A 576,716-nucleotide genomic window follows, 5' to 3' on the forward strand; every position below is an offset into this window, starting at 1 on the left:
TTTTTAGAATTAGGGTATTTATAGAAAGGCGTAGGTTACTGCACGCAGGGCAGCAGGCCTGCCCATATGAGCCTAGGAACCATCATGATCAGACAATATTTGGGTGCCAGACTGCTTCTATTGACGTTCTTCAGTACATTTTCCTTTTGATTCTGTTTTACCCTGTCTCAAGGTGCTTCAAATCAAATATAATTGCTTGCTGTGTATGAAGGCAACTGCGTGTTTCTGTGTGTGAGAGCGGAGGGCAGACATAAATCGCCTTGGCTAATCAAAGCACCATTGACCGCTCCACTTAGTACATGGTTTTGCAATTAGGAGCATATTGAAACAGTTGTTTACTTATTTTTCACAGCATTAGGCTGTCACTGGTTGTAAGTGCATGGCACTTCTTTTCCACTGAAGGGTTTTCAAGCAGCCCTTTACCTCCGTCTGAATTGTTGTATTGCATAGTGATTTGTTGGTGGCCTAAATGTTGACTTGGTAGTCGTGCCTACTGTCTTAGTTTGCCTCTTGAGTATTGAACGACCACTGATCTCTCACTGGCTGAAAGGACTTGTGTGACAAGCATCAGTTCCCAAAGTGGATGTGGTTTTTAATGGGATGGATGGATGTACGCTTTTAATGGGATATGCTAAAGTATTACCAAAGTATTCCTAAGTACCCCCGGCTCCTGGTTGTGCAAGCACACCCACACACAGCAACCTCGAAATGGCAAAAAAAACACAAAAAAACACTCAGAGATAGTGCAGGAGGCACTGAAAGGTTTGAAAAAAATGGAAGAGTAGTGTTGGGAAAGGGTTAGAAGGCATTGGAAGGTGTGCCAGGCAACAAATGGCTAGGGGCTAATGGGGAAAGGGTGAAATATTGTATAATAAGTTGAGCGGGATGGGGACGAGCGGAGGAAGGTATGGACGAGTAGGGGGAAGCAACAATGAAAGTGACGGGGTGGGGGAAACTAAAGGGGAAGCAGCACACAGAGGAGAGAGCAAGAGAACACACACATTCCTATGGTGTGTTGAAACTAAAAGAAGTATTTTCCCGAATTCAAGCAAATTCAGCAGTGGAGGGATATACAGCCCAACCAGTGTGAGTATTGTTTCTGGGCAGGACAAATGCATGAATAACGAGGAAGCAAGTAAAAAACAAATAGTTCCCTTATTTATGCTGACTCCTCCAGTCTTAGTGGGTTTCTGCCTCACTATAGGTGTAGGACTCTGAATTATTCACACACAATCATCAATTCTCACTTTTAAGGATACTTGGCTCGAAGCAGAAAACCCCCAAAAAGCACTTACAATCTATAAAGTAAAAATATAACCATAAAGGAGTACATTCATCATTTTATTTATAGAAACATAGGGTGCAATGATAAACTAAGATCAATGAACAAAATGCTAGTGTTTTTTAGTTCGTTATTCTAACACAAATTAGATCTAGCTTATTTTATTTAATATCGCTATAATCCATCTCTCGGTTACACATTCAGTATTAAAAACAATTCATGCTATACACTGTGTAAGTATAAGTGGTTAACATTTTTTCACATAAACAAATATTAAAAACAATGTTGACGCGTTTCGGTGGATCCTGTTGTGCGCACCACCTTCCTCAGGACAAATATAAAAACAATCTGTAAAAATAGAATTATAAAAAGATAGACCAAAGTCACTACTCATTTTTTGCAGTTTTATTGAGCAAGCAATAAAGCATGCACATTCCTACATCCTAACATTTTGACTTTACTCCTTGGTTATTCAATTCATTATTTTACTATGCATATACCTGTGTAATTGATTTGTTGGTCTCACTCCTAATGCCAGTATCCTCAGTTGTTTCACATTATTGGGATATTACTCACATCTCATTGACCCTCTTCTTACTTAATGAAGGGTGGTCATCCTCATCCACTCCAATTCTCAAGTATCATATTGATACTGAAACTCACAGCTCACATGCTTTCATCACTTATAAACACTTTTTTATTTATTTACACACCTTAATTTGGGCTGTAAAGTATTCCGGTTGTTAATTATTCTGGTCAATTCACTTTAGTTCAGCTACTTGGTCAGCTATTTAGAAAAATTGTAACCGGACAAAAACAAGGGAATTTTAAATTACTAAGTATATTCTGCCTTGCTTTATATTAGGTATTCTCTTTAGAGTTGGTACACTTACTCTGGACAGAGGCACTGAAAGGTTTGAAAAAAATGGAAGAGGAGTGTTGGGAAAGGGTTAGAAGGCATGGGAAGGTGTGCCAGGCAACAAATGGCTAGGGGCTAATGGGGAAAGGGTGAAATATTTTATAATAAGTTGAGCAGGATGGGGACGAGCGGAGGAAGCTATGGACGAGTAGAGGGAAGCAAAAATGAAAGTGACGGGGTGGGGGAAACTAAAGGGGAAGCAGCACACAGAGGAGAGAGCAAGAGAACACACACATTCCTGTGGTGTGTTGAAACTAAAAGAAGTATTTTCCCGAATTCAAGCAAATTCAGCAGTGGAGGGATATACAACCCAACCAGTGTGAGTATTGTTTCTGGGCAGGACAAATGCATGAATAACGAGAAAAGCCATTAAATCAGGCAGAGACAACTGAAATAGTCAACAAAGCCATACAATCACAAGCAAAGCGCAAACTCTTTTATGTATTGAAAACAATAGGTCTGCCTTCAGCCAGCTAAAAGCCAAAACTTAAAAAGAAACTCCACAAAAATAGATTTGGCAGCAAGACCAACCTGAAACATTAAGGCTTGCTGGAACCATTTTCAATGTAACTAAGAAAATGCAAAATGTAAACCAGTATCACGCTGTAAATTTTGCTCTGTCATTTCGCTTTTTTGCCCATGTAGGTTTCTTATTCCTCCCCTGTTTTTTGTTATTTGACTAGTTCATTCATCCTCTTTTGTATGGTTTAAGGGAGGGGTAGTTCCACTTGTTTTGTTCTGCTTTAGAATATGCTGTAGAACCTTGCATGGTCATTCTGTGGTTATACTGAATAAGCAGCTACCTATGTTATGCCATCTATTAATGTAATAACTGCACTTTCACAATTGCTTTATTAACCTTCCTGCTTTCTCAAATTTGCTTGAAAATGCACGATTTTTCTTCTTTTTTTTCAAAATTTTCTTGGGGGAGGTTATCCCCCAAAACCCCCCTTTTGGGGTTCGGGCTCGCTCGCTGCGCTCGCTCGCTACGGTGCTGGATGCAAATCACTTTGCGCCCACCACTTTGAAATGTCACCCACCGCCCCTGGTAGTGAGTGCAGAGTAGTGAGTGCAGCGTAGTGAGTGCAGAGTAGTGAGTGCAGAGTAGTGAGTAGTGAGTGCAGAGTAGTGAGTAGGGAGTGCAGAGTAGTGAGTAGTGAGTGCAGAGTAGTGAGTGCAGAGTAGTGAGTAGTGAGTGCAGAGTAGTGAGTAGTGAGTGCAGAGTAGTGAGTGCAGATTGCAGAGTAGTGAGTGCAGAGTAGTGAGTGCAGAGTAGTGAGTGCAGAGTAGTGAGTGCAGAGTAGTGAGTAGTGAGTGCAGAGTAGTGAGTGCAGAGTAGTGAGTGCAGAGTAGTGAGTGCAGAGTAGTGAGTAGTGAGTAGTGAGTGCAGAGTAGTGAGTAGTGAGTGCAGAGTAGTGAGTGCAGAGTAGTGAGTGCAGAGTAGTGAGTGCAGAGTAGTGAGTGCAGAGTAGTGAGTAGTGAGTAGGGAGTGCAGAGTAGTGAGTGCAGAGTAGTGAGTAGTGAGTGCAGAGTAGTGAGTAGTGAGTGCAGAGTAGTGAGTGCAGATTGCAGAGTAGTGAGTGCAGAGTAGTGAGTGCAGAGTAGTGAGTAGTGAGTAGTGAGTGCAGAGTAGTGAGTAGTGAGTGCAGAGTAGTGAGTGCAGAGTAGTGAGTGCAGAGTAGTGAGTAGTGAGTAGTGAGTGCAGAGTAGTGAGTAGTGAGTGCAGAGTAGTGAGTGCAGAGTAGTGAGTGCAGAGTAGTGAGTGCAGAGTAGTGAGTAGTGCGTAGGGAGTGCAGAGTAGTGAGTAGTGAGTGCAGAGTAGTGAGTGCAGAGTAGTGAGTAGTGAGTGCAGAGTAGTGAGTAGTGAGTGCAGAGTAGTGAGTGCAGATTGCAGAGTAGTGAGTGCAGAGTAGTGAGTAGTGAGTGCAGAGTAGTGAGTAGTGAGTGCAGAGTAGTGAGTAGTGAGTGCAGAGCAGTGAGTGCAGAGTAGTGAGTAGTGAGTGTAGAGTAGTGAGTAGTGAGTGCAGAGTAGTGAGTGCAGATTGCAGAGTAGTGAGTGCAGAGTAGTGAGTAGTGAGTGCAGAGTAGTGAGTAGTGAGTGCAGAGTAGTGAGTGCAGAGTAGTGAGTGCAGAGTAGTGAGTGCAGAGTAGTGAGTGCAGAGTAGTGAGTAGTGAGTGCAGAGTAGTGAGTAGTGAGTGCAGAGTAGTGAGTAGTGAGTGCAGAGTAGTGAGCAGTGAGTGCAGAGTAGTGAGTGCAGAGTAGTGAGTGCAGAGTAGTGAGTAGTGAGTAGTGAGTGCAGAGTAGTGAGTGCAGAGTAGTGAGTAGTGAGTGCAGAGTAGTGAGTAGTGAGTAGTGAGTGCAGAGTAGTGAGTAGTGAGTAGTGAGTGCAGAGTAGTGAGTAGTGAGTGCAGAGTAGTGAGTGCAGAGTAGTGAGTGCAGAGTAGTGAGTGCAGAGTAGTGAGTAGTGAGTGCAGAGTAGTGAGTAGTGAGTGCATAGTAGTGAGTGCACATTGCAGAGTAGTGAGTGCAGAGTAGTGAGTGCAGAGTAGTGAGTGCAGAGTAGTGAGTGCAGAGTAGTGAGTGCAGAGTAGTGAGTGCAGAGTAGTGAGTAGTGAGTGCAGAGTAGTGAGTAGTGAGTGCAGAGTAGTGAGTGCAGAGTAGTGAGTGCAGAGTAGTGAGTAGTGAGTGCAGAGTAGTGAGTAGTGAGTGCAGAGTAGTGAGTAGTGAGTGCAGAGTAGTGAGTGCAGAGTAGTGAGTAGTGAGTGCAGAGTAGTGAGTGCAGAGTAGTGAGTGCAGAGTAGTGAGTGCAGAGTAGTGAGTAGTGAGTGCAGAGTAGTGAGTAGTGAGTGCAGAGTAGTGAGTAGTGAGTGCAGAGTAGTGAGTAGTGAGTGCAGAGTAGTGAGTAGTGAGTAGTGAGTGCAGAGTAGTGAGTAGTGAGTGCAGAGTAGTAAGTAGTGAGTGCAGAGTAGTGAGTGCAGAGTAGTGAGTGCAGAGTAGTGAGTGCAGAGTAGTGAGTAGTGAGTGCAGAGTAGTGAGTAGTGAGTGCATAGTAGTGAGTGCACATTGCAGAGTAGTGAGTGCAGAGTAGTGAGTGCACATTGCAGAGTAGTGAGTGCAGAGTAGTGAGTGCACATTGCAGAGTAGTGAGTGCAGAGTAGTGAGTGCAGAGTAGTGAGTGCAGAGTAGTGAGTGCAGAGTAGTGAGTAGTGAGTGCAGAGTAGTGAGTAGTGAGTGCAGAGTAGTGAGTAGTGAGTGCAGAGTAGTGAGTGCAGAGTAGTGAGTGCAGAGTAGTGAGTGCAGAGTAGTGAGTGCAGAGTAGTGAGTGCAGAGTAGTGAGTAGTGAGTGCAGAGTAGTGAGTAGTGAGTGCAGAGTAGTGAGTAGTGAGTGCAGAGTAGTGAGTGCAGAGTAGTGAGTGCAGAGTAGTGAGTGCAGAGTAGTGAGTGCAGAGTAGTGAGTAGTGTGCAGAGTAGTGAGTGCAGAGCAGTGAGTAGTGAGTGCAGAGTAGTGAGTTGTGAGTGCAGAGTAGTGAGTGCAGATTGCAGAGTAGTGAGTGCAGAGTAGTGAGTAGTGAGTGCAGAGTAGTGAGTAGTGAGTGCAGAGTAGTGAGTAGTGAGTGCAGAGTAGTGAGTGCAGAGTAGTGAGTGCAGAGTAGTGAGTAGTGAGTGCAGAGTAGTGAGTGCAGAGTAGTGAGTGCAGAGTAGTGAGTGCAGAGTAGTGAGTGCAGAGTAGTGAGTGCAGAGTAGTGAGTGCAGAGCAGTGAGTAGTGAGTGCGGAATGCAGAGTAGTGAGTGCAGAGTGAGTGTGCAGAGCAGTGAGTGCAGGTGCAGAGTGGTGTGTGCTGTTGAGTGCAGAGTGGTGTGTGCTGTTGAGTGCAGAGTGGTGTGTGCTGTTGAGTGCAGAGTGGTGTGTGCTGTTGAGTGCAGAGTGGTGTGTGCTGTTGAGTGCAGAGTGCTGGGTATTGGCAATGTAAATGACAATGCCATCTATTTATGATTTAAAGAAAAAAAAGAAATGTCATGAGCAATGCCAATAGCTCTACCTTTAATGATGCCGAGACCATTGCATTGCAAATGCTTGTCTTACTTAGGGGTCATTTTGGATGCCAAGTTAAATTCAGGGTTGGTAAAAAGCAGAAGGCAAGAGACATTTTTAAGGGCTAACACTTCTAATTCTATGTGAGTGGGTGTATGAGTGTCTGAGTGGGTATGTAAGTGGGTGCATAAGTCTCACTTTTTTCAATTGGTTATGTGCTTTTTAGCATGTAAAGGTTACGTTGTTTTATCAAAGGGTTGTGGATGCAGTGGCCAACTCAACTACTTGGTGGAATCGGAATTTGTGCATGAATTCAGTGTTTTCAATGTAATGCGTAGTTAACAAATTGTAGTTAACAAATCTCCGCAACCTCCGCTAGCGGAGCGGAGTTCATTGCCCACAGACACGTTGTCCATGCCTTTTCATTTTACATCTATTATGTGTAAATACATGGGTTCCCAGGATTTATCTTTAATTCCATGTATATGTGCACTCTCGCAACTTCATGACTATGTAACTGTTGCGTTCTCTCACAACCCGGGACCTTAAGAATACTTAACTTTCTGTATCTGTTCAGGATGCGTCCAGCCAATCACAGCATTCCTGTCGGCGGGCGCATTAATCAAAGATCAATCTGCATAACAACATCTACCTTTCTGCCATATTTGCTGTAATTCCATCCAGTGGTACGGGCTGTGGGTCCAACTACACGTCCTATGGGGATTAAAATTGGAAAACATACTTTTTTAGCCCCCTTTTTCTCAGTCTCTGCCTAACGGATCACCTAAAAACTTCCCATGCACAACAAAACTTACTATGACACTTTGTTTTGGAAGGTTTCATGAAGATTCGTCAATCAGCGACAAAGATATAAGCAAGTCAACAAACGCTTTTCCTAAGGAAACCATGTTCAAACTATAACTACATACTGGCCAGTAGGTGGTATATACATATATATATATATATATATATATATATATATTTACATACACATACAAATTAACAGTGCAACAAATAAACTGCAAACAAATTAAAAATATTTTCTGCCTAATTGTGAATAAAAAAGTAAACAATACATAAAAATGATTTACTAAAAGTACCTTAACATTTACATACATTTACATACATAAAAAATATAACATTAAATACACAAACACATAATAATAATATATATTTAACCAATTGTTGTTTTAGCTCTACAAATAAAATATAAACTATTCTCATTCCAGTCTGTACAACAGAAGGGAAAGCGCTGGACTCAGAAGAGGTGAAAATTACTGTTCCCATGCCAATCAGTGCAACAGTTAGAGAAAGCTGTGGATTGCGGAGGAATATAATGCACTATATCCACTCCAGTCTGTGCAACAATAGGGAAAGCGTTGAACTCAGGAGGGTTAAAAATTACTATTCCCACTCTAGTCGGTACAACAGTACGGAAAGAGTAGGATTGCAGAGGGGTCAAATGTACTATTCGCACTCCACTCTGTGCAACAGTAGGTAAAGCATTGGATTGAGGAGCGGTAACATTTACTATTCCCATATCAGTCGGCTCAACAGAAGGGAGAGCATTGGACTGAGGAGGGGTAAAAATTACTATTCCCACTGCAGCTGGTGCAACAAAAGGGAAAGGGTTGGAATCAGGAAGGGTAAAAATTAATATTCGCACTTCAGTTGGTGCAACAGTAGGGAAAGAGTTCGATTGAAGAGGAGTAAAATATGCTATTCCCACTCCAGTCTATGCAACAGTGGGGAAAGGGTAGGACTCAGAAGGGATAGAAATTACTATTCCCATTCCAGTTGGTGCAACAGTAGGGAAAGCATGGTATTGCAGGGGGGTTACATTTACTGTTCCCACTTCAGTCTGTGCAAGAGTAGAGAAAGCTTTGGACTCGGAAGGGGTAAAATTTATTATTACCTTTCCAGTCGGTCCAACAGTAGAGAGAGAGTAGAGTTTGTTTAGCAACTCTATTAAATAACAAAAAAAACTAATATTTAATTTTAAAAATGATGTCTACATTTTAACAAAAGTTTAACAAATGACATATTTATTACACTGCTTAATCATTATTATACATTAAATACAATATTCTTAAGGTAATTTAAACGCAATATTACATTCTCACTATCATAGCAACTAATAAATAACATTTTATTAAAATTAAAAATCATTACTCAATTAACATGTCATAAATAACACAATTTTGAATAAATGAATAACTATTTGTAAATATGATTATTACTTAAATATCATCATTTAACAACCTAAACCTCTACAAACTAAACAACACACACCTAAAACACAAATGAACAAAGATGATAATTCCACAATTTACATATTTATCAATTACATAATTAATAACCAAATAAAAATGTATTATTGATTATTTATTACTTGACATCCTACCCTGTACCCATAAAAAAACCAACAACCCACACCTAAAATATGTGTTAGAAACTATAACAATTACACAATTATTATTTACTTAATTAATTATCAGTTAAACAGGTAATAATGACTAACTAATAATAACTAATAATAATTTAATCATATTTAATTAACTTCCCACCATTTTCCCCTACAAACCCAACAACCTGAAACTGATAAATAACTTTAGAAATATGTAATTAATTATCAATTAATCAATTAATAATTATTAACTAATACTTAATTAATCATACTTAATTAACTTCCCACCCTTTACCCCTACAAACCCAACAACTAGCACCTGATATATAACTTTAAAAATAGCTTAACTACACAATTTACATAAATAGTTATCAAATAAATATTTATTATTAATAAGCATTAATATTATTTATAATAACCATAATTACCTTTCCACTCTATACCCCTACCTACACATCCCACAATCCGCACCAAAAATGAAATTAATTACACAATTTACATGAATAATGAGCAATTAAATATTTACAATTTAATTATTAATGAATTATAATTAAACTACATCCCACCCTGTATCCCTACACACCCCCAACCTGCTACAACACAAAACATTGCAATAAACAATTAGATTACATTTAAAAACAGCAAAAAATTTACAAACTATATTAAAGAAATAAGCTATAATTATATAAACAATTTATAAAATGTACAATTAAAATATCTACTAAAATACATAAAAATAATTAAAAAACGATATTATTAACAATGATATTTTTGCAAACGATATTTACAACATATTTTTACCATTGATATTAAAAACATAGATATTTTTGTAAACGATATTAACAACATAGATATTTTTAACATTGACATTGCTTACCCTAGACAATTGATATTCTTGTCAACGATATTCGTGGATCATGCCATTTGTTGATCACGATATTAAAAACTCGATATTTCTGCATTGTGATATTTTTTACTCTGCATTATTGAGTGTTTCAGGAATGCAGCAGGACAACTATCCTACAAAAAGCCTCTGCGGTTACCTTGTAGTACAATGCAAACAAGCATGGTCTAATACAAGGGAGTAATTTAATAAGATATTGCCCAGACGTGCATTTGGTGCAAAGCAATGCATCAATTTACTTACTATTCTAACAGCTCACTGGTGTAGCGACACATGAACACCCATGCAACCCTTATTAAATACGCCCTAAAGTATCTTCAGTTATGGCAGGAACCCCTAATACTAGCAGGGAATGTATATCCACCCACAGTAACAGCAGTAACTCTGGGGCTGTTGCTGGGTCTTCAGCTCTCCTGCCAGACCTGGCCATGGGATGCAAGGGTAGTGGAAGCAGCATGTGTCTTTGGTCTGGTGATGGTAGTGGGCTTGCTCTTGAACACGCATGTTGTTAAAGTGTTGCTTTTTGCAGGCCTCAAGCTGTTGTGTCTGAACTGGCCACTGGGAAGATTTTAAAGAGGCCTGTTATGTGCGACTCAAGGTTCTGGTGATGTGGACCAGACACACAACAACCTGGTTATAGGAGCCTGCGCAGGGAGGGAAAATAAGGATGAGAGGCACATGGGACTTTATGGGCTACACGGGAAGACAGCTGCATGCACGCCTATTTTGGATACCATGCCAGCCCACCTTCTTGGGGCTACACATATACTATGAGATCACCAAGCATGGGTACCATAAGAATGTATGTACTTAAAACTCATCATAACATACCTCTTGAACTGAAGGGAAAGTGAGCAGTTTCAATTACCCCCGACCAATAATCGGCTGTGCCCTCCAAAGGCCTAACCATGTGCATGTCAGTCATCAAGGCACCAATGTTAAAAGGTGATTTTCTCTCAGTCAGATCCAACATTCCAGGAACTCATTGTCCAGAAACATGTACAGCATCTCCTGTGTGACCCTTGAAGTGGGATAAACATGTACTGCACCTGCCGTGAGACCCGTGAAGTGGGAAAAACATCTACCGCATGTGCTGAAGAACCAGTGAAGTGGGACAACCATTCACAGCACCTTCTGTGGGACCAGTGAAGTGGGAAAAACATGTGGAGCACCTGCTGAGGGACCCGTGAAGTGGGATAAACATGTGAAGCACCTGTTGAGGGACCTGTGAAGTGAGATAAACATGTGAAGCACCTGCTGAGGGACCCGTGAAGTGGGAGAAACATGTGCAGTACCTCCTGTGGGATTCGTGAAGTGGGATAAACATGTGAAGCACCTTCTGAGGGACCCGTGAAGTGAGATAAACATGTGAAGCACCTGCTGAGGGACCTGTGAAGTGAGATAAACATGTGAAGCACCTGCTGAGGTACCCGTGAAGTGGGAGAAACATGTGCAGTACCTGCTGTGGGATCCGTGAAGTGGGATAAACATGTGAAGCACCTGCTGAGGGACCCGTGAAGTGAGATAAACATGTGCATCACCTGCTGTGGGACCCGTGAAGTGGGATAAACATATACAGCACCTGCTGAGGGACCCGTTAAGTGGTATTAAAATGGATAGCACCAGCCGTGGGACCCGTGAAGTGGGATAAACATGTGCAGCATCTGCCCACGGACCCGTGAAGTGGGATAAACATGTGCAGCACCTGCTATGGTACTTGTGAAGTGGGATAAACATGTGCATCACCTGCTGTGGTACCCCTGAATTGGGATAGAATTGTGAAGCCCCTGCTGTGGGACTCGTGAAGTGTGATAACCATGTGCAGCACCTGCTGTGGGACCCGTGAAGTGGGATAAACATGTGCATCACCTGCTGTGGGACCCGTGAAGTGGGATAAACATATACAGCACCTGTTGAGGGACCCGTTAAGTGGTATTAAAATGGATAGCACCAGCCGTGGGACCCGTGAAGTGGGATAAACATGTGCAGCATCTGCCCACGGACCCGTGAAGTGGGATAAACATGTGTAGCACCTGCTATGGTACCTGTGAAGTGGGATAAACATGTGCATCCACTGCTGTTGAACCCCTGAATTGGGATAAAATTGTGAAGCCCCTGCTGTGGGACTCGTGAAGTGTGATAACCATGTGCAGCACCTGCTGTGGGACCCGTGAAGTGGGATAAACATATACAGCACCTGCTGAGGGACCCGTTAAGTGGTATTAAAATGGATAGCACCAGCCGTGGGACCCGTGAAGTGGGATAAACATGTGCAGCATCTGCCCACGGACCCGTGAAGTGGGATAAACATGTGCATCACCTGCTGTGGGACCCGTTAAGTGGTATTAAAATGGATAGCACCAGCCGTGGGACCCGTGAAGTGGGATAAACATGTGCAGCATCTGCCCACGGACCCGTGAAGTGGGATAAACATGTGTAGCACCTGCCATGGTACCTGTGAAGTGGGATAAACATGAGCAGCCCCTGCCAAGGGACTTGTGAAGTGGGAGAAACATGTACAGCTCTTCCATGGGACCTGTGAAGTGGGATAAAGATATGCAACACCTTCTGTGGGACCCGTGAAGCGGGATAAACATCTGCACACTGCTTTAGTCACAGATGTTGAAATGTACAAAAGGCACAACTTAGCATAGACTACGTTACGGCTGGTGTGGAACACCATCAAAGTATTGGAACATTTTATAAATGACCATGCACCACTTATGGAATTTTAGCTGATTTATGGAAAGCCATAAATACCCCATTTTGCCCTTTGTATGCTCACCTAAACCCTCTGCATAGAACTTTTCTGTTCACAATGCTCTCTTCATTGACTTTGACCACACCTCTCTTACGTTCACCAGCTGTCAGGGTTTAGGGTGGTGTCTCATATTCCTCCACTGTGAAATGCCACCCGCCAGCACAGATATGGGCTCCCCATGTAGGACTCAGCTCCCACCTCCACCCATGCACTGAAACCTCTCTTGGACTTCAGAGACTAACAGTTTACCACCTGCCATACACTTATAAATAGTCAGATAAGAGATCTTGGTTTCAAACTGTCAGTTATCTTATCTCTGTGTCCTTCAACCTCAGGTGGAAACCAGGAAATGTTACGAGTTAAGGCACTGCTGGGGGTTTCCACTGCTTGCAAACCAATACAAGAGATTATGGTCACCAGGAGAGGAGAGAGCCTCGCGTGACAGATGCGAGTGTCGCTTACAATGCAACAAATCTTGTTCACTTGAGGGAGAAGGGGAGGATGGGCTGTCACTCTGAGGGACAAACGAGAGAGGCTGACTACACACCTGACACAAGAGGGTTTCAACCACACTCAAAAACCTTTCCCTACAGGTAAGAGGAATACACAAAGCCCAACAGCAGAGCCAATCACAGTCATGTGACCCAGGGCACTGGTAGAGGGCACAAATGGGTAGGGCAATAAGATGCCAACTTTTTAAAAGTGGCAGTTCCAGAATTGTAACTTCAATACCTACTTTACCATTAAAGAGGATTTTAAATTACAATTTGTTCAGCATGTCATTCTGAGTTTGAATTCAAATGCCACACCTTGCACAGTGGTACTGGCTAAAAATCTAATATGTCTAAATGTGTATTACATGATGCACCTCTGGCAACATTTGTGCTCTTCACACAACACAAAGAAATCCTTTCTACCCTATCCGGCTCAATCCAATATTTTGACATTTCTTTTTTGGGACTTTTTTTGTCTTATATTTTGCTCTTTTTAATATTTATCCGTTTATTTTACTCTTCCAACCCTAGTTCTCAACAATATTTTTGCTTACCAGGTATTGCTCTGACAGCAGCTCATGCACATACTCATTTATCCTGCAAGTTAGTTCATCTCCTCTGGAGAAAGCAGTTCAGAAACTCAGTGGTGACCACTATACTCTGATTCCATTCTCCTCTCGGTGGGAGACCACCACCTTGGAACACCTAAGGCAGAGGCCTGTGAGAGGCTGGGACAGTGGCGGCCTTGAGAAAGAACACAATCAGCTACTGTGGGGGCAGCGATCGACAGCCCGCCCTGCGATACATTGACTAGCCATGAGGGAAAGTCAGATCCTGCAATGGGAGAGGGAGGTGAACCTACCTCCACTTGGGCTGACACTGGGGCTGTAAGAACCACTGTAGAGCCCCACGGGACCCACAACTACTAAAAACTGCACTACCCTTCATAGAAGGTGTGCAACGGAGGCCACCAAAGGGCACTAGCAGTGCCAAACAGTGGAGGTGAGCCGAGATGAGCTCTTCCCTGTCTCTGCTACATTCATTGGGGACCGGAGACTGCCTCACCCGGCCATGTATTGTGCGCCCTGCTCTTCCCCCCTTTTGAGGTAGTCCAATGTCAGGCCCCTGATGGTTCAAGGACGCTTGCTTGGCATATGAATTGCCACTTGGGCACCCTTATCTGCCCATTGAGGCACTCCCGCCTGAGGCATACACTGTAGGTTTTGCTTTGAGGCCTTGTGCAGCCATTCCGTAGCCACCGGAGATATCACAGCACTCCGCACGGTGGCAAGAGATTGGTCCCCCCCCATGGCCTATGGCCCAGGACATTCTTTTGTGGAGATAACCCCTTCTGGACCTCACTGGCGAGCCCCAGAGCAGTCCCTGGGTCTCCTAGCAGGATCCTTGCTAACTCTTGGCTGTTCACGGCCCTGCTTGTCTTCTACTTGACAACCTGGCTACTGGTCCTCCCTCTTCAGCCCCACATTCCACAGCCCAAGTCTGCAGCACACCAATTAGTCTTTTTAAAGTTGCTGACCTACTCCAGGCCACTGACTACACCCAACAACTCTACCCACCCCCTATTTTCCCAGTTCGTGCCAGCAGAGGAATTTGACATTCTTGCTATCCTTAAATCTCTAAAGTCGGGTTCCCCTTCAGACCCGTGTTCTGCTAGAGCTTTAGTGGGGATAGCAGGAAGTGTCTATCCGGAAGTCACCGCTATTATCAACCGCTCAGTTCATTCTGCAATGGTACCTGCTCAATGGAAACAGGCTAAACTTCTTCCGCTTCTTAAAAAATCCACTGCTGACCCCCTGCTGCCTTCTAATTATCGTCCCATCTCTTTGCTGCCAGCACTGGCCAAAGTTTGTGAAAAGGTGGTCTACCGCCAACTTGAGACCTTTGTGGAAACATTTGGGGCACTCCACCCAGCCCAGTCTGGTTTTAGAACATCTTTCAGCACGGAGACTGCACTGGTTGAGGTAGCTGCAGCGATTTGGGAGTGCCTGGACGGGGGCGGCAGAGCGGCTCTGATTCTACTGGACCTCTGTGCCACCTTCGACACGGTTCCTCACCAGCTTCTCCTCGCTCGGCTCTCTTCCATCGGCGTCTCTGGTGGGGTGTGGGCTTGGTTGAAATCCTTTTTGGATGAGCGGTCCCAACAAGTCTGGATGTCCCCCTTTTCATCCTCTAGCAGGAAGCTATCAAAAGGAGTCCCGCAGGGCTCCACTTTGAGCCCGCTACTCTTTAATATCTACATGACTCCTCTGATTACCCTGGCTGAGGGGCTGGGTGCCAAAATTATGGCATATACCGATGACACACAGCTCCTATTTACGTGGAAAAGATCTGAATTGTGCACTTGGAGTGCCCAGAGGTGCTTATCAGCTGTGTTTACCTGGTTGGCCCAGGCGCATCTCAAGTGTAATGAAGAAAAATCGGAGATATTGCTGTTTGCCAAATTTCACCCGCTGTTTAGAGAAGCCTTATGGCTGCCGGACTTCCCATGCCCACGGTCAGAACTTAGGGGTATGGTTCGGGGAAGATCTTCGGTTCACTGAGCACATTAAAAAACTTACTGGTATCTGCTTCGGCACACTTAAGACTTTTAGGAGGTTTTTCCCTCTGCTACCACAACCAGGTAAGGAAATGGTGGCCTGGGCACTTATCCTTTCTAGGCTTGATTATGCTAATGCCTTATTCACTGGCATTCCTGGCTATCTAATGAACAAACTCCAACTGATTCAAAATGCAGTGGCCGGACTCTTATTTAACACCTCTAAACGATCCAGTGTGAGGCTACTTTTACGTGACCTACACTGGGTACCTGTGGCCCAGCGGGTTCAATTCAAAATCTTGACCATGGCCCATAAAGCCCTGCATGAGTCTGGACCTTCGTATATTAAGAAGTGCGTGGCCTTTTACAAACCTAGCCGCTCGCTTTGCTCTGCCTCTCTTCGCCAGCTGGCCATGCCCCTGTTTCGTTGCTCTAGGATGGGCGGCCAGTCATGGTCAGTAAAGGTGGCCACTCTATGGAACAGCCTTCACGTCCTTTTGCGACATACTCAGGATCTTCGCATTTTCAACAAACTTCTTAAAACTCATCTTTTCAATCCCTCCATCTAATTAATTTGGGCTCCCTCAGCTTCAGTCCATTCGCGCCAGGATACACCTGAGTAATTGTGCGTGCTACAAATCATATATAACATAACAATCCTACCAAAACAGACTCAGACTACTCGGGTGTCCATAGAGGCCATACTGAAGGAGATGTTGGCAACAGATCCACCCTGAAAACTATGGACAGCAAAATGACTGATCTCATCTTGGAGGTCCCTACTCCAGGAGGTCACCACCTTCCACTCCCACCTGAATAAATGCTAGACCTCTGAGTGGACCAAGTGGAATCTCAATATGCGGCCTTGCTGAACTGGGATGGAGAAAATACTTTTCTCATGACCACGTCACAGACCTGGAAGACAGATCTTGATGGGACAATATTCTCATCTTTGGTGTGCCTGAGGGAGCGGAGGATGAAGACGTGATGGCCTTCCATAGGACTCTACTCCCCAAGCTCTTGGAGTTTCTCCTTTTGATAGCCCCAGGTATTCTAGAGAGGGTGCATGGTCTGTTCTCATTCCTCGACACCTGATCATCTGCCCCACCTGATTATTGCACGTCTTCTCCTCCACCAACATGCCAGAACCATTAGACATAAAGCAAAATACACCTCAGATGATAATCACAGAGATTGTAGCAGCGGACCCTACGAGGCCGCACCTAAAACCCAGTTCCAAAAGTAGTCTTTAAAGTTTTGTGCCGCCAACCCCGACGTCAGCTGCTAATTGACGTCGCTGTGCTTTCCAGATCAAAAAGTACTTTGTTTGATTTTTTATGGGGACGCACCAAGAACAAAGTCCAGAAGAATAGTCACTTGTGTATATAGAAAAGTTCTTTATTTATTTTTGTCCATTCTTTTTTAAAAAACCAATCACTGTGCACTTTACAAACAAATCAGCCAATACGTTTCACTCCCTTCCAGGGAGTTTCTTCAGGGCGACTGGAAAGTTCACCGGAAACGTACGTATGGATCCTCCAGATTTATAAATCGGATTTGTGTTTCTTATTCCTGACGGTTGAATTTCTGGAAAAGTATCTTCGGTCGTCTCACCGCAACGGCATGGATGGTCCCAAGCTGGAAACGTACGTTTCCGGTGAACTTTCCAGTCGCCCTGAAGAAACTCCCTGGAAGGGAGTGAAACGCGTTGGCTGATTTGTTTGTAAAGTGCACGGAGATTGGTTTTTTAAAAAAGAATGGACAAAAATAAATAAAGAACTTTTCTATATACACAAGTGACTACTTTTCTGGACTTTGTTCTTGGTGCGCCCCCATAAAAAATCAAACAAAATACACCTCAGCATTGCTACTCTTTAATGGTCATCACATTTCTATCTCAGCGGATTACTGTTCAGCCACCAACATGAGACATGAACAGTTACTCACTCTACAGCCTTGTTTTCAACGCTGTAACATTAACTATGGGTTGTTGGAGTCGGCACATATGCAGATCACTATTGAAAATGGTCTAAGGAGTTCACTGTCTCCAGCGATCTGAAAACTTTCCCTGATAAGTAAGCCGCCTCCTCAATGGTCATGAGGCCACTCCTGGATGCCCCCACCACTTCCTCTGCTGTTGTGATTGCAAGACTCCCACACCAACCCCATCAGAAACAGCTATACCTACCAGCAGAGTGGTGCAGGGAATAGAACTGCATGGGTCTCGCTAAGTCTCTGCACAAAGAAAGAGTCAGGGCTCACTCCTTAAGCAAGGCCCTGTTTCCATACCTGCAGGAACATCTGATCCTTAACTTGCGATGCGGCCCCCTCTGAAGAATGGTTGGAGGACCAGTCAGTGGGGGTGTACCACAGACCTAAGTGAAATGACAGGAGTGCCCTCCCTCCCTGTGTGTCGCTGTGGGTTTCCTACTGCTCTGTTATTCCTTTCAGCCTGTACTCTGTTGATGTTCTCCAGGCCATGGAGCCTCCCTCTGGAGTCATACCTTTGCTCTCCTGTATCAATAGCTCAATGATTCATCCACTCCTCTCAGTAGTCACAATGAATGACCCACTGTATTTGGTGCACATTTGTACTGTATTATCTCCGGGACACAGTGGGTTGATGTTGCTCTTATTCAAGAAATGTCCCCCAAAGAATCCTTTAAACTTTAACAGGAATAGATGGGCAGGGTGATGTCATCAACTGGGATCTGCTGGCACACCCTCCCCCACCAGCAGCTGCTTCATGGCATAGCCATTCTGCTCTGTCTAAACCTCCTATGCAAAGTCCTCAAGACACGGACAGACAAAGATGGCCACTGGGTCGTCGCAAAATTCACTTACCGGATAAGACACTAGTACTTGGCTCTATCTTTGCCCCCAATGCTGAGGCCAGCTTTTTGGGAGCCTCTGCCAAATGCCCTTGACTTTTGGCCGCAAACCAATTCTTTTTCGAGGGGACTGGAATGTGGCCCCTGAACAGTTTCTAGATATGCCTGGTAGGTACTGACCTCCAACAACGCACAGATAGAGCTTTTCTCAGTAATCTCTTGTCTAACCACCCCTTTGTTGCTCTCTGGTGCCTACTACATCCCTCAGAAAGGGAATAAACGTTATGTTCTTGTCCACCTGGCAAGCAGTCCTGCATTGTTTTTTTCCTGCTCTAAAATCCACTTCTACCCGTTGTCGGGGCTGCACAATTCTGGAGGCGGCTTTGACAGATTATGGACCTGGATATTGGCCCAACCATTCTGCCACTGATCGGCTTTTACCTATTCCCTGCCGGAACTGAAGGAGGCCCTCTGTGGGCATTGTGCCACTTACTTGCAGGATAAAACTGGTTCTGTGGCCTCGCTCAGGACTCCTTGCTCTGTGGTGAAAGCTACTCTTTGAAAGATCCTGATGTGGGATGCAGCCAGTGCTAAACACAAAGCCCAAAGTGCCCTCCGGGGAGCGGAGGTTGAGGTAGAGATTCTTCATCACCACTACAAGGTGACCTCAACAGAGCCCACCCACTGAGCCTCGGAGATGGCCATGTCTTGGATGACTGCCTTCTATACCGGACCTGCTGAGAAGGCGGTATTGAACCTTCAGCGGTCTAAATACGACCATAGGTAAAAAGCTGGTCACCTGCCCGGTGCCCAGGTGCATCTGGATCCCCTCTGACTCATCCCCAAAACATAGTGAACCAGTTCTGGAGTTTACTGCTTGATCTACCACTCAGACCTCACCACCTCTGCGGCTGATATAGAAGATTTTCTTGCACCATTTCCTCTACCCTCTCCCACAGCTGATGGACAGGTGCATTTAAAGGGTGATATTATGGAGAAGGAGGTGGGTTAGGCAGCCCTGTCCCCCCTATTGACACAAGTATTTAAGGAAGCTGTAGACTGGGACTGCTCTCCAATAGGGCGTCCATCGTAGTCATTCCCAAAGAGGGTAAAGACCCTCTGGATTTCGGCCAAACTCCTGGTGGCTAGGCTGGGGAAGGTCACTCTTCAATTGATCTACAACTCACAGGTTGGTTTTGTACCAGCCCATACCTCCTGTGACCACCTGCGGATTCTCGCCCACCTTTGGTGGCATGTCCAGGATGATGAGGAAGATAAATGAGTGATCTCACTTGATGCCGAGAAGGCCTTTGATAGAGTGCAGTGGCATTATTTCTTCCAAATGATGACCAAGATGAGACTCAAAGAAGATTTCATCTCCAAGATACGGTTCCTGTATCACTGCCCCATGGAGGAGGTTCTCTGTGGATGCTTTCTGTTTGACATGTTCCACATAGATAGGGGCACCTTCCAGTGCTGCCAGCTCGCCCCTCTGCTGCTCCTGGTAGCCTTAGAACCCTTGGCCGCAGCCATACGTTTCTCAGCGGATGTACATCGGATAACCATTGGACCCACGGAGGTGAAGGCGCTTCTCTACGCCAGTCACATTCTGCTGCTCCTCTGCTATCCTGACTCCCCTCTGATGGCAGTCGTTTCCACTATAGACCGCTTCTCCAGCCTCTCCAGCTATAAAATGAATTGGTACAAGAGCGAAGCCCTCCCGCTGACAAGGGGGACCACCAGGGCATATCTAGGGGTGCAGGAAATATGGTAGGCCCCGTACAGTTCTAATATCTTGGCATGTGGGTGAATAGAGGCCTGGAGAAAATTGCAGAGGATAACCTCCTCCCCTTATGGAAGCACTCAAAGCAGGAGTTGCATAAGTGGCAGCAATTGAACCTGTCCATGTGGGGCAGAGTGAAAACTGTGAAAATAAGAATTGGCCTGTGATATCATTATGATCTCTAAGTGCTGCCCCTGAGAGTCCCCAGGGCACTCTTATTGGGGATTGAGGCTGACCTGCGGTCTGACATCTGGAGTGGTCACCGGCCCTGATTGAGACCTCCCAAACTGTGGGCGGACACCACGGTGGGCTTTCTGCACCTCCAACATCTTTACCTCTACAGCCTGGCCTTTCCCCTCCCTCAGATGGCTTCCTATTGGTACGCCCCAGTGGAGACCTTGATATGGGTACATATTGAGCAACACTTGATGGGACCTGCCTATCTCTCACCACCATGCTACTTGCCTCTCTCACACCCATCCTGGTGGGACAATCAGGTTCTTGCAGCCACATCGTGGGCATGAGAAAAGGCCCACCGACTCCTGTGTATCCACCTGCGACTCAACAGTCATGCATCGGTGGGGCACAATGATGCTTTCTGTATTGGAGGAGTTGGGTTTCATGGTCCAGGAAGGGGCTGCACCACATTGAACACTTCATCAGTGAGGGCCCACTCAAGTCATTCCTGGCCTTTAGGATGAAATATGCACTCTCGCAGTCCGATTACTAGAAGCACCAACAGCTGTCTCATTGTCTTCTTTTGGTGCTAGACCCCCAACCTGTAGACCTACTGGTTTCCCCATTTAGCAATATTTTCAACTCTGGGGCCAATATCAGTAGTTGGTCTCTGGCCTCTATGGGGTACTCCTCAAGAATATTTACTCTGGCTCTGCCCTAACCCAGGTGTGCAATGAATGGCAGAAAATCCTTGGTGGAGACTACAACCAGCAGACAGAGTGGACCTGCTTCGGATCCATGACAGCGTCCTCCGAGAGTCCTGCCTCAAACTTCTGTTTCAAGACCTTTCATGAGTGGTATTAGACTCCGAGGAGGGCGATGCTTCTATCCCATAGCCGCTGTTGGCAGGGCTTGGAAGAAAATTCCGATACATATCATATCCTCTGGAGTTCCTGAGCTATCCATTTTATTTATATTATTTATGGAGTTTATATGGTGTGAACATGGCCTATCCGGGTATCAGAGCACTGTATAGAAAGCAAAACTATTCAAACACAGAAAAACAGGTAGTAATCCGATAAATACAGTTAGCAATAGGTTGTACTGATAGCAAATAAGTTGTAGCAGCAAAAGCAAAAAAAACTATTCGAAGAGAACAGACAACTTAGGATACTTAGGATACAGAAATGTATCTATAGACAGCAGTGTGGGCATACCTGTAAAGGTTGCATCCACATGTCGTATGCCCCTCTGCCTACCTGGCCCTTTGCCACAATACCACAGATGCTCCTGATATGCTATTATTCATACCCACTGATGGCTAGCCACTGCACTGGTGGTGGCCAAACTCTGTGTCCTGCGTCACTGGCAGCAGTCCTGAGCCCTATCTATAAGGAATGGCTCACAGAACTTCACAAAGTGCTCTATATGAAGGGTTCACATATAAACTTAACAACAAGTTCGGTGCCTCTAAGCGGGTGTGGGGACAGTTCCTGGTGGGTGTCTCTGTTTAAGTGATGGTATAGCTCCCCAGCCCTGCTGTGCAGGGTTTCGCTTCTAACATCTTCGTCCCGGGGATGGTCCTGGATACCTCGTGCCCTCCTTACTTCTGGTCCGTTGACTCTCTTCCTGTCTGATATTCCCACTCACATCCTTTAAAACTATTCCAAAGAGTCATTCCAGAGTCCAAGTTTAGTTCTCCCTCAAACAATAAGCATCAGGAGTGTGTAAACTGACTTCCTTTTTTAAACATCATTGCAAGATGGAAGACAACAACAAAGTTGTCTATATTATGACCTCCCTTTTCATTACCCTGGTTATTTATATGACGCCCCATACAAATCTGGAAAACAAGTCATCTTTCTCTATTAAAAACAATGTGTGGGGAAACAATAGTGGAAAGCACCCCAAAAATATAATTTAAGCTAGGAGCTATATTCATTTTAATTTCCTCACAATGAAAGGTTCACAGCAGTCCATTTCTGAAAATCCACCTTCATTTTGCCCATCAGAGAGAGTCATGGATCAGTCCCTGTAGCCCCATACTCAGGAGAATACAAAGGTATTTCCGGTTTGTGGTCTTTCCATGAAAGGCCTGACGTATGGCAGGAACCAACGTAGTGTGAGTGCAGTACGTGCTTTTGCCACTGTGAGAAAATTGCCACCTATGCCTACCCTTTACAGAGTCTAAACATATGTCCCCTTTCCACTCTGTCAAAGGCCTTTTTGGCATCTGGGGAGAGCAGGATCCATTTGTCACGGTCTCCTTGCACTTGCCAGAGAACATGTTTATGAGATGAACAACCTTGTATAAAGCCTACCTGAGCAGAGTGGACCACTTTGGGGATGACCGTTTTGAAGTGATTCCCAGGATCTTCACCATGATCTGGATATTGGTGTAAATGACAGTAATTGGCCTATAATTAGAACATCCCAGGGGTTTCCTACCTGGTTTGAAAATCAGAAATATCTTGGCTCTGATACATTTGTAGTTCAGCTAACCTTCTTTCAGTGCCTCCTGAAACATGGCAGACAGTAGCGGGATCATCTGCTGTTTAGTGGATTTATAAAATTCAGCAGGGAATCCATCATCCACCAGAGCTTTAATATGGCCATTTTCATCAATAGCCTTGTCAATCTCTTCATCGGTAATTAGTCTGCCTAGGAATTTTGATTGATCCCCAGACAATGTGGGGACAGGTGGGAGGCAGAAAAATACAGTTTCCGCAGTGTCATCTAAGCATCCATCCGTAGTATAATGGGATTCATAGAAAGAGTGGAATTCTGCCAACACATTCACCGGGTTACTCAGTAAGCCCCCATTTTGTTGGTGCTCAGTGAAAATATCGATTTTTTTATATCGCCCTACACTAATATCGAATTTTCAATATCGTAGGGACAGAATATTGATGTCAAGAATATCGGTGACCAGAATATCAACCTTAAGGTAAGTAATATCATTTTTTTTTATATCGAACTAAGTAATATCGAAGAAGGTAATATCGAAGTAAGTTACATCGTTAGCAAAAATATTGTTGTTAATAATATCATATTTATATTAGTGTTATGTTTTTTAGTATGTATTTTATATGTATGTTTAACATTTTTTGTAATGTATTATTATATTTAAATATATGTATTAAATGTTTAGAAATTTATAAAAATATTGAAAGTAAATTTTGAGTTTATATTAGAGGAGTTTGTGGGTTTATAGGGGAATAGGGTGGGAAGTAATTTAATGACAATTAATTATTAATATGTTTTATTTATTGTTATTGATTATTAATGTATTATTAAGTAATTATTAGTTGGTCATTCATTTTTAATAATTTATTAAGTTATCATTATATTAATTATAATTCATTAATTATTATTTTGAATTTACTCTTATTGTTAATTAATTAATATTTGGCAATAGCTTTTTAAGAATTGATTAATTGATAATTACATTAATTATGCTATTTTTTATTTGTATTGGATTGTGAGTTTATAGGGTGGGAAGTACTTTAATTATAAATAATTATTTATTAAGTTTTTATTTATTGGTATTGATTATTAATGTATTGTTAAATAATTATTAATTGGTAATTAATGTTGATGAATTTATTTATTTATAATTATAATAATTATAATTCATGTATTATTTTTTATTTATAGGTATTGTTAATTAATTAATTTTTTATTTACTATTAATAGGTAATTATTTTGTATTAATTGATTAATTGGTAATTAAATCAATTGCGTTATTTTTTATGTGGAGCGAGTTGTGTGTTTATGGGGGAATAGGGTGGGAAGTAATTTAATGTTAATTAAGTAACTATTAATTTAATTTCATTGGTATCTATTATTATTTTTTTTGTTAATTGATCATTAATATGTTATTTATTTTACAAAATGTATTTAATTAATAATTTTGTTAATTTAACCCCTACTCTATCCAACACTTTCCCTACTGTGGCACCCACTGGAGTGGGAATAGTCATTTTTACCCCTCCGCTATCCAACACTTTCCCTACTGTTGCACTCCCTGGAGTGGGAATAGTAATTTTTACCCCTATGCTATCCAACACTTTCCCTACTGTTGCACTCACTGGAGTGGGAATAGTAATTTTTACCCCTACGCTATCCAACACTTTTCCTACAGTTGCACTCACTGAAGTGGGAATGGTAATTTTTACACCTACGCTATCCAGCACTTTCCCTACTGTTGCACTCCCTGGAGTGGGAATAGTAATTTCAAACCCTACGTTATCAAACACTTTCCCTACTGTTGCACTCACTGGGATGGGAATAGTAATTTTTTACCCCACGTTAACCAACATTTTCCCTACTGTTGCACTGTTTGGAGTTGGAATAGTAATTTTATCCCCTCCTCTATCCAATACGTTCCCTACTGTTGCATTAACTGGAGTGATATAGTCATTTTAACCCTTACGCTATCCAACACTTTCCCTACTGTTGCAGTACCTGGAGCGGGAATAGTAATTTTTACCCCTACGCTATCCAGCACCTTCCCTACTGTTGCACTCACTGGAGTGGGAATAGTAATTTTTACCCCTACGCTATGCAACACTTTGCCTACTGTTCCATTGTTTGGAGTTGGAATAGTAATTTTTACCCCTACTCTAAGCAACACTTTCCCTACTGTTGCACTGTTTGGAGTTGGAATAGTAATTTCATTCCCTCCGCTATCTAATATTTACAAATGCAATTTTTCATTTCATTTCATTTCATTTCATATTTTTTGTATTAATTTAGTTAATGTAGTATATAATTATTTTAAAAAGATTAAAAATAATTTTTATTTTTATTTTTTTTGTATATATTTATTTAATGTTTATTTATATTATTGTTTTATGTCTATAGATGTATTTATAATTTATAAAATAATTATTAAAAAATATTAATAGTAATATACATGTTATATTATATGTATATGTTTAATTTGTATGTACATTATATATATTACTTATAATTTTTAAACATTTTTAAATATTCTAACTTTGTTTATTTTAATTATATACATTATTTACTTTATTTTACTTTTTTTTACTTAAATACAAAATGATATTTTCAACTACAATATTTTTGACATCGATATTTTTTTTTCAATATTTTTGTACTTACCATAATGTAGATAGGATGTCGATATTCTTGACTTCCATATTCTTGCGTGGATATTTCTGTAGGTCTATATTCTGACCTTCGATATTCTGTCAGTGATTTCATTTTGTCACGTATCACAGGTGGAGTCCTACTGGACTCCAGTTGGCGAAGTTGAGCAGCTAATAGCCTGCCCGCCTTTTGCTCCCCATTCGTAATGGTTCTGGCGTAAGTGAAACAGCAGTGTTTCTGCTGCTGCTGTTTGTTGTTCATTCAGCGCCATTTTTACTTGAAGAAAGCATCAAAGCAGTGTTGGTGTGGAAGTCGCAGAGTATGCAGAAGTCAATTCCTGCCACTGTGATTCTTGTAACAATCTGTACGTACGCTGCCGCCTCTTTGCCTGTGCCGAATCTCTCATTAGAGCCCCCCCTTAAATATGCCTTTGCTGCTTCCCATAGGGTCTGTGGAGAAGACACTGAACCCTTTTTGTCAAGGTTTGGCCTGAGGGTGCTTGTATTAAGAGGTGTTCATGCACTGTCACGTGGTTACTAGAGACAGTATCAACATATTTACGTTAGCATGAGCCCAGTAGCCATGACGCTGCTTTTGCACACAACATTGCATGTCTTTATTTTGCACGGCTCTATTTATGCCTTTCACATGAGAACTCTCTGGTGCGCTAATCCTCTGCCTGTTCCTGGAGTTTAGCCTGAACATAGTTAGCAAGGTCGATAAACACAGACTCTGTTTATTCTGTTCTGGTCAGGCCCTAGCACTTAGACGAAACATACCAATGCAGCTGTTTTTGCTGGAGGCTCGTACTTTGATATTATGGGGATGCATGCTTAGGTAACACACAGTTGGAGAGGGACCTTTCCAGAGAGAAGAGCAACCCAACATGTGATGTAGAAATACGATCCATGTCTGAGGTACTGGGTCTGCTGACAAAGCCCAGATATCTTCCATTATATAATAATACTTCTGCTTACCAAGGGGCGGGTGATTAGGCCTTATAGTCCTTTATCTATTGTCTTTAAAAAATGACATCTCCCTTTATCATATATGGCCTTGCTGCAATGCTTTCTGTATTGATATTATGCATGTTCCTGGTGGCGGTGGCTCATATACTGCATTTTAGAGCACGTTAGTTAAAATAAATATTTTCAACTATTTTTGTGTCTCTGTCAGATCTTATTGTGGACAAGTACGAAAATGTGAGCAAAAAGGTGTGTCTTGTTACCACAATTCCTGAGAGATCCAGGAGTGTTGTGTTCTGGGGTGTCTAATCATTGGTTTCTCCATTTGTGAGTAGGAGAGAGAGTGAGACACTATAGCTAGTCAGTCCTGGGCTCGTGGGTACTAAGCCTGTAGGAAGGCTTACCCCCTATACACAGAGGTCCCATAATCGTGTGCAAAATACTGTGTATGTGCAGAATCCCTGCAACAGTGACAGGAGATGCTCACGTGCGAACTCGTCGTTAGACTCAGTTGAAGCCCAATGAGGTCACGGTCTGAGATCCTGTTATGTATTATAAATGAGAGCGGAGAAAAGATGTCCCGCTATAGTGGTGGTTGCTAAAAAATATTCAATCCAAGTACATGATGATGTAAAAATGTAATCTCTGTCACTGGGGTGTAAAAGTCTCCACGGTTCAATCAAGGCATTATCTGAAATTACATCTCACAGTACGGTCCAGGCTCAGTTCTGTCGGAGATACGCAATACCAGATCTGTCCAGCATCATTCCAATCTCCCCCCAGCATGACTTCTGTCTTGACAAAGGAGGAGAGAAGTCAGTTCAATTTTGACAGAAAGGTAGATTTGTCTTCCAAAGGGGCACACACAGAACCCAAAACAATGCATGTTTTGTGCTCAGCAAATATGTTAGAGCCTTCTGGGACCATCCAGGCCTGTTATATTCTAACCGGAAGAGATATATGTAGTACAATTGTCACATCCGTCTTTCGGTGTGGTGATTAGGCAGCGTCAGGTAAAGCTAGCATGTAGTGATTTACCCAAACAATCTCTACATATCAGCAGGGATGTGCCAGTTATTTTGTGTGACCTTTGAAACCCCTTGCGCCACCATGGATGCGCCACATTTACAATGCAGCGCACTGTGGCGCAAGGATAGAGTGATGCATGATGCATCTGAGGGCGTAAAGGTGACACAGTGCTGGAGTTGTGTCGCAAGCGTGACGCAAATTCAGCACTGCTCAGAGGTGCCCTATACTTGCTGAGCTCCATCACTCCTTACGCCTGCTACAAGCAGGCGTAAGGTTTTGACGCAGCGGGGAAGTAAAAGTAGATTTCACTGCGTCACTTTTACCGGGCTTCCTTGCGACGGAACGCCCACCCTGCATACATTACACCTGATGCAGATATAATGTAGCGCAGGGCTTCACAACGTGACGCATCTCACTAGATGCGTCACCTTGTAAATATGTTGCATTGTGGCGCATTGTTTACACCGCCCTGCGTCACAAATGTGATGCAATGGTGGCGTAAAAGTGTTGGACGGGGCTTGAAAATCTGCCTCGCAGTCTTTTAGTAAGTAGACAGGGTTAATGCGCGGATCTCAAACGGGTGCATTTCAAGTCAGAGCACTTATAGAGGGATTCACCATTGGTTACAGGGTCACTGCATTCAGCACTCATCCACGAACATTGGGGCCGATTACGATGGCGGGCGGACAAAGTCTGCCCGCCATCACATAGGCAAAAGGGACCGCCCGCCATAGGTGTGGCGGTCCCGCAATTCAAATTACGATGCGCCCGCCACAGTGGCGGGCGCATCCCATATTTTTACTTTGTGGCGGGCGGCAGCACCCGCACAATGTAAAAAGACATGTTTTACATATTTATGTACAACGTGACTGGCACGTGCGGTGCCACCTTGTACATGCTTATGTAGGGGGGTACCATGGGTCCCCCCAAGTGCTGCACCCCACCCCCCACTTCACTGCCTGTCTTTTTGCAGCGGAATCTCCTCCCAAAAAGACAGGCATCCAACTGCACGGCACCACCAGCGGCCCCAGTGTACCATGTCTCCCAAGGCGGGCGGAAAAGGACCGCCTTGCGGGACCACGGTGGACAGTCTTTCCGTCCGCCGCGGTACCAATCCCATTCCCACCACCATCCTGATGAGGCGATGGGAATATTGAGGTTGATGGAGGGCGGACCGCCATCGCTGGGCCACCGGTCCTCACCGCTGGCGGTGGCGTACCGCCCGCCATCGTAATCTGCCCCTTTGATTGGAAATTTACGGACCCTTCCGTATTATCTCGGTATGCAATAGATTTTCAGAGGCACAGACAACACACATGGTGGTAGCAGCTGGGTGCTTTTGCGATTAGGGGTTTAATATGGTTATGCATGGTTGCACACTATGACCTGGGTTTTTAGGCACGATTCTGTTGTTGGATTCTCTTTCCTTTGGGTTAATTTTCATGTTTGGAAATATCTTTGATTCAATTGGTTAACACGCACAAGTTATAAGACGTAATTCACTGGAATCCTGATAATGATAGATCTGGTTTTCACGTAGGATGTACCAGCATGATTATTATTTCTAGCTATTTGAACATGATTGGTTATGTTCTCTAGTCCATTCTGTAAGCATTTTTGTTCCTGGTTGGCTCTGAAATAAATGTTTACACCTTACATTTCACAGTTCCCCTGAAGAAGACCATTGGGAAACGAAACAAGAATTCAACAGAAACGTTTGTCACTACATGAAACTATGATAATGTTGTAACGCTATTTTTTTATGCATTGTGGGTCATAAGCAAAATGCCTTCACAAAGGTCGATTATTGTCTACTTTGACTGAAAAGCAAATTAAAGTATTTCTGATTATATATTGAGCAAAAATAAATAGTTTGATGAAATTTGTATATGATTGATTGAACCGCAAAGGTCTCAAGTTGTGCGCATCATGTTGTGTGCACAGTTCCTGTGCACCTTTCTGCAAAGGATTTAGTTTTCCAGGTTGAAAATGGCTGTTTAAAACTGCACGCACAGGCTGCAATATAATCATAGAAACAACGGTTGTAAATTATAGGCACAATGGCAAATGTACCCCTAGTAGGATTCTGAAGGAGAAAACAAAATACACAGGACATGAGACAAGAGACTGTTTTAGCAAGAATTAGCAAGTCTGTGCTATACCACATAATGCAGACCATGCAGGATGTGCCTACTACAGATACATTTGCAATCGTGCCTGTAAGTTACTAATTATCCTTTTAATGTCCAGAAGAATCATTGTTTCTATGATTATGTTAAATGCCCTGGTTCTCTATGAGTAGGGTTGCCTTTGCTGTTTGATACACCACAGAGGATTCAATGGTAGACCAGAAATATGCTGTAAAGGGCTGCTTAAGTGGATTGCACAATACATGCTGCAGGCCCACTGGCAACATCTAATTTGCAGGCCCAGGGTACATGTAGTACCACTTTATTAGGGACTTTCAGGTAAATTAAATGTGCCAATTGGGTGTTAGCCAATGTTAGCTTGTTTAGGGAGTGAGCACATGCGCTTTAGCACTGGTTAGCAGTGGTAAATTGCACAGAGTCCTAAGGCCAGCAATAACGAGCATCTGCAAAGATGGAGGAGGAAGGCAAATCGTTTAGGGAAAGTCCACACTAAGGCCCCCATTAGGATGGCGGGCGGACTTTGCCCGCCCGCCATCCTCGTGCAAAACAGGACCGCCCGCCATAGGAGCGGCAGTCCCACCTTGAGCATTAGGATACGCCCACCACACAGGCGGGCGCATCCTGTATTTTTATCAATGCGGGGGGCAGTGCAGAAAGCGCCGCCCACCGCAATGGTAAAAATACACGTTGTGCATTTCAAAGCACAACATGACAGGCACTGCGCGGTGCCTGCCATGTTGCACTCGTATCGTATCGTATCGTAAGGGGTGCTTATATAGCGCACTGACACCATGGGTTTCCTGGCGCTGGTTGGAAATAGAGGGGACAGAAAGACTAACCAGAATGAGGGAAAAGCCAAGTTTTTAGAGATTTGCGAAAAAGAATCAGAGAATTAGAAGTTTTAAGAGAAAGAGGGAGAGAATTCCAGAACTTGGGGGCCAGGTAAGCAAATCTCCGGCCTCCAGATCTGCAGAGCTTGTAAGAGGGGACGGTTAAGAGATGAAGATAGGAGGATCTCAAGTTGCGGGACGGGCAGTAGGGTAGAATAAGAGATTTTACAAAGATGGGACAGGAGCCAGCCAGGGATTTGAAGATGAGGCAGCCGATCTTAAAGGCTGCCCTAGAGGCGACAGGGAGCCAGTGGAGTTTGACGAGGAGGGGCCTGGCAGATTGCCACTTCGGGATCCCTAAGGCCAATCTCGCCGCCTGATTTTGGACCACCTGTAGTCTGCCCATCGATGTTTTGGGCAGACCATGGTAGATCGAGTTGGAGAAATCTAGGCGAGAGAGGACGAGGGCCATGATGACCTGCAGGAGGGCTTCAGGTGTAAGGAGGTATGCCACTTTCCTGATCCTGCGCAGTTGGTAAGTGCAGGATGAGACCACGGTCCCCACCTGCGGCCATAGGGATAGAGCAGAGTCAATAGTGACCCCTAAGCTCTTCACCGAGGCCACGGGAGTGGGAGACGGGCCCAGTTCCGCCGGCCAGAAGTGTGGCCCCCAGACGGTGGGGCTCCTACCAGGAAGGAGGAGCTCCGTCTTACCGGGGTTCAGTTTTAACTGGTTATGGCCCATCCACTGGAGAATGTGGGACATGGCTGACTGAAAGTTAGGAATAGCAGAAGGGGAATTAAGAGAGAAGATGAGCTGCAGGTCGTCCGCGTAATTGAACACGGTGACGTCCCACAGCCTCAGAGAAAGTAGAAGAGGGCGGAGGTAAAGATTGAAGAGAAGAGGGGACAGAGAAGAACCCTGGGGGACCCCACAGAGCGACTGCTCTCTAGGGGCCCTGAAGGTACCCAGGCTAAGGGTCTGGGACCTGCCCGTCAGGAAGGATCTGACCCAGGCCAGAGCCGGGCCCTGGATGCCAGCCTGCTCGACACGGCGGAGAAGGATGTTATGATCCACTGTGTCGAAAGCGGCTGACAGATCTAATAATACCAGGGCCTGGGGGGTACCTTTGTCAACACCGTCTCTCAGGGCATCCAGCACGGCCAAGATCACTGTCTCCGTTGAATGGCCGGGTCTAAAGCCAGCTTGGTTGCCCTCGAGAAAGTTGGAGCTCTCGATAAACCGTGAGAGACAGGTGGTGACGTTGGCTTCCAGGATTTTTGAGAAGAAAGGTAAGAGAGAGATGGGGCGGTAGTTAGCCGGGACGGCGGGGTCAGCCCCCGGTTTCTTCAAAAGATGTACCAACACGGCCTCCTTGAAGGGGGCCGGCACCGTCCCAGAAGAAAGAGAAGAATTTAGCAGAGGGAGAATACAGTCGGGTAGAGTGTGGCAGATGTCCCTAAGAATGGAAGGGGGGCAGCAGTCATCTGGAGATCCCGACTTAATGCGGGTGGCAAGAGTAGCCAGGGAGGAGGAGTCAAGAAGAGGGAATTGTGTGAAAGAAGAAGTGTTGTTGGGAGGGGAGACAGGTCCAGCGCCAGGAAATGTAGTAGGAATGGTGTTCTTGATCGATACGATTTTTTCAATGAAGAAAGTACTAAGGGCGTTGCATGCTTCCTGTGTAGGGGCCTGAGTAGGGAGCGTCCTGGGGTCGGAAGTAAATTCATTAAGAACTTTAAAAATTTCCTTAGTCTGGCAAGGGGCAGATAAATTTTTTCCAGAGGCTTAGGTTTTTTTGGCAGCCAGAATAGCGATGCACTTTGAAATGCAGGGGGGTACTATAGGTACCCCCATGTGCACCCCCCACCCCCCGGACTCCCAGGGGGCCCACAACGGGCCCCCGCAGGGAGTCTCTGCATGCCTGTCAGGAAGGGTATCTTAATATGGCTGGCGATGTCTCATAGACACCGCCACCATATTAAACATTTTCCGCACATTTTCCGCCCCGGCCGCAAGGAGACCGGTACGGAAAAGCGGCGGACGGTCTTTCCATCCGCTGCGTCCCCCCCGCCATTCTAATATGGCAGGGGGAATCCTGTAGATGACGTCGGGCGGATTGCCCCCGCCAGGCCGGGGGTGGCTACCGCCAGCCTGGCGGGGGCAATCCACCCGACATCATAATGGGCCTCTAAGGGTGACAGGTATAACAATAACATTTTGCACATCAGCATCATTATTGTTGATATTCTTACAAACATCTTAACAAAGCACAGCATAGAACAACACACCATATATGAGGAAGAGCCTCACAAGTTATATTACAATACTAAGTCTCGTCCAAACACGGTCAAATGTTTTCAGACACCATCTGCAAAAATGGTGGGGAAAAAGCCAATAACAGAATTCAAAATGGACTGCAGTAGACGAGGCATATTTCACACGGTGAGCATAAACACAGAGGTTGATACTGAGAACACTCCTGGTTGTTACAGCATAGCTGGCATGATGAGCTCTTTTCTGACATCAGTAGTATTTTATACATGTTGTATAAAAATACTGAAATTTTGTGGCACCTCAGTGGGTGCTCTTCACAGGGCACACTCCAATCTGCTCCCATAATTCCACGGTCATTTCACACCAGTCTAGACTCTCTATTAAATCCCAGATTAACTAAGGTCCAGTTAACTCCAGGGCTTGAAATTCCTTAATGGTCTTGGCAATCACAGGACAGTGTCAGCCACTAGCATAGAAAGGATGCCATGGGTCATTGAGCAAGCAAGCATAATGGCCCCTGTCACTGCTACTAGAGTAATAAACTGCAGCAATTATCAGGGGTTAACGTGTCTCTCAGGGATCTGGGCCCTGGTGCCATGCACCTGCTGCACCAATGGCAGATATGCCCCTATTGTCAACTGGTATTAACACAACCATTGGATAGTCGCTGTGTACACTGTATCTACTGCATGAGGATAAGGGGTGAGCGAGTGAGAATGAAAAGTCTGTTTCCATATAAAGCTAAGAATTTGATTTGAAGGATGTGTAGAGGCTTAGGGTGGGATGGTGTCAGGATTTAATTCCAAGATCACAGTGGTAAGTGGCCATGGAGACTGACGTTTAAATTGGCTCATGCCTTCAATAAACAGTCACCGTCATTCTGTCTCCCTCAAATGAATCTCAGAATCACCCAAGTCCTGAGGAGAATAGAGTATATACCGGGCAATGACGAGTAGGAAGACCAAATCACAATCTCCTTGATGGGTGGGAAGGTTCAGGACAGGAATTCACCCCCGGGTCATTAGTGGTAGAGAGTATTTACCCACCCTACTCATAGGTGCTGACACATCGTATTTGGGCCCTTTTTCCCTTGTCTCCCTGCAAGGGAACTTCGCAGGAGCCCGAGGAATGAAAGGAGCTAGGATCAACTGCAATTTAACCATTACAGTGTAACCCAATTTGGAGTCGGAAGATGGGATTATGTATGGATTTATTACAAATTCAAAGCCAGACTGATATACACAAGTCACAGGAATATATTGCAACAATATGGGATTAATACAAGAAGGCCAAAATAGTGAAAAAAAATTAGCCTTTGCAACATACATGATGCAAGAACTTATCACGTTTACAGAATATTAAAAAGAGGATCCGATGATCCGTATACAATTTGTAGTCCTTTTGCCTGTTATGCATGAGGGTGATCTAAATCTCCAAACCCAAACCTACCCTGAATGGTGTTGGGTGGAGAAACCTTAATTAAATTCATTAAAGGAGAAAGGTGACAGCAAAGGAGAGCCTGTGTAGAAGTTGTCAAAAGGATGAATGTTGTATAGCATGAAGCCAAACAGCAGAGATGTCGCAAGAGCTCTGCACCTCTAAAAGCCTAAAAGGAATCTGAATAAAGCTGAAGTGTGACCATCAATTATACCCTCAAAGGAACGTTCAAGAATCCCACTCACATGCCTCATTATTTTCCACCTTTCATTAGTAAAACTTGGCAACTACACTTGAAACTCCTTTCCTTTAGTCCACACATCAGAACATCCTTGGATTCCTCCCAGCTCCCCATTCTGTACGGACTGTGGTCCTCCTTTCATTCATTAAGGCTTCTCATCCTTGCTAAAAATACTCCTCCCAAACCGCACTATCTCTTTCACACAATGTGCCTTCTCTATTCATCAGATCACATGGCTGTACCTGCAGAGGAGAGATAAACATTGCATCCAAATCAAAAGTTCACAGTGAAGCTTAAACATTAAGAAACCCAAATGCTTAAGGCCTTTGGTGAAGTTAGTGTGGCAAGCATCTCAATACATGTTTAAATGCAAGATTACAGATATATATACGGTTATAATACAGATGTAGAATACTATTCAATCCACACAAATGCAGATATATATGAGAACTACAATTTGATGTTACTGCAAGGAAAATGTTAATATGCGCACTCATATAAACGTCGAGATTGCACAGTGAATGCACCTTCTGTATCTGTTCAGGTGCAGAACACTACATTAATAAAGTTTATCACACGAGTACAGTACATAAGGCCATGTGTAAATACATGTGGCCTCATCAAACAAAACGATGGAGCCAAAATTACGCTGCTCCATATGTCTACTCACCTAGCAACAATTCGTAGTCGTATTGGCTTTCTGCCATCGCTGAGTTCCTCCATTCGACCATGTCGTACGCACCTTTGTTGCATTCTCACTCCCCACGTATTAGATCTTCCCTAGAATACCTCCCTTGTGTTTACCTGGGTAGTTTGTCCCTGTTGTCTATCCTTAGACTCCTTCCATCTGCTGCTGTTCATTCAAACTCCATCTCATGGGTATCCTGTGGGTCAGCGCCGGTGTCCTGGCCAATGTTATCCATCCTGGATTTGGTTAAGGATGCTGACTCTGTTGGGAATGATGTCTCATTAAACCTCACATGTTTGCGTAGTGTCTACATATTGACCTTTCCTTATTTCTAATGCTCATTTAGCACCACAAACCACAAAGAATGAATTGGTGCCTAGTCAACAAGCAGGCGCTATTTCATCCTAGTTTTGCCAAGACCCTCCCACAGCAGCAAGAGCTCCTGTGTTTCTCTGTCCCCCTCCGACTCTTTCTTATTGGTCTGTACCTCTGGAGAGATTTGGGAACAGTCTGGATTCTCAGTAGATCTGTGTCTTGGACCAAAGCGTGACAAATAGGTCCAGCCCCATATCTCCAGGTAAAAATGCCTGGGATGGACACAGAGGACATATGGTTGCAGGGACAGGAAGAGAAAACAGGACACCTCTGAGCACTATGTAGACTTGTCCACCACAGACACACACAGGTGAAAAAGACTGGAGAAAACAACTGTGTAGTAACGAGGTCCATGCGGGTAGGATGTGGTTTAAGATGATTTATTGAAGATAGTTACATGTAGATAAGATCTTGTGAAGCAGCCCCGCCAGGAGCAGCCGGCCTGATGCTCAGCCCATTCTCAACTTTCAGACTTCACCCCATAGGCACCCAACATTCCAATACGCATCATCACTCCAACATTCCATGCAGCACACACCACATTCACTCTGGCTGAGCAGGGGGTGAAAATGGCAGAACATTAACATGAGCAGGATACTGCATATCCCCCTTTCTTATACTACAGAAGCATAAGTCCTATACTTTAAATAGGATATAACAATAAGAACCCGGGGAGGGGCAAGATGGCCGCCGAGACGCCGTAGGGGAAGGTCGCACCCTACCCTGCTCCTGAGACGGATTGATGGAATGAATGCTCACCATTGTTATTTATTGATAAAAGCAAAAGGCACTGGGCGGCGTGCCACGTAATATGTAGCAATATACTCAGCAATATATCTCAGCAATATTTCTCCTATTGTTTGTGGATGCGATGTTTGGAATTCTGGCGGACTTGCCTTCTTTATTAAAGGATTCCCCGCTGGTTAGAGAGCAAATCAAGGGAAAAACTTTACTGGAATCCCTCGCCGCTTTAATCGCAAGGTCATTTCAGGCGGGACGCTCGTACTACTTCAGAGCGATGGCACCTAAAATATATCGCATGAGTAAACAAAGTCATGATCCGGTCCCCTCCGAGGAGGAGGAAATGTCGGCAGATGGACTCGGAGCCTCAGCCTCCAGCTTGAGAGCAAAATCAAGGACTAAAGCACAAATGAGGCGTGAGGCAGCAAAAGAAGCGAAAGAAGCCAAAGCACGGAAGCTGCGGGAAAGGGCCACAACCAGAGCGGGAAAAGTGGAAAGCACACGAACCCGCAAAGGATATCCTGACTTAAAGTCGGCTGCGAGTGAGACGCAGGGAAAAGAAACGGTTTACCGACAAACCACTATAGTGGAGTCTTTCATACCTGCGGGAGCCGTGGTGGGTGTGCAGGCGGTGGAGGAGCATGCTGTCGTCCCCACGTTAGCTGCTCTAAGCGGAAGGAGGCTGGGTCGCGTAGATGTGGTAATTGCAGGAGCCGCCACTGAGGGTCCCGCTGCCGCCGTTGGAGCCTTGGAGGACGCTACGGATGATGCAGGGAGCGCCGGGTTCACAGCCAGCTTCCTAGTGCCTCTCACTGGGCAAAATGATGTTACAGATCCCGCGGGAGAGGACGCCCTTTCAGCGGCAGTAGCAGGGGGCGGGGCCACAGATTTAAAGGGCCAGGAGCTCCGTGTGGATATAACAGAAGGGGGAAATAGGTTTAAAGCTGTGCCTAAAGCTGTGCCTACAGACTCTACTACAATTGGGCAGTGCGATCCTGATGCTGTGAATAATGATGTGATCAATCTTGTGGCCAACCCCCTCCCTGGAGATAACGGTGGGACGCAGGTTTTGGAAATAGCAGGGCGGCAGACACAGGTACAGGAGACGATGGAAGTAAACATCCACAGCCTGGTGGGCACAAGCACATGCAATATAAAATCTATGCAAAGTGTTCCTGAACAAATGTTGGCGTCACCTGGTGAAGAGATCTTCTTCACTGGGAATGATGAGGCAGATGATGAAGAGGATGAAGAAGGTAAGCTAGATGGAAGCGAAGTCAGCGGCTCGGACCCTTCTGCGACGGATTCAGAATCAGGTACCTCAGACTCAGTGCTATATTCAGGCTCAGAAACTAACATATCTAGATCTGACAATGATTCAAGTAGTTTGGATAGTGATACAGAATCAGCGGAGCATGAGACTGTACAAAAGGTGTCAAGACCAAAAGTAAAAAAAGACTTAAGAGAGGCGCCAAAGACCACAAAACCCAAAAATTCAAAATATAAGGGCAAGGCGAAAAATGAGAACCAAAGACGTCTGAATCAATCTAAAGAGCCTCATAGAAGGCAGGCGAAACCAGTCGTAAAAAGGTTAATCTGGGATAGCTCAGCTGAGTGCGGTACAACTCAGACTGGGGCACCTATAACCACGGAAGCAGGTATTCAGGAACCTACCTCTCAGGGAGCTGAGGGGGGCTTCGATAGAGGTGCCTCAAACTTTGAAGTTCTCTTCTCAACTTTAAAACAGATCCAAACTGAGGCGCGTGCTGAGAGTCAGAGAGCCAGCAGGAGGGCCAGACATGCAAATAAAAAGATACAATCCTCACTTCATAAAGTTAATAAATTGTATGAGGAAATGGTTGGGAGAGTATCTGAGATTGAGGCCAGAACAAGTAAATTGGAAGATGACTTTGTTAAATTGAAAGACGCTGGTGATGATAAGGATAAGACAACTGCTGACATGCTCTGGAAGCTAGAGGACTTTGAGAACAGGCAACGACGGAACAACGTCAGACTTATTGGAATTCAAGAGGGAAAAGAGGGTGGGGATGTGCGAGCCTTCGTAATTGAATTGCTGAAGGGTGCGTTCCCCGACTTGGCTTCATGGGACTGGGAACACGAGATACAAAGAGCGCACCGGTTCCCGCTGGTACGAAAGGAAAAACAGGGCAAGCCCCGCGCAATATTGATGTATGTCGGTAATTTTCTTCTGCGTGAGGAAATTATTAATAAGGCAAAACCTCATTCTAAACGCTCCCATAAGGAAATTGAGTTTTTTGCCCGCCCTGATTTCTGCCACGCCACCGTAGAAAGAAGGTGGCGGATGAGGCAGCTCATTACCCCATTCCAAAATATAGGCTATGAGGCTTTTCTTTTGTTCCCTGCACGTCTGAAAGTTGGCTTAGAGGGTAACTTTAGAGTGTTTCATTCAGAAATAATGGCGCAAGAATACCTTAGCTTCTTGAGAGAGAATAGAGGTCGTCAAAAATCCCAACGCAATGTTTTGGAGGTCGAAGATACGCAATCTGGATATGTCAGAACCATACCCCATAAAAAGTAAAGGAGGAAAAAAGGGGAAAAAAAAAGAGAGGGGGAAAAAAAAAAGGGGGGGAGAAACGGAGAGGACAGGGTAAGAGTGGTATGGAAAATGAAAGTAAGGTAGCAGTATAGCTAGCAATAACTAGATCTTTACCTTTGAAATGTTAAAAGAAGATTACCTATACATGCTAATTGCTCTATTTACCCTCTCCTTTACCGTTTAATGTACATTTTTTTTCAAGTTGTATATCTATTTTCTGAGACTCTGTCTTGATGTTCTTTAATCCTCTGCTATGAATCTTGATATGGACATGTGGGTATGTTGTTTTGATGGTTTAAGCACAATGTTATCGCTTAAATGGGTAGTAGTTGTAGATGAAATGGGTATTAGTTGTTGTAGATGAAATCTGGAGAGATAGCATATATGATTAGTTCTTTTTTCTTTTTTCTTTTGTTGGTGAGCTTTGGTGAGCATTCCGAATGACGAACGATGTATATAATTAAGGAAAGTCAGGGAGGGGGGTGGGTGAGACAACCCGGTGGCATGCTCCGGTCACACATGGGTCTTATGGACCTATTTGCCTGTAGGGGGGGAGGGTTTCTGAGGGAGGGTCCTCTGGGGGGCGGGAGGGTGAATACAAGGACAGGGCACAATGGTATCGAAATCTGTAGGGGATATGTTGGGCACATGATGGAAAAAGTGATAAAGCAGCATAGTTGTAAGGAAGGGAGTATTGAAACCAATATTCTTACATTGCACATATCAGACCTATTGAAGATGAATTTTGTTAAATTAATGAGTACAAGTGAACAGGTAGTTGATGGTTCCGGGAAAATCAGAGATGACACTTAGGTTAGTAACTTGGAATGTGTGCGGCTTAAATGATGTCCAAAAAAGGTGTAAGATAGGAATTCGATTACGCCAGATGAATGTAGATTTTATTTTTCTACAAGAGACACACATAATAAGTACGCAGGAGTACTGTCTGAATCAGCTGGGCTTTCATCTAATAGTTAGCTCTAAACAAGGTGCGAAAAATAGAGGAGTTGCTATCTTGTCAAAGAGTAAGAATTTGATAATAGGGAGAAAACTGGAGGACAAATGGGGAAGATGGGCCATGGTAGAGATAGAGATAGACGGTGTTTGGACAACAATGGTGTCAGTTTACGGATCTACGCAGGATGATCCGGAGGTATTGCAGTTCCTAGACTCTGAGTTGGCTGCCTGGCCCCCGCAGGTTATTATAGGGGGGGACTTGAATATCAATGGGGCAGACGGCTTAGGAATTGGGCAAAATAGGGGTTATAAAGGCCGTAAGAAAAGAGTATATAAGGCCCTAGCAGATCTCATGCTCAATAATAACCTGAACGATGTTTGGGGGACACTTAGATCAGAACAGAAAGGATACACATACTACTCGGCGCCACATCAAGTCTGTGTTAGGCTCGATTACTTTATGATTTCTAATAGCTTGATATCACGAGTCAATATTGATAGGCTCCCAAGAATCTTAAGTGACCACAACCCAGTAATTTTGGCAATAAAGTTAAAGGGAGGAATAAGACCTAATCGGGTATGGACTTTTGAAAGAAGACTTCTTATAGAAGAGGACTATGTTTCACACATGTCAAAATGGATCACCGAGTTTTTTGAACACAATAAAGGAAGTGCATCGGTGGGGGTTATTTGGGACGCCTTTAAGGCGGGTGTCCGGGGAGAAACATGTAGTTATAGTATTTACAAACGTAAAATGGAAGGGCTCCGGCAAAGGGAGTTAGAGAGAGCCGTCTTAGAATTAGAAGAACAACTTAATAACGGTGTTATTAGAGGGGAACCAGTTGAACAGCATATATTAGATTTAATAAAAGCTAAAAGCGAAGCTGAAGATGAATTGGCAAAAAAAGCGGCAGTAATTTATACAACTCGAAGGGAGAAGTGCTATGAGTATAATGAAAAAGTTGGGCATGTACTCGCTATGCGTACCAGGCAGATAGCGGCAGCAGGGACTGTTAGGGAGATTAGAGATGGAAATGGTAATTTGCAAAAAGACCCGGAAAAGATTAGGGAAGTATTTAGGAAATTCTATCAAACCCTTTATGATTTTCAATACCCCTGCAGCAAGGAAGAGATTAGGGATTATCTGGAGAATATACCAACCGAGAGGGTTTCGGATGAGGAAGCAGATAGACTAGAAACTCAGATAGATGCGGAAGAGATTAAGGAAGCTATGGGTAAACTTCCTTCAGGAAAGGCTGCTGGTCCCGATCAGATACCTCTAGAATTCTATAAAACTTTCTGGGGAGTGCTGTCTCAAGAATTAACAAGAGTGATCCAATCTGCCCAGGCCGGTCAGTCTATACCAAAGTCGTGGGGGGGGGCCGATATTGTTTTAATTTTGAAAAAAGGCAAGCCGCACAATGAGCCCGGGTCATACCGCCCCATTACATTAATGAATAATGACACTAAAATATACTCAAAAACGCTGGCAATGAGATTCGCAGAGGTAATAAGTGCCTTAGTTTGCCCTATTCAGCATGGCTTCATTCCCGGTAGAGGTACGACCCACCATACTAGGAAAGTAATCACGTTGTTGGATGCCGCCGAGGTCACAGGAGACCCAATGGCAGTAATGCTGTTGGACGCAGAGAAAGCGTTTGACCGGGTCTCCTGGGACTATCTGTGGTATATTTTAGCTAGATCTGGACTCAGGGGCGGGTTTATAAAAGCATTACAAACTTTATACAATGAACCGGTTGCGGCTTTAAGAGTCAACGGGGGCACTACGGGGCAATTTTCAATTAAAAGGGGTACACGGCAGGGGTGCCCATGCTCCCCACTATTATTTGCTATGTATATGGACCCCCTGATCCGTAAGTTAGATCTTTGTCTAGAGATAGCTCCGATGCCAACATTGCTGGGACCTTGTAAAATATTGGCTTATGCCGATGACGTGGCGGTGATAACACCAAACCCCACGGAGGCAACTGTCTTTATAGAAGAAGAGGCCCGTAGATTTGGACGGATATCGGGGTACGCCTTAAATGCATCCAAGACCCAGATTATTAAAAATCCAGTGACTATATGTGACGATAACCGTGTGGTTCAGGCAGGGACTTATCTCGGAATAAATATAACAGCTGACATAAATAATTTGGTAGAAAATAATATTGCTCCAATAATACGAAAAACGAAGAAGGATTTGGATCGTTATGAAAATTTACACTTATCATTAGTAGGGCGGGTCAATATTATTAAAATGATGATACTGCCAAAATTTCTGTATATATTTAGGGCAATCCCACTCTTATTTGAAAATAAGTGGTTTAAGATAACCGAACAAATGATCAATCGCTTTATATGGGCTAAAGGAAAGACACGTAGGGCACTGAGATATATGTCTCTTCCGCGGGAGCGCAGGGGTTGGTCTTTGCCAGATTTAAAAGTATACTACTGGGCTGCTGCATTCCAAAATATGTTGGGATTGGTTGGGGGGGCTGAGGTTGATGGATGGGATACTGTTGGTTCACTTGCTATTTATGGTTTGGTTTTGGGTCAAAACGTGGAAAATATTTTTTTGAGATTTAATGAGGAAAGTTACTACAAGAGAACAAGGTTTAAGACTATAATGGCTGCTTATAACGTTTGGAAGGGAATTTCGAAAAAGATAGGAATTGGAAAATACAACTTCTACACTAGGCTCAAAAATAACCCTTCCCTATCTAGCGTGGTCTTTTCGGGAGCTGTATTCCAAGATTGGGAGAGGCGGGGGATAAGAAAGATTGGAGATATCCACGGCCCCCAAGGTATTTTACAATTTGTAGAACTACAGGCTCGATACGCTTTAGACACAAAACATTTTTTTAAATATCTCCAAATTAGGAGCTGTTTAATAAATAAGAGAGGAGGGACTTCGGGGTTCGATAGAAATGTATTAATGGATATTATAGAAGCAGGCTCCGACTGCACTATAAAGAGACTCTATTCTGAGATGACAATATTAAAGAAAGACGATATGGAGAAATGGGCCAATAGGTGGTGTGTAGATCTGGATATAAATAGTGATATCTTTTCAGAGTCATTAGAGATGGGAAGAAAATTATTGTGTGCTTCATCTTTACAGGCTCAACATTATAAGACCTTATTCCATTTGTATTACACGCCTGGAAAAATTGCTCAATGGGGGGGTCTCTCGGGAACCACTTGCTTCAGATGTGGTAGCCCGGGGGCGGACCTAATACATATCTTTTCACTATGTCCACATTTAGATAGTATAAAAAGGGAGATTGAGAGATTCTTTCAGAATGCATTGTCAATCACAATAGAATTAAATCCAGCGGTGATACTATTAGGAGTCGATCCTGAGGCCCACCTGAATAATGAAAACTTTGTATTTGTAGCTATGGCCATTTTTAGATTGCTAGTGGCCACGGAGTGGTTAGAGCCTAACCCTCCTACATACCATCAATGGTTGGGCAAGGTATTATCTACACAAAAGTTAGAATCAGCAATCTATGCGAGGAAGGGGAGAAAAGGCAAGAAACTTGGTTTGCAAATATGGGAGCCCCTCATTCGCTGGAAACAAGGTCCTGATTATTGATTGATTATTGATTTTTATTTTTTTTTCTTTTCTGGGGGGGGTAATCGAGTACATAGCGTATAGAAGTGTACGTTTCTATTTTATATATGGTTCATTTTCGGTAAATCTATGTATGATTAGATATGATATATATCTTTTCCCTTCCATTTTTTCTTTGTATAAATTTCTAGTGTATATATGTATATATGATTCTGTGCTGTACTATATTGAATGCTATTGTGCCCTGCTCATGTCTTTGGGGGGAAAAGGGGAAAAAGTTTTCAATAAAAATATTCAAAAAAAAAAAAAAAAAAAGAACCCGGGGAGGGAAAAATTTGACGAATCTTCTCTAAATGCTAAATAAACTCCAAAATCACTACTAAAAGGAAAATAAAAGCAAGCTGACTCCTTCAGCAAACCAACACTGAGCAGTGTTTCTCCAAACGCTGCTCACTCCCCAGATAGCTATGCCAAGACCCTATGTGTCCCTTCCCTATGAAAGATGCCCATTTCTCTCTGAGTGCCCACCTTGAGGCTATACCTCAATGCCAAGACTCCCCTGTCCAAGGCCTCCTCTTCACGGAGGTACCCGTGATGCCACTCTACACTTTGACCTCCATGCCACAAGGGGCACTACGTAAACCAGGTACCTGCTTTGAGGCCTTGGCCATGCCAAGATCTAACATCATAAACATGCGTCTCATCACTGAGATCTTCCATCTCTGAAAATATATACCATATTGAACAAATTAATAGAATAAAGTTGCTTAAACCCAATGAATTTGATTTAGAATGTGTAATAATGCTGGGGGGTTTCTTCTGCATATGATATTTTCTCATATTATTTTAATATGTGTTCCCTCTCTGGCTGCCTGAGTTTCCATTCTGAGCTTCCTCATCAATTTTTATTATAATTATTCTTGCCAGATTACATCTACAATTTGACCCTGGACACACAACGCGTCCCTGCTACCATTCCTCTGTGCTGCCCACAGGGCTCCTTTCTTCTGCGTCTCTGCGTCTGCTAGAAGCAGTTTGGTGACGCAGCACCACCTTCACAAGCCGCATGAAGCGCCTCAACTCCACTGTAATGCCCAGCACACCCATCTTTCCTCCCTCAGCCCTGATGAAAGGCACACATGCCATTTCCTGTCCAGCAGCTAGTTACCCTCCTCCTGGAGTACAATGGCTGCAGCAGAGCACGCAGGTTGTCATAAAGTGTCCACTTAGCTGGGATTTGCCATCTAGAAGAGACAGGACCTGCGAACAGAACCAAGGGAGTCTTTCATAGTTCATCCTTTGACTTGGAAATGCCTCATAAAGCTATAAGGGATGCTAGCGTTGATTCCATTGGCACACTAGGGGCCCATTAGGATGCAGGGCGGATCGCCACCGCCCGCATGCCGCCATGGAAAGGCATGCAGAGTCTGCTTTTGGGGACCCGTTGTGTATTGGGGGTTGGGGGGTGCACATGGGGGGTACCTATGGTACCCCCCTGCATTGTCATGGACATGGTGGCAGGCACCACGCGGTCCCTGTCACCTTGTGCATGACAATGCACGCAGTGCATTCCCAGCATTGTGGCAGGCGGTGCTGTGAGCACCACCCACCACAATGCTGGGAATGGAGGATGCCACCGCCATGGTGGCGGTGGCATCCTAATCACCGGTGCGGGTCCACCGCACCACTGGCGGCCGGTCCCAGCACTGCGTCCGCCCGCCATCCTAATGAGCCCCTAGATTTTCTGGTTCCAACGTCAACAGGATAGCAAACCAGCCCCAAAACTGACAGAGAGATGGACACCTTATCTATTTCCTTAGGAAAGGGGCCAGCACTCCACCAGGCGGACGCTGGCAAGCGCCATTTTAGTTGAGGGACTCTGGTGGCTTTTGCAATAAATCAATTGATGAAGTGCTGAAAAAGAAAATGGAGATTGTGCAAGGAAAGTGCGAGGATTGGCAGCTGCTAAAGTGTCCTTCACTTACTGTTTTTTCACAGCATTATGGGCATACTATTCCTCTTGTTTAATGAATTTCCCTAAAAATGGAGGTCTGTCACCCCAGAGCATCAAATTAACTTTTAACTAAAATATTCCAAAATGTCTGCAGTGGTTCGCAGCGCAAGTGCAGGGGTTAGGCAGCTGATGGGATGTGTTTTTTCTGTATTATAAAAAGTAATCCATGAAGGGTGTCCCTGCTTGCGCTTTCATTTACATTCGTTGTGATGCATCAGGCACGTAGGATTTTTTTACCTAGTAAGAAAAAAAATAGAGAGAACCGCCCATCCATACACATGCATCGAGACACACCAACTGCCAGATTGGAATGTTTTACTTTTTCACTTTTTGCTAATGCCATTGCAAAGTAGCATTGGCAAGGCTAATAACTCAGCTATTGCCTTCAAAAGGCAACCTCAAACCTACTGACTTTGCCAATGCTTCTTTCATCATATCCTATAATCAGGATTGAAGGCCGGTTCTCATTAACCCACATATAATTTATTTACGTTAGATAGGGATGTATTTTTTATTTTAAAAATCAACAAAATAATTTTATTGCATTCAATATAATTAAATGAATTCAAGATTTTATTCAAAATTAAGTTAGCAGCTCTGCAGTATTCTTTTGTTTTGTTTTACATTTAAAACTACATATATAAAATTAATACACAAAATTATGTAACATAAAAATATTTTTTTAAATGTTACTCCAGTGAAATATACTTTTTGGATTTTCCTTGCACTTTACCATAAGGAAAGTCCACAAGCAGTGTGGAGATTTCCCTAGGATAGGGTATAGGGAAAATTCTAAACGTTTATTAAGTAGTAGAGCTATTTTAGGTCAAATATTAGTGCAAAATAATTTTATATATTTTTTTTAAACGCTGAAAAAAATCTACAGTGCTATAAACTTTATTTTGAATTAAAACTTTAATTACTTTAAATATATTTAATAGGTAAATATTGTTTTTCCTATATTTAAATGAAACAAATAGTTTCTCACCTGAAGTTAAAAAAAAAACTTTTATTACGCTTTGATAATTCTTAAAAGTGATTTCTAAAATGGATTAATAGTAGCATAATTATACTTTATTAAGCATTAAGGTAATGCTAGTATATACATTCGAAAAAAAAAACGTTTGTTAAAAATCTATAATTAACTAACAAATATGTTTTATTTTTAGATTCCTTTTAGCATAAAATTATATGTATTTAAATATTTAACTAGATTGAGTAATTTAATGTAATATTACCTCCCATGTCGTTTTTATTTTGAGTCCCTATCACCATCATTTCATATGGGAGAATCATTGGTTGGCAATGTGTCAGTCTGGATATACCACTATTTCTTTTTGGTAATAGTATCTTGCACTTGTAAATGTGGCTCCAGTCCCTTTTTTTTTAGACTTTGGAGATGTGTAAATCTACACCCCTGAGTAACTTTACACTTATAATAGCCATGTGTAGTAAAGTTACTCCGCTGTGTAGAGTAAACGTATAATGTAATTACTCCCGAGTATAAGTTACCTTTGTGATCCCCCCTTCAGTGTGGAGTGGTCTGGCCTCAGGCTCCTGATCACCAGGATGTGCAGTGAGAGGTGAAGATTAGACCTTGGTCAGGTTTATGTGTCTGGGGTTTAATAAGTAATGTTTATGGCCCTGGCTTGTGCATAGAAAGGGGAAGTGAGAAGGGACCGCATGTTGCTAAGCGTGCTGAGAATCACAGCCCAGCCACAGGAGTGCGGTAACACAGCTCTTATCACAAACACGAGTCACAGTCCAAACACACATTCGATTAAAGACTTATTTTTAGGAGTGAGTAAAGTTTTTATTACCCATTTGATCTGCAGTACTGGCCCCCTGTAGCTCCAGAGGTAGCTGGCTCTTTCCACATTTACACCACAGATCTTCCAAGCTGCCAGTATTTCCTCGCGGGTGCTGGGTGGTGCTAAAAACCAATATGCGATTTTCTCGTTAACTTTCGAACCATTTTCCTCACAACTTACAAACTATGTGGCATATTTACAAGCCCCTATCGCCACTGGAACGTCACTTTTAAGGACGTTCTTGTGACGATAGGGGCTTTGCCTTATTTACAGTGCGGCGTTAAACCACTTAACATTGCTTAATGCAGCCTTGTTAATAAGGCACCCTTTGACACCATATTTAGCATGAAAGGGGTGGACAATGGGTGTCGCATTGGGCATTCTGCCGCAACACCCACTGATTTTGACGCTGCCCCCTATTTAGAAGGGTGGCATAAATCATTAGGACCAAAAAATAACTGGTCTGCACGTGGCGAAATGAGGAGAAGTGCCTTATTTCTCCTTGTTTTTGCTGTACACATGCACACATAGAAACAGCAAATCGCCATGAAGAAGTGTTTGTAAACAATACTTTTCAAAGTGACGAGTTGCAACTTCTATGTGCGCTGCACAACGCAGCACTCATAATAGTTAGAAATTGCGATTTAAGATTGATTAAGGGACACCTCCCTGTACATACGCAATCATACATGATGTTTTGCTGTTTCAATGGGTAATTAGTGCCAGCAAAGGATGAAACGCAGGGCTACTCCGTATTGTTGTAAATACGGTGCAGCCCTTGCGTTTCAGAAGTGGCGGAGCGTGGCGTTAAGCCAAGAAGGCTAACACCGTGCTCCGTCACTTCTTTGTAAATATGTCCCTATGTGTGTGCTGCAAGACTGCCGCCGCTGCTGTATTTAATTTATTTTTCATTGCATGCATTTCGCCACCATGTTAGGGGGAGAAATTTAAAAAAAGTTTTTTTTCTTTTAAGCCTTTGAAGGTTGAATTTCCGTGTGTGTTTTATTGTGAGTCGGTTACTGTGTTGATGCAAGCATAAGTGGGTGAATTGATTGAAGAATGCAAGGATGACTGACAAAGTGCATCTATAATGGTGGCGCATATTGCGCTTAAACTAACCGGTCACATATGAGGCAGCCTCAACTATGAGATCGAGACCTCTTGGCATTGACAGTGCTTGTTTATTTTAACATCATACAGAATCTCTATCAGGCCTTGGAGTAAGAGTCAGTGCTGCTTTAGTTACATTTCTCACTTTACCACATTGTCGTTGAAGTGGGACAGCCTTGCAGCCAGTGAAGCTCTAGATACTGATGCAAAGCTTGAGGTGAACATAGAGGGGACTAATGCAGATGCTGCCAGTGTGTGCACATCATGAACCAGACAGCATCAGAGAGCCCGTGTTTCACGAGTGCCTCAGAGGTGGGCGCAGTGGGGTGAGACAGGTAAACGCAGCAGGCAGCAGAGGAGGCTGCTAGGAAATGCGCAGGGTGAGACCACCAGGCCACCTGGTCTGCTCATCAACAGAGGAAGATTACATGTCTCAGGGTGAGACCCCTCCAGGCAAGGGGGGTGAGAGGCTGGTGGAGATGTGCAGGGGGAGACCACCAGACACAACACGCCTGCTCAGCAACAGCAGAAGATTATCAGTCTCAGGGTGGGGCCTCTACAAGCACGGAGGGTAGGAGGTTGGTGGAGATGTGCAGGGTGAGACCACCGGACCCACCACGGCTGTTCAGCAACAGCAGAAGATTTTCAGTCTCAGGGTGAGACCCCGCCAAGCAAGGGGGGTGAGAGGCCATAGGGATGCACAGGGTGAGACTAGGCCACCAGACCCACCTTGTCTGTTCATCAACAGAAGAAGTCTACCCTTCTCAGGGAGGGAGGGTGGGAGGCCCATAAGAATGCACAGGGTAAGACCACCAGACCCACAACGCCGCTCAGCAACAGCAGAAGATTATCAGTCTCAGGGTGAGGCCCCGCCAGGCAAGGGTGCTGAGAGGCTGGTGGAGATGTGCAGGGTGAGACCACCAGACCCACCACACCTGCTCAACAAAAGCAGAAGATTTTCAGTCTCAGGGTGGGGACTCTTCAAGCACGGAGGGTAGGAGATGGGTGGAGATGTGCAGGGTGAGACCACCAGACCCACCACGTCGGCTCAGCAACAGCATAAGATTATCCGTCTCGGGGTGAGATCCCACCAGGCAAGGGTGCTGAGAGGCTGATAGAGATGTGCAGGGTGGGACCTCCAGACCCACCACGTCGGCTCAGCAACAGCATAAGATTATCAGTCTCAGGGTGTGACCTTACTAGGCAAGGGTGCTGAGAGGCTGGTGGAGATGTGCAGGATGAGACCACCAGACCAACCACGCCGGCTCAGCAACAGTACAAGATTATCAGTCTCAGGGTGGGGACTCTTCAAGCACGGAGGGTAGGAGATGGGTGGAGATGTGCAGGGTGAGACCACCAGACCCACCACGTCGGCTCAGCAACAGCATAAGATTATCCGTCTCGGGGTGAGATCCCACCAGGCAAGGGTGCTGAGAGGCTGGTAGAGAAGTGCAGGGTGGGACCTCCAGACCCACCACGTCGGCTCAGCAACAGCATAAGAATATCAGTCTCAGGGTGGGGACTCTTCAAGCACGGAGGGTAGGAGATGGGTGGAGATGTGCAGGGTGAGACAACCAGACCCACCACGTCTGTTCAGCAAGAGCAGAAGATTTTCAGTCTCAGGGTGAGACCCCGCCAAGCAAGGGGGGTGAGAGGCCATAGGGATGCACAGGGTGAGACTAGGCCACCAGACCCACCTTGTCTGTTCATCAACAGAAGAAGTCTACCCTTCTCAGGGAGGGAGGGTGGGAGGCCCATAAGAATGCACAGGGTAAGACCACCAGACCCACAACGCCGCTCAGCAACAGCAGAAGATTATCAGTCTCAGGGTGAGGCCCCGCCAGGCAAGGGTGCTGAGAGGCTGGTGGAGATGTGCAGGGTGAGACCACCAGACCCACCACACCTGCTCAACAAAAGCAGAAGATTTTCAGTCTCAGGGTGGGGACTCTTCAAGCACGGAGGGTAGGAGATGGGTGGAGATGTGCAGGGTGAGACCACCAGACCCACCACGTCGGCTCAGCAACAGCATAAGATTATCCATCTCGGGGTGAGACCCCACCAGGCAAGGGTGCTGAGAGACTGGTGGAGATGTGCAGGGTGGGACCTCCAGACCCACCACGTCTGCTCAGCAACAGCATAAGATTATCAGTCTCAGGGTGAGACCCCACTAAGCAAGGGTGCTGAGAGACTGGTGGAGATGTGCAGGGTGGGACCTCCAGACCCACCACGCCTGCTCAGCAACAGCAGAAGATTATCAGTCTCACGGTGGGGCCTCTCCAAGCACAGAGGGTAGGAGGTGGGTGGAGATGTGCAGGGTGAGACCACCAGATCCACCACGCCTGCTCAGCAACAGCAGAAGATTGTCAGTCTCAGGGTGAGACCCCGCCAGGCAAGGGAGTAGAGAGGCTGGTGGAGATGTGCAAGGTGTGACCACCAGACCCACCACGTCTGTTCAGCAACAGCAGAAGATTATCAGTCTCAGGGTGAGACCCCGACAATCAAGGGGGTTGAGAGACCATAGGGATGCACAGGGTGAGACTAGGCCATCAGACCCACCTTGTCTGTTCATTAACAGAAGAAGTCTACCCTTCTCAGGCAGGGAGGGTGGGAGGCCCATAAGAATGCAGAAGGTAAGACCACCAGACCCACAACGCCGCTCAGCAACAGCAGAAGATTATCAGTCTCAGGGTGAGGCCCCGCCAGGCAAGGGTGCTGAGAGGCTGGTGGAGATGTGCAGGGTGAGACCACCAGACCAACCACACCTGTTCAGCAACAGCAGAAAACTATCAGTCTCAGGGTGAGACCCAACCAGGCAAGGGGTGTGAGAGGCTGGTGGAGATGTGCAGGGTGAGACCACCAGACCCACCGCGCCTGCTCAGCAACAACAGAAGATTATCAGTCTCAGGGTGGGGCCACTCCAAGCATGGAGGGTAGGAGGTTGGTGGAGATGTTCAGGGTGAGACCACCAGACCCACCACGCCTGCTCAGCAACAGCAGAAGATTTTCAGTCTCAGGGTGGGGCCTCTTCAAGCACGGAGGGTGGAAGGTCGATGGGGATGCGCAGGGTGAGAACACCAGACCCACCACGCCTGCTCAGCAACAGCAGAAGATTATCAGTCTCAGGGTGTGACCTCACTAGGCAAGGGTGCTGAGAGGCTGGTGGAGATGTGCAGGATGAGACCACCAGACCAACCACGCCTGCTCAGCAACAGCAGAAGATTATCAGTCTCACGGTGGGGCCTCTCCAAGCACGGAGCGTAGGAGGTGGGTGGAGATGTGCAGGGTAAGACCACCAGACCCAGTTTGTCTGCTCAGCAGCAGCAGTAGAAGCTTCTGATTCTCAGGGTGAGACCAGGACCATCTTAACAGCATTATAGGCCCCCGGGCAAGGCAGTGCACTGGGCTTGGACTACATTTCAATTAGTGTTCAATTCTAGTCTGCATGGGACCCATATGCTCGTGGGGTCCCCGGGCGACTGCCTTGTGTACCTTTGCGTTAAGGCGGAACTGGGTGACACCCCTCCAAGCACCAAAGATGAGAGGCCCTTGGACTCGCTCTAAGTGACGCGGTCTTTCCACTACAGGGATTCAAGCTGAACAACGGCCACACATCGGCAGCTGTGCAGTCTCTCTTGGTACAAAGGGTGAGAGAGCCCACTCTTGGACTGTCTCTTGACTTTGACATCTCTCGCCTTATCGCAGTGTGTGCTTGGCACCGCGCAGCTGCCTGTCCGCTGCTCCCGGGCAACATACAGACAATAACACTCACAACAGAACACGCCCCTTATCTGCTCTCGATAATCTCCTGCCGCCCTGGGCCACTGTCCATAAAAGTGTAGGTTATTCCGGCTCGTTTCCTGGTTATTGCCCTGGCACTGGTACCCAGGGCATGCTTCACAGGATTAATTTCTTACATGCTTCTGCATTCCTGAGAGGCCACCTTTGGCCTTTAACCACTTAACTGCTGGGACTTCCCCCCAGTGCTGAGTCCTTTTCTGGCTATTTGGGGTAGTTGGCGCTTAGGGCTCCATAACTTTATTCTCCACATAAGCTATCCATCCCGAATTTGCATCCTTATTTTTCGTAACATCCTAGGAATCTTGCACTTGTAAATTTTGCTCCACCTACTTATTTAGAGGGTGGAGACGTCTTTTTCCAATAAGCCGGGGATTCTAAGGGTACCTGAAAGCATGCCCTTCACACGGGAAGAGCCAAATCTAAAGCACTCTTGTTCTAAGGGTACCCAAGGTTCAAAGGTTCCTCTGGAGAGGACCAAGAAAATAGGTAAAATATAGGAAAATTTTAAGTTATTTGAGAAAAATAGGAAAAAAGTGCTCCGGATAAATGAGTCTGTTTATTTTCCTACAAATTACCTCAACAAACAGTTTACTGTGCTTCATTTACCACGGTCCCAGCTTTTAGGAAAATGCAGAGCTGAATCAAAAAAAAAAACACTTGTATACCACAGTTGGTATTTCTCAAAGAGGTAGCCCATTTTTGTGGTTTCAATCTACTTCCAGTTTGTGGTGGAAACCAGTGCAAAGCCCATGGATGATCCAGGAAAGCTATAATTTTGAAAAGTAGACAACGTTCTGAAATTAGCAACAGGTCATGTTTGTAAATCACTCATATTTTTTCCAAAGAAAATAACTATTGATATAAAGGAATATTTGAAAATGAGTATGAAAAAACGGTCGTTTGTGACAACATTTTTAATCTGTAACTTTTTGTCTCAATGGCCAGTTCACAAAAGCAATATGCCATTATGCCCACTAACCCATTTTGGTTGTGGGGATAAATAGGGTTTGTAGGTTTTCAAAGAACCCAAGGTACCCAGAGCCAGCAACTTAGCTGCACTGTACAAAGGTTATTCATTGTAGAGCGAGTATGGACCAATTCATGTGATAAAATATGTAGAGTGACACATGGGTATCAAGGAAACCTATGTATTTCTGAAATGGGCACACGATGTGGAACTTAGGAGCAGGAATTATTTAAACATCTCTGAATTTGTGGGTACCCATACTAGCATATGCTTTAGTGGGTATTTTTCAAAATGTCTTCTTTCTTAAACACTGGCTTACATTTGAAAGGCTCAAATGAAGCGAAATCCAATTGGTAATAACAAATGTTCTATTGTTCTATCCTCCCACAAAATCTTTCAATAAAATAGAACCTCTCAGGCCTAGTGGCCGTGGTAGTAAACAGGCCAAAACACAACATGAATGCATCGCATTTCTCACTGAAAATGTACCCTTTTTCCAATGTGGGTGAGGGAAAGTGGGTTTCTGTTGCAGTAAGCCCCCCCCCCACCCATTCTTTTCCAGATTTATGAGGCACTTTGACTGAATGTGCCCAGGGTCCCAAGGACAGTGTTATCTCCCAAAACTGTACCTTTGTGTCCGCAATTGCACACATCTGGCCCACATTAAAGTCCCTTGTAAAGTGTATCACTGATACCAAGGGCCTTGTGACTAGAGAGTGTCTCTAAGGCTGCAGCCTGTATTGTGCCACCCTGAAAGACCTCTCACCTACAACAACAACACTGCCATTATAGACTGTGTGTTTTGGTGTAAAAGTCAACATGCCCACATCCCTGTGTGCCTTGCTACCTACCACTGCATGTGGCATAGGTAAGTCACCCCTCTAGCAGGACTCACAGCCCTAATATAAGGTGCACTATAGAACAGGTGAGGGCATAGCCGCATGAGCAATATGCCCCTACAGCAGAGGTCTATAAACTTTTGTAGGTTGAGCTCCCCCAGCTGAATTTTTTTAGATGTTGGGCCCCCCCACCACTTGACAGAAATTTCTGGAATCGACCGCCACGCGCACATTCCGGGCATATCCAGCAAATAATGTTCAATACAATATGAGTGGTAAACTGCAGGTTTGTGACTGGGTGTGGTGAAATGACAGAGGCTTATTACACAGCTCAAAACACCACTTTCCAAGATAAAATGAGCGCACATTGCTTTTGCTAGGATGCTTTGTTTTACGCATGACATGGATTGATAATAACACCAGCAACATAAATGTGACAGGTGTGCCTGTTTTTCAGAAATGGTCAATCTGTGGATGGATTTTTTGCTACTGCCATCCTTAGGTTGTGCTCCACATCCAGTCTTGAACGGTACTTTGGGGCCGATTATGATCGCGGACAGACTTGAGCCTGTCAGCGACCCCTGAGGAGGAGGGAATGTCCGCAGGGGCTGTGGCGTTCCCTCCGAGCAGATTAGGATGTGACCGCCAGGGTGGCGGTCACATCCTCTATCTTTAACATTGCGGCGGGTGCAGCTTCAAGCTGCACCCGCCGCAAGGCTAAAAATGCATGCATCGCATTTGCATGCACAAAGCGGCAGGCACCGCGCAGTGCCTGCTGCTTTGTGCACGCAAATGCAGGGGGGTACCATAGGTACCCCCCATGTGCACCCCCCAACCCCCCTTCACCCAGAGGGCCCATAACGGGCCTCCAAAGTGAAAGTCTGAATGCTTTTACACAGCAGAAAAGCCGCCTCGGAAAGCATGTTTTTCCCACCATCCTAATATGGCTGGCGGTGTCTGTTAGACACCTCCACCATAAAGCGGCGGACGGAATTCAAGACCCACCAGCCATCCTAATATGGCGGTGGGTCTTTGGAGGCTCCGCAGCGGTTTTTCCGCATCCTACGGGCCGGCGGTGGCTTCCGCCGGCCCGGGGGATGCGGAAAAACCGCAATCATTATCGGCCCCTGAGTCTTTAATACTGAAAGTGCTGAGAACCCAACCTCACATAAATAGGACGAGCTGAAAGGCAAGAGAGTTTTGATAGCAGTTTCTCCCAAAGCTGAATATTCTGCAGACATTTTCAGCCAAAACAGGGACTGTAATCGAGACAGTGTTGTCAGATGTTTCGAGCACTCCCTAGCTCAGAGCTGGTACACGAGAAACAAATCTTCTCTAGAAATCATTAACAAACATTTTGGGCAGCATTATAATGAGATAATTGCCCACCAAAACACACAAGATGATGGACGGAATGTTGCACAATGGCAAAACATTCACCCCCAGTCACAGATCTGTGTTTAATCCATTGTTATTTTGCTTACCAAGCCACCCCACTTCAGACAAGGCCATATGCAAATCCAGTCTTGACCCTGGTCCTTTATGGGAACAGTCCAGCCCGAACTGCCAAGCCATGTCTTCCCTGGACCGGAATCAAGCTTTCTAGGACCGGTTTCTGGCTATCAGCCGTCTTCAGTCAGGATAGCTTGACTCCAGTGGTGTAGTGAGCACGAGACCCACGTCTGGGCACACCCTTCCCACGGGAAACATCCTTTACCCCGCAGGCATTGCATCGCAATGCCTTTACATCGCAGGTATTACAACGCAAGTCGTTACAACAACTTGCGCTGGATGGCGCTCTAACCTAAGGAATAGTATGATTTACTGTTCCAAGACCTTCCCTACTGGACATAGAATGGTGTTGGAATAGTAAATCATACTATTCCTAAGTCCAGTGCCCTCCAGCGCAAGTCGTTGTCACGACTTGCGTTGTAAAAACTGCGATATAACGTACTGCGATCATTTTGGTCGCGTTGTAACGTCACATATTCCCTTCCCACATAGGGTGAACAGCAAAGCACACAAGAGGATGGACGGAATGTTGTACAATGGCAAAACATTCACCCCCAGTCACAGATCTGGGTTTAATCCATCGTTATTTTCCTCACCCAGTAAGCATGGGCAAATTTTGCGAATTCGCGATCCGCGGATTTGCGAATTCGCGATCCGCGGATTTGCGAATTCGCGATCCGCAACATTCACGAATTTGTGCAAATTTGCGGATTTTTGTTTTTTTGCGTGTTCGCAGGGTTTTTTGCGTGTTCGCGGGGATTTTTGCGTCTTCGCGAGCCGCTTGCATAGCGAAGTTACCCATGCAGTCGTTTATGGGAGAGGGAGAGAGAGATAGATAGATAGATAGATAGATAGATAAATAGATAGATAGATAGATAGATAGATAGGGAGAGAGAGATCGAGAGAAAGAAAGAGAGGCCGGATCTGTGAAGGGCCAGATTCCTGAGTTGCCCCTACAGAACATACAGCTTTTTATTTTTAGCAAAATGCATATGAAAATTGTGCTGTAAAGGTCTCTTTTAGTTTAACCCCTCCTGACAACTCAAAATGGGTGTATTTGCCAACCTCTCCCTTCTTCCTGTTTTTTATATCTGTAAGTGCTTCCTGATGAGGTTTAATTCCTTGGACAGGTGCCTCGTTGCCTACTTGTAACTATTCTCTGACCCTGCTTCAAGGGTCAGAGCAGGGTCAGAGAATAGTTGCAAGTAGGCAACGAGGTGCCAGGAAGCAATTAGCAGCAGGTGTCCAAGTTGAAGTTAATTTGTTTGAAAAAGGTTACAAAGAAATTAGGTTCAACTTTTGCACCTGCTGCTGTAACCCTTGCTTGGCTGAAAATTCGTCCCCGCTGATTCGCGGATTTTACCGCGATTTCGCGAGATTCGCGGATTGCGAAATCGCGGAAAATCCGCAAATTCGCCCGCGAAACGGATTTTACGCCCACCCTTATCACCAAGCTACCCCAGTTCAGACATGGCCATATGCAAATCAGTCTTGACCATGTGCCTCATGGGAACAGTCCAGCCCAAACTGCCAAGCCATGTTTTCCCTGGACCGTAATAAAGCATCCTAGGACCGGTTTCTGGCTATCAGCTGTCTTCAGCCAGGATAGCTTGAATCCAGTGGCGTAGTGAGCACGGGACCCACGTTTGGGCATACCCTTCCCACATAGGGTGAACAGCAAAACACACAAGATGATGGACGGAATGTTGCACAGATGATGGACGGAGCGCTGAAACATTTCAGACACTCACCCCCAGTCACAGATCTGGGTTGAATCCATCATCGTTCTTTAGCTCACTTCGTCACCCCAGTTCAGATCCAGCCATATGCAAATCAGTCTTGACACAGTCCCTCATGGCGGTCCAGCCGAACTGCCAAGCCAGGTCTTCCCTGGACTGGGAACAAGCATCCTGGGACCAGTTCCGGGTAACATCTGGTCCCAGGATGCTTGTTTCACAAGGTTAATTTGGGGTTTGCTTGTGGATTCACATTAACATAAATTATGGTTACTGCTTGAGTAGGTTTTTACCGCCCTCAACCAGCAACACTATCTCCTGCATTCTGGTTCCTTATACCTCTAATCTATCCATATTTCCTTTCTTGCCTCTATCACCATACTAGGGTCCATTATGTCCATTTTATTTTTATACAAGGTTAAAGGTTAAGGAAAATGGTAAAATGTAGTTGGCGCACCTGCATGGGACAAGCACTGCAGGTGCGCATTCAAAAACACACAATGGGGCTGATTCCGATTTCGGTCGGAAGCGCACCGAACGATGGTCGGAGCCATTCCGACCAAACCGGAATGTGTCACACGGATTCCTTTCCGACCGAGCCATTCTGATGGGCTTGGTCGGAAAGGAATCCGACTCGGATTTCCGAATTGCGGACGACAGGCTCGGAGAGCCCGTCCACCGTCCCAAAATACTCCAGTACTCCCCCGGTCGCCTCTTTACGACCGAGGGAGTACGATGGCAGTTTTTCACTGCCTTTTCATGCCAATTTCTCTGGCACGAAAAGGCAGTCGGAAACTGTCTCTGGGGGCCCCCAGCAGGGCCGCCATGGGTGCGAGGCCGCCAAATGTTGATCCCTGCACACGGTGACCCTCTGTTGATCCCTGCACCCGGTGACTGGCCCCTTGGGGTGCCAGCCACAGGGTGCAGGGATGAACTGCACCCCTGCTTTCACCAATGCAGGCATGCATTCCGCTCGGAGTGCATGCTTGCATTATAAAGTATACGAATGCGACCGAACAGGCTTACTAGCAGGGCCGAAACCGACGTCAGCAGGTCGTTTGGTTACGGCTCCTGTCTGATGTCGGACTGACTCAGGTCCGTCCGACATTGGAATAGGCCCCAATGTTGTTGGTACAATAGGGGTTTGTGTGGGCAGTGTTTTTGATTCAGGGTGCTTAGTGTAAATATTAGGGATTGTGTTATTTTTAGGGTCGTCGAGTGACAGTGGGTTTGGATTTTGTTTTCTAAGTATTTGAATGTATTAAACTTTATTTTCGGGGTTCAGGATAAATTAGCTTGGGTTGAAGGCCCCACTGTATGGGTGTCTCCCTTTCATCATAGTGTTAGTAGGAGAGTTAGAATAATAGATCATCCCACCTCCCCAAGGAATTTTTCACTTTCGTCAAAGTTGTTTTGGGCAGAAATATAATAATATCACAGTGCCCCATGATATTTGTTTATCTTCATTGTTTCAGGGATTGCAGTTAGTATAGTAAATCTGAAACAAATGTACCTCTTTCCAAAACGTTCTTGGGACTGGTGGGATAGTAAATCTGCCTCCCACAATTTTGACAATGGAGTATGAATAGTAAATTATCCTTCCAAGTTTTTGGTATTTCTAAAACATTTCCCAAACTTTTTTTCATGTTACAAATTAATATTGACATTTTTGGAATGTAGAAGCAAGAAATATACACTTTTTTTATTAATAAAATATTTAATAAAATATTTGAAAACATTCTTCACAGTTTTGCAATTTAAACAAAATGTATGTTTTTGCACACCTTGTTGGTATATATTTTTATATGTTGAATAAAATATAAATCTTAAAAAACTTTTTTTTAAATAAATATTAGGTGATAATAATAAAACCACAAAGTATATAGGCATATTTAAATTCTTTTATTTTTAGGATTTATATTTTTTAAACTTTTTTGTTTAAAGTTGAAAAAATATTTTTGAAGAGAAAATATAGATTTTTAACGTTTTATTTATCACAATTAATATTCAAATAACAAAAGTATGAACTCTTTTTTCTACAATTGTTTATAGAACAAACAGAATTTTCAGTTTCTTTTGCACTGAGTTCAATGTATTTAATCATTGTTCTTTATCATTTTTTGACTAATTTCTCTGTAATTCATTATCGGTGGCATTCTCCCGACCGCTCTAGGAGTCAGGCAGTCAGACCACCACAGCCACCAGGGAATCGTCGTTCTCTGGAGGTTTTGCAGCTATGTAGAGGCTTCCATATGCTTGGCAGGACCACCGCGGTCCCACCAAGTATATTAGGAATTTTCTCTCCACCATTGTTTTCATGGCGGTTCCTCCTCCATGAAAACCCTGGCAGAGAGAAAACAAAGGGATCCTTACAGGGCCCCCTTGTGCCTCTGCACCCAAAGGACGCCACAGGGGGGCACAATTATGTAAATGTGCACTAGTTCCTGCAAGGCATGGACTTTTCATTCCATGCCGTGCAGGAATTGTATTTGGAATTCCCATAGCAGTACCTGTTTTTAAAGTCACTGCAGTAGGAAGTCTCTCATGGGCAGGTAGGGTGAATTGCATCCCCTGCTGTCTCTTGGGTAGATACTGTCTCATATTTTTCAGTTTCAGGAAAAGGTGCTGCATTTGTGGGTCTCTAGTTTTCTCCCACTCTGTGGTGTTGCAGTCACACCTATCGAACATACCCTGCTTCTTGTGAAGACAGCCACAGCACTTCTTCACCACAAAGAGAAGGCTCAAAACTGGAGCTATGACGCGCCACATGTGTATGAAACTAAGGATTTAAAATACATGCTGTTTGCATGTGTAAAGGAGAAACTAAACAAAACAAGAGTGTGCACATTTGCAAAATCCTTATGAAATTTTCAAAGGCTGTGAAGCTTTGCAAGCTAAGATTAAGGAAAAATGTCCTGCAGTGTTCATTTTGCAAAATGCAAGCCCCAAAAAAACGTCCTGTGGGTAAATTGTTGCACAAACATAGTTTTTTGCAGTAATCCTCCCCTCTAGATAAAGTTATGAGACGGTAATGCGCATTGCACTCATGTGGTGATGTGATGTGAAGGTTGTTGTCATGTCTGCAAAATGTCTGGACATTTCTGAAGAGAAGTAACACAGCCTGATAGCTGTCCTCATCTCTGTCCGTGTCTTACTCTCAGGCCCTCCACAGACCCTCACCGGCCTCCATCCTAAGGTAGAGACCTTCAAGGGTGCAGTGTCCACCAATCACAGCCACCAGGAAGTAGGAAGTAGCACGCTCACCATTGAAAACATAATGTTATTTATTTTCAGTGTTACACAATGCCCGGGGGATGCCCACAGCCAGGACGCTGTCTTATCTGGAAGGGGAGAGTTAAAAACTGAAGTGTGTGCGCTGTAGAGGAAACAAAAAGTGCCGACAACGGAATTAGTGCAAATGTTTGAACACAGGACAGTGTTCCAAGACAAATGCCACACTTGAGTTGACCCACTTCTGTTTTTAAATCCCAGGGTCTGCCTCGTGCCAGAGAACAACAATCTGGAAACAGTTGATGCTGAGAGAAACAAGGAACAGGAGTGAAGCGGTGCTTCCCTGTCCTGGGCTGACTGGAGCGGTGCATTATGGGTCTGGCTCCAGAGAGCTCAAGCAGGCCTGGTTTCAAATGTAAAATACAGGGAACCATGTCACAACAGAACGTTATCCTTCAAAAACTGTCCAGTTAACTGGGTTTGAGTCTTTTTTTTTTTTTTTTTTTTTAAATATATTTTTATTGCAGGAATCAGTAAATCAGTACAGTAGCGACCAGCATTGTATTATAAGCAACATATACAGAATAAAGCCCTCTGGCCCCCCTCCGTAAAGTCTGTACACTGCCAACCGGCCCACAACCCTGGGGTCGGGCGGCGAAATGCAACAGGGGTCAGTAGGATGCTGGAGCTGGTCCGGATAATACACTGTCCGTCATCTGCTTTTCCAAACAAACCCAAAACCCCCAAAATAAACCCCCCCCTCAAAATACCTACTAACTGTGAACCCCCCCCCCCCCCCCCCCCCCCCACCACCAGCGCCAGGGAGCTTATCAACATAGGATCTACTATTTGACCCCCGGGGAAGGTAATAGGACTGTCAGTGCTGACGTTCATCGGGACTCGGGGCGAGTCGCTTCTTCACTTTCGGAGTCGCTGGGGGCACAATAATCCCTGAGGGCCTGCACCAGCATTTCCCACTCCAACGCGGCCTCCTGCGCCTTCTCATTACCCTGCCTCCAAGCCAGCTGATATCTCAGCGCGCTCTCTCCCGCCGCCCATTTCAAAAGCTCACTGTGCCATCTGCTGCCTGCCGGACCAGCTCGTGCCTTCCAGTTCCTGGTCACCTCTCGCTTAGCAAGGAGGAGCCCCAGGTCGATAAATTTACTGGAAATTTTATTCCGGGGGGTATGGGGGAACCAGTGTAAGAGCCCCACCGCCGCATCGAATGATAAGCGCCTCCCCGTCACCTCCTCCAGAGTCGTCGCTACCTCCTGCCAGTAGGACGTCAGTCCTGGACAGGCCCATAACATGTGTAGGAGGTCCGCCTCCTGAGCCGGGCATCTAGGGCATTCCGCTGAAGCCGTGGCAAAATAACGCCTGATCTTCACCGGGGTCAGGTACGCTCTATGGAGAACATAATAGTGGACCAGTTGGAAACGGGCGCTACGTGTGCCCTTCCAGGCACGTCTCACCAACTGGGCCCAGGTCGTCTCCGGGATCTCCCTACCAATGTCCTCCTCCCAGCGGGTCCTCAATGTGGTGAGAGGAGCCAATCCCTCGGCTATCAACCTGCCGTAGAGGCAAGTGACCGCCTCCACCGTGCCCGCCGACATCATTACGTACTGGCACACTTGAGACAAGTGGGGTTCCTCCAGCCCGTTCTGCCAGTGTGCCTGGATCGCTCGCACAATGGCCGAGTGCAGCAGAAAGTCGCCCCGGGAGATCCCGAAGCGGTCAATGAGATCCTGAAAGGACAGGAGCGCTCCGTCCTCGTACAGATCACCGACGAGCTGTAAACCGGAATCCTCCCAGGCCGCCAATCGTGACCAATCCCCTCCATGGGGGAGGGCCGTCAGCATCCCCAACGGTATTTCAGGCGCATATGGTGTTCTTAGTTGGCCTCTGGCGTGAGCCCGATTCCAACACAGTCGGATAGTCCGCTCCTCCATCGACAAGTCCCGCAGGACCAAGCGTTGTCGCAGCGCTATAAAGGAGAGAACATGCCTGGCCATACCCGTCCCTCTACCGTCTTCCGGGCCCCTGAATTCCCTGGCGATCTCCTGGGGCGAAAGTCTGGAGCTGCGCCGCCAGATAGTACTTCTCGAAGTCCGGCACAGCGAGCCCCCCCTCGTCCTTCGGCCTCATCAAGGTATTGAGGGCCACCCGCCGCCGGCCCGTTCCCCAGAGGAACCCGACCACCATAGAGCGCAAGCGACGAAACGTGGCCGGTGGGACCCAGATCGGCAAAGTTCGAAAGTAATACAATAACCGGGGAAGCGCCACCATTTTGAGCAGGGCGATACGTCCCGCCACTGAAAGCGGCAGCGTGGCCCAAAAGTCCATGCAACCTCGGAGTGCTCGAATGCAGCGGGCAATGTTCCCATCTAGGAGGTCGGGTTGGTCGTGATAAACGAATACCCCAAGGTACTTAAAGCAGTCGGGCTCCCATCTGATCTCCCTACTTAGCGCAGGGGTGGGGGTACCCCTGCGTACCGGAAAAAGACAGGTCTTAGACCAATTCACTCGGAGGCCTGAGACCGCTCCGAACTCCGTGAGCGCCAATTCCGCTCCCCGCAAAGCGTCGACCGGGTCCTCCAGGAAGAGCAACAGGTCGTCCGCATATAGCGAGACATAATGCGGGCCCGCAGCCGTCCATAAGCCCGTATAGTGGGCTCCCGAGCGAAGGTGCATCGCCAGTGGCTCCACCGCTAGCGCAAAAAGAAGCGGGGACAAGGAGCATCCCTGCCGCGTGCCTCGTTCCACCGGATACCGCGATGAAATCAATGGGCCCGATCGGACCCTGGCCGAAGCAGAAGCATAAAGAACCGCGGTCCATCTGACAAATCCCTCCCCGAGGCCGAATCTCCGTAACACCGTGCAGAGGTAGTCCCACTCTAGGCTATCAAAAGCCTTCTCCAGGTCCACCGACAAAACTACCGGGGACGGGGCATCCACAAATGGTTCCCCAAGCAAGCGGAACAACCTTCGAATATTCATAGTCGTGTTCCGCCGTGGGATGAAGCCGGCCTGGTCCTCATGCACTAGGGAACTCATATGTCCCAGCAGCCTCGAGGCCAAGATGCTGCTCAATATTTTGTAGTCCACCGTCAACATTGATAGGGGACGGTAGGACCCCGGGTCGGATGAGTCTCGGCCCGGTTTGAGGAGAGGAACCACCAACGCTTCACACATCGAGCTCGGGAGTCGCCCCAACCTCTTCGCCTCCCTGTAGACCACCAGTAACCGAGGGGCTAAGAGGTCAGCGTAAGCTGCATAGAACTCCAATGGTAGGCCATCTAGGCCCGGGGTCTTGTTCCTCGCCATCCGTTTGATGGCCCCGCGGATCTCCCCCAAGTCGATATCGGAACCCAGAGTTTTCGCCACTTCCTGCCCTACTGTGCGGAGCTCCAGTGGGCGAAGATAATTATCAAGCCGGTCCGGGTCACGTGCGGAGCGACTGCGGTATAAACATTCATAATAATGCCGGAAGCAACTAAGAATCTCCGGTTGGGTGCATACCTCGGTCCCGTCTGCTCCACGCATATTCGTCGTCGTCTGGGACTGGCGCGTAGGGTTGGCCAACCACGCCAGCAACGCACTCGACCTGTCTCCCTCCGCGATAGACCAGACCGTATAGGCCTTATAATCAAAACAGCGGAGCCGTTCGACCTCCACCGCTACCCTCTCCCTCGCCTCCACCGTTTGTGCTTGCAATTCCGGGTGTCCGGGGCGGCTAACTTCAAGCTCGCGGAGTGCCCGGTCCGCTGTGTCTAAATCAGCCAGGATGACGCGCCTCATGCCCACCTTCTTAGAGATACAGTAGCCCCTCACCACTACCTTAAAAGCGTCCCATTCGAACGCCCTAGTACTCGCGGAGCCGCCGTTGGACGCAAAATAATCCGATATTCTCTCCCCCAGGTCCGCCTTGAAGACACTGTCCTCGAGGATCTCGGGTCTCATCTTCCAGGTGGGTACCGCCGGCGTCCCAGGAAACCAGCGAATGTCCAGCAGGAGGGGGTTATGGTCCGAGATGGTCCTCGATAAGTACTCTGATCGGACCGCTGCCGAAACCAGTTCGGGCGAACCAAGAAATCCATCTAGCCTGACATGCAACTCATGGAGGCTCGAGAAATATGAATAATCCCTAGATGCGGGGTGATGCGCCCTCCAAATGTCCGTCAAACCCCAGCGGGTCTGCCAATCCTGACGACCCTTAGCCGTGCGACGGACCGGGGAATCGGGGAGCGGGGGATGCGAGCGGTCTATGTCCACATCCACTACGGAGTTAAAGTCTCCCCCCAACAGGAGGGGCCCGGCGAAAAAGTGGGCCAACGAGCCCGATAACCTGGAAAGGAAGGCAGTCTGGTCTACATTAGGAGCGTACACACAGCAAACGTTCAGGTCCCTCCCTCCTAGAGTGCCTGAGATGGCCACGAAACGCCCCTCTGGATCCAACACTGTCCTCGTGACCTGGAAGGGGACCCCTGCCCTGATCCATATTAGCGCCCCCCTGGCATAAGCAGAGTACGACGTGGAAAAGACCTGCCCCCGCCATCTACGCTGAAGCGCCGCCCCTTCCGCCTTGTTCAGATGCGTTTCCTGCAGCAGCGCCATTTGCACTCCCCTACGCACTAAATAAGCATGGACCTTGTGGCGCCTGGACATAGTGTGAAGCCCCCTCACGTTCCAAGTAACACATTTCAAATTAGCAACATCAGCCATTGTCCCAGATTGTTCTTGCAAAGTCCCCCCATCCGGGTCCCCACAAAGAAAAAGCATCAATCCTTCCAGCGCTGATGGCGGCCATTTTCCCCAACCAAAACCAAACCACCCAAGAACCAACAAAGCCCCCCCCCCACCCACCCCAGAACAGGACCCAAACTGCGCCATCTAGATCCCATCCAAACCTCGTCGTACATCAACCCCAGAACCCCCACTAATCCTACGGTCGCCACCGTAGGAAGGCCTTATGGGCCAGGTGCGGGCTGGGCGGAGGCAGTGGGCCCTCGTCGCCCAGGCCACCAGGACTATAACAAGCCCCAAACAGTGTCAAAACCTTCCGGGGCAAAAGCAGAGGCCCCCCAACCCTCTCTCCCTCGTTGTCAGCAATAAAGGACGGCAACCGCCTCCCCCCTGCCGGGCCCCCACCCAAAACAAGGCCGTATACCCTGTTACCCTTGTCCATCTAGAAGGTCCTCCACCGATTTCGGTGTGATCACCGGTGTATGGGTACTGTCTGCCACTGAATCCTCCGAGTCCGACGGTGCCCCCTGAGCACCCGGGTTTTCTTCCTCCTCGATGGCTTCGTCTCTTGCTCCCGACAGTTCCGACAATACTTCCAACACTCCCCTCCGTTCCGATGATGTCTCCGCAGTCGAGGGCCCTCCCGTGCGGCCGCGGCGATTCCTGACCCTCTTGGATCGCCTCCTTTGTTCCGGCTCATCCGCCTGTTGGGACGAGGAGCCAAAACCATCTTTCCCTGTCCGGTACAGTTCGAGCCAGTCACAGACCTCCTCCGGGGTGTCGAAGAACTGGGTTTTGTCGTCGACAATGATGCGGAGCCTTGCAGGATATAGGAGTGAATACTGAATGCCCTCGCTCCTGAGTTCGCGCTTAACCGCTAGGAAGGAGAACCGCTTGCGCTGCGTCTCGTAGGTGTAATCAGGGAAGATGTTCACCTGACTGTTCGCAACTTGGAACGGGCCATTGTGCCTGGCAGCATTGAGGATTAAGTCCCTGTCCCGAAAATGCAGCAACCGAGCCACCACCGGCCTCGGGGTACGTCCCTGCTGTGGGGGCCGTGCTGGGACTCTGTGGGCCCGTTCTAGAGTGTAGAAGGAGGACAGACCCTCCGGGACCACCGTGTCTCGGAGCCAGGTCTCCAAGTATCGCACCATGTCGCCATCCTCGATCTTTTCCGGCAGGCCCACCACTCGGATGTTGTTCCTCCTGTTGCGGCCTTCCGCATCCTCCGCCCTCCGTTCGAGGGTCTCGATTCGGGATAAGGCGTCCTTTATCGTCGCAGCCAAGGTTCGCTGCGCCGGCTCCAAAGTTTTCACCGTGCCCTCCACCTCCTTGACCCGGTCTGAGAGTTTGCCATGGTCCGCCCTGAGGAGGCCCAGGCTCGTCGCCACCTGAGCAATGTCCTGTTGGAGGGCCGATCTCGTAGCCTCTATCGCCTCTAGGACACGGTCGAACTGTTGCTGCAGTGGCGCGCTACCAGAACTTTTTGGGTCCCCACGCTCCTCTTTGTCCTGGGCTTCAGAGTCCGAGGTGGTCTGGTTGGATCCCTTGGCTCCTCTAGGTTTCCCCATGCTGCCAGGGGCACTCCGTGAGGGTCCCGGAGTAGGTGTCTCCGTGTACAGGTGTCGATCACGACCTTCCCGGGTGCTTGTCCTCAATTCGGGTATGGGCGATCTCCTTCTCCAGAGCCTGTGGAGACTCCGCCGCTTCGGCTCACGCCACCGCCACGGCGTCCGAGGGCGCCGATGAGGGGGCGGAGACAGCCGTCGCCGAGTCGGGCAGACCCGTTCACCCACTATAGCCCCGGGGTGAGGGCCACCAACTCCCTCGGATGATCTGTGGCGCCAGAGTGTCGCGCCTCCCATGTAGTTGGACTGGCCAGGAAGACGTAGCTATTTGCGGAGTCGCGAGGCGGGCCACCGCTTGGATCACAGGGCGTCCGCTCCCGGTGCCCTCCAGTGCGCGGGCACCCGTCCGGCCGTCCAACCGAGTGCAAATCCGTTGCAAAAGGTCCAATCCTGTAAATGTCCAATGTCCAGAACAACCGAGGATGGCGAAGCCGGGCGCCAGTCGACACCCGCGACACCTCTTCAACTCAGTAGTTTCGATCAGGGGGACAAAGGAGTCCGGGCGCCATGTTGGGTCGCACTCCGCAACTCCGCAAACTTCGGTATTACTTCGGAGCAACCCTCGTCCAAGCTCCACCAGGGCCCCCGGCAGGTTGCCGTCGGCACGCTCAGCAGAATGCGGGGTCTGGGGTGCCCCGCAGCCTCCGAATTTCAGGATAATCTCGGGCTTAGTCCCGGAGCCGAGCTCTCAGGCGACCATCGCCATCGGCGCCCAAGCCACGCCCCTTCAACTGGGTTCGAGTCTTGGCAATGACGCTGAACATTATGTGATTCTGGGCAAATCACTTAGGGCCAGATGTAGGAAGCCTAATTTTGGTCGGTAACAGCCGAAATTACCGAATTTTGGCCGTTACCGACCGGAATTAGGCTTTTCATATGTAGGGGCCTAAATTAAGGATTCAGTATTTTACCGAATCGGTAATTCAAGGAATCTGTAAATTACCGAATTCTTAAATATCGATACGGTAAATTATTGAATCCTGATATGTAGGGAGCACTCAAATGAGTGATTTTCACATTTTAGGGTTCGTTATTTACCACCAACTACAAGTTGGTGGTAAATTTCAAAAACCCTAAAAAATGCAAATTTATGCAAATAATAACAGTGCCATGTGGCAGACATTGTGCCACATGTGCACCCATACACAATTCAGGGGTGCAACAGGGTGTCAAAGTGACACCATGCCACCCTTCAATGTTTCCCCCCTTTTACCAAATCGGTATTTACCGATAAAGTAATTCCCATTCATTCCTATGGGCCTTAAGGCCCATAGGAATGAATGGGGAATATCGAATCGGTAAATACCGATTCGGTATTTACCGAATTTTACAGATTCGGTCAAATTTACCGATTATTATTATTATTATTATTATTATTGGGACATTTGTTAAGCTCTGCGATTACGCACACCGGCGTGTCCACGCGCTGAAAGTGGAAGTAGGCAGATGACAGTGAAAACCAAGCTACAGGGCCATTATTTACTGTAAAGATAAGTTGGATACCTACATAGCATTTACCAATTCTAAAATACCGAATCGGTATAATTCGGTATTTTAGAATCGGTAAATGCTGCTTATCTACATCTGGCCCTTAATCTCCCAGTGCCTAGGAAAAATGAATGTGTTTTCATGTAATGTGACTGGTGCTATGTAAAGCGCTTTGATACCTGATACTGGGACAAGTTTGCGCTATACAAAACTGCGAAAAAATAAATAAATGGAGGTGAGTGGGCCAAAGAATGCACAAGCCAGGTTTGTACTGTGCAAGAGGCATAGACCCTTGCATAATGGTGCAAGGGAGCCTCTGCTGCAAGCAGGATTGCTCCTGCACTAAAATAATCCTACAAGAGGTTTGTCTCCTTCCATGTGTGCTGCACAATGCAGCACACATGGAAAGAGGTAAAAATGAGGGGAAATGATCATATTTCTCTCCGTTCCGCCTCACCTCGGGAGCCTACAGGTTTGGCACCTCCTCATTTTTACCTCGCTTTGTAAATCTGGTACAGCGTCAAATTCCATGGGTGTTGCTTGCGAAAACCCACTGCAGCACCCATGGAACACCTCCCGGGCACAAAGCAAGGCGATGCAGTGAATTGCGCTGCGTCACATTACTCAAGATTTATGAGGCCACTCAAAGCCACGTAGGGTGGCTTTACGTGTCTTCATACATTTTTATGAGAGCCCTGGCTTAAGCGTGCATTACTTTACGTGGTGCAAAAGTGATGCAGCATAAATATGTATTAACATTTGCCGTAAAAATGAGAGGCAAATAAACACTGGTTAGGTATCTGCTTTGTACATAGTAAAAGGGATAAACCTAGATAAATCACACCTTCCCATTACTCCTCTTTGAGGGTTGAGAGAGTTTTTATCCACGGGTGTGTGTTCGGCTGGTGCATGGTGTAAGAGCGGTACTAATTATTATTATTATTATTATTATTTGCCATTTGTAAAGCGCACAGCTACCAATCAGGTTTCCCAGCGCTAAGTACTGCAAGGAGCTCCTGAAGACACCACCTTTAGAAGAGCCATGTTTTTAACAAGCATTTGCAATGCAATAGGGCTCGCATTAGTAAAGTTTGAGGGATTATTATTGTAAATGACAACGTTTTTTATTTTTTTTAATTTTAACTTGTGGAAAATTCTAACTTTGGCATTTACAATGCTAATAGTGTTAATTAGTGGAAAAATGACACCTATAGCATTTGTAATGCAAAATGTGTTGTCTTTACATGACTTTGATGTATTAATATTAAAATAAAATAAAAAAATTCCCAATATTTAATAGTTAAAGTCATGAATTTGAATATATAATGGCAATAGCGTAAACTTTGTCAAATATTTTTTGATGATTAAGTTTATTGTTTATTATAGTGATGAAAATACAAGAACAGAAGTGAAAGATTACATTTTTTTTACAATTTTTTATTAAAATTATGAAAATTGAGAGAACATATTTTAATATGTTATTGTTGAATTGTTGCACATATTGATGGATTGTTGTCTTAGAATGATGTTGTGAGAGTGCCGAGTGATGCTGTGGCGCTCAGTGATGATCTGTTAGCGCATATTGATGTTGTGGTGCTCCAGAGTGATGCTGTGGTGATGTGATGGATAGTGAGGGTGATAGATAGATAGAGGGAGTGCGTAAGATAGATAGAGGGAGTGCGACAGATAGAGTAAGTGTGAGAGATAGAGGCAGGGTAAGATGGCGAGAGATGGAGTGTGGGCGAGGGATGGAGTGTGGATGAAGGATGTAGTGTGGGCCGTGTGAGGGATGGAGTGTGGTGCGGGGGATGGATGGAGTGTGGTGTGGGTGAGGGATGGAGTGTGGTGTGGGGGAGGGATGGAGTGTGGGGTGGGTGAGTGATGGAGTTTTGTACATGGTTGGAATGGAGTGTGGTGCGGTGTAGGGATCATTTTGGTGCGGGGAGGGATGGATGGATGGAGTAGGGGATGGATGGAAGGATGGTTTGGGGGTGTATTGATGGATGGGTTGGGGTGGATGGATGGAGTGTGGGGAAGGGTGTATGTTGTGTGAGGGATGGATGGATGTAGTGTGATAGATGGATGGATGGCGTTCAGCAGTGTGTGGTGTGCATCTTTGTGTGTTGTGCAGCAGTGTGTGGCGTGCAGCAGTGTGTGTTGTGCAGCAGTGCGTGGCATGCAGCAGTGAGTGGCGTGCACCAGTGTGTAGTGTGCGGCGTGCTACAGAGTAAGGCGTGCAGTACTGTGAGTTGTGAGGTGATGGGGTGTGAGTGTGAGTTGTAGAAGGTATCATTGCTACTAGGGGTCATGGTCTTGGAGTATATGGTGTGTTGAAAGTATGTTCACAAGCTGTAGTTGTTTGGAAAATTAAAATTATGTGCAGGTAGAATGTAGAATTGTACATGAGTGGGGTTGCAAATTTGCATGTGTGTGTGATTGTTAAAGAGTACACGGATATGCTGGGGTCCAGCTATAGGGAGTACACAGACATGCGTGTGGTTAAGAGTGGCACTGCGTGGCTGAGTGGCGCTGAGTGGGTGAGTAGAGCTGAGTGGGTGAGATTGGCGTTGCATGGCTGAGTGGCATTGCGTGGCTGAGTGGCGTTGCGTGGGTGAGTGGACTTGCGTGGGTGTGATTTGCACTGCGTTGGTGAGAATTGTGCTGCGTGAGTGAGAGTGCGCTGCGTGTGTGTGAGTTGCGCTGCGTGTGTGTGAGTTGCGCTGCATGGGTGAGATTTGCGCTGCGTGTGTGAGAGTAGAGCTGCGTGCCTCAAAGTGGCGGTGCATGAGTGAGAGTGATGCTGAGTGGGTGAGTGGAGCTGCGTGTCTGAGTGGAGCTGCGTGGGTGATATTTGCGTTGCGTGGGTGAGTGAGGTTGCGCTGCATAGGTGATAGTTGGACTGCGTGGGTGAGTTGCCCTACGTGTTTGAGATTTGCGCTGCGTGGGTGAGAGTTGTGCTGCATGGGTGAGATTTGCGCTGCATGGGTGAAAGTGTCAGTGCGTTAGTGAGAGTGCGCTGCGTGTGTGTGAGTCGCGCTGCGTGTGTGTGAGTTGCGCTGCATGGGTGTGATTTGCGCAGCATCTGTGAGAGTAGAGCTGCGTGCCTCAAAGTGGTGGTGCGTGAGTGAGAGTGATGCTGAGTGGGTGAGTGGAGCTGCGTGTCTGAGTGGAGCTGCGTGGGTGATATTTGCGTTGCGTGGGTAAGATTGAAGTTGCGTGGGTGAGTGGCGTTGCATGGGTGAGTGGCGTTGCGTGAGTGATTTGCGTTAACTGACTGGGCGTTGCATGGGTGAGTGGTGTTGCGTGGGTGTGAGTTGCACTGCGTGGGTGTGAGTTGCGAGGCATATGTTAGTGTGGCGCTGCGTGGGTGACTGTGGGGACTTGCTGGTGTGATAAGGGCACATACGTGTGTATGTGAGTTGTGCACGAGAGTCGCGTTAGAGGGAGCAGAGCGTGATGGGAGTTGGCGTCTGTATTGAGAGATGAAAAAAATGAGATACCGAGTTAAGGGGGGACAGAAATAATTTTAAAAACATCATTGAATCGATGGAAAATAACATTTAAGTTGAATAATGGTCAAGGAAAGACGACCTTTTGAAAAATTACGTAAAAATCTAATAAGAAATGGGATTAAGGAAGGAAATTTTCACGGCCTGTAAATGTGAAGGGGGGGATGTGTTTTAAGGTGTGGTAAGTGTCTTTGCGTGCAGTACATCAAATGTACCAAAATAATGAAACTTTCCTCTTAGATTTTGTGCAAGTACGTAAACAGCAAAGACCAAGTCAGGAAACAACATTTACAACATCTGATGTGACTGTGGAAGTTCCGTCGTTTCTTGTCCTTGAGTTCCTATTTGCAATTCACAGGGGATGTCCGGCAAGAGATAAGAATCTTTGTAGCTCAACTTAAAGCACGCCAGTATCCTGGTGTGGTTTCATGACCGACGGCCCCATCCCTCCCTTAAAAACATGATGTCCCACCCACACATTTGCAGCTGATGTTTGCATCTCACAGGGGATGCCCACCAACAGATAAGAATCTTAATGGCTGAACTGAAAACACTCCAGTCTCCTGCTGTGGTTTTGTCAACACACTCCCCCAGGCCTCCCTTTGAAGAAAAAAAAACATGATGGACCACACAATTGTAGATTTATATTGTGTTTGTTTGTTACAAAGGTTCAGTGGTTAAGAGGACATAGTGAGTAGGTCTAATTTTTTTTTTTTTAAAGAATATTAAGAACACACTGTGAAGGTTTTGTGCTACAGAGTAGGGATGTGGCTGTGGCTGTGGGTAGTGTGTGAAACGAGACAAAGTGTGACACCAGAGAATGCTGGGGGGAGAAAGTCTGCGAGTCAGACAGATGGCCGTGAAGTGTGACATGATACGACTGCAGCAGGGCCTGTAAAAATAGAGGTTGCTTGCCAACTCTGCTATTATATTTTTAAATCCCACAAGTGGTTGGTGTAAAGCTGTACTGCATTTACATTTATGCCATTTCTTCACGCCGTGTGCTCTACTACTGTGGGCTCACTAAAGCACAACTATGCGAATTCATTTGACAAAAGGAGGAGAACACATGCAGAGAGGTAGGGGTGGGTGGCATGCTCTCACATCTCAGGTGCCAAAATTGCGAGCAATAATAAAAAGTGGCGTTGCGTGGGTGAGAGTGAAGCTGCATGGGTGAGTAGCGCTTCATGGGTGAGTGTGGCGCTGCGTGGCTGAGTAGAGCTGCGTGGGTGAGATTGGCGTTGCGGGGGTGAGTGGACTTGCGTGGGTGAGTGGACTTGCGTGGGTGTGATTTGCGCTGCGTAGGTGAGAATTGGGCTGTATGAGTTGCATTGCGTGAGTAAGTGGCGTTTTGTGAATGAGTGGCGTTGCAAGGCTGAGTGGCGTTGCGTGGGTGAGTGGCGTTGGTGGGTGAGAGTGAAGCTGCATGGGTGAGTAGCGATTCATGGGTGAGTGTGGCGCTGCGTGGGTGAGTAGAGCTGCGTGGGTGAGATTGGCGTTGCATGGATGAGTGGCGTTTGTTCATATTAGCTGTTTTTGAACAAGAAATACTTTATTTAGGTGCTTGAAGCATATGGAGGACAAAGAACTAACTGTGACTCTCGAGGTGCATTTCATTAGTGCGCACTGTGGTTACAGCAGAGCCGGGAAGCGAGGCAATAAAAGGGTCCACGGATTAAGCGAGGCAGGGCCTGCGGCCCTGAATAAGTGATGGGCGTCCAGTAGCATTTGGTTACAGCAGAGCCGGGAAGCGAGGCAGGGCCTGTGGCCCTGAATACGTGATGGCGGGGGGCAGGGCAGCGGAAGCCTTTGATCGTAGCTTCTATTGTGGATGTGGCAGCGAAGCCTTTGATGTGCCAAATGCTGCTGGCAGGGGGAAGGATCGTGCAAGCTCGTCCACGAGGAGCTTGTCATGTGATTCTATTTCTCGTGAACTGTTGGGAATCCGGCTTGAAGAGAGCCAATCAGCTGCCTGAATAGAGCCTTTGGGGAAAGAAGTAGATCAGCGACATAAGGGCTCACCCCTGTTTTTTATTTCTGCGAAATAGAAAAGGGGCGAGCCCTAAAAATGTGTGACTCTGCATTAGCGAAGTGCAGCTTCATATATACTGAGACTGAGAATTCCACTGTTTCATCCCTAAATAGGCAAAACAACATCCGCCGGAAGATACCCGGTGGACTCTGCGCACACAGTATCGAACCTGGTTGGCAGATCTTAAATCTTGGGCAGGGATATAAGGAGAGAACAGCTGTTGTATATATTTCGGGCCAAGTCCTGCTTTCGCTTTAAACATAAAGCAGAGAGCTGTGACTTGTACTCTTCCTCTGATTGGTTGCCAATGCAGCTCTCGGAGAATGGGAGAGGCCGCAGTCCTACTCGAAGTTGATTAAGAAGCCTAGCCATGGAATTTGGCACCACCTGGAGACGACGGGCAGCCGCCTTGTCTGCAAGCAGATAGAGAACAATCCCATAATCCAGTCTGGAAAGGATGAGGACCTGAATTAATATTCTCAGTGCAGAGTGAGGAATAATCCAAATCATTTTCCTCACCCATTTTAGAACTGCAAAGCAGGTAGATGCTACTATAGCAGCTTGAGGGTGCATAGACAAAGCTTCATCTAGCCAGAAGCCCAGGCTTTTCACTTTGGTAGAAGGAGTGGAAACAGAACCTAAAGAAGTAGGCCAGTGCTCTGGGGCCCACAATTGAGGGTTTCTACCCACGATCAAAACCTCGGTTGTGCCACCATTCAATTTAAGCAGATTGCCATCCACCCAGGAGGCAAACCATTTAAGACCATAATTCATTATCTCAGCGTGGTGCTTTTGAGGGGATGACAGTGAGAAGATAATTTGGGTGCCATCTGCATACGAAAAAAATAGTAACAGACCGCAGCTCTCCACAGGTCTGCTAACGGACGCACATGAAAATTAAACAACAAAAAAACATGTCCTGAGGACATAGTGCAAGACTGAGACCGAGAATCTGACGAAAATACTTGGAATGATCTCACTTTCAGAAATGAAATCATCCACGCGAGGGCCGCACCTTCCAGGCCAATGGATCTCAGTCTGTCCATCAGGATGGAGTAGGACACTGTGTCAAAGGCCACACTCAGATCCAACAGTATGAAGGCAGGAGTGTTGCCCCCATCCAGAAGACATCTTTGGTGCTCTGTGGCCCCTAAAAAGGCGGCCTCAGTGCTAGAACACCTTCTGAAACCTGATTGAGACTGGTGACAGAGCTGGTGAGCGACGGCATAGGTGGTAAGACAAGAAGTTATGTTTTTCTAGAAATTTGGAAAAAAGGGGCAGTAAAGAAATGGGTCTATAATTTGCCTATACGGTAGGCTCAAGATTAGGTTTTCTTTTTAAAGCTGGAGACCCATCGCATGTTTCGATGATCCTGCTCTTTGATCGAGCAATTGAGCAGATCCGTGTCAAGGAGCTCCAATTTCGCCCGGGGAAGTGGATCTAGTGGAGATCCTGATTTATTAGACCGTAGGATGGACAGAAAGCCATCGCAGTCCAGCAACGGCCAAGACTCCATCCTTTGAGCCATACCAGGGGAAGAAGGTGGGTTCTGAGTTGAAGTTGGTTGGAGAGTACTATCCAATTCCTAACTAAAAACACCAGACTTCGAATGAGCCTCTAATTGTATTTGAATGGAAGTCACCTTATTTATGAAACATTTTGTTAAATCTGAGCATTGGGACTGAGATAAAAGAGCAGCCGGGGGCCGCTTACTAGGGTCAGACAATTCTTTAACAACATCTGAGTCGTAGAACAGGTCTGTGCCTTTGTGATTTTATCTGAGTACTAGGAAGCATTGGCTACTCTACAGAGGGCATGCTATTTCTTAATAGCGGTTTTGTAATTACATTTAATTTCCAGCTCATAGGTTTTTCTCTTAAGTCTTTCCAGGCCTTTACACTTTTCCTCTCTAGGTGAAGTGTATCATTAAACCAAGGAGCCAGCCAATGGATTCTACTTGTAACCATGTTGTTCCTGCTTACATTTCACATGCTTGACTTAATCTTGCATTCCCTATTATTGTTTGCTTTTTCTAGGATGTTGTTATTTTTTTAGGCAGAATATTGTCTATTGCGTAATTGTAATTGAGCCACATCCAGGTGTTTATAGCGGGTCAGTGCAGCGCAAGTTTCTCTCAGTGGGGCAGTATGGTGATCAGTGGGGGAGAGGATGTGGCGCTAGGGTCAATCTACTGAATTTGGAACTAGGAAACCAGATTCAGCCTTCATGGCCAGTCCACCAGACCACTCTCCTGAGGGAGCACATTCCCATGCTGGACCTTAGAAGGCCCGCAAGACCTTAGAAGCCCTGGTGTCTTAGCACCACAGGTGAACCCTAGCGCTGGCAAGTGCGTGTTTACCTTCTAGGCCTGTCCACCTCAATCCAAGAAGTTCAACTCCAGTCTTGGGGGCAGGCCTATGAAGCAGCACACCCTGGAGTGACAGTGACTCTGTCACTGAGGTCACAGGACCCTGGAGCAGGTGGCTCTAGGGCAGTGTGACCGCACCGGGCACTGACTTCGGGTGGGGGCGTCGTATTTATCAGTATAATATGTTTTTTAACTCACTTGCTGCCTCCTTCCTGGCCTCCAACAATTTTCGGCAACAATAAAAATGTCATGATAACTCCAGTGATTAATGTTCAAAGTAGAGAAAGATGGTGTTTTGTCTAGTGGAAGTTTTGACTCATAAAAAGGAAGCGCAGAGGGTTAGTGTGCCTGCTGCTCAGAACATGTACCATGCAGATCACAAAGTGCACATAATGTAAATAGGTCAGTGGGTTACTGCTTTGTCATTGAGACCCTATTGTTACTTGCAGTTAATAAGTAAAAGTCCTAACATAGAACCGTGAGCTATTACCTGTCATCTAAGAGCTGCATGCAAACTGCAAGGTATAAATCAAGAGTGTTATGTTTTTTTCCCCAGTCTTTGATTATCGTAATATTGCAAAAAAGGGTTTATTTGGGTAGAAATCAATTCTGATTATTAAAAAGATCCCCCAACCATGGTATTACGTTTTGAATTCTGATTTCGTGTTTCTCCAGACCAATCACTATTAAACTATGCTGCCTACTAGAATGGTTGTCATGTGACTCCTACACAGTGTAGTCCTTTGTCTTATGTAACATTTCATACACAGTGATTTACACGCGATTGAATGATTGTCTCTGTGTAATATGTATGATGACACCCAACACTGGTATTAGTGGAGGTGTACATTTTCCGATACTTTATTATTTTGACATTTTTACACATGCTAACAGTCTCTGCAAAGAGTTTTCCTTATTAGTACCAGTGCAACATACAACTGCAGCAGTGAGAAAGGTGACCAGTCGACCTTTGCAAAAGGGCCGTCCACTTCACAGCAGCACAAGTCACATGTTTTAGTAACTTTTGATCTGTTTGAGCTATGAACAATTTATTAGTTAAATTGTCAGATTATGCAGCAGGTGATGTATTATGTGGCAAATATGGCAGTGCGATAATTATGTGGAAAACATTTGCAAGCTAGGATATTTTGCCATTCATGTTTGAACTGCTCTGGTGGAAAAAGGGAGAAGTGCTGATGAATAAAACCCCATGGCTGGGAGAGAAATGGCTTGTGATTCCACTTTTAAGGTTATTTGGGACATTCTGTGATTGGAAACATATCCCACTTTGTGAGTGTATTTTAATGTCAATAACTCATATTAAACCTTAAATAAATATGTGTATCTATTGGTAAAATTAAATAACATAATAAGCTGGAACTGGTTAGTGAAATGGGAAACAAATACTAAATATACTCTCTCTGCCACACCTCTGATTCCGCCCACTGACCCAATCTAAGCGTTACTCCGGCCCTCTGAGTCTCCACCCACAGTTCCCCTACTTTTTTCCCCCCACTTCGCCCACCACTTCCACTTTATTCCCTATTACGAGAGGGGCCGCTATCTTGTTCTCGTAAAATGGAGTGCGCTGGATCTGCTAATTTCTGGAATGGTTCAAGCTCATTAACATGGCGGCAGGGGCCACATAGCCGTGAGAACCCCTTATAGGCTCAGGCAGAGGCGCAACTAGAGAGAGACACATTTGGGGGAGGGGGGGGGGGAATTACCATCAATTTCAGGGGGAGGGCTAATTCTTCCAGTGATAGATGCAGGGACTCTAAGAAGGGGTGAAAGAACAACAAAGCCTTGTTACCAAGTATATTGTCTTTTAAAGACTTGTTAAGTACTCGGGTGAGGCTGTGTATGTGCCCGGGAAGCCGTCTCAACCCAGGCTGACACACACGACGTGGGGTGTGTGGGGGTGAGGTTTGAAGCCCTTTCAGCCCAATGGGGGTTGCACGCCTGGGCTCAGGTGCATGCTTTCATTGTGTGTAGGGGTCAATGCAGGAGAGGGAGTTTTAGGAAGATGAAAGTGCAGGGTGGAGCTGAGGTTGAGTGGGGGGTGGTGCCATTGGGGACTGTGGTGGTTGAGGCGGATGGGTAGCAGCAATATTTAGATGTAGGGGACAGTCATCTGATACCGCTGTAACAGGGAGGTCAGTCACACTGTGAGACATAAGCACTGCCCATGAGGTGGAACATTGTTTTAGTCCTTGTGGAGGTGGGCTGCGTAGAAGGTAGGTGGGATCCTACAAAGCGTTTGTAGCACAAATTGTGGAAACATGTTTTGCACTTTAATTTCCAGCCTCTGTGATGCCTCTCTTCACCTTCACCCCACCCTTCCTTCTCCCAGTCCCACCGGCAACCATTAACCTATTCAGAGTCGTCACTAGCTCGGGCAGGAAGCACACTGGGTGCATTCAGTTGCGGCACATTCCACACTCCATTCCATTAACTTTAGACCTTGCTACAGAGAGTCCTTGCTGACAGCTAGGGTCACGTCACCGATAAACAAAAATCCACATAGTAGGCTTTGGGTCAGCTGCCTCCAGCCACTGAATTGTTTGGGTCGACCCCCTTCAGCATTGCTTACTTAAAGAGTATTTCCAATTTGTATAAAGCCATATGTGTATTGCGCTGCTTTACATTTTGGAGTGATGACTGTAAAATAGTCTATCTCCACCATCTCATATGTACAGTTAATGTAACTTCTTATAACCATATTTTCTCTCTGTATTCGATGACTTTGCACCTCAAAATGGTACCTTTCCTCCTACTGACTTTGTGCCTAGAGTTATTTTGCACCTAAATGTTTTTTTGCCCCAAAACTATTTTTTGTCTTAATTTTATTTTTCCACCCGAAAGCGCCTCATCTGACCCAGCTTTTTCAACTAAATTCAATTTTGTTGAAATGTGTTTTTGCTCCTAAAAGGGATTTGTACTCCTACCTGTGTTTCCAGACGCCTGCTAAATTTGCACTTCGTGTATTTTTGCCCCATAAGATTTAGATTCAGAAGGTGACTGTGCGTCCTGCATCATTTACACAGAGAGTGAATTTACTCATAAATGTGATGCTGGACGTTTGTGTTTATAAACGTTTTGCAAACCTCTGCTATTGTTGCACCAATGGTGAATGAGCTGCCATCCTATCACGTTCATGCACACCGATTACCCTCATGTGACAACTTTCTACCAGCGACGGCTCGTGGAGGGAGTTACGGTGGGGCAGGAGGGCGGGGAGGGGGAGGGGCATGGTGGAGGTTGCTAAAAACCGGCATATGGATAATTGCAGGTAAGTAAACAATTTAATTAATAAAACGAATTTCGTAGCTCGCACTGCATTGCATTTTGCGATGCAAGGCGCACTACGAAATTCGTTTTATTAATTAAATTGTTTACTTACCTGCAATTATCCATATGCCGGTTTTTAGCAACCTCCACCATGCCCCTCCCCCTCCCCACCCTCCTGCCCCACCGTAACTCCCTCCCTCCACGAGCCGTCGCTGCTTTCTACGGCAGTTTCTGTCTTTTTTGAGTGATTTTGCAACTTCGTTTCATATTGCACTATTGCCACTCTACTATGATAATCAGATCGTGCGACCCAAAAACCGGGACAGTTCGCAAAAATAGAGGAAGGAATACACATTTACAACAATAAGGGGGCAAAGAATGACAGCCCTCATCCCCATAGACCCACACAGAAGAGGCACTAAGAAAATCAATAAAATGTAATTTTTAAAACCAGCATCACACCTGTTAGTTAAATTGCTTACTCAGAACAGCTGCTTACTAGCCATGCTTTGGAACACCTATAAAAAGAGCCCCACACTGTTTCCAGTTTACCCTCTCAAAAAACCGGGACATGAGGCACTTTTACCGCAATCTGCCTGGACAACTGTTGATAAACCGGGACCATCCGGGCAAATCCGGTACGCCTGTTCACCCTAGTGTCACACTACTCCTGTTTATGTTGTACCAAATGTGATTTTGCACCTCATGGAATGGGCGTAACATAGGCCCCGCAGCTCCTGCGGTGAGGGGAAGCCCCAAGCTCCAGAGGGCCCCCTCAGCCAAGCACCCAGAGCTCCTGATTGAGTTGGAGGGGGCCCCTCCACGTACCTTGTAGGAGGGTCCCCTCAAGTTTCGTTACGCCACTGCCCCCGTCTCTTTGCACATTTACAGGGGCCGATGCATTATTGTTTGCAACGGAAGCGCTCTATTCTGCACACAGTCTTATGCCTGGACCAGCGTTAGAAGTGGGCGGGGACGGAAGGGCACGGCGTGCCCCTACTTCTTAAAATAATGTTAGTCCGTTCCCCTACTTCTTACTTTCGAAAGAGCGTACCGGGGACTGTAAAGTTGCCATACTTTAAAAGTACACTTTTTTTTTTTCGCCGCACGAGTGGTGCACCGTGAATATTCAGGACGCCTTGCAGGGCGCCCGACCTCCTCCCCTTCCCTGCTGTTTCTAATGGGCCTGCAAAGCGAGAGTGAAAGGGCCATCAGTGTAGCATGGTGCGAAAACGGCTACTCTGATGGCCCTGTGGCTACTGTGAGCCCGTGATTCACACCTCGCAAGGCTGCCAGCCCCCACTGTGACCTGTGACAATGATTCTTTGGTGTCAATCAGACTGAGGGACGCCACCTGGGGGACTTCTTGACTTGCTATATATCAGCTCCCCAGCCAGCCACTGAAAAGCTGACCCAGCCCCACCAGCCTCTCCTGTAAATTACTCTCCGTGCCTGCCCAGAGGTCCCCGACCCCTCCTTTACAGCTCTACCCTTTTGCTGAACCGGGGCCTGCACGAGCCTGGACTGCCTCTGAAGCCGAACTCCCCAAACATCAAGTAACTGGGGGGAATAAAACACCTGGTGCATAATTCTTTTCTTTGCTGCTTCTGTCTTCTTTCTCTCTGCCTTTCCTCGTATTTTATCTCCAAACCATTCTCTTTTCTTCACTCCATCACCTGCTTCTTACTCGCTTGTATTTTTCTGCCATCCTGCCAACGTGGGGTGTATACGGGTCACATCTCAAACCGTTTGCACCAAAGTTAGAGAATCTACTGATTAGGCCCACTTAGTAGTGACTTTTGGTGCTGGAAATTCTATAAGCTCTGACCCAGATTCTTTATAAGTACCCAGGTGTGCTCGTACTTATGGAGGCTCTATGGTGGAGTGTGCAGCATTCTGAAGCAAGGATGCGCAGAAGTGTTGGGTGGTGTGCAGGAGATGCTGGGGATAAATGTGACTTGCTTTGATTACCACCATGCTGACCGCCATGCCACCTGGCTGTGGGGTGCTTGAACTGCCGCTATGGTCGGACCTGATTTCTTCAATGTGCATGACTCGGCTTGGGCACTGGTCCTGTGATGGACTGGCCTCCTGGCTAGTAGGGACAGTGCGCTGGTAGCCTGCAATAATGGACGTATTTCAGGAGTAGGCAGACTGTAAACACAATTGGCCTTCCTCTAAGGCAGTATCTCCTAACTTATTTGCGGCATTCTTACTTTAAAAAAAACAATCTACATGCATGAACATTTTATTGTGTTATTCTCAATTATTTGGGGGGCTTGGCATCTAACGTAAAGCTGCAAAAAAGTTTTCACCACATGAAGCCACCTCTTAAATTACATCCAGTTTACAAACATGAGACATGGCAAACACAGTTGTGTAACAAATACTAGCAGGGAATGACTTTTCAAATGTGAGCACTGCAAAATGTTCTCCTCTTCTAAAAGGTGCCAAGGGCGGGGGAGCACGAAGGTTACAGTCATTCCTGGACTGTCGGGAGAAGGGTGAGACGTGGTCCAGGGCCAGTGTGGTAGTAGTGCTGGGTGTAAGCTGTAGTTTCCGCCTGCCGCTGGAATGGGTGTAAACATTAATGGGTTTTGAGTTGCCAGGTCCTGGACTGATGTGTGGATGGCAATTATTCCTCAGCTTTGCTATTAGGGTGGCTCTCATTCTCCAGGCTATCCATCTCAAGGCCGGCTTTTATTTACTCCTTGAACCGGCTCACACTGTGGAGAAGTGTGGCTCACTGGTTAGAAGCGACAGACCCTGAAGCAGAAGTCAGCCCGGGACCAGGGCTCAATTCCCGACGTGGCAGGGTCTTGGGTCAATGTCTGCCAACTCGATAATTCTCGCCTCGGTGCCTACGCTAACCATGGGTCCCACTCTGCAACTCTGGGCAATAGCTTGCTTAATCTCCACAATGGCCCTAGCAGCGCTGGGGATGCCTGGCTTCACGTTGGGGGTGCCCTCTCACAGGGTTAGCCAGGATGGGTTCCCCAGCGGTATACAGCGCCAGGACGCCACGTAACGAGGTAACAGTGCGCTTTACAAGTATACATACATTTCATTACCATTGGCATTGGTAAAACCTCAGGCACGGGCCGACCCTGCTCTCATTGTTTGCTGCATAATTAGCCTTTTCTGTGTTCCCACTTGATAGCACATGTCAAAGCAAAGCCCATGCCCTGAAAAGTAGTGTGCCGGTGAAAAGAAGCATTCACATCACTCTAATTCTGTTATTATCCCTATCTACAGGCTCCTGTAGCACTATACGTTCTTTTATTTAGTAACGTCACTTCCATCCCGTATGAGACCTAGAGAGCTCACTCCAATTCTCCTGATGCATGCACATTCATATTTCTCATTCTTATTTTACTTCAATACAGGGATCTTGACTCCATAATAGTGCCGCTAACAGCCATAACCCAAAACATCACTTAGTCATGATTTAATTAGCACTATCTCTGAGTAATGTCCAGCTTAGCTCTAGTCACAAATTATCAATAAGTAAATGCTTTCCTTGCATAATTGCTGATTGTAGTTATTTGGAGGGCTGCTTACTTTTGAAAATAAAACAAAGCAGGAGGCAAAGTCAAGCCCCATACTGTCATCAGGCCTCCCATTTCCGGTGCTTAATTTGACAAGGTGGTTGCAGGTGGTGGCCACCAGCACTCGTTTTTGGAGACTAAAACAGTACAAGAGAGTACAAAAGAGAAAGGCAGAATATGTGTAAAGAAAGAGGACTGGAAAAATAGAGACAAGAGCAGAAAGCAGGGATGAAAAAGAACCTGCAAAAGTAAAATAAAGGCACAGGGAGTGTTTGGTGGTAGCGGACACAACTGTCAACCCTGCATTCCGCAGCACTGTTAACGAGCTTTTGAGAAAAACTTTGAGCCCCGGCACATATTATTTGACAAATTAAGCACTGATTTCAGCAGCCTGCGGCCTCTGCTTTCAACAGAAGTCAATAGGGGAAATTCATTCTTCTGTGATTGGAAACATGTCCCACATTGTAAATTAATTAAATATGAACAACTTATATATTAAACCTCAAATAAACATGTTTATCGATTGTTTGAATTAAATAAAGTTATAAGCTGTAACTGGTCAGTGAAATGTCAAATGCACAAAAAATTGGTATGTTTTGCTATTTTTAGCCACACCTCCGACTCCGCCCACTGACCCAATACTCTGCTTATTCCCGCCCCCTGAGTCTCCGCCCACAGTTCCCCTACTTCTTTGTCCCCACTTCGACCACTGGCCTGGACACACTCTGAGACATTCCACACACTGTCTGTGCGCTGCACTGTGCTGCACACAGGCAGTGTGTGTAGAATCCTTGGACAAATTAACATATTCCTCTCGTAGCCCCTGCTTCGAGGAGGGGTTATTCTTTGATGCAAATCTGAATCTTGGAGGATCGGACTTCGTGTCACAAACCACGGGTGGCTGTGGGGCTTTCCCAAGATACACCCGGACGAACCCCCTGGATGCAAAGTGGGGAAGCAGTGCAAAGCGCTACCTGCCCTGGGAAAAGGCACTTTAACGGTGATGGCAGTGCAAAGTGCTACTTTCCATCATAAAAGGCACTTTAACAGTTAAAAAGACCACTTGTGCTGGTAAGGAAATGGTTTGGAAGACTTCCATGCTCATGACGAGCTCAGCTCGCGAGTTTTTGATGGAGTAAAACCCTAGTTAACCTGCCCCACACTCTCAGCAACACCCTCAAAAGTATCCAACTGTACAAACAGCGCCCGGGTAAGGAATCTGAGTTTGAACCTAAATGCCACATCAAGGCGCTATATTTCACTAGCATTATTCATTCATTGGTTTATCATGCTTCATTTTTTTATCATTGAATGATTAGTTCTCCAAAATGTCTGTGTTCTAAGTGTGTCAGTTTACAAATTTTAAACCGCTGGGTTTGTTTTTCCGGTTTGAAGAGAGCTGGAAGTGGCCCTGCAGCTGGAACACTCTATGGAAAGGGGCGGAGCCATTTGTTTGAATTCAGTGCAGGTCATATAAGGGGGGAGGGAGCAGGGTTCAGACATTGACATTGAGAAATGAAATATGTTTAAGACACATCTTGGAATTCCTCAGCTCTCACATCTGAGTCAAAGTTTAAGTGTGAATAAAAAAACCAACAGGGGCTGAGATGAGCGCGTTGAACAGAGGTTTCCATTTTAAAAATTGCAAAATGTATTTCTTTTTAGCTGTAAAATAAAGCACAGCGTTTCAGAGGACTAAATGTCTAACGTGTGTTTAATGTACAGACAGCCATCATCGCGTTGGAGTATATAATATATATGTATATATATATAATGTTAAGGTCTGTCCGTCACTCACGTTTGCATACACTCTTCTCAATACAAGTGAATGGGAGCAAACCACGTGATTGAAACTCTTACTTCTTACAAATCAATAATGTGCGGATGGTGGGAGCTTCTCTCGAGACAGAATGCAAGGAGGGCACGAGGCAAGATAAGAGAACACAAACGCGTGCTGAGTAGGCGTGGGCGGAAAATCCGTTCCGCTCGCGGATTTTGCAGGTTTTCGGGAAATCCGCAATCCGCGAGATTTGCGAATTTCCCGCAAAATCCGCAAATCCGCAAGCAGCGGATTTTGCTCGCACTGTTCGCGTGAGTTCGCGCCCCGCGAATAAGTGCAAAATTGCAGAAATACGATCTTAGCAAAACTGAAAGTAACTACTTACCAGGTTCAAAAGTTCAGGCTCATCATTAGTAGCCATTTCCTGGAGTGCTTCCTGAGGGTCCCCTCCAGAGTTCAGTTGCCAGTTGAAACTATTATGTGACCCTGCTCTGAACCTCAGAATAGTTACACATATGCCACAAAGGTCCTGAATTACAGCTAAGGGAGACAAGCAGGAGCCAGGCTGGAAGTTAAAATCCATTAATCAGCCCCTAATTCATTATTGTCAGTTGGGGCAGGGCAGGTGTTGTAACTAATTTTGCAACAATGAAAGCACTTAGCAAGTGCAAAAGATCACTAATCAGGGCGCACTAAGGAAGCAGGTGCCAGCTAAAAAAATATTCTGTGACACATGAATCAGCCCCAAATTAATTCAGGTCACTTGAGGCAGGGAAGGTGTGCTTTGCTTTGCCGAAAATAATGTACACTGGACAACCAGAGGGTGTGGTGATGAAACAGAGGGTGGCATGGGTGGGCCAGAGGGTGGCATGAGTAGTCAGAGAGTGGCAGTGGTGACAGAGAGTGGCAGTGATGAAGAAGAGTGTCCCAAACAGGCTGGACACGTAGAAACAACAAGTTCGCGAAACTTGCGACCCGACAGGTAAGTTCGCAATTTGCGAAAGTGTACAAAACCCTCGCGAACTGGCAGAAACACGGGCGAACACAAAAAAAAAAAATCCGCAAATTCGCGGGAATTCGCGGATTTTGCGGATTGCGAATCCGCAAATCCGCAAAATTCGCGAACGCGAGATCCGCAAAATTCGCTCATGCTTAGTGCTGAGGTCATCAGTTGACCAAATCCAGGAGTTGTGTTGAAAAGGTAAAATAAAAGGTTCTGCTTATTACAAAATGGAGGAAATCTGCAGAATGAAGACACTAGATTGATTGTCTTTTAAACTTGAAATCTACATGAAACTTATCAGGCATTTTAGAATGAGTGCACTCTGGCAGTTAACAGAAAAACGACATCGAATTCAAAAGTAACTTCTATTAGTACGTGACTGACTCTTGCCCACCATGGCACCTGCACAACCCAGGGCAGTGTGCCCACACAGGACCAGACCAGGCAGGGAGTCTTCTAGGAGGAGGCAGAGGTGACTGACTCCTACCCGCCTGGGCACCAGCACAGCACAGGGCAGTGTGCCCACACAGGACCAGACCAGGCAGGGAGTCTTCTAGGAGGAGGCAGAGGTGACTCTTACCCACCTGTGCACCAGCACAGGGCAGTGTGCCCAGAGACAGCCCAGTCCGGGCAGGGCACCGACCAGGATGAGGCAGGGGTGACTGACTCCTACCCGCCTGTGCACCAGCACAGCACAGGGCAGTGTGCCCACACAGGACCAGACCAGGCAGGGAGTCTTCTAGGAGGAGGCAGAGGTGACTCTTACCCACCTGTGCACCAGCACAGCACAGGGCAGTGTGCCCACAGACAGCCCAGTCCGGGCAGGGCACCGACTAGAAGGAGGCAAGGGTGAGTGGCTCTTACCCAGGTCAGCATGCCCTCTCTGAGAGCAGTACATTCACTGCATCGCCGGGCAGGAGGGGGTGAGTGACACTTTCCCACCTCTGCTCCTACACAGAACCGTCAGTCGACATTAAGGAGTGACACTATCCCACCTGTGCACGTGCACAGCCCAGGGCAGTGTGGGACAGCCCAGGGCAGTGCCAAGGAGGAAGCAGGGGTGACTCGCTCCTACCCACCTGTGCACGTGCGCAGCACAGGGACAGAAGAGACAGGAGGTCGGTCTCACGGAGTGACTCTTTCCCACATGTACCTGAGAGTCTGGCTCTGTCTGTATCTCTAGATGTCATTAATGAGTGCCGCTCACGTGGGTCAAAGTCTGAAGGTGAAGGAGGAAGGAAGAGAGAGACCTGCCGCTTCCGTCACCCGGGGCCTCCCTGCCAGCCCTGGGCGTGGAGGGCAGAGAGCAGCGGAGGCTGTGAAAGGAGACAGCGGAGGACCTCACCTATCTCACAGACAGAGAGCAGCCGGAGGCTGTGAGAAGAGACACCGGACCTCCCCCCTCTCACAGACAGAGGGACAGGAACAGGAGCCGGTGAGTGACCAGGGGGTTCACTCACTCATCACAGGCAGGGTGGAGCCGAGGGGAGCTGAGAGCAGCCAGAGGCTGTGAGAGGAGACACTGACCCCGGAGCCCTCAACTCCATCAGAGAGGGGCACAGCCAGGGGAGGACCTGGGGCTAGGTGATGACCAGGGGGTTTACTCTCTCATCACGGGCAGGGTGGAGCCAGAGGGGAGCTGAGAGCAGCCAGAGGCTGTGAGAGGAGACACTGACCCCGGAGCCCTCAACTCTCTCAGAGACAGAGGGACAGGACCAGGGAGAGGACCAGGAGCCGGTGAGTGACCAGAGGATTTACTCATCACAGACAGAGGGGCCCCTGCCAGGGCAGGACCTGGAGCCCAATGAGCGACCAGCGGGTACACTCATCACAGACAGAGGGACAGGACCAGGAGCCCAGTGAGTGACCAGGAGTTTTACTCATCCCAGATAGAGGGGCCGCTTCTAGGAGCCCAGTGAATGATCAGGGGGTTTAGTCATCATAGACTGAGGGGCTACTGCAAGGGGCAGGCCCGAGGGCCCGGTGAGTGGCCAGGGGGTTCACTCACTCTTTACAGACAGAGGGGCTGGACCGGGAGCCCATTGAGTGACCGGGGATTTACTCATCATAGACAAATGGGCTGGGCCAGGAGTCTGGTGAGTGACCATTTTGTGCTGTATTTTAGCGTCAAATTCATCTTTGCACACAAAGATGCATTTTTTTAAAAAAATTGAAAGAAATTTTTATTGAAAGTTTTGCAAAAAGCAGAACAAATGCCATAAATATATACATTGTAAAGATGAATCGATTAAAACAATCAGGCAGAATAGCATAGGATAAAATATAATCAAGAGGGATATCAGAGTTGGGAGAAGAGAAAGGAAAGAAAGAAGATAGAAAGGGGGAAAAGCAGAAAAGAGGAAAAAGAGAAAGGAAAGAGGAAAGGAAAAAGAAAGAGAAGCAAAAAAGAATCACTCAGTAGGGTTGTTAGAGGAAAGATAAGAGGTGAAAGGGAGCCAAAGTAGATCAGATTTGATTTTTTGAGGTGTAGAAGAGGAGGAGACAGTAGCAATCTTATGTTCATCACAAGTAAAATTCCACCAAATAGAAATTGATATCTTAGAATTATCTTTCCAAGATGATAAAATGACCTTAATGGCTAAAGCAATAAGAAGGTCAAACAGTCTAGAATCAGATAGAACTACGTCAATGTCAGGCGATAATGATCCCATAAAAACATGATGCATAACAAAACATTGCAAAAAAAGCTAAAGATTTGGACACTGTTGTACCAGTCTTGCAGTTTGTCGCTAGTACACTGGTTTGAAGTTGGCACTATAACTTCCATCCTGTTTAGGACCCTCAAGAGATTACCAACCTTTGGTATATACTCCTTCAATATTGTTAGTAGATGGTGGTAGAACCCTTGGACCCTAATTGAGAAAGACATCATTAGCCCTGAAGAAGTTCCACGATGTAGGACCGAAACACGTTGGCTGTTCCCTTTTAAGATGTAAAAGAAAATTATTATTGTGATAAAGGATAACATGAATTAAAGAATAATCAAAAGGACACAAGCAGATGAAGATTTTTGAGCACTGGTCTACCTATAGACATTTTGTTGAAGAAACTGGTGTATGAACATGAAAGTGAAACAACTATTTGTTCTTAGCAATGCTTCTTCTTTTGAGCATAGGTTATTGATGTATGGTCTCTGGGTAGCTGGCTCGTGGAGGTGGGTAGCTCATGCTTAGTTACACCAATGTAATTTAGAAAGTGTGGTTGAATTTGTCACAACTTTCTATTCACATGACTTCAAAAACTAAAGTGCTGCAAAAAACAGCCGCTTACACTTTTGTCTTTTATCGCAACAGACCATTTGCAATAATTTGTGGCTCAAGTGGCTTGTAATTGCTTGATGTGGCATACTGGAACAAAAATGTGGAACTTCAGGGAACAAGAGTAACAAAAAAATGAGAGAAATTAAGCTAATAATGCCAGCGTTAGGCAAATTGTGTGCAGACCTAATGTGGAATTCAGAACCATAGTTGAAATGGACTGCTTTCATAAACCTGCTCATGCGGATTCACTTGGTGACTAGTTTATGCATGTAAAGGGATAGGAAATAGAAGAAGCATTGGTAAATGCATTAGGATTTACCTCTGTGATTAATAATAACCTGTTTTCTGTGGTATGTTGTAGTTTGCTGAGTAGTTGTACAATATAAGCTACAGAAAGTCTGTTAAAGTGTTATGACTTATTTATGTTAAAAATGCAATATATAGTGCTGCTACTAGTGGTATAGAGTGGGTAGGTAATAGCAACATTTTGAAACATGAAATGAAAGAGGGAGCTAATGGAATTAATTGATGTAATAGCAATATTATGTGTTTAGAGGAGTTCTGATAACTTTTGCCCCTGGTGCCACTGCGCCTGCTGCACGGTTGAAATCATGACCGTATTTCTTATAAGGTAACTGCACGCGTGACTGCCTATTTAGTAGTAAAGTATTGCAATACTTGGTGTTTAAAGGGGTTCCTAGAGCTTTGGGCCCAGGTGTCATTGAATATGCTGCACCATTGAAATCATGACTCTTGTGCCTGCCAGGTACCTGCACTTGTGCCTGTCTGTTTTGAAGTTAAATATAGCAGTGAAAACATACATTTGAAAATTGGAGCCCTGAGGGATAAGGTAAAGAGCATAGGATGTTTTGCAAATGAAATGTAGATGACCGTTGTGCATGTAGAGTGTAAGCCTTTAATCCATGTTAGTGAACCATGCGGATGCGTAAAGAAAATGTGCAGTTTCCAACAGTTATACATGCAGAATGGAGCAAGTGCATATTGGATCGGTGGTGTGCGTTCTTACTTTTGTTGTGGTTGTCCATCTGAAGCAGGAGACTCTGTACGTGATCCAGTGTTTGCAATCTAGCGCTGCCTGGTGGGCGCCCCTTCAATGCTCTATGCCACTCACTTCTTGTGAACTCGAATACACTGGTGCGCCGCTGGCATCTGCAGCACCACATGGTGTCCCAGCTCTTAAAGGCAGGTGTTCCAATATAGCTCCTAGCAACTGCGTCGCGAGGATGGAGGGAGGTATATAGAGAGCTGCCACAGATCCGCTCCAGTCCACATCTTTTCTGGATGCAAAGATGTGTATTTGGGCAAGCTCCAGCAATGACACCCACCTGTTTCTGTATTAAAAACATTGGAGCCTTTTTGCATCCTTCATAATGCCCCCTCGTGATCAGCGCTAAGATTAGATTTTCTCTTCCCTAAACTGTAAACTGCGCCTCACTTGCTTTTCACTTTTTCCTCCTGTAGTTGAACGAGAACAGTCAGATTTCCCTCTGAGTCTCACGTGAAGTAGATGTTCAGCCGCAGTCAGAATATGAACAATTAACCTCAAGGGGGCAGTGTGCCTCCATGTTTTCTTTTCTAAAGTCTTCCATTGGTGACAACACATTTTCCCCTATATTTGGTTGGCGCCTATAAATTTAACCACGCATCTTTACAATAGCTAATTTTAGGAAAGTGTCTTGGCTTTCCTTTGGGAGACAAGGTGATGGCAGCAATGCATTTTTTTCAGTGGCAGCGGAGAAAGTGATAAGGCAGAAAGAAATAACATGTATTCTCTGTGTGAGAAAACCAGTTTGTTTCTTCCAAGGGGTTCATAATTCCAGTTTGACCTTATGGCATCAAGGTAGCCGTGCCGGATACACTTTCAAAAGTACAGTTTCAATGCCTGCAGCCAGAGAAAGGAAACAAAAAAGTTCCACACAAAAGCGGAACACAGAATTTCGGCAACAGGAACTATTAAGATCCCCCTTTTCAAATATTAAATACAAGCGCTGTGCAGGCAAAATCTAAAAAATATTGGGGCATATTATGAAGAACGGCAGGAAACTGCAGCTAAAGCGGCGATAATGGGCTTGATAATAGGCCCTTGTAAATTCCCATAGCAGCCCAGGTTCTGGTGTTAACATGGGCTTCTATGGAAATTCACATGGGTATTTTATCAAGCCGCTTATCGCCGCTTTAGCAGCAGTTTCTGGCTGCTAAAGCGGCGATAATTTTATCGCCGTTCTTGATAATATGCCCCATTGTTTGACCTGTCAGCCTTAGGGTTGTCCTCCCCCTAACTCTTTGCTTTCACCCTTCCTATTTTTTTTGAACACGTGTATCTTGGCCTTGGGACTCTCAGTACTTTATCACAGCCAACAAAGGGCTTGTGCTCTCTTCTTTAAATGCAGTAGAATCTGCTTACACCTAACTGTCACATTTACTTTACTTGTAAGTCCTTAGTAACGTGGTACTACATGTACCGAGGGCCATGGGCGTCATTTAGAAGTTGTTAGGAGTTGCAGTTGTGACCTCTACATTTCTCCCTATTACTCCTGGCACTACCTTTGCAACCCCGGACCTCAAGGGGTCAAAACCTTTGCATTTCCTGAGGGCAGAGGTCAGAGAAGAAGTGCCAGGAGCACCAGGAAGCAAACTAGAGGTCACAGCTATGACCCCTGACTACTCCCAAATGAAGTTCATGCCCAGGGCCTGTAGCTACTAGTGAGCTACTAGTGGGCTAAAGAACGGTGATGGATTAAACCCAGTTCTTTTGACTGGGTGTGAGTGTTTGATTGATTCAGATGCTCCGTCCATCACCACCCCCTTTTGTACCGCTTTTGGCTGCCATAAGTGTGGCAGGGTATGCTCAGACGTGAGTCCCTTGCTCACTTTGCCACTGGATTCAAGCAAGCCGGGCTGAAGACGGCTGGAATGCCCGAAACCGGTCCTCGGAAGCTTGTTTCCGGTCCAGGGAAGGCATGGCTTGGCAGTTCAGTGCTGGACTGTTCCCATGAGGCACAGGGTCAGACTGATTTGCATATAGCCATGTCTGAACTGGGGTGGCAGAGTGGGCTAAAGAACGGTGATGGATCAAACCCAGATCTTTTGACTGGGTGTGAGTGTTTGATTGATTCAGATGCTCCATCCATCACCACCCCCTTTTGTACCACTAGTGAGTTTACAGCAGTGATTGCACCACCCACTTAAGTAGCCTTTTAAACATGTCTCAGGCCTGCCATTGCAGCCTGTGTGGACAATTTAAATTGCCATTTCGACCTGGCCAAATAAACTTTTTTCTAGGCCAAATTCTCCCTTTTTAGGTTTCACCTACGCAGCGCGCATGCGCTGCTTAGGAGACCTTTAGTGATCGATTCTGTTTTAGCCCCAAAAACATGCGCATGTTGCATTGCTTTCAATGGCAACACGTGCACGTTTGGCGATTCCTTTGCGGGAGCCAGCCTTGAAACCATATGGTTCCTGGTCGCTCCTGCAAGGGAAACAGGCTCAGGCCTCCTCCTCTCTCCCCTCCCCCTGCTGCCAGCGCGAGAGGCCTGCACTTGTCTTTTTTGGATCCATTTCACAGGGAAGCAACTAAATGAAAAAAGGAAAGAGAGGTTGTGAACCGTTTCTTCAAGCCATGGTTTTCAGTAAGTAACCTCTAATAAACACAGATTGCCCAGGAAAGCAGGGATTTCATTTAGATGACGAAGAAGAGAAGGCATGCCCTCAACCATATGGTCTGCCAGTGGTAACAAACTGAGCGTCATGGTCAGGACAGGACAAGCATCTGAAGCATCCAACTGTAGCTTGGAAATTGCATGTGGTCTAGAAAAATATTAAAGAGGCACAAATAAACACACAATGACACAATCTATCATGGACTGACATCATTAGATCCACCTGCATCTTACAACGTCATTGCACAGTTATCATAATCTGCTTCTTGCCACACATACTGCATTGCGTGGAGTACTGATTAGATAATTTAGATACATCCTATGAAACCTACAATCAGGTCCAAACTCTTGCTTCTATTATACCGTCTGCTTTTTGCATAACACAGTGCCTTCGACGGACCAGCAGCCCCTCTTATGCCACCCCCCCCCCCAGCGCTTAAGGGGGAGGGGTGATTAGTCGCGCTTTAGAAGCCATTGATTGATTGACAGCATTTTTCATTTTCTTGACCTGGTGGCACAGAATAAGTGTCTGGGTTTGTTGACTGCTGTGTGCAAGCAGGAATTGCAGACGGCTTTTCAGTGCTTGTTGTCATCTTGGGCGCTTCCTACACAAAAAATGTTAATTTAAAGAACTTTTGGAGTAATTAGGAATGATCAGTCCATGACGTCCTACCTTGCCTTCTGGAAGCACCTTCCTAATCATAATGTTTCCTAAAGGAGAGATCTAGAAATATGGTTTGGGGAGCGAAGGAGGGGTATTAGAGGTGGGGATGGGGGTTAGAGTAGAAGTCAGTGTTTCCGTACTGAGATTTTCCACCAATCCATGTTTGTGTATTTAGTGTCAGCTGCTGTAGGTTTTCCCAAAAATGAGTGTTATGAAGAGGGCGTGGTTTCGGACTAGCATCCTTTCACTATTCTCAAAAGTCCCTTTAGAACATTTGTATCCAATATTAATTCTGTTAATGGAGCTTCCTTTTAAAAAATATGTTTTTTGGGACACTCACAAGGGGTTTTCTCAGTGCCATTTCTTGGGATTACAAGGCAAACAATAGTAAAAATTGCTTCCGTACCAGCTTGCAGCAACTTCCCAGCACTCAGAACACAATTTGTAAATGTAAAAGCCAGAACTGGAAAAGTGACATGGATTCATCTGATATTTAAGGTTGAACTTTTCAAAATAGAAACAATTGCATAGGACCCCTTGTGCACGACATCAACAAAGCATAATTGAGAGACTTCCTTCTAATTTTATGATAGAAGAAAAGCAAACTACACAACTTGAAAAAAATAAAACATTTGTACCTAAGCAAATTTCAGTCAATTCTTTTGTCAGATGCCTTCATATGTATGTTCATAGCTATGTTTGGCAGGTCTTCCCAGTCGAATTCTGTTTGAAATGAGTGTCAGGGACCCCGGATGGAGAATAAGCCCTGTGTAGTCCAATTTCTAGATATGTGATTCTTCAAAGGCAGACTCTATGCCTTGCCTTTACTAACCTACTGATGTAGTTGATGTTCCAAATTCATGGGTATTTATTATCCTCTTGATGATTTATTTATTTTATTTATTTAAAACACTTGTATAGCGCGGCTGTCACCTTACAGGCATCCTGGCGCTGAGATATCTCCGGGGGGGTGGGGAAGCACGTGGGGAACAGCAATACAGTGGCCAGCAGGTTAATATTTGGGAAACAGCCAAGTCTTGACACTTTTCCAAGGGAAGGAGTTCTTTCGTTCGACGGATGTCTAGGGGCATACTATTCCAGAGTTTAGCAGCCGCAACTTTGAAAGATCTGCCTCCTGTCCAAGCTTTTTTAAATCTCGGCACTTTTACAAGGCATGCCGTTGTAGAGCGAAGTGCTCTGGTTGGAGAGTACCAATGAAACATGGCTTGCAGAGAGCTGGGCCCAAGTCCATGCAAGGCCTTGAAAACAAGACAGAGGGATTTAAAGGCCACTCGTTGTTTCAACGGGAGCCAGTGGAGTTGGGCCATCGCTGCTGTGGTAGAAGATCTCCTCGGCCAACCAAGGGCCAGTTTAGCAGCGGCAGATTGTACTCTTTGAAGTCTGTCCAACAGGAAGGCCGGAGACTCTAGTAGCAGCGCATTACAATAGTCAAGGCGACTTAGAATAGTGCACCTGACTATTAACGCTCGGGCCTGTAAGGGGAGTAGTGGCAGGATCTTACGTAGGGATCGAATGAGGGCCGAACAGGTGGACACTGTTTTCGCAACCTGGGCTTCCATGCTGAGTTTGTTATTCATCATAACCATTAGGTTGTAGGCACTCCGGATTTAGGGAGGGCTTTTTTAAAAGTGGCGAAACAAGAGCCTGCTTCCAAGAAGCAGGAACTGTGCCACTGCACAGAGATTGATTACAGATCCTGCAGAGAGTAGAAAAGAGTTCCTCTCCGGAGGTCTTCCAGATTTTATGGGGGATAGGGTCCAGAGGAGATCCAGATGATATACCGCGAGCCAGTCTGTCGAAGTCCGCCTCAGTAGTAGGGGGGAGCTCCAACAGACAGTCTGCAGGCTGCCATCCTGGGTTCCCCGCTCCGATGTCTATAATACCTTCCCCAGAGTGAGGGGGACAGACCAGAGTAGGGGAAGTACTCAAGCTGCAAATAATGGTTTCAATCTTTTCATTCAAAAACAGAGCTAGATTATCGCAGAGGGCCTGTGTGGGAAGGGTCGATTTTTTTGAGCAGTCAGGGTGGGTAAGACTGTTCAGAATCTGGAAAATGCTTTTGGAGCTATTAGCGGCTGTGCATATTGTTGAGCAAAAATAATCAGATTTAGATTTCTGGATCAAGGCTTTATATTCAGAGAGTTTAATTTTCCAGAGCAGTTTGCTGGCTTCAGTGTAACCCTGCCTCCATTTCCTTTCCACCTGTTTGCAGGCAAGTTTTAGAGCCTTTAGAGAGTCATTGAACCACGGGGACGACACTCTGCCCTTATGCCTGCCTTTTTTTAGTGGAGCAAGAGAGTCAACCCTCGTGGTTATCCTGGGATACAAAGCCTCGTAATTGTCATCGACTTGACGATCCGGGGAGAAGCTGTCATCCACTTTGAACACAGCCTCAGTAGTTCTCAACCTTTCAAGAACTTTCCAGTCTCTGTACATAAATTCAGAGGTGGTGCCATGTGCCTGAAAATGTTATAGATTTTTAAAAAATAGCTTAGCACTGATTTCATACAACTAGTGCTCAGACTACAGAGTCAATATGTAAATTCACATATGCGTGCTATGGTTGAGTCTCTGCTGTGGTTGAGCCTCTTGCTGTGGTTGAGTCTTTTGCTGTGGTTGAGTCACTTGCTGTGGTTGATTCTCTTGCTGTGGTTGAGTCTCTTACTGTGGTTTAGTCTCTTGCTGTGGTTCAGTCTCTTGCTTTAGTTGATTCTCTTGCTGTGGTTGAGTCTCTTACTGTGGTTTAGTCTCTTGCTGTGGTTCAGTCTCATGCTGTGGTTGAGTCTCTTGCTGTGGTTGAGTCGCTTGCTATGGTTGAGTCTCTTACTGTGGTTTAGTTTCTTGCTGTGGTTCAGTTTCTTGCTGTGGTTGTTTCTCTTGCTGTGGTTGAGTCTCTTACTGTGGTTTAGTCTCTTGCTGTGGTTCAGTCTATTGCTGTGGTTGATTCTCTTGCTGTGGTTGAGTCTCTTACTGTGGTTTAGTCTCATGCTGTGGTTCAGTCTCTTGCTGGGGTTGAGTCTCTTGCTGTGGTTGAGTCTCTTGCTGTGGTTGAGTCTCTTGCTGTTGTTGAGTCTCTTGCTGTGGTTGAGTCTATTGCTGGGGTTGAGTCTCTTGCTGGGATCGAGTCTCTTTCTGGGGTTGAGTCTCTTGCTGTGGTTGAGTCTCTTGCTGTGGTTGAGTCTTGTGCTGTGGTTGAGTCTCTTGCTGTGGTTGAGTCTCTTGCTGGGGTTGAGTCTCTTGCTGTGGTTGAGTCTCTTGCTGTGGGCGAGTCTCTTGCTGTGGTTGAGTCTCTTACTGTGGTTGAGTCTCTTACTGTGGTTGACTCTCTTACTGTGGTTTAGTCTTTAGCTGTGGTTGAGTCGCTTGCTGTGGTTGATTCTCTTGCTGTGGTTGAGTCTCTTACTGTGGTTTAGTCTCTTACTTTGGTTGAGTCTCTTACTGTGGCTGAGTCTCGTGCTGTGGTTGAATCTCTTGCTGTGGTTGAGTCTCCTGCTGGGGTTGAGTCTCTTGCTGTGGTTGAGGCTCTTGCTGTGATTGAGTCTCGTGCTGTGGTTGAGTCTTGTGCTGTGGTTCAGTCTCTTGCTGTGGTTGAGTCTTTTGCTGTGGTTGAGTCTCTTGCTGTGGTTGAGTCTCTTACTGTGGTTGAGTCTCTTACTGTGGTTTAGTCTTTTGCTGTGGTTCAGTCTCTTGCTGTGGTTGAGTCCATCTCTTGGTGGGGTTGAGTCTCTTTGCTGGGGTTGAGTCTCTGCTGTGGTTGAGTCGCTTGCTGTGTTTTAGTCTCTTGCTGTGGTTGAGTTTCTTGCTGGGGTTGAGTCTCTTGCTGCTGTTAAGTCGCTTGTTGTATTTGAGTCTCTTGCTGTGGTTGAGTCTCTGCTGTGCTTAAGTCTTTGATGTGGTTAAGTCTCTTGCTGTGGTTGAGTCTCTGCTATGGTTGAGTCTCTTTTTAGGGTTGAGTCTCTGTTGTTGTTCAGTCTCTGCTGGGGTTGAGTCTCTTGCTGTCGTTGAGTCTCTTGCCGTGTTGGGTCTCTTGCTGTGGTTGAGTCTTGTGCTGTGGTTGAGTCTCTTGCTGTGGTTGAGTCTTTTGCTGTGGCTGAGTCTCTTGCTGGGGTTGAGTATCTTGCTGTGGTTGAGTCTCTTGCTGGGGTTGAGTCTCTTGCTGTGGTTGAGTCTCTTGCTGGGGTTGAGTCTCTTGCTGTGGTGAAGTCTCTTGCTGTGGTCGAATCTCTTGCTGTGGTTGAGTCTCTTACTGTGGTTGACTCTCTTACTGTGGTTGACTCTCTTACTGTGGTTCAGTCTTTACCTGTGGTCGAGTCTCTTGCTGTGGTTGAGTCTCTTACTGTGGTTGAGTCTCTTACTGTGGTTGACTCTCTTACTGTGGTTTAGTCTTTAGCTGAGGTTGAGTCGCTTGCTGTGGTTGATTCTCTTGCTGTGGTTGAGTTTTTTACTGTGGTTGAGTTTCTTACTGTGGTTTAGTCTCTTGCTGTGGTTCAGTCTCTGCTGTGGTTGAGTTGCATGCTGTGATTGAGTCTCTTGCTGTGGTTGAGTCTCTTACTGTGGTTTAGTCTCTTACTTTGGTTGAGTCTCTTACTGTGGTTGAGTCTCGTGCTGTGGTTGAGTCTCTTGCTGTGGTTGATGCTGGGGTTGAGTCTCTTGCTGTGGTTAAGTCTCTTGCTGTGGTTGAGTCTCGTGCTGTGGTTGAGTCTTGTGCCGTGGTTGAGTATCTTGCTGTGGTTGAGTCTCTTGCTGGGGTTGAGTCTCTTGCTGTGGTTGAGTCTCTTGCTGGGGGTGAGTCTCTTGCTGTGGTGAAGTCTCTTGCTGTGGTCGAATCTCTTGCTGTGGTTGAGTCTCTTACTGTGGTTGAGTCTCTTACTGTGGTTGACTCTCTTACTGTGGTTCAGTCTTTACCTGTGGTCGAGTCTCTTGCTGTGGTTGAGTCTCTTACTGTGGTTGAGTCTCTTACTGTGGTTGACTCTCTTACTGTGGTTTAGTCTTTAGCTGAGGTTGAGTCGCTTGCTGTGGTTGATTCTCTTGCTGTGGTTGAGTTTTTTACTGTGGTTGAGTTTCTTACTGTGGTTTAGTCTCTTGCTGTGGTTCAGTCTCTGCTGTGGTTGAGTTGCATGCTGTGATTGAGTCTCTTGCTGTGGTTGAGTCTCTTACTGTGGTTTAGTCTCTTACTTTGGTTGAGTCTCTTACTGTGGTTGAGTCTCGTGCTGTGGTTGAGTCTCTTGCTGTGGTTGATGCTGGGGTTGAGTCTCTTGCTGTGGTTAAGTCTCTTGCTGTGGTTGAGTCTCGTGCTGTGGTTGAGTCTTGTGCCGTGGTTGAGTCTCTTGCTGTGGTTAAGTCTCTTCCTGTGGTTAAGTCTCTTGCTGTGGTTGAGTCTCTTGCTGTGGTTTAGTCTTTTGCTGTGGTTCAGTCTCTTGCTGTGGTTAAGTCCCTCTCTTGGTGGGGTTGAGTCTCTTTGCTGGGGTTGAGTCTCTGCTGTGGTTGAGTCACTCACTGTGTTTTAGTCTCTTGCTGTGGTTGAGTTTCTTGCTAGGGTTGAGTCTCTTGCTGCGGTTGAGTCGCTTGTTGTATTTGAGACTCTTGCTGTGGTTGAGTCTCTGCTGTGCTTAAGTCTTCGATGCGGTTAAGTCTCTTGCTGTGGTTGAGTCTCTGCTATGGTTGAGTCTCTTGCTGGGGTTGAGTCTCTTTTTGGGGTGAGTCTCTTTTTGGGGTGAGTCTCTGTTGTGGTTCAGTCTCTGTTTTGGTTGAGTCACTTGCTGGGGTTGAGTCTCTTGCTGTGGTTGAGTCTCTGCTGGGGTTGAGCCTCTTGCTGTCATTGAGTCTCTTGCTGTGTTGAGTCTCTTGCTGTGGTTGAGTCTCTGCTGGGGTTGAGTCTCTTGCTGTCGTTGAGTCTCTTGCTGGGGTTGAGTCTCTTGCTGTGGTTGAGTCTCTGCTGGGGTTGAGTCTCTTGCTGTCGTTGAGTCTCTTGCTGTGTTGAGTCTCTTGCTGTCGTTGAGCCTCAACAACTTTTATATTTTTTTTGCATGTAAATAAGATGCCCACAGTCTTTCATCAAGCCACTTTCTGGCGCTGATTCACAGTGGGCCTCTGCACTGATGGCGGGGACCCTGCAGTCGAGGCAGGGGGGTCTACATTCATGGCAGGGGGCCAGCAATGGATACCTACAGTGTGGAGGGCCTGTCCCAATTCCCGTTACCCAACCACAGAAGTGAAGGCCATTTGTGAATCGGGCCCTCTGTGTCCCATAGACCGGCAATGGAACTCTTCTTCCATCTTAAGCCAGTATTGTTGTACTCAACAAAGAATGTATTGGGGGAATTTATAGAAATGCTTGGAATGTTCTCAGAATAATCATCGTCAGAAGTTGAGAGATTAAAGGAGTGTCATTATTTCATTGAGTATTTTATTGCACTCCCAAGATCAGAAATGTTTATGGAAATGAACTGGAAAAAACTCATCTGTTTGACTTGGATATGCTACGCCACCAGACCCCTGGAGTTATTCTGGCTATCTTTGTGTCTCCTCCACAGTGAACTATGCCTGCCCTCTGGAGGTACTCCATCCTTTTACTTTTCTGTTTGGTGAGGCTCTGGTAACCAGAGGACCCCGCATTGTACCCATTTCTGAGTGTGATTGGACACTGGCTATACAGTGATAAGTCCTTGGAGCAGCACATTAATATTCATGGGCACAGGATTTGTAACCTGTGTCACTGAAGGGAGATTGGCCATTGGCTGTCCAGATCCCCAAACTGTGGTCTCTTGCCTTCGCTATGTATGGAAGCTCAGTATGTGTTGTGTACTGATGCATGGTGAATGGTGGGGTATATTTGAGCAGGTGTATATGTTGAACAAATTGATGGTCCTGCTGCCGTTGAGTTTTTTAAGCTGTGTTGGGCATGCTACCCTGCACATATCACTCCCTGGCTCCATCTCCATGAAATCCGTTGTAGTTGATGGATGTGGAGAAAGTTGCCAAGGTATTCCCTTTGACATAATTGGCTTCCTTGGGCTCTAGTAAACCCCCCCCCCCCCACCACCACCACCCCACCCCCTCCCCCCCCACCACCACCACCCCACCCCCTTCTTATGTTGTTAATGGTCTCTGAGGCAATGAGAACAGACGGATTTGAATGTCTGGCCTGGAATCAGAAAAACAACGTTGACTAGTCCTTACTGGTCTGACCAGGGATTCTTGGCATCAGATTGAGGAAAGGTTGGACAACAAAAGGGGTAACAAGCATTGGCATAGCCAATAGATCTTGCCTTTGGGACCTTATAAGTATTTATTTATGCAGCACAATATCCTTGGTGCAACAATATCCTTGGTGTGACGCACATGCATGCCCTTAGGGCATGTATGTGCGCCATATGCGCACACATGTCATTTTCAGGGGTGCAGCAGGGAGTTCTTGAGACACCCCCTGCACCCTTGAAAATTCGCACAATTTGCGATTAGCAAATTGCGATTAGCAAATTTCCCCTTCATTCCTATGGGCCTCCTCTCCTGGCCCATAGAAATGAATGGGAAGTATTCCTTATTTGTGAATTCGCAATTTGCGATTTCGCAAATAAGGAATAGTAAGGAATCGCTAAAATTCCTAGATTACCTACATACATACCTTTTTGCGAATTCTAAATAGCGAATCCTTAAGATTCGCTATTTAAAATTCGCAAAACGGAAGTATGATACATATGGCCCTAAATCACTAAACTTTTTTAAAATTAAATAACTGCTAAAATACCTCAGCTGATTAAGACATGCGGCTGAGTTCAAACTGCAACATGTAGCCCAATAGTTTAACTCAAGTTGAGCTGTCTCTGCCTTTCATCCTTTTGGGGCAGATACATTACGAACCACCAAATTGGATGTCAAATAAAACAATTTTTTTTCTTTATTATTATCGCTTTTGCAGAGCTAATCTGATGCGTGTGAACCGGGACGTCAACACCACCTAAATTTAGAAATGTATATTCTCGTACACAAAGGGCCCGATTCACAGAACTAATTTAAGACAAAATCCTAAACGTACTACTTTTGGTATTCACAGAAGTTAGGATTTTGTCTTAAGTTTGTTTTAAGACAGACTTAAGACAAAAGCCTAACTTAAGTCTGTCTTAAGTCTGTCTTAAAACAAATTATAGACAAAATCCTAACTTCTGTGAATATCAAAAGTAGTAAGTTTAGGATGTTGTCTTAAATTAGTTCTGTGAATCGGGCCCACCGACTCAAACGTGCTTAAAGGCAAACTGCCTGCTGCTTTATGTGAAAGTCAAACTGTTTTTTAACTGCCAAAATATACAAAACGCTTTAAGTGACTACATAAGGTTATTCAATTTTGTTTTCACAACAATCACTCTGAATCTTCAAAGTAGCCCTGCCCTTAAGAGACGAGTCTGGCGATTTTAGCACAACGGCATGGCTTATAGTAATGCAAATTAAAACAGGAAGGACTTTAGTCGGCACAAGTCCTACACACTACAAGGGACGGAGAACAATGTTGTACTTTTAGCAGCGCTACCAAGTGAGCCATGATGCGGTTTACAAATTAGATTCAAAATGCGCCTTTTATAGATTTTTGCAGAAACCATTGTTGCAAAATGTATTTTCTGGAAAATAAAGAAAAAAGGCAAATCAACGCTCGGATTGACTTTTGTGAAAATATGGCAAACATTTCAACAACCAGAGGAGCATTGAGGAAAAACAAAATGGACAGTGCAGTAAGCAAAATGAACGGGCTCGATTTAAGAATGGAGGTCATAAATTGCTAAATTGGAGAGAATGGGGCCCGTCACATCAGACATGATTAATTTGAAGAGGGAAGCGCCTAGCGAGAGGGCTTTGTTTAAGGTTTGCTGTGTTCACCCTTTTCATGAAGCATTAAACGCTTGCCGGGCTGGGCCGTGAGGCTCCAGAGCTTTGGAACTCACATGAGAAAACAAAGGAGGGTGAGAAGAAACGTGCGGCCCCAAAAGTGAATTAACGTGACCGCGAGACAGGGAAATGTAAACAAGCGCAGGCGCTATAATTGGAAACAGATGATGCCGCTGCTCGGTCCCGCAAGGTGAACGCCTTACATGCACGAGTGATCATTGGAAACAGTGGAGTACATGCACGAGTTTCCAAAAAAGTCCTGAGCGATTCCAAGAGGTCATCACCTATGCAGCGCATGGGCGCTGCTTTAGGCTCTACCTAAACACTCTTCTCCAGGATTGTACTGCTTTGTGTTGCAGTATTTGTAAAGTGCGTCTTGCCCTTAATAAGGCTCTAAAGCACTTGTGGGTCATGAGCTTAAATTTAACCCTGTCAGTTGAGGATTGTTGATGTTGTGCGGCCCACGGGGGAAACATTGGGTGTAATGCAGGAATGTGCCCCAGTCCTTTCATAGCAGACTTGTGGCTGTGCTAAGCATGAAGAGAAAAAGAGAGCTCAAGGAGAGATAGACTCATTTTCAGGCATGCACCGTGTCCTCTGGGCGGTTGTGTTTGGATGGCGGGTGGTGAGTTTGCAGTCTGGCCGATATGAAAGTATTAGTTATCAAACAAGAGGTTCTGAGTAATCCTCCAAGTAAGCCAATAATCCCAAAGGTGTGATTATGCAGGAAATTGTCTGAAAAATGTAAGATGGATGGAGTTAAACTTGTGGATGTGTACCCTTATTCTCTAATCTGTTTGGAAAAGCAAGGGTAGTTCCTCCAATAACTGCAGCTATACCATGCAACAGTCCAGAATCCTTTACTGTAAACACAAGCTGTCAACAGCAGGAAGTGGTACCTATTCGACTAACCGTACCCTCCCTATAACTTGGGCACATAATAGACAGACAATCAGTAGGTGGCAACATAGGCTTGTCCTAAGCCCATTACAATGCTTCCATATCTCAGAGTGAGCGACTCAGCTGCTCCTCCAGTTCACAGTTTCTTTACCTCTTTTATGACAGTCAATATTAGGGAATAAAGCACTGAAACTTCTTCCTAACTAAGGTTCACGACTGCTCTCCGAGTATTAGTCTATTTCTGCAGCATATTAAACTTGAAATCTCAGGGTAGGACTTGAATACCTAATTGGCCCAAGTAGAGCCAACTCTGTAAAAATATATTTATCTTTAATTCTGATTATAAATGCTGTAACTCCAAACACAAATACATTGTGAAGTATGTGTATAAATATTGATTAATTGGCTAATGTGTATCTTTTTCAACAGTTCAGTTCATGCCCCTGCGTGTCACACAGGCAAAGTTTGAGATTCTTAACAGCAGATTTTCCTCTGTGCATTCAGTCTTTCAGTCTTCCTACAGCTGACTCAATTTTACCACCTCGGTGAATGTGGGTACTTGTGGCAATGACAAGTACATTCTGCCATCCTGTTCCTGGAGTACCGTCGTCAGTGACAGAACCGTGGAGACAATTTCATTGGGCACAAATACTGCATGGCGGGGATTCTCGCGGCAGACCTGCGTGCCGGGCCCTTGTCTTGAGTAGTTGCAGCCCTCCATACCTGATGCAGATGGGTGCTTGATCTCAGCTGTTGCAGTCAGATCTCCAGAGAGTGTTTATTTTCAGCAGTTGTTGCCTCCCAGACAGATAAGGGCTTCTGCATCATTGTCACAGGGGCACCTCTTGAGTGGCTTCCCTACTGTCATGCGGCCCCCCCTCTCGGAGCACATGGTATGGATGCTGGACGAAAGAATGTTGCTCTTAAGTTGAATATCTTGGCACCGTTCACTACAAGAAACGCTCATGGAAACCAGAGACTCCCTCACACCACAGGTTCACTCCTGGCTTTGCTCCTTCTGGCAGGTTCTAGCTTCTTCTGGGAGTTCACTGTGCCTTAAACATGCGGGGCTTCTCTTCCAGGACAGGCTCTCTCTCTGCAGGAGCAGGCATACTCCTTCCCTCTCTGAGAAAGGTGGTAAGCGTCTGGGTACTTCTAGGTATTAGGCACACACTCAACTCATCCTTCAAGTGATGCCCCCTACTTCTGAGAGCCTGCTGTCATACAGACACCAGCCCAGGATACACAGAAGCTTTTTGAGAACTCTGCAGAACACTCCTGCCATTAGCAATGCACCAAGTGGGATGGTTTAGGTACCTTTGATAAGAGTTTTACCTGGTAAAGGCAACGCCAGGGTGCAGTACAGCAGGTAGACGGCAGTGATACAGTGGATCCATAGCGCAGACACCACAGATGGCTTTAATGAAACACAGAACTGGGTTGCTGTGAATGACATATTGTCTGAAGGTTGAAGGGGTTAATGGTAATTCCAAACCAGACTATACAAAGGACACCTTAGTGACCCGTGGTACTCTGCAGGTAAACTGCCTTCCCCAGAGCCTTTCACCAGCTACAATGAGACCTCGGAGGAGGGAGGAGCCAGGCTTTAAAGGAGGTGGAGTTAGGGACAGCTGTTAAAGTTGATCAATCTCCAGACAGATTCCTAGAGCCTTTAGGGACATTTCCTCTCTCTGGTGCTCCACCAGTAAGGACTCAGAAGCTTAGGGCCCTCCATGATCCTCCCTGAACTCCAGTCTACATAAAAGAAAGAGAATAAAATGGCATATTGGGGACCAGTAACTCTTCCTTCTCATGCAGGGATTATTCTAGGTAAAGCTGTGCATTCAGGATGCACACTATATATGACTTTTAACCCTTCTTTCTTTCGAGACAAGGAAGAACAAGTGAAAGATCTGGAGGTGCCAAATAATCTCCACCATATGGCCAACTCATGAACAATGTCTTCTTCACTAGCAAGAGAATGGGCCTACACTTGTGATGTGATGTGATGTGATGGGGTTTTTATAAAGCGCAGGTTGCACTCCAAGGAGCTTCTTTGCGCTGTAGAAGAGATTTAATGACCCTGGTAGTTATGGAGAGAAAGGGGTATCTAGACTAGGTTTTTACATTGCTGTTCAGAGAGAGTGAAGATCCAGGTTTAGAGAGCCTTTCTGAAAATTGTTTCTGTGGGGATTTGACGGAGATGAGAGGGAAGAAGGTTCCAGGCCTTGGAGCCTAGTACCGCCAGGGATTTTCCTCCTTTCGTCTTAAGTCTAAATTTGGGAATAGTGAGAAGATTAGCCCCTTTGGACCTGAGGCATTGTGTGGGGCTGTAGTGCTTGAACATTTTCATTATGTAGATTGGTCCGTTCCCATTGAAAGCCCTGAAAGTGATCAGTAGAATTTTAAAGAGCGCCCTTTTGTGGATGGGCAGCCAGTGTAGGATGTTCATTGCTGCTGTGGCTGAGGTTCTCTTTTTCCATCCTAACACTAGTCTGGCTGCAGCGTGTTGTACAATTTGTAATTTGTGGCAGACTTCTCTGTTTGTCCCTACATAAAGACTATTACAGTAGTCGATGCGGGAGGTAATGTGGGCTACAGCGACCGTTTTCCTTGCGGAGATGGGAATCAGGTCGAAAAATTTCCTGAGCCCTTTAATAATTCCGAAGCAGGTCCCTGCTACGGCAGTGGCTTGTTGTTTGAAGCTCAGGGAGGGGTCAAATCTGATCCCTCCTTAACTGAACTGAATGTCACTGGAATATCAAGGAATATTCCCAGTAAATTAGAAAAATACATGTGAGCATCGAAATCACAGAACAATTAGATAGTGTATTACATTGTATTCTTTGATTTTGTAAGAAAGTAGAATCTGCTTTCATGGTTACCCCCACTTTTTGCTAGTATCACTATTTTCTGACTATTCTGACTGGGATCGTGCTAATCAGGACCTGAGTCACTGTGCTCTCTCCCTAAAGTGGACCATGGTAAGTACTTTGGTACCTTTCTAATTGGCTACTGGTGTACCATTCTAAGTCCCTAGCATATGGTACTAAGGTATCCAGGGCATATGTACACCAGGGGTCTCCCATGGGTTGCAGCATGTATTATGCCTCCCACGGGAGACCACTCAAACTATGATTACAGGCTGGCCATTGCAGCCTGTGAAAGTTGGAGCTTGCACCTCTCACAACAGATAAGAGTTTTCTTATATTTGAGGTCACTGCACTTAAAACCTATAAGTCACCTCTGTGGCAGGCTCTTCAGTCCTGGGGGCAGGGTGCTTAGTTATAAGTATGAGGGTGCCTCTGCATTAGCAGGACACCCCCTACAAACCTAGTAGTCGATTTTCCAGGCTTTGTAAGTGCGGGCAGCCATTTTAAATATATAGTGGACATTAAGTCAATTACGAGATATCTAACTATATATTGGCTGCACCGAAACCGTTCATGTTTATTATCAAACATGTTGGAATCCTACCCAAATACTGATTCCAGTGTTGGATGTACGATCCCATGTACTGGGGGGCTCCCCTAGGGAGCCTCCTGTATTCCTGGTATCTGTCTTTCAGGGTCTAACAGCAAGCTAGTGTTGCTGCCGACCACAGACACGATTCTGCCCTTCTGCTGCTGAGCCAGGCTCATGATATGAATAGGGTTGCCCTGTTAATCCAACCACATCTGGGCAAAAGGCCAATGGAAATATGAGCAATAATGCAGAGGAATAAATAGATACATTGAATTTTCCAGAGGAAAAAAGTAAATTGAGTTCTCACATAGACCATGATTTATGTCCACTTACTTGCTATAGCTAAAAAACGAACACCAAAATTGAAGTACGATAGTATTTATATATTTGAATAGGACAATACACAAATTATATATAAAAAAAATGTGAATACATATACATGTGCAAGATTCCTTATTATTCATACTTATATTGCGGATGCTGGTAAATAAACAAACAATAACTACAAATAGCAATCCGTAAGAATAGAAGATAGCACTAAAAACACAAACTCGAGGGGATACTTCAACCCTCTACCTAGAAAAGAATGTGTAACAATTTCTTATAATTCATTCATGATTTGTTGGACTTCTCCAAATTGTGAGGTCAAAGCGTTTCAGCCCATTCATTTGGGCCTCATCAGGACAAGGGCAAAGGGAAACAGACACCTCTAGCTCAGGGCGTGTCTGTCTTTCTAAGACTAAGAATAGATGTCTAAAGATGATCTACCCACATTGGACTCGCTTTCGTAGTACACAGGCGTCAATGAGTGATAAAGCTTGGACTTTCAGTATAGGAATCACGTGCACGTGATTTCTCCAAACACAGAAGATGCCACTGAGCAACTGTCCCTCCTTGTTTGGGTCATCCTGATGTTCCTGGTCCTAGCCCCTGTGACCTTGGCCCACCTGGTCTGCATGCACTGGTCCTGGCCCTCCTTACTAGGTCCACTTGGGAGTGCACCTGGTAGTTTTAGTCCTGCTCTGTATCCTTGGTCCTCTTCTTTCTCATTGCTCTGGTTCTCTTTTTCATCGCCACCCTGATCTTACTACTGCAGATCCTGGTTCTACATGGTACTCCAGGACCTAGTGATAGAGCGCGCAGGTCACCCGACTAACTTTTGTCATCGGACAATGCACACTTGGGCCCATAAAGTTTTATATTTTCACTATACTTTAATCAGGTAACCTACACACCACTATCAGCAACCCTTGTTCCTTTCCAATAAATTCAGTGTACCTGATTTACCAATCCTTGTCACAGGTACCTAAGATCACAATGGATCAGGAGCTATCAGAGGATAGGATGATAACACCAAAATAATACCATGTACATTTGAATAATGTTTATACTTTTGTAATAACCACAAACGCAAGAAGTTTTCAACACCTTTATCTAACTATTCTTCGTCATCATATGCCATGAGAATTAAATTTACACAGATTAGACTATCAATGACTAAGATTAGGAATATAGTATAACTATGAATCAAAGTAAGAATCATCTATAAATCGAAGAATGAAAATGGAAGGGGAAAAATAAGGAACACGCTATTTTAGTCTAACAGACTTTCACAACGTCACTAAAGGCGGGTAAAGAAAGGGAACATACTAATCAAGGTTGACTTTCGAAATATACTAACGGTTAAGAAGAAACGAATCTCATGACTTGAAAGCTTAATTTCTATAGGGAAGGTAAGAATGGAACATACTATATATGTAAACAGTTCAGGATTTAGACTAAACGTAGGGAGAAAAATGGAACATGCTAGTAAACACTTTGCATGAAAAGTCTAATTTTATAGAAAGACAGGTAAAAAGACATAGGCTATTTTGCTTTATTTAAGACGGGAGAGAAAAGGTTTAGATAGTCACACACCCACATAGAAGTTATATTTACCTAGGACAGAATGAAGACTAACCCTGGCCACGGGTCAGTTGGGAAAGGACCCTCAAGGACTTTGGTTGCCAGTAGGCGAGCAGGTACAGCTCATGGACAGTCAGGACAGGATAACCCCAGGATTTGGATCAGGACCGGGCTCACCAAAGGGTACGACCAACACCTGCAGCTTCGGATGCAACGCCTGCGCTACTCCCTCTCTGCAAGGAATCTGCCAATAACCCCGATTGGGTTCTCGAATCTCCCAGCAAAGTGCTTCGCCAGCACTTAAGGTTTCCAAACTCCGATTGAGTTTGTGGAAATTTCGGACAGAGTGCTCCGCAGCTCTCTCTATCAATCACCTATAGAGTTCGTTGGGTCAGTGACAGGTCAGCTATTCGGACAAGTCGGAGAATTTCTCTAGCTAAACCTAGGCTAGTTATACTGTTTTTGGGTCAGTTTATCACCCACAAATGTTGCAAGTGAAAGGTTCCCTAAATTCTGATTGGACACGGGAGGTGGTTAGGTCATTGTACCTCCCGATTTTTAGACTTTCTCAGGATTTATATTCAATATTTGAACCCACCCCTTACATTCCAGTTCCCATGGCATGTGAGTTTTAAGAAAACAATAGAGTACACAGTAAAACATTACAATTGTATCAATTGCAGGTACGAATCAGCCATTCCTCGCTGGGGCGCAGGTCAGTTTTTCAGGAGCATCTTAGCTTCGGCAGCCAGCTGGCTGGGTTCCACTGCTGTATGACTCTCTTTTCCCCCATCACGTGATTGGTACCGCACGGGCTTCCAATGTGGAGTAGCACCCCTCTCTCAGGCCCCCGGAGAATGTTACATGAAAAGTAAGCGAAAATAATTTAGAAACACAGAAAAAATGATTACACTGTATACCATGATTGGCTATACTACACCCCTTACTTTATAATAACTATAGCATTAGGAGTTAAGCAGAACGAACAGCTGAGCCAAAGCAGCAGTGCAAGCGAAGAGCATGTGAGAAACAAAGCAGCCATCTTTAGCAATACTGCGCATGAGCGACAAGTTCCCTCCAGAACTGCGAGTGCGTCACATCACATGGGTATGACCGACGCATGCGCAGACTGTATTCCCGCAAAGCAGCGACCATTTAATATGCAAGCGTAGTTAGGATTAGAAAACACATAGGCAAGCATCACTGGGACACCCTCGTGTAGTGTAAAAGTGCAATATTAATAAGACAAACATGTTGGTTATGACGTTAACGTTATTCGATGTTCATGAATACAAGCAAGTCGCATAACGTGCGAATACTTGCTCCATCACTAGTTCCCATGGTTTTGCCCCTAGTCCTCCTAGCCTGGTTACTGTTTATCATTCTAGTCCACCTATTCCTCCGCTATCAGGTCCCTGGTCCTAATAGCCCTAGTACACATGCTCCTGATCTGATTATTAATTCTCCTTCTGGCCATGATACTACTTGTCCTAGTCCAATAAATCATTCTACTCCTACTCATCCTGGTTTTGCATTAACTAATCCTCTTAGTCTTGATTCACCTTATTTTTGCAATTATGCTCCTACTCACCCGACTTTATCATACATGCTCCTGCCGTTCATCTCCCTCTGTCCTGGTCCTTCTTTTCACCCTCATCTTGGTTCTCCCTTGATCATCCCGGGACTTCCTCGTTCATGGCTCTGGTTCCACTGAACCTCCTTGCCCTGTTCCTCTTAGCTCTTGTCTGTCTTTCTCACTCTGGATGTAGTCTTCCTAGCACTAGTCTTTTTATTCCAGGTCCTCAAAGTCCTTGTTCTCTTTCTGATTTTTTGCCACTGGATTAAATCCTCTTGCCTCTGGTCCTTCTAATGCTTCTCACCTGTTCATCTGATACGTGGTATCCCAACTCCTGGTCCCGCTGGTCCTCTTGGTCACTGTGGCCTCTTGTGTCCTTGTTCTCTTAGGACTAGCCTTCATAGCCCTTATCCTCCTGCTTGGACTGGTTCTGGTCCCCCGACCCTGTGCTGCATCCCCATAGCCCCCTGTGAGAACTGTGCTGACTAGTCCAAGGCCTTGTGTGTATCCTGGTCCTCTGTTCCTTCGGGTCTTGATACCACTGTTCCACATCCTCCCAGTCCTACTGATTCTTTTTACCCTATCCTTGTTCCTCCTGGTTCTGTGCCACCCCACCCATTTGTTCCTGGTCCCCTCTGGCCATAGTCACCCAGATCTGAGTTGATCTTGCCCTGTCCTCATGGCTTTGGTCATCCTACCTCATGGTGAACCATCTCCTAGTCCTTATTCTCCTGCTGGTCATCGTGCTCCTCCTCCTTCCTTCCGCAGATCCCTCCAAAATAACTTTAGTTGGGTACAGCCTCTAAACTGGTCACTCATATTTTATTTAGTTTTTCCGGGTACATAAAGGGCTGTGGCCCCATGTATACATACTGATTATCCAATAACTCCAAAGTACACCCATATATATATATAGATTAAACTGTAACCCCTGCCAACATGCGGGGCAAAACATCAGAAACTTGACACAGAGTGTGTTAGACCCCACCAGGTACATAAAGGCATAATGTAGATGACTACTAGTGACTGTGTAATGATATCTGGAATGTTTAGGGATCCGATCCATTTGTGGGGACCCAGCTAAATGAGGTGTTATTGGGGGTAAGGGTGGTAACTCTATTCCACGATATATTGCCCATCCAGACCATATTTTCCTGTGTTTCTGGGGACACACCAGAACCTGGAAGACTGCGATTTCAGCACCCATGCAGTGACTAAGGCCTTCTTCCATCCCCTGATTGTTGGGGGGTTGGTACCCCTTTGTCCAGCCACATTGTGCGAGATTTAAAGGAGCTTGAAATAATGGTTATGTTGGACAGGAAATCGCCAAGCCAATTTAGCGCTGTGCCATGAATGCCATCTCTTGTAGCCTATAGAGTAATTTGGGATGGAACACTGACAAGTCAAGCACTACTAACATGGATAGTATATTTGAATCTAGGGAACCTCTGATATGGTCAGTGACCACTACCAAGCCTGTCTCAGTGCTGTTAGATGGTCTGAAACCCGATTGTGATGCGTGTAGGATGTTGGCAATCTTAAGGTACTCTAAAAGTTGTTTGTTAAATAATCCTTCCAAGAGCTTAACCAATAAAGAAAGCAATGAGATTGGACGGTAATTAGAGAGGTTGTAAAGTGCCAGATAAGCCTTTTTATCAGATCGGCCTAACCTGGGCCGCCTTCCATGTGGCAGAGATTTTTCCAGTGTTAACCGAAAAATAGAATATCAAATGGATAGCAGGGACCAACTAAATAGCAAGAGCAACTGAGATCTTGGGAGGACAAATAAATAAAAGACGTTCCGAATTTGGCTGAAGCAAATGCCACCTGAATTTCATCCATGGAAAACTCCCTGATCGTTCTCAAGTTTGGGACCCCATGGGCTGGGTGAAAGGGGGGTAAGGAAAACCTAGTCTCCCCTTGGGATGGCAAGGGAAATCCTTACAGATTATTTTTAATTTTTCTTCAAAGTGATTAGCCAAAGAATTACAAATAGGCGGGGATAGCTGGATGTCTAGAGTACATGCTCTCTAGGATGTACAGATATTTAGTACTCTAAATAACATTTTCGATTCGTTTTTTGTCAGGAATTTTATCCGAGATGCATAGTTTCCGATCAGCCTTTATGTTGCACTGGTCCCATGTAAGTGCTGTACGGTACATCTGCCTGTCACAGGTATTATTAGAGCACCTCCACTGTCTTTCAAAAGTTTTACATGATCTAAGAGCCAACATATACCAAGAGACATGGTGACCATGAGTGGGATTATGATCCCTTTGGAAAGGGGTAATTAGATCAAAAGTACTACATAAAGCATTGTGATGTTCAGAAAGAGCTTGATACACGCTTGAAGTACCTAATATTATATGAACATGAATGCTTTTTATTCAAATTGATTTTAAGCATGTTATTCTCTAAACAGATTAACTCATGCACTTACCTGCACTTACTCTCAAATGTTTTACACACTTTCCTGAACCCCCTATATACATTGCTATTGCCTGGAGACCCTTTTCTTCATGTTTGGATAAATAAAGACCTCAGTCACACTATTTATCTTGATTCTGGGCAAATAATACCTGATCTATACCATTTAGCCTGTAGCTCTATAAACAGTGAAGTAGCAGATATTTAGCCATCTGCTCGCTAAAAAGCTGAAATGATGTATTATTTTGCTGGCCACTGGGTAAATAGCAGAGTTTGATGAGACTGTACCACCACACAAAAGATGCAAAAATATTCATTCACTGGACCAAGATATATGCACATACACAGGCAGATAACAGAGAGCTCACATACACCTGAAAAAGCACACAGTCACATGATCTGTCATGTACACTGTAAGAAATTATGTTGTTTGCTTAGGGGGGTGGGGATGGTGGACCCCCTCAAGCAACAACTACAATTCTTGTCAGAATGAACCAAAATGTCTCTAAATTAACCCGTGCTTACCCCTCTGGTAGCTTGGCACAAAGCGGTCAGATTAACTTAAAAGCAAAGTGCATGTATGCATGTTTTCTCCATTTATGTATGTAGGAAATGGCATGACATCCCTGCACTCAGAACTAACCCAACCATGCTTTTGTTTAAGAAAGAGCTTTGGATGCACATCTATAAATACCTCTACATCAGAGCGATGTAGCTATGTGCTACCACTCTGATTGCAAAAATGTAGTTTGACCATGATTAGCGCCCCTCCACCTGTAGATTAGGTTTGGAAAATAAAATCCCCTTATATTCAAACATAGGTAGTTGGTGAAGAAAACTTTGAAGGATGTGATGGTTTGTTGTTCTCTCTTGAACTGTCAATGTTGTGTTTGTTGTACAGTATGCAGGGGACGGGGTCAGTCCAGTGCAGGTGGGCAGAAGTTTAGCCTTGGACAGTTGATGAGGTTGCGGATCTGACTTTTGGGACATGGTGGTTATAACATGCTTTACCACATTGAAGGAATCAATATGTTTGAGGAAACTGTAATTGTTTTTTGTGCTTGAGATGTCTGCAAGGTTGAAGTCACTGGGAATAGAAGTTTGGGTGTGATGGATGCATGAGATGGTGAGGAGCTCTGAGGCTTCATCTATGAAGTCTTTGTTCTGCCTTTGAAGCCTGTAGATGAGATGGAGGTTGTCAAACTGAGATGCAGAGAGTGGAATATGTAAATGTAAAATGTTGTAGTGCTTATATAGCGTACAATCACCCCAAGGGGTATCACGGCACTGTACACATACCACTCTGAAACCCCTCCTGGCTTTCCCTGTGAGGCGTCCACTCCTGGGCACCCCCAAGGTGAGGCCAGGCATCCTGGCGCTGTTGGGGTCGTTGTGGAGTTTAAGCGAGCTATTGCCCAGAGTTGAAGAGTGGGACTCAATGGTTAGAGCGGCAGACCCTGATGTGTTGTCTCCATGCTGGATACTGCAGGCCCTGGAATCAAAGATGAAAAAAATGAGCAAAAATATGGGGGTGAGAAACGTTTCTGTGATAAAGTGTGCACCAAAGTCTGTAATGTCTGGAGCATGAACAACTGCAGATTGTGTGGTGATGAACATGTCTTGGAGTGTATGTTTGATAGTTTGAGGGTGTGTGGTGCTTAGTGGGATGTGCATGCGTTTGAGTTTATGTCTTAAGTGTAAGTGGGCTAGTCTTGTGCATGGTTGTGGGGATGTGAGCGCTTGATGAAGTCTGACCTTGTAGGTGCTTGCTTTGGGTGCAGTGGTGGAGGGTTTGTGGCCATTCCATTCCAGGTCCAAACTGGCAGAAACATAATACCCTTGCATGTGTCTGTTTTTAGCCTTGGATTCCCAGGCACTGGGAAACCCTCAGGACTGAAGAAGGGGAAGAGACAGGAAAATACAGATGAAAGCCAGTGGTGTCTTTACCTGTAGTTACAGATGTTAGGAACCATTGTGGAGTGTCTTTCTGTAGAGACGCATGATGGGAAGGGAAGTACACTGGTCTGGCTTCTTTTTTAAAAAAAAGTTTTTTTGGGAAATCAGTTATGTAGTATCCTGTCAAGATGATACTGCAAAATGCAGGGCCATACCTGGTGAGTGCCTGAAGTCTTCTGATGAGAGTTGTTAAGGACTGTGGTTGATAAGTTTCTCTCATGTCGCCTCTCATTCCCTTACCCTTTATAGGTCTTTAGAATCTGTGTAGTTCCTATGGATGCAGTCACAGTATTGCGTCTTGTAGATAAGGGGGTATACATGTTGTACCCTGTGCATCTATGTGTTCTGATAATAACAGATGTATATTTACAAATGTATATTTTCCACTCTATCATGTCTTGTGCTTTCTTTGCCCAGTAGTGGCCAATGATGGGACCTGATATGATGATAGGTGAAGTATAGAACGTGGAGACTGCTGCCTGGCCACTTCCTGCCGGATACTGAGCTGGATGCTGTGTGTCTGAAAGAGTCCTTCTCCATTCATCCAAATAGCATTGTCTAAACAGCAAAACCTTATAAAGGGGGTTACAGTGTACTGTATGAGTTGCTTGGTGGTCAAACGCCCATCGTCGTATCACTATATACATTCCCCTTTCTGTGATCTGGTTTAAAACACTATAATTCAGGATGAATATTTCAATTGTCAATTCCTCAAAATGTTCATATTCAGAAATCTAACATACATGTATTTTCTTCCTCGCAGATATTCCAGTTTCTGCTACAGACACAGTAGTTCACCTCCTCTCCAATGTTGCCGTCTCTTTGGGAGCAGTAACATTCAATCCAGGATGAAGTTTATGAAGTTGAGTTGTGTCATGATCACAGGTAAGACATTTACAATGGATCAAGTGTGAAAGTAAGACAGAAAAACAAGAAATACACCAAGCAGAATACATTGTGTAAAGAATTTGAAAGGAGTGAAGCGTAACGGTGCTAAACATGTAGGACTAATCTAAAACTGGATGGTTAGGAAACTTCTTACTGTTGGAGTGGCGTTTTTGTATGGTCATTCCCCCCACTTTTTGCTCCAATGCTGATGATTATGCCTCCGAATGTGCACTGGAGCCTGCTGCCCAGGCCCCAGTGGCAGTGCTTTCTCCCTGAAACTGACACAGGTACATTGGCAAACCCAATTGGCGAGGACTTTAACACCCTTATTAATCTCTATTATATACTACCAGTAATACACAGTGCATGGGTGTTAGCAGGGTCACCAGGGCCTGAAGCACTGTTTGTACCACCCTGAGTGACCCAAGTAAATTAATGACAGCAGTCCTGCCAGTGCTCCACTTTGCCCTCACCATGAAATAAAATCAAATCAAATTTGTAGAGCTCACTAAACCTATAGGGTATCAAAACGCTGACCCATAAAGGGAAACTACAACTGGAGAACGGGGAGACACCCTCACGTGAAAGAGAAGAGCCAAGTTTTAAGATGCTTGCAGAACAAAGGGAATAACTCCAATGCAGCGATGTGAGCAGGCATCGAATTCCAGAGTTTTGATGCAGTGACAGAGAAGGAAAGCTTCCCCAATCTTGTTTTCCGAAATCTATTAACAGTTGCCGTCCTGCTAAAGAATGATCTAAGCAGCCTGCTTGGAATATACCACTGAAAGGATGCTCTAAAATGCAACGGTTCTTGGTGATGAAGAGCAAAGCCATACAAAGGGCTTTGTAGACCACTTGACTTCCAACTGGCAACTAATGAAGAGAGCAACTTCTTTCCCTTGTGGAAAGATATTTAGGCAGATTCAAGATTAGGCAGGATGTTGCATTCTGAATCACCTGAAGTTTATTCAGGGAAGAATTGTTAATATTTAGATTGAATGCGTTAAATTAGTCTCAATCAATCAATCAATCAGGGGAAATCTAAGCGTGCTACTCACCCGTGAGGGTCTCAAGTAGCGGGGGTGGGGGTGGGGGGGGGGGGGGTGCAGCTCCGGTCCGTCGAAGAGCCAGGTTGTGAATTTTTCCTGATGTTCAGGGAGGGTGCGTGCCTGATGTTGGTCGGGAGCTCGTTCCAGATTTTGGCCATGTCATAGGAGAAGACTCTTCCACCTGTTCCGACTCTCCAGATGTGTGGTATTTTGGTGAGGGCCAGGTCGGTGGATACGTAGAAGGTGATTCTCTTGTTGAGTTAGTGGGGTCCGGTAATGTGGAGGCATTTGTAGGTGTGGGTGAGCATCTTGAAGGTATGGGCCTTATTACAAGTTTGGCAGTCCAACTGACGAAGGACTGTGTCCGCGACCGCTACGAGACTGCTGCGCCTTTGGCCATTTGACCACTGTATTCTGGGCCTGATGAGGGGCCAGTACTGTGGCTGTAGAAGTCTTGCGGCAGTGGGAAATGGATTTCAATATATATCCCTGCCTATGTGTACATTCCAACTGCATATGTGTTGAATGTACACATAGCAAACACAAAGAGACGATGGATGGAGTGCTGAAACTTTTCCGACACTCACCCCAGCTACAGATCTGGGTGGAATCCATCATCATTCTTTAGCTCACTTCGCCACCCCAGTTCAGACCCAGATATATGAAAATCAATTGTGACTCTGTGACACACGGGAACAGTCCAGCCCGAACTGCCAAGCGAGGTCTTCCCTGGACTGGAAACAAACATACTGGGATCGGTTTCTGGGTAACACCTCTCATCAGCCAGGCTGGATTGAATCCAGTGGCAAAGTGAGCCAGGGACCCACGTCTGGGGATACCCCGCCAACTTAAAGCAAACAAAAAAAAACACAAAGAGACGCAGGATGGAACTCTGAAACTTTTCAGACACTCACCCTCAGTCACAGATATGGGATGAATCGGACTGGACTGTTCCCATGAGGCACAGGGTCAAAACTGATGTGCATATGTCTCAGTGAAAACAGGGGTGGGGAAGTGAGCTAAAGAACGATGATGGATTCAACCCAGAAATACAGACCCACAAGTATCATTTAATTTTCAGGCCCTGGCTACAAGGAGTACCACCATACTAAGGGCATATAAGCAAAGTAAAAATGCAATTGGGTTTAAACCAATGTTGTCATGTTTTAAGGAGAGAGTACAAGCATTTTAGCACATGATAACAGTGGTGAAAGCGCACAGAGTCCTAAAACCAGCAAAAATTAGGTCAGAAAAGTGGAGGAGGTAAGCAAAAAGTTGGGAGGAAAACCACCCTAAGACTGTCAAGTCTAACACCAATTTTCTCTAAATAATATTTAGTTACCGTGATATTTTTGTGTTGATATTTTGATATACAACGTGTCGGTACCCTCATCTACATGTGAAACGTAGCAATATGTGTATGTTTAGAAATTGAAGGAGAAATGCTATAGTCTTACATACTAGACAACATACTCGATAGGCTTAGACGTTGATATAATAGTACCCTGTGTTTCTGAATGGGAAATCTTCAATGTATTTTCAAACATAGAAAATGAAAGGGATCTGTGACAATGTGGTTGATCTAAAAATACAAAATATATTGTGATTAAGTCTAACATGGCATGTTATTTGGGAACATTTTACAGACTATAATTTTGGTGAGAACAACAACTGAAAGCACAATTACTGCACAAAGCCGGTGCCTGATTTAAAAAGCAAACTCAATTTCTTCAAACTGTCACTAAAATAGAACTATATCTGAAAAGGAATGGAAATGGAAACCTGTTACCTTAAAAATACTTGATGGTTAGAGATGGAAGGTGCCTCATCAATTGATTCTTGAAGCAGTTTCCTCAGGGTAGGACAACTCTCTGGGCATATACAAGTAGCATGGTGCCTCTGGACGCAGGATTATAGGTTTGCGCAGGGCTCACGGGTCGATCCCAGGCGCCAGCTGCATCTCAGCTCAGCACCATGTGACTCTGGACAATAGCTCACTTAATATACCCAACATCCTTCAGCGCCTTGTAACCTTAAGGGGTGATATGTTTGTGATTTACAAATATGAATAGTTATTATCACTGATTCAATGATGACACACCACCTTTTTGCTTCCTGCATCTCGACTCCATCACACCTCTCCTTGACACTATAAGACACACAGCTCCACTCTATGCCGCTCCACTCTACAACATGCCACTCCACAACACACCCCTCTACTCTAAGACACACTACGTTCCTCCATTTTAGGACACTCTGTCACGCCACTCCACTCTACTCTATAACACTTCACTCTATGACATACTACTCCACTCTGCTCAATGACACACCTCTCAGCTCTACTCTACAAAAGCCCACTCTACTCTGCTCCACTCTACTCTATGCCACTCCACTCATGACACTCCACTTAAACACACTACAGTCATCAATGCTCTTCTATACTCTATGCCACTATACTTTGACAATCTACTCCACTGTACACCACTAAACTCTGTGTCACTCCACACCAGTTTACTCCACTCTGCACCACTCTACCCTGCTCTACTCCAAACAATAAGTTTATATGTCCCTCCACTCAGCTCCACTCTACTACACTCTACTCCCTCCACAACACTCTACTCTGCTCTAAGCCACCCTACTCTACGCCCCTCTACCCCACTGTACACAACTTCCTCTATACCATTCCACAGCACTTTACTCCATTGCACTCTACACTACAGCACTGTACTCCAAGCTACTGTACAATGCTCTATGCCTCTCCACCCTACTCCACTCTACAACACTCCCAGTCTACGATATTGTAAGCCCCTCCACTCTGCACTCTTCCACTCTATGACACTCCACTCTGCTCTACTTTATGCCACTCTATGACACTCTACGGAACTCCATGCTACATTACACCACTCCACGACACTCTACTCTCTAAATGTAAATTAAATGTAAATTGATACTTGTATAGCGCACTACTCACTTGCAAGGGTCTCAAGGCGCTTGTACGAATACCGCTGTGGAACCCATCCTGGCTTTCCCTGTGAGGCGTCCACTCCTGGGCACCCCCAAGGTGGAGGCCAGGCATCCTTAGCGTTGTGGGGGCCGTTGTGGAGATTAAGCAAGCTATTGCCCAGAGTTGCAGAGTGGGACTCCATGATTGGAATAGGCACCGAGGCGAGAATTATCAGGTCCGCGGAATTTTGAGCCCAAGACCCGCTGAGGCGAGGAATTGAACTCTGGTCCCGGGGAATTGAACCCTGGTCCCGGGACAGACCTCTGCATCAGGGTCTGCCGCTCTAATCATTGAACCACACTTCTCCACTCTCTGACGCTTTACTCCACACCACTCTCTTCTAGGCATGAGCAGGAAATCCGTTACGCCCGCGGATTTTGCGGATTTTTGGGAAATCCGCAATCCGCGAATTTTGCGGATTTCCCGCAAAATCCGCAAAAAAAAATCCGCAGACGTAACGGGTTCAAAAGTTGAACCCCCACTCATGTAACTATTTTACAATGGTGCCAGCAAGCTGCCAGCGCCGTTGTAAAATAGTTACAAAGTTAGCTTGCACAGGAACCACTAGATAAAACGAAGCAGGTGCTGCTTTATTTTATCTAAGTGCTTCCTGTGCAAGCTAACTTTGTACCTATTTTACAACGGCTCTGGCAGCTTGCTGGCGCCATTGTAAAATAGTTACATCATACATGCCAACAGTTCGTGACTCAAACCAATACACACAACCACAACAAAACAAAAATAATTCACAAAAAGTTGGAATTGCAATATTCACAACAGCAAGCCAATATTTTTCAGCACAAATATATATATACAGTTTATATTTCCCTTAATTCTTGATTTATTGAATTTGGCTTGAAAATTAAACAGGTTTAATTTTCAAGCCAAATTCAATAAATCAAGACATTGTGTTCGCACGGGTTTCTGCAAGTTCGCGAGGGTTTTGTACAATTTCGCAATTTGCGAAATTGTACAAAACCCTTGCGAACTTGCAGAAACCCGTGCGAACACAAAAAAAAAATCCGCAAAATCTGCAAATTCGCAAATCCGCAAATTTGCGGATTGCCAATCCGCAAAATCCGCCCATGCCTACTCTCTTCTATGCCAGTAAAACAATGCAAAGCCAATAGCTCTTGCATAGGTGTGATCTTTTGGCTTTACCAATGCATGTTTACATATTGCAGATCATGAATTCATATATTTCAAGTCACCCCCCATCATTGTCAAACTTCACCAGCCGCCACTGCAGGTGACATAGCAGATATTAGGCTTGGGTAAAACAAATTAGGCTGGCATAATTAATGCAATTTCAGGAATGTCTCATTACGCTTGTTATGCAAAATTCCCAAAATTGTGCCATTGTGCGAATTCACATAGTTACATGCCATTTGCTTTACATTTTTACTGCAATCATGCGATTCGCTGTAAATAAATTACGTAAAATCATGGGAACAACTGAATTCGAGCAGCTGTTGTTCGCAGAAAGCAAAAGAACATTATACGAATTTCTCAAACCCCTATCAGGAAAGCACCATGACCTACTGAATTAGCATAGAGACACAAATAATGGTATTTATTAACATATTTTTATTATGTGCTATTCTCGTGTAAATCAGGTGCACAAAAGTTATAACCATCCTTATAAACATCTAGGCGATCATAAATGAAATAATGGTGAAGGCTAGCTACAGCCCCACATATTGTTGCTAACGCATTCCTAGACCCAATCCCTCCTAATACCACTGAAAATTGGTCAACTCTGAGAAATAAATCCCTTCATTTTTTGTCATCTAGGGTAGGATTAAAAAATCATCTTTTCTCAGAGTTCAAAATGGTCAGACGAGCTAGATGGGTGGGTACCTCAACTAAAACACTGAGGGGTGACTGTGTGGTTCTATCATTCCGGTCCCCTGAGTTGGTTTATACAATATTGGAAAGAGTTGCCATGGGGTCTTATGATCCGCATTTTGTTAACATCCTTCCCCTTGGTTACTTTTACCCTCCTCTTCCACCAACTAGACGTATACCCCATGATCGTTATACTACCATGAACTGTGAACAGCCGTGGACCAGAAGATATGGAATTCCTACCTTTAATTATTATGACACTCTTAGCGGGTTGGAAAATATCGACTGACTGCGGTTTACTTCAACAATTTCCACAGTGTCAGGTTTAAATGAGGTAATACTTTCTGATCTCTGTATTGAAGAACAGGAAGATGAACTTGGGGGGAAACAATTACCAGCTATGCTAACCACGTGTGATGTTGTGGAGCCCGTTGGGGATACTCTGGCTCCAGAAGATGACTTGGTGTGGGGGGGCTATCAGCTGGCTCCTCCTCTGTATGTCAACTCCACCTCGATATCTCCTGTAGTCCAGCCTATTCCATCAAAGAGTTCTACGGTGTTTAAAATTTCTTCCTGGAACATAGCCGGTATTAGATATAAAGTTGATCATCCTATTTTTGCGGACTTTGTTCAATCCCAGGACTTGCTCTGCTTTCAAGAAACTTGGAGTGTTGAACCTGTGCATTTGATAGGCTACAGAACCTTTTGTACTCCTGCTGTAGCTGTTCCTCATGGGAGGCTGAAAGGTGGTTTGAACGTTTATATATCTAACAGGTTGGTTCTTGAGAAAATCACAGAACCTGTTAATGACATTTATTTCCAAATGTTGGTCCTTCATCAGTCTAGAGACATCCCAATTGTCATGGTTAATATATACAACAATATTCCCTGTGAGGATGTCAAAATTGTTCTACGGAAGTTGATTAAAGCGCTGTTTACCCAGGGGAAACTTTTTAAACAGAAACTGATGTTGATTTTATTGGGAGAATTTAATTGTAAACTGTGTGAACTGAGCAAGGACAATAGGTGCAGTGTAGCATGTGATGACGGTGTGGGACGCTTCCACTTTAAGCATAATCTCTTAGGGGAACAACTCAACATCTTGCTAGCCAATTTTGATTTAGGATTTGTAAGTGAAATGTGTAATTCTGCCCCAACAATAGCCCCAACTTTCAATGGTTGAGGTCACTTTTCAATTATAGACTATATTACAATTTCTAACAGCCATGGGAACAGAATACATTCCTTTAATGTGCATGACATAGCACTGAGCGACCATTTCCCACTATGTGTGTCTATCGTGCTACCTACCCCATCATTATTATCTGGTGCTGGGGTCGGCAAAAAGTGTGGTCGCCCATCTAGCAATTGGTAAAACTAATGGCTATACTTTGAAATGGGCTATGGTAGATGAGGCAGAAATACTTAAAAAGGTGGTTAAAAAATGTTCTTCAGAAATAGCTATATGCCTAGAGCCAGATCTACCACCTGAAACTTATCTTGCATCCTTTTAAGTCATTTCGAACGAAATCAAAAACTCCCTGACTAGGCAATCGAAGAATAAGAAGAAGGAGGGAGGTTGGTTTGATTCCAGATGTACCAGTTCTTATACAGCCCTAAAAAAGGCGCTGCATAACAAACCTAAATCTGCAGAAGACATCCGCAGACTCAGGAAAGACTACAGAATGGCCATTAGAGACAGGAAAAATACCCTGAGGTCAGAAGCCTGGGAGGCTCTTCATTCAGCCTCCAAGAGCAACGATAGGGCGAACTTTTGGAAGACGGTGAGAACCCCCTTTCTTGGTGAGGAGCCGGGGCCAAAAATAGATATAGCAATTCCTGAAACAGATTGGGTCAGCTACTTCTCGAAAGTTTATGAGGGAGAAGAGTATGAAGGCGAAAAACAGATGGGGACTCTGATCCCCTTTCCTCATTATCCCCCGAGCAACGACCTTTTCTTCACTCTTTAGGAGGTTGAAAAGGCCCTGAGTAGAAGTAGGGGCGCTAAGGCGCCTGGCCCAGACGGGGTCCCCATAGATTTATTTAAAAGTGTTCCTTCTCTGTGGGCGCCCCCTCTGGTCCAGGTGCTCAACGCCAGTTGTACCACTAACTTCCTCCCAACTTGGGTGAAATCTGTCATCGTCCCGATCTATAAAAAAGGAAATAGACAGGATCCAGCCTGCTATAGGCTCATTTCTTTATTAGACTCCTTTACTAAAATAGCGGGTAGAGTCATTCTGGACCGACTTTTGGACTGGGCGGAGGCAAACTCCATTCTGTCCGACCTTCAGTACGGTTTTCGTTCTGGCCTAGGGACCGTAGAACAGGGACTGAATTTGATGATGCTGGTCGGGAAATACACGAGAGCGAAACAAGGTAACTTGTTTTTGACCTTCGTGGATCTCTCGGCTGCATTTGATTGTGTGGTCCATTCTAAACTGTGGATGATATTGGAAAAACTAGGGGTTGATTTAAATATTATTTATTATCTTAAACGTTTTTACAGCAACGCGTCGGCCCGCGTTCGCTATGGCCTGAAGGGAGAATGCACAGAACAAATACCAATTAGGAGTGGGGTCAGACAGGGCTGTGTTCTGGCCCCATTCCTTTTTAATTTATACATAAATGGACTAGAAGAAGCTCTGTGCAAAGACAGCTCGGATCCCCCATTTATAGGTGGTCGCCCAATACCAGCACTTTTGTACGCTGACGATGCTGTACTTATGTCACGTACTCAAGTGGGTCTACAGCGGGTGGTTGACAGCTTTTCCCGCTTTATGAATGATTTAGGCCTGAAAGTCAATACTTCCAAAACTTTCACTATGTATTGTGGCAGACAAACTAAATCTAAGAGGCCAATTTTTATAGCGGGTCAGAAGCTTGAATTTGCTAAACACTTCTCTTATTTGGGGATACTTTTTGCCCAAAATGAGACATGGTCCCAAGCAGTCTCTGTGAAAAAACTTGAGCTTACTAGATCAACTGCTGCTCTTAAAATCTTTTCTAGGAAATTATGGTCCAGACCCCCCGTAGAACTGATAAAAATATACAAAGCTAAATGTGTAGCAGGTGCTACCTACGGTAGCGGGGTCTGGGGTTTTGCAAATTCATCACCTATTCAGGTTCCTGAAAACGCCTTTTTAAAATACATATTGGCACTCCCCCAAAGCTCCTCAAATTTTAATTGTCACTCTGAATTAGGCCTCTGTTATATCTCAGATTTGATCAAAGTAGAGCCAGTGCTGTTATGGCACAGACTCTGGACCCAAGAGGCAACACACTTAAACAGAGCTGTTTTGACAGATATTCTAAAACTGGAAGGTGCTACCAAAATACCTTGGGTGAAGTATGTGTTCAATTTTCTGAAAGACATCGGGAAAGAGGAATATTTTTCCAACCCTTTGCATATTTCAGAAATTTCAAGAAAAGAACTGAAAAAGGAATGTTTAGCCCTTCTAGAATCCCATTGGGTTGCTGTGGAGGTCCTAAAACCCTCTGTTCAGCAGCACCAATTGGTTTTAGCAACTTTTAAGATTCAGCCCTATTTAATCTTTGTTAATAACAACTATGAGCGCTTTTTACTTTCACGCTTCAGATTCAATATCTTCCACAGATTGGTTAGTTTTCCTACAATTAACAATTGGACGCATGATCTACTATGCTGCCCCTGTGATAATGTCTCCCCCCAAAGTACCATTCATGTATTCTTATTTTGTAAACTATACCATGAAATGAGGAAAATTGTTTTACTGCCACTCTTAAGAGTTTTAGGATTTCGTCATTGCCGTGCGGCGATGATTAGTATGCAAGCGCTAGATAATCATGTAACTGTAGCAACAGTAACTTTGTTCCTAAAGAATGCGATGACTATTAGGAAACGTATGATCACATAACTGCACTTTTAAAATATATTTTTAACTGTAATTGATTTTGCTTATGAATCCAATGAATTATTGTATCTTTATATTCTATTTTTAAAATTGTAAAACTGTACATTACTTGTACTTTTATGATTGCCTACAACAATCGAATAAAGATATTTTGAATTGAATTGAACAGGCACAGTCCAATAGGACCTAACAAGGAGAGGCGGTACCAAGTAGACTTCAAGGACAAGGACCAGCACAAGGAGAATCAGGGTGACTAAAATCAGAAAGGCTAGGAGTGCCAGCCCTAGGATACCAGGACAACAGGGATAGGTGGAAAAGGACACAGCGTACCAGGCGGATCAGGATGAGGATCAGGATCAGGAGGTCCAGGAATGGCTAAAATAAGGATGAGCCAAGAGCAGAGGCAAGAGCCCATGGTCATGAAGGACTACAACCAAGACCCCATATTCAGGAAACCAGGGTGATCAGAACTAGTTAAACCAGGGCCAGGATGAGAATCAGGAGAGCAAAACAACCCAGAAAAGAAGAACTTGAAACAAGACTAGATGGAGGACCAACACCAAAAGGCGTAGATTGGCCTGAAGTGAAAGAAGAAGACCTGGAGCAGGACACCCATGTGAATTTAGGCCATGTGTATTCATCATCAACAATAACTTTATTTCGATCACAAAGATAAAAAAAAGTACACAGCACATTATTAGCAAATTACAAATTACAGATAATTGGTTTTACATAGCATAAATTCCATAAAAATAATTTAAGATAGCACATTTTTGAAAACAGATAAAAAGTTGAGTTCATCATAAAGTACGCTTGATTCATAGTGCATGCCAATATCTGGAATGGCTAAAGATCACTACTCTGCATGTATCAGTCATCAAAATTCTCAACACCTGAAGGTAGTGACCGGGTCCGACCAGTTTACATAGCGGAATCATTATCCACTTTTTCCTCGAAGATTTGTAATATGGACAGACAAAGAGCAAATGCATATTGGATTCTGAGCTAGCATTGCACACAGGACAGAGATTATAATTAAAATCATCATTACACCACTTTATATAAAACAGTTTTGAAGGCAAGGTGTTATAGCGGAACTGAAATAATATTTTACTTGCCAGAGGGGGGACGATTTCATCAATAGTATCCTTAAAGCGGGAAACAGATTTGAAATTGAAAAATGTACAAGTCAAGCATCCCTCAGTTTTTGCCAGGTCTTGTTTTGATGTAACTTTCCAGAACATTTTTTTCAGCCTCACCCTTGGTATGATGGCCTGACTTTCCGGATTTGACCAGAACCCCTCCATCCCTAGACTCCGTGGTAGGTCCCTTAAGGATCTGAACCAGGGGATCGAGGTTACAAGTGTGTAGTGTAGTTCCTAGTTTCCCACTAGGCCCTGCGCATTGGAATAACATAAACAGTAGTATCAACGTGGAACTGCGGATATTCCAGGCCTCCACTGACTATGCTAAACTTAATTGGGTTGTGTTACCAACTAGCTCAGAGGTCACTGGAAACTTTCTTCTCTGCATAGGAAGTGATCAGCTTCCTTGGCACAGACAAGAAGGGATTCAGCTTTCCAACAACCGTGCAACATGACAACTTTGCTCCTCAGATCAAGAGTCAATCTCTAGGGTCGTGTGAAACAATAGACATGTATTTCACTCAGTCAGTCTAGTGCAGTTTACTTTCACGAGATGTAGAGAATAGAGAGACGGGCGTTTGTCAATAAAGGGTTAACATTTATTGAACAGTCTTTCTTCTTGTACAAGAGAAATGTATAGCCACAATTGCAATAATTGTTATTATAAAAAGTACGTACAGTAAGATAAGTATTGCGAAATAGAACTGTAAAAGCATTGATATGGTTTCTTAGCCATACAATGGTTTAAAAGTAATAAAACATATATACAGTCATATATACATTAGGCTAACATACTCAACTGGTGCTTCTAACTAAGCCTACCCGAGTGTGCCTGACCTAAGCCTAACACGTGGAAGGGGAGTAAGTAAGTAGCTTTAAGTTAAGTTGGTTTTGCCAAGGTTTGTTTCAAGAATTCTCGTCTAAGGGTTTAGTCAACACCATACCTCTGAATAGAATGATGGAGGATTGGTATCTCCTTCAGGGGTCTCTCTCGATATCCCAGTCACCCGCGAGGGTAGACCGGAAACGCCGGAGCTGGATTTCTCTGCACGAGAAAGGCAGCGGGTCTCTTCAGCGCGTCGAGGAAGGAGGGGGGACAGCGTCCGCGGGCAGCTGGAATCTGCTGGATGTCTTCGCAGAGGGACGGCTGTTCAGCTCCTTAAGCGTACTGCACCATAGTTCGCGCTTTGGCAGCGATAATGGTATCAGCAGCTTCACCACCAAGGGACAGCAGGCTGCAGCGACAGAGTGTTAGATTTACCAACACGGGGTCTTGCAGGCAGCTGGCATCAGCAACAATAGCTCGCAAAACAGCAATTGCTTAAGGCAACGTTGGTAATATTTATACCTGACAGGTGCCGGGTTTGACGCAAGTTTGCTGGACATAAGACGTCAATTAAAGATGTCACTAGGAAGTGATAGTTATCAGTTGCTCATTAGAGTTCCATTACTAATCAAAACACAGCAAGCGGGATTTCCAGGTTCGCTGAGTTTTTATCTTGTTGAAGAACTCGGAGTGTTAATCTAGGAATATCAGATAGTGACTTCTGCTCTGTCATTGCACTAATTGGTCGCAAAGGAAGTGGCAGAGAGAACTATGCTGGAATGTGGCTCTGTTCGTGTGAGGCCAGAGATGACTTTTCAGAAAATCGCACTTGAACGGTTATGCCAATATAGGGAATAAATGGATTTATAGCCGAATAGGGGCATAAGGTCACAGTATCGATCAGGAACCTAGATAAACACGCAACACCCACTCCACGGGTTAATGTCCATCAAAATTACTAAAACTAAAGCAATTAGATGCATGTGTAACATTGCCCACCCCAAAATACATAAATGCATTCTAAATAGGCGTACTTGTAATACATGAAATTTAGGTACTGTACGTTTTTTAAAGCATAGTAATCATTCAAAAAATTATTGCATATGAAATCAATGAACGATTATGCAAAAAGAATTACACATGAAGTATCTCTGACAGAAGAAAAGCGAGATAAATCATCACATAAAATGCATTGTAATAACATGTGTGCTAGAGGCTGGTGTAATGTTGTTATGTCTCTAGATGTGTTTAGAAATAGAAGTGTGAAGCTTCTGTTCTCTAAGAATAGTTTTTACGTTAAGCAAAGAATTGTTCGTGCCAAAAAAGGTCAATATTAGAAAAATTGTCCAATTCAAAGAAAATAGATTTCCAAAGCTCTTGGCAGTTTTTGTTGATCAAAACTGAAGGCCGAATTCAGAGTTCATGGGAACACTGTGTGTCGGAAAGCTTCTAAAAGTTATTGTTTCTGTACGGGTGAGAACATCGTATCAGACAGGCTCTCAAAGAATTGGTCTACAAAATCAGGTGACAGTTCAACCAAATTAGATAGCGTTGTAACTTGGCAGGTGTGAGAATGATTGCTGTCATCGTATTCAGGAGCAGCAATGCTCACAGATGGCTGTACCTGGGTGATTCTGCTTTTGTCGCTTGCTCCACTGTTACCACCTAGTCGTAGCACAGGAGTCTCCACAAATGCCGTCATCAGGATTGGTAGCCGCTGGGGACAACACAATGCGTGAGCCGTTATTGGACTGAGCAAAGTATCGACGTCCATTGGTACTGCTGATGGAAGTGAAAGACAGATGTCCAACACGCATTCATCGCCGCAAAGCATACATCTTAGTACCGGTAAGATACAGTTCTGCCATATAGGTCTGAATGAAAGGAACCAGGTCATGTTTAGATCTCTCAGCCTGGCCAATCCAAGGACGTTAGTTATCCTGTCCCGGTAGCGCATTGCTAGGATTGTCTCTTCCATTCCCATGGGAGCTATGTCTGAGCCGAGGCTTGCCATAACGTAGCAGGAGGGTCAAAAATAAAATCCCTGCGACGAGTCCCAAAAATAATGGTATGCCGCCAAAAATGGAGTGCACAAAATTAGGAAAGATTCCCAAAATTGCCTGGAAGGGTGTTAGCAGTCCCGTAAAGACTGTCTTAAATATGCCTGGGATGCTTGTTGCACTAGACATGTTAAGGAGTTGGCTGAACATTTCTACGAAATGCACGGGGCAATTTGTTGATAAAAGGTCATGAACTTCAGTAGCTGTCCTTGCAACTAGAAGATCATACGTCTCTTTAGATGACGTTATAGGCACTGTTGTCTGTAAAAGTACAGATTTCATTTTGCTTAATGTATCAATTCGTATAGAATAGAGATTCAGACGAGGCCAGATGGGAGTCACTGAGTCTGGAGGCCCACTCGGAAACAATGCTTGCATACAGCATTTGACCATGGATGTTACTTCTACTAGATAACTTTTCCCTGGCACAAGGCCACAACATCTGTGATCCGTTCTAAGAATGTAACTCCCGTTCGAAAGTTGCATAAAGAAGGGCTCTATCTGAGTTGCAGGTGTGACTAGCTGGTGGCATGAAAGGTTGTTAGAATTTCCATCACATGCTCCGTGTAAATTAATACCCTGACACAAAAGTATACCGCTTAGTGAATGTTTACAGTTGTCACCACTAAGAAATACATTTTTGTCGCTGTCACTATAGCAAGAATGAGTGTATGGTAATTTCCATTCAGATTTTACATATCCTTTACCCAATTGTTCATATTGGCCAGCAGGTATGTACTCAAGGCACTTTTTAAATCGGAAAGTTGTTATCGGAATTGTGATAATTCCGTGTATTATCCATTCAATGACAGGACTCTCTGACATTGTCAATGGTAATCTCTCGAGTTTTTCGATGCTCAGGATTGTATAGTCTGCTCCTTTCTGTGCCAAACTGATCTGTTTATCAGTAAGGTTAAAACTGGAAAATAATGACGTTGTGTTGATCAAACGCCAAGGCACATAGCCTGAACGAAGATTTTGCAGCGTCCAGCCTAATTCTATAATAGAGCGTAATTGAGACTGGCCCTGTTGTAACATAAGCAAATCTCTGTCTATCACATCAAAGGCAGAGGATACAATATTGTCCAACGAATATATTCTGGAAGACAGAGTCATTAACCCATTGTCTACTACAGAAAGTGATTTCTCCAAATTAATACGATCAATTTCTCGTATTTTTTCAGCAGTTTCAATTTGCTTTACTTTCCAAGCCTCGTTGTAAGCAGCATAGATACTGGTCGCTATGAAACGCTTTTGACGCAATTTGCGTGGTCCAAGAATGAAATCGCGCAAATCAGCACCATCTTTTAGTAAAGACAAGTGTTGCTCAATTTCAGCCAGTGTGGACGAAGTTAGCCATTCAAGGCAGAGTTTCCCTACACTGTATGTTGTTATAATCCCTGGATGTTGTCTCTGGGAGTATCTAGAGTCTAATCTGGTCATTTTTAAACCCTGTGTTTTATTCAGCAATCTATCTTGACAGCTATTCGTGTCTGTAGGCCAGATTAACCACTTTTTCCAATCAGGATTTGTTCTGTTGAAATGTAAAATTTGTGACACGTCTAACTCAATATCTGTGGTTGTATTCTCAGGTATTGGCTTTGGTATAGACGGTGTTTTAAGGTCTTTGATCTTAGCTAGGCCAAGACAAGAGGTTTGGTGTATTGTGTCATTTAAAAATAACATTTGTTCTGGTATCATGCAGGTTCTAAATAGTGCTTCAATGCCTTGCACCTGCCAATCTTTTGTACCCCAAATTGTTTTCGTTTCAATATTATTTTTCCAATAATCAAAACCAAATGTCATCATTTTGTCATAAAATGCTTCTGAATATATCAATTTAGAATTTGTCAGCATTGTTTTCATTCCTGTTTTATCTAACAGTTTATAATAAAACGTTTCTGCATCACTGGTGTTAAACCCTGAGAAGTATTTGAATTTCTCAAAGAATGCTTTAGAACTGCTTTTAGGTGGTGTAGAACAATGTTCCCATTGATTATACATAAAAACATTTCTAGGCTGTGCAGATTTATGCAAGTAATGATCCCCATAGTGGGTGTAACAGAATAACTGCTCATAACTAGATGAACCTTGTAAATAATCATGATCTGTGAATCTAGCTGACATTACTAAATCAGACATCATGTCATTAATACTGTTAAAGTCCCAATCATCAGAGAATGTACTAGGTGTCACAAAGTCACTTAAGGAAACCTTTAGTTGATGAGGATACTTCAGGATTTCGACCGGACCATATATCTCATAGTCAGTTTTCTCCCATACTACCCCACCAGGTATTGGAATTGCTGTGACATTTACTGTTGACAGTTCTCTTTTCTTCACGTGGGATGATCTGTGTGGTTTCAGGACTAGGTTGATGTTCTGACTTGCTGTGTCCATTGTAATATACTTTCCCTCAATGAATTTTCCCAAACACAGTACCATGATGAGCCAAAGCAGGAGGAAAAATACACCTAGACCGAACCAGAACTCTAGCCAAGGGGAAATAAGGTAGATTTCCTTCAGTTGATGAAAGAGTTCCGTTGCTTTTTCTTTAAAAGTCTTTTTTGTTTCTGGCATCACTTCGGGGTCATTTAAATCTTCAGAGAAGTTGTCGAAGTTGATGAAATAACCAGAGGCAGTTCTGTCAATCGATGGGATTGTTCTTTCAATCTGTCTCTCGGTAGCACTTTCTGATGCCACATCATTGTAGACTGGTGTTGTTTCTTGATGAACTGTTTCAATCTGTGTTTCAAGAGGCACGAGTTCCATGGCATTATTGCATAGTCCTTCATTGTGCACTGCAGGCTGATCGAATGTGATTAGTCTTTCAGTTTGAACCTCTTGGATTGTTGCAAGTTTGGGTATTCTGTTGTTTCTTGGGAGTCCACTGGGCCTACTGTTGATTATAGGCCACATGCTTGTGGTTTTACCAGATCGATAGACACGACTCTGTTCTCCTTTTTACCAGCAAGGGGCGGTAGCACAACTGATCTTGTTCCGGTGACTGCCAAGACAGGTACTGCTTTTCTGTAAGAAGGCCCAAATTCCTTCTTCACCGCGATCTTTTCTCTGACTAGATCCCCAATCTTTGGAATCCAGACAGGCCTTGCTGGGGCTGTTGCTGGGGCTGTTGCTGGTGGTGCCTCGTCAGTGGTACTTGGCTGTTGCTTTAACTTTATGTTGCTTAATGATTTTCTTGTTTCATTCAGTTCCTGTAAAACAGCCAAACGATCCTTTACATCAAAGTGCGTTGTTTCTTCTTGTACCACTGACATCTGACTATCGAGATCCTGAACGCGCATTCTAATTCCGAACAATAGTTCGTATGGGCTGAAACCTTTTAGAGAATTTCTTGGCATGTTATTAAGACTAGTCTGGACACTTATTAAATGTTTGACCCACCCAGCGCCTGAACCTAATACCTTCGCTGTTATAGATTGCTTTATGCCCCGGTTTTTTCTTTCTACCATACTATTCCCTTCCGGGGTATGACGGACAAGAATACCGCAACCCAATCCCCATGCTAGCCATGGCCTCCTTATAAGCTCGAGAGCTGAAAGCAGGACCCTGGTCAGAATGGAACGTGGTAATTGCGTATATGCCGATATGGACTCGCAAATCTTTTATAACCGTTCTAGCGTCAGCCGAGCGCTGGGGGCCTCATTCTTTTAAGTGCTTTTCGTCTTAACTGTGTACACTGGGACGCGCTTCTCTTCTTTGATTGCGCAGATAGACCGCCTTATGCTGTCTAGAAGGGATCCTGAAACTACACTGGCCTGTTCTTTACTGCGATCTCTATTGCAGTTTTCACAATTTTGAGCAAAACATTGAATATCTATGCTCATTCCTGGCCACCAGTACTCTGATTGTAATTCTTTCAGAGAGGATTTGATTGTTTGGTGTCTCAGACCCAACCCCATGTGTGCTTCCAGTAAGAGGAAGCCCCTCCTGCTCCTGTTTGGAATTACTCTGTCCCCCACTCCAGGGATTCGAGCAAAAGGAACGGAGTTTGCATCGATTATGTATGCATAATTGAGTGGATAGTTTACGGGTAGTGCTGCACAGTCGCCTTTTACGGTCGTTTTTACTGCCAGCATGGTTTCCCCGTCTATGTACTTATCTGTACGCTTTTTTGTGGCTACGGAAGCTGGTTTAGTTGCTTCCGCTGTGGCTGTATTAGCCAATGAATTCCCTGCAACGTGAACGCCATCACGTTGAAGACTCTGTGCGTGAATCACGTGAGTCTTTTGTAGTTCTTTGTGTAAAAGAGCTACCTCGTTCCAGAGCAATTTATGCTTTATTGTGGCACCTGTGTCATCTTTGTAGTCGTTTTCGATCCAACTCTGCAGTTTATTGTTGTAAGAGTTGACGCAAAAATGAGAATCGCACACTATAAGTGTCGGGAATTCACGTTCTGCATTTTCGAGCGCCATCTTTAAAGATCTGATTTCAGTTCTCTGAACCGAACAGTTTCTTACAGATTCAGTTTTTGTTACTTTCGGTCTGAATTTACCGCACAGCCAACGACCTTTAATGATCGTACATGCTGCATCATAGGATTTTTTCTCTACGTTGAAATGCTGTACAAAGCTATCTGTATATATTATACAGGCGTACAGTGGGAGAGGCAGAATTTCGATTGGCAGAGGATATTCTTCTTCATATTCTAAATCATTCAGTTCTTTGTATTACGGGGCGAAATAGTATTTCACATCTTCCGCTCCTAGAGAATCTATACACTGTATCCATTTCGGATCCAGTGACACTGTTGGCAGGTTTACTGGGCTGAATAGCGCTTCGAAGGCGGATTCCGCTGTAAGGATATTAATCCGTTTGCCGTGTGCTAGTTCTCGTTCATTTGCTAATGCGATTTGCACTGCTTTCACAGTTCTTTCTGTGTGACTGAATGTTTTTTCTGCTTGTGTGTACAAGTGAGATTTAATTGAAATTGGTACCTTTTCTCCCTCATTAGAGGTCAGGTACGTGAATCCGCATCTTCCTGGGATGACTCGGATTACAAGATCAATCGTGTTGTCACGTGTATCTAATTTTGTTTTTGCTAACATGTCTGTTTGCAGTGATCTCAAAATTTCTGTGTGTTTTTGAGTCCAATTGATTTGTTTAAAATCAGGTTTTATTAGTTCGTAGAGAGGTTTAACCCTCTCTGCGTAATTTAGAATGTAAGTTCTTCCGAAATTCAGAAAACCTAGTATTGATTGTAAATTCTTCAGCGTTTTTGGAGCTTGGAGTACAGCGCACTTCTCTAAGAAGTTGTCCGCTAGGCTTTTCCCTTCACTTGATAATTCGTACCCTAAAAATAGTACTGTCAGATGGGCAATTCGAGACTTTTTAAAGTTGAATTTGTAACCCTCTGCTGCGAACCCAAGTATGATGGTGTTCACTCTTTTCAAGTGAGTATCCAAGTCATAGTCTGTGAGATAAATATCATCTACGTAAGATAATGCTTCATCATCATAGATTTGTAGTAACTCTGTTACCCTAGCTGAGAATAGTCCTGGGCTGCTCTTGAACCCCTGTGGGAGTCGACAGAATTTTTCTGTGACCCAAATGCAGAGAAAGCGGTCAAATATCTGCTTTCTGGTGCAATGTTTTGACAAAAGAAACCATTAGAAATGTCTAATGTCGTTTTATATTTTTTCCTAACTATGTTATTCATTAGGGCTGCACTATGCGAGTTTTGTACTGCAAAAGTTTTGCAACATGTATTAAGATGTCTGTAGTCCAAAACTAGACGATATGAATTGTCTGGCTTGGAGACAGGAAACAAAGGATTGTTCATTTGAGAGGTGCATGTTTCAATCACCCCCTGGTACTCAAGTTGATCTAAGATCTCCCTGACCTGTTTTTTAGCTTCTTGCTTTATGGGATACTGCCGTTGGGCAGTTGGTTCACTTTTTAATTGGATTTTGTGAGGAGGTGAATCCTCATCCCATCCTACATGATTTTTATACAATGCAGGTGCCTGGGCTACTGCCCATTTCCTTGCATATGTATATTTTTTGTGAATCGGAATGTGATTCGAGAAGGCAGGCATAATCACCTCTTCGCCACGAGGGCACTCCCTGACAAACTCTGGGGGCCAATCTTTTTCAGCTAACAGAATATCATAGCCTTTTGAGAGCTTATCCCAAAATAGACCCTTAATTTTCCTAGTCTTATCACCCTCTATACGCAATGTTATTTCGTATATTTTATGGGGCTCGCTAAGTCTGGCGTCGGCAGTTTCAACTTGAATGTATTCATTCGTGTCCACTGTCTCCAGATGACTCATCAAGATCTTGCGCGCTATACTGATTTCTGCTGCACTGTCCAACATTGTCAATGCCCACTCCCCGTTTTTCAACTGTGTCCTCAGTATTCTCGGCATGGTTGATTACTCTAATACTAGCTACCTTCTTTTTCTGAAATTGAGATTTTTTACTCTGAGCAGGTTCCTTGTCTTTGGACTTGGTGTGCTCTCCTGGGTCTGACCGTCCTCTTCTTTCCGAATTCTGTGGAAGAGATCGAGAGGGACGTGTATCAATACTTTGATATCTATCAGGTTTTTTCAGATTATCCCTATTTCTAAGGTTATATCTTTTCTCAGAGAGCTCCCTCTGGGGAGACTGGCGTTCTCGAGTCGGAGTTTTTTCCCTCCGTCGAGGAGACCTTCCTCTGGACTGGAAAACTTTTTCCTTGGGAGTGGATTGTTTATTTCCATCCCAGCTCTTTTTAGGAGTGTTTGAATTATTTTTAATAAATAATTTTTCAGGATTTTCGAGCAGTTGGGGCTTTACCGGTTTCCCACCCAAGCTGTCTCTACCTAATTCTTCATAGCACTTTTCTATGATTTTTGCAAGCTCAACAGGATCTTTTATATCTGTTTCCTTCAACTTCTGGCGAATCGCCACAGATGCTGCTTCTCCTCTTATGTTGGCTAATAATATAGCCGAGACCTGCTTGAAGTCTTTCAGTAATTTCATACCTAGATTTAAAGCGGGCTCTGGACCGAATTCATTTTGAATCTGTTTTAGCACTTCTGGTATTACCGCCATAGACGGAACACTGTGTGTTTTTGTGTAAATGGAAGCAAAGACTGTACCCCAAGTGTCACAGTCCTCCACGTGTGGTGCGATCCCCATAGGAAGGCAGATGGTCAAGATTCTGTGTTTCTCAATAGGGGTAGTATCCGGAAATACTGCCTCCATTTGAGTGATTTTCTGTGCTAACCAGAAAGGAATTTGTTCCCGTTTTACGGGTGTTTTACCAAGACATGACTGTATGTTCTGTGGTGTAATTTTATTTGTGTTCCCCTGATGAGGGGTCAGCTGTGGTGTATTAACAGCTGGCTGGACTGTTGCAGTCCGCATTACATATTGGACTAATTGCCTATGTATTTTTATTAATGTGTTTAGCTGTACTAACAGCTCATCTCTAGACATTTTTACAATGTCCGGATGTGGTGTGTAGCTGGCTAGAACCGGCCACGTTGCTCCTGGTCTACCTAGTGGACCGAGCCTGGTAATGTGATCATTGTGTTTTAGGGCGCCATTAAACCAGAGCAGGTGCTCTTGAAATTTAAGTGGAATTTCAATCTCCTCGAAAGGAGCGTACTCTTCCGGAGGTTTCTCTATTTTGTAATAGTGAAACTCTTTTGTTCTAGCGTTTACCGCTGCAAAGTTTATCCATGAATAGAATACCTCTGTCTGCCGATACTCGTGAGCCTCTATCACGAAAATTACTGTACCACCTTGAGGTGTCAGTCCGTTTTCTATAAGTTTTAACGTTATAGATCTTCTTAAGTGGACCGGGATGATAATAGCATCCGGGTCTGTTTCTAGGAGACTCTTGTCTTCCTCTATTAGTAGGGATGCCAGTCTAACTGCTTCCCTTTCTTCTTCACTGTCTGTCATTTAAAAAAAAATGCAGGCTTTGCAGAGTAGGTCTCCAAGGAGACAAAGATTAGGTGCACAATATTTTGGAACACTGTATCCTTCAACGTTGAATAAACCAGAGCTTTACATAGGAATCTCTTCCTACTAAGGTCGGGCGGATTTTAACCTTTCACCCACTCCAGACGTTTATTGGAGTATTTACGGGAGAAAGGGGTCTGTGTGAAATATGCACGACTGAGTTACTCTAACGTCTTGCGTTAGTTTATCGCCTTACCAAACGTTGGGCGCCATATAGTGTAGTTCCTAGTTTCCCACTAGGCCCTGCGCATTGGAATAACATAAACAGTAGTATCGACGTGGAACTGCGGATATTCCAGGCCTCCACTGACTATGCTAAACTTAATTGGGTTGTGTTACCAACTAGCTCAGAGGTCACTGGAAACTTTCTTCTCTGCATAGGAAGTGATCAGCTTCCTTGGCACAGACAAGAAGGGATTCAGCTTTCCAACAACCGTGCAACATGACAACTTTGCTCCTCAGATCAAGAGTCAATCTCTAGGGTCGTGTGAAACAATAGACATGTATTTCACTCAGTCAGTCTAGTGCAGTTTACTTTCACGAGATGTAGAGAATAGAGAGACGGGCGTTTGTCAATAAAGGGTTAACATTTATTGAACAGTCTTTCTTCTCGTACAAGAGAAATGTATAGCCACAATTGCAATAATTGTTATTATAAAAAGTACGTACAGTAAGATAAGTATTGCGAAATAGAACTGTAAAAGCATTGATATGGTTTCTTAGCCATACAATGGTTTAAAAGTAATAAAACATATATACAGTCATATATACATTAGGCTAACATACTCAACTGGTGCTTCTAACTAAGCCTACCCCAGTGTGCCTGACCTAAGCCTAACACGAAGAAGGGGAGTAAGTAAGTAGCTTTAAGTTAAGTTGGTTTTGCCAAGGTTTGTTTCAAGAATTCTCGTCTAAGGGTTTAGTCAACACCATACCTCTGAATAGAATGATGGAGGATTGGTATCTCCTTCAGGGGTCTCTCTCGATATCCCAGTCACCCGCGAGGGTAGACCGGAAACGCCGGAGCTGGATTTCTCTGCACGAGAAAGGCAGCGGGTCTCTTCAGCGCGTCGAGGAAGGAGGGGGGACAGCGTCCGCGGGCAGCTGGAATCTGCTGGATGTCTTCGCAGAGGGACGGCTGTTCAGCTCCTTAAGCGTACTGCACCATAGTTCGCGCTTTGGCAGCGATAATGGTATCAGCAGCTTCACCACCAAGAGACAGCAGGCTCAGCGACAGAGTGTTAGATTTACCAACACGGGGTCTTGCAGGCAGCTGGCATCAGAAACAGTAGCTCGAACAACAGCAATTGCTTAAGGCAACGTTGGGAATATTTATACCTGACAGGTGCCGGGTTTGACGCAAGTTTGCTGGACATAAGACGTCAATTAAAGATGTCACTAGGAAGTGATAGTTATCAGTTGCTCATTAGAGTTCCATTACTAATCAAAACACAGCAAGCGGGGATTTCCAGGTTTGCTGAGTTTTTATCTTTCAAAAACACAATGTGGACAGTGGACCACTTTTAACACCCTACAAGCACCAATCCAACTGTTACCAATATTTGCATTTGAATTGTCTTTCAGATCGTGTGCAATGTTCGGAATTCTCCCTGTCCAGAGAGTATAACCCAACAGCTTTGGGTAAACACAAGATTTACTACAAGTTCCGAAATGCACCACTTTAACCGTCAAAATTACACCATGTATCAGTGAAGGAGTCTATGTTCGAAAGGAAATAGTCCAAATAAGAGAACGCTGAGTCCAAAATTGCAAGCAAGTGTTCAGGATTCTTTTAATTTTCAAATCGAAAAGCCAGCCAACGCGTTTCGTTCCTTCAAGAGGAACTTCTTCAGGGCAGTGATGATAGATGACAAGTGTAACGATTTCCTGAGCCGGGATCAAGAGTTAACCATAGATATCTGTATCCTATGTCTGGATGTCGGTGAATATATGAGATCACCAGATGTCAATTTCAGAAAGGTAGTTGCCTTTTATCTTCCAAAGGGAATGCACCTTGTGAAAGCCTTCCTGCAGATTTTTCTATTTTCTCTAGTATTTCTTATTTTTTATTTTTCGTCAGTAGTAACCGTGAGCTGTGCAGTTTCTTGCTGAATTATAACCTTAAAATATTTTGAAGGTTCGTATTATTCACTGTCACTTTTTTGAATTTGAAGATCCCTAATCGACTCTGGCGAGGTAGTCACATTCAGGTAGTTACCTGTGGGGGTCCCATTCGATATCCCCAGTCGGCGTTTCCTCGATACTCGCGCCTAATCCGCTCCGGCCAAAGATGGCCAAAGATGGCCAAAGATGGCCGGAGCGGATTAGGCGCGAGTATCGAGGAAACGCCGACTGGGGATATCGAATGGGACCCCCACAGGTAACTACCTGAATGTGACTACCTCGCCAGAGTCGATTAGGGATCTTCAAATTCAAAAAAGTGACAGTGAATAATACGAACCTTCAAAATATTTTAAGGTTATAATTCAGCAAGAAACTGCACAGCTCACGGTTACTACTGACGAAAAATAAAAAATAAGAAATACTAGAGAAAATAGAAAAATCTGCAGGAAGGCTTTCACAAGGTGCATTCCCTTTGGAAGATAAAAGGCAACTACCTTTCTGAAATTGACATCTGGTGATCTCATATATTCACCGACATCCAGACATAGGATACAGATATCTATGGTTAACTCTTGATCCCGGCTCAGGAAATCGTTACACTTGTCATCTATCATCACTGCCCTGAAGAAGTTCCTCTTGAAGGAACGAAACGCGTTGGCTGGCTTTTCGATTTGAAAATTAAAAGAATCCTGAACACTTGCTTGCAATTTTGGACTCAGCGTTCTCTTATTTGGACTATTTCCTTTCGAACATAGACTCCTTCACTGATACATGGTGTAATTTTGACGGTTAAAGTGGTGAGTTTTTATCTTGTTGAAGAACTCGGAGTGTTAATCTAGGAATATCAGATAGTGACTTCTGCTCTGTCATTGCACTAATTGGTCGCAAAGGAAGTGGCAGAGAGAACTATGCTGGAATGTGGCTCTGTTCGTGTGAGGCCAGAGATGACTTTTGAGAAAATCGCACTTGAACGGTTATGCCAATATAGGGAATAAATGGATTTATAGCCTAATAGGGGCATAAGGTCACAGTATCAATCAGGAACCTAGATAAACACGCAACAAGTGGTGGCTTCAAGGGGCCAATTAATTTCTCACGATAGGACACAAACTCATCCACAGGCCACAACCTGTGCCAGAACATGAGAAATGTATCATTTAGTTTATGTACTAGCTGTCTATGGGTGAGATCTAAACATAGGTGTATCAGAGGGGTCCTGGAAGGTAGGTCTACCTAGGATCTAAGAAAACGATTCTCAATTGTAGACAAAAAGTTGGTGTAACCCATACCCTAGAGTTCTGCTCCATAGAGGGCCCCCTTAGAACCTTGCTATTATAAATTTCCAAAGCTGGTGCAAGCTGGCTGGACAGTGTTTTCCTGTGGATTTTAGTAATGTTGGCAGTCTGATGTGTTAGGTGTAGTTTAGCTTTCTCAATGTGGACGGCCCAGTGAGTTGTCGGGGTCAGGTGACTACCTAAATAATCAAAAGCATCAACTCGCTCCAATTTGCTACTGCCAAGTAACACAGGTTTTTTGGTGTGACTGGTTGCTCCTTTCTTAAAAATCATATATTTCATTTTGGCCTCGTTTAGCCCCAACCCCCATTCCTCGGAAAACGTAATAAAATAGTTCAAAAGCTGTTGTATTCCCTGCGGTGATTTTGAAATGAAGAGTATGTAGTCCGCAAAAAGAAGAGCAGGAACTATTTTTGTGCTGATTTTTGGGGCATCACACCCATCTCTGTCGAAAAATTCAGCTACACCATTAATAAAAAAATAAAAAGTGTGGGGGCTAGAACATATCCCTACCTTACTCTGCGCTAAACTGAGTAGGGTTCTGTAACGTTATTGTTCTCCCCAACCTCACCTGTGCTGTGCTGGATGAATGTAATCTGATTAAAACATCTAAAAGGTTTCTTGGTATGCCCTGTTCCTTTAAAACTCTACATAGGCTAGCTCACAGGACTAGGTCAAATGCAGACCGTAGGTCAACAAAGGCCATCTAGAGCTTTCCTCCTTTGATTGTCACTTCCTTCCAATAAATACAAAGGAGGTGAAAAGCTTGGTCCAAAGTGCTTATTTTTGGGCGGAAACCTGCATGGAAGTTGCTCAGGATTCGAGACTCAAGGATCCAATCCTGAATCCGTCCTAGGATTTGCTTACAGAAGATTTTCTATAGGGAGTCGATAAAGTTTGTAGGCCTATAACTAGCTGGCTTTGCTGTGTTCCCCTTTTTATTAATGGGGACTACCTCAGCAATTTTCCAAGAGAGGGGAATAGGAGTTTTGGTTAGAATTGAGTTGGTGAGAGTATTTGTGTGAGAGACCCAGAGTATTATATCCTCTTTATGAAGTCATTAGGAATTCTATCAGGGCCAGGGGTGTTGGCTGGGATGCACGAGCAAATTGCTGCTTGCGTTTCTTCTAAAGTGAAATAGAGAGCTCCACCCTCATCACCAGACACCTCCCTGCACCCCTTAAGCACATCCTCAACTATTGTGTTATTAGACTAAAAAATGGGACTGTAGTGAGCTATCCTCCCATCAGGTTGGACTGTGAATTCCAGGGCTCTCCTATTTCCCTTAAGCCAATATGCAGCTTTGCTTCAGAAACACTTTGGGTCTATAGCTAACAGTCCACTCCGTAGGGAGGACCACAAAGAGCCCTCCCACTCCTCCTTTGCTGTTTTGATTGCCTACCTGTACTTAGCTCTACATTCCACAACCTCAGAGCGTAGTTTCTGCTTGGCTGCCCGTACAAGGGCCTCCTTTGCAATCCTGCAATCTTTGTTGTACCAGGCGCCCTGAAGGGCTAACCTCTGATGAGTACAATTACCTTCCTTTTTCTGAGGTTTACACGGTTGACTTAGAATTTCCCTAATTTCAGTATATAATGTCTCATGGCAGAGTTCCAAGATCTCCACAACATTATTAGCAGGGAATTTGGATAGCTCCTCTTGTACTAGGCAAACTTTAACCTTGGCTGCATCTAGGGCCTCCAGGTGTTCCTCCACCCAATCCCATCTGATCGTCCTCTGGTTGTTCGTGATTGAGAGGACACCCAGGTCCAGACTACCCCTGATTGTTCAGGAGTGCCCTGCTTGGTGAGAGTAGTGGCTGCTTACGAGAAGTAAAAGAGGCGCAGTTACTGCCAAACTTGCTTTTCGTAAGCAACAACTATAAGTACAGAGTGCGAGTTTATGCACCACTTGCTGGTTTTCAAAACACAAAAATACACAGCACTGTTACTTAGAATGGCAATAGCGGAAACTCTTGCAAATGCAAGACCAATTGCATTGTGATTTAATGTCTTCAATAGGGTGCAATATGTAAACAATTATTGTCCTCCTTGCCATTAAATAAAAAATGTCCATGTACATGTCCATATGTTTTGATTATTTATAACATTACATTTCTGTACCAATTAAGCAGACATAAGCCATGGTCAATATATCATGTGAATTTGAGACTAAACCTGCAGTTCCATCAGGGTGCTGACATATGTTGCTTATTTGCTGTTATCTATTTCATTTTTGTGTTTTTGAAAAATGACTGTATGCACAAACAAAATGACTAAGCTGGCTGGCTGTAACATTTTTCCCCAAAAATAGTTTGATAATTTGTGTATTATTTTGAATAACAGCACTGAAGTATTTCCAGTAGAAGTAACATAATGGGGCCGATTCCGATTCGGGAAAAAAAGCGTCTGTCCGAATCGTATCCGGAGCCCTCTCCGTACGAATCGAACACGTCAGTCCGAATCGCGTAGTACGATCCATATCTCGTCAATCCGTCCGAATCGTCGCAACCGTACGAATTGCAAGGCTGAAACCGTAAAACACGGACCCTCACAGTGAACCGTACGATTCGTAAACATGCCGTACGACCCGACGAGTACGATCCAGACCGGGGTATGAGGACCCGATTCGCACAGTCCACATCAGGTAAAGGTGATTCGTACAGACAACCATACAATCACATACACACAGTACGGTGCGTACACCCGATGATTGCAGGGGTACGGTGCGTACCCCTGCAATCATGGGGTGTACGCACTGTACCCCATGATCGCAGGGTCAACGCACCGTACATCCTGCGATCAGGGGGTACAGTGCGAACACCCCATGATCGTGGGGTACAGTGCGTACACCCCATGATAGCAGGGGTACGAACCGTACCCCTACAGACATGGGGTGTATGCACCGTACTCGGGGGGGGGGCGTTCCGTACCTGTTTCGAGGCCTACTCTGCTTCTCCAGACTATTTGGGCTCCCATAAAAAAAGCGTTGTACGGTGCGTACCCGACACGAAACCTGCTTCGAACCATACGGATGTCACGTACGGCCGGTTCCGAGGGAGAATCGTACAGAGATTAGAGTCGTACGGTCTTTGTACGATTCATACGGAGTGTGAGAAGTTGGCCTGGTATATGATGTTCACTATTCTAGTGAACACCTCACACCAGTCCAAACAACCCTTATGGTGATGGTTGTAAAGTCAACCTTATAGAACAGCTATCCTAGAGGTAGCATGGACAAAGCAGTCTTAAGCTAAACTCAAGAGGGCATGTGAAGCCAGCTGTTTTACCATATGCAATCCCTTTAATACCAAATGAAAGGACACCACACAGGATATATATTCAAAATATATATGTATTTATTTCTAAACAAATCCCCTGAACTCTTTATGAGCACAGAAGCACAAGCGCAAAACAAGTAACTTAATAGAATATACAAAAGTTGCACAAATATGGATAGGCCGGGGTTACCCGCTAAACCATATACTAAGAAAGTGGTATAAGAACCACGTCACGAACAATGGTAAGGCCTAGGGCCTTGGGAATTGCTGGGGCTACACTGTACTAATGATGGTTAGGGAGCAGGAGGCCCACGGGATGCGTGTGCAGTGTCTAAAGGCACACGCGTTCACACATAGAAGTCAATGGGTTGGTAAAAGTTACAAAGTTAAAGGTTTGTGGGTCTTCCGACTTGACTAGAACTTAACCACTTAAAACTAGGACACTAGGATTCTAAACCTCTACAGGAGCACCGTTGTACTCGCGTTACCTAACCCACAGGAAGCGGGTGCATAGGTCCCAAAGTGTGTCGGGTTTCATCGTGGAGATCTATGGAGCCTTGGAGAAAAGATGCTGCAGGCGGCCAGAAGAGAAGAGTCCGGGTGGATCCAAGGGTGGATCCAAGATGTAGAATACCTGAAAGCAGAGGGGACAGAGTCTGGGTCACTAGCCAGTGACCAGGAAGGAACCAGGAAGGAACCAGGCGATGTCGGGATGTGTTCAGATGCTGATAGGAAGCTTGTCTCTGCAGCCACGTGGACCAGGAGGTGTCGACGACAACCAGGAGTCAGGCACAGACTGTCTCACAAAGGCTCTCGCTGTCGGCGGTGTCGGCTTCAAGATTGGAGTCAACAAGCATTGGCAAAGGCAACCCACGCAGGATACAATGTAGGCTTCGTACTCAGACCAGCAAGGTCTGAAGGGCTGCTTCTTTTGAAGGAAGCAAGGGCCAGTCTGGAGAAACCAGACCAGCTGTGTAGTTTCAAAAGATTGTCACCAAGATGGCCACTAGCCAACAGGCAAGTGACCGGGCAGATGCGTCGAGCAGGAAAATGCAAAAGGGCCCCACGCAGAACTCGTGGGGTGTGTAGGGCTGATCTTCGGTGCAGATGCTGCTCGGGGTTGGGCTTCTCAATCCCCAATGCACAGCTTCGAGGAGGCCTCGGTGGCTGCACAGTTAGTAGGTCGCAAACTTTTCAAGATGGCTGGTCCCACGTCTCTTGTGGCCTCCAAGGGTCTCAGCTTTGCAGGGACTGTGGATCGGGCTGTTGGATGTCTGGTAATCTGGTTCTTGTCAGGCTTTGGGCTCGGGCTCCGCGGGAGGCGGCGACAAAGCAAGTCATTGATCGCTGGATGGTGCCTGCTTGTGCAGGGTGGTCACTCCTTGACCACAAGGGAGATTCTTCAGTCGTCTTCTTCAAGTAGATCGTCGAAGGTCCAGAGTTTTGTATCAGAGTTTCAGTCAGGATTAATCTAAAGTCTTGGGACTCAGCTCCTACCTATATACCGAATCTAGGGGCTGGATTACCTGCTAGGTCCCTCCTATGGGTGGGACCTGGGAAGGGGGTGGTTACACCCCTTTCCCTTTGTCCAGTTTCGCGCCAGAGCTGGGGCTGGAGAGCCCTAGCACCGGTTTGAACTGGACTGTGCATGGGACACCTTGTGTGCCCCAGGCAGTGTCTCCTTTCTTTCAGCCCTCCCTGTCCCAATACACAAAGTCCTGTCTGGGGTGGTGCTAGCCTCTCCCAAGGCAGGAAACCTATTGTCCAAGCCTCCCTCGCGGCAAGGACTCCCAGCAGCAGGAGGTCAGACTAGTGTATGTGGCCGCAGCGTCCATTTTGTGATGCTGAGGCTCTGGTTAACTTTAACCGGGAATAGTAGGAACTACATGTCTTCTCCCTCTAGAAGGGTGGAATGCTACCCCCGTCGCCAGGACTGGCGAGGGGATAGTATTCCAAATCGTATGACACCTTACTCGACATGTTTTGATAAAGCCAAACCATAGTTAGCATCTAACCGCGAGGATTATAATGCACTTAAGAGTATATGGTATGGCAATATCCTAGAACACCTATAAGGACATGGTTCCGAAAGCTGCAGACAGGCTCAGCTCATGCTAGAGCACCATCTCACATACAAACTAGCACTCTGCCTCCAGGATTGTTAAGGCCTGCCATAGGAGTGACTTATAGGTGCATATGTGTCTAGATATATGGGTAGATATAGGTATACTATATCTAAGCAAGGGGTGATTACACCACCTTGCCCCAGCTGAGTGATCAGCCAGTTGTGTCAATTTGAATGGCCAGCCAGGGGTGGCAAAAGATATGCTGCAGGTCCTGGTAGGCCTTGGATGCACCTATGCCCTGGGTACCTATAGTACACTGTACAGGGGCTCAAAAGGTGATCCAGTATCCAATTGGTATATTGTAGTGGATTTAGAGAGAGAACAGCTGGGCTGTGGGTCTGATTAGCAGGCCTACAGCCACATTAAGTCGAAAACCAGTGAAGCAAAAAGCAAAAAGTGGGGTGACCATAGGAAAGCAGACCCTACTCTCCTACACAGAGTCCTGCTCCTGGTATGAATCGTACCTCATCGTACGTACGGGGGAGGCTGCAGGGTACGATCCGTACGGGAAAAACGCTCCGTATGGCTATTCAGAGTGTTTTTTTCCAAATAGGAATCGGCCCCAATGAGTTGGCTATTGTTAGTGGTCTTTTTATACACAAATATATTTGGAAAAAAAGTATGAAGACTTTGTTTGAAGGACAAAGACATTTCCTTGATCATTAAACCAATTAAACACATCTGAAAATTTTTACCAAGGCTTTGTTAATACAAGATTCAAACCTGGTTACCCAGCTCAAAAGTCAACAGCTCTAGCCCTGAGGCTACATCCACTTCACAGTGGCAGTAATGGTGTTTTACAAGCCTGGATGTGCATGGATCTCTGTACTCCCACCCAGAGCCATCTCCAACAGTACACACAAATGCACCAATCCCACATGGTGGCAGATGGGCTTAACGAATGAACACAGCCATTTTAATTAGCCCTTCTGAACATATTTATTCACAATGGTGGACTTTCCCAATAAAGTTCCAATGACCAGAATCAGCGGTTCTGGCTTCCAGCAGTTGCCATCTGCTTGGCGATAGAAGTTGACTAGCAGATCTCTGCTTTGTTTTCCCACTTCACTGACCCGGAACCAGGTTAAGGGGCTCCAAAAATCCCTTCCTCGATGCTTGCAGCACTTTGAAAGCTGCAGTATCGATGCCTCCAGAGCTAGGATTGCAAGTGCTTGTCCTTAGTATATTATCAAAGTATAATACATATGTACGCGCACCCAAACACGAGCCCACAGCATGACATTTTCTGAACAGGCAGAAAACAAGCAGGACTTATTACCTGCAATCGTGATACCCATAATCCTTTGCACAGCGACAAATCCTTCTCCTTTAAGTGAAGCTACAGAGATTTACATAGAATGTAAACAAACTGTAATAGATAGATAATTGCTCTAAGACATCTGGCAAAAAATGCTAACTTTTCAAAGTCCTTCTAATTTTGGGGCCTATTAGGATGGCGAGCGGATTGCCCCCGCCAGGCCAGTGGTAGCCACCGCCGGCCTGGCAGGGGCGATCAGCCCGCCATCCGCTTCGGAATGACCCCCCGCCATATTAGTATGGCTGGGGGGTCCACTGCGGACGGAAAGACCGTTCGCCGCTTTTCCGCCCCGGTCGCCTTTCAGCCCCCCTGCTGCAATGTTAAAAATGCGGGATGCGACCGCCACTGTGGTGGGTGCATCCTAATTCCACGCACGGGACCCCCGCTCTTATGGCAGGCGGTCCCTTCCCACGACAGGATGGCGGGCGGATCCTAATGAACCCCATAGTTCGGTCATTAATTCTTCATTTCTGTAAGCGGACCCCCTATATGTATGGGTAAATGGTGATATCTTGGGAGCATATCAGCAACGGACGGCGATAAATAACACAAAGCGCGCTTAGCCCTTTTGTATTTATCACCGTCTATCGCTGGAATTTATCGCCCTGTTAGCGTGTTATTAACAACGCGTTTCTCCAGGGCCATGTAAATTCCAGCGATAGCGGGGAAATCGCCGTTTTGCAGGGAACATGGCTGGTTTCCAGCGATGTTACCTGCAAAACAGCAATATGATTGATGATACGACCCTGTGGTCGTAACACAAGAATCCAACCCCCATGTTCAACATACATGAGTCAGGATCTTAGCAGACGCTTTTTTGGCGAAAACAGAGGTTTTCGCCCAAAACTAACTTCTGCAAAAATGCTTGGGCCGCCTTGTAAATATCGCGATGTGCACATCATCGATATTTTACAGTTTGTACTGCCCAGTGACACCCACTTTGCATCTCATTAGAGATGCAAAGCAAGGGGTCGGGAAAAAGGGTGATAACATGCGCTACTGCATGTTAGCATCCCCTTGTAGATAGGGCGCTAATGTTATCTCCGCTTTTTTGGCTTTTTAAGCCAAAAAACGGACATAAGGCCTTTGTAAATATGCCCCTAATTCCTTCTAGAGGTAGCTTTCATTTGCACTTCTTGTGGCAATGAAGGGCTCTAGAAAGTGACATTTATGGACTATAAATGTAAAGAAAGAGATGTGTGATGTGTTACGGGTAAACTTTATAGATTGTCATTTAGGTAGAACATGAGAGTGGTGATTGTTAAAGGTAAAAATCATAGCTAACATACTCTTGAATGTTGACATTTTTAAAAAGTAATCAGGTGACTGGATCTTTGTTCTGTTTCTCGTGCTTCATTTGAATAATTCTGGGTGAACGGATGCCATGAACTCTGTCTGTGTCCGCTGCGCTGCTCTCCGCCTCCTCCCTGCCAGTCTCAATAGCCTGGGCTCTGCATCAGTGTTTTCTCTTGGTCACCAATAATGCATGCAGTGGACCAGGTCCTCCGGTGGAGGCTTCTCTTGTCTCAGACTCCCGCAGCACCTAAAGCGGGATTGTAAGGCAGGGACCCATGAGGCGAGGAGTGTGTTTTTATTATTCCATAATTTTATTCGCAGAAGTTATGTTTTAACGACCAGTACATTTTGGTTTCTACTATTTTGTAGCCCCACAGAGTATAGTTTGTGCTAGTAATAATGCCTTTGGTTTGTTGGGAAATATTATTGATCTGAGTGGCCCGAGGTCTCAGTCTGGGTCTGGTCTGTGCAGCACTGACAGAAAGGGACTCCAGGGCACCACCCGGCTCCACTCGCTACTTCTCGGCCGTGCGCTGCGGTTCAACATCCTGCACACTAAGTATAAAAATATTTGCAATGCTATTAAATGCGAGACCTATGGCATTGGAAACAAACAGCCACCAGGGGCGTAACAAACGCTCCCGCAGCCCCTGTGGTGCTGGGGGCTCCACTCTCTTCAGTAAATGAAGGGGGCCCGGGCCCCCTCAGCTCTTCAGTGAGAGCTGTGAGAGAGGCTTGCGCTAAAGCAAGCCCCTCTCCCTCTGAAGCAGGTACAGTGTCTGCAGCCTGCTCGGAGCCCCTCGCCCCCTCCCTCTGACTGAAGAGAAACAATGTAACAAGTTGTAATGTTTCTCTTGAGTCAGAGCATGGGAGGCCCAGAAAGAGGATGGGATGGGGGCCACAGAGAGCAGGAGGCAGCACAGAGCACTGCTCGGGACCCTGACAAGGGTGGGAGTGGGGGCCCCAGAGACAGCATTCTCCAGGGCAAAGCTCATATGAGAAGGGATGAGGCAGCAAAATGGTGCCCTCAGGTAAGCACTCTTGTTAGAAGCACCTTGTGGGCGTCTGCAGGGTTGGGGGCAAGAGGGGCCGAGAAGAGTGCAAGGCAGAGGGGAGAAGGGTGCAAGGTAGAGAAGGGTGCAAGGTAGAGAGGAGAAGGGTGTAAGGTAGAGAGGAGAAGGGTGTAAGGTAGAGAGGAGAAGGTTGCAAGGTAGAGAGGAGATGGATGCAAGGCGGAGGGGAGATCGGTGCAAGAAGGAGGGGAGAAGGGTGCAAGGTAGAGAGGAGAAGGGTGGAAGGCAGAGAGGAGAAGGGTGGAAGGCAGAGAGGAGATGGGTGGAAGGAGGAGGGGAGAAGGGTGCAAGGCAGAGAGGAGATGGGTGCAAGGCAGAGAGGAGATGGGTGCAAGGCGGAGGGGAGATGGGTGCAAGGAGGAGGGGAGAACGGTGCAAGGCAGAGGAGAGAAGGGTACAAGGGGGAGGGGAGAAGGGTGCAAGGTAGAGGGGAGCAGGGTGCAAGGCAGAGGGGAGAAGGGTGCAAGGGGGAGGGAAGAAGGGTGCAAGTCAAAGAGGGGAGAAGGGTGCAAGGGAGAGGTGAGAAGGGAGCAGGGCAGAGGGGAGAAGGGTGCAAGACAGAGGGGAGAAGGGTGCAAGGCAGAGGAGAGAAGGGTGCAAGGTAGAGAAGGGTGCAAGGCGGAGGGAGAGAAGGGTGCAAGGTAGAGAAGGGTGCAAGGCGGAGGGAGAGAAGGGTGCAAGGTAGAGAGGAGAAGGGTGCAAGGCAGAGGTGAGAAGGGTGCAAGGCAGAGAGGAGAAGGGTGCAAGGCAGAGAGGAGAAGGGTGCAGAGGGGAGAAGGGTGCAAGGCAGAGGAGAGAAGGGTGCAAGGGGGAGGGGAGAAGGGTGCAAGGTAGAGGGAAGAAGGGTGCAAGGCAGAGGGGAGAAGGGTGCAAGGGGGAGGGGAGAAGGGTGCAAGGCAGGGAGAAGCGTGCAAGGCAGAGGGGAGAAGGGTACAAGGCAGAGGGGAGAAGCGTGCAAGGCAGAGTGGAGAAGAGTGCAAGACAGAGGGGAGAAGGGTACAAGGTAGAGAAGGGTGCAAGGCGGAGGGAGAGAAGGGTGAAAGGCAAATTAGAGAAGGGTGAAAGGTAGAAAAGGGTGCAAGGCGGAGGAGAGAAGGGTGCAAGGCAGAGGAGAGAAGGGTGAAAGGCAGAGGAGAGAAGAGTGCAAGGTAGAGAAGGGTGCAAGGCGGAGGGAGAGAAGGGTGCAAGGCAGAGGAGAAAAGGGTACAAGGTAGAGAAGGGTGCAAGGCAAAAAGGAGAAGGGTGCAAGGCAGAGAGGAGAAGGGTGTAAGGCAGAGAAGGGTGCAAGGCGGAGGGAGAGAAGGGTACAAGGTAGAGAAGGGTGCAAGGCGGAGGGAGAGAAGGGTGCAAGGTAGAGGGGAGAAGGGTGCAAGGCAGAGAGGAGAAGGGTGCAAGATAGAGAGGAGAAGTGTTATAAATGGGATCTCTGGCTGGCCAAGGCTCGCGCCAAAGTCAGTCAGAGACCACCATTTCTAAGTCAGGGCAAGGGAGTTACACGCCAAGATAACCCCTGCTCACCCTCTAGGTAACGTGACGCAAGCATTAAGGCTTATCCCGGAGGCAATGTAGGTTAAGTGTTTGCGCGCCCCCAGCAACAACACCCAAGGCCCACCACAAAGGAAACTCCACACAAGGTTATATATAACAATAGCCTTTGTATTATACCAAAACACATTAGATAAAAACACACACTTTACAATGTGCCAACAGGCACGGGCAGAATTTACAGGGGATATGTAGAAGACAGGGCCACATGGACCACTGTCAGGAATAGACACTTTTAGCACCAGGATACTTGTTGGAAATAGCAAGCGCCGTGAGACCCTCTGGGTATGTAGTGCGCTATACAAATTTTGACTTGACTTGACTTGAGAATAATAATCACTTTAGCACAAAATAGGAAAATAGAGCACACAACCAGTAACTACTGGTAACAGGTAAGTACCACCTACGCAACCCTAACCACCTTAGGAGAATATCACACAGGGAACCAGGACCTCACTAGCACCACCTGCACTAGCAAGAACAACCACCTAAGTATCACCATACATTAGGGGTATAGGCACATTACACATGATGCATCAAAACACATTCAGAGGTGGAGGGAAGGAAAATACATGATGCCTAAAAACATTCAGAGGTGTAAGAACAATTGAACAGCACTCACATAAGTCACCACCTGTGACTGTACCCAGACCAACTGGCCTCTCTAGGACTAGGGCGCCCTGTGTCCCAAAGTCAGGAGGGGCCTAAACGTGGCAGCTGCCCACTAAGTGCTGGGCAGCTGTGTAGATAATGAGGGTCAACGTCGGAGCCTCGCAGGCTCTGCGCCACTGACTGGGCCCTCAAGAGCCTTTCTGGGCTCTAAACACAATGTGGGCTGTGAGCCTCTCTGGGCTCTAAAACAACAATGTGGGTAAGGTGGGAGCGGCCCGCTGCCTTCCCGGGCTGCTCTACCATTGAGCAAATGGTGCCCTGGAAGACGTGTGGGCCTCTCTGGGCTCGGGACAAAAATGTGGCCCCCAAGAGCCTCTCTGGGCTCGCTCACAACTATGCCCCCTAGAGCCCTCGTGGGCTTTGCAGAACTGTGTGCCCGTCTGGTGGGAGTCCCCCCTCTGGGAACTCAGGAATGCCCAAAAACGCCACCTGAGCCTCTCAGGCTCTCAACAACTCCGACCTGCTCGTTGGAGTCCCACTCGGGGGACACAGGATCTCCAAGCTGCCGCCTGGACCCTCGGGGCTAAGTAAAGGAAGGAGGCCCCACTAAGCAGGGTAGCGACCCGCTACCATACGGGGCCGCTCCTCAACTGACTCGGTGCCTCTGCTTCAAGACGCCCACACTCACCGGGCCTCTTGTCTCGCGGCAGTTCTGCTTCTTCCCTGGAGCTGCTTCTCTCTGGGGCTGCGGCCGGTCTCTTCTTTCGGTTCGGGGCTCTCCTCTCATGGGAGCCCCGCGAGCGCCGGCAGCCTTCCTCCTTCTAGCAGTACTTCCCAGAGCGGGGCAGGCTCCCGCCTGGGCTTCCGGATGTCGCGTTGTCCCGCCCCCGGCCTGCCTGACTTCCGGCCGGGCAGCGGTGGGGATTCCGGGCTGTCACATGGGGTGAACTCCCGCCCAGGGAGTGGCAATTTCTCGGGGCAATGCAGGGTGGGCACTGGCTGTGAAAGATAAAGCGCCCCAGGCGCTAACAGAAAATAAAGCACTCTCAGGCGCTAGCAGCAATTAAAGCGCTCCCAAGCGCTGTAGGGGATAAGGAAAGTGCTCCCACGTGCTACAACAGCAAGCAAAGCGCTTCCAGGTGCTAGAAGCAAAGTAAAGCGCTATTAAGCGCTGGGGGCCAAAATAAAGCGCTCCCATGCGCTAGTTGGCTCAAAAGACAGCAAAAGTCCTCCAGTAGGTGGGGGGGGGGCAAGGCTGGGCCCAGAGCCAGCTCACAGGGTCCTCCCAGGCAGGGAGGCAATCCCTAGTGGCGGTCCTCCTGGCGCCCAGCAGCAGCAGCAGCCCCCTCAGATAGGATCCTGGAAGAGAACAGTTTGGAAGGGGACTCAGCCCCTTTTTATACAGTAAAACCCTTTGTCTTTGTGCAGGGTGGGGGAAGAACCAGTCGCAGCTGGTCTGGGAGCACCCTTGATGTGCTCAGCCCCTCACTCTATTCACTGGCAGGGCTAGGGTGATCAGTCGCACCGCAGGGGGTGGAGCCAGCATTGTGTGGGGAAAGGCCAGCCCTATTCAGGACATAGGTGCACTCCTCCCGAGCCATCAGCATGCTAATCTCCACACTCACCACCGGGCAGACCCATCCAGACTCCTGGAGCCAGGCTCACCAGCCAGCTCCAGCCAATCATGTGCCAGCACACTCACTGCACACGCACACCCATGTCTAGAAGCGGCACTTCCACACTAGACACATTCACGCTGCAGATATCATTGCGCAGCATTCAATCACATGAGTCCGCACATACCAAACTCGAGCCTGCCCACCTCATGCATCAGAAACTACCAGGGACACAGACATTCCCCATGCATTTCTATAGGAGGGCAGGCCAACCTTACTCCACGCACTCAGAGTGCGCACGCACTTTCCACTGGGACACAGTGAAAGTGCGCAGAAACCAAAAATCACTACCACCAATTCACATTCAAAAAGCAAAAAGTTTAGGGGTGAACCTGCCAGAAGGGCCAAGTCCAACACAACCCCCTTCCAGCCAAAACGCAGGGGAGACCAATCACCACCGTGATGGACTTCGCTGCTTGGGGCGATAGAACACGGCCCGGGCCTGCAACTGCAGGGACACCCTCCGGTTCTACGCCACGGTGAACCCCTGGGGTTCCTTCTAAAACTACTGTAGGGACTAACTGGGCTACCCCACTGGTACTCCCCAGCTGTCCTGGGCCAGGACCAGGCCCTAGGCCACCCAGGTGCCACCGGTTCCTGCCTAGTCACAAAGTGGGGGGTAGTAACCCTTGGCACATAGCAGCCACTCTCCACTCTTCCTGTCTGCAAGACAGGGCTAGACTGCCACTGGTTCTCCAGCCTTGGGTCTACAACCTCAGGCAGACCAGGAGTCTCAGGGAAGGCTCTCCTCCCCCTACCTCTTCTCCTAGGGTTCCTCCTCCTCCGGCGAGGGGTACACCTAGAACGCCCTTCCAACCCAGGGTTTAACCCCTCAGGTTGCACCGGGGTCAGAGGTGGGCTCTCCCACCCTCTGCACCCCCTTCCAGAGTCCTGCTCCCTACCAACTGGGGCGGTACCAATGGAAGAAGAACCGGTCAGGACACTGGTTACAGTCGTCCGTCCCTCCAGGTCAGGCTGATCCTGAACCTGGCCTCCCAACCTCTGGTCTAAAACCTTTGGTGGAGTAATTACCTGGCACTCCAGGACTTCTGGGGACTTACACGCCATCCCCCTGAGGCTAACAAATGACACTTATGTTGTGTGACTGTCTGTCTGGCGCGGATCTCCCGTCCCCTGTCCACCTGACAGTGCGCGAAGATCCCCCAGAACAGAAGTGGTGTCACCATGGTCACTACATGGGAACCTCGCCAAACAGGGTAGTCCCTGACCCACTGGTTCTTCCACTGGGGAACTCATCCCCCAATCACTCCTCACGCTGGATTCCTGTACCCTCCCTACCAGAGCAGTACTGCCAGACTCTAGAACCACAGGAGCTCTGGTTACAGACGCTCCAGGTCCTCTACTCACTAGGAGATCCTCCTCAAATTTAGTAACCCTTGGCCCTCGGGTAGGTCACTTCCCCACCGCTGCAGCTCCCCCTGCCAGTCATCTTGCCGCCTGCTCCTCCCTCCAGATCGGCGCTCTCCTACCCTGCATGAGCGCCGCCTGGACTGCCTGCGCCTTGATTGTGTGCACCATGTGCCTGCTCGCCCCCTTCTCTTTTTTTCTGTACCCCCGAGTGAGTGAGTGAGTTTTTCCTGGTTCGTCTACCGGGCTCCTCAGCACCGTTTTTCCCGCTGCTGCCTCCCGTGCGGCCCCGCCCCCCCACACCCATTGGCTTCATCCCTCCTGCCTCCCAGCTGACCCCTCCTCCCCTCCTTCCCTCTTATGACGCCCCCAGAGCGACCGCGCAGCGGGTGCGCCGATTGTGCGCCGAAGGCAAGACCGTCTGCGCCCGTCCGCGCCTGGACCGCGCCCAGTGCCAGAACCCCTGGCCCCTCGCCCCCGTCGACGCCAGACCACACGACGGACCTACGCCGCCGCTACCCTCAATGCACTCAACACCGGCCGAACCCCCGCCTGCTACCGAGCCACCCCTAAACGCACCCACGGACCCTTCACCTGCCAAGCCTGCATATTCACCTGCCTCCGGACCTGCACCGCACCCGCCAAGCCGAGCACCAGCAGCAACCACCTCAAGTGCATCCTGCTCAACACCCGCTCCGTCCACAGACACGCCGTCGAACTCTGGAACCTGCTCAACACAACATCACCAGACGTCGCCTTCCTCACGGAAACCTGGATGAACGCCTCCTCAGCGCCCGACATCGCCATCGCCATCCCGGACGGATACAAGGTCACCCGAAGGGACCGCGTCAACCAGACTGGAGGAGGCATAGCCATCGTACACAAGAACACCATCCGCATCACGATCAGCTCCGACGACACCTTCACCGCCGCCGAACACCTCCACTTCCAGATACACACCGACACCAAGACCACACTCAGAGGCACCCTCATCTACAGACCCCCGGGACCACGCACACAATTCAGCGAAGACATCACAGACTTCATCAGCCCTCCCCTCCGCTGACTACATCCTCCTAGGGGACCTCAACTTCCACCTGGAGAACAACAAGGACAGCAACACCACCACCCTGCTGGACAACCTCGCCAACCTCGGACTCAAGCAACTGGTGAACACCCCCACCCACTACGCCGGCCACACGCTTGACCCAGTCTTCTCCTCCAGCAAGTACATCTCCTTCAGCCACTCCACCGGACTTCATTGGACTGACCACAGCTGCGTCCACTTTAGCTTCAGAAGAACCACGACCCACCACCACCCCCAACAGGTTCCTCGCAGAAGCTGGAACAAGACCATCGCTGACCAGCTCACCACCTCCCTCAGCTGGAACCCTTCCACCAGCACAACGGACCCCAACAAAGCAGCCAGCAACCTAACACAGTGGATCACCAACTGCGCAGACGACCTCGCACCACTGAAGACCCCTCCCAGCAGACACGGCAGCAAGAAAGCCTCTTGGTTCACCGACGAACTTAAGAACTCCAAGAAGAACTGCCGCACCCTCGAGAAAGCCTGGCGCAATGACCAGACCACAGACAACATGACTGCCCTCAAGCACGCCACCTGCAAACACCACCAGCTGATCCGCACCACCAAGAAGACAGCATTCAAAGAACAACTGACCAACAACGTCCACAACAGCAAGGAACTCTTCAGCATCGTCAAAGAGCTCTCCAACCCCAGCACCGGAAACAACGACATCACTCTCTCGCAAGACCTCTGCGACTTACTCACCTCATTCTTCCACTGCAAGATCGCCAAAATACACAACAGCTTCGGCGCACCAACCACGCACCCAACCACCGAACCAACGTCCCCACCACCACCCTCTGCGCCTGGACCCCGGTCAGCACCGAGGACACCATCCGCACGATGAACACCATCCACTCCGGGTCCCCAACCGACCCCTGCCCCCACCACGTCTTCAACAAGGCCGTCTCCATCATCAAACCCCAACTCCGGGACATCATCAACGCTTCCTTCAACACCGCCACCTTCCCGGAGAGCTGGAAGCACGCCGAGCTCAGCCCCCTCCTGAAGAAACCAACAGCGGACCCCACCGACCTCAAAAACGTCCGCCCAGTCTCGCTCCTCCCTTTTCCTGGCAAAGTCATCTAGAAGACCGTCTACAGACAGCTAGCCGCCTTCCTCGAGACGAACGGATCCCTCGACCACTCGCAGTCCGGTTTCCGAGCCAACCACAGCACCGAGACCGCCCTCATCGCAGCCACTGACGACATCAGATCCCTGCTCGACAACGGCCCTCATCCTCCTGGACCTCTCCGCAGCGTTCGACACTGTCTGCCACCGCACCCTAGTGCAGCGCCTCAGCAACATCGGAATCCAAGAGAAGGCACTGGAGTGGGTCATCTCGTTCCTCGCCGGAAGAACCCAGAGACTCCGCCTCCCCCCGTTCAGATCCGAGGCCACCAAAGTCATCTGTGGCGTACCACAGGGATCATCGCTCAGCCCCACCCTCTTCAACGTCTACATGAGCCCCCTCGCAGCCATCGCACGCCAACACAACCTCAACATCATCTCCTACGCCGACGACACCCAGCTGATCCTCTCCCTCACCAACGACCCCGCCGCCACCAGAACAAGCCTACACGAAGGGATGAAAGATGTCGCCGAGTGGATAAAGAACAGCCGCCTGAAACTGAACTCAGACAAGACGGAAGTCCTCATCCTGGGGTCATCGCCCTCCGCCTGGGACAACTCCTTGTGGCCTCCTGCCCTGGGCACCACTCCAAAGCCAACGGACCACGCACGTAACCTGGGCTTCATCCTGGACTCCTCCCTCTCGATGACCAGACAAGTCAACGCCGTCTCATCATCGTGCTTCAACACCCTGCGCATGCTCCGAAAGATCTTCCGATGGATCCCCACCGAAACCAGGAAGACGGTCACCCAGGCACTCGTCACCAGCCGACTGAACTACGGAAACACCCTCTACGCCGGAACCACAGCCAAACTTCAGAAAAGACTCCAACGCATCCAGAACGCCTCCGCACGACACGTCCTAGACATCCCCAGACACAGCCACATCTCCGGCCACCTGAGAGACCTGCACTGGCTCCCCGTCAGCAAGAGGATCACGTTCAGACTCCTCAGCCACGCACACAAGGCCCTCCACAACCTGGGCCCCAAGTACCTCAACAACAGCCTGACCTTCTACACGCCCACCCGCCAGCTACAATCGACCAGCCTCACCCTCGCCACCGTTCCACGCATCCGCAGAGCCACCGCCGGAGGAAGATCCTTCTCCTACCTGGCAGCCAAGACATGGAACCCCCTCCCCATCCACCTTCGGCTAACCCAGGACCATCTCTCCTTCAGGAAGCAACTCAAGACCTGCCTTTTCGAGCAGTAACGGACTCCTCTCCCCTAGCGCCTTGAGACCCTTCCGGGTGAGTAGAACGCGAAATAAATGTCATGATTGATTGATTGAGTAACAGGACAGCCTAGGTCCCCAAACTGGTGTTCCCTAAAGAAACCATCCAAGTCCTGAGGCAGGGCTTTGTGCGTCTGGGGACCCTCGGTCACCTTCTTACTCCTGCTCCACTGAGCCAGGCAGTAAGCCCCTACACCCTCCTTGCTATCCTGGGTAAGTATGGGCGTAAAATCCGCTCCGCTCGCGGATTTTGCGGATTTTCTGGAAATTCGCAATCCGCGAGATTCGCAGATTTCCCGCAAAATCCGCTAAATTTGCACGCAGCGGATTTTTTTTCTGGGTGATACAATTTTTGCGGCGCGCGGCGTTCACTTACCGTCATTCAGCGTTTGCTGAGTTGTTTTTCTCGATATTTTGCGAGTGCTGCGCCATTTTGGATCTTGCTGCGGGATCCCGCGAGAATTTGGCGAGCGCGATTACGTAATCACGGCTTGCCAACTTGCACAGCAAGAGTTTTTCAACGTGAGTACGCCGTGATCATGTATCGCGAGACTTCGCAATTGCGAGCTTGGAGATGCGGCGAGCAGCAACAATCTTGCACTCGCGAAAATATAAAATTTGCAATTCTGCACAAGAAATCCACCAGCAAGCAGCATAAACCTTCTGGAAGTGATGATTTTTATCTGAATAACTCCTCAGGTTGACATTTGCCTGCACTTTTTTTGCGAGGAGTCCATTTTGGGGAGGGGGGGGGGGTGGGAGGAAGGAAGTGCCCCACAGTCTTCAACTTCCTGTTCCTGTCCAGCAGGCTCCTCCCAGTGCTTTGTCCATCTCCTGGTCACTTTTCATTTGGATCTGGAGCTGGAAGGATTACTTTTTGTGGATGCCGCTGGATATTTGGATTTGAGGCCTTTTTGACTTTCTTTGGATCACTTTTGGATTAGAAATTTCACAAGTAAGTTTGTTTGGGGCATTACAGTTGCTGCAACTACAATTTTGGAATTTTCGATTTTTGGGCTGTTTTGGGGCCTTTTGCCCAGGGGTACTCAGTGCTGGGTGGACTGAGTCTTTCTGTGGGGTGTCTTGAATTTAAACATCATGGAGGGCATGAATGGGATGGGATTGTGCTGATTTTTCAGTGATTTTCGTTTTTTGGGGCTGTACTTGTGGCCTTTTCACCAGGGGTATTGAGTCTTGCATGGGCCTAGTCTTTCTGTGGGGTGTCTTGAACTTAAACATCATGGAGGGCATGGATGGAATGGGATTGTGCTGATTTTTCTGTGTTTTTCGATTTTTGGGGGTGTTCATGGGGAGGGACAGGCCATGTGGCTGGGGGCCATTTTGAGTGCTGCTACAGGCCCTGGCCATGTGCTGGGAGGCAAGTGGCCATTTTGAATGCATGCATTGTTGTTAGGCCTGCAACCATTTTGCCTACTTTTCAACCTTTATGCCCAGGGGTAGTGAGTCTTGCATGGGCCTAGTCTTTCTGTGGGGTGTCTTAAATTTAAACATCATGGAGGGCATGGATGGAATGGGATTGTGCTGATTTTTCAGTGATTTTCGTTTTTTGGGGCTGTACTTGTGGCCTTTTCACCAGGGGTATTGAGTCTTGCATGGGCCTAGTCTTTCTGTAGGGTGTCTTGAACTTAAACATCATGGAGGGCATGGATGGAATGGGATTGTGCTGATTTTTCGGTGCTTTTCGATTTTTGGGGGTGTTCATGGGGAGGGACAGGCCATGTGGCTGGGGGCCATTTTGAGCGCTGCTGCAGGCCCTGGCCATGTGCTGGGAGGCAAGTGGCCATTTTGAACGCAGGCAGTGTTGTTAGGCCTGCAACCATTTTGCCTACTTTTCAACCTTTATGCCCAGGGGTAGTGAGTCTTGCATGGGCCTAGTCTTTCTGTGGGGTGTCTTGAATGTAAGCATCATGGAGGGCATGGGATTGTGCTGATTTTTCTGTTTAAAAAAAAAAAAAATTGGGGTGTATAACTGAACTGATGTTCCTCTGTCTTCCATTGCTTTTAGGTGCACAAGACTCAAGAGAACCACCAGTGCCAGGAAGAAGTCCTTCAGCGGTGTGTGTGCAGCATAACGTCACGCGACGTCACGTCTGGCCTAAGACAACTCTGCAACTCGTGCAACTGCGGCCTGCTGTTCTGACCTGCTCTGAAGAAGATGGCCCCCAAAAAAGGTCTCCGTAGCTCCTCTAGCAAGAAAGTTGCTAGTAAGGAGCAGAAGAAGCAAGTTACCAAGGAGGCTGGTGTGCCGGCCGCCGCGTTTATTGGGAGTAAAAAAAAAAGTACGCCTGCAGCAGCAGCGGGATGTGCTGGGGACCAAGCTGGGAGCAGCACCCCGCTCCATTGGGCTCAGTGCCTCCACCACCACGCCAACTTAAGTCAAAGCCCTTTAGTGCTTCAGAGGCAGTCAGTGTACTTCTTCAATCACCATCGACCAGTGATGTTGGCTCATCGCAAGAAAGTAGCAGCAATGTCCCTGAATCAACACAGGTTGTTGTAACTCATCTGACAAGTGTTGAACAACCACAGCCGCAACAACAACAACATGTGCAAGTACAAGCCCAAGTACATGTGGAAGGAGAGGCAGCGCAAGGAGATGCGCAAGCAGAGGTGCATGGAGGGTCACAAGGGCCCACAATAGTTGTTCCTCCCGAAGTAGGGGCACATCAGGAAATTGACAATCAAACCAAGGTATCATTTGAGGAAGCCACTCCTCCTGATGATCATTCATTGTCTTCCACATCCCTAGCAAGGAAAAGATCAAGGGGGTTGTCTACATCTTCTTCAAGCCCACCTCCTTCTGATGATCCCATTCTGGATGAAGATTGGGAACCATCATCACGGCAGTCTGAGAGTGAGGCACACCTTGATCTGACAAAGATACCTAAGCGTAAAAGGAAGGTCGTCGAAAAACTCATAGCTATTGAGTGTGATGAGGCTAAACAAGAAGTGACGCATACTGCTGCTGATGAAGCCCCTCACAACGACGAGCCAGTCATCATAAAGGTCACTGCAGCCCCAGCGGGCATGCAGCAAAGAGACATTTTGACCCTATCCCGAGAAGCTGCTGAGCATGATGATGATGTCGACGAGGAGTCAATGGAAACACAACAATCATTGGATTTGGAGTTAACTAGTACACCAACACCTACCGCTTCCATATTTCTTCCTCGCAAGAAGGGACCTCCATCCACCTCGACCTCAATTAGTAGTGGTGAAAGTGCAAAACGTACTGAAGTTCGGCAATCCACATCCTCCACTTCATCTGGCATTTGCAGCAGGGCCCCCACCACTACCAGTATCGCCGCCTCCTCCGGCCCCCAAAGACATTTCAAGTCTCCAGTTTGGGACTTCTTTAGTGTTTGCCCAAAAAAGGAAAACGTAGCCATTTGTAGCATTTGTAAGCTTCGAGTTAGTCGTGGTAAGTTTGGTACCAACTATGGTACCGGAGGCCAGAGAGGTCATCTTAGGAGAACGCACGCTGTCCAATGGTTTGCGCACCTAGAGGTGATCAAGGAAGCCCGAATTGCACGTAATGAAAACGTTGATTTTTCATCTGATGATGACAAGGAGGAAGAAGACGTGTCACACACTTCACTTACACCCAGTACCCCTGCCAGCAGCACACCCCATGTGAGCCACACTAAGAGTGTGGGAGAGAGTGAGACACCAATGCGAAAAAGTTCATCAGCAAACGTAACTGGGTCGAAGATATCATCATCATCAGCATCCCGTAACTGCTTGGTCCAGGGCAACATTAAAAAGATGTTGTTTACAGAAGCGCAATATGAACGCAACCACCCACTGACGCGTCTGTATAACACTAAGCTGGCTAAAATGCTAGCTCTGGACCTTCTCCCTTTTTCTTTTGTAGAAGGGGTTGGTTTTCTAGAATTAGTGGCAGCGCTCTGCCCTAAATGGAAGGTTCCTAGCCGGTTCTATTTTGCCCAAGTTGCGGTTCCAGCACTACATGAAGACGTTCTGGAGGTGATTGGGGCAGCTTTGCAGAAGAGTGCTGTTCACACTATACATCTGACAACAGACATGTGGACCAGTGGCGCAGGCGCTGATTACATGTGCATCACTGCACACTGGGTCTCTTTTTCAGGGGCTAAAGCAAAGCTAAACGCAGGTGTTGACCCGGACATTGTTTTTAAAGCTGCTCGGAAACATGCAACACTAGCCATGTTTGGTTTGGAGAAACGTCACACAGCACAAAACATTTTGGATGTCTTTAACAGAAAGGTCCTTGACTGGCTGTTCCCAAAAAAACGCCAGGTTGGTTATGTTTCCACGGACAATGGCGCCAATATAGTTAAGGCCATGCAGCTGGGTGACTATTTCAGAGTGCCGTGTTTGGCGCACTGTATAAACCTGGTTGTCAAAAAATTCTTGGGTGATAAAGACAGTGCAGCGTACAGAGTAGTGGACACCTGCCGAAAAATGTGCAACCATTTCAGCCATTCTTTTAAGGCCCGGAAGCATCTGAGGAGCCTGCTATATGAACGTCAAATGCCAGTGAAAGCACTCATCCATGAGGTGGTAACACGTTGGAACTCAACCTTCTACATGCTTGAGCGTCTGTATGAGCAGTATACGGTACTCGATCACTATTTCTTAACACAGGGTACAGCTCAGAAGAAGGACCTGAGGATGGGTGCGGCGCAATGGAACATAGTTAAAAGCCTGACACGCATGCTTCGTCCTTTTGAGTTCTTCACGCGTGCAGTCAGCAAGGAGGACTGTAATTTTGGAAAAGCTATCCCATTGTTGTACATGCTGGAGCACCAACTGAAGGAGGTGTGTTCTGTGTTTGAAAAAGATGAAAAAAACCAAGACCCTTTTGTTCTGGCTGAGAAATTATTAGAGCACCTACAAGGTGATGAACGTCTTAAAATGATCCACTCAAACCAGCATTACATTTGTGCTACTATTCTGGATCCACGCTACAAAAAGGCGCTGGCAGGTCAAGCATTCTTTCCTTTTGCTGATGAAGATGTTACAAAGTACAAACAGTGGATAGCCTCCTCAGCCAAGAGGTTTGAAAGAGAACGGCAGCAAATTGAAGGAAAAGGCAGTACATCAGCATCAGCAGGCCATCCCCAGTCACAACAATCCACTTCTGCACCTGTGGCTGCGGCACAAGTGACCTCTCAGCCGTTAAAGAGACCGGCAACCGGATCATCTGCACCACCAGACACAACAGTAACATTGGAGGCTGAAGAGGATTGGCTAGCTCGGCTTGGGTTTGGTTCTCAAAAGGTCACAGCAACAGCTAAGCAAAGTGGATAAACCTTGGAGGAGAATCTTGATTCGATGGTGAAGGACTATCTGAATGACTCAACAGAGGTCTATGTTAATGCTGACCCATTGGCGTATTGGCATGGGAAAAAAGAATTGTGGCCACAGCTCTCCAACCTGGCTTTAAACTACTTGTCTTGCCCACTCGCAAGCGTGTCTTCTGAACGGGTTTTCAGTGCTGCTGGTGGCATTGTAACTTCCAAACGGAGCCGCCTCTCGCCCAAAAATGTGGAGAGGTTAACAATGATCAAGATGAATTAGCACCTCATACCACCAGATCACAGAGTACGAGAAAGCGCGCCGGATGAAGACGAGGTGGACAGCAACATAGATGAGGGAATTTCTTCTCTGTCAGGTGGCACTGAGCTCACCCTGCCTGAATTCGCAGAGTATGATGACGAAGCCTTATTCTTATTCATGGACCGTGATACCGAGCCCTGAAAATAAGACAATGAATCAATAACTTTCTTGTTCGTCCTTATTCACTTTTATTCCTGTGTGTCTGTCTTTCTTTGTTGTGCACAGTTAATATATTTCAAACTTTAATCACCTAATCACAAAAACAAGCCCATCAGCAGAACTGTCTTCACTTGTTTGCTTATTGATTTGAAGGTGCCGCAGTCTGCATTCCTCAGGTTCACAAGTTCAGAAGAACATGCTCCTCTATCCTCCTCCTCCAGACTCCTATTTCCATCAAAGCAGAGGACTGGTTTACGCCCAATGAAGAAAGACTCAGCACTTATGGGGGTGTTGTTCTACCTCTTTGCGGGTGAGTTGACAGCTCTGGGGCCATTGCTGGGAAGTTCTAATACCGGATAAAAGTGGTTTGGACCAAATCCGAGGCGGAAATTGTTTTGTGTTTTTGCTGACTTGCTTGCCTTTGAGGTGCTCTTAGGGGGGGTTCCGTCTGTTTGTGGGTGAGTTTCGGGGTCTGTGAGCACTGCTGGGACACTCTAATCTTGATTCCATTTGCTTTTCAGGAAATCCGTGGTGGCAAACTGGACTTATGGCCTAGCTACACAGCGCGTTTGGACCGAAGGCCGAGAAATATTGTAAGTAGGAGATGTTGCTTTTGGCCTGTTTGGGGGTGTTATGCTTTTTGGCGAGTGGGTTGGCGGGTCTTGGGGCATTCCTGGGAAGGTCTAATACCGGGTAGAAGTGGTTGGGACAAAATCCACACCGATTTTTTTTTTGCTATTTCTGACATTTTGCTCAATGTAGGGTTTCGGGGGCCTGTTTGGGGGCTTCCTGGTGTTTGTGGGTGGGTTTCGGGGTCTGGGCGCACTGCTGGTTATATATACTTTACTTTGCAAGAGGTTTGAAGCAAATCCATGGTGGCAGAGGGGAGTTAGGGCCTAGCTGCAGAGCGAGCGCGGAGTGATTTGGGAAATTTGGAAAAAAATGACTAGGTCCCCATTTTTGTACTTTTGCTCTTTGGCTGTTTGGGGGTCTTCTACTCATTTTCTCCTGGGTTGACGGCTCTGGGGCCATTGCTGGAAAGCTCTAATACCGGATAAAAGTGGTTCGGACCAAATCCGAGGCGGAATTTTTTTTGAGTTTTTGCTGACTTGCTTGCCTTTGAGGTGCTCTTAGGGGGGGTTCCGTCTGTTTGTGGGTGAGTTTCGGGGTCTGGGAGCACTGCTGGGACACTCTAATTTTGATTGCATTTGCTTTTCAGGAAATCCGTGGTGGCAAACCGGACTTATGGCCTAGCTACACAGCGCGTTTGGACCGAAGGCCGAGAAATATTGTAAGTAGGAGATGTTGCTTTTGGCCTGTTTGGGGGTGTTATGCTTTTTGGCGGGTGGGTTGGCTGGTCTTGGGGCATTCCTGGGAAGGTCTAATACCGGGTAGAAGTGGTTGGGACAAAATCCACGCGGAAAAGCCTTTTGGCACTTTCTGTAACCTAGGGTTCCTTATGGTTAGCCCTAGCAGCAGGATTGCATGTGTTTCGGGGTGTTCTAGATTTTTGCAACTGAGTTCTGGGGTCTTAGAGCACTCGTGAGAATGTGTAATTTTGGTTGCAAGTCATTTGAAGAAAATCCATGGTGGGAAAGGGGGGATTTGGCATAGTTAAAGAAAGCCTTTGCCACTATTCTTAACTTAGGGTTCGTTAGGGTTAGCAGTATTTCTATTGCATGTGTTTGGGTGGGGGGGTTTTAGAGTCTTGGAGCGATGCTGGCTATGGATACTTTTGCTTGGTTGCTTGCAAGTGGTTTGAATGCAATCCACGGTGGGTAAGGGGGTATTTGGGCCTACTTTTACTTTCAAAGTACGTTTTGGCACCAGTTTTCTGCTAGGCCTCGTTTTTGGAGATTTGATTGGGGGTCTTCTACATTTTTGCGACTGGCGCTTTAGTAAGGTTCTGGGTGGGAGCACTGCTGGGAAGATCTAATTTTGTTCTAAAACACAGTTTACAGTACACCTAGATTGAGGGGAAAAATCCGCTACATTAATTTGCCCATACTTATTTATCCTTCAAAAGGTGACTCAGACAGAGTACGCACTTTCAAAAATATTGTACTGTCTACTAGGAAAATCAAAGTGTGACTTTTTGCACTCCACAGCCTACATACCTTATATTTATTTATCAGTGGTGTTGTAATATTATATCACTTCCTGTTTTTCGTTGAATAATTACAGGCCGGGTTTCAGTCTGTGTAATGGGGAAAAAAGGATGGAGTCAGGCTTCACATTAGCGAGCCGCAATTCAGCATCCGCCAGGCAGGCAGTGGACAGGGTGTCTTCTGGTCACCAACATTGATGGACGAAGCGTCAGCTGCAATGGAGGAGTGCCGCTAATAAGAGGATTTTTTTTCTGCATGCAACTTACTTACCAATTTCAACAGGACAACTACAACAACATACAGATACAGTACCCATTGTGTTTTTCTAAGACTGTGACTGCATTTCTTGGATCTCTCTCTGCTTCTAAATTGATCCCTTAACACATCACTTAGTCCACTCCACAATCACATCTGCACCACACATAGTCATTTGTAAGTGCTCCTACGTAATTCGCAAGTCGCAGCACACCCCAGCCCGTAGAGGACTGGGATGGCCCCAATGATGAAGCATATCACCAAGGGGCAACCCTGGTGAGTGAGGGGACACCTAGAAAAAGAGCAATTTCTCCTTTTCTATCTACTATACCTTCCAGACCAACCCCATTGAGTGTTGTGAATGGATTTATAGTGACCAGCAAGGCTCTCAGGTATCTGGCAACAGAGACCTTATGTTGAATATAGTTATCAATATTTCCACACACGCCCTGTACGGTCGCATTCTTTCTTCCACAGTTGTCGAAAGTACTACTTACTTTTCACTTACATGCATGCAGTAGTGCATGCACTTTCAAAGATTGATGGATAGGTTTGTACTTAAAGATTTGTTTATGTTCACAATTGTTTGTCCATGCTGTGCTATTTTTTCTTGTCTCCCAAAACCTTTCCCAAAAACCCCCGTACCCATCCATTTTTCAAACCCTAACCCTCTTCCCCCGGGCTGTGTGGTTTTGATTGATGTGTGACTAAATTACAGCAATAAATCCACACACTTGCTGGGGAGGATAAGGTGATAGCAACAGGCTGGTGAAGAAATCCGAGGATATATTCTTACTCTGCTTGACAAAGACCCATGGCTAATGTCAAAGAACTTCAACCGAATTAGTAGTTATACTTTACCATTTGTTAGGCTGCAATGTGGCCCTGTTCTAGTGTACTTCTGTCACCTGCTATATTCTCTATTGTACCGTTGTATTGCTCAGGAGGACAAACCAGATTTCATTTTCTTTTTTTTCATAGGCATGCGACTGCCACTGTGTCACACCACTAGTACCACCGCTATGAGGAAATTTTATCTGCCCAGGATTGCCAACCTTATTCGCTTTTTCCCGTGGAGCCAGCCCTGGGCCTAGCCCTACTTGCAAACAGAAATTACAGGTAAGATAGGCGTTTGGTTGGAGGTAGTATAATGGAGTATTAGGAGAGACGAGAGATTGACGGTAGTACTACTAAAGTCCTAGGACTATTCAGGAAAACAAACTTACTGTTAAACCCCCACCCACCAGACTCAAAAGCAGTAAAAAACAGGTATGGTCAGATAAAGTTTCAAAAAGTATACTTTTATAGCCCTAACAAAATAATCTCCCGCAAGACCCTCCCTAACCCCAACGATTGTCCTTCAAAAGTCCCCAAAAAACCCAACTCCCAATTCCCACCCCCCAAAAGTCTCTAAAAAAGGGGCAAGGGACACTATGGCAGGGTGCTGTTGGATTTAGCAGTCAGGGCATCATGCTCCTTGCGGAGGGTGGCATGTTCGAAGCGGAGGCCCTCCACCAAGTTCTTATAGTTCAGGACCTCCTGCTCCAGGTAGGACAGTCTGAGGGATAAGCGGCGCCGGTGTGCCTTGCAAATCCTGTGAGGGGCAACTGCTTTCTTTGCTGCTCGGCGGTGGCGTTTGGCTTTGGTAGCCCGCTGGAGCACTGCGCTGGCTGGCAGCCCGCACGGAGGAGGATGCAGCTGTCCCAGTGGACGTTGTTGTTGTACCAGACTGCGACTCCTCCTCCTCCAGGGCCACCAGCCGCCGATATTCAGTGACAGTGGCATCCAGCCTCCGTTGCCGGGCCATTCGAGCCAGCTCCTTCCTCCTTGATGGTCTCTTGGATTTGGAAGGAGCAACTACATGAAGAAAGAAAGACATAGTCTGTAACCAATGCTCCTTAAGATTAACACAAAATGATTGAGCAGAAAGTTGTCACAGTACAAGTAGCAAATTGAAAGCACAGTACATAACTATTGAGGACAGTATCTATCTAACCTCCCACTTCTTCATCCTTGCTCTAACATTAGTGGGAGTTTAAGGAACAAATTCTACGAGCACTATGGACTTCCATTACAGTCGACTATGACAGTACACCAGTCTTATTCTTCTTCTTCTCTCTTGTTTAGGAAAATTGGTACGTTATCTTATGCAAGCCGGCATAATGCCAGCGCAGTGAACTTGCACCCGAGAAAAACAGACGCACACCATGGTGAGTGAGACAGACTTGCGTTACTGTACCGGTCAAGTACATGCAAGTGGTGAAGCTCTTACTTTTGTATTACGGGTGGCACTGAGAATAATCTGTTAAAAGGGCTACTGCTTAATTAATTTAGCTTTCACCCTACAGTGCAAATGAGTATTAGAAAAGGAAAATGAAGAAGCTAAATTATCTGATTATCTATCACTTCACATGGGATGTATTTGATGACATATGGGATGACTTTAGGTGCTTTGCTTATTATTGAGTGAACAGTGATACCCCCACACATGAATGACGTACTACTACTAAACTAAAGTTATTAAGAGAGGTAGGGAGTGTCCACCGTAATAACCGGATATATGCTGTGCTTGCAGTTGCAATACAAACTACTGCTACTATTCATGGTAGTATTTGGACAACATTACAACTTCTTTTCCTTGCCTTTCCTACACTGGAACGGACGTGCGGGTGCGGTGTTACATGCTCTTTAAAGTAACACTTAGTTCATCCAGTGACCGTCTACTCTCTCTAGATACACATATGCTATCTAAGAGTCAGATAGTACCATGAATGATCCAGGCATCCATCCATTCAAAGTATATGCACACATACAGTTTCTGTCTCACCCACCCAGGCTGTTCTCCTTCCACCCATCCTTGCTTCATCATTCACTCAGCCATGCACCATACCATATTCATTCCTTCCCAGGGGACTAAGCAAACACATATCATTCTTCTTTGCCAGTCATCATTACATTTCTCGTCCTTCCACACTTACTTACACCCTTCTTTCGCTTTTCGTTCATCCCATCCATCAAGTTCACCTCAGATCTGATTGGGATTCTTCTCGCCAAAAACTTCACAGCTAAGTCAAAGTACATTTAGAGGAGGCTACTACCTGGTTTATTTATAATACACCCGTGCAGAAAGCACACTCTGCAGTCTTCAATCTCAATGAGTAAGGAATGTATAGCTTACCTCGGCCCGCCACCACCGTGTGAACCCTCATAGGCATGTCCTTGTCCGGCACTTGCACCGCCTCCTCCCCAGAGTTGTCCTCCTCGTCCAATGCCGCCACCACCTCCGCGCTGGCCCCGTCTCCAGATGTTCCACCTACAAAGTACATTTAATAATGTTAGAATACACCACTCACTACTATATATTATTTGGTCTAGGAGGAAGAAAGAAATGTGAAAAAAACAGTATTCAATGTAATAATTTATGACTGTGTACTCTAAAGTAAAAATGTCCCTTTTTCCAAGGAAGGCTGTTGTCTTGCTGCACTTTTTGGCACAACTGATGAATGCTTGCTTTATATTTTTAACACGCACCACTTTTTCTCCTAACAGACAGAAGCTTGACTTCTAAGAACACGAGCAGGATCAAGTTCAAACCAGGTGAGAGCTCGGCTCGACAGCAAGAAATGTGTCCAATTAATCGTCAGCACTAAGCACTTTTCCATTTTCAGTTAAACGTTTACTTTTATGACAAACTTGATTTTAATAAATGTGTTTACTTTTAATAAAGCTTTTAAACTTAAATAGACTCTGTGGTTTTTGGTCCTCCAGACTAGAGTGGATGAGCTAAAGGTTTTGGAATTTTTGCAAGCATGAGTCCGTGCCTCTGCCATCGGTGACTTTGGGAGCTAAATGACTCTGCCACACTATCTAGTCAGTAAGGAGATTGGGGGTTCAACTACAAAGTCTGTTATCACTGAGGTATGTGGAAAGTCTAACAGCACATATTATAATTGATAAGCTAAGCAATGCATTATTTAGTGTCCATAGTTCTGTTTGTGCAGATTTGTCCCTGCAACAGTAGTAGAATGGATTGTCCTCCTATCCAAACCAAAAGTAAAGTAGTATCTTATTCTTTCTTGGTGGTCATTCACCTTTTTATTATTGGCAATTGTCAAAGCATAAACATTTAGAATACTTGAAAAGACATTATGGACAATCCCAGAGGACTGCACTGGGAGTCCAAAGGAAATGCCAAATGTGCAATCTTAGTTAGCTACACAGACAGACTAATAAGAATAATCTAGTAATACCACACGGAGTCATAGTCGAGGCAGGATAAGAATTTAGATCCTGTCTACAAGAAGATCAAAGACGATTTAGAAAAAATCGAATGAGGAACGCTAGGAAAAAATAAGTACTCTATATTAAAATTAAAACTTACTGGGGCCAGCAAAGGAGCCCTCGCCTGCCCGGTCCTGGCCTGCATCGTCAACAGCACCCTCCTCCTCCTCCTCCTCCTGTGTCCTCCTCTTGCCCCTGGGGGAAGCTGATGTACAACATGAAAGAAAGAAAAACAGAAAACATGGATGATATTTGTCAACCAAATCAAACATTTCAAAAGAACTAACAAAATATTTTTGCTAAATAGCAAATAGACAACTACTCCACGGGATATATTATTGACCAATCTCATGTGGTCGACTACGTTATTACTTTAGTATTGCTTGATTTGCAGACCGTCGAATTGGAAACTACCTTATGTAACTCACTAAACAAAGTACTAAAAAGGTTTGCCTAGGATTGGCAGGCAGCAGTCTGCAGCACGCAAAGTGACAGCCAAAGTCCATTGTGATTGAAGATCAGCGACAACACTAAAGTTTCCTACTACATTAACCAGTCATTAAAATACTCAAACTATCAATCCACCACCACTATTTCTTCTTATCGCCAGGTGTACAAAGGAAGGACTGGACTTGAGTCTGTAGAGGCTGATTTAGAAGCTCCTTGCGGCTCTTTTGCTCCATTGTTGCGTGACTTTTGTGACGCAGCGGCAGCACAAAAGAGGAACAATGGTGCGGCGTATATTAACAACTTGATGCATATGGGAGATGCATCACGTTGTAAAGCCCTGCGCCAATAGGGGGCGTTCCGGCGCAAGCGAGGGCGTTCCTGCGCAGGAATGCATCCTAAAAGTGGCTGAGGGAAATCTACAAGATTTCAATCAGTCACTTTGAGGACAATGATGCGTGACTCAAACCCTGCGCCTGCTTGAAGCAGACGTACGGCTTGACGCAGCATTGGGGAGATAGGGCACCCCAGAGCATTGATGGAGCTGCACCATCATTGCGACGCAACTCCAGCAATGCGCCGCCTTTACGGCACAGATGCGTAACGCTTTGGTGACGTTTTGGGCCCATGGTGCGCCGCATTGTAAATACGGCGCCCCAATGGGTGATGGTGGCATGACGCACAATTACTGGCGCATCCCTGCTACTTTGCAGGGATGCGCCGGTAATTAAAAATCTGAACCTTAGTGTGTAGCATTACGCAGTTCTTTAAACTACACTCATACATAATTTCACAGGCCAATGAAATGAACACAAAATCTAAAACAAATAAGCATAGTAGCAACACTACTGAGAAGAAGGAGAGCAGTGTACCTGAAATGCACAGAAGATTTTGAAATATAATTTACCTACAATGTAATGAGCAGCATTATTGCTCTTGGTAAAAAACAAAAATTTGCAATATAATAACACAGCAGGAGAAAACAGAGTAGTAAAGATTGAAATAGCTACTACTACTCACCAAGCCCGGGGATCTCAAGGCCAAGGAGGTCGAGCAGATCTCGCTCACGGGTCAGGACATCCGTCCAGCGGTGGGTGGCCTGGTTGTAGGTGCCCCAGACCCGAGAGTGGTGGTAAATGGCCTGGCACACCTTCTCCCACCGCTTCCAGCGCTCCCGGATCCCGTACTCGGCACTGATCTTGCCGCCTCCCATGATGGTCCTGGGGAGGTGGCGCTGAACATAAAAAATGAGTTGGCCCACCTCCTCCGGGCTAAAGATCTCCCTGGGCACGACCTCCTCCCTCCTCAAACGCCCGCACGGGAGCCGGACACGGGGTGCGGGACCCTTCCCCTTCTCTGGATGCTTCCCGGCTCCCTTCACCATGGTCTGGGCGAAAAAGAATAAAGAAAATAGAATAGGGAAGAGAAGAGAAGAAAAGAAAAGAAAAGAGTTTAAAAAAGTAGCTTAAAATTAACCAAAAGTAGCAGTAAACACAAAAATATAGGGCTAGAAAAATAGAGGGATAGATAATAAGTAAAATAGATCGAAAAAAACTTCAAACAAGCAAAGGATGGCAGAGATTTGGAGAGGATACAAAGACCATGCCCAGAACCATAGCAATGAATGAGAAACAAGATGGCCGCGCCCGTTCACGACCGCGCGGGTAAGTTCGCGCGAGATTTTGCTCGCGAACACTCGCGAAACTGTACTGGCAAGCCGCACACTTTGCGAGATTACACTTCGCGCCCGGAAACAGAAATACGTCAGGCAAACAAGATGGCCGCACCTTTGAACGACCGCGAGGGTAACTTCGCGCCTTGCGCTACGAGCGGCTCGCTAAAACGCACAAAACCTTGCGAACTAACACGCCGCAAAAAAACACATCGCATATTCGCACAAATTCGCGGCTTCCGAATCCGATCTCGCAAGTGCTCGCGCCCCGCGAATCCCGCGAAATTGCAGTAAAACGAGTTTTGCAAAACTGAAAGCACTCGGCAGGTGCAAGAGTTCAAACTCATCATTAGTAACCATTCCCTGTAGTGCTTCCTGACTGGGGCCCCTCCAGAGTTCAGTTGCTAGTTGCAACAATTGTATGACCCTGCTCTGACCCTCACAGCAGGCTCATAGAATAGCTACAAGTAGGCCACAAAGGTCCTGGAAAAAAAAATGCACTGCAACAGAAAGCAAATTACAGATAAGGAAGCAGGTGCCAGACTGGAATTTTAAAACAGTGACACATTAATAAACTAACCCCAAATTAATTCATGTCAGTTGAAGCAGGGCTGGTGTGCTTGCTTTCCCCCCCCATAATCTACAGTGATGATGAACCAGAGGGTGGCATTGATGTAACAGAGGGTGGCATGGGTGAAACAGAGGGTGGCAGTGGTGAAACAGAGGGTGCTGGGAACCTGTGATGATGAACCAGACGTAGAAACAACATAATTGCGACCGTTGCGAGCCGAAATGTAAGTTCGCAATTGCGAACTGGTACAAAACCCTTGCGAACTGGCAGAAATCCTTGGGAACACCCCAAAAAAAAAATCCGCAAATTCGCGAGAATTCGCAGATTTTGCGGATTGCGAGTTCGCAAATCCGCAAAATTCGCAAACGCGAGATTCGCAAAATTTGCCCATACTTAATCCTGGGACATAGCTGGGCTACACTGAGCCTCTTCCACCACGCTGGGCTGGAAGATACCTGAACCACTACTTTTGGACTCACTCACTAATGACTCTAGAGAACCTCTAGCACTCTCCCAGTGGTCTGCTTCCTCTGCAAGCTCACTTGCCTCAGACAATCCACACCCCAACAGGTGTTGGCGCAACCCTGGTGAACAACAACTGAGCAGGTGCTCTTTGACAATCATTCTGAACAATACGTCAAAATCATCTTCTGTGTGAACCTGTACCCAATCAAACAGTGTCCCACAACATTCATCCTCAAACTCCTCCCAAGACTAGTGAGACAGTTTCCTACTGCCCCTGAATTTCAACCTTAACTCCTCCTCTTGGGAAACAGGTACCAGACTGGGGGAACTGGGAATGGGACTTCTTGTACTGGGCTCTCTAGAGCTGCCACCACTGGACTCAACCCTCCCTGGGGAGTCCAGAAAACTACAACTGCGCGCGGGGGATAGTCTACCCTCCAGAGCTAACTTCTCTCTGGTGAAGGCCCTCTCAGCCTCCTCTATCCTCTCCTGCGCTAAGACCTTCTCAGTCTCTAACCTTTGTTGCTCAAGGGCCAATGTCCTAAGACTCAACTCATGAGCCCATAACAAAATTTTATCCTCTAAGGCTAACTTCCTATTCGCCTTTAGGGACAGGGGAAGGGATGATGCACTGCCTCCTACGCTGGACCCAGCAAGGGACTCCCTACATATGGGGTCTTCACTCTCTACTGGCGTCCAGGTACTGTCATCTTCTTCCTCCTCTTCTGAATCTTCAGGGCTCCCCACAGACCCACCACCCTTATGGTATGAGGCCCAGGCCCTTAACGCACTGTGCTCAAGATCCCCTTGGTCCTTAAGCCATCTGACCAGGCGGTCACTAAGTTCGTAATAGTTTGACTCACCCCTCCCTTTGTCTCTTTCTTCACAGAACCTTTCCAGCTCCCACTTACTGTAGGTATCTAGATCACTGAAATCAAAAGCAGACTCCATTTTGGCGGACGTTCTAGAGAAAAGATTACACAGGGAACATAGGGGTCTGAGCTTAACACAGGAGTCCACAATTCACAAAGGTATTCAGCAAGTTCCATATCCCAGAGAACTCACCCTCACTTGTCCAGTGCAACACACCATTCATCCACACACAACCCCCCCTCGGACTGGTAAGGCAGTTTCTACCACCCCTGATTCCTCAACCTGACCACATGTGACACAGGTACCAACTCTGGGCGCAGGGCGGGGAACAAATGTACTGGACACTATTACGAAATGATACCTTTAGGAGAAGAAATATGGAACTTCTAAAAAAACAATAATCCCCAAAATGTGGTCATCTAAAATGCAGAGTTTTGTAGTGTGGCCAGTTGCCACTGCGGTACAACGCAAACACAAATCCGGATCCCACCGCTGCCACCAATGTTAGAAATGGGATCTCTGGCTGGCCAAGGCTCGCGCCAAAGTCAGTCAGAGGCCACCATTCCTAAGTCAGGGCAAGGGAGTTACACGTCAAGATAACCCCTGCTCACCCTCTAGGTAACGTGACGCGAGAGCAGCAAGGCTAAACTTGGAGGCTATGTAGGTTAAGTGTTTGCGCGCGCACCCAGCAACGACACCCAAGGCCCACCACAAAGGAAACTCCACACAAGGTTATATATAAAAATAGCCTTTGTATTATACCAAAACACATTAGATAAAAACACACACTTTACAATGTGCCAACAGGCACGGGCAGAATTTACAGGGGATATGTAGAAGACAGGGCCACATGGACCACTGTCAGGAATAAACACTTTTAGCACTAGGATACATGTTGGAAATAGCACTTGTTACATAGAATAATAATCACTTTAGCACAAAATAGGAAAATAGAGCACACAACCAGTAACTACTGGTAACAGGTAAGTTCCACCTACGCAACCCTAACCACCTTAGGAGAATATCACACAGGGAACCAGGACCTCACTAGCACCACCTGTACTAGCAAGAACAACCACCTAAGTATCACCATACATTTAGGAGTATAGGCACATTACACATGATGCATCAAAACACATTCAGAGGTGCAGGGAAGGAAAACACATGATGCCTAGACACATTCAGAGGTGTAAGAACAATTGCGCAGCACTCACATAAGTCACCACCTGTGACTGTACCCAGGCCAACTGGCCTCTCTAGGGCTAGGGCGCCCTGTGTCCCAAAGTCACGGGGGGCCTGAACGTGGCAGCTGCCCACTAAGTGCTGGGCAGCTGTGTAGATAATGAGGGCCAACGTTGGAGCCTTGCAGGCTCTGCGCCACTGACTGGGCCCTCAAGAGCCTTTCTGGGCTCTAAACACAATGTGGGCTGTGAGCCTCTCAGGGCTCTAAAACAACAATGTGGGCAAGGTGGGAGCGGCCCGGTGCCTTCCGGGGCCGCTCTACCACTGAGCAAATGGTGCCCTGGAAGACGTGAGGGCCTCTCTGGGCTCGGGACAAAAATGCGGCCCCCAAGAGCCTCTCTGGGCTCGCTCACAACTATGCCCCCTAGAGCCCTCGTGGGCTTTGCAGAACTGTGTGCCCGTCTGGTGGGAGTCCCCCCTCTGGGGACTCGGGAATGCCCAAAACCGCCGCCTAAGCCTCCCGGGCTCTCAACAACTCTGGCCTGCTCGTTGGAGTCCCACTCGGGGGACACCGGATCTCCAAGCTGCCGCCTGGACCCTCGGGGCTAAGTAAAGGAAGGAGGCCCCACTAAGCAGGGGGCGACCCGCTACCATACGGGGCCGCTCCTCAACTGACTCGGTGCCCCTGCTTCAAGATGCCCACACTCACCGGGCCTCTTGTCTCGCAGCGGTTCTGCTTCTTCCCCGGAGCTGCTTCTCTCTGGGGCTGCGGCCAGTCTCTTCTTTCGGTGCGGGGCTCTCCTCTCCTCATGGGAGCCCAGCGAGCGCCGGGCGCCTTCCTCCTTCTAGCAGTACTTCCCAGAGCGGGGTAGGCTCCCGCCTGGGCTTCCGGGTATCGCGTTGCCCCACCTGCGGCCTGCCTGACTTCCAGCCGGGCGGCGGTGTGGATTCCGGGCTTTCACACGGGGTGAGCTCCCGTCCAGGGAGCGGCAATTTCTCGGGGCAATGCCGGGTGGGCACAGGCTGTGAAAGATAAAGCGCCCCCAGGCTCTAACAGAAAATAAAGCGCTCAAAGGCGCTAGTAGAAATAAAGCGCTCCCAAGCGCTGTAGGGGACAAGTAAAGTGCTCCCATGCACTACAACAGCAAACAACGCGCTTCCAGGCGCTAGAAGCAAAGTAAAGCGCTATTAAGCGCTGGGGGCCAAAATAAAGTGCTCCCAGGCGCTAGTTGGCTCAAAAGACAGCAAAAGTCCTCCAGTAGGTGGGCGGGGTGAAGGCTGGGCCCAGAGCCAGCTCACAGGGTCCTCCTAGGCAGGGAGGCAATCCCTAGTGGCGGTCTTCCTGGCACCCAGCAGCAGCAGCAGCCCCCCTCAGATAGGATCCTGGAAGAGAACAGTTTGTAAGGGGGCACAGCCCCTTTTTATACAGTGAAACCCTTTGTCTTTGTGCATGGTGGGGGAAGAACCAGTCGCAGCTGGTCTGGGAGCACCCTTGATGTGCTCAGCCCCTCACTCTATTCACTGGCAGGGCTAGGGTCATCAGTCGCACCACAGGGGGCGGAGCCAGCATTGTGTGGGGAAAGCCCAGCCCTATTCAGGACCCAGGAGCACTCCTCCCGAGCCATCAGCATGCTAATCTCCACACTCACCACCGGGCAGACCCATCCAGACTCCTGGAGCCAGGCTCACCTGCCAGCTCCAGCCAATCACGTGCCAGCACACTCACTGCACACGCACACCCATGTCTAGAAGCGGCACTTCCACACTAGACACATTCACGCCGCACATATCATTGGGCACACGAGTCCGCACATACCAAACTCGAGCCTGCACACCTCATGCATCAGAAAGTACCACGGACACAGACATTCCCCATGCATTCCTATGGGAGGGCAGGCCAACCTTACTCCACACACTCAGAGTGCGCACTCACTTTACACTGGGACACAGTGAAAGTGCGCAGAAACCAAAAATCACTACCACCAATTCACATTCAAAAAGCAAAAGGTTTAGGGGTAAACCTGCCAGAAGGGCCAAGTCCAACAAGAAAGGTGCAAGGTAGAGGGGAGAAGGGTACAAGGCAGAGGGGAGAATGGTGCAAGACAGAGGGGAGAAGGGTATAAGGCAGAGGTGAGAAGGGTGCTAGGCAGAGGAGAGAAGGGTGCAAGGGGGAGGGGAGAAGGGTGCAAGGTAGGGGAAAGAAGGGTGCAAGGCAGAGGGGAGAAGGGTGCAAGGGGGAGGGGAGAAGGGTGCAAGGCAGGGAGGAGAAGGGTGCAAGGCAGAGGGGAGAAGGGTACAAGGTGAAGGAGAGAAGCATGCAAGGCAGAGTGGAGAAGAGTGCAAGGCAAAGGGGAGAAGGGTACAAGGTAGAGAAGGGTGCAAGGTGGAGGGAGAGAAGGGTGCAAGGCAAATTAGAGAAGGGTGCAAGGTAGAGAAGGGTGCAAGGCAGAGGAGAGAAGGGTGCAAGGCAGAGGAGAGAAGGGTACAAGGTAGAGAAGGGTGCCAGGCGTAGGGAGAGAAGGGTGCAAGGGAGAGGAGAAAAGGGTGCAAGGTAGAGAAGGGTGCAAGGCAGAGAGGAGAAGGGTGCAAGGCAGAGAGAAGGGTGCAAGGCAGAGAAGAGAAGGTATTTATTAAAGTCTAACGCGAGGAAACTGATGTGCTGTAAGTAAGTAGATTTATTTTGTAACACTTAAATGTTTATTTGAATTTACTTGAATCACTATTGCAACTGAAGACTTTTTTCTGATAATGATCGACTGCATTTTTGTGTTAAATATGACACACATTTAATCTATGAGGTTCCGTGAATTCTGAACCTGGGTCATAAAGGTCGTGGTTCCGTTACAATTTTGATAACAGCGAACCGTAAACAGTGAGCTCAGTAAGCATGAGTGTTTTCGTAATGTTACACCGATGGATTCACTGTGTATTTGACGATTTCGTCCTGAACCCTTGGGTTCCATTTTTTGTGCATAGCAGCCATTTTGTGATTGCCCTCACATAGGCTGATGACTGTGGCTGAACAAGTCTTTAGGACACATACACCTTAGCTTGAGTTTGTGCTGACTTCTGTTTGACCCGAGCAAGCTGACTCTATTGCCCGAAGCTAAACTCATTGAGCCAGTTCTTTGTTCAGCAGCTGGTCAAGATAGAGATCAAAGAGCAGGACATTGCTGTGTTTATGGTACATGCACACACCCTTCGATCTTGCTTCTCATCTGTTTCTGCTCCTTTCTTTATGGCTATTTATGGTTTGGTTGAGGTCTTTATTATGGGTTTGTTCAGCCTGTTCGAGCAAGAATGTTGGGCCTTCCCGTGTAATTTATGGTGGGCTGGACAACTGAAATGTGGGTTTGTCATCATGCAATGTTTTGTGGGATTGGTCAACTGTAAGGAATGTATGCCTGAAGAACAATTTTTGGCATAAAAATGGACGAACTGCTTTGTAAGTCTGAGCAGTCTCCTTTTAGTTACAATGGTTCTGTGTGGGCATACAGAACGATGTTCATCTTTGCTCGTGAAGTCTACCCCCTACGTTCTGTGAAAGATAATCCAAAGAATAGTGCTCTAGTTAAGGGAATAGTAGATATGATTAGAGGAATAGATTCCTATGAGACTATCCCGAGAGATGAGACACTAGCATACATCGGATGGAACATGACTGGATATGGAGTTAGTCTGAGTGTTAACCAGCGAGCGAAAAGATCCTCTCCGATTTGGATTGTACCCCATCAGGGTCATTACTGTCTGCAAGGTAATGGCAAGAATCCGAGAGCTTAGTTAGGGAAGAGTTTTTGCACTGAGATGTATGTTTTTGCGTCCCAGTCTTCTCTAGCGTTTCTAGCAGTTAAGGGTACCTATTTTGTCTGTTATGATAGAGCGTATACATGGGTGCTCCCTGATTTCTCGGGCACCTGTTTTGTCTCGTTCCTGTTGCCTCCTACGAATACAGCTGCGGCAGATTACCACAAGACGAGAGTTGTTAGAGGTGTCTTCAGTAAGGAAGATACCGCAGGACAAGAATTGGGAGATTTTCTGAAGGGTTTTCTGCAGTTTTGGGGACCTATGGTTAACAGCAGGAACATACGGCAATTGACGAGAGTGGTTGAGTCAACCATAGTTGAAACTGCCGGTGCCCTTAGTAACTTGACTGCTAAGCTCCAGTCGGATCGCCTTATGACTCTTCAGAACAGAGTTGCGTTAGATGTCATACTTGCAGATAGAGGAGGGGTATGTAAATTGATTCAATCGAGCTGCTGCGTTTTCATTCCAGACAACGCTACGACAGTGTACCAAGCCATTTCCAAGCTACATAAGATCTCCGAGTCTGTGCATGTGGACGGAGGAGATTGGTCGTTGATGGGATGGTTTTGGGAATTGTTATCCACTTGGGGATGGAAGATTCTGATGATCATTGGGATGGTAGTAGCTATCCTTTTCCTGTTCTGTCTTTGTGTACAGTGTGCTCCCGCTATATGTGGCCTGTGTGCTACTTCATGTGCAAGGAGACCTGTCTAGAGAGAGTTACTAAGTACTGGGATGATGCTACAGCAACATCTTGATGATCTGATGAATATAGACCTGGATTCAGATTTTGCCTATGTAAGGGCAAAAGGAGGGTCTGAGGTTCCGTGAATTCTGAACCTGGGTCATAAAGGTCGTGGTTCCGTTATGATTTTGATAACAGCGAACCGTAAACAGTGAGCTCAGTAAGCATGAGTGTTTTCGTAATGTTACACCGATGGATTCACTGTGTATTTGACGATTTCGTCCTGAACCCTTGGGTTCCATTTTGTGCATAGCAGCCATTTTGTGATTGCCCTCACATTGGCTGATGACTGTGGCTGAACAAGTCTTTAGGACACATACACCTTAGCTTGAGTTTGTGCTGACTTCTGTTTGACCTGAGCAAGCTGACTCTATTTCCAGAAGCTAAACTCGTTGAGCCAGTTCCTTGTTCAGCAGCTGGTCAAGATAGAGATCAAAGAGCAGGACATTGCTGAGTTTATGGTACATGCACACACCCTTCTATCTTGCTTCTCATCTGTTTCTGCTCCTTTCTTTAAGCCTATTTATGGTTTGGTTGAGGTCTTTATTATGGGTTTGTTCAGCCTGTTCGAGCAAGAATGTTGGGCCTTCCCGTGTAATTTATGGTGGGCTGGACAACTGAAATGTGGGTTTGTCATCATGCAATGTTTTGTGGGATTGGTCAACTGTAAGGAATGTTTGCCTGAAGAACAATTTTTGGCATAAAAAGGGACGACCTGCTTTGTAAGTCTGAGCAGTCTCCTGAGAACATACACCGTGTTGTACTTCTAGTACCTCTGTTACTGGCTGCAGCTAATAAATTTGACCTTTGATGTCACCAAGAAGTATCCTGTGTCTCTGTTTGCCAAGACAGGTGAATCCGAAGACTTTGGGCATGCCCCTGGCGCCGCTGGGTTTAAATCCCGGTTCTTCATCCACAGCAGTTCAATCTACACCATGGGTACTCATAGTACGGCCCGCCAGCGGCCCGGCAAGCCTTCCTGGGCGGCCCGGGGGACCTTGCAGACACCTGTGTTTAAAAAAATTAATTAAATTGTGTTAGCAAATACCGCCCCAGCAGCACGGACTCAGAGACTCTGCTCTGTGGGGGCTGGGGTATTCCACTGATTTCAAGAGGGGAGCTGCAGGGGTGCTAAGAGGTGAAATACAACAAAACCTCATTAACATGCAAATGGTCTTTTAAAGACCTGTGAAGTGCTCGGGTGCGGCTGTGTGTGCGCGCGGGGGAAGCTGTCTCAGCCTGAGCTGAGGGCTGACACACACACGGGTGAAATGACAGAGGGTGAGGGAGGGAGAGGAAGCCAGAGGGAGAGGGAGGGAGGGAGGGTGACAAAAGGAGGGTGGGTGAGAGAAGGATGGAGGGAGACAGAGGGAGGGAGAGAAAGGGAGACAGAGAGAGACAGAGAGAGGGAGGCAGAGAGAGAGAGGGAAACAGAGGGAGAGGGAGACAGAGGGAGACAGGGAGGAAGACAGAGAGAGAGATGGAGGGATAGGGAGGGAGACAGGGAAACGGAGGGAGGGAGGGAGACAGAGATGTGAGACAGAGGGAGAGAGACGGGGGTATAGGGAGGGAGACAGAGGGAGGGAGAGAGACAGGGAGGGAGACAGAAGGAGGGAGAGAGACAGAGGGAGGGAAAGGGAGGGAGGGAGACAGAGGGAGGGAGAGGAAGGTAGACAGAGAGAGACAGAGAGAGACAGAGAGAGGGAGGCAGAGAGGGAGGGAGACAGAGGGAGAGGGAGACAGGGAGGGAGACAGAGGGAGGGAGGGAGACAGGCTGGGAGACAGAGGGAGAGAGACGGAGGGAGAGGGAGGGAGACAGAAGGAGGGAGAGAGACAGTGAGGGAGACAGAGGGAGGGAGACAGAGAGAGAGAGGGAGACAGAGGGGGGGAGACAGAGGGAGGGAGACAGAGGAGGACGGTGACAGATTAGACAGAGAGAGGGAGACAGAGAGGGAGACAAATGGAGGAGAGCGACAGAGGGAGACAGACAGAGGAAGGAGGGCGACAGAGGGAGGAGGGCGACAGAGGAGGGAGGGAGACAGAGGGAGGGAGACAGAGAGGGAGGGAGACAGAGAGGGAGACAGAGGGAGGGAGACAGAGGGGGACAGAGAGAGGGAGACAGAGAGGGAGACAGAGGGAGGAGGGTGACAGAGGGAGACAGACAAAGGGAGGAGGGAGGCAGAGGGAGGGAGACAGAGAGGGAGGGAGACAGACAGAGAGAGCGTGATACAGAGTAGGAGACAGAGACTGAGGGAGACAGAGAGGGAGGGAGACAGAGGGAGGGAGACAGAGAGGGAGACAGAGGGAGGGAAACAGAGGGAGGAAGACAGAGGGAGGAAGACAGAGGGGGACAGAGAGACGAAGACAGAGGGAGGAGGGTGACAGAAAGAGACAGACAGAGGGAGAAGGGTAACAGAGGGAAGAGGACGACAGAGGCGGGAGGGAGAGGGAGGGAGAGAGACAGAGGGAGAGAGACAGAGGGAGGGAGACAGAGGGAGGGAGACAGAGAGAGGGACACAGAGAGAGGGAGACAGAGACAGAGGGAGGGCGAAAGAGGGAGACAGACAAAGGGAGACAGAGGGAGGGAAACAGACAGAGGGAGGGAGAGAGACAGAGGGAGGGAGAGGGAGGGAGACAAAGGGAGGGAGAGGAAGGGAGACAGAGAGAGGGAGGCAGAGAGGGAGGGAGACAGAGGGAGAGGGAGAAAGGGAGGGATACAGAGGGAGGGAGGGGGACAGGGAGGGAGACAGAGGGAGAGAGACAGAGGGAGAAGAAGGGAGACAGAGGGAGGGAGATACACAGGGAGGGAGACAGAGGGAGAGAGAGAGACAGGGAGGGAGACAGAGGGAGGGAAACAGAGGGAGACAGAGAGAAGGAGACAGAGGGAGGGAGACAGAGGGAGGGAGACAGAGGGGGACGGAGACAGAGGGAGACAGAGAGAGGGGACAGAGAGGGAGACAAAGGGAGGAGGGTGACAGAGGGAGACAGACAGAGGGAGGAGGGTGACAGAGGGAAGAGGCTGACAGAAGAGGGAGGGAGACAGAGTGAGGGAGACAGGGAAAGAGACAGAGAGGGAGGGAGACAGAGAGGATAGACAGAGGGAGGGAGACAGAGGGAGGGAGACAGAAGGGGACAGACAGAGGGAGACAGAGAGGAAGACAGAGGGAGGAGGGTGACAGAGGGAGATAGACAGAGGAAGGAGGGAGACAGAGGGAGGGAGACTGAGAGGGAGACAGAGGGGGGAGAGCAACAGAGGGAGACAGACAGCGGGAGGAGGGAGACAGAGGGACGGAGACAGAGGGACGGAGACAGAGGGACGGAGAGAGAGTGGGAGACAGAGAGGGAGGGAGACAGAGAGAGTGGGAGACAGAGAGGAAGGGAGACTGAGAGGGAAGGAGACAGAGGGAGGGAGACAGAGAGGGAGGGATGTGCGTATTCTGGGTCTGGTGGCTCAGTGGACGAAGGTGTCTGCTGCAGGGGCCTGTGTTCAACCTCATGGTCACAATTTTTTTTTTGCTGAGCCCCACCCCCTCCCCCTCTGACCCCGCCCCCACTAGTGTGGCACTCTGCCAAAAACCACACTGTAAATTTGGCCCCCAAGAGAAAGTTTGTGAGTACCCATGATCTACACAATGAGTGTGGTAGGCTGTGGCTTCAAAGGCCTAGCAAAATGAGGGGTGAGTGGGTATTTGGTCATCAATGCAAACGTTTGCGCTGTGCCTGCAGGTATTTTAAAGGGTAAATATATTGATGGAATGCTTTGTGTTGTTTTGTGCCACAGAAGAGCCAGACAAAATGTAAGTAAATAACATTCTAACTTTAAAACTGTGGAGACACCGAATTACAGCTTCCTCGGTTGTTTAAATTGTGTGACTTTGATCAAAAGCCTCACTTAATTCCTTTAACTACTAACTACTCAGGACCATCCCTATTCTCCAAGAATATTAATATCTCCTACTCCCATGACTTCTGCCCTCCTGCTATAATACGCCCCCTATGCTTGAATCACAGTCACTGCAAAAAGCGGTCTCCTTTCTTATTAGTAGAAAAGCCAAAACTAATATCTGTGCTTGAGTGTTTTTTTACAAGTTTAAATCGCTGTTTAAACCCTGGTTTCCTCTCTTCTTTCTTTCAGTCTGTCTCGGTGTCTGGACTCAGGGGGCAGCTGCAGGAGTGACCAATGCCCGAGTGGGAGAGACGGCCACCCTCACTGCCCCGATCACTGCAAATCCATTTTCGTTTGGCTGGTACAGAGGGACTGGAGTGACCACTCCACAGCTGATCTGCACTTGCTTCGTGTCGCCACCATCACAGGTCAATGAAACCCAGTACACTGGTCGGGAGACTTGTGGCCCAGAAGGATCTTTGCAGATCAGAGATCTGATGACGAATTACACCGGAAATTACACCGTGCAAGTGATAATAAGTGGTGTATCCCCGGTACAAGCCATCAGACAGCTGAGGGTGTACGGTAAGTGCCTGACCTCTGCCCTGGAAGTCCATGTTCCTTCTCCCTTGTGTGGGGAGGTTTATATATGACATTTCTTTTTTTTTTAAATAAAAACCTTCTGTAACATAGGCGCCACGGACAGATTATACTCCTCCATTTGATCACTGACATTCTATGTGACCCTCTCGCATGACGTCATTCTGTCAGACCCTCCAGCATTTCGCGATTTCGCGATTTGCAAAATAATCGCGAAATCAGCAGAGGAGCGCAATTCCCGCGATATTTACCCTTTTGGCCGCGAAAAAGGTCTCGGCAGACAGCAAAAGAAATGATAACATCTTATTGGCTGTACGCGCATAGCACATACGTCACTACGTGGCTCCTACACTGTAATACTTGCCTGCTTCCGGCATTAGGGAATACGCAGAAAATACAGTCTTGTCCGAGGGCCCTTCTGAAGCTATTTTTATTGAAATCACATTACGGCCTTTTTTTTTTTCAACAGAATTATTCATTTTATTTTGTCAGTGCTGAAAGGGGATATTAACAATTCTTTACACCTGTAAATAATGTTGCCAACATGAAAGAAGTGTACTTTTTCGATCCCTGCTTTGGAGGTTATCAGCGAGCGACGACAGTAATAGGCACACACCGGGTCGCGCTTCTCGTGTTCCTGCGCTGTCCGTAGGTGATGTTGTAAACTCTTGAACTGCGGGGGTAATGGGAGCGCTGGTGCAGCTCTCCTGCTGATCCACCTACGTTGGCCACTGGAGTTCTTAGAAACCGCTCTAAGCTGTCACTCCCCTGTCTCGATTCGTTCCCACATTGCGGCCTTTAACTAATCCGGTCATCTGACCTGCAGAAAATTAATTTGACAGTTATAGTCAATGCTTGCAAACACAATCCTTTTCTATCTGTCATAGGTCACCAGCTCCCTTTCTAGATTACAGACTTCTAAAGAGCATCGGGGAGTCGTTTATTAGAGTGAAATTAACGCTGATACTTGTCCTCAGCTGGTTAATATTTTGGCAGCTGCACTTTTTCACATGTACAAAAACTTATGTTTCAAGTCGAACCAAATAAATCAGTAGAGCCAAAAAAGATGAATGCTAAATAGTTAATCTTCAAACACAAACTGCTATGTGGTGCTATTCGCCATCTTTTGCCATTACCGAATTTTGCTTCCATAGCTCATTAGGATAACCATTTGGCAGAAAACCATAAGAAAATCTACCTAATTAGGCCTAATTGCGGTAGTGTCAAGAACACAAACCAACTTTTATGATTTGTAGTTTTATATTCATATATGTACAAGGAAGCCTTTTGTGTCTGGCCGGATTGGCATGATTTAGTTGTGTTCAAGCTTCCTACAGTTTGCAGGATTAGCTGAGGCCATCCACATTACCTCAACAGCATACTTACTGTATGCACATACCTTTTCCTTTCTACACCACAGGAAACAACTTAAATAATTTTATTTCAAAATTAAAAAGGCACCAGGGTCAAAGCAACGTTCCCATTCACAAGGCTCGGGTCAGTCTGCCATACTTGTCTGTGGCAGCTTGCTGGTTCCATGTTTAGCAGTTCATAAATTCGTTTGATGTGACTTCTCAAACCTGCTAATAAATGCCCTTGAATATTCATGCCCCTATCAAAGGCTATGTAACAAAAGGTGGATAGTATCCATGCATTTAAAAATTAATTGGCATCTTCCAAGCTAGATTACTAGGATATCAATAACAACGAAACATTTTTTTCCTGTTTCGTTTGAATTTCATTGACTGTCTTTTTTTGTTGTTGCTGTTTTATATAGGGCAAACTCAACACAAAGGTATCCAAGCCCTTTACATGAGCACACGTTGCATTACAGAAAGATACATTCATTTTTAGGCACAGGGAGAAATACCTCTCTCCCACCTCCACGTAAACCCTTGCTTTGGGGACGATGTTGGCACTGTAAGTGGTAGAGGTTAGGGGTTCTCCCTTTCCCGTCATAGTTGGGGTGAGCGACTTGAATACTTTTCAGCTGCATGGGTAGAGCTGGGTGTCAGGGTTGCATACCACAGCTCACATGGTCGGGTTGCCTCTTTCTCTCATATATTTATCAGACCCTCCAACATTACACGATTCAGGCAAAAATCGCGAAATCATCTGACAAGCACAATGGCCGCAATATATACAATTTTGGCTGTGATATTTACAAAAAAGTATCTACCAGGAGACAGCAAAACAAACAATGCCCTTTAATTGGCTGTGCGCGCACACGTCACTACTTGCCGCCGTCCAATTTCTGCTTCCTTCTGGCCAAGCGACGTTTGTATTACAAATTCCCATTTCGATTAATGAGTCAGTTTCCAGCCATGGGAGCCTTCTGCGGCAGAATAACTATCAGAAGGGAGCGCTGGAGTGCAGACATATGCAGGTCATCAATTACATAGCCACTTTGTGTTATATATCTGGATGAATGGACAGAAGCAGCAAAATACCATTTGGGGCAGCACACTATACTAAGTTCAGATTTTTAGCATAAGTGTTATAAGCCAGGCCCTTAATTACATCGGCCACGCCCCTGTCGGAGACCCACAGTTTTTTCATCCTACTTAAAACCCTGCACACACCCCTCTGCTGTTACTTAATTGTGGACTTCATTCCAAACCTAAGTCATGTGCAGATGGAGACGTGCAGATTGGTATAGAGGAAAACTCACTCTGTCCCTGAGGCAAACACTCCTCTTGGCCCAAAGGTGTAGCACATTCTGGAAGGGTCCAGGAGGCAGCGGTGCCTCGGCAGGGGTGAATACAAGGGTGCTAGAACACCCCAGGGAGAAATAGGGACCTCTCTCACGAGGTGCAGATTGGAGCTGTGCTTCTGTAGAGCAACAAAGATTTTAAAAATGCCTATTTCACAGTGGAAAACTCTGCTAAATCAGTTGGTATTGATTTAAGGCTGAAAAGGAATGATTTCAAGTAAAATGAGGGGCTGCAAAAATGCCGCTAAATTTTCATTTTTGTGCCGCTAAATTTCCATTTTTGTGCCGCTAAATTTGCAAATCTATGCCGCAATATCCTGGGGGGTCTGTTCTGTACATGGGTGACATCAGTTTTAACGTCCAAAGCGATAAAACGCACAGCAAGACACGCAGATATTTATATAACACCTTTTAATGTTTGTTTGTATGTTAATAAGGCTGTGGGATCTCAGTCCTGGTGACGAATATCTCGTAATATTCTTGTCCAAGCAAGTGGTGTTTATCTGCGAACATGTAATACATATGTACCGTAATGATACATAAATTATGGCAGTAGCTTCCTGGAAGAATTTTTTTTTTTTGCTTCTCTTTCTCTGTTTAAGTAAAATACAATTGTATGATACTTAATATACTTAATTGATTGATTTTAATGCTTATATAGCTTATGCTGTCACCCTACGGGTATCCTGGCTCTTAAACCACTTCAAAAAATGCTCCCTTTGCCATGGCCCAAATGTACAAAGAATCGATCGCCCGAAATAAACAGGCCCAGACACTTGTTTCCAATAGCAAAAAAGGCCACTTTTATTTTAGATCAGGTAAACTCAAATTCAGGCAATTCATCAACATTTTACTAAAATTGGGCCAAAACCTTCAAAACTCTCATACGTTTAAAATATTAGCATTTCTGACCGAAACCATCAACCATATGTTGTAACCATTCCTTTAAACCATGTCTTTCATATCCCTTCATTTGATACCGTTACCATTTTCCCCTTTCTTTTTCCCAACTGGAGGATGGGTAAGCCCGCTCCAGACTTACCCACCCCAAAAACACCGCACCTGTGCTATAAAACACGCCTAGAAGCAACCTGTCTAACAGCGGCAAAATGAATACATCAGTAAACAACAGAATTTGTTTTTATATATATATATATATATATATATATATATATATATATATATATATATATATATTACCTACTGGCTATCGCCAGTAGGTATATATAGTTAGGATTTATTCCCTATGGGATTTTTGAAAATTCTATGTCTAATAACTTTGGCGTTTGTGGACGGAATCGGCTGAAATTTTCAGGAAAATGGCACATTTTGTTTCTGAGCAGCCCTTAAAAATTTGGGGGGGTTTTGTCGAGGGGGGACCGAGAAAAAAGGGGGGTCCCAAAACGCGTTTTTCCCATGCTAATTTCCATAGGGCGGTTGGACTCACTTTTATCTCGAACGGCTGAATGGATTTGCACGAAACTTGGCAAAATTGTAGGGACTGTTAGCCCGATGTGCCTTTGCTAGGTCTCAATATATGTGCTCCAGTAGTTTTTGAGAAATTAACGTTTAAAACAAGATATATATCTGTAACAGCGCTCCAGGCTGCGCTCCGGTTCGCTTACTTTTCGCGAAACGGAACTTTGAGCGCAGAAAGCTGATTGGCTCTCCGGTGTCTGTCAACATTCTAAACAGTCCGGAGCGGCCGCCATCTTATCTCTCGGTAGGATCGAGAGAGAAGAAGAGGTGAAAAACGAAGGGGGAATTTAATGAAAGGGGGCAAGGTATACCCCTCTTGACCCCCTAGGAATGTTGTTGGGGTTATTAAAGGGTCCCGTGGGGAAAATTAAAAAAAAATGATTTTTCACGGTAGAAGCGCTTCACGGGCCGCGAACTGGGCCGCAAACTGGTAGCGAAACGGGAATTCGCCATTTTGTGCTTCGTTTTAATTAAATTACTAGGTATAAGGGGGTGCGGGAGACGTATCCTAATCCCCTATGTTTCATGAGGGTGGCTGAGGAGGCTCATATATGTTGATACATCTCTTCCAGCGGCTGTGCGTGAGCTTTTTATTTTTTTTGCTGCGTGACGTCTGTTAACGTTCGATTCGATGGAAATCAGGAAGTGTTGACCGCCAATTTGTCACTGCGATAAAAATTTTTGTTATAAATGAATCCTTATTGATAAACATTGTCTGCGCCATCTTGCCTTTTTTCCAATGCCACAATTTTGTCGTGCACGGCAGCCATTTTAGATGCCAGGCTGGTCCCAGGCTATCACCTACCCCTGCGGATGTAGTTTATGGCCCCAGCTGTAGAGAATTCAGACATGCCAACCCTCCCGATTCAGGCGTGAGACTACTGATTTCAGTGCTAGTCTCCCGCCTCCCGATTTCTGCAAGGAAAAACCCGGGGGCATATTACCAACAACTAGCGATAATTTTTGTCTCTAACTTGTTTAGAGACAAAAATTATCGCCGCACATCGGCGATTTTTATCGCAGATAAACCTTGCTATTAGCAAGGTTCATCGCAAATGCGATAAAAAACGGCCGCAATGCATGAATATCGCAGAAAAGTCAGCGATATTCATGTATTATCGAGCAAATGCTCTTAGCCATGTTATCCACCTCCCATCGGATAACATGGCTAAGAACTGCTCAGGGCACTATCACTGACATGCAAAGCGGGGCCCACGATGGTCGCTATCTCCTTTTAGCTGTCACTAACTGGTGTTAGCGACAGCTTGGTAATAGGGAGATAATTTTATCTCCGCTTTCTTGGCTTTTAAAGCCAAAAAAGCGGAGATAAACCCCCTTGATAATATGCCCCATGATTCCTCGGGGGTTTCAGCTGACAGGGCTTGGTATTGTGTTACGTGGTAATTCTTCCAGGAAACGTCAGAGGGTCGATGCAGGGGTTCTAGAAGGGGTGATAAACCATTTAAGCCTCATAAAGAAGCGCATGGTCTTTTAAAGATCTGTGAAGTACTCGGGGCGGCGGTGTGTGTGTGTCCTCTTTCAGGAGCGGGCGGGGGGGGGGGGGGGGGGAATGCCAGCAACTTCCAGGCTAGGCAGTGTTCAACACTTGCATCACCCTTTCTCTGCCTGCTATTGCGCTCCATGCTTCGGAAAGGTAAGAAAAAGAACGTGCATTTGAGTTTGAAATGTCCGATCCTGTAGCAGTACACTTGCAAAGCCCACACATGACAATAACCCGATTCAAGGCCCCATTCACCCGTTTTTAAAAAAATATATAACACTCCAACAAAGTAAGATTATAAAACTTTATTAACTTTTAAATATAATGAACGGAACAAAAACTGTAAAAACATTTAAACATTTTTCACCAAAAAAAGCAACAATGGTCAGAAGCTGTCTTTTGTGCGAATAGTCCCAAGGCAGCACAACGTGCTGAGTTCTGGACGGCACCCAGGTGATGTCGCCTGGGTGCCGCACTGGTTTTGGTATCCTACAATGCTGCTCCGAAAATTGGCGTGGGGCGTCCCGGGTGGTGCGGGGGGAGGCCTCGCCAGTAGCGGTCTGTTGTGCGAATAGTCCCAAGGCAGCAGAACGCGCTGAGATGTTGATGGCACCCAGGTGATGTCCAGTAAACTGCCGCACTGGTTTTGGTATCCTACAATGCTGCTCCGAAAATTGGCGTGGGGCGGCCCGGGGGGGGGGGGCGTGGGGGAGGCGGCGTGAACGGGCCTCCCCAGGTGGCGGCCATCCAGCTGAGTTGCGCCCGCTCTTGCGGCTACAGCGTCTCGCTCACCATGTTGTTGAGTTGCTCCCACTCTTGCAGTGCAGCGATAGGCAGCTGCCACATGACTCTTAAAATGGCGGACGGCTCTTCGGTTTTGGGCCTGGTCCACTAAAATGGCCCTGGGACACCTTGGAACTCGGACGCTTGCCTGCTAGGGCTTGGGCTCCATTCTCGAAAGCGTCCCCTCAGCCGTGAAGATTCTACAAAAGTCTTGGGGGCCCTCGACTCCTGCAGGCTTCCGGTGAGGAGCGGCTGCCATGATTGCTCGCGGAATGACCACGACGGAGCCACGAGATGGTGGTGCTCTCATGCTGACGCCAGCTTCAGTCTGAATCATCCAGAAACAAGGTGGGGCTTTCATCGTTTGGGGAAAAAAAAATTTCTAAACCAATGAAAAGTGTTATTTTTAGGTCATATGACCAAGCCTTCCATCTTTAGGAAACCAAAAGTAAAATGAACCAATGAAAAGTTTTATAAACAAGTCACATGACCTGTTATGCGGCATAGGGCTACAAAAAGCGTAGAAAATCCGTTGGCACGTGAGGCGGCGTCAGTAGCGGACCGATGTGCGAATAGGCCGAAGGCAGCACAACGCGCCGAGATCCGGATGGCACCGAGGTGGTGTCCAGCAAATTGCCGCACTGGTGTGGCCATCCTACAATACTGCGCCGAAAGACGGCGTGTCCAGCTGAGTTCCGGTCACTTTTGCGGTACAGTGACTCGAACGCGCCGAGATCCGGATGGCACCGAGGTTGTGTCCAGCAAGTTGCCGCACTGGTGTGGCCATCCTACAATGCTGTGCCGAAAGTCGGCGTGGGGTGCCCCGTTGGCTTATGAGGTGATGTCAGTAGTGGACCGATGTGTGAATATGTCGGAACCAGCACAAGGCGCCAAGATCCGAATGGCAAGTCCTGGATGTTGAGTGCCATAGTTGAGAGTTCTGAGCAGTGCTTGTAAGACTATCTGAAGCTTATTTGCACCTGCTGCAGCTTCACTATTGCCCAAGGTGGTGTCCAGCAAATTGCTGCACTGGTGTGGCCAACCTACAATGCTGCGCCGAAAGACGGCGTGTTCAGCTGAGTTCCGGTCACTCTTGCGGTACAGTGACTCGAACGCGCCGAGATCCGGATGGCACCGAGGTGGTGTCCAGCAAGTTGCCGCACTGGTGTGGCCATCCTACAATGCTGCGCCGAAAGTCAGTGTGGGGTGCCCCGTTGGCTTATGAGGTGATGTCAGTAGTGGACCGATGTGTGAATAGGTCGGAACCAGCACAAGGCGCCCTGCACTGTTGAGCTTTTTTCAATGCCTGTTTTTTGTTGTTTCCCCTCCATCAAAAACAAAAAAAAAATATAAAACTGTGCAAAAATGCAAAAAAATGTTTAGAAAAGCAGTGCTTGTAAGACTGTCTGACATAGGCGGAACTTTTTTCCTTTTCCTTTCTGCTTCTTGTTCCACAATCCGTTTCACCTGAAGACACGACCAGGTTCCTGAATGTGTGCAGGGGGACGCTATTGATTGAATGAAAATGGCGGCTTGACACAAAGCTGACTCAAGCGTTGCTGTTGATGCTATACAGACAAAAATTGGTTTTCAGTTTGTACATTCTTCAGGATTTTTTTTTCCATCCAAGGCTGATTGAGAGTTTGTAGAAAAATGGCTTCAGATTTTCCACATATTACTCTTCAACATTCTTCCTAAATGTAACAATGTGAGACTCACTAGGAGAACGGCTGTTTATCTTTCCTTTCAAAATGCTGCCAACAATATTTTCTGAATGGAAGACACCATCTTGTAGCATAAAGGGCCGAAAGGGGTTCTGGTCTGGCCGATTGTTGGTGGAGACATTTTGACTATATCTTGGACCTGCCCGGCGTCGCCCAAAATGGTGCCGGTATAAATGGGACTCGTAACTCCTTGCCCGCAAATGTATATCTAGAAAATTTTATTGTAAGTGGCCCTGTCTTATTTTAATTACAAAATGTACGTCCACCGATTCCGCAACTGTTAGACACCTTAGTTCTTGCAACCTAATGGCCCGCTCGTTACGTTCCTCTACAGTGTAAATGTCTCCTCATCATATACGATTTCAGTTTGCTCCGTGGCCGGCCCACGTGGTTATAGGCCCGTATTTGTATACTGACATTTTCACAATAAAGGTTTTTAAAACAAAACACGGTAGTAGTATTTACATTGGTAAAGTTTTTACCTTTAGTCACTGTTTTCGAATCAGTAAAAGGCAAGTGAAATAAAGCAGTCCAATTACATGATGGATAAAAGGTATAATATGTAGGAACGCAGTAAAGATAAATGGTCAAGGGCAGTTGTGTTTTCCACTCCTGCAACATAAAGTGATCGATAAGAATCTGATAATCAGGCGTATCGGCGACTAAGACAGCAGGCCGAGTCTCTTTTACTCAACGGCTCTGTCATGGAACGAAGAAACGCCCTTTTTCTCGAAAAAGGAATATATTTTACTTGCAGGACAGTTGTAAATTTTCCGGGAAAGTACATTAGCCTGGAATATTATAACATATGTTTAAAAAAAAATAATGTTCGAAAACAATAAAAAGCGTAATTTTTAGGTCATATGACCAAGCTTTTCATCATTAAAATAACAAAAGTAAAATGAACCAATGAAAAGTTTTATTAACAAGTCACATGACCTGTTATGCTTACGTTACGCGCTGCGCGCCGCGCCTCGGATCACTTCCGGGTGCGCTAACGCGGCGTGTCATATAACGCATTACGCGACAACGTATGTCAAGAATATAGTCAAAATGTGTCCACCAACCAGCGTTCGGAACACAACCCCTTTCAGCAGTCCAAAAAGTTCTGTTAAATGACAACAGAGGGGACAGGCAACAAGAACCATCAGTCAAAGATGGGAGGGCAAGTTCTTCTCTTCCGGGTCATGTTGGGGCGCTACCGGAACTGATCGAATTGGTAGTCTACAGTGTTTCTGGATGTTTCAGACTAAAGCTGGCGTCAGCATGAGAGCACTACCATCTCGTAGCTCCGTCGTGGCCATTCCACGAGCAGACATGGCAGCCGCTCCCCACCAGAAGCCTGCGGGAGTCGGGGGCCCCCAAGACTTTTGTAGAATCTTCACGGCTGAGGGGACGCTTTCGAGAATGGGACCCAAGCCCTATCAGGGAAGCGTCCGAGTTCAAAGGTGTCCCAGGGCCATTTTAGTGGACCAGGCCCAAAACCGAAGAGCCGGCCGCCATTTTGAGAGTCCTGTGGCAGCCGCCTATCGCTGCACCGCAAGAGCGGGAGCAACTTAACTACATGGTGAGCGAGACGCTGTAGTCGCAAGAGCGGGCGGTAAACAGCTGAATGGCGGAAGAGGCACAGTGTAGCAAAAGCGGGCGGAATGGCAACTAAAACGGTAAAGGGGCGCCCCACTACAGCGTGTCTTCAGGTCAAACGGATTGTGGGACAAAGTCCAGAATAGAAGAGTCATCAAAAGGCAAAAAGTTCCGCCGGACCCCGGGAGCCGGCCGCCTATGTCGGGGGCGATCTCAGGCTACACCAGTGCTATAAGACTTGGGGAGGGGGTCGGAGCCAAGCGTCTTCTCCGAGTCCGTGCCATCACACCGTCCCTCGGGGGCCTCCGTCAAGCGGTTTAGGGAGGTACCATATAACATTGTTTTCAAATGCAGTCAGGTCCACAAACGACCCTCACTTACTTTGAGAATAGTGAAGCTGCAGTAGGTGGAAATAAGCTTCAGACAGTCTTACAAGCACTGCTTTTGTAAACATTTTTTGATTTTTTTGTATTTTTGCACAGTTTTATATTTTTTTTTTGTTTTTGATGGAGGGGAAACAACAAAGCACAGGCATTGAAAAAGGCTCAAATTCAGAACTCTGAACTATGGCACCCAACATCCAGGACTTGCCATCCGGATCTTGGCGCCTTGTGCTGCTTCCGACCTATTCACACATCGGTCCACTACTGACATCATCTTATAAACCAACGTTATGTAAATAGTTATTTAATAAAATGTTTTACCCTGTTTCTTTGCTGGTGTGTTGTCTATATTTTTAATATTTGCATAGGGTTTGTCGTTATTTTGGGCGGGATGGGTGACGGAGCCGAGCTGTCTTGCAGCCGTCATGGTGTGGAGCTCAGTTCATCTCACTATTTTCGTATTTCTCATGAAGGGTTGTTTATAATATTTCTATTTTAGCGAGGTCAAAAAAAGATCCAATTAGTGGCCTACTGATTTTGCTCGATTACTTTTATTTTTTTACACGATTTTTCACGATCTGCAAAGACTAAACAGAGTATTGTGACTTTGTGCTTGTTTGTAAATAGAGAATGAACCAAAGAGAATCAATTGTAAAACAGTAAATGCTTGGATAATAATCAATCAAATGGAGAGACAAGCAGGCAGAACGGATTACAACGGGGGTAAAGGCCTGCGTTAACTACTCTTCACTATCTGCAAAGAGAGAGTACTACTAAGAGAAAAGAGGGGAGGGGGGCAGCGTTCAAAGCACATCAGCGTGCATAAACACGAAAAAGTTTTTATCTATCACGTACTTGACATTTTAAAGCTTTTCATATTTGCTATTAAAAAACCATTGAAATTCACTGAAAAAACCATAGGTTATAGTCGATATATAGTTAGGAATTTGCATTTACAAAACCTTGAAAATTCAATGAAAAAACCATTGGTTTTAGGCCATATATAGTTAGGGATTTGCATTTACAAAACCTTATTTTACTCGCATAAAACCATTGAAATTCCATATATAGTTAGATGCGCTAACTATATATCGCGCACCCGCAATCCACTGCTGATGATGTCACATATTACATCATTCATGACATGGTCAGTGACATCACTGATGACATCACTGATGACAACTCAAATGACATCACTGATGACATCTCATTTGACATCACTGATCACATCACTGATGACATCACTCATGTGATAATACAATGAACCTCTTCAGACTCTAATATAACCTTACATACACTCAGTATAAACAGACACTCACAGACTGTCACTCATCCATGGAGTTACTCACACACCTAGTCAGTCATGGAAAGAATCAATCACACCTCCATTTCCTCAACTATACAGTTATACACACCTTACTTATTCAAACATATTCTAACACATATTTACTCTCTTATACAATCCCTGATACAAGCTCACAGTGATCCATACAGCCACTCACACATTCACTGGCTCTTATCCACAGTTATTTATATATGTCAACTCTCAGATGTACTGTGTTTTACATACGTATTTACTTGCACATGTAGCACTGAGATATCCATTCACTCACCAACACACCCATGCACAGTCAACCGCCCATATAGCTGTTTCCACATGCACTCTTGAACTCATACACCTAGTGAATCAACTGCTTACACATCTATGCACAGAGTCACACACCTCCCAGCCACCCACACACATACTCAGTCTCCCATACAAATACTTGAGCAACCAATCAATAATCCATATAGTTATTCATATAGCTACTGATCAACACATGCAGCAGCTTACACAACAACAGACATCCTGATGCACAAATTAAGACAGTTTAGTCACTAACCCATGCACTCAGTGAGACACATTTAATCACTCTTTCATACAGTCAGTCATGCACCTACTAAATTCTTCATCCAGACACTTATACATCCACTCATTCTTCAATATGTAAAACATATTTAAACTTTACAGAAACATACAGTCACTGGATGTTGTCATCAGTGATGTCATCAGTGATGTCACTGACCATGTCATGAATGATGTAATATGTGACATCATCAGCAGTGGATTGCGGGTGCGCGATATATAGTTAGCGCATCTAACTATATATGGAATTTCAATGGTTTTATGCGAGTAAAATAAGGTTTTGTAAATGCAAATCCCTAACTATATATGGCCTAAAACCAATGGTTTTTTCATTGAATATATATATATATATATATGTATATTCTTCACCCTCAGATGCCTCTTGACATGAAGACGCCACTCCGTGTGTGAATAGGTACAACCTTCTTTATTTGCAAAACTGCGCCACGCGCCTGTCATTTTCAAGGGTCCCAACGCGTTTCGAAGCGTCTCGCTTCTTCATCAGGGGTTTGGCACTCAGTGAGACCGGATGAAACTGCAGCTCTATTTGTCCATTGCGCATGCGCCCTCCAATGGGTGCATGCTGGGGGCTGTAGTTTGGTAATGCTCCTTCGGTGGAGTCCGTGTTCTCAAAGTGTTTCCGTGCTTTTAGTCCATGTTTAACTGCCCTCCAGTGGGCTACAGGCACAGTGTGCAGTTCTTAATTTGGCAGTTCACTCACGCTGCTCGTTGGCTGTCGGATGGCAGTCCCCGCAGACCCGCATTAACCTTTCCAGCGGGCGGTGCATCTTCCGCGGTTGAGGCCACCGCGCATAAATCTTCACCCTCAGATGCCTCTTGACATGAAGACGCCACTCCGTGTGTGAATAGGTACAACCTTCTTTATTTGCAAAACTGCGCCACGCGCCTGTCATTTTCAAGGGTCCCAACGCGTTTCGAAGCGTCTCGCTTCTTCATCAGGGGTTTGGCACTCAGTGAGACCGGATGAAACTGCAGCTCTATTTGTCCATTGCACATGCGCCCTCCAATGGGTGCATGCTGGGGGCTGTAGTTTGGTAATGCTCCTTCGGTGGAGTCCGTGTTCTCAAAGTGTTTCCGTGCTTTTAGTCCATGTTTAACTGCCCTCCAGTGGGCTACAGGCACAGTGTGCAGTTCTTAATTTGGCAGTTCACTCACGCTGCTCGTTGGCTGTCGGATGGCAGTCCCCGCAGACCCGCATTAACCTTTCCAGCGGGCGGTGCATCTTCCGCGGTTGAGGCCACCGCGCATAAATCTTCACCCTCAGATGCCTCTTGACATGAAGACGCCACTCCGTGTGTGAATAGGTACAACCTTCTTTATTTGCAAAACTGCGCCACGCGCCTGTCATTTTCAAGGGTCCCAACGCGTTTCGAAGCGTCTCGCTTCTTCATCAGGGGTTTGGCACTCAGTGAGACCGGATGAAACTGCAGCTCTATTTGTCCATTGCGCATGCGCCCTCCAATGGGTGCATGCTGGGGGCTGTAGTTTGGTAATGCTCCTTCGGTGGAGTCCGTGTTCTCAAAGTGTTTCCGTGCTTTTAGTCCATGTTTAACTGCCCTCCAGTGGGCTACAGGCACAGTGTGCAGTTCTTAATTTGGCAGTTCACTCACGCTGCTCGTTGGCTGTCGGATGGCAGTCCCCGCAGACCCGCATTAACCTTTCCAGCGGGCGGTGCATCTTCCGCGGTTGAGGCCACCGCGCATAAATCTTCACCCTCAGATGCCTCTTGACATGAAGACGCCACTCCGTGTGTGAATAGGTACAACCTTCTTTATTTGCAAAACTGCGCCACGCGCCTGTCATTTTCAAGGGTCCCAACGCGTTTCGAAGCGTCTCGCTTCTTCATCAGGGGTTTGGCACTCAGTGAGACCGGATGAAACTGCAGCTCTATTTGTCCATTGCGCATGCGCCCTCCAATGGGTGCATGCTGGGGGCTGTAGTTTGGTAATGCTCCTTCGGTGGAGTCCGTGTTCTCAAAGTGTTTCCGTGCTTTTAGTCCATGTTTGACTGCCCTCCAGTGGGCTACAGGCACAGTGTGCAGTTCTTAATTTGGCAGTTCACTCACGCTGCTCGTTGGCTGTCGGATGGCAGTCCCCGCAGACCCGCATTAACCTTTCCAGCGGGCGGTGCATCTTCCGCGGTTGAGGCCACCGCGCATAAATCTTCACCCTCAGATGCCTCTTGACATGAAGACGCCACTCCGTGTGTGAATAGGTACAACCTTCTTTATTTGCAAAACTGCGCCACGCGCCTGTCATTTTCAAGGGTCCCAACGCGTTTCGAAGCGTCTCGCTTCTTCATCAGGGGTTTGGCACTCAGTGAGACCGGATGAAACTGCAGCTCTATTTGTCCATTGCGCATGCGCCCTCCAATGGGTGCATGCTGGGGGCTGTAGTTTGGTAATGCTCCTTCGGTGGAGTCCGTGTTCTCAAAGTGTTTCCGTGCTTTTAGTCCATGTTTTTTACCAAACTACAGCCCCCAGCATGCACCCATTGGAGGGCGCATGCGCAATGGACAAATAGAGCTGCAGTTTCATCCGGTCTCACTGAGTGCCAAACCCCTGATGAAGAAGCGAGACGCTTCGAAACGCGTTGGGACCCTTGAAAATGACAGGCGCGTGGCGCAGTTTTGCAAATAAAGAAGGTTGTACCTATTCACACACGGAGTGGCGTCTTCATGTCAAGAGGCATCTGAGGGTGAAGATTTATGCGCGGTGGCCTCAACCGCGGAAGATGCACCGCCCGCTGGAAAGGTTAATGCGGGTCTGCGGGGACTGCCATCCGACAGCCAACGAGCAGCGTGAGTGAACTGCCAAATTAAGAACTGCACACTGTGCCTGTAGCCCACTGGAGGGCAGTCAAACATGGACTAAAAGCACGGAAATACTTTGAGAACACGGACTCCACCGAAGGAGCATTACCAAACTACAGCCCCCAGCATGCACCCGTTGGAGGGCGCATGCGCAATGGACAAATAGAGCTGCAGTTTCATCCGGTCTCACTGAGTGCCAAACCCCTGATGAAGAAGCGAGACGCTTCGAAACGCGTTGGGACCCTTGAAAATGACAGGCGCGTGGCGCAGTTTTGCAAATAAAGAAGGTTGTACCTATTCACACACGGAGTGGCGTCTTCATGTCAAGAGGCATCTGAGGGTGAAGATTTATGCGCGGTGGCCTCAACCGCGGAAGATGCACCGCCCGCTGGAAAGGTTAATGCGGGTCTGCGGGGACTGCCATCCGACAGCCAACGAGCAGCGTGAGTGAACTGCCAAATTAAGAACTGCACACTGTGCCTGTAGCCCACTGGAGGGCAGTCAAACATGGACTAAAAGCACGGAAATACTTTGAGAACACGGACTCCACCGAAGGAGCATTACCAAACTACAGCCCCCAGCATGCACCCATTGGAGGGCGCATGCGCAATGGACAAATAGAGCTGCAGTTTCATCCGGTCTCACTGAGTGCCAAACCCCTGATGAAGAAGCGAGACGCTTCGAAACGCGTTGGGACCCTTGAAAATGACAGGCGCGTGGCGCAGTTTTGCAAATAAAGAAGGTTGTACCTATTCACACACGGAGTGGCGTCTTCATGTCAAGAGGCATCTGAGGGTGAATATATATGTATATATATATATATATATATATATATATATATATATATATATATATATATATATATATATATATATATATATATATATATATATATTACCTACTGGCGGTCGCCAGTAGGTATATATAGTTAGGATTTTTTCTCTATGGGATTTTTGAAAATTCTATGTCTAATAACTTTGGCGTTTGTGGACGGAATTGGCTGAAATTTTCAGGAAAATGGAACATTTTGTTTCTGAGCAGCCCCTGACAATTTGGGGGGGTTTCATCAAGGGGGGGTCGAGAAAAAAGGGGGGTCCCAAAACGCATTTTTCCCATGTTAATTTCCATAGGGCGGTTGGCCTCACTTTTAGCTCGAACGGCTGAATGGATTTGCACGAAACTTGGAAAAATTGTAGGGAATGTTAGCCTGATGTGCCTTTGCTAGGTCTCAAAATATGTGCTCCAGTGGATTTTGAGTAATTTAGGTTCAAAAAAATATATATATCTGGGCGGAGCCTAACCACACATCTGATCTGATTGGCTGTCAGCACTTCATCCAAGAAGTGTTGGCAGCCATCTTGGGACCAATATACATGATAGCACCTCATTAAAAAGCATTGTTGTTAATAGAGGGTTTTAGGACTTTAGTTACATTATAAATCATTTGTTGATGGTACCATACTCGTTTTAGGAATTGTGGTGGGTTCTAAGGTGATTTTACCATGTGAAAAAACCTTCTGCTGTGATATCATGAATATTGTTTGAAAGAAAACTAATATCTCATGATTTTCCCACAGTGGTTTGGAAGGGGATCTATAAGCTAAACTGAAAGCATATTTTCTGTAAATTCACATTATCTTTCTCAGTCATGTGAAAATGAAGTCTGACATTCTCAGTAAAACATGTACATCCAACAAGGACAGAGACTGTCAGTTGATTCCTTTGTGTTCTACTGCAGCCTCCTAGAGTGTTCTAAAGAACAACTAGAGCGCTAACAGTCCTACTTATTACAAAGGTATGGCACACCTGAAGCCATCTTGATTGGAATAAAGTGGTAACTCTTAAAACATTTAATTTAAAAAGAAACAACATGAAGGGGTATATTTTGCCATAGAAAGTATGATTAGTGCTGCAGAATGAAAAATTAGGGCACATTTTGAGTGACTTCTCAAATCCTTTTCTATTTCATTAAAACATTCTGACATGCAGTCTCCCAAAATGGCCACCAGAGACAAAAGAGCCCAAATGTAGCCCAAATATCACCCAGATGTAGCCCAAGTATAGCCCAATGACAGAATGTCCCAGAGTGTTCTAAAGAACAACTAGAGCGCTAACAGTCCTAATTATTACAAAGGTATAGCACACCTGAAGCCATCTTGATTGGAATAAAGTGGTAACTCTTAAAACATTTAATTTAAAAAGAAACAACATGAGGGGGTATATTTTGCCATAGAAAGTATGATTAGTGCTGCAGAATGAGAAATTAGGGCACATTTTGAGTGACTTCTCAAATCCTTTTCTATTTCATTAAAACATTCTGACATGCAGTCTCCCAAAATGGCCACCAGAGACAAAAGAGCCCAAATGTAGCCCAAATATCACCCAGATGTAGCCCAAGTATAGCCCAATGACAGAATGTCCCAGAGTGTTCTAAAGAACAACTAGAGCGCTAACAGTCCTAATTATTACAAAGGTATAGCACACCTGGAGCCATCGTGATGGGAATAAAGTGGTAACTCTTAAGACATTTAATTTAAAAAGGAACAAAATGAGGGGGTATATTATGCAATAGAAGGTATTATTAGTGCTGCAGAAAGAAAAATTAGGGCACATTTTGGGTGACTTTTCAAATCCTCTTCTATTTCATTAAAAAATTCTGACATGCAGTCTCCCAAAGTGGCCACCAGAGACAAAAGAGCCCAAATGTAACCCAAATATCACCCAGATGTAGCCCAAGTATAGCCCAATGACAGAATGTCCCAGAGTGTTCTAAAGAACAACTAGAGCGCTAACAGTCCTACTTATTACAAAGGTATGGCACACCTGAAGCCATCTTGATTGGAATAAAGTGGTAACTCTTAAAACATTTAATTTAAAAAGGAACAAAATGAGGGGGTATATTTTGCCATATGAATTATGATTAGTGCTGCAGAAAGAAAAATTAGGGCACATTTTGAGTGACTTCTCAAACCCTCTTCAATTTCATTAAAAAATTCTGACATAGTCTCGCAAGATGGCCACCAGAGACAAAAGAGCCTAAATGTAGCCCAAATATCACCCAGATGTACCCCAAGTATAGCCCAATGACAGAATGTCCCAGAGTGTTCTAAAGAACTAGAGCGCTAACAGTCTTACTTATGACAAAAGTATGGCACACCAGAAGCCATCTTGATTGGAATGTAGTGGTAAGTCTGAAAACACTCAATTTAAAAAGGAACAACATGAGGGGGTTAATTTTACCATAGAAAGTATGATTAGTGCTTCAGAAAGAAAAATTAGGGATCATTTTGAGTGACTTCTCAAATCCTCTTCTATTTCATTAAAAAAATTCTGACATGCAGACTGAAACATGCACTTTGAATACCAGCAGCAGACGTCCCTGGTGAGCAGTAGCTTTACTACAGTGATCTAATGTGCAACTAGAGTGCTAACATTCAGAATTTATGGCAAATGTGTGACACATCTGAATGCCTTCTTGATGGAACCAAAGTAAACAAGCATTGAAAATGCAATAGATCTCGCCCTCATTTAAGTTAAAGCCATTCTGTTTGTAATGAGGTGGCTTTTTAGCTTTGCTTTTATTAGTGTTTTTTCAACTTTCATGTAAATAACGCACCGTTTTCACCAAATCGACTTTGCCCAAGCACACCCTTCCCTTCGGCCAACAAATCCCAAAAATCCGGCACACCTGCCGATCCACTCTCCCTACAGCTCACCCAAGCCCCGTCCCTCTAGCGCAACTGGAACACCCCAAATTCACCTTCTCCATGCGCACCAAAAACTCCCATTGAATAACATGACAATTCGCTACTCCGCACAAAAATTGCTCTTTAAAGCACTTCCACTGCTCCGATCCGCTTCAAACTTGGCTGGACACTAGTTCCAGCGATTCCCTAACATCTCACCAAAAATCAGCCCAATCCATCCACTGGAACGGGGACGAATTTCAACCCGGATACGCGCCCCCCGCAAACACAAAAAAAAGCCATAAAACGGCCAAATCTCGACCAAAAACCGCCAAAATCCCTCAAAACCTTGCCAACACCAATACGCACAAAACTGAACCGGCCCCTCAGCCCTAGGCTCCGGGAACCCTACTTAATTGACCCAAAAGCCCTAAAAAAGCAACATAATACACACGAAAACGCCCTAACAACCCTAAAATGCATATAAGTATATGTATGCATGCATTTATGTTTGTATTTATATGTAGATATACAGATGATATATGTTTATATATGTATGTATATATATATATTCACTGAAAAAACCATAGGCTATAGACCATATATAGTTTGGAATTAGCATTTACAAAACCTTGAAAATTCACTGAAAAAACCGTAGGTTATAGACCATATATAGTTAGGAATTAGCATTTACAAAACCTTGAAAATTCACTGAAAAAACCATAGGTTATAGACCATATATAGTTAGGAATTCGCATTTACAAAACCTTATTTTACTCACACAAAACCATTGAAATTCCATATATAGTTAGTTGCACTAACTATATATCGCGCACCCGCAATCCACTGCTGATGATGTCACATATTACATCATTCATGACATGGTCAGTGACATCACTGATGACATCACTGATGACATCTCAAATGACATCACTGATGACATCACTGATGACAACATCCAGTGACTGTATGTTTCTGTAAAGTTAAAATATGTCTTACATATTGAAGAATGAGTGGATGTATAAGTGTCTGGATGAAGGATTTAGTAGGTGCATGACTGACTGTATGAGTGAGTGATTAAATGTGTCTCACTGAGTGCATGGGTTAGTGACTAAACTGTCTTAATTTGTGCATCATTATGTCTGTTGTTCTGTAAACTGTTGCATGTGTTGATAAGTAGCTATATGAGTAACTATATGGGTTATTGATTGGTTGCCCAAGTATTTGTATGGGATACTGAGTGTGTGTGTGGGTGGCTGGGAGGTGTATGACTCTGTGCATAGATGTGTGAGCAGTTGATTCACTAGATGTATGGTTTCAAAAGTGCATGTGGAAACAGCTGTATGGGCGGTTGACTGTGTGCATGAGTGTATTGGTGAGTGAATGGATATCTCAGTGCTACATGTCAAAGTAAGTACATATGTAAAACACAGTACATGTGAGAGTTGACATATATAAATAACTGTGCATAAGAGCCAGTGAATGTGTGAGTGGCTGTATGGATCATTGTGAACTTGTATCAGGGATTGTATAAGAGAGTTAATATGTGTTAGTATATGTTTGAATAAGTAAAGTTTGTATAACTGTATAGTTGAGGAAATGGAGGTGTGATTGATTCTTTGATTGACTGACTAGGTGTGTGAGTAACTCCATGGATGAGTGACAGTCTGTGAGTGTCTGTTTACACTGATTGTATCTAAGGTTATATTAGAGTCTGAAGAGGTTCATCGTATTATCACATGAATGATATCATCAGTGATGTGATCAGTAATGTCAAATGAGATGTCATCAGTGATGTCATTTGAGATGTCATCAGTGATGTCATTTGAGATGTCATCAGTGATGTCATCAATGATGTCACTGACCATGTCATGAATGATGTAATATGTGACATCATCAGCAGTGGATTGCGGGTGCGCGATATATAGTTAGTGCAACTAACTATATATGGAATTTCAATGGTTTTGTGTGAGTAAAATAAGGTTTTGTAAATGCGAATTCCTAACTATATATGGTCTATAACCTATGGTTTTTTCAGTGAATATATATATATATAATTATTTCTTTCTTTATTTATTTTTTTGGGGGGTGGGACTCTCAAACGAAGCGCACCTCCCGCCACCCCGCTACCTCCCTCAAAATGCCGTTAAGCTTTCCGCTTAATTAACACCTGTGCGCGCTCGCGCCTTAACAGCCCTCCTAACCAATCCCTTGCTGCGGCCTGTCCTATCCGGGCGAAAGACCCCTGGGGGAGACCACTTGCGCTCTGCTCCCCCCGGGGCCCCCATTTGGTAAAAGTGGTCTCAAACTGTGCAACAACTTTTACTGAATCGATTCTGTTTTTGACAACCTACTTATGTGCTAATAGGTTAGTTTACAAAAAACCTGATTCATAGAGGGTTACAATTTGACCTACTTCACCAATATTAATGAGGTAGGTCACAGATTGTGACTCATTATGAATTGCAGCCACCACAAAGATGGTGACCAGCTGAGGTCAGCAGTCCACCATGTCTGTGACTAATTTTAAATAAAGCATTCTTTTTCTTTAGGTGGAGCCAGTTTCCCTAATAGAAAAAAATAGAATCTGCTTTTAAAAAGAATAATGCTAAATAAATATGTTTTGAGTGTAAGTACTGGTCCCATGAGGATCTCTTCATGTTTCCGAATTTCTTGCCACCAATTTTGAATAGGTGGTTAGAAATTGGGTTGTTGGTTGACTAGGGTGTGAACCACAATCCTAGTCAAGGTAAGAGGCAAGCAAACCTTAAATTGACCTGTGCTTACCCGCTGGTAGCTTGGCACAGAGCAGTCAGGCTAAAATTAGGAGCAATGTGTTAAGAATTTGTAAGAGTCTTCAAACAGTACAACTGGGTAAACATCACCCAAAAAGATCCCACACCAGATTGAGAACAATAGAAAATACTTTTAAAAATAAGACAAGACAAAAATTACAAAAATCCAAGAAGTAGAACTGGAGCTATTGCATTTCAAAGTTTTTAAGTGAAATAGCGACAAGAAGCAAAATGTGCTATTCAGGTTATCTGGTTGTATCACACTAGCAAAAAGTCAGAAGTTCAGGCCAACTGGGATGGAGTGTGGGCCGCCAACATGGACCCAGTTAGGCCACTTGAACAAAGTACTTTAAATCCTGGGTGCAGAGCATTGCATTAATGCACATTGAAGATGCGTCACTCAGCTGAGGCGCTGTGACAGTTTGAGGTGTGAGGACCTGCGGTGTGAAGTACTGATGCATTGAGGTTGAGGATTCTACTGACATGTCTTGTGATGTGAAATCAGATGTTGAGGATACAAGGTGAGGAGTCGATTTCGATGAGCAGTGGAGCTGTGAAGCATAGTTTCATCGCCAAGGTGGCTGTCGACGAGGGATACGAGGAGCTCCTGCCGGGAAAAGCTTTGTGCAGCAGCGGTTCAGAATGCGATTCATTGGTTCCAGATGTGGGAGGCTGTGCTGATGTGAGATTTTTGCAACAGGTCCAATCCATGCAACAGTATCGGTTCTGCTCATGGATGCACTGCTCAGCCAAGGAGATACGTTGCTTCTGCTTGGGGATGCTTCACTCAGCAGAAAAGATATGTTGGTACTGCTGTCAAGCACCTAAGGCTAAGTTCCAAGGGTCCAGGACTGGGATGACACCACTTGTCATCGTATATGTACTGATGGTAGAGTCCAGGTGCAGGGGTTGGAAATCTTTTATGACCCTGAGACTTCAGATCAGGAGGCCAGCCAGCCAGCCCTTGTAGTCACTCTGGGTTCTGGGGTCAATTGATGCAAGTCCAGTTCTTCTCACCCCGGCTGGAGGGTAGCAGGCCCGCTCAGCAAATCAAGAGTTCAGTAAAGCAGCATTCCAGCAGAGTGGCAGTCTTTCAGCAGCATAGCTGTCCTCCTCCCTACCAGAGTGTCCACAGGTTCAGAAGTGTGCTGAGGTGGGGTGTCTCAAGTCCAGTGCTTATACCCAGTGATGCTTTTGAAGTGGGGGAGACTTCAAAGACATGCCTTTGAAGTGCACAGATGTCCCCCTTCCTTCCCTGATTCCAGACTCACTACACTGGGTTATGCAGCCCTTTGTGTGTGGACAGGACACAGCCTATTCAGGTTTAAGTAAGGCTGTCTACAGCGCCTCCCTCCCATCCTGCCAGAGTTGGTCCATTGAGAGACACCAAAGCTCCCATTGTGTGTGACAGGCTAGGAGTCATACACAAAGCCCAACTGCCAACTGCATCAGTTAAGTGATCAGACATAGGCTACAAACACCCAAAGAATATAGAAGGAACATGCCAACTTTCTAAAAGTGCATTTTCAGAATTGTAATTTAAAACCCAACTTCACTATAAGTTTGGATTTTAAATAGGGATTTCAGAGACACTAATCTTGAACCAGGTATATCTTTCAATTTTCAAAATACACTTATAAAATATAATAAGGTAATCCCAATGTTATTCTATAGGAGAAGTGGGCCTTGGAGCAGTGAAAATGAGTTACAGAATCTTTCACTACTAGGACATTGAAAACTTAAAAGTACAGATCCAACTTTTTAAATATATATTTGGGGCTGTCCAAGACTATGTTAGGGGTGACTTATATGTATTGAAAAGGAAGGTTCGGGTCTGGCAAATGGTTTATCTTGCCAGGTTGAAATGGCAATTAGAAATTGCACACAAAGCCTGCAGTGGCAGGCCTGAGACATGTCTAAAGGGCTACTTAAGTGGGTAGCATAATCCAGGTCTACTAGTGCCATTTAATTTACAGGCTCTGGGCACAGGTAGTGCACTTTACTAGGAACTTATAAGTAAATTGAATATGGTAATTGGTTATGAGCCAATATTACCATGTCTACAGGGGAAAGCAAAGGCACATTAGCACTGGGTAGCAGTGGTAAAGTGCTCAGAGCCCTAAAGCCAACAAAAACGAAATCTGCAAAAAGGGAAGGAAAGGCAAACAGTTTGGGGGTGACGCTACAGAAAGGGCCATTTCCAACAGTGGTAAAATATATGGGGTGGGCAGAATTTTTAATGACACTGCAGAATTGGAAGAATTTTGCAATTCTACATTACTGTTGCAACGCAGAATTACTGATAAATTCTACCGCTCCACTCCACCATCAGAATAAATCTGTACTACTGGCTAAAGATGAGGCTGGACATGGGCTCGTGCTGGAGATACTGACTTCTAACGTACGCCATAGATCCTCCCGTCTTGTGTCAGCACATGTGTGTGTGTGTCCACGCACAGCATGCCAAAATCAAAGATGGCAGGTGTTAAGGTCACACGGAGAAGCCAGCTCAGACGGGATTCCTCTAACTACTAATTTTGCTTTAAGACCCTGGACACGTCCTGGTATTGCCGCTTGGGTTCACAAAAGGGAGATGGTGTATTCCTGTGACAGAGGTGAGCAGAGGCCATGCTGCAGCAACTGTCTAGGGGATATTGTTACCAGCAGCTGTGGTAAGCAGGGATGACTGTAGACCCCTGTGCCATGTTCTCTGTACTTTCCTACAGCAAGCTGGTGGCCCGTGCAGTTTTAGGCAGCCTTTGCCAGACAGACATGAGAGATTAGTCAGTGACCACTAGCTGTGGCTTCGGCATGGACTTCTGCAAGGAAATCCTGAAGAAGAGCATGTCTTACACCGATGTCTGCTTCATTGCCCAGCACTTGTCAGCTGATGTTCTCTGTGAGTCGTAAAATGCCCAAAGCCTGTTCATTATCACAGATAACAACCCAAGCACATGGTTGGTGGGCACAAGGGTTAACGATGATCCTTTCAAAATGATACATTGGAAACTACTATGTAGAGTCTGTGACCTTCAGCTGCCAAGACCCCCTACCATGTAGCGTATCAAACCTAGAATTCCTCATGCAAACAATGCATTTTTACTAGAAGCTTTCGTGCTGTTATGGTTTGCTGTTTGTGAGCCCTTTTATGCCCATTTACCCCCTAAGGGCCCAGTTGTAGAAGGTTAGTTAGCTAGATTCACTCTTGTTGTTCATGTGCACAGTAGCAGAGTGAAGGTACTCTCTGGTGATTTGAGACAGCCCTTACTTGGTCCTTGGTTCCACGCTGTAACTCTGCGTGCTTCTGCAGAGAGGATTACTCCAGCGCCTCGCCGCACCCGCTTCGCCAGTCCCGCAGCGCGTTTGTGACTTCTGAAGCTGCTGGCTGCTGGGAACACTTCTGTGAGGAGCGCGGGGCAGGCGATAGCGTCGGCGGGGCTGCGAGCACACAGCCAGGGACTCCAGTGTCCAGGAGTCCCTGCGCGCCCAATCTGCCACACCTGGGCTGCTCTCCCCGCTGGCCACGCCCACCCGCCTATCAGCCTATGAGCCTGCTGTATTATTGTTTTAAGGTGACCAGAGCTACCGCTTCGCGGGAGCGCGCCGGGAGAAGCCCGGGACAAGGGCGGGACCGTCTAAGGCCGTCATAGGCCGGATTAGGCTGGGCTGGGCCTACCCTCTTTAGCTTGTTTCCTGAACATTGGTATCTTTTCCTGCTAAATTTCTTTTTAGCTCTGCACTTATCACGGTTAGTTATGCCTTCTCCGGCTAGGGAGGGCACTCCCATGAAGCCGGGAGGGGTAAAAAATAGGACTCTAGATAATTATTTCCCCCGGGCTGCGGGAGAAGGGGATAAAGAAAGCACCTTGATTAAGCTTAGGGCAGAGCGCAGACACTCTATAGAAAACTTGAAGAATAGGCCCCTCGGAGATAATTCTATGTCACTTAGTGAGGAGCCAACCTCACTGGATGATGTTCCACTTCTGCTGAGGGACTGCACCAACAACCCGACTGACCCAACTATTAACTTAACCCCCCTCTAACAGCCAAAGTAGCGTGACTATTGATTTAATTTCCCAGCCCCCACCGGCTACCAAAGCCAGGAAAGCTAAACCCAAGCTAACCTCTGTGCAAGGGGTACATGGGCCCCCACTGAATAAACGCAGGAGGAAGTCGAGGGGTGTTCAAGGAAAAACTAAAACAAAAATCCCCCACTCTGATTTCCCCTGTGAGATTACTGGAAGAGGATACTTAACACCCCCTGGACAGGTTACCACTGTTACCGACTTGCCAGATGCCATGGTAAACAAGGCTACCAATGTCGCCCTCTCTGTTGTCCCGCTAGGAAATCTTGAATTTTTGCTCAGGTCCCTACTATTGCCAATTAGCGAGAGTATTAAAAAGGTTGAGATCAGACTCACCATTTTGGAAGCTACATTAAATAGTATGAAATCCTCGGTTGGCCCCCAGGGCAGATCTCCTGAGAGTATTCCCACTACCACGGCCCCCCAGAAGCCTCCTAATAGGGCAGTTAGTTTAGCTCCCCCCAGGTCACCACTGTTGCTCCCCCTCCACAACCCCCCATGATTAACTCAGGCCCAGCCCACCTATCTAATCCTAATAGGCCATCCTCACCTGCAGGTCCTGCTCCCTCTATACCAACTATTGGTAGTACTGCTCTTCCACTCCCAATGAAGCCTCCTGCTAGGCCATGTAGGCCCAATCTCCCCCCAGAGGCAAACGATTTTATGGTAGTCATGGCTGGTGTTCCCCCACTTGAAGCGGGCGAAGCTGAGAACTTTTGCTCATTGAAAAGTAAGGTAATCAAGTGGTTGAATGTGAACAGACCACTCCCGGTACATCTCAATAACGAAATCATTATGGTGAGAAGGGTGCCCTGGGTGGGCAAAACAAACAAATCAATAATAGGGGATTGCATACTGGTGAGTTTCAGAGACTGTTATGCATATATGCCGAGGGAAGAACAGATCACTGGAATCAACAATTCAGACCCTCCATGTGTCTTTCTTTTTCCCTCCCATCCCAATGCACCCCAATCAAACCCCAATGCACTCCAATCAACTGTTGACAACTGGACGAGGGTCGTCCGGAGGGGCAGACATTATGATTTTAACGCTCGGCCAGCTCTTCTTCGCCCGGAGTTACCCTTCCACAGTTTCAATCGATTTAGTTGCCTGAATGGTCTTGAGGGGGTTGATTGACACACGGGCAGATATACCAACAGAATGGGAACTGTATCCCTAGGAGCTGTAAAAACAGGGGACTTTATATTGGAACTGGAGCAGCTAAGCCCCCTGGTACAACAAACCTCACCTAGTAGGGTTAGGAGGACTGAGGCAGACGTGCCCATGATTACAGCCATTGAACTCACAGGGGGAAGAAATGGGCTGGAAACGGGTCGGGTGGAGACTGTGGAACAAATTGAGCTTTACGGGGGAATAGAGCAGGTCTATGAGGCACTGAACATCATTTCCTGGAATATAGCAGGTTTGGCAGCTAAATTTAACAACAAAGAGTGGCGTAATTATATTAGCAACTTTCATGTAATTAGCCTACATGAGACATGGGCCCTTGATAACAGTAACTTCCATATGCAGGGGTATAAATGTTTCTTTGTCCTGGCGCAAAAAACGAGATCGGGGAGAGCCATGGGAGGACTATCCATTTATGTAGATCTAAACCTCCCGGGCAGCTGGTCTACCCCAGACTGGAACTCCCATGCCATACAAGCAGTACGGTTTACCGGGAAGGGGCTAAGACTCACTGTTTTCAATATTTATAACAATGGGGCAGGGGGAGACCATACCTCATTTGTAGGAGAGTTGGAAGTCAGACTGGGTCAGGAAATTATAGCTCAGAAAAAGGGGCAGGCACCTGCTCTGCTGGTCATGGGAGACTTTAACTGTCACCTATGCTCGGCACTGGTCCCAATAGATGCTGAATGGTCTCATTGCCTCGTAGAGAACGGGCCACATTTCTCCCACACTCCGGATGGGTCAGCTTTTAGTAAGCTCAGGCTTAATTATGATCGAGAGCACACTATCAACATGATGGGTGTGCAGAGGGATGGCACCCTCCCACCTACATTTAAGGGCAGAGGATGCTCATCCATTATTGATTATATCTTGGTTTCCAGATTTTTAATAAATAGAGTCATTAGAGTAGGGATTGAATGGAGCAGCTTTAGTGATCACAACCCCCTTGTTTTGGGGTTGTTGTATCAGGCGGGCTCAAAAAGTAGACACCAAGGTATAACTAGGGAGAAGGTAACAGACCAGGGTAGGAGACTAAGGTGGTCCAAAATAGGCGGGGAAACCTTTTACAAATCCCTGATGGACTCTGGCAAACCCGCCATTGAGACTGTCTAGATATGGATGTTCAAGGCCCGAGGTTACTTGAAGCATTTGGCCAGATTGCTGACCTTATAGATGGTCTATTAAAAACCAGCACGTCCACAAGGAACCACAGTAACCCACGATGGTTCGACAGAGACTGCTCAAAGGCCTTGAGGGAGCTCAAAAGCAGCCTTAAAAACAAACCAAGGGACACCCTACAAATCATGGTGTGTAGGAATAACTACAAGAGGGAGATTAAGAGGAGGAAATTAGCCCTACAGGGAGAAGCGTGGGCAGACCTAAGAGAAGCGGGGGAAAAAAGGGACATGGCCGGGTTCTGGAGAATTATTAATCAACCTATTTTCCAGGAAAATAACACCCCGGAGATAGGATCCAACATCCTCCCAGAACAGTGGGTTTCTCATTACAAGGGACTGTATAACTACGAGCCAGGAAGCAGCGAAGAGCACCCTGAGATCTCACACCAGGGCTCTACAGTAGAGTTTACTATCAAGGAGATCACGGCTGGAATAGAGGGATTGACAAAAAATAAAGCCCCTGGCCCTGACGGAATCCCCCCTGATTTGTTTCTGAGCTGTGTAGAACTCTGGGCTCCAATAATGACCAGGGTTATAAATACTGCCATCACTTGTGGCCTGCCACTGTCCTGGTCCAAGGCCATAATCGTTCCTATTTTTAAGAAGGGCAACAGGGATGACCCTAAGTGTTATCGCCCGATTTCCCTGATTGATGTATCTGCCAAACTCCTGGGAAGGGTGATCCTTAATAGACTGACCGAGTGGACCAAAGAAAATAACATCTTCACGGACACTCAATATGGATTCAGGACGGGGAGGTCCACCAGTGATAAATGCCTGAACCTCTATATGCTGACAGCCAAATACACCATGGCCAGCAATGAAGCCATCTATATGGGGTTCATGGATTTGGCAGCGGCATTCGATCATGTTAATAGGGAGAAACTTTGGGTCATGATGTCCCTCATGGGGATAGAGGGTGGCCTAATTAATATCCTAAGGGAACGTCACAGTGATACCTCTGCTAAGGTTCGTTTCAACAGGGAGGGGGGGCTGACCGACTCATTTCCTTGTAAGAGTGGGGTTCGGCAAGGTTGATCTTACAAGACTTTGATGGGAATCCAAACAACTGGGGTGACTCACAGTTGCAGGTGTTTCACATTTTGGCGATTTGGTCTGTCATTCAATTTTTGTATTCCTATAGTACTTGTTAGACATAGGACTTACATTAGCGAATATATATCTGATTCAGCTCTTAGACCCCTAATTTTATTGTGTATAGTTTAGTCCTCTGGGGGACATTACTTAGGCTCTGGTCTTTAAACGTCCCTCTAGCCCTAAAATACTGGTTGTTTTTTCATCATTTCATATTTTTCTTTCTTCCCAAGAGTTTGAAAGTTTCTGTGCCTTCAGATGTGGTTCCTACTGTTCCGGGATCTCAGGCCCAATCTTAGCTGGTCCGTAGTCTGCTACCTGGGATACAGAGGCTGTGAGATTTAGGAGCCTGAACCTATCCCGGTTCTTTTTCCTACCCTAACACAGCAAGGTAAAGTAGAGGTGGTCAGAACTCCCTGGAATCCCTTAGAGTTTTTATGCAACTCCGTGAAATTCCGTGGAGAAAAACTCATTGAGTTCCGCCCACTCCGATAAAATTTCAAGGGCAGATTTATCAATCTATCACGCAGCACAGTGCAACCAGCCACCTTGCTGTGCTGCTGTGTATGAAAGGGAAAGGGCAGGAATGCATCATATTTAGCATTATATGGTGTAATCCTGTTCTTTCCTAGCACTGGTACACTTTTGGCTGCCTAGCTCCTACGTAGGCAGCCTTACATCATGTTGCAATGGTGCCAGTGTTGTATGCAGGATTGTTTTTGTGCAGGAAGGGACACCTACCTGCACAAAAACAACCCTCAGAGGAATTTCCCTCTTTCTATGTGTGGTGCACAATGCAGAACACATAGAAAGAGAAAAAAACGATGAGAAATAAAGATACATCCCATTGTTATGCCTCACCTGAGGAGGCCTACCTTTTTGACGCCTTCCCAGGTCCACCACACTCCACTCATGGAACACCTCCCTGTGACAGAGCAACTCAAGGAAGCGATTTGCAATGACTTGTGTTACTCTAGATATTTTAGGTGGCCTTGCGGGGCTTGATAAATCTCACTTAGATTTTGAGTGGTGCAAGGACGAAGCACAACCTTGATAAATATGGCTTTAAAGTTTCGCAAACGGCCACACATTACTACATATCTTAAGAAATCGATACTTGGGTGGGGCGCTCTTAACACACCACTTCCACATAGTGATTCCTTATGATTTAGTTAACCCATTTAACAATTAGGAAAAGGTTTTCTAGATTGTTCATTGGTATTAGGACTTTACAAAAAAAGGCTTTAGTGGTCGCAAACCCTCAGATTTCACAATTCTGAGGTTTTGTGAATGTTAAACCAGTTTGTTCCTCAGGCCCGTAATGAAAATAATTTTTACTATAATCATGCAAAATAGCATTGACTGGTCAGTTGTGTGAAAATTGCATGCAACAGCACATCTCCTAAAGAGAAGTCATTTGATATACAAGTAAGAGACATGTGCAATAAAACCTCGTTTACCACATGCATTTTTTACGAAAATCAGTCTTTTGTGGGCAAATATCATGCAGAGGTTTTCATTATACAAAATGCCAAAACTTTTACAGATTTCGCTTAGCACAAAATTATTGAATAACATGAAAAGAACTGTGGCATAAAAATTTCACCTGGGACCACCATCACCAGCCAGGTAAACTCCTGTGTGGTGCAATTGGTTTTTTAGTAATGTCCGACCATACTATTTATTGACGTCAGTGGGGACTCATTTAATTCCCTCGAACTCCACACTCTCTTTGGACCGGATATCCATATAATTTAAAAACAAATGACCTCCACCAAAGGGGTACCAGATACTTCCAAGACATGATCAGACACTACTCTCCGGTCCTCTAATCTCAACCTCCTGTGCATCCCCAGATATTGCAGAGGCAGAGTTGGGGGCAGGTCTTTCTAAGGTCTGACACCAGGTCTCTGGAATGTTCTCCCCCTTTCCCTCTGGTCTGAAAGCCTGTTTAAGGTACAGTTGAAAACAGCGCTCGACAGCGAATTGTGCCTTCTGCTTCTACCTGTCTCTCATAAGCACCAGGAAGCTTTTATGAATCAACAGTTCCGCTCTATAGATATCTTTTCGTTCATTCATAATAAATGTATCTGCACACATCAAATACTGATTTGTCTCTTACAGTTTTAAGTAATAAATAGATCCAATGTAATTGTGTGATTCTGCAACGTCTCCATTTTCCACATACTATGGAGTAGCAAACTATACAGATTTAAAATCATTCTGGGTCAAACATAAGATTAAGTCATTAAATAATATGTAATGGTATACTGGAAAATTATCTGCAAATGATAACTGGTCATCGTTTAGTTGATTGCGGTAGCTGGGTATTACAAAGTAAAGTTCAGCAGTTCTTTTTCCTAGGGGAAACTAAGGGGCCTATTATCAACAAAAAACGATATTTATCGCTAGGTAGGGTTAGCGGCAATTTGATTTTATCGCTGAGATAACGTGCTATTAGCAACGTTTATCTCAAAGGCGTTAAAATTCCCGGCGATAGCGGCAAAATCAGTGAATATCGCTGAGAATACAGCGATATTCACACATTATCGTTAACAGGGTCTTAGCCATTATATCCACCTCCCATTGGATATAACGGCTAAGAACTGGTCTGAGCAGGCATTCGTTTTTGGAGATATACGTGCTTAGAGTGAATATTTCCATCGCTACGCCTGTGTTGGTAATAGGCGATAGCGATGTTAGCGACTGCTTTCAGTCGCTAACAGGTTGGGTACGCCCACTTTGCATGTCATTAGCGATAAATATCGCTGACATGCAAAGCGGGCTCCAAACCGCTCGCTATCTCCTACAAGCTGTCGCTAACTGCTGTTAGCGACAGCTTGCTAATAGGGCGATAGTATTATCGCCGCTTAGCGGCCGAAAATGGCCGCTAAAGCGGCGAAAATTGCCTATCGCCCCCCTTGATAATATACCCCTAAGTACTTCAAAGCCACATTCTGTAGACACAAAGAGCCCGATTCATAAAAGTAATCTGAGACAAAATCCTAACTTTATGATTTTTGGTATTCACAGAAGGCATTTAGGAGTAGTAAAGTTAGGATTCCTAACTTTACTACTCCTAAACTAAGATAAGTCCTAACTTTACGATTTTCGGTATTCACAAAAGGCAATTACTCCTAAATGTCTTTAGTTATTCACAAAACTCTGTTGTCTTATGCAGTTAAACACTCCACCACACATAGGGGCCGATACCGATTCGGGAAAAAATCGTCCGTCCCAATCGTATCCGGAGCCCTCTCTGTACGAATCGTACACGTCCGTCCGAATCCAGTAGTACGGTCCGTATCTCGTCAATCCGTCTGAATCGTCGCAACCGTACGAATTGCAAGGCTGAAACCGTATGACACGGACCCTCACAGTGACCCGTACGATTCGTAAACATGCCGTACGACCCGACGAGTACGATCTGGACCGGGGTATGAGGACGCGATTTGTACGGTCCACGCCAGGTAAGGTCAATTCATACGGCGAGTCACACAATCACATACACACCGTATGGTGCGTACACCCCATGAACGCAGGGGAACGGTGCGTACCCCTGCGATCATAGGGTGTACGCACTGTACCCCATGATCGCAGGGTGTACGCATCGTACACCCTGCGATCATGGGGTACAGTGCGTACACCCCATGATCGCAGGGGTGCGAACAGTACCCCTGCAGACATGGGGTGTACACACAGTACCCGGGGGGGGGGGCATTCCGTACCTGTTTCAAGGCGTACTCTGCTTTTTCGGACGTTTTGGGGACCCGTAAAAAAAGCGTTGTACAGTGCGTACCCGACACAAATCGTACTTGCTGGGTCGGGAAAACCTGCTTCGAACCGTACGGATGTCGCGTACAGCGGGTTCCGAGGGAGAATCGTATGGAGATTAGAATTGTACGGTCTTTGTACGTTTCGTACGGAGTCCTGCTCCTGGTACGAATCGTACTTCATCGTACGTACGGGCGAGGCCGCAGGGTACGATTCGTATGGGAAAAACGCTCCGTACGGCTATTCGGAGTGGTTTTTCCTTAATGGGAATCGGCCCCATAATGTCAGGAAAGCAAGGGCAACATACTAACTCAGCGATTGTCTTCATTTGCTTCCAAATTTCAAAATACACTCCATCCAGGCATTAAATCCTGTTGCCTATCTCCAACATTTTAAATCTGAAGCACCTTTACAAGTTATCAAGCAAATCAATGATTCTAATTTAGTTGAAAATGTCTTTAAATCAAAACATTTATTTACTAGCAAGGATTCAAATAAACTCAGAACCATATTTACATCCCATATCTAGTTTATCAACTTATACTTTTTAAAACACTACACGCATAATTCCCACTGATCTTCCATCCACATGAGCATGTCCAGCCAAAATCACAATTCTATACCAATTCAATGTCCTGTAACTCAAACCTTTTTCAAACTGTTCAACCTGAAGATTCACAACCTCTACAGAATCCAAACTCATCTCCATGCACAAACAAACCAGTATTCTTCATATTTGTTTATATCGCCTACTTTTTCCGGGAGCCCATGACTCCTCAAGCAATGAAAAGCCTTGTCCGAAATTCCCTTGATACATTCAAATCTCCTGACACGCTCCACACCAGAAGGTTCAACAACTTGCTCAGAACCAAAGGATGCTTTTCTCCTTCTCCGCCCATAAACCTTCAGTTGCTGGAATCAGAAAAGGAATTGAGCACACCCCAAAAACCCATCAAACTTCTGTCCAATTAGCCTTCGGATTACCTCCAGAAGGTTTATTGCAAACAAATCTTGGAAAAATAGAGGAGTGGATTGATGAGAATAACGTAATTCCAAACAAACAAGCAGGATTTAGACCCTCAACTAGTTCCATTGACCAAGTACTTAAATTTATGCAGATCAAGTGGAAGACTGTGGATCTAGGAAAAGTAGATCTATGTGTGATGTTTGTAGATCTCTGTGTGGCTTTTGATTTAGTTCCGAGAGGGAAGCTGTGGGCTACTCTCCAAGAGATGGTAGTCCTAAAGGAATTATTAAATATCATTGCACTCCAACAGAAAAGAGAGCTACGTGGGATTCAATTTGGCACTAAGGGTGAACTAACGGACATGGTAGCTGTCAACAGGGGGTCTGATAGGGCTGCGTCTTGACACCAACACTCTTTTTGCTTTACATTAACAATTGAATAGGGTGTCTAACCTATTGTGCCAACGGTTCCCCTTAATTAGCAGGACAAAAAATACCAGATTTATTTTATGCTGACAATGCTCTTCTTCCAGATAAAACTAAGATGGGGCTGCAAAACATAGTGAATACGTTTTGTGTACTTTGTAAAGACTTTGGCCTGTAAGTATATGTTGCTAAGGCCAAGCTGATAGTATATACAAAAAATGAAGAGGTTCCATGGTGTTGTCTTTTTGCATAATGAGACACTGGGAAAGGTTGCTGAGATTGATATAACTGTGAGATTGATAGATTTTGGGGCCTGACTCCCTCAGATAAATAAAAGCTCTCAGGTCAGAAGTCACCAAGTAGGCGCAAATATTAGAATGGCAAGAAAAGCACAGTGGTTCCCAAAAAACCCTGCGGTAGACATGTAAAAAATGCAGGTAAGGGGTGGAGACCTGTATGGTGCAAAATCTGAGGACACTGTAATTTTAGTATCCTGGGCGTGAAGTAGAATAATTTTCTCAGAGCTATTACAGGTTTAGGGAAGGGGACTCCACTGTTGCCCCTTATACTAGATCATGTAATCCATCCTGTTGCTGAGCTTGCAGCGTTAGGGCCGCTATTGTATTGGGTCCGCTTATGGACCATCAGAGACCTGCAAAGCTAAAGGTCTGGCCTTAGTGATGTTATGCAGTGCAAGCAGGCAAAGCTGAAGATCGAGTGGTTAAAGAATATGTAGATTGCATGGTCCGAGCTGGGACTATCAGAGTTCTGGTATGCCCCATGGACTCTCCTGATAAATGTTGCTCCATTAGTTAAGTAAAGATATTGGGAGTTGCCAAGCGAACAGAGCGATCAGGACAGCCGCAGATTTATACTGACAATTTTTTTTATGCACCGTGCTGTGCCCAAGGCTGCAGAGTTTCTGGATTACATTAGACAACCACATGCTTGTCAGTGTGTTTCTGCAGTTTAGGTACGGTACCCTCCCCATTGCTGCCTTTACCACATGCTGGGTTTCTTTGGTAGATGGTAATAGAAGCACCAAATTTTGCGCTAGCAGCGATAAAACAGATGAACACCTGCTTGTTTTCTGCCCTAAATAGGTCTTACCCAGAAGGAGGTGGATTGCACCTTTATGTAGAAATCTGTTAATCAGAGATCGAATTATTGCCCTCAGGGCCTGTAAGAGCGAATCAACCCAAGAGGTAGTGGTTTCAGTCTCCAAATTTATTTTTGATCCTGGGCCGTTAGACAGAAAGAATTTTGGAAACTTTAATTGCTCTTATTTTGAAACCTTGAGTTATGCTAATTCATGTACATTACTACTCAGTGATTTTTAAACTATTTCATTTCATGAATTTTAATCAGCCATAACTTTTTTATCCATGTCTCATTTACGTAAAATCCTGCAATCAATGTATGTAATTATTGAAATGGATGGCAAATTGTTTTATTTGTTGTGTGACGATGAGTTAATTTTTTTGAGCTGTCAATTAACTTTGAAACTTAGAATTTCGCACGCCAATAATGCACTGATGGAAACCACACCTGAGACACCCAAAATGAAGTTGCAAACACTAATTGACATGTGTCTATTCTTACTTTCGGAATACCTCTCTTTATCATAGCAAATGGAGGAAAAGAATAGGCTCTCATCCCCTTCCAAATCTGCTGAAACGTATACACTGCAGACGCCCCTGGATCTAGAATCCAATTGAAAAAGTTCTCTATTTGGGATGTCAATCTGCTTGAAATGAGATCCACCTCTAGAGGTCCAATCTCTCCTCTATCTTCCTGATAAATAACTGATTCTGCTTCCTATTCCTGAAATCCTTAAGTTTTGTGAATTCCAGTCTGCTACCATGCTCAGTTATGTGGGTAAATTCTCTGCATGCACCTTTATCTTGTGCTCCAAACAAATGCACCACATTTCCGTTGCTAATTCTTTTAGACCACAGGATCTGCTTCCTCCTAGGCAATTGAAATTTGCCACAGGTGACACATTGTCCATCTTCATTACCACTGTATGACTCTTCAAAATCTATTTGAAGCTTCTCAAGGCATTCTATCCTGCAGACAATTCCAAACAATTTAGGCGACACATCCTGTCTTCTCCTGACCACAATCCACCTGCCTGTAAATGCCCTAACCATGACCCCCAGCCTCTCAAGCTGGCATCTGATTCCAAAACAAAATCCAGGAAACATACAAACATTGCCCAACCATTCCAAGATTCCAATTGTACAGACACAAATTCAACTCTTCCTTCACCTCCTTATTCAACACTACTCTGTTTTCATACTATTGACCTTTTCTCAAAGCATCTCCTTTCATCCTCTGCAATGCACAATAATGCAATGGGTCTGGAAAACTTAATTACATTGAAGATGATAATAATCCAACCATCAGTGCCAAGTCAACATGTCTTTCTTTAAATATGCAAGATCTCCTTCCTTATCATTCTTACTTTCCTCTCTGGTAGCTGTAGCACAACCTCAATAGTATCTACCTGAGAACCTGACAACTCTACCTGTCTAGCAGAAGTCAAGATTGACTTCTCCATGTTTATCAAGAATTCCAATTCTTCCAAAAGGATCCTCACCAAAAGTAACTGACTCCTTCATTCTTCTCAATCTTGAGACATTATCAAAATGTCATCCAAGTAAACTAGTAACCGGATGCCTCATTCCCTTCAACATTTAATCACTGCTGAAATCACCTTTTTGAAACACCATGGAGCAGAAGACAAGCCAAAAGGTAAACACTGAAAATGAAACAATTGCTTCCTTCACCTGAACTGCAAAAATGCTTGCTTTCCTCCCCCATAGAATAGTAAAATAGACATCTTTCAGGTCTAACTTCACTAACCAATTGATCTTTAACAACATATCTCTCAACAAATGGATTCCATCCATCTTGAAATGCCTATATACTAAAAATGTGTTGAATTCCCTCAGATTCATTACTGGTCTGCCATCCTTTCTCATTTTTCTTTCCCAACGGCAGAGCAGAGTGTGTAAGTAATTTCTGACATTTTAGTGTACCTTCCTCTATTTCACCTTTTTGCTTCCTGGAATCAACTTTTTAATCTACTATAGATTTTTTCTCCTCTGTTAAACTTAATTCTCTTTGTTCCGTTTCCTGATGTGGTTGTACCAAAACCTCTTTTTCATAACCTTGTTTAATTTTTTAGAACCCACAGGTCTTGGATATTTTTTTTCCATGCCTTCGCATAGTCTCTTAAAGTCCCCCTACTTGTCCTTGGAGAAAAGCAATATGTTCCCATACTCACCTTGTAATCCAAATAATTTTGACCTCATTCACAAGTGAATCTTCCTCTTCCTGAACCTTTCTCCTCTTCCTCTGCTACGGTAGAAACTCTGATAGGCTTGAGAGCCCCTCTCATACCCTCTGCCCTGGTACTTGTATTGGGAGCTCAGCACTCCTCAGACGGTCGATAGTCCCCTTTTACTGGCCCTACCAAAAATAATTCTTCTGAACACCTTCCTCATATTTAACTGCTCCTTTTCGAGGGCAATAAAAATAGAGACATACTTGCCCCAACTTTATACCAAGCCTGCGGCAACAGAAGGCCTTTTACAACCTCGCTTGGCTCTTTCTCAGCCATATCACCTAACTTCGGCCCAATCTTCATTAATATGGCTTTCCTCCTCTCAGTCATTAATTCTGCATTCAAATTCCCTTATAAAATGATAGCTGTCTTACTCCAACCATGCAATAAATCTAGATTAGCAAATGACTTATTGACATGAGACTCCTCTACCATGTCCAAGATCCTTGCCAAAGGACCTAAAACATGAAGTACCTTGTCTTGACACTGCTTCAAGGACCTTTCAAGACCTTTGCGAGCATCAAGTACAAGCCTGAATAAAAAACTAACCATCTCAGGATCTAAGTTCGGTGTGCAACATGCCTTTTTGTCTATTCCTGGCCGTAGGCACTCTCTTCTTAAAATGTCTTACTTTCTTCTCTGAGGGTTTTCTTATCCATTCTTATATAACCTTGCTTACGTGAGACATTGGCCTCCAGTCGCGACTTCTACGGTGCCTAATTTCATACACAGAAAACATCTAATTTCCTAAGGGTTTTTTCACAACCACATTAAAAGTTGCACCCTTAACATCTTCTACCTTAGTACAGAACTCATGATCCTGGTGTATATGACAATTATTTTCTTTACATTTTTTACTATCATTGCCCTGAGAGCCTTGACCCAACTCCATCCAACTAAAAATCCTCATCTGTGGGTTGCTCAGGACACCCTTCCTCTGTATGCCACATAGGACTACTTTCTATTTGATGGAGTTAAATCCATAATTTCCTTTGTTTGTCTTAGCAGACCTTTCAATATGTTTTTTTTTAAAATTTCTTTTGACCTTTCTTAACACTGATCTCTTCTTCCTCAGATGAGGAGAAACATTAATCCCCAGGCCAAAATGTCCTTTCTTTTATTTTAATAGACTATCAAAGTCTATTTCACCTGACTTCTTATTTCCTTATGTATTATTTTCCTTATAACCTCTTTACTCAAATTAGACCCAGCAAACTCCATTCCATCTCCTTGCTCAGTCTCCATAACTTATCTAAAAGTTCTATTTTACTGACAACCTAAACGTATCCAAACATATCCAAACTAAAGTACACTACAAAACAAACCTATAACTGAATTTTTCAAATAAAATCCTTTCCTCAAACCTTACGATTCCTTACGCTGGTCAAAACTGCCATCTTTAACCAAACACCATTAACTAATGGGCGCCTAAGCTCGCGAGATCACGAGATCGCGAGCCACTGCCTCACTTCCTCTATTTCACTGTTTCTCTTAGCACGCTCGGCTCGTGCTGTGGAAGCTGATGTGGCTTGAGTATATGCACATCAACATCTTGCGCTCCTGCTCAAAAGCAGCTCGAGCCTCCCTTGTGGGATTCTTTTGAAAAACAACTGGGCCTTGTGAACACTTGTGCCTAACCAGCAGCTGGTATTGTAATCCACTAGCATAAAGCCCATCACTTCAAAAGTGAAAGTGGTACACAATCTTGCGGGAAATGAGATTTTGATCTCTTATCTGATCACCTAGATACCTATCTCATTTGTCCCTTTTTGGATCGGTTATTGACTGTCATTGAGTAAAAGGCAAACCCACATAGGTTAAATCAACCCCATAGACTGACGCAACTCTAAAGAACCACTTACAACTGTAAAAGTTTAAAGGTTTATTATAAAACCAAAATCAATTGCAAATACAAGCACCTCAGTATAAGGTTCAACAGGTATACAGGTACAAGAAGGAACATAAATTCCCTAAGAAACCTCAATCTACAGAAGAAAACAATCAAAACTAATTCAAAAATCAATAAGTTGAATATCATTGACACAAAGTGAAGCTGAAGCGTCATTTACAGAAAAAAATATGAAACAGGTTAAACTGTCCCTACTCTATGCTAGATGACATCCCTACTCAGCAAGTTATTTACCTAAAAAGGTGTCAGCCGTTGGACTCCCGAAGAAGTTCACACTCTCTTAGTCTAAGATGGAAACCTATGTCGCATAGCAGTACCCTTTCTGCCTACCCATCCGCTCTCTAAGGGTCCTCAGGCCATCTGCTCTCTCTTCTCCCCGGGGTGCTGTCCCTAATACAAAATCACAGTATGGGTGGAACGCCCCTTTGAGACGCCCACCACGTACACATTTCACGTGGTCCTGCTTCTGTTTTTTTCCATAGTTTCGTTTCTTTGAATCGTCTGTTAAGTTGACCTTGCTTCCCAGGCGCCGTCTCCATCGTGCTGGTACCCCCATGACATTCCGGTCGACTCCTCCGGACCAGAGCCTATCTCCTCAAACAGAGCTCTATTCATTACATTTGTGATTGGTACCCCCTCGCACCTGGAAACAGACACTTCGAAACAGGGCCCCAAATTCCAAGCATCCCTTATCTCACTAGGCCGTAAAACTTCGACCAGCATTGGCAATTTAATTTAACGAGACTTTCGACTCTTGGCTCGCACGTGCAGATCAAAGCTATCCCCCTATCTCTCCAAGCCCACTAAATTATATGCAGTGGACTGCACTCTGTGAACTCTTACTTCGTTAGCTTAAAATAACATGTGAACACACCACTCTATAATTATACAAAACTCTTCTATAAGATATGACTTTAACACACACATATATGTAAAATAAGCAAATCATTGAGTAATATCGGATCCATGTTACATGAAAGATACAATGGTATACTTTCGTTCTTACACAGTGCTATGTGGTCTGCACGTTTCTTCATTTTACATTTCATCCCTTTCTCCGTTTAATAACTGCATACATGAATTCTGTTTAGCACGTTCTAATGTTCCTAAGCGTTTTCACACAATTCTACATTAGCCCACTATGTATACGGGCTTTCCTAATTCTAATACACACTCTCGAGTAAATACAGATACATTTTCTCACTCCTTAGGTTACATAAGCTAACTTTACGCAACAGGCTTGTAAATATGATGCGGACATAATTTTCATTCAAATTGCGCTCTCTCAGTTCCCCCCTTTGATGACCTCTAGGGGTCATCACTAATATCTCAATTTGAATGTCACACCGAACTGGTTGCAAGACTCCCCCTTTTTATTGTTTCTAGAGCTCTCAAGCTCCTATATTGATGGTCTTGTAAAGCAGCTAATCTCCTTTCTTGCTCTCTCATGGACCTTTGCAACCGGTTTGATCTATACCATTTGTACATTCTCACTAAACCCCACAATATGATTATGCAAATCAATATTATGAAGATAGGCTTCAGGATATACCAAACAAAGCTTTTCCCGAGATTGACCTACTTTTTCCCACACATTTACTTTTGTTAAGTCTTCGATTTCTTCGTGTATCCTAGTAATATTCTGTATAGCCTTCTCAAGAGGCTTGGAATTGTCTGGAATGTAAGTGCAACATTCCTGGACCTTCAAAGCCTTACAGACTCCGCCCTTTTTTGCTAGCAGAACATCTAAAGCAAGACGGTTCTGAAGAACCATTGCCCTAATCGATTGCATCTCTCCTTCCACTAGCATCAATGACCTTGCAGTACTGGCAGACAATCTATCTACAACTGTAGCTAATCTCCTGATCTTAACATCATTAAGTATCAAACCTAAAAGAGGAAACATGGCTCCAAATACGTCTCCAACTACCTCAGCATCTCCTACATCCCTTTTCCCTCTTGCCGAAGCCTTTCCCTCTATGATCTCTAAATCCTTTGCATGGTATATTTTGGGGAAGACAATTGCCAAATAACATGAACCATACCAATTGTCAGGCAATTTTACATAGGCATTTCTTCCACATACAAAATATACATTAGGAATCACTTGCATCCCTTTCATGAAATCTTTCGTGTAATATTCTAACCGAAAGGCATGTTCACAACTAACTTCACCTACAAATACACTCTCATAATATGTCTTGCTTCAAGTCAAACATAACTTTCCTTTCTGTGTTCTATCTAGAGCTATTGGACCATTACTGCCCTTCTCCTTGTGTGTCTTTTCCTCTTCGGTCCAATCTGTTTTCCATTGTCCTGACATTTTCAGAATCTTCTGCCTCCTGTAACGGTCATCAACTTGTCCAATGAACTTTTTCTCAATCTCTGACACTTTGCAAGTCAGATTATTTCGGCGTGCATATGAAGTATCTAATGTATCCCAAGGAAGAAAGAATTTAGCTAATCTATCTTCTTTTTTGTAGTAGTCCCACTTATTCATTTGCTTATAATTCGGGACTTCAGGCAGTACCGAATCATAATTTGAAAAGTAGTACTCAAACCCTTCTCGACCATAAAATATACTGAGCAATAAACTACATGTTATCCCATATGTCAATGGAAGATGATGATACCTGATGCCTTCATCTACGGAAGCCGGCAGTTGCATGCAGACATAACAATCTTTGGCCTCCATGGCATCAATATACTCGTACAATAACTTGGCATATGCATTTGTTCTAAAATTTCCCTGCGACTCATCTATGTGTAACCTACGGGCTTCAGCTGCCAGTAACGCCTTTTCACGTATCACATTGCTCTCATCCTTCTTTCCAACAAGAGCAGGTTTCAAAGTCGTCACAGGCTTTACATCTGTTGTCTCAGTTACACTTGCATGTCCCACTATGTATGATACAGTAACTACTATGATTATGAGAGAAATTACTACTGCTATAAGTGTGCCTACTATGCATTTTGCCCTGCGGTTTGGACTGCCAGTCTCCATGTTATCAGACAGCGTAGTTCTTCCTTTTCGAGGAGAAAAAAAAAATCCCTTTGAGGTCTTCACTCAGTTTATTTGATTTCTCAGTCTGTGAAGCACTCTTAACCAACAAAGTCTCTTTTCAACAAAGTCTTTTATTTCCAGCAACAGACAACCCTAGCCCTTCTCCGTCCTCTTAATGAAATCCCTAATTTTCTTCTTCTTTCCACTAGGCGCTAGGTTATCTTCTTTCTTACTGGCTTAATTACAAAGTCTTTATGTATCTACAATGATTCTAGTGCCAGCAGCTCTAATGGCATATTCCACCAGTTCTAAACGAAGGATGGTTTCTTCATGTGCTGGTACTGGATGACCCAAGGTTGGAAATTCTAATCTATTCAGCACCAGGTCCTTGATCCGACTTAGGTACAGGGGAACGGGGAGTGTGAATGTCAGTAACCCCTCAGTTTTGATTCCAGGTGTCAACAGCCGTACTTTCACCGTTACAATGGGATCGAGATTGGTCACCTGCACTTCCCTCACCCTCCCGGATCTCTGTCCCCAAGACATCTGCTGCTAGGTAGGTCCACTCAGGGGTGGCGTATCTTCTGCAGGGCACACGTACCCTCCTTGATCTTCTCAGACTCTCGGAGCCTGAGTCAGTTGCACCTTCGTCTAGATCTGAGTCTTCAGAAATCGGGACAAGGGTTCTTTCTGGATTTGCTCCCAGGCTTGACCTTCTCCTTCTTTCCGGCCAGCTAGCTTCTCCACTCCTTGTCCTCCTGCTCCTTGTTCTTGCACTCGTCTCTTGACCACTTACAGCTTGGTCAGTGTCTGACTCGAACTCCCAGCTGCTTTCTCCTTCGGAAGCGGCTTCAGTTTCACTGGTGTATTGACCGTCCTCAGCCTGGTCAGACACGGTTTCAGCCTCTTCAATCACCTCTACAGCTTGACTTTCCCCCTCTGTGGCTTCTCCGCTTTCAGCTGGATTTTCATCCGAGAGAGGAGCTGTTTCTTCCAGAGGTGCTGGAACTCTTCGGGTGTGTGAGGCGTGGATCCAGTTGGGCAAGCCTCCACACTTTACTGCAGTGTTCGTGACCAATATGACTTGGAATGGTCCACGCCAGCGCACGTCTAGACAGTTCTTCCTGACGTGTTTCTTCACCAGGACCCAGTCCCCCGGACACAGGTCATGGCACAGGTCCTGAGCTGATGGAACCTCTGCAGCCTGCACCTGAAGGGACACAGAAGGAATGGCGTCAGATAGTCCCTTGCAATAGTCCAGGATCAAATCATCTGTGATGTTCAACAGTGCTGCAGTTGGAACCGATGGCAATCTCATAGCCCTCCCCATTAGCACCTCGTGTGGGGAGAGACCTGTCCTTCTATCTGGTGTGCTACATATGCTCATAAGGACCAGTGGAAGTGCATCAGGCCAGCTCAAGGATGTCGATGAACAAACTTTGGCGAGTCTGGATTTAATGGTGCTGTTGATTTGCTCTACAATCCCCGAAGCTTCTGGTCGATAACTACAGTGCAGCTTCTGGTCTATACTTAGGGCTGAACATAGCATCTTCACTATTTCGCTGTTGAAATGTGTTCCTCTATCTGATTCCAAAGAGGCCGGCACCCCAAACTGCGGTATCAATTCTCTAAGCAACAGTTTTGCTACTGTAAGTGTGTCGCACCTACGTGTGGGGTAAGCCTCAACCCATCTGGAAAATATACAGACAATCACTAGGACGTATCTGAGTCGATTGCACTTGGGCATTTCAATAAAATCCAGCTGCATTCTATTGAAAGGCCCCCCAGACCTCCCTATGTGGCTCAATGTGACTGGTGTTCTCTTTCCTACATTCAGTTGTTGACAAATCACACAACGCTGACATACTGCTTCTGCCGCTACTCTAAACTTTGGGTTGTACCACGTTTGTCTGAATACCCTTACCATGGCATCCCTACCTATGTGTGCTGGTCCATGCAATCTCCTTGCCATTGGACTAACGAGTTCGTTTGGTAACACTGCCCTCCCATCTGCAGAGATCCAAAAATCCATCTCACTCTTGGTACACCCAGCTGTCTCCCATGCCTTTTTCTCAAAATCAGGTGCATTCTCTTGGATACATTTCAGTTCATCCCACGTGTCTACAGTTTCTAACAACATAGTCAATTCAGTCCTTTCCTGTATTCCCCCCACTTCTACCTCCGTGAGAGAATACCCCTGTTCCGCACAGTAACGTGCAACTTCATCCGCATACCTATTGCCTTGCGACACAAAGTCAGTATTTTTTGTGTGCGCGGTACATTTAACAACTGCAATAGCTGCTGGACCTTGTAGTGCTTCTAACAATAATCTCACGAACTCTCCATTCCTAATAGGAGAACCTGAGGAAGTCATGTAACCTCTTTGAGACCATAACTGCCCATAGTCATGGACTACCCCGAAACCATACTGGCTATCGGTGTAAATGGTGACTCGAATTTTATTGCCTGCCAAACAGGCACGGGTCAAAGCAATGATTTCGGCTACCTGAGCGGAATGTACTCCTTCCAGGCAGGCGGCTTCCACAACTCCGGTAATGGTACAAACTGCATATGCTGCTCTCAGCTGACCAATATCGTCTCTTACGCATGAACCATCAACAAAGAATATTTCATCGGGGTCAGTCAATGGCTCATCTACGATATCTGGTCTTGGTTTGGTGCATAGTTCAGTCACATCAAGGCAGTCATGATCTGTACAAACTTCATCATCAATATCATTTGGAAGTGGCATCAAAGTGGCAGGATTCAAAACAGAGCATCTTTTTAGGGTCACATTCTCAGCAGCCAATATGACTTGCTCATAGCGAGTGAGCCTACTATTCGTCAGATGCTGTGTCTTGGTCCTGGTCATTAACAATTCTACAGAATGCGGTACATACACCACTAACTGGTGTCCCATGACTACGTTTTCACACCTCTCAATGCTGACACCCGTTGCAGCAACGGATTTGAGACATCCGGGCAACGCTGCGGCTACTGGATCTAAGGTAGCCGAGAAGTATGCGACTGGTCTACGGGCATTTCCGTGTATCTGAGCCAAAACTGACAAAGCACAGCCTTCTCTTTCACAGCAATAAAGCAAGAATGGTTTCTCGTAATCAGGCATTCCTAAAGCCGGGGCACGACACAAGTCCTCCCTCAGCTGCAAAAACGCCATCAAACAATCTTTGTCCCATGGTACCGGATCGCTCACCCCCTTGTGCGTCAGTTTCTGTAAAGGTTTTGCCTTCAATGAAAAGTTGGCTATCCACTGCCGGCAATAACCGACCATTCCTAGAAACATCCTGACTTCTCTTTGTGTTGTGGGCGCACTCATTTTCATGATCGCCTCTATTCTGTCTGGAGACACCTTCCGTTTCCCCTTTTCAATCCTATGGCCCAAGTATTGCACTTCTGTCAGACAATACTGCAATTTACTTGGGGACACCTTGTGTCCGTTCTCGGCCAAGTGATTTAGTAAGGTGATGGTGTCTATTTTGCAAGCTTCCTCAGTTTCTGACGCCACAAGTAGGTCGTCTATGTACTGAACCAGAACCGAGTTCATGGGCAGTACTAGACTTTCAAGATTTTTCTTCAACAGCTGGTTAAAAATCGATGGGCTTTCTGTATACCCCTGGGGAATACGACACCATGTTAAAACGCGATTCTCCAGCTTAAAAGCGAAAAGATATTGGCTTTCCTCAGCTAAGGGGATGGAAAAGAAGGCCTGGCACAGGTCTATCACCGTGAACCATTAGCTTGGAATGGTATCTGGAACAGTATCACTGATGGATTCGGTACCACTGGACAACATGAAACAACTATATTATTAATCTTTCGAAGATCCTGCACTATTCTGTATTTCCCACTAGGCTTCTGCAAACCCATAATCGGGGAGTTACATGGACTCCCCACGATCTCCTTCAGTATTCCCTGTTTAATCATGGATTCGATCACAGGCTTTATTCCTGCAATCGTCTCCGGGTTCAACTTGTATTGGGGTGTTCTTGGATACTCAGCATTTGGTTTTACCATGATCTTTACTGGCTCTACCCCTTTGATCAGTCCAATTTCTTCTCCAGTGAAATCCCACACTTCAGGTGACACCGCACCTCTCAAGTCGCATGGAAGCTCCTCCACCGTTAAGGTAGGGTATAGCTCCACACATACCTGTGAGTTTGCAACCTTAAAATCGGCATCATCATCATTAGTCTGCACTTCTACTCCTTGAGGTGTGCAATATATTGTACAATTTAGTTTACATAACAGATCTCTCCCTAACAAACACACAGGACTGGAATCACAGATCACAAACTGGTGTTCATCACTGTATTTCCCTATCTTCACCGACACTGGTTCTGTCAGAGGATTCGTCATTCTCCTATTTGCGACTCCTACCACCTGGATCGTCTCTCCTGACATTGGCAGACCTGGGACCACCGCCGATCTTAGAGTGGACCGAGTGGCCCCCGTATCCACCAAAAAGGTCGTAGGACATCCGGCCACCTCAGCCTCCACATATGGTCCTCTCTGGTCTACCTCCAGGGCTGCACCTAGGGTACAGTCTTCTTCTCTATTCACTCGTTGTCCCGTAAGGGGATCAACATAGTAGCATTCCTCTCCTCCTACGAACAGTGGCAGTTGTCTATAGGTTTTCCCCCCATTTGCAATACGAGGCGGTTGAGGGAACTGAGCTCGAGGAGTCTGAGTCCCCCCTTTGATAAACTTTCCCTTCGGTATCGCTGTTCCTTTCCCCAGACTGTTCTGAACATCGTCCTCCTCCGGTTCTAATTCCCCCGTCTCGACATTATAGGGACACTCGCGTTTCCAATGTCCCACCTCGTTACACTGGTGGCACCTCGTTGTCTTTTTCAGTGTCGCGATATCTACCCTAGGTCTCTGTTTTTCCTCATCGTCTTTACTTTGATTATTCTGCTTTTTCCCTAGGGTTCCTGTTCCCTGTTGCCGCTGTCCACCCTTTCCAGCTGACTGCATCTGTACCAACATCAGCTTCTCCTTAAGTTTCTTTGCTTTCGAGTCTATTTCATCGCTGCAGTACCTTGCATATCTCAGGATTTCATCTAAGGGTTTGTTTTGCCAACAAATCAAATGCTGTTGGATCATTAAGCTAATGTCAGGTCTCAAACCCAGGACGAATTTCGACACAAACTGTCCTATGTCTTTAGGATCCATCACATCCAACCCACTGTACTGTTTGAATGCTTTCAGCAATCTCTCATAATACTCGTGGACAGTCTCTTTAGGTTCCTGAGTGGTTCGATCTATTTTAACCCAGTCTATGTCCTGCAATGGCACCTTCTCTTTCAACCATGCCATTACCCTCTCATACTTTTCCATGACTTTCTCTGATGGTCCATTCGTCAGGGCATCCCTATCCGGTTCACAGATGGGCCATTCAACACTGAGCTTACATGCCGTCCACAAATCCCCTGGTACTACAATGTCAAACAGGGTGTTCAAATCGACCCACAGCACTTTAGAGATCTTCACGAACCTCTCTACCTGTTTGTACCACTCTACGGGATTTTCCCTCAGCTTAGGGAAGGAATTGGTAAATGCCGCTAGATCCCCCCTACTCCAGGGCACATGCACGTAGTTTCCATTCGCGATTTCTCGCAAGGGGAAAGCTTCCATCCGCGGTGGCCCTCCCTCTGGGGACATTCCAATTGTACTCCTTCTGACGGTCCCCCTCTTGGACCATCTTTCCTCCCATTTATCCAAATCCCTCCACGTTCTTATACCCAGGATCAGTTCCTTTATGTGTATTTTCAGCCCAATCGTCCTACGTTCATCTAGATCCTGATCCGTGCAATTCAGCCTATGGTTACCCTGTAAGGCTTTTGTTCTTGATAAGTCTATCATATACCTGGTTGCCAACTCAGATAGTTTTTCATGGACTGACCTCGCTTTCCGAGTAACATCCTTAGCCATAAACAGTACCTGATCCTGTTCATATAGGTCGATCCTTTCCATTGGCAATGTGCCATCTATTATTTCATCTAGATCTGATTTTAGACTGGTTACATCGAGCCTTTTCGCCTTTATCTCAGCTCTCAGTACCTCACTCCTAGGTGGTCCATTTATATCCCTCTCGTTCCAACTCCGAGTCCTACGTCTAGGCACAGGTGAGCTATGAGGAGTCCTCCTTGATTCCCTTTGTTCCCACCTTTCTAAATCCCAGGCTTTTCCATCTTCACTAGGTGTATGATGGAACAATGTCCTATTTCCCACCACTCCATTCGGTCTCTTCGGCTCTGTCTCTCTAGATGTAAGATAGGATCCCCCGTTATGTTCTAAGTCACCGCAATTCCCTTGCTGTCTGGTGTCACTCAGTAACCGATAAGGTCCCTCACAGCCCTCCATGTTCCCGCGATCCCGTCCGTGATCACCGGACACATGGTGAGACCTTTTGCGACTCCCCATACTCCCGTGATTCCAATGTTGCACATTTTCACCCGGTGTATGGTGAGTGCACCTGTAACTATTTCGGTACTCCTGTGTTCTTCGTTCTCCCTCACTAAGGCTGGGGCGAGGCACCCCCCCACATCCTGCACTCTTGTCTTCACACATTTGTCTATTGCCACCGATGGTATGGCAAGTGTCTCTTCTACTTTCTTGACTCCCTCCATCCCACTCCGGACTGCTTTCGTCAGCTCCGCAGTGAGAGAGGATCCTGTTATCTTGGCCTCTCCATTCGGCTTCCGTTTCTATTCTTTTATTCTGAGTCTCTACAGCAGCGTCCCATTCTTTCAAGTATTCCCTTAACTCCTTAAAGGATTTCGGTCATGGTCCCCTCAGATCCATCTGTCCTCTCTGGCCCCCCCTGTTCTATTAAGGGATCCGTTACTGAATCCAATGGGGTACTCCGACTCCTTGGTCCTAGCAACTGCCTTTGGGAATTAATCGTATTGTTCCTGCTTTCCATCTCTGCTCTTTCCCTGTCCCAGCGTGCCTGTCCCTCCTCCTGAGCTCTCTCTGGGTTGTAGATTGACACTACAGGACCTATGGTAACAGGTACTTGTAAAGCATCCGGCAGTTGATACGACCTTGCACACTCCGTTTCTGGCACCTTCTGTACCACAAACCTTCCTACTACTCTCTGTACTGGACTAGGTTGAGGTATTTCCTCACCTTTCTTGGGTTCCCACTCTGATATGGGGAGCGGTCTATATTCCCCCTTCCTAGCCCCGTCCCCCTGCTGTAGTTCGGGACGTTCGGCCTCTGTATTGTACGGAGGTGGCCTGTCTGATAATAGCCTATCTATCAGACTATCATCCGTCTCGCTCTCCTCATCCTCTTCTGGAGGTTTCTTTTCTCCCGTAACCTCTAGCACTGGGTACAGCTTGTCTGCGTCTATTCTCTGTACTCTCCACTTTTTAGCCTCATCATCCCATTTAGCATCCTGTACTGCTCTTACCGATCTTCTCACTCTTTCTTGGCGCCTGTTCAGGCTCCGGTCGTACGCCGCCCTGAACCATGCATTGAGGGCTTCGAACTGTGTTGGCCTAGGTAGAGGTCTCGTTGCGAGCATTACCGCTTTCAGCTGGTTCAATGCTTCTAACCTAAACGTCCCGTATCTCGGGAACGTCAGTTCCTCATTTCCCTCTGTTAACTTGCTCCACTCGGAGATCCACAGTATCGAGTGTAACCCAACATTCACAGCCATGTAATAAGCTGGTGTGCCCTCCGGTGGGGCCTCTTCCCCCGCATACGAGTTCCCTCTCTCTCTCTTAAAGATCGCCCTTAGACATTTAAAACACTTCATTTTCAAGAATCTACGATTTTCCTTAATTCTCTTCCCTATTTACTTCCCGATGGCGAACCACCAATCCCTGCGCGGCTCTCGCTAATCAGCCTATCCCAGCGCGGTTCTACACCAACCAGCCAATCCCAGCGCGGCTCGCTCTGACGTCACTCGTCCCCTTTTGCAGCAGTTCCCCTCCTTTCTCAGCTCGTCTCCCGGTCATGCATGCGTCTCATTCATACACCGAAAAATGACTACTTCCGACCAAGCGATCACTTTTCTTGACTGTACGTCCACAGTCTAACTGTAATTGTCACCTCAACTGACGAAACGTCTTTCACAAACGTTCAGACGATCGCCTTCTGATAGGTTGCTTACACACAGTAAACGTCCGACCAGCGTCCGTTACTCATACACTCACTCTTACGTTCCCCCTATCACGGTCCTTCGGGCGATCAATGGTACCTCATGACCCCCTTCACAACGGTAGACAATTACTCTGGATGTCCGATACACCCGAACCACTCAAGCCCTTCTCTGGGCTTAAGATTTTCTCCGGTTGCGCGCGCTCACAACCGTCTCACAATCACACTACAGGCATTCGACTCCGCTTGACATTACAACACAGGTACAACACAAAACACCGCAAATCTGGCAACGCATGACCCTTATACTCACTCTCGACCGACTCTGCTGCTTTTTCTCTCTCGCACCATCAGCACCTTCTTCAGCAGGTAGCTCTTCTTCTGGTCGTCGATGACTAGGGGCCTTGGGGTAATCTAGACCTAACCTAGGTCGCCTTCCTCAAGAAGCCAACCATCTTTCTCTGCTACCAACTGCGGGAAATGAGATTTTGATCTCTTATCTGATCACCTAGATACCTATCTCATTTGTCCCTTTTTGGATCGGTTATTGACTGTCATTGAGTAAAAGGCAAACCCACATAGGTTAAATCAACCCCATAGACTGACGCAACTCTAAAGAACCACTTACAACTGTAAAAGTTTAAAGGTTTATTATAAAACCAAAATCAATTGCAAATACAAGCACCTCAGTATAAGGTTCAACAGGTATACAGGTACAAGAAGGAACATAAATTCCCTAAGAAACCTCAATCTACAGAATAAAACAATCAAAACTAATTCAAAAATCAATAAGTTGAATATCATTGACACAAAGTGAAGCTGAAGCGTCATTTACAGAAAAAAATATGAAACAGGTTAAACTGTCCCTACTCTATGCTAGATGACATCCCTACTCAGCAAGTTCTTTACCTAAAAAGGTGTAAGCCGTTGGACTCCCGAAGAAGTTCACACTCTCTTAGTCTAAGATGGAAACCTATGTCGCATAGCAGTACCCTTTCTGCCTACCCATCCGCTCTCTAAGGGTCCTCAGGCCATCTGCTCTCTCTTCTCCCCGGGGTGCTGTCCCTAATACAAAATCACAGTATGGGTGGAACGCCCCTTTGAGACGCCCACCACGTACACATTTCACGTGGTCCTGCTTCTGTTTTTTTCCATAGTTTCGTTTCTTTGAATCGTCTGTTAAGTTGACATTGCTTCCCAGGCGCCGTCTCCATCGTGCTGGTACCCCCATGACATTCCGGTCGACTCCTCCGGACCAGAGCCTATCTCCTCAAACAGAGCTCTATTCATTACATTTGTGATTGGTACCCCCCTCGCACCTGGAAACAGACACTTCGAAACAGGGCCCCAAATTCCAAGCATCCCTTATCTCACTAGGCCGTAAAACTTCGACCAGCATTGGCAATTTAATTTAACGAGACTTTCGACTCTTGGCTCGCACGTGCAGATCAAAGCTATCCCCCTATCTCTCCAAGCCCACTAAATTATATGCAGTGGACTGCACTCTGTGAACTCTTACTTCGTTAGCTTAAAATAACATGTGAACACACCACTCTATAATTATACAAAACTCTTCTATAAGATATGACTTTAACACACACATATATGTAAAATAAGCAAATCATTGAGTAATATCGGATCCATGTTACATGAAAGATACAATGGTATACTTTCGTTCTTACACAGTGCTATGTGGTCTGCACGTTTCTTCATTTTACATTTCATCCCTTTCTCCGTTTAATAACTGCATACATGAATTCTGTTTAGCACGTTCTAATGTTCCTAAGCGTTTTCACACAATTCTACATTAGCCCACTATGTATACGGGCTTTCCTAATTCTAATACACACTCTCGAGTAAATACAGATACATTTTCTCACTCCTTAGGTTACATAAGCTAACTTTACGCAACAGGCTTGTAAATATGATGCGGACATAATTTTCATTCAAATTGCGCTCTCTCAATCTCAAAGTAATATGTACCAGTTCATGTACGCCACTGTAATATCTTGTTAACCTAAATAATTTACTATCTCTCCTCAAAACTGGAACGCTGTATTATCTAAAAATTATTCCCAAAAATAAATTACTTATGTTAGCCACACCATGCTACTTAAGACATACATTGCTTCTGAACCTTAGAAGTTCAACATACATGCAAATACTTTATTTGAAAAACCCTTTACTCATGATACTTATCTTTCTCAGGAGCAGCATTTAAAAGAGGAAGAGTGTTCAAGGCCCAGAATATTTAGAGATGATAGTGTTCTGGTTCAAGATTGTGTTTTATTGTCTGTAAATTCTTTAAAGTTGCTGCTGGAGTGGCAATTAAAAGATTAATGCATAAGGCCAAAGCACCCCCCTGCCCACACCCAGTTAGCTGAGAGCGTGGCTTGGCATGGCTTGATTCATAGGGCAGGCTAGAACGACAGTGACTCGCTCTGTGAAACATGCTGCCTGTGCAGGCAGCATCGCCAATAGCATGTTGCGAGACCTGTTCAAGGAGTGGGACCTCAGGAAAATTGCCCTATGTCCCCCACACCCATCCAAGAGTGGTGAACATGCTCTATGGAGCATGGTTTATTTCACAATATTTGAGATACATGTATTCTTGGGGAAGATTCCTGAGCCCAAAGCAGCAAAGTACTGAAAAATGTTGAAGAAAAAGATAAGTAGTGTCAAGTGCTCAGTCCTCTTGTTTTTAATTTTGGGGTAGAAAGACACTCGTAAAACAGATTTTTAGATCATATCCATAAAATATAAAATTTTAATATAAGTTTGACAGTTTAACAAAGGGAGTACTCATACATAGAAGTTGACGAATGTTAATTAATGTCACCCAATCTAGAGAAGTCATAATTAGGAAACTGTACAAACAGTGAACCGCAGTACTCTTGAATGCTTTCCAGCGCAAGATATGGACCCCGCTGGTGAAGCACTCCATGCTAGGCAGGTGAATGTTGATCATCCTATAGGAGGACATTAATGTATAGTAATTCCAAGGTAGGTTTGACTGTTTCTTGTAGGAGCTCTGTGCCTGTTCAGTCAAAATATACTTTTATTTGATTCATTAAAAAAATCATAAAAGGATGGACAACCATCATAAAACGCAGTGCTTTAGAATATACATTTTTAAAAACCTAAAAAGACTTAGGGCCATATGTATCAAAATAGCATTTGCGATTCTCAAATAGCAATTTTTTGCGAATCGCTATTTGAGAATCCCAAAATGGTATGTATGTAGAAATCAGCTTCGTTTTAGCGATTTCTTAAGATTCCTTAATTGCGATTAGCAAATTGCTAATCGCAATTAAGGAATAATTTTCCATTCATTTCTATGGGCCAGGAGGCCCATAGGAATGAAGGGGAAATTTGCGATTAGCAATTTGCTAATCGCAAATTGAGAATATTCGCAAGGGTGCAGGGGTGTCCAAAGGACACCCTGCTGCACCCCTGAAAATGACATGTGTGCGCATATGGCGCACATACATGCCCTAAGGGCAGATATGAGCGTCATATGACACCTTTTCTTTTTAAAAAAATTGCTTTTTGAAAGGAATTCGCAACTTACCACCAACTTGAAGTTGGTGGTAATTTGCGATTCCTTAGGGACAATTAGCAATATTTTTTTGCAGGATACATTGCATTTAAGGAATCGCACATTGTGCGATTCCTTAAATGCAATCGCAAAATAAGGAATCGCAAATTGTGCGATTCCTTATTTTGAACCACATTTGCTTCATATATACCATATTGAGAATTCGCATTCGCAAAGGCCGAAATTCAACGAATTTCGGCCTTTGTGAATGCGAATTTCAATGATACATATGCCCCTTAAGGTCGATGTCACAATAAGGAGATGCTTATTATTTTAAAAATAATGACGAATATAAGAATGCATTTGGGAAAAATTTGCTAATTAGTTGGCTGCTTGGCAGAGTCGCATTTTGCCAGTTCTTTTGCTGCGATTTTCCATAGTGTTATGGCTCTGCAGGACAGGGGAATCTGTTCCTGTTGTATGTTTATGTCTGTTTATTGAAATCATGAAACAACCCTTTAACGCCTCTCCCTCACTCTGTAGTGTGTTAGCTGCCTGTGCTGTACCTGCCCAGTACGTGAGAGAGAATGGAGTGATGATCCTTCTGCGACTGCCGCCCGTCCTTTACTTACACCTGGTGTTAGCGTAGGTTGTGTTGAAGCTGTCCATGTTGTGCCTCTGTCTTGTGAGACTTGGTATAAAATTTTCCACTTCACACAAGAAATATCGATCAGCAGTGCTGATGCTTGCGCATGAAAGATCGAAACCTCACAAAATATGTGATCTGAGTTTACTTTGGTTTTACAAGTCAAACGAGCATTTTTTACAGGGAGTAGGCAACTTTGTAAATGTTAAAACCTAGCTGACAAGTGGTTCCACGTCATGTATGATACATCTGGCCAACTTTGACATTTTACAGCACGTTGCAAGCTGGGGTTTTGAGCCCATAATGAAACTGTTAATCACTTCGATGCTGATGACGAGCTCAGCTCGTCATGAGGCTTACTTGCTGTGTGCTGATAACAAGCTGAGCTCGTCATGTAACGCAGTAATTTTAAAAATGCTGCACACAGCGGGAAAAGCCGCCGCAGCGATGCGGTTAAAACCAAAACCCCATGATGCAACGTGCAGCGGATTGGAAAGATTGTTTAACGTATTTACTGGGCAGAGAGAGTTGCAGCAGCTAATCCTGTCAAGAGGCACAGAGAAAGGACTAATAATGACTGTCATCCCTGAGGGAGACCGATTGACTTGCAGGGCAAAGTGGACGGATGGCTGACCACTCTGCTATGCTTGCCAAGACGTATTGCCAGAGACCCCTACCCTACTGTTGGCTACCTCAGACACTCCAGAGCTCTCAGGTGCAGCTAGACGCCCTGCAGGCTTATGGAATAGGCAGGCACCCTTGGATCCACCAGGCATCTCTCTAGAGACCTCATACCTTAACACACTGGTTATCAGCCCGACCCCCATAGACAGTATCAATCATAACTATGTGACGACTAGTCTTAATAATCAAATGAGTTAAAAAGAATCCCCACTGTTTTCGATGATCTCATGGAATGTGGCGGGCATTAAGAACAAGATGTTGCTCCCGCATTGGAATGAGTTCATGGACAACTTTAATATATGCCTATTCCAAGAGACCTGGAGCATTGCCCACGCATTCAAGACTAGCTTTAAGCGCTCCTTCCATCATCTCCTTATATTTGCTTTGTTCGCCCTAAGCTGGCAGGGTATGACCAGACGTGGGTCCCTTGCTCACTTTGCCACTGGATTCAAGCTATCCTGGATGATGACGGCTGATTAGCCAGAAACAGGTCCTAGGATGCTTGTTTCCGGTGCCAGGGAAGACACGGCTTGGCAGTTCGGGCTGGACTGTTCCCATGAGGCACAGGGGGTGAATGTTTGCATTGTCCAGCATTCCGTCCATCAACTGTTTCTATTGCATATGTCACCCTAAGTGGGACGGGTATGCCCAGACGTGGGTCCCGTGCTCACTACACCACTGAATTCAAGCTAGCCTGGCTGATGAAGGGTGATGCCCTGAAACCCGTCCCACAATGCTTGTTTCCGGTCCAGGGAGGACCTGGCTTGGCAGTTCGGGCTGGACTGTTCCCATGAGGCACAGGATCAGATTGATTAGCATATGGCTGGGTCCAAACTGGGGTGGTGTGGTGAGAAAAAGAATGATGGACTTAACCAAGATCCTTGTGACTGGGGGTGAATGTTTGCATTGTTCAGAATTCCGTCCATCAACTTGTTTTTTTGTTGATGGAGGGTGTTACCCAGAAACTGGTCCTAGCAAGCTTGTTTCCAGTTCTGGGAAGACCTGGCTCGGCAGTTTGGGCTGGGCTGTTCCCATGAGGCACAGGGTCAAGACTGATCTGCATAAGGCTGGGTTCAAACTAGGGTATTGAAGTGAGCTACAGAACAATGATGAATTCAACCCAGATCTGTAACTAGGGGTGAGTGTCTAATAATGTCAGCACTCCGTCCATCATCTCCTTGTGTTTGCTTTGTTTGCCCTAAGTTGGCAGGGTATGCCCACACATGGGTCCCTTGCTCACTTTGCCCCTGGATTCATGCTAGCCTGCCTAATAAAGGGTGTTACCCAGAAACTAGTCCCAGGATGCTTGTTTCTGGTTCAGGGAAGGCATGGCTTGGCAGTTCGGGCTGAACTGTTTCCATGAGGCGCAGGGTCAAGACTGATTTGCATATAGCTGGGTCTGAACTGAGGTGGTGAAGTGGCTAAAGAATGATGATGGACTCAACCCAGATATGTGACTGGGGTGAGTGTCTATTAATTTTTAGCACTCCGTCCATCATCATCTTGTGTTTGCTTTTGTGTACCAGCAATTGAAAACAAAATGGGAGTCTTATTGTGGGTTAAGCTTGGCCTTTGCAGAAATATCTCTTAGCTACTTGGAATAACCCAGATATTATGGGAATTCGCCTCAATGGACTCACAAACTTCCATTGACATCTTCATTGTCCATGTGAGAGGTACTAGAGGGGGTAGACACTCAGCCACTAGCACATCACTGGAGGAATATCTGAATGCGAGAAAACCTTTTCTCCCCCTAATAAAAGCTGGGGATTCTAACATAACCTTTGAACCTCTAGATGGGAATGACATCAAGGAAGTATTGTATGAAGAAAAAAGAAGTGGTGGTCCCACCAGTGGACTTGAAGCCTGTCAAAAAGTCGACCCAAATAGTGCTGCAAGTTAGAGCTACGCCCCTGGAGCTTGGCCTTAGGGCAGTGAATGGCAGGACCAAATAGGATAGGCTTGGGGCTAACACCTTTAACAGACTAGGGAGGCAAAGCCACAGCCATTACATCCTGCTGGATCTGAGGCTGTGGTACTTAGTAGAACATAAGGTGGATGGTGACACAATACAAAGTGATCATAAACCCCTTTGCCTCACAATGCAACCTTTATGGGACTCTCCAGTAGTTCTGCCAAACTTCCAGGAGCTGGTTACAAAAGAAGTGTCCCCAACAAATGATAGGAACTGCCTTAAGTGGCATAATTTAGGTACTGACCAGGACAAATTAAGGAGTATTTCGGACTGATCTAGCAATTGCCACCACTGAGTTTGCGGCATTGAAGGTAACAGCAGAAGGGAGGCTTGCAGCTACAGGGCTCCCTGGCTATTTTTTCACCCAGCTGAACCACTGTTTCACAGCTGATAAACCCATCAAACATATGATGTCCAAGAAGAATAAGATGCAGACCTGGTACAACAAGGCGTGTAGGCACTCTAGACATCTATTAGTACAAGCAGTCAAAACCAGGGATTTTGTGGGCATAATAAATTTGAGGAAGGCCTGTAAACTTGAACTCTGGAGAGCAAAGCGGGACTGGGACGAAGCTAGGTGGCAGTCCCCTAAGGTTGCATGCCAAATTCGAGACAGCAACAAATTCTGGTCGTTGCTGTCTCGGGTGCTAAATCAGGGCATATCGAATTAGAAAACCATATTTCAACTGATGTCTGGTTCACTCATTTTTCTACCCTACACACCGACCAAGAATCACCCAAGCAATTGGCTGTGCAACCCAGAAGTTACCCTACAACTAATGAGGCCGTTTTTTCTATGGAAGATAATACGTCTGCAATGAGCACTACAGCTCTGTCTAAAGCACCAGGGCCCGATGAAATATCAGACGATCTTTTCCTTTGAGACACCCCTGGCTGGACACAATATATGTACATACTATTTAATTTTATTGCTGAAGGTGCCCCCATCCCAGGCTCTTGGAAAGCTGCAGAAGTCGTACCAATATTTTAAAAAGGTGATAAGTCCTCCCCTAGTATTTAAAGGCCAATCAGCCTTATTGGTGCAATGCAGAAGACGTTTAGCATGGTGCGCTTGAATAAAATCCAGCTATGGGCCAGTGATAATAGTATCTTATCAAACACAAGGAGATGATGGACAGAGCCCTGAAACTTTTCAGACACAAACCCCAGTCACAGAAATGGGTTGAATCCATCACCGTTCTTTAGCTCACTCTGTCACCCCAGTTCAGTCACAGCTATATGCAAATCAGTCTGACCCTGTGCCTCATGGGAACAGTCCAGACCGAACTGCTGAGCGAGGTCTTTCCTGGATTGGAATCAAGCATCCAGGGACCGGTTTTGGGGTTACATTCCTCATTGGCCAGGCTACCTTAAATCCAGTGGCTAAGTGAGCAAGAGATACACGTCTGGACACACCCTGCTAACCTAGGGCGAACAAAGCAATATCTTATCCCCGTACCAAGCAGGGTTTAGAGAGAAAACAGGTACTTTAGACCAAGTGTTCCATTTTCCCCTTTGCTGGAAAACAGTCCTATTTGGGAAAGGCAGCCTGTATGTCGCATTTATAGACCTTAAGACGGCGTTGGATCTTGTAACTAGGCACAAACTGTGGCAAACCCTTAGAGACCTGGGTTTGTTGGATGAAGTTATAGTTTTACTTATTCATGTGCACAAAGGAAATTCTGCCAGGGTGCAATGGGGCTCCAAGGCCAACTCACAGACCCAACCTCTGTTACCAAGGGTGCGTGACAAGGCTGCGTTTTGGCCCCAACACTTTCCTCACTGTTCATTACCAGCGTGGTTCGATTTCTTAGTGCATACCAGAGGATGCTCCTATGCAAGGCTAGGAAAAGGTAGTCACGCTTCTTTTTGCAGATGATACCCTGCTGGTATCTAAAACACCTGGAGTGCTTCAACAGTTGCTAGATATGTTCCAGGATTTCTGTGATACTAAAGGCTTAATAATCAATACACCAAAAACCAAATGTATGACCCAGAACCCTCATAAATCTTTCAGGGATGCCCGAGGCTTGTAGGCATTCAGCTTGAAAGGGTCAGTGATTTTGATTATCTGGGTCTAAAGATAGCAGAAAACGTGCCCTGGAAATCCAACATTATCAAGATGGTTCTGGAGCATAGACAGCTGTTTGGGGCCCCAGGGAAAGAGCATTGATCGTCCCACAGCCAACAGATAGCCCCTGCACTTCAGGTATATGATGCTAAAGTGGTGAGCTCTGTGACATATGGTGCAGAACTGTGGGGCTTGGATCGTGTAGAGGAGCTAAGTATCCATGATTGTAAGTTCTTAAGAGGCCTAGGGATGCTACCCCAGAGTACTCCCCTTCTTTTCCTTATGTTAGACTTGAGCAGACACTCCCTTGCCTCTAAATTAAGATTAGACCCTTTATTATTATGGTTTACGATCAAGACAACCCCTGAACTAATGCCGTAAGCTCGTGCTTTAGAGGATTTTAAATGTAAGGACACAGCCAACAGAATCAGCTGGCTGAGTGGAGTTCAGAATCTGCTTATAGCGGTCGGGATGGGGGAGGCATCCATCCATCTTGTTGCCCCGGAAATGTGGCGTGAAGACCGCCTACTGGGGGTGAGTGATCCGGGAGGAATTGAAATAGGCTAAGGGGCAGCTTACTCTTCATTTTATGGCTCATAAGTTAAATTGTTCTCTGGAAGGTTATGTTCATTTTATAGAACACCTGGGGGATAGGAGACTATATACTCAGTTCAGGTGTGGTACACTGCCTCTGAATGTATTTACTAGTATTTGAAATTGTAGAAACAAAGCTATCCTTAGTTGTCTGGGTTGTAAAATCCATCAAGAAACCCTACCCCACTTAATGTTCACGTGTCCCAATTTGTAAGATAATAAGAACAGATGACTATTGGATTACACTGAAAATCCTTAAGACAGATGCTAGGCCATTATGTGCTTGTGTGGTGGCGACATTTGGGGCATTAGGGGTAGAGCTCAGAGGGCGATTAAAAAGTGACGTTTTCTCTAGGCCATAGTAGTGTTAAAATCCTCTTGTAAATGGTGTCCTCCTGGGGCTGATTACGTGGAATTGTGCACCCCGGCACTTTGATGTTACTACTACAGACCATTACTGTTTTACTGCATTTGATTAATTTATATTTGATACATTTTATTATGGTCTCGCTGTTTTTAAAATATCCATTTGGTTCCTTGTATATAGTTTCTACTGATCGCCATTGGAACAAAGGAATTGATGTGGAAAGCTAATGACCTTTTCTGTTTAGTAAGTGAACTTGATGTCGAAATTAATTATGAGGATAATATGATGACTGTCACCCTTCTTCGTGAAACCACCCTCGGGTTTGTGTGGTTTAGGTGGCTGGCTGGCTGGGTTTCACCCCTCCTCCCCCTGTGATGCGCCTTGCATTAAAGAAGAGCGGCACATGCTGCCCCGCGAGGGCCCCAGCGCCATTTATTATTCAGTCGCATATGTACAATAGCAATTCCAAGCTTCAACATGTTTACATTCATGCCAGTGAACACTTTGTAAAACTTTATGAAAGATGACTATGTCACACATGCATTTAAAATGTATATTTTTTTTAATGTTTGCTGCTAATTTTAAATTTAAACTTTATGTCTTCCAGAAAACCTTTCCACACCGTCCCTGGTCAATATTTCAGGATTGGACTATGATGGATATAATATGACCCTGAAGTGTGAGGACGGGAACCAGACAGTGGAGAGTTACCTGTTCCTTAAAGATGACAAGAACCTCACCTGTGACCAGCACCGCCTCATCTGTGCTGAAACCAGCCCCTTCCTGCACTTCCAGCCAATAAGGAGATCCGACAGTGGGACCTACACCTGTAGAATATACAACCCCGTCAGCAGCAACACCAGCCGCCCCCTGGAGATCAGGGTGAAAGGTGAGGCGTGTTTTAAAATTGTATGATGCCGTGTCACCTCGCTCTTACTTCTTGTGTAATGGTGATTTATCATTATTTTGAGCTGAAAGTAACTGCTTTGCGTTGGTTTATCTGTGTCCTAACATGATATCTAAATGAGTGGGTGGAACTCGCGGAGTTTCACTCTGTGGAATTCCGCAGAGTTACGTATTAACTCCGCAACATTACGTGGAGTTCGGCCAATGGGTGGTAAATAATAATGTTGCACTACTCGCTCTGCAATTTAGCACCAGTTGAGCTCGCATTTCTGGAACCTTGCAAGAAAAGATTCTGCAACGAGGCAATTGGCAGAACTGTGAGTTTCAAGTGTAATACAAAGTAGGCAAATGTCATCAGTTCTGAATGCAGAATGAAACTTCCCACCCCCCCCTAGTTTTCTCACTTTTAGACAGACTGAGCCGGGCTGACTGTAGAGTAGTCATGGCCGCTTGAATTTTGAGTACACCCGAAATTATGCCCTTAGCTTCTTTCCTTTCAAGTGACCAGCGCAACTGGTTGGTGACTTCATTCCCTTGGGAGAATTTGGTAAAACTGCACTGTTACAACCTGAGAAAAAAACACAAAGAGGGTTGAGGCAATAATCCTGCACCGGTCACTCAAAGTGGCTTAACAGTATGGTAATGGTGCTAAAAAACCAGGAAGTGCACCTCTCTCCACTTCCTATTCTGTGCGCAAAGGTTTTTTGTTTTTTTTGCAAGCTTTACGCACAGATGCTGAGATCATTGCTGTTGGCCCCCCTGCCTATCAATACTACCGTCTGCATTATCTTCATCGTACTAAGATGATTACCTTGGCACTATACCTGTTTGTGTCTTAGAATCTCTCTTTATTATTGGAATATGAACATATAACGTGTATATAATTCTGAGCCCTGAAGAAGTCTCTTCTGAGACTAAACGCGTTGGCTAAATTAATTTTTGAATATTGGATTTTAACAACTGCACATATTTATCAATAAAGAAAAACTTTGAGATTACAAGAACAATCTGGACCTGCCATTTTCTTCAAATCATCATGGAGACCTGATGATCCAAATGAACTTTAAACAAGATATATAATTGATGTGTGCTGATTCCATTCCTTTCTGTGACTATTATATACCTGCTCAGCTAAGGCCACAAAGGTTTGGTGCCTTGCAAGGAAGGCATTGACTCATATGGCGGTATATGGTAATTTACGTACAGGATACAAGGCACAGGCTGCTTATTATCTTAACTGGTTCATAAGAGGTTTCTTGCCTGCCATTGTTCCCTGACGCTACAGGAGTAGCTTGCTGTTCGTGTACCTGCATCAACCCTTGGAGCAGAGGAGGAATTCTATCTGCGTGGCCGCAGAGGAGGCGCGAGGCGTGGCTCCGGGACTGCGAGGCTCAGCGTGCAGCTCCAACAGCTGTTGCCTCTTCCCGTGTGAGCCGCGCCCCCTCCCAGTGCCCGCCCCCACCAAACTGCTCTTAACCTCTCGCGGCCCCCGCTACGCGGGAGCCGCTCGCTGTGAGGTTTCTTGCCTGCCATTGTTCCCTGACGCTACAGGAGTAGCTTGCTGTTCGTGTACCTGCATCAACCCTTGGAGCAGAGGAGGAATTCTATCTGCGTGGCCGCAGAGGAGGCGCGAGGCATGGCTCCGGGACTGCGAGGCTCAGCGTGCAGCTCCAACAGCTGTTGCCTCTTCCCGTGTGAGCCGCGCCCCCTCCCAGTGCCCGCCCCCACCAAACTGCTCTTAACCTCTCGCGGCCCCCGCAACGCGGGTGCCGCTCGCTGTGAGGTTTCTTGCCTGCCATTGTTCCCTGACGCTACAGGAGTAGCTTGCTGTTCGTGTACCTGCATCAACCCTTGGAGCAGAGGAGGAATTCTATCTGCGTGGCCGCAGAGGAGGCGCGAGGCGTGGCTCCGGGACTGCGAGGCTCAGCGTGCAGCTCCAACAGCTGTTGCCTCTTCCCGTGTGAGCCGCGCCCCCTCTCAGTGCCACGCCCCCTCTCACCAGTTAGTATCATAAGCAAGAGCACAGACGCGCATCGTGGGACGCGCGCGGGTCATAGCCCGGGGCGAAGCCCGGGCCAAGGGCGGGCCCGTTGTTGCCCGTTAGTGCCCGATAGAGACCGGACCGGGCCATTTCTCTTTCAACAACGACCCGGCAACAAACAATCATGCCACCCAAAACAAGAAGTGCCTCCAAACCTAAATCTAAACACGCGCAGGAGGTAGCACAAGTAACAGGCCCTATCGATCTATTCATATCACGGGTCAATGAGACGATAAACCAAAGCATTGCTCTAATGGAGAAGAGAGTATCGTTAGATCTTATGAGTGCAAATGCGAAACGCTCATCATTAGGCGCCATAGCAAATGCTGCTTCTCCAATCAACCTTGACACTCAAAACAGCTCTCTCCCTGTGACTCTGTCAGCACCAGACTCAAACACTGTTCCATCGGTAGTTGACCTGTCGGTCACGCACTCTGAGTCGGACCTCTCCATAACATCGGACGACCTGAAAGCAACTCCCGACCTAGCTGGCCGCCAAACTCAGGAAGATATCCAACACATCGAAAATCTGCCTCAGCACGACGAGAGAGAAGGAGCAATTCCGAAAACTCGTCCAGCAATTAGTGAAGATACACACAGTTCATCGTGCCAGGAACACACAACAACTCACTCAAACTCGCTAACGACCCATAGTATACTACATATTTCCGAATCAACCCTCCCACACAAGGCAATCTCTAACGACAACACCATAAACCAATGTAAGACCTGCAGAATCACTTCGCAAGTTCTTACCACAACCAAAGACTTACTATATCAATATCTAAAGCCTATTCAGCTAAGTATCAGAAATCTCGAAGCCCAACTAACGATAATCTCGGCCACCCTTCTTGATTCAAACACCCGGATAGATATAAAGGGGCAGCGCAACACCTCGCACCCTCCCAAAAAACAAAATCAACCTCATACGCAGAAAACAGCTAATCACCCGAACCCAACACTTCTAGTACAGAAAAATCTAAAACAAACAACTACCATACCCAAATCTACTGTAAATACGCCCCATCCCCAGAAGGAGAAAGCACCTCCCAAAACAGCACAGCAAATAGTAACCGTAGATAAAGTAACGGTAGGCACCCCATGTTCAGCAGCAAATATAGATTCCAGTAGAATCCGTCCAGAAAACAAGTCTGAACTCCATTCATCGAAACCTCTCCCTCCTCAAAAGACACCCAAAAGTACACCTAAAAAACCCCCTACAGTTAGACGTCCTGCCCATATGCCCCCGGAAGCTACTCCCTATACAATAGTTTTAACAGGAGTACCCGAGTTAACAGATGATTCACCAGAAACTGCATGGTCACTTAAAAACAAGGCCATGCAGTGGCTAAGCATCAATAGACCCCTCGAATCCCATCTCTCGGGAGGGATCACTGCAGCCCGAAGGGTAGCCTGGATAGGCAAAACGAAAAAAACAATACGAGGTGACTGTATCATCGTAACATGTAGAGATCCCTCAACTGTAGACCATATTTGTGCTTGGCCTCAACTCGATAAAAAGGGGGGAATAGACGCCCGACACCTTTCCTTCTTCTACCCCCCAGCGAAACAACACCGCAATCCCCCACCCTGGACATGGCACCATCATCCCAAAGATTCACGAAATCAGGACCCATGGCACCAGGTACCATGGAATCAGATGGAATACCCACACGACTACATAGCCAGGGGTGGACCGAGAGAAAGGTACATAGAACGTCAAATACCTTATTGGCAGGACAGACCCTATCAAGCATATGAAGGATGGCAGGGCTTCCCAACCCAAAATCGTTTTGATTGCCTCGAAATGGTCGACTGACCATTCCTGGACAAATCTAGTCATTACAAAGCTGATACTACACAACATCCTGCATCTGATAAACAGTATATAGCATTTCCAGAGTCTCCCAATACACTTGAGATACCATCGACACACCCAAATAATCTCTCGATTAACACTCCCTTAGTAGTAGCAGATACCAGCCAGAGATCAAGCACCCAGCAAGACACAACTAATGCAGTCAATACCAACAACTTGACAATATCTGTTAACACGAATGATAAAGAGGCCATGAGCATAGGTATTGCCTATTGGAATGTCGCAGGCCTAACTGCAAAAATAACATGCCCCTTATGGCTGAACACAGCAAGGAGCCAACAAATCCTGTGCCTACAAGAGACCTGGCGTATAACCCCTCTCCATCTAGTGGGTTATAAGACATTCTTTACCAAAGCATCACCCAGCACAATGGGAAGGCCAAAAGGTGGTCTCATGATTTATTTTTCCAACACCATTCCACACACAATGAAATTACTAATGGAAACATCTATCTTTCAAATCATTCAAATTACGTACCAGACAGCATCAACGAGAAACCTATTTATACTCCTAAATTATTATAATAACGCTGGTACCCTGGAATGCTGCTCACACCTAGACGAAATGGTGGCATATATATCCTCATTACAAAATGCAAACCTCAATACGACACTCAACTTTCTTTGGGGAGGTGATTTTAATCAAACATTATGTCCAAATCATAAAAATGGAATCTGTGGACTACAGAATGAATCTGGAAACCCCATCCCTCACTTTGTACATACCCCGGGTGGAAATAAGCTGAACGAAATCCTTTTCACCTTGGACCTAGACTTTGTTAACGAACTAGTTAACCCGGTTCAGGAATTTTTACCCACCTTCCATGGGCGAGGCTGCATGACAACTATTGACTATATCCTAGCCTCAAACACCTGTAAAGGTCTACTAAAAAACTACAAAGTAGGGTCCAGTCCAATTAGCGACCACTATCCCCAGAGTGTGGAACTCCTTTTGGGAAAAGCAGGTTCATCTTCAATAAAAGCCAGCCTCCTCGACCAACAATCACTGGCCATAAAGAAGAAGAATGGCTACGCTATTAAATGGTCAAAGATCGACCCAGAAGAGATAACACAAAGGTTACTCGAAAAAACACACTTATGGTTAACGGACTGTCTGTCTGCAGAGGCATCCCCTGAATCAATCATCATCTCCTTCAATAACATCCAAGGAGCAATAAGGGAAGAGCTATTCAAAAACACAGCAAACAAACCAAAACTTCCCACGACGAGATGGTTCGACACGGATTGTCGAAAGGCTCTCACTTCCCTTAAAGAAGCCCTTCGATAGAAACCAAGAGATGCCCAAAAAATTTCACTCCAGAGGAAAAAGTATAATAACGCCCGGAGAAACCGTAAGCAACAGATAAAACAAGACCTATGGCGTCAATTACATGAGAGCGCACTTAGAAAAGACAGTACCGCTTTTTGGCAGACCATAAGATCACCCTTTCTGGACAACATCACTGACCCACACCACCTAGACGTGGCAATAACCGAGAACGACTGGGTTCACCATTTCTCGAAAATCTTTGGCTTATCAACGGACCCTCCCCAACCAAAAGACCAGGAACAAGCAAAGAACAACTTTCACCCCATTAACCTATGCTTCACCCTTAACGAGGTCAGAAAGGCCATTAAAGCCTCAAAAACCGGCAAGGCTCCCGGCCCAGATGGGGTACCTATGGACTTGTTTTTATATAATAGTGATTATTGGTCACTAATAATCACTCGGGTAATGACTGCAGTCACTGAAATCGGACTCCTTTCATCATGGTCAACATCTACCCTTTTGCCAATATTCAAGAAAGGGGACCGCAACGACCCCGCGTGCTACCGACCGATCTCCCTTCTGGATTCCACGGGCAAGATTGCAGGTCGACTACTCCTGGACCGATTACAATCTTGGGCCCAAGAGAACAATACCATCACAGACCTGCAATATGGTTTCCAGAAGGGGCTCGGGACGGTGGAACAGGCCCTAAACCTGATCCTCCTGGCCGGAAAATATGCACACGCGAAAGGAGGCAACATCTATTTGGTCTATGTAGACCTGAGCGCGGCATTCGACTGCGTTCAGCACGCAAAGCTATGGCAGATCATGGCAAACCTCGGAGTGGATCCACCCATACTAGCCTTTCTTAGGGAACTATATTCCAACGCGGAAGGCCGAGTTCGCTATGGCATCGGTGGCGAACTATCACGCCCCTTCAAAATATCACGAGGAGTAAGGCAAGGGTGTGTACTGGCTCCCTTCCTGTTCAATCAATACACCAACGGGCTCGAACAGGCTATGCTGGAAGGGAGCCAGGATCTCCCACAGATAGCACGCCGCCCGATACCCATCCTCCTGTATGCCGATGACTCGGTCATCCTGGCCCGAACATCTAATCAACTCCAGCGACAGTTGGACAAATACGTGTCATTCATGGACTCCCTGGGACTAAAAGTAAACATCAAAAAAACTTTCACAATGACCATCGGACCAAAACGGGGAGTCTCAAAATCCATATTCATTAATAAAAACAGACTGGAAAGAACATCGGTATACCCCTATCTGGGCATACTAGTGGAAGACACAATGACCTGGCACAAGGCAATCGAAGCCAGAAACCTCAACTTTCGCCGAGCAGTATCAGCACTAAGTGCTTTCTCTAGGAAACTAGGTAAACCAGCCCCAGCGGAACTGCTAACGATATATTATGCAAAATGCCACAGTGTGGCCACATATGGAGCAGGCATTTGGGGCCACGGATGCATCGACCAACTCCAGGTTACGGAGAACGCCTTCATTAAATATATCTTAGCTCTTCCTCAAAGCTCCCCGATTTTGGCTTCACATCGGGAGCTGGGCATGGAATACGTGACAGACACCATACGATGCCAGCCCCTCATACTCTGGCACCGTATATGGTGTAACCCCGAAAGTCACATAACACGTTCCCTCATTTCTGAATGCCTTGGCCTAGCACACTGGAAAAAAATACTGTGGCTCAACTACGTCCACAAATTCCTCCAAGACCTAGATCGTGAACAATATTTTCTAGAACCACCTTCAATAGAAGATATCTCAAAGAAACAGTTGAAAGAACTATGCATGGGCCACTTAAGAGAACTTCGCAATCAAGCTGAGATTGTTAAAACACAAAATGAAAAAATCCGCATATTGCAGACAGAGAAATTGATACAGCCCTACTTGTCTTTCTTTCTTTCGAACTATGAAAAATTTCTATTGACAAGACTACGGTTCGACCTTTTCTTCCGCATGGTCTCATTTCCTGAACTGAATAACTGGTCTCGAAATTTGACATGTTGCCCCTTTGACGGGGTTTCTAAACAATCAACGGTGCACGTCATCTTGTTTTGTAAATACTATAGACCGGCAAGGAAAAAATGGATTCTGCCCCTCCTCCGTTTAAGTGGACTCAGACACACATATCCAGCACTTGTTTATCTTCAATCACCGAAAAACCCACATGAAGCAAAATTGATAGTGACTTTTTTAAAATCAGTAAAAACAACTCGTTGCAAAATCGTCTCTTAACATCAATGTGTTCATATGTAAATGACTTCTTTTTATTGTACTAATTCATGTTCTTTATAAAACTGTACTTTTTATGATTATACAATTTTATAATCGAATAAAAGCTGATGAAATGAAATGAATGAACTGGTTCAAATCCTAAATGACACTCAAAGAGAGAGGATGGCACAAAGACATCTAAAATGTAAAATTTTCAAATCAGAATTCCTACTTTCAACCCAAAACCAGTAATAGTACGAGAAACAACACTTGATTCAAACAAGTTAAGATGCAGGTACCACGCTCCAAACTGCCATCTTGAAATTAAAACATCTTAAACACCTCCTATGGGGACATTCAGATGGCACTCAAGCTCCAGTCATTTTTCATCTGTGCTGAATTATTTATTAATATTTATGAAATGTGAAAATAGCACACCCTTAAATATATGTAGTTGCCAGGAGGAGACACAGGCCACCTTCAAAGGACCAATCAACAGAAGGGCTTTTTTCATACTTTTGGAAAGGACATTTAAGCATAGTCATGTGTGACATCATGACTTAGTGGCAAAGCTTCCACTGTTAGTCCCCGGAACACAAAATGTCAACCACCTGACCTCCTGGTCCAACGTCAACAACGACCAGACACGCAAGGTCATGAACTCCATCCACTCAGGATCTCCGTCAGACCTGTGCCCACATCACGTATTCAACAAAGCAGACGCTGCCATCGCACCCCAACTAGGGAAGGTCATCAACATCTCCTTCGAAACAGCAACATTCCCGCAAAGCTGGAAACATGCTGAAATCAATGCTCTCCTCAAGAAACCCAAGGCGGACCCCAAGGACCTAAAAATATAAGAATAAGTCCTTAGGGACAAAACGCGTTAGCTACGCTGATCTTAAAGACGAAGTGAAATAAAGAAACTTGAACCCAGACCTGCTGAATGGAATGATATTTTCCGTTGTACAATATTGTATTTTATGCTGGATCATAGTATTTTTGTTTATGATTTATAGGATCGTAGATCCTAGGAGGTTTAGAGGTATTGAACCTCAGATCCTTGGCACCCAATAAAGTAGTACAGACTTCGACCCCACTGTATGATAGGTGCAGTCACCACTGCCTCATTCATTTTTTTGTGCCTAGTCACCCCCAGACTGGCAAAGATATCTGGAGGTAGTGGAGTCTAGATATTTGGGCACACCGGCCTGAGTGTGCGTGGGAAACCAATCTGCTCTGGGGACCAGATACACTGCCACTCACCCATATCAGGCCATACAATGTCAAATTATATCAAGCGAAGACCATAACATATCGACCTCCTTACCTCCATTATATCCCATCCTGCACACAACACCGCTACCATAATGTTTAGTGATGCGCTTTATATTAAGCAACTGTTGTCAGTTATTTCTATGACCTGAGCAACCACACATTGTGGAATGTATGCGACCTATGTGCACAACAAGTGTTGAAACTCCTTGCACGGATATACAGACATTTTTTCAGTAGTAATGCTTAAATACATGTATGTACTCCTAATTGTTACCTATGCTGTTGCTCGTAATTTCAATAAAGAAATATACCATATACATGCATGTACCGTGACTTCTTCCATTATCTCACATACACAAGCACCTCCTGTCTAGATTGTGGCCAAAAACACTTTCTACACCTTTGATCTTTCCTCTGAATGCTAACACACATGGTTTGTTCCATAAATATAAACCTCTAATCTGTTTTTTTCCTTTCGTCTGATTGATAGAACCCATCTCCAATGTGGTCATTACTAGCAATGTGACTTCAGGTCACCTTTGGGAAAATGAAGGATCGGTGAATCTGACCTGCTCGGCTCTGGGAACGGATCCCATCTTCTCCTGGATGTATAATGGGAGCTCCCTCCCACAGGACTCACGGTACCACCTGTCACCGGACAAGTCATCCCTGGTAATCAGCCCGGTAACCAGACGAGACGCCGGACCCTTTGTCTGCTCAGCGTCCAATCTTGTCAATAACCAGAGCAGCCAGCCGTTCCTGCTTGACATCTCTTGTGAGTACGGCCAGAAAAGTAGATGGAGCGATGGATGAATAGTTCACTCAAAGTATTAACTATGATGTGTCTATTGCATGATGCGTTGGTCCTTTATCTTGTAACATTTCAAAGGTTCAAGTCTAAATCTGTAGGGACCAATTCACAGAACTAACTTAGGACAAAATCCTAAACTTACTACTTTTGGTATTCACAGAAGGCATTTAGTAGTAGTAAAGTTAGGATTTTGGCTTAAGTTTGACTTAAGACAAACTTAAGAGAGACTTAAGACCAACTTAAGACAGGCTTAAGACAAACTTAAAACAGACTTAAGACAATCTCAAGACAAAATCCTAACTCAAATCTGTCTTAAGTCTGTCTTAAGTTTGTCTTAAGTGTGTCTTAAGTTTGTCTTAAGTCTGTGTTAAGTCTGTCTTAAGTCAAACTTAAGTCAAACTTAAGATAAAATCCTAACTTTACTACTACGAAATGTCTTCTGGAAATACCAAAAGCAGAAAAGGCAAAAATGAGCAGAAGAGGGCGAAACAGAGGGCTAAAAATGAGCCGAAAAGGCAGAACAGAGGGCAGAAAAGGGAGCAGAAAAGGCAAAATTAAGGGCAGGAAAATAAGGAGAAAAGGCTCAAAATATGGCAGGAAAACGAGCAGAAAGGCAAAACAGAGGGCAAAAAAGGCAAAACAGCAAGAAATAAGCAGAGGAAGCAAAAACAGAGGGCAGGAAAACAAGCAGAGAAAGCAAAACAGAGAGAAAAAAACAAGCAGAAAAGGCACAACAGAGCAGAAGAGCGCAAAACAGAGGGCATAAAACTAGCATAAAAGGAAAATTGGAGGGCAGAAAAACAAGCAGAAAGGCAAAACAGAGGACAGAAAAATGAACATCAAGGCAAAACAGGGCAGAAAAGACAAAACAGAGCAGAAGGAGGCAAAACAGAGGCAGAAAACCAAGCAGAAAAGTCAAACATAGGGCAGAAAAACGAGCAGGAAAGGCAAACAGAGAGCAGAAAAGGCAAAACAGGGCACGAAATTAGCAAAGGAGGCACAAATAGAGAGCAGCAGGTAGACAGGCAGTAGAGGGTAGCATACTGCGGACGAGCTGGACAGGAGGTAGGTAGGCTGTCATATCAATTGTAAATACACCTAATTACCATATATGTTTTACGCAGAGCTCTGTCCCTGGGTATGCTTAGCAGAGCCCAGGTCACCATCAGTCAGTTACCACTGGTATAAATCAACAAATGGGGTTGATCAGGGCAAAAAGGAGGACTTTATCACACCGTAAAACACATCGAAACACCTAGAAGCCCTATTTCAAGTCCCAGCACTGATTTCAATTAGTGGAAGAGCAGGACTTGATGCCAGAGATCCCACAAGGTAAGAAAACAGAGCTCCCCTTGAGTAGGTACCTGCAGGACATCATGACAGACATTAACCAGTGTGGTCCTTTGGCTATGTTTATGGCGGAAACCCGATTAGTGATTGTCCAGAATATTGTCCGATGGCTGGCACTGACTGCGTCCTTCAGGTTACTTGCCACCCACTGCTGCCTGCAACATTGCAGTAAAAGCTGAGACCTGTTGGGTCGAAAGAGGATTTTTAGAGTGATGTTACAACTGCCTTTTTAATGAGAAGTATTTACTAGCCTTGCTGCTCAGCACCTGTGCACCCTATAGTAACGTGTTGGAGCGACTGGCCAAGGATGAAGTGAAAACTTACGGCGGCGGACAGCAGCATGCAACCCCAGGCATTTTGGGGAAGGCAGCATCAGGCGTGTGAGGTAGCACACACTTGGTTGCGGCCCACCGGCAGCCTCGAGCCTGCAGCCATGCCCTGGAGTACAAAACTTCAGCAACACTGCAGGCAGCTGATAACGCAATGCGGCTTACACTAAAAAACACATATTGTAGGTAACATCAGCTGCCGCTTACACAAAAAAAACTGTAGGTAACACAGTGTATATCTGACTTACTTCAGCTTCCGAGGCCCGCCTGCTTCCTCAGACTCCAGTCCTGGCATGAACTGTCACTCCCTTCCCTCTCACTTCGCGGAAGGGAGCCCGGGAGTGGACGGGTTGGTCATGATTAGGGTTTGTTAATTACTGCAGCCATGCGGCGGTATGAGCAGCGCTGCCGTGATTTGCCGTAACCACAAGGGAACCCCAACTTCGGAAGCACTGGCAGGACGTGACGTTGCTGCGGGCAGGGCGTGGCGGCGTGGAGCCCAAAGTCTCTGAGCCTGTATCATGAACTCAAAGTCAGCTGATGATGTCATACACATTACGCACCTTCTCACCCACATGATGTCAGACAAAGCCTTGCTTGCAGCAATATCCTTCTATATTGTTGGTACATTATAGTAGCTAGCTGCTACTAGCACGGCCAGCAGCTCCCCAACAGCCTGCGGAAGCTGCCAGCCACTCCAATCTGCTTTAGTTTAGCATAGACAGCACTGACGGCTTGACAGCTGAAGCGATAAGCCAATAATGCGTGACAATGCATTTCAGTGCGGTGATGCGGAACACCAAACTGAAATGCCTTAGTCTAACGCCCGATGCGTGGTACTTGGCAGGACTAGGAGACACAGGTAAGGGAAAGACAGTGTGCTTTACTATTTCACTGTAAAAACACTATAAACTTCAATCTTTAGCCCCAGCCGCCTCTCCTCTGTAGCTTCTGAGACACAATTGATTTATTGTGTACACTAAACAAACGCACAGTCGTCACTCCTTTCCCATCCCTTTTGCTCCCGACTTGAAATCCCCGGGTCCCCTCCCGCCCTGCTGCAAGCCACCGGGCCCCCACCCCACGAGAGCCGCCACGCTCCCCCGTGAGCCACCACACCCCCACCCCGCCGCGACCCACCACACCCCCACCCCGCCATGAGCCACCACTCCCCCACCCCGCAGTGAGCCACCACACCCCCACCTCACCGCAAGCTGCATGCCCCACCCCGCCGCGAGCTACCATGCCCCCAACCCACCGCGAGCCTCCATGCTCCCACCCCGCCATGAGCCACCACGCCCCCACCCCTCAGTGAGCCACCACCCCCCCACCTCACCGCAAGCTGCACGCCCCCATCCCGCCGCGAGCTGTCATGCCCCCACCCCACCGCGAGCCGCCACGCTCCCACTCCCGCGAGCCACCACACCCCCACCTCGCCCAAGCCACCACACTTCCACACTCTGCCATGAGCTGCCACCCCCCCACCCCGCTACGAGCCGTCACACCCCCACCACGCCGCAGCTGGCACCAGATGCTTTCTTTTACTGCTGCTGAATGCATTTGCTTAGCAGGGTGTAAGTCACTGCCCATTGTTGTGGCATTTCAATTTCAGATAGGCAGTTTGAGAGGGAGCGGTGTGGGTAGATAAACCCACAATGCACTGTAGCCCGAGGCAGGGTGGAACGAGAGATTAGGAGCAGGGGGCTATGGTGGGGTAGAAGACACATCCCAGCCAGTCACAGATAACGTATAGAAATGAGCTGAGCTCTTTGATCAGCCCTGACTCTGTGTGTATAAGATTCATCAACGTGCGATAGTTTGTCTCAACCAAAACAAGCATTGGCATAGCCAATCAGTCTCGCCTTTGGGATCTTATAAGTGTTTAGCCATGAAACAGTTGATGTTGTTGCACCAAGGATATTGTGCTACATAACTAAATAATTATAAGGTCCCAAACGCGAGACCTAATGGCTATGCCAATGCTTGTTGAGTAAGCACTTGTCATAAAGACATGTGGACAAGTTTACATTCATGAGTGTGCCCCCATTTTTTTCAATATAGAAACGAACTCTGAAAGAAACCGAATATGGGGATTTCTCAGTCACTGGTCTGAACAGAGCCCAGATCTGGTTCTGGTTATCCTCATTCAAGTTGTGTCCTTTCTGCAGAGCTTAATTTGAGCATGTGCTTGCAGATGGCGGCACTGACGCTCATTTTTAAAGACCGAGATTTCTTTTTGAATGATTGGAATTTGACCCAGAGCAAGAGAGAGCGGTGAAAAAAGGGATGAAGAGATAAGAGTGACAAAGCTAGAAAGCAGTGATGAGCAAGAGTCTGTAGTAGTGAGATGAAGGGGCAGGAAGTGTGTGGTGGTGAATGAAAGGCTGGAGGTGGGATCAACTTCAGACAGCCTTGGCGTTCACAACCCTGACATTCAAGCAGTGCCGGTGGGGTATGTGTTAAGCGTGGGCGAATTTTGCGAATCTCGCGTTCGCGAATTTTGTGGATTTGCGAACTCGCAATTCGCAAAATCCGCGAATTCTCGCCAATTTTTTTTTTTTGTGTTCGCGCGGGTTTCTGCCAGTTCGCGAGGGTTTTGTACAATGTCGCAAACGCGAACTTACCTGTCGGCGTAAGTTTTGCGAACTTGTTGTTTCTACGTGTCCAGCCTGTTTGGGACACTCTTCTTCATCACTGCCACTCTCTGTCACCACTGCCACTCTCTGACTACTCATGCCACCCTCTGGCCCACCCATGCCACCCTCTGTTTCATCACAGCACCCTCTGGTTGTCCAGTCAGTGTACATTATTGTGGCAAAGCAAAGCACACCTTCCCTGCCTCAAGTGACCTGAATTAATTTGGGGCTGATTAATGTGTCACAGAATATTTTTTTAGCTGGCACCTGCTTCCTTAGTGCTTCCTGATTAGTGATCTTTTGCACTTGCTAAGTGCTTTCATTGTTGCAAAATTAGTTACAACACCTGCCCTGCCACAACTGACAATAATGAATTAGGGGCTGATTAATGGATTTGAACTTCCAGCCTGGCTCCTGCTTGTCTCCCTTAGCTGTAATTCAGGACCTTTGTGGCATATGTGTAACTATTCTGAGGTTCAGAGCAGGGTCACATAATAGTTGCAAGTAGGCAACTGAACTCTGGAGGGGCCCCTCAGGAAGCACTACAGGAAATAGCTACTAATGATGAGCCTGAACTTTTGAACCTGGTAAGTAGTTTCAGTTTTGCTAAAATCGTATTTCTGTAATTTAGCGCTTATTCGCGGGGCGCGAAGTTGTACTGGGAAGCCGCGAACTCACGCGAACGGTGCGAGCAAAATCCGCTGCTCGCGGATTTGCGGATTTTGCGGGAGATTCGCGAATCTCGCGGATTGCGAATTTACCGAAAATCTTCAAAATCCGCGAGCGAAACGGATTTTCCGCCCATGCTTAGTATGTGTGCTTCATGGGAAGAACATTTAGGCCCACAACTTAATCTTATACATATTAAGCACTGCGCCTTTTGTGACAGGCCCAGTGCCTGTGGAGGTCAAATATTCCTTTGCAGGAGCATGTATGTTTGCGTTTAAACTTTTATTGAAATATGGCTGGTCATGACTCTTTTGCTCATTTAGCATGACATATCTGCGCTCTACTGGCAGTGACTTATTAAGGTAGACCTGTAATGTTTTTAAGCGATTCTGCAGCGAAGGAATGCTTCAGAGCTCGTGAAAAATCAAGGGAGGGGAGAACAATAGGCTAGGCAATTAGGCGGATTCCAGTCTGAATTGTTGGCGGAAGAGCAGCGTCTTCCGGGTTTTGCTAGCTTTCTTGTAGACAGACTCATACTGATGATGCAAAAGCAGTGTATGTCCAAGGGTGCTTTCAGGGTGTAGTGATCTTACCACAAAGCGTTTGTATCTTCAGGGCAATGAGTCCAGGCGGTGCTTGTGTCTCTGGGGTGTAGGAGAGTTTGGAGAGGTGCCCAACGGCTGGGTGGCATTTCATCAACAAGTACAGCCCCGTGGGAAGGCCGAGCCTTTTAATTCCACCCCTTTTAGCTTCTTGCTGCAGCTAGATTCATTGTTACCCGTGCTGATGTGACCAGTGCAGGGCCGCTGCATTCCTCCAATGGTTACTCTACGCCTTTGCCTTCATGGCTTTGCGATGTCGTGAAGAAGTTCCTTTCTGCCCACAGCGAATGAGATGTGTCAACCCCGGAGCATCATCCCCATTAGGGCAGGGAATTCACAATGAAGGCTTCTCACCCTACTACATGCACTCGGACGGCCTGTTGCCTCTTACCACTATGACGTCTCCTGGTTAAAGCCATCTGGCTTAGACAATGCTTCTTTTAACTCGCAGCGATTTAAAATCCAGCACAAGCGCTCGCCTCCCACAGCAGCAGGGGGAGGGGGCCTACGCGATTCCCTTGCGGGAGCATGCAACAAGGCACGATGATTGCGAATATATGGCGCCACCATATGGTGCCGCATGCTCACGCAAGGAAACCACCAGATGTGCACACGTTGCCATTGCAAGCAATGCAACGCGTGCACGTTTTTGCCCCCAAAGCTGTGCTGATGGCTAAAGGTCTTTCTCCTTTGCAGCGCATGTGCGCTGCATAGGCAAGACATAAAAACAGTGTGCTCTACAATTGTGGTGCATGTGGTATCAATGAGATGGGTCGCAATAATGAACAAGGCTTCATGTGGGAACACTAATAGAGACCCAGGCCAGTCACAGATAAGTATTGAAAATGTGAAATATTTGTCATGTGTCTATTTATCTCTACCTGGCTAGAGCTCTGTGTCCGTAGCATGGCGGCTTCGAGCTTTTCACAAAACTACGCAGAAATAAAATAACTGTAGAATTTGGAAAAACAGGCCTGTGGGAGGTGAATGGTGCGATACAGGGGAATGTTTCTACGTCAGGCGAGTGGGCTTAAGATGGGCAGAGAAGAAGAGAGAGCAGAGGCCGGAAGGTGGAAGAAAGATTGTACCTCTGAAGAGAGCAGTGGGGTTTGGGGACATCACCACCTCTGCACCAGAGAGAGAGGGTTTGACACAAAAAGAGGTTGCGAGCTTAAGAGGAGTGGGTGTCAGTAGCACATACGTGCCAACCCAACTCTCCCGATTCAGGCGCGAGGCTACTGATTATTTATATATATTTTTTTGCGTATTTATATAGTGCGAACTCGACCTGAAAGTATTGGAGTGCTTTGCATGAGCACCGTATTTACATTACACATTCAGGCACGAGGAGATGAAGTGATTTGCCCAGAATCACAGGATGTGGACGCGACCCCAAGGCTCGAACCCTGGTTTCCAACACCAAAGTCGGCAGTCTAGCCGACGTACTAGCGGCTAGCCTTTTAGACGGATTACAGGACTAGCCTCCTGCCTCCCAATTCCTCCTGCATGCCGAAACCTGATTGTAAAACTACCAGAAATCACATGTTCGTACTTGTCAACCCTTAATAATTTTTTAATGCAGATTTTATATAACGCAAACTCTTGGAGCATTATGCATGAGCACCAGTTACGTTACACAAGGACACATTCATTTGGTAGGCACTGGAAGATTAAGTGATTTGTCCAGAATTACAGGATGCTGAGCGGACCTGCTCCAATGTCGGCAGCTCAAGCCTGAGGACACATCCTCTCGCCATGATTCTTGGAGTGGGAGATTAGAGCATGTGACACATAATGCAAACAGAAACTGGGTTCAGAACTCTGCTTTTGTTCGCCAGAGTTTAGAACTCTGCTTTTGTATGGCTATGTTATTAAACTGCCAACATTGAAATGCTGATGGGCTGTCACCATACATACCAACAGACTGGATTCAGGCAGATTTTCAATTTCCCTTTTGCCTTTTCTAAAATGCAAAAACAACAGTTGATGGACAGAATGCCCAACAATGTCATACATTCACCCCAGTACAGAGATCTGGGCATAAATCCATCCTTTTTTTGCTCGCCATTCTAGTTTGAACCCAACCATATGCAAATCAATCTTGACCCTGTGCCTCATGGGAACAGTCCAGCCCGAACTGCCAAGCCAGGTCCTCCCTGGACTGGAAACAAGCATCCTAGGACCAGTTTCGGAGTTTCACCCCTCTTCAGCCAGGATAGCTTGTTCTAAAATGTTGGCATGTATCATAGTAGAGAGGAGCGGGGGGGGGGAGAAATGCAAACACCTTACATTATGTTTAACACCTCTCTATTACAGCAAGGCCTCTTGGCGCTGTTGGCCGCGCCGGAGGGAATACACCCAGTCTCTGCTGAGTGTTTTGGGTTGGGCTCATGTGGAGATTGTGTTTATGGCCCTTCTCAGAGCACATGTGTATGCAAGCCTTCGGGGCTCCAGGGTTGGGAGTTGGCGAGGGGATAGGGGCGTGTGGGTGTTATCCCACAGGCCAGTATGTGGGTGTGGCATAGCAATGGTAACACCAACGTTAATGCAAGCAATGAAATGGGTAGACTATCCTCAGGTTGGGTAGCAGAAGACAGCCATAATTAGGGAGCAGTGGGTCTTCTGCACCACACAGCCTTGGTGCCGCTGCACCTGCTGCATACACTTCTGATTATCTTGGACTCTGTTTCTCCCTTCTCCAGTGCCCTTGCCCCTTTCTCCTGGCAAAACAAGCATTTGCAATGCAATAGGTCTCGTAGTTGTGAGAGTTATTGGCACTGTAAATGACAATGCCTTTTATTTACGTGTTGGTTTTAAAAACATAAATAAAAGTCATTGTCATTTACAATGCCAATAGCTTAAACTCTCGCAAATGCGAGACCTATTGCATTGCAATTGCTTGTTATTTATGAAGCACTTACTACCAATCCCTGACGAGGCGATACATTTGGAAACTAAATGCATTCCATAGACGTGAATTTCATCTCCGTATTTCCACAGGACATGGCCCAGGCAGACGAATCCTCACAGCGGGTGAAGCATTCATGGCTTAGAACTGTATTAAAACTGCTAATACTCCCAAACTAGAAAGATAGCTCAGTGGTATAATGTGTAAGCGATGGAGAACCAGGTGCCACCTTTTTTGATTTTTTTTAATGCAGATGTATATAGCGGGAACTCGACCTGAAGGTATTGGAGCACTTCACATGAGCACTGGTTACGTTACAGAAGGACACATTCAGGCACGGGGAGATTAAGGGGTAGATGTATCAACCTTTTTTCTTGTCGCAAACGCTGCGAATCGCAAAATAGCAGCGTTTGCGACAAGAAAAACGGGAAATGAGATGTATCATGCAAAAAGTTTGCAATATTAAGGAATCGCAAATTTTGCAATTCCTTAACATTGCGCAAGCATTTAAGAAATCTCAAATTGCGATTTCTTAAATGCTAAGTATGAAACATTTCATTTTAGCGAATTTTGGCTAAGAAATCGCAAATTACCACCAACTTGTAGTTGGTAATTTGTGAATTCTTTTACAAATGCACTTTATGCAATTTGTAAAGGTGCCATGTGACGCTCATACATGCCCTTAGGGCATGTATGTGCACCATATGCGAACACATGTCATTTTCAGGGGTGCAGCAGGGTGTCCTTGAGACACCCCTGCACCCTTGAAATTATTCTCAATTTGCGCTTAGCAAATTGCGAATTGAGAAAAAGTTCACATTCATTCCTATGGGCCTCCTGGCCCATAGAAATGAATGGGAAATTATTCCTTATTTGCGATTAGCAATTTGCTAATCGTAAATAAGGAATTTTTTAGGAAATCGTTAAAAAATTGTGATTTTCTACATACATGACATTTTGCTATTCCCAAATAGCGATTCCTTAAAAATCGCTATTTGGAAATCGCAAAAGGGTATGTTGATACATCTAGCCCTTGGTGATTTGCCCAAAATCACAGGATGCGGATCTGACCCAGCGGCTCGTACCTTGGTTTCCAGCATCAAAGTCGGCAATCTAGCAGTTAGACCACCCGCCTAAAACCAGGTGAGGCATTCAGCAGATCAAGAACTGACGGACCAGCCTGGTTGCAGAGGCTCTCCACCCTTACCGACAGGACAATTTCCACGTAACTGTCCAGACACCTACTATATGGAAGCCTTAAAACAAGCATTGGCATAGCCAATAGGTCTCGCCTTTGGTACCTTATAAGTGTTTAGCCATGCAGAACATTATCACCCACCGGGCAGATTTTTGTAATGGAACTAGTACTTATGTAAAGTGCTTGGATAACTTTATTCACGCTACATGTGCTTAGTGTAGTGACATAAGGGCAGTGGCAGGGTGTGGAATGCCGTGGTGAGTTGTGAATATGTGTGTTGGTGGGATGTATGTGTGTAGTGTGTTTTGCTGGTGTGTATGTTGGTGACGTAGAACTGTCGGACCTGGTCCGGAGGTACAGCCCCCCCAAAAAATAAAGATGGGCATATGTTGCAACATGAAGATTCTAATATTCATACACATGTGCATATCATTCTCATACCTCCCCGTTACATCAAATTAAATACAACTACTGATAGATTTTCTCTCCAAAGATATTCTTGCAATAGGTATGTTTCAATAATGATAGTGATCCTCTCCAGTGTCATAAATATGTAATGTAATCCACTACTTAATGTGAACTTTGATTTGTTCTACTATTTGTACAATGTACCTTTTAAATTCCCTAAAAAATTACTCAGAAGTTAAAAACTACAGAATGCAGGCTCAATGAAAGGTGTATGGAGAAGCACAGGAGATGCATTCTTCTGAATGGCACAAACGTGCAGAGAAATTAAGATTAGGATCAATATAGACACAGAGCCATGGACAGGAGCTGTTTGATGAATAATAAAAACAACAGCATGTTCCAGTTCTTTAGTGCAGGTGGAGCTGGCTCTAGTTAACAATCTAAATTTAGACAGATTAAAAAGGACTTGGGGCAGATCGAAAGTTGTCCCAGGAGAGCTAAGGCGTGGGCCTGGTAGAGTAACGCTGTTGTACATTAGCGATAGCCTCTTTTGCCATGTTCGTAAGTCACAGTGAAGAATTCCTGGGTCTGTACTAGAGATTGTTTATCCATATGGCAGAATTAGAATAGAGTCAATGACAGAGTCAGACCATGCACTATTCTTATTAGAGCTGCCACTCCTAACAACTGGGCGGTAAACAAAAATGCAGTGAATACACTTAGATCACCTCAACAACATAAGGGAATGTCTGTAAGATATTTGGAGCTGACCCTCAATAAGAAAGTAGATCACTGTGTATGAAGTTCTAAAAGCAGTAAATAAAGTGAAAATATTAGAATTTACTGCATACAGGTGCCTACTACAACAGAAGTGGGAGGGACCTTTTTGACTACCAAGATGGCGGCTTCTTTGACCACTGCGAGAGGTGCTCTGGCGCTTTGGCCCTTAGAAAACAGAAATGATGTATTAGTATGCTGGCGATACATACATAGTGACCCTTGACTCTGCATCCAGGCAGGTCGCTCCCCATGCTGCGTAGCTCCACCTAACTGCGCCTGTGCTACTACCCGTGCTACCCGACGCAACGACACCGGACTGAGCTACGATGCCAGTACCTTCCACGCATTCAACACCAGCGAGGACACACCTGCTAGTGGGCCACCCCGTAGTACACCCAAGGACCCTACACTTGCTGGAGCTGCAGCTTCACCAGCATCCGGCCAGCCAAACCACCAACCAAGGAACCCAACTACCTCAGTTGCATCCTCCTCAACACCCGCTCCGCTCGCAAACACGTCGTCGAACTCTGAGACCTCCTCGACTCCATCACCCTGGACGTCGCCTTCCTGACAGAGACCTGATTGAATCCCACCTTAGCATCCGACATCACCATAGCCATCCCAGAAGGCTACAAGATCATCCGCAGAGACCCTACCAACGGAGTAGGAGGAGGAATCGCCATTGTCCACAAGAACACCCTCAGACTCTCGACCAACACCGACGACACCCTCAGCACTGCCAAACACATGCACTTCCAGATCCACACCGACCCCAACATCACCCTCAGAGGAACCCTCATCTATAGACCCCCTGGACCCCGACCACAGTTCAGCGACTCCATCGCCGACTTCATCAGCACGCACGCCCTCGCCTCCTCAGACTACATCCTCCTAGGAGACCTGAACTTCCCCTCGAGAACAACAATGACGCCAACTCCACCACCCTGATCGACAACCTCGCCCAGCTCGGACTCAGACAGCTCGTGACAACACCCACCCATGCCGCCGGCCATACGCTCGACCCCATCACCGCAAGCCCACACGTCTCCTTCAACCACACCACCTAACCCCACTGGACCGACCACCATTGCATCCACTTCACCTTCAGGAAGCTCACCACGCACCACTGCACTCAACAGATGCCTCAATGCTGCTGGAGCAAAGTCACCAAAGACTGGCTAACTGCCCCCCTCGCCCAGAACCCACCAGCCGACTAAACCAATCCCAACACAGCCGCCCGCAACCTCAGACAATGGATCGACAACTGCGCCAACTCCCTCACCCCACCCAAGTCACCCTCCAACAGCCACACCAGCAAGAAAGCAATTTGGTTCACCGAAGACCTCCAGGCCTCCAAACGAACATGCCGAAAAATGAAGAAGACCTGGCTCCGCGAACGATCACCGGACAGCTGCACAGCCCACAAGAACGCCACCCGCAGCCACCATCAACTCATAAGAGCCGCCAAGAGGGCCTCCTTCAAGGACCGCCTAGATAACAACGCACACAACAGCAAAGAGCTCTTCAACATCGTAAAGGAACTCTCCAACCCCAGCTCCAACAGCAAGGAATCCCCGCACTCGCAAGACCTGTGCGACTCACTGGCCACCTTCTTCCACCGCAAGATTGCCGACATCTACGACAGCTTCAGCACTACGACCACCCTGACAACAACCACCCCCACGACCACCACCTGCACCACCACCTGCTCTCCTGGACCAGCATCAACGAGGAGGACACCAGCAAGATCATGAACACCATCCACTCCTTATCACCAAGTGTCAAGGAGCCAAGAAGCAGGAGGAAGCCCCTGCTACAGCACAGAGAGAAACTCAGGGGAAATATCAGAGAACCAGCACAGATCCTGGTGGCTCTAAGCAGCCACTAATAGTGGGAACTTTCTCGTCAATTGCCGAAGAAACGTAGGCTGCCTCTGGTGTGTCTAAGTTGGAGAATGCTTCCTCTGCACCTGCGCCGAAGGAAGTGACGAGCGGGGCTCGTACAAACCTCATCCGTAGATACAATGTTGCCGACGGAAGGAGCGGATACGCTCGGAAACGAGATTTTGATGTCAGATGATTGTCTAGCGGTCTAACAGCTTAGGGGGAAAATCCCAGTGCTCATGACCGCTGGAAAGGAAAGAGTTATCAATGGATGTACTGGGTTAAAGAACCTGTTGTGATCTCCAGAGCTGGGGGAAACATTTCTCATTATTAGGTGTTGAGGAGTCAGGGACCAAAGGCTCATCATTTAGCTCCGGGAAGGCAGCAGAAGGATACCAATATTCTAAAACGAAGAGTGAAGTCTAGGACAAGCCGAACCAGTCAAGAAATTTCAAGCAATAGACGCGCGGCCACGAGACATGCTCTGTGGTAGGGGAGGGGCGAGCAAGACAGAGAGGCAGAGTGAGGCGCGCGCGCTTGGGAGAGCGAGAGGAAAGCCAGATGGTGCCTCTGCTTGTGCCTGTGCGCGTAACCACATGCAGTACGCCACACAAAAAGCTGTGGTAGGCTTTTTAAAGCTCAGTGACTAAATGTCTCGCCAGTGCATCGCATGCGCTGGCTCAGGCGAGACCTAAAAAGTAACCCAGGAGTGCTGCGTTCATGCACGCGCAGTGTGCTGTTTTTGGAAGCACTGCACTCGTGCTTGTGGCGTGCCCCTGCGCGCTCCTGCAATGTGGATGCCGCCACAAGCACAAGTGTGTGCTTCCAAAAACAACAGCGCAACGGCTAAAGGTGTACTAGCAGCATAGGTGAGACCTAAAAAAGTCCCATGTCTTGGGTGACCAGAAAGCTGCATCACTGGAGACACTTTCAATTCCTGCTCTTTGTTTTTTCATGCCTTCATGAGCTTTCTTGGTCCAATTGGCTCAATGAAAATGAACCAAGCCTACAACTCACAGGATGCACCGATATGCTAAATCAAAATGTAAAGTTGTGTCGCGCTGCCAGGGAGTTATGTGGTCACCCTAACAAGGCTTATTGTGCATAAGGGGGTGAAACACTTGTGCGCTGATGTTACCCCAATATACCAGAAGATGTTCATTAAAACAATAAATATATAGTCATAGCAACCGTCCTACTGGCCAGAATAATTTCAACTAAATCTTTTCCTTTATTGTCATTTTTTTCTAGTCATATTATTGAGTTCTCACATTGCAGAAAATGTTGCTGGACATGAACATCCAGTTGAACCTAAAAGGTCAGCCCTTAAATTGCAGCACCTCCTTAGAGCCAGCCTGCTCAACCAATAAAGAGAAAACATCACTAGTCTCAGAGACTATAACTCGCGCCTCTGCAATGCAATGCTGATGACGTCACATATTACATCACTCATGACATGGTCAGTGACATCACTGATGACATCTCTAATAACATCACTGATGACATCACTCATGACATCATCCACTTAATAATCTGATGCACCTCCTCAAACCCTAATATAACATTTGGTACACCCACTCTGAAATACAGACTACCATTTTCGAAACCATAGACACACCAATACCAGTTACTACATACCTACCCACTTATTCCTAGGTCTACACACACATTCACTCATTCACCCATACAGTCACTCTTTCATGTAGTCACTCATCAATACAGCACTATCATTTGTACTCATACACCTATAAAGACACGCACACACTGCCACTCATCCATAGAGTTATTCACACACCTAGTCAGTCACGCAAAGAATCAATCATACACCCATTTACTCACCTATACAGTAATATACACACCACCTCACTTATTCTCACAGATACTAACACATACTTACTCTCTTATAAATCACTGATACAAGCACACACTCATCCATACAACCACTCCTAAAATGACTCACTCTCACATATAGTCATTTATATACTCCAACACTCACACATACTGCCTTTCACATATGCAGTTACTCGCACATGTACCACTGAGACATTCATTCACTCACCAACACACCCATACACACACTCACCCACCCATAGAGCCCTTCACAGACGCACTCTAAAACCTATGCACTCAGTGAATCACCTACTCACACATCTATGCACAGTCACACACCCCCCCCACCCACCTACAGAGTCACTCAGGCACCCATACAGGTTCTCAGACAACCAATCAATAACCCATATAGACACTCATGTGGCTACTCACCAACCCATGCAGCTGCTTTCACACCAACTGACAGACTGATACAGACATTCACACTGTTTAGTCAGTAACCCACACATTCAGTAGACACGTTTATTCACTCACTTATAAGGTCAGTCACGCACCTACTAAATCATCTATTCAGACACTCATACACCCACTCATACTTCAATACACCTTGGCATATGTACTAAAAACATATTTAAACTTTACAGAAACACACAGTCACTGGATGATTTCATCAGTGATGTCATTTGAGATGTCATCAGTGATGTCATCAGTGATGTCACTGACCATGTCATGAGTGATGTATTATGTGATGTCATCAGCAGTGCATTGCAAGGGCGTGAGTTATAGTTAGCTCAACTAATTTTAACGGCCGAATTTCTCTGGTTTTGTTAGAATGAAAGGTCCAACTAAATTATAACGTCCCTGAAACCTGTGTTTTTTTCAGTGAATATAATATATATTTATATATATTTTCATACTGCATCCTCTGAAAATACCGAGAACAGTCTGCACTCCAATGGGGGAATAAAGCATCAGTTTTTTATTGTTGGGCAGGCCAGAAACATTCAGGATTCATCTCAACTTATGTAACAAGCCTTTATTAACTGAAAGGGCGCGTCCTGATTTCTTTTTTTATATGTGTGCATAAACGCCATGTGGTGCTCTTAAAGCTCCAGTTCCCTGTTACAGTGAAGTAAATGTCTTGACAAGGGTCTGAATGTTTTTCAACAGGAAACCAGGCAAGTATTACAGCGTACTGTGCAGATAAATGTTCCATTGTAAAAAAAACGCCCCCCCTTTTAACATGCTGTCAGTTCAATTCAAGTTGATATTACTGGAAAAACGGTAATATGCACACTCATATAAATGTTGAGATTACACAGTAAATACACTTTCTGCATCTGATCAGGTGCACTACATTACGTAAATAAATCAATAATGCTACATCACACGAGTGCATGAGTCCACGTGTTTATATATTTGGCCTAATCAAATTATTAGGGTGGAGCCAAAGTGACACTGCGCCACACCATCCTTTCACCTGCACAATGATCTGCCCTTTGACCTGCTTCACTGCATGTGGAGACTCACAAAACAAGGGGGCATATTATCAAGGGATTTATCTCTGCTTTTTTGGCTTTAAAAGCCAAGAAAGCGGAGATAAAATTATCTTCCTATCAGCAATAGGGTGCTAACACGCAAATTCGCATGTTCGCACCCTTTTTCTCTACGCTTCCCCTTGCATCTCTAATGAGATGCAAAGGGGGCGTTCCAGAGAAAAATAATAGGAGAAATGTTGTTAAGCGACATTTCTCCTATTATCAAGGATTTCGCTAACCCTGTTAGAGATAAAAAAAAAAGCAGCGCTAACCGCGGTTAGCACTGCTTTTTTTACACCTGCTATTTTCCTGGCTTAGCCATGATATTCTATGGAAGGTAGATATCATGGCTAAGTTTGTGAGCCCCTATCATCAAGCTAACGCCAAACTTTGAGAGATTATCGTTGGTTTTCCAGGGATAATCTCTCAATTGGCAGTTAGCGTGAGGATTTTTGTCACTTCTGAGATACACCTTGCTAATAGCAAGTTATCTCTGCGATAATTTCCGGCGATGCTGAGCGTTAAAAAATTCGTTGCTAAGCATCGTTAGCGATAAATATCGCTTAACGTTGGTAATATGCCCCAAGGTTTCTGTAAATCTGTCCAACGAGGACACCTGGGCACTGGGGAACATATATGTTTTCACAGAGAGGTACCATCATGGACAAAAGGGAGTATAACGCATTAACACATGTAGCATGAAAAGACATGCCCTCCAATGTGGCTAATGTATTAATAGCGGCTTGACATGAGCTCCAAGGCACTGCACAATGATGCCAGTTAGTCAACAACCAGGAGTGTTTGCACTTTCACAGAGTCAGACAGCTGTGGCAGTGTGCAGAGATGTCAATGGCAGCACAGGCACCATATACATAAATGTATCATGACATCTGACATTATCTCACATACGTCAGCACCTCCTGTCTGTATATTGTTGCCATGAACACTATTTCTACTTTTGAATTTCCTCTGAACGCTAACACATGTTTTGTTCCATAAGTAGAAAACACTGATTTGTTTATTTTCCTGTCTTCTGATTGGCAGATCCCATCTCAAGTGTGACCCTCTCTAGTAATGGAACTTCAGGACGCCTTTGGGAAAATGAAGGCTCGGTGAATCTGACCTGCTTGGCTCTGGGAACGGATCCTATATTCTCCTGGACGTTCAATGGGAGCGCCCTGCCTCAGGACCCACGGTACCACCTGTCGCCGGACCGGTCATCTCTCGCTATCAATCCGGTGAACAGACGAGACGCTGGATACTTTGTCTGCTCAGCGTCCAATGCTGCCAATAACCAGAGCAGCCAGCCATTGCTGCTTTCCATCTCCTGTGAGTACCGCCTGGAGAGTGGATGGAGCGATGGATGAATGTTTGACTCAAAGCATTTCCTATGATGTATCTATTGCATGAAAGGTTCGCCCTGTCCTGAAACATATCTTAATTGTTTGAAAAAGTAATACAATTAGGACCAGGGAAAACCTGGGGGCATATTTACTTGTAAAGTGGTGAAGCGTGCCCTTAAACCAAGAAGGCTAACGACATGCTGCATCACTTTAGAAATGTAGGGCTGCACCATATTTACAAGAATATGGTGCACTCCTGTGTTTCCCCTGCGCTGGCACCAAATTTAGCTGGAAAGCGCTAACGCAGACACTCTTGCACCATAGTGCAAGGGTGTCTACGTTGCAGGGAAGATTGTGTTTGAGGCATGTTTCCTGTAGATACACATGCTTCGCATACTCCTGCCATCTAGTGTTGGGTCCGGATGTTTGCAAATAGTTTTTCTTCGAAGAAGTCTTTCCTAATCACGAGGTAAGGTGACTCCTCCTTTTGGTGATAGTGCGCATGGGCATCAACTCCATTGTTTGATTGTTTTCTTTCTGCCATTATGTTCAGGCGTGTATTTGGTTGCGCTCTAGTTCAAAACCGTCCTTCAGGTTTCCCTCGGTGCGCAGTCCACTCTACCCTCAAAGGTATTGTAATCGTAATCGATTCCCTCTCTCCGCATATCCAATTGATTGGAAAATCTCTCATCTTCGGTCAAAAACATAATGGGAGGCCTTCGGGCCTAGCCGCTTCGTTCCATCCCTCGGCCGATGGAACGAACTCCATTTCAATTCTGTCCTTGGTGCCACTCGAAGTACCCTTGCATCGATCTACACCAGGTCTGCAATTTTTGCTTGTCAAGAGAGCGAAGCCTATCGCCCGTTCAAGTTGAAAAAGACTCTCCGAGATCGTCAGGCTCAAGAACAAGAAATGCATCGCCAAAGCACTCAACAGACTCTTGAGCTTTTCGGAAATGAGTGTGCACAAAAAGAAGGAGCTACCGCAGAAGAAGAGGAGGCCTTCTCGGTTGATGAATTCGATTCCGACTTAGAGATTGATTTAGAGTCAGAAGACATTCCGGCTGGACAGGGAGTCACGAGTACCAAAACCCCCGTACCCCAGAAGTTACTCTTCACCAAACATATGGTTTTGGCACCACCTCTGCCTTCGGGCCTTGGTCGTCACCAGGATCATGTTTCTGAGCTCCTGGGCCCAGCACCAAAACAAGCAGTCAAGCCTTTTGGCTTGGGATCGAACTGAGACAAATCGCCTTTGGACCCGAAACATTCCGCTCCGAAAGACAAATCTAGTTCGGAGCCGAAATCCTCTGACTCAAAATAGAAATAGCTGAACCCTCCCGCTTCGAAACAAAAAGCTGCTTTGGAGCTGAAACCTTTCGCTTCCAAGGACTAGTGCGGTTTGGCCCCAAAATTTTCAGCACCAAAACCAAAAGAACATGTTTCAGAGTCTCCTGAACCAATCTTAGACATTATGAAAGACAGATTGGTTCCAAAGCACAAAAAGATCTATATTAGTCCAGACACTGGACACATATTGACCAAAATTCCTTCCACAGGAAAACTCAGCCCAGAGGACACTGGAGACAAGATTCCCCTGGAAGAGAAAAAGGACATTGCTACAAATCTTATCCATTTGCATTCCCCTACACCACCTCCACCAATTTCACCTTAATGAATATTGCCAGGCTCAGATCCATTACATATAACACCACAGGGATCTCCTCACACACAGCCTGATTTAGAAGATGGGGGTGATGATGATGACAATGCTCCTTTGGCTACAGATCCATGGAATCATTACAATGTTGATTCACCCATGGATAATGATGCAGACCTATACCCTACAAAACCCTCACCTCCAGATGATAACATGTCTTATCTGGAGCTAATTTCCATGGCAGCAGCATCTCATAGGATGACACTGCACAAGGAGACCTTAGTTGAGGATTTTTTATTTGAGATGCTAGGGTCTTCTTCACATACAGTTAGTCAGAGTCTCCCTATGTTGACATCCTTGAAGATCCAGTTCATGCACAAATCTTACCACCCAGGGTTGATAAAAATATAACCCATCACTGTCTGATCCAGATTTTATTAGAGGACAGCTTCCACTTGATTTCCTGGTAGCTTTCAACACTCATAAAATAGGGAACTCACAGGCATCTGGTGATGTCCTCCCCCAGATAAAGAATCTAAGCTTATTGATGCATCTGGTAAAAGGGTAGCTGCTCAAGCCGCTAGTCTCTGGCCCTTTGCCAACACACAGGGCCTGTTAGCTAGATATGACAGGGCACACTGGGATGAAATGGAAGATCTACTTCAGTACCTCCCAGACGAACACAAGAAAAAGGCACAAGAGCTAGTTCAAGAAGGAAGACTCATCTCTAACTGCCATATTAGACGTGCTCTTCATGCTGCTGACGCTGCAGCAAGATAAGTTAATACCAGCACTCTCTTACGTAGGCATGCCTGGCTTAGAATTTCTGGCTTTAAACCAGAAGTCCAACAGTATCTGGAATACGCTTGACAAACAACATCTTTTCGCACCTCAGGTTGAGATAAAAAAGGACACAGATGTGGTGAGAATCCATGGGTGCGCTTCGAAGTCCTTCAGGCAGGGGCTCCTTACATTGCTCATTCTATAGAGCAGGGTCTAAAAGTACATCCTCGGACCTCAGCACTTCCTCTTACAAATCCAATACGCAAACCCTCTCCCAGTAGAGGCTTCTTCAGAGGAGGGTACAGAGGAAACAATTTTAAAGGTAGAGGTAAGGGCACGCCAACGCAAAACTCCCCTTCCCCCAATAAGCAGTGACTTGCCTATAACACCTGTCAGTGGAAGGCTTCAAAGATTTCTCCCCATTCAGCTATCCATAGCATCAGACAAATGGGTGTTAGACATTATCCCTCATGGTTATTGCCTGGAGCTCACCAGCAATCCTCCCAACATACCACCTCCTACCCACAAACGTTTGACACAACACTTACTGCTATTCAAACAAGAAATACAAGCTATTTTAACAAAAAGAGCTATAGAGCCAGATCCATTACAGTACCAAGGCTCAGCGGTCTATTCTCGGTACTTCCTAATCTCCAAAAAGGACGGTTCCTTAAGACCAATTTTTGGATCTAAGGACATTAAACCTCTACATACTTTCAGAACATTTTCACATGGTCACCCTTCAACTGGATTTCCACTGCTACAGCAAGGCGATTTTATGTCCACATGGGACTTACAAGATGCATACTTTCATATTCCGGTTCACACAGCCCATCAAAAATACCTCAGATAGGTGATAGCGGGAAAATAATATCAATTCAAGAAACTCCTGTTTAAAGTAACTGCTGCTCCCGGAGTATTCACAAAATGTCTGGCAGTAGTGGCGGTACATTGCAGAAGACAACAGATTCATGTCTTCCCATACATGGACAACTGGCTTATCAAAGCCAGCACACACCACAAGTGCTTATACCACACTCAGAGTACATTGTACCTACTCTACCAATCGGGTCAGGTTCCTTTGTGTGCTAAATGCAAGCCAGCAACCCAGAAACGTCATCTGATTTGAAGGAAGAAAATCAGATTGGTCTCAATTTACTACAAATCAGAGGTTTTGGAGAAGAGTGATAGTCCGAATTAGTTCAAAAGTAAGATATCTGGTTTTTAGGGTTTAAACAAAATATCATCGAGCCAAACGATTAGAGGAACCTCATGAGCTCTGAGAAATTTCACTACTGGTTACAGTAAATTGGTAAAACACCAAGGGGCTGAAGACAGGCCAAACTGTAGACTTAAAAACTCATAGGTTGTTTGGAGCAATTAGAACTGAACAAAAGGACAGTTGGAAGCAATAACATGAATCAGTAGATGAGCATCTTCGAGGTCCAAGTGCACCATGAAGTTGTCTTTTCTCATAAGGTCTCTTAGCAGATTGATTCTTTTCATCTTCAAATGACCGTAAAGAATCCAGGTATCGAATTCCTTGAGGTTGGTTACAAGACAGAAGATGTTGCTGATGAAACCACTGGGGTGTGGTGTGCGAGGTGTGATGGCTTGTTTCTGAATTAATGAAGCAATCTCAGTCTATTTTTATTTTATCAATGTTGTTTTTATTGAGGTTTATAGAGACAACAAATTCCAACAAGGTAATTCCAAGCCAACCTCCCATATATCAATCACATGCTATTGTAGGGTACAGTGTATTTTATGTTGAGGGATTCCCTTTTCAGATAATACAACCAAACTGTGGAAATGCTATAGGAACAGTAAAAATTCTAAAGGAATTTTCTCCTATTGAGTGGGAAACAGCCCCCTTAAAACTTTCTCTATCACAGTAGCAAGAGAAGGAGAAAACAAAACCATCAACTACTAAGTGAAATATGGAGGAGGTGTCGTCTGATTACATCACTAGTATAGACTCATAATCCTAATGAAGGCCTTCAAAGGAGGCAGGGGCTGTTATGAATGGGTGGACAGGCTTATAGGTTTAGAACTGAGAGGTGGAGCGCACAAGTATGTGTAAGGCGGGCCATCTGCGGGAGACCTCTGAACAGGTAGGATACCAAAGGACCCCAAGCAAACTCAAAATTCTTAAAATCATCTTGGAAAATATCTGTTAATACCTCCATTGTGAGAGCTTGCCATAAGCAAGCGTGCCATTGCTTTATTGCCGGGCCTCCTTTTTCTTCGAAGCCACAGCTAATGCCATTTTAGCGGCACCAAGCAAAGCCACACAATAGCTGTCATTTGAGTGCCGCCACGCGTAAGCCCATGATACAAAACCTTGCATGTTCGGAATTGGGTATGCTAAGATGTCTTTGATTTGGGCCAGTATTTCAGTCCAGAAAGGGCAAATAGACAGGCAGTCCAACCATATGTGGTGAAAGTAACCCAGGAGTCCGCACACCCTCCAGCATAAATCCGAAGGTTTGGGAAAGATTTTTTTTAGTGGGATAGAAGTACCAACCAAAAATATATTATAGTGGGCTTCTCTCAAACTGATAGAATGATTACATTTTGGGATGCCTCTCCATAGAGAGCACCATTTTGCTTCAGATACGTCTTCCCCTAGTACATGTTTTCAAAACGTGACATGTCGCGGTTTGGAAGAAGGGATTGTGGAGAGTACAAAAAGGAAATGGTGCCCCTGGAAGTGCTCACTCGTTTAACAAATTGCTCAGTGGGGATCGGATCTTGTGTGGCAGCCGATCAGACTTCAGGGTGCAGTGCCCAGTGTCTCAATAGTGTGTTATAGTTTTGCTCTGCATATAGAAAGTGGAAGTTCCTCTTGTAATTTTCGAATGTTAAGATATCCCAATTATGGAAAACATCACATAGGGTGCAGGTTCCCGACTACCTCCAGCATCAAAGGGGCCAGATCCAAAAGCCGGAGGGAATTCTGGATTGTAATGTAATAGTCTGTAGAGGGAGGGGATAGTAGTCTACCCTGCAGTCTTAACCACCTCATCCCAAACTTTAACAGTTGTTCTTGCTGGGGTGCTGAGGTATGCATTTGGTGGGTGATATGCTTTGGGTTTCCAAAGTACATCCCAAATAACTCACCCCACTATTTCCCTGTGTATATGCAATCAGTGTTTATCTGATTCACGAAGCGACCATTCTGAAATACACATATTTGAGTGCCCTTTAGTAACGGTGGAAGTATGGGAGGGCCCGGCTGCCGCAGTCTTTGAGAAGCTGAAGTAGCTTTAAAGGTAAGTGGACCCTGCAATTTTGCTGGATAAACCATGTAACTAAGGTGCAAAGTGTTGGTAAGAATTCCCAATGTAGTCCTATGAGAAGGCTTTGGGGGAGTTGTAAAGCCCTAGGTAGTACAGACATCGTTGTGGCATGGATACACCCAAGCCAGGATAGATACATCGGAGCCTATCGTTTAAGCTCTGCATTTGCTTGAGCCAGAAGTGAAGGACAGTTTTCTCTATAGAGGTCTGCTAGCTTTGGGGTTATTTTAATACCAAGGTAGGTGGCCCAATAGAAGGGTTTGAATGCCGCCAGGGTCTCCATGTCTGATTTAGGCAGTGTTAAATTAAGTACAAATGATTTTGTTAAGTTAATTCTGCAGGATAGCTTGACTCCAGTGGCGGTCTTGGAGTCAGGCACTGAGAGAGTGGCAGTGCAAGGTGTCATGATCTCTGTTCAAGTATTTATAGAGTCCTATCCAGTCGTGGCCTCAAGTAGAGGTAGTATAGGCTGCTGGCCAGAGGGTGTCGGTCCACAGTGCTCCCTCAACTTCACGCAGCCACTCTCTCTGAGGCAGGATGCGCGGGGTCACATCGAGCCTCAGCACCAATGTATCCGAACCGCTCATCACACTGTTCCCTCGTCTCCATAGCCTTTGTATTGTCCAGCACCATCTGTCATCTCAGGGGCAAACAAGTTGCAGCGCTGTGTGCCAAATCTGTTCCCCACGGCAGGCGCCAGCGCTGTGATGAGAAAACTGGCTTATTTACATGTGCTTTCCTCGGCTTTGATGCTGGATGCAGTGGAGCCTCGGTGGATCAAATCCACTTGGCCATCTTGGCTGGCCATGCACCCCGGTCTATGATTTTTTTGTCTTGAAAAATTGATTTGTTTCAGAGGTGACGTTTGGAAAGGAGTTGCATAGAATTTTAACAGTAACTCAACACTGCTTGAAGAATCTATGAATCGTGTGAGATTTTTTTGCCAGTTTTGAAAATAAACTTCCATCCAACTTTAGAGTTGAAGAAGATCGGTGGCTTGCCATGAAAGGTAGAATTTGTGGAACTTCTGCTGATGCCCTAGCTTTGGAAGTGCTTCATTTTCGAAATGGCCTCTGTAACCCCTACTCCTAGTTGGGAAAAATGGAGGGCCTCTTTGGTTGTTGTTCCATTAACTACTTCGTCTGAAGGTTCCACAGCAAGAAGCCTGGTGAAAACCTCTGGCTGATCGTCTGCTTCCTCTGTTTGCCCTGGAGAAAAGGTTAGGCTGAAAAACATTTTTAAGTGCTATTTGGGCTTTACCTGAAGATGTGAACATGTTCTGAAATTTAGCAACTACTTTAACAAATGTATCTCTACATAGTAGTCGTTCAGCCGAAGTAGCAGCCTCATTTGTTGCAAGGTCCCAAAGCTTAGAGTTAGTTTATTAAAGAATGGATCTGTGATGGTCTGCAGAGAGTGCACAATTAGTATTGCCCAATTAACAGATGGCTTGTTCCTTCCCAGTGTAAGAATTGGCTTTTGTAGTTTGGTTTGCCCTGTTCCCATCATGCACTGGGACAGGAACAGACTAATTTGCATACAGCCAGGTTCTGAAACTGGGATGGTGCAGTGAGCTAAAAAACGGTGTTGGATCTAGCCCGGATCTCTTGACTGGGTGAGAGCTTTCTGCTTAATTCAGAGACTCTGTCCCTCACCACCCCTTGTTGTAAATATTTTTGTCCACCCTAAGCGTGGAAGGGTATACTCAGACATGAGTCCCTTGCTCATTGCACCATCAGGATTCAAGCAAACCGGGCCGAAGATGGCTGTAATGCCAGAAACCGGTCCCCGGGAGCTTGTTTCCTTCCCAGTGTAAGAATTGGCTTTTGTAGTTTGGTTTGCCCTGTTCCCATCATGCACTGGGACAGGAACAGACTAATTTGCATACAGCCAGGTTCTGAAACTGGGATGGTGCAGTGAGCTAAAAAACGGTGTTGGATCTAGCCCGGATCTCTTGACTGGGTGAGAGCTTTCTGCTTAATTCAGAGACTCTGTCCCTCACCACCCCTTGTTGTAAAAATGTTTGTCCACCCTAAGCATGGAAGGGTATACTCAGACATGAGTCCCTTGCTCATTGCACCATCAGGATTCAAGCAAACCGGGCTGAAGACGGCTGTAATGCCAGAAACCGGTCCCCGGGAGCTTGTTTCCTTCCCAGTGTAAGAATTGGCTTTTGTAGTTTGGTTTGCCCTGTTCCCATCATGCACTGGGACAGGAACAGACTAATTTGCATACAGCCAGGTTCTGAAACTGGGATGGTGCAGTGAGCTAAAAAACGGTGTTGGATCTAGCCCGGATCTCTTGACTGGGTGAGAGCTTTCTGCTTAATTCAGAGACTCTGTCCCTCACCACCCCTTGTTGTAAATATATCATTTGTTGCAAGGTCCCAAAGCTTAGAGTTATTTTATTAAAGAATGGATCTGTGATGGTCTGCAGAGAGTGCACAATTAGTATTGCCCAATTAACAGATGGCTTGTTCTGTCAAGTCTGTTAAAAGATCAGGATCCACCGTGGTGCCATTTCCTTTAGGGGTGAATGCCAAATCAATTTTTTAGAAAGAGACCATTATAAACATAGAAGTTTATCTTGGCTAGCTTTCCAAGATTTCTCAGTGCCTTTATCTAGGTCTTTTATGAAAATTCTTTTATGAATTTACCTAAGAAGGCAGACAATTTAGTGTTTATATCAGGAGTGACTACTACTTTGGCTGGTAAAGAAGGTCTTGGATATTCTGAATGGAGTCTGTTTCTGACTCCTATTTGGAAGGGTTTGCTTTGTATCATGCAAGAGAGATGAGTTATTAGTTGTAGAAGAAGAACTTTCCATGCATTAATGTTGATGTAATTCCTCTTTTTAGACAAGGGTCACCAAAAAGTCACTTCCTCTTTGTCAGAGACCTCAGTATTAAAATGTTCCCCTTTATCATCAGGGGATTAGAAAACACATTTTGGCCCTTTATCCTCAGTAATAGCTTCAGGTATTGAAGGAAAAACACCTAAATAAGCCATTTTTTTTATTGGGTTCACCTTAGATATGGATTGTTTTTTACTTTTGAGTTGTCACCTGTTGGCGCTGAGCCGACAATTGTGGAGATGTGTCATTTGAAAGAGTACATTTTTAAGTTGTTGAGTCATGGGATCCATAGATGTGGAAAGGGACTTTTGTACATAATTTTGTACATCATTTTGGAATATCTAATCAAATGCAGATCTGTCTCGGTGAAAACAAAATTAGTAACTGGGCCAATTGTCACATCAATTGGAGTGTTAGGACAACCAGGGGACCAGCGGAAGAAAAGAACTGACTCGAACCAGTTTTGGGGGTAAGTCAGAGAATTCTCTCACACAAAGTCCGGCACCACATATAAATGTGTCATCTTAAGAGCGTGAAATCAGAACTCTCCTGGATCTCTGAAGAACATAATAAGGACTGCCTGGTTGTCTGTATCACTAAAGGAAGACTGGACCTGCTTGCCTTTTCTCATGGACTCCAGTGGTGACTCTTAAGAAGGTCAGGTACCTCTTCCTGTGTGAATGTCAGAGGTACAAGTTTCCACATGCCTCTTTTGCTTTTCACCCTGACCAAACCCAATGGACCTGGTCTAGTCCCACCTGCTAAGCCACTGAGGATTAATCCTTACATCCAAGCCTGTCCTTGTGGTCCTGGCTCCTTCTTGGCTGTCAGATGTGTTGTGTAGTTTCCACCAATCAGTAGGAACTGCACGTTTGTGAACAACATAAATTTAGGACAGTGCCAGACTGACTCCATGCACCCCTCGTCGGATATGTTGGCCCTTGGACCAGCTAGCTCGCAGTGCCACTTGTAGCCTTCCTAACCTAAACAGGAAGCAAACACTTCTGGCAACCACAAAACCTGACAACTCTGTTCCCTCGGGAACTGTGGTGACAGACTTCAAACTTTCGCAGCTGCTAAGGCTTTCTTTTGCTCTGAGAAATATACAAAAAGTACACAGAGGGGCTTTTTCAACATTTATTGAACCAGAGTGATTCTTGTATACAATATGTGGGCTGCAATGATTAATAGTCAGAGGCAGATAAGCTCAAATGAATGTCAACACAGAAAATAAAACAAAGAGTTCCACCATCTTCTTGAGACAGGTTATACATGCATACATATAAGAGATTGTAATAAACAAGTGTAAACCTATGATGCTAAACCTAACCTATATGGATAGGGTTTGAAAATATGGTTTACCAAGAAAAACCCCTCCTGGATGATCTAACCCCTTTACCTGATGGGTAAGAGTTTATGACTCCGTATTGGTTACAAACTAGACACCCTGACGGAGATGTCAGTCAGCTGCAAGGCGAAAGCTTCAGCTTTCAAGGACCCCTTGAGATCAGCAGACGTTTCTCCTACAATTATGTTGGAAAACAATGGGCTATATATAGAAAATGTCCTCCTTGCCTCGGGTTAAGATTGTAATCGGGTAGCCATTGTTTGTGTTCTAGAGATAGCTGTGTCGCCAAATGGATGTAATAATAAAACACATTTGTTTTACACGTGTGAGAGGCATTATACCAAATGCCAAGTCAATGTGATAGGACTCTTATGCACTGCTCTGTGTCAGCAGGGTCATTGTTTCTGCGAAATTAGTCCAAGCGTCTTAAATGCAAAATGGGTGTCAAAATTAATGTGGCCAAGAGAAGACAACTTTAGGAAGAAGGATTTGTGTATATACAAGAATTATGGTAATCTCTACCAGGCCTTACTCGGACACATGACAAGTTTACTTCTCCCTGCCTCAATGCCAAACTCTCTCAATGAAAGACGACGCAGGATGATGCCGGGCCCTGCACTGCAGCACCTCACAGCTCTTGATTGGCAGCAGCCTGGGTCCAATGCAAATGGGTCAGAACCTAGCACCTTCCAACCTGCACCTATTAATCAGCAGCTTCACAGACCCGACACAGAATGACATTGAGCCTCTCAATGGAGTGCCCCATCACTTATTTGGCAGCACCGGAATCTGATGCACAACAACGCAGTACAACTCTTGATCCGCGGTTCATGGACTGATGAAGAGCCACACTTCACTGCTCATCTCTGCCTCACGCAGTATCATGCAGTCCACACACCAAACTCATTAGGGTAACTCTTTCAGTGAGACAAGCTGAGTCCCTTGTTGCAAAGTCATTTTGTGTGCTCTGTTCAACTGGTGCTGGTGGCAACTGACCCTGATCATCACTGGGCTCTGTCTAACCAGGTCCAGGGCCATGCTATGTTGCAATCACAAGTAAAAACACATACATGCATTAAGGTACACTATATATTAGGGTACACAGACAATTGGCATGACCTACCCTACAAATCCCTGGTAGATAAAAGGGCTGGGGGATTAAAACTACCTTGAAGTCCCTAGTATATAAGGGCATAGCAGTTTAGAGGCCAGCAGCCCTTTCTGCACTTGCATGTGTGCACTCCTGAGCACCTGAGGTCATTTCAAAAGCAGCCCTGTAAATTTACTGCAAACCTGACTTTGGTAGTAGGGGCAATCAGAAAGTAGTAATCTACAATATTAGCTATCTGCAGGGTCTCCCCTAGGTGTCCCGGGGGGGGGGGGGGTTGTAGTTAGGAGAGCCCCTTATAGAAGAGATTTTCTGTGCCCTGGGGTTAGATAAATGGTACATTTCACTTTCCCTATTGTAGTAAAGTGCCTCTGAAAATCAACTTTGGTGATAGGTGCACTGTGGAGTGTACATCTACGTGATTTCTGCATTTTCTGAACTCCTAATGTCTCATCTAGGTGTCCCAGGGGTGGGGGGTGTCGTAACCATAGGCATGACCCTTATAACAGATGTTGTATTGTCCTAATGATGGAGAAATTGTCCATTGCAGTTTCCCCATTGTAGATGCCTAGCCCCATAGAATAACATGGCAAATCTTTATGAATGCATAAATATCGCTAGAATTGAATTAATTATCATTCAAGGACTTAGGAGAATGGTGTTGATAAATTGAACAATATGAAATTGTTGAATTTATCCTAAAATACACAGAAAAGAAGCTAAAAGACATTCTTTTCTGTAACCCAAATTTCAGCCTTCCTGAGGTCTTACCTGATTGGCCAGGCTGATTTGATGAAGTGATAAGTGGCTCACCAAGGGAGAGGCTATCTGGTATAGAGGGCTCTGCTACACAGGAATGCCAGAGCAGGGGGGAGGGGTTGTAAAGCACGAGGCATCAAATGAGGAATGGGACAGGCAGCGAAGGCTGGGTCCATCTACCCCGATTCCCTCTGACCCAGCTATATGGTAGGCATAAGGCTGGAATCTGCCGATGTCAGGGGGAGGAGATCTATGGAAATGAGCCATACTGGAGGTTGGCTTAGCTAGTTTTTGCTCCTCTACTGAGTTTTCAGCCATACTGAATTTAGGAGGATTAGTGCTTTCTGGGAGAGGAATATGCCACACATTGGAGGATGTCGTCATGCTCTGGGGTGTTGCCTTACACCTCATTTGACAGGAGTGTTCTTCTGCATGACCGCAGAGAACATTGAATTCATATGTGAGAGGATCAGAGCCTCTCAGATCTGTTGCTTGAAACTAAAAGAAGATGAAGGACTTCCATGATGGAAAGGTGATTTGCACCACCAAGCCCTGCATTCTGACGGACTGTGCCTGCTGCACAATCTGGAACTACAGGACTGTGAATGTATCTTGAGTCAAAAGATTTAAAGAGTGTACTACCTGCAAGCTACACGTTAGCAGAGCTCACCTGCCTCAACTCTATAAGGAGTCCTCTGCCTGGTGTACATCCAGCGGACTTTTAAGGATTTCGGCCAGGTGCAGTGTGAGAATTGTGTTCCAAAACTTTCAAGGACCATCTTTTGAGATTCTGGACCCTTATATTGTGTTTTGGACACTTTGTACCCTGAAGGGGATCTTCAGGAAGTGCCCGAAGTTTGGAGCAACTTTGGAAAAAAACTCCTTAAGGTGACTAAGTGCTATAAAATGTTTATTATTTAAAAATTCATATCTCTGGTTCCCTATATTGGATTTTTGTACTTTTGGTGTCATGCTAAAGATAACAATATTTGCTATTTTTATAAATTGGCATGGTATTTTTATTTTGTGTTAATTATTTACCAAATTTTTGTTTTTAAATGCTTTACATACAGGTCTCCTAAATTAAGCCTGCCTACTCACAGTCAAGCTACCCAGGGTTGAGCATGGAAATAATTAATCAGACCTATAGTGGACCCTAAACTGTGTTGATAACCTCATTTGGCACCTTGTGCTTTTTGATGATATCTTGTTCTAGAACGCAAAAGGCTTGTAACTCAGTTATTTATAAAAATTTACTCTTCTTTTCCAAATTGGTTTGGAATTTTTCTTCTGTTATGTTTTCTCATTATTACTGTTTGTGTGCTGCGCAAATACTTTACACTTTGCCTCTAAGGTAAGCCTGACTGCTTTGTGCCAAGTTATTAGAGGGTTAAGCACAGTTTTATTTCGTAACTTTGTGGTTCACTCTGACAAGGACTGTGTTTAATATTTAATAAAAAATTACAACAGAAACATATTGCACTTTTTTACCAGGGATGCTGAGCAGCAAAGAAGGCTATCACCACTGTTTATATGATATCTAACAACTGATTTGCCATTATTTATTGGTGTAATGGGACTTGTAGTTCTTTATTATTCACCGTGATTGAAGTTTAACTCTTCCCTACAATGTGTTTTATGTCATCGTTATATGGCTGCTGAGAATAAGCAGTGAAGAAAGGTTTGCAATCTGAGAAGCCTCCGGTCCTGCCATAGAATTGACTTTCTTTTTAGGCACATGAGACCCCTTGAAAGAGCAGAATGCCATCGCTCACATGGAAATAAACCAATTATTGAATGGTGGCCGACTCACCGCCCCATGTAGTATGCTGTAGTGGATGGCAGCAAAATGTAAATGAAACAACAACCGACATTTGATGAAGAGAGCTGCCTGAAAGATCCAAAAAGTATGTATGTAATTTTCCTAAAATCAAAGTCTTGGCTAACACATGGCCTAAAACGTAGTTCCCTAAATGTGAGCAGTGGAAGGGCAAAGTAAATTGACAATGCTCCTGGGGAAAGACAGACACCTGATGGACAAGGCAAACCATCCAATAAGAAGAAGGCGAATGAGAATGACAATAACACCAACCAATGGTAAGCAGTGTGCGGGCTTTAAGACCCTCTGTGCTCTTGGTAAACCCACAACGTGTCCTTTGCAACTGGAAAGCTATGCTGTCTTTTAGGCTGAAACTAAAAAACAACATTTTAAATTGAAAAAAAAGAAAAAAGATATAGGGGCATATTATCAAGACAGGCGATATAATTATCGCCGCTTTAGCAGTAGGAAACTGCAGCTAAAGCGGCTATAATGGGCTTGATAATATGCTCTATGGAATTCCAATTGAATCCCATGTTAGATGTGAAGGACCCCTAACGTGAGCTTCAATTGGAATTCCATAGAGCATATTATCAAGCCCATTATCGCTGCTTTAGCTGCAGCTTTCTGCCGCTAAAGCGTCGATAATTTTATCGCCTGTCTTGATAATATGCCCCATAGTTCCTCCTCTTGTTCCTTTTACTAATTAAGCACAAACTTGGCAAAGCAACATACAAAGAGAAATGCATGATGTATTATAAAGGTATAATAAAATTAGGGAAAATAACATCTTTTTCAACTCCACCGGATAATAAACTCAAGAGAAACGATTTTAGTAACATAAAGCATACATTTTACCTTTTTTTTGTAATATTTAGGGCCTGATTTAGATCTTGGCGGATGAGTTAGTCACAAACGTGATAGATATCCCGTCACTGAAATATGAATCCCGTAGGATATAATGGGATTTATATTTCTGCAGGTTGGATTTCCGTCACCATTATGACAGAGTAGACCGCACGCTAAGTTCAAAATCAGGTCCTAACTTTTTGTCCTATCATGCAATTTTTGGAAATATGTTATTGTAAAAGAAAAAAAACTGTACTACACTTTTTATCTGCATCTTATGACAGGAACTGACAAAAACGTTTGTGTTTTTGTTATTCAAGATTATAACTGAGAGGTTTGACTTTTACCAGACCAGATCCTAGCAGTTAACAGGGTATTCATCATGTGTTTCCTAGGGTTTAAGACTCTTGGAAATATTAGGGGACTCGAGGAAGAAGAATATTTATAAGGTTTTAGTGGTGTTAGATCAGCTATGTTTAATGATGGATAGAGCTATCCTGTAAAGAACTTGGGGTAAGAGGTTTGGGGGTACAGAAAGGAAAGAAAAAAGAAAAAAAAACAATAAATAAAGGGCCCGATTCACAAAAGTAATCTGGGACAAAATCCTAACTTTACGGCTTTCAGTATTCACAAAAGGCATTAAGTAGTAGTAAAGTTAATCCTAACTTTACTACTACTAAATGCCTTTAGTGAACACCAAAAGTCGTAAAGTTAGGATTTTTCTCAGTTTAGTAGTAGTAAAGTTAGGAATCCTAACTTTACTACTACTAAAGTGCCTTTTGTGAATACCAAAAGTCGTAAAGAGAAAAATATTTACCTCAGAAATAGAGAGGAAAATATTTTCCCTACATCATTTTTTTCTTTAAAAATCTTTCAAATGATGCAAGAAGCAAATTACACCTATTGCATATTAGGTTAGATCCCTGCAGTTATAAACTCTTTGGATTAAAATCCTGGATGGTGAAACCAGTTTCATATCGAACAGTCAACTTTTAACAGAAAAACATGGCGGCAGCTAGTTAGCTGGCCGTAGTGCTCCGGACCGAACTCCTGGTAAAACTGCATCCCCCGTAGCAAGGAATGCACAGTTTCGAGGATATGTCGCTGGAAACTATGGACTGTTGAGACAATCGATATTCTAAATGTAAAACTTACCGTGGCACGTTTTCGAGCTCGCAGTATTTCTTTCTCTCTTCCTGGCAAGGAGATGTGGCGCATTACCCTGGTGGATGAGCATTGCCGCGTAGCCCTCTTTCCCTTTCCATGGATCTCAGCCACGGACGGAGGACGCCGAGGAGAGCACGAAGGAAGTGAGCTCTGTAAGCTGTCTACCAAAGGCCAGATTCTACATGATTTTCACTCCGACTTCAAAAAAGTTAAAGCGCTTGTTGAAGTTTTTTTTCCACTGTGCTGTGAGAAACTCCCTCTCGCCCCTCCAGCTCAGCAGCGGAGGGTCTGTTTGGAGCCCAGGTTAAGGATTTGGTCTGCCGCGCTGGAGCTGAGGAGGGGTAGAAAGCTGCGAAGCCTGGTCCTCCCTTTTCAAGGTTCAGCAAATGCGGCGAATTCACGGCGTACACGAGAGAAGGTGCCCTGCAGAGAAGTAGAGCCACAAGGTCAGCTACAGCTTTCTTGTTCAACTGTTACAGTGGAGGGCTTAGTGGCTCCTGAAGCTGGTAAGGGAGACCCAGCATTTTTTACACTTGCGGTTGTTGAGTCGGGTATTATAATTGACCATACTTCTTCTGAGGTTATCCAGCAGATTCCCCTTACATCTAATAATCCCAGAATCTCCAGCAAAGGGTGTGGCAAACGTGGTCGGGTCGCAAAAAGAAAGTTGGAGTCAACAAATCGGGTGATTCTGGGGAGACTGGGGAGATTAGAGAGGCTGTCGGGCCTTCTCTCGATACCCCAGCTAAGATAAAGTCTTCATCTTTTTTGAGTACAGAGGTCAAGTCTAAGCACACCAGTTCTAGTGGCAAATCTAAGGCTAAGAACCCCAAAACGGTGCTTTCCATAGGCTAAAAAATTACCCCATCACTCCGATCCTATTTTAAGGTGGTCCCTCAGATACTGCATCTTTTGGACGATATTGATATGGCAACCATTTCAGACGCCCCTCTCCCCCCTCCTATTTCAACCCTGGAGATAATATCTACACCTTCGCCTGAAGAGAGTGATGCAGTTGAGGAGGGGTCACCTTCTACCCATAGTCCTAAACAGTCAGTACCTCCTGGGCTCCTTGGGGACTGTCAGGGAGTCCAGGATATAGGGAAAGAACTACAGCCCCTGCAAAGTACAACTGACCAATCTTCATCCACGTTAGCACAGTGCGTCTCCCCGACCGTAACTACAGGCTTGGATGAAGAATCTATTCTAGCGGGATCATCAGGGGCATCTGGGGGGGCCGACATGGAAATCTCCCCTGTTCTAGTCGATACGGACTTATTAGCGGCCTCTTCAATAACAGCAGTGTCTCTACTGGGGATGTTCTCTGCCCTTACTTTGGAGATAAGGAAGGGCTTTACCGAATCTTCTGCTAATCAAGCAGAGATTTGGAAATATTGCGAATCATTGGACAATAAAATTGATGGGCTTACTATAAGAACTGGTGTTCTTGAAGAGACAGTAGCATCACATTCAATCCATTTGGATCAGGGGAAAGTTGATATACAGAAGCTTACAAAGGAAGATCTTGCCCTTAGCGAGAGGATGGAAACCCTCGAAAATAATGCAAGACGGGGGAACATTCGTATTCTCAACGTCCTGGAAAGGTCCGAGGGGTCAGACATCAAGCAGTATATCACCACTCTACTTAAAGATTCCCTATGTTTAGAGCATTCATTTGAAGAATTGTCTGCTGACATTCAAAGAATTCATAGGGATCCCTTTAGATGAAACCCCCAGAGATCCAAACCTCGCAAAATTTTAGTCAATTTTCATACCTATGTATTGAAAGAGCAGATCCTTAACATGGCCTTGAAACAAAAGGCATTGGCTGGGAAGGGGTTTACTTTTCTCATAAGATCAGACCTCTCCAGAGTCACACTCGAAAAACAGTGGGAATTTGGGAGGCGCCTTGATGCCTTTAGAAGGTTAGGTGCAACAGATCAGCTCATGTTCCCGGCGGCTCTTAAAGTTATGTACAACAACAAGATGTTCAACATTAGGTCTGTACAAGCTGCCGATGAATTAATAATGGAGTTGGGCAAAGGGGGCATTTAAGGCATACATATATCATATCTCCTTAATGATATCTCCTACTTACTAAATGTTGAATCAGGTCCTTCACTTGCCTCTCTTGCTAACTTGAGGAGTTTAATATGCTCATAGTATAAGCTCTCTTTTGTCTTTTTGTATTTTTTTTGTTGTTTTGTCTCTTATATCCTCTTTTAAATATATTGGGGTGTCTTCTTGCTGGGAGTTCACGGAGGGGCACTATCTACTGGACATTGTTCCGGTTAGATATTGCAAGGGTTTTCATGGGGGCGGGAGTGAGGGGGGGATGGGCACTTGGGGGGGGGGGGTAGGTGGAGGGGGTGGCAAAAATATAAAAAAGTCCTCAATAACCTAAATAGCGATATAGGTAACAGGCATATTTTGAGCAAAGAAGTGATGGATGATAACGTACAACTGCCGCACTTAGTACGGTATTCTTGTTCTTCCTGGTTGAGGGATGAGTAGCGTGAAGTTTATCTCCTGGAATGTCAATGGCCTCCGCACCAAGCCCCGAGCTAACAGAATTTTGCAATACCTGCGTGACTTGGATGTGCAGGTCGTGGTGTTGCAGGAGACTCACTTGATTCATAGTGAAATGCTCGCCCTCACCAGGAAGAACCGGTGGATCGACTTTGCGGTTTCTACCACCCAAACATCGCATACCTGGGGTGTATCGGTTATCTTTAAAAAAAGGTTATCTTTAAGAAAGGTGCCAAAACTAGGTTTGTGTCACAGGCTGTGGATCCTTGTGGCAGATGGGCCATTGCGTCAGTTATTATAGCTGGGTCTCAAATTACAGTTTTGGGCAATTACGGCCCGAACCAGGACGACCCTTCAGTTCTGGAGTCTGTTTTCTCGCAGTTGCTTTCCTTCTCAGGCCCCACAATATTGGCCGGCGATTTTAATGTTGTGCTGGATCCTGTCTTGGACAGATCTGCTAATAGTCGATCCCTTCTTTTATCTAAAACTAGATCCTTCCTACTGGATGCTATGAGGAAATATGGTTATTTGGATGTTTGGCGGCAGAGGTCTGGGCAACAAAAAGGGGTCTCTTTCCGTAATTTTAAATATCATCACCAGTCAAGGATTGACTTCATTTTAATTAGTCAGAGACTGGTAGACTCTGTTAAGACCATTGACTATCTACCGTCTCATCTTTCAGATCATTCTTCGGTTGAAATGGAATTGGTCCTCCATACTAAGAAGCCCCCCGGTACGTGGTCCTTTAATCGTTCTCTTCTTTCCCATCCTGAGGACATTCTATATCTAAAGTCGGAGACCCATAATTTTTTTATATCTAATAACGGCTCCACCACAAATAGAATTATTTGGTACTCATTTAATGCTACCTCAAGGGGGCTCATTACGGGTAAAGTCGCCTATCATAGGAAGCAATACAGGGAGGAGATTTCTTCCATTGAAGCAGATATTGCCCGAATTCAACAGGATATAGATACTAACGGCACAGCTTCAGGGTCTATTTTAGATCCTCTTCATAATCAATTGTTGGTCTTAAAAGGTAGCCTAGCCTCGGCCTTAAATCTTAGAGTCCAACAAAGATGGGAGGCCAGCAAATTGGCACATTTCGAATATAGTGAGGGTGCTGGGAAACTACTGGCATGGAAGATCAAAATAGGTCAGGTCCGTAATAATATAGCAGCGATAACAGTAGATAATAACACCTTTTCATCGGATGAGGAAATCAGGAGGGTTTTTAGGGAGTTCTTCCAAGTTATATATGAAGAGGATAAGGTAATTCTACCCGAGTCTATTGTAGGCTGGTTGAGTAACATTGATCTTCCCTCTTTCTCCCCTGAGCAGTCTCAATATCTGGACAGCACTATTACGGAGGATGAGGTGAGATCAGCCATCAGGAAGGGTAAGAGGGGGAAGGCGTCCGGACCCGACGGATTGCTGGCTGAGTTATACAGAGCCTTGGAGTTAGAAATTGTTCCCTTCCTCACTATCCTTTTCAATCAAATTCTTCTTGAAGGACTGCCACCTCCTGTGTCGTGGGACAAATGCCTATTTTACCCTTATTATAAAACCTGGTAAACCTAAGGAGGCTTGTGGATCTTATAGGCCTATTTCTATATTAAATGTGGATTATAAAATCTTCACCACAGTTTTATCAACTAGGCTGGCCTCGATTGCCTCTTCAGTTCTTCATTCTGATCAGAAGGGCTTCCTGAAAGGAAGACAACTCTATGAACTGACTTATGATCTAATTGGCGCAATGGATATGGCAATAACTAGCAATCTTCCGTTGGCCACCCTCACGATGGATGCAACCAAGGCCTTCGACAGAGTTAACTTGGTGTACCTGTCGGAGGGCTTGGCCAAATTCGGCGTGGGCGAGGGGTTTCGTAGGGCGATAAGCCTGCTGTATAATAATCCATCTGCGCGCTTACCAGTTAATGGAGACCTGTAGGACCCTTTCTTTATCTCTAGGGGGACCCGGCAGGGATGCCCGTTTTCCCCCTTGCTTTTCGATTTTTATATCGAACCCTTTGCGCAACAACTAAGGGAGGAGGTGACCATCAAACCATTTTTCTATCAGGGATGGATGAGAAAGGTAGCATTATATGCCGATGATGTGCTTATTTTGACATCAGAGGTTACCACCGCACTCCCAGCTATCCTGAGATTGGCTCATATATTCTGACAAATATCAGGATATGAGATCAATGCAGCCAAGACTGAAATGTTGATCTGGAATGATGATGATTCTGTAACAGAGTTTCAGGCAGGCACCTCAATGCGGTACTTAGGCTTGACGATTGTGAAGGACATAAATAAACTTGCCCAGGTTAACTTATCAGCAGTTGTCAAAGAATGCCGTAAGCTTCTCCAATCATGGTCGCACCTGCCTCTTTCATTATTAGGAAGAGCCAACCTTATTAAAATGTCGATCCGACCCCAAATTTCTTTTTTATTAAAATTCCCTTATATTTTGATCAAGTTATTTTAACCAAGTTTCAGTCTAATATTTCATCTTTTATCTGGAATAACCATCTTCCAAGAATTGCATGGAAAAAACTACGACGGCGAAGGGATAAGGGGGCCCTGGCTGCTCCAGACCTGAAGATGTATGCATGGGCCTTCCAATTATCCCATTCCCGAATGTTGCTGAAAGTGCCCTCAGCTTCTGGGGTGGGCCCGATGTTTGCAGCTATGTTGGACGGGGAAAGAGTTAATCGTTTGGGCTTTCTTTTTAAATTCGGCAATCCCAAGTTTAAAAAAAAAAATCAAACTAAAGATTCTACAAGGTCTTGCAAGAACATGGGCCGAAGTTATGAAATCTACAAAACAAGGTTACCTTTGTGAAAAAACACTGTTGTGGGGGTTACCTGAAAGCCCCGCTTAGCTTGAAGACAGTCTAGCTATTCCTTTGAGAGAGGCAGGCCTGGAAGTTTGGGGAGACCTTTTTTATGAGGGGGGATCCTCTCTCGTGGGAACATCTGCAGGCCAAGATCGGCCCCAACCTTTCACAGTTCAAATATTTGCAAATGGCTAGCTGGACTCAAGCTTTCAAAATTTTTTCCGCCAACAGGAGCAAGTCCAGACTTGGAGGATACAGTCCATAGGTATCTAACTTGGTAAACCTCGGTCCAGCTAAAAAAGAAGTATCCAAGTGGTATAATTTTATACTGGATGAGTCGGATGGCGACTTCGTTCTGCCGGAGTCGCTGTGGGGCTCTTTACTGATGGACCACAATTTGCAGGATCTTTGGTCGGCTTCATTTGGACTCTTGTGGAACATAGTCAAGCCTTCTTGGCTACCCAGGAATCAAATCTTTACCCTGCATAGGGCATACTATTCCCCTCTTAGGCTGTCTAAATTTTCCAAAGGCGATTCAGTGTCTTGTGCTAAATGCGGGCTTGTTGCTGAATCAGATGCACATATGTTTTTCGAATGCCCTCACTTAGTCACATATTGGGAGGAGATTAGCAATTCCATCACAGCATCTTTGGGAGCCTCAGTCACCATGGATTTATCTCTTGTGATATTTGGTGTCCTAGAGGGTGTACAGAGTTCAGCCAAAAGTCAAGTGTTTTATGCAATGCTGTTATCAAGAAGGGAGATCTGCAGGAAATGGAAGGACTCTACATTCAGAGACTGGCAAGTTTCAGTCCTGCAGACCTCACGCACTGATTTGGCCAGGTCGGGCAACCACAGCAAAAGGGCTTTTTGGCATTTATTATCATGGGTCATTGACTTAACCAGGGTTTTTTTTTTCCCCGGGTCCAATGATTGATCTCCTTTGGTGCCTCTGCTGTTTGCACCATTGCTACAGCCGTTACCCGGTCTTAGTCCGGCCCGATTTGGCTGTCACTTACACCAAGGTTTACAGTAGCTGGGTAAATGTGGATTCCGTGCCTCTCCAGAATGCAGACGATAGCTGAGGGATGGATGGTCCCCACTATGCTTGTGTCCCTTCCAGTTTTTTTGATAAACTGAGACAGCTGATCTCTGTTAATCCGTTTTGGCATTATGTCTACATGGTGGTTATGAGGACAAAAAAAAAGAAAAGTCAACTTTTTTGAATTGTTATTTTGTTGCAGTGTCTTTTGTTTATTATTCATTTTTGTAGGCATATATTTTCAGTTTTTTATTTTGCTTTCAATATTTGCCATTCTTTATTTTGCTTCCAGCATATTTTTTATTATTTCACTAGATGCGAGCACAACACATCTAATTCCTAACTTGTAATCAGGTCGCCCTGGTCTTCAAAAATCATACTTAGGCCTTCATCACGAGTAGCCACGAGGAAGGTGCAATAAAAAACTGCTATTGCAAATGTTTGGAAATGACATGAGGATTTTGGTGTATGTTCTGGTAAATCAATGGCCATTTTTCATTTATTAAATTTTGGCAGGTTTGATTTCTTATATTTAGCATTCTACTCAAACTTTGTTACCTTTACTGGATGCAATAAACTTTTCATAATGTATAAATCGAGCCCTGTGCAAACAGGGGTGATGCCAGGGTAATACTTTTGCAAAACACTAAAAATGAGGGTTTTATGTTTTTTTTTTAATAGTTTGGTTGAAAATGAAACTCTATTTTATGATGAATCAGCTAATCCAGGGAAGGTTAAACTTGATGAAAATTATTTAAAATATGATGGAGATCTGAGCCAGGTAGGGGACCTTCTTCCTGCTGAGCCCCATCAGCACTGGTTCTTCTGTACCATGATCAACCAGTTCACATGGATACAGGCAAGTCTTAGAAGGAGACACCTGGAGGCACCCTAAGACACTGGCTGGACTGACTGAGTGTTTTGGAAGCATAACCCACCACTCACTCATTGTGGCCCTGTTTTTGTAAAGCTACAGCTCCAAGCTCGTATGCACTGGCATCAACAGTGATGGTTCACTCTTTGCCAATCGCAACTGGTCTCAATGTGGGAGCATTAGGTGTGCTCTGTTTTATCAACTTAAACGCTTCCACTTGTTTGTCACCCCACTCAATTTGTTGGTTTTAATGAAGGAGCAGTCTTAGAGGTCCCACGACTGATGCAAAGTTTTATATGAAACATGGAATAGCACTCACATAAGCCACAAAAGAATAGTGATTGATCTCTATTGATTGGTTGATTGCCTAACTGCATTAATTCAAGACTCCTTGTGAATCACACCTTCTGCTGTCAAACTGTGACATAGTTAGTCCAGTTGCTCCTTGAACATTTGACACTTTCAGGAGGAAGAGTCAACCCATTGGCTTGTAACCTGAGGCAGACCTGATGTAGAACCTCGAAATGTTCTTGAACGTACTTTGAAAAGACCAGGATGTCATCTTGTAAATTTCACCTGATCTTCCATGCCCTTAAATAATTTCGTACATGGCTTTTTGGTAAACAGAAGACACTTACACAACACCAAATGGCATCCATTTTTATTGGAAGAGACCAAATGGAGTCATGAAAGTAGTCAGTGGTCTAAGTCTTCTGTCAATTCTAATTGATGGTATCCAATGTTTAGAACACAGCAGCTTCACCCAAAATAGATATAAGTTTATTCTCCTTTGGTAAGGGATGTCCATCAATAACGATGTTCGCATTAAGTGGCCTGAACTCGACACGTCAACAAAGATTACCTTTGTTTTTCTAAAACAATTGGTGAAACCCACTATGACAATTTAGGTTCTTCAATGATATCATGTGAAGGTAGATCTTGTTAAGAGTCTGTAAATCCTTTCTCAAGGTCAAGGGTACACATCTTAACTTCTACTTGACTTGCACAAATTATATTTTCATCTTGATTCTATGAGCAAAGTCTACCAGCTTTCCAAAGCCTTCCCTGAAGGTTACTGCAAATTTTTCTATCAATTTGTTACTTAGCTCATCATCAAGTATCATCAAAACTGGGTGTGGTGCGTTAGGATTCAACATAATCTGCAAAGGTTTCTGATCCTTCTGACTCGGAGCACATATCTCTCTCATTTGTACACAGCTTTTGAAACACACTCTTCTTTCTTTGAACACTCCAACAGTGGAAAAATAACCAATGAAGTCAATTGACCTGGAGTCAAACGTAATTGCTTTGAAGCTAGGATTGGAAAAAGGGCCTTCTAATGGTGCAAACATTTTGGAAAACATCATTGTGTTGTTTGTAGTGATGGCAAACCTGAATCGGATCTAATATCCAACACATTGTTTAGGACGCGTATTGTGAACCATGGCAATCTACCCATCTCTTCTCAAGTGATAGTGTTGACACCTCTGTCCATTAGAATCACCCTGCGAGCGGGTTTCATTTCAGATTCCATCGATGCATTATCCTTACAATGTGAATCCTCTGTACGTTTGGGCACTCTGGGCCTCAATCATCCATTGCCCTCTCTGCATACCTTGCCAAAGTGCCCTGCATGCCTGCAAACATTGCACTCCTTTACCAGGGTGGGACACTTCCTGAACAAGGTAGATGTGATGATCTAATGCATCTCAAACATAACAGTTTCCCATCACTTTTTTTGACTTTCTTCCTTTAGATTTTCCAGGTTTGCTCATCATGCTGCTAATCCCATCCTTCGTATTTCTGTGTTTTTACTCATTTACGTCTGGGACCCAAGATACAGACAGTTCGATGGCGTTAGCAGATTTGATAAGTTCATCTAGAGTTAGTTTGCCTATAACATACAATTTCTCCTGAATACATTTGTGGTTGGTGTCTTGGTGTCATCTGTGGACTCACTAAAGTCATATGCTGACCATAATTCTCTCAACCCTATGATGAATTCATCCAATAACTCTCCCTCCTTTTGCTTCCTGGTGTAAAAAAGGTAGCTTTCAATTGTGAGGCTTATGGTGGGCTTGAACCTTTTCTCCAGCTTCACCAGTACCTCTTCAAAACCAGCATACGCCCTTCATCATCTAGTGCTGCAATTTTGGATAAAATGCGGAACGCGTCTTAGCATTCAAATCCCAAACTATGCAACTAAATCCCCATCTTCCACTTAGCACTCATCTTGTAGGCATGGATGGCCACCAAATAAGTTTGGAACTCCTCCACACATTGTTTCCATAGAATTAGGGGATCCCTTTATTTTGCAAGAATTTGTGTGAAGGATCAAGTTGCCCACTGGATGATGGTGAGGCAGGTTGAGACACTGATTAGAAGAGGTGGGAGGGATGTCAACAGGGTGGGTATGCTTTATAATGTATAAAAAACGGTGAAAAGACAGCCGTAAATTATTATGAAACCCAGTCGCAGTTTTACAGCAATGATGCGTGGGCAATCAAAGAAAATTCCCCAAGGGTTACATGTGAAAGAAGTGTGAATGCACTGAAGCTTGGAAGGTTCTGTAAATTCGATGACACCTTGCCCTAAATGCAGAATGGAAATGCCGGACAGGACTTTGAAGGAATGGCAGGCGTAGACTTTGCAGTGGGAGTTTTATCCTCAGAAGCTACTTTCAGCAGGCAAACGTGGGTGTGGGTGCTGCTGGTCCGCTATGCTGTGCCCCACCCAGCAAACAGCGACCAGCAGGTTAGTCACAGAGAAGGAGGCAGAGTGTTTCTACAGAGTGGGTGCAGTTTACACAGGAATGGTCATATCAGTCAATGTGATGGAAAAATACCACTTTCTCTGACCTCACTTACCCGATTTGGGCGTTGATTAAGCAATGCGCAACTGCTCTCAGTAGGCATGGCGGCACCGCTGACTGCTGACGCACGAGCATGGAGAAATTACGGTGTGGATTTGCATTCCGTTTCTTGTCGCCAATTTGTGTCAAGGCAATAGGTTGAATAAAGCTTTTACTAGGTACATTCTGAGAGCACATCCATATTTAAAATTGTGTCGGTACTGTTCTTTGCTGTGTCACTTCATTCAACAAGGTCCATGGGACAGACCATTTCACAGGATGGCAGGGTGGGGTGTTCAGAGGGAAAAGAGGGAGGGAGCAACCAACTTATTAATAATTAACATTGAACACTACACAGTATGTTTTGAAAATATATAACAACTGTAGCAGTCTGCATGTAGTCCTGTGAATGTGCTGTGAGCCCTGGGCCAGTGCTCAGGTCGGAGCCGCTCCTCATTCCATCTCCTTGTTCCCTTTTCAGGGAGACCCAGTGGAGGGATCCAGTGTGGAGCTCAGAGAATCGATGACAGTCAAGTGGAGCTCTCGTGCTCCTGGCCTGAGGGGTCCCCACCTGCCCAGGTACGACTGTATCTGTCCCCCAGCATTAATGACAGTGCAAACAACGAGGTAAAGCGTAACGTGCCGTGGAGCGATATCACTCCTAGCATGACCCTGGCATGCAGTGGGGAGCAGGAAGGCTACACCGACACCTGTTCTTTGGCATTTGGTAAGTTTATAGTGGTTTCCATAATTTAACTCACTCTATATGTTGTTTCTCAGTGCCTTTTTGTGTATGACTCCCATTAAGAGGGATTGTCATTATGCAGGCTTTAAACCCCATTTTTTCACTGCTCTGACATCAGGGCAGCACACTCCAAGGACTTAAGGCATTGCTCTAGCAGGTGGTCTTCTGTGACCTTCACCTAAGCCTCCAGAAACTGACGAAGGTGTCTGAGGAGACCAGCAACTGCAAGGAAATCGCCTCCCTGAGGAGCAGTTGTCACAGAGCCACTGTCACAGAGCTGCTGCTGCAGAGCCGCTTTCACAGAGCCGCTGTCACAGACCTGCTGTCACAGAGCTGCTGCCACAGAGCCACTGCCGCAGAGTCGCTGCAATAGAGCCGCTGCCACAGAGCCACTGTCACAAAGCTGCTGCCGCAGAGCCGCTGTCACAGAGCCGCTGCTGCAGAGCCGTTGTCAGAGCCGCTGCCACAGAGCTGCTGTCACAGAGCCGCTGCCGCAGAGCCGCAGTCAGAGCCGCTGTCACGGAGCTGCTGCCACAGAGCTGCTGCCGCAGAGCCGCTTTCACAGAGCCGCTGTCACAGAGCTGCTGCCGCAGAGTTGCTGCCACAGAGCCGATTTCACAGAGCCGTTGTCACAGAGCTGCTGTCACAGAGCCGCTGCCACAGAGCCGCTGCCGCAGAGCTGCTGCAATAGAGCCGCTGCCACAGAGCCACTGTCACAGAGCTGCTGCCACAGAGCCACTGTCACAGAGCCGCTGCTGCAGAGCCGCTGTCAGAGCTGCTGCTGCAGAGCCGCTGTCACAGAGCCGCTGTCACAGAGCTGCTGCAATAGAGCCGCTGCAATAGAGCCGCTGCCACAGAGCTGCTGTCTCAGAGCTGCTGTCTCAGAGCCGCTGTCACAGAGCCGCTGCCACAGAGCCGCTGTCATAAAACCTCTGCTGCAGAGCCGCTGTCACAGAGCCGCTGCAGCAGAGCCGCCGTTGTAGAGCTGCTATCACAAAGCCGCTGTCTCAGAACAGATACCACAGAGCCAGTGCAATAGAGTCGCTGCTGCAGAGCCGCTGTCACATAGCCGCTGCCACAGAGCCGCTGCAATAGAACTGCTGCTGCAGAGCCGCTGTCACAGAGCCACTATCGTAAAGCAGAGCCACTATCGCAGAGCAGCTGCCACAGAGGCGGTATCACCACAGTGTGGCTCTCCCTCTCACAGTGAGGTATATAGAGCAGACAATCAGGTAGGAAGAGGAGGGAAGGTATAGAGGGTGGTGAGGGAGCATGTCAGGTGTTTGTTTTTTGTGCAGAGGGTGGTGGGGTGGGTGTTTGCTGCACTTTAGGCACTTTTGAGGCCGGTTGAGGGTGAGGAGGACATGTTGTGCAGGACTCCCTCATGTCTGAGGTACACATGTGCTGGCTGCTGATCTGAGCCATAGAACATGTTTTAGGGCAGCCATTCAAAACAGAGAATTGTAGATGTTTATTTTTGGACATTTTTGCTTTCCTCCTTTGGACTCAGGGGACCTTAGAGACAACCTGAGCTTCTCTCTCAATATCTATTTCACTTCAAGTGGAAAACAACCCTGTGATTTGCAGCGACCCAGCTCCAGTTCTTCATCTTAGAGGTATTGACGTCTTTGTCTCACACACATACTTTCAGAACACTGTGTCTCACCCGTAAGCACCATCCTTCTTCTTTAGTATCCTGGACACCGAAAGCCACATAATCTACAGTAGGGAAAGCGTTGAATAGCATAGGGGTAAAAATTACTATTCCAACTCAAAAGGGTGCTACAGTAGGGAAAGCGTTGGCTAGCGTAGGGATAAAAATTACTATTCCAACTCCAGAGGGCGCTACAGTAGGGAAAGCATTTTATATCGTAGGGGTAAACATTATTATTCCAACTCCAGAGGGTGCAACAGTAGAGAAAACGTTGGATAGCGTAGGGGTAATAATTACTATTCCAACTCCAGAGAGGGCAACAGTAGGAAAAGCGTTGGATAGCATAGGGGTAAAAATCACTATTCCAACTCCAGGGGGTAAAAATTATTATTCCAACTCCAGAGTGCACTATGGTAGGGAAAACGGATAGCGTAGGGGTAAAAATTACTATTCCAACTTCAGAGGGTGCAACAGTAGGGAAAGCGTTGGATAGCGTAGGGGTAAAAATTACTATTCCAACTCCAGAGGGTGCAACAGTAGGGACAGAGTTGGATAGCGTAGGGGTAAAAATTACTATTCCAACTCCAGAGGGTGCAACAGTAGGGAAAGCGTTGGATAGTGTAGGGGTAAAAATGAATATTCTAACTCCACAGAGTGAAACAGTAGGAAAACATTGGATAGCGTAGAATTTAAATATAACATACTTATAATTTTTTTTTTTTATTTAAAATAATAAATAATTTAAAAAATTTACCACTCTACATCATTTATGAATACCTAATAATACTTATTAAAAACATAGTTACAATTAAATAATTAATTAACAATAAATTAACAATAATTTTACAATAAATACCAATAAATAATATTTAATCAATATTAATCAACAAATAATTTTTGAACAATAAAATATTTTTCTTTACAAAACAATTACATTATTTAAAATTAATTCACAACTAAACAATATTAAACAATAACATTATTTTTCATACCAATTAATACTTTTTATGAAACATTGATTACCAATTTATTAAAAATAATTTCCAATAAATAAAAAAATAATTACCAATTAAAAACATTATTTACCAATTAACAAACTGAATTACCAAATAAAACATTAATTACCAATTAAAATAATTATTTGCAAATTAAAAACATTAATTATCAATAAAAAAAATGAATTACCAATTTAAAAAAATTAATTACCAATTAAAGCAATTATTTACCAATTAAAAACATTAATCACCAATTAAAAAAATGTATTATCATATGAGATAATTAATTACCAATTATTAATTAACTAAAAATAAAATATTCACCCATTCCAATAAATATAAATAATTATAATTAGATTCCTTCCCACCCTATTCCCCTGTAAACCCACATCCCACTACAAAAATAAACACAAACATTAATTAAAATTAATTTATAATGACTAAAAATTAATAATAAATGTAGTATATTTAAATTACTACCCACCCTATTCCCCTATAAACCCACAACCGCCTCCAGTACTGAAACATAATATTTACTTAAAAATAACATTATTAATATATAAAAATAAAACACATATAATTTAAAACAAGTAAAATACTTAACAAAAGAAATATTACACATACATAATAAAATACATAACAATAATACAATTATCTATATTAGTAACTTCGATATTACTTACATTGATATAAAAAAAACGATATTACTTACTTTAGGGTCGATATTCTGTCCAACGATATTCTTGACCTCGATATTATGTACCTTGGACATTTCAAACACAATATTTTTATAGGTCGAGATTTCAAACTCAATACTTTAACTGTGCACCTTCAGACTTATGTGCAGAGAAAAGCAAGCATTGGCATAGGCAATATGTCTCGCCTTCAGGACTTTCTACGTGTTTAGCTATGCAGCTCTGCATACATCGCTTGGTCACTCGCATAGTGACACACACTTCTGTAGGCCAACACTAAGAAGTGTAGAATTGGGGAGAAAAGGTATCAAGAGTGACTAGTACCCAGTGTATTACTAGACTGTTATCTGTGAGATGATGATGATGATGCAAGAGGAATTGTGATGCCCTATACAATTAAGTCCCCATTAATATTGATGGCTACTTTAAATAAAAAACAACAAGAACATCCCAGACCTTGCCTTACCTTAGGACTATTATAGCCACAGGCAGATGTTTAAGGCGTCTGTAATTATTGAAAACAAGGAGCAACTGTTATATATCAAATGAATACGAATTCAAATAGCTTGAGTATCTGCTAAATTTTCAAGTCATGGCATGGAACTAAGGGGCATATTATCAAGAACGTTTGATAACCATTGCAAAAGTAATTAACGCAACTCCCAACATCGCAGTCTACTGTGGGAAAATGATGCCGTGTTCACAAAGCATTTTCTACACGGCTGTACCATGCAATAGTCACCAGATAACGCATCAAATGTCCGCGTTAACACCAACGCCACACCGCAAAAAAGCAAAACTAAAAAAATCCTGCGATGAGGCCAATCGTCGTACAAATATCAGCGAAAACCAGTGACAGGCCTGCAAATGCCACGCCTCTGGCGGGAAAATGCACTATCACAGCTATAAAAACAACACACCAGAAACAATCCAAAGTGCAAAGCGACATGGATGCACCCTGACCGAGTGCAGAGGCTGACGCGAACCCCACAAGCCCCACAGACCACCAGCAAGGAACAACGGGTCGAGGAAGGCCAAGGAGAAGAGGGAAAGAAAGGCGGGGTGCAGTCCGCAGCAAAACAAGATCAGCGTCACGAGGTGACAAAATACAACCATCAATTGACCCACAATTACACTACTGGGAATGCAGTCGGAGTGTCGAGGCGGCCAATGGAGGAGGCCAAGAGGCGCTGGCATGATGTGAAAATCTAACCCAGGCACAAAGGCGCTGCCAACAGGAAGACAGCAACGGCGACAGAGGGTGGGAGTCCAGCCCCAGAGGAGGAGCTGGATGAAACGGAGGCCACTCTCAACAGTGTGGAGACGGTGCAAGGAGTTGGGAGTCCGGACACAGCTCGATAGGACCTGACACAACAATAACAGGGTGAGTAACAAACAGGGCCTGGGGGGACATGGGCACATGGCACACATGCCCAACGAAGTGTACCACACTGCACACTGCACAGTGACCCTGGAACATGTCCCACATCCCCATAGCACACTGTAGCACACACACATAGCAAGAACAGCCAATCCACATTGACAACAATGTGGTACAATGTGCAACCCTGTCGCTGCAGAATAGAGGATACCAACTGGCTCCGCACACCAGCAGAAACAGGAATACTACATCTGACAGAGATTGAAACTGTGAAATGGAAATGTACGCGTACAACCTCACATCCAAATGTCCACTGTCCCGCATCTAAATCCTGCACCTCCAAAACAGTCACAATGTACATTGTCCTACAGTCTGCATGTAAACAAGAACAATGCAGCAACATACATGCCGGCATGCATCTCCCCTTCACATTGCAGAGGGACACACAACTCCTCCTGCAGAGAAAGACTAGACAACTCATCAGTGATGCCCGAGAGGACCACCACACTTTCAACACTGCCGCCCACAACAGCCCATGGCCATTCCACGCAACCCACCACCAGGACCAGGGCAGCCAAGCTACTTAGGGGAGAACCCATCCCCTGCAACAGACCACACAGCATGAAGCACCCGCAAGCAAGGCAGGCCCACAACACTTCACCGACCCACACATGGCACCCCAATGCCAGGTGTCAAAATGCCAAAAGGAGGTGGACGAACAGGTGCGGGTGTGGTCTGAACCCACAGAAGCCGAACTAGATCACATACGTGGTTGTCCATTACCCTTTAGGGACCACCTACACCCCACAAAGGAGACCCACACTGCCATAGAGACACATGCAGATGCACATTTCCAGTACAGAACGACGCCCTGGGGCACGCATATATCAGTCACACACCCACGTTGGCTCTGCGTGTGACGGCCCAGTCCACTCTTCTTATGAATTGAGTGGGTGATGACAAAGCTACATGTCCAAGCACTAACTCGCTGCCTGTGGTGACATGTCTGCTTCCGCTGTACACAGTACAATTTATTGTCATAGTGCCCAGGGCCCTCATGCATACAACAAGACCACAGGGACACATGCAGAAATTATGTTGAACTGACTACGGGCACATGCGCCTGGACCCTTTATTGGCAGGGCCACATGTACAGTGACGCCTGTGCTGGATGTGTGTGGGGTGAGTAAGAGCCAGCCGCACGGAGTGCTTGGTGCCAGCAACAACTTGAACAGTGGACACCAGTGCAATAGAAACAGAAAACACCTGCATAACAGAGTCAACTGCTGAGCAACATGGAAAGAGCCGGAGCAAGTACAGAGGTCACCCAACATACAAACAGAAGTGTCAAGGACTTTCAATGCGTTGAGTTTGGGGCACTAGAGCTGAGAGCGCACATGTGAAGAAAATGTCTAGGATAGTGTCCCTCCTGGACATTCCTGATGCAGCTGCAGGGGGGGGTCACACCTGCATCCTCTTCACCATTGTCGTCCCAGGTCTCCCACACTGCCTGAGGTGACATTGCTGCATGAGCTCTCCACAGCACATAACCAAAACAGTAATGAGCGATGATTTGTGGTGTACTGAGTTAGTGGCACCTGGAGTGCTGAGCAGGGGATCAGGCAGATGATGGCATTCACAACAGGTTTGAGCAACTCCGTCAGTCTGCCAGGACCACTGTTTCAACTCTGGCTGATGGCGGTTGGAGGTGGTCCTGGCGATGGTGGCGTGTGCCTCCTGCGGTGATGCCATGCCCAGGCTGGTCTGGAATCGATTTGATGTGTGAGCCCTGGTGGGCCGCATTTGTGGCCAGAGGCAGCGGACAGCGCTGGGCCACAGACACATGGCGTTGATGACCCCAAGACCATCGCCTCGGAGGCCATTCAATGTCTCAGAAGAAGGGGTCCCAGACCTGACCAGCACCGAGTTTGTGGAGAAGTGCTGCTCAATGGTTAGAGCGGCAGACCCTGATGCAGAGGTCTGGCCCGGGACCAGGGTTCAATTCCCGCCTCGGCAGGTCTTGGGCTCAATTTCCTCAGATCTGATAATTCTCACCTCGGTGCCTATTCTAATCATGGGTCCCACTCTGCAACTCTGGGCAATAGCTTGCTTAATCTCAACAACGGCCCAAACAGCGCTGGGATGCCTGGCTTGTATGTATGTATGTATGTATAGGCATTTATATAGCGCACTACTTACCCGGAGGGTCCCAAGGCGCTTCGACCGCTGCGAAACCCTTCCTGGCTTCCCTGAGAGATGGTCCCTTAATGGGTATCTCCAGGGTGAGACCAGGCATCCCCGGTGGTCTGGTGGGGCCGTTAGTGAAGATGAGGCAAGCTAATGTCCAGAGTTGCCGAGTGTGAACGCTGATCAGAGTGGGCACCGAGGCGAGAGAATTATCGAGTCCGCTGACCCTGGTCCAGAAACCTGCCACGCCGGGAATCGAACCCTGGTCCCGGGCCGTCCTCTGCTCTCGGGTCTGCCGCCTCTAACCAGTGAGCCACACTACTTCACTTCACCTTCACCTTGGGGGTGCCCAGGAGTGGACATTTCACAGGGAAAAGCGAGGAAGGGTTCCACAGCGGTATGAGTACAGTACCAGGACACCCCAGCTGGGGTAGCAGTGCGCTATACAAGTACAAATTAATTTCATTATTGGCCCTGGATGCACAGTGGCCGGCACAGGCACCCCGCCATGGGATGGTGACTTGCGGTCCACTGAGGTGGGGCCACGCAGACTGAGCGAGTCCTCGTTGAGGTCCAAAGTGAATGTAGCGGAAGGGTTGCTTGGGATAGTGGAAGGTGTCCTTCAGGGCATGATGCAAAGGTCTGAACTTATCCAGAAACAGCAAATGGGGCAGTGGAAAGCGACAGCCTCGATGCCACCACCAATTCGATATCAGCTACATGAGGATGAAAACTACCCCCTAGTCCATAGACTCAGACGCCACCAATGTACGACCAGAGAGTGTTCATGAATGTCGGGGAACAGACTTAGTGGCACCGGGGCTGGGGGGGATGCAGTCTGCGATGATGCCGGTACACTGTTATGAACTCCGCAATTGCTAAATCAAGACTCTGTGACCTACTGGACTGCAGTGTAGGCCGAAGGCAGCGGTCAGCAGTGGCCCACAGCTACATGTCGTGGGCTCGCGATGCACAGAGTTAGTGACACCAGGGCAGTTGTCGGTAGTGTTGGATCACCTCCGTTACGATGATCCTTTTTTCTCCCACATGCAGCACATCACCATCTTATGCCTCTCCTTGCGTGAAATAATATGTACACTGCCTTTGAATATTCAATGTCCAGTTCCAATTTTGTGACCTACTCAAGCACAGCGTAGGCCGTGGGCAGTACTCTGCGTGGGCCCACAGACATGTGTGGTTGGAATGCTATACACCGACTTGGTGGCACCACATCGAAGGGAGTATAGTGATTTAACCTCTGCCTTAAATAATGTTCTCTGCCATGGTGTAATTAAGACTCAGTTGCAAATGTGTGACCTACTTGTCCACTGTGTCTGCCGGTGAAGTACGTAATCGAGAACGGAGTACTGCGGGCCTGTGTTGCAGAAGCCGTGATGGTCTGAGGAGGCTGCCAGGGTCGCGGCCCTCAGGCTTGAAGCTTGCACCGGCATGAGGTAGGCCCTCTTTGACACGCACCAGTGTTGGCGGGAGGGCATTGAGGCCTGGGTGCGAAGGGGCAGGCAGAACTGGTTCAGGGACCAGCGTCCCGGGGTGCACCAGGCACACAGGATCAGAGGCAACCCCGCTCACGGCGATGGCCTCATTGACGGGTGAGAGGCGCCGTCCTGGCAGAGACGTTGGGCATTGCCGAAGAGGACCACGCCCAGAGTTACGTGCCTTTTATTCACACCCCTACGCTGGCCTGGCATACGCCGAGCCAGCCCACTCTGCTCACGCTTACAGCGGGGAACGTAACAGACTACATTCCCGCAATCTTCCCCACTGGCTGGGGTGACATGGTTGCGTCCACTGTCCACAATACTCCGAACGCCATTGTTATGTTATGTTACCGAGGTTTTTTATAAAGCGCGCAGCTACTCTACTGAGTGTCCCGGCGCAATTGGTGTGTGTCGACATGGATATGTGTGTGTGGTCTTCATAGCGCAATCTGGCACTCACATCCATGCCACACTTGCCATTATGTATATTCTCATTCATGGGTCACTTGCCTCCTTTGCACAAGCCTGCTCCCCACCTCTTCCGACATTCTGCTATTGGGTGGCTGAGGTGCATGCCGTTGATGGCTAATGTACATGGCTGGGCCACGTTACCACAGTGAGTTGTGCAGTCATGTCTGGTGGATGTGCAAGTTGTATGTGAGCTTGTGACGTGTGCATTTCCTGTGTTGTGAGTTGCATGATTGTAGGGGTGTGTGGTGTGTGCATTTGGTATTGGCCAATGAGCAGTGCATTTCGTTGGGTGCCATCCTGGTACTGCAGGTTCATGATGGACTGTCGAAGGTGTATGCATCATACACACTGCCTGGGTGGTTGGCGTCGACGTTGGTAGAGATTCCCCGATGGTCCACTATTGCCTGCACATTGATGGAATATGTGCTCTTTCTGTTGTGGTTATTGAGTGCAGTTTTGCCAGGGGGCACAAGTAGGACATGTGTGCAGTCAATTCCCCACTGACACGTGTGGGATGCCAGCTGTGGCGTAGACGCCTTGCTTGGTCTCCGGCTGTTTTTGCGCAGTGTGGGGGAAGTATTGATACTGGGGTATCAAGCTGATGCTGTCATTCATGACCGATGTGAGGGACTTGGATTGGGCTGGGTGTGTGACTCCACCGACTCATGCGGTTTTTGGTTGGAGGGAACCAGAGGCCAACAGGTGCATCATTTCTGAGATGGGATGTGGGTTGTCTGCTGTGTTGGTACCGTCAGTCGGTGGCCAATGGTGGTCAGGATGCGGAGGTGGGTTGTCTCTTTGGGCCTGTAGTGGGCAATGACATTCTATGATGTTGGGGCTCTGAGGTTGGTGCATTTTCTGGGGTCGCTGTGTTTGTCTTTGCTGCCTCAGTGTTGTTCCAGGGGTGGTGGCGGGGGGTGTTGTGGTTCTGTTGGGGCTCCGAGCTGAATGATCAGTGGCTCCATGGCATCTGTTACCCTTCAAGTGTGGCTGTGGGCTGCGCTCCCTTTTGTGGTGCAGGTTGTGGTCCTACTTTGCACCAGGTCAGAGCAGGTGTTAGTTTCCTGCTGCTAACGTGCCTAATCGCATGTTTTGTAGTCGTATCGCTGACCTGGCTGGTCGTTGAGAATGTTGCGCAGTAGTGGCTTTTTGCATGTGAACGCCTACTCTGCAAATCATTATCGATAGTTGCAGGGGTCATCTGTGGCGATGTTTTTTGCGGCTGCTATCGCGGGTTAACTGGTAATATGGGCTGTTAGCACCAGCTTGTGAAAGAGGTGATCTATTTATCGCCACTTTGGCTGCAATCAAGTGCCAATAACTTGGCAATAAGTCCTTGAGAATATGCGCCAAAGTATGTTATCTTTTAGTTATCAGCACAACTTTTTTTAATATTTGATTTTGTTCTTATTTTGATGTTTATTGTAAGAAGCAGGGCACATGTGCAGCGTTTCATTCACTTTTTCCTGGGGTGCACGTCCTGGAGCCACGAGCAGTAGGGAATTGTAGACATGGACAGAGAAACAAGCTGGCCAGAACGTAACAACGCTGGTATTACGTTTTGGTTCACACAACCACAGGAGCCGATTATCTCAGAGCATGCAAGAAATAAAGTTAAAATATACATGCTAAGTGATTCTTGTTGGAGGACACGCATGGTTTTGAGGAACAAAAATGAAAATGTAAGTGTAATTTACTTTAAAGGATTAAATAAAGTAATGCTGTGCCTGCAAAGTTTACTTTTGACCATGGGTACTCACAAACTTTCTATCGGGGCCAAATTTACAGTGTGGTTTGCGGCCGAGGGCCACACCGTCCGGAATTGGGGTGAGTGGGGCTAGAGCAAAAAAAAAACTGTGACCATGAGGTTGAACACAAACCCCTGCAGCGGACGCATTCATCCTCTGAGCTACCAGACCCGGCATACACACATATCTCTCTCTCTCTCTCTCTCTCTCTCTCTCTCTCTCTCTCTCTCTCTCTCTCTCTCTCTCTCTCTCTCTCTCTCTCTCTCTCCCTCCCTCTCTTTGTCATCCTCCCTCTATCTCTCTCCCTCTCGCTCTCTGTCTCCCTCCCTCTCTCTTTGTCACCGTCCCTCCCTCTCTCTCTCTCACACTCTCTCTCTATTCCTCCCTCTCTCCCTGTCTCCCTCTATCTCCCTGTCTCACTCACTCTGTCTCCCTCTTTGTTACCCTCCCCCTCTCTCTGTCTCCCTCCCCAGGCCCGGACTGGCCGTTGCGGGCACCGGGCAATCCCCCGGTGGGCCGCATGGTTGGGGGCCGGTTTTGGCCCCCTGGGGGCCGTTTTTGTTACAGGGCCGTTATGCTGCAAAAACGGCCCTGTAACAAAAATGTCCGAAAACCGGCCTGGCACAGAGCGCGGTCGCACCTCCTCCTCCTCCCGGAGGGGGGAGGGGGCCGGCCGGGCACTTTGCCAGGGCCGGTTCTGGTTCCCAGTCTGGCCCTGTCCCTCCCTCTCTCTCTCTGTCTCCCTATGTCTCCCTATGTCTCCCTCTCACTCTCTCTGTCTCCCTCCCTCTGTCTACTTCCCTCTGCCTCCCTCCCTCTGTCTGTCTCCCTCTGTCTGTCTCCATCTGCCTCCCTCCCTCTGTCTCTCTCCCTCTGTCTCCCTCTGCATCCCTCCGTCTCCCTCTGTCTCCCTCCATCTCACTACCCCTCTCTGTCTCCCTCCATCTCCCTCTCCGTATCTCTGCCTCTCTCTCCCTCCGTCTCCCTCTCCGTCTCTGTCTCTATGCCTCTCTGTCTCTCTGTCTGAGAGCTCATTGTCCTTGTGACGAAAATTAAACGTGCAACCTATCTCTCTCTCCCTCTCTCTCCCTTCCTCTCTCTCCCTTCCTCTCTCTCTCTGTCTCCCTCTTTCTCCCTCTGTCTCACTCCCTCTTTCTCCCTCTGTCTCCTTCCCTCTGTCTGCCTCTGTCTGTCTCTCTCCCGATGTCTTCCTCCAACTGTGTCCCTTCCTCTGTCTCCCTCCCTCTCTCTCTCCCTCTTTGTCTCCCTCTCTCTGTCTCTGTCTTCCTCTGTGTCTCTCAGTCTCCCTCCTTCTGTCCCCCTCTCTTTCTCCCTCTCTGTCTCCTTCTGTCTGCCACTCTCTCACCCTCTGTCTCCCTCTCTCTCTCTCCCTCTCTCTGTCTCCCCCCTCTCTCTCTCTCTGTCTCCCCCTCTCTCTGTCTCCCTCCCTTTCTCTCTGTCTCTCTCTGTCTCCCTCTCTCTGGCTCCCTCCCTCTCTCTCTCTGTTACCCTCTGTCTTCCTCCCTCTCTCTCTCTGTCGCCCTCTATCTCCCTCCCTCTGTCTCTCCCTCTATCTCCCTGTCTGTCTCCATCTGTCTCCCTCCCTCCTCTCTCTCTCCCTCTGTCTCCCTCCATCTTTGTCTCTGTCTCTCTCCATCTCTCTTCCTCCATCTCTCTCTCTGTCTCCCTCTCTCTCTCTGTCTCCCTCCCTTTCTCTCTGCCTCCCCCTCTCTCTCTGTCTCCCTCTCTCTCTCTCTCTCTCTCTCTCCCCGTCTCCCTCCTTCTCTCTGCCTCTCTCTCCCTCTGTCCCCCTCTCCGTCTCTCTGTCTTTGTCTGAGAACTCATTGTCCCTGTGACGAAAATTAAACCTGCAACAGACCATGCTGACCTGTCAGTGGTAACTGGTTGAACATTAGATTCTGCGTGCTGACTTTTTGGCGTCATCAGTGATCTTTGGCAGTTGCCAGCCCACAAATAACAAAGCCCCATGCATATGATCCAAATGTACTTTAAAAATGTTTTTCTGTCATTTTTTTTTAAATGGAGAACAAGGACAGTCCAGCAACATCAGAGTACAATTAAATTATGCTTCATTTCTCTGTGGAGAAATGTGGCTCACGGTGTAGAGCAGGCAGACCCAGAAGCTGAGGTCAGACCCGGGACCAGGGTTCAATTCCCGACGCGGCAGGGTCTTGAGCTCAAATGTCCACGGACTCGATAATTCTCGCTTCGGTGCCTGCTCTAATCATGGGTTCTCACTCTGCAACTCTGGGCATTAAGCTTGCTTAATCTCCACAACGGCCACCCCTGCGGCGGGATGCCTGGCTTTCACCTTAGGGATGCCCTGTAGGGGCTATCTCACAGGGAAAAGCCAGGACGGGTTCCTAAGGCAAGCGCCGGGAAACCTCCGGGTAGCTGTGCGCTCAATAAATGCAATAATAATAATAATATTAATAATGTTTATTCACATCATTGCCTGGAGATGTGGCAAGGAGGAATATCATTAAACCACCGCATCAGACAAATCAAGGGGGCTTTTCAGTGTGGCAGTTAGAAAGTTTCTCCTTCTCATGCTCCTGCCCTAAAAGAAGATATAAGATATACCTACCAACAGATGTAGATCAAGTCTGTTTCTAATTGGAAGCTGCAGTAGGATGACCTTTTGCGGGTGAGCTTGCGAGACACTGATTTTGCGCATGCTTCTTTAGCCTTTTCCCTATGAATACGGCCCTCGTGGAATCACAACAGGTGGAATTGCAGTTGATTCCGAACTGTCTGTTGTTTTACACGAGGGTCGCATGGAAAAACCTGGCGGGCCGTAACTGGCCCGCGGGCCGTACTTTGAGTACTGCTGCTTAAGACCAACATTTTGTTTTATTATTTACAACATTTGTTTCCAACAGCAATACAGTGTTCCTGAAGCAATGGGGATGGAGGCTGGTGATGGTGGAGGGAAGTAAAGGGTGTAACATGCAGGAAGGTTTGGGGATTAAAGTGAAAGCAACATGGGGGAGGGTGGGTGTCGGCAGTGTAGTGAAGCACAAGGGTGAGCACAACAGGAAGGGGCTCAGACTTTAGAGAGCAGCACAGGAGATATTTACATTAGGGAAGCTTAAAGAAAGAAAACATCAACGGAGCAAGCTAAAGACTGGGGAAGCATTGGCGATGGGAAGCATACACAATTGCAAAGAACAAAAAAAAAACACAGCCAAACCTATACATGTTATACTATATTACCAATAAAATTCAAGTAAAGAATATTCCATCTGCAAAAGCTGTACTTTCATTGTCATTCTAAAATATGCCTGGGTGTGGTTAGAGCTGAAACTACCGTCCTGCACCAGCCTACTTTCATATTCAAGACAATACAGCTTTCATTTTCATCCTAAATTATGCTAGTATTGTGCTGGAGTGCAACATTACTGCAAATAACAAACAAAGATGGTGGTGAGGGGTGTGGAATCAAGGCGAGGATGCTGATGTAGGACACAGGCCCACAATTCTTTTTTTAAAGTAATAAAATCTGGTTTGACTACAGAAGCAGACATGACGCCACCTCCTCCTCCAATAAAATAATTTAAAAAAAAATATATATATATATATATATATCAGGAACACTCCAAACTTCACCATACAAGAAAGGCACTGACTCTGTGAAATTCCGATTTCCAAATAAAGTGACTGCTTTGACGCGTTTCGGCGGTTAGCTCCCGCCTTGTTCACTACATCTCTGCATTCTGTGACTTAATTTATACCCCTATGACATTGCATTGCATCATGCATGTTTGATTCTTTTTTCACGGTGTGTTCCAGCTTGTTTTACAAATTAGTTGCCCTGTTGCCATGGCTATGCTAGCAACGCCAGGTTTTAGCAGACATATATATATATATAACATGAAGCACATCATTTGTGAAGCGGGCGTCATGCTGATCAAATAAAAGCTGCGTGAGTTCCAAATGTATATCATTAAGCAAAGTTTGTTTACACGCATATATACATGGTATCCTCTGTTTGGAAAATGCAGGTGCCGCCAGCTGAGCGCCTTTGTATCGAAAAGCACAGAAACAACACATTCCGAACACACAAGCCGAGAAGAAAAAAAACATAGTGCACCAAAACTAACATATCTAGACAGGAGGGAATAAGTACATGTAATAGAGCGAGCCGCCATGGGAGGGAACCAAACACCAAAAGGAGCAACAAATACAACCAATGCAGTACTGAAAAGCCAGAATTTCAGAACCGCACACAAAATAATGAATGAAAAACAATGGGCGCGCCCGAAGCCCGCAAAATAGATACAACATATCTCGAAGAGACACTGCATGTGCTGCCTAGGTGAGACCTAATTATAACCTTGCCTTTTCAGACTGAAACAAGGCCATTTGAGGATAATATACAGTCAAGTAGCCAATCGGGGATGGTTACTTGTATGTACTCAGCTAATGGAAGCTCACAAGAGTGTCTCTGGGCGTGTCTTGCTCACACTGTGCGCTGGTGCTGTGGGTTCATGTGGAGAAATGACCCGACCTTAATGCTTCAGGTGCTGTGATGGGCCCAAGGGTATGAATCTATGCATGCCGTCATATATTTAATTTTAAACATTGAGTCCACTTTAGATACTGTTTTAATGATAACTATCCAAGGGTTCTTTAGGCTCAAGGATTTTCCTGACACTTCACAGCCCTAGCAGGTATACAACGGATCCCTGTTGAATACCGAGAATGAGATGTGGGAGCAGGAAAAACCCCCGCGCCTGGTAGGTCACCCCCTAATGTGAATCTGTATTCTGGACTCAGTCCGTGAGCTGAGTACTGGCCAAGGGAGCCGTCTCCCAGATGTTCGTCTTCGAGGGACCTGTGGAGTGCCTTACTCACAAACACTTCTCCTCTGTAGCTTGTGGCATGCTCTGGGAAGACATGACTTCATCACATTATAGATGAAGGGGGCAGAGATCTGGGGACAGATCACAAAACATGTCTGACTGGTGCTATTTATACTTCTTGGTGGTGAATTAAACCAGTGGTTGCTTCAAATACCTATTACCACCATATTATGAAATTAAGATTCTGATGTTGTTTTTTGTGCTACTGTTATTGAGTTGTGTTCCATTTTGTTGTGTTGTGCCCAGTTATGGCTTAGTTGTGATTTTATGTTCCTTTGTGTTAGTGACTGTATTATACACAGTTCTTTCATAAGTCAGCAAATATTTCTACATTTTCACACAAAAACTGCACATGCCTTTAAGGTTCAAGTTACAAAGCCACAAGTTGTGATGGTCAAATAGCACTTCTCCTGCAACTGAACTGTCCAAAATGAAAGTCTGACTTAATACTTCCCATTCTCCTGTTCTGGGACACCCCCAAAACTGAGAAGTAGTGGAGTCAGAATGAGGTTGGGATAGAGGGACAGAGGGCATTAGGAGGACTTAATAACAGAAAGAGAGGGGCAGACAGGAGTTGAGAGCAAGTGAGAAGAGAGCTGCAGGAACAACCAGGTCAGAGACAGAGAGTTTAGATTCAGAGGCCTGCAGGTGTCTAAATTGACATGTAAGTACATGATCATGTCCTTGTTTCCCTTTGCATTCTGGTATTTGTAGTTTTGCATTTTCTGATCTGAATGCAGAGCTGCAAATGCAAGACAAAAAGCCAGAAACTGCTTACCTGGGGGATCTCTGTGGGAACAGAATCAGTAGGAAGCGGTGGAAGAGACAATTGGGTTGATGAAACACAAAGTGACAAAAGAGAAAAGCACCAAAACAGAATCTTAAGAAGACTCGGAGGATACAGAAGGAAGTGCTGAATATCGAAGTGGTGGAAGGGCGTGGTAGAACACTAATGTTAACATACATCAGGTGTAATTAATTTTTATGGTAAAGCTTATTTTTCTTTGCACTATGACATTTGTAGCTTGGATTGTCTCCCTCTCGGTGTATCTGTGAGCTCCTCTTAGTCATGCTTGCATCCTGTGAAAAGTACCCAATCCCTCTCATAAACACATTCTCTTTCACTGCCACTCTCACAGGCCCCTCATTAACTCTAACATTACACTTCACAGGATTACCACAGGATCCAGGATTTGACAACGCCACATCAACCGTGCCCGGTGGAGAGCCGGTGGTTCTGGAGGTGAACTTGCTAAGGCGCAGCAGCAGCCGGCTGTCTTCGCCAGGGGTTCTCCCAGCCACCTTCACTTGGTTCAATGCCACATCCACCATTGCATCCGGCGGGAGAGTGGAAATCACCTCCAATGCCTCCTTCTCCCAGATGAGGATTCCCAATGCGATGGAGAGCGACAGCGGTGACTACGTCTGCCGGGCGGAGAATCTCATGGGCACGACTAGCTTTTCATTCCGTGTCCATGTCTCTCCAGCACCAGGTAACCTTGAGGGTGGGTCTGTGTACAGTGGCTTAAAGCATTAGACCATATGATTTCAGAAAGGGTGGGAAGATATTGGCATTGTTTACCTAAATCACTCCGCTAGACTCATAGGTGGTACGTGCGCCTGTTCCGAGGGGTTCTTGCCCCACGTTTCAGTGATTAAAATGGGATCCTGACTTGTTCAATCTCTGAAGTAAGAGTGTTCCTGAAAAAATGACTAAAATTATCAATGGCCACCTGGCAGAGCAGGATGCACTGAAGGTGTGATACGGTAGAGGGGTCCTTTACCCACTTACAGCTCATTTGTAGGCGGTCACCTTAAAAGAATACAACACCCTAGACACAAGGTAGCACATTTGTACCCTCATTTGATCCCCTCATTATTCGACAATCACACTGTCTTGGAGAGGGCACTAAACACACAATCTGACATAGCTAGAAGCAGACATTTATGCTACCCGTGTTTGGGTCCATTCTCAATGAAGGCTGTGGAGCTGCTAAAACTGTGGGTGACAGTGGGTGCTGCTGAAGTTATGTGGTAGTTTATCAGGAGTGAACTATTAGCACAGATTTTACCCAGCAAATTTAGGGGTGGGAGGGTTTTTGATTCCAAGATAGAACAAGCAGCATTTTTACCTATTTGGCTACAAACCCATCAGTCCTAAAGGGGGCACTCATATAAAAGTCTATTATTGTTATTCTTTGTCAAGAAAACTTCGAAGAACTTGTCCAAAGCTGCATTTATTTGATAAAATGTAGCCCTGGGAATTAGAAAGTGTTACAAAAAATCGGAAATGCAATTTCACGATGCCTATATCATTTTCCCACTTCTATATTCCACTTCTTTCCATTTTCCATCCTGTTGTGTTATGTTTAGTCATATTATGTTACACATGCTACACTATGATATGTCATGCTATCTTATATGTATTTGAAAAGCCATTCCATTCATAAATCTTTATTTCGGCAATTTAGCCATAAAAGAATCGAAACAGGTTTAAAATACAGTATACATTTTACATACATAATAAGTTAATAGCATTGCTGGGACAGATAACTTTATAAAATAAACAATAAATACTATAGCTTAAAACATCAAACTTGCAATATGTCCCTTAGTTCATTTAGAGCTGTTTCTTGCAGTTAGCTACTAAACACAATTCATGCAGTGGCAATTAAGCGCCTACGCTTATGCCACATAGCTGACAAAAATGTTGATACGGCAAATACAATGGGTCTTGTTATCTCTGTTTTAAGTATTCTATAAACTTGCGTACAATGTACAAAGCCCAAGTTTTTGCACAGGGGTGCGAGCCAATACCACCTGGGCTTACAGTATGCTGGACAGAAGAAGAGAACGTGTAGATCATTTTCTAGGTCACAGTTACAACCAGGGCAGTTTTTTGGAAAGGAGGAAAACCATCTACTAGTAAAAGCTCTTATCGGTAGAGTACCATATCTCCATGGTAAATACAATTTCCTAGCTAGAATAGGATAAATGTCATCCATGAAACACTCAAAATGATCCGAATCTTTGACATTTAGAAAAGAGTCAGTTAAGGTGCCGGCTTGGGAATTATAAAGGACAGCAGTGAGTTTACTGTCACAAAACAGTCTTGATAAGTGTACGCGTGAGACCGCGTTAGAGCCGGACTCAGGATCAAACCGCAGCGCTGGTACTCCCAACCTCCCAAATTCATTCTTAATATACATGAGCCAGGGAATTTTCCCTGCATTGGGTAAACTTAGTATTTCTTTAAGTTCCAGTCTATAAATCAACAGCTCGGGTGTTGTCTAGAGCCTGCGCCAGAACCTTAAGGGTTTGAGACCTAATTCCTCATCTATCGGTCTCAGACCCAAGTCAAACCTCAGGGGTAGAAGTGGAGTACTAAGTGGTAAGGCCAGCAATTGTCTTAAGAATTTATTTTCTGTCTTGCTGATGTTAGTCCTACATGAGTAGCCCCAAAGTTCACCACCATACAAGACCGCCCCTCTTGCTTGCATTTTGTAGATATCCAGGGGTGGGCCGATAGGTTTAATAGTCGATGTGTTGGAGAGCTTGAGGATGCCCCCTGCCATTTGGGCCAGTTTCAATTGAGACTTAATTTGCTGGGGGCCCCACGTCATGCTCTCATTTATGGGTACCCCCAGATATTCAAAGATATGAACCCTTTCCAATCTAGTTGTACCTATGCTGTAGTTTGGACGAGTGGTGGCTGGGGGGGGTGGAAGATCATGAATTTAGTTTTGAGAGCGTTTATCTCCCAACCCCATTCACCACAAAATGCCTCAAATCCATCCAATACACACTGTATCCCAATTGGAGACTTAGACAGCCAGAGGGTGTCATCTGCGAACATAATCGCAGGACACCCGCTACCTGCCAACTTTGGGGCATTGGTGTTCAACACACCGTTCAAATGCGCAATTACCCCATTGACAAAGAGGCAGAACAGAGTGGGTGCCAAGATGCATCCCTGCCTTACCCCCTGTCAACGGGGAAACTGGATGACAATGCTCCATTCTTCCCACACCTGACCCAGGCAAAGTTCGCCTCGTGAAGCCTCATCAATATGTTCAGAAGTTGAGGGGGTATGCCCAACTCAAGAAGCACAGACCATAGTTTCCCCCGTGAGACCAAATCAAAGGCAGCGCGTAGGTCCACGAACACCATATAGAGGCTGCCACCCTCTATCCTGACCGTTTTCCAAATTAATAAGGTCAAACGGAAAATTTGGTCCATGGTGGATGTATTTTTCCTGAACCCTGCCTGATATGGGCTGAGAAATGAATAGTCCTCTATCCAGTCCTGTAGGCGATCTAGAATTAACCTCCCAAAGATCTTCTGCGGTACATCAATGAGACTGATGGGCCTGTAGTTGGCTGGGAGCAGAGGCGAACCCTTCTTAAATATAGGGACTATCTCTGCGCCCAGCCAAGTACAGGGCACTGCCATTCCTCTTAGGACTGCATTAAACATGGTCTGTAAATATGGGGCCCATATCTTTGGTTCGTGTTTGAAGAGGTCTCCCGGGAGTTTATCCAAGCCCGGGGCTTTTCCAGCCGTAAGTTTAGCAATTGCATTGCAAACCTCCTAAGTCGTAAAGTCAACCACCTCAAGCTGCGGGGTACAAGCCAACAGCGTCAATTCTGTTCCCCCGGCTGCTATGTCGTCCTCCACTGAGTACAACACGCGGAAATGGTCTTCCCAAACTTCGGCCGCTATATTGGGTTCAATAGCCGATGCTTGTTCTTCAGAACCTGTATTAACTATAGACCACAATTTCCGAGAGTCTCTAACTGCGAGGGCAGCAGTTAGGTTTGTCCACTTATCAAGGTCCCACTCTGCCTTTGCACACTTGATCAGCTGTTTATAGTCCGCTCTCCTGGCTAGAATTTGAGCTTTATCATTGTTCTGCTTTAAGGCCTGGACTAGGTCTAGTTTAGCCTTTATATATGCTGCATTATACCAGGAACTTGTGTGGGCCCTTTTGTTCCGTTTGATCACCCGGGGGTTAAATACCTCAGCTAAAGTGCTTACTAGATCAGTATGGAGTACCTGCAGCTTAGGGTGGAAATCTGGGGGAGGAGGTTTTGTGGTTAAAATACAAACCTCTTCAAGTAAGGGCACTATCCGAGAGTATAATTTACAAACTTCTTCTGGGTGTGCTACCAATTTATCCCACCTGACTCTACGTCTGTCCGGGGGTCTTACTATCTGGGTGGGCTCTCACCTGGGTTGTAGGGCTAAGATTCTAAACACTCACTCTGACGATGTTCAATGTGTAGTTCTAGAATGGCCGAACACTTTTAAGCTTGCTCTGGTCAATGTATATTCTCGACCAGTTAGCATAACTAGTGAATCGAGAACTATTGAGGAGTTGTCCCTTTTCTTAAATACCATCACCAGTGACATCCACCTTTTGGTAGGGGGTGATCTGAATTGCCATTTTGAGCCTCTAGCAGGCAAAAGGGATGGGGCATCCTTGGAAGAGGATGTTTACTGGTCTATACCACCGACTCAGGCGCCTTCGCCAAGGTCTACAGACCTATCTCCTTGATTATTTATGGTACCCCCTCTAGGTACAGTCACTAAGTTGCTGGCTTATGCTGCAGTCAATCAACCATTTCCAAGCAGCTATACCGATTATGAGTCGGAAAATGGGTAGACGTCTGAAGTTGTTCTAGCCTATCCCTATTTGCCCTACCCTCCCCTCTAGCTTCCACTCTCACCCAATCTGTTGTATTATCTGGTACTATGGGTACTATAGGAACCTCTATGGCCTTGCCCACACCTACAGGGTCTAGCTTCGGTTTCAAATTGTTAGAGTGTTTGGCAAGCTTTGACTTCCTCCAGTCAAATGTTTGAGCGCCACGCTTCCTCTTGGGTACCGCCCCCTCCCTATTCCCTAAAGGGTATTGGGCCTTTCTGGACTATCAACTACCAAGATATTAGCCGGAGTTGGTGCTATATTGGTCTCTGCTATAGGTGATAGCGTTGTTTCGCCTGTTGGTACTAAAGTACCCAAAACCTGTATAGTCTCAGTGTTTTGCAAGTTCACCACGGTTTCAGGGGCTTCGGTGGCCAGCTATTTCAATCTTTGCTCTGGCGTGCGTACATTCGCTATGTGACCCAGCGAGGATCTTTTTGCTGTAGCAATGTCTTGAGAGAGCCGACGCTCCATTAAAATTATTTCATGTTCCAGCAATGAGTTGGCTCTGATGATGAAATTGTCCAGAGTCCCCGCTACATAGCCACCCGAATTCAATGCCTTGCTCCTACTTTCCCGCCCAGACATTTCCCCAACAAAACATACAATGACAAATGAGGACTTACAGAGAGCCTGCTCCACCTCGGAGTAGAAAAAGCGAGATGAAAGAGGGGTGGCCCGGTCTGGTCCCCTTCGGGCTACAACGGGCTTAAACGGGCTTGCCCTTGGCCCGGGCTTCGCAGTATAGGCGTGGTTATATGTAGTAGGCGTGAGGAGGGTGGGAAGAGGACCCAGCTGTATAGCGTTGAAGGGCTTCTGGTCCTCGCAGTCCCGATCTGAAGCAGCCAAAGTCCCACAGTGTTCTCAGCAAATACCTAACTGCTGCGAGCAGCACACTATGATCTGCCAGGGTATCCTGGCACTGAGCATGTGTGTGTGACTAGCCCTGTCTATTTTAGGTTGGTCAATTGAAAAGCTAGGTCTTCAGCTTGCGCATTTCAAGGAGAGAGACCGTCCTCCTGATCTGGTTCAGTTCATGTGTAATATGTGTGTGAGTAAGAGTCCTGCAGAGCAGAGGTGTCTGAGTGGTCAGTGGAAGGAGATGTAGCTGTCCAGGTAGGTGGCGCCTATGTTACGTAGTGCCTTGAATGTGTGTGTGAGTAGTTAGAAATTAGTGTGCTTACGTATCCGGAGCCTGTGAAGTTCCTTGAGGCGCGATATGAGCTTTGCGTGGGAGGTTGAGCTTGAGGATGAACCTGGCTGTCGAGCTCTGGATGGCTTGTAGTCTTCTAGTGAGTTGCTAGAGTACCGACGTAGAGGGTGTTTCCATAGTCCAACTTGCTGGTGACTCGGTGTGAATTATAGTTTTTTCTGGTGTTTATTTGAAGCCATTTGAAGATCTTCCTTCAGAGTGAGGAAGCAGGATTCAGCGATGCGCTGACTTGTGCATTATGTCGAAATGGAAGAACAAGGGAACCCCACTCACTATGGAACCAGGGTGTATACTTTACATAGGAAACAACGGTTCCAGTGGAGAAATATAATTACTTTGTATGGTAACATTAGAGCATAATCGCAATAATAAAAAAGGGTTATGTGGGATGTCAAAGAGAGAAAAAAGGAAGCTCACAGCGAAGAATTTTGATAATGCAATTATATTTACTTAAATAAATCAAGATATATACAATTACAAGAATATTTCAGTGCAAAAAGTGTCCCCAGTGTATATATGAAGAACCAAAAAAAACAATTGAGTGATTACTGGTGACTGTATTTGCAAGGTTTCTGTGCAATTATTATTTCAAGGAAAGTGACCGTTCTGAATATATACAAGAGAGATACACAGGCACTTTACACAATCATAAGTGCTGTTTGCAAGGTTCGTTTTCCTTTTTATCGTCGACGGCGTTTCGACCCTGTGGTGAATTGAGGGTCTCGTCAGGACCAAGAGTAGGGGGACATCTGAAGGATAAGATAAAGATGTGGTGAAGACTGGACCTATGTGAAAGCCCAAGTAACTAAAGTAGACAGCTCAGAAAAGCGGGCGATATGTACCTGCTATATGCAATGGAGGTCACGTGTGGTGCAATGTGTCAACCCTGTGCGTGAAGGTGAAGGAAAAGTACTCACAGTGAACCCAGCCGGGTTCTGGACAGTGAATAATTGGGGAACAAAAGGAACAATTGAATTGAAAATAATATTTCAAATTGAGGACGGTTCATAACAGTACAGCCAAGTAGTGTCGGTAGTCATTGTCTGGGTAACTTACCACTGGTATTGGTGACTGGCCAAATGATGTGGTAAAGGATGGGTCGTAGTTAGGATGGGGCGCGATGCTGTCTCAACTGTGGGAATGAATCCAGAAGGCTTGATTTGGCCCAAAATGGGGCGATCATTACCGAGGGTAATACCTGTGTAGAGGGGACAGCAAGTTAGAGAGTGCTAGCTCCAGTGAAGAACCGAGAGGAGGTCTCTAGATGTGTGGCTCACCTCACGTAATTGTTTGAATGGCAAACGAGCTGTCCGAATGAATCTGTCTGGTCCGGCCAGGATAACCGTGTTAGTCGGCATACTCGCGGAGGAACCGTATAAACGGTAGAGAGTGCGCAGGGTAAAAAACGATCGTCGAGAGATCGATGTGAATGCAGGGGTAGGGTGCGGTTACAGATGGAGTGGATCCGCTGTGGGTCATAACAGTGTGTATGACGATGTGCATGGACCGCGTATATAGGGGGATAGCTACCACTTGTGACCTTTGGCTGCAGATAGGTGACACATACAGGCATAACGGCAATGTACAGTATGACGAGGCATAGTTACAGTTTACATTTGCATGTGAGAACATGTTACAACATTACACATCACAATTACCGACATTATTACATGGGTATGATATTTCGGAGGCAGCTAAATACTGTATATGTAGCAGCCACACTGTGTATGTGAGGTCATGATTATAGTTAGCAGAACTCAATTAGTATCCTGTTGACAACAGATGGGGCTTACATAGATGAGTATAGCAGTCTCACGTGGCGACGATGCTTTGTGTAAGGCATGGGCATAGATACAGTGAACAATTGCATATGAGAGCATGTGACAACATAATAAATCACAATTCTTAACACTATTACGTTAAGTTGGCGGCAGCTAATTGCTGTATGTAACAATGCTGTGTAGGTACAGCGGCATGATTATGGTTTACAGGTAACATGTGGTATTATGTTGGCAACCGGTAAGGCTTACATGAATGAATATATATCTGTCTCACATATATTGGCATGTAAATCCATTGGTACCAAAAGGGCAATGGAAGGTATTGTACTGTGTGTGTAGACAAGTGGTGTCTGGTAGCGAGGTTCTGGTATCTTAGACCGAGAATGAGTGGTTGTGTAGTGACGGCCTGGCAAGGGGTCACAAGGTAGGCCTGGTGTCACATGACCTGTGTATATCTTAATGCGTGAGAGTGGCGATGAAGCCGCGCCATTCCTCTGCAGAATTCAGGCCTTGATTGATAGTCAGTTTGTCTATCCAATGACATTCACGTCGTTGGAGGATTTGAGCAATGTTACCACCTCTTTCTGGGATTTTGGCAATGTCAATTACCTGCCACTTGATCTCCTCCACTGTGTGATGTTTCTCAATGAAATGTGAGACCAAGGGTGCTGTTGTCACTTAATGTCTTATGCGGCTGCGGTGTTGGCCTATTCTCGCTTTCACAGGTTGCTGTGTCTGTCCGATGTATGGAAGTCCACAAGGACACCAGATACAGTACACAACGTTGCGTGTGTTACAATTAGAGAAAAAATCTAGAACATGGTTGTAGTTTTTGTGTATGAATGTGGTAGTGTTTTCCGTGTAATGACACGCAACACAGTTACCACATTTGTGGTGGCCTAACACAGGTGGGAGACCCCACGTAGCTTCAAGGGAACCTCCTTTCTTTTTAGCGGTCTCAGTGGAGGATCTGACCAGTTGGTCCTTCAGGTTTTTTGCCCTTTTATATGCAAACATAGGTACTTCAATGGATGAGTCTATATTTCTGATTAAGTTCCAATATTTGGTGATAAGGTTGCGGATTTTGTTGGTGTGTACGCCAAAAGTTGTCACACAGACAATTTTGTTGACTTGTTTCTTAGGTCTAGTGACAAGCAATTCGTCTCTTGGACAATACCATGCTCGTTTTAGAGATCTTCTGACAATCTTGTTAGGGTAGCCTCTAGAAATTAACTTGGTCTTGAGTGTTTCTGCTTCTCTGAGATAGTCTTCCTTGAGAGCACAATTCCTGCTTACTCTCAAGAATTGCCCAAATGGTAGTCTGTCTCTAAGGGCTCTCGGATGGTGGCTTTTTGTAAGATAATAGAGTGTTTCTCTCAGTGGGTTTTCTGTGAAGTGATGTGTATAATTTGCCTTCTGTGTGTTGGATGTTAAGGTCTAGAAAGGCTATTGATGATTTGTGTAGAGTGGCAGCGAATGTCAAATGTGTTTGGATTTGGTTAAGGTAGGTGACGAATTCATAGAAATTGTCTTTGCTGCTGCTTCAAACAAGAAAAATATTGTCTATGTACCTGTGCCAACATTTAATGTGTGCCAGTTGGGGGTTTATGTTACTCAGTGCATAGGTCTGTTCCACATGATTCATGTAAATATTTGCTATGTTTGGAGCAAAAACTGCCCCCATACTGGTTCCAGAGCATTGCTGATAGTACTGGATGCTGGAAACAAAATAGTTGGTCCGAAGTGATACACGTAGTAGTGAGATTATAAAGGGGGTCAGGACAGCGACCGGCCTCGGTCTTGTATCCAAAAGTTGTTCAATGATAGTGATACTTTCATTCTGGGGAATATTGGTATAAAGAGATGATATGTCCAGGGTAGCACATAGCTGTCTTGACCTGGTACAAACTCTTTAATAAAAAAAATCGATCTATCTCCCAATAGGTTCCAAGATGGAACCACATCCAGAGAGAATAGGTCTCCCTGGTGGGTTTGTGAGATCTTTGTGTATCTTGGGTAATGTGTATCGGACCGGGGTCCTGGGGTTTTCCCCATTAAGAAACTCAAACTCTTTTTTGGTAAGGAAACCTTGTTCTAGGCCTTCAGTAGTGATGTGCATTATAGTGTTGCGAATCTCATATATGGGATTTTGGTTCAATTTCTTGTAGTAATTAGGGTCAGAGATCTGTTTAGTAATCTCATTGTTGAAATCTGATCGTTCTTGTATTACGATACCCCCACCCTTGTCTGCTGGTTTGAGCATGATGGAAGTATCTTTTTTGAGGGTGTTCAGGGCTTTTCGTTCTTGCAGTGTGATGTTGTAGGGTGTGAATTGTTTGGAGTTTTTAGGACATCTACACTGTTAAGGATGATTTTTTCAAATGTGATCTCTTCAGGGGTCATCATCCCATTGTTGGGGTAGAAGGTGGATGGTGGTCTGAGTCCTGTGAAAGAATCATGTGTGCTGTATTCTCGGTCTTTGAAGAATAGTTTGAGGCGAATCTTCCTAAAAGAATTGGAATAATTCTACTTTGAGATTTCTATTTCTATTTCTATTTAAAATTATTTGTACAGCGCACGTACACCAGCGGTTTCATGGCGCTAAACTGACAGAGAACTGGGCAGAAAAAACCAGGGGCTGAATTGGGACCAATAATGAGAAAATGATGAATTAATTGAAGAATTTGGCAAAAAGATGTGCCTTGAGCTGTTTCCGGAACAGCAGGTACGAAGTTGAAGCTCTGAGCTCTAAAGGCAACGAATTCCAGAAAATTGGAGCGAGGGTTGCAAATTTCGAGCCTCCCCATTTCTTTCTTCGGAACTGCGGAACAGTGAGAAGGGATTGGGTAGATGACCTCAGTTCCCTGGAGGGAACATAAGGGATAATCTCCGATGAGATGAAAGCCGGTGCCGTGCCCAGTCGTGCTTGAAAGGTGATGGAAGCAAGCTTAAACTGGACACGGGCACAGACAGGAAGCCAATGTAAGGACTTTAGGAGGAGAGTGGTATGGTGGGATTTTGGGAGTTTGAACACCAGGCGGCCGCCTGGTTTTGAATCTGCTGCAAACGCCGAAGACTATATGCAGGAATACCTGCATATAGGGTGTTGCCATAATCCAGGCGGGATACGACCATGGCAAGGGTGATTAGTTTTAGGGCATCAAATGAAAAGAAACGGGATACCTTGCGTATGGTACGCAGTGCCAGAAAAGAAGAAGAAACCACAGAGCTGACCTGGGAGTGAAGGGTGAGTTGGGAGTTGAGCTTGATGCCTAGAGTTTTAACTGAGGTAGAGGGAACAGGTGGGGAACCAAGGGAAGGGGGCCAGAAGATGGGGGACCAGGGGCTGGATGAACCACCCGTCAACACCAGCTCAGTCTTGTCTGGGTTGAGTTTAAGATGGTTGTGGTTCATCCAGTCTCGGATGTGGATCATGATGATTTGAAAATTAAGGGCAGAATCGGGGGAAGAGGATAGATTGAAAACAAGCTGGAGGTCGTCCGCATAATTGAATACGGCGACCTCCATTTGTTGCAGTGAAAAGATAAGAGGGGAGATGTAAAGGTTAAAAAAGAGGTCAGGAGCATGAAGATCCAGCAGTACCGAAAGTTCATGGGCGTGGGCTACTGCAGACCTAGTGTTCAAATAGAATGCCGTGAGGGATCTAGAGGTAGCAGGAGAAGCGCTACTTCTAGAAGGAAGAGGGGGGGCAGGTTGTGGGAGAGGAATTGTGAGAGGAGCAGGCGGAGATAGGCCAAGAGACGAAATACGAGAGCAAGTGGAGGCAGATAACGGCCATGGACCCCGGAGGCAGCGTAATTGGGCGGGGGAATAGGTGGTAAGACGAGCAGAGTGACATGCCCCTTGCCCCGGACGGTCGCGGACGAGCGCAGACGAGCTTGCCTTAAGCGCGCCTTCGGCGCGCAATCGTCGCGCCCGCTGCACTCGTCCGCTGCGCTTCCTGCCAAGGCACATCATTTATATTAGGTGGTCGGGGCGTTGGAGGGGGCGTGGCCAACAGAGGTGGGCGTGTCTCGTGGCTCGCCTCGCCGTCGGGAATGGCGACCTGGATGTGGACAATCGTAGCAGCGTGAGACCCGCGGTTCAGGAAATGCAAGAAGTCAGGTAGGTTTAAAAACAAACACAGTATCACACAGTTTTAAAATGTGCCTTTTGCGCTCCCGGTTTTCCGCCTCAGGAGTCTCTATCAGTGTCGCGCTAGTGGTCAGCGCGCACTATTTATAGGTCTGGTGAGGGGGCGTGGCCAACAGAGGTGGGCGTGTCTCGTGACTCGCCTCGCCGTCGGGAATGGCGACCTGGATGTGGACAATCGTAGCAGCGTGAGACCCGCTGTTCAGGAAATGCAAGAAGTCAGGTAGGTTTAAAAACAAACAGTATCACACAGTTTTAAAATATGCCTTTCGCGCTCCAGGCTTTCCGCCTCAGGAGTAAGCATGAGCGGATTTTGCGGATTGGCAATCCGCGAATTTGCGGATTTGCAAACTCGCAATCCGCAAAATCCGCGAATTCCCGCGAATTTGCGGATTTTTTTTTTTTTTTGTGTTCGCCCGTGTTTCTGCCAGTTCGCGAGGGTTTTTACAATTTCGCAATTTGCGAACTTACCTGTCGGGTCGCAAGTTTTGCGAACTTGTTGTTTCTACGTGTCCAACCTGTTTGGGACACTCTTCTTCATCACTGCCACTCTCTGTCACCACTGCCACTCTCTGACTACTCATGCCACCCTCTGGCCCACCCATGCCACCCTCTGTTTCATCACCACACCCTCTGGTTGTCCAGTGTACATTATTTTTGGCAAAGCAAAGCACACCTTCCCTGCCTCAAGTGACCTGAATTAATTTGGGGCTGATTAATGTGTCACAGAATATTTTTTTAGCTGGCACCTGCTTCCTTAGTGCGCCCTGATTAGTGATCTTTTGCACTTGCTAAGTGCTTTCATTGTTGCAAAATTAGTTACAACACCTGCCCTGCCCCAACTGACAATAATGAATTAGGGGCTGATTAATGGATTTGAACTTCCAGCCTGGCTCCTGCTTGTCTCCCTTAGCTGTAATTCAGGACCTTTGTGGCATATGTGTAACTATTCTGAGGTTCAGAGCAGGGTCACATAATAGTTGCAACTGGCAACTGAACTCTGGAGGGGCCCCTCAGGAAGCACTACAGGAAATGGCTACTAATGATGAGCCTGAACTTTTGAACCTGGTAAGTAGTTACTTTCAGTTTTGCTAAAATCGTATTTCTGCAATTTCGCACTTATTCGCGGGGCGCGAACTCACGCGAACAGTGCGAGCAGTGCGAGCAAAATCCGCTGCTCGCGGATTTGCGGATTTTTCAGGAAATTCGCAAATCTCGCGGATTGCGGATTTCCCGAAAATCCGCAAAATCCGCGAGCGGAACGGATTTTCCGCCCATGCCTACTCAGGAGTCTCTATCAGTGTCGCGCTAGTGGTCAGCGCGCACTATTTATAGGTCTAGTGAGGGGGCGTGGCCAACAGAGGTGGGCGTGTCTCGTGGCTCGCCTCGCCGTCGGGAATGGCGACCTGGATGTGGACAATCGTAGCAGCGTGAGACCCGCTGTTCAGGAAATGCAAGATTGAAAAAGTTGGTTTTCTCTGTGATCACAAAGGAAAGACCTTTAGTGAGTAGTGAGATTTCTGAGGAGGATAGTGTATGTTTGGATAGATTAAATATGGGGATTGTCTCCATGGTTTCAGTTTTGGAATTTAGTATGGCTGGGGGCCCCATTGGTAATGCTTGTTCCTGGTCTGTCGTTCCCCCGAGTACTGGTGCCAGATTCACCTTTTGGGTTTGCCTCCCCTCTCTAAAAAAGGTTGGCCGTGTTGATTATCCGAGCGACTAGGGCCTGCTTGGTTATCAGAATCGCTGGAGCCTCCTGAGGATTCAGAAATGTTCACTGGCAGATTTCTTTTGAAGGGACCCCAGATATTCTGCCTATTTTGGTTGAGAAAGTTAGTGTAGTAGTTCTCCTTCAGATAGGGATAAGCCTGTTCCTTGTTAAAGTTTTTTATATCCTGAGATACCTTGTCTGCTTTTTTCTTAAGCTCAAAAGAATTACATTTGTCAATTGATTTGTTAAGTTTGTCTTGTAGTGGTTTTGCCTCGGCTACCCCGTCACCCCCAAGGAGTTCTTTCTCTAATTCCTCAATTTCTTTCAGTTCTGCTTTTGAGTGTTCTATTGCTGTCTCTACCCCCAGCACCATCCAGTGGCGCGAACATGTAATAGAGATACCACAAAAGCTGCCTTTGAATTTAGGATCTTCCCTGAAGATCCCTGGAACGTTTCTGACCTGAAGGCCTTGTGGTATAATGCCTGCCCTTAGGTAGTCTGTAAACATCCGTGCATGTAGTTCTGTTCTAACGTGTTTCTTTTTTGCTTTTTCTAGTTTTTCAATAAGTTGCTGTCTAGGACTTGTAGAGTTACTGGGTAGGTTGGAAAATAAGGAAGGTCCAGTTTTCTTTTGTTGGTTATTCTGCGGTCTCTGGTGTGGGTGCTGGGTGTGGGTCTGAGTTCGGACAGAAACTAGTTGGAGTTCCATGATGCGATGTTCCTGCTGTAGATCATTACTTCTGACTTGTTGACTTTGAGCTTGAGACAGTTGGCTTTCCCCCAGCTAGCTTGTTGTGTTGAGGGTTTTATCCGAAAGGGAGAGTATGAGTTGCATGTCTCTTGCGTAGGAGAGGATATTTATGTTGTGTGCACGGATGACTTTGGGCAGAAGGATTGTGTATGCATTGAAGATGGTGGGGCTAAGTAGATTGTCCATCATTAAGAAGGACAAGCTGTTAGGAAGTAGCATGGTGGAAACAATAAAGGTTTCACAGAACTCACTTCTCAGGCGATGGATAGCACAGATAGACCGATCTTAACAGCTCAAACAGCAGAGATACAACTATAGTTCTTACAGGCTCAGGCCTCAACGTGAAGTACCCCCTGGTATAAAGGAGAAAGCATAATAAGTCTGCCAAATTCAGAATTATTTGCATTCATTTCTTCTTCAAACATCAACTTACCAATGTTTCAAAATATGCGTACTATGCTATCATACACAAGTTTTCTATTTGGATAAATACGCTTAAATATCCCAACAATATAAATGCATTTTTATGAAAAGCAATATTTCAATAGCAATATTAACAATTTTTTTTAAATGCATATTTAATATGTAAATCTCTGTGTGTCCCACATGAATAGATTCTGCCTTGCATTCAAATATCACCATCATACAAACATAGGGGTCTATTATAATGGCGGTGTCGATCCGCCCGCCATTATCCACCGTCGCATGCAATTTACTGCCCCCTGATTATGTTGGTGGGGGGTACCATGGCGGACAGGAAGACTGACGGCCAATTTTCCGCTTGGTCGGTGAGTCGACTGGGCGGAAAAGGTTTGAATATGGTGGCGGTGTCTGTTAGACACCGCCATCCATATTAGTATGCATGCGGGAATTATCCTTTCCGTGGCAGGGAAAGGCATGCAGATTTCACAGTTGGGGGCCTGTTGCGGGCCCCCAGGATGTTGGGAGGGTGTGGGGGGCACATGGGGGTACCTATAGTAGCCCACTGCATTTGCATGCACAACGTGGCAGGCACCGGCGGTGCCTGCCACGTTGTGCATGCAAATGCGCAGTGTGCAGCCACAGCATTGTGGCGGGTGGTGCTGTGTGTACCGCCCACCACAATGATGTGGATGGGAGATACCACTGCCACCGTGGCGGTGGCATCCTAATTGCCAGTGCGGGACCGCCGCACCACTGGCAGCCGGTCCCAGCACCGCAAGGGTGGCGGGCGAGTGTAAGTCCGCCCACCATCCTAATAGGTCCCATAATGTCTATTTCATGGTAAATAGTTTCATCACCTTTATGCCGGGGTAGTCATTCTCCTACCATAGAAGCCCACAGGACGCCAATAGTTTTCACTATTATGTCCCATCATTGCACCAGGAGTAGCATCCCGCAGGGGAGCGCACCATTGTAACACATGCCATAGAAGCCGACAATATGTCAAGAATTATGAAAGTTATTCTATGCCAAGGGATGCACCATTGTGGCATCAAAATACCAGGAGCAGTGGGCACCATTATATCAGGGATGGGCACCACACTATCATGGATGCCCACAATATGCCACAGACTGCCACTTTTATGCAGTATTGTTTATTTATTAATCAAAATCCGTAACATTTTGATTTGATGATGATTTGATTCCTCTATTTATAGAATTAGGGAATGTAACAAATCATGAAAATTTAAAGAGAATGAAAATATCCCTAGCACCGTAAAGGTAAATTTCAATTCTATTGAGGACACGGAGGCGAGGATTATGCTAAGTCTTTCTCTGCTTTATTTTTATTACAAATTTCATAGCAGCTAGAAAAGACACACTTTAAATAAATCTTGCATGAAACATGAGTAAAAAACAGGAATAAAAACATCAACTCCCATGACACCAAGGTAGGTCTCCAACACAATAGTCCTTTCGTAGTGTTCATCAACTGTACATAGTCCATTCTCAGTGTTAGTTCCTCCTCTTTCTTTGCGCAAGTTACGCTAATCAACCAATCACTGGTCCTGTTTTGAATAGTCCATCCCTAGAAGAACAGAGACGGCGTTAGGGCTCAACTGAAAACAATCAGAGTACAAAGATTTCAACATTGCGTACAAACTAAAGCTCATCAATTACATTTCTTAACAGGTATTGCAACTCTTATAGACCATGAATCTGTTACTTATCATCATACGGATGGGTTCACACAAGAAATGTGCACCAGGTGGGATCATCCCCGCCTCCGTGGCCTTAATAGAATTGAAACTTACCTTTACGGTGCTACCGAGAACGGCCCCCACAGGTCCAACAACCATTGGAAATCACATTCTAAGAAAGGCTGAGGACCAATTTTTCTCATTGATGACGAACCCCAACACATGCAGAAGGGACACTGTTTGTTGGAGCTGCTTGGATAAGTTTCTGGGGCACTGTGCTGTGAGAAGAATATCGTCCAGTTACACGATCATGCGGAATTCCTGGCCCTGAGAAATTCCACTGCCGGATGAAGCACCTTGGTGAAACACCATGGTGCTGTGGAAAGACCAAACGGAAGAGTGGCGAATTTGTAAACCATATCCCTCCAGCAAAATTGTAGGATCTACCAATGAGGGGGGGTGAATCGGTACTACCAGATAAGCATCCTTTAAATCCAGTCACTTCATCCAATCGGATCGAAGTAGAACATCCCCAAGGAGATGTGTCCCTTCCATCTTGAAATGGTGATATACCAACCAACCGTTGATCTCCCTGAGGTTGATAACTGGGTGACGTCCTCCATCGGATTTGTCCACTAGAAATATGTATCTTAGGAAACCATCAGAATGCAGAACTGATCGACAGAGGGCTCCTTTGCGCCGGAGCGCAGAAACTTCCTCGTCGATAAACTGTGCATTGCGAGTCATTAAGCAAATGGGACTAGGGTAAGTCTCTTTCCAAGGATGATCGTAGAATTCTATATGAAAACCTTGTACGGTTTGTGAGACCCATGCGTCTGATGTGATAGCTGCCCAAGCGTACCAGAAAGCAGTCAACCGACCCCCAATGCGGACCTGGGCCGCCAGTAAAACAATCACCGTTGGAATTGCTGTTTCCAGCATTGTTCTTGAAGCCTCCGTGGCCTTGGAAGCGCTGGCCCGTTGTGGGGTAGAAGTTGTTATAATTCACGCTGGAATTGTATTGACTGCGACTGGAGCCTTGTCCTTGGGAGGATTCTGCAGGAAGCCACAGCTGACCAAGCAACCTCTGCCCCGGCTAGCCCCTGCCTCAGCCGGCCCCATGGAAAACCGACTGGTTCAAGACCTCTTAATATTGGATTGCGCCTTATCCAAAAAGGTAAAGGTCACCACAAATGTTCCTAATTCTTTTACAAAATAGTCCCGGAAAAGGCCTCCCTGTGCTACTGCGTCCGCCTCTGAAGACGCTAAGTCCCCGAGCCTGGGGTCCAGCTTGATCAACAACGAGCGGCGAAGCTCCATTGACAGGGCGCAGTTTGCGTTGCCCACAAAAATGATGGCACACTGACCTCAGTTAGATAACAACTCAGGTGAGGTAATGAATCCGGAAACCTAAGCCTCCTCCACCATGTCCAAATCTTGGTCATAGGATAAATGGCATTGGGAAGCTTATCCTGGCATGAACGCTAGGATTTGTCTATGCCCTTGCACGGATCCTTCATATATTTAGAAAGAAAGGTAGCCATCTTGGAGTCAGGGCCGGTCCTAGGATATGTGGGGCCCCGGGCAGAATAGGAACATGTGAGGCCCCTAAGCAGAGACCACGCAGAATCGGATCGGGCCGGCTAAAGACAGTTTTTTTTGGTTTTTTTTATAATTAAAATAAACCAAACTGCACACCCTCGACTGGGTTTTGTCAATGGTTGTTAGCTGTTTAAGCTAAATGAGCAACAACAATAAATTACTATCCTTTCACCTTGTTCCGTTGACCAATAAGTAGCTCCTTCACACACATTTGCATAGAATCACAACTGGAATGCAGGACCAATGCTCTTTGTGCTCTGCAGAGAGGCCATATTTTGAATGATCATGTAATCTGAACACCTTTTTGACCCACAGACAGGCATAATGTGAAAGTTGTACTGCCTTCATCCTCAACTCCGAAGTGCTCAACTGTAGCCTGTCATAAACACCTGGAGGCGACAGTACAAAGGGTGCATCATCCAAGAGTAATATGCTGTGAAATGAAATACAGAAACACACATGCTGAAAATAGCTAGCACTCTTGAGGAAAGCAAGATTAATTAAAGCATGTGAAATATAAACCGGAACAAAATCACTGCATTGTTTTACCCTAACATCAGGACCACTGGAATTATGTGGCAGGGTGAGTAAATTATGCAGTATGAAAATGCAAATTATGCGGCATAATCCGGCACATTTTGAAATAGTATTACTTATTTTTTTTGCCATTTTTAAACTTGGTAACACTGTTTGGGAACCGGTTGCACCCTATTAGTACCAATTTAACACCCAAATTTAGCCGTGAGAAATAGGAAGTTGACTTTTCCAGCTTTTCAAAGGGCCTTCCCACATGCGCAAGACGTGTTGCTCCGTTTTTAGTAACTTTTGAACTGTTTGAGATAGAAAGCAATTTTGTTGTTAAAATCTGTAGATTATTCAGCAGATGATGGATTATGTGGCAAATGCGTCAAATGCATAATTGTGCAGAAATTGCTGCACAATCTCATTATTACAGTGGCCCTGCGTAACATGCAGCATCAGACTGGGAAAGAAAATAGGCCCCAGTACCAAAATAAAAGGGGGCCCCCCATTAGTGAGTTAGTTAGCTAGAAAAGTGGCTCATGTTTGCAAACTAGGGCAGTTTTAAACGTGTAAAGCCCTGCTGTATAAGTTTTTTGTAAGGTATGGAAGACTGCATTGATTTTAGTTTTCTGCAGGCAATAAAAGCTTAAATATCATGAAAATCAACAGTAAAAGCTGTCTCACCTGACCATAAAGCAGTTTAACAACTAGCCAACATGCTGACCTGACAGCAGGGCTTTAAGTGGGATCAAAAAACTAGGGGGGTCTTTCACAGGGGCATGGCTAATGTAGTTAAGGGCGTGGCTTAAAAACATGTAAGCTATATAAATCTGTATTTAGCATAGTGCGCTGCCCAACTGGTATTTTGCGGCTTCTGTCATTGCCTCCAGATAAATATTATAACAAGTAAAATTACACCTATAACATGCCAGTACTATTGGCTTTGTCAGTGATTATCAGTTGTATACGATAAATAAGCAGCATCTATGGCTTCCTTGTATACACATCGAAAATGCTCCAGCTCTGACATGTTGAGACTGTGAAAGAACTATAACGAGTGTTGTTGAAGTTGCATTAAAGGCAGCAGAGAGTTGTGCTTCTGCAGAGTTAAGATTTGTGTTTTCACTCTGAGGGTGACGGTAAAAATGGAGAGCGGCCGTCTCATCACCTGCTTTTCTAAACTTTCATTTGTTTTGCAGACACTAGATTAATGTTTTTGCAGGAAAAGTTAAGGCCCCTTTTCAATGTCAATATTAATTTAATACCAGGTCTAAGACTCGAGTAACCCAGCAGACGTTAAACTCGGCTCCATCCACTTTTGCATGCTGATACTGCTCCTCTTGTCTCGTTGCCATACTCACACCTATCTGCTCCACCCCCACACACTTTATTCTGTTTATCTTACCCTGTTATTCACTCCCTGCTCCCTTTCCACTTGTCCTAGGTGAGAGGTTTCCATTGTGATGCGCCCAGCAGGATATTTTGCCTTTCATTCATACAGGGGCAGGGCGTACTTCCCAGGCAAGGGCACTTTAATGAACTTTCTAATCACTGTCATCGACATGCAGATGCAGCCATTAGGCCCACAGAGACAGGACTGCAGGGGAGGGTGATAAAAAAAAAGAAATGTAATCTCTTTGGGGGCCCCCTGAGCCTCGGAACTCTGGAGTCCTTAAAGGCGCGAGGCCCCAAGGCTGCCAGCAGGCGTGGGGGCCCTGGGCAGCTGCCCATGCCTAGCGCCGGCCCTGCTTGGAGTCCAGCTCCGGGGTGGAGGCTACTTTCCCCTCCAGAGTGGGCCTTCGGCACTCAGCTTTATGGCAAGCCCAAACCTCCTTCTCTAGGGGTTTGCAGAGTGGTCTTGCGACAAACTTGGCTCCATTGTTGCCGGGAGCCCAAATAGCGGACTGAGGATGAATAATTTTGTCTGGGTCCAGCATGCCCAAATCCTCCCCTGGAGCCGATGGAGGAAGAACAGCACAGGCACCACGTGCTTGAGGGACGAGACTCATCATCCGAATCCCCTTGGGAGTCCTCATCAGGCTCTGCAGAAGCCGGAAAAAGAGTCCCTTGGGGTCCAGCTACCGGAAGAGGGGCTGGTGAAGTGAGTGTTACTTTGCCAGAAAGGCAGTCTTAAGTCACGCAAACACATCCTTTTCCACCCCTCCGAACACTTCTTTTTAGGAGGGGGGGTGTTATGGCTGGATTTTCTGAGTAGGTGGGATCAGCCCCTAGGGGCCCCTCCAACCCAGCCAGAACGTAATCACATCCCTCCTCAGGACCAACTATCCAGGCACCTGGTACCTACCTGAAGATGGGGAACTCGCAATATACAAGCTCATATTATTAAAAACACCACTAAATCTATAGGGATACTAAGAATACTCACTGATTACTAGGGATATCCATACCCTACACCACACTTATATTCACATCAGTTGGTCTCGCGGCCACCCTGACCCAGACCATTCTACCCTAGGGCAGATATGACACACAATCCGGTGCGTCTACACATGGGCCTGCAGAACCCAATGCTCCCTTTTCCAAACTGTTTGCAATCCTGCAAAACTACACGATAGTTCAACCCCCTATCGCTCTCACTTATTCAAGCCACAATCCTGTGGGTATCGGCACTAGTAATCCTCCCCAGTGTTCTCACTAACGCCGTATATCAACGACGACCACATTCCTATGAACACCTATATATATATATATATATATATTGGGAAGTCTCTTCACTAAGGGTCTGCTACTACAATATTAGGAGTTAGCCAATTAATATTATATGTCTCCTATTCTTGGCATCATAGGTCCACTCACTCCCTATTTATGTGATCACCACTTACCTGATTGGGATTACTCATCCATTCATGCAAACACTAAACACCTAGGAGCGTTGTTTACCCGGATTGAACAAGAATACAAGAGATACACGCCAGTTTGTTACAAACTGGGGGGGTTATTTTATTACAACAATATAAACATTTACACAGATCTGTAACTGACAAAGACTATAGGTAGAACACACCGCTGAAAGAGAAAAGATTAAACATAACAGGAACACTCCGCTGAAAGAGAAAAGATTTAAACATACAATAGCCTAGGGAATAAGGACAAGATTAAGATGCAAGTGTAAAGTAATGTGATGAAAACAATATCACCTGATTAGTGTGAAGTCTTGTTCTAGCTGTCATCTGGGTTCCTCTCTCGTCTGTGCCTTGGCTCATCTCATGCTCTCTCTCTCTCCTGCACTCTTGGGTACACCTCTGCGCTGATCACTCTGCACTGGACTCCTCTCCCCCTCACGAACTGTCTCCACCTTCCAGCTTCAATCTTAATAGTTCCTGCCGCTCTGATCACCGTTCATTCCACTAGCTTATTCACTCTGCCTCTGCGCCAATGTCCAATTAACTCCATCTGCTCCCATAAGTTAGTCCACGATCTCTCCTCCGTCTCTTCTAAAAGGCATTACTTCAGACTCCAGCTATTCACACCTCCTCCTGATGAGCAACTGCTTCTGACTGCTTCCTTCAGTTCCAGCTCACTATTTAACTCAGCTCTTCTCCAGCTTGAACCCTCTCTCTCTGCCAACTCCACTCCACTGCTTTCCACTCCTCCACCTTAACACGACCCTCTGGCTTCTCCACCTTCACTCGACTCTCACTCTGCTCGACTCTCTGCTCGACTCACTGGCTCCGCCTCTGCACTTCACTGATATAGAATGCTGTTTCCTCATGGAAAGTTCCAGCCAGCAGCTTCCTCCCACCAATCCCATGCACCAGGCTCCTTGCGCTAGACGCTCCCACAGTGACCAGTCTGCTTGTTTCGTCTAGAGACCTGAGCCCGGGAACAATTCCTGATTAGATTCAGCCCTGGCCGGTTCTCTCCGGTCCGCTTAGGGCGAACAACAGTTATAACTATAAACTTTGCCTTTGCCCTGAAAAGCCTCTCAGCTTCATCAAGATGGAGTCCCTCTAGCTCTAGGCCTGTAGGCCTGAAAGTGGTGAAATGCTCCTTAGCTCTGTCAGAATACCTACATAAACCATACCAATGTGTCTAATATGTCAAAGCCAATAGGCAATAGACAGGTTAAAGTCAAGAATAAAGGCATATTAAGCAGCTATCCTCTTCTAGGTCTGGAAAAGGGCTTAAAAAGGGCCAACACAGGCTAAGAATACCTATACTAGATGTGAGCAAGATTAATGATCTATATCACTGCTAAATAAAGCCAAAAACTCTGCCATAACAGGGGGTTCCTCCCCTGTTGAGAGTTTAGAAGAAGGTGTAGGGTGGTCCGGACGGGCCTGCGCCAATTTGGTGCTCTGCTGAAAAATCCTGTCAGACAGGCTGTGTTCCATAGGTCCGACCACCTTGTGAACCACCCTGTAGATGGAGGAGTCAACAGCATTGTAGAAATCCTTGTCCCATAGGCGATACCGACGTTAGCGACTGCTTTCAGTCGCTAACAGGTTAGGTACGCCCACTTTGCATGTCATTCGCGATAAATATCGCTGACATGCAAAGCGGGCCCCAAACCACTCGCTATCGCCTAAAAGCTGTCGCTAACATCAGTTAGCGACAGCTTGCTAATAGAGCGATAGAATTATCGACGTTTAGCGGCTGAAAGCGGCCGCTAAACCGGCGATAATTGCCTATCCCTACCCTTGGTAATATGCCCCCAGATTTCTAACAACGATATTTGTGACACAGATATTTTTTGCCAATATTTTGGTACTTACCATAATGTAGATAGGACTTCGATATTGTGGACATCGATATTTCGCCTTCGATATTTTTGACGTCGATATTCTGTCAGTGATTCCTGGTGCCAGGGGTGTCCCTTAAATCCTGGATTTAAGGCGTGTTTAGGGGTGTGAGGGTCAAAAGCCAAAGAGCCTGCGCTAATCTGCCTCTGAGGTGACCACATCCGGCAGGTGTCTGTCATCAAACTACCCAGAACCCACTATTCTTAGGACTTTTCAAGTTGGCACGAGCCATCCTTGACTGTACAGACCAGCTAGCATGCCCTAGAGGTGAGGTTAGCCTTTGGGTGTTGTACGCCTCCTGAATACCTTATTTCCCACCTGCTCACCAACAGGAATGTCTGGGAGCAGATGAGTCCTTTCTCTACACCGCAAGACAAGTCACTTACATATCAGAGTCAGTGTGGTCTTTGAGTCTCACCACTTCTGATGGGTCATTCACTAGCCATCCTGGGGGGGGCGGAGACATGACCTCCTTCCTGCCCAGGCCTTTGCTTCCATGCCCTGGGAGTGATAGCACTACCCAGCAGGAGGGAAGACTTCTGTCTTGGTGGCAACTGGCTCGGAAAGCCTTCCAAACCACACAGAGTCTAAGGCAACTTGGGGGCAACAAGCCAGCTCACTCTTGACACAAGAATAGTGTCAGGAGTGAAAAAAGCAGTGTTTGATACCAAATACAACTAAATTTGGAGGTGCCATCGTGGAGCTGGCTATCTCGATTCAGTCCGTTTGCCAGTTCCTGTTAAGCCATGGCCCGTCGTTCACTTACAGTAAACTTGAATGGCAATGTTACTGTAGAGGTATATAAGTTAGTACATATATGATTTCACCATTAGATAATGCACCCAGCCTCCTGGGATTTAGGAGGTCTACCTTAGAGGTGGCTTACATATTTTAAGGCAGTGGGGACCCTGTCACACGTGTAGCGTGCAGGGTCACTCTCCTGTCGGGAAGCTGCTTGTGCAGGCTGCAATAGCAGCCCTGCAGACTTTCCATTTACTCAGGTCACTCATGGTGGCACACATAGTACTGCAGCCCTGGTGACCCCTTTAATACCCTTGCCCTGAGTACCACTAGTACTATTTACTAGGGACTTACTAGGGACTTATAGGGGGGTTAAAGTATCTTGCCAATTGAGTCTACCAATTCAAATGACCTTTTGAGGGAATGAACACTGTTGCTGAGGCCTGGTTAGCAGTCTTCAATGCACTTTATGATCTAATACCACAGCACCCAGAGCAGAAAGTGTGTGTTGGGGTTTGACCATCCAAAAAGGTCACTTTCCTATACATGTGGACAGGCAGTGCCATTAGTCTGAGCCAAATAGACCCACTGTGTGAGGAGCCAGTGTGGGCACCAAAAGACATATGAACTGTTGATTCAGGCCCATGGAGAAGGTTTACGTGACAACCAATAGGGAGCAAAAATAAAATACGATAGAAATCAAACTTTAAAAACCATAACACACTGTAGTTTTCTTAAGGAGGAAGATCCCTTTGGTTCATTCTTGTTGTAAACAGGACCAACCTCACATTTCTTCACCCTGCTTTGCCCTGTGTCCTCTATAATCATCTTCTTACAATATAGTGTTATTTCTATTGCCTCAGAGTTCAGCACTTTGTTTTACCAAGTTGTGTTTCTATTGATCTTATAAACGCAGAAACCCACCATGGCACCCTTTGACAGACATCGGGAGAAGCTTCTGGACTCAAGTGCAGGCCGGAAGATTATATACAATGGCTAAAACACATGCAGGATAATTTGTCCCCACATAAGTGGGAGGGTGTGGTCTAGTCACTTGTGTAACTAGAGCAGAGTTCCAATCATAGCTTCCTCGTGTTATTTACTGACTGGTGTGCTCCTGGGCAAATTACTTCATCTTTTTCTGGGTTCTGCTGCCTTATTTAACAAAATTCAAACTGATAAACTGATAAAACAGGCTAACCTGGGAGTTCGACATTATGGGGTCGATTCCGATTCGGGAAAGAAAACCGTCCTACGATTCGTATTTGTAGCCATTTCCGTACGATTCGTAAAAAAAATCCGAATTGCGTAGTACGATCCGTTTTCAAAGATTCCGTATGAATGTATACGAAAAGTACGAAAAATAAGCTAAGAACCGTACGACACGGACTCGGCTAGTGAACCGTACGATTTGTAAACATGCCGTACGACCCGCCAAGTACGATCGGGACCCGGAACCTCGAAGGCTAATCGTACGGGAAAACGCTGTCGTGTATAAACAGCGATTTGTACGGAAAACATCGCATATGAGCGAGCCGCACAATCTAATAGAAAACAAACCTCCCCTTCTACCACCGGTGGGAGTACATGGAATTGAAGGAGTCGTGGAGCCTGGTGAGTATACAAACAACTCATGTTACATGGGTGGACTCACAGTATTGATTTGATTTGATTTGATGTGGATTTATATAGCGCGAAATTGCTGCCCGGAGGCGTCCAAGCGCTGAGAATACCAGATCCGACAGAGGGGGGAAGGCACGGGAGAAGGGGGAGGTTAGACTGAATGGAACAGGAAGGTTTTCAGTTGTTTGCGGAACGTCGTAAGGTTAGAGTTGGATCTTAAATGCGGTGGAAGGGTGTTCCAGGCCCTCGCCGCATTGTAGGAAAAAGACCTACCTCCAGCTCTGGATCTCCTTACTCTCGGGGTAACTGCTAAGAAAGACTGATCTGATCTTAGGTTCCTGTTGGGCCTGTAGTGATGGATTAGGTCCTGTGTGATCTTGGGGCCAGAGTTCCAAAAAGACTGGTGGGCTATGCATAAGGCCTTGAACAGCACCCTCTGGCGCACAGGTAGCCAGTGGAGAGAGACCAACCCGGATCTGACTGACTGTCTGCGAGGGATGTCAAGTAGCAGACGTGCAGCACAATTTTGCGCTATCTGCAGCCTCCTCAGAGTGGATTCTGGGGCTCCGAGATAGAGGACGTTATTAAAATCAAGGCGGGATTGAATCAGGCCTTGTATCGCTGCTTGCTTGGCTTCCATAGGAAGAAGGGGGAAGATTTTCTTAAGCATCTTCATGATGCCAAAGCAGGTGGCCGAGAGTTTGGTGGATTGTACATCGAAGGAGAGTGATCTATCCATCCATATTCCCAAACTTTTAATACTGTTTTTGGGGGTAGGTGGAGGACCCATACTGGGTGGCCAAAGGGTGGTCGGGAGGCTGGAGATCGAGTTGCCGAGGACCATAAGCTCGGTCTTGTCTCCGTTCAGTTTCAAGGATGATAAGGACATCCAGGATTTTACCTCTTCTAGACACTCTCTGAGTCCGCTCTGTGCAGGTAAATTGGTCTCCTGTGTAAGGGAGACCACTAGCTGCGTGTCGTCCGCGTAGGAAATTATCTTAATCCCGAACGGACGGACGACGTCAGCCAGTGGCCTCATGTACAGATTGAAGAGAGCCGGGCTCAGAGAGGATCCCTGGGGAACGCCACAGTTCAGGGGAATGCTGGTGGAAACTGAATCACCCTCGAACACCTGGAAAGATCTATCCTCCAGGAAAGACCGAAACCAAGACCAAGCTCTGCCCCTGATCCCAACCTGGGCCATACGGTCCAGCAAGGTGGCATGGCTGACCGTATCGAAGGCCGCGCTGAGATCAAGGAGGATCACTGCCACTGATCCTCCCTGATCCAGGATTTTCCTTGCCTCCTCGGTGACCATGAGGAGGGCGGTCTCGGTCCCATGTTTGGGTCTAAAGCCGGTTTGGGTGGGGTCCAGAAGAAGGTGTGTTTCTAGAAAGTTGGTGAGTTGGAGATTTATGTATTTTTCCAGGACCTTGCTCGCCCAGGGGAGCAGGGATATTGGGCGATAATTGCTCATATCCGTAGGGTCCAGGCTGGGCTTTTTCAGCAGGGCCTTCACCATGGCCTGCTTCCAGACTGTGGGAACTGTGCCCTTAGAGATGGAAGTATTTAACACTTCCCTTAGTATGGGTAGGGTGGTTTGGGCGGCTGTCATTATTATCTCTGGGGGGGCAGGATCGTTGGGGGAGCCGGATTTGACCTTGCGTGCCAAGGACTCCAGAAGGGCAAGTTCCAGTGGAGGAAAGTGACACAGCGTGGGAGATTGAGAATTACACGCTGGCTCAACAGGATGTGGAGGCATAATTGTCGGAGGGGGGTTGGTCCGGGGGAATGCCGAGTAGATGGAACTAATTTTCTGATGGAAAAATTCTGCGACTTTTTTGCAGTGTGAGACGGGCTTGTCCACTGATGGACTGGGGGGGGGTTTAGTGAGTATATTTATGATTTTGAAAATTTCCTTCGGCTTTGATTTGGCAAGGACAATTTTCTCCGAGAAGTAGGCGGCCTGGGCTTCCTTTATCAGGTTTTTGTAGTTACTAATAGCTTCTCGGTAACGGGTTTTATTTGCCACTGAGTAGTCAATTCGCCAGCGTCTTTCGAGTTGCCTACAGCACCGTTTTTTCTCTCTCAGATTCTCCGTGTACCACGGGGCAGTTTTGCGGGGGCGTTTAAGCGTGATTTCCTTTTTCGGGAGAGCGATGTCAAGGGATTGGGAAATCCAGTTAACATAGGCCAAATTGGCTGAATCGGGGTTCTCCGTGATCATGGGACGGGTCTCAATAAGTGCGTTGGTCCAGCTGTCAATTGTTAGATGGGACCAAGTTCTCCTAAGTCTAGTAATGGGGATGTGTTCAAGGGGCTTAGGTATAGTCCAATTGATGGGGATCAGGAAATGATCCGTCCATGGAAGGGGTATGGGGCGGCTGGTAAGGAGATCAATGCAGTTGGTGAAGACAGGGTCGAGCAAATGGCCTTTTACGTGTGTGGGCAAGGTGACCCGTTGTGAGAGTAACAGAGCTGGCATAGGCCACACATATGAGGGGTGGGTGGATAGGACTCCCAGCAGTGCCCAGACATGACAGGGGTGGGTTGATATGACTCCCAGCAGTGCCCAGACATAGGAGGGGGGTGTGGATATGACTCCCAGCAGTGCCCAGACATGACAGGGTTGGGTGGATATGACTCCCCGCAGTGCCCAGACATGACAGGGGTGGGTGGATATGACTCCCAGCAGTGCCCAGACAAAGGAGGGGGTGTGGATATGACTCCCAGCAGTGCCCAGACATAGGAGGGGGGTGTGGATATGACTCCCAGCAGTGCTCAGACATAGGAGGGGGGTGTGGATATGACTCCCATCAGTGCCTAGACATAGGATGGGGCTGTGTAGAATAAATCCCTAGGCAATTTATAAGTTTATAAACGTCATAGATCTCTAAATATATATGCCTTACTAGTCCAAATTATTTAAAAAACCAAATTATTTTAACAAAATGAGTGTAACTGTCAAAACAGCAAAAGAATTACCTGAATTTAAAAACATATATTTATTAAAATATTAAAATACAGTTTGTGGCACAAATTTCTTTTTTTATTCCGTATCTCTTGTACACAATTATACATACATCACAATTCTGCATAAAGTAAAAAAAAAAAATACAATTACATATATAACAACGATGTTCTTTGTGGCAGAGAAAATAAATGTCTTTGACGCTCGTTTCGACGCAAACTGCGTCTTCGTCAGGAACCGTACGATTTGTAAACATGCCGTACGACCCGCCAAGTACGATCGGGACCCGGGACCTCGAAGGCTATTCGTACGGGAAAACGCCGTCGCGTATAAACAGCGATTTGTACGGAAAACATCGCATATGAGGGAGCCGTACAATCTAATAAAAAACAAACCTCCCCTGCTACCACCGGTGGGAGTACATGGAATTGAAGGAGTCGTGGAGCCTGGTGAGTATACAAACAACTCATGTTACATGGGTGGACTCACAGCATAGGCCACACATATGAGGGATGGGTGGATAGGACTCCCAGCAGTGCCCAGACATGACAGGGGTGGGTTGATATGACTCCCAGCAGTGCCCAGACATAGGAGGGGGATGTGGATATGACTCCCAGCAGTGCCCAGACATGACAGGGGTGGGTGGATATGACTCCCTGCAGAGACCAGACATGACAGGGGTGGGTGGATATGACTCCCAGCAGTGCCCAGGCATATGAGGGGGTGTGGATATGACTCCCAGCAGTGCCCAGACATGGCAGGGGTGGGTGGATATGACTCCCCGCAGTGCCCAGACATGACAGGGGTGGGTGGATATGACTCCCAGCAGTGCCCAGACAAAGGAGGGGGTGTGGATATGACTCCCAGCAGTGCCCAGACATAGGAGGGGGGTGTGGATATGACTCCCAGCAGTGCCCAGACATAGGATGGGGCTGTGAAAAATAAATCCCTAGGCAATTTATAAGTTTATAAACGTCATAGATCTCTAAATATATATGCCTTACTAGTCCAAATTATTTTAAAAAACAAATTATTTTAACAAAATGAGTGTAACTGTCAAAACAGCAAACAAATTACCTGAATTTTAAAACATACATTTATTAAAATATTAAAATACAGTTTGTGGCACATTCATTTGTTATTCCGTATCTCTTGTACACAATTGTACATACATCACAATTCAGTCTAAAGTTTAAAAAAAAAATACAATTACATATATAACAACAATGTTCTTTGTGGCAGAGAAAATAAATGTCTTTGACGCTCGTTTAGATGCAAACTGCGTCTTCATCAGGAAAAGCCAGATGATGACTTAATATCTCAGGCAGCGATATGCAGATATAACTTTTCCTTCATGGATATTCCAGCATCTTTATCTGGTGTCCAATGTATGAACTCCCAGATGTCTGTTATATTATTCTTTTATACTTTCAACCAATGGTTTATGTTGATAAGTTCAGTGAAACTGATATCAAGTTCTGTAAATATATTTTCTGTTCCTGGGCGTATTATTCTCCTGTTATACAGCTGATTCAGAAGGGAAGTCTTAAGCGGTGAGTCTACTGGTCGTAGCTCGATAATGTGAATCTCGCTGATAATGGTACCGTCGGCGTCTTCGCGTCCTGACCGGTCGTTTTCAAATTGTTTCAGAGACTACAACCATTAGACTCTCACCGCTTAAGACTTTACAGAACTTGATATCAGTTTCCCGGAAATTTACCGAATGAGGTAGCACTTACTAATTATTAAGTAGAAAATACTCCAGTTGGGTAGACATTTTGTGTAATACTGTGGAGTCTTCTTAGATAAATATGCAGGTGCAGTTCCATTCTGGCCTGATGCTTATTTCACAAAAATGAGACCTCAACAGGAAGCATTTACAAATGGAATCAAAGCAGGTGTCCCAGTTGAAGCTGTAATTCTGTGGAGGACAAAGATCCAACTCCTTGCTTGACGAACGCAAAGCAAGTGTGCTTTCTCTGCAATTCCACTTTGAAAAACCATCTGAAATCCGGGATGGAGGTGAATGCATCGTTAATCTCTAGGAGTGCAATCCGTAATGACTGTGATGATTGGGTTCCTTCTTGTCTTCTCCTGGTGACAGCAGAGTCCATGGTTCCCTAGGACCACTGACTGCCCTTAAAAAATATTTACAGAGCTTGTCAAAAAGGAGAATGGGTCCCCTGGGGAACCCTTCCCATTTGCGACTCCAGTGGTAATTTGCGAGTGTTTTGTGACTGCAATTGTGGTTGGAAAACATTGGTACATAGATTTGCGGTCGCTATTAGGAAGGCAACACCCCTTCCTAATGGCGAGACGCAAAACCTATTTAGTGATTCGCAAATAAATTAATATAAATAAGGCTTTGTACATTGTCCATGAGGTTTTTTCATGCCCAAACGGGACGTACATCTGGCCCTAAGTCTCTATTGGGGTATTGCATGAATCCTGTCCCATTGCATTACGGTCATTGTTGGTTTTCTCAGGGAGAGCTTTTCTTCATTTCATACACTTTTTTGAGTAGCTAAAATGAAACAAAATATGTGCTGGTCGTTGCAAAGAAGAAAAATTAGAGGAACTGTTGAATTGATGAATAACTCCATTGACCAAAATGCACTGCGACACAGGTAAGTGTAGTTTAGAAAGGAGGCTACTATCAATCAATCAATTAATCAACAATGAAATTTTTAAAGCACACTACATACCCGTGAGGGTCTCAAGGCGCTGGGGGGGGTGGAGGGAGGGGGGGGGGTGCTGCTACTGCCAGGTCTTGAGTAGTCTCAGTTCCCCAGACAGTTATTTTCTGATGTAGGTAAACAGCTCTCATTAAAGTCCTTTTTACATGAGTCGTTTCTTAACATCTAGCTCCTGGGGATGTCCTTTTTGGTTTTGGTCTTTCGTGGGTGTGGCTCTAACAGTAGCTGTATTCAGACTTCCCATTCATATTCTCTTGCTTCTCCTTGACAGTGCCACCTGCAACATCTGGAGGGCTGTCGGCCGGGGCGATCGCAGGAATTGTCGTGGGGGTGCTGGCCGTGGTGGTGATCGTTGGAGTCACAGTATACTGCGTTCTAAAGAAAAAGAAAGGTGAGTGAGGGCCAAGGAGGGGCTCCTTCCACTGAGGACCTGTGAGGGAGTTGGAGTGCTGACAGCTTGTTTTCCTTCTTCACAGATAAAAAGCTGGGAACATCCAACAGGTAAGACTTCTTTCTTCTGGAACTCACTGGAATAGAGGCAGTAAGACTGGGCAAATTGTTATATTTGTTTTCTTCTTTTAACAAACTAGGACCACCGGCAATTGAGGATTATTAATATTTATTGAGGGAAATTCGCCCACCGTTTAACCACTAGCAGGCACTACATCCTACAACCCTCACTATGAGCTCAATATAAACTTAAAGGTACAGAAACCAACACATTCCCTTTCACTGTTCAATTAGAATATGACAGTACGAACGTAGGGAATAAGCCGTGCAGATTATCAATGAGTGTAGAGGAAATGGTTGAAGGAGAAACGAACACAAGATTCAAAAATATACACAAGAGTTGAAAAACATAAGAGGAAAACTTTACACAAACCTACACACACACCTGGAGAATAAACACACACTCAATAATCCAGACTTTTGGGTCTCATTTTCTTCCATACACTGGTCTTCATGGAGCCTTTCAATGGGCCTGCCATAACTTCACTTAAATATGGATCTAAACGCTCAACCCACACACACTGTCACCCTAAGACACTGCATCTTGTAACTTTTCTTACATTCCACCGCTTGCTGCCTTCCAGCGCCACACAATTACCCTTCACTCTGATCACCCTCTTCAGATCTGAGCCCTGGGACATTCCCTCCTTTCGCACAGCACTCAAACACATCAGCACAAAGTCTCCTTCTGATTGTCATGGTGTCTTTGTGTGTTCCTATCCTATGTGCGTTCCACCCTCTCAGTCAATTTCAGTCCGTAAACTCCTTTATACTTTGTTCTACTCATTCAAGATGGTGTGAAACAGGTCACAGTACTCTGCCCTTCAAAAGAAATAATGGGGTCTCTTGGTTCATAGAGTGTGGTATCTCTCTGTAACTCCACCAATTTTTTTTATCCTCTGTCTCCAGTCCAATTCACATTGGGCCCGATTCACAGAACTAACTTAAGACAAAATCCTAACTTACTACCATTTTGGTATTCACAGAAGGCACTTACTCATTTCTGTATTCACTATATGTCCAGGTTTAAAGCAAAACTCCACACAGGAATATTTAGTAAAACTATTTTATGATGTCACTGTGAAGACCTCTGTGGAGAGACACCATTGTTCTGCTCAGCCTGTCCACCGCAGATCATAAGAGTTAGTTCTGCCAAGACACCTTTAATAGGGGCCTGGGACTACATTGAGGGGTAGCACATATGGGTACCCCCCATACTCTGGGTGCAGGCATGATTTCAAAACATGTCCCACGATAAATACCCCGGTCCTTGGAAGAAGGCTGTGATCAAACCCCTTTTGAAAAAACCTTCCCTGGACCCTACAGCTGTGGCCAGTTACAGACCCATTGCGTGTCTGCCCTTTCCTGCCAAAATTTGCGAATCTCTGATGAACAAACAACTCTCAGAGTTCGTTGAGGCTCACCAACTCCTCGACGAAACGCAGTTTGGGTTCAGGAAAGGGCATGGAACGGAGACCACCTTATTAAAGGCCTCAGATGAGATCAGGGCTATCATGGACCAGGGAGGGGCGGCTGTCCTGATCCTTCTGGATTTGTCTGCAGCCTTTGACACGGTCGACCATGCTATTCTGGTCGACCGTGTCACAGCCCTGGGGATAAATGGTATGGCCAGGGACCTTATTTCATCTTTCCTGGAAAACCGTACCCAGACAGTGAGGCTGAGAGATTTCTACTCCCCTATCTCTGCACTCCCTTGTGGAGTCCCACAGGGCTCCTCGCTAAGTCCTATGCTATTTAACATCTATGTAGCGGACTTAGCGAGGGTAATAAATGCCCATGGGGTACGGCTCACATCCTACGCAGATGATACCCAGCTGGTTCTGGCAATCCACAGAGATGGCCCTATTGTGGCAGCCAACTTCCAGAGAGCCATGCTCGAGCTCAGCACTTGGATGGCCTCGAACTGTCTGAGGCTTAACTTGGACAAGACCGAGATTATGACCTTCGGCAGGCTCTCTCCTGAATGGTCTTCTATCTGGTGGCCTGAAAAGCTGGGCCCACCACCTGTCCCAGTAGAAAAGGCCAGAAACCTGGGAGTGATTTTTGACAGTAAACTGTCATTTGACCTCCACAAAAACAAGGTTGTTTCTTCAGCATTCTTCATTTTGAAAAAAATTAAGAAACTATTGCCTTACCTTCCTAGCTCAGCTGGGAAGACCCTGGTCTCTACCTTAGTTTTCTCAAAAATAGACTACGGGAACGCTCTCTTTTTAAACACACAGAAGCGTGTCCTAATGAAGTTGCAGTCTATTCAGAATGCGGCTGCAAGGATTCTTCTTAACATTCCTCGTCGCAAGCCCACCACTCCTGCCATTCGTCATCTCCATTGGCTGAGAGTCGAGAGCCGTATTACATTTAAGGCCCTCTGCATTGCCTATAAGGCAGTACATGGCGTTGGACCCAGGTTCCTCACAGAAGCCTTTCAGCTGTACACCCCCAAGAGGCAACTAAGATCGGCTAACATCTGTCTCCTCCCTGTACCGCGTACAAGAACTGCCACCTGGGGAGACAGGCGTTTTCTGGTGGCCACTCTAAAACTTTGGAATCTCTTGCCACTGGCTATTAAAACTGCCCCGAACCTGATGAGCTTTCGCAGGCTCTTAAAAACATGGTTGTTCAACCAGTAAGTTAACGGCTGATTTCTAGTAGCTCCACAAGCGCCAAGACACCCCAGGGTATTTGTTGCACTATAAAAATTTCAAAAATAAATAAAATAAATAAATAAATAAATCCCTTTGCTGAAATTAAACCCCTTATTGGGCCTTGAAAATCAGGCGTGCTGCACCTTCGTATTTACGGCTCCCGCATACCGTGGTCTAAGTTCATTAAGGTGTTGTCATATTTCTGGAGCAGGTGCCGCGTCCGAGTTCCTCAACCCTTACCTGTCTCTCTGCTCAAGCCGTCATCAGCCATCATGTGTGCATCGCTGAACAATACATGTAGCGTCCTGAAGTGGCAAGAGGAGGATTTCGGATGAATTAGCTGAAGATCGTCTTTGGACCATGTAGTGCCATCTAGGCCTGCAGATGGTTGATGGTCAGCCATTTCCATTGTTACTTTGTAGAGCATTGCAACCTGTTTAGTCAAATTTTCTGAGGTGATGTAGCTCCCGTATGTGCTGGGGAGTTGTGCTTCCCTGTTTAATTGGTTTATTATTGTCCAGAAATATTTTTATAAAGTTTTGTTTCAACATGCCAGAAAAAGTTCTGTCTGCGATGCTTCCTCATATTTTAGTTTGGCTTGACAAATTTGTTTTTTGTAATGGCTACTGAGGATGTTGGCTTCGGCTAGCATGGCAGAATTTGGGCATGCTTTGAGTGTTTACAACTTCTTCCCTAATGTTCTATTCTACATTCTTAGATCTTTTGTGAACCGTAGTTTTGTGGCCAAATGCTTTGTCAGAGGGATTGATTTTTGGCTGCTGGCGTCGGCAGAAACCAGTTTGTGTTTAAAGATTTCCCAATCATTGATTGTATGGGTGGGGGCTGTACATCAATCAATCAATAATATAATTTGTAAAGCGTACTACTCACCCGTGAGGGTCTCAAGGCACTGGGGTGGGGAATGCTGCTACTGCTCGAAGAGCCAGGTCTTGAGGAGTTTTCTGAAGGTCAGCAGGTCTTGGGTCTGCATTAGGTGGATGGGGAGGGTGCTCCATGTCTTGGCGGCGAGGTGGGAGAACGATCTGCCGCCTGAGGTCGCTCTTCGGAAGCGGGGGACTGTAGCGAGGGCAAGGTCGGCGGAGCGGAGCTGGCGGGTGGGGTGTAGAAGCTGAGTCATCTGTTGAGGTACGTTGGTCCGGTGTTGTGGAGTTCCTTGTGTGCGTGGGTGAGAAGCTTGAAGGTTATCCTCTTGTTGACCGGGAGCCAGTGCAGGTCTCTCAGGTTGGGTGTGATGTGGCTGCGGCGAGGGATGTAGAGGATCAAGTGTGCAGAGGCGTTCTGGTGGAGCCGTCTCAGGAGTTTGGCCGAGGCTCAGGCGTAGAGGGCGTTTCCGTAGTCCAACCTGCTGCTGCCAAGGGCTTGGGTGAATGTTCTTCTTGTTTCAGTGGGGATCCACTTGTAGATCCTACGGAGCATGCGGAGGGTGTTGAAGCAGGAGGAGGAGACGGCGTTGACCTGTTTAGTCATGGAGAGGGTGGAGTCGAGGATGACCCGTAGGTTGCGTGCGTGGTCGGTGGGTATTGGAGCGGTTCCCAGTGTGGTCGGCCACCAGGAGTCGTTCCAGGCTGAAGGGTTGGATCCGAGAATGAGGACCTCCGTCTTGTCCGTGTTCAGCTTCAGGCGGCTGTTCTTCATCCATTCAGCAACGGCCTTCATTCCTTTGTGAAGGTTGATTTTGGTGGTGTGGGGGTCCTTGGTGAGGGAGAGTATCAGCTGGGTGTAATCGGCGTAGGAGAGGATGTTGAGGTCGTGCCGACGGGCGACGTGGGCGAGCGGTGTCATGTAGATGTTAAACAGAGTTGGGCGGAGGGATGAGCCCTGGGGTACACCGCAGATGATCTCGGTTGCTTCGGAGCGGAAGGGGGGAAGGCGGACACTCTGTGTTCTGCCGGAGAGGAAGGAGGTGGTCCATTCCAGGGCCTTCTCTTGGATTCCAAGCGTTGTGGAGTCGTGTTCTTAGTGTGCGGTGACAGACCGTGTCGAAGGCGGCTGACAGGTCCAGGAGGATGAGGGCCGCCGTTTCTCCGTTGTCCAGCAGGGACTTGATGTCATCTGTGGCGGCGATGAGGGCAGTCTCGGTGCTGTGGTTGCTGCGGAACCGGGACTGAGAAGGGTCCAAGATGTTGTTCTCCTCAAGGTAGTGGGTCAGTTGTTCGTTGACAGTCTTCTCGATGACCTTTGCCGGGAACGGGAGCAGGGAGATGGGCCGGAAGTTCTTGAGGTCCTTGGGGTCCGCCTTGGGTTTCTTGAGTAAGGCGTTGATCTCGGCGTGCTTCCAGCTCTCCGGGAAAGGTGCCGTCTCGAAGGAGGTGTTGATGACTTTCCAGATTAGGTAGCAATGCTTTCCGGTTGTTATATTTTGTGGTGGCTTCTGAATTCCATTTGACCCTTCTCCAGTTCTAGGGTGATTGTTCTGTCCCTATAAGGCTTAGGGTTGCGTGAGCGTGATGGCATTTCTGATCAACAGGACCTGGGGCATATGGTCACTTTCACAGTGCAGATGGATGGAATATGACAGGATTATATTGAACAGAGATGCTGAGCAGAAAGTATAGTCTAGGGCTGCTGAGTTGTTTGAGCAGTAGTGGGTGGCGTGAGGGGGCTGATTTCTGGATAGCGCCCGTTCAGAGCTCATAGAGACAGTGCCTCCAGGCTCGCTACAAGAGAGTTCAATTGGGTTAGTTCTTTGAGTCCTGGGAGTCTGTGATGGGATCAGCCACTGGGAGACAACAGTTTTTTCTGCAATGCTTGGTAGGGAGTTCTGTAGCAAATTTAGGTTGAAATCCCCGGTCAAGAGGAGATGTGCTTTTTCATGATTGAGTCTGATGTTGGCGTTTAACTGCCCTAGTTTGTTTGCCTTCTGAAGCTTCTCAGATGATGTTAGATGTAGATATGCAATCAGAAAGAAGAGATTAACACTTTGTTTGATTTTTTTGCCAATTTTTAATTACAATGCATAGTAGCTTCTTGTGTCTGGTGGTGTGCTCTATAACAGAGAAGTCCCATCAAGCTGATAGGAAGATTGAAATGTCTCTCATTGTGCGGCCCATTGTGTGGGTTCTTGTGGCAGGGGAAAAAACCTCAATGTTGCCTTCTATTGGTGTAACTGTCTCACGCCAGCCTCTTGAATGCATACAATGTCATGCAAGGTTAGGAAGGACATTGCTTCTGAGTCTGTGATCAGGTTTTGTAATCCTGCCACATTCCAAGATACCAGGGACTTTGTTGACGGCTGATTCTTTTTCTTGGCATAGTCTTATTATGATTCGATGAAGTACGTCGATTTGGTTTTGAACTGGATGAGGTTGAAGCGAGCCAGCCCCAGGCCTTTGTGGGGTTTTCCGTCTAGGGGCACAACGATTTTTCAGAACCTCCCTGCCTTATTATTTGGGTAAATGGTTAATTATGCAGATTTGTTAGAGTAGTCCAATGAACAAGGCCTGGGGGGATGTTGGTCTGAATGAGGGTTCCCCACCTGATACTGCTTGCCTGGTAAAAAAGGGGTGAGGAAGGATCTTGTCATGTTTCTTTTTTTGGAAAGCCATACGATAGCGAGGCTTTTTAGGAATAGTGATCAACGTGACCCTTTCTTCTAGTATCTTCAGTTTTTCACAAATAATGCTTACTGCTCAGCCTCGGCCCGTGGAGGGAGTTGCGGTGGGGCAGAGAGGCGGGGCAGGGGAGGGGTAGGGTGGGGGTGACAAAAACCGGAATATGGATAATTGGAGGTAAGTAAACAATTTAATTAATAAAACGATTTTCGTAGGAGCACGCTGCATCGCATTTTGCATGTTTGTCTCCCATACCTCTCTAAACCCCATGAATTTTAGTCCCTGCTTCCCCGATCCCAGCCAACCTTCTGCTCGCTGTCCCGTCTTCCATTTCTTCATTCTTTTTCTCACTCCCATCCTCTGCTCTTTGTCTTCCTCTCTCCTGGTTTTCGATCCCTCCTGCCTTCTCTTTTCACTCCTCTATCACTCTTTGCTGTGGTCCCCTCCTCTGCTCACTCACTGCTTCCCTCCTCTGCCTCTCCGGGTGTCACCTATAGTTCTCTTCTTGCTGTCACCTGTTCTCTGGCCCGGGAGGGAGAAATGGAGGGGTGGGGGCTGAATTTTTCAGATTCATTCATATATAGAGAAACGTGTTTACAGTTAAACCAGACGCTCCTCCTCACAGCTAACAATCTGTTTGTTTTTCCTTCCAACTCGGACCTCTCAGGAATGAGTCAGGTACGTTCTTCTTTTATTTCATGTTTTTGTCATGAGACGAGAGTGTGAAATTGATTGAGATGCACTATAAGCCCCCCTCATATCTGGAGGTGAATCCTCTGGAGAGAGGCCAATGACTGAAAGGGTGCAGAGAGTGAATGACCCTAAAAGAGGGCCATTGATTGGCTGTCCTTGAGTGGGTAACAAAGCAATTGTAATATGACTGTATTGTTCAGTTCTAACAGTTGTTTGAACATATTTTACAAAGCTCAAATACTTCCTGTCTGTAAAGTTTTGAAAGGAAGTCCAGGGTGTGTGCTGTTCCCCTGCACCAGTCCTCCGCCAACATGCATAGACCCCATTAATAAGTGGACTAACTCGAATGTCTAACTGTTCTTTGCAGGTTTCTGTCAGTGTTAAACTTGCTTGCAGATATGTACATGGCCTTGGCGTGACGTCATAGTTGGACCCCAGAATATCTGAATTACCAGACCTCCCACAGAGGCCCTTCTATCCATGTAAGGACTGCCGAGCCCAGAACCTCTGAATCCCCCAGCAGAGGAAGAACCACCTTTTACCTTTCGCCCAACAAATGCCCTCCTTGGGATCATGTCCCACAAGCCCCTTTCTATAGGTGGGATCCCGTCCTATGGAACGCTCCCATGGGGCGTCTCTGAAGATCAGCGCTCCCAATGACATCCAGGCACCCAGTAAAGATGCATTCATATTTAGGCCTGGCGGAGTTCACGGAGTTGTGCTACACGGAGCTCAGCGAAGAGTCTAAAAAACTCCACCGCACTGCGCAGAGTTGCGTGAGCAGCGGAGTTTGATATGTTGTGCTGTTCATGCTGATTTGTACCACAGGCAGCCCTTCTCTAGGTGGGATCCTGTCCTATGGAACGCTCCCATGGAGCGTCTCTGAAGATCAGAGCTCCCAATGACACCCAGGCACCCAGTAAAGATGCATCTATAAATTAGGCCTGGCAGAGTTCATGGAGTCGCGCTACACGGAGCTCAGCGAAGAGTCTAAAAAACTCCACTGCCCTGCTCAGAGTTGCGTGAGCAGCGGAGTTTGATATGTTGTGCTGTTTGTGCAGATTTTTCGCGCCAGGAGTTTCTCATATGCTGTACATTTAGCACAAACAGCATCACGTGGAGTGCCAGAGGGCGCTGCTTCTTTTTGCCACTCGAGTCGATTTTCTACTTGAGCGGCAGCTTCTTCAACGCGAGCGGCAGCTTTCTCAACACAAGCGGTAGTGACCTGCTGCAACCACAAGTATTCAGAAATCTCGCCGGGAGGTGGTCTCGCAAGAGATTTCTCTTGCTCACCAACTTAATGTTGGCAAACTGAGTGAGAGAAAAAACACTGCTCTGCACGACTGAGTTTATCAGAACTCCGCGCAAAACTCCATTAACTCTGCCGGGGGAGCGTAAATCTTCACCCACCCCGATTCTCTATTCATAAACTATATTTTAGAGCAAATGTAAACTTGAAACAAAACAAACACGAAAGTGCTTAGCCTCAGAAAGGCACTTTTGACATATGAACCTTACAACCATCAAACTAATTACCTGGCCACGTGAGACACATTTGTGTGAAGAGATCATGCTATCATCTCCATCTAGGAGTCCTCCTTCTCTGAGATGATGGAGGGTAATTTCTATGACTGTGGGAATGTAAATCCAGAGATGAGGATGGGCGCATGTGTATATATCCATGCAGTGGTATCTGTATTGCGCAATCCTTGCTGGGTCGCCAGAGCGCAGCCAACAGTAGGATGAAGCGTCATCTACAGGGATCCAGTACCCCGCAAAGCTCCTATGATGGGGGCGAGAGAGCTCTTTCAAGAGATGGGGCTTCAATGGAGGGGTCACTGCAGTTCTTCAGTGTTTGGGGTGGTGTGCTCAAACTTCTTCAAGTCTGCAGAGCGAGGGATGCTTCTCATGTGCTGGAGAGGACTAGAGCAGAGCGTTACTTGCAATGGCCTTGTAGTGGAACAGACCACATACTGTTGTTCTGGGTCCACACCTTGTAAGAAACTTGTCTGAAATGTATAGCTTTGTGAGGCTGCAAAATTTGTGGACTTTAAGCAAACTCTCTTGTGGGTAAAACGTCCAACAAAAAATATTTTTAGGTAGAATATTTGTGCTGAAACCTATGTTTTCTTGTGATATATACTTTCCTACTTTAATAATCTGCATTGGTGTTTTTTTTACAAATGCATTATTTTTGAATTTACCACATTCGTCAGTGTTAGACTTGATAACCTTTCGTGTGGTCTTCTCACAAACTGTTGCCTTCTCCCCTTCTGTTAGATAAAATTCCTTTTTGTTGGCCTTAAAACTGACTCTCTGAACTTGACCACTGCTAACCAGTGCTACAGTCTTGTGCTCATTCCTTTAAACATGGTAAAATTAGCTTGCATCCAATTGTCACATTTGCTTTACTTGATAAACCCCAGTAAAGTCATACTACATGTACCCAAGGCCTATCAATTAAATGCTACTGCTGGGCCCGTAGCACTTGATGTGCCATGTACTTAAGTAGTCCTCTAAAACCTGTCTCGGGTCTGCCATGACAGCCTGTGTGCAGTTTTACACTGTCAGTTTGATTAGGCAAAACATAGCTTTTATGTAAGACCAACTAAAAGGGATTTTGAAAAATAGGAGGGGTGCAGGCAACTCTTTTGGGGTTGACCCTGCAGAGAGGACTAAGTCCCATGAAGGGCTTCTGGGTGCTCTATGTCCTTGTCATTAAACTCTGTGTGGTGTCTGGTGGCCTCCATTCAGACAAGGTCAGCAGCGGGCAGACAAACAGAGCTTAATCCTAGCTTTGATGAAACTTGCAGGAGGGGCTCCAAGTCCAAGATGCTCCACAACAGGGTCCACACAGAATAATGACAATGTATGTCTCTAGTACGCGAGACTAGAATGCCACATCATAGTCACAGACTTTTGTAGCTAGACGCAGGCTAGTGCCTGTCAGTGCTACACATTTAGGGGCATATGTATCAAAGAATGGTTTTGCGATTCTCAAATAAATTTTTAGAGAATCGTTATTTGAGAATCGCAAAATGAGATGTAATTAAAAATTAGCAAATATTTTGCGATTTCTTGGCATTCCTTAATTGCGACTCGCAAATTGCGAGTTGCAATTGAGGAATGGCTTCCCATTAATTTCTATGGGCCAAAAGCCCCATAGGAATGAATAGGAATTGCATGCGCAATTTGCGAGTACCCAATATGTACTCGCAAATTGCGCATGCAATTTCAAAGGTGCAGGGTTTCCAAAAGGACACCCTCTCGCACCCTTGAAATGTGCATGTGTGCACATGTGGCGCACATACTTGCTCTAAGGGCTTTGAAAAATGCAAAAAGTGAATTTTTCCAGGAAATCGCAATTCACCACCAACTTGAGGTTGGTGGTAATTTGTGATTCCTTAAAGCAATATTGCAATGTGCATGTGCTTCAAGAATAGCATTTAGGGAATCGCAAATTGTGATTCCCTAACTGCATTCGCAATGTAGGTAAATGCAATTAATTGCGATTACCCCATATGCAAATTCCTAAAGCTTGATACATTGGAAAACGCATCTTTGCATTCGCAAACGGGCAGATTCTGAGAATCGGCGCAAAAAGCGTTGATACATCTGGCCCTTAAAGTCCTGCCTAACAACACTGGAGCAGGGGTGGCTTCTCAGGAGTCTTCTGGTAGGGCAGTTCAGAATGCTATGTAGAGGGGCTTTGGACACCAGGCAAGTACAATCTCACAAGGTACTTTCAGGAGGGAAACCTTGTACATACAGGACCTGGAGAGAAGAAGAAGAGCCCTGGGGTAGGATTGTCCTTGTCATATATTCTTTGGCAGCAGCAATCCCATAAAAACATAATTTTGCCATTTTAAGCTAAAAAGAATTTATCGATAATCTAATGTCAATAGATCTTCATGTACCACTCGTATGTTTGTGCACAAAGTGTGCACACTCATCCATATGTATTTAAAACACAAGGAGGTCCCATCTGCCATTAGTCGCTGGACTTAAGCTTGGGGGCTAGAAGACATTACTGCCCGGTGCAGCCACTGAGCCCTAAAACTGTCAAATGACACAACCAGTCTTGCCCTGACTACAAGACTGGGGGGACCACACCCCTGGCGCTGACCGGTGGGGATAAAAATGGTGGATCTGCTTAGCCTTAAATCTAAGGGTATACAAATGGGGTCCCAAGGAGCACTATATCTCCAGTTTGGGGTTCTTTTAGTATTATGGGCCACTCAAACTTTGCGGGAAGGGAAAAATCCAGGAAACAACTGTGCAATGGCTCAGATGAAGAAGTGGTCAGGGACATCCATCATTACCCAAGAGTGGAGGCTGCATCTCCCTCCTTGTCCACCGCGCACTGTGAAGATTTACCTTCTGCTGCCCACGACCCAAGGCTTGCAGACCTCCACCTTATGGTGTGTAATACAGAAATGAAAAGATAGGGTGAACTCCAGGGTAACCTCCTGTTCACCACCAAGGAGCTGGTCTGCACAGAGTAAGTATCTAGCAGAATCTTGTCATGGATTTTTCTCTGTGTAAGTCTATGTTTTCCAAATATCTTTTATGCACAGTGACCATGCCTAGGAGAAGAGCTCCTTTGGATTAAATCTGAGCCTTGCATAAATTACAAATCAGACACACACGCGATGTGTGCCTAACAGCATATGTTGAGCTCTGTCAGAGTCAGACCCACAGGGCTGTCACTGTAGTAAAGCTCTATGCTCATATTTTGAAAAGATCATCACCAAACATCACTTCCTGATCTAGATTATTGGAGTCTTGAATTTATATTCCATTGTATTTTGTTTCTGCATAGAAGTGTGAACACTTTAATGGTAAACATTAAAAGCGGCTCAAGAATTTCTGTGCTTTTTCAAAGAGAGTTGAAAATCCTGGCTCTTGTGTTTCCTTCTGTTCCCTTCTCTGGGTGATTCTGCAGGCTCTCTCTCAGTAGCTCTCAGTTTGTAACACTCTACAGACCCAATTCACAAAGGTAAACTTACACTTTTGTGTAACTTTACTGCCTTTTGGTATAAACAAAGGTAAATTTAGACCAAAAGTCTAACTTTACTAGTAGTAACTTACTTTTGTGAATAGCAAAAAGTAGTAAAGTTAGACATTTGGTCTAAGTTTACGTTTGTGACTCAGGCCCTCCGGGTCAGAGCGGGTCCCAGAGACCCTGTCGTGTTGTGCCAGAGACCTGCTCCCCCTAAGACATCTTCAAGTTTAAAGTCTCTGTTCATCGCTCCCTGCTGATCCAGGTCTAGGTCACTCTGTGGCTGCCTGCATCGCTCTGCCAGGGTCTTGGCTGTCTGCATCACTCTGCCAGGCTCATGGCTGCCTCCATCACTCTGCCAGGGTAATGGCTGCCTGCATCACTCTGACAGGGCCATGGCTGCCTGCATCACTCTGCCAGGGCCATGGCTGTCAGCATTACTCTGCCAGGGTCATGAATTTTCTCCATCACTCTGCCAGGGTCATGGCTGCCTGCATCACTCTGCCAGGGTCATGGCTGCCTGCATCACTCTGCCAGGGCCATGGCTGCCTGCATTACTCTGCCAGGGTCATGGCTTTTCTCCATCACTCTGCCAGGGTCATGGCTGCCTGCATCACTCTGCCAGGGTCATGGCTGCCTGCATCACTCTGCCAGGGCCATGGCTGTCAGCATTACTCTGCCAGGGTCATGAATTTTCTCCATCACTCTGCCAGGGTCATGGCTGCCTGCATCACTCTGCCAGGGTCATGGCTGCCTGCATCACTCTGCCAGGGCCATGGCTGTCAGCATTACTCTGCCGAGGTCATGGCTTTTCTCCATCACTCTGCCAGGGTCATGGCTGCCTGCATCACTCTGCCAGGGCCATGGCTGCCTGCATCACTCTGCCAGGGCCATGGCTGCCTGCATCACTCTGCCAGGTTCATGGCTGCCTCCATCACTCTGCCAGGGTAATGGCTGCCTGCATCACTCTGACAGGGTCATGGCTGCCTGCATCACTCTGCCAGGGCCATGGCTGTCAGCATTACTCTGCCAGGGTCATGGCTTTTCTCCATCACTCTGCCAGGGTCATGGCTGCCTGCATCACTCTGCCAGGGTCATGGCTGCCTGCATCACTCTGCCAGGGCCATGGCTGTCAGCATTACTCTGCCAGGGTCTTGGCTGCCTGTATCAGTCTGCCACGGTCAAGGCTGTCTGCATCACTCTGCCAGGCTCATGGCTGCCTGCATCGCTCTGCCAGGGTCTTGGCTGTCTGCATCACTCTGCCAGGCTCTTGGCTGCCTGTATCACTCTGCCACGGTCAAGGCTGTCTGCATCACTCTGCCAGGTTCATGGCTGCCTGCATCACTCTGCCAGGGTCATGGCTGCCTGCATCACTCTGCCAGGTTCATGGCTGCCTGCATCACTCTGCCAGGGTCATGGCTGCCTGCATCACTCTGCCAGGGCCATGGCTGTCAGCATTACTCTGCCAGGGTCATGGCTTTTCTCCATCACTCTGCCAGGGTCATGGCTGCCTGCATCACTCTGCCAGGGTCATGGCTGCCTCCATCACTCTGCCAGGTTCATGGCTGTCTCCATCATTCTGCCAGGGTCATGGCTGCCTGCATTACTCTGCCAGGCTCTTGGCTGCCTGTATCACTCTGCCACGATCAAGGCTGTCTGCATCACTCTGCCAGGCTCATGGCTGCCTGCATCGCTCTGCCAGGGTCATGGCTGCCTGCATTACTCTGCCAGGCTCATGGCTGCTTGCATCACTCTGCCAGGGCCATGGCTGCCTGCATTACTCTGCCAGGCTCTTGGCTGCCTGTATCACTCTGCCACGGTCAAGGCTGTCTGCATCACTCTGCCAGGCTCATGGCTGCCTGCATCGCTCTGCCAGGGTCATGGCTGCCTGCATTACTCTGCCAGGCTCATGGCTGCCTGCATTACTCTGCCAGGCTCTTGGCTGCCTGTATCACTCTGCCACGGTCAAGGCTGTCTGCATCACTCTGCCAGGCTCATGGCTGCCTGCATCGCTCTGCCAGGGTCATGGCTGCCTGCATTACTCTGCCAGGCTCATGGCTGCCTGCATTACTCTGCCAGGCTCTTGGCTGCCTGTATCACTCTGCCACGGGCAAGGCTGTCTGCATCACTCTGCCAGGCTCATGGCTGCCTGCATCGCTCTGCCAGGGTCTTGGCTGTCTGCATTGCTCTGCCAGGCTCATGGGTGCCGGTATCACTCTACCACGGTCAAGGCTGTCTGTGTCACTCTGCCAGGGTGAGAGGGTGACTATCTGCATCACTTTGCCAGAATCATGGCAGTGCCCCATCAGCTGTTGTTCACCCTGAGATGTCTGTGTTTCCCTGCATGATTCAGGTTAACATCACTCACACTGATTATGATGCTAATGTCCCCAGTCCTCTCATGTACTCTTCAGAAGTGAATGTGCTCTTCAGCTTTATAAATCACAAGATCCCTTGTACAATTTCTAACTCTCTTTTCCTTTCGCCTAATGCAGGAGACCCCAATGTACTGCAGATGAAGGACACACCCAAGCAGGTAGGTGAATGGTGCAGTGATGTATGTAGATAGGTATGCACGTGCCTGATGTTACGGGGGATTGTCAGACATTGCAGGTAGGAAGGAGTTCCTCCTACTAACATAAGAAACGCAATCTGGATAGTTCACAACACAAGTCTATAAGGATCTCTGACCCGACACCGGTAATAATGGTACAAACAGCCGGTAGGTCCACAAAGAAATGCGGGCAGATTTACTAAGGTTTTGCATTGGAGTTGCGTCACTTTTATGGCACAGCCACTTTGTGTACAAAGCAATGCTGGGCAGTGTGTGACTCTCGCTTGTGTTACTCTGCATCATGGACGCGTTCCATTTGCGGAGACTGGGTGTTCCCTCGCATCCACCCCTGGATTTTGGTGCATTCCAAGATTTACTTAAGCTAGTAAACTTGGGACTGGGTCTGAAATCTACATTTCCCTGAAGCAAGCATAACGAGGCGAAATATCTTTATTTTTCCTTGTTACTTCCTCTGTCTATGTGTGCTGCAGAATGCAGCACACATAGACAAAGGAATATGCTTCTAAAGGATTGTTTCTGTGCAGGAGGTGCACCTTCCTGCACAAAAACAATCCTACCTGTAACACAGACACTCTTGGACCATGATGCAAGGGTGCTTGCATTGTCACTCAGTTGCACACAGTGCTCCTGTGCTCAGAGAGAGCAGCAATTTTCCAGTTTGTAGCAGAAATTGGGCAACTCTTGCTGTTTCCCTTTCACGCAATGCAGTGAAGCAACTTTGCTTGCTGCCGTGTGTTGCATGAAATGTAAGTAAATCTGTCCCTGCATGTTTAGCTCAAGCAGCATTAAGCATTTTTAAAGTCTGGAGTCCAACACAATAACATTCCCAAACTAACATAGAAAGATCAAGATGACTTTAAAAAGCAAAAAGACACCAAAACTATTGAAATTGGATGTAAATATGATTTTTTTTTCATTTTTTGAGGCAAGAAACAGCAAGAAAACCAAAAGCAGTAATTAAAAGTCACACTATGCGGTTGAGCGGGTTATAGGCACAATTGTAGTTCACACGTGATGCAGAAATTTCATCGGGTAGGACAGCGGGTAACGCAGGTTAAAGTTTTTCCTTTTAGCCTAGTTTTCAAGAGCTCCAAGTTGAAAGGGATGAGGGTTCCTCCAAGTCAGAAGCATCCGCATTGAACTCCCACTTAAGTGTTGAGTTAAGCTGCTTGAGTCAAAGCCTCATAAAGGGGTAAATGAGGGTTTTGTATCCATTCCATCCCAATGAAAGGCTTTGCCTTCAGATCCAGTCACTTTTTTGGGTCTTCAAATCTTCCAGAGGTGCAAGGCTGGAAGCCGAACCAGGGCCGGGCTTCACAAGACCAGATGCATTCACTAGAGCGGGTCCGATTGAAGCCGTCTTTTTGTAGCAAAAAAGCTCTGAGCAGGACAAACCTGGATATCTTGTACAATGAGGGTGCGCCCTTCCACAAGAACCCTCAGAACCTCGGCCCGGTCACCTGGAGGCAGAAATATGACTAAGGCTTGATTTTAAGATTGCAGATGGGTTAACCCATCACAAAATGATTGATATCCTAGGGGAGAGGAGTTGGCCGAATGGCTAGGGCGGTTGACTTCAAATCTGGGGAACTGGGTTCAAGTCTCGCCAATGACGTTGAACCTCCTGTGATTCTGGGAAAATCACTTCATCTCCCTGTGTCTAACAAAAATGAATGTGTGTCCTTATGTAACGTAACTGGTGCTATGTAAAGCGCTCCGATACCCAATTCGGGTCAAGTTCTCGCTATATAAAACTCTGGGGAAAAAAATCCTGCCCTACTTATTGTAAGTGAATAATATTCTATCCTATCTATCATATCCTATGTAATATGGAAGCCATGATATCGGTCACATTGTGATGGAGTAACCCACCTGCCAAACTCAAAATGGCACCCTAATTCCTAATCAGTTCTCGGTGCTGTAAACAAAATACACTCCTTGTCACTCCTGTGGTCTCTCAGGTCCTCAGAGCAGGTTTCAAAGTATCAGACCTAGTTACAAAAACATTGCACAACTCAGTGCCACAACTACAGTTGTATGAAAGGGAGACAGCAGAAGAGAGTGTATCTACCAAGATATTATGCTATTTCCTATCCCCCTGCACTGACACACTTTCAGCTGTCATGCACCAACACACGCACCCTTGCACAACAGAGCAGGGGTGTGTGCATTTGGTAAGAAATAGTTTTAGTCCTGGAGGAGCAATCCACATTCAAAGTAGAAAAAACATGGAGAAATTAAAACATTTCTCCTCATTTATCCAGTACTGAGATTGTGGGACACATTTCTGCGTACGAATGTTTGTGGATAAAGTGTTGTATCAACAAACCCATGGCTGGTTGTACGGGAACACCAATGTGACATTCACAAAACACCACATTCAAATGAAGTGAAATAAAATACCAGTATTTGTAAAGCGCACAGCTACCTCCGGAGAGGTGTCTGGGCGCTGGGGCCATCAGACTGATTAAACGAGCTATCGCCCAGAGTCACATGGTGCTGGGCTGACCTGCCGCCGGCTATCGAACCGTTAGCCATTGACATTCTGGTCTCACCAGGATGGCCTCTCCTGGCTTATCCAATAACTCAAACCCACAATTAACCCCCAGAAGGGCTGACCCTCTTCACTTGGACTGGACCAGGGACACTTGTCACTGTGGAAGAACCTGCCTTTCTAATTTAATGTTCCCTTATTTTCATACACCCAATAAATTTCACACTTAAAATAGCTTGTGTAAAATTGGGGTTTACACCTTTGATATAGTGACTGTTTGCCGGGCACTAGTGAAAGGTGCCAGTTCAAAGGTGAAAGGTGCAGGAAGGTGGGTCAACTTCTGTTGGACATTGTGTTGCAACCCCATTGCCCTGGGTCTTTTCCGCTGGTGCAAGTCTAACTGGAACTGGTGTCTCTCACGAGTGGGTCTCTCTTATAGGGCGACGCCCGACTCCATCAGATGGTTCACTTGCGAGGTCCATCTTCCATAGACTACTCACTGGTAAAACATAAACAAACATTCTTTGAGGTCTGTCTTCCTAGGTGAGTTTTCATTGAAAGGGTGTCCCTAGACACTGTTTAGGGACTGTTCCTTGGCATTTCCATTTTACATAAAAAATAAATCACTCCCGAGTCTTATAAACACCTCACACTCTGTAATGGTGGAAACTTGGGGTTCTACACTTAAATTCTTCTATAAAATGGTGCTAACATTCATTGGGAAGCAAAATAGTTTGATACACAAGTCAAATGTTAGACACTCTAGCAAAAAAGAATAATATTACACCCCACATGTCTTTGGAATAATTGGGAGGGAGGGGGTGAATACATGTTTTGCGAGTGTACTTCTAACTGAGTTTGCAAACGTTAGAAAATGAATAAGTAGGTATGAGGCTTTCTCCCCATAAGACAGTGTTTAATGGTATTAAGGATTCTTTGTGACTTGATAACTCATGGGTGTGAGATAGATGCCTTTACAGAATATTTCTGAATTTTTAATTTAAAAAAAAGATTGTTTTAAAATTACTATCATATCAGCAGATGTAAGCCATAATGTCACAGAATGGCTAGTGTGTTATCTGATGTTCACATATCAATCAATTTATGTCGAAAGTGAATAGAAAGTCAGAAACAAATAGTGAGGAACAAAAGGAGAGAAAACTGTAAAATAAAAAACATAAAGTGACAAACATAATTTGAAAGATATTTAAAAAATGGGCATGGTTAATTTAGTGTGGGAGACGTAATTAGTTAGTCATAGGGTAAGAGAAAGAAAACTGCTTGAAAAATTGTTCAATAAAAGATTTAGGATTAGGTTTTGGATAAGGAAAAAGAAGGGGTTAAGGATAGGATAAAATAAAGTTCTTGAAGTAGAGTAGAGAATGGGTTAGTTACTAGAGTAGAACTAGGGTCAGGATTAGGGCAAGAGTAAATGATTAGTGTAGGCTTTAGCTGGATGCAGGTTATGTTTAGGTTTGGTTTATGTTTACTGTTGCGCTTCGGATAGCGTGAAGGTAAGGGTACAAGTTAGGGTTACAGTTGTCATTAGGGCTAGGGTTATGGATAATCTTAGAATTTAGGATATTGTAAGACAAAGTATATAAACAAGGCTTGGGGTACAGGAAAGCTCTTAACCTAGATTTTGGTATGTGTTAGTTCATGGATTAGAACTAGCTAGGATTACAGCAAAGGTTAGGCTATGGATTAGAGTAAGGCTCTGTTTATGGTTATGGTTATGCGTAGAAATAGAATGAACATATGGTAGATGTACAGATTAAGGTTAAAGTAAGGACTGGAGTTGAGGTGCATTTAGAATTTGGGATAGAATTGGACAAGGCACTTAAGCAAGGCTCTGGGTAAGGAATCCTCTGAAGCGATGGGTTACTGCTGAGGCTACAGGCATCTTTAGGGTTAGGTGGCCTCCCTTAGGGCTCACATTGAGGGGCTAGTAGTAGCAACATGGTTAAAGGTAGGATTCAAGATTAGGTTTCTTGGATGTCTAAATGCATAGAAACATTCACAATAAATGTTTTTTTCCGCTTTAAATACTTAACGTATATATTTTCGTACTGAAATTCCTCAATACCTGCCAACATCACATGGTGCCACCGTGTGTCACACGATTTCGTCTCCCTTCACACGCTTATCCAGTGAGGAGCTGAAATCCCACAGCGGCAGGGAGAACGAGCTGAAAACCACTGTAAACATCAGATTTCCAGGTCATTTTCGGAGGCTGTAAACAGCCGATGTCCATTAAAAGGTGGGGAAACGCCCCAGGACATCGTCACCAGCCTCGATGACCCTTTGTTTTGGTTTTGTTTTGGGAGGGGGTGGGGGGTTGGTGAGGGGCAGAGTGCCTCTTAGATAGCTCTCGGTACCAGGCTCGGGCCCGCCTCACACGGGGAAGTTATTTAAGCTAGCAGGTATGTCCCTTACTTTATAATTTTCACTTCATGTTCGAGTTGTTATCTAATAGATGAATATAAATATGTGGATTGTTCTGAATTTTGGAATATTTCCGATCCAGAATGTTATGCCAAAGAAAAACACTCAGATTGTTGGCCTGGAGAATAATGTCCATCAGACAGAGTAATCTGCATCCAAAAATAAGGAGATCACCGTGCTGTGTCAGTAGCCAATGGCATTACAACACTGCCAGTATATAACGCTGTCCAGGTATTGGGCCAGAGAACGAGGTTACAGCATTGTGTATACGAATGATGTATGTGAATTAATGGAAAAATTACAACTGAGAAAAAATATTGGAGGAAACTTAATAATGGAAAACCAATTATAAGAAAAAACTATTTTTTTAAGGAAATATAATAAGGTTCCTAAGGTTTAGTGATCCAGTGTCTTGGCGAGCTTCCTGAGCTGTTTGCCACCAAGACAAGAGCCTGTCCTTCTGGTGGGATGTGCTAGCACTTCACTAGGATGGAGACAAAGGACTGGGCAGGAAGGAGGTCACACATCCTCCCTCCCAGGATGACTAGACTTTACAGCAATCAAGGCAGCGAGCCTCAAAGGCTTCACCACATTTGATGCTCAGATGTACTTGTCCCCCATTCAAGGACACATCCCTTCCTGCACTGTCCAGCATGACAGGTGGGAAAATTAGTTATTAAGGAGGTGTATACCTCCTAAAGGCTACTCATGCCATTTTGGAAGACCCTGAAATAGAGTATTCTGGGTAGCATAGTGTCATACACCCACAGGATGTTGTTGCTGCAGGGGTGGGGTATGCGCAGAGCCAGTAGCCCAATGGCCACTGTACCTCACACCCTTAAGGCCCCCTAAACTAGAAATAAGGTGCTCCCCCGACCCCAGAGCCTCAGTTCTGACTTTGAATCTGAGAAGAGGCACACAGATCATGCCGTCACTGACATCAGGACTTTGTGCTCTGCCTCAGGATGTAAACATCCTTTACCACGCGGATTTTAACACGCGTGGCCTTTACAACGTGTCCATTACAACGCAAGTCGTTACCACGACTTGCGCTGGGGGGCGCTAAAGGATTAAAAATAGTAAATTTACTATCCCAATACCTTCCCTAGGGTCCATGGGGACTGGTGTTAGAATAGTAAATTATACTATTCAAAATCCGCGCCACCAACGCAAGTCGTGGTAACGACTTGCGTTGTAAGGGATGAGGTGTAAAGGGATGCGTTGTGACGGTACGCGTTGTACCGTCATACATCCCATCAGGGCATAGAGAAGACACTTAAGTGCCCTGAAGAGACCATTTTCTGGAACTGTGTGTTCAACGTGTGTCCATGACAAAAATTCACTTCTCCCAGCAAGGGAGCTCCAGTCGATGCCAGAAATCCAAACCAAGCTCCCCTGACTGGTAGAACCAGTTGACCGCAACCTGAAGAAGAATCGACATGCTGCATGACAAGAATCGCAACCTGTTGGGCCTGTCGAGAGTGAGTGAGAAGTGGTGTCTTGCAAGTCCAGGGTGGTAGCCAAGTTTCCTCCTAGTTTCAAGTTGCAACTCCACTCCTGTCGCCCTCCAGCCGCCAAAGTAACCATGTACTCCATTTGCTACAGCCATGACTTGGTGATCACCAGTCAGATGACTGACCCCTTGAGCGACATCTCCAGCCCGAGAGCAACTCACTACAAAAGAGACCGACATTGTCAATGACCCCCCCCCCTGCTGTGTTCCTGCATCCTGAAGTTGGAGTTGTCGATGGTGTGTGGTAAAAGCATCTTTGGCGAGACCTGCCCTGGTGACAGACAGCTGCCAGCTACCTCTGCACCCGGAGCCGCAAAGCAAGGTAGAAGAAACCCAGCTGTTGAACCCGGGTCCAAAAACCCGAAAGGCCTCTACTCCCCGAGGGTAGAGTGTAACTCCATCTCCAAGTGTGGATTTGTCAAGTGCTACAAGTTGGACAGCTCCTGCGATCCGTTCAGTACCAAGGACAGCCAAGCCACCTCTGCATCCGGACTCCCTGGGCAAGGTAACACATCACTGGCTGTTGAGACTTGGTCTATGGACGCAGAAGACCTTATCCACAAGAGGGTTCCTTTGAACTCACACTGCAAGTGCCCAATTGTCACCTGGGTTTTACCCCATTCTTTTAAATTGGACCAGTTTGACAGCTGTATTACATTTATTTTTAAATGCTTCAAAAATCCACAGCTTTGGTTATATGTAAGATACATAGTCTGTTTTGGTGTCTATATTTTTCATAAAAATACACTCTATTTAATAAATTGGTGTTGGATTTCTTTAGAGTAGTCTGATTTACCCATGCACCATAATGGTACTGTAAGATGCTTGACACTTGTTCCTCCAGTAATGCCTGACAGCTCTTTGCCGCACTACGAGGCCTGAGCTAAGGATTATTGTTGCTGAATCCAAGGATTATCTCTGTGTATTGTGGGAACATTGCATGGCAAGGTCTCCCAGACATACCACATAATAGTCCACCTTGCAACAGCCCCACATTGTCCCTATTAAGAATATACTCCCTTTGTGAAGAAGGAACAAATCTCTTCCTGGGATTTATTGGGACAACCGCTATCCATGACAAAAGGGGACCCAGTGCTCCTATGTCTGACAATGTGTTACGCATTCCCTGGGAGAGCACAGCTAGCACCGCTAGCATTGGGGGCACATTGCTTTTATTTTTGACAAGTGGTACATAGGGAAGTACATGCGCTGTGATAGAACAAGTTACGTAGTATGCCCAATAATGTGAATTTCGGACGTTTTTGATCCTTGCAGTACCAGGATAACGAATGCTGTTTCATTAACTGCATGTTATGCACACTCTTCATGATCTATGTTGTTTTTGGTTGATGTTTATTTACAGAATTCACTATATATTGTTATATTATCCTGTGTGGAATCTCTTTTGTGGTGTATTCATTGTGTTACTGTATGATTGTGTTGTGCAAACGCTTTACACATTGCCTCTGGGGATAAGCCTGACTGCTCTGTGCCAAGCTACCGGGTTGAGCACAGGTTATCTGTGGTGTGTAACTTACTTGCCCTGACTAGACTGGTGGGTTCTGCCCTGCTTAGGTGCATACCCCAGCCAACCAGAAAACCCATTTCTAACAGCTGCCATGATTGGTTGGACTGCAGCGAAGAAATGTTTCCTTAAATGGTTCTAGTGAAATAAAACCGTCTCCCTCACATACAGGGGGCATCAGTCGCCTGCAAAACCCATCCTCAAAACGATGTTTCTTTATTTTCAGGATGAAGTTAATTATGCTGTTCTCAAATTCAACAACACCAACGTACAAATACCACAGCCTGATTACCCTAACGCCAATGAGACGGTGTACGCCCAGGTGAAAAAGAAGTAAAGGCACCACCTGGCAGGAAGCTGAGAGCAGGAAGAGCTGAAGACCAGCCAGCACCCTCCGTCCAGCTGAATTCCATTGGTTCAGTGTCTTCCTTGTATGTGACTCCAGGTCTGGGATAACTCCGCCCATGACCCCTTCATCTGTAAAGCTCCCTTAAAGAACTTCAAACTGCAGCATAGCATTTACCATTTCTCCATCATGGAAAGCTCTACTAAAGTTGTTTTTTGTAATTTTTTTATTTTATGACCTCATGACCATACCCTCAGTTGATTTGTTTACAAAAATGTAATTTTGATGGATATTTCTATGAATGTAGATGGAAAATAAATATATGAATGTCGTGGAATGTGCACATACACTTTATGTATCCAAAACTCCATTAAAGGTGCTAGCTGACCTCACGGTACTGATGCACACCCAGAAGATCACAATAGTAGACCTGTGCTGAAAGGATCTCAAAGTCCACAGTAGCGTCACCATAGACAGAGTTGTCTTATAGGTTGATCTGTGAAATTTGAAGCCACAAGATCCTGGATTTGATCCCTGGTTATTGGAACCACCCCTCCCCAGTCTACCTTGTCGAGTGCCTTGTAGAGCCGTCAGGGCTGGAGGGACACCAAAGACACCCGTACACAGTAGTTAACAATGTCCTTCCTATTAAAGCAGAAGCCCCTCCCTTCTCCCATGTATCCTCTCCTCCCTCATCCCACCGGGGGAGTAACCAACCCGTCATCTCCTTTGTGAGGGATACAGCCTTTACCACGCAGTTGGAACCACGTGGTGCCTTTACAACGTGGACAGCGCAACTATCATGTCATTACCATGCGTTCCTTTACTACGAAAGTCTTTACAGCAGGAAAGCGGTGTTGGACGGGTGTTGGATATTAAGTCCAACACTTTCCCTACTGTTGCAGAGACTGGGCGCCCGATTCACAAACGTAATCTGAGACAAAATCCTAACTTTACGACTTTCGGTATTCACAAAAGGGCACTTAGGAGTAGTAAAGTTAGGATTCCTAAGGTAAGGATCATGTGTGTAGCCCAGGAACAGGAGGGTGCCTTTAGGGGGGTGGATGGGGCGCAAAGTACTTCAGTGCTCTGCAAACTGGGGGTTCATGAAGAGACTTCCGAGGGCGTGGAAGGGACTGAGGTTCTGTCAAGGAGGCGGCCTGAGACGGACTACAACTACTGCAAACTGTCCCACATGTATATGAAAACCAAAGAGTATAGTCAGTGTGCCAGACAAAATGTGTTTAAAAATGAAAAACTTTACATTGCTACAATATATGGGAAAATAAAGATTGCTTTGAAAATTTACCTTTCTTAGTGGATACTGTTCATGGCCAGAAAATGCCTTTGGTTTACTTGTTTGCAATATCCTGTTCAGGATATAGGGGCATATGTATGAAAACATCGTTGTGCAAGTCTTCAATAGCGATTTTTTGCAAAACGCTATTAAAGAGCCGCAAAATGCAATGTATGTAGGAATTGCAATAATAATTGCGATTCCTACGTATTCCTTATTTGCGACTTGCAAATTGCGAATCACGATTAAGGAATACCTTCCCATTCATTCCTATGGGCCTAGAGGCCCATAGAAATGAATGGGAAGACATTCGCAATTTACGAGTACCCATTAGGTACTCGCAAATTATTTATTTTATTTATTTATCTTATAAAGCGCACTGTCACCTTGCAGGCATCCTGGCGCTAACTGGCTCAATGGGCAAACACGTATCAGACAGGGCATGACCAAACAATAGGTTACTAAGGAAACAGCCAGGTTTTGATCTTTCTCCTAAACGGGAGAAGTTCCGTGGTTTGCCTAATCTCGAGCGGGAGCAGATTCCATAATTTGGCAGCGGCCACCTCAAAGGTTCAACCCCCTGCTCTACACTTCCTGAATCTAGGTACCTTTCCCAGCCTAGCCACTGCAGATCGAAGCGGCCTGGTTGGTGTATACCAAGCGAATTTCGATTGCAGAGAAGTAGGGCCGATTCCATGGAGAGCCCTGAAAACCAGGCAAAAAGCCTTGAATTGTATCCTCTGTCGCAGAGGTAGCCAGTGCAGTTTTGCAAGGGCAGCCGGCCGATGTGCTCTTCTAGGAAGCCCCAGGGCCAATCTAGCAGCCGCTGATTGCATCCTTTGGAGCCTATCCAACAGAAACTCAGGGGACCCGAGCAGAAGGGCATTGCAATAGACCAATCTACTGAGGATTGTGTACCTTGCCCACTTGAGCACGTGCCTGGAATGGTAGAAGTGGCAAGACTTTCCTCTGGGATTGCAGGATAGCAAAGCAGCAGGCGGTCGTTTTTTTGACATGAGTCTCCATACTAAGCTTTTGATCAAGCATGACCCCTAAATTACGGACTGAAACCACAGGCTGTACTTTAGTCGCTGTTTCAGGAGGCCAAAAGTTTTCTGGAAACGGGCGGGGGATCTTATTCCCCGTGCTAAAGAGCACCTCCGTCTTACCAGCATTAAACTGAAGGGAGTTATCCTTTAGCCACTGTGACGTATCCCGCAGATAATTGTGGAAAGCTTCCACAGATGTCGAATCCTCACCCTCAAAGGAGAGGATCATCTGCGTATCGTCAGCGTAGTTTACAGTCTTGATGTTATAGGTTTTGATAAGCGAGATCAAAGGTTTTAGATAAAGATTGAAACATATGGGACTGACTGCTGAGCCCTGTGGGACCCCGTGAGGCACCTGAGTGAAAGCCGATTGAAAGGGGGCAGGGACACCGCCTGCTGCCTATCCTGCAGAAATGATCGAAACCACATCAGGGCACTACCTCTCACCCCAGCCTCAGATAACCGGTTCAGCAAGATCTTATGGTTGACCGTGTCAAAGGCGGCAGACATGTCTAGCAGGATCAGAAACGCTGTCTGTCCCCTGTCTGCATGCCTCTGAAGCTCGTCCACGGCGGTGACCAAAGCCGTTTCGGTCCCATGAGCTGGCCGGAAACCAAATTGATCATTTTATAATAAATGATGCTGTTCCAGGTGTTTTGAGAGGGTTGCACCTACCAGACGCTCGACAACTTTGGCTGGGAAAGGCAGCAAGGAAATAGGTCTGAAATTTTTGGAGCAGTCTGGGTCTAAAGATGGCTTTTTCAGTAGGGGAGATATTACCGCCTGTTTCCACTGGGCTGGGACAGTGCCAGTAACAAGGGATTGGTTGCAAATTAGGCGGAGTGTAGGAAATAGTTCCTCCTCATATTTCTTCCAGATTTTGTGTGGCACGGGGTCCAAAGGAGACCCGTATAAGATCCCCCTAGCCAACCCACTAAATGCGTCTTCCGAGAGGAGTGGGAACTCAGATAATGGTTCCCCAAGCGCCCATGCTGGTTCGTCAGTCCTGTCCACCGTCGCCCTAAGGTTGGTATCATAAAGGTGGTCGGTCTCAGGGGAAACCTCCATATCCTCAATAATTTGCTCAATTTTTTCTTTAAAGAATTTGGCCAGGTTGCAAATGCAATTTCAAGGGTGTCAAAAGGACACCCTGTTGCACCCCTGAAATATATATGTGGGCACATGTGGCCCACATACATGCCCTAAGGGCATGTATGTGCACCACATGGCACTTTGAAAAATGCAAAAAAGTGGATTTTTCAAAGGCATCGCTAATTACCACCAACCTGAAGATTTCTTAAGCCAAAATCGAACAACTTGGGAGCTTCCTACAATGCATTTAAGGAAACGCAATTTGCGATTCCTTAGATGCATTTGCAAAATAGGGAATCACACATTTTGTGATTCCCTATCCTGCAAGGGGTTTTGGAATGATACATCTCAAAAGGCTTTTTACAGTTCGCAAATGGGCCCATTTTGAGAATCGGCCCGTTTGCGAACAGGAAATGGGCTTGATACATATGCCCCTTATTATTGGCAGAAATGTTTTAAGGCATGGGCAAAGTGGTCTCTGGCTCAGCGACCTCTGATAGAGCCAGCTCTGTTCTTGCCCAATGGCCTTGAACAATTCTTAAACAGGGTGTTTAAATACTGTTTTTCTTTCTTTTATTTTTAATGTGGGTGAGGTGTGAGAATCTATTAACAGGCATTTTGCAAAAAAATGTGTTTGTTTCGTGCAACATCCATTAAAAAAAAATCTTTCAGATCAAAACAGGACCTCACATATGAGAAATGAGAGTGGTCACAGAAATGATTTTAAGTAATATTAGTGAGATACTGCGTTACAATATTGAAACACACATCACTATCCCTGAATATCAGATGTAAGCACATTTAGAATTTGAACCAATGTCCCTGCGCACTGCCAGTCACCTAGCCACAGAGGGTATGAAAGAGATGAAACTGGATCATAACTTCAAAGCTGTTCTGAACAGGGACCCCCAAAATCCATTTGGCCAGAGGCCCCCAAAATCCCTAACCTGCCCCTGATTGTCAGAGGGGAGCGGGAAGTAATACAGAATAGTTTTGAGTTGTCTGTTGACATGCCACCACTCACCCAACCACAGTGAAATGTCTATCATGCTAGAGACATGCTAGACTGTATGTAGTTGTTGCAACAATTTTAAAAGCACCCATGAATATTACTTATGGTTTTTCTTGGAGAAATGTTCCTGAGCTTTACTCCACTGTACTACCTTGAAGATAACGTGCAGGATTCCAGCTGAGCCTTTTAAGTACATATTAGTTGTGATCCTGGACAGAAGGTGGCATGGCCAAGGTATTCAGTGGAGCAGTGGCTTGAGAGAAATATCTCAAGACCACTGGTTGAGCTCGGTGGTCTCCGTTTGTGGAAAATTCCGGAAGGTCAGAGGCTGCCTCTGGTTGGGCATCCCGCCAATCAATCCCCTCTGAATGTCCCGCCCCTCTAGTCTTGTGGTCCTCACGAAGCCACTGGAAGTAAAACAGGGCTTGTGTCTACCAGCATTCATTCACGCGAAGGACTCTGGGCTCTTCTGAAACACCTCAAGGCTCATCAGGAGAGCAAGGAAAAAGGGTGCTCCGTCACTGGCTTGTCTTATGTAAGAAATATGTTTGAATAATGTGTAGTCGAAAAACTAAATCTACATCTCACTGAAAATAGAGAACCTGAGCCATGCAGCACCGCCTCCCTTCATTGATGACACCTCCCAGATGCAGGAGAGAGTGCTGTTCATGGTGGCTTTGGAAATGATGCAGCTGGTTGTGAAGGTACAGATGTCAGAGAGAACCAATGGAGTCCCAGCGGAATGGGGGGTCGGGGGGGGGGGGGGGGGTATTCTAATGATTCTTCAGGCCCTGGATGAGACAGGATGCAGCAGGTGGAATGCTTCAAATGGCTGCCAGAGTGGCATCTGGGAGGCTAGTAGGCAGGGCATTACCACCATCCAGATGTGAGGGTATGAGGGCCTGAACAGCAGTTCTGAAGGTGCCTTTTGGAAGAAATGGTTTGACTTTCTTTAGAAGAGTGAGTTTCTGGAAGAAATGTTGCATTTCTTAGGTGGTATTTTCCATATATTTGAAACCATATTTACAATGAATTCTGTTTAACTCAAATATAGAGCCTCAATGGGTTAAAGGTCAACCTTTTCATCTATTGTGATGGTGTCTACTGCTCTGAAGTCGGTCAGGCCATCGCTGTCATGAAATGAAAGAATTGAATCCAGTATTTGTAAAGCTCACAATTACCTGAGGGTGTCCTGGTGCTGGGGGCCGTTGGGAAGATTAAGCGAGCTATTGTCACATGGTGCTGGGCTAACCTGCCGCCAACGCCGGGGATAAAATGTTCCGGAGTCAGGCACTTAGTTCGCTGCGTCACACCTCTTCCATAGAAGAAAAGGCTGGAGCTTTGGGAAAATGGGTATAAAGTAATCAATCAAAACTCAAATAATTACAGACTTATAAAGCCAATGAGCTTGACACCTAGACAGTTCTTGAAACTATCTGTATAGGAATAAAAATCTGTTGTTATATTGGACACAAAGGGGCATATTATCGAGGGGGTTTATCTCTGCTTTTTTGGCTTTAAAAGCCAAGAAAGCGGAGATAAAATTATCTCCCTATTACCTAGCTGTCGCTAACACCAGTTAGCGACAGCTTGTAGGAGATAGCGACCATCTTGGGCCCCGCTTTGCATGTCAGTGATATTTATCACTAATGACAATGCAAAGTGGGCGTGCCAAGATGTTAGCGACTGGAAACAGACGGTAACATCCCTATCTCCTATTGCCAACTTTTGGAGATATTGGCGCTAAGCGCGAATATCTCCAAAAGCTAACACCTGCCCCTGAGCAGTTCTTAGCCATGTTATCCAATGGTAGGTGGATAACATGGCTAAGAGCATTAGCTCGGTAATGCATGAATATCGCGGACTTTTCAGCGATATTCATGCATTTCGGCCGATTTTTATCGCTTAGGAGATAAACCTTGATAATAGCAAGGTTCCTAAGCGATAAAAATCGCCGCAGCTCGGCGATAAAAAAATCATCGCTAAACCAACATAGCGATAATTATCGCTAGTTGTTGGTAATATGCCCCAAAGTCCGTATTAATTATGAAACCTTTTCAAGCATTGTGTTATCAAAATGCCTAAACTGCTGCCGCTCAAGCCAGAGGCGCTGGGGTCACTGGACCCATTAAGTCCCTCGTGGTTTTGTTTTGAACTGTGATCTGAGTATTTTTATTGTCATATTTATCGATTTGATTGTGATAATCAAATAATGCATTATACGTGTATTAATGACTTATGGTCTATTCTCCTTTTGCGTCTTTTGCAATTAAAAAGCAAACAAACTGGAAAATACCTACAGGTGATCTCTTCTGTTCAAAAACAGGGATGACTGGGGGCATACCGTCTGATAATTCCATGGGAAGAATGGCAGATAGCCAACTAAGGGTATATGTCTCATTGATAGGGAGAAAGCTGGAGGGAGCTAGCATGGACAGCTAACTTTATGGGTGGAACTACAAGCCAAAGTGGGTAAACCTAACTAATCCCCTCCTCTGTCATTTTGTCAAACTATGGGAAAGTGCTTTGTGGGAATTCATGTATTATAAAACCGTGGGAATTCTGCGTGAAAGACTTATGACAAGCCACCAATTCATAGTAGATCACCATAATGAAAACATGTTCCTGCAACCTGGGAGCCAGAAGGCTGCTGGGCAGAGAAGAATAAAAAACCCTATGATGAGTTCCTGACTCCCTGGGAGAGGACTGTGGCGACTACGCTGAGCTTCAATGAGCTATTCTGAAGACTGAGTGCTCATCTATTATTCCTCAGACGTTATAGGGGATCTCAGGACTTACCTGGCTGGACCTGCAGCTGGGGAACAACATTTCCAAAGCCTGGAGAGAAGGAAGAGAGCAAGAGCCAGAGTTTAAACTTTCAGTCGGCCCGTGTATCTAGAATTTTTCAGGGCTGCTGGGACTGTAGGCAATTAAAAGGCTCCTCCTTGGCGACTATATAAGGCCGCGCAGCTGTACACAGACGCCTAGGCATCAGAACAAACGTGGGCAGTGATGGCGGCAGCATACCTACATGGCTCTTTGGTAACCGCTCCGAGAGGACTTTGCTGACCGCCATCTTGAGACAGGCTCTCTCTCCTCTTCAGTCACGCAGCGCGGACGGCAGTGCTCAGGAGACCCAGAGCGCCAGCATGGAGTACCCGCCAACACCCACTTCAAAGGAAAGCGAATCGGATCCAGCGGAGACCACGCCTGCAACAGGAGAGGCGGTGAGTGCAGGACGGGAGTGCGGAGAGGGGAGACCCAGCTGGCCAGTTCAAAATCAAGCCACGGGCAGGAGCCTGAAGCGAGGCCTCACTGAGGCGTTGGCGCCCCTCCCCCCACCCCCGCCCTCTCTACGTGTCCACGACAAAAACAACAGGGCACAAATCAGGCATAAATGAGGCAGTACGGTCATAATTATAAGGGCACAATAACGCAGACACAGGAGGTCCGAAGATCGTTAGAGCGAGAGATTGACACTGGATGACTGTGCAGGAATGCGCCTGACCCCAAGATGGCGGCCCTCACCGCATCATAATTAAAATGAAAAGCTTTTCGCAATAGAGTGGGGCCCCATGTACAATCCATAATTATCCTCCTTGCCTAATCCTATCAATCCCTTTCACCTCTCCAACCTCAGTCCTGCCTTCAGATGCATGTCCTTAATGTGGCGGACCTGCCTGCAATTGACCACTACCAAATTGGCCTCCACCCACCCGTTACTCTTTCCACAGGACTGCATCAAAGAGAGAAGCCCCTCCAACCCACCCTGTTCTCCCTCCACAGGACTGCAGCAAAGAGAGAAGCCCCTCCAACCCACCCTGTTCTCCCTCCACAGGACTGCAGCAAAGAGAGGAGCCCTTCAACCTCACCAGACTATATGGACTGGCTCTGCGAGCTTCACACCAGCGAGGCTAGGGTTGCACTCCTACCATCCTCCCCAACTCGGATCACCCATCCTGACAATGATTTTGCGATTCATCTATTCTCTCTAAATGTTTTATTAGTAACTGTTAGACGGACCGGGAGGGTCGGCCGAGGTTACGGGGAGAGGTCTCCAGGGAGAGCCGTCTCCAACGACTGTACAGATAAGTAACTTCCCCCCCACAGACGGACACCACACAAGGTTGAAGGTTAACGAGACTTTATAGGCAATTCTTAGGTTACGAGGATGGATACAAGGAGGTCTGGACTCAGGGGTCCCCTCGGTTCTAGTCTCTGGTTTAGGGAAGGGGGTAGCGGGACAGTCTTAGTTACCAATGAGTACAAAATAGCTCTCAATCCTCGAGCTCGGCGTTCTAGATGATCGGGCCGTGGAGGAGCCAAGCAGGTCCCGAGATGGATGAAGGAAGGACGACGGTCCGCGGCGGAGCCTGCAGGTCCCGGTGGAAGATGACGGTTACAACGGTCCGCGGCCACGCCAGCAGATCCCGACGACGATGAAGGATGAAGGTTACGACGGCTGTGGCAGCGCCAACAGGCAGGACGATGGTGCACAGGACAGAGCTATGGCAGCGCCAGTAGTCCGTCCAGGATGAGTTCCTCTTTACGTCTCTCGACTCCAAGATACAACTGCCTTCCTGCTCTGGAGCTGCCCCAGTTATAGGGCTGGCGTGCTTTGATGTCCGGACCCTCGCACTTGGAGGTCGGGAGGTCCGGGATGGGGGAGTCCAGACACCCAGCAGGGGGGTGGAGCCAGCGCCCGGGGAGGCGATGGGCGAGCGGCACTTGGTGGGGGAGAGCCATTGGCACCTCTTTCTCCCATGGACTTGCCAAGTAGCCCGCTCACCTCCTGGGTGGAGGGTGGTGCCGGAATGTCTGAGGCCGGGCCAGGCCCAGGGTTGAGGTCGATCGGGGGCCAGGCGGCCTCGTGGTGGAGTGTCCAAGATGGCGCCCCAGGCTGGGCGCGTGGGCCGGCAGTGGATCGGACCCTCGAGGTCGGCAGGCTCGAGGGCAGGGGTCCCTGAGGGGACGGAGGACGGGCAATGGTGGTGTGTGGTACTTGCGGGACTGGGCTCAGGCCTGGTTGGGCCGGGGGAGAGCGGCCCTTCATGTGGCCTGTCCAACATGCGTCCCCCCCAGCTGAAGGCGGGGAGAGTTACCCATCCTCTTGGGGACTCTCCTCGTCGAGGCGGAAAAACCGGGACAGGCCATCCGCGTTGGCGTGATCTGGCCCAGGCCGGTGTTCGACTGTGAAGTCCATACCTTGCAAGGAGATGGACCAACGTAGCAACTTTGGGTTCTCCCCCCGCATATGCATCAGCCATTGCAGGGGTCGGTGGTCGGTCTGCACCCGGAAGTGGGTGCCGAAAAGGTAGGGCCGGAGCTTCTTGAGGGCCCATACCACAGCGAAGGCTTCCCTCTCTATGGTGCTCCAGCGTTGCTCCCGTGGTAGGAGTCTCCGGCTGATGAAGGCCACCGGTTGATCAAGGCCTTCGGTGTTCACTTGAGACAGGACTGCCCCAATGCCCTGGTCGGAGGCGTCCGTCTGGACGACGAACTCCCGGCTGTAGTCTGGGGCCTGGAGCACAGGGGCGGAACACATGGCGGCCTTTAATTGTTCAAATGCAGTTTGACACTCTGGGGTCCAGGTGACTTTCTTGGGCTGGTTCTTTGACGTGAGTTCTGTGAGGGGCCCCACTATGGTGCCATAGTCTTTTACGAACCTTCGGTAGTAGCCCGTGAGGCCCAGGAAGGCTCGTACCTCGGTTTGGGTGATGGGGGGCTGCCAGGCCTGGATGGCGGCAATTTTCAGCTGTAGCGGGGCCACTAGGCCGCTTCCCACCTGGTGTCCGAGGTAGGTTACAGACCCTTGCCCAATTTGACACTTGCTGGCCTTGATCGTGAGGCCAGCTCGCTGAAGGGCTTGCAGCACTGCTCGGAGGTGGTGGAGGTGCTCGGTCCAATGGTGGCTGTATACAGCGATGTCGTCTAGGTAGGCGGCGCTGAATCCTTCGAGCCCCGCCAGGACCTGATTGACGAGCCGTTGGAATGTTGCTGGGGCATTCTTCATGCCGAAGGGCATGACCGTGAAATGGTAATGGCCATCGGGGGTGGAGAAGGCAGAACGTTCTTGCGCCCGGGGTGTGAGGCCGATCTGCCAATAGCCTGCTGTCAAGTCGAAGATGCTGAGGTAGCGGGCAGCTCCCATTCGGTCGACTAGTTCATCTGCCCGGGGGATGGGGTGCGCGTCTGTTCTGGTGACCGCATTCAAGCCCCGGTAGTCGACGCAGAACCGGAGTTCGGGTGTGGTGCCGGGGGCAGCTGCTTTGGGGACCAGTACGACAGGGCTGGCCCAGGGACTGTCTGAGGGCTCGATGACCCCGATCGTGAGCATCTTGGCTATTTCTTCCTGGATGCAGGCCCGTACCCGGTCTGGCACGCGGTAGGCCCGGTGGCGGATAGGGGGGCTGTCCCCGGTATCCACATCGTGCACACACCAGGAAGTGACACCCGGGGTGAGGGAGAACAGGCTGGCGAACTGTGATAGGAGGGCTTGACACTCCTGGCGTTGTTCTCTGGTGAGGGCCTCTGAGAGCCGGACCCCATCCACGGAGCCGTCTTGCTCTTGAGTCCGTAGGAGGTCAGGGAGAGGCTCGGAGTCTTCTTCAACCCCAGTGTCTGTGGCCATCAGGAGGCTGAGCTCTGTTCGCACAAAGTGGGGCTTTAGTCTGTTAGCGTGGAGGACCCGGAGAGGGTTCCGGGAGGATTCCATGTCGATGAGATAAGTGGCAGGACCCTTGCGCTCTATTACTTTGAAGGGCCCCGTCCATTTGTCTTGCAGGGCGCATGGCTCAGTGGGGGACATCACCCATACCTGTTGGCCAGGTTCGAATTCAATGGATGAGGCATTCTGGTCATACCATTTTTTCATGTCCTCTTGACTGGCCTCTAGGTTGGCCTTCGCTAGTTCTCGGAACCGCCGGGTCTGGTTGCGGAGGGTGAGGAGGTACCGGAAGACATCTGGAGGGTTCTTTAGCGGAGGCATCTCCCAGCCTTCTTTGACGAGACTGAGCGGCCCTCGCACTGGGTGTCCATATAGCAGTTCAAATGGGCTGAAGCCCAGGGATTTCTGGGGGACTTCTCGATATGCGAAGAGGAGGCACGGCAGCAGCACATCCCACTGGCGACGGAGGGGCTCTTCCAACCCCCCGATCATTCCCTTTAGCGTGCGGTTGAACCGCTCAACGAGTCCGTTCCCTTGAGGGTGATAGGGGGTTGTGAATCTGTAGGTGACCCCGCACTGTTGCCAGAGGGACTTCATGTATTTGGAAATAAAGTTCGTGCCTCTGTCGCTGACGACTTCTCGGGGGAAGCCCACACGGGAGAAGATCCCCATCAGGGCCCGGCCGACCACCGGGGCTGTCACAGTTCGCAGAGGAACAGCCTCAGGGTAGCGGGTGGCGTGGTCCACTAGCACCAGGATGAATCGATGGCCTTGTTTTGTGCGTGGGTCCAAGGGCCCCACAATGTCTATTCCGACTCTCTCAAACGGGGTAGTGACCACGGGAAAAGGTTGCAGGGGAGCCTTTAGTTTGCGGCCGCTCTTCCCACTGGCTTGGCACGTGGGGCAAGATCGGCAATGCTGGTGCACATCGTTTCTCATTTTGGGCCAGAAGAAGTGGGTCACTAGGCGACTGTAGGTTTTATCTTGTCCCAGATGTCCTGCCAGGGGGACATCGTGGGCCAGGTTTAACAGGAAGTCTCTGAAACGGAGGGGTACCACTAGTACTCGGTTGCTCCCCAGCTCGGCGATTCTTTGCTCGCTGTACAGCAGATCATTGTCCCAGTAGACCCAATGAGTTCCGGGGGTATCCCCTGCGCTTTGGGCGAGCGCTTGCTGGCGGAGTCCCTCGAGGGAGGGACAGGTCTTCTGTTCTTTGCGAAATTGTTCTTGCGTGGGTCCCCCTTCTTGAGGCCACTGGTCGAGGTTAGCGAGGTCGGTAGGTTGAGCTGGTTCGGCGGGAATGTTACGGTCGGTGTTTTCGGCCGGGGCGACCGAAGGCGGTGGCGCCGGCCATTCGGGTTCTTCTGGCTGGTGGGTGGCACGGGCGGCCATGGAACGGGTGGTGACGCACGCCCAGTCTGGGACGCCCAACATCCCCAGGTGTTCCTTTCGCTCCACGGCGGCCCACGGAGAGCTTTCCAGGTCATTGCCCAGGAGGCAGTCTACGGGGGCATCGTCTCGGACCGTCACTTTCAACATGCCGGAGACCCCCCCCCATTCGAAGGGGACGCAGGCCATCCGACACAGGCTCTCCGAGTTATCGGCTGATCGTACAGGGCAGAGAATGTTCGGTAGATACTGTTCTGGGGCCACCAGGTGACAGCGGACGGCTGTTACACTGGCCCCGGTGTCACGAAGGGCTTCGGCCTGGTGTCCATTGATGCTCACCCATTGGCTGTACTTCTGGGTGTTAGCGGGTAGGGGGACCCGCGGGACCATGTCTTTCCCCCCTAAGCAGGCTAGAGTCATGGCGGCTGGCTCCCACTCTTGATGCTCTTGTTCGTACTCTTCCTGTTCCTCGGAGATCTGTTCTTCCCCTAGGGCTGCAGCGGCCACTTGGCGGGGTCTTGGGCTCTGGTACTGCGGGCAGTTTGGGTCGTTCGCATAGTGGCCGACTCGTTGACATCGGTGACACGTGACATTGGCTCTGTACCCCGGTCGCGCTGGGGTGCTGCCCCGGTTGGCCGGGGGGGTGGTGTTGGTAGCGGGGGCGACCGGGGCGTTGTCTCTTCCTCGCCCTTGGCCCCCTCCTCCTCCTCTGGGTCGGTGCTGACCATTGTTGTTCCGGTTCTGTTCGTAGGACCCATTCCGGCCCACTCTGGTGATCTCCCACCGGTCAGCTTCGGCTGCGAGCTGCCGGGGATCCGTTAACTTGCTGTCGAGGAGGTGTTGGCGGAGTTCAATGAAGCAATTGTTCGACAGATGCTCCCATACCATTAGGTTAAATAGTTGCTCGTAGGTCGTGACGCTGCTTCCTCGGATCCAGCCCTCGAAGGCTCGGCTAAAGTATGTTACATAGTCCACCCAAGTTGTACCCGGGATGCGGGTGCAGTCTCGGAACCTCTGACGGTACATCTCGGGTGTGAGACCATAGCGGGTGAGGAGGGCCGCTTTCATATGGTCGTAGGAGGTCATCTGGTGGTCCGGGAGCTGTAGTAGGGTGTCGCGGCCCTCATTGAGGAATCTTCCCCAGAGACCGGCTCCCCAGTCGCTTCTATCGATCCGGTGTGCAGTCATAGCGATTTCATAGGCTTTAAACCATTGCTGGATGTCGTCCTCTCTGAAGTATTCTCGGACAACATCCTTGGGGATGTGTACCTTTCTGTCTGTGGCCCCTGAGGTGGGGGGTCGCTCGGGTACCCCTGCTTCTTTATTCTGCTTGCGTAGGTTGATCTCGGCTAGGTTTCGTTCGTGTTCGTACGCTAGTTTTTTTTTCCTCGAGCTCCCTTTGTCTCTGTTTCTCCTCTCTTTCTTCTCGGAGACGCAGGTGCTCTAAGTTGATTTTTTGTTCGGCCAACTTAAGTTCAACGTCCATTTTAAGCCGGGCCATTTCTAGTTCGTGTAGTCGGGTCCTTTCTCTTTCCTGGATCTCGCCTTGCGAGAGACCCGTTCTTTGCCCTTCCGGGGTCGTGGTCGTTTTTTCTACGGTGCTTTGATCAGGGGTTCCGGCAGCCCCGGTTTCTGCCCAAGATTCTAGGGCATGCTTAAAATCGTCCTTGGTACTCAGTCCGGTGGTAGCGATACCCAGTTCGATGCAGAATTGTTTAAGTTCACGATGGTTGTACTCCTCCAATTTCTCCATTTGGAATTTCTCGGTTGATCCGCTCTCTTTCGTGGTCATTGTGACTTCGTCGTGGGGTGAGCTACTCTCTGTACGTTTATGCGGTGATTCGGATCGCGCCGCTGGCCACCAATGTTAGACGGACCGGGAGGGTCGGCCGAGGTTACGGGGAGAGGTCTCCAGGGAGAGCCGTCTCCAACGACTGTACAGATAAGTAACTTCCCCCCCACAGACGGACACCACACAAGGTTGAAGGTTAACGAGACTTTATAGGCAATTCTTAGGTTACGAGGATGGATACAAGGAGGTCTGGACTCAGGGGTCCCCTCGGTTCTAGTCTCTGGTTTAGGGAAGGGGGTAGCGGGACAGTCTTAGTTACCAATGAGTACAAAATAGCTCTCAATCCTCGAGCTCGGCGTTCTAGATGATCGGGCCGTGGAGGAGCCAAGCAGGTCCCGAGATGGATGAAGGAAGGACGACGGTCCGCGGCGGAGCCTGCAGGTCCCGGTGGAAGATGACGGTTACAACGGTCCGCGGCCACGCCAGCAGATCCCGACGACGATGAAGGATGAAGGTTACGACGGCTGTGGCAGCGCCAACAGGCAGGACGATGGTGCACAGGACAGAGCTATGGCAGCGCCAGTAGTCCGTCCAGGATGAGTTCCTCTTTACGTCTCTCGACTCCAAGATACAACTGCCTTCCTGCTCTGGAGCTGCCCCAGTTATAGGGCTGGCGTGCTTTGATGTCCGGACCCTCGCACTTGGAGGTCGGGAGGTCCGGGATGGGGGAGTCCAGACACCCAGCAGGGGGGTGGAGCCAGCGCCCGGGGAGGCGATGGGCGAGCGGCACTTGGTGGGGGAGAGCCATTGGCACCTCTTTCTCCCATGGACTTGCCAAGTAGCCCGCTCACCTCCTGGGTGGAGGGTGGTGCCGGAATGTCTGAGGCCGGGCCAGGCCCAGGGTTGAGGTCGATCGGGGGCCAGGCGGCCTCGTGGTGGAGTGTCCAAGATGGCGCCCCAGGCTGGGCGCGTGGGCCGGCAGTGGATCGGACCCTCGAGGTCGGCAGGCTCGAGGGCAGGGGTCCCTGAGGGGACGGAGGACGGGCAATGGTGGTGTGTGGTACTTGCGGGACTGGGCTCAGGCCTGGTTGGGCCGGGGGAGAGCGGCCCTTCATGTGGCCTGTCCAACAGTAACTGATTTAATTTTTTAATTGATGCCAATTTTGTATTGTTTTTGGAACCTCGTGTACAGCGCTCCGATACCTTCCGGTCTAGCCAGCGCTAAATAAATCTCATAACCCTAACAACCACCTACCTTTCAACCAACAGCTCCTCAAGACCTGTCATTATTTTTGTTGTGGCTAATTTGTCGTTAATTGAAAAGTATGAGGGATATACTTTGGGCTGATTTTTCGCTTCGTCTTTCTCTTGTATCTCCCCCCTACCCTGTTACCCCTCTACGTTTCCTCTGACCTCGTCTTCAAAGATCTCTATATGCTCTACCTGCAACCGTGTAACCTATAACTAATGTAATCTTGGAACAATAAGGATATCATGTAAAAATCTTTGATACCTTCTGGTCTAAGCTATTATAATCCTGAATGCTGAGACCTGAGCAACATGTCTGATGCCCGGTGGAGCTGCTAGACAGCTAATGAGGAGATTAGCCCTGGTTCCCCCCTCAACCGTCACCTACCCAGCCGAACATTGGGCACAGTTCTTCCTCGTCTCCCTGCTATGGTCCCCTCCTCTCCTACAAATCCCCTCAACCTCGTTGTTTGTTTATTGTACCTTACTATGTTATGGTAACTGATGTAACTTGTAACGCAAGGTTCCTCTGGCAAAGCGCTCTGATACATCCAGGTCTAGCCAGCGCTATATATAATCTTTCTAGATGTACCTTGTAATGCAGCGATCCTCTGGTTAAGCGCTCTGATACCTCCGGGTCTAGACAGCGCTATATAAACTTCAAATCAACTAAACTCAAAACTGGTTCCCCTGATCGCTGAGACCTGAGCAACATGGCTGATGACCGGTGGAGCTGCTTGACAGCTGATGAGGAGATGGACCCTGTTTTCCCCTGACCGTCGTCTACCCAGCCAGACATTGGGCACAGTTCCTCCTCTTCTGCCTGCTAATGACTCCTTCCTTCCCTTCCTCCTTCGAATTGTTGTAACATTATTTTTGTGTACGGTACCTTTATATGCTCTTGTAACTGATGTAACTTTTATTGTAACAATCCTAAATGTAAAATGCTCTGATACCCTCTTGGGTCAAGTTCGCGGTATATAAATCTTTATAAATAAAAAAAATTCAAGAGAGAACCAATGCCCCACTTCATCCACCACAATAGCCCTGAGCGCTCAAATGCATGTAGATCACATCAATAAAAGTGGAATAATTGTTACCCTTTATCACCAAATATATTCCATAGGGGTCAATGTCAAAAAGTATGTAATTGTACAAAATGTAGTTTCGTCATACAATATACATGGTATTGTCAGTGCGATGGATACAATTCACTGTGAAGTTCACAGAGATGGAAATTGTGAGATACATAGTATAAGATGCACAGAAAGTTAAGATCTATGTGTTGGCATAAACCGTCCAGTTGGTCAACTCAGCCAATACCATATGTGTATCCCAAATACAGATTAAAAATACAAGATCCAAAATGAACAATAATCTTACAACAACTGTGCCTCAAGAATCCCAGTAATTGATAATGCCACCAGATAGGTTAATATTGTTGTTGAGGTAGCTTTCAATTAAATAAGAGACAAAATTACCTTTAGTCAATCACAACATCGCCGATGTCGGGATCCACACCGGGATGCCACCATATGTGAAGCCTTCCGATGGTGCACCCTAATCACCCTGATCGCTTTCCATCTCTAAAAACTAAGGCTTGGTTGGTAGTGTTGTGTTTTTTCGGTCGCACCACTGTTTGGCAGATGCCGGTGTATTTATCAAGGATTTACACAAAGAGTAATCTAATTGTGGTCCTAAGAGGTAGAGATGCATCAAACTACCCAATATGCATCCTATACATTGGTGAGACACCTCCTTTCACATGTGAGACTAATGTATCAGAGCACTCAACATACAATAAATCATCCAATACACAAGGCGCTACTGCAGCTCCACAAAAAGCAGCCTCAATTTGCCCAGCTGTGTTCACAAGAGAACACATTATTCAAGAGCTGCCCACGACCCTTCACGTGCAAAACATTAATCCTCAGGCTACGCCCCCTGCACTACAGCAGCTCAGGAGACACCTGCACCTACCTTTCTGTCTTGCTCAGCGCCTTCCACCGAGTCCAAACGCCAACCAGCCTTACCTCTCGAGGCGCTTAGTTGCATGCCTCTAACCTCGACTGTAATTTATTACCCGGGGCCAAGCACTGGCAGTAAATTTTCTCAGGGGCATATTATCTAGAACGGTGTTAAAATTATCGCTGCTTTAGTGGAAGGAAACTGCCACAAAAGTGGCGATAAGGTGCTTGATAATATGCCTCTGCGAATTCCAATAGAAGCTCAGGTTCACACCAGAACCTGGCTTCCAAGGAAATTCACAAGGGCATATTATCAAGCCCATTATCGCCATTTTAGCGGCAGTTTCCTGCCTCTAAAGCAGCGATAATTTTAACACCCTTCTAGATAATATGCCCCTCAGTGCGTGCTGTCTTGGAAGGCAGGGAGACTCCTGCACCTTCCCGTCAGGTACTCCGCAGCCCGAGGGGGGCTTGTCCCACATATTTCCCTTTCAGCAGCATACAGCCTCCACAAATAAACCCGGTGTACTACAGGAGAAATGAAGCTCAAAAACCGCCCCGTCGGCTTTCCTCATTAGAGAAAGGTCAAAAATTAACAACTGTACTGCAGCCGCAACTAAGTCACAACCTCTTGGGTGTCTGCAAGACACAACTAAAACAGGAGTGAGTGAGGGGGGAAGAGGCTTTTCAACTTTTTAGACAGGGAACTGGCGGCCTTATTTATGAGGCTGGGCGTAACTTTTACGCCGCTGGTGCGTCACTTTTTGTCACGCTCCAGCGGCATAAAAACTGTGCCTTGTTGCACCATATTTACAAAGTGACGCATCTAGGTACATTAGACCTGCGCCAGGCATAATGTATGCAAGGGGGCGTTCCGGCGCAAGAAAGGGTCGTATACGTGACGCAGTGAAATCTATAAGTTTTCACTGTGTCACTTCTAATATCTTACGCCTGCCTCAAAGCAGGCGTCAGACTGACGCAGGCCCTTTCACCTAGGGCCTGCCCCATGTGAAAGGACACATTGCTGGAGTTGCGTCACTTTTGTGACACACCCCAGCAATGTGTCAGAAATACTGATGTATCTGTAACTCCTTGTGACATGATGCATCATACAGTAAATATGACGCATCAATCATGTCGCAAGGAGTGCGCAATGAAAAGTGATGCACCGCTGCTTTCATGCAGCGATGCGTCACTTCTAATAAATGAGGTCATGGGTGTGTCTGTGGGGCACGGCGGTCTTGTTAAGCAGCCCGGGCAAGTGCCACGCATCACAGGTGATACTAACACATTCCAATGCTGGATCCCGCATCACTGCATTGAAAGGCATTGTCGCGCATTTACAGCTCCTCTCTGCCCCTCGGAATTGCTTGAGGCTTTCTTAGCGCTATGGTGTGATTCCCAGGGTCAGCTGTGAGTCTGCAGATGGTGTGCACGGCCAGAGCCTCCCAGGTCAAGAAAAGGGGACAGGCACCTTGTCATGAATCAATTGATGGGGGCTGGGTACTTAGCACAGCCTCTCCCTCCTGGCTGTAGGAAGTCATAGATATTTCCCCTCATTTGGCCTCGTGCACCCGAGGACCCTGTGCTCTGCCCCTCGGCTGCTGCTACAATCCAAGGATCCTCTGTCAAACTCGCCCTCCAGCAGTCACAGAAGTCAAATGCTTGGAGAGGAGGCTTCTCGTGCACACTCTGTAAGTGGCCTCTCGATTTTCATTTTAGATCATGGAGCAAAATAATATATTATTAAATAATAAACAAGAATGTTTTTCTACAGTGCAGAGGAACAGTGAAGTAAAATATTTGCCTTAAATCACACAGTTTGGCAAAGTTGGGAAGTCAGGATTTCCCATTGTTCCATTTCGCCACTAACCCGGGCTCTTCCAGAGCTCCACATCGCTCAAAGGGGGTCATTTACTATGTTTGTCAGTTTTAAAAGACTTCACAGTTTGCTTTGCTTGAGCTTTGGCGCCCCCTGACGTTTCACACATTTGGCAACGGAATGTCACTCATACCCACACTAAAGCCATGGAAGTGTCACATATGAGCTATGTTAAGTAATTAATTAGGGTGAGGGGCGTCACGAGCTGGTAGTGCCAAGTATGCAGAGTGCAGAAAAGAAGCAGACGTTAACAGATTTTACATTTTTAAACTGTTTGCAATGCAAGTCTGCCCCCTGCTGGCTAATATAAAGAAATCCTCGCAGAGCTGTTTCCTTGCGAGTCGGACGGAATGAACTGATGTATTTTATGGCTAGCGCTCATCAGGCACCTAAGATGCTTCTAGGTACTTTGATAATAAATGCCGGATCCTTTCGCCTCCCAGTCTTCCCCCGGTGCTGTCCTCGTCTTCAAGCAGCTCATTGGGGCATTCCTATAATTTCTCAACTTCTCAGGTCCTGTTTTATTGCCTCTTAATTAACCACTTTCTGGTGCACTTCCGGGCACCCTCTGCTTATAAGTTATTTAAGGATGAGTAAGGATTCCGAATACTTTCTTCCGTGACTACAACTAAGAGTGCATGGTTTGGGGGTCATGATGACCACATAGAGAGAGAGATTGCAGGTTTAAAAGCTTATGTCACAGAAATACATGAACTATGTTCCTGATTTCTTTCACAGCTCCTGACTCAGTAGGTTTCCCTTCTTAGGGGCGATTCCGATCTCATCCGGAAAGCATTTTGTTCGATTTGGTTCCGGAATGCTTTCCAAACGACTCGGATTTGGGGAGTCAAACCGAGCGATTTGGAAGCTTCCAGATACAATTAGGTCGGACTCCCATTGACTTCAAAGGGAGGCTGTGTTCCAAACTAATACACAGGCTCCCATTGAAAAAAGGGATGGTTGAGGAAAATCGTGCACCCTATGAGGGGCACCCCTTGGTGCCCGCCACATTGTACATGTTTGGAAAGGATGGTCCTTTGGTTAACCCACGGGCCCAATTCGGAAGGCCTTGGGTGAAGGGGGCCTGCTACGGGCCCCCAAAGACAGAATCCGACAGCCGGTTTGTGTCAGGCAAACCAAATCAGAACGGCTGTCTGAATTGGTCAACATAATAACTCACTCAGAAACCGTGGCCATGGAGCTGTACGACTCAGCTCCAAAAGACTCGACTCAGAACCGATTTGGACGGCTGAATTGTTTCGGGCATTGCAATCGATCGTTGGGAACTGTGTACGATTTTGTTGGAAACAAGGGTTCTGAATCGGATTTGGCAAACCCTAATCTGATTCGGAGCCATTCCGAATGGCATCTTAATCGACCCCTTAGAAGTCTCATCTCACGAGGCCTGTTGCAAGTGCAGAGCTTTCAACTCTCCTGGAATAGGGATCTAGTGAAAGAGGAACCCCTTTCAACATTTTAGAATGTCATCCAGGTGCCCAGGTTAAGGCGCAACTGACGGACGGTTGGGACTGATCAATAGCCATGAGGTACAGACCTTTAAAACTGGACCATGGAGCCAGACTGCCTGCCCACTCTGGTTAACCACGCTTTCCATTTTAAAAGGACATGAACGTGGGCTGCTTTTAGGTACACGAGTACAGTGGAAGTTGGGGAGGCAGTGTGACAGCTGTGAACCCTGCTGTTAGCTGTCTTCCCCTACTCGGCCTACAAGGCCACTTGCCGGGATGATATTCCCTCTGAACGTCCCCTCAGAGACCTCTGTGGTAGAGATTTGTATTTGGAGTGCAGAGGACATCTGTGTCCACCTCTCTGCATAAAGCTTTTGCATACAAGTCAGCCTGTGGCGTACATGGTTAGACAAGTGACAAAGACGTAAGGGTGGGACCGCCCCTCTCCCACAGCCAGTGATCTGAGGCAGGTGAACCTCCTCACTTCATGGGCCAGATGCAGGGACCAGGTTGTTAGACTCCCTCAAAAAGTTACTTTCACAAAGTCCGGGGCAAAAAGTTCAAAACTTCAGGATTTCATAGGAAGAGATCAAATGATGCCAGGCAAGGGTCAAGGGCCTTTTTGAGACACCTCTTGGTGATCAGGAATGCTCTACAGCAGGGGCCAGCAGGGCTCTGGCAGTTCCAGTTGCAGGCCCAGTTGCCAATCCGGGCAGGGCCAGTTGCAGCAGGTCCACTGGACAACTCACCGGAGCCTTCTGTAGCTTGCACTGTACCAGTAGCTCAGAATAGGAGGCCAGCCAAGGGACCCTTAGGGTCACTCAGGTTAGCTTAGGATGAAGGGAGCATACCCAATCTTGCTTCTCATGGAGCAAGCCACACCTCGAGCGGCAATGCAGTACTCTGGGGGAGCAAGCCGCAGGACAGTCCTCTGGTAGCAGCAGGGCAGTCCTCTGTCCAACAAGGCAGGCCTCAAGCAGCAGGGCAGTCCTCTGAGGAACAAGGAAGGCCTCAAGCAGCAGGGCAGTTCTCTGGTGAACAAAGCAATCCTTCTTCTGAAATGTCCACCAGTCCAGGAGTGTACCAAATAGTAGCTCAGAAGTTATAATTTTATACCTGGTGCCAGACTTTGAAGTGTGGTGGGGACTTCTATCCTACCCTCACATCTAGTTCAGGAAAGTTCCTTTTTCTACTGACAAGGCTTCAAGAAGCCTGGGGTGAAAAAAACACTAGTGTTAAGTTTCTGTGTGTGTAGGGGATGTAAGCCCCTTTAAAGTTCAAATGGGCAGGGATCGGCACCGCCTCCACCCATCCTGTTAGTCAAGTCAAGTCAAGTCAAGTGATTTATATAGCGCGCTACATACCCAGAGGGTCTCAAGGCGCTTGAGGAAGGGAATTACTTGTCGAATATCCAGGTTTTAAGTTGCTTTCTGAATGCTAGGTGGTTCTGTGTGAGACGTAGGTGAGTGGGGAGTGAGTTCCAGGTTTTAGCCGCGAGGTAGGAGAAGGATCTACCTCCCATGGTGGTTTTATTGATGCGAGGAATGGTAGCAAGGGCTTGGTTGGCGGATCGTAGCTGGCGAGGGGGGGTGTAGAAGGAAAGTCGTGTGTTGAGGCTTTCGGGTCCAAGTTCGTAGAGTGCTTTGTGAGCGTGGGTTAGGAGGCGGAAAGTAATCCTCTTATTGACGAGGAGCCAGTGGAGGTTTTTCAGGTGGCTAGAGATATGGTCTTTGCGTGGGATGTCTAGTATGAGTCTGGCTGATGCGTTCTGGATGCGTTGGAGTTTTTTCTGGAGTTTTGCGGTGATACCGGCGTATAGGGTGTTTCCGTAGTCCAGGCGACTTGTAACCAGTGCATGGGTGACTGTCTTTCTGGTTTCGGTAGGGATCCAGCGAAATGTTTTTTTGAGCATGCGGAGGATGTTGAAGCATGAAGATGAGACTGCGTTGACTTGTCTGTTCATCGAGAGAGAGGAGTCCAGGATGACGCCCAGGTTTCGTGCGTGGTCCGTCGGGATGGGTGCATTTCCAAGGGCCTCTGGCCACCAAGAGTCGTCCCAGGCGGATGGGGAGGTGCCTAAGATAAGGACTGTTTTGTCTGAGTTCAGTTTCAGACGGCTGTGCTTCATCCACTCTGCTACTTCTTTCATACCTTCATGTAGGTTGGTTTTGGCGGTGTTGGGGTCTTTGGTGAGTGATAGGATCAGTTGGGTGTCATCTGCGTAGGAGATGATGTTGAGGTTGTGTTGGCGTGCGATGGCCGCGAGGGGGCTCATGTATACGTTGAAGAGGGTGGGGCTGAGTGAAGATCCTTGGGGTACGCCGCAGATGACTTCAGTGGCCTCGGACTTGAATGGTGGAAGGCGGACTCTCTGGGTTCTTCCGGTGAGGAATGAAGTAATCCATTCCAGTGCTTTTCCTTGGATCCCGATGTTTTTGAGGCGCTGTAGAAGAGTGCTATGTCAGACTGTGTCGAAGGCTGCGGAGAGGTCGAGGAGGATGAGGGCGACTGTGTCTCCGTTGTCTAGTAGAGTTCGAATGTCGTCTGTTGCTGCGATGAGGGCGGTCTCCGTGCTGTGTTTGGCTCGGAAGCCGGACTGTGAGGAGTCGAGGGATTTGTTGCTTTCGAGGAAGGCGGCGAGCTGGTTATTGACGGCTTTCTCGATGACTTTGGCTGGGAATGGAAGGAGCGAGATGGGGCGGTAGTTTTTGAGTTCGGTGGGGTCCGCTGTGGGCTTTTTCAGAAGGGCGCTGAGTTCGGCGTGTTTCCAGCTTTCCGGGAAGGTGGCGGAGTAGAGGGAGCAGTTGATGACGTCTCGGAGGTGTGGTGCTATGATGGAGTCTGCTTTGTTGAAAATGTGGTGAGGACATGGGTCTGTGGGGGATCCTGAGTGGATGGAGTTCATCAGGCGGATGGTGTCCTCGGTGGAGATTGGGTTCCAGTCGTTAGGGATGTTCGAGGGGGGTGCAGGTACGGCAGAAGATTGGGTGGGATGGTCTCCGGGTTGGAAGTCGAAGCTGTTGTAGATGTCTGCAATTTTGTTGTGGAAGAACAAGGCTAGGGAGTCGCAGAGGGCTTGAGAGGGAGTGATGTCGTTGGATTTGGCAGAGGGGTTAGTGAATTCTTTGACGATGTTGAATAGTTCCTTGCTGTTGTGGGCGTTCTTGTCTAGTCGTTCTTTGAATGCGGCTTTCTTGGCAGTCCGGATCAGTTGGTGGTGTATGCGGGTGGCGTTTTTGAAGGCGTCCCTGGTGCTGGTGTTTGGGTCTTTTTTCCAGGCCTTCTCGAGGGAGCGGCAGAGTTTCTTCGATCTCTTAAGATAATCATTGAACCAGGAGGCGTTTTTGCTGCCAAGTTTGATTTGACGTTTTTTCGGCGGTGCTAGGATGTCGGCGCTGTTGGATAGCCATTGGGTGAGGTTAAGCGCTGCTTGGTCGGGGTTTGAGGAGTGGGCAGGTGGGTTTTGAAGAAGCGATGAGGAGATCTGGTCGATGGTGATTTTGTTCCAGTTTCTTTGTAGAGTAGGTTGAGGTCGGTTGTGAGTGGTAGTTTTATTGTAGAAAAAGTGTACGCAGCTGTGGTCCGTCCACTGGAGGGTAGTGATGTGACTGAAGGAGACATGTTTGCTGGAGGTGAAGATGGGGTCGAGTGTGTGGCCTGCGATGTGGGTGGGCGTAGAGACAAGTTGTTTGAGTCCGAGGTTGGCGAGATTGTCCCGAAGGGAGGTGGTGTTGCTGTCGTTACTCTTTTCCAGGTGAAAGTTGAGGTCTCCCAGTAGGATGTATTCCTCGGAGGGGAGGGCGTGTGGGGTGATGAAGTCAGTGATAACGTCGCTGAATTTTGCACGGGGTCCTGGAGGCCTGTAGAGGAGAGTGCCTCTGAGTGTGGTCTTGGGGTCGGTGCGGATCTGGAAGTGAAGGTGTTCTGCGCTAGCGAGGTTGACGTCTGAGCTGGTAGAGATGCGGATGGAGTTCTTATGGACGATAGCGATGCCTCCTCCTGTTTGGTCGGTGCGATCCTTACGGATGATCTTGTATCCTTCCGGGATGGCAATGGTGATGTCAGGGGCTGATGAGGCGTTCATCCATGTTTCTGTCAGGAAGGCAACGTCGGGAGAGATGGTGTCTAGTAGATTCCAAAGTTCGATGGCGTGTCTGTGGACTGAGCGGGTGTTGAGCAGGATGCATTTTAGATAGTTGGAGTCAGATATCTGGTTTGTGTCCGAGGATGAAGAGTTGATCTCGCTGCCGTCGAACTTGCATGATTTGCAGGAGAAGGGACCATGGGTGTGTCCAGGAGTGGCTTGGATGCAGTGGGGGAGTCGGCCGGGGTTAAGGACTAGGAGGGTGGTGGCATCGTAAGTAATGCGGGGGAGGTGGGAGGTACGAGGACCAGGGGGTCTGGCGCTGGGCGCGGTCCAGGCGCGGACGGGCGTAGACGGGCTTACCTTTGGCGCACCTTTGGCGCGGATGGGGCGCGATCGCTGCGCGTGAACGTTGCGCGCGGGAGCATCTGTCATGTATGGAAGGTGGAGGGGGCGGGGGCGAGGCAGGGTCAGCTGGGAGGCGGGCGCGGGGTGGAGCTACGGTCAGGGAATCAACAAACAACAAAATGGCTGCAACTACGGTGAAATCGAAACTAGCCTGGGGGATGATTAGAAGGCACAACCGGGCACAAAGTGAAGCACCAATCAGTTAACAAAGCGCAGGCTTGGCAGTGCAGCAAAAACAATAAACAACGCACAGTGCACGCAATTCAATAAATAAGTATAATGAGCAAAGCAGGCAGAAAACAACGCACAGTGCACGCAATTCAATAAATAAGTATAATGAGCTAAGCAGGCAGCGGCAATGATGCGGGGGAAAAGGTCGCGCTGGGGGTGTACTTGAAAAGCGCTACGATACCAAGGATCAGCTTGAGAACGCTCTCTGGTCACAGAGTCAGGACGCCTTGCGAGGGTGGGGGAGCGACCTCTTCCGACCAGGTCAGGAGAGTCACGGCGCAGGGATGGTGGTGTAGGTCCAATACTATTTGCGGGAGGCAGGGTCAGCTGGGAGGCGGGCGCGGGGTGGAGCTACGGTCAGGGAATCAACAAACAACAAAATGGCTGCAACTACGGTGAAATCGAAACTAGCCTGGGGGATGATTAGAAGGCACAACCGGGCACAAAGTGAAGCGCCAATCAGTTAACAAAGCGCAGGCTTGGCAGTGCAGCAAAAACAATAAACAACGCACAGTGCACGCAATTCAATAAATAAGTATAATGAGCTAAGCAGGCAGCAAACAACGGACAGTGCACGCAATTCAATAAATAAGTATAATGAGCTAAGCAGTCAGCGGCAGTGATGCGGGGGAAAAGGTCGCGCTGGGGGTGTACCCATCCTCCCCACATCTAAGCCCTTTTGTCCCATTGTCTGGGAAGAAACACAAAGTCTAATAACAGGGTTGTGTAACTCAGTACACTGGCAGCAGGCAACAAATAGTTAAGACAAGACAATGGCAGCTTCTAAAAGAGGCATTTTCAGAACTGTGACTTAAAAATCAACATTACCATTAAAAGGATTTTAAATTACAGTTCTTTTAAGACCAAACATGAGATTGATTTCTACTAATTCCCTGTAAAAAGTTAGCACTTATTAAATATAGTAAGGTAACCAGATATTATGTTTTTTGGGAGAGGGTGGCCTTATGGTAGTGAAAAACTAATTTTGGAGTTTTTCACTACCCGGAAATGTAAAACATAAAAACACACGTCCTTCTTCTTAAATATTTTGCACCTTGTCCTATGGGCTGTTTAGGGCCTACCATAGTGGTAACTTATTTGTATTAAAAAATTGGAAAAAAAAAAAAACTACTTTAGTGGTTGGCGGAATGATGCTACAGGCCCAGTTTTAGCATTTAATTGACAGGCACCGGTTAAATTTTTTATCATATACAGGGGAATTACAATGAAATTAAATATGCCAATTTGGTGTAAGCCTATTTTTCCATATTTTAGGGAGAGAGACCCGGCACTTTAACACTGGCTAACAGTGGTAAATCACACCAAGTTCTAAACGCCAATAAAACAATTAAAAAAAAACAGGAGGGGGATGGCGAAAGATTTGGGGGTGACAGAGAGAGCCAAGTCCAACAGTGTTAAAGGATATTAAGATACGCCTAATTGTCTTTGTTTTGAGTAGTGCTCAGGGTACAATCTACATTATGGTGTGAGAAATGAAGCTTTATTAGCTTGAGGATAAAATGAGTTATTGGTCTCATTAAGAATTTTATCAAGTCTATAAAAACCCTGCAGGAAGCACTTTTACAAAATTGGATTCAGAAATAGGTGTGATCTTTAGAATTTTTTTTACAGTAGTGGTTCCCAAACCTTTCAACACCACAATCCTCTTTTAGAATGACAAACTTTCTTGACCCACCTACCTTTAGTGGACATGAGGCAGGTGATTTTTGAATGTAACTTTAGAATCATTTGGTAGCGCATTGTCATTTACAAACATCACATCTTTCATTGAAGTGGCTACTAAACTTGCACAGACACAGTTAAACTGATAAAACTACATATCACAGAAATACAAATCTGCAGAAATAGGGTTTCCGTGAATATTTATCATGTGTGCAGCATCAAGTAAAGCCAGGAATAATACGGTCCAGAAAAAAGCAAAACATTTGGGGTGACCCCGCAGAAAAGGCAAACTTCCTAGTGTCTTTAGTTGTTTTGATCCTACTGAAATCCCTGGGCCTCATTTAAGGCTTAGCGTTAGTTTTCCGCTTCCGATGCGTCACTTTTTGTGACGCATCAGCGGTGTAAAACATGCCTCCTGTTGTGCACTATTTACAAAGTGATGCATCTAAGCAGATGTGTCACTTTGTAAACCCCTGCGCGACATTATACCTGCATCAGATATAATGTATGCAGGGGGGGTTCCCCCACAAAAAGCCTCATAAAAGTGACGCAGTGAAATCTGTGAGATTTCACGGCGTCACTTCTAGGACGCCATTGCGTCAATATCTTGCGCCTGCCTCACAGCAGGCGTACGACTGACGCAGGCCCTTTCATATGGGGCTTGCCCCATGTGAAAGGACACATTGCTGGAGTTGCGTCACTTTTGTGACACACTCCAGCAATGCTTCACTTTTGCACCTACAGATACACCAGAAATACTGACGTATCTGTAACTCCTTGCGACATGATGCGTCATACATTAAATATGACGCATCCAGTATGTCGCAAGGAGTGCGCAGTGAGAAGTGACGCATCGCTGCTTTCACACAGCGATGCGTCATTTGTCATAAACTAGGCCCCCTGTTTCATGTACACTTCCGAATTACAAAAAAAAATCTTATTTTTTGCTTTCCTGTTAGACCTGTTAGCCTTGGGGTGGTCTCCCCCCAAATGTTTTGCTTACTTACCGTCTCTTTTTTGTTGAATCTTTATGTTGGCCTTTGGACTCTGAGCACTTTTCCACTACCAACCAGTGCTGAAGGGCATCTGCTTCTCTCCTAAACATGGTAACATTGGTATATACATAATCGGAATATTTAGTTTACTTTTAAGTCCCTATTAAAGTGGTATATCAAATACTCAGCACCTGTAAATGAAATGATACAAGTGTGCCAGCAGTGCTAATTGTGCCTCCCACACAAGTTGCCTTTCAAACCTGTCTCAGGCCTGCCTCTGTGCACAGTTTGACTGCCACTTTACTTGGCATTTAAAACACTTTGTCAAGCATTAAACTCCCCTTTTAATACACGTCACCCCTAAGGTAGGCCCTAAGTAGCCCATAGGGCAGGGTACTGTGTAAGTAAGAGGCAGAACATGTACTTTTAAGTTTTGCATATCCTGATAGTGACAACCCCCCAAAATAATGTTTCACTACTGTGAGGCCGACTCCTCTCATACGTTAACAGTGGGAATTCCTTAATACACTTTTAAGCTGCAATTCCTGATTAAAAAGGAGTAGCTGTATCATATTTTATATATTTGAAATGGTAGTGATCAACCCTCTTTGCTGGTTATGTTACATTTAATATTTCTATTTTAGAAATGCCACTTTTATAAAGTGGACATTTCTCTGCTCTTACTGCTCTGTGTGCCTGCAGCCTGCAGCCTGTCTCCAATTCGTGTCTGGGGTGGGTGATAGCTTTACTTTGTGCATTCCTGTACACAGCCACAAGCACAGGAAGGGAAGGAGTGTCTGAGCAATCATCTGAATTCTAATGGTTCTTCCTCGGCAGGACGGGAGGGAGGGGTAGACACTTATACCTGAATAAGAAGGGTCTTGTCCACATAAAGGGCTGATTACCCCCTACACATGGTCTGAAGCCAGGACTGGGTAGAAGTGGATTCTGTGCACTTCAAAGACATTTCTTTGAGGTCATACACACTTCAAAGGCACAACTGGCTATAAATAGTGGGTCTCTAACCCCAACAAACCAGATACTTCTGGATATACAACTGGACTTTGTCAGAAGAACTGCTATGCTGAATCAAGGACTGACACTCTGCTGATTTTCTGACCTGAAAGGCTTGATTTTCTGCAGTGCTGCCCTACAACATGTTGCTCTCTGACCCTGCTGAGGGAGAGTTGGACTCTACCTTGCAACCCCAAGTGTTCTCTAAGGGCTTGTTGGTTTGCCTCCTTTTGCTTGAGACTCAGGGATATCAAAGTCTCTACCCCTGATCCTGTGCCTGGTTCACTGGAAGTGGACACAGATACTTGCACCAGAGAAATCAACACATCTCTAGTTTGGTAGAATTGGCGCATTGCTCTCTGAACCAATGTATCTCCATGAGAGCTCAAGGCATCAGACCCATGCATCACTGCTGCATCCACTTAGAGAAAACAAAGCAGAGTGGAGAAACCTGGCACATCGGAACCAACGCCTCTCCGCTCTGCACTTCGTCTATGGAACTGACGCATCGCCACCCATTTAAGTAGGGAATCAACACATCACTCGTCTGTGGGCTTGACATCGATGCATCGCTCGTTCTGGACCCTGCAACTCACTGTTGTGACCAAGGATTAAAGTACTTTGTTCACTGGGTCTGTGTGGGTCCTGTAAGTGGCCTGTGCTCCATTTCATGCAGCTGGAACCTTTGACTTTGTCCTGGTCAAGTGAGACCAGAAGACCTTGATTAGCGATCATTGCTAGCAGTAGAACTCATTTTATCATTTAAAAATTCATAACTCGACTTGTATTAAATGGATTTTTATCATTTTGTTTTTGATTTATTCTTAAAATTCGTGACTATTGTTCTAAAACAGTGTGGATTCTTTTTGTGGTATTTTCATTGTGTTACTGTGTGTGTTCCACAAATACTTTACACATTGACTCTTTAGATAAGCCTGACTGCTCAGTGCCAAGCTACCAGAGGATGAGCTCAGGTTATCCTTTAGTGTGCATCTAGCTTACCCTGACTAGAGTGGTGGTCCCTACTTGGACTGAGTGCATACCTCTGCCAACTATACCCAACCCATATCTAACATTTCCTAACTGCTGAAGGCCTACAGATCATTTACAGGTATTTACATTTTGTTGTGCTTCTGCAAAAAACACAACATCCCACAGTTTTTCCTTTCACGCTCCGTACTCCAGCAAGATTGTCAATTATTCACTTTAAAACTTCTCTCCATTTACAGGAAAAAAGAAAAGTAAACACCAATTCTAATGTTAAAATAAGCAATGATTTGTCAGAAGACATAGCGTGACAGTTGACCTCTGTCTTTAAGGCACCAGCAAATGTGACAAGCTAGGCACTGAATTTAAAGGTCTCTTTTTTAATTCCTCTGATTTCTCGACTCACCAAAACATGCCTTGCAATCCACCAGTGGGTCGTGACCCATGGTTTGGGAATCACTGCTTTCCAGCCTTGCATGAAGAGTACCTTCCACCTAAATCCATTGAAATGAAAGAATATTTAAAGGTTCTTTACTGCCTCTCTCTCACTATGGAAGACTCTCCTTAGCTAGAATTCCCCTTTAACAACAAAGAACAATCAGCCCAATTAAACAGGTGGCTATTTGCGACCCCTGTGATTGTCTAAAAACACTGGGGTTATGGCTTGGAAAGCGCAGTAGATCTCCCTTCATGAGTATGAGTTCCAAACTAGGGGGCTTATATACGAGCCCCTTGCATCAGCGGTGTGTCACTTTGTATGAGGCTCCAGCAGAACAGAGTGCTGACAGTGAATGATGACCCTTACTATGAAGGAATTTGTATCATTAATGTATATATACAGAAGGGAAAGGAAGATGTTTATAATGTGGATTTGGAAAATTTTAAAAAGGACATGGAGACTATATGTGAAACCCATCCAAAGGATGTGCTTCTGATGATGGGTGACTTTAACCATGGATTAGACCCCGAAGAACTGATTAATGACATAGTGATTTGCTAAGAGCCTATAATATAGATTGCTAAATTCTCTTGCTGTGACATTCCCCCCTAAGATGTGGCTCTTGGTCAATTGTTGAGCTCCATGGGCTTGATATGTGCAAATGGTGGAATGGAAGCTGACCGGCCGGCCAGGTGCACATTTATAACAGGTCAACAACCGTGTTCGATAGAATACGTGTTTACACATGCTTGGAGTTTTGAACTAATCAAGTATTTTGAAGTAGTAAGGGTGAAAGGCAGTGATCGTTACCCCTTGTTGACTAAACTATATGCAAATAAGGATATTCAGAGAGAGACAGCTCTTCAAGTACATGTTGATTACCCAAAGCGGCTCACATCCCGTATTTCAGAAGATCATATTCAAAAATTAGGTGCAGCTCAGCAGACTCTCCCATTAGAAAAATTGCCATCTGAGGATGATAACGCCTGGTATTCAAACACAATAAATCAATTGGTAGAAGGCCTATGGGTAAAAATTAGGTGTGGTGAACCTGGGACAGCGGTAATAAAAGATCAAACATCAATATCAGACCATGGTTTGATGAGTGATGCCGTAAAGCAAAAGCTTGTATCAGGCAAAAGGAAAGAAGACTTAGAGGAAGTTTCAATGAAAAACTGTTATATAACCTTCGGAATCCAATGATAAAATATAAATCAATCATTAGGAATAAGAAAAGATCTTATAAAGACAGATGATGGACAAGCTTGCAAGAGGGAATTGAGATAAAAACGTGAAAGGCTTCTGGCGCTTGGTACAAGAAAGCTCCGGTAAAGTGTTACAGTGTCTGCCGTGCTCGGTTCCCGAGGATAAATGGGTGGATTATCTGGAGGAAATCCATGGGAAGTGGCTAATGAAAGATAAAGTAAGTACAAAAGCATGGCCAGGTGTGAAGGAAGAGATAAAAGAACACTTTACCCCAGCCACATTAGGACGATAATACCTATCCTAAACTTATCCCCTGCAGCTGACCCAGTTAATTTGCCAGCAGTAATTATAAAAACTAAGCTGGAATGGTGGTCAGAGTTTCTTGCAAATATGTTCCTGGAGATTCTTAATACAGGGAGTGTGCCAGAAAATTAGAAAGGAGCAATCGTAAAACCAATCCACAAAAAAGGCTATGTAAATGCCCCAAAAATCTACAGATTATTAAACCTACTAGACAAAGTATTCCCCAAAGAAATCTTGGGATTACTTAAGGACTGGGCGGACGAAAATCAGATTGTGCCCCTAGAACAGAGAAGGTTTAATGAGGGGCACTCAAAGGTGAACCACTGTTCTGCTCTCTGGGCAATCGCGCAGAAGTCGATTGAGCAGCGGGGTAGTCTGTTTTGCTGCTTCGTGGACTTTCGTGCAGCATTTGACCTGGTGGACAGGGAGCAGGTGTGGTCGACCTTAACAGGGTACAACATCCCAGGAGAGATTTATTGGGCTTCATTCAAGCCCTGCATACGGAAAATTGTGCGCAGATAATTTTGGATGTAGAGGGGAGTTGATCCCAGAAAATCCAAATTGGTAATGGGCTGAGGCTGGGGTGCGTACTGGCCCTCCTGCATTTTTTCCTGTTTATTGCGGACTTGCCCCTAAAACTGGGAAACGCAAGAGGGGAAAGCCAGAAGCAAGGTGGGAAACATATCTCATGTTTACTTTACGTGAATGACCTAGTAATCATGGACCAGATGGAGATTGGTTTACAAAGAAAATTAAACATGTTTAAAGAATACTGCCAGATCCAAAAACTTGTTAACATGGAGAAGACTAAGATCTTATGTTTGGGTAGAATGAAAACAGGAGTTTCTTGGTATCTGGGCACTGAGAAGCTGGAAAAAGTAACAGAATATAGATACCTAGGGATGTAGTTCGAGAGAAGCCTGCAATGGCATACCCATCTCGATGCACTAAAACTGAGGACATTGGCTTCAGTGAAGGGACTAAAAAGATTTAATAGTGTGTATGGTGAAATGTCAAATAGACCAGTTTTAAAAGCTTATTCAGCAATGGTTCGCCCCAATTTTTTTTAATGCCGCAAAGATACTTTATTTGAGTGGTAAAAATAGGTGGGACGTGGAGGAGGGAAACAGTCTGAAAAATATATTATCTCTACCTAAATCATCAATGGTACAGGCAGCGAGACTAGAATTGGGAATCACCTCATGGGGTATAACAGCTTATATGTCACTACTACGCCTTTGGTAGCGTTTGGGATCGGGTGAGGAACATAAAATATCACAATGGTGCAGAAATGAAATTGTAAATAGTGAGCTAATTTGGGCAAAAGAATCCAGAGCCACGTCAACAAAGCGTGCTGTATGTTAAAGCTTAAGCAGGGCCCCCAGTTCCTTCAACTCAAAATTGATAAGAGGGAATTTAGGATCCTGGGAAAATAAATCTCTCGAGTACAGGACCAAGATTACCTCTTGAGGAAAAGCTCAGTACTCCATATGGCCACAGCGTGGCAAAAAGAACTACACTTCTCCTATATTGACAGGCTACCAAACTGCCCGTTAAGGCGAGAAGTGTTTAGGCTAAGAATTGAGGCAAACCCATGCTACGCGAACAAAGGGGTAAAAAATGTACATGATAAATAATAAAGGAAAATGCACCTGCACTTTAGGAACGATATGTGATATCATACATATTTTAAGTGATTGCCATAAGAATTTAGAACCACGAAGAGAATCTTTTATGTCAGATTTTTAAAAAGTATGTTAATAAAAATAGGACGCAAGCAGTAAACCTTCTAGTGAAAATGGTTAATTTAGACATAACTTGCGCCATAGGGAAATATATAAAAAAAAGTTAAAGAGTTCCTTACATGTAATGAGTATTGAGATGATAAGGTGTTAAGCATACAAGGAGAATGAGCCATTAAAGAATAAAAGATATGTGGTAAGAAATATATGAAGTTTTATGAGATTAAAGTGAAATGGTGTGTATTAGAAATGTTTTAATATTTTAAAAAGACAAGAGGGTTATTGGTTTAAGAATGTGTATAGATTCTTTTAAAATTCTTACATACTTATCTTTGATTGCTTTGTTGCCTAATTGTATACTTTTTTGGTCTTAAAAGACTGAATCAAGTTTCTTTTGAACTGACTGAACTGAGTGCAGACCAATATCTACTTTGCGTGGCTTCTCATGGCTTCGTAGATATGGTGTAAGTAATGCAGTGTAAGTCACTGAGTTGCCTTACTCTGCTCCAAGGAGGCGTTCTAAGGGCCTTGCGGTGTGTGTTCCCACACAGCACCCATGGATTTTGACGCTGCCCTTGGTTTACGAAATCACATGAACCTGGGGCAGTGCCAAAACCTTACGCCTCCCCAGAGCAGGTGAAATAAGGAGAAATATTTTCATTTCTCCTCTTTTTTCCTCTTTCCTTTTGTGCGTTCTGCAGCACACATAGAATGAGGAAAACGCCTGCATGGATTGTTTTTGTGCCCGTTCCTACACAAAAACAATACTGCATGCAACAAAGACACCCGTGCACCATGGTGCAAGGCTGCCTGCTTTGGCACAAGGCAGCCAAACCTGCTCCAGGGCAGTGAGAAAGGACAGGAATATGCTGTATGTCATAAATACGTCCCGTTCCTGCCCTTCCCTTTTGACACAGGGCAGTGCAGCCAAGGGACTTGCTGAGCTGCCCTACATTAACCTCTTCAGCGCGGCGCGAATTTTCGCGCTGTGCTGAAGATTCGAAAAACGGGTGTGGTCATGACGGAACGGTTCCGTCATCAGCACAGCCCAACCGACGCGGATGACGGAACCGTTCCGTCATAAGCATCGAAGGGGTTAGAAGCTCGCAAATGAAGGCCTGGATTTTTGTTTTAAAAACTAGCCCATGCTCCTTAAATGTACTGAGGCTTTTTTGTAGCTGCTCGTGTTCCTTAAAGGAATTGGTTTTCAATTTAAGAAAACTTTGGGTGGTGGTGGGGTAGTGGTGTGCGGGATCATTACCTGATCCTATGGGGACCCTAGGAACACCTGCCCCTTTGTGGATTAGTTATCACCCCACCTCAGAAGTCAGTAACTGATCAATGGATTGTGATTGCAATGGCAGCCACAATCCATTGATACGTGCCGAATCACAATTAGAATCCCTGCTTTCTATTTGCGATTCGCTATTGATTGCTAATTCAATTTTGAGAGTCAGAAGTACATTTCTGACTTTCAAAATGGGTTTCTTACATACCTAAATGCCATGTTGCAGTTGCAAACCCTCGGATTTTGCGAATATGTTGGTTTTCGAAATCTGTTGCTGTTTTATGTCAATCAATCAATCAGTGACACTTATAGAGCGCGCTACATACCCGTAGGGTCTCAAGGCGCTGGGGGGGGGGGGGGGGCGGAGATCTACCGTACTCTAAGTTAGACCCTTATTATTGAAATGTATCTACAGAAAGGAACTGTCTAAATGCTATAACATCATATGAAAACCATTGAAATCAAGAATTATCAAAGGAGTTAGTCTGGAAAGGATGTTTTCACTGATGGAATCCACAGTTTTATGGTGAGTTTGGAGCACAAAGCCACAGTGAGTGATGGGAATGTTGTTGGACTTTCCCACAAATTGACTAGACTTCTCCCACGGTGGAGTAAGGTTCTGGGTTATCTGATCTGGAAGAGGTGATTTTGGGAAGGAAATTTCTCCTGCATGGTGTACTGTGATGTTCCCCTGTCCCGGTTGCTTAACTGTGTGCTTCTGGATGTAATTTAGAATGCGTGCAAAGATCTAGGGATGTTCCTTGCAATGGGTAAGATCCTGAACCTATCCCGTGGCCTGCAGGGGCCGACTACGCTTGGCCTCATTGACAGTCGACGACTGCCCATGTCATGGGTTCAGCACACAGAGCGGCGGTGGCAGTGTACTGTGTTTTGTGAATTCATAGTTGTGACCAGACCTCTTTATCTGTGTCATGATAGTAGAGGGCTACTCGCACCCGTCTAATGTTTTACTTCTATGCATTTACCTAACTCATAACTCTAACATCCCAAGAGCATGTTGTGTGTGTATCTGAGCGCTAAATACATAGTGTGTTTGTGAGCCAGAATGATAGAGGCCTGTGGGATCCACTTTGCATAGCCTAGCCTTGAACTTTTGCACAAGCTGAAGGTGAGGTTGTTTTCCCAGACAGTGAAAGTGTATTGTTGGAATACAATAAGCTGGAGTCTAGAGTCCTAGGGGCATATTATCAAGGGGGTTTATCTCCGCTTTTTTGGCTTTAAAAGCCAAGAAAGCGGAGATAAAATTATCTCCCTATTACCTAGCTGTCGCTAACACCAGTTAGCGACAGCTAGTAGGAGATAGAGACCATCTTGGGCCCCACTTTGCATGTCAGTGATATTTATCACTAATGACATGCAAAGTGGGCATGCCAAGATGTTAGCGACTGGAATTAGTCGCTAACATCGCTATCTCCTATTACCAACTTATGGAGATATTCGCGCTAAGCGCGAATATCTCCAAAAGTTAACACCTGCCCTGAGCAGTTCTTAGCCATGTTATCCAATGGGAGGTGGATAACATGGCTAAGAGTATTAGCTCGGTAATGCATGAATATCGCTGACTTTTCAGCGATATTCATGCATTTCGGCCAATTTTTATCGCATTTGCGATAAACCTTGGTAATACCAAGGTTTATCTGCGATAAAAATCGCCGCAGCTCAGCGGTAAATTTTTGTCTCTAACCAAGCAATAGCGATAATTATCGCTATTGCTTGGTAATATGCCCCAAAGACCCTAAGGTAACAGGAGAAAAGGTTCCTTCACAAATTCAATTAGGCCCTTTTGCTTTCACACATCTGTTCATTAGACTTCCTGCACGTGCCATTTGGGAAACATAGTGTTGAAGGGTGTGACTGCTGAATCTGTTGTGAAAATTTGAAGGGGCACGTTGAGTGAAGCCCAGCCTTTTTTTCCTCTCTCTGACCACAATTTCAGTTCAGCTCATGACAGCCAGGTGCTGCAACCTCCTACCGGTTCATGCTTCTGTTGTGTGATATTTACTCAGGAGACTCCCCTGCAGTGATAAGCATCAGTCTACATGAAAGACGTGCCTCTAAGCAGCCTGGAAGGAACACTTAAAAGGAGAAGTACCCACAACCGGTTCTGAAGATGCAGACTGATGATTCAAATCTTCCATCTGATGGTTGCTGTATAACAATGGCTAAGACTACCTCACTTCCTGTTTCCGTGCCAAGTCCTCTATGCCCAAGAAGGGGAGGGCACCACAGAGTACTCAGAAGAGCACTGTGCCACCAGAGACGGTGTCTGCTTGACAGCCCGCTTCCCAGAGTTGAAGAGATAGCACCTGAGACTGACCTCTTGCTTGAAGAGCTATATAAGTGACCTTTAGTGCCTAGAAGCTATGTGCCTACTGAGAGTGAGGGGTCTGCTTAAATACAGGAGGAGTGACTGTCCAAGAGGAGGGTGGTGCAGGGTGCCTCACATTTCTGTGGGACACCCAGAGGTGGAAGACTTAGAAGAGAGATCTGTAGTATTAAAATGCATAACAAGGACCAGAGTAGGATAGTACAATTCAATTCAAACAATCTTTATTTCGATCGTAAGAGATCATAAAAGAAGTTAAACGAATACATCATTAAAAAACATTGTATACAAATATTTTAGGAGGATACCCCCAGCACATGATTAGAATCAGATTACCAGATAAAACGTTATAATATAAAAAGGAGGAAATTGTTCATAGTGCTTTAGAGTTCTTGAGAATTATTGCACGTGAGCGCCACATTGCTGTCAAGAATTTCGTCATTGCGAACACGGTTGGTGGCGATAAGTCTGTCTTTAGGACTCTATAAGCCGGGGCATAGGTACGGAAACCCAAGTTCCTCAGATAAGGGACCAGCCAGTATTTTCTGATTCCGCTGTAAGCTCTGCAGAACAGGACCACATGGAGATCGCTTTCCAGCTTATACTTGCATGCTGGACACTCCCCTGTTTCTGAATTACCAGCCCAGGATTTTGTAATAGACCTCAGGGGAAGAGAACCGTATCTCCATTGCATGAAAATCTTCCGAACAGACACAGGCATCATAGTGTCTAATACATATTCGGGAGTATAGGAGTCTTTTGATTTGATAAAATTGTCCGTTAGGGATCCATCCCGTATAGATTTCATAGTTTTCTGGAGCATGATGCTATAGAACAAGTTTGAAAGGTCCTTTCTGGAGAGTCTTACAGCCGCTGCTTCCGGGTTGGACCATAGCTCTGGGACTCCAAGAAACGTACACATGTCCCTGATGTACTTTAACCACGGGATTTTAGTAGCATAGGTTGTTCTCAATAATTCCTGGAGTTCATTTCTGTAGTGTACAAGTTCTTGGCTACTCCACAGACGCCTCCAGTAGGTCAGTGGTTTGAGGCCCAATTCCTCCGTGATTGGACGCAATGCCAAATCCATTCTTAAGGGAAGTAGTGGAGTACTCGGGGGAAGTGCAGCCAATTGTCTTATAAAATTATTTTCTACAACCTGTATGGTATGCAATGGTGTATGTCCCCAAAGCTCTCCTCCATAAGTGATGCCCCCCCGGGCTTGGGCTTTATAGATGTGAATGGCAGGTGCCAATGGACGGAGTGGTGATCTTTTGGCAATTCTTGTGATGGCACCTGCCCTCTGGGCTAATTTTGTGGTTGCTTTTGTTTTATGTGGACACCAAGTCAGGCTGCAATTAAGAGTTATGCCGAGATATTCTATTTCGTGTACTCTTTCTAGGGATGTAGTTCCTAGGTAGGGATTAGGGCAGCTTTTGGGTCTGGGATTAAGGATCATAAATTTAGTTTTCGAAGGGTTTATTTCTAAACCCCTTTCGTTACAAAACCCCAGAAACCCATTCAAAACCCTCTGCAGCCCCATTCGTGTTTTTGACAGCAGCAGGGTGTCATCTGCGAACATAATCGCGGGCACCCTGCTGCTGTTCAATTGTGGCGCATCGGTGTTAGGGATCCCATTCAGATGCCCTATCACCCCGTTCACAAATAAGCAAAACAGGGTTGGCGCCAAAACACAGCCCTGCCTTACCCCTCTGCGCACGGGGAATTTATCTGTCAATCTGCCGCCCTTTCCATATCTCACACGGGCATAATTGTCGGTATGCAGCCTGACTAACACCTGGAGAATATCTCCTGGGATGTCTAATTCCGCAAGCACCGCCCACAACTCAGCCCTAGGGACTAAGTCGAAGGCGGCGCGGAGGTCCACAAAGACTGCATACAAAGTCCCACCTTCTGAAAACACAGTCTTCCAATATATGATATTCAGTCTTAATATTTGGTCGACTGTTGAAACTCCTTTTCTAAATCCCGCCTGGAGGGGGCTCAAAATGTCCATCTCCTCCATCCAACCTAACAACCTATCAAGAACCAATCTACCAAACAGTTTTTGGGACACATCAATGAGGCTGATTGGGCGATAGTTGGCTGGGAGCAGAGGCGACCCCTTTTTGAATATCGGGACCACCTCCGCTCCCAGCCAAGTATCTGGTATTTTCATCCCGCCCAGCACTGCATTAAATAAAACCATAAGGTAAGGTGCCCATATTCCTGGTTCCTGTTTAAGTAGGTCACCCGGCACCCCATCCAAGCCCGGTGCCTTTCCAGCGGTGAGTCCTGCTATCGCCTTCCTAATATCAGTTATAGTGAAGGGGTCAGAAGTCTGTCTAAGAGGTGTTATTGGCATTTCAACCTCTGTGTCCTCATTCTCTATGGAATACAGTTGCTGGAAATGTTTTTGCCAGACATTTGCAGCAATATTGGGTTCAATTGCGGTGGGTAAATCCCCACAGCCATGATTGATTATTCTCCAGAATCTACGAGAGTCTCTTATTGTTAGAGACTCCGATAGATTCTCCCAATGCTGTACATCCCACTCTATCTTAGCGTTAGCTGTGAGTGTTTTGTAGGCCTTCCTTCTGGCGGTGATCTCCTCCCTCGGGCTTCCTGCTTTTAAACTGGATATTAGATCGCGTTTTGCCTCTCGGCAAGCTCTATAAAACCAAGTGCGTTTGTTCAGGCCCTGGGGTCTAGGCGCTCTGGTACTGAAAAGGTCGGCTTCAAGCTTGCTGATTAAATGTACATGGGCCTGCGCTATGTCCTCGCTAGTCTCCCCTATAGAACCTAAATTCCACAACTCAAAGACGTCTTCCAAGATTGGGATGATTCCAGCATATAAGCTGGCTATCTTATCTTCACTAGAGGCGAGGTTTTCCCATTTGATCCTCCTCCTATTATTTTCCAAGAGGAATCCTTCTCCATTCTTTTGCTCACATAAGTGACTCTCTTCCAGACAGGGGGTAGCAAAATCCAATTCTAAAGCATATATGCCCACATGCATCAAGCACTTTTGCATTCGCAAACGGTGCGATTCCTTAAAATCGGCCGTTTGCGAATGCAAAAGTGCTTTTTCAGATGCATCATCATTTCTGAATGGAATTCGCTGATTTTGCGACTTTCCAGAATGCGAATGCATTTAAGGAATCGCAAATTTGCGATTCCTTAAATGCAATGCATCATTCAGAAATGAAATTGCGAGAACAAGGTTTGGAAGTGCAAATTACCACGAGGTTGACCCTCGTGGTAAATTGCGAAAAAAATTTAAAATGTACTAATTTACATTTTAAACGATGTCATGTTACAGACACACATGTCCTTAGGACATGTGTGTGTGAAACATCCATTTCAAATTACATTTCGGGGGTGCAGGGGGGGGTCCTTTGGACCCCCCCCTGCACCCATGAAATTTTCTAAGTGCCATTCGCAATTTCCATTGATTCCTATGGGCCTTTTGGCCCATAGGAATCAATGGGAATGGCGAATTCGCAATTTTGAAGTCACAAAATATTTGCGAGTCGGTAAAAATTGCGAATTTTACCGAATCGGAAATATTTTGCACTTTCCATGATGCATCCTGTTTTGCGAATCCATATTTGCGATTCGGTAAAATTCGCAAATTTGGAAACGCAAAACGGGAGTTTGATGCATGTGGGCATATGATCGCTATCCTGTCTGGGCGAAACTCTAAAGTCCAGGACCCTTTTCCACGCCTGCAACTGAACTAAAAAGTAATCCAATCTGGATTCTCTACCCACCCTGTTGAATGTACATTTGCTAGGAATGTCTGACCTAGTGCGGCCGTTACAGGCTCTCAAGCCATAGGTTAAGTTGAGTGTATTTATTTGGACAGCCAGGGGTGTCCATGCTCTGGGAGAGGGGGGCTTCTGTAAAAGGAACCTGCCAACTTGAATCCTCCTCTAGGGAGGGTCCATCAAGTAGGCCAGGTAACGGTTCAAAATGTGAATTGAAATCCCCCCCTACCAGGTATGGTAGACCCTCTGGAATGGTTTCTAGGAACCGGGACAGTGCCTCGATGGTTTTGGAGGTGGCAGCTATTGGGACTGGCCTGGAATAGAGATTTATTACAAGTAATTTATAAAGTTCCGGCCATTCTAGTAAAACTGCCAATATGTCCTCCGAGTCCACTGTGTATCGTGAAGCTGAGCAGCCTAAATCAGTGGCCACCCAGATCGCCAAACCCCCAGACGGTCGACCTCTCCCGCCCCAGCTAGCTTGTATCGAGAAGGTCTTAAAACCCCTATACATGGTCTCTTCCCTTGCCCAAGTCTCTTGGAAGAGACAGATGCTTTTTGAGTTTATTAATTCAGCCCATGAATCTGAGTCGATTTTATTGGCCAGGCCGGCCAAGTTCCAAGAGAGCAATTTTAAAGATTGAGAGTCATGGAGCCCAGCCCGGAAATTTGTTTGATTAGTCAATTGTGTTTTATGTACTGGTCGGGCTAGCCTCTTAGTCTGCTCATGGTCCACGAAAGGACCCCCCAGATTGGTTCCTCTGTCTTCTTTCTGAGGTCCTAGCCCCAAGTTGCTAGCAAAAGAATTCTCCTCCCCATTAGTGCAAGTGGGGATTTTGTGGGTGCCATTGTCATGCCCTATTAGTTCCCCTGATGTCCTTTCAGGGATCAATTGTCAATCTACCATTTCAAGACAATCGTATCGATTGTAAAGGGGTAGGGGCGGTGGCCAAAATTGTCTGGGGGGCCAGGGTGATTCTCTTCCAAGTCCTCCATTGCCCATTCCTCTACCATTAACAGTCTCCCACCCTTGAGAGTCGTCATAAGTTGGCAGGTATTCAGGGGATGTTCGCATTAGATTGTAGTGGATTCTGTTTCCTCCCTGAGACCCCCCCCCCCAATTTCCCTGTCGGTTCTCTGGGTACCCTCGTCTCTGATTATTAGTTACATGGGTGTTTGATGGATAGAAGAAAGCGAGGGGGAGTAGCTGGAGGTTACTTCCCTCATCCTCAAAAAAGGAGCCACAGATGTAGGAGACTATTCCTGGTTCTTTAAAGCTCACCAGTATACAGTCACCACTGATTGTTTGGGGTCTCTTTCCTACCCACGAGACTCTTCTGACCATGCAAATTTCGCTTGACATACCTCCAGGAAGTGGTCTATATGTAGATAACCACTTCATTACTTTATTTTTTAAAGATTCCCCTGCCTCGTATGTATCCGGTTTTAATTCGGCACCCCCGCTAAAATAGCAGTGTATGGAGCTACCTCAGGTGGTAAATTAACGGTGACTGTTTTTTGCACTGTTTTATTGGAGTGCTGGAAATTTTGTTTGTTAGTTAGTGACGATTTAGGTGGGCTTTTATGGTGTAAATGAGAATTTATAGAATAAGTGAATGTGTGTGTTTGTTGTACACTGGATGATTGGTTATTGTGAATTCCCGCTGGGGTCGCAGGGATGACAGGGTCGGCTTTGTGGTTTAATCGTTTGTTATTGACTGGTTTAGGATTTTTGGTGCCGAGTGTTGTAGTTACAGCATCAATACCATTGGCCGATTTTAAAGAGTTGAAATTATTTTTAGGTTTCGGGGCAATGTTGGGGGCTGTGGGGCAAGAAGCCCCAGGTTTACAGAGGTCCATAAACTGTAATGCAGTTTTCTCTATTTTAATTAATCTTGCTTCCATTTTTATCAAACGGGCTTCCAGAGGATTTAAGATTGATTTAAGGAGATTTCCTATATCTGCTAATGTTATGTCCTCTTCAGCTGCCTCAGTGTTATGTTCTGTTGAGGGGACTGGCAGGTCAGTAAAATTAATTCTAGCTGGTTCTGGGGGAGGGGCATCTGATATCGCCAATGGCGGTCTATCCTGTATTGAGTTAGCAGTGCCGGAAACATTGTGTGTTAATCCAGTCTTTGATTGTTTACCCTTCCTGTCCTTGTAGCTCTGCTTCCCTATCTTTCTTTTCTGAATTGCACCCTCCCCTTTGCCCCTATCTATGTTTTGTGGCCCTGTAGAATTTGGGACATTTATTGCAAGAGGAGATTCTTCCCTCAATAGGATAGGGATTTGGGTAACTAGTTCAGTGTCCTCTCCACTGTTTTGTGTATTCGGTGGTTGCGTGATTTGTGTTAGTGGCAGCGAGAGGAGACTCATGTCTTCCGGATCGGTTGTCGATCCCTCTAAGAGATCAATGCTGGTATGTGGATGAGCCCCTCCGCAGGCTCCGAGTTGAGAAATATCAGTATGCCGCCTGTCCTCTGGGGTTCTTGCCGTTGCTATGATACCCATCGAGGACCTTAGAACCCACTCTATTTCTTGCGAAATGCGTCTTTCTAAGAGGGTAATGTCCTCAATTAACAAAGATCCTGCTTTAAGAAAATAGTTATCTATTTTACCTTGAATGGGAGCGGTCGTTGTAGATCCTGCAGCCACCACATTAGCTTTACTCCTTGTCTCCATTTTGCGCTTTGCGAGCAAAGTAATTTAGAGAAATTTGGGAGATGCTGGGTAAGTGATTGCGGAGGAAAATTTGTACTGTAAAGGGGGTGGCCCGTTCCGTTCACTAACGTTCTCGAACGGCCTCAAACAGCCCGCTCTTTGCCCGGTCTTCGCCCTGTGCTGCGTCCCGCGCTGCGGGAGTGTGGTGGTAAAATATAGGGGGCGTAAAGGCCGGTGGGCGGGCCAGCAGGGAGAGCGGACCGGAAGCTGACAGACGGTCACGCAGGGACTCCTGGTTGCTGGAGTCCCTGCTACGCTCGCAGCCCCGCTGGTTGCCTCTTGGCCGGGTTCGCCTCTCCTCTCCTGACTTCTGATGTTCTGCCCCTTTCACTCTGAGGTGATGCGGCACCCGCGAAGCGGGTGCGGCGAGATGCTGGTCTGTCTGAAAGAGAACGCAGAGTCAACTCCTGGCAACTCCTGGCGGGCGTTCCCCACAGGTAAGGTCTCAGCACAATACAATATCTTTGGACCCTGGTGTGTGTGGGCCTCCGTCTCTCTGTGGCAGTTCTGGGTGGGAGCTGTAATCGCTGAGGCCCAGTGTGGTGTGTGATCTTTAATCACAATTCAGCCTGTCCATGGCTTTGTCGTTAACACAACGCTGGTCTCTTTGTTGGTGTGTCGCCAACAGAAGCACGTCCTGTGTGTGGCTTCATCAGCATCAAAAGACGGGCCTACGTATGGCCGTCACCATCAGAAGAGAGTATAAAGCAATGGGGGGACCCAGTTATGTGCCGAACCTGGGGATTAGTACATTAAGTGAACAGTGGTTCTGCCACCTGTCAGCTGTAATTCAGAAGTACATGAGTTTCTGTTTTTTCGGTGTTATTTTGATTTCTTGCATTAAATGTTAGTCTCTTCCGGGAAGAGGGACACATTTAGTAAATAAGTTGGATGCTTTTTATAAGCTGATAGGTGGCAGAACCACCATCAGAAGAGAGGCCTATCCACAGCCATGTCAGCAACAGAACATCAGTTTGTGCCAGATCCAAACAGAACATCAGCCTGTTCCTAGCGGCACTGAGCCCGGAGAACTAACTCCAGTGTGACAGCATCTAGTCCAGAGTAATAGCCCAAGCAGGACTCAGTAGTTCACACCATGATCATGACTTCACCTGGGACCTTCACTCTCGTCTGCTGGACAGCGCAGAAGATCACTGGGGATGTGCCAAAGCAAGACTGCCGGGTCAGTGGCGTAATGAAACTTGAGGGGGCCCCCTGCAAAGTACGTAGAGGATGTCTCCCATGCTCTAGACCCAGTCAGGAGCTCTCAGCCACCGCCTGTGCACAGTACCGAAAGGGGCCCCCCTGGAGCTCGGGCCCCCCACACCACTGGGGCTGCGGGTGCTATTGTTGCACCACTGTGTCGGATGTATGTCTGCTAGGTGGGTGCCCCAGCAGCCAGCATGGAAATTCCAGGCGGAGTTACTAGTAGCGTGCCACCTCTTGCACAATGGAGTATGGCAAGTGTGCCTAGTAGAAAGCATGGTGGCTGCCAAAACGACTGATCCACTGCAGGTGGCAAGAAACTATAATACCTGAACCGTGAGAGACTGAGCTCAAGCATGTTATGGGGGGCGGTGGTTCGCTTCAGAGCCGTATGCCTGCCAAAACCCTATCCTGAAGGGGGCAGGTATCACCCAGACCAGAAGGGTAAACTGGGGGAGGTAGCAGATAGAGGCGCACCCTTTCCTAACAGTGCCCTGGACACTAAATTATGTTCTGCAATCTTGTGTGATTTTATGTTCTGATGTTCATTTAAAGTAGTTTTCTTTATTGAAATCCCAGCACTAACTTTTATTGCACGGCTGTGTGATTATTGAATTCTGAGATTGACTTTTCCCCAGCCTCCCCCCACTAGCTCTCTGAGGTGCATGTGACTGCTAACCAATGCTTAATTTGTGTCACAAGTCAATCAATCAAAGAATTGTGAAGCGCAGTACTCACCCATGAGGGTCTCAAGGCGCTAGGGGGAGGAGGGCAAGTAAGTAGCTCCGCTCAGTCGAAGAGCCAGGTCTTGAGTGTTTTCTGGAAGATTTTCAGAGAGGGGGCACGTCTGATGTTGAGCGGGAGCTGGTTCCAAGTCTTGGCCGCGATGTAGTAAAAGGCCTTCCGTCAGTTCTGTTTCTGCGGATGCGCAGGGTTTTGGCGATGGCGATGGCGAGGTCAGCGGATCAGAGGTTTCTCTTGGGTACATGGAAGGAGTTTCTGTCAAGGTATTGGGATCTGGTGTTGTGGAGGCATTTGAAGGGGTGTGTGAGGGGAAACATCCATTACAATGCAGTCATTAATTTGCACTGCTTTTACAACGCAACTGTTACCATGCAACTGCCTTTACATCCCATGCCATTAAAACGCATGCCATTACAACGTATTATAAGGTAACTAATGGAGATTTTTTAGTTTGAAGGTAGGTACGGGTTTTGTGGTAGATGGGAATAGTAATTTTTACCCCTACACTATCCAACACTTTACCTACTGTTGCACTAACTGGAGTGGGAACAGTAATTTGTATCCCCACACTAGGCAGCACTTACCGTACTGTTGCACTCACTGGATTGGGAATAGTAATTTTTACCCCTACACTATCCAACACTTACCATACTCTTGCCCTAAAAGTATTACGTGTTGTAATGGTATGCATTGTAATGGTGTGCGTTGTAGTGGTCGTTTTTAAAATGCATTGAAATGGCATGGGTTGTAAAATCATGCGATGTAATGGGAGTTGCGATGTAAAAACTGTGTGGTAAAAGCATGAATTTAATTGTTTGCATTGTAAAGTCATATATTCATGGCTGAGTATCTTGAAGGTTACTCTCTTCTCGACGGGTAGCCAGGGGAGGTCTTGCAGGTGTAAGGTGACGTGTTCTTGTCGAAGGATGCCGCCGAGGACGAGTCTGGCTGTGGTGTTCTGTATGGTCTGGAGTTTGCGGAGCCAAGACTTGTTGATTCCGGCATAGAGGGCGTTTCCGTAGTCCATTCTGATGGTTATGAGTGTGTTGGTGAAATTTTTTTTGATTTGGGGGGATCCATTTGAAGGTCTTGCCAAGGATGTGGAGGGAGTTGAAGCAGGCGGAGGCGACAGCGTTGACCTGACTGGTCATGGAGAGGGAGGAGTCAAGTACAATGCTGAGGTTTCCGGCGTGCTCTGTGGGGGGCAGGGGCTGCTGAGGGTGGAGGTCCTCTAGGTGTTGTCCTATGCAGATGGGGAGGGTCTGAGGACGAGGATCTCTGTCTTCTCCGAGTTGAGCTTTAGGCGCTGCTGCTTATCCAGGATGTAACGCCCATCATTCTTTCCTGGAAGTTGAGTCTGGTGGTGAGGGGGTCCTTGGTGAGAGAAATGGATGAGCTGGGTTCGTTGGCTTAGGATAATATGCTGAGTCCTTGTTTTCTGAATGGCAGCGAGGGGGGCCAGGTAGATAGTGAAGAGTGTACTGCTGAGTGACGCTCATTGAGGCACTCTGCAGTTATCTCTGCGGGTTCGGAGTGTAAGTGTGGCAGTCTGATTCTTTGGGTCCTGCCGGTGAGGAAGGAGCAGAGCCATTCGAGGGCGGTTCCCCGTACACCACCCTCGTGGAGTGCGGCAGCAAAAGCGCGGTGGTAGACAGTGTCGATGGCTGCAGAGAGGTCGAGTAGGATCAAGGCTGCGGTGTGGCCTTGTTTGAGGAGGGTGCGGATGTCATCTGTGGCGGCGAGTAGGGCGGTCCCAGTGTTGTGGTTGCTGCGGAATCAGGATTGGGAGGGGTTGAGAATGGAGTTCTCTTCAAGGAATTTCGTTAGTTGGGCATTGACTGTCTTTTTGGTGACTTTTGCCGCAAAGGGAAGGAAGAAGGGTCGATAGTTATTAAGGTCTGAGGGGTCTGCAGAGGGCTTTTTGAGCAGGGGCTTGACTTCTGCATGTGTCCAGTCAGCTGGGAAGGTGCCTGTTTCAAAGGTGGTGTTGATGGTGCGTCGTAGTTCAGGTGCAATGGCGGTGGCTCTGTGGATGATATGCTTAGGGCAGGGGTCCATGGGTGCTCCTGAGTGGATGCCTCTCATGGTTGATGTCTTTGGTGGCGGCTGGAGTCCAGGCAGAGATGGTGGGCTGGCTGGCGTTGTTGGAGGAGGGAGTGGTTTCGGAGTCCGGAGTTTGTTTTTTGAGGTTGTCGTTGTAGAGGAACTTGATTTTCAGATGGAAGTGGCATTTATTCAGACCCTCCAGGATATCGCGATTTCGCGATTTCGCGATTTGCCGCGAAATCGGCACTTTTGTCAAAAAGCCGCGATTTTTACGAAAGTGCCCGCGAAATCGGCACTTTTGTAGAAATCGTGGCATTTTGACAAAATCCGCTATATCCTTGGGGGTCTGTTAGTTCTTTTCCGACACAAATCGCATTCTGTAGTGAGTTACTTTCGTGGATGTAATCACGAGTCATTTACTGCCTGCTTGAAACAAAGCATTCTTCGAAGAAAACAATACCCTGAATCCAGCACTAGATGGCAGAAAAGTGCAAATATGAATTCTTCAACACCCGCTTCCAGAAGACAAGATTTGAACATGGCTCGGATGCCCAGAATAAGAGGCACACATTCGATCACCAGAACTGTGAGCATTCGGTTTGCATTTTACTTTTTAAACATTGTTTACAATTTAAACGAATTCAATCAGTAGGCAATGAGTAAATAACACAGCAACTGCAGAGTGTATGTTGGGAAGTGTGAGCGGGCCAGGGAAAAAGCAAAAGGGTGGTGAGTCAGAGTGGGGGCTAGGGAGCCACGGGATAAGCCAGCCATGTGGAGACCACCCTATGAGGTGGCGAGGGACTGGCAAAGAAAGAGCTCGTGCGAATCAGGAAGGAAGCACAGGGCAGGAGAAAGAGTGGGGTGGGTAAACAGGGTGGGTAAGGGAGTGACATCAGGTAAAGCAGAGAGTGCACTACTCAGTGCCAGTAGATTGCACAGTGCCCTACTGTTTACTGTCAGTGCTTGTGTTCACTCCAACCAAGTTTCTGTAGCAGGTAGTAACACAAATGTTACCCTACTCTGAAATTTGTTGGGCAGAGTTTAAAACTACTACACACGTTGGCCCTGTGTGGTTGCAGGGCGAAGCTGTCAAGAAGGACTTTAGTTAATTCTCAAGACTCGATTACAAGGTAAACTTAGTAGCATCTGCCAACTCCCCCGTGGAGTTACTGATGTCAAGGGGTAACTGCATGTGGGAGGGACGCTTGGAGTCTCCTTATAAATCAGACATTAACCAGGAGGGTCACTAAGTCTGGTCCAGAGACCCCTGGTTAATCCTTATTTTGACCTGGTGTTTCACCATTACTGTTTTAAGTTAACTAAGTGTGCTTACCAGTAATGTGCAAACTAAATCTCTGTGGCACAAACAGAGAACTAATGTAAAAGCAATGTTTCCTATGCTATAATGGATTTTTAAAAGGAAGAAAGAAGAAAATACACAAAAGAAGGACCTCTCCTTGTGTTATGGGACTGGAGATGGTATGGAACTAATGAGCCGATAGGCCCTGAGTTTCCAAAGAACAACTGCTACAATCTCACTCTGACTCTTACACACTGAATAAACCAAATATACATAGCTTCATGTTGTTAAATAACTAAAAAAAACTAAGATATCTGTGTTTGTTGTAGGAAAAATGGGCAAATAAAATGCCGCAAAATTGCCGCTAAATTTCCATATTTATGCCGCTAAATTTCCATTTTTGTGCCGCTAAATTTGCTAATCCATGCCGCTATATCCTGGGGGGTCTGTTTATTTGTAAACACCAGCGGATTTATTACAATCCACCACATGGATTGTAAGCGTATCTTAAAGCATTTAACTATTTATTAAATCTTAAAGAATGGTAAAACTCCGGCTTAAACGTGCAGTTCAGATTGACATGTGGGCTTTGTCAGGTGCAGCGGACTCATTGACAATGCCTTGGGCTGCGGCGCTTCTTGTTTTACATAAAAATCACTGCTGCTCAAGTGCTGAAAGTGTTGGACTCGGCCAGTGTTCAGAGCTACTGAAGGATAGGCCCCTGGACAGCAAAGGCACCGACATCAGTCATGTGACTGGCTGGAAATATCTATTTATTTACCCCAGATAATTACTAAAACTGCTTCCCGAAGGAAAACACACTTCTTTACCATCCACAGGCTGCACTGGATGCTTAAGGTGTCTGAGAAAGAGAGCAAGGGGCATATTTACAAGCCCCTCGTGCCACCGGAGCGTCATTTTTTATTGCACTGTGTGCCTGTCCAAACTTACAAGGCCCCTCTGTGTGACTTTACACGCCTTGTAAATATGGCCTTCTTTCACACAGTATTCTGCATTAAAGGGGTGTGTCATGGGTGTTGTTGTGGCGGTTCCACCACAACACCTGTGGCTTTTTTAACCTGCCCCAGCTAAATCTGAGGCAGCGCCAAACACTAACGCCTTCAAAGGGGAGGAGTTAAAGTGGTGCACCGAGGAGAAACACTTTTACTTCTCTTTTTTGCTCTTTCTATGTGTGCTGCATTTCATTCTGCAAAACACCATTAATGATTGTGTTTGTGCAGGAAGGTGTCCCTTCCAGCACAAAAGAATCATCCCTGCAACGCAGGCACCCTTGCACCGTACGTTGGCGCACGGCTGCTGTTTTAGCGCTGGTGCTGGGGAGAGCACAGGGGTGCGCTCTATTCCTGTAAACACGATGCATCCCTGCGTTTTTTAAATGATGCCGCTCCGCACAGCAAAACTGACTGTAGCGCCGCGCTGCGCCATTTCATAGTACATATCCCCTCAAATGTTCAACTGTTCGAGATAAAAGGAGCCTACAGCGGGGGAGGGTCTACAGGCATTTTACCTTCATCTATCGTCGCGTTTGAAGTAAGGTGTGCGCCCTGATTTCTGATATTCTCAACAACGAACAAAGGAAAGAGAAGTCCTGCACTATTTTCAGTCTCCACACACGCATTCTTGTTCGCCCTTTAAGGGCAGGTCTCCCTGCTCTTACCGCATTTTATGTTCCATGACGTAAAGTGGTGTCTGCCTCCCTCACTCCTGCCGCGGGAATAGAGCTTTAAAGCTAGAAGGTTCTGCGTCTTACACCTTAGATTTATTAAAGACCTCTGGGTTTATTTACAAGCCCCTTGCACCACTTTTGCGTCACTTTTCCCATGTTAAAAGCGACGCAAAAGTGGCCCAAGGGGCTTGTAAATCTGCCCCCTCCTTTCTAGTGTGGGTTCAGAGAACGGTTGTCCAACTCTCCATCTTACAGATGTGAAGGTTATAATCTTGACTACAGGACAGATTTCGTGGCCACAATTCTACAGCAAAGGTCTTCGAGAAAGAGTTAAACTATTTTGAGATAAGCAGGCTAGAAAAAATGCCTGTGAGGTCTGGGCCATAGTTTTGCTGTTAATGTAGAATTATGTTCTTATTTCTTATGGGAAGCTGGTGCATCATTGGTGGGTTTATCACTGGAGAGTGTTTGGGCTTAGTTCGAGGCTCATGCTATCCCTCCTCGACACCACCACCGGCTTTTGCCATACCGAAACCGGTCCTAGGATGCTTGTTCCCAGTCCAGGGAGGACCTGGCTTGGCAGTTCAGGCTGGACTGTTCCCATGAGGCACAGGGTCAAGACTGATTTGCATATGGCTGGGTCCAAACTGGAATGGCATGATGAGCAAAGGAACGCTGGATTTAGGCCCAGATCTCTGTTCTGGGGTGAATGTATGACATTGTTCTGCATTCTGTCCATCAATTGTTCTGTTTGCATTTGTCACCCCGAGTGGGACGGGTATGGCCAGACGTGGGTCCTGTGCTTGCCATGCCACTGGAATCAAGCTATCCTGGCTGATGAGGGCTGAAAGCCCGAAATGGGTCCTAGGATGCTCGTTTCCAGTCCAGAGAGGACCTGGCCTGGCAGTTTGGGATGGACTGTTCCCATGGGGCACAGGGTCAAGACTGATTTGCATATGGCTGGGTCCAAACTGGAATGGCATGGGGAGCAAACAAACAATGTATTGAAATGAAATGAAATGAAAAGAAGTCTTATTGAGCGCGATTGCTGCCCTGGGGCGTCCAAGCGCTAAAGAACGGGGGTACTACCTACTGGCACAGTCAGCCTAGGAAAGTTACTCGCATTTATTGAAAAGAAAAGTTTTAAGCTGTTTGCGGAAAGAAGGCATATTATAGTTGGATCTAAGGTGCAGAGGAAGTGAGTTCCACAACTTGGCCGCATTGTAAGAGAAGAGTCTGCCTCCTGCTCTGGATCTCCTGATTCGAGGGACTGTAGCGAAAAAGGCATGAGTGGAGCGAAGCTGTTTTTTGGGAAGGTATGGGGTGATTAAAGAGTGGATGATCACCGGTCCAGTCTGCCAGTAGGCTTGGTGGGAGATACACATAGATTTAAAGTTAATTCTCTCCCTGACAGGGAGCCAATGCAGGCTCCTCACCCCGGGTTTTGCTGAAATCCTACAGGGGACCTGAAGCAGCGTGCGTGCGGTGCTGTTCTGAATCCGTTGCAGCTTTTGCAGGGTGTATTCAGGTGCCCCTAAATACAGGGCGTTACTGAAATCAAGGCGAGACTGAATCAAGCCTTGATTTATTTAGGCCCAGATCTCTGTACTGGGGTGAATGTATGAAATTGCTCTGCATTCTGTCCATCAACTGTTCTGTTTGTATTTGTCACCCCTACCAAAGTCTACCACATACTAGAATCTTGTTCGTGCCCCCCCTGCTTAGGGTTCTTGTACATCAGCAGGTCTGGGAGGAGAGGAGTGGTGCCAGGAGTGCCCCCTGCACCCTCATTCTTGCCACACTGACCTGAGGGCCTTGTGCATCAGCAGTTCTAGGAGTGTTTCAGTGGTGCCAGGGGTGCCCGCTGCACCCCCAAAGTTGCGACACAGCCCTGTGCAGCAGTTGTGCAATCCTCGGACTGCGGTTTGAAAGCGTGTTCATGTTGAGGTATTTGTTTCCTCCCTTCCTCCCCTCTTCACTAAAAATCCCCTATTTCCTTGTTCCAGTGGGTGTGTCATTTTCAAGAAGGTGCACAAACACTCAAGTGTGTTCACCTCTGCCAGGTCACTCATCCATCTAATCTCATAAAAGGTTTAGGAAGCTCTGCCAAGTCTGGAGGTGAGGGCAGAACTTTCCCATGGCACCTTCCTCAACAAGACGCCTGACTTTGTAGTCACCACAGGGGTGCAGAGACAAGGCCTGGGCAGTGTGATAGATCAAATCAAATCAAATCACTTTATTCGGGTTCCATATGTGAAAACCATAAAAGTACATAAGAAACAGTATAAAATGTTAAAAAATCATTTTTCATTCAATATAAAAAGTTATTAAAAACTGTTACACATCATTACAGGTTCGTACGGTGCCTAATACAAAGTTTTAGATATTGTGCCACAGATTTTGTCATCATCGAATTTTCCAAAAGTTGCAGAGCTAAATAGGCAGGGCGACATCTACGGATGTTCATGACTTTTAGTAGTGGTAATATCCACCTCCTGCGTGATTGCGTATAAAATTTGCAAAAAAATATGACATGGATTGTGGACTGTGAGGACATAGAGTCACACGGACATACTGCAGTGTTGTGAGTCCATACATTCTGGATGGGAAATAAAACCAGAATATGGTATATGTTAAGCCTAAAGCGAGTAAGGAGTAGCTTTTCATACTGCGATAAGTCGTATTGTAAATAAGGTTGCATAGTTGGAACCAACTGTATCATTAAACATTGTTGCACTGAGGGTTTACCTATTTCACATAACATTCGGATTTCAGATAAATGTGTCAGGCACAGTGTTTTTAGGTCTTTTTTTGAAATGTCTGTTACGGATAATGGGTCTTCAAAGAAACTCGGACGGCCAATGTCAGTGAAAAATGATTTTACATATGCCAGCCATTTTATCTTTTTCATATGGTCTAATTTCATGCAATCCTCTATTATTGTTCTCGTGAGGTGGCATTCTTCCGTGGCCCATATTCTACGCCATAGCATGATAGGCTGAATCTTAATTATGTCCGATATATAATGTACTCCGAGTTCAAGGTGACACCCAAATGTGGTAGTGCTTTTAGGAACCGCCAAGAGAAACTTTAAAAAGGAGTTTTCAGTCTTTTGAAGTTGCTCTACGTTCGTTGTGCCCCAGACTCCTGCTCCAAAGGTGGCGGTGCTGATCGATTTTGCATTATATATCTTAATCATTTCGTTAGGTGGTCTTTTTCCCAAGCGAAGTGAGAATGCTTTTAAAGCGCCAACTGTTCTTGTGAGGGCTAAGTTTCTGGAGTTAATTGCCTCTCTCCAATTAAACGCCTCGTCGATGGTTATACCAAGATAGGGATAGGTGTTAGCTCGTTCTAGAGGCAGGTTGTCGACAAAGATTTTTTTCTCTTTTTTCCCTCTATTACCGACGTGCATTACATAGGTTTTCCTTATGTTCACCTTTAAATTGAGACTGGTCATGAAGGAACAGTAGTTGTTTAAGGCCTTCTGAAGCTGGACGGGTGTTCTTGCCAGGATTACCGCGTCGTCGGCGTATAATAACGCTGGAATCTGTCGACGGCCGGTTTCCGGCAGATCTTTAACGCCTTTTAGCAGCGCGACCTCTAGGCCATTCGTATAAAGTGTGAATAAGAAAGGGGCCAACACGCAGCCTTGTCTGACCCCTTTCTGAATTTGAAAGCTGTCTGTTAGTTGTCCTGTTATTCCATATCTGACCTTTCCAGTGGCGCCAGAATATAGCTCACGGAGGATATCCACTATAGGTGGTTCTATCCCCATTTGTAACATGATGGCCCAGAGCTTCGAGTGTTCCACGCAGTCAAAGGCTGCTGTAAGGTCGACGTACACCATATGCAGGCAGGATTTCTTTGCTGTTACATATTTCCCTACAAGTAATGTTAAGTTTAGGACTTGATCCACGGTGCTTAGGCCGGCCCTGAAGCCGTATTGGAGGTCTGAGAGTACCCCTTGCTCTTTTGACCACTCCTGGAGTCGATTTAGAAGTATGCGGCCTAGCATCTTTCCAGTTGAATCCAGGAGGGATATGGGGCGGTAGCAGGTTGGACTGTCTCTGTTGCCTTTTTTGAATATGGGGACCAGGATCGAAGTTGACCAGGAATCAGGAAAGCCAGTGTCTTTTGCTGCGTTAAGCACTTTAGTCAGAAGAGGGGCCCATAAATCAGGTAGGATTTTGTAGAGATCCATAGGGATAGAGTCTGGTCCCGGCGCTTTACCATTTTTTGCAGATTTTATAGCATTGGTTGTTTCTTTGAGTGTAAATTGTATCTCAATCGGGTATTGCACCGGCGGAAGAAGGTCTTGAGAAATTGAGTCTTCAGTCCTAACCTCCCCAAAAACCCCTGAAAAGTGGTTTACCCAGTCTTCTGCATTTATGGCGACATCCAAGGAGGGGCCAGCGTTGTTATCAGTTAGGAATGGGGTTTTAACTGTTTCCCAGAAGGCTGTGCTGTCTTTTAGGGTACTGCTTTTTAGAAGTTGTGTCCAGAGTTGTACTTGTACCTCCTTTTTCCTTTGTTTAATTGCATGTGCGTAGGCTTTCCTTAGTTTTATTACCTCTTCTCTGTTTCTTGGTTTTTTTGTTAAGACTTTCTTTAAATTTGAGTATGCTTTTGTGCATTTTGTGTTGAACCACCCACTTTTCGGATTATTGTTGTTTTTTTTGACAGGTCTGGTTAATTCTAGACTTATTATATTTGCTATTTCTTGGTAGCTATTCATAATCTCTACTGAGTTTGAGGAAGGATCTAGACATTTGTCAATTTCATTCTTGCATGTTTTAATTATTTTCTCACTGGTAAGTTCTTGGTCTAAATTGCCCCACCTAAGGGTATATCCGTTTTTTCTGTTCAAAGTTAGTGCTTCTTGATGTAGCAAGCCGGGCAAAGTCTTTTCAGAGTTCTTTTGAAGTTCTGGTTCTTGGAATGTTAGTCTAAGTGGGAAATGGTCGCTAAGTGCATTTCTCACCACTTCAAATGATTTTATACATTTGGCTTTACTGCAGGATATCAGAATGTAGTCTATTAGCGATTCATATCCTCTACCATGGAAAGTAGGAGAAAACTTAGTAATCGGTGTTTTTAGCATATTTGCAAACCCTATGTCTATTTCAGCCATAGTGGCCTGCATATTGGTGCCTTCGTTGGTATGAGAAAAATGAGGTATTGGATTTTCATATTCATCTGTAATCCCACAGATGGAGGCGTCGCTGTGTTTGCACAGATGAAGATTAAAATCGCCTCCCCAGATTATTGTGTGTGATGTTCTGGCGTGTTTTCTCCTTAATTCGTTAATCTCCTCAAGAATTTCTTTTAAGGTTTTAGACTGCTCATTTGTGGACATGTTGTTATAGAAGTTTACAAGAATGTAAACCTCTTGATTAGTACCTTCAATGCTCAAAATCTGGTAGTTCTGGTGGAGTGTGACAGGAGTTACTTTGTGACATGTCCAAAGATTGGAGATATATATTGTTAAACCTCCTTTGCTTCTCCCTGATGTTGATTTTATTGCCTGGGAGAAGAATGTTCTGTATCCCACAAAATGGATTGGGTTATTTAGCCATGTCTCTTGTAGACAGACTATGTCGCTTGAGTAAACCAAGTCTAAAAAACTGCCTTCCATATGTTTTGTTGCTAGTCCTGCCACGTTCCAGGATAACAAGTTCCTGTCATGATGTTTGTTAGAAATAGCAGGCGGGCTTAGGGGGATTTGTAAGGTGGTTGTTAATCTATTGCCTGCATCGGTTATGCACTGAGATGCTTCAGCCAGTTTTACAATGGGTTGAGATTGTGTCATTACTTTTGGTTCCAGTTGTCTCACTTTTGATATACCTTGGGTTTTATTTGAGGTCGTAGTCACAAGATGTTTGACTGGTCTTTCAAAGCGTGATCCATTATTGTGCGAATTGGGCGTGGTACGGGGCTCTGATGATGGTCAGTCCACCATATCCAGGCAGCTATAACTGTTTGATGTTGGTATTCCAGCCCATGTGTCTCTATGGTGTGGTTGTCTTGGCCTTCTACCATAGTTGTTCCAATCACCCCGTTCGTTGTAGTGGTGTCCCCAATCTCCCGGGTGCCAACTCGAATGGTTATTTCCTTGGTCCCAATCCCCCTGATTCCAGTTTCTCTGGTTATTTCCTTGCCCCCAATGTCCCTGGTTCAGTTTTTTTGTTCGTGATCTTGATGGTTCCAGGACCGTTCTGGGGGGTAGTTGAAGTCATCATAACGGCGAGTTAGTTGGTGGTAAAAGAAAGATAGACGTTTAACCTGTATTCCTCCTGTGTTACCTGATGAGTCCCATGAACATATGTATTCCACGGCACGGGGGTCTTCAAGGTTGACTATTATGCAGTCTCCCGATATTGTTTTTGATTGATGACCTATCCATGAAACCCTTTTCGCAGTCGAAATTCTGGTAATATTATTTGGATGGTTAGGTCTGTTGGTGTTTAACCAATATCGAGTTTTATTTAATAATGACCATGTTGGTTCTTCTGTGTCGTAGTTCAGTTCTGGGACACCTGTTAAGATGACCACAAAAGATGCTGCTTCCGGTGGAAGATTTACCAATTTTGACCGTTTTTTGTTTGACCTTTCTGATTTGTTAGATTGTCTCTGTGTCTGGTCATGGCCAAAGGTGTTTGGTGTGGGACCTGTAGAAGGAGTTTTCGTTGGAGGAGCTTTTTTATCTGTGCCATCCAGACTAGGGAGTTTTCCTGGCGATTTGTTTTGTGTGCCTATAACTGTTTTAGTGGTTTCTTGAGAAATCCTATTCTTTGAAGATGATGTCGAATTGTTCGTGTTTTTGTTTATATTCTCTACTGGTTTAGCGTTGGTGTTATTTGTAGTAACCATACTACTAGCTGGTTGTTTTGGTTTATCTGTAGATTTTACGACATTTGATAGAACCTTAGGTCCAGAGAGGTTTAAATGTTCTTTATTTCTCTGAATAGGATTTGTTTTTGAGATTGCTACCAGTGTTGCTAATTGCTTTTCTATGATTTGTATGCTTTTTTGAAGCGGTTGGAGCTGGTGTTTAACTATTTCCGCAATTTCTTTTAGTAAGGAAGCTTGTGTTTTGATGTTAATTACATTTTTTGTTGTGGTACAGGCTGCCGACTTCTTGTGAGTTTGCTTATGATTAGATCTATCGTTGTGATCTTCAACTAACAATACCTCGGCAATGGTGTTACTATTGGATATCAAGGAGGCTGCAGTTTTGTCTTTGTTTGGATTTGAAGCATTGTTTGAATCACTCGTTTTTGTAGGTGGATCTGAGTTTGAATTGGCAGTTTCTTTAGTTGTTAAGTTTTTTTGGGGTTTGTCTTTATAATTCTGCACTTTGGGAATTGCTCCTTCCCTAATCCCTCTAGATTCACATTGTGTGAGTTCGATAGAGATTTGCTTAGGACTCGCAAAGATATCAGGGGTCTGTTCAAGACCTTGACTAAGTTGTGAGTCTGAAAGTTGTAATGATACAGAAAGATCAACAGTGTTTGGGATCACGTGGATGTCCGCGTTTGTTTCCAGGTTTACGGATTTTTGCAGTGGGACGTTCGGGGTTTGTGCATTAGCCAGCATTCCCATTGATGAGCGCCTAGCTTGGTCTAATTCGTAGGAGACTCGTCGATCAATTAGCATTACCGTTTGGTCGATGGTTTGATTCACTTTAGTTAGGAAGAGATCGATTGGACCAACAGTAGATGTCATGTTTTTCAGGGTTTTGCTCCTAGAGCCTCTGGTAGCCATTTGTATACCAATGGAGAAAAGAGACAGTGCAGAAGTGTGATTTCTAATCAGCTCATAGATGACTTTGTGGTCACGTATTACTTACTGTTCCGGTTCTTATGTGATGTGAGGTCTTAGGGGGGTGGGCCCAGCCCAGTCTCCTCCGGTCTTTGACGGGCTAAGACGGGCCCACCCTTGGCCCAGGCTTCGCCCAGCGTCCCGCTCGCGTCCCGCGAGACGGGTTTGGTGGTGATTTATAGCGCCGCCTGGCGCACGGTGACGTCACTGCACCTCGCAAGGGCTTCTGGTCCTTGTAGTGAAGCCCCTCGCCGGTCTCCTCCTGGCGCCCCCGCTCTTGGTGGTATTTTGAGCGGCCGGGCAGCTGGAGACTGGCGGGCGGGTGCAGCCGTTTTCAGAGGTGCTGTTGAGGGTAATCCAGGTCCTTAGGACAGCGAGAGAGCAGGCACAGCAGCGGAGCACTTCCACAGAGGATCGCCCACTCGATGGGGTTGGTGGTGATTTAAAGCGCCGCCTGGCGCACGTTGACGTCACTGCACCTCACAAGGGCTTCTGGTCCTTGTAGTGAAGCCCCTCGCCGGTCTCCTCCTGGCGCCCCCGCTCTTGGTGGTATTTCGAGCGGCCGGGCAGCTGGAGACTGGCGGGCGGGTGCAGCCGTTTTCAGAGGTGCTGTTGAGGGTAATCCAGGTCACTAGGACAGCGAGAGAGCAGGCACAGCAGCGGAGCACTTCCACAGAGGCAGTGTGATAGGTTTATGGTGGACACAGAGATGAGAGAAAGGCATGCAGGGTGAAGGTGACACTGAACCTCATGTGGAATGAGAAGCAGGAACTTACAGAGCGGCGGCAAGGAGGGTGCAGGGTCTAAATTCACTCTTGCAGCATCCACGTGCCAGCTGCTCCTCACTTTCTCAATCTTACCAACAGAGTGTGTTTCTCTGCTCAGAAACTCGTACTTAAAAGAAAATGGGCAACATGGTAACCCTAGGACCTAGGTAAACAGGTAATAGAGCAAAACAGCGGTTCCTCAAGGGAGAAGTGTGTAACTCAACTTCCTGGAAGTGAGTAACTTTGACCATCAAGAGATTAGTTCCATTTCTCAATAAGATAATTTTATTTCAATTTCTTAAACAATTGAATTTGTTTTTGACAGGTTTTCTACATGTTTTTGAAGATGTCACCAAGCGAGTGCAATACTCTTGGGTGCTAGAGGCACACTCGGATTAATACTCCTTTTATCGTAGGTGCCTATTGTTCCCACAACCAGGCCACCAAGAAAAGTCATTGAGTACCAGTCGTGTTAGCATCAACCTAGTGCTGGGATCACCTAACCGTTCTCTCAGTGGAATTCTGTGTTGGGTTTTATGACTGGCCCTCTGATTCTCTGTAAGTGTATGAAGTGTTTGTCAGCAGGGCTTGGGTACCTGAGCAGTGTGAACCTTTGTTTTTTGTTATAATTTGATTTATAGTCATGTTTTCCAAGTTGTGGAGTAATACCCGGGGCATCTTGGCGCTAGTGAATTTTCAGAAACAGTAGTGCTCTTAAGCCCATTAGTCAGCGAATAGCTGGGGTTTAAGCCCTTTTCTAAGGAGGAAGAAGATAGTCGGAGTGTTTAAATGCATGGCCCTTGCTCCATGCATTTCCAGTGGATTGTAAGAAGCTCTTCCCACCCCAGAGTGCATTTTTGAACCTCAGGATCATTATGTTTATGGAAGAGGCGGAGCTGAGTTTTTGGAAGAGGCGGAGGTGAGTTTTTGGAAGAGGCGGAGCTGAGTTTTTGGAAGAGGCGGAGGGGAGTTTTTGGAAGAGGTGGAGCTAAGTTTTTGGAAGAGGCGGAGGGGAGTTTTTGGAAGAGGCAGAGCAGAGTTTTTGGAAGAGGCAGAGCGGAGTTTTTGGAAGGGGCGGAGCGGAGTTTTTAAAGACGTGGAGCAAAGCTTTTGGAAGAGGCGGAGCAGAGTTTTTGGAAGAGGCGGAGCGGAGTTTTTGAAGATGTGGAGCAAAGCTTTTGGAAGAGGCGGAGCAGAGTTTTCGGAAGAGGCGGAGCAGAGTTTTTGAAGATGTGGAGCAAAGCTTTTGGAAGAGGCGGAGCAGAGTTTTTGGAAGAGGCGGAGCGGAGTTTTTGAAGATGTGGAGCAAAGCTTTTGGAAGAGGCGGAGCAGAGTTTTCGGAAGAGGCGGAGCAGTGTTTTTGAAGATGTGGAGCAAAGCTTTTGGAAGAGGCGGAGCAGAGTTTTTGGAAGAGGCGGAGCGGAGTTTTTGAAGATGTGGAGCAAAGCTTTTGGAAGAGGCGGAGCAGAGTTTTTGGAAGAGGCGGAGCGGAGTTTTTGAAGATGTGGAGCAAAGCTTTTGGAAGAGGCGGAGCAGAGTTTTCGGAAGAGGCGGAGCAGAGTTTTTGAAGATGTGGAGCAAAGCTTTTGGAAGAGGCGGAGCAGAGTTTTTGGAAGAGGCGGAGCGGAGTTTTTGAAGATGTGGAGCAAAGCTTTTGGAAGAGGCGGAGCAGAGTTTTCGGAAGAGGCGGAGCAGAGTTTTCGGAAGAGGCGGAGCAGAGTTTTTGGAAGAGGCGGACAGGAGTTTTTGGAAGAAGTGGAGTGAAGCTTTTGGAAGAGACGGAGCGGAGCTTTTGGAAGAGGCGGAACAGAGATATTGGAAGAGGTGGAGCAGACTGTTTCATTGGGAGCAGAGCAACAGAACCTTGACCTTAAGTATTCTGGTCCAGAGTTAAAGCTATGGCAATAGTCAACATGCCGCCATTACGGTGAAAACATCACTTTGGCACAGAACCTCAGACGTGGTACAGCAAACAAATAATGGACGGAATGCTAACAATGCAAACATTCTCCCCAAACAAAAGATCTGGGTTAAATCCATTGTTCTTCTGCCCACCACGCCACTCCAGTTTGGACCCAGCCATTTGCAAATCGGTCTTGACCCTGTGCCTCATGGGAACAGTCCAGAACGAAATACCAGGCCAGGTCTTCCTTGGACTGGAAACAGGCATCCTGGGACCGGTTTCAGGGTATGTCACCCTTCTTCAGCCAGGCTAGCTTGAATCCAGTGGCACAGTGAGCAAGGAACCCATGTCTGGGCATACCCATCCCACTTAGGGGGGAAAGTGTTACAGTCACAGATCTGGGTTTAATCCATCATCATTCTTTAGCTCACTTTGCCACCTCAGTTCAGACCCAACTATATGCAAATCAGTCTTGACCTTGTGCCTAAAGAATGATGATTGATTCTACCCAGATCTGTGACTATGAGTGAGTGTTTGAAAAGTTTCAACACTCCGTCCATCATCTCCTTGTGTTTGCTTTGTTCGCCCTATGTTGGCAGGGTATGCCCAGACGTGGGTCCCTTGCTCACGTTGCCACTGCACTCAAGCTAGCCTGGCTGAAGAGAGGTGTTAGCCCAAAACAGGTCGCAGGATGCTTGTTTTCGGTCCAGGGAAGATATGGCTTGGCAGTTCATGCTGGGCTGTTCCCATGAGGCACAGGGTCAAGACTGATTTGCATATAGCTGTGTCTGAACTGGGGTGGCAAAGTGAGCTTGAAAATGATGATGGATTTAACCCAGATCTGTGACTAGGGCAAGTGTCTGAAAAGTTTCAGCACTCCGTCCATCATCTCCTTGTGTTTGCTTTGTTCGCCCTTAGTTGGCAGGGTATGCCCAGACGTGGGTCCCTTACTCACTTTGCCTCTGGATTCAAGCTAGCCTGGCTGATGAAGGGTGTTACCCAGAAACCGCTCCCAGGATGCTTATTTCCAGTTCAGGAAAGACCTGGCTTGGCAGTTCCGGCTGGACTGTTCCCATGAGGCACAGGGTCAAGACTGATTTGCATATGGTTGGGCCTGAACTGAGGTAGTGAAGTGAGCTAAAGAATGATGATGGATTCATCACAGATCTGTGACTGGGGGTGAGTGTCTGAAAAGTTTCAGTGTTCCATCCATTGTCTCCTTGTGTTTGCCTTGATACATAAGTATGTGCCATATGCAAAGTGTATTACATATAACACAATCCCAACATTCAATATTAACAATACACATAGAATAAAACACTTAAATGGGCATCCGTATAAACTTAGCATGTACAATAAAACATATAACCTTATTCTTAGGCACCGATATGTGGAATACTAGTACTGAACGCCTGATCTGTACGTTGACGTTTCGACCCCTAATCAAAGAGTGCTATTGCAAGACATCACCCAGGGTCTTCTTCAGGACTATGGATGTATTGCAGAGTAACCTGTATCCAGGGACTTGTGGTTGCTACATGGGGGGAGGGATCACATTATTCTCAGAAGTCCTCCATATGTACCTTGATGATCCATTCCAGGGGCCAATGAGTACTTCTCTGCATCGCTTCTTCAAAGGGTAACTTGTCTTTATAATAACCCGTATCACTGGGGAATCTGCCACACATCGAGTTCCTACTTACTTATAGGCAGTAAGAAACAGGAGCTGAGAGTGTCTCCTATGTCCTCATGATTTAGAACATTTCTCAGAGGCTATGCCACTGCATCAATCTGTCTCCGCAGTAGATTTGAGCCGGGCTGTAGAAACAGACGGATGCAGTGACACCGCCTTTGAATACATGTCCTGAATCATAAAGAAGAAAAGCAGCCGGGTCGTAGAAGACTGCACTACCTGGATTAGTCACGTGGTATAGCATTATTACCCGCCTCAAATGATAAGCTGCCCCTTGATCATAAATATAAACAGATATACAGGGTGGATGAGAGGCAATATGATCGAATGGCAAGTAAATAGACTTGGCAAATACAAAAAAGTTTTTGGCAGAGAGTATTTTTTGTGGCTTTATTTCGGGTGTGCTTGGTTTGTATTAATTCGGAACAGCAACAGCCTTGTTTGAGCGAAACGCGTTGGTTGTTCCAGATGAATACAAACCAAGCACACCTGAAATAAAGCCACAAAAAAGACTCTCTGCCAACAACTTTTTTCTATTTGCTAAGTCTGTTTACTTGACATTTGATCATATTGCCTCTCATCCAACCTGTACATATGTCCAAAATCATTTCTAATCGCAAAAACGCAAGAAGGAAATTAATGTGTGGCGGTTTTCCCAGTGATACAGGTTATTAGAAAGATAAGTTACCCTTTGATGAGGCCACGCACGGAAGTATTGACCGCCCCCTGGACTGGATCCTCAAGGTACATAAGGAAGACTTATGAGAATAATGTGATCCCTCCCAGCGGACAGAAAACTCTATTTCCCATAATGCATCTCACCGCAGTGCGGCTAATGAGTTGCGTCAAAGGTATATGGCTGACTCACATGGATTTCGGGGCCAAGACTGTTCATAGAACTTGATTTCCCAACTTTCCTTTGTGTGGGCAATACCTCATCACAGAGACGGGTCAGCAGTGGCCGGCTTATTCACAGGAGTCCTGGGGCCAAATACGAGATCATCCAGGAGCACACAGAAGGAGTAGCTCTCACGCCCAAATTACCACTACTAGTGGTGACATATTCTAAAAACAAAACAGATTTCCTCAACACAGAAAACCATGCAATGTTGCAATGATCACGTGAGACGCAAGGTTTCCTTCATAATCAGCACAGCTGCCAAAGCCCAGTAATATGCAATGAAAAAAGGACAGACACGAGTCGTGAAGGCGGCTGCGCTACCCTTGATGAAGTAAGCAAAACCTTCCCCGCCTCCCTGGGGTCCACAATATCATGGAGGACCACGTTATCAGTTTCAAATATAGTTGACTCTAGTAAGAACCAGGAGCCCATCGCATCAAAGAACCTTACCTCTCCGTCGTTGCGGAAACGGAAGTACTACCGGTAGTACTTCCGTTTCCGCTTGAAACGGACCAATCACAAGTGTAAGCCAAATGTAACACATGCTCCCACAGCGGTCCGCATGCGTATTGCCTCGTCATTTTCCTTCCTCCTATGGCTCCAATTAACAACCGGATACACATACACAAAGGCGTCACACTTTATCACGTTGGACCTATAGCGAGACAATTATTTATTTCAGTATGAGCCTATCTTTGAGCCGCACTAAGACAGCAGGATGAGCCTATCATTGAGCCGCATCAAGACAGCTCCCTGTCCGGTCTGCTCGAATGGTTTAAATTCCCTAACATCGTACAGCTACACCACCTCCCCCTCGGCTCAGCGTCAAACCCGAGGCAACGACGGAGAGGTAAGGTTCTTTGATGCGATGGGCTCCTGGTTCTTACTAGAGTCAACTATAGACAGGGAGTTAGTCTCTTTTCCCTAGTTTACAGAGTAGATCATACTTATTTTTTGACATACTTTTTTGCAATACTAACCTTTTGCACACTATGTAAGGTAGACAATAGGACTCTGCCAGCAAGAAAATTATCTGCATTTCTAGAAAATCCTTTGTAAATACGCCTACTTCCTTTTTCTAAAATATGAAACACTCTTTTCTGCTTAACCCTCCTTCTGCAAGAATAGAGTTTATTACGCCATTGTCTCACATAGTCAAACCTAGGATGAGCAAAAATCTCTTTTTTAGAAGTGCAAGACCACAACAATAAGATAACGTTCTGTAACTCTCGAGGCCGGGTCACCCCCTTGCTCCCTCGCCTGCTGATCCTGCTAGCCAGACAGCCTCCTTGCCAGCCTCCTGCCTGCCGCCACCGACACCGTCGCCCCCCCAGCACCCCCGAGCGGCCCAGCCACAGCTGAGCCGCCCGCTCGCCACTTTTCCCGCCGCTGGCCCCCTGCGGCCCCGCCCACCACCGGCCCATTGGCCCAGACGCTCGCCCAGCCCAGCAGACCCGCCCTCCCGTCCCCCTTCTTAAGGGGAGAGCCTGGTTGCCGCGGGAGTGACCACTGTGCCTCTCGAGGCCGGGTCACCCCCTTGCTCCCTCGCCTGCTGATCCTGCTAGCCAGACAGCCTCCTTGCCAGCCTCCTGCCTGCCGCCACCGACACCGTCGCCCCCCCAGCACCCCCGAGCGGCCCAGCCACAGCTGAGCCGCCCGCTCGCCACTTCTCCCGCCGCTGGCCCCCTGCGGCCCCGCCCACCACCGGCCCATTGGCCCAGACGCTAACCCAGCCCAGCAGACCCGCCCTCCCGTCCTCCTTCTTAAGGGGAGAGCCTGGTTGCCGCGGGAGTGACCACTGTGCCTCTCGAGGCCGGGTCACCCCCTTGCTCCCTCGCCTGCTGATCCTGCTAGCCAGACAGCCTCCTTGCCAGCCTCCTGCCTGCCGCCACCGACACCGTCGCCCCCCCAGCACCCCCGAGCGGCCCAGCCACAGCTGAGTCGCCCGCTCGCCACTTTTCCCGCTGCTGGCCCCCTGCGGCCCAGCCCACCACCGGCCCATTGGCCCAGACGCTTGCCCAGCCCAGCAGACCCACCCTCCCGTCCCCCTTCTTATGACGCCCCCAGAGCGACCACGCAGCAGACGCGCGCAGCGGGAGCACCGACTGAGCGCCGAAGGTGCGCCAAAGGTAAGCCCGTCTGCGCCCGTCCGCGCCTGTACCGCGCCCAGTGCCAGGACCCCTGGCCCCCGAGGACCCCAGCCCACCCGCCGGACGTACGACGCCGCCACCCTCAACGCACTCAACACCGGCCGAATCCCGGGATGCTACCGAGCCACCCTGAGACGAACCCTCGGACCCTTCAGCTGTCACGCCTGCAAGTTTTCCTGCATCCGGACCTGCCCCGCACCAGCACCCGCCAAGCCGAACACCAGCAGCAACCACCTCAAGTGCATCCTACTCAACACCTGCTCCGTCCACAGACACACCATCGAACTCTGGAACCTCCTCGACACCACAGCTCCTGACGTCGCCTTCCTCACGGAAACCTGGATGAACGACTCCTCAGCGCCCGCCATCGCCATCGCCATCCCAGAGGGCTACAAGATCACCCGAAGAGACCGAGGCAACCAGACTGGAGGAGGCATCGCCATCATCTACAGGGACACCATCCGCATCACGACCAACACCGACGACACCCTGATAACCGCCGAACACCTGCACTTCCAGATCCACACGGACCCCAAAACCACCCTCAGAGGCACCCTCATCTACCGACCCCCGGGACCACGCACACAATTCAGCGAAGACATCGCCGACTTCATCAGCCCGCACGCCCTCCCATCCGCTGACTACATCCTCCTGGGGGACATCAACTTCCACTTGGAGAACAACAACGACCGCAACACCACCACCCTGCTTGACAACCTCACCAACCTCGGACTCAAGCAGCTGGTGACCACCCCCACCCACCTCGCCGGACACACACTCGACGCTGTCTTCTCATCCAGCAGGTTGCTCGAAGAAACTGGAACAAGATCACAGCAGACCAGCTCGCCGCTTCCCTGAGCCAGCACCCTCCAGCCAGCTCAGCGAACCCCAGCCAGGCCGCCGACAACCTCACGAAGTGGATCAGCAACTGCGCAGACGACCTCGCCCCACTGAGGAGCCCGCCTAGCAGACCCGGCAGCAAGAAGGCCCCATGGTTCACCGACAAACTCAAGAGCTCCAAGAAGAACTGCCGAGCCCTCGAGAAAGCCTGGAGAAGGGAGCCAACACCGGACAACATGACCACCCTCAAGCTCGCCACCCGGAAGCACCATCAACTGATCCACGCTACCAAGAAAACAGCATTCAAGGACCGGCTGGACAACAACGCACACAACTGCAAGGAACTTTTCAACATCGTGAAATAGCTCTCCAACCCCAACGCCGGAAACAACGACATCACCCCGTCGCAATACCTCTGCAACTCCCTCGCCTCCTACTTCCACAACAAGATCGCTGACATACAGAACAGCTTCAGCCCACAAACAACGCTCCCAACAACTGCACCAACGCCCCCTACCACCTCCCTCAGCGCCTGGACCCAGATCAACACAGAAGACACCATCTGCACGATGAACTCTATCCACTCCGGATCTCCGACCGACCCCTGCCCCCACCACGTCTTCAACAAGGCCGACGCTGTCATCGCACCCCACCTGCGGGACATCATCAACACCTCCTTCGACACCACCACCTTCCCTTACAGCTGGAAGCACGCCGAACTCAGCGCTCTACTAAAGAAACCAACAGCGGACCCCACCAAACTCAAGAATTACTGCCCCATCTCGCTCCTCCCGTTCCCAGCCAAAGTCATCGAGAAGACCGTCAACAAGCAGCTGGCCGCCTTCCTCGAGACGAATGGATCCCTCGACCTCTCACAGTCTGGCTTCGGAGCCAACCACAGCACCGAGACCGCCCTCATCGCTGCCACCGATGACATCTGAGCCCTGCTGGACAACGGTGAAACAGCGGCCCTCATCCTCCTAGACCTCTCCGCGGCGTTCGACACTGTCTGCCACCGCACCCTAGTGCAGCGCCTCAGCAACATTGGAATCCAGGAGAAGGCACTGGAGTGGATCATCTCCTTCCTCGCTGGAAGGACACAGAGAGTCCGCCTACCACTGTTCAGATCTGCAGCCACGGAAGTCATCTGCGGCGTTCCTCAGGGCTCCTCGCTCAGCCCCACCCTCTTCAACGTCTACATGAGCCCCCTTGCGGCCATCGCACGCCAACACAACCTCAACATCATCACCTACACCGACGACACCCAGCTGATCCTCTACCTTACCAACGACCCCGCCGCCGCCAGAAACAACCTCCACAGAGGGATGAAAGACGTAGCCGAGTGAATGACGACCAGCCGCCTGAAACTGAACTCAGACATGACGGAAGTCCTCATCCTGGGCTCCTCGCCCTCCGCCTGGGATGACTCCTGGTGGCCCCCCGCCCTGGGCACCGCACCCAAACCGACAGACCACGCACGCAACCTGGGCTTCATCCTGGACTCCTCCCTCTCCATGACCAGACAAGTCAACGCCGTCTCCGCGTCCTGTTTAAACATCCTGCCCATGCTACGGAAGATCTTCCGGTGGATCCCCACCGAGACCAGGAAGACGGTCACCCAGGCCCGCGTCACCAGCCGACTGGACTACGGCAACGCCCTCTACGCCGGAACCACTGCCAAGCTCCAGAAGAGACTCCAGCGGATCCAGAACGCCTCAGCCAGACTCATCCTCGACATCCTCCGACGCAGCCACATCTCCGGGCATCTGAGAGACCTGCACTGGCTCCCCGTCAACAAGAGAATCACCTTCCGTCTCCTCACCCACGCACACAAAGCCCTACACAACCAAGGCCCGAGCTACCTCAACAGCCGGATCAAGTTCTACGCTCCCAAACGCCACCTCCGATCAGCCAACCACGCCCTCGCCGCCGTTCCCCGCATCCGAAGAGCGACGACAGGAGGAAGGTCCTTCTCCTACCTGGCCGCCAAGACCTGGAACACCCTCCCGACCGACCTTCGCCTGACCCAAGACCATCTCTCCTTCAGGAAGAAACTCTAGACCTGGCTGTTCGAGCAGTAGCGGCACCCCCCCCACCCCCCCAAGCGCCTTGAGACCCTCCGGGTGAGTAGTGCGCTCTATAAATGCCTTGATTGATTGATTGATTGACTTATTTCAGGGTGTTATTTAACCTGTGGCTATCCGCTCTGCAGAGTTGTGTCACATAGGAAGGTTTTAGGTTCCCTAGTCCGAATCAAAAGATGAACTAATCCAATATTTTAATTTGTAATGCGTGGCCTCCTTTATCCTGAGTGAGTGCCAGGATAGGTGAGGCGTTTCCTCCCTAACATTTGGGTGAGTGGAAAATAGAAACACAATGTGAAAACCAATTAATGAAAACTATTGTATAAATATATGATAGATGTCTAGGACAATTCAATCATTTCTTTGTGATTTTCTTGTGTTTTCTACTATTTTCACAGGAGAAGGTATACTAATTCAGACATATAATTGAACTATGTCTATAAATCATTAATCACAGCACGTGGTAAGTGTTGCAGTAGTGCATCATAGGTCCTGACGAAAGCCCATAAGGGCTGAAACATGTTGACCAGATATCATACATGGTGAATAGCAACTCCTTGCATGCTATTGTCACTCTGCTTTTAATCATACCACCTTGATGGACAAACCAAATAAAGTTTCTTTATGACATCAAGATAGGTATTTTTAATCACCTGGATTATCATTTTCTTTTTCTTCTTTCTTTTTTCACAATTTTTGAGCACTGCAACTTGCCCCTTCAGCCTCTATACTGTCATCTTCTTTGGTTGAGGGTTCAACCATTGGGTCCAAGATCAGCTAGCCTCAGGTTCTTCTTGAGGAGAAGCATATTGGACACCAGTTTCCAACGTGACAACCCAGATGACGAAGTTCCACTATTGAGTGGGCTGATGGGTCTTTTGAGTATGGTCTGTATTTTGCATGCATGTTACTTAAATATTTGAATGCACTTAAATAAGTTGCTATTCAGCCAATTTAGGCAGGGTTAAATTAGGTCCTGAAGAAAGCCGAATGAACCTTTATGAGCAGTAACATGGCTGAAACATGTCAACCTTTTGATGTCCTAGATGATTTAACACTTATGACATCTCTTTTTTTTGTTATTCTTTTTATTAAACATAGTGAATCGACAAAGGAGTTTACAGTTATGAGGAGTTAATTCAATATTATATTGGTAATCACATTGTCTACAGGTACAGAGCAATAGTGCAGTAGGAGTTACATCATTCATGGTGAGGGTGGATCATCAAGAAGGGAATTGCTTGGGGGGGGGGTTACAGATATTTCCTCAGTAAGTGTTCCAAGCATTCCAGATTAGGTGCCACTTTTTGGGGCATCCCGTGCTACATATACTGTCTTTTCCCTGGACATACACCAGTCCATTTCTGCCCTCCGGGCCTCTACTTTGGGTGTATGTGCGGCTCCCCACAATTGCGCGATGTTTCTCTTTGCTATCATTAGACCTAGAGTGACCCAGAGCTTACTTTTACTGTTCGGGTCCATAGGCTCCCATGCATTCAGAAGGCATCTCTTCGCTATAAGTGCTAGTACTTCTCTAAGGATATGATGTATTTTGCGCCAGTACAGCTGAATGTGTTTGCATTCCCATAATATATGCGTAAAATTGCTCTCCTGGCCACATTGCTGCCTGTAATCTCCCCTCTCCGGTTTTTCCCATTCGGACCAGAGAGGGCCCAGGGATGTACACTCTGTGTAATATTTTAAGTTGGACGAGTCTCAATCTGGCAGAGATTGCTACTTCTCTTGGGAAGGCTACTGCGTCCTGCGTCGTCTAATTCTAGGCCATCCCTTTCCCACTTCTCTCTTGTTTGCTGGAGAGGGTCCACAGTATTATTAATCAATTTCTTATAAGTCAGTGATATAGTTTTCTCTGTAAGTACCCGTTAAGCAGCCTGTCTTCGAGGGGTGAGGATTCTGGAGGAGAGGAACCTTTTGGCGTGTATGTAGAGCGTGGCGAACTTGCAGGTATCTAAAGCATTTTGAGTTAGCTAGTTTGTGTTCCTGTTGAAGGGAGACAAACGTTATCACATCGCCTTTCACCCACGTGTCCCCTAATTTTTAGATTCTGATTAGATCCAATTTGTTGAACCCTTTCGATATCCACAGATTGCCTAGTTTCTCGGTATCCCAGAGGGATTTGGCAGTGTAAGTTCCTGTTCCCACCCCAGACTTCTGTTCACAGCGTGCCAGACCTGAACTGAGTGTTTAGTTGGTCCTGCTAGGGGGTGTCGCTGGGGTTTAGAATAAAGTGCCCTGTTGTAGTTCCCTCCTTGCAGGAGCCACCTGTCCATGGCATATCCTGGGTTGTCTGCGCAGCGGTAAGTGCCATGATTGATGGCTACGAGGTGGGCAGCCCAATAGTATTTCTTGAGATCTGGAATACAGATCTCTCCGTCATACCAGTTTAGGGCAAGTTTAGCCAATGCTATACGGGTTTCCCGTTCCACAGTAAGTCTCTCTGCAGGCCCTCTATTTCCCTGAAATAGCGTGGGGGAACTAGGTCTGGGGAGTTTTGTAAAGCATAAAGGAAGCGAGGCAGGGACATCATTTTTAAAAGTGCCGCTCTGCCCAACAGCGAGAGTGGGAGCACTTTCCAGCTTGTGATATCTTGCTTCAATCTTTGGAGTGATGGGAGCAGGTTACGTTCGAATTGGAGTTTCTGGTCTAAAGTAACAAAAATACGTAGATATTTAAAGCCTAACATCTCATTGTTTATAAACTTGTCCTAGACCTATTCAATAAAATACATGGACATAGGATTTGGAGGCATTTTAGCTCACTCACATTCACTGCAAACTCCCCATGAGAGCTCTGTTTAAAAAGGCGTCAAGGCCACCCCCTCACATTCGGTGTCTGGGCGAGAGTCCAATAATGAAGCAAGCCACAGGTAGCACATGTGGGTGAGGGCCCTACATATACATATATATCTACATTTCCAAGAAATGTGACGTGGGCTCTAATTTACCTGGGTGCAATCCACTCACTCACTTGTGATATATAAAACATTCGGTGGAAGACGGTGGCAGTGTCTTCCCACCGCTAGCTTGCTGTATGCGGAGTCAAACTGTCAAGTGAGAGACTAGTAGCGCAATTTTAATTAACAGCGCATTTTAAGATTTGTGGTGTTTTAAATTACTCAGCGCACGTTTTCTAGAGAGCGCTGCTCGAAATTGTTTAATTCCCTTTTAAATACCTGCATTATCACTATTATAACTTCACCGGAGTGCTGACCCGATTCCTCTTCCTGCCCGCCTCGGTCCGACTCGGTAATTCATTACCGTTGTGCAGAGGGCGGACAGGTGAGGGCCAGGCACTTCCGGGAGCGGTTAGCGCTCTAGTTGTCCACTGGGGGCTACTTAGGCGGAGCCTTCAGACAGCGCAGCTGCGGTGGAAGACGGTGGCAGTGTCTTCCCACCGCTAGTTTGCTGTATGCGGAGTCAAACTGTCAAGTGAGAGACTAGTAGTGCAATTTTAATTAACAGCGCATTTTAAGATTTGTGGTGTTTTAAATTACTCAGCGCACGTTTTCTAGAGAGCGCTGCTCGAAATTGTTTAATTCCCTTTTAAATACCTGCATTATCACTATTATAACTTCACCGGAGTGCTGACCCGATTCCTCTTCCTGCCCGCCTCGGTCCGACTCGGTAATTCATTACCGTTGTGCGGAGGGCGGACAGGTGAGGGCCAGGCACTTCCGGGAGCGGTTAGTGCTCTAGTTGTCCACTGGGGGCTACTTAGGCGGAGCCTTCAGACAGCGCAGCTGCGGTGGAAGACGGTGGCAGTGTCTTCCCACCGCTAGCTTGCTGTATGCGGAGTCAAACTGTCAAGTGAGAGACTAGTAGCGCAATTTTAATTAACAGCGCATTTTAAGATTTGTGGTGTTTTAAATTACTCAGCGCACGTTTTCTAGAGAGCGCTGCTCGAAATTGTTTAATTCCCTTGTAAATACCTGCATTATCACTATTATAACTTCACCGGAGTGCTGACCCGATTCCTCTTCCTGCCCGCCTCGGTCCGACTCGGTAATTCATTACCGTTGTGCGGAGGGCGGACAGGTGAGGGCCAGGCACTTCCGGGAGCGGTTAGCGCTCTAGTTGTCCACTGGGGGCTACTTAGCCATCGCCTCTCCGGAAGCGCGCAGCGATTGCGCGCAGCCTCATTGCAGCCGAAGACCAGCCAAAGAGCTGCCCGTCTGCGCCCGTCCGCGACAGGACGTGGCGACGGGGCAAGACACTTACAACATGCCGCCTTTACGAGCGGATAACCATATCAGGTATGAGGCTACCTTTCTGAAAACCTTAAACCAACAAACATCTCCGTGTTATTCAGAGGATAGCAGACCCTGCTTTGTAGGACCGTTTTCATGCAAAAAATGTCATTACTCCTCTATGCCTTTCACTGAATCCCATATACCTAGCAAGTCACCTCATGATTTGCACTGTATCCTAATTAATGCTCGCTCAATGCCCAAACATCAAATTGAGATCTGGGATTTAATACATTCTTTGACTCCAGATCTCTGTTTCATCACTGAAACTTGGCTAAAGCCCCACACGGTATCTGCCATTGCATTGGGAGTACCTCTGGGATACAAACTTCATCATTCCGACCGTCCTGACAAAATTGGTGGCGGCATCGCCATAATTTATAAAGAGTCCCTCAAACTAGACATTTTGGACAAACAATGTTGCAAAGAAATGGAAACTATGGTTTTCAGAATTATTTTCCCAAACAGAAAAGCTAGTAAAGGCGTACTTATATACAGACCACCCCCTCCTTGTCCCAATTTTTCTACATCTCTCTTAGAGATGCTTGGCCCCCATATACGGGCCAATGAGGATTTTCTCCTTCTTGGAGATTTTAATATTCATACTGACCAACCTGACTCCATAGGCGCTAAAAGTTTGACTACCGACATGAACACCATCGGTCTGACACAAAAAAATCAGGATCCCACTCATGAAGGTGGACACTGCATTGACCTGATATATACCAACTTTGACAACATACTGTGTCATAAACCCATCCAACTCAATTGGTCAGATCATTTCTTACTACAATTCACAATTTTTAAAGCCAATGCAGGTCCCCACAAGAAACCACTACCCCCCTCTATACGCAGACAGTGGCATAAACTTACACTGGAGACGTTACAAAAGGTGTGGGAAAAACCCGAGATTAGAGACACCGAAGACGCAGAACACAAGTTAACTATGTTCCAACAATCTCTTACAACAGCCATTGATAAAATTGCTCCCCTGAAAACATTCAAACAACTTCCTGTAGCTAAGCAGGAGAAATGGTATACCGAGGCCCTTAGGAAAGAGAAACAAGAATGCAGGAGGATAGAAAAAAGGTGGAGGAAATCACACTCTGAGGAGAACGAAAAGGCACACCGTGCAGCGCAAAACAACTACTACAAACATATTAAAGCTGCCCGCAAAAACACTATTGCTCAACAACTATTAGAAGCAGGCAATTCTCCTAAAGAATTGTATAGGATTTTGGAAACTTTCACTAAACCCATGGCCTGCACAAGCCCAGATGACTTCTCACAAAATCTATGTGAAGAGGTCTCATTATACTTCGAAAACAAAATAGAGGCAATCTATGAAAAAATTCTGGCATCCCAACCAAATAGTGATACCATGAATACCTCCTCCCCCAATAACAATACCAACTTCACTTTAACCACATTTCCTCCTGTCAATACCGAAGAGCTCCACACAATTATGACCCAAGTAAAATCTGGCTCACCGAATGACCTCATTCCTGCCAAAACCCTGACCTCTCTCCGCACCTTGCTAGCCCCCCACATTCAGGATGTAATAAATCAGTCTTCGAAAGAGGGAAAAGTACCAGCTGAGTGGAAAAATGCAGTGGTGAACCCCATCCGCAAGAATGCGGCACTCCCGTGGACAGAGCTTTCCAACCTCCGTCCCATCTCCCTTCTGCCTTATTACAGCAAGATGGCCGAGAAACACGTTAATGCACACCTGTCTAGTTACATCGAGGCAGCGGGCAGCCTAGACCACTCGTAATCTGGTTTCAGGCCTAACCATAGCACCGAATCAGCTCTCCTCTCAGTGACAGATAACATCAGAATGTCACTTGACAGGGGGAGCTCAGTGATTCTGGTGCTATTGGATTTGTCCGCTGCCTTCGACACGGTGTCGCATGAAATTCTTCTCGACCGTCTGAAGGCAGTGGGAGTAAAAGGGACCGCCCTTGCATGGCTTGAAAGCTTTCTTGAAGACCGACAACAAGGGGTCAAACTAGGCTCTCATAAATCTGTCTGCAGGAAGCTTACCAAGGGTGTGCCACAGGGCTCATGCTTGAGCCCCACGTTCTTTAACGTATATGTGGCCCCTTTGGCAGAGATTATAAGATCCTACGGGTTCTCTCCAATCTCCTACGCTGACGACACTCAGCTGCTGTTTCCCTTTCAGACCATCACTCCTGCTGTCATGAAATCCTTCCAAGATGGCATGAGAGCAGTGGCGGGATGGATGGCTCAGAACTTCCTCCAGTGCAACGTGTCCAAAACGGAGGTCATGTTGTTCGGAGGGGCCACTTTGCTCTGGTCGCCAGATTGGTGGCCACTTGAGCTAGGACCTGTCCCAGCGCCCAAACTCACCATCAAAAATCTGGGAGTACGCCTAGACCAAGCTCTGATTATGAAAGATCACGTCAGTCAGGTTACGGGAACATGTTTCCGTACAATAGGTCTTCTACGGCGTATCTTCCCCTTCCTACCCAACATCTATAGGAAAACGCTGGTACAGGCACTAATCCTTGGACGAGTAGACTATTGTAATAGTCTACTCATTTCCGCCAACCAGGAACAACTACGCAGACTGCAGGTGGTGCAGAATACTGCGGCAAGACTCATCCTGAATGCTCCCCCCCGTACCCCTTCCCGCCCTCTTCTCTCCCATCTCCATTGGCTTCCAGTGCAACAGCGTATAAACTTCAAAATGTGCTGCATTATGCACAAATGCATATATGGATCCGGCCCCAAATATCTAAGAGAAATTTTTCTTCCATATTCTCCTGGACGGGCTCTGCGCTCCAGCAACACCATGCTGCTGCATGTTCCTAAAGTCTCCAAAGCAAGACAGGGGGGGCGTGCACCCTCCTATAAAGGCCCCTTGTTGTGGAATTCTCTTCCACCTCAGTTGAGGCTAACTCCTAATCTCTTTTCCTTTAGGAAAAAATTAAAAACTCACCTGTTCTCATACGAATAACATGGCCACTCTCTTTGTCACCTCACTTACTACAGTCTGCCCAATTCATGCAAGCTACGCGCGGAGATACCCCTTCGGGGCTGATTCAGGCGCGATACAAGACAATAAATAAAATAAAATAAAAAAAAATTCATGCACACCACTCTATAGAAAAGGTTTTTCTGGAGAACTTGGTGTTCCCTTTTATAAATCTATCTCTGTCCTGAGACTAACTTCCAATCTAGTGAGCCCCAGTGCCGGGTTTCTTTCCTCCTCATTCTGCAAGACCTCTCAAAGGCTGTAAACCATATGTCAATGTTGTCAGTGTCACTAAACTTAGGGACAATCCCTTAGGGTCAAAAGATTTCTCCTTCTCCCTGGTACTATTGTTGCTGCCATCATTTTTGGGCCTGACGCCTAAGCTAACACTTCTTTACTCAAAGGCTAGTCTCCTCTCCTCAAGTTCCAGATTTCTTCTCCAGGAAGGTTTGTTCAAGCTCCTCCTCAAGGAGTCCTACCACTCTCCCTGCGGGGTGTCGACTAGAGTGACTTCTCTCACTTCCCACTGGTGAGGGGTTCCTGGAAAGGGTGGAGAGCTGAGGTCTTCATCTTCTTCTCCATAGTTATCAATCTGCATCTGGGCATCATCCTGGTCCTCTTCATGACATCTTCTGAGGCATGGCCCTACCTCTCTGTTCTCTCTCATAGGAGCTGAGCATCCTCTCAAGGTCCTCCCTTCCAGCTGGCACTTTGTAGATAATGCCCTTTGTTTTGCACAGCACCCTCATATCCACGATCTCCAGGGATAGGATGACTGCCAGGTTGAGATTCTGACCAACCTCCATTGTGCCTAACATTTACTTAGTAGTTGGAACTTTATTCAAATTTAGAAAAACATTAAAACATTTCCTAGATTACTAAGCCATTTTAAATGTACTAATGGAATATGGGGCTACACTGGGCCCTAATAATCCAATAAGAAAAATTGAGGAAACAAATTGCAAAAATAATTTTTGATGCTAAAGTCAATTTAGTAGATTTCTCGTTCAAAATCACTTACGACCAAGTTGTACTGCCAAACACTGGTTCAAGCTCCGCACCACTATAATACCAGTGTAGGAAAGTGAAGTATTATATGATGTGGATGGGCTGCCTTACCGTATAATATTATCACAATATTCCAAAGATGGTCCTTGGATTCACATTAATAAATGCTTAGCTCAGTCCTGGTAGTGTGGCTAGCAGAATTCATGCTGTATTAAGCATTTCAGGGTACCAACATGGGGGATAAGTAATTGATACGACTCAAAAGAAATCTGATATCAATTAATAAAAATGGAGCAGATTTTTATATAAATGTAGACACCAAAATTAAGTCAATCAGGTAAGTATAGCTGGAGCTGTAGATTTTAGAAGCAACATTAAACAGTGCAAATCTTTAGCATTGTGGTCAGTGGTAAAATCACTAGTGACAATCAGTCACTTGGAGGACAAGTTGTGCGGAACCCAATGAGAGTTAAGGTGATGTGGGTCCCAAGACCAAGCCACACGGGCAGTTTGATTTTATCTGGCTCGAGACGTTCAGGCGCAGAGTTGTCCTGGCTGTCCAAGGTGCTAAAGCGGGGAGCTGTGGAGAAGCGGGTTTTACTGCTTGCACGGTCCTTGTGAGGAAATGCGCGCAACCAGTCACCATTGCCACTAGCGATGGCAGATGAAGGTGTTGCAGTGTTCCCTCGAGGTGCAGCATTGAGTGAAGGTGGTGGTTGCCCAACTGATAATCAAGCTTGACAGAGGTAAGGTCAGCAAGAAGTTACTTAGATGTCAGGAGGTTAGGGGGAAAATGGTCGCCATTTGAATCTTGTTGGAGGTTAGGACTACATTTGCCACAATGCACTGGATCATCTACTTTTGGATGATCCCTTGGAGGGCCAATGGGCAGCAATTCTTTAATTCTGGTGTGGTCTTTTTTTTTACCTGTAGAGTGCAGGGGACAAGTGCCAATAGAGCAACAGAGAACGAACAGAAGGTATGGTAGTGATTTACCAAAAAAACTAAATAACCTATTGAGCTATACTTACCAATAGCCCCCAATACCAATTACCAATAATCAGTCAGTTGGCAGTGAAGAAAGTTCAATTGTTTATTATACATAACACTCCGAAGTGGAGCCTCTCCCGACCTCACCCCTCGAGGCTCGTAGAGAAGACTGCCGGCACATAATTAGGAGCTGACATATAAACTGTTACATTCTCTAACCCAGGGGTCTCCAACCGGTCGATCGCGAGCTACCGGTAGCTCGCCGAACCCCCATGAGTAGCTCGCACCTTCCGTCTAAATTTTGTAGCCTGTTATCGTCCTTTTTTATTCTTGGTCCTTTTTTCACAGCCGATGCCTGCCCTCACCAAACCCGACTGCTCAGATTGGCCTAATTGAGGTTACGTGGGGCGGGGCAGGCCAAAGAGGATGACGCTGTTCCTGAACTCTGCACACAGCCACCTGCCTTTCACAGCCTGGCACCGCGATCTTAATCCTGCAGGACGTGTGCCGGAGCGAAGCAGCAGTTATGCCTGAGCAGAGCAGCAGGTGGGCCGGAGTGGAGCAGCAGGTCCTTGGAAAGCCTGCTAGCATGCAGGTGGTGCAAGCAGTATTAACCTGCTGCAAACCCAAGCCATCCGCTTTATTTTCTACCTGCCACATTACATTTAAGCAGCACATCTATCGGTAAGCACTGGCCTGGCCAGTAAACCTCTGAATGCTCTGTTCCCCAGACTATAGCTATGATGTGTGCTGTAAACGTGATGCAGCCGCTGGTATGCCACGGGCTCTTGAAGGACTGGGCCTTGTTTATAGCCAAGTCTGAGCCTGCCGTGTCCGATCTGAACCCGAACTATGAATGCTCTTATGCTAACTACATTTCGGCTGGTTTATGATTGAAAGCGGCCCAAATAAACAACATTGCCTAGCAGTTTGAAAACAGCCAAAATTATGACTAAACAGACAAAATCGAAAATGTATGTTTTTTCCCGCTTTCCAGCTCTGGTTTGTACATCAGGAGAAGCAGGGTGTTGCCAAGTTTCAGTTTCCTTTACCGAAGGTACAAAATAAAGAAAACTCTCCCCATCTGCACTCCTGTAAAAAAATGTAAATTGTTCCACTCTTCGGAGAAGCTTTGAATTTCTGACCCAGTTTTAACTATTTCAAACCCTCTTTGGAGAATTCATTGACAGCTCGTCCAACTAACAAATGTGTTTATTTTTAATATTCAGGGATAGTTGTGTGTTTTCAATATTTAACGCAGCAGCAGCTGCAGCTCACTAACATTACTGCATATATATTCTGTGTACCACCATCCCATTTTTAATATGTGATGTCCTTTTTCGATCTATTCTAAAACAACTTTTTTATTGATGTTGCATGAAACATAACATTTCTCTGCAAGTACTCTATATTAGACTCGCACATCTGCCACATTCAAAATAAATTAAAGGAAAATGGTATTTAAATCAATCAGTTTAAATAAAAAATCATTAAAGGTCATCCGGGCAAGGCTCACTGTTGAACAGAGCTGGTTCTATCGGGCGCCTGAATGGGTGGGGCTCTGGGCCAGAGCCCACTTTGCCCATTCCTTACATCTCTGTTCCCAGTGCATGTGGCAATTCACACCAACACTACAGCAGTTTCTTTGGGTAGCAGAGTATTCTAGTAGTCAAATCCTCATTTTGGAGGTTGAGTTCCACTGCCTCTTGGGAAAAAAACGTATCTGTTAAGAGTGCTTCTCTGTATAAAACTGAAAATAGCAAGTCTTACTCTTCATTCGTTAAAAAACAACAGATGTTTCACATACTTACAAAAGTTGTTTTACTGATGCATTGTGAGCCTCTGCCCTGCCTAGCTCCATTGACAAGGCCGATTTTACTTGCACATTAAATGCTTTAAAAAAAGTGTGAAACTCTGCTTAATTAATTATTACATTTAATCATTGATAATAAAGCAGGGTTTCAGAGACTTTTCTTCTCCAAATAAATAGCAATTATCTACGAAGAACTGGAAACGTTCCAATTTGCCCAGGCCAAAAGCATCTGTGAGTGTTGAAATGGTATTTTTTTTCACTAACTCAGTTAAGCTTCCACTTGATTGGGCCATGTTGAAAAATATGTATTCTACATAAAGATAAATTCATTTTCACCCTCACAAAGAAAACAGTTATTAAAACCCTTCATGAATCAAACTAGTTAAAAATTATTTAAACCTGAACCAGGATGGGACATTTTAAAACTGTAATAAAAAAAATAGTATATGGTGAAGGGGAAAACTAGTGACTGCACATTGAAGCTAGACTCCAATAATTCACATTTAGTAAGGAATATATGTTGAGGTTTAACTTTTGCATTGTGTGAACGATTTAGTCATAATAGCAGTCATAGGCTTGTATCCTTCAGTATTTCTTTACACTTTCCAGGAATGGTTCCAAGCAAGACAAGCTTTTGCTTCAGGTAGCACAACCTGCAGCTGTCTATAGCTTTAAAAGAGGGAGACTGGCCCCTTTTGTTCAACCACAGTATGGGCTGGGAAGAAATTAGGCTGAAAGTCAATGAAACTGGGCGCTGGGGGGTCTCTCTAAAAAATGCGCAAGTTACCTAACCTTCAGTAGCTCACATCGATTTTCACTGCTCCGAAGTAGCTCTCACTACAGAAAAGGTTGGAGACCCCTGCTCTAACCATTACCCAAGAAAGGAAAAATACTAGATGTTACAGGTGGTTCATAGGAAAGACCATATATGGCACACAAAGTAGATTCAGAATAGCTCTGTTCATTATAGCAAGGTCAAAGAAGTTGACTCCCTTCTGCCTAATGCTCAGGAGGGCTCGCAGGGAGCCTCCAGGAAAGTGCTAATCAGGCTCGCACCCACTTGCAACCTTGAAGGTTCTAACGCAGAGAAGAAGCAACCCATCCTCAGCTGCCTCTCTATAACTCACAGACGGGGATTTTGCTTACTGGACAGAATGTCACGTGTTCCTGGCCTAGAGTCGAGCTAAGGCCACACAAAGGAGTCGGCTCGGTTCTATAGATTAACTAACATGGAATACACACAAATAAGTGTATTTTACAATACAAAGCTAACCAATCAATATACTTATTATACAAGTAGACTAATTATATAGATACATCATGCTAACAAATATATATAGGTATACGGGCCCATAATGAGGGGGAAATTCGGACATTTATCCTTCAGTAGCAAAACAATGTGGCAAAAGAAAGGAGCAAAGTGAATAGAAAGAGACAAAAGAAAGATGGAGAGAGGATGAACCAGAGTGGGTAATGAGGGAAGGAGATGGGGCTATCAAAGGAAAAGAGATGGTGAGAGAAAAGGGGAGGAGAGGGAATGGAAACATGTGAAAGTAAGAATAAGAGTGGAACATAGGAGCAAAAAAAGGTGAAGAGGACAGGAATTGGGGGAAAGAAGAAACAGCAGAATAAAGAGATAAAAAGTAGATGGGGAAAGTATTAAGAGTGGCTAGTGTGGCATGTGAGTAAAAAGTACTTGGAGAGAGGAGGAAGTAGAGAACTGATGGAAGAGAGAGAAAAGTGACAGGAGAATTGAGGCATTAGTAGAAGTGGATAGGGAGGGACAAGAGGATGAGGGAGTGGCGTGAGAGAAGTGGGAATCAAGAATGGCTTACAGAGAAACAAGTTAGGAATGGTGGGAAGGTGTGGAAGGGAGGAAAAATGTGATAAAGAAAAACTAGAAGTAGGAAGAAAAAGACTGAGAATGGGTGGGCAGTAAGGCAGATGCATAATAGAAGCAGGGGAGGGCTGAATGAAGAAAGGAAAGTGGGACATGCAGAGAGAAGCAAGGAAGGAGATAAGACAAGAAGAAAGTAATGCCTGGCATCGAGGGAGTAGCCTGAAAGTTCAAATACCCCCTACCTCGAATCACACAGTGAGCAAACTTGCCATCATTAGAAGAGTTTAATTTATCCTTTCATCCATCTATCCATCCATCTGTTCACCCTTCTAACAATTATTCCATCCTCCTGCCGATACCTTTACCTTCCAAGACAACCACCCACCAATGCTTTCTTCTATTCAGTCATCCACTCGTTCACCTATCTGCCCAAATATATCCTCATGATTCCATTGAGCCAATGTTTAACCCAATCAGCCTTTCGCTCTTCCCTTCTCCACCATCTCACTCATCTGCCCTTCTTCCGTCCTTCCAACCATTCGCCCATTGATTCTTTCACTCTTCCATTCATCCTTGCAACTTTCCATATATTCTTTAATCCACCTTCTAATCCATTAATTTCTTAACCCTTCCTTTCTTTCACCCTCCAATATAACCTTCAACATTTCCTCCTCTCCTTTCACCCTTCAATCCTCCTGTCATTCTTACTTTCCCCTTTCTAGCTACCTATATTTGTTTCTCTGATCCATACATTTTCCTTTTTTACCTTTTCACCTCTCTCTCTCTCTGTTTCTCCTATTTCATCCTTCCTCTTTCTTTCTTTCCTTCCCTGTGCATGTAGCTCACAAACTAGTCCCTTCCGCCACAGCATTTCCTGGCAATGTTTACAAATCACAGGGGGGTAGTAGTGGTTTCTTTATTTGCACTTCTTAGCAAATAGTAGTATACTGTGGGTGTATTTACTGAGAACAATAGTATTCATATAGGATAAGTGGTGCTACAGGCTTTGAAGTGCGCTCTACTACCCAAGGTGCTATTTACAGGTTAGGTCATAGAACTCCAACTGTGCAGGGCAGTGGAGAAGTGAACATGGACAAGGAAGGGAGCTGTTTCTCTTACTAAATACACAAGCGAGATGCATTACAAGGGTCTTTGCATTACTTTTGACTCTGCTGGTGAACACTTGATGAAACCCTACGCTTTCCAGTATCAATGGGTCCTTATCCAAGTTTTTATTGACACATTTCTTGGAAGAATTTGACTATCTGACATTATCTATCAATCCAAAGTTGTGATAGTTTTACAAGAATTCGATGGGGAACTTTTTCCCTTGTCCACATACTAGGGACTACGAGAGACACTTTAGGGCTAGGATGTACATGTTCCTGGACCACTTTCATACCCTCTTAAGCCTTGCTAAAGTCATGATATGACGAAACACGTGTCGGCTGTATTTTGAATAATGAATCTTTATACAAGTGGACAAGTGGATTGTACAGAAAAACACAGAACTGTATACTTTGTTAATAAATAGTTTCTTCATCAATACAATATCCTGCCTGTTTGAATCTTACATTGTTATGATATTGTAGGAGTGTTGGGGTTTATCATTTTTCTAATTTTCCATTCCCTGGCAATGATAAGCTTTTTGTCTACAGTCTACAGGTCCATAAACAATGCATGAATGTTTTAGAGAGACTCAGTTTACCAGTACATGGAACCCAGAGGGGTCCCGCTTAAGCTGTTAGAGTGGGGGAGTTCACTGTGCCTCTCACTGGAATGGAAGGAGGTAAGGAGTCCCCAGAGAGGCAAAGGAAGGAGGAGGCATGAGCTAGGAATCCACATGTTTCAAGTTAGCACAAGATTATCCAAGGGCATCATTGGTGACTTTATTTGTCCTTTCTGCTCTTATCTCATCTCATCTCATCTCTTCTCATCTCTTCTCATCATGGCATAGATTCATATAACGAAGACCAATGATAAAGACAACTTTCTTTACAAATGTTGAACACATTTCCAGCTTTAAACTAAGTTGCCAACAATATCGCAAATTTATCTTCCCTTATTACAGTAACTAAACATAGATGATGTACAACTGAATAAGGACAATACAAGGCTAATTTGTGGCTCCATTTGTACTAAATAAAGATTAATTGGGAGGAAGTTAAAAAACATATACACACTGGATGGCATTTCATCCCTTCTGGTATGCCACTGCCTACAACGAGACATATTAATGTGCTTCCAGAAACGATTTAGTAGCTTGAAAATTTGCTACCCTGCTTTTGACAACTAGACTCTTGTTTTCTGTGATAGAAGCACAGTGTTATTTTGCCCTTCTTCCTCTCCCTAGACTGTCATTGTGTCCTGGCAGAGAGAACATGTCTCCAAGCTGTCTTGGCATACCTACCGTACTCTTGAGGGTATTCCAACAAAAAAATAAAAAAATATTCTCAGTCACAAATATTGTGTTAAAAACATTGTGATGTCAAACATATCTTGGGAAATCCTGTGGGCAGCAAGAATGCACTTGTTCATATTATAGATTTGTTTTATTAAGTAGCATTAAACATAATATTTTAATTAGTTTGGTAAATGTTACTTATTTCAATATTGTAAAATATTACAATGATAATATTATTTGTGTTATTTTTTTAGGGCAGTTCACAAGTTTTTAAATGGGTGGTTTATTAATTTTATTAGAAGTTGATGATTTAATAGAAGATTGTTGAGTTAGTAGAGGATTAGGGTCGGAAGTTTTTTAAAAAGGAAAATAGTTTTCACTTGACTAATTTCTTTTTATGTAAGCTAACTTTCAATTGGTAATTATGTAAATTAATTAACTGCTATTTAAATTATGTGAAGATTTTGTATTTATTTATTATTATTATTTATTTAAATTTAAAATATTTATAAAGCGCGACTGTCACCTGGCAGGCATCCTGGCGCTGATAGATACTCCTGTGGTTTATTGACGGGGGTGAAACTGAGGCTGGCCGATTAATGTAGGGGTGGAGGAAAGAGCCATGTTTTGGTTCGTTTCCTGAATGGGAGGAGATGAGGGATTTGGCGAATGTCGACAGGTAGACTGTTCCATAGCTTGGCTGCAGCTACTCTGAACGATCTTCCTCCCATCCTGACCTTCTCACATCTGGGCACTCTCACAAGGCAGGCAGTTGTGGACCTGAGTGTTCTGGTGGGGGTGTACCAGGAGAACAGACGTTGAAGAGGTCTGGGTCCTACCCCATGTAGTGCCTTGAAAACCAGGCAGAGGGCCTTGAAGGCAATGCGTTGCCTCAAAGGCAGCCAATGCAACTCGGCCAGTGCGGCGGTGGCCGAGGATCTCCTGGTCCATCCAAGAGCCAGTTTGGCTGCTGCCGACTGGACTCGTTGGAGTCTGTCCAATAGTGTCGCAGGAGATTCAAGCAGCAGGGCGTTGCAGTAGTCAAGGCGACTAAGAATAGTACACCTGACTACTAGTGCTCTGGCGGAGGGTGGAAGTAGAGGCAAGACTTTTGCGCAGTGAGCGCATAAGGCCAGAGCAAGTAGTGACTGTTCTTGAAACCTGCGTTTCCATGTTCAATTGATGGTTTAACATGACGCCCAGGTTGCGAACAGTGGTGACAGGTGACGGGTTGTTGGAGTTTTCCGGGGGCCAGAACTCAGCAGGCAGAGGGCGGGGTATGCGACTCGCAGGGCAGAACAGCACCTCGGTTTTCGAGGAGTTGAACTGAAGTGAGTTCCGGTGCAACCAGCTTGCCGTGTCTCTTAGACAGTCATGGAAGGCTTGCAAGGGGATGGAGTCTTCGCCTTCCCAAGAGAAAAGGAGCTGGGTATCGTCCGCATAGTTTACTGTGGTCATGTTGTGTGATTTGATTAACGTGACCAGAGGTTTTAAGTAAACATTAAAAAGAATCGGACTGATAGAGGAACCCTGGGGAACACCGTGAGGGACAGGGGAGAAGACCGATTGGAAAGGGGGGAGGGAAACGGCCTGTTTTCTGTCACTAAGGTAGGAGTGAAACCAGATCAGGGCCGTGCCGTCGATGCCTGCCTCTCTCAACCGTTCGAGCAGGATCCTATGATTGACAGTATTGAATGCGGCAGACAGGTCAAGTAAAATCAGGGCCACGGCTTGGCCCCTGTCTGCGCGCATTCGAAGCTCCTCCATGGCCGTGAGCACCGCGGTTTCAGTGCCATGGGCTGGGCGAAACCCAAATTGGAATTCGTCCAGAAAGTGGTGCTGCTCGAGATGGGTTGAGAGGCATTTACTGACCCAGCGTTCGAGCACCTTCACCGAGAAAGGCAGGAGTGATATGGGGCGGAAATTGGACAAACAATCTGGGTTTAGCGTGGGTTTCTTTAGCAGCGGGGTTATAAGCGCTTGCTTCCAGGAGCGGGGAACGACGCCGCAGCTCAGGGATTGATTACAAATCATCCGGAGAGTGTGAAACAGTTCGTGCCCACAAGTTTTCCATATTTTCGGAGGCAGAGGATCAAGGGGGGATCCGGAAGTGATGCCCTGTGCGACTATTTCAAATTCTGTTTGAGAAATAAGGGGGAAAACCAGTAGTTTATTCGTGGGAGAACAGGCTGACCTCAGAGAGTCAGGATTAGTGGGGTTGATTTCAGGGGTGGTGGGAAGAGTGGATGACGGGGACGTTACCAGATTATTAATGATAGTCTCAATTTTGTCAGTAAAAAACTGAGCAAGACTATCACAAAGGGACTGAGAAGGGGGGATGGGGTTTATGACGCAGTCAGGGTGTAGGATATTGTCCACAATCTGAAATATACTTTTTGGACTGTTGGCCGCATTGGTAATAGTGGAGCAGTAGTAGTTCGCTTTACTCTCTGCAATAGCGGACTTGTAGTCACGGAGTGACTTCTTCCAGAGTGTTTTATTGTTGTTACAGTACCCGTGTCTCCACTTTCTCTCGGCTTGTTTGCAGGCTGACTTAAGGGTTTTCAAAGAGTCGTTGTACCAGGGAGCCGGAGCTCTACCTTTCGGTTTACAGAGTTTAAGAGGGGCAGCAGAGTCCGCAAGGGAGGTGATTCTCGAGCTAAGGGATCTGTAGTTATCTTCCACCGAATTGGTAATGGCGAAGCTATCCTCTACCTCGAAGATTCTGGTGGAGGTGCTGAGTTTTTCTAAACCTTTCCAATTTCGGTAATAGAATTGTGGGGGCGGGTGAGATTTGGGTTTGCTTGTTGTGGCATTATTGATGTAGAGTTTAATGAGCGAGTGGTCTGTCCAGCTCATAGGCAGGATGTCACCTACTTGGGTTAGACCCGGGCTCGAGAAGATAAGATCGAGTCGGTTGCCTGCGGAGTGAGTGGGGTCCTTTATCAGTTGGTGAAGGCCCACACTATCACAGGACAGCCGAAGGTTGTCTAGACCTGTGTCTAGGCTGCCGTTTGGCCAGAGGTTAAAGTCTCCTAGAAGTACTAGTTTGCTATGAGAGGTTGCCATGTTGGTGATAGTCGTGAGGAGTGCTTGCTGTTGCGAGAGAGAGAAGGCCCCAGGTGGGCGGTAGCAAATGATTACCGTAAAGGTATCTCCTTGATGGCAGTTTATAGACAAACCAAAGAGCTCGATTCCGGGTGTCGGATCTATGTCTAAGGTGTTCGCTTGCCACGAGGCTTTGAAGATGACGCCAACTCCGCCACCGCGGCCTTTGGGTCTAGGGAGATGAAGAATATTGAAGTTTAGCGGACAAGCGGCTGCTAGGTCGGTCTCACAGTTTGCATGTGTCCACTGTCCAGGTCTCGGTTAGAAAAAGTACATCTAGATGGTGTGACTCTATAAGAAGATTAATTTCAGTAGCGTGCTTTGGTAAGGATCTGACATTCAAGAGGCCTCCTATAATTAGGTCCTTGTGTGTGAAGTCAGTTAGTGGGGAGGCAGTCTCTTCGAAGGAGAGCTTACCTTCATGCGCATACCCTCGAAGATCAATCAATGCATCCCGAGTGTAACCGGGGGATGATGGGCTGTACTGGACAGGGTTTGTGGCGCTAAGCGCGTTCTCGTCGCGGACGAGCGCAGACGAGCTTGCCTTAAGCGCGCCTTCGGCGCGCAATCGGCGTGCCCGCTGCGCTCGTCCGCTGCGCTTCCGATATTGACACATAATTTATAGTGGTGGCGGGTAGCGTAGGAGGGGGCGTGGCCAACAAGCGGTGGGCGTGGCTATCGTCTCCCTTCGGCGGTCAATGGCGCCAAGAAACGAGTGGCTTCTGAGTCCCAGCAGCTACTGTTCAGCTGTAATGGGAGTCAGGAATTGTGCAAGTCAGGCAAGTATTAATAAAATCAGTACAAATACAACAACACAGGTTTTAAAAACGTAAACAACACCTCCCGGCTTTTCGCCTCAGGAGTAGCAGCAATGGAGTAGCGTTTGAGTGCAGCGCGCTCTATTTATGTCTGCGGAGGGGGCGTGGCCAACAAGCGGTGGGCGTGGCTATCGTCTCCCTTCGGCGGTCAATGGCGCCAAGAAACGAGTGGCTTCTGAGTCCCAGCAGCTACTGTTCAGCTGTAATGGGAGTCAGGAATTGTGCAAGTCAGGCAAGTATTAATAAAATCAGTACAAATACAACAACACAGGTTTTAAAAACGTAAACAACACCTCCCGGCTTTTCGCCTCAGGAGTAGCAGCAATGGAGCAGCGTTTGAGTGCAGCGCGCTCTATTTATGTCTGCGGAGGGGGCGTGGCCAACAAGCGGTGGGCGTGGCTATCGTCTCCCTTCGGCGGTCAATGGCGCCAAGAAACGAGTGGCTTCTGAGTCCCAGCAGCTACTGTTCAGCTGTAATGAGAGTCAGGAATTGTGCAAGTCAGGCAAGTATTAATAAAATCAGTACAAATACAACAACACAGGTTTTAAAAACGTATTAATAATTGGTTGATTAGTATATGTACTTATTAATTATGTTTATTTTAGATGTATTAATAGTTTTATATTTCCATTTGTATTTAATAGTTCTGTTAATATTATTACTTTTTCATTTTTTAATTATGTTTATAAATTCCAATTGTGTGTTGATGATTTTTACTCTACTAGTGAGAAAAGTGTTTTTTTTTAATTTTCCATTGTTTTTATTTTACCTTTTTGTATTTGTAATATACAATTTTCATTACTTACATTCAATTGCATTTGTTTTCTATTTAAAGAATACATATATTTAAAGAATACATTTATACTTTTAAATGTGGTTATAATATTTTTTAGTCTATATTTCTATATTCTATTTAAAAGAATTTAGGCATTGGAATAGTAAAGCTGACCCCTTTGGAGTGAAAGTAGTAAATGTGCTCCATCCAAAGTGCAACACTGTCCCTACTTGTGCTCGAGTTGGAGTGCGATTGCTAAATCTGACTCTTGCAAAATCCTACACTTTCCATATGTTTGCTACATTAGAGAGGCAATAGTGAATCTGCCTCCTCCAAAATCCAACATTTTCCCTACCTTTCCTTACGGTGGACAGGAAATAGTAAATAGTATATCTGACCCCTCCAAAGGGTAACACATTCCCTACTTTTGCTTACATTAATGTGATAATAGTAAATATGACCCCTCCTAAGTATTTTACCTTCTCTATTTTTGCTCTAGTATGTAGTATATTTTTATTTGACTTTTAAAGGTGTTTTCTTATAGATCTCTCTTTTGTTTTCATTTTAGAATTTAGTTTAACGTAATTTATTAAAATTGAATTTTTGTGATTTATATTTATGTTATGGTGTACAGTTTAAAAAAATATCTAGTCTTTCAAATTATATTTAATTTTATTGGTTTTTATTGTTTGTTTCAATATTGTTTTAATATGTTTATTCTTTTTTACAATTATTTTAAAGTTTATATTTTGATTTATGTTTGTAAGTTTTACAACATATACATATATATATATATATATATATATATATATTCACTGAAAAAAACAAAGGTTAAAGTAACGTTAAAGTTAAGTGAATTTGTGAGTGTTAACATTAAAGTGTTTAACGAAATAAAATCACAACTATTCACCAGTTATAGTTAGCAATGCCAACTATAACTTGCGCCTTGCCATGCACTGCTTATGAACTCACATATGTGATCACTCATGACATGTTCTATGACATCATTTATGTCATTTATGACATCACTAATGACATCTTAAATAACATCACTCATGATATCAATGATGACTTCATCCAATGGGGGTTCTAATTTGTTTTACAATTCACATAGTGGCGAGGACTGTCATATTACTTTTCTATGAACATTTGGGCTGCTTGGGTACAGCTAATGGATGTAAGTGTTTACAAAACACTTGTGCTCCTAATACAGCATATTTGTGTTGAGGTATTCAAAAGGTTATAAATAGTTGCATTCAAGAGTAACTATGTGAGCAATCAACAGTCTACTTGTATTTATTATGCTCCACACAACTGTTTGTTTCTGCATAACAAAGAAGTTTCCAACAGGAGAAAGATTCTACATAGTAGATATTAACTTTTGTAAGCAGCCTTGAGTTATTAATGAGAATTGAGTTACTATGATTATTTATGCTTAACGTGGAAGAGTGTGTGCACCAGGTACTAACCGATGTATGTGTGCTTGTTTTGGTTTCGAAGAGGTTTCCACCATAGTATGAAGGGTTCAGATAGTATGATATTTAGCATCCTCAGCTCTTGGTTATAATTAAGGCTCCCGGTTTTCCGTTGTTACGGATTTTTACAGATAAATACAGACAGAAAACAATGTGTTGTCTGTCTGCATTTATCTTTAAAAGTGGATAAATACAGAAAATGTTGCTTCTTTTAAGTGACTCTCCGTGCTTTCTGTCATGAATTATAGGCCAGCAGCTGAGCAGATGGACAGCATGGGAAATTAAATAACAGGATGAAATGTCTTTAAATAAGGGAACATGTTAACATTTATTTATGGTATAGGGCTAATATCTACCAGTCAAGGTATTGTGTAATATTTGGCAGCTCAAATAGCTAAAACACGACATCCATCAAAGTATGAGTGCGCGTTTGTCAGTTAAATAGATATGGAAATGTACAGTTTTACAACTTTATTTATATGCAAACCCAAAATAAATATGGATAAATACAGATAAAATGGCCAAAAATAAATATGGATAAATACAGACGGAAATGGCCAAAAAATAAATACCATAAAACCGGGAGCCCTAGTTATAATTTTAGCAAATAGTGTCTTTTTGACAACTGTGGCATTAAAGGTACACTGCTCTTAGTAGATTATTCGGAATACTCCGAAGTGTATTTCTCATGAGAATTTCACTATTTGCAAACAGTGTGGGATAAAATTAACTCTCTCAAGAGAGTAAACAACATTTATAGTACTCAGTTCTCTACTAATATCAACTTCACTTCTTAATGTAGGATTGACGTGTGTCAGGGGTTTGATACAGAAAAAAGATGTCCATAGTAGGGCATTTGTTTTGGAATTGCCATTTAGTATTTTGGCTTCCTCTGAACAGTTGTATACGGATTGAAAACTGTACTAAATGAAGGTTTTCTATATATCTGTGGTTGGTTGTTAAGGTGAGCTATGCTGCTTGTAAAGCCAAAGCTATTTATACAGCAATATGTGGGGAAATGAAGCTTGGATCATGTCATCAGTGATTTCATAAATGATGTTAAAAGTAGGCCTTGATGGTAAACTCTGTTCCATTCGTGGAATTTGTGGAGTTTTCTGCTCTCCGCGCTCCACAGAGCTCGCGGAGTGCAGAACACTCTGATAGGGAAGTGCAGCATCGTTTTTTGTCCTCTCGCAATTGCAAATGGTAAGTTTACGCTCGGGTAGAATTTCTGTGAGACACTCGCAGGAGTTGAAATCACAATCCCATGCCTCAATTCTACAAAATGAGGGCAGGTGCCAAGAAGGTATCTGCAATGAACGTGAACTTTGTAAAGAGTTCAGCCGGGGGAGCAGAAATGAACAATACCGTGTGAGTACCACAGGGACATGGAGACACCTGTCTATGCATCCTCAAAGGCTTGCACAGGCAGAGTTGAATTTTGCTCCAGAGATAGAAAACTCTACTGGGGTTTTTAGAAGAGTGTCCCTTTGTGCAAGGTTACTCCCCCCCCCCCACGTTTTGCCTGATTTCTGATGCATTTGACTGAATGTGCACTATGTCCCTGCTAATCAGATTCCCAGTGCCTGTGTTCTTACCAAACACTGTACCTTTGTTTCCACAATTGGTACACCTCAGACACACAATATTAGTCCACTGTAAAATGTACCACTGGTACCAGGGGCCTTGTGACCAGAGAGTGTCTCTAAGGCAGGGGTCTCCAAACCGGTCCTGGAGGGCCGGATCCATGCCAGATTTTTGGGATATCCCCATTGAGATACATGTAGTAATTTTGAAAATCTGGTATCGATCCGGCCCTCCAGGACCGGTTTGGAGACCCCTGCTCTAAGGGCTGCAGCATGTATTGTGCCACCCTCAGAGACCCCTCACCAACCACTTACCCACTGCCATAACAGACTGTGTATTTTGGTGCATCTAAAACTAAAGAATCCACATGGCACACATCCCTGTGTACTGCCTGTGGCATAGGTAATTGCAAAAAACACAGTTGATGGACAGAATGCAGAACAATGTCTTACATTCACCCCAGTACAAAGATCTGGGCCTAAATCCATCGTTTTTTTGCACTCCACACCACCGTAGGTACTGGGGTGAATGTAAGACATTGTTCTGCATTCTGTACATCAACTGTGTTTTTTGCAATTTTCACCCCGAGTGGGCTGGGTATGCTCAGACGTGAGTCCCAGGCTCTCCACATCACTGGAGTCAAGCTATCCAGGCTGAAGAAGGCTGATAGCCAGAAACCGGTCCTTGGATGCTTGATTCCGGTCTAGGAAAGACATGGCTTGGTAGTTCGGGCTGGACTGTTACCATGAGGCACAGAGTCAAGGCTGATTTGCATATAGCCATTGTCTGACCTAGGGTGGTGTGGAGTGCAAAAAAACAATGGATTTAGGCCCAGATCTTTGTACTGGGGTGAATGTAAGACATTGTTCTACATTCTATCCATCAACTGCGTTTTTTGCAATTTCCACCCCGAGTGGGCTGGGTATGCTCAGACGTGAGTCCCAGGCTCTCCACATCACTAGAGTCAAGCTATCCAGGCTGAAGAAGGCTGATAGCCAGAAACCGGTCCTTGGATGCTTGATTACGGTCTAGGAAAGACATGGCTTGGTAGTTTGGGCTGGACTGTTCCCATGAGGCACAGGGTCAAGGCTGATTTGCATATAGCCATTGTCTGGCCTAGGGTGGTGTGGAGTGCAAAAAAACGATGGATTTAGGCCCAGATCTTTGTACTGGGGTGAATGTAAGACATTGTTCTGCATTCTGTCCATCAACTGTGTTTTTTGCAATTTTCACCCCGAGTGGGCTGGGTATGCTCAGACGTGTCCCAGGCTCTCCACATCACTGGAGTCAAGCTATCCAGGCTGAAGAAGGCTGATAGCCAGAAACCAGTCCTTGGATGCTTGATTCCGGTCTAGGAAAGACATGGCCTGGTAGTTCGGGCTGGACTGTTCCCATGAGGCACAGGGTCAAGGCTGATTTGCATATAGCCATTGTCTGACCTAGAGTGGTGTGGAGTGCAAAAAAATGATGGATTTAGGCCCAGATCTTTGTACTGGGGTGAATGTAAGACATTGTTCTGCATTCTGTCCATCAACTGTGTTTTTTGCAATTTTCACCCCGAGTGGGCTGGGTATGCTCAGACGTGAGTCCCAGGCTCTCCACATCACTGGAGTCAAGCTATCCAGGCTGAAGAAGGCTGATAGCCAGAAACCGGTCCTTGGATGCTTGATTCCGGTCTAGGAAAGACATGGCTTGGTAGTTCGGGCTGGACTGTTCCCTTGAGGCACATGGTCAAGGCTGATTTACACATAGCCATTGTTTGACCTAGGGTGGTGTGGAGTGCAAAAAAACGATGGATTTAGGCCCAGATCTTTGTAATGGGGTGAATGTAAGACATTGTTTTGCATTCTGTCCATCAACTGTGTTTTTTGCAATGTGGCATAGGTAAGTCATCCCTCTAGCAAGCCTCACATCCCAAAGGAAGGGTGCACTATACCACAGTTGAGGGCATAGTTGAATGTGCAATATATACCTACAGTGTCTAAGTCCATTCTTAGAAATTGTAAGTGCAGTGTAGCCATAGTGAGTACTTGGACTGGGAAGTTATCATTACGAACTCCACAGCTCCATGATGGCTTTACAGAATGCTAGGAAGTTTGATATCACATTTCTCAGCATAATAAGCCCACACTGTGCCAGTGTTGGATTTTTATAAAATGCACTCAGAGGTCATTTTAGAGATGCCCCTTGTAAAACTAACAATTCTCTGGTGTGCACTTGACTGGTCTGTACCAGCCTGCCACTTTCTGAAATGTTTCTGACCCCCTGAGATGGCACCCCCACAGTCAAGTATCCAAGCAGTGTACCGCATGGACGGATGGGCTCACCATCTCTTATGATCTGTTTTGGGAGCCCGAATATGCTTTGGAAAATGATGTAAATGCTTGCTCGACCACATGACGGTCTACTCAGATATCCCCAGGTGAGATGTCTGTGTGACCGCATGTCATCTAACTCACATGAAGAACCATTTTATAGACTTTTGTAAGCTGTTGAGTGAGCCACACCACCTCCACGCGGTGACCGCCTTAATGATCTGGATTTAGTCCATCCTGATATTACTGACTACACATTTTAGATTGTCCTAGCCAACAGGCAGCATCCACGGTTTTCGTTAATGTCCTGATGAAGACCTGATGTGGAGGTTGTAATCAACCCTCACTGCCCAAGATGGGTCAAAACGTCGACACTCCCTGTTTCACGGCCTGTAATACACTCTGCTGACTCTGTTCAAAATTGGATGATGCATTGTTAAATAAGCTTCATCGTTCTGTAGTAAGGCCATATAATAACATATTATAATAGTATTGTAAACAGGAATAACACTGGTTAAACTATTCCAATAAGTTGTGAAGATCTTCATCAGGGCATTCATGATTTATTAGCGAACACTAGATATGGGAAAAAAAAACTATATGTCACATCTCTGAGGGTAACCCTCTTAGTTTTAAAATCTTTGAGTTGAGTTGGATAGCCCAAATTGTTAACGTCCAATGCTTGATGTGATGTGACAAAGTAATGTTACATGTTTGTTCATTATGTTCATGTACTGATTATTTTCAATGTGTTATGTTTCAGACTAAATGTATTTGGTATAATTGTAGGTGTAGGTACAGGTGTGTGATGATCTCGAAATAACTCTCTGAATAATACCAAATGTTGTTTTGAAAGAGTAGACTTGGAATTTTCACGCAGCTTCAGTAACTCTTGAACAATTAATGGTGCAAGGGGTCCCTCTTCATGTATTGCCAACTTCTTGAAAGTGCCATTTTTCAGAATTGTGACGTAAAATCCAAATTTACCTTTAAAGAGGATTTTCAATTACAATTGATGGATCCCGCCCAATATTGCCTTACCAGGATTACTCCTGTTGTGTTGGACACATTTAGGAAGGGACATTTTCTGGTCCTAACCATTTGGTGCCTGTGGCAAGTGTCCTTGGTCACATGGCAGTGAATGACCCTCCTGTTGCAAATATGTGTGTTCTTCCCAGACAATGACGCAAAGGGGCAGGTCAGGATGGGCCGTCCTGCCAGGATGACTGGGGCCGGAGATGTTACCTGCCCTGGTTAGACTTCAAAGGGCTTGCCTCCAGCACACACAAAGAATCCTGACACTAGCCTTCGGTCATCCCAGGCTTCTTGGAGCCTTGACAGGGGAAGGAAAGAACTTTTCAGCATGAGATGTGGGGGTAGGCTAAAGGGTCCCCCACACACAAAGGATGGCAGCAGATATACATATTGGTCCCTCAGATCAACATTTTACTACACTCCTGGTCCTGTGGAAGAATTCAGCAGGACATCCTGGGAAGGTTATCCAGCCTCATGGAGCACTGTACGGTCATTGCCTGCAGAGTCGACCTGCTGAAGATTTGCGACTTCTATAAGTTTGTCTAACTCCGAAGGTAAAAACCTTCACAGGACTCGACCATGACCGGCTCCCCATCGATGACGACAACCTCCTTGGCTTGGAAATCCAGCTTTTACTGCTCAGAGCTTTACACACCATTGTGAGAGGCGTCCCCAAGACTTTGTTGAGTGACTCATCAGCTTCCACGACACGTCAGGTACTAATCCACGTTTTGTATCTGACCCACGTCCCTTCAAGGTCAGCCTTAACTTTAGACTTTGACCCGGTCTCTCGGGATCAGATACTCGTGGTTGGCGCATTGATCTTTTAAGTGCTAGATTTCACTAAAAATCATAACTCAAAGTCTATTAATTGGATTTAATATGTTTTGGTGTAATTTTATTTATTAACATTGTCCCTTTCCTTACAAATTAATGAATGAATGAAGAAATATTTCTAAAGCACGTGGGTACCAGAGGGCATCCCAGCGCTAACGGTGGCTCCAACCTACACACATTGGTTTGTGATTTTGATTATGTTGTGCTTTCACTTCATTACTGTTTGAGTGTTGAATAAATACTTTACGCATTGCCTCTCAGTTAGGTCAGATTGCTTTTGAGCCAAGCTACCAGAGGATTAAGCACAGGTGAGTTTAGTGACTTCTGTGGTTCACCCTGACCAGGATTCATGTTGTTGCTTGCACTGGGCATCCACCCCCCCACCCAATAACCCAATTTCTTACACAGCCTCTACACGGATCAGTCAACTTCCTGCAGTAAATGACCCTGGCAGCTATTTACAAGTGTGATGAAGTGCTTCCTGGAGATTAGTGGGGAGGAGTTTTTGGTCTGTTCAGCCTTTCTGTGTATGCACCTGTCGGGCGAGGCGCCAAGATGCGCCGCTCCCTGCGGTGACCCAGAGGACGGGGAGCTTTGGTACTGGAGGGTGGGGGAGTCAGGGAATCATGGAGTGAAGAGCATGGTAAGCAGAATGTCAAAGAAAAAAACTGGGACAGACCAACAAGATTGGAGAGGGGTGATATCTTTTTTATCTGTAACATGAAAGCAGTGGTGTAGAACTAAGGCTGTTTTTCTGAAATTCATGCTTTCAAGTGATGGCATGTTGCAGCCTGGCTAACTGAAGGCAAACTAGGCCTTTATTTCCATCTTTACTGTGATGTTTGCACTACACCACATGACTAAAACTCTGCGTTCATGTCCCACTAGAATAACAATGAAATGTGTCCTGCAGAGGACAAAGCCTTTTATAGACAGTAGTTAATGAAATATACACATTCAGGGTTACACCTAGCTGCCTCAAGGAAAGTCACATACTATGTCATCTTTAATGTTCTGTGGGAAACGATGGCTCATGAGAAGCCCCTTGAATTGGAATCATGGGAAACCTGTCCAAGGTATTGATTTGTAAATGTTTCTCTTTTGGTCTGGAGCCTGTGAACCATGTACTGCTGTGTGGAATGCATGGAACTCTTTGTTTGGGACCCTGTAAAAGAGGGAGGCTTCTGGATGTAAGGCGAGCCCTTTCCACTTTCTTTGGAAGGCGAACCTATGTTAGAATTCAGCCCCATATTATACTCTGTATTTGGTGATCCGAACCGGACTGAGCTTTTCATTGATTCTGTTCTATTAAATGAGTTTTGCTCTTGGATTTATTGACTAGTGGATTTTGACCATATTGAATTAACTTCTGTTAAGGTTGAGACTTCATTGTGTTAACATGGACTTCTATGGGAATTTACAAGGGTGTATTATCAAGCCCATTATCGCCATTTTATCTGCAGTTTCCTGACGATAAAACGGCAATAATTTCAACACCGGTCCTTGATAATATGCCCCTCAGAGTCTCCTAATTTTAAAGATATCACTGGTAAATCTGGTTTTAATGTATTTTTAATGTGTTTATTATTTTGATTTTATAGTATATTGCAGAAAAGAGTTTTTAAAAGACAGGTTTATAGTAGATGGGGTGTACATTGTACCAATTCCGACAATTGCCAGTTAATAATGCATTTGCACTTTAGTTTTATTCTACAATACTTTGGATTAAGATGGCAAATAGTGAAATGTTGTCCCTTGTCAATTTCTTCTCGTGTTTATATACTGTCATATTAATTATTTGATCCTTTAAGATATGATGTTTGGAACATTCCCATTATTTTTATTCCTAGTACCATTGATAAGGATGTATGTGTTTGTGTCTTTTATGATATTATAAACCGAAATAAATATTTTATGAATGAACACATATGTTGCACATTGGAAAGTGTTCTTATTTGAGTAAGCAGCAGAACAAGGAAACATTACGAGTGACTGACCCTATTGTTATAGGGTATTGGTGGACCATACACTGTGTAATAATTAATACAGTCTTCTGAATTGTGGGCAATATTATCAAGAAAGGGCGATACATTACTGCCGCTAAAGCAGCGATAATGGGCTTGATAATATGCCCTTGTGAATTCCCATAGAAGCCCAGGTTAACACCAGAACCTGGGCTTCTATGGGAATTCAAAAGGGCATATTATCAAGCCCATTATCGCCACTTTAGTGGAAGTTTCCTGCCGATAAAAGCAGCGATAATGTATTGCCCTTTCTTGATATTATGGCCCTATGTTTTTTGACACTGGGTGCCTGTGCAACAAGACCTTAATCATGCGATATGCAGCTAATTGTTCTTTTCCTTTGCACACTTTGTGCATCAGAAAAAATACTGCATGAAGGAAGCAGAAAGGCCAGATTACACAGATTTCAATGGTGTCAGGACATTTTCCACTAATGTCGGCACAGGTCTGCACCCATTTGTTTTTATAAACCGGTGAGACTCAAGTACCGCCCGGGGGCCACATGCGGCCCCTCCTGATCTTTACATGGGACCCCCTGGGCAGCAGCAGCTCTGGGCTGCTGTTTACTCGACTCAGCACTAACACTGAGAAAGAAGTTAAATAAACAGGCAAGCATTTATTTTAAAGTTTGATTAAAGATAAAGAAAGGAAGCATATAGGTTATCCTGCACCTGCTAACTTTAGAGACACCTTTATTTTTTAAGACATCTTACAGCAAAAGTGTAAAAATATGATAAGGTGTCTTTAAATTCAAAAGGTGCATCTCGTGAACAAGTAGAACCTTTTCACCTTAGTTCATCACATTAAATCAGTGCATTGAGAAGTACTCTTTTTATAAGCAATAGTTTTAAAACATGAATTTACAACCATTCATTCTTCCGCCCACCATGACCATGATGTCAATAGTGAACTAAGATGGAAGTCAGTTGTTAAGGGTACTATTTGTTCTGTGTTCCTATTATACATAAAAAACATTATAGTTTATTAAATCAAACACAGGAGAATTTTTTTTACAATGCACATCCAGAAGTCATGTATTTTTATGTCCTTTTCTGTATATGATAATGAAGAAAAAGGATGGAAACTAAAATTAAAGAATTGCCTAGGATCACACAGTTTGGTAAAGTGGGGAAGCCAGGATTATTCCAAGGTTTTCTTGTTTAATATTGTGCAATTCAGCCACTCGATGTGTATGCTTTGCTTCCGCTACATCCACCTTACCGGGACCACCCTGCAAATCCCTGCCCCTTCCGCCACCTTGCTGGCATCCATGTGGCCTTCGGTCACTTCACAGGCAAGATCTTTTGGCCACTGGGAAAATGTTTGTGAGTACCTATGGTATAGACTAACAAGTAAAAACAAACTGCATTGGAAGAGACTGTCCCAGGCTTTCCGCACTCGTTAGTCAAGTTTTCCACTTGTCTGTTCGTGCAAATTATTACGTGAAATTGTACAACATGAATGCTATCTAAATAATTGGTCCCCACTGTCTAATGTGAGTGGTGTTAGCTTTTGAAGTGACAAATGTTGCGTGACAGGAAGGCGACATTCTTCATCCTGTGATACAGAGCTTTTGGCATCCGTCCAAACGTGGACACATTCAGGTGTATCATGTTTCCTCAGCCTCTCTTTAGTCAGCCCAGAAAACATGCACAGAAAACCGTCTGGCCTCATTTATGAGGAGTTTGAGCAGGACAGGGCCGCAAATCTTCTTGATGTGCAGCACTGTATTTTGGAAATATTGTGCATTCCTGTTCTTTCCACCTGTGCTGGCGCACAATTGGCTGCCTAGCGCCAACGTAGCACCCTTGTGTACCATGGTGCAAGGGTGCCTCAGTTGCAGGCAGGATTGCTTTTATGTAGAAGGGACGCCTTCCTGCACAGAAACAACCATGAGAGGCGTTTTCCTAGAATGCAGCACACATGGAAAGAGGAAAAAACGAGGAGAAATGAAAATATTTCTCCTCATTACGCATGTTTTGGGGAGGCATAAGGTTTTATTACTGCCCCAGGTGGGGAGCAGCGTTTACAACGCAACTTTTACCACTCACTACCTTTATCACGCAACTTTTACAATGCAAGTCGTTACAACGACTTGCGCTGGGGGGCGCTGTAGGATAGGGAATGGTTTAATTTACTGTCCAAAACCTTCCCTACTATCCACGGGGACTGGAGTTGGAATAGTAAATTAAACTATTCACTATCCAGCGCCCCCCAACGCAAGTCATTGTAACGGCTTGCATTGTAAAAGTTGCGTGGTAAAGGCATGCGTTGTAAAAGCATGCGTAGTAACGACATACATCCCCCCAGGTTTACGTGATTAATTAAATCTGGGGCAGCATGAAAATCCATGGGTTATGCAAGGGAACGCCCACGGCAACGCCCACGGCAACGCCCACGGCATGCCTCCGTGACGTAGTATAAGGCAATGCAGCGCCGCCTTGTAAAAATGATTGCGAGGCTTGCGCCTCCGGAGTGCAAAAAAAGTGACGCTCCGGCAGCACACGCCTCTCCTAAGTAAGCCCCGGGTCTCTAGATGCATTGATGATAATCATCAGATCATACATTGATATTGAAAGAAGCACGCATAATCGAAGTCAGCTGAATGCACTGATTGCCTCAGGGCAGGACAGGTTTACAATGCAGTTTTGAATGTGTTGCACTAAAAAAAGTTCTAACAGCTGTAATTAAGTTAAGGAGGAACTACAAAACAGTTTCAAGAAATACCAAGTAGGTATCAACTATGCAGAAATAAGTTCAGTCAGAGGAGCTGCTGGAGATAAAAGCGCCTAGAAGCAATTTGTGATCTCCTGCAAACAGAAATAATACTTTTCAGAGCCGTTTGAACAATCATGAGACACACACAGATGGATTGATATCTTCTGTGCAAAATAATTACAAAAGTGGTTTAATGAAGGGATGGTGTTCCTAACGTAAGGTAAGTAACTTGCCACAATCTGTTTCTGACTGGCCTCCAGGTTATGATCTGGTTTTATTTCATGATGTAGTTATAGAAACACAGCTTTGGCAAAAAGAGCTGGGGATCCCGGGTCTCAGCCGTGCCGCATAACATCCTGTGATTTTATGCAATTCACTTATTCTCTCCGAGTGATGAATTGTTATATAAATATGCTTCAATATTAAAAGGCAAACCCTTATGGAAACATAGTTCCACAGAAGCGGATGTTAACAGTATTTCGACATAAGAGAAGCAGACGAGGAACAAGCATTGGAAAATGCAGGAAAATCTGCTACTATTCATAGAAACAGAGGAAAGGTAAATGGCACGCACATGAACCAATGAGAAGCCAGGAAAGAGAGGAGGCAGGATGTAAGTCCCTTTTAAGGTTATATGAAAACAACAGATTTCTCAAGCGCAGCGCAAGCACTGTGCAGGCGATACCTAAAAAACAGGGAAGAGGGTTTGGAGGGTTCAAGCAACGCCCATGACCTATAAATCAGCGATCTCTGGCCGAGAACTCTTGGCCTGCTTGACTACATATTTGCGAGTTGAGATTGATGTAGAGTTTGCAATGCATGATTCTATTAATTAGGATGAGATACTATTGTTATCAACAAATGCATCCATTTCCATATTAACACGTTTGTGCATCTCATTGCCACGTGACTGCACTTGGCCAGACCAGCTTTCCAGAATGGAGTCACATTGTACAAATATTTGAAGGAAGCCACATAGCTGTCTTCACTTCATGTACCTCTGTGAATCCATTCTGGAACATTTGTACTGGAAAAATGTCTCATCCATGGTGGCTCTGATTGGATCATACTGTCATCCATCATAATGACCACAGGAGAGCGCGTAGGGGATTCTGAAGTTTCAAGATCTAATGAGGAACTAGAGAAACCTTTCCAAGAGATAAGTTGAAGAGCCCTCCTGTGAATTTCAGCTTTTGACTTGGCTGCAGATGAGATATTTTCCAAATTTAGTAATCAGCTGTTATTTTTCAAAATAGATCAAACTTTCAGAGTCTCCTGAGCCATCGTGTGATAGTTTGGAGCCTGAATCAGCCTGTAGTCCAGGTACAGGTGAGATTGGATGCCATCTGTGTGCCGGATAACAGCCTGTGGAGCACGCACCTTCGTAAATACGCAGCGAGCTGACTTCAGAGTGACCAGGAGGACCTGGAACTGAAAGTGACCATCAGGAGTCTGAATCCAAAGGAAGCATAGGAAGGATGTGAGAATCAGTAGGCAGAACATTCGTTCAAGGGACTGCCAGGTATCATTCCACATTCCCAATGGAAGATCTTTATGAATGGTTCTAATTCCTTCAGTTCTATGATGGGATGAAAGTCTCCTGAAGGCTTTGGCACCAGAAACAGAATAGAATAAATGCTTTCTTTCTCCTTAGATTATGCCTCTGGACCTGGCTGCTGTTTATGAATTCCAAGGGCCCTGTTGGTGGTTTTGGGGGGAATGTTGAAATGATGTCCCTGCACGCCCAATGGGGAACCTGCCTCGCTCCCACCCCTTCCACGTTCTTTCCTTCGCGTGCCAAGGCCTCAATCAGGAAGTTAACAACCAACTCCAGCAGAAGGAAAACATAGAGCGACCACTACACTTACCAAGCAGTGAGAAAATGCCATTTTCAATTTTTAGCAACAAATAAAAACAAGGCCAATATTTGAAAGCTGTCACACAGGAGGCTCAGTTCCAATCCTCAGTTACTGAAAGAAGGAATGTGAACCCCAGGCAGAAAACAAGCATTTACAATGCAATGGTTTTGCCTTTGTTAAAGTTAGAGCTATTGCCATTGCTCTTGACATTATTTTTATTTATGTTTTTTTAACATAAATAAATGGCATTGTCATTTACAATGCCACTAGCTTTATCTATCGCAAATGACACACACAAACACACACAGAGCCGCCCCACACACACCCCCACACAGAGCCCCGCACACACAGCCCCCCACACACACAGCCACACAGAGCCCCCCACACACACAGCCACACAGAGCCCTCCACACACACAGCCACACAAAGCTTCCTACACACACAGCCACACAGAGCCCTCCACACACACCAACACAGCACAAGCAGGCAACAGGGGCAGACGGAGGCACAAGCAGGCAACAGGGGCAGACGGAGGCACAAGCAGGCAACAGGGGCACACAGAGGCACAAGCAGGCAACAGGGGCCCACAGAGGCACAAGCAGGCAACAGGGGCACACAGAGGCACAAGCGGGCAACAGGGGCAAAAGGAGGCACAAGCGGGCAACAGGGGCACAAGCAGGCAACAGGGGCACGAAAACGGAGGCACAAGCAGGCAACAGGGGCAGGTGGAGAAAACACAATTTTCAACAGCCCACTTGGCTCTGCAACAGTTGCCTTTGAAAAGCAATACGGCGTAATGGGCATGATCAAATCCCGTCCCCTGCATTAAAAACAAGCATTAGAAATGCAATAGGTCTCGCAGCATTAGAGTTAGTGCTTTTAGAATTGTTTATGGGTTTTTTTGTAAATCTTTAGCATGAGGTTGAGGGTGAGTGAGGGTGAGGGGTTGAGGGTGAGTGAGGGTGAGGCTGAGGGGTTGAGGGTGAGGGTGAGTGAGGGGTTGAGGGTGAGGGGTTGAGGGTGAGTGAGGGTGAGGGGTTGAGGGTGGGTGAGGGGTTGAGGGTGAGGGGTTGAGGGTGAGGGTGAGTGAGGGTGGGTGAGGGTGAGTGAGGGTGGGTGAGGGTGAGTGAGGGTGGGTGAGTGTGAGTGAGGGTGAGTGGGGGTGAGTGTGGGTGAGTGGGGGTGAGGGTGAGGGATTGAGGGTGAGGGGTTGAGGGTGAGGGGTTGAGGGTGAGTGAGGGTGAGGGGTTGAGGGTGAGTGAGGGTGAGGGAGGGGTTGAGGTTGAGGGGTTGAGGGTGAGTGGGGGTGAGTGAGGGTGAGGGGTTGAGGGTGAGTGAGGGTGAAGGTGAGTGAGGGTGAGTGAGGGTGGGTGAGTGTGAGTGAGGGTGAGGGTGGGTGAGTGTGAGTGAGTGTGAGTGAGTGTGAGTGTGGGTGAGGGATTGAGGGTGAGGCGTTGAGGGTGAGGGGGTGAGGGGTTGAGGGTGAGGGGTTGAGGGTGAGGGGTTGAGGGTGAGGTGTTGAGGGTGAGGTGTTGAGGGTGAGGGGTTGAGGGTGAGGGGTTGAGGGTGAGGGGTTGAGGGTGAGGGGTTGAGGGTGGGTGAGGGGTTGAGGGTGGGTGAGGGGTTGAGGGTGGGTGAGGGGTTGAGAGTGAGTGAGGGTGAGGGTGAGTGAGGGTGAGGGGTTGAGGGTGAGTGGGGGTGAGTGAGGGTGAGTGAGGGTGAGGGGTTGAGGGTGAGTGAGGGTGAGGGGTTGAGGGTGAGTGAGGATGAGGGGTTGAGGGTGGGTGAGGGTGAGTGAGGGTGAGTGTGAGTGAGGGTGAGTGAGGGTGAGTGAAGGTGGGTGAGGGTGAGGGGTTGAGGGTGATTGAGGGTGAGGCGTTGAGGGTGAGGGGTTGAGGGTGAGTGAAGGTGAGGGTGAGGGTGAGTGAGGTTGAGGGGTTGAGGGTGAGTGGGGGTGAGTGAGGGTGAGGGGTTGAGGGTGAGTGAGGGTGAAGGTGAGTGAGGGTGAGTGAGGGTGGGTGAGTGAGTGAGGGTGAGGGTGAGGGTGGGTGAGTGTGAGTGTGGGTGAGGGATTGAGGGTGAGGGATTGAGGGTGAGGGGTTGAGGGTGAGGGGTTGAGGGGTTGAGGGTGAGGGGTTGAGGGTGAGGGGTTGAGGGTGGGTGAGGGGTTGAGGGTGGGTGAGGGGTTGAGGGTGGGTGAGGGGTTGAGAGTGAGTGAGGGGTTGAGAGTGAGTGAGGGTGAGTGGGGGTGAGTGAGGGTGAGTGGGGGTGAGTGAGGGTGAGTGAGGGTGAGTGAGGGTGAGGGGTTGAGGGTGAGTGAGGGTGAGGGGTTGAGGGTGAGGGGTTGAGGGTGAGGGGTTGAGGGTGAGGGGTTGAGGGTGAGGGGTTGAGGGTGAGGGGTTGAGGGTGGGTGAGGGGTTGAGGGTGGGTGAGGGGTTGAGGGTGGGTGAGGGGTTGAGAGTGAGTGAGGGTGAGGGTGAGTGAGGGTGAGGGGTTGAGGGTGAGTGGGGGTGAGTGAGGGTGAGTGAGGGTGAGGGGTTGAGGGTGAGTGAGGGTGAGGGGTTGAGGGTGAGTGAGGATGAGGGGTTGAGGGTGGGTGAGGGTGAGTGAGGGTGAGTGTGAGTGAGGGTGAGTGAAGGTGGGTGAGGGTGAGGGGTTGAGGGTGATTGAGGGTGAGGCGTTGAGGGTGAGTGAGGGTGAGGGGTTGAGGGTGAGTGAAGGTGAGGGTGAGGGTGAGTGAGGTTGAGGGTGAGTGGGGGTGAGTGAGGGTGAGGGGTTGAGGGTGAGTGAGGGTGAAGGTGAGTGAGGGTGAGTGAGGGTGGATGAGTGTGAGTGAGGGTGAGGGTGGGTACTCCTCGATGACGGGCGTGGGTGGGGGGCAGTGCTGGAGGATGTGGCGGGGGGGGGGGGGGCGGGGCGGTAATCGAAGAACAGGGCGAGAGAAAAAAAATCTAAATAAGAGAAAAAAAAATTAAAGGAGAAAAGACAATTACCGGAGAAAAGAGAGGCTACATAGACGTTGCTCGGGGGCGGGAGGGGTTTAATAGGTGCCCGGGAGGGTGAGAGATAGGCGGGAGCGGAGCCGGGTTCAGAGTTACAGCTGGTTTGTGGGCAGAGAACGGAAAGTGCGTCCGGGGAGGGTAGAGGTAGCGAGGCCCGAGGAGCGAGAGGAGGGGAGAGCCAGCGGTGAGCGATAAAGGGTTCGGAGAGGTAGTGCTGAAGTGATGGGGAAAGGCTCGCGATAAAAGGCCCTAAGGGAGAGCCCGTGCTGGGACTGGAGAAGGGCGAGGCATGGAAATCAAACCACGGGGGAGGGCAGGTGAAGTGTGGCCGGGGGAGGAGGCTAGCCAGTGCGGTGGGCGGCTGGAGGGACAGCAGAGGTGGAGGAGAGAGAAAGAGGCGGGAGGGGCTGGCACGAAGATGGAGCGGGAAGGGTGGCAGTGCAGAAAGAGTGGTTTGAGCCCTGGGGAGAGGCCGTGGGAGGGAGAGCAGTGTTATTGTGTGTCGGGGGCGTTGTAGAGGGAGTGAAGGACTATGTATGTGTGCTGTTTGATATAGCGCCAGCCTTCACCCAAATATGATAGAGCGCTTTACATTTGACGATTGAGTCCCAGGTAGCCACGGAGAGTCAGTGGGTGAATGACGATAAAAGTGGGGCAGTATAGAGTCAGTGATATGGGGAGATAAAGTGAGGACCGCCAATCCCTGAGGAAGAGGAAGGAGGAGTAGCAAGTGCAGGAGGAGGATAAGGGTGGATGAGGAGCACGTGCTGCAGGAGGGAGGGGGAGTAAGGCAGGAGAACCAGTGCTGGGGGGAGTAGAGTATGGTCGCGTGCCAGAGAGGGGGCGGGTGCACTGGGCCGAGAGGGAGGGGCGCCGACAGTGTTGAGAGCAGCAGGTGTTGTGAAATGGAGATAAACTGGGCGGAACAAATAAATGATGAAGGCAGGAGATTGGGACTAGGCGCGAAGACCGGATGGAGACTTTAAAGGGGGTGGGGGGGAGAGTGTAGAGGCAAAGTTTGTCAGGTGCAGAGTAATGATGGTACATTTAGGGCCGACTTCTGATATGGGCGAACTGGGCCCAAGCCCAGGGCGCCAAGCTCCAGAGGGGCGAAAAGAACTGTCAGCACAACTACCCTTGCAAACACCAACACAACTCCTCTGTTCCTTTGTCCAGTGATCTATTCAAAGCGCTATCTAGCCCCCTGCTGCCACACATCAACAGCCCCGCCCCTCCAAACAACTTGGAATTAGCTTCACAGGGGGTGGGAGCTACCTTGTGGGTAACTCGAGTGAGGGGGGGGGAGATGTGTGTTCTGACACAAGTCAGTGCTTGATGTAGCCAGTCAGGGACTGGCCAGGCAGAACCGGCCTTGAGCACGGGCGAGCTAGACCCAGGGCGCCAGGGGAGCACCGAGGTGCTTTATTAATGGCATGCAGTCAGCAGACTAAATATGGCTCTAGGGCTTCATCGTATTCTTTTGTTTTTCATCAGTTTTTTTCTATATTCCATAGGCACAACATTTTTACCGTCAACTAACCCTCCTCCCTCAACTAACCTTCCTCCTCCCTCAACTACCTGGCACCCCCTGCCCACATCCCCCAACCGGCCCCTCACCAACAGCTTGGCTCTACCATGGAGCAGTTGATCTGTGTACAATTTAGGGGGGTGAGGGTGATGGCGGAGATGTGTGTGTTCAGAGGCCACTCATGGCTCTGATGTAATCAGCCAATGACTAGCCGTTGAACACAAAAGGGACCCCTTGTTGCCTTATTTTACGCACAATCGGGAGCAAGGGCGAAGTTCTGGTGCCGCCCAGGGCGCTATCTTTGCGAAGGCCGGGCCTGGGCTTGAGAAAGGAGGATGAGGAGAGAAGGCCGGGTCTGAGGAAGGACTGTGGAGGAACATTAGGGTTGTGAAGGACTCAGGGTGAGAATAGAGGACCGGAGAGCCGGGTCGTGGGGTCAGGGTGAGGAGGGAGGTGAATGGGACTAGAGAGTGCGAATATTCGTCGATGCAGAGAGAAGCAAGAGCAATGCCCCGAGCTGGGAGCGAGATTGGAGGGCTGGAGGGCCTGCAGCAGGGAGTGGAGACCGGGCCCTGTGATTGGTAGAACGGCTCCTGTCTGCGCCAATGGCAGCTCGTCACCGGGGCTCACTGTTGCTGCCTGACTGAACTTCCCTCAGCAGCCCTACAGCTTCAGGGCCACGGAGATAGAGGGAAGGGAGGGACGTGCCTCAAAACGGGTCGGACTTGGACAGAAAACCAGGCATAAAGAATAAGAGAGGCACTCAGTAATGAATCACATAGCTAACAAGGCGTATTTCAAGACTCGTCGAAAATACATGAAAGGCGAGCCTGCAGCCTTTACCTTGGACGCGCAGAAACATTTTAGCGCTCCTTGCAGGTCTTCCTCTTTCGTCCTGCTGCTTCCTTCTTCCCCCGGGCTGCCGGGGGCGGGCACTTCCGGCCGGCCGCGCTAGGATTGGCCGGCCGGCCAGTCACGGGGTTAGGAGAGACGCAGAAGTGCCGGCAATGCCGGACCAGACACGGGGGCGTTCCCGGCGTCCCGTGACGTCGGCAAAAGCCAAAGAATGTCGGGAACGCCCCCGTGTCTGGTCCGGCATTGACGGACAGGCCCCTCGTCCAATGGCAAGGCTCCGTTTACGGAGCCAGCCAATCAATGACGAGGGCCGAACCAAGCCACACTACAGTTATCATCAGGTTTTCGCCTGCGCCGAAAAGATGCGCAGAGCGCATCTTTGGCGAGGCAAAACCTAAAAAGGAAATGCCACAAGAGATGTAAGTGTAGCGACAAGGAGACATACCCTGGGGCTTGCTCTGTTAATGATCTCTGGTATGCTGAGATTAATTTGGAAGTGGTGTTGGGGTGTAAATAGGAAGGCCAGTGAAACCTCCTGCCATCAGCTGGTCTGCTTGTTCCACTGGGGACTTCTTGCAGTCTCGACAGCGACATCTAGTAACAAACTACGGTACTGCACTTCCGTCAGAAAATGCATATCTGTTTAACAAATGGATTGTTAATTTGTTTCACTGATAAGAAATGAAATGAAAAAATGATACAAATGTAACAATTTGCCCCCAAACACACAAGAAATTGCAATTTTCAATGATTGTTATTATTTGCAACCAGAAAACCGGATCTCCACTGCTGCCTTCCCAAGCAATATATTCCTTAAATGAAGATTTTTTAATAACAAAAAAGGATCTTCGATATAAAAGTGGAAAACAAGATCTGATTCAAAAGTCTCACATGTAGATCTAACTAGCATAGCCAGTGCAGATGCTCAGAAGGTTTACATAAAAATCAACAAAGACGCACCCCGGTAATGACCTGTAAAACAGGAAACAAAGAAGAACACATTTACAGAATTTTGGGTAAAAAAAGTCATTATTTTTAAAAGAGAAGGTAGGACATTTTCAATGAGAACAGACCCTAAAGACTGGCATGTGTACTATGCCACAGTAATAACCTCTACACACCTGTATAATAACCTGTATATGTCATTTTAATAACCTGCAATAAGGGAAACCAAATGAAGAGAACAAATGTAACAAGCAATGGCAAAGCCAATAAATCACGCCTTTGAGAGACACAGAGGCTGTTGCGCAGCACATCTATAATAATAAAAAAAAAGTCCTGGCCACTTCATAGCACTTTTAGGTCTCGCCTATGCAGCGCACATGTGCTGCATAGGAGACCTTTAGCCATGTCCTGCTCTTTTTCGAAGCACATACTTGGACTTGTGGCGGCATACACCTTGCGGGAGAGTGCAGGTGCGCGACACAAGCACGAGTATGTGCTTCGAAAAAGAGCAGACTGCTCTCCCAAGCACGCATGCGCTGCACATGGTTTTTTAAAAATGCTTTTTTTTAAAACTTTTAGCAGGGGGCGCAGGCGCTTGTTTGGTTAGCTATCTGTCCCTCCCTGGGTTCAAAGCACATGAGATTGACCCCATCCCACTTCAGTTGAGGCATGCCAATTTTGCATTAACCTGCTGAGATGATTGACTATTAACAGAAATTCAAGGGACAGTTTTTGTTAATTAATCAAAATATGGACTCAAATGAAGCCCTGTTCTGGTTGCCAAACAAACTTCCTTCACCCACCCTTGCTTCAGCTCCAGCCCCTCCCCTCCTTCTGAAACTCACGCTGCTCCTTAGGATTTACATCGGCCTCCGAACCTATCCTTAAACTCAAACCCTGCTCTCCACTCATTCGCTCCTGTCCCTAGGGTTCATTAGAAGTTCACCTTCCAACTGTAGCCTTCCTATCTTCATTTAATTAAATGCCAGATCTTTTCCAAAGTTGAATGGCACCTTCCTTCTAGTCTTACATTCATCCTTCCTGCTCACTCTTTAGCACAACTTCTTGCAAACAAGAGGTGGTAAACGGTGGAACAGCATACATTATTCAAGTAATGTATAGAAATCATCAACATCTTAATACAAATTCTCACTGGCTTTCCTAGATTCATCCCGTGCATTCCATTTACAACATCATTCTCCAATTACATATTACACATCCTCAAAGCCACTATATGCACAACATAGTAGACTCAAACCCTTTCAGACACTCTGAACACCCCCACCCTCAAGAAGACAGTTTCTCAAAACATATCCACATTATATCACAAAATGATCAAATCTCGCCCTTCCCCCAGGTGTCATGCACTTCACTGCATTTATGACCATTGTTCACAAGCAGAAAAGGACCCTTCACGCCATCAGCTATGCCTGACATTTAACTTAAGTCAGAACTTGTCTACAACTCGGAGCACTCCTCCCGACTCCTTGTGCAAAGCACAACGCCCCCCCTCCCCCCAAAAAACAACCATCCTTAAACGTTTGCAGGCCACTCCTGTGGTACTCCAGACACTTACCCTCACTCGTGAGATTACAATGCTTTCCACAGTGAGTCTGCAAACAGTTTTTCTCAGTCAACCTTTAAAGCAACATTTAACTTCAGCTCTCCTTTCATGCTGTGTCCGAGCGAACATATACCGAGTAAATCATCTTCTACAAACTCTTTACTTGAAGACTATGATTATTCCTCAGCCTTGCTTTTATTCTGAATCCCATCATATGGCCCTTCCTCTCCTGAATACTGGCACTCCCCTCTTCCTCAGCCCCACCGTTATTACAGATTAAGAAAAAAAAAGGCTTGTAGCCACCTTCAGTGTCCTTATCAAGTCGAATGGACTTGCACTTCTTACAGAATGGGGGGTACTGAGCCACAGTCGCAACCTACGACCACTTCAGACCAACATTGTCTGAACACCAGCTCCTTCTGTTAACGTTTAAGTGCCCCTTTACACCAGAACATGGGCTTCTATTGGAATTCTCAAGGGCATATTATCAAGCCCATTATCGCCGCTTTAGCTGCAGTTTTCTGCCACTAAACCGGCGATAATTTTTAACGCCGTTCTTGATTATATGACCCCATGGGGTTTAAAGAGTTCTCTTACTCTACCAGTACTGCCAGAATTAAAAAATATATACGTATAGCTACTTTGAACGATAATCTGCGCTACCATTGAGCTTGGCTGGCTCATCCACCACGCAGCATGTACTCCTAGAGCTTAGAACTCAATCAGTTATTCGATGCCATTGCCTTCACCAAGAGCTTGGGACCTGTCTGTATGTTGAATTTTGTACCACACACGTGATGCTGAAAATGCTTTACCTCCTAGATCACATCCAACATTTCACATTCTTAAAATGACTAGTTTCCCTTTGTGAAGCCAACACCTTTGGTTATGTTCTTTTTATTTGTTGAGAGTCCATGTACAAAAGCTAATTTGAACTGTGCATAACAGAGCAACTGGTATTATGCAGAGAATAAACAAATAGCCCATCAAAATCAAATAAGAATCCACCCAGGTTATGATGACCTGTAAAACAGAAAACATAGTAGAACAAATGTACACTTTATTGGTAAAAATAGTCTTTATTTTGAAAACAGAAGGTAGGACATTTTCAATAAGAACAGACCCAAACAGCTGGCAAACCTACTATACTAATGTAATAACATGTACACACCTGTATATTAACCTGTAATTGCCATTTTAATAACCTGCAATGAGAAAAACCAAATTAAGGGAACAAGCATTGGCAAAGTCAATAAGTCACACGTTTGAGAGACACAGAGGCTGCTAAGCAGCACTGCTGTAAGTTAAAAAAAAGTCCTGGCCACTTTATAACACTTTTTTTCTTATGGTGAGGTGAGCTGTGGTGGCAAGGCAGACAGTGGGGGTGGGGGAGCAACATTGATAAAGGAGGTGTGAGGGTTAGAAGTAACGTGGACAACTTACAAATAAGATGGACACCTGGTGGGAGACTTACAAGCAACATGGAAAACAGGAAGGTGGGAGGTAAAGAAGGAACAGGACAACGGGGGCTCTGAGTGAAGAAGCAACACAGACAAGGGGAGGGGCAGAAGATGCAACGCAGACAATGCGCGTTGAGTGTTGTGTGTGACCCCATGTGCAGTCTGTAGGTGAGACATCAAAATAGAAAAGAGACTACGGGCCAGATATGGAGTTTGACGGTGGGAGCCCGCTAACTCAGGCCCCAGGATTCATTGGGCGCTGCCACCATGGAGCACCTTTTGTAGGTCACGCATTCTTCCACATCTTACGACAAGGGCATCGCCACTTCCATCTTGCACGGCTGTTGTTGGCAGCCGCTTTTCTTCCACTCCTTCAAGCACTGCTTCTTGCATTTCCGGGAGATATATTTATTTCGAGACAATTTGCTGTGCCGACGTTTCCCTGTGAGGCAGAAGAAAGCTCTGTAAGTTTGGGAAACATGACAATTTTCAAAATCTGCTATTTTGGATAATTGCATGCATTTATTTATTAAGCCCTTATTATCCAGAGTTAAGAAACATGGCTGATGGAAGTGCCCAGCACCCCACTATCTGTTCACATCTGACTGATGTGCACCGCAACCCAAAATCTACTCATCTCCGATGGAAGCGTCTAGAACCCCAATGTATTGTCACACCCAACATGAAGTCCATGTACCTCAATGTTTAAAGATATCTGCTTGAAAGGCCTGCACCAGGGGGTCTAGAGAGGTTTTATTGGGGTGCCCGGCACCCATGATTGACCCCGCCCACTGGTCCGCAGCTCGTAGTCCTGAGTGGTGCTCTTTCACACCTAGACTGTCAGAGAGCGCTGAGACTGACAAGAGTGTATCTCACAATCTGCCAAAGAGTCACGCAGGGTCTCTGCTTCCATCACTGCTAGTGTGGCATGCACGCGCCATCAGTCCGCCCCACTACCCACCGACCCACCATTCTTCACCCAGTTCATGTCTAGAGAATGAGTGTTCAGAGCTGGAGAGACATGCTCTCCACAGAAGGACCTCTGAACACCCTCTGCAGGTCTCTCCCAGCATCATCTACCCTGACATCTTCACGCCTACTATCCAAGCCACAAGACAACCAATCAGAGCCTGGTCACTGTCAGGGGTGGGGAATGAGAGCGTTGAGCGGAACAAGAAGGGTGTCCCAGGAGGAATGGAGAATTACAGGAGGGTAAGAAAAGCAGAGGCTTCTGGTCTTTCCTCCACTCCCTGCGCCTCAACAACTATGACCAAACCTAGGACTATATGTCAGTGAATATTTACAGCCACAAAACCCACGTCACGTGCGACCTTTAGTTGTCACCCACAACTTGTGACTGTAAACATCAGACAGTTTCCAGTCCCTCGAGCTGGCATCGAGAGACGCCCTGGGTACAAACATTCGATGCAGCCATCCTGCCAGGCAGACAGGGCTTCCTTCTGTACTGCGCATGCGCCAGGAATCAGTGGGAGCTTTAACACAGACAGCAGGAGCCGCATTTCTCAGAGTAAGCCGACAACAGCACAGCTCCTCGGACAGGGCTTCCCTGGGTTTCGATGAGCTACGCACATGGGATTTTGTTTTATCTTTTTTGTATTCTTTCACCAGTGGATGGTGTGTTAATCAAATTCTTCTGCTACTGTTCTTTATTCAGTTAAACATGACAGGTTATAGTTACTTTTTTATTTTATTTATATTACAACTATAAATAATGTTCTGTTATTGACTTTTTTGTCCAATATTTGTGATGGTGAACACATTGGGGCGCAACCACAAACTACTTTTGTGTTAAATTTACCAATACTACAATAGTACTCCTAATGTACTGTAAAATACCGATCACAAACCTACGAGTGTTAATCACCACCTCTCTTACCTTTTCTAAGGGGAGATGCTCACACATGTAAGTGTATTATTAAGGACCTCATTACGAGATTGGGGTAAAATTCTAATCCCTGTGCTCACCTGTGTTTACACAGGGATCAGAAATACAAGTCGTGTGATAATTATCACACCCTCAGGGTTTTACCTTGACAAATTCTGACAGGTGAAACCTGCCAAAATGTATGGGGGAAAATGCCCAATATTGACAGTGGAGGCGGATTTTGATGTGGCACCATAATCCACAAGTGATTCCTCAAACGCTTGTAATCAGGGGTTAAATATCACACTTGATAATTTCTACTCTGCGGTCAGATATTATCAGGTGGAATAAATATTACACCACTTACAGGCCACTCATAATGAGAGCCGTAGCTGTAAATGCAGGGGAGACGTGGGGGAGGGGCAGGCGGGTGGTTGAAGATTAGCTGCACCTTCGACAAAATAGGTGGGGTTTAGAGAGGAGAAAGAAGGGGTTAAGGAATGGTCTAGGGAGGGGTTTAGAGGGGGGTGTACACATACCAACAAAATTGTAAGCCTGCTGCGATTCCCAAACTGCACTTCTAAACTTAGTACCGCCAAAATAGGACCCAAAACAGTAGTAATTTACTCTAGCTCAAAGCTAGAGTAAATCCACCACTGCACATGGCCAACCACTGATACTGCAACACCCTTCCAGAGAAAGTAATCGAGGTAGAGTCTTAAAATAAAACCCTATATGAAATCATGTCAAATTAAACATTGTTTTGGCCACTTGGGATGGTCAACTGGTTTTTTGGGGGCATTAGTAACTAGCACTCTTAAGCTTGGCTTCAACCCCTGTTTCAGGGAGTGGAGATGAGTAAGTCTACACTTTTGAGTAACTTTACAGTGTAGGTTACCTTACTGAATAGCTCCAAATGTTTTGCTATTATTCTTAAATTAAATTTCTAATGACATGTTTTGATGACTTTTTTGTTATCTGAACTTTAAAAATAATAAAAATGTTGTTCTGCTAGTGTTCCTTTATTCACATTTTAATTGTTTGTTATGACAGATTTATTTGAGTTAAAATGAAATTATATGTTTACTAGTTCATTAAAAATAGACAAGAACAATATTTATGGAAATACACCAAAAATATGTAATGTCCGACCAAAAAAGCAGGTATGACAATATAAAATATCAAATTAGGAATATTAATTGTGAAAACGTACAAAAACTATATACAAATGAATAGGAAGGGTTAGATTTATTTATAAACAAACTTTTTTCCTCGTGAAAGTGCTTCTACAATCGAAAAGGGCGGGATTTATGGCTGCAAGACATTCACAAACAATGATCTTGCAGGGGTATACAAAACTGGTCGGCCCAAGCACTAAAACTGTTTAAAGCAATTTAGAAGTTCGAACACAAAGGTAATTGCAGTGAAAAAAAGATGTATTCAACACACAAGGTAACACGATGTTCATCTGTACAATCCATTTCTTAACCCCTTCGCTACGGAGTTAATCCCCCGCTGTGCTGGGGGGGGAGGGGGCGCGCAGAGCGACCCCATGCTCATGACGAGCTGAGCTCGTCATGAGCTACGGCGCTCCTGTGCTCATGACGAGCTCAGCTCGTCACAGATGTATTGCCTCCCGTGGAACGCTCAGCAGCGGGGGAATTCTCCCCGCACCTGAGCGTTCCACGGGCCATGACGAACTGAGCTCGTCATGAGCACCTGAGCGCTGTGGCTCATGGCGAGCATCCAGGTGGTTAATAGGTGCTAGCTTTAGAAAAATAGCCAACACGTGTTTAGTCACCAACTTGACTTTTTCAAGGCTTGCCGAGCACAGGGTGCTCTCCAATCATTAAAGATCTATTTCCGAAGAGTAACAGATAAAAATAGAACAGCAAAGATGCGGTAGGAATGTGTTATTGAGTGTAGCCAGAATCGGCTAAATGTATTAATGTAAGTTACTTCCGTAGATGCAGGAAAAGAGCGTACCTGGCGGGAGCTTATCATGCACTCCATCCACCAGTCATTGTACGTGAGGAAGTAGCTTACATTATTAAATTAGAAATGATAGAATTCACTTTTCGATGCTCTAATTACCCTATGATGACGTGTGAGTTAGCATCATATGACTAACTAATGCATTTACGTATATGCACTTATGCTGAATTCATATTCTTACCTATTACTTATATTCAAATGTATGTGTGACCATATTAGTTTCTTAGCTTAGCCTGTGTGCCACCATTTTGTGCAACTCTCTGTGCCTGCGGGCTCTGCTCGCTCATGCCCCTCCCGCAGGAATACAGAAATATACTAAGACAGCAGTTTTCGTTTCTCGGCTCACTGTGACCGAAACTAACAATTCTTGTTATCTGTAATGTTCTCATGCCCAGAGACGCCGAAGCCTAGCTCCATGGCCTTGAGCAGAGATAATAATGTATCCCTTGCAGGTGCAGATGCCTGCTGTATGAGAGCATTGTCCACTGGCCTGAGGCCCGGTAACTTTCCACAAGGGGCGTACCCCATTTACTGTATTGCATTATAATGTATTGCTGTGATGCAGAGAGTCAGTCCTCTCGTTCGCACTCCTAGGAGTGAGGTCGGACAGGGCCCTCTCATATGAGTGTTGTTTGGCCTAATAAAGACTTTTGTTTATACTTCTCCACTGTCCGGCTGACTTCCTATAAGGTAATTATAGGTGAGTGCTGTAAGTCACTCCAGTGGATTTGAGCCACGCTTATCAGATGGCGCCCGAATAGGGACCCCGCGATAAGGATCTTTCTCACCCGTAAGTGGGTAGCAGAAGACCGGGGACCCGCTGGTCGGCACGGTGGGTCCGGGATCCCATTTGATGCCGAGCTTGGTTCTCGCAGCGCTGCCCCACCCTGCTGATCGGGAGAGGTCCCGGTTCGGATCTTACGCCGGGGTCCAGAAGGCGGAACTTGAAGCTGACCGTGTTGGTCCTGGCAGCCGGAGGTGGAGAACGGTAGAGGTCGGTGCCGCCTACGGAAGGTGAGTGGTCCACCTGTGATTGTTGCAAGAACGGGAGTGTTCCGGGAGACTAGAGTGTCTCCGATGGTTTGAGGAGCCGGTGTGCTCCTGGGGCTAGTGTGCTCCAGGGAACTCAGAGTACGAGTTGGTGCTCTGACAGACTTGACGGGGTTGGGGACGTATTTCGAGGTAATTGTTTGTAGCGATCCGACCGAATGGTACTGTGGTGAAGGCGTGGCTCATTGTGGGTAGACTCTGGTGCGCTTACCCTGAACTCCTAGTGTGGTGATTCAGTGGAGGTGTGATCCGGGTTTCCCGCGGTAAAGTGCGCAGTGATCCACAGTGCCGCACGGGTGGCGGATTTGTTCCCCTTCCTCAGAACAGTTAGCGTACTGTTCGGTCTGCGGTAGAGTCCAGGTTCCCCAGGACTTGGTCGACGGGCCTTGTCCCATTTGGTAACACGTGTTGGGAGATATTGTATATGTGTACGTGGTTCTCTGATGTCCGTCTATATGTTTGTGTGTGAATGAACTTGAGTTGTGGTTCAAGATAAAGTAAAGATGTCCTGTTTTAGCAAGTTGCAATGTTTTGGATGCTGTTGTCGACCCTCAGATACTAGACTGGCCGAGAGCCAGCCTGCACCCCCTGAAGGGACGCCGAGTTTTGATATGTATGTTAAACATGGACTGGTCCCGATTTTGTTTGGTACTTTGTGGCATCGGTACACTGCTGATAATGTGGATTTACAATGGCCTTTGACGGGTTCTTTTGATGAAGCTAAATTGGATTATTTGCAAGACAAACTGTTTGCTAGGCGTAGCCGCCAGAGTATGTTCGACTCTTTGCGAGTGTGGCAGAAAGAGGCCAGGAAACGTAAGATGCGAGAGGAGAAAGAGGAGTATAAAAAGTCCACCCAGACTATGGTGCAGAAAGCGAGGGAACAGGTGGGGAATGAGAATGCACTACGCATGGAGCGCGCAGATAGACTTTGTAGGTTGAAAGAAAATAAAAGTTATGTGGTACGAGAAGATGACCCTGATGAGATGGAGGACATTTTGAATGCCCGACCCCCTCCCCCTTATGCCCCACAGCCCTTGTACCCCTCCTTGCCACTTTCGGCCCCTAGTAGTGCCGTACCAGGTCCTTCAGCGAGTGCCCCCCAACTATCCCTGCCCTCGACACCCCTCGTTTCTCTACTCCAGACCACTTCACCTGCCCCCTCACCATTTTCTTTAGCACTCCCTACTGTTTCAGCTAGTACCACCCCCAGTCAGGAGATGCTAACACCGAGTCGCGGCGCAGGTAGCGGATTGTTTTCACAGGTACGGAAGCTGCTTACACGTTCTACAGTTGGTTTAGATGAAAAAAGTATGGTGGCTAATCAGGCATGCCAATGGGCCAGAAATAATATTTATTCGTTCGAAGACATTTGGTCCACCATGAAAGATTTTGAGCCCTTGATGCAGCAGCACGCTTTGTGGCACATGGCTGGTGTATTGATACCGCTATGGGAGCAGGGATATGGAGGTGTGGCTCCGGCGGTTTTACGGGATATACAGGCTGGAGCGTACAGGACGAACACGGGGGTGAAGGAAGTGATGAGTAGTCTGCGCGCGCTATTGCAATACAGGAATGAATTGCCCTCTGTCGGTACACCCCACTTCCCAGGTCTCCACCCAATGCGGGAGGTGCACCCTATTTTTCATCCTGAGGTCCCCGAGTTGTTAGATCCAGTCACGAGGGCTGTTACAAGGAACAGAATTGATGCGCATTTTCAGGAGCAATGGGTGTATACGCCATGGAAGAGAAGTGAGGTGTTGTCATTGAAGGCTCAGCTGCCGGATTCCAGAAAGAATCCGACCGCTTATTACAAAGAGCTTACGGAAGCGGCGTCTTCTACGGTGATGACGTTAGCTGATGTTGAATTGTTTTTCGGACTTTTGGTCCCGGTTGATGTGTGACGGCAAGTGAAAGGTACGGATCATAGGGAGGAACTGGGAGGTACATGGCAGGAGTTACAGGACTGGGACAAGGAGCGTAAGCCAGGGGAGAAGCCGAAGGCTGAAATATTAGCTTTACCGGGGCGCATAATAAAGTATATGCACTCCCTTATTCCCCCGAAAAAGGTGGATTGGGACAAGTTGACGGCTTGCAAGCAGAAAAAGGATGAGGCGGTCTCAGATTTCTTTACGAGGTTTGAGGAAACGTTCATGGATTTTAGTGGACAGGATGTGTCACAGGATGGAGGGTTGTGACTCTTTGTTAACAGGTTTGTCACAAATTTATTGCCTGAAATATCAGCTAGATTGCAAGCGTCGGAGAGCACGTGGACGACGTCCTCTCCTTCGGGAATACTAAGTATGGCGCAATATTACGAGCACAGGGAAAATGAGAACAAGGACAAGCAGGAGAAGAAGGCTAAAGATTTGAAGACGAGGGTTTTGTTGCAGCAGGTGGCAAGAGGCAGAGGAAGAGGTGCGGCGCTGAGTCGCGGAGGTGGTTTTGGGAGAGGTGAGAGTAGGGAAAGGCTGGGACCGAACCAGTGCGCCAAGTGTAAGCAGGAAGGGCATTGGTGGCGAGACTGCCCGCTGCTCCAGTCAGGTACCGGTCCAGGAAGAGGACGAGGACGAGGTAGTGGTGATTTTGGGAGACAGGCTGCGCGATCAGAAGGAGGCGGGAGACCGGGAGGCAATTACTTTGACAACGGGACAGATAGACAACAGTCGCAGAGGAGCGGGGGCCAGTATTACAACGATGATTATTCGGTGGACGATTTGACAGGGTTCTCCCACAACTAGGACAGCGTAGGACAGAGCATGGGACCAGTACTTATGGAAGTTGATCAGAGGGGACCTTATGTCGAAGCCGACTTACTAGGGTCTCAACAGAAATTTCTAGTGGATACGGGTGCAATGAAAAGTTCAGTGGCTCGTTCTCGGGTCCCAGGGGCGGCTCTGTCTGGCAAGAATAACATATCCGTGGGTTTCGCAGGAACTCCGGTGATTAGCCCCATTTCTAAACCTCTCACGTTAACGATTGGTCCCTTTACTGTTGATTCACCGTTTTTATTGACATCAAATTGTGGAGAAAATTTGTTGGGTTTAGATTTATTGAAGAGATTGCACGCCACCATTTATTGTTCCCCGGATGGCGTGTACCTTACTCTAGGCCCCAATGTTGCCCGCCCACTACAGTGCTTTTCAAAAGACGACCCGCTGCCACCTGAGTTTCGAGGCATACCCGACAGCTTGTGGGCTGTCAGTGATAATGATGTAGGGAGAATGGATATTGCCCCGGTGTCAATAAGAGTGAAGGTGGGAGCTAAATTGCCCAGAATTCCACAATACAGAATACCTAGGGAGGGTGAGAAGGCCTTGTTACAAATAATTCAAGATTTAATACAGTCTGGAGTAGTGGAAGAGACTGATTCGAATATATGTAACAGTCCTATTTTGCCTGTACTTAAAAGACGGTCACCTGATGCAACTGATAATACTCCTGATGTTTATAGATTTGTGATTGATTTGCGGCAGGTAAATAGAGTAGTGGAGCCACAGTATCTGGTGGTCTCGGACATCACTACAATATTGACCATGATTCCACCTTCGGCCAAATATTTCTCTGTCCTAGATTTGAAAAACGCTTTCTTCAGTATTCCAGTACATGAGGAAAGCCGTTATCTCTTCGGATTCTCATTGGCTGGCCGAAGCTTCCGCTTTAAGAGAATTCCTCAGGGGTACACTGAGAGTCCTAGTATATACAGTCAGGCTCTAAAGGCACAATTGGATGATATGGAACTTCCACCTGGCAGCGTAATGTTGCAGTACGTGGATGATATCCTAATAGCATCGGATGATGAGAAGGGTTGTCGGGATGCTACTGTAAAATTGTTACACCATTTGGCAAAAAGGGGGCATAAAGTGTCCCTTCCGAAATTTCAATACTGTCGAACGGAGGTCACCTACCTCGGTCACCTCCTTTCGAAAGTGGGGAGGAGATTGACGCCGGAGCGCATAAAAGCGATCACTAACATGCAAATACCTAATACGCAGCGAGAGGTGCGCGCGTTCCTAGGCATAACATCGTATTGTCGTCAGTGGATACCTAACTATGCGTTACTAACAAAACCCCTATTGTATCTGACTACCAAAGAAGTGCGCGAACCCCTACCCTGGACCCCCGCATGTCAGGAAGCGTTTGAGTCACTAAAAACGTCTTTGTGTTCTGCGCCAGTTCTTGGAACACCTGATTACCAGAAGCCTTTTGTTCTTTACGTGCACGAGGCGGAAGGTTGCGCGTTGTCTGTCTTAACTCAGTGTTTTGGGGGGAAGCAGAGACCGCGTGCATACTTCTCTGCAATGCTCGATAATGTGGCAAGAGCGCTGCCGAGCTGTCTGAGAGCCACGGCGGCTGCTGCGGTCTCTATAAGACAATCGGCAGGGCTCGTGCTGGGATCAGATCTCACAGTAATGGTACCGCATGCTGTGGATATTTTACTGAACAGGACACAGACGCAGCATTTAACAAGCGCTCGTCTGACGGGTTACGAGATGACTCTTTTTGCGCCCCATGTAACAATTAAAAGGTGTGCCACATTGAACCCCGCCACCTTGTTACCTATCCCCACAGATACTGACACAAATGATGATGACATACATGACTGTTTGTATAGGACTGAGGAGGAGACAAAGGGGAGGGTGGATCTGACAGACAGGCCCATGGAAGAACCAGACGGGGAACTGTATGTCGATGGATCCTGTTTTAAATTACCAGACGGGACATCGACAGCAGCATATGCAATAACGACATTACAGACGGTGGTAGAGACTTCTAGAATACCTTACAATTCTGCTCAGGCTGCCGAGATTATTGCCTTACTGAGAGCATGTGAGTTGAGTGAGGGGTTGGATGTGAACATTTACACCGATAGCCAATACGCCTTTGGCGTGGTTCATAATTATGGGCGACTTTGGGCAGAACGGGGATTCTTGACCTCCCATGGACAACGCATCCAACATGGTCCACTGATATTACGACTGCTAACGGCACTGACATTACCCAAAAGATTGGCTGTGATAAAATGTAGCGCACACAAGACAATAGTGGACGATGTCGGGCGAGGCAACGCTTTTGCCGATGAGACAGCAAAAGAGACTGCTAGAGAAAAATTACCACGAATGTTTGTGGCAGGGCCAGCACGATGGGTCCCAGATATTCATATGTTCGCAGACACGGTACAGAGTGTCAAGAACATACAGGGCAAAGCGACGGATGAGGAATTGAGAGCATGGAAGGATGGGCAGGGACGACTGGATGCGGATGAATGTTGGACAGATGTGACAGACAAGAGACGATGGATGTTACCGAATGCGTATGTCCTTCCAGTAGTGACGATGGCACACGGACCTGCCCATGTGAGTGCCAAGGGCATTTGCAAATTGTTAGACCCGGTGTGGAGCAATAAAAATATCTCTAAGATGGCCACCAATTTGGTTCGTCAGTGTATGGTGTGTTTGAGACACAATCCTGGAAAGGGTACCCCTGTCCCAACTGGAAATTTTGCACCCCCCTCTTTCCCTTTTGAGGTGATTCAGATGGATTACATCGAAATGGAAAGAGTCAACAACTTGAAGTACGTCCTTGTAGTCGTATGTGCTTTTAGTAGGTGGGTGGAGGCGTTCCCAACGAAAGACTGCACGGCTATGTCTACTGCAAAAATGTTGATAAAGGAGTATTTCTCCCGCTTCGGATTACCTAGGGTGATCTGGAGTGATAATGGCACGTCCTTTAATGCTGAATTAGTGAAAAATATATGCAAAGGTCTACACATCACCCAGAAGTTCCACTCAGCCTTGCATCCTCAGGCGGCAGGACTGGTGGAACGGTTTAACGGCACACTCAAGTTAAAAATGGCCAAAATATGTGAGAGTACAGGTCTCCGTTGGCCAGACGCACTTCCCTTAGCTTTGCTTTCCACAAGAGTCACTGTGAATGCAAAAATGGGCGTCTCCCCGCACGAGGTGGTATTTGGCCGCCCGGCCAATATCTGGGGAGTGCCCCGACCTAAATGTTTTTCCGAAGTTCCTTACCCTCTGTTGACAGATTATCTGTATGCTTTGACTAAAGATCTTCGTTCTATTCATCAGCAGGTAGCAGACACTCTGAAGCCGTTGCCGGAGGGGCCTGGACACACCATCCACCCAGGGGATTGGGTCGTGGTGCGACGATACCAGCGGAAGTCTTGTCTGGAACCGAGGTGGTCAGAGCCGCGCCAGGTGCTCCTCACTACACGCACAGCGCTTCGGATTGACGGCAGAAAAGCGTGGACCCATGCCTCTCATGTGAAGAGGGTCCCGCTCCCGTTGCCCTATGATCAATGGGTACAAGATGGCATCGCTGACCAGGAGTTCGAACATATCCCGAGGTATGTTCCTTTCTCGGATGCTTCACTGATTGGAGAAGAGCGAAGCGGAATTGAGAATACTGTGAGCTCTACCACTCCTTTTGTTGCTAGCAAAGAGATATCGGAAAGTTCAGCATCTGCCATTGATACACCTGCTTTGTTTTCTGACCCCGAAGTGCCAGGGAGCACTCGCTATAATTTGCGGCCCCGAAGAAAATAAGTAACAGTGCTGGAATATGATGGACTAAATACTGGAAGAAGGGCTTAGTGGACATTCTGAAAAAGAAGATTTAGTGGTAGGGATGGACTTGTAAGAGCCCTGGTGTTTAGCCGAAGATTGTGTTCTTTGAGACTATAGAGTGGCGCGGGGCCCGAATTAAGTGCTTCCCTTGTTTCAAATTATTGAACAGCGACGTTGGAGTAGGTATGGACGGTAAAAGCCTGCCTGTGAGGCTTTGAAGGACACAGGGAGAAGATACCTTTTTAAGGGTTGAAGAACCCCTCTGGCCGGTTGAGGATTGTCTGGGACTATTTTTTTTTTTTTAGTAACAGTGTGATTTTTTTATCTTTTTGATTTTTGATACTTTTGAACGATTATTAGAAATGTATCCCTTTGGGCGGCCCATCCCTGATGAGGAGCAGCCTTTTGCAGCTCCCCCGAGACGTGAGCCCGATTCCCCCTGGTTGGCCCTTCCCCGAAAGGGAAAAATAGTAGTGATCATAATAGTTTTAATTGCCTTTCTGGTGACTCTTGGAATACTGTTTTTCCTAGATAAACACTATCCCGTTCATACATTTGCACCCACACCTACTGCTGTTCCGGAACATAAAATGATAACTGTCGATTATGGTGAGAGGATGATACGCAAAAATTATAAAGACAATGTTTTTATTAAGACTTTGCATCATGCACATGCCACTACCAACATGACAGATTGCTGGGTTTGTGGGCTTTTGCCTTCTGCTGCTTATAAGAAAGATAGATTTCTTGCCCTTCCTTTGACACCGGTAAATAGTTGTGTGGGGTGGTACACCCTTATAGGTCTTGTTAAATATTTCCAACAGCCAGATTCCTTGACTCCACGCCTGCAGAATAGGGGGTGGACAATGACAATGCGAGTGCGGCCTTTGCCTTCAGCTTCCCTTGGACGAATATACACTGACGGACGTTTTGACCAGACTTTTATAGAGACATGTGAGAAAAAGTTGGGTCGATTCTTGACACCTAATGATACTGATCGACTCAGGGATAGTTTCATGAAATTGAACGCCACTTTGTCTTATAGGCATCCCCCTAAGAGTAACGACAGCTCCAAGTCTTTGATACCCCTGGCTGTGGTGGGTCCTCCTCCATTTTTCTGTATAGAGGGAAGGGGTCCCATCAAGGTTGGAAATAGCTCTTGTAATGTGACTGCTTCAATACGCCTGCCCGTTAGCCCCTCTTTGATTGCCCCACCCAGTGTCTATTTTGTTTGCGGTGAAAATGGATACTTATGGTTGCCCGAGGGTTGGGGTGGGGTGTGCTACCTGGCTTATATGATTCCTCCCGTGTATGTGGCTCCCTCTGATTACCACAGAACTCATCGACGATTCCCCAGTCCTCAGGAGCAGCCGCAAGAGCAGCGTAAAAGGAGGGAACTTCAGGTAGAGGACGTTGATCAGACAGATACCTCGTATCAGCAATGGACTGATTTTTCTAAGGGTCTGCTTCCTTTCTGGGGTCCTATATTCAACAGTAGAGCTATTAGACGACTCTCTAGGGTAATGGAAAAGGTGGTTCTGGTTGAGGCTGACATTACGACTAACATCTCTGTTGAGGTTCAGGCTATGAGATTATTTACGATCCAGAATAGGATGGTCCTTGACGTCATACTAGCTGATAGGGGCGGGGCCTGTCGCGTCATCGGGACCTCTTGCTGTGTTTATATCCCTGACTCCGCCCCGACTGTTAACTTGGCAGTGCAAAAATTGCATAGCTTAGCGACTGAACTGCACCAAGATAATGGGACATGGTCTCTCCAAGGGTGGCTCTGGGGTGCCTTTTCTTCCTGGGGCTGGAAAATACTGATGGGTTTGGTTGGAGTGGTGAGTGTAATTCTGTCATGCTGCCTTTGCATATATTGCCTCCCTCCATGTTGTTCAATGTGTGCTGCAAATGTACGTCCGAAAAAGAAGTTACATGGTCAATATGCCACTTCTATGATTACTGAAATTCCTGCTGATGCAAGTTGGTTAATGTTTATTGCAGAAGATGTTCTAGACTGAAGAAATATAGCCCTGCCCCTAGAATGGATGTCGGCACTACCTTTGGCTAATAAATGAGGCTATAGTTAGCCAATGATGCTAAAAGGAGGGTCTGATAGAATTCACTTTTCGATGCTCTAATTACCCTATGATGACGTGTGAGTTAGCATCATATGACTAACTAATGCATTTACGTATATGCACTTATGCTGAATTCATATTCTTACCTATTACTTATATTCAAATGTATGTGTGACCATATTAGTTTCTTAGCTTAGCCTGTGTGCCACCATTTTGTGCAACTCTCTGTGCCTGCGGGCTCTGCTCACTCATGCCCCTCCCGCAGGAATACAGAAATATACTAAGACAGCAGTTTTCGTTTCTCGGCTCACTGTGACCGAAACTAACAATTCTTGTTATCTGTAATGTTCTCATGCCCAGAGACGCCGAAGCCTAGCTCCATGGCCTTGAGAAGAGATAATAATGTATCCCTTGCAGGTGCAGATGCCTGCTGTATGAGAGCATTGTCCACTGGCCTGAGGCTCGGTAACTTTCCACAAGGGGCGTACCCCATTTACTGTATTGCATTATAATGTATTGCTGTGATGCAGAGAGTCAGTCCTCTCGTTCGCACTCCTAGGAGTGAGGTCGGACAAGGCCCTCTCATATGAGTGTTGTTTGGCCTAATAAAGACTTTTGTTTATACTTCTCCACTGTCCGGCTGACTTCCTATAAGGTAATTATAGGTGAGTGCTGTAAGTCACTCCAGTGGATTTGAGCCACGCTTATCAGAAACATTGGACCTGGAATCACTACTACTGTTTATGGTTCATCACTCCTTTTTGGAATACGTTCCTCTGGGTCTGGTGGCTTAGTGGACTAATGTGTCTACTGCAGGGGCTGGTGTTCGACCTCATGGTCACAGGTTTAAATCCTAGGCAATCTACTCAGCCTTTTATCCATCGGAGGTCGATAAAAAGAGTACTATTGAGTTGGGTAACAACAAACATCTGTTATTCAGCACCAAGATACCCTTAGTGGTGAACGTGTGCTTTACAAATACGTTATGTTATGTTTTGCGGTTCCAGCAACACCGAATAACACGTTCCTACCCCATCTTTGTTGTTCTATTATCTAGACTGAGAAGGAACACACTTTTGTTTACATTTGGGATATTCCCAAGAACTTTTCAGAAATAGATCTTCAATGATTAGAGAGCACCCTGTATCAGACAAGCCTTGAAAAAGTCCCTTTGGTGACAAAACACGTGTCAGCTGTTTTTCAGAAGCAAGCACCTATTAAGACATGGATTGTACAGATGAACATCATGTTACTGCATGTGTTGAATAAATCTTTTTTCCACTACAATTAACTTTGTGTTTGAACTTCTAAATTGCTTTAATACAGTTTGAGTGCTTGGGTTGGTCAGTTTTGTCAATTTTGTAAATGGTTGGGGTTCTCTGCCCCAAAACTGTGAGTACACCTTTGGTAGTAGGGTCTTGTCAAACCCACAAGCATTTAACATTTTTAAGAACTCTTCTACTAGTACCCACTAATTACTTTGTACATCTTTAGAGGTGCAAATCAGCTGCCACTACTACAGGGAATATATTGTTACTCTTGCAGGGGTAGATGAATTTACTCTGTCTGTATTTTTATACCCCATTCACTTCCAACTACATGGGCTTTAATGAAAGCAAGAGGTGAGAATTGGCAGGGGGAGGCATGGTTTGCCTTGAAAGTTTGAGAACACCTCAGACATTCCTGTTTAAGAGCATTCCCTAATTCTTCTCTGTCCATTTTGCATGTCAAAGGTTTGCAGCTGTCAATGGCAGGAGTAAATTGCATTTCATGGAGGGGGTGGAACAGACCCCACTCACTGGCACTAATATCCTGGCAGGGAAGCCTCACTGAGCACAACCGTCAGACAGGCTGCCTGTACTCTCTCCACCAGTCTCTGAGGGGTAGCTCAGCTCTGAACCCGCTGGCTGACGCGGCCTTTCTCCCTAGGGGTTGTTTACTGGCAGAGACTCCCATCAGGGCTCAAAGACTCTCCTCAGAGAGATGCTTCCCTCACTTGGAACTCCAGAGAGATCTCAAAGTCTTGCGGTCTTTGAACAGCAAAAATTTGCTTCAGTGACTGAAATGTTGGTTGGTCGTGAAGCCGTCAAGGTGGTAGGAGCTGACAGGCGGCCCTTCCTCTGTTTGAAATTCCAGAACGTAAGGTCCGTGTGACAGGGGGTAAAGATTTAACAGAAGGCACTAATTTATGAAGTGCCAGGAATGTAGAACAGCTTGTTAAAGCTTGAACAACTGACAGGGTGTGTGTTTCCATCACTTGAAACGCCAGACAAGTAGCCTGTGAAGGTGTGAACAACTCACAGGCAGTGGCAGCCGGCTTGGCTCACAGGTGGTGGGGCAGGCGCAGGGGGGTCATGCAGGGGGGTGCGCTATGTATACATATATTTTTTTTACCGTACCTTCCCCCGGGTCTCGCATCTCTGCTCTCCTCGTCAGACTCAAGGAACAGGCAGCACAGCCAGGCACCACTGGCCAATCACAGCACTGCAATGCAGCGTTGTGATTGGTATGCACCCAGGCTCCCCTGACCAATCACAACACTGCATTGAAGAGTTGTGATAGGTTTTGAGCGTCCTAGTCCGACGCTCAGCAAGTGAATGGGGCCTGGGCTTGTTCTTCATGCAGGCTGTAATGCAGTGTGAATGGAGAACCGGGAAGTGCGCATGACTACTTTGGGCGGCCCGAGAGAGCCAATCAAACAGTCACTACGCTCTTAGGAGTGGGCAAGCCATTCCTCCCCTGTCCTGCTCCAAGACCAGAGCAGCTTGCCCGCCCGCAAAGCTGCACGAGCATAAAATGATAATAACTCAAAGTTTTTATCATGTTATGTTTTTACTTTACACTACTTAAAAGTAGTGAGGCGATGCTCCTCTGCCATAGTGGAGGAGCCGCCACTGATTGAAACACTAGACAAGTAGCACAGCCTGTGAAGGTGTGAACAACTCTCAGGCGTTGGTGGCCGGCATGGCTCGCGGGTGGCGGACGGGTGCAGAGGGAGCTCACGTGGGGGCGGGGGGGGCAAAATATAAGAACAATAGCAAAAAACGTGCCTTGCCGCCGAGTACCGCGTCTCTGCTCCTGCTCTCCTCTTTGAACTCGAGAAACAGGAAGCACAGCCAGGCCCCACCGACCAATCATGGTCTAAGCGTCCTGGTTCAATGCTGAGCCAGGGACGGGGGTCTGGGTATGTTCTCTATGCAGCTGTAATGCAGCCTGCATGGGGAAGAGTGCATGACTGGTTTGGGTGGCCCGAGAGAGCTGATCAAACAGTCACTGCGCTCTTAGGAGTGGGCAAACCATTCCTCCCCTGCCCTGCTCCAAGACCAGAGCAGCTTGCTCGCCCGCAAAGCTGCACGAGCATAAAATGATAATAACTCAAAGTTTTTATATTTTTGTGCTTTTACTTCAAGCCATAGCAGAGGAGCCGTCACTGCTTGAAACACCAGACAAGTAGCACAACATGTGAAGGTGTGAACAACTGACAGTGTGCCTGTGTTCCCAACACCTGAAACACCGGCTGGCCACACACTCCCCACTGGAAATCCCACAGAGGGAACAGAAGCTGCCAGGACTCTGACCAGAGAGGCCTCATCCCCCACTGGAGGGTCTTGGGAGGATGGCACCCTCTGCCAAGACCTAAGCAGCAGATGAAACCTGCTCCACTGAAAAGAAAAGAGGCCCTCGGAGCGCAGGGTGCACATCCTACCTTCATCCTTCAAGAGAAGCAGCTTGTGTGCGGTGATATGCCATGGGAAGGGTGGGGGATTCCTTAAGAGAAGCAGCCACAAGTCACTACTGTCACCAAATGACACAGTTAGACATTGACAAACCCCCAGCTCGCCTCATTCTGGCCCAAGCCAAGGGCAGAGTGAGCTCACAGGGGGTTAAATCTGCTCTGCAGGGTTCAATGCAGCATTGTGGACTTTAGCAGGAGAGCGCCAGCAGTCCTGGAAAAGTTAATCCTCAGTGATGTGAGCTGTCATTGGTGGGCACAGATCCAGGACCCATAATCAGCATGGCTGCCCCATACAGCACACCTCCCACGGGGGGCCAGGGTTCCGTTGCCGTGAACCCCTGCCGGCAGGCTAGGGTGCCCCCACACAAGGAATGATGCCTTGCTGCCAACCCTAGACCTACCCAGGAAGTGCCGGAGGAAGATGTAGGGGGTGACAGAAGGGAACATGCCAGCCTCCTGGTTCGTTCTCCTACTCCACTCTCATTTGAGCCGTGGTGGAGAGGATAGCTGGGACCACCGTACCCCGACCTCCACACTGTCCTTACAAGGACCCTCACTCCAGAAGGTCTTTACCAACTTACATCACACCACAGATGGTGGACGCCACCAGACTGCAGAGCGGTAAAGCAAACCACAGCCAGACTCACAAAGATACTGATATTTGATCCTAAAGGCCTGGGTGTGTTAAGAAGAGGAGGGGTCCTCGGAAGGTGGTCCTTGGTGATCCCTCATCCTATGTAAATGTAAAGTATTCATGTAGCGCACTTCTACCCGGAGGCCTCGTAGCACTATATTCATATCGCTGTGGAACCCATCCTGGCTTTCCTGTGAAATGTCTACTCCTGGGCACCCCCAAGGTGAAGCCAGGCATCCAAGCGCTGCTGGGGCCGTTGTGCAGATTAAGCAAGCTATTGCCCAGAGTCGCAGCGTGGGACCCATGATTAGACTAGGCACGAGGCAAGAATGATCAGGTCCAGGGAAATTGAGTCCAAGAACCGCCGAGGTGGGAATTGAACCCTGGTCCCGGGCCAGACCTCTGCATCAGGGTCTGTCGCTCTAACCATTGAGCCACACTTCTCCACATTCCACAGTGGACCCGTTTCATCTACTGATCAGCAGCGGGGAGAGGTGGGGGTAAAGAGTTTAACAAGCGGCCCCTGGTGGACGAGTGCTTTAGTGTTATGTTATTTTATCACAACTTCTATAGCGCACAACTACCCTTAGGTGTCCAGGCGCTTACGGACAGCATACTGTCCAGGGAACTTAGATTTTGAAAAGGCAGGTTTTAAGATTTTTCCTGAACGCTGTCAGAGAGGGTATCTTTCTTCCTGAGACCAAGCGGAAGAGAGTTCCTAAGCCTAAGGTGCTATGACTGAAACCCCTTCCCCCTCCCAGTTTGTTATCCTGACTCTCAAAGTGGCATCAGGAAGGCCTTAGCCGATCGCAGGTGTCTACTGGGGGAGTACCGATTAAAGGTGTGCCAAAGAGACCGTGGACCTGCTCTGTGCAGTGCCTCGTGTGCTATACAGTGCCTTGAATTTTACGCGTTGAGCGACTGGCAGCCCGTGCAGCTTTTGTATCTCGGCCCTAATGGACTGATGTTTAGGTGCATCTGGCACCAATCCGGCAGCAGGATTCTGTGCCGACAGCAGTCTTCTAAGTTGATTGGACTGTAAATTCATATATAAAGCATTACAGTGGTCCAACGTGGACAAAACTAGGGAAGCTAGAACAGTCTTTCTTGTGTTTTTCGGAATAAATGGTAGAATTTTACGCACTGTTCTAATGGTGAAAAATGCAGAGGACACCACCCTAGAAACTTGTGATTCAAAATTCAGCTTCTCATCTATTATGACCCCCAGGTTTTTAGCTTTCACTACCGGAGTAGGAAAGGGGCCCAAAGTGCTTGCCCACCAGGCTGGTGACCAAAGGGGGCCACCTTTCCTAAAAGCACCACCTCGGTTGTGCTCGAGTTAAGCTTCAAACAATGCTTGCTCACCCAAGAATGATCAACGTCCTTGTCTATAGTTGAGATGACCAATTGAGTATCGTCAGCGTACGAGGTCGGAATTAGATCAAAACTTCTGATCAAGGGTGCTAATTTGGACACATATATGTTAAAAAGTGTAGGTCTCTCCAAAGTGTAGTGCACCACCAAAATCCATCTGAGGGATTGTTGGCTGAACTTTAGTAAACACCATATATGTGCCTAGGGCTAAGAAGGTATTTAAGGCTAGGCGGTAGCTTTCAATAAAGGCAGACTGATATAAATACGTATTTTTACAATTCGCTTAAATAAATTATGGAGAATTCTGCCAATATCACGACCCCCTAACACCAGATGGAAATCCTATGAAGTCGATGACACAAAACGAAGGAATAAATAGCACTTTTAAAGAGAAAATGAATCTTAAAAACCCCTGTCTGAGCTCCCTATGCATCCATCACTGTTCCCTGATACCATAATGCAAGGCGCCGAGGAGGACTGGAAGGTAGGGGGTTGTATCCTCTCACACACACTAGTAGGTGCCCGGGAGAGTCACAGGAGGTCTGTGTGGAGGCACAAGGTTGAAATGCGACGAGCTCCATGGTACGAGCTGGCCAGGAAACCATGCGCAGTGGGATGTGTGGGGTATGAGAGGGGCTGGCCAGCCAAGAGGGCTCAGGTCAGGTGAGGATGTGCGGAGATCCATGGTACGAGCTGACTAGGAATCCGTGTGCAGATGGGATGTGAAGGGTATGAGAGGGGCTGGCCAGCCAAGGAGAGCTCAGATCAGGGGTCGGGTTGTGTGGACCACCATGGTATGAGCTGGTAGGGACACTTGTTCAGGGGGTACATGCAAGGTACGTGAGTGCCTGGCCAGCTAAGGAGGGATCAGGTCAGAGGTCAGGATGTGTGGACCCAGGGCCGGCTTTAGGGCAGTGCAACAGGTGCGGCCGGACTGGGCGCTGCTCTATGGAGGGGGCGCCGACCTCATGGGGAGGTGCTGTGTTTGGCAATACCTTATGAATGGCACATATGCCTGGTGGTAGTGAGAGAATCCGAGGAGGCAGTCATGGGGTGTGGGGGCATCAAAAACGATTCTGGCACCAGTCGCCACCAGCGCTAAAGTCGGCCATGTGTGGACCACCATGATTCAAACTGGCTAGGAAACCTTTTATAGGTGGGACACGCAAGGTACGTGAGGGATTGGCCAGCTAAAGGGAACTCAGGTCAGAGGTCAGGATGTTCAGACCACCGTGTTGTGAGACGGGTAGGAAACCATGCTCAGGTGGGATATGTGAGGTATGAGAGGGGCTGGCCATGCCAGGAGGGCTCAGGTCACAGGACGGGAGGGCAGCGATTGAGTGTCACAGGTCCACCTAGAGCCTCGAGTGATCTTTTGAGATAGCGGGAGTAGTTTGCAGCTGCCATCCAGTACTGTGGGCAGTCTAGCTGCAAAACTGTGCAAAGCTGCAGACACCCTGCAAAGTGCGCTGACCACAGTGTCTACCAATGCCATGGGCAAGGTTTCACTTCCAGACATCCGTCCCTAGTACGCCATGTGGATACTATTGCCAGGCGTGTTGAAAGTGGTGTTTGGGAAATGAGAAAAACAACAATAATAATCATAATAATTTAACCTACCTTCGAACCCATCTGGTTAACCCCACCCCACCGAGTGAACAGAGCATACGTCTGTTCTAGCGCACAGTCCCTACCATCCTCAGAAGATACACAATGAAGCTACCTCGCCACTACTGAAGCAAAGTCACCAAAGACCAGCTAATCACCACTTTCGCCCAGAACCTACCTCCCGACCCCACCAACCCAGACGCCGCAGCCCGCAACCTCAGACAGTGGATCAACGACTGCGCCAACACCATTGCCCCGCTCAAGAAACCCTCCAACAGCCATGCCAGCAAAAGAGCCACCTGGTTCACCGACGAGCTCCAGACCTCCAAACGCGCATGCCGGAAACTAGAGAAGATATGGCTCCATGAATGCACACCTGTCAGCAAAGCAGCCCACAAGGACTCCACCCGCAGACATCACCACCTCATCAGATTAGCCAAGAGATCCTCCTTCAAAAACTGCCTGGATAACAACGCACACGACAGCAAAGAGCTCTTCAGAATCATAAAGGAACTCTCCATCCCCAGCGCCAACACCAACGACATCTCGCTCTCACAAGAACTGTGCGACTCACTAGCCATCTTCTTCCACCGCAAGATCGCTGACATCCATGACAGCTTCAACACCGCGACCGCGCCGACTACGCAAGACTCCACCTCCCCTAAGAACACCACCAGCGCCAACCGCCTGACGTCCTGGTCCAACATCAACGACGATGAGACACGCAAGATCATGAACTCCATCCACTCATGCTCACCATCAGACCCGTGCCCACACCACGTATTCAACAAAGCAGATGCAGCCATAGCACCCCAACTACGGAAGGTCATCAACATCTCCTTCGAAACAGCGACATTCCCGAAAGCTGGAAGCATGCCGAAATCAACGCCCTCCTCAAGAACCTCAAGAACTTTCGGCCCATCTCTACGCAGGAATCCGAGCTAAAAACACCTACAACGACTACTACCCATTCAAAACGCCTCCGCCCGACTGATCGTCAACGTCCCCCGCCACAACCACATCACCCCCCACCTGAGAGACCTACACTGTCTCCTCGTCGACAAGAGGATCACCTTCAAGCTCCTCACCCATGCACACAAAGCACTCCAGAAAGCCAGACCAGCCTACCTGAACAGCAGACTCAGCTTCTACACCCCCACCCGCCAGCTCCGCTCGCCCCGCCCTCGCTGCTGTCCCCCACATCCAACGAACAACCTCCGGTGGCAGATCCTGCTCCTACCTCGCCGCCAAGACCTGGAACACCCTCCCTACCCACATACGGAAAACCAAAGACCTACTCGCCTTCAGAAGACTCCTCAAAACCTGGCTCTTCGAGCAGTAGCAACACCCCCCTCCCCTCAGCGCCTTGAGACCCTCACGGGTAAGTAGCGAGCTTTACAAGTAATTGATTGATTGAATACTTACCCCAAATCTTCATTAACCTGAGCCCTGCCCCCCCCCCCCAGTCCTTTCACAATGAGGTGCCACAGACAGTTCATTTTTACCCGAGCATATATCATCAACAGTTTAAGGCAGTATTTCTTCTGTTTTTACTCTACAAAGCTCCTCCTTGTAGTTTAGAACACCTCCTCTCTCTACACCTCCAGGTAGTACAAAGCCCAACAAGATGCGGTAGGTAGATAATGTTGCCGGGAGGGACTGAGGGAATATGGGACTGGAACAGAGAAGACTGAGGCTTCGGATAGCGAAGATATTTGGTACTTAATAGTCACTCATCCTCCTCGTCCCATTTCATTCTTCAGGAGGATTTCACAAATCTTTCAGTTTTTTGTAGGTACTGCTTAATTTGCAATATTCAGAATGTAACGAGTCATATGTAAGAATTTCTGTTATTTACTTCATGACAGTTTATAGCACTTACAAACACCTTCAGGAAGGGTCCATGGTTCCTACGGCTCCTCCCTCTCCTACTTCTGTCCAATGTTATGTCCACATGAAAAGCTACCTCTGCTCCCACTGGATGGTTGGTGTTTCTAAGGGTTCAACAGGGAACAATTCAACCCTTTCTATAGTGGGGAGAGATCCCAAGGAGGAAGAGGGGTCCTGCACATGGAGTATATAACCTAAAATCTTCAGCGATCTCTTGACGGTACATCTATGCTGGAAATGTTTCCAGTGCTTGGGATAAGATGTAGACATAGAAAGGGTCACCAGCTGAACTCAAGAGTAGGGAGCCTTGGGATAAATTAGATAAAGGGGCAGGGAGAGCCTGGCGGTGGATGAAAGAGGGACAAGGTGGTCTCAAGAGGAGACATCCTTGGAATTCATGGGATAAAAGGGCAGAGAGCAATTGGTAGTGGATGAAAGAGGCATGAGGTGGCCTTGATAGTAGACAGCCTTGAGATTCACGAGATAAAGGGGAAGCAGTGTCTCGGGCAAGTGGAGACATTTTTGGAATTCATGAGATAAAGTGGCAGGGAACGGCTGATGGTGGATAAAAGAGGCACGAGGTGGACTCAAGAGGAGACATCCTTGGGATTCATGAGATAAAGGAGTGGGACTGCCTGGTGGTGGATGAAAGAGGCACGAGGTGGAGTCAAGGGTAGACATCATTGGGATTCATGAGATAAAGGGCAGGAGTGTCTGCTGGAGGATGAAAGAGGCATGAGGTGGACTCGAGAGTAAACATCCTCTGGATTCATGAGATAAAGGGGCCGGAGTGCCTGGTGGTGGATGAAAGAGGCATGAGGTGGACTCGAGAGTAGACATCCTCTGGATTCATGAGATAAAGAAGGGGCCGGAGTGCCTGGTGGTGGATGAAAGAGGCACGAGGTGGAGTCAAGGGTAGACATCCTTGGGATTCATTAGATAAAGGGGCAAGAGTGTCTGGTGGTGGATGAAAGAGGCTTGAGGTGGAATCAAAAGGAGACAGCCTTCGGATTCATGAGATAAAGGGGAAGGAGTGTTTGGGGGAGTGAAGGAGGAGTGAGGTGGAATCAAGGGTAGACATACTTGAGATTCATGAAATAAAGGGCAGCAGCAGTGTCTGGGGATGGATGAAAGAGGCACGAGGTGGACTGAAGAGTAGACATTGTTGGAATTCATGAGATCAAGTGGCAGGGAGTGTCGGGGGTTGAAAGAGCATGAGGTGGACTTGAGAGTGAACATCCTTGGGATTCTTGAAATAACGGGGCAGGAGTGCCTGGTGGTTGATAAAAGAGTCACAAGGTGGACTCAAGAGCAGACGTCCTTGGGATGTATGAGATAAATGAGCAGGACTGCCAGGTGGTGGATGAAAGAGGCACGAGTTGGACTCAAGAGTAGGAATCCTTGGGATTCATGAGATAAAGGGTCAGGAGAGTCTGGTGGTGGAAGAAAGAGGCACAAGGTGGAGTCAAGAGTAGATATCTTTGGGATTATTGAGATGAAAAGACAGGGAGTGCTTGTGTTGGGTGAAAGAGGCCTGAGGTGAATTTAAGAGTAGACATCCTTGTGTCTCATTAGATAAAGGGGCAGGAGTGACTGGTGGTGCATGAAAGAGGCATGAGGTGGACTGAAGAGTAGACATCCTTTTGATTCATGCGATAAAGGGTCAGGGAGAGTCTAGGATGAAAGAGGCACAAGGTGGACTCAAGTGTAGACATGCTTGTGTCTCATTAGATAAAGGGTCAGGATTGACTGGTGGTGCATGAAAGAGGCACGAGGTGGACTCGAGAGCAGACATCCTTGGGATTCATGAGATAAACGGTCTGTAGTGTCTGGTGGTGGCTGAAAGAGGCACGAGGTGGAGTCAAGAGTAAACGTCCTTGGGAATCATTCGATAAAGGGTCAGGGAGTGTGAAAGAGGCACGAGGTGGACTCAAGTGTAGACATTCTTGGGATTCATTCGATAAATGGTCAGGGAGAGTCTAGGATGAAAGAGGCACGAGGTGGACTCAAGTGTAGACATCCTTGCGATTCATGAGATAAAGGGGCAGGGAGCGCCTGGTAGCGGATAAAAGAGGCAAGAGGTGGAGTCAAGAGTAAACGTCCTTGGGATTCTTGAGATAAAGGGGCAGGAGCCACGGGCGGTGGATGAAAGAGGCACGAGGTGGAATCATGACTATGTACCCTCCGTTTGTGGCACGCCGACATCAAATAGATCTGGCAGCCAACTTCTCTCTTTGTCCTCTCAAGCAGCTCACTAGAGCAGAGGTTCTGTTTCTTGAGGTTTCCATAGTAACCTGTCCTGTCTCGTGAGACTGAGATTAACATACGTAGCCCTGGTGCCAGCTAATCCTTTTACTCACATGTATGTGGGTGAGTGTGTGTGTGAGGCAGAGAGAGGGGGGCAGATTTACATGCCCCATACGCCACTTTTGAGCCACCGTTGCGTCACTTTTGTGAGGCAATGGCGGGATAAAGCCAGCGCCATGCTGCAGGGAATTTACGTGACGCCTCTAGGGAGATGCGTCACCTTGTAAAGCCCTGCGCCACATGAAACCTGCGCCAGGTTTCATGTAAGCGTTCCGGCGCAGGAACGTCTCGCAAAAGTGGCTGAGTGAAATCTACAAGATTCCACTCAGTCCCTTTTCCGACCCCTCTGCGTCAAAATCTTGCGCCTGCTTGAAGCAGGCGGAAGGCTTGACACACCATGTTGGACATAGGCAGGGTTGGAACAGTGCTGGAGTTGCGTTGCGCCCGCGACACTACTTCAGCACTGCGCCAACCTTACACTGGCAGATGCACCACGCATGTCTTTATCCTTGCGCCGTGATGCGTCGCATTGTAAATACGGCGCATCTGTGGTGGCGCAAGGGTAAACTTGCGTCACGCATCTTTCCTGGCACATCCCTGCTGATTTGCAGGGATAAGCCAGGAAACTTAAATCTACCCCAGAGAGTCTAACTATGCAGTACGTTTGCCCCAAGACTCCCCATAACACCTCAGCACATGGACCAGTATGAGAAAAAGCGTCCAGAAGCACTCGACTCGGGTCTTGTTCTAGCGGAATGCTACACCCACAATGTGAAAATATCCTAACCTTACTCTGAAACCCCTCTAAGTGACAGGAAGACGGAGGTGAGCGAGGGGAAGTGGTCACAAACGCCAGGAAGAGGGGTGATGAGTAGGAACTGGAGATACTGATTTAACATATTTCGATGAAGGGCTGAGTAAAAATTAGGCCTGGACGGCAAATTCCGTTCTGCTTGTGGAATTTGGGTAATTTCGCATTCCGTGGAGAACGCGAAATTTCCCAAAATTTTGCGCTCTGCGACTTTGCGAAATGTTTTGCTTGTTCGCGTTCTCGAAATGCGTGTTCACAAGATATCCCCCCCCCCCCCCCCCGAGCATGCAAACAGTGATTGCGAACAGTAAAAAAGCATCGCGAGTAAGCAATTCCGCGTGTTCACGGAATTTCTACGTTTTTGGGGAGATTTTTTTCACCGTTTCACGGAGATTTGAGTAACGCGATTACGCAAATTCCGTCCACCCCTAGTAAAAATAAATTGCCCCCATGGGTGGGCCCCCTCATGATGTGAGGACTGGGACAGTGAAGACTGGCAGGGGCTAATGTTCACCCCTTAAACTAGTTCGTTACAGGGGTGACGTCAGTGCCCTCTTCCGGCGTTCAGGTGCTTCCAGGGTGCAGGGGCAGTTCTCCAGGAGTTCCCTGGACTCATTTTACAGCAGTTCTCGGGGTGCGCTGTTTTGGGGTGCGCGCATATGAATGTGTAGATTTTACTCACGCAGTAAGATGTCGCAGGAGCAGGTCTCTGCCCCCCTCGGGCCCACGGAGCCATCCACGGTCCTGGATCTTGCGTCTTCAAGGGCACCTGAAGGACAGAGAAGCAGGGGTCAGAATCAGACCCGATGGAGGAGCCGGCTCAGAATATGAAGCATAACATGAGGCGCTCGGCCTGCCCGCCCCTGGCAGGGACGGGAGACCCCAGGGGTATGGACAGCGCCCACCTGGAAGGACTGCGAGCCTTCGAGGAGCGAGGGCACTAGCATCTCTTCTCAACAGAAGCGCTATATTTATTTCAAGTCTATATTTGTGGTCATAGATTCCTGCTGCGGGTGTGGAGGGGTGCTGTGCCTGCAGTGGGTTTTGGGGGTTATTGCCTGCTGCGGGTGTGGAGGGGCGCTGTGCCTGGTGTAGGTGTTGGTGCCTGCTGTGGGTGTGGAGTGCTGCTGTGCCTGCTGCTGTGGGTATTGGGGGTTGGTGCCTGCTGCAGGTGTGGAGGGGCGCTGTGCCTGGTGTTGGGGTTGGCGCCTGCTGCGGGTGTGGGAGGGGGGGGTGCTGTGCCTGCTGTGGGGGTTGGTGCCTGCAGTGGGTGTGGAGGGGTGCTGTGCCTGCTGTGGGGGTTGGTGCCTGCAGTGGGTGTGGAGGGGTGCTGTGCCTGCTGTGGGTGTTGGGGGTTGGTGCCTGCTGCGGGTGTGTGTGTGGGGGGGGGGGTGCTGTGCTTGCTGTGGGGGTTGGTGCCTGCTGCGGGTGGGGGGGGGGGGGGGTGCTGCGCCTCCTGCGGTTGTGGGAGATTGGTGTCTGCTCCGGGTCAGGGGTGTTGCTGCGCCTGCTGCGGGTGTGGGGGTTTGGTGCCCCCCCCCACCGCCTACTCACCGTGCCCGGGGCGCCGCCTCCAGTCCGCGGGGGGCCTCTTGTCCGGGCGCTTCTCGTTCTTGGGCCCTGGGGAACAAAGACGCACCTGTGAGCACAAGATAGACAACACAACCTGCTGCCAGGACGTGCAGCCACCACGAACCCACACCACAGTGCCCCGCCACGGCAGACAACTCCCCCCCCCCCCACATCAGCACCACCCTCGACCTCAGCCCACCCCAACCAGTACTGCACGACCCACCCACGCACCTCACACACCTTCCCACTACACAGTACAGCAAGCTCATGAAACGCATCACCACAACACACGTGTGCTACTCAGCACAGCCTCACCGCGCATCACACAGAACCACAACAAGTTGTGAGCACAACAAACCACGGCCGTACGTCGACATAACTCATCGAAGCTACACCGGACTCCAAAACACAGTTCAACCCGCACGAATCTGCAGACTCCACTAAACAACCACACCAGGCAGCATCAACCACAGGGCTCAGAAGATATCACAAAACAACCCCACACCGCGCAACCAACCTCAGCCACCCCGACACATCTCCGCAACACAAGATCTCGAAAAGATAGCACAGCGAGTTAAGCTCTTGCTTCTGCCCGTCCGCGGCGGATGCCAGTGGCATGAGGGTGGGGTGAGCTAGGGGGTGGGGGGGGAGAACTGCCCATCGACCACAATTCCCCCTCTCTGCAAAGGGCCCCGGCTCACACCCACCCATGGGTGGGCACTCCGGGCAGTTGGAGAAAACTGACAAATAAAAGATTTTTGGGGGTCACAAAGTCGGGTCTTCGGGGCCCTATATTCCACTTTGATCAGATGAACCATCGTTCACCCAGATAAGTGTTCCGCACAACTCACATTACATACCCCACCCAAAACAAGCGCTTCCCTCCATCACAGCGCTGCCATGCGATCCTGCACAGCGCTGTGACTCCGCACAGGGGACGTGCAGCGCTATTAACTGTGTTAACCACCTTATTTTTCATGCTGCATTTTATTTATCCCTGGTTTGCTTCCTTACTGCCTATCTACTATGTAATGCAATTTCCGTCAGTTTTTTTTTTTAAACAGGGTGTATGTAAAGCGCTCTGATACCTTCGGGTCAAGCTAGCGCTATATAAAACTTTTAAAATAAAAGTAAAAAACTCTGCCTCTTCATTGCAGTGTATGTGTGTGTGTGTGTGTGGGGGGGGGGGGGCTTACCTCGGTGCGCCCAGCTGAGGGATATACAAGCCAACAGCAGCACCGCCAGGGCCAGGAAGAGCTTCATCCTAGTGAGGTCGATACCAGCCACAGACCCCGTAGAACTGTGTGTCCGAGCGCAGGGTCCGAGTCCAGGTCCAGTCAGAGCCCGGGGTCCGTCAGAGCCAAGAGTCCGGGCCCAGCACCGTCCCCAAAGAAGCCTCGTGAGTGCCAAGAAGCCGCTACTGAGCCTCGCTCGCCAGCCCTTATTGGCTACTGGCCCGGCCGCTGATGAGCTTGGACTGATAAGAGAGCCTGTCTGTCTCCCAAACACAAACACCTACCAGACAGGATTAGACCGGCTCTGGGCACACAGGAACGCCCCCTCCCAGGCACCCCCCACGACGCACCTGAAGTGCCCCCTCCCTCCCAGGGAGGCCTGGCCTGCACGCCTGCCCCCAGCCACCCCCGGGGAGGCGAGGTTTCGCTTTAATTCATGACAAAACCAGTTTGGGAACTTTGGCAGATTACATTGTCTTCAGTGTGTGTGTGTGGGGGGGGGGGGGGGGGAGATGGGGGGGTCACAGAAGAGGCAACAAGTGAAACCGCGGGTGGCAGGCAGCCTCAGGGCCAGTAAACTTCCATCAGAAACAGCCATCAAGCCGGAGGGTGGCGGCTTGCTTCGAGCTCAGCCGCTCTCAGATCGGTGCGGGTCACATTCCAGTCCATCATTTTTTCGTCCACCGTGCCACTCGAGGCGAGGCCCGGCGCATGCACATTAGTACCTGGGCTCCTTTCTAAGATTTAGAAAGAGATTCAATCAGGCGGACACGTTTCAGTGGCTTCCAAAGTTCTATCGAACCAAACACCGTCCTGGCTGGCAAGTGTTGCAGCATCAAGCATCGACTCAGCGACCACAAACGAGTGTGACAAGCACACGACAACGTGTGTGGTGCACCCGTCTTTGCACACGATGACAAGTGTGATACGGACGCAGATTGACACATAAAGGTTCTTGGGAATGATCAGGCGAGGAAAGTTCTAGTTTTAGGCAAAGTTAAAATAAGCATTTGCGGGAATGAGGCAAATGTCAACCGCGTTTCGGCCCTAGAGGATAATAGGGTCACCACCAGGGCTCACTACTAAAAGGGCCTGAGGATAGGACGGTGAACCAGGGGGGCCTCATTCTGGGGGGGGGACGTCACCCGAGTGCCCGGATGGACGGCTCCCTCGAGGAGCAGGGTGACTGCCAGTGATGAGGTGATTGCAATCACGCCCCCCACCATTGGTAGGGTGACCAACCGCCCGTGAATCTCACGGACCGGCACGTTGTCCTTCAGGATTCCTTTTATGGACACCTTTTGTCTGTACTTTTGGCCATCACAGGGAGCAGCGCTGCTCCCTGTGAGAGGCCTCGTCTCCCTGATGGGGCCACCTCACACCCCTCCCGGAGCAGGAGAGCAGCCCCGCCCGCCCATTGTCATTCTGAGTGGGGCTGATGATTGCCACAGACAGAATGACAATGGATCCGTCTGGGCTGGTAAAGCACGCGGTGGCCTCTTCCTGCCACAGTTTAGGGCAGCGCATTGTGTCAGACAGAAGAAATGTGCAAACACGGCAGTGCTGCCAGGTGAGAAACAAGTTTGTTCAAAGAAGCTGGTGAAAGAAGTTGAAAAAAAAGGGGCTGGAGTTCTTTCAGTCTCATTATTTTAGAAAAGTGCTCTTTCAATAATATATTCAACGAAGCCATGGTTGCTGCATTTTCATTTTATGCAACTAACTATCATTGCCAAAGCCAATAGTCCTGGCTTGTTGTTGGTGTAATGATACTTGCTTTATTATATATCTGGATGCAATAACAGAAACAACATAATACCAGTCGGGCGGAACACTATACTAAGCACAGATTTTTATCTTAGGTGTTTTAAGCCACGCCCTTAATTACATCGAACGCCCCCTTTAGAGAGTACCCCCTTTTTTTCATCCTGCTTAAAGCCCTGGAAACAACACCATGTCACAGCCACCTCATGGCCTGGCACTGTGAATCATGCATGACTCATGACTTCCACTTTTTCAGACTGCCTATGTGAAGGGGCAAAGTGAACCCTCCCCCACCGCCCACCCCTTGCTTCAGGAACTACAGCAGGAAGCAATTCTTGATGGGCCTCTTCTGTCTGCAACTCTGCAGACAGAGGCTCAGCTCATAATTAATATGAAAAGGTGAGTGAGCAAGTGAAGGGATGGATGGATGGCTGGATGGATTAGTGAAAGGGGAAATGGATAAATGAAAGGATGAATAGAAGGATAATGAGTGAAAGGGTGGATGATTGGCAATTAAATGGGTGGATGGATAAGTGATAAGATCAATGGATGGCTTCATGAGTGGATAAGTAGAAGGATGGGTGGATGGATGGAAGGAAGGCTGGCTAAGTGAAAGGGTCGCTGGAGAGAGAAAGGGAGGATGGATGGATGACTGAAAAGGTGGATGGGTGGAAGGAAGGATGAGTGACTGGGTGGATGGATGAGTGACTGGATGGATGGATGAGTAAATGAAAGGATGGCTGGATGGGTGAAAGGCTAAATGGCTGGATGGATGAGTGGATGTATGGGTGGAAGAGTGAATGGATGAGTGTACGGATGGATAGAGTGAAAGGGTGGATGGATGAGTGAAAGTGTGGATGGAGGGATGGATGAGTGAAATGATGGATGTAAGGCAGTGGTTCCCAAACTTTTTTCACTCGTGGCTCCCTTGACCTAATTGGCAGTTGGCCGTGGCTCCCCACCATTTTTTTTTTACCGGTGGACGGGTAGGGGGGATGTAAGCACGACATTGAGAATACTTCCTGTTGTCTTCCTAAATTAATTGCGATGGCAGAGCCCACTGGTCTAATCATTTTCAAACTATTACACATGAAAGGCTAGTCTGGCTGCTAGTTGTAACAAATAAATACAATAGCCGAGGGGCATCGGTGGATGCTACAGATGTGGGGGTATGAAGGGAGGAACAAAAGAAATACAGAAGTTGTACAGCAGGAGAGGTCACAAGCAAGATGAACAGACAGTAGAGCTAGGAATTGCAGGAAGAGGGCTGGAGCAAACAAACCAACGGTACATCTTTAAATCAAATAGAAGGCAAGTTATTAACTGCAGCTGGAGAAGCTGAGTCAAGAATTACAGAACTGCTAGCAGACAAGCTGAAGCAAGAGATGCAAGCAGGAATGCAGCAATAGACCATGCAGCTGGAGGAACTCAACAAAAACAAACTATAGTAGGGTTTCAGCAATGAGTGTGACAGGAACTGAAGCAGAAGAGGAGCGGGAGCTGCAGCACAAATCACAAAAATAAGAAATATTGCAGGTGTACAGGGAGAGATACTCTCTATGAATTAATGAAAGGGAATTTGTAAGCGATCATCATGGTCATAAAACTGTCAGAGAAGAGGAGTGGAAATGCCACCTGTAGGTCTAGCATTTATCTCTATTGGGCAAGGCAGACAAAGACTGCAGTATCCGTGGTAGATCACAAAATGAAGCTACCTGCACCCCTTCCTCCATTTTTATGACAAGAAACAAATGAACTTGAAAAAGATTTCCTTCTTTTGAATACTGCTGTGAATGCTACCAAGTCGTTGTGTGCTATTTCTGGATGCACTGCTTGTGCATTGCAGTGCTGGGAAGGAAAGGTTTGATGATGGCAAGGGTTCTGCAGCTAGCAGTAGTGACACACGGCCCAGTGGGGACAGAGTTTTGAACTTCATTCCAGGAAGCCCGTTCAAAGTTCAACTCAATTCGTGCAAAAAGCTGCACCTCTCTGCTGAAAACGCAATTAATTTACTTTTGAACTAATTCTAATTTGGAGCCGTAGCCTTTGTGAATGGGATGAGAGCTGACTGGTACCCTGAAGTGAAAATATAATACCTGGCCTTCGAGAATTAGTCTTTTGCAACTGCCTTTCAAACTGATGTCCAATGAACCCAAGCGCATAGTCAGTGTGAGTACAGTAGGTAGAATTTCCAATGTATGAAGCTTAGATAGACTGCAGTTCAAAGGAGGTGTTCTGCTATATATCGTTTTTTTAATCTAGAATCTTTCTTGCATATCTCTTTTTATTTCGTGAAGTATACCAAAAACACGCAGTACATTTTTTTTCATTCGCACGCCTGACAATATGACTTTTGTCTACATTGAAGGCCCTTCAAATAAAACCGAATTATACATAATCCTCCTTCTGCTCAGATGAGATGTATTGACTTCAATAATAGCAGCGAGGCAATTCATAATGTTTGTGACACCTGACTGATTCCGGTCTCCCCAAGTAGGAAAAGAAAGAAAATGGGGCTTGGCTTGATAGAAATGAAAGCCTGTGCGCAGCTTTTGTGTTTTTTTTTCATGCATGAGTGTGCGTGTGATCATGTGTTTGTTGTGCACACTATTACTCTGGAGTTCTGGCGCTCTGCACTTCTGACATCGCTGCACATTTTTAGTTTAAAAGTCAAAAGCACTTGGCAAGGGCTCTCGGAGAAGAGACTTGTAGTTCGTGAAGGGGGGAGGCCGCTCATGCAGCATGTCAGCAGTGTACGATGGCGGAGGGGCCCGGAAGGTAAAACCTGGTATCTTTGGTCAGACAGAGGAAGGCTAGCGTAGAGGAATTAACACACATATTAAACTTTTTTTTTTCTCTGTCTTGACAGCACATACCTGTTTGTAACTTCTGAAGAAAGTCCCACGAGGCAGGGCAATAACAGGGCGGGCGAGCGAGCTGCGTCTGCAGAGGCTACATCTGTGAAAATACGTACGTACACACATACGTACGCTCTTGGGCCGAACCATTGTACCCGCATTAAGCAAATAAGCAGGTAGCATTTGTAACTACCCCAGACTTTGCTAAGCTTGCGCTAAGCTGCAGTACGTTCATCCAACAGTCAGGCCGTGGTAGGGCCTCAAAAAGATGTATGATATTTACTGCCTACACACGGCCAGACGCTTTCATTCCCACATTGTGCGCGGCGCCCCTGGCAACTGATAACGGCGCACCAGGGCGCCGCGGCGCACAGTTTGGGAACCCCAGATGTAAGGATACATGAGAGATAGGTTTGCAAATGGATGAATATGTTTGGATATAGATGGGATTACTTACATACTATTGCACAACATCCTCTGATCTGCCTGTAAAACGTGCTTTTGTCCCAAAGTTTTGTCCTGAATTTTGATCCCCTGTCCTGAATGTTTGTCCTGAATTTTGACCCTTTGTCCTAAATTTTTACACTCACCGTCCTGAATTTGCACCCATGCCAGTTGGTCCCCGTACCCATCATCGCCTTTGTGGGTTTGAAGATTCTGGGCTAGGCTGTGCCACTCGTGTCTGGGTTTGCATCACTTCTAGAAGGTGTAGGGGTGGCAGGGCCGTGCCACCTGTGTCTGTGGGTTTGCATCACTTCTGGAAGGCGTGGGGGTGGCATATCTGTGCCACCCGTGTCCATGGGTTTGCATCACTTCTAGAAGGTGTGGGGGTGGCAGGGCTGTGCCACCAATGTCCGTGGGTTTGCATCACTTCTGGAAGGTGTGATGGTGGCAGGGCTCTGCCACCTGTGTCTGTGAGTTTGCATCACATCTGGAAGGAGTGGGGGTAGCAGGACTGTGCCACCCATGTCCGTGGGTTTGCATCACTTCTGGAAGGCGTGGGGGGGGCAGGGCTGTGCCACTTGTGTCTGTGGGTTTGCAACACTTCAGGTAAGCATGGGGGTGGCAGGACTGTGCTTCCTATGTCGGTTTGCATCACTTCTGGAAGGCGTGGGGGTAGCAGGGCTGTGTCACCCGTGTCTGGATTTGCATCACTTCTAGAAGGTGTGGGGGTGGCAGGACCAAGCCACCTGTGTCTGTGGGTTTGCATCACTTCTGGAAGGTGTGGGGGTGGCAGGACCAAGCCACCTGTGTCTGTGGATTTGCATCACTTCTGGAAGGCGTGGGGGTAGCAGGGCTGTGTCACCCGTGTCTGGATTTGCATCACTTCTAGAAGGTGTGGGGGTGGCAGGACCAACCCACCTGTGTCTGTGGGTTTGCATCACTTCTGGAAGGTGTGGGGGTGGCAGGACCAAGCCACCTGTGTCTGTGGGTTTGCATCACTTCTGGAAGGCGTGGGGATGGCAGAGTTGTACCACCTGTGTCCGTGAGTTTGCATAACTTCTGCAAGGCGTGGGGATGGCAGAGTCGTGCCACCCGTGTCCATGGGTTTGCATCAATTCTGGGGAGAGGGGTCCTGATCTTTTGGCTGTGTGGAAGCTGTTTTACTGGTCTTCCTACCTTCCCTCTTGGGAGGTAGGGCCATTATTTCAGGCTCCAATCCTTCTTTTTCACCCTGTGCTAGGCACTGTGCTCTTGTTTTCACACACTCTATCTCAGGGATTTGCAGCATGGCTGAACGTGTCTTTCTATATCAGCCCACGCTGAGGTCTCCAGATCATTTCCAAGCAGGCAGGGGGCTGTGCGCTTTGGAGAGACCATTACCTGTTTTAGGCCAGCACCCCCCCCCCCTGTCTAATATCACCATAGCCATGGCATGGTCAGTGGTGACACTGTTGGCATAGGTAACTGGATAGGTTTTTCCAGTAAGGTATTGCTCTGGGGAAACCAGTGTTTCTCTCACCATAGTGACACTGGCACCTGTATCCCTCAGGACTTCTATCTTAGGGCCAGAAGTTCGACCAACAAAATTGCGGATCGCAAATTTCGCGCTTTTGCGAGCCGCAATTTTCAAGGTGCAATTTGCCATGTAGCAATTACCAATGGGGTCGCAAATTGCTAGGCTCATTAATATTAATGAGCCGCTCACAATTTGCGACCCCGTTGGAAATGACAGGCGCTCCCAGGTATGGTGGCCTGGTGGGCTCAGCACACCACCATGTCTTGGACTGCTTTTAAATAAAGCATTTTTTTTAAATGCAGCCCCTTTTCAGTAAAAGAAAACAGGATGCATTTAAAAAAAGAAAAATGAAACGTTTAAAAAAAAAAAAGAAAAATGAAACGTTTTCATTTCATTTTTGAAGGGTCGGTAGTGGTCCCTGGGACCACTGCCTGCCCATAAATATTTTTTTTAGAGACAGTCACAAGTGTGAAGGGGTTCCCTGGCGACCCCTCCCAAATTGTGACTGCATACCACCCTCCAGAAGAGGGTGGTAAGTTGTGAGTGCGGTCACAAAACATTCCTACATGGGTTAGAGAGTCGCTATTTGGAAGGGACCCCCTCTTCCTTATATCAAGTCTCTAAACACTTTTTTGCGAGTCGCAATTCATTTGCAACTTGCAACATTGTGTCATTTTATGGCCATACCAATTTTAGCATGTGCAAACGGGTCGCAAACCCGTTTGCTCATGCTAAAATTGGTCGTACATCTGTCCCATTCACTGAGGGGCACTGCAGATATTTCTTTTAAATTAGGGGGACAGGCAGCCAAAGTGGCTAACCCTCCCTACCCTTCGGAGACTAAAACAGCTGCAGTGTGAACCCTGATTTGCTCTTGGCAAACTATTGATCCCATCTGGAGATATGCCATATCAGTAGAAACCAGTGGGTGACTAGGAGCTGGTTTGTTGGGACCGGCAGAATCTCCACTTCGGTGTCCCTTCTTGTTACAGTGGAAACACCAGGCCTTTGCATGATCAACATTTTTCTCCTTGTACCAACTAGTGGGTTGGGAAGAGATCTTGGGACCAGCCCCTGACCAGGATTTTGGGGGCCTTTCAAAGACTATTGCACTTTAACTTTGGGGTTTTCGCCCTCTCTCCCCTGAGGAGGCTTTGTGATCCCTTACTTTTGGTGACCCCCAGTGGTTGTCTTGGTTAAACCTGTCAGTTGTCAGCCTTCTTTCCCAATTATTGGGGAGAAATTGGACCTAGGTCTACCAGATGCTGATGCAAGGTTTCGTTTGTGCAATTACTTAAAATGTGTTCCGTCATAAACAAATTGTAAAGTCTTTCATACTCCTGCACTTTACTGCCAGTCAACCAGCTACCTAGTGTCTTTACTGAGTAGTCTACAAACTCCATCCAGTACTGACTCTGGGTTTTCTGAGCCCCCCTGAATTTAATTCTGTACTCCTTAGTAGTGAGTCCAAATCCCTCAATCAGGGTTCCCTTCATGAGTTCATAGGACTCTGCTTCTGCCCCACAAAGGGTCAGGAGTCTGTCTCTGCGTTTAGCAGACAACAGTTTCCACAGGAGTGCCCCCAGTGAGATTTCCTGGCTTCACAAGCCCTCTCAAAGGCTGTGAACCTCTTAGTGATGTCATCACCAACCTCAAATTTAGGGATAACTCCTCTGGGGATTTTAGGTTCACAGGATCCTTCTTTTTCTAAACTTTTTAAGTTGCTGCCACCATTGATGGGTCCTAGACCCATCTCTGCTCTCTCTTTCTCTAGAGCTAGGAGCCTAGTCTCTAGGTTTAGTCCCTTGGTCATCCTTACTAAAAGGAGAGCCTCCTTATTGTAGATGAAGCGTGCTCCAGGACACAGGTAAGTGATCAAGGTAGCGTTTTATTCAGCTTGGTACAAGTATTCAGCCTCCTGCCTCAGCAACCGCCAGGTCGGAATGAAGGGAATCTGGAATCCACTGCATGCAATGCATGATTCCAGATTCCACATTCCATGGAGAGAGGCAGGAGAAGCATATAGGTTACAACATATCTTCTCTTCTTAATGAACAAAGTATGAGTCATATAATCACGAACCAATACATAACCAATCATGTAAAATTTACACAACTTAAACAAAGAAAATAACCAAACCATGAGATTATTGCTATTAATAAAGAATGAAATAGAATCCTTACACAAAAAGGATGAAACAAGTACTACATGAATTTACATTGCTCAATCCTACTTTACAGTGTAACATGTAATAAATAAACAAGAAGAGCAAATGGAAGTAAGGGAAAAGTTAGCGTGAGAATTAATACAACACAAAGTTATCAAACTTCCTGGGAGTATTACGCTGTCTCAAGGAGCGTGGAACTGCGTGTGCAGGCAGACTGACCTGCTCGTTAACTCGCCCTGATTCACTAGGGACGGATTTGGGAATAGCCGTGACGCCAGGACCATTTGAACAGGAAGAATACTCAGAGTCACCGGAGTCATTCTTAGCAACACCACCACTCCCTTTCGCAAACAGAGCAATCCTTCTAAAATTCCAACTCTGGCCATTCTCAAGTACAACATGCCACTTGTGCACCTCTCTGACTTTGAAAGGATCAGAAAACTTGTTCGCTCCAGACTCCTTTCTGCCTAACTTAATTTTAACATAATCACCAACATCAACTTTACCAACCTTCCCTTTGAAGAAACATTTGTCCTGCATGGAACTAACATTAGGGGGGCACTCAAATCCCTGAGACTTAAGTTCTAACAACCACTGAGGAATCATCTTAGTCTTGGGAATTCTACCTCGCATGGTCACAAAGGGAACTTCATTAGTCACACTATGAATCGTGGTATTGTAGGACCATACAGCTTCTTCCACAGCTGTACGAACATTTCGTTTACCTTGCAAAGCTAGTTGAATAACGCCCTTAATAAGTCTATTCATGCGCTCCACACTGCCGTTCCCCTGTGGGTTATACAAGGATGTATGCATGTGTCTAATACCATGGTTGGAAAGAAAAGTTTGCATGGAAGAGGACGTCAATTGTGTACCGTTGTCTGTCAACAATACGCAAGGAAAACTTTCTCTCATAAAAACCGACCTGAGATACCCAATCACACTTTCCGTGGTTATATTCTTCATGAACTCAACACTCAACCAACGAGAACAAACATCCACTAGGACTGTTGCAAAGCGACACTCAGCAGATAAGTAGTCCATAGGACCGATAAAGTCCAAACAAACCTTGCTCCACGGTAAATCTTCGCAGCTGGAGATAGACCCTAAAGGACGTGAATGTACTTTTAATCTTTTTTCACTCTCCTTACACATCATACAGTTCTCCACCCAACGCCTTACATCATCATCTAGACCCGGCCACCAAAAGTTGGTCTTGAGACGTTTACCAGTCATACTCTGACCGAGATGACCTTCATGTGCCAAAGTAAATAATCTCTTCTTTAGTGGAGTAGGAGGTACAAACCTTTCACCTCGCAAAACAAAGTCATCAGAACTACCTACGCTAAGTTCCTCCTGTACCTGTATAAAACTGCGTAAAGAAGGTTTAATGTCACCCTCACGCTTCCACCCCAACCGGATGGCACTCACCAATTCAGAAAAATCAGAATCAGCTAAAACAGCATGATGCCACTCTTCTCTAGAAACAGAATCGAAACCATTTGAGCAAACATCACAGAAATCATCAACCAAGCATACAGTTTCATCATCAAAATCATATGATTGCCCACAATCAACAGGGAGTCGGGACAAGCAATCTGCTTGAACGTTCTTCCAACCAGAGATGTGCTGCAGAGAATAATCATACTCCTGTAACCTTGCAGCAAATCTCATAAGCCGAGGAGAACCTTTACTGGCCCCCCCAGGTGACAGTATTTTGAGAAGAGGCTTGTGGTCTGTTCTCAGAGAAAAGTGTGAGCCCCAAACATAAGTACGAAAGTGCGACACACCCCAAACAGCAGCCAACGCTTCACGCTCTATGACCGCATAATTACGTTCTGAAACTGTCAAGGTGCGTGAAGCGAAAGCTACCGTTTTCTCTGTGTCACCTTTCTTTTGAGAAAGTACAGCACCAATGCCATAAGCACTTGCATCCACGGTCACAAACGTATCTCTGCCTGGTTCATACGTGGAGAGAATACCTGCATTGACGATCTCCAACTTGATCGTTTCAAAGGAGTCAGATTGTAGAGAACCCCATTCAAATTGAACACCTTTCTTAAGGAGCAATCTCAACGCTTCAGTCTTGTGAGAAAAATTGTGGACAAATTTAGAATAATATTCCACTAGCCCCAGAAATGATTTCAACTGTTCTTTGTTCAAGGGAATGGGAGCACATCTGATGGCTTTCAATAAATCTTCTTTGGGTTTGACACCAGCATGTGATATAGTGTAACCTAGGTAATCTATTTCCGTTAGCATAAACTGGCATTTATCTTTCCTAAGGGTAAGCCCTGCATCAGAAAAGATATGTAACACCTTGGTTAAGTTATCGTTGTGCTCAGATTTGTTAATCCCTGTCACTAACACATCATCTTGGAAATAATGAACTTGTGTCAGGCTTCCAAACAAGGAGTGCATCATTCGTTGGAAAACGCTTGCAGCGGAAGCCAACCCAAAGGGCAATCTTTTAAATTGGAATACTCCTTCAACAGTGACAAAAGCAGTAAGTTCCCTGGACTTAGGATGAAGAACTACTTGGTGATATGCTGAACGGAGGTCTAGTTTACTAAAAAACCTCGCCTTGTTCATTAACAGTACCATTTCAGAAATATTGGGGAGTGGGAATTTATCTACTACTATGTTCTGATTGAGGGACCTAAGGTCCACACAAAAACGCAATTTCCCATCCTTTTTTTTTGTAACAACGACAGGCGAAAGCCATTCTGAGGCTTCTACAGGTTCTATAATGTCCTGTTTTATCATGTCATCTAACATGTCCTTCACTTCCTTGCGAATAGCAATGGGTATTCTCCTGAGAGCGTGTCTTACAGGAGAGGCATCTTTTTTAAGTTTAATGACATGCATGTAACCACTCAATTTGCCCAAATCAGTGCGAAAAACATCAGCAAATTTACCTAAAATAAAGTCAATACTATGACATTCATCAATTACTAAAACACTTTCAGTAGAACGCGGGTCTAAAATAATGTGTAAATCGTACTGTTGTATCCAGCCTAAAATCGCTGGACCGTCATCCGAAATGTACACTTTACCATAAGAACTTCTGCCCTTAAATGTGAATGAGGCATCCATAACACCCTTGATGTTAATAACTTGTCCACTATACCCTTTGGGAATTATGTCACTTACTTGGAGTGTCATATCAGGCCAGTGTTTTTTGAATAAGGACATGGGAAATATAGAATGCATAGAACCAGGGTCCACAAGTAGCGTTATGGTAGCCCCATTTACAATGAAATCAGCCTTAGGCCTTTGGAGACCAATACATAAACACGTTCCCACATCATCACAACCTTCAATGCATAAAGACATTTCATTGGGAACATATTCATCATCTACAAAGGCAACCTTGTTCACAGAAGGCGACCTGCAGGCCTTGCTAATGTGGCCCTTCCTCCCACATTTCATGCAGGTTTTGTCTCTGGCAAAGCATCCCGCAAAATCGGCTGCATGTGTCATGCTGCCGCATCGAAAACAACCCATAAATTTGCTTCTTCCAGCTGAACTAGTATTTCTGTTTCTTTGTTTAAAATTAGTGAATTTGGGTTTGGCATCAGCTGAAACTAAGTACTTAGGCTTAACATCCGTGGAAGTGAAATTCTTATCCACTTTGTTCACAACACATATGGAGTCATCCTTGTTCATATCCAAGTTATGCATTTCTTCCATGCATTTGTCGGCTTCTTCTACTACTTTCGCAATGGCTATGGCCTCCGTCAGACTAGGGTTCTTTGCAGCCCAAAGCTTTTGCTGCATCCTTTTGTTCTTGCATTGTACGATTAACTGGTCTCTGATCATCTGATCAGTCATGGGTCCAAAATCACATTTAAGAGAAAGTTCCCTAAGTCGTGTAACCATTTGGTCAACGGATTCTTTATCTCTTTGAGGCATGGTGTAAAACTTGTGTCTCTGCATAACAATGTTCACTTTCTTTCCGAAGTATTTTTCAAGTCTCATTTTCGCTTCCATATATGGATTATCGACTAGCTCACCATCAGCACCACGTAATTCAGGCAAAAACTTAAATGCATGTTGACCCCCTTTGCCTAATGAATTTAATAATATTGCTTTTTTCCGTGATAATGGAAATCTAAGGCCATCTATGGCCTCTAGGTAGTTCTCAAAGACACCAATCCATTCTTCCCATTCTAAGATCGGTGTATCTCCTTCGGCCAAAAATGGAGGAGGAGGAGCAATAGTGGAATTCGCTGTGGTGGCCATTGTAGTAAGAAAAAAAAAAAAATATAAGGTAATGCGGAATTAGGCTGAGGCAGGAGAAAAAGTTTGTGTATGTTCAATCAGATAGGTAAGTTTAATGTATGACTGTTGAATCTGATGAAACAGTTCTTGTAGGAGTTCAATGTGAAAATTGTAAGATTGGGAAATGATGGAAGAAATGAGAAAAAAAAAAAAAAAAAATTTTTTTTTTATATATATACAATTGTCTTAATTGTACACCATATTCCCAAAATTCGTAGATTTGATCAAAGTTCTGTTGTTTACGAGTAAAGGGCGTATTTTGTACCGCTTCCGGTTCAGATTGTAGCGGTTGAGTTGTGGCTTTGCGACGTGGTTGGCAAAAGTAATCCTTCGTGGTTGGCGAAAGTTCAAAATGGCCGCCGTGCGTGCTGATTGCTCATAGACGCGTGATGACGTCGAGCGCGCTGAACGGTGTCGTGCGTTCACAACAGGAGAGTCGAGCGCGAGCAAAAATGCGTGCAATATTATGTCGCTTGGCAACCAGGGCTCAGGGCTCGTGCAGGCAGCGAGTGACCGTTGACGGGCAAAGCGCTATTTTGTTCTTCCAAGCGGGAAAAACAGCAAAAATAACTCACGGTACAATTGTTATCAGCCGGAATTTCGAAGATGGGTGGCAGGTTCAGGGGAAAGCGCCAAGTCGCTATGCCAGCTTCAGGATCATCATCCGTGGAGAGGACGCGATGACTGAGGAATGGTGGCAGCAGAGGGTTCGCAGGATCGTCGCCAAAATATTGTAGATGAAGCGTGCTCCAGGACACAGGTAAGTGATCAAGGTAGCGTTTTATTCAGCTTGGTACAAGTATTCAGCCTCCTGCCTCAGCAACCGCCAGGTCGGAATGAAGGGAATCTGGAATCCACTGCATGCAATGCATGATTCCAGATTCCACATTCCATGGAGAGAGGCAGGAGAAGCATATAGGTTACAACACTCCTCAGTGAAGGTGTTCTCACTGTCTGGTAAGGAGTTTGCCCTACCTCTGTAGGAGCCAGACCGTGTACGTCTTGAGTGGGGAGGGTAGGACACAAAGTTCCCTTACTCCCTAAGTAGTTGATGTCATTGGTCTAGGACTTCATCATCCTCATCCACCATCCTTGTTGTGCGTGTCACCGTTGGAGAACACGCTGGTGATGAAAAAGTATCGCTGCTGGAATACTCAATGAGAAGTGACTCGTTCTGTATGTGCCGACTGGAAATGCTTCTGATTTGGATTAAGATGACCACCGTGCGTGACTGCGTCAGGACGTCATTTGTGTCCACTGCTGCACTCCGGTCGACTCTATAATGGTGGGGAGCTCGAACTCATGAATATGGCTCCCTCCTGGTCAGCACCCGAAGATCGCGCAAAAATCTGTCGTAAAGGAAGTCTCCAAGACGCTCCGAGCAGGTAAGCAACGTTATCTTTATTTTGATAGAAACAGCAGCAAAGCGGACACTTCACAGCTGACCTGGGAATAACTGACCCGTAAAGAACGTTTATTTGTAAAACAACTCAAAACGCTCACAACAAGATTCTAAAGAGGCAGGGGAACAGGGGACATAGAAAAAGGGCTTATAACGTAAGTACAACACAGTGCTAGGAAATACGGGAGGTATTGGGTTCAACCAGGTGCAGGGTAATAAAAACAAATAACACAATATAACTAATGAATGAGAGGAAGAATTATAACAGAAACACATGATGGTTTCTACCAACCACAGTAGTTCATAGAGCAACTGCATGGATTTATGTATGAAACATATGGGGTGTCTTTGTGCATACTGCACTGGCTCCCACAAACCAGTCCTTAGTGTTGAGGTCACTGCCTCAGCTCTGGAGGGATTAAAGGTAACAGGCCAGCAGCTGGCTCTGGGGGCTCCTTTCAGAAAAACTGGTAATCAGCCTTAGAAAGGCATGGACAGGTGATAACTACTGAAAGATAGTCTGCAGATTAGGGCCTCATTATCAGAGCCCCCAAAGTTCCCATTGGCGGGTAATAGTCACTAGCCTCACTGCTACATCCTGCAGAAACACACAGACGCGCCCTACTTCCTCCTGAAATCAGTCAGAATCTCCAAAGTAAATCCTGTCGGGAATGTTGAATCACTTGGGGATCAGACCCAGGGTTACCAATTTCCTTTCTAATTCCTAATTTACCTGATGATTGTAAATTTAGAAACTCAGATGCACTTAACTCTTAAAAAACCTAAAAACATTGGAAGCACAGTCATACTACTTGGCTAGTCAACTAGATAACTAGTGACCCTCTCTGGTAGCCTAGTGTTGTGCCTCAAGGTGCCCAAAGGTTGGTCTCCCATCACCAGTCATGATGGGATGCATCTGGCCATAGTTGTACAGTTGCAGGGCCACTGCCAGTGGGTGTGAATACCACGTCAGGTAGGGTGACACACCACAAACCTACAAGGAGAACTACATATTGATAGCAACAATAGGCATGAAGCACTGCAATGACAGCATGCAATAAAATAGAAGAAAGATCTCATTGCACACCCCATGCTCTTAGAAGACAGACTAGACTTATGAAACAAGAGGAAGGGCAGAGTTTCAGAGGTTGTGCACTTTGTTCCATTTTTATCAAGGTCTAGCAAGCAAAGAAAGATACAACAGGGGTATGCTTATTGACTCTGCGTCACACATAAATAGACCATTCAGTTTTCTTTTTTTGTACATCTGGAACTTGTATCCTGCAAATGGGAAAACAAATGGAAGTGATACTAAGATTCACACAACTCTGCATGAAAATGTACAGTGTGTGTGTCTGAATGGTTCAATGTAACACAGTGTTATATTTCCAATGTGTTGCATGCTGATGATGTCATTGGTGACACAAACACGCATCGCTAAACTCGATCTTTCATTCTGCTACCCCACATAGGTTTTAGTCAATCACTCTCTTCTTTGATGTGTTTCCTTGAAGGGAATCCTTAAGAACAACCATCACTCATCACCAGAACTCATTATGACAACTGAAAAGCCTTAGATACAAATATCACTCATACAACCGCTCAGGGATAGCTCGCATAATGTGAGTAATTTTTTTGTTGATAAACACATTTATGTGTTTATTGATTTAAGAGTAATTTTCACAACAGGTTCCATGAATTATGCACCGAAAATGATATGATATTTCCTGGCACATCCGTAGTTTGCTCTAGTTTTTCACAACCAGGATGTACCAAATTGTTGTTTTTTTTAAAACAAAATTAAAAATTAATTTCCTCTATCTTTCCTGAAAGCACAAAGTGAGGGAGTACCTCATGTTTAAAAGTAATGAGTGATGCCGGCAAGGGGTCTGGTTTGAGCAGAAAGTGTCAAGATATTTGGTGCTGAATCCAATCTCCTGTTCATGAAAAGTGTGTGAAATTTTGAAACCGTTAGCTTAAAAATCTTGCAGATTTCATTGGTGTAATAATAATTTTTCATTTAAATTTAATTAGGTTAAGTTTTATTATTACTAATTCCTACCATAATGCTAAGAAAAGTTGCATTAGGATTTTCATTAATTTAAAATATGATTAACAATACCCTCAACCTTAAAATAGTTTACATTAATCTAATTTATTTTTAATGCAATATCGTAATGGTAACTTTAACGTGAATACATATTTCTTAATTTATTTAAATAATTTATTACATTCATACATGTAATAAACCTTATTGAAGTACTCCTTCTAGCCCATTAGTTAAGCCAATTCTAATTAAATTATTGCTATGTAGACTATGCATTAAATTAACTACAGCTGGATAATTAAAAACCTTTTTCTAACTCTAATGCTGACCCTGTCTTTATATTTGATTAAATGCATTTATTAGATGCAAGTTTATTACATTATTTTAATATGAACCTTATTCCATAACCTAACTTTATGCGTTGTTCAATTATTGAAATTAAATATGAATGTAATTAAACTGTAAAATATGGTTTGTCTGACATTACGCTGGACCATTACATAATTTTTTTAAATGTTTTTTCCTTATGACCTTCCCACTTAAATTATGATTGGAGCTCTAGAACATAAAATAAGTGCACTTCCTATACATTCACAAATTTCATCCTCACCCATGGGAGATAAAACACAAGACGTGGTCAGTAAAATATCTACTTCCAACAGCAGCAGTGTTCATCTGCACACAGAGACAAATGAAAAACGAAAGCACTAACATAATAATAAAGACAAATATGAGACATACCATAAAAAATTGGGAAAATTCTACTGGCAGAGGTGGCCCTTTTTGGTATCTGTAAAGAAAGGAATAGGTTTAGCAAATAAGAAGAAGTGTTTATTTTTATCTCTACAGCTGTAGCACGGTCTTTGATCCTACAAAATTGGAAATCTATGATAGCCCCATGTCAATTAAAATGGATTAATAAAATGAGAAGAACATTTAACTTTGAGAGAGCTTATGCAGGTAGAGTGGGAGCGATTGCAAGATTTGAAAGGAACTGGAAATATTTTGAGATGCTTGAATCGATAAAAGGAAGTTGATTGTTTTATTTAAGTCAATTTGTTGATGGTATTGTTTCTATATTTTAAAGAACTGCAAGTATATATTTGATCTGCTATATTATACCAGCTGTTTGTGCACCTCATCGTATATATATTTATTTGTCAATGTTGCGTGATTCTGCATTTGCACTTTAAAAAAATATGATAATACTTCTGCTGGTATATATTGCCGGTCTCCGCACTTTAATGCACTAGTCACTTTATATATGGCAACTTTGCACGTTACTGCACTAGCACTTAAAAAATTACAATAATACTCTTGCTGTTTTAAATTAGCGGCTCTCATACCTCATAGCACTAGCACTTTATAAACCGTATTGCAATCTTGATGCTTGTTCCATACCAGTAGTTTTTATATTTTCTATCTGACTACGTCTTTGCTCTAGCACTTTATGCAAGGAAAAACGTTTAGTCGTATGCTATTGCAGTTTGTGTAGGTTTTTTTGGTGGTAATTTCTTATTTTTTTTATTTTTTTTCTCTTCTTGTCTAGTGTTGTCTCTTGTATATTGTCTGGAAATCTTTGTCTAATTATGAAGTATTTAATGTATTTAATGTACCAATGTTTCTCCTACGGCTTGTTTAATAAAAAAAAAAAAAAAAAAAAAAAAAACATACCATAAAGCCATGTTGCTGGAATAGGACCTGCAGGGTTGAAACCATTTCCTGTGGAGGAGACTGGAGTAAAAGAATAACATGAGGTGTTTAATTTTGTCACATTAGTTATAGTTAGTGCTCCAGAAAACTAGAACACGTCCCATTTAAATAAATTCACAAGCATCTTCCTCATCCATGTGAGAATAAAGTGTGGTATTCTGAGTGGACCATGAACTTTCAAGAGCTGCAGCAGTCTGTCAGTTAAATTTGTAATGATGTCCCTTCTAAGCCCACTTTGGTTCTCCCTTTCGTGTTCAAAATGTTTTATTGAATTTTGTTAGAAGACAACATTGTTTAGAGACAATACATAAATATTATTATTAAGCAAATAATACCAAGGTGACAATGCATAAAATTACAATAGTCATTATAAAACTTCAATAGGTATTACAACAATACATATTAAAGAGAAATATAGAATGGGAGGGGAAGGCAGGGAAGGGAGGGGACATATATAACACGTATAGCGTAATATATATATATATACAGAGCTACTACATTTTGTAATAAGAATAAACAATATGGTTTAAACTGAGAATTAAAGTCATAACTACAACATTAAGAAGATACATATACATCAACAAGTATCCAAAAAGATTGATAAGCAAAAGAATTGTGATTAATCCCATTCATAGAAAATTGTGCACCTTTTCAAGTAAAAATAACCCATGATCACCAAGTATGAACAGATAATATAGAAACGTCTTTCCAGCAATAAGTGATAGATGTTAACGCTGCGGAGATTAGGAAATTGAAAAGTTTGCTTTCTAAATCATGTAGATTCTGTGATAAAATCGCAGATTTACATATTATTAATGAATAAGAAACATCTATATGAATGTTAAAAATCTTTTTAATGACATCCCAAATTTCAGATCAAAATCTAAAAACCAAAGGACATTCGAAAAGTATATGTTGTAGTGTACCTGGATGTGATTTACAATGCCAACCATCTGCAGAGGGTAGAGGTTTAGCCTTGTGTAAACGTGATGGAGTCCATAAACAATTATATAAGATATAAGAATTGGTTTGGTAAATTGAAACAGGTAGCCAGCCAGATATACTACCAAGCCAAATATCCTTCGACGTGTCAATAGGTAGAGAAATCGAAAGTTCATTGTTCCAAAAATTTGAAATCATCTCTAAATTATTAAAGTATCTGATAATTTTTTAATATAACATGGAAACCCCATGAGATGATTGAGAAACTGGATGTAAATTGATAAGTCAGCAGTAACATTAGAGGGAATAGCATTGGGGAAGGAATCTAAGATTGAATTGCATAAATATTGATACTTAATAGTGACAGATTTGAGTAAACCAAATCTTGCTTGGAGTTGATCAAAAGCAATAAAAGTATTTTTGGAGTAAACATCTTTGAGGTAAAAAATACCAGCTTTAAACCATGAAGACCAGAAACTAATATTTCTTTTAAATTTAATAACACAACTATATCATAGCAATAACTCATTGGTATTATTCATGGGAAAGAGAAAAATTTAATCAAGATCATTAAATAACATTTTAGTAGATTTAATTACAACTGATTTTTGAAAAAATGTAGCATTATTACACATAGTCATCAAGGTAGGCAGTGGAAATGGACTAACTATTGATTTCTCAATATGTAACCATGCAGGAGGATTATTTAAAAATGATTGATTAAACCATAAAGAACTTTGTTGTAAAATAAAAGCTTTATCATAAAGAAAAAAGTCAGGGATACCAATACCAGCATTACGTTTAGGCACTTTCAACTTTTCATAACAAATACGAGGAGATTTGTCGTTCCATAAAATCTTTGACAAAAGTTTAACAACATCTTTATGAAAATTCTGTGGACATTGTGTAGGTAGCATGGCTAGGGTGTAAAAGATTTTGGGAGCAATAGTCATTTTGATAGTGTCCATTCTGCCCCACCAAGAAAGATGTAATGATGCCCATTTAGCCATTTTGTTTTTAATATAGTTTAGGACGAATTCACAATTTAAATTGATTGTAAATTTTATGGAGGCGGAAAATAAAATTCCAAGAAAGCATCCCATCTATTAATCATAGAGGTAGAACTTTCAGGATTGAGTATAAAATATTCTTGAATGGCAGTTAAAAGTTTAGGCTTGTTATACTCATTTAACCCCTTCCATGCTGCTGACAGAACGGTTCCGTCATGCATGTCGGGTGAGCTGTGCGGATGACGGAACCGTTCCGTCATGACTCCGCCCGCCCAAGGCGGAGTCAGCATGGGCGGGGAATTCGCGCCGCATGGAAGGGGTTAAAATTATACCAGTATTCATTCGCCATCTAGACTTTTTAGTAAAAGTTGATTCTAAATTCAGAACCAAAGAAATCATAGCATGGTATAGAGATGTCAATGCTACCAATAGTAGGATTGGATATTGAACTAATTAAATGTCTGGAAACCAGTAAATAATCAATTCTAGAATGGGAATTATGAGGGTTTTAGAAGAAAGTGAAACATTTTTCTGTAGGAATCTCCAAAAATCAACCAACTTAGTAGTTTGCAGAAATGATTTGAAGGCAAAATAAATTTTAGAAGGATGAAACTTAGTAAGGGATAATCTATCTAGTAAGGGTCAGAAATAACATTAAATCACCTCCAACAATTAAAGGGACATTACCAATCTTTAGAACCTCCGTTGTAAGATTAGTCCAAAACACTGGATCGAACACTGTAGGACCATAAACATTTAATAAATATTAAAATTAGTCATGAACTTTAATTTTAACAAGTATAAATCTACCACCCTTATCAGAAGTTTTTTCGCAAATAAAATAGCTACACCATTTTTTTACCATTAGCAGAAGGGACAATAGCATCTACCCATTTTTTCTTCATATAATCTAAAATGTTATCATCTATATGAGTTCCTTGTATAAAACAAACATCTGCTTTACAACTATTGAGATAATCTAGAATTTTTGTACGTTTAACTGGATGGCGTAACCTTTAACATTTAGTGAGACAACATTAATTTGCTGTGTGTTAGCCATAATAAAAGAATAGAGAACGAAGATGGAGAAGAGGAAAATAAAAGAAGATCAAGAGAATGAGAAAAAGGTAGCACCAAATAAAGAAGAAGGAAAGGTAAAATGAAAAAACATGGAAAAAAAACGACAAACAGAATACAAAAATGTGAAATGTGAAAACGCGCACACGCATAACAAGCATGACCAGAACCGCTGGAGCCCTTTTATAAAGAAATTTCAGTATTGTGTCAGCAGAAACATAACAGATAATAATCACGTAGCAGAGTCATTGGTATCCATCGAGTGCTGTGACTGGTGATCTAAAAAATTTCTCAAATCTTCAGGGCGTTGAAAAGATTTCGAGAAATTATCCTTCCAAATGCGCATTGTCGATGGATCAAAGAGACCATATTTATAGCCTAGACATTGTAGTTGAGGACGAAGAGCAGGGAATTCATTCTGAATTGAGACAGTTTCTTTGGAAAAGTCTTGATGAATAAAGATTTTGTTTCCATTTACCATCAATGTAGGTATTTCCCTAGCTGCTTTTCGGATTAATACCAAATGGTGATGTCGAAGGACTTTAAAAATCATTTGTCGTGGCTTTGTGTGCAGAGGGTACCTATGTGAGGAAATCCTATGAGCCTTATCAATTTCAAACTTTTCTGAAAATTTAATTTGTAAAAGGTTAGGCAATAAAACCTCCAAATATAATCTACAGGCATTTCCCTCAACATCTTCAGGCAAATTAAATATGCGGAGATTATATTATCTATTGCGATTTTCCAAGTCCAATAGTGCTGTGCCGATAGGTGAAATTTTTTCCACAAGTGGAGTGAAAGCGTAAATTTTGGCCTTATTATCCTGTATTTTGATGGAATTATCGGATATTTTCATTGATAGGCTAGCCATTTCTTTGCGTACATTTTTAATTTCAGATGCAAGGGTGTCTTTATTGACACGAAGTGCTTGAATTTCCTCCAATATTAAAGATAGTGAGGGCCCAGAAGACTCCACTACTTTAGATTATGAAGGAGGCGGAGAAACTTGCTGCCTTATTCTATTATTAAGAGTACTCTTATTTTCCATTTTGAAGCAAAATGAGACAGAATAATAATATAGAAGAAAAATATTTAATGTATAAGCAAAAGCTGTGCAGACAAGAATTGGCTGGTGCAGCAGCTAAACTATACTGGGGGAGTGGCTAGGCCCAAGCCAGGCCCTTTCTTGAAGATTACTCAGCCCCCCTGACTAAAACATCAGGCAGTACCTTGAGGCAGCGGTGGGAGCAGGAACCAGGGAGGTGAAAATACCTCTTTCGGCGCGCCGAAGATCCTGAAAATTGCCCACAATGCAGGTAAGCACTATAGTAATGAAGCGACCTCAATTTACAGCGACCTCTGACTGTAATTCGTTGTTTAATCGCCAAAACGGGTGAAAATGCGGCTGAGCTTGCTAACCGGCGGCCTACTTGAACAGCGCTCTCGCACGTTTCCACTTTGGTTCTCCCTTTGTTTTACATATTAAGGGCCAGATGTAGGTAATCCCAGATTACCGATGGCAATCGGGAATCCGGGATGTAGGTAATTTTACTGATTTGATTACCGAATTGGTATGAATCGGTAATTACCATATCGGTATTTGGGGGAAACATTGAAGGGCGGCAGGGTGTCACTTTGACACCCTGTTGCACCCCTCAATTGTGCATGGGCGCACATGTTGCAGACATACATGCTGTTGAAAAAGCATGTTTCCACCTGCATCCTGATATGGCTGGCGGTGTCTTTCAGACACCGCCACCATATCTGCGTACAACCACCGCGGATCAGAGGCGGACAGACTTGCCTTCCGCGGCTGATCCCACCGCCATCGTAATGTGGCGGGTGGTGTATTCACAAACCAAGGCGGTGAATCCGCATCATCCAGGCCGGCGGTGGCTTCCGCCGGCCCGGAGGATACGGATTCATCGCAATCCTAATCGGCCCCTAGGTTAGTGGGTGGGGGTTCTTCTAAAAACCTAATAGGTTTTTTTCAGTGAGACTACTGACTAGACATTAGTTGTCGGTTGTATGACATGGTAACCAGCTCGTTCTTGCTGTTGGATATATGAGTTTAGGGAAGAAGGACAATCTTTTTTGCTTCTCGTGCTCCCCCTCCTTTAGTGTGTTTATTGCATACAGCCTGCTAGTAATGCTGATTATGTTGCTTAGTTGTATCTAACTCATTTTTGCAGCACATCTATTGTTACAATAAATACTTTGCAAACTTTCTTTGTGTCTTTCTTTTGTTTACTATGGAAATGCATAAGTGAGAAACAACAGGTGATAATCTGTTTCCAGAGTTCCCTTGGGGTCTAGAGGGTCATGTTCTAGGTTTGCCAAAATCCCCTGTTATTCTGGGAAGGTTAGGCGTTCAGGGGAGGAACTCTGAGCCAGCCGGATATGGGCCGACAGATACTGATATTGTAGAGAGACTCAGTCCCTACATTCTGAGCATCTTGCGCTGCATTCTGTGAACAAAGTTGCCTCTAGTGTTCTGGGTGAGTTCAGGTTGTGAGTGGGTGTTAATCATGGAGCTTGGATGTGAGACCCAGGCAGTGTGAGATTCCCTCTCTGCCTGTCAGTGGGTCATAATGATTTTAAGACTAACTGTTCCTCCAATCCATGGCCTCTCTGCAGAGCGCACATAGCGATTATAAAAAAAAGTGCTATTTGTAATAACCATTGGATGTGAAAGTGCATGAAGGAGGTAAAAAGCAGCTGAAATATTGCAGGTCAGAAAGAAAAGAAAATGTGCTTACAGGAAAGGAGAGAGTTGGCTGTGTGTAAACAAGAGCAAGAGCATGGTTAAGGGTGGGGGAGGGGCAGCACAAGGAGGGACGGATAGAAAGACAGCATAAAGACAGTGATGAAAAGGGAGGAGATGGAATGGGGGATATGCATATGGACAATTTCAGAAAGATGTGGGAAGGGAAAGAATGAAAGTGGATAAAAGAGCAGGAAACTAGAAAGGACAACGCGAATGGGAGAATAGGACTTATCGACGCCCTCTGAAGACCACGACCATTCCACAGGCCTTAGCAATCCTTAATTCACAGTCTAATAGTTACAGAATTAAAGCATTGTAGATTTGAATTCAAACCAATTTTTTTTAACTACTCACTCTTCTGATATTGCTAACAAGCATTGCTAACACCAGCAGGCCTGGTTTGTTTGTTGTGGATACAATAGCAGGAAGCTCAAAGGCACACACAATGTAGTTGTTGCTGTGATTTACTCATGAGGAAGTGTCACTCGAAGTGTCACATATTTAGCAGCAGTAGAATATCACTCATTCACACCTTGAGAGCATGGAATGTAACCTGCAAACAAACCGAAAAGCTGTCAGGTTTGAGCTTGTAATATTGTAAATTAATCAGAACAATGAGGCAACTATTTTAAATCAGTGGAACTAACATTGACTATACAATGTCACAGACTGGGATCATTTTTAGTATAAAATGCAAAAATGTTTAGGAACTTGTAGCGGCAGAGATAAGACCCATGTTCACATACGTTATCAGCCTATTGCGCAGTGAAATGAGTGATTATGAAACTTTCTTCAGGACTGGACTGCTGGACAATCAGGCAGCGCTCGACGCGCTGGTATTACAAGTAAGTGTGTGGCTGTTTTATGGCTGTTTGTGTCCTGTTTTGTGCTCTGCCAGGCAGTTATTATTTTACTGTTGAGTTACCTGATATTAAAACAAACATTGCCTGCAGCAAGCTCAAATCCATGCACTCAAACCTTGCAAAACACGTTACAGCATGTCCCTGCAAGTTCAAACAGCCCGCATTTGCAAACACGGGTCACTTCCTAAGCTTTCTAATTCACTAACAGAGCAGTACTGGCAGTAGCGGGCACCGGGTGCTTCCCCGGTGGGCCGCTAGGGTGGGGGCCAGTTTTGGGCCCCCGGGGACCGTTTTTGTTACCGGAGGTCGGCATTGTCGGCCCCCAGAACAAAATCGCCCGAAACCGGCCCTCACAAACTGCTCTGATGCACCCCCCCCCCACCCTCACCCCAGAGTGGGCCGGCCGAGCAGTTGCCAGGGCCCGTTTCTGTTCCCAGTCTGGCCCTGTTCACTGATGGGGGCCACTTTTATATTGGCACCCGGGCCCATTACCTGTGCCAGTCTCACCCTGACTGTCCTCTCCAGCAGCAACAAGTCTCCCAGTGTAGGCACCTCCTGTGAGCCAGGTGAACACTCTAGTTTTTAATTAGAACTCTACGATCTCCACAGGCAGCCAATAGGGGAAGAAGGCGCAGTGATGTGCGGGTTGATACTGTGACGATGCTTCTCTGAGTTTATAGTTATGAATCTCCTGGGTGCCCATCCACCAGCTAGAAGGCAGTCTCACTGCAGCATTGTGTTAGTATGTGCAACTCTCTGATTTACTACAGTCAACATTGACTGCTCCAGTTACTTAACTAAATCTAGAAGACGGAATATCCTGGACAATCTCTTAAACGCGTTAATCTCAATTTACAGCAGAACCTGGGTGTGAGTGAAACTGGCAGGGGACACGGTATCCCCGAATTTCCATACAGATTGAGGTCTGAAGCAAGGATGCATGCTTATTCCAATACAATTTAACTTATATACAGCAGACTCAGTTAAGGAACTACAAAACGTTAATTTAGCGTCTGCAAAGATAGGTCAGAAGAGAGTCTACCTACTACAGAATGCAGAGTAGGCGCGGGCAGAGAGCTCCGTTCTGCCCGCGGAGTGTTAGGAGATTAGCCTACTGCGCGTTCCACGGAGAACGCGGAGTAGGCAAATCTCTGCAAACTCAGCAGCGGAGAGGAGTTTACTAGCCCCCAACTCCAACCCCGAGTTGCCGTCCTCCTCTTTTTTGCGTCTCAGTGTGATCTGCGTATGCGCATTTCTTGCAAGGAATGCGCATGCACGGCCGCACGGGCACCCTGAGACGCGAGGATGAGGAGGACGGCAGCCCGGGGACGCCGCAGTAAAGGTAAGTCTTTTTTCTTTTATCTTTAGTGTGTTTTAAATTTATTCTTAATAGGGGGGGGTGGAGACGGGCGGCAGAGCGGAGTGGAGTTACACAGTTTGTTCCCAACTCTGTGGACCTCCGCACAGTCCCGCTCCACCAGCTCCACCCAGGGTTAATGCAGAGGATTTGCTAATCTTCGTCCCCATAAAGATAGGGCTCCAGAAGGCATAAGACGCCTTACATATATTTAACCTCATCACTGCGGCGCAAATTTCGCTGCAGTGCTGAACATTATGATCGCGGGAGTGGTCATGACGGCTTCCTGCCGTCATCAGCACACGCCTACCGTGACTCATGACGGCCGGGAGCCATCATGAGCATGGAAGAGGTTAACGAGTGTAACAAACTGGTTGCCAATCAAAGTAAAACAAAATCGCGGAAACTCTGCCATTAAGCAAGGAAAACATCACAAAAATGGAGGCTGGGCCCTCTGATGATAACATCTACAAAAAGGTACAACTATTGAGGAGCCTGGTTCAGTGATACAGGGAATGCGATCATACATCAGAACAGAATGAAGTAAAAGGACAAGCAACCATATATGCCCTATGTAAAGTGTATGGTAAACTATATAGTCCGACGACAGCAGCAATCAGGACGGTCATTACTGCAACACTGATACCCACAGCAGGCTACGCACAACAAGCTTTCCCAGGAAAATGTGATACATTACTAGAGAAACTCCAATGTCAAGGATACAAGCGTATTTTTCTACTACCAAAATAGACATGTAACAACCTGATATGGCAGGAGTTTGGTCTCACACAGCAGAAAAACGAATGTTTGGGTACAACAGCAAAATATTTCTATGGAATTGTAAAGGCGTCAGCTCTTTAACGGAAGTAATAAAAAGAGTATAGAGTGAGCAGCAGTCGCCCTGGAGAACTCACGTAAATAGAGCAGCGGAGACTTTGAAGCTGGCGGCAGAGAATTGTTCCATGGAAGCAAGGCGCTACACAATAAGCCTGGGCGGTGAACTCTGCTATGCTCACGGAGTTTGTCGAATTTCCCACACCCTGCGTTATGCGGTGCTCGCGGAGTTCCGAAAAACTCCACTTCACACATCGGAGCAGAGTTCTTTCCTCACTCGTGTTGACCAATGTCAAGTTGGCGAGTGCGAGTGAGGAAAATCAACCTCCCAGCGAGATTTCTCAATACGGGGTGGTCAGGTTTCTCATTGTGAGTGGTCGCATATGCTCCCGACCGCTCGCGATGAGAAACTGCTTGTTCGCGTTGAGAAAGCTGCCGCTCGAGTAAAAATCTACACAAGAGGCAGAATAGAGAAAGAAGGGACCGCTGGTGCTGTGCAAGGTGCTGTTCACAATGATTGGACAGTGCGGACTAGCATCCGCACCGTGCAATCACTGCAAACAGCATTTTTCTATGGAACTCCGACGCTTGCGGAGCTCAGCATATTGCAACTGAGTTTTTTAGTACTTCGCGTAGCTCAGGGTAGTGCAACTCCACAAACTCCGCCCAGGGTTACTATACACTAGTGAGGAACTCCATAAACAAACAAATTGGTAAGAAATCTCGAGAATCAGAGATTGCCAGGATTCAGGACACGCAACGTCAGACAGCCTTAACCGCATCCTGCGAGGCCCACGAAACACAGCCTTATGTAAAGCCAGGCGCTGGGGAGAAAATGCTTGAAAGAAACTCTTTGGGCAAACCTGGTACCCCTGCAGATGAAAGAATTAAATACCAGCTGGAAAATAATTATCAAGCATCATTACATGCAGATTATGCAATCACAAAAAGGAGTCCTTACTGCACCTGTCTGGCATTAATACAGCAACGACAGAAATTAATAAAAACTATTTTCTAGAGAAAGGGGGCACAAACATATGTAGACGCAGTGGAAACGCTATTACTGTGCACAGTTCCAAAGAACTCGTGAGGATTGGCGATTTCAAGCAGGTGGTAAAAACGGCCCTAAGAGAAGCAAGGTCCCTCTGTGTCAACAAAAACTCTGCATCCTAACACGGGCAACGCAGTGCCATCCAGCTTGGTACAAAGCGAGTACACATGAAGATTATTTGCAAGCTTAGTATACCATACATCATCAGTGTAGTTCCTCAGAGAGGCCACAGCTGAGGGAATAAAATGGCAGCCTCAAGGTCCTGGATGTCGTTTAAGAGGGTCACACACAGCTTCAGCGCTTCCCAGAGAAGCAGCCGTCGATGGAACAAAAGAATACAATACTAGTAATGCACTTTAATACCTTGCTAGCCCATCTCCATGCTGTCATAGCACTTTAATTTCATGTGCTTCTTTGCACACATGGACGTTTCTGAATTTGGTCCTTTAGGGCAAATGTTAAGGTGTGATTGAGGAACAGTCCCACTCTGCTTAGACAGGTTTAGTGCATAGGGAGATATTCGGCAGGGTGGGGTCACTCGTCCAGCTTAGAAGTCTATGGACCTAGTATTTTGCTATTGTGCTTTCTGTACAATTAAAAGTTACTGAATCAAGCACCTTAGACCAGTGAATACAATGCTAAGGAGGACAAGTTTTAATGGTAACATCCATATGTCTAATTTGTAATTCTTTTTTTTTTTTAAGTTTGATTTATTGAGAAATAAAGGGAAAAGGAAGGGAAGGGGAAGGAAAGAGAATAATTACAATAAGCAGGTGGTAGAAGTAAACATTAAAGTAAAAACTTCATAAAAATAGGCATTACAAGCATGAAAAGCGTGAGCATATCATATAGGCGGGAATACATAAGGCAAAAATACAATATATATGAATACAATAATAACAATAATCAAATATTAATTTGTAATTCTAAGTATGGTTGTTTGTATATAAATGGAAATGACCTTCTTATTCACTTTTCCATATATTATGGCGGATTTTATTACTATGCAATTTTTAGGCCTATATATTGTTTGGTAATTACATAATGGAAACAGAGTTCTTAAGAATATACTGTAGCACATGGCTTACATAACTGTATCATGTTCACTTTTATATTATAATACTGTAATGATTGAGGACTAAATTGTAATGATATTAATCAGTCTCACAATAACAATGTATTCATTCATTCAACTGTTTTAATTGTGTGTTATTAAACAGTGCTTTGAGCCAGTTGAGCTTATAGCAGTTAGCAAATGAATCTGAAGGCAGACTGCCATCTTATTCTGAACTGATCTTGTTGTTTGAGGGCTATAGATTCAGAATACCATCTTAGGGCCTAATTCGGATGTCGTTCGGAAGGGCTCCGAATCGGATTTGACTTTTCCGGATCCAATTCATAGCCTTTGTTTCCGACAGAATCGTACACATTTCCGAACGACCAAGTACGATGCAAAGATCTCACCCGCATCAAGCGAACCGTTTCCGAACCCGATTCTGTCCGTATGACCAAATCATGCAGCGCAATGGAGCCGGATTCCAAACAAGCGAGTACGATGCACGATTCGGACAGCCGTATCTACTCAGTCTCAGCTAGATGAAACAGCTGTGGGAATCGGACTTCAGGTGGTGTAACAGGCCCCCCTTTACTTTGGGAACTCCGAATCGCTCAGAGCGGGGGGCCCATGGGTCCCCCAGATTCAAGCATGCAGTTTGGCGGGCACCGTGGGGTGCCTGCCACAGGGTGTACGCTTTTCCCCACCCTCCTTGTTTGCTACGGGAGCCTGTGTACTTGTTCAGCATACAGGCTCCTATAGACTTCAATGGGAGTCCGAGCAAACCAAACCCATCAGCATACGGATGCATCGTACTCGCTTGGTCGGACTCCAGTGCTCCGAGTCATACGGAAAGCTTTCCAGATCCGAATCGGTCAGGATGCTTTCCAAACGAGATCAGAATCAACCCCTTAGTGTGATTTCCATCACTTATGGGATTTTTTTTAATCAATTGATTTCCTTTAGGAATTGTTACGAAGTTTCCTATAGATTCTAGAGCAGGAAATAATTAAAAGATAGCAGTTAAAAAAACAAACTCTTCTTCAAAGAATCTCAAAAGACAAGATAGGAGGTGGTGAGATAATACTGCCGTGCCCCACGCTGCTGTCAATTCTGGACACAAGCAAAAAAGCTTTCACTAATGAACAGGGAGGTATTTTACTGCCTTTCCTTTGTAAGAAAACGCCCACAGTTACAGCAAACATGCAAGGGCAAAATTCAGACACTAAAGTGAATGCACCCAATGACTGAACTGGGCTGGTCTGTTGATATATAACTTCTGTTGGGCTCAGAGGGAGTATAGTTTGAATGACCTGTCAATAGACCAATGGTGAGTGTTGATTGGGATCCACTGTGTATATATAGATATATACATATATATATATATATATTACGGGTTTACCCAATGCACTCTTTCACAGTAAAACTTTTGTTATGTAACAAATAACAGTGCAGTACAAAAAACAAAGCAACAGAAAGTTTTAGAAATCTCCAGAAGGAGAGTCGTCCGTTGGAGTCCTTTATTGTGTCAAACAGCCAGCCGACACGTGTTTCATCGCTTTTGCGAATCCTCAGGGCTATAAAGGCTGTATTAGAACCGGAAGATCGCACAGCTGGTGATAATTCCGACCCAGCCGGGCCCGTGACCGTCAACATCAATGAAGAAAATGCAAGGAACTGGTCTCCACACCCAATGTGAGGTAAACGTGAAGAAAAACGTCATGTGTCCTTGACATTGTTGAAAAGTTGAGTGGTCTCCTAGTTGCGTTCTAAAGGAGCGTCTTGTCAAACACAGAATAGCCTGCAGTCGGGTATCTGCATAAGCGGATATTTTACTTTCTACAGAGTGATGTTTGAAGCCAGCAATCTGTGAATTAATACGAATATGCTTTAGAAATGGTTCAAGGCATAGGATTAATAATAAAGGGGAAAGAGGACAACCCTGCCTTGTGCCTCTGGACAGAGAAAAAAATTTGGAGAAATGAATATTAACAAAAATACTGGCCCGAGGACAGGAGTACAAAAGTTTAACATAAGAGATGAAGGAAGGCCCAAAACCAAACCATTGGAGAGTCTGAAACATATATTGGCAATTGATACGATCAAATGCTTTTACAGCGTCTAAAGACAGTGCTGCAAGGGGAGGTTTGTATTTTTTGCCATATGAAATGATATTAGCAAACATACGAGCATTATCAGACGCCAATCTGCCCTTCACAAATCCAACTTGGTCAGTTTTAATCAGTAGAGGAATGATAGATTCAAGTCTGGAAGTGAGAATCTTGGCAAAAAGTTTGAAAACATCATTTATTAACGATATAGGACGGTAATTTTTACAATAAGAATGGACTTTATCAGGTTTGGGAATTATAAAAATTAAGGCATCCATAAAGGAACCAGATGCTTTGGCATTTGCAATAAAGGAGTTAAAAAGTGTCAGAAGCTTGGGGACAAAAATGGAATTAAAGGTGTCGTAAAATTCCACAGACAGACCTTCAGGTCCTGGGGCTTTTGACTTTTTTAGAGATTTGATAGCAAGGTTACCTCCTGAAGAGTGATATCTTTCTCTAACGCGTTAAATTAGTCAGATAAAGATGGTGGGGAAGGGAGATTTGAAAACAACGTGTTTAATTTTTGATCAGTGGGAAATGTATCGTCAGAGTACAGAGATTTATAATATTCATGAAAGACCTCGGCAATGTCCTCATCTGATGAGACTAGTTGGTTGGTAGATTCATTAAGGACCGGGCCAATATTTTTACATTCAGACTTAATTTTCAAATAGTTAGCTAACATCTTACCTGCTTTACTCTGACCTGAATTATATTTAGATTTAGATTTAAACAAAATATTACATGCTTCAATTGTTGCTAACTTATTAAGTTCAGCTTTTGCTTTAAGCAAATCATGGAGGGCAGAAGAAGATTGAGAAGTAAAATTCACATGTTCTAAATCTTTAGGTTTCTGTAGCTGATCCTCATATTTTTTCCTTGTGGTTTTCTTTTTTTCGATACATAGGAAATAGTGAAGGTACGAAAAGGAGCCTTAAAAGCATCCCAGTTGTTAGGAACAGAAGTGTCCAATGGGTTATTGATACTAAGAAATTTGTTAATAAAAGCGGTAGCTTCTTTAATAAAAATCATGTCTGATAATAAAAAATTATTCAGTTTCCATCAGCTAAATTGAGAGGAGGTAAGTGAAAGGTCTAGTACAGCATAAACAGGGGCATGGTCCGATATAAAAATAGATCCAATTTCAGAGTTTTGAATAGAAGGAAGCAGAGATTTACTAACCAAGATATAATCAATTCTAGAACGGGTATGGTGAACATAGGAAAAAAATGTAAATTCAAGCACATCAGGATTACAAGTCTTCCAAACATCATATACTGAACGAGAGGCAATCACCGATTAAAAAGCTTTATGAGAGTTGTCCGGATGAAATTTACATTTGGACAATCTATCAGAAAAAGGGTCCAACCATTTGTTAAAATCACTAGTGACAATAATATTAGGACAGTCAACTGAAGAAAGTAGAATTTTAATATCATCGTGTAACGTGGGCGAGAAGCAGACCAGGATAAGATAGGGTGTTCTTTCAACAGAGTACCGTTTATTGGGTCTCTAAACACAATATGTAAACAAGGAATGTTCTTCCCAGAGGCTTCTAGAGAGTCTATACTTGGTCCTTCTTTAAAGGGATTATGGGAGTCGTAGTCCGCTTCCTTCCAGGGATTCTGGGGACACCTTCGTGGTTTGTGGTAGCCGCTCCCATCACTGGACTCGGTGGTACTCCGCAGAGTGTTGCGCCGGACCACAGGGGGAAGAAAGAAGACAAAGAAAAGAAATGTCAGGAAGGGGTTTCTCCTTCCTTTCCGTGTCATCAAATGTGTAAGCGCTCTTGCGACGATTAATGGCTTTTAGGCTTGCTCACCCATACAGCCCCCAGCCTTCCCCTCAACCCGGGTCCCTCTCGTCGTCAGCCCGAGACGTCCCTGTACCTTGTTGAGCCGCGACCCTTCTCCTGGGCCGTGGCGGGCTTCAGCGCATTGCCAGCTAGGGTCTGGCTGCCATCCTCTTCGGTCGTCCGTTCTCTCCTCCCGCGGTGAAGATTCTTCGGCAGTAGCTGGTTCTGGGTTCTTCTGGGACGCGTTGTTTCATGGCAGCACTTCAAAGGTCATCACCAGTGTCTGCTCCTCACAAGCAGGTCCTAACGAACGGCTGTCTTACTCGGCGTCTTCCGTTTTCACAACGCCTAAACCACGTGACCCCATCAGCTGACCGGCCCAGGCATAGGAATTAAAGGGGCCGTATTCCCCGGAGACATTCTGCAAACATAGAATGGGAGAACAGTGAGGGGAAAAGTGCCCCGATTGTGCGTCCATAGAGTCCGTGTCCTCACACATTCCAAAATTTAGGGTCTGGCTTAACAGGGCCATAAATATTTAACAAAACTAAAGTTTTATTTTGTACCACAATCTTTGCCATTATCCATCATCCATCATCATCATTCTGTGTGGGTATAATTTGTACTGCCAAAGCTTTATGAAACTATATAGCAACACGCCCCTTTTTGTTGGATGTAGGAGAAAAAACAACTTGACCCACACATTGCCTTTTCAACTTAAGAGACTCTACATCATTACAATGAGTTTCCTGAAGAAAAGAAATTTGAGAGTTGAGTTTGGATAAATGAGACAATACCTTCTGCCTTTTGACTGGACTCCCAAGACCATGGACGTTCCACGTGACAAATTTACACATAATGGAGGGATAGGAGGGTATAACATAGGTGGAGATGATACACTTCAAGGGTATACCTACAAGGTAAAAAAAACACACCACATGAAAGAATTACATACCAAGATTACTAGAAAAAAAAGCACATTCTCAAGATACATTAACAATAAATCAATGACACAGGGCAGTGTTGAGCAACAAGAGAGAAACTTAAGAAGAAAACATGTAAGGAAGGATAGTATGAAAGTTGAGATAAAAAGAAAGTAAGAGGAAAGAGGGAGGAAAGGACAGAAGGACGAGGGTATAAAGCAAAAACAGGTACACAGATTAAGACAAAGCAGCCAGAAATGAAAAGAGAGAAGAAGGTAAATCAACAGGAGCATAGCGACACCAAAGGACACGGACCCAGTGAACAGATACAAGGGAGAAGAAGAGTAAGAAATACCTCAAGCAAAGAGGAAAGAACAGACAACATAAGAGCATGTGTTAAAACATATTAAGCTGGTCGGAAAGAATATTCCTTAGCAACAAAAATAGAAAAATCAACCATTAGTGTCCATTCCTGTTGAGGAAACAGTCTGCAGGTACAATCTGAGCTTTTCCGGATCGTGGAAGGAGCGTGATCGACCATTGTGTGTAATCTTGCAGAGACATGGATGGAGAATACTATATTGGATGTTAAGGTGTCTCAATTGAGGGCGTAAAGCTAAACATTCTTTACAACTAGCGTTGGTTGCATTAGAGATATCCTGAGAAATTAAAATGTTATGGCCAGATCAGATCAGGCGACGTTTAAGTCGAACAGCTTTCAAAACATGCATCAATTCAGTAAATTCAAGAAAAAGCATTATGATACCATGTGGTTTGGCAGAATTGGAGTTAAGACGACCCAAGCGGTGAGCTCTTTGTATATTGAAGGGGGTTGCCTATGCTTGAAGTTGTAGAAGTTCTGGGTGGAATTTCTGTAGAAACAAAACCATGTCAGGACCCTCAAAATTTTCCAGAAGACCATTTAAGCATAGATTATTTCTACAATTACGATTTTCAAGGTCCTCGGTGTGGAGTTTAAGCTTATGTATTTCCTGCTCAAGAGAGGGGATTTTTGAAGAGATATCCTGGAGATCACTATCGTGTTGTTCCAGTTCCAAGACCTTTCCCTCCATAACAATCCAACGTTCCTCAATCTGTTCTAGTTTTTCGTTGGTCGCAGACATGAAAGGTTGAAGACCACGCACTTCATCAAGTATAGAGTCTACAACAGGGTTTTGAGATGAATGAATTTGAGAAGGAGGGTCATTTGTATGTCTTTTAGGTTTTGTACCAGATATGGATGACCTAGCATTATGGATATCAGTAGCCATTGTAAGATATACAGAGATCGCTTGAATTATTAGGAATGAGGATATGTAAATTTGGTGTTTTGCTGACACAATAGGCAAAAGCAAACAGTTCTCCAAAAAGTATTAAAGATATTAGCCACAAGTAAAGCCCCCCAAAAAATTGATGAATGGGGTAGTCAAAAGCGGCTGGATATGAACAGTAGTATAATACGCAAATACATTCACCTAAAAAGGCAGGCGCTCATGTAGTTTTGAGAAAGGCTTGCCGTGGAGTAGGAGCAAAATAATAAGAGGTGGAAGCAAATCCAAGAAAGGCGCAGCAACACCAAAAAGGAGTACATCCTCATTTCCTCAAGCTACTTGAACATGCAGGTATTAGGAGTAAGCATGAGCGTAAAATCCGTTCCGTTCGCGAAATTTGCAGATTTTCTGCAATTTCGCGGTCCGCGAATCTTGCGATATTGCAGAAAAATCTGCGAAATCGTGTGAGGGACAGATTTTCAAAAACTGAAGTACATGAAGCACTTACAGGGTTACAGCAGGTGCCCAAGTTGAAGCTAATTTCTTTGTAACCATTTACAAAATGGTTACAAAGAAATTAACTTCAACTTGGGCAACTGCTGTAACCCTGTAAGTGCTTCCTGAGCGGCGCCTCCAGAGTTGTTGCCTACTTGCAACTATTTGCTGACCCTGCTCTGACCCTTGAAGCAGGATCAGAGAATAGTTACAAGTATGGCACAATGCTCCAGGCTGTCACAGAAATTAAACCACAACTGGAAGCACTTACAGATAAGGAAGCAGGTGCTGGACTTGAAGATCAAATTCAGGAACACATTAACCAGCCCCCGGTTGAGGCTGGGCAGGTGTGCTTTCTCCCCATAATCTACAGTGGTGAACCACAGGGTGCTGTGATGAACCAAAAGGTGCAGTTGTGAACCAGAGGGTGCTGTGATGAACCAGAGGGTGTCAGTTGTGAAGCAGAGGGTGGCAGTGGTGAACCAGAGGGTGCTGTGATTAACCAGAGGGTGGCAGTGATGAACCAGAGGGTGGCACTGGTGAACCAGAGAGTGGCAGTGGTGAACCAGAGGGTGGCAGTGATGAACCAGAGGGTGGCAGTGGTGAACCAGAGGGTGGCAGTGGTGAACCAGAGGGTGGCAGTGGTGAACCAGAGGGGGCAGTGGTGAACCAGAGGGTTGCAGTGATGAACCAGAGGGTGACAGTGATGAACCAGAGCGTGGCAGTTTTGAACCAGAAGGTGGCAGCGATGAACCAGAGGGTGGCAGTGGTGAACCAGAGGGTGACAGTGATCAACCAGAGGGTGGCAGTGGTGAACCAGAGGGTGGCAGTGATGAACCAGAGGGTGGCAGTGGTGAACCAGAGGGTGGCAGTGATGAACCAGAGGGTGGCAGTGATGAACCAGATGGTGGCAGGGGTGAACCAGAGGGTGGCAGTGGTGAACCAGAGGGTGCTGTGATGAACCAGAGGGTGGCAGTGGTGAACCAGAGGGTGGCAGTGGTGAACCAGAGGGTGGCAGTGATGAACCAGAGGGTGGCAGGGGTGAACCAGAGGGTGGCAGGGGTGAACCAGAGGATGGCAGTGGTGAACCAGAGGGTGGCATTGATGAACCAGAGGGTGGCAGTGATGAACCAGGGGTGACAGTGGTGAACCAGAGGGTGACAGTTGGGAACCAGAGCGTGCTGTGATGAACCAGATGGTGGCAGGTGTGAACCAGAGGGTGGCAGTGGTGAACCAGAGGGTGGCAGTGGTGAACCAAAGGGTTCTGTGATGAATCAGAGGGTGACAGTGGTGAACCAGAGGGTGGCAGTGATGAACCAGAGGGTGGCAGGGGTGAACCAGAGGGTGCTGTGATGAACCAGAGGGTGGCAGTGATGAAACAGAGAGTGGCAGTGGTGAACCAGAGGGTGGCAGTGGTGAACCAGAGGGTGGCAGTGATGAACCAGAGGGTGGCAGTGATGAACCAGAGGGTGACAGTGGTGAACCAGAGGGTGACAGTTGTGAACCAGAGCGTGCTGTGATGAACCAGATGGTGGCAGGTGTGAACCAGAGGGTGGCAGTGGTGAACCAGAGGGTGGCAGTGGTGAAACAAAGGGTGCTGTGATGAATCAGAGCATGGCAGTGGTGAACCTGAGGGTGACAGTGATGAACAAGAGGGTGGCAGGGGTGAACCAGAGGGGGCTGTGATGAACCAGAGGGTGGCAGTGATGAAACAGAGGGTGGCAGTGGTGAACCAGAGGGTGGCAGTGATGAACCAGAGGGTGCTGCGATGAACCAGAGGGTGGCAGTGGTGAACCAGAGGGTGACAGTGATCAACCAGAGGGTGGCAGTGGTGAACCAAAGGGTGCTGTGAGGAATCAGAGGGTGACAGTGGTGAACCAGAGGGTGGCAGTGATGAACCAGAGGGTGGCAGGGGTGAACCAGAGGGTGCTGTGATGAACCAGAGGGTGGCAGTGGTGAACAAGAGGGTGGCAGTGATGAACCAGAGGGTGGCAGTTATGAACCAGAGGGTGACAGTGATGAACCAGAGGGTGGCAGTGGTGAACAAGAGGGTGGCAGTGATGAACCAGTTGGTGGCAGGGGTGAACCAGAGGGTGGCAGTGGTGAACCAGAGGGTGCTGCGATGAACCAGAGGGTGGCATTGGTGAACCAGAGGGTGACAGTGATCAACCAGAGGGTGGCAGTGGTGAACCAGAGGGTGGCAGCGATGAAACAGAGGGTGGCAGTGGTGAACCAGAGGGTGGCAGTGATGAACCAGAGGGTGGCAGTGATGAAGCAGATGGTGGCAGGGGTGAACCAGAGGGTGGCAGTGGTGAACCAGAGAGTGCTGTGATGAACCAGAGGGTGGCAGTGGTGAACCAGAGGGTGGCAGTGATGAACCAGAGGGTGGCAGGGGTGAACCAGAGAGTGGCAGTGGTGAACCAGAGGGTGGCAGTGATGAACCAGAGGGTGGCAGTGATGAACCAAGGGGTGGCAGTGGTGAACCAGAGGGTGAGAGTTGGGAACCAGAGCGTGCTGTGATGAACCAGATGGTGACAGGTGTGAACCAGAGGGTGGCAGTGGTGAACCAGAGGGTGGCAGTGGTGAACCAAAGGGTGCTGTGATGAATCAGAGGGTGATAGTGGTGAACCAGAGGGTGGCAGTGATGAACCGGAGGGTGGCAGGGGTAAACCATAGGGTGCTGTGATGAACCAGAGGGTGGCAGTGATGAAACAGAGGGTGGCAGTGGTGAACCTGAGGGTGGCAGTGGTGAACCAGAGGGTGGCAGTGATGAACCAGAGGGTGGCAGTGATGAACCAGAGGGTGACAGTGGTGAACCAGAGGGTGACAGTGGTGAGCCAGAGCGTGCTGTGATGAACCAGATGGTGGCAGGTGTGAACCAGAGGGTGGCAGTGGTGAACCAGAGGGTGGCAGTGGTGAAACAAAGGGTGCTGTGATGAATCAGAGCATGGCAGTGGTGAACCAGAGGGTGGCAGTGATGAACCAGAGGGTGGCAGGGGTGAACCAGAGGGTGCTGTGATGAACCAGAGGGTGGCAGTGATGAAACAGAGAGTGCTGTGATGAACCAGAGGGTGGCAGTGGTGAACCAGAGGGTGGCAGTGATGAACCAGAGGGTGGCAGGGGTGAACCAGAGAGTGGCAGTGGTGAACCAGAGGGTGGCAGTGATGAACCAGAGGGTGGCAGTGATGAACCAAGGGGTGGCAGTGGTGAACCAGAGGGTGACAGTTGGGAACCAGAGCGTGCTGTGATGAATCAGAGGGTGATAGTGGTGAACCAGAGGGTGGCAGTGATGAACCGGAGGGTGGCAGGGGTAAACCATAGGGTGCTGTGATGAACCAGAGGGTGGCAGTGATGAAACAGAGGGTGGCAGTGGTGAACCTGAGGGTGGCAGTGGTGAACCAGAGGGTGGCAGTGATGAACCAGAGGGTGGCAGTGATGAACCAGAGGGTGGCAGTGATGAACCAAGGGGTGGCAGTGGTGAACCAGAGGGTGACAGTTGGGAACCAGAGCGTGCTGTGATGAATCAGAGGGTGATAGTGGTGAACCAGAGGGTGGCAGTGATGAACCGGAGGGTGGCAGGGGTAAACCATAGGGTGCTGTGATGAACCAGAGGGTGGCAGTGATGAAACAGAGGGTGGCAGTGGTGAACCTGAGGGTGGCAGTGGTGAACCAGAGGGTGGCAGTGATGAACCAGAGGGTGGCAGTGATGAACCAGAGGGTGACAGTGGTGAACCAGAGGGTGGCAGTGGTGAACCAGAGGGTGGCAGTGGTGAACCAAAGGGTGCTGTGATGAATCAGAGGGTGATAGTGGTGAACCAGAGGGTGGCAGTGATGAACCGGAGGGTGGCAGGGGTAAACCATAGGGTGCTGTGATGAACCAGAGGGTGGCAGTGATGAAACAGAGGGTGGCAGTGGTGAACCTGAGGGTGGCAGTGGTGAACCAGAGGGTGGCAGTGATGAACCAGAGGGTGGCAGTGATGAACCAGAGGGTGACAGTGGTGAACCAGAGGGTGACAGTGGTGAACCAGAGCGTGCTGTGATGAACCAGATGGTGGCAGGTGTGAACCAGAGGGTGGCAGTGGTGAACCAGAGGGTGGCAGTGGTGAAACAAAGGGTGCTGTGATGAATCAGAGCATGGCAGTGGTGAACCAGAGGGTGGCAGTGATGAACCAGAGGGTGGCAGGGGTGAACCAGAGGGTGCTGTGATGAACCAGAGGGTGGCAGTGATGAAACAGAGGGTGGCAGTGGTGAACCAGAGGGTGGCAGTGATGAACCAGAGGGTGGAAGTGATGATCCAGAGGATGGCAGTGGTGAACCAGAGGGTGGCAGTGATGAACCAGAGGGTGGCACTGGTGAACCAGAGGGTGCTGTGATGAACCAGAGGGTGGCAGTGATGAACCAGAGGGTGACCGTGGTGATCCAGAGGGTGGCAGTGGCGAACCAGAGGGTGGCAGTGATGAACCAGAGGGTGGCAGTGATGATCCAGAGGGTGGCAGTGGCGAACCAGAGGGTGGGAGTGGTGAACCGGATGGTGCTGTGATGAACCAGAGGGTGGCAGTGATGAACCAGAGGGTGGCAGTGGTGAACCAGTGGGTGGCAGTGGTGAACCAGACGGTGCTGTGATAAACCAGAGAGTGGCAGTGATGAACCAGGGGGTGGCAGTGGTGAACCAGAGGGTGGCAGTAATGAACCAGAGGGTGACAGTGATGAACCAGAGGGTGGCAGTGATGAACCAGAGGGTGACAGTGATGAACCAGAGGGTGGCAATGGTGAACAAGAGGGTGGCAGTGATGAACCAGAGGGTGGCAGTGGTGAACCAGAGGGTGGCAGTGATGAACCAGAGGGTGGCAGTGGTGAATCAGAGGGTGCTGTGATGAGCCAGAGGGTGGCAGTGATTAACCAGAGGGTGAAAGTGATGAACCAGAGGGTGGCAGTGATGAACCAGAGGGTGCTGTGATGAACCAGAGGGTTGCAGTGATGAACTAGAGACAGCAGTGATGAACCAGAAGGTGCCAGTGGTGAACCAGAGGGTGGCAGTGGTGAACCAGAGCGTGGCAGTGATGAACCAGAGGGTGTTAGTGATGAACCAGAGGGTGGAAGTGACTAACCAGAGGATGGTGCTGCTAAACTGCCCGGGAGCCCTGTGGGTGTGAGCCCTCATGCTGCTGAGCTGCCCAGGGGTTGTGAGCCCACACGCTACTGAACTGCCCCGGGGCCCAGTGGGTGTGAGCCCCCGTGCTGCTGAACTGCCCCGAAGCCCTCTCAGTGTGAAAATCATTTGTGCTCAATTGCCTGGGAGCCCTCTGGGTGTGAGCACACATTGTGCTTAGTGCCCCTCTGCCCCCAGTACATATATACCCGTACCGCACAGCACCATTATGCTCTTGCACCATGAAGTCTGGTGCCTGGATGCTCCTTATCCGTGTGGGTGGTACCACCATCTGGTGCAGTCAAAATGTAAAGTCATAACTTGCTACACAGCACCAATAAACACGTGTCCCCCCTGGCACCGGTATGCGCATGTACCAGGCGTGGAGCACCCGTATGCCACTGCACCCTACTGCCCAGCGCCAGCATATGCCTGTACGGGACAGTTTAGTATGAGATGGGACATTGTCCAGCTGCAGCAGCTGCATGCGCCTGAACCCACTGAGCAGGATCTGAATGGCTTTGTACCAACACGCGCAGCAGAGCTATCTTGGACATCTGAAGGATTCTGGGGTCCTGTGCCAAACGGATTTTTGCATCCATGAGTTTCCTGAGCGCCATCCCCGTGTAGTTCCTGTGACCAGGAGGCTGCTTTCTCCTCGTCTGCTGCTCTGCTCGGTCTCTGACCCTTTATAAACAAGATGCATGTGAACTCCCATAGAAGCCCTGCCCTCTTGGCCCCGTCCACCACACACTAGCCGTATGAAACGTCTTCCTGCCAGTCCCCAATATAATGGCCAGCTCACTCAAGGGAGCTCGTCGCCTTTTGGCGCGCTGGCAAAGTTGCAGGAACACACGGTCACATATTTGTGCAAATGGCACAAAAATCCGCGAGTTCGCGGGAAAATTCGCGAACTCGTGGATTTTTTTGCCATTTAGCACGAATTTGCAGACCGCAAATTCGCAAATTTTGCCCATACTTAGTTAGGAATAAAGAGCGAGGAATAGTTAGACATGCAATGCCAAAAGCCGGTTATTGACAACCACGTAGGGCACAAAACTACATCTGTTGAGAGGTAAAACAGTGATGTGCACATATAGTCACAGGATCTTCCTAATAAAAAGCAAAGAGGCCAGGATTACATAAGCGGGCATCAGGGACCAAAAATGGCGGCCGCCCGAATTTCTGACTGGATATCAGTGCCAAGGTGTAAAAATCTCACAATGACGAAAAAAGGCGTCTCAGGAGGTAAGAAACAGCATAAGTGCACATTCTCATAGCAATTTATCTCCAACAATTGAGGATTTAAATGGAGATTCTGAGGAGAAATATTGCATGAGGACAGAAAAAGAAAGGCACGTGAAGTCATTGCACAGTAAAGCAGGGATATTACAGGAATCATCTGCAGAAATCCTTAGGGGCATGAAAGAACAGCATTCCAGCAGATAGAGGACGGTAGGAATTCATGGATAGTCAGCCGCACATCAGGGACGGCAAAAGCAGAGCCAATTTTGCGATGCGAGCGCAGCGACCTAAGATTGCGGTTGCTTGCGTCACAGGAACGAGGAAACTGCTGAATGAGAAAAGCGGCTGTATAGAGCGTTGCAAAAGTCGAGAGTAGCCAAACCACTCACTGCATCCTAAAGGGCAAGAAACTGTGCAATAGTGCTCGGAAAATGCAGGCAGGAGGTATCCAAAAGCGGACTGAGTCCCGCGTAACGGCGGAGCTCACAGACGATCCGCCATTTTCCTTCGGCGTGCAGACCACGCCCCCTATATAAAACATATTTAAACTTTACAGAAACACACAGTAACTGGATGATGTCATCAGTGATGTCATCAGTGATGTAACTTGAGATGTCATCAGTGATATTATCGTTGATGTCACTGACCATTTCAGACAATTTTTGTCTGAGTAACTCGGTGGAGGAAAGCTATCTGACTCTGTGCCGGTCTATTACCGACACGCTAGACAAGGTTGCTCCCCTTCGTAAGTCTCGAGGGAGAGTGAACCGGGCCTTTCCCTGGTATACGGAAGAGCTACGACAGTTGAAGTTGAGCTGCAAACGCGCTGAGAGAGCCTGGAGGAAGCAGTATTCAACCTCAGCAAAGGCCTTGTTCAGGCTCGCACTGCAGGGCTACAAGGCGCAGATTAAGTTGGCTAAGGCGGCTTTTTTGGAATCCACCTTGAATCAGGCGCCTAATAAATCTCAAGCCCTGTTTAAAATTGTCAGGGACATGTCCCACCCTGTGTGTGTGGCTAGCACAGTCCCCGCGTCGCAGGCCCTGTGCGACTCCCTGGCGGGTGCTTTTGAAGAGAAGACTGCTAAGATCTTAGAGGGCCTAAAAAACCCTCTGCCCGCTGCTCTCGGCTTGGGAGCTCCGGTTAGCCCGCTCATTCGACCCCGGCCAGTTGGTTTCAGCCTTGGCTTGGGAGCTCCGAACGGGTTACCCAGTCGACCCCAGCCGACTGACTCTGCTCTCATATTAGGAGCCCTCGGTTTGGGAGCTCCGGTTGGCCTGCCCAGTCGACCCCAGACGGGTGCCCCTGGCCCTGGTCTGGGAGCTCCGGACAGTTCACCCAGTCGACCCCAGCCGAGCGTCCCAGTTTTTAGCCTGGGAGCTCCGGACATTTTTTCCAGTCGACCCCAACTAAAACTTTTTCCCTGTCCCTCCTTTCAGGAATTCTGCAGCCTGCCAAATACGGTGTCCTCTGGCTCTCCGCTTTACCCACTGCCTCCCAAATTTTGGAAGGTTTTCCAGGCGGAACTTTTCCACCCTTTGTATTCCATCTGCCTCCAGTCTTTGGAGTTGGCATCTGTCCCCGAGTGCTGGAAGCTAGCAGTAGTGTCACCTCTGCTCAAGAAACCAACGCTGGACCCGACCTGTCTCTCCAACTATAGGCCAATCTCCTTGCTCCCTTTTCCTATTAAGATCATGGAAAAATGGGTGACCCGCTCGCTCTCAGGCTTCCTGGAGATTATCGGATGGTTCGACGAGGCACAGTTTGGCTTCCGCCCCGGGCACGGGACGGAGTCCGCGCTGGTAACCGTATTGGACAACCTTCGCTCGCGTGTCGACAGTGGTCGGGCAGCCTTCTTAGTGCTGCTCGACATGTCGGCCGCGTTCGATACGGTCTGCCACCGGACCCTTATCAGGAGACTAGAGGAGTGTGGGGTCACAGAGGATCCAAGAGACTGGCTGATATCCTATCTTGGCAGTCGGCAACAGTTGATCTCGCTCCCTCCATTTTGCTCTGAGCCAAGGAAAGTAGGGCAGGGGGTCCCACAGGGCTCGGCCATCAGCCCCATACTTTTTAATCTGTACCTCCGCCCCTTGGTCCAGCTTATAAAATCTTTTGGTGTCTCGGCTTTTAATTACGCCGATGACACCCAGCTGGTCTTTTCCCTGGAAGGAAATAATGCGGCCTTGCAGGAGACATTTCATCGCTGTATGGCAGCCACATCGGACTGGCTACGGGCCAACTCCTTACAATTTAACAGCTCAAAGACAGAGGTGCTCTATTGTTCCACAGATCAGATCCCGCGGGTACTTCCAGAGAACTTCTGGTCTGCCACCTTTCCCGAGCCAGTGTCGGCGGCGGAATCTGCTCGCAACTTGGGGGTGATCTTCGGCCCAAATCTACAGCTTGACATGCACGTCAATAAAACCACTTCTACGTGCATGATGCTGTTACGCATGTTGCGTAAAGTTCTGCCCCTTCTCCCTGCCCAAGCTAGGCCGGAAGTAGTCCGCGGTACCATACTAAGTCGTTTAGACTATTGTAATGCGCTACTTCTAGAGGCCCCAAAAAACCTGCTGGGGAAGCTACAACGGGTGCAGAATATGGCCGCCAAGTTGGCTCTCTCCCGCCCTAGGTCTAGCTCTTCTACTCTAGCTTTAAGAGATCTACACTGGCTCCCGGTACACCTGAGAGTGCTGTATAAAGCCGCGTGTATGGTGTTTAAGGCAGAACATCAACAGGGCCCAGTACCTCTGCAGAACATGTTCGCCTGGTATTCTGCCCCGCAGCTTCTCCGTTCTTCTTCGGCGCATCTGCTGGTAGTCCCGAGGTTTCAGAGAGTCAGGATGGGTGGCCGCTCATTTAGTGTTGCAGCGGCCAAACTTTGGAACTCCCTGCCACTCTCCTTGAGAAGCCACAGGGAATACTTTCCGTTCAGGAAAGCGTTAAAAACGCATTTGTTTCCTAAAATTGTTTGAGCAGCGAAAAGTGCAACCGTTCTAGTTCAAAGCGCCAGGATGCCCTTTGGGTGACAGGACTGCGCTTTATAAGTACACAAAATAAATAAAATAAATAAATAAATGATGTATTATGTGACGTCATCAGCAGTGCATTGCGGGGGCACAAGTTATAGTTAGCTGCACTAACTATAAAAGCCGAATTCTTCTGGTTTTGTATGAGTGAAATGCCCAACTAACTATAACATCCCTGAAACCTGTGGTTTCTTTCAGTGAATTTCTAAGGTTTTATAAATGCTAATATCTACTTATAACATCCCTGAAACCTATTGTTCTTTCAGTGAATTTCAAAGGTTTTTTAAATGCTAATTTTTAGAAATTCACTGAAAAAACCATAGGTTTTAGGGGTGTTATAGTTCGCTGGACATTTCACTCGTACAAAACCATTCAAATTCCTCTGATATAGTTAGTTGTACTCACTATATCTCACGCGCCCGCAATCCACTGCTGATGATGTCACATATTACATCATTCATGACATGGTCAGTGACATCACTGATGACATCTCAAATGACATCACTGATGACATCAATGGTGACATCATCCAGTGAATGTAGTTTGGTTTGTTATTTAAATATGTATTATATATATAGCAATTTGCATTGAAGAATGAGTGGATATATAAATATAAATATCTGGATGGAGGATTTAGTAGCAGTGTGATTGACTGTTTACTTGATTAATTTATAGTGTCTCACTAAATATATTGGATAGTGACTAAACTGTGTGAATATCTGTATCGCTTTGTCACTTGTTGTGTAAACTGCTTCTCCAGTTGGTTACTAGCTATGTGAAAGTCTATATTAGTTATTGATTAGTTAACTGAGTATTTGTATGGGAGAGTGAATGTGTGTGTGGTTCGGTGGGTGGTGTGTGACTACCCAAATATGTGTGAATAGTTGATTCAGTAGGTATATGAAGTTAAAACTACATGTTATAACAGTTGTTTGGGTGAGTGAATATTGTTATGGGTTTGGTGATGAGCAAATATATCTCTCAATGGTACATGTCCAACAAACTAGAAAAATAAAAGGAAGTGTATGAGTCAGTTGTAGTATATAAATAAGTATACATAAGACTCAGTGAATGTCTGAGTAAATGTATGGATAACTGTATACTTGTAATAATGATTTTATAACACACTAAGTATGTGTTACTCTCTATATGAATAGATGAAGTGGTGTTTGTATAAGTGTTTAGCTAAGTAAATGTAAGTATGATCCGTTGTTTGCATAAGTAGAATGACTTCATAAGTGAATAGGATGTGTGCTGGTGTGTAATGTCGATATAGGTATATAAGTAGATTTGATAGTGTTCTATTGATCATTGACAGCATGTATGAATGAATCTATAGGTAAGATAAGTTGAATAGATCCTACGGCTGATATTACGTACAAACCTCTCTGAAGCGTTGAAGAGATCCTACGGCTGATACTATGTACAACCCTCTCTGATACATTGAATAGATCCCACCACTGACACTATGTGCTCACCCTCTCTGATATATTAAATAACTCCTATGGCTGATACTGTGCACGACCCTCTCTGATACATTGAATCCCTCCTACAGCTAAAACTATATATGACCCTCTCTGATACACTGAATACCCCTGCCGTGTATTTCTAAAAGGTAGTATGCTACCTTTGCTTGAACAGGCTTGTTTTTGTGCTATACATTTATTTTAGAAATAGTCTGTACATGTTTTATTATTCAGCTCGTCTGCTGGGAATTTATACAGAATATTTCCTACAAGGTAAAAAAAAACTGTGCAGTCTAAGCTCTGTGGTCGGTTAAATTTTATCATAAAAAACGAAATTTGTCATTCTGAAAACAGAGAGGACACATTCACAACATGCAAAGGTTCTGAGATAAGAAAGAGCTCTGCTCCCTGGGATGTAAAACAACTACCTATGAATTCCAGGGATGGGGTCCCCAACAAATCCCACCGATCTCTAATATATCACTGTGATTTTATAGTGAGGGTAGGTTTAGGCAGAACTGTCTTCAATATGACAGGCCTTTTGATTGTGAACAGTTTGTAAATTATGCTAAAGGATTTCTATACTTGCGTATGTCTTTTAATTGCAGAGGGGCTATTGCAAAATAGAGCACAATAGTTTCAATAAATACTGTACGCTTGCTTCATGTCTCTTTTCTTTGCATTGTGGATATGTATGAGTGAGCCAACGAAAGGTGATTGCCTGCTACCGGGATGCCTGGAAGGGTCCAGAGTGTGTGTTCTGAGGCACCAAATTTCCTGTTACTCTGTATAGGTTGGGAGGGCAGGTGCGGCACTATGAGCTAACTAGGGCTCAGAGGTGCTGATGTGGTATTGTGACTCACTTCCGCCATACTGATGTTCTGTGGCCCTGGGCATAGTTCTGTTCCTAAGCAGAGACCCTGCAACAACCCTGTCTGAACATTGAAAAGATTCTGCTTGTAATATACTGGTTTTATCTTCACATGACTAATAGTTTGAACCTTTTTTTTGTATCACATTGGATCTTCAATAATTAACTTGTTTCACCTACAGTCTAATCTCTCCCTACTTCTGCCAATCCTACCTACTGGTAAAGTTCCAATCTTATGCTAATTCTGTGCTGACAACTTATCGCAGTTCTCTGAATAGTTTGAAAATAATGGCACGGGCAAGAGAAGAAACAACTATCAAAGGATGGCATTGCAGGAGTCCAGTCTGCTGGTGGTGAGGGCTTGTGTCACGGTGCATCTCATGTGTGAGAGTAGCTACTTGAAGATCTTACTTAGCACGTACAGAGTGAGGAAGCAGTTGGCGGAGACAGCGTTGATCTGTGATTTCATGGTGAGCTTGTTGTCAATAATGGTTATGAGGTTTCAGGTGTGGTTAGAAGGATAGGGTGCATGTCCTAGATCTGATGGCCTCCAGGAGTTGTTCAATGTGTTGCTGCTGTTGGAAAACATCATTGCTTCTGTCTCGTCTGTGGTCAGCTGCAGGCAGTTGTTCTTCATCCAGTTGGCGACTTTTCCCATACATCTGTGGAAGCTGGTTCTGGTGGTGGTGAGATTGTCAGTGAGTTAGAGGATGAACTCGGTATTGTCTACGTAGGAGAATATGTTGAGAATGTGTGGGGCTGAGGAATCAGCCTTGGGGTACACTCCAGGTGGTCTCTATAGGTTCAGATGTTGAAGGTGGGACAGTTCTTCCAGTGAGGAAGGAGGTGATCCATCTGAGCATGTCCCCTTGGATGCTGATGTGGTTGTCTTTTGATCAGCATGTGGGGGGATACGGTGTTTAAGCCTGCCGAGAGGTTGAGGAGGGTCAAAGCTGCTGTTTCTCCTCGGTTGACGAGGATTTGGATGTCATTGGTTGCTGCAATCAGGGCAGATTTGGTGCTGTGATTGCTGTGGAAGCCGGATTGGGAGGAATTAAGTAGTTGGTTCTGCTCCAGGTGTTCCATGAGCTGATTGTTGATGAAGTGCAGCCATAAGCTTCACCCATGTAGGGATGTTGGTAGACCTGGTAGACCTTTTAGCCTTTGGCTGGAACCTTTGTGCAATTAGATGTAGCAGCTCTACAGTGGACTACCTTTTCAACCAGAAATACATGATGACCTAATTGTGCCTGAGTCCTATTAGGGTAGTCCACTGGCAATAAACGCAGTCCATCCTCCTGCATTGCCTTTGTGGTGGTGATGGGGTGGGGTGGATGGTGGTGGTCATCTCCTTGAGACTCCCGGCTGCAAAACGAGCACCTTCATGGTGTACTTGTGGTTGCAGCACTGTCCTGCCCAACTTCCTTTTATGAGGCAATGTGAGTGAGTCATTTCATATGCATGGGTTTCACAGGGGCAGAATTTTTGATATTTTCAGATTGCTGCGTCACTTTGGCACAAACCTTGCAAATATCCATGCATCTGTTTAATGGTGGAAATTGAGACAGCACACCTACCTTTCATATTTTAATGCTTATGTGCCGCAGGTTACTTTTGATGCAGGGCTCCAAAAAGTGACTCATCCTCCTAGATATGTCACCTTGTAAATACGGAGTAGTGACAGTGCCGCCAATGCGTCAAATATTTTGAAGCATTGCCAGTGCAAGCTTCTTGTGAATGAGTCTCCTAAGGCCCACCCAAAATGCCTGCAAGCACATTCCCAGAAAATCCACAAGCTGAAAACACATACACAGTCTCAGTCGATCCAAAAATGAAGAGCAAAAGAGCAATGTAATAACATGAACTGAAAAATGACGTGCAACTTATAAAATAGATGAGCAGTTGTTCACAATTTATATCTACTTCCACCATTACTAATTTTCTCCACACTCTCTTATTGTGGGATGTTCCTATAGAGCAAAACAATATCAATGTTATGTTATGTCATGTTAAAAGTACTTATAAAGCTCAAGTGCACCACACAGTTTCATGGCACTGGGGTCCAAGGAGTCAATCAATCAATCAGTCTTCTGTAAAGCGCACTACATACCCGGGAGGGTCTCAAGGCACTGGGGGCGCTACTGATCGAACAGCAGGGGCTTCAGTATCCTCCTGAAGGTCAATAGGTCTTGGTTCTGTCGTAGGCTCCATGGGAGAAGGATCTCCCGCTGGTGGTTGTTATTCGGATGTGTGGGACGGTGGCGAGTGAGAGGTCAGCGTAGCATAGCTGGTGGTTGGGTATGTAGAAGGAGAGCCGTCTATTGAAGTAGGCTGGGCCAGTCTTGTGGAGTGCCTTGTGTGCGTGGCTGAGGGGCTTGAAGGATATCCTCTTGCTGAAGGGGAGCCAGTGCAAGTCCCTCAGGTGGGGGGTGATGTGGCCGCGGCATGGTACGTCGAGGATCAGTCGTGCCGAGGTGTTTTGGATGCGTTGTAGTCATTTGATGAGGAGAAGTACCGCTAAGTGATTCATTCATATGCCTAGTGAAAGAGCCAGGTCTTTAAAAGTTTCCTAAATTGAGGATAAGATGTCATCGATCTGATATCCAGAGGAATAAAGTTCCAAAATTGAGGAGCCAGGACCGCAAATCTTAGTCCCCCCTGTTTCTTGCATTTAAAAGATGGAATAAGTAAGAAATTAAGATGGGAAGACCTAAGATCCTGACTGGGGGTGTATCTCTGAATCCGGGTAGATACAAACACTGGGCATTTGCAATGAAGCACTTTAAAAATAATGCATCCCAACTTGAATGCACTGTGTTCGACTCTTGCCTCTTGCTTGGATTTAATTTCTGGTGGTTACTGTTCATACAGCTGCGTATATGTTGCATTGTAGATTGGAAGTTACTGACAGAGGCGGCCGAGTGACTAACAGTTCATGATTAAAGCTGAAGGGATGGACCTCTACAAGGTTGATCATATAAGTACTGTCCCTGACGTATGTCTCTAGTGCGAGACAATGTCTCTGATGAAGGTTTTGATAAATTCACCAATGGGTTCCAGTATGGGTCAGCTGTGGGAGGCGGATCAGATTTTTGTAGATTTTTGGCAAGGTTACAATCCTGGAACCCAGGGATGTTTCTTTTTAAGGTTTTCAAATTCTTTGTGTGAAAGGAAACCCGACTCTATGCCTTCAGTCATGACAGCCAGGATACGTTTGCTGATATCTTCTAGGGGGTTGTGATTAAGTTTACAGTAATGGTGGGTGTTAGACAATTAACTATATATCTCAGCATTTTAGTCCTTCACATTTTGGATCACAATACCACCTCTTTTATCATCTGTTTTGAATACGATGCTGTTGTCCTTTGTAAGTTTGCAAAGAAATAGAGACCTTCTATGGCATTGGCAAAATGGGCAATTGCCCAGGGCCCCCACTTTCCAGGGGTCCCTTCTCTCTGTTTGACCTTTGTCTTTTCTATTTCATTATATAAACCTCTCTGCCTAACTTCTCTTCTGACTCTGTCTCCCTTCATATTAAGGATTTTCGGGTCCAAGGGAAGACATATTTCAACCAAGTTTAATATATAATTTAGTATTTTCTGCAACATGTAAGCTTAAATTTCAGGAACATGGTAATAAAATTCAAAGTTTGCCCAAACACTGGCCCCAAGGTATGTTTTCCCAGGGCCCCAAAAATCCTTAGGATGACGCTAGTAAGGACCTGTCGGAGAGCTGCTGCTTGAGACAAAATATTTGTAGTTTTCGACTGCACAGGCACAGAGCTTCAGATGCCTGGTGGATGTAAGGATTCTCTAGATAGAATGTTAGAGTGATAGCTCAGAGCTCTATTTAAATGCCTTAGTGATGCTTATCACCCAGGCCCCATTAGTGAGTAAATTTGACTTTTGTCCCTTGTATTGACCACGTATTCTTTAATGTTTGGGTTTCCATATGCCACCAGGAAGAAATTCCTCTTTGGAATGAAGTAGTCGCCTACCTACTGATATCCTATATTATTTGTTTTTCTTCTGTCCTTTAATGTGTAATTGGTGAAATAGTGTTTGTAGTCAGATATTACCAGAAGGATGCACATGGAACTTCTGATCCTCTGTGTGTTCAGAATTATGACACTGTTGCGGGTACTGTTCAGATCTTTCCAGCTCGCTTAATTTCAGGTACCCTGTAGGTCCATCCACCACGTTATTGCCGCTGCAGAGAGATTAACCTCTGAGGCAAAACACATCCTTCCCTGCTGGCCCCACATCCATCACATTCATACCCAGGATGGGGACCCACCCACAATCGCCAAAGCCACCATTAATCGCCAGTCCTTTTTTTTTCACTACCTGACCTGCCATTGCAGCCTGTGGGCAGTTTTAAAATGCCAATTCAACTTGCTGAAACAAACCCCTTTTCAACCCTAAACTCTCCTTATTAATAGATATAATTTACCCCTAGGATAGGCCCTAACAAACCTTCAGAGCATGGTGCAGTGCTCACTTTAATGCCATGTACACTCCCATTCATCTGTGCTGCCAAAACAAATACGATTTATCGATCCAGCGAAAGATGGCCCCAGTGAAAGCTGTGCTACTGAGAGGGCCATAGTAAATAATGTTGTACTTTATTAAACTCTAAGATAACTTAATCCTCCACTGCATTCAGTCCCCCTATAGTAAACATTTAAAAATCACTAGGTTTGTAGGTTTATGAATCCAAGAAAATTCATTGATTTGGGTGAAGAGCTCAAAAAATTCAGAATTCACTATACTAAATTGGCAATTTAAAATCATTAAATATATAACATAATTGATCCTTGTATGCTATAGGTCATCTCTTTGGGAAAAACCTACACACACAGGACATAATCAAAAGAGAGTAAAAACACTCCAAGTTGAGATATATGATAACGTTTAAGATTTAATTCTTCAATTGAGTCCCCTGAAGAGTTGGCAGACAGGAAACCTGACAAAGGGTTTAGGCTGTGAATGGCCAAACTCAGGATGGAGGGGGCAGCGGCCAAGTGAGGGGCATAAATCCAGCAATAACAGTGGCAGCATTCATCCAGTGTCCAATGGGGAGGCGATATTCTGTATACCACTAGACCTTGTGCCCAGATATGTGGTGGGGGATGATCTAAATAAATAGTTTTATGCACATGAGGTATCACTTAGAATGCATAGGTCTCAGAGGGGGGTTAGGGAGCAAGCTAGTGGAAACATATACCCACATTAGGGAGGACCACCCTTCTGACACTAGAGGTAGGGCATTAGATGACGCATGCTCCTATGAAGGCCATTCTCCTCACCAGGTTTGGGGTGACCCCTAAAAAGTACAGCATCAGATTCAGGGCCAGCCACAACTTGCCAAACTAATATTTGTGGATTTCTTGGAATATTCCGGAAAGGCACTGGGTGGTTGTGCGAGAGACAGCAAAGTGAGTTATTTTGCAGAACTGTATGATCTAATTTTGAAGTATCCCATGCCCTTCCCTTCCCCCTTTCCAATCGATCTTCTCCCCTGTCCCTCACGGTGTTCCCCAGGGCTCCTCCATCAGTCCAATTCTTTTCAATGTTTACTTGAAACCACTGGTCACTTTAATTAAATCGCACAATATGACCACAGTAAACTATGCAGACGATACCCAGCTCCTTTTCTCTTGGGAGGGCGAAGATTCCATCTCTTTTGAAGCCTTCCATAACTGCCTAAGAGACACCGCAGGCTGGTTACACCGGAACTCCCTCCAGTTTAACTCCTCGAAAACCGAGGTTCTGTTCTGTCCCGCGAGCTGCATACCTCGCCCTCTGCCTGCTGAGTTCTGGCCCCCGGAAAACTCCAACAACCCGCTACCTGTTACCAGTGTTCGCAATTTGGGCGTCATGCTAAATCACCAACTGAGCATGGAAACGCAGGTCTCAAGAACAGTCGCCACCTGCTCAGCCCTTATGCGCTCACTGCGCAAAATCCTGCCTCTATTACCATCTTCAGCCCAAGCATTGATAGTCAGGTGCACTATTCTTAGTCGCCTTGACTATTGTAATGCCCTTCTGTTTGAATCCCCTGCGACACTGCTGGACAGACTCCAACGAGTTCAGTCGGCAGCAGCCAAACTGGCTCTTGGTTGGACCAGGAGAGCCTCGGCCACCGCTGCCTTGGCCGAGCTGCACTGGCTTCCTTTGAAGCAACGCATTGCCTTCAAAGCTCTTTGCGTGGTCTTCAAGGCACTACACGGTGCAGGACCCAGACCTTTACAACGTCTGTTCTCGTGGTACATCCCCGCCAGAACACTTAGGTCCGCAACCGCCTGCCTTGTGAAAGTACCCAGATGCAAGAAGGCCAGGATTGGGGGAAGATCCTTCAGAGTAGCTGCGGCCAAGCTTTGGAACAGTCTGCCTGCCGATATTCGCCAAATTCCTCACCTCCTACCCTTCAGGAAGCGAATCAAAACATGGCTCTTCCCCAACCCCTCTAAGCCCGCTCGCCCATAGTTCACCCCCCCCCCGCCTAACAACCCAGGAGTAGCTACCAGCGCAAGGATACCTGCCAGGTGACAGCCGCGCTCTATAAATGTTTTAAATAAATTAAATAAATAAATAACTGTGTTACAGAGTTCCTGTAATGCCTGGTTGATAATAAGCTCACTTACCCCAGGGAGCTTGCAAAGGAGACACACCTCTGTTTCAGCAGCAGAGTGTCCAAAAAGGCATCTGTGTTAGATTCCCAAAAGGGCGGAGGGACCCCACCAGACAAAAGAGGGGAGAGATAAAATCAAAAAAAATTCTCTCAAGGCCCCCAAAATAGTTCACAGGGGAGGAGACCCAGCCCCAACCTGACCAAAGAAAGAATGGGTTTGTGGAGAAGAAAACAGTAAAGTTTGTTCCCAAGGGCTGTGAGTGTTACAGATATTTGCATGTCAAAGGGTTGCCATGTGTGAGTACTATATGGTACCATCTGTTGTCTTCAGAGCAGGTAATACCCAATACCTTCCACCAGGTTGTAGTAACAGACAACCGCTAGAGCCACTATCCTGTCGCCCTGGTTCCCTTTGAGTAGGGGGAGTTCTCAAGTTCTCTAAAAGCAGCTGGGAGTCCTGCCATGCCTGAGGATTGTCTGTTAGCTCTGGAGAACAAAATCTGGAAGGAAGTGAAGCTCATCTCAAACCTGGAGTTGTTAGGGTTGCCTGAGTTGGTGTGCCTTACCACAAGGCCCATGGCCCACCTCCGAGACCTCCACTGGCTCCCCGTCGACAAAAGGGTCACGTTCAAACTCCTCACCCACACCTACAAATCCTTCTACAACATCGGACCCAAATACCTCAACGAGAGAGTGTCCACAGCTACTGATCGAGACAACCTGAACCGGCATTGCGCCCGATATTAATAGAACTTATAGAACCTTCTCAACCAAGACGAATCCTTTGAATCAATTAATAAATAATAAATTAACGCCCTGAGGAAGCCTCAGGCTGAATGGCTGTGTAAAGGGGTGAAACACGTGTTGGCTGTCAGTTTGTTATTTCACTCACTCTCATGGATAGAGTGACAACACCTTTATGAACAATCAACAAAATGAACCATTGTCTATTTGGAATTTTTTCCTAAAGAAGCACGAGAAACCAATCTTGCCCTGACAACCATCTTGAACCTTGTCTATTTTAGGGAGTTAGGGGTTTCCCCCTGTCAAGGGCAAGCATTATAACAAGAACTTTTGCTCAATATACAGTCAGTAAGGGATCTGGACCTTTTCACCCCTTATCTCACAAAATTGTAGGTAATTCTGTTGGTGGTGTTGTGGCTAGCTCTTCATTTCTTTTCCAGTTGCTTACTGTGTCGTTTGGTATTTTAGAGGTCTTCTGTGTACCAGCTGGCTTGCTTGTTGGGGTTGATGTGTGCAAGGGAGTTCACACAGTTCTTGGTCCAGTTGTGTAAGTTGTAGATGTCCTTGTCAACATTGTCTGTGGTGCTTGGCTGATCTTTGCTGAGCGCACTCAGCCAGTCTGGTTCTGTGATTTGGCCCCAGCTGTGGCTTGGAACACTAAACCTGGTAACAGTATTGTCTTCAGGTGTGTTGATTTAGAAATGGATATTGGAGTGGTTGGGCCAGTGACCAGCGTGGTGAAATTGTGTTTGATGCTGCCACTTGTGGCAGAGATGGGGGTCTAGTGTACCCTGCAGTGTGATTCTAGGACGAGCTGGATGAGTCCGATGTTGGTCAAACTTTCAAGGAGTGCTGTTAGGGCAAGAGTAATTTCGGTCTTCCAGGTGAAAGATGGCGTCACAGAGGATAATGTATGCTCTGGAGTCGATGTTGAGAGGAGCAACAAAGTTGGTGATGAGGTTGGTAAAGGTGGTTAATGGTTAGGGTGCTCAGTAGGTGAGAGTTCCTTTCAGGGTGAAGTTTTCTGAAATGTGCACCTTAAAGTGTGGGTGATTCCTTGATAGACTGGCATTCTCTGTGATGGTTGGTCTTGTTAAGCAATCTTGGAGCCTGCTGGGATTGCTATGGCGATGTCGAAGGACGATTAAGGATTGAGCCAGGTCTCTATGATAAAGAGGATGTTGGGTGCATCGCTACTCAGCAGATTCCATATTTTGGTTGTGTGGTTGCTGACTGATGATGTGTTGAAAAGCATACATGCGGGTGGGTGTTGATATGTGGGCTTGCTGTGGTGTGTGGTATAGGGTGGCAGTGTAAGAGTTGTTGGTGCTTGTGTTGAATGTGAATTGCAAGAGGATGTTGAAGGAGTTATTAGTATTTGCAAGGGGGTGTGGCTTATGGAGAAGTAGCAGTGAGTGCACGTAAAAGCTCCTACAGTGGTATGAGGCCCAGCATTGGACAAACAGCACCTGGGGTCCAGCAATCAAAGAACTACTATGGAATATCGCTGAGTGGTGATTGGACCAGGGTTCCTAGCACTAGCTGTGGCCCAGGTGTGGATGGGCATAAACGTGTTGCCAGTGCTCTTATGTAGGTCATGGAAGGGGGAGGAGTGCCGGGTGCTGTGATGTCATTTCCTGTGCCGATGGGTGATTGAAAGGGTGAAGCTGCCCTCTGTCCCACTTATATTGCAAAGGAATTGCTGCAGGACACCTACAACAAACTTGACACCTGGCTTTTGTCACTCGAGACACCTTGGGCCATGGGGAGGGACGAAGGAAATTCCAGAACCATCTTTGGTGAGAAACTCCAGAAGGTTCTTTCACTCCAAAGCTGGTCATAGCTACAAAAATAGAACCCTCGGAGCCACTCTTCAATTCACTCCTGGATCTGCTGAAGATACTCAGAAGGACTGCCCTATATTAAAGAGGACTGACCGTCTGCTTTGAGGTCTGCTTTGTACTTCAGAGAGCTGTCCTGCAGCTGCCAGGTGACTGTTATGCTGTTTGAAGCCTGCCTTGTATCCTCAGAGGACTACCCTGCTGCTTGAGGCCTGCCTTGCTGCTTGAAGCCAGAACTATCAGAGGACAGGGATTGGCATCACAACTACTAGAGTCTAGACCTGAAAGGGCATTTTGTTAATGCTTTTGAATGTTGTTTACCTTTGCATGTGTAGAATTAGAATTAAAATACTTATTTTTAAATAAATATAGGCACTTGACAGGACATTGATTTATTGTTCACACTGCTAGCACATTGAGTTATGAGTCGTGTTGACTGTTCTGCATATGCGCCCCCCCAAAGGAGCCTTGACTGTTCGAACAACGCTACATAACAGAGTCAGATGTAGAAGGGTGTTTGGCCCAGTTAGACTCAGAAGGAATGCTTGGCTCAGTTGAGGAGGATAGGTAGTAGGTAGGGTCTCGGAACAACGGGTGGGCACAGTAACTCCTGCTTGTCCTGTGGCCCACTGAAATGGGTTCTGAGAGATATCAAGATTAGACCATCATGAAGAGTTGTAGAAAAACTTACCCTAGATACAGCAGGGGCTTCTAAGCTGATGAATGCAGAGATTTTGACAATGAGGGCAATGGTAATGCAAAGCCATCTTGCCTAAGATATTATCTTGGTGAATGAATGTGGAGTCAGTAAGTAATTGGGGCAATTATATGCTGTGCTTATAGTCCCTGGTCATATAATACTAACATAACTAATCTAACACATGAAGTTGAATTATTAGTAGAACCATGTGTTTGGGAAACAGAAGGGTCCTGGGTAAAGAATTTAGGGAATAGTTTGGAAAAATAGGTGAATGGCTAGGCAATATTGGTGATGGAGTTTTGCAAGCTCTTTCAACACTAGTAAAAATAATGCTGATTTATGCTATTACTTTGTTGTATATATTAAATTAATAAAATGTGCAGTGAAAAGAAATGGTGATAAGAAAGAAAAGAAACCAGGTGATTTAAAATCTTAAAATGGGAGAAGAACAGAGGATTGGTTCCAAATGGATTGGGATTAAACTTTCCACTAAATGAGACGATTGGAGGTGGACGCTCGAAGAACTAAAAAGCAGAAGACTTCTAAAGCTGATGTTTAGATTAAGTAATAAAGTTATTATTGGGGGTTTTGTGATTACTTAGAATAATCAGAGGAGGCATCTGTGAAATATCTTTGGGGAAATATGAAAAATGTGCAAATAATGTGAGGATAATATTTTTGAAATGTTTTAGTTTGAATAATGCATAGAGTTGTGACTGACGAACTGATGAAGATGTACATAAAATGAGCTATCTAGGCGAGCTACCAGTCTAGATAATGTCATGAATAGATGATCTGTATTTTTTTTCAGTGTGCCATTTCTTTTAAAATGGGTGCTGTTTTTTGTTCTGTACAACCCCTTCTCCTCATTCCCTCTCCAAAATGAGTGTCCCACTGAGAAACCATCTCTCCTATTGTTGCGAGGAGAACCAAGCAGATGATGCCAATGAATTAGTGTTATATAACATCTTGATAGAAAGAGTGTATTGTGAATGAGGTTCCATGATGTACCCAAAGTATTTTCAAGGACTTCCACAGGAAGTTGCACAAAAAATGTGTGAGCTCCATGAGTAATTGTTTAAGAACTGTTTCATTTCTACTATACATCTCCGGAGTGCAGTTCCTAACAACGCAATGGAAAATTTCTCCTACCTTAAGGAACAAATTTGTGTTTAAACCATTGAGTTGTGTTACATTACATTGGTGCTCCTGATTTGTCAAAAACAGTCGTAACTATGATCATACCATATTGAGCTTCCAAAATCTAAGAATAGCTTGTATAACTTTGATATAAAACCTCTGGGATTTGGCGTTTTGCCGGCTTAGTTTCCTTTTTATCATTGATAGGGATCTTTGAATTTTCCTTTTAGATGTCCAATTATGCTCTTTTTGAGTCTAACTCTTAGACTTTTCTTAGAGCTAAAGCTAACTAGGGATTTGAGGAATTTTCATTTATTCTCTACTTCTGCTGGGCCTTTTACGGCATTTCATGTATTTTATTCTTCCTTGTACTACATATAATAGTTTTGTAATAAAATCCTTTCTACTTGTTTTTGATTTATAACTCGATCCTTTATGCATCTAATATTTTATTCTGTACAACTCTGCCAAAATGTGTTCACCAGTAGATCAATTGAAGATTCAAGAGTCAAATTATTTTGGTAAATATAGCGGACTTCATCTGTTTATAAATCAACTTCTACTCCACTTCTCTGTATGAAGATTGTATTCTGAGCCTTACATTGTATGACATGCCTGCCCATTACCTAGAAAGAAGGCTGCAGACTTGGAGATAACCAAGAAATTCAGACTCATCTCTTTTCCTTGCATTCCTTGGTAATGTTCTGGAAAAGCATTTCTTAATAAATAGTTTGTTATGAATCCCTTGTCCCCTTCCAGTTGGGTCTCAGATTACCCACAAACTGGCCTTCTTAGGACAGTTAAGAATATAACATTCTCTTTTACCCCCAAAAAAACATATTGTTTTTGATCCATCATAAGTATGCTGATGTATAAAAATTGGGAGCCATAACTCTGACATTTTACTCTCAATTTTCAAAGTACCTCAAGGCTATTTCCTGGCACTCATTCTGTCAGTTTTTACGTAAAGATACCTGGTGAACTTCTGTAAAAGCCTAGACACTCATTCCACGAGCACGAGGCAACACTGGGGTTTACTTTGGAAAAACCTCAACCTAAACACTCTGACTTCATACATCTCTAAAGGACAGTCTTGGATGAATAGCATTACATTGAAGCTACACACTATAACTGGATTTCTCATCCTCTCACTCAAACCTATGAGCTTCTAGAATAATACCCTCAACAGTACTGGTGTCCCACGTAAGATCATCACCACGGCTAAATCCCTACAAATCAGCATAAATCTAAAAGTAACCCATAATGCACATCTTTAGCCCATAGTCAAAATAACCTGATATATGAAATGTCACCAGGACAGTCGAACAGATTTTTGCTAATCTGCCAAAACGTGGTAATGACCCATCTTTCATTCTTAGAGGAACATTGAAATTACTGTACTCTTAGTAGGTGGAAAAGATATGTGCCACCTTGCAGCAGATGTCCTGCATTTGCAGAACACCAACTAAGGCCCTTTGTAATTGCATAATACTATGCTCCATCCCCTAAAAGACAGACAGGGTCTGCGGAAAGTGTTGTGATATGGTTCATACAAATTAAGTAGGGCTATGAATTTGGATAACATGAACATCCAAATATGCGATCTCAGTTCAAACATATCTTCAAAAAATGTTGGCGTATTCCCAGCTACCTCACAGCTCCCCAACTGAACCCCTAACTTTTCCAGGGTACCAGATTGTGTCCGTAACCTTGAACATGACCACTCTTTATTCCGCAAAAGAATCATGAAAACAGATCTGCCCTTTCACTGCTACTTTTGCATGCTCATGGGAGACACAAGAAAGATACAAATATGACACGTCAAACGTTTATTAAAAGCATGAGATGCAATAATTAGGAGGATGAAAGAAAGTATTGTAACCAGCATTACAAGAATGACGAAAAAGATAAACAGCACAACCATGATAACATTACAATGTGATTATGCTTCTATCTTTCATCCATGCTCGCCTTGCTGAGGGGTTTAGGACTACGGCTTCCAAGCACTCTGTAGGCAGAGGAAATAGCTGTCACTGCACTGTGCCATCAAGCATACTTGGGGAGGAAGGTGGCCCGCTGTGCGAGATTCATCCGTACTCGCCTTGATAGGAACTACGGCTCCCAATTGCCCCTGAGTCGGGGGAAATAGCCATCACTGCATTGCACCAGTTGGGCGTACTTGAGGAGGAAGGTGGCACACTGTGAGGGATTCATCTGTGCCCATCTTGCTAGGGGCTATATACTAGGGTTCCCAGTTACCCGTGAGGTGGGAAAAATAACTGTTACTGCACCGTGCCAGTCGAGCGTACTTGAGGAGGAAGCCGGCCCACTGTGCGGGATTCATCTGTGCCCACTGTGCTAAGGGGTTAAGTACTAGGGCTCCCAGTTACCCCTGAGGTGGGAGAAATAGTCATCCCTGCACGTGCAAGTCAGGTGTGCTTGAGGAACAAGATGCCCAAGAGCGGGCAATCTGCACCCATCCATGGCCAGATGAGACTGGGCTGGCCCCCTCTCTTGGCTGCTTGCTCCTCCATCAGCGCTTACAATGGGGAAGCGAAAATTGCTGTCTTCTAAAGGCAAAGGGAAAGCCCAGTTCTTTAATTTCAAACTATCTAACTAGAGTTATTGGCGCCATCGACAAAGAAATATCCTCAGTTGAGCAGAGATTAGGCTCTTGTAACCGTACCATTAGAGACATTGAAAGATCCCCTCACATTACTACTCTGACCTCCACAGGTCCTGGGCACAGTTTGTGTCGTGCAACAAATGGCTGTGTCCAGCTCACCTCAGAATCAGTCATTTTTATTTCTCCCTCCGAATCATTCTCAAATCCTCCACTTAAACGCATGAACATTCCGGATCCCCCATTAGATATACTGACCGGCCCAGCACCAAAAGGATCTATACAGGCCACCAAAGGTGTTGTTGAGCCACACAGGCATGTCTCTAAAAAGAAAAAATGACTAAAACTCCAGCTCCCAATGCAGAGGTTTGTAACTGTTTATTCATCCTTGCACAAGCATTAGAAACTTCTGTCAAATCTTCTTTGGGCTCTTTGTCTTCTAGATTACCTTTAGTTGAAAAACAACCACTTGTTGCCTTGAAATGTTGCAAACTAATGCTAAGCACATTTTTCCACTAAATGGAAATCTGTTGCCGGCATCTCTCTCCAGTGCCCCACCTCCTAGTTTAATTCCTCGCTGCCATCATCTTACTACGTAACCTACCTCAGGACTGTGTACCGGTACCCTATCCACCAGTAATCACGCTAAGCAGACCCCGTGTTTTAACATTCAATCTGCCAAATCGACGATTACTTTGCTTGATACCAAAGTCTGAGGACCATCAAGAGGTCTGGATCTTCCACCAGAAGCAAAGCACGATGCCCTTTGTGGCAATGACCAGGAATGAACCAACATTTACTCACCCTGATTCTGAATCCTGGGAGAGCATGAAGAAAGTGAGTGAATACACTCAATGGGTAGGAAAACAGGAATGACAAACACTCTCTTTGATCAACAACAATTGATTACCCTCCTGCTAGGGTATTTTTAACATCCTCCAATCCAAAGTTGGGGCTTTTTCCACCTCAGGGGCCAGATTTTGTTAACCCTGCCATTCACAATCCCTAAATTACTGCACAGAATAGTTTTTCTTTGGTGGTTGAGCTGGATGGCCCAAGAATACCCCCCCAACATGCTCATCCATCTATGAGTTCCAAGTCCCCAAGTTGGTAGCAGATTTTTTTTTACTACAGTGGTTAGCCATAACTCCTCAGTTTCCAATCCTGTGAGCATAGTCACCGGGCTGCCCCATTTTTAAATTTACATATTTTAGAATGTAGCGGGACTTCTCGTCAAAGTACCTCTCTCTTCCTGGATAGACTTTGTTTCGAAGTTTTGGCTTCTCTGTTTCCCAGAGACCTGGGCTTTGTGACCTGTACATATTAATGGATACAAGACTTTTCATCAGCCTCCAGTGCCATCCCATGCAGACCAAAAGGGGATTGTCCAGCTATGTCCATCTATGGTCCATCTATGTTTCAAAACTGTGCCTTATCCTATGCTTGGAAATGAATCATCTTCACTCTATTATTTGATAATTGTGTCTTTCCACCCAAAATAATCCTTAGTATTGTGAATTTTTATAATAGTTTTCCTACCTCAAAATCAACATGGTTGTTTCTCTGCTCAAGCAGGAAGTGGATCAAATGTGTTGCTGCCAAGGGAAAGAAACTCACATTGTAGGGTGGTGACTTCAATATTCATTTATGTCCTTTTCCAACTAAAACAGTTTTTGGTATGGTGGATTCAAATAACGACAATCCATCTAATTTTTCAAGTCTGTTTATGGGCTGAAACTGAATGATTTAATGTTAAAATGTAGACTTGTCTTTCTAATGAACTGTGTTCCCCCTCCGTTCCCTTAATTCCTACCTTTTTGGAGGAGGATATAATTCTCTTATTGATTATATTTTATGTTCTGCTAATTGTCAGCATGCCTTAATGATTTTAGGGTTCATTCTAATTGTCTGAGCGACCATTTACCCCAGAGTACTGAGGTCAGACTGGAGTCTGGTCGTAGAAACATCCAGGATGAACACATCTTGCAATGGAACCTCCCTGCGTGGTCATTGGGGAGCGCGTACAATTTCCTCGATAAACTGTAAACCAGGAGGCTTTTTACACATGTTTGGATATTTCTTCAATGACTCTGCCACTAAGGATGCATTTCTCTTGATTTCTGATGGCATCAAAGCTATTCTAACCAGAATACAGCCCCAGTCAACTCCTCAAAGTCCTCAATGGTTTGGTGATAATTATTCTAAAGCCCATAAACATCTCTTGATAGCACTCTGAAACCTGCCCTGCTGTCACTCAGTAGTGGGAAGGGGATCACTGACTTAATATCAATGTCAAAAATATAGAACTACAAAAATATCGAGTAAAAAATATAGAATACAAAAATATCGAATCCATATCTCCAAACAGGTAAGTACAAAAATATCGAATCAAAAATATAGTTGTAAAAAATATAGATAGTCAAACTATTGATTTTTTAAATATCTTAAAAGTAATTTAAAATTAATATAATAATAAATATAATTAACTTAAACATACCCTAACATACTTAAATAACATGAACATTAATAAATAATTAATGTAACTTAAAAAAAATGTAATACATATATATGTATATAAACATAATATTAACAAACAATATACAATATTTTTACCGTAGGATAGCGAGAGGGTTAAATTTACTTTTACCACTCTAGCGAGTGCAACAGTAGAGAAAACATTGGATAGCGTAGGGGTAAAAATTACTATTCCCACACCAGAGAGTGCAACAGTAGAGAAAGCGTTGGATAGTGTAGGGGTAAAAATTACAATTCCCTCTCCAGAGAGCACAACAGTAGGGAAAGCGTTGGATAGCGTACGCATAAAATTTACTATCCCACTCCAGTGAGTGCAACAGTAGGGAAAGCATTGGGTAGCGGGAGGGTAAAAATTACTATTCCCACTCCAGAGAGTGCAAAAGAAGGGAAAACATTGGATAGCGTAGAGGTAGAAATTACTATTCCCACTCCAGAGAGTGCAACAGTAGGGAAAGCGTTGGATAGCGTAGGGGTACAAATTACTATTCCCACTCCAGTGAGTGCAACAGTAGGGAAAGCGTTGGATAGCGTAGGGGTAAACATTACTATTCCCACTCTAGAGAGTGCAACAGTAGGGAAAGCATTGGATAGCGTAGGCATAAAATGTACTATTCCCACTCCAGTGAGTGCAACAGTAGGGAAAGCGTTGGATATGGGGAGGGTAAAAATTACTATTCCTACTCCAGAGAGTGCAACAATAGGGAAAGCGTGGGATAGCATAGAGGTACAAATTACTATTCCCACTCCAGTGAGTGCAACAGTAGGGAAAGCATTGGATAGCGTAGTGGTAAAAATTACTATTCCCACTCCAATGAGTGCAACAGTAGGGAAAGCGTTGGATAGCGGTCGAGTAAAAATTACTATTCCCACTCCAGAGAGGGCAACAGTAGGGAAAGCATTAGATAGCGTAGGGGTAAAAATTACTATTCCCACTCTAATGAGTGCAACAGAAGGGAAAGCG

At 46.1% G+C, this 576,716-nt stretch overlaps 2 protein-coding genes across 2 annotated transcripts; one reads left to right on the forward strand and one right to left on the reverse strand.

The window, feature by feature from the left end:
* Positions 1 to 86,820: 86,820 nt before the first annotated feature.
* LOC147706591 (cell adhesion molecule CEACAM1-like) lies at positions 86,821 to 348,310 on the forward strand. The gene is made up of 10 exons (XM_086933082.1): positions 86,821 to 86,953; positions 115,035 to 115,156; positions 184,442 to 184,777; positions 245,771 to 246,052; positions 255,277 to 255,561; positions 272,773 to 273,057; positions 299,339 to 299,584; positions 316,291 to 316,611; positions 347,749 to 347,868; positions 347,954 to 348,310. Exons 2-10 carry the CDS (start codon positions 115,120 to 115,122, stop codon positions 347,980 to 347,982), a joined length of 1,941 nt encoding a protein of 646 aa, XP_086789208.1. The 5' UTR covers positions 86,821 to 86,953; positions 115,035 to 115,119; the 3' UTR covers positions 347,983 to 348,310.
* Positions 348,311 to 482,873: 134,563 nt separating this feature from the next.
* On the reverse strand, positions 482,874 to 512,253 carry LOC147706592 (uncharacterized). The gene is made up of 4 exons (XM_086929102.1): positions 511,998 to 512,253; positions 510,784 to 510,849; positions 509,912 to 509,998; positions 482,874 to 483,710 (listed from the first exon to the last, which is right to left on the reverse strand). Exons 1-4 carry the CDS (start codon positions 512,062 to 512,064, stop codon positions 483,574 to 483,576), a joined length of 357 nt encoding a protein of 118 aa, XP_086785228.1. The 5' UTR covers positions 512,065 to 512,253; the 3' UTR covers positions 482,874 to 483,573.
* Between the last annotated feature and the right edge of the window lie 64,463 nt (positions 512,254 to 576,716).

Source organism: Lissotriton vulgaris, chromosome 7, assembly GCF_964263255.1.
Source record: "Lissotriton vulgaris chromosome 7, aLisVul1.2, whole genome shotgun sequence".
Lineage (NCBI taxonomy): Eukaryota > Metazoa > Chordata > Amphibia > Caudata > Salamandridae > Lissotriton > Lissotriton vulgaris.

Bases quoted from the DNA above. Each gene is read 5' to 3' on its own strand.
- LOC147706591 (XM_086933082.1), top strand. From the start codon at position 115,120: ATGAAGTTTATGAAGTTGAGTTGTGTCATGATCACAG. The intron at 184,778-245,770 runs GTAAGTGCCTGA...TATGTCTTCCAG, and splicing joins CAGACAGCTGAGGGTGTACG to AAAACCTTTCCACACCGTCC. The intron at 347,869-347,953 runs GTGAGTGAGGGC...CCTTCTTCACAG, and splicing joins CGTTCTAAAGAAAAAGAAAG to ATAAAAAGCTGGGAACATCC.
- LOC147706592 (XM_086929102.1), bottom strand. From the start codon at position 512,064: ATGAAGCTCTTCCTGGCCCTGGCGGTGCTGCTGTTGGCTTGTATATCC. The intron at 510,850-511,997 runs GTAAGCCCCCCC...TTTGTTCCCCAG, and splicing joins CCTCAGCTGGGCGCACCGAG to GGCCCAAGAACGAGAAGCGC. The intron at 509,999-510,783 runs GTGAGTAGGCGG...TCTGTCCTTCAG, and splicing joins GAGGCGGCGCCCCGGGCACG to GTGCCCTTGAAGACGCAAGA.